At 29.3% G+C, this 532,939-nt stretch overlaps 8 protein-coding genes and 3 long non-coding RNA genes across 21 annotated transcripts; 5 read left to right on the top strand and 6 right to left on the bottom strand.

Annotated features, from left to right (window-relative positions):
* Nucleotides 1-15,249: 15,249 nt before the first annotated feature.
* Nucleotides 15,250-20,380, top strand: LOC107454594 (uncharacterized). The gene is made up of 2 exons (XM_021148717.4): nt 15,250-15,423; nt 18,758-20,380. The coding sequence occupies exons 1-2, from the start codon at nt 15,367-15,369 to the stop codon at nt 20,036-20,038; spliced, it is 1,338 nt and encodes a 445-aa protein (XP_021004376.3). The 5' UTR covers nt 15,250-15,366; the 3' UTR covers nt 20,039-20,380.
* A 3,789-nt stretch (nt 20,381-24,169) lies between these two features.
* LOC107448426 (uncharacterized) lies at nt 24,170-38,397 on the top strand. 3 transcript variants are annotated; one of them, XM_016063607.5, is made up of 4 exons: nt 24,170-24,441; nt 33,674-33,857; nt 35,623-35,729; nt 37,052-38,397. In XM_016063607.5, exons 1-4 carry the CDS (start codon nt 24,439-24,441, stop codon nt 37,685-37,687), a joined length of 930 nt encoding a protein of 309 aa, XP_015919093.3. In that variant the 5' UTR covers nt 24,170-24,438; the 3' UTR covers nt 37,688-38,397. The 3 variants fall into 3 exon arrangements, with proteins under 3 accessions (XP_015919093.3, XP_042898199.2, XP_087023913.1); XM_043042265.3 differs by having other exon boundaries at nt 24,171-24,441; nt 35,623-35,709; XM_087167787.1 differs by having other exon boundaries at nt 24,300-24,441; nt 33,680-33,857.
* Nucleotides 38,398-45,862: 7,465 nt separating this feature from the next.
* LOC107454593 (uncharacterized) lies at nt 45,863-55,111 on the top strand. Of its 4 annotated transcripts, none has more exons than XM_016071837.4 (4): nt 45,863-46,012; nt 46,443-46,620; nt 51,538-51,644; nt 54,430-55,111. In XM_016071837.4, exons 2-4 carry the CDS (start codon nt 46,491-46,493, stop codon nt 55,063-55,065), a joined length of 873 nt encoding a protein of 290 aa, XP_015927323.1. In that variant the 5' UTR covers nt 45,863-46,012; nt 46,443-46,490; the 3' UTR covers nt 55,066-55,111. The 4 variants fall into 4 exon arrangements, with proteins under 4 accessions (XP_015927323.1, XP_071039605.1, XP_042898200.1 ...); XM_071183504.2 differs by lacking the exon at nt 45,863-46,012 and adding an exon at nt 50,060-50,129 and having other exon boundaries at nt 46,059-46,620; XM_043042266.3 differs by lacking the exon at nt 45,863-46,012 and adding an exon at nt 46,065-46,254.
* Nucleotides 55,112-66,661: 11,550 nt separating this feature from the next.
* Nucleotides 66,662-94,134, bottom strand: LOC107454601 (sodium/hydrogen exchanger 9B2). The gene is made up of 11 exons (XM_016071843.5): nt 93,622-94,134; nt 89,765-90,054; nt 86,927-87,014; nt 84,602-84,784; nt 81,753-81,928; nt 79,596-79,702; nt 76,739-76,903; nt 74,618-74,726; nt 71,973-72,109; nt 69,300-69,377; nt 66,662-67,250 (listed from the first exon to the last, which is right to left on the bottom strand). Exons 2-11 carry the CDS (start codon nt 90,027-90,029, stop codon nt 67,017-67,019), a joined length of 1,542 nt encoding a protein of 513 aa, XP_015927329.2. The 5' UTR covers nt 90,030-90,054; nt 93,622-94,134; the 3' UTR covers nt 66,662-67,016.
* A 4,951-nt stretch (nt 94,135-99,085) lies between these two features.
* On the bottom strand, nt 99,086-113,597 carry LOC107454592 (ubiquitin-conjugating enzyme E2 J1-like). Of its 3 annotated transcripts, none has more exons than XM_087167786.1 (7): nt 113,458-113,597; nt 111,864-111,937; nt 110,991-111,122; nt 109,139-109,223; nt 104,672-104,777; nt 100,652-100,766; nt 99,086-99,510 (listed from the first exon to the last, which is right to left on the bottom strand). In XM_087167786.1, exons 2-7 carry the CDS (start codon nt 111,921-111,923, stop codon nt 99,151-99,153), a joined length of 858 nt encoding a protein of 285 aa, XP_087023912.1. In that variant the 5' UTR covers nt 111,924-111,937; nt 113,458-113,597; the 3' UTR covers nt 99,086-99,150. The 3 variants fall into 3 exon arrangements, with proteins under 3 accessions (XP_087023912.1, XP_087023911.1, XP_071039607.2); XM_087167785.1 differs by lacking the exon at nt 113,458-113,597 and adding an exon at nt 113,121-113,404; XM_071183506.2 differs by lacking the exon at nt 113,458-113,597 and adding an exon at nt 112,643-112,667.
* Nucleotides 113,598-113,883: 286 nt separating this feature from the next.
* LOC147807115 (uncharacterized) lies at nt 113,884-117,010 on the top strand. Its single transcript, XR_015435500.1, has 3 exons — nt 113,884-114,011; nt 115,593-115,636; nt 116,354-117,010. It is a non-coding gene; the product is annotated as an uncharacterized LOC147807115 (long non-coding RNA).
* Nucleotides 117,011-128,856: 11,846 nt separating this feature from the next.
* Nucleotides 128,857-146,307, top strand: LOC107454591 (poly(A) RNA polymerase, mitochondrial). 2 transcript variants are annotated; one of them, XM_087167783.1, is made up of 8 exons: nt 128,857-129,206; nt 130,944-131,146; nt 132,099-132,299; nt 134,892-135,098; nt 136,904-137,118; nt 139,726-139,952; nt 143,289-143,378; nt 145,897-146,307. In XM_087167783.1, exons 1-8 carry the CDS (start codon nt 129,026-129,028, stop codon nt 146,277-146,279), a joined length of 1,707 nt encoding a protein of 568 aa, XP_087023909.1. In that variant the 5' UTR covers nt 128,857-129,025; the 3' UTR covers nt 146,280-146,307. The 2 variants fall into 2 exon arrangements, with proteins under 2 accessions (XP_087023909.1, XP_087023910.1); XM_087167784.1 differs by lacking the exon at nt 134,892-135,098 and having other exon boundaries at nt 128,935-129,206.
* Nucleotides 146,308-147,210: 903 nt separating this feature from the next.
* On the bottom strand, nt 147,211-200,628 carry LOC107454590 (atrial natriuretic peptide receptor 1). Its single transcript, XM_087167782.1, has 21 exons — nt 200,439-200,628; nt 197,243-197,377; nt 194,460-194,610; nt 189,840-189,931; nt 187,329-187,470; nt 186,408-186,492; nt 184,381-184,519; nt 183,140-183,208; nt 181,541-181,618; nt 178,232-178,336; nt 176,066-176,137; nt 171,874-172,027; nt 169,623-169,799; nt 168,548-168,716; nt 164,298-164,447; nt 161,137-161,260; nt 160,990-161,058; nt 156,149-156,323; nt 155,058-155,156; nt 149,221-149,312; nt 147,211-147,590 (listed from the first exon to the last, which is right to left on the bottom strand). The coding sequence occupies exons 1-21, from the start codon at nt 200,535-200,537 to the stop codon at nt 147,531-147,533; spliced, it is 2,436 nt and encodes an 811-aa protein (XP_087023908.1). The 5' UTR covers nt 200,538-200,628; the 3' UTR covers nt 147,211-147,530.
* A 15,259-nt stretch (nt 200,629-215,887) lies between these two features.
* Nucleotides 215,888-225,702, bottom strand: LOC147807114 (uncharacterized). The gene is made up of 6 exons (XR_015435499.1): nt 224,170-225,702; nt 223,561-223,593; nt 222,168-222,191; nt 221,238-221,273; nt 219,841-219,961; nt 215,888-215,986 (listed from the first exon to the last, which is right to left on the bottom strand). It is a non-coding gene; the product is annotated as an uncharacterized LOC147807114 (long non-coding RNA).
* Nucleotides 225,703-229,548: 3,846 nt separating this feature from the next.
* Nucleotides 229,549-276,635, bottom strand: LOC147807113 (uncharacterized). Of its 3 annotated transcripts, none has more exons than XR_015435496.1 (6): nt 276,421-276,600; nt 272,255-272,287; nt 235,292-235,315; nt 234,369-234,404; nt 232,950-233,070; nt 229,549-229,648 (listed from the first exon to the last, which is right to left on the bottom strand). It is a non-coding gene; the product is annotated as an uncharacterized LOC147807113 (long non-coding RNA). The 3 variants fall into 3 exon arrangements; XR_015435497.1 differs by lacking the exons at nt 272,255-272,287; nt 276,421-276,600 and adding exons at nt 236,686-236,718; nt 238,655-238,751; XR_015435498.1 differs by lacking the exons at nt 229,549-229,648; nt 232,950-233,070; nt 234,369-234,404; nt 235,292-235,315 and adding exons at nt 251,993-252,081; nt 253,271-253,380; nt 268,102-268,137; nt 270,114-270,137 and having other exon boundaries at nt 276,421-276,635.
* An 8,402-nt stretch (nt 276,636-285,037) lies between these two features.
* On the bottom strand, nt 285,038-532,122 carry LOC122270830 (uncharacterized). The gene is made up of 18 exons (XM_087167781.1): nt 530,689-532,122; nt 400,168-400,311; nt 394,185-394,414; nt 375,940-376,197; nt 341,608-341,685; nt 339,067-339,282; nt 328,060-328,669; nt 324,737-324,964; nt 323,243-323,353; nt 320,839-320,940; nt 317,615-317,707; nt 313,225-313,320; nt 308,068-308,163; nt 307,507-307,602; nt 296,899-296,994; nt 293,343-293,439; nt 289,868-289,987; nt 285,038-285,233 (listed from the first exon to the last, which is right to left on the bottom strand). The coding sequence occupies exons 1-18, from the start codon at nt 531,146-531,148 to the stop codon at nt 285,137-285,139; spliced, it is 3,228 nt and encodes a 1,075-aa protein (XP_087023907.1). The 5' UTR covers nt 531,149-532,122; the 3' UTR covers nt 285,038-285,136.
* Nucleotides 532,123-532,939: the final 817 nt, after the last annotated feature.

The following is a 532,939-nucleotide window of genomic DNA, read 5'->3' as shown; positions in this document are numbered from 1 at the left end:
TTCTTCCAGCAATTTTTGTTAATTTGTTTTTCAGCTTTTTTTCGGCCCTCACTCTGTCAGAAATTCTGGATCAAAAAGTTAAAAGTACCCTGAGTGCAGTACTTTTTACCGTAACTTGATTCGGAATTTTTTTACAGAGTGGAAAGAAAGATGATACTCGAAAAGGCGCATACACTCAACAATTTTCTTGTACTACAAAGGTTATGCACCCTCAATGCCAGCAACAGTGCAGTTGAATTTGAATGAATCATTTAGTCTAATCTTATATAAATATACTAACAGAGAAAAAACAAATTTCGAAAGAAATGTAAATATTACGCAATCATCATACATAGAAAATAGACATCCTCAAAAGCTTGCTTTCGAAAGAAATATGCGTAAAAAATTACTTAACTTCAACGAATATAGTTAAATAGATAGTTTAAAGTTATTCAGGATGAAGTTCTCTAGTTCCTTCATTGTTGCAATAGTTTTTCTTATTTCTTTTGGGAATAAAGTGAGTATAATATATCAATTTATCTTCAAAAACGGTCTTCTCATTTAAAAAATGATACTTAATGCTTTTTATTTGACTAACTAAACAAAAGATGAGATAAAATAGCTTAAAACCTTTTGAATAATATTAGAAAACAATTTTAAATTATTTAACATCTTAAAATACTACACTACAATAAATTTTATAATTTTTAAGGAAAGTTATTTTTCTTTCACGCTTTTAAAAAAAGAAAAGTGATCCAAAAATAATTCACATAGATGTTTTCAGTTTCTGAGATTTTTGAAAACTATTTTGTTTTCGTCTTATTAAAACATTTAAATTAATAAAATTATTTTAACGATAAGAATTAAAGTCTTATTTCAGCAGCTTTAACAGAAATAAAAGTAATGTACCTAAACCTGAGATGATTCTCATACATATGAAAATGGTGAGTGTTTTTGGAGGGTCATTTAATACCGTTTAAACATAGCGTAATTTATTTTAATGATCATTTAACAACGAACCAAATATACATTTTCAGTGTATACATAGGAGTCGTATTAAGAATTATTATTTAAGTTTTTGATATTTTGAATGGTCAATAAACCGTAAATGTATTATTTTAACTGTTTATACATAGGCATTTAATTACATCTACTTTTTCTTTTGTGCTTACTCAATTTTTTTTGTCTATCCTTCATGATATATGAAATTTTTTATAACTCTCGAAAGTCAGAGTGTCTTGAAATGTCGGCATCGACTATAAGGTGCAATTTCAGCCCCTGACCCCAAAACCATTTAAGAATTCTAATTAGTCCATTCTGGAGAGATATTTGAAAAATGTTTTTTTTTTGCATTAGTTTTGCATTAGCCATTGTTATAAATGAAATTGTAAATGATTCCGTTTGATAAATGATACAAACTTTTCTGGTGCTGTCATATGAATGTGAAATTTTTAAGATTATTTTCCCTTTCTTTAGTTCTAGGAGTAAGTTTAATATTTTAAAACTTATTTAATACTTAACGTACTCAATTATTTCACGAGGTATTCATTTTAAACTTACTAGGTACTTTTAAGTGATAAGCTCAAAATATCAGATACATTTATGCAATACGAAACCATTTCTCTTGGGGACCATATTTCTCTGATTGCGACTTACCCCTACATTTTGAGGAATCAAAATCGGTAAAGAAGAAGGTATTTTCACTCAAAGAGAGCACGCTTTTGTGTCTGATTTCGTAACTTTATATATTGTCTGCACTTATTAATTAGCGTATTTAAGGTCATCCTCGTAAACCATTAACCCTTTCGCGCCGACTGTCACAAATACGTGGCAGCATAAAATCGTATCAATCAGGGTAAAAAGATAAAACTGGTAATCCAAGTACTTCTTTAGCAGTTTATTTGTGCGAGGAGTTATAATTGTTTCATTTATTTAATTCACCATTACTTTGTTCAAAATAAGACTATTCAGTTATACTTTGAATTAACATTGATTATATATATGATTAAACTAACAATAATTAAAGTAAAAGCAAAGTAAGTCTGTCAAATTAGAAACGACTACATTTAAGTTACCGTTTTTTATTTAATTAAAACTTGATTCTGATTTCGTACGAATGCTTTTCTGAATCACCCGTCCCCAAGGGGTTAAGATTGAGTTACTGAAAATTCGGTCATTAGATCAAAAATGATTCAGGGTGTTTCGTTATTTTTTTTCTTTAAATAATTTGTTTATACTTTGCGCACTGTACATTTCTCTTGTTCACTTTCGATTCTTGACGAGAAAGATAAAAAAAATAGGCAAAATATAACTTGCAACAAATTAAATTGAACCAGAAATTCCTGTAAATATTTGGAAACTTCATAAAAAGAATTGCCTAAAGACCATTTTTTTTAAAAAAATTAAGACGACTTGGCAATTTTCAAATAATGTTTTAAGATTGCAATCCCACCCACTGAAAATAATGTTAAATAAAAGAGATAAAGCTTAGCCATGGGCCATAAAGCTAACAAAATAGGTGGGCATCACTTCTACTGTTTAAATATTGTATCAGCAATCCAATGTCGTAAAGAGATGAGTGGTTTGGAATTATCAAAAATAAATACATAGTTCAAGGAAAATTTTGATACGTTAAAAACATTGTATGGGCAATCCATTTGGCGCACACCTTTAGCCCTCAAAACTGCTAGCACCCGCCGTGGCATTGATTCCACAAGGTGCTGATAGGTAGTCTGAGGTATCTGGTACCAAGCGCTCACCAACTGGTCCTGCAATTCCCTCACATTGCGAGGGGGTAGCGTGGCAACACAAATTTGGTTTTCCAAGTAGGACCACAAATACTCTATTGGATTAAGGTCAGGTGAATTTGGGGGCCAAGGAATGACTTGAAAGTCACTGGAATGTTCCTCGAACCAATCCATTACGATTCGACCCATATGACATGGTGCATTATCCTGTTGGTAAACACCATCCCCCACAGGAGAAACTGTTGCCATGAATGGGTGAACTTGGTCTGCAACTATGTTCAAGTAGCTTACAGACGTCAGGGATTGTTCTATGAGGATTATGGGTCCTAATGCGTCCCATGAAAACATTGTTCCTGGGCGAGAAACCATGAAATCCTGGGTGAGCCCATTGCTATAGATGGAGGGTGGTCATAATGTAATGGCTCTTCGGTGTATATATATATATATATATATATATATATATATATATATATATATATATATATATATATATATATATATATATATATATATATATATATATATATATATATATATATATATATATATATATATATATATATATAGTTGAGTCAGTTCTTTATGGACTCTTAAGCCATCCGACCGTGGATGATGAAATTGGCAAACTAATAATTCGAAGCACGGGGTAGAACATTTTACTAGGAACCGTTCGAATAGGATAACAGAAAAACGAATTATTTGATAGGAAGAACATTACGCATTTTTGCAATTTATCTTACAGGCGATTCTTATTCTAGCCTATTAACAAAAACTAAGTTTTACCGGGAGTGTGTATCATGTTTTTAATAATTATTATCTCTGTTTTTAGTGTCAGGTGAGCACAAGTATGCAAAGCAAAGTGACAACGTGAACAGTTTTTGTGATTAATAGTGATGTTTCCAAATTAGTATTCGCGATCGCAACGAACTATAGGGGGCGTTGTTGTATGAGACGCTTACCTGCGATTTCTATATGAACCGTCATTCACTTACTCTGGAGACGTCGTTAATGTAGCGTGTAGCATTGCAACGTTCCTTCTTTAATGTGGCTTATTAAATTTAAAAAAGAAAAATGCTTGATATTCTTTCTTGTACGACCGAAAACAAAATGGTATCTCTTTTCATTAGAGAAGGAATATCCAAAACACATCGGAAAAATATTTGTACATTAACAGAAAAAAATATGTATATTCTTATAAGAGTTGAAACCTAATGCCCGAGAAATAGTATTATTAAATTTAACGATATAACATGAAAGGCCCATTTAAACTTTACATTCTATAGTTTCAAGAATCATATTAGTTCAAAAATTAAAATGAACAAAAAGTATACATAAGCCTCATAATTTTATGAAATTTAATTTTGCAAACAAAGTTTTTCGACAATAATTTTTATCTAAAAATTTCAAGTTTCAATAAAAATCATTATTTAGAAACTAAGAAACGTAAAATAAAGAATGCTCACGAAACAAAAACAAAAAAACAATTCTTTTTTGTCGCCATTTTAAGTGCTACGAAAATTCGTCTTTGGGATTTGCCAAAAACAAAACAAGATGCAATTTTATTTTTTCAGGAGGGAAATATTTTACCGAAAAAACGAAAATGTACCAATTCCCACAACATGAAACTTTATCTTGGTAAACGTACGTTTCGGAAATGTTATTTCATTTGGAATCTTATTTATCAGAGTTCATATGGCGATATGATTGTTTTGAGTCTATGCTAAACTCTATATCGGCTCATTTTCCACCGAAATCCGATTGACTATTTTGATTTTAAATAAAGTGTTTTATTTTATGAATTGTTCCAAAAATTTTAAGTGTAGATTGGCGGCACTTAAAAACCGCCAAATCTGTAGCGGCGGTGGCGTTAATACGTTTTATTCCATACTTTTCTGAATCATATTACTTCAAACATTGGAATATACAAGAAGGTATACATAAACACATAATGTTATACCATTTAATTTTTAAAAAAAAGTATTTTGAGAACAATTTTTATCAAAAAATTATAAACTAAAAAACGGAAAATAAAGAATTCTTAGGATTAAAAAACGATTTTAAGAATTCTTTACATAGAAATAAAAACTTTCATATTGTTTCTTTTTTATTATTCTTATAGTTCTTAATCAGACGTAAAAAACCATTCTGTAGAGAACCATCATCAAATGAAAAAATATATTTACAAGCAAATTTTTTATTGTAAAAATCATTGCACTTACCTGATTTATAATTCCCGGAGAATTCCAAAATGATAAGTTCCTTGTTTGAAAACTTTATTCTCAAATAATAGATACATAGTTTATCCCTTCATTACTTTTAGATAACATACTACACAGCAAAATTTTATAATTTATATGAATTTGAATATGTAGCTAAAAACAGAATAGCTGAATTCTAGTTGAACTTATTCTTTCAAAACTAAAAAAAAACTTACCAAGAAAACGATTACAATTAATTAAGAATCAGCACAAATGGCACTATTTCAAGTAACTTGGATAATTTTTTATTGTTGTTTTCCGAATTATATGGATACAGAAATATATACTATTCTATAACGAAGAAGAATATGCTATAAGTATTACAATTCTGTATGTTCTGAATTCATATTTATTCACTGGAATGACGAAAGCAATGTTGACTTCACTTTAATTCGTAATGAATTGAAGACAGAAGAAATGCATTTTACCTTAATACACACATCTGTAACAGTATCCGAAATCGGAAGTCATCAGTTGCAAGTATGTTGATAATAGAAATTAAAAATTATTGAGGAATTTTTCTTCAAATGTTTGGCGTGTTCTGTTCCTGAAAGATTTACTAATATTCTGGAGATTTTTTTCAAGTTCTTCGGCCTTTTCCTAAGGGAAATTTTGTTTCTTATTCGCTGCTAAAAAATGGCGTCTGATTCGGTCAATGACTTTGATGGAACTAAATGAAAACGTGATAAATTAATGTCTGATATTTACAGGCTCCCGCTAGACGGCGTACTCGAGCGTTGCGATCGCGAATTGTGAAGTTGATTAGTATTAATTATATAATTCATCAACATACAACTATATATTATTTTAATTTTTATATTACTAGATTATTTAATATTTAGAATAAATATGGGAATTTATGGTTTAGGAAGTCTGTTACCATCATCGACATTGACATTTCTTTCTTTTTCTCTTCTTTTTTTTTGCGAGGATAAGTATTTGCGAAGCTATGCACCCAAAATGAAGTACTATATAGAAGAGCTATTAATAGATCGACACCTCAACTGCGCAAAAAAGATCTGCTCGTGCTTTAGAAGCATCCGAGCTACTGTGAGCATGACAGGTAACCGATCGAGTACAAATTGCTCAATCCCGTTTGTCTGAAATTATCTGAACAACAAGAAGCAAAACTGGTAACCGATCAAGTACAAACTGTTAGCACCCATTTGTCTGAAACATCTGAGCAACGTGAAGCAATCCTTGCTTCACGTTGCTCAACCGACACGTTGGCAACCGACTGACGTCTGAAACGTCCAAACAACGAGAAGCGAGAATGGAAGCCGATGAGGACGTAGCAACGCACGTAGGTTACAACTAGTTATAAATATTTTGTCTTATTTCCCAACGGTAACATATAAGTGATTATAAAAGAAAATAATTCGAGATTTTGCATTGTTAAACACATACATTAGTAGACATGAAATTCATATTAGTTATCAAAATAGCGCAGAGAGAGAAATTAATGCTTAAAAAAACAAATAACAAACTTTATATTCTTTCATAACAGCAAATTATAAATACTTATGTAATAGTCATTTGTATTTGAAACTTAATATAGTGTTTTCCTTTCTTTGTTTTTTACATTAATGTAATTCTCATTTATTTTATCAACAGCTTCATTTGTCTTCAAATTCATCACACTTTGTGGCAGGAGAGGAGCAGAATCCAGATTCTATCTCAGTGACTTGTCAAATTTGCAAAGTGATTACGAGAGTTTTTATTAAGAAAGCCAACAATAAAACAAATGTGAAAGAGAAAAGACATGTATATTGGCAAAATCTAGTGTAGATGATCAAGAGCGCAGGTGTTGATGATTAAGAATCTGGTGCAGATGCTTAAGATCCATTAAGAGCAAAAATATTACAATTTTGTGCATCGCGATGTATTATTTCTGGAAAAAAATAAATAAAATTAGTTAACATGATTTTTTCAGTGTGATACTTAATGTTATACTGCAAACAGCCTAATTATCAAGATTTTAAAATTCGTGCCACATCTGAATTGAAATTGGTAAATAAATAATTGTTGTTCTGTGTCCGGAAAAACGATATAAAAATATGACAAAAAAATTATTAATGTAACAGGAGAGGAATGCGGAAATCTAAGGTAAATGACGCTTTTTTCACCAAAATTCGCTAAGTGCTACTTTAAAAACTTGAGATATTTGAAGGAAAAAATACTCAGCATTGGTTTATTCTTCTCAATTGAGATGCATGAAGTAAAATTATTTGAATGAAAATAAAACAGTTCTTTGGAAGAGATAATTTGACAATTTTTGAAGATAAACCATACAATGCTTATTTAATAAAGAATTCAAAAATCAGTAAAACGTTGCGGAGACAAATGCAGAAAATGATGAAAAGTATTTTGATGCAAAAATTTTTCTCCTTCTTCGGGCATTAATTGTAGTTATTATGAGAAATTAAAACAATTCAAAAAGTATTTAACTAATAACAAAATGGCATTGTTTGGAGAAAAAGGTTTGCCAGAAAGCTTGTTTAATGTTTCAAAAATTGAATTTTATCACGCCTTATCATGCTTTATAAAAAAATAAAATATATAATGACAACTACACACGAAAGAATTCTGGCAAAATTATCGTACTTACTACATTTCTGGTGAAAAAAAAAATAATAAATGAAATAATAAATAATAAATGAAATAATAAATAATAAATGAAATAATAAATAATAAATGAAATAATAAATAATAATAAATAAATAAATAAATAATAAATAAATTAAAAATAATAAGTAAATAAATAAATAATAAGTAAATAAATAAATAATAAATAAATAAAACTTAATTCTGGTAATAAAAACAATATACTGTATTTAAAACATTCGTTTGGTAATTTTCTGTTCGTTACGATAACGGTTTGCAGTGAATTCTGGGTTTCAAAATTATAGTTCTTATTACCTCATGTTTAGCAAAAATTCAAAGCTGAAAAGTAAATTTGAACGGTTAAATGATTTTTATGCTATTTTTCAAGTATCATGATAAAATAACCGAAATGTTCTTCAGAATTATCTCTAACTTTACCATTTATTTTGGAATTTTAATCTTTTAATGCTTATATTCTTTTACAAAATAGCAGGTGATGTATCTCTAATTATTTAAGAATTTTACATACTGCAAGATTTTATGTACTATAAATTTTAATATTTTCTAAAAATACACCGTTTCGAAACACATCAATTTTGAAATTGTTGATTTCTTTGATGTGCTACACTAAAATGATGGTTAATGAGTAACGCCATAAAGATATAAATATATGATTATTCAACTTTTTAACATTTTCCCAAAATATAAATTCAGGCGATTAGCAAAATATCATAAAAACCAGAATTAACTTTAAATTTCTAATTTTATCAAATTTTTGATTGTTATATAAAAACTTAATTTATTAGTAAAAAAATTTAACATTGTAATTATATTATAACATTTCATAAAATGTTTTAATGACCATTTTATACGACTTTTTTTTATCACAAAAGGTAACTTATTTCACACTTTACAGATTGTAAGAGGTTACATTCAATCATCAACGTTATTTCAACTTTAATTTTACTAAAGAAAATGGATGCATAAAAGGAGGTTCTAAATTAACAATTTTACGCATTGAAAATATTTAATACAACTTGTTATTTGAGAATAATAGTTTCCTCTAATAAATCAATAAATAAAAAATAAAATTGACCAAGATATATAAGCAAGCTAATCTTTTTTACAGGCATTAAATAACAGTTTTAAATTGCTTTTTGAATACATATTTAAATAAAAAATCAATATTAAGGGTAATTCTGGTAATGTATCCGCTTCATTATAAAATAATATTAAATTAGCTAGTTAGTTTTTAACGAATATGCATTGTGATAACTATATTCAAATAATTAAAGAACATTTGTATGTGTTTAACCTAGTATGCATTTACGACATTATTTTGAAATTGTTATAAAATATAAATGACATTATACGCAGGTTAGCTATACCTCTTTAATTATGCAGACAAATTTTAGGCTACTTTTCCTTACAATTTAAAATACTCGTTTACTCAATGCCAATTTAAAAAAAATTTCTAACTATTTACTGCCTATAGTTTAATTTTATGATGAACAAAATGCTTTAATCATAAGGTAGAAAATGTTTTAATCATAAAGTGGAAAATGTTTTAATCATAAAGTGGAAAAAGTTTTACATTATTTCCATTTTTTTTAATGATGATGTTCAAATTTTTAACAAAATCAGTTCTTGATAAACAAAATTTTCAAAGCACGTTTTTTTTCTTCAAATTTTAATGTTCCAAAACTATTTGTCTGATTTTATTTTAATTTTTTGTTTTTCTTCAGTTTTTAGATTTTCAACTTTTAGATTTTTTGATTGAAATTTATTTACATATTTGTCTAAATGGTTGAAAAATAGCATATCATGCAATCTAAATTTTTTCCATTACTAAAAATCAATAAAAAATATTAAGTAACAAGAGGAAATGACTTTTTGCATATAAGTCTTTGGATAAACAAGTTTAATATGAATTTTCAAAAAGTATATCCTCTTTGAAAGCAAACAATAAATAAAAAACTAATCTAAGTAATCCGGTATAAAATTAAGTAAGCAAAACATTAAAGTTAACATAAAAGCCTCTAACGGCTGACCACTGTCCTGACCATTATTTTCTATTATTATAAGGTTTAATTTATTTTTATAGCAGCTATGTCCATTTTCGAGAATCGAAAATTCAAATATGTCTTAAAAAAGATGTGTTTATTCAGAGAAAGTACGTTTTGTCTCTATCATGTAAAAAGGCAAAATTGATGTTTTGTATAGTTTAATAATTGTATTTATATTTCATCCACTCTCCTTCTCTATAAATATATTTTTTACAGTAGTCAAATTTGATCCAAAGTCAATTTCTATTAATACATAGTTTTTTTTGTTTAAAAATTTTAATGGAATTTGTTTGGTTTTAATGAATAATATATATTAGTCTCTAACCATAAAAAAATTTAAGTTTGCAAAGCTTATATTAAAAAAAAATTATATTCTAGTTAAGCCTGAGAGCTATCAGGCAAAACCATTGATTCCTTACTGACAAAAATTCCTTATGTCCCATTCCCATTGATTCCCATACATACAAATCCGATTTATTCCTTCAATGACGAAATCTTTCATAGTTTGTAACTATTAAAACCGTTTTTGATTACATACCATTCGAGGTGCTTTGTTCTTGATAATGCCCTGTAACTTGGCCTTTTCCGAAATGCACTGGTGGACAAAATTAAGAGATGGAAGACATTTTCCCAAATATCTCAAAAAATACTGAATATAAATAAATGAAATTTGGTATGGATATAGCTTATTCCATGATAATAAAGTATGCAAAACAAAAATAAAAGCGCCATTCACTGGCAAGACCTATTGCCAATAAATCCAATGTAGTAAGTGTAAAAGATGACAATGAAATTGAGGCTTGTACAATGTGTGTTGCCTCTAGTATGTTGTATGGTAACCTTCAACAGACAGCATGCACAACGAGTATGCACGCTGTTAATAAGGGAGTTAAGGAGGACTTGTGGTAGACCCTCCCATTCTTCCTCCAGAGCAATTTTTAACTCCAGAATGGTTCTGGGGGGAGGTTGGCGCATCGCAATAACTCTCCCAAGAGCATCCCAAGCATGTTCAATAAGATTCAGGTCAGGGGATTTGGTTGGCCAATCCATTCGTTGAATACCCTCGCTTTCCAGATACTCATCAGCCATGAGAGCCCTATGTGGTCGCGCATTGTCGTCCATAAAAATTAACTCAGGGCCAACAGCGCCCTTGAAAAGACGAAAAATAGGGCTCTAGGACCTCCTGCCTGTACCTCTGGGCATTCACAGAACCATTGTCAAACACATGGAACGGTGTGCGGGTATCTTGCATGTGCGAATGAATGTGCGAAAATGCTTTCCATCTCTTAATTTTGTCCACCAGTGTATGTTAAAAATTTTTAATCGATAAATTTTTCTCTTTATTCAAAAGATTCGTTTTATTAAAATGCAATGATGAAAAGAAATTGCTGATTTGACATTCGGGAGAGGTTTAATATTCAAGAAATATAAGTTAATATCAGCAAAAGATGATTTCAATTCTGTTTTCTATACTTACACAGTTTTCGTCAGTAAGAAGAAAGTTATTTGCCGTACTGCTATGTGCACTAGAGTAGAATGTACTTTAGTGTTATCTTTTCTTATTTTATTAATTTTTTTCTCATTTTTAAAATTGAAAATAGTTTGACCTACCATTTGGGGGTCTAAAATGAACAAAAATACTTTTAATAGAATTTTCCTTAAACCAGCATATTTGTCTTGAAAATTTGCATTTTTGCTGCACTATAGACAAAACTTAAGCAAATATATTTTTTGTAAATTCCAAGTAAAAAGAAATTATTTTTCAAGAAATATCACAACACGATACCGTTCTTCTTAAGGGGTAACAAAAGACCATGATAAATTTTTTTTATTACACTGAGCAGCCAGGTACAAAACTGTGAGTCCTAAGGCAAAACAATTTAAAAATTAAAATCATTTAAAGTTGTAATTTGTGTAGCCCTTCCCGGTGGCTTTAAATTATATGATTTTCAGCTGTGCAGAAAAAGGGTATAAGTTTCATAGAAAATATAGATTTTTCCAATTATAGGATTATTAAGAAAATTAAATTCCTGAAAAGTGGTAACATTATGATAAAAATTACGCTTTCGATAGCGGTGAATATATGATAATCACGCGTGACCACAATAAAGCAGTTTTACCGCTGGATTAGCACCTAAGTCCACAACTTATATATATTTTTTTATTTGTGTAACCATTTATATTACGTTAATTATATTTATAGAAATACGTTTAAAAAGAGTAACAATGAACACGTGGTTTCAGAAAATTTTTAAATTTCTAATTCGGCAGCATCACCCCACATTAGTTTGTTTGTGCTTACTTAACATAATAGAAGAAATATGAAAATGCTTAAAGAGCGTATAATGATTGAATAGAGATTGATCTTTGATTTAGTAGAGCAGTAAGTAGCACAAATTACCGATTTTATCTCTTAATTAACTGAAAAAATAGTCATTTAATGATACATGAAGTTAAACCTACGAGAAAATTTCGTTTTCGCAGCTTCCGTACCTGTAGGATTTATTGAAAGTTTTGAACGATTTTAAGCATTGTTGTTCAAAATTGCAATTTTGCACCTGCTGTCTCAATTTCAAGGCCCTATCACAAACATGATTAAAGAGTTTTGTGTGTGTGCCTTTCTGAGTGAGTTATAAAAGAGATGTAATTCACTCAGAAAGGCACACACACCTAACTCTTTAATCATGAAAAAAAGGGGAAATGAAATCGAAATAAATTAAACAATTGAAACTCAAAACATAACAAAAAAACTTATTGGAGAAAATTTTAAAATGTCGCTTGGCTTTCTATTGACATTTTATAGCATGCTTTTATACTGTATTCTTTTACTTTATGTGTTCTGTACGTCTACTGCCTGTGTGCGGCGTTCAACTGCTTGTCTTGGAAAGGGTATTTCTTTAGTTCCTTTTAACCTCCCCTATCTAAATTTATAATAACTTAATTTATAATAACTTAATTTATAATATCTCTAAGGTTTTGAGATTTAGTTTCGCTGCTATCAAATTTGAATTGACGTTTTCTTCTCGCTTTAGTGGTTTTAAATAGAAATTAGAAAAAACATATCACTATAAAGCATATACTTTCAACTCAAGAAGAAGCGAAGAAAAGAATGCCTAACCATATGATTTAAATCAGATTTAATTTGATACCTGTAAGTGACGTCACGCGTGAATGTCAAACCTGATTGACTTCACGCGTCTTGACTTTTAGACAGATGCACTCATATAGTAGTTGATTCAACAACATCATATCTCAAATCGAAATCATGTGCGATGAGACAGAAAAAACCATAGAATGTGACAAAAGAAACGTAAGCTACGCGGAATGCATTAAGACGAGGCGGGAGCAACACTTTATGGTCAATTTACTTTCACCCAATTCACCCAATGAGTAATTTAAAATTTAAAGTGTCGAAAAAGTGAGTTCAAGTGCACTTTTTACTGTAACCCAATTCACCCAATGAGTAATTTAAAATTTAAAGTGCAGAAAAAGTGAGTTCAAGTGCATATTTTGCTTTCACCCAATTCACCCAATGAGTAATTTAAAATTTAAAGTGTAGGAAAAGTGAGTTCAAGTGAACCTAAACCTTAAAGTTTCAATTGCTAAAAATTGTTTTCTTACAATCAAACTTCATAAAAATTATGGCAGGATTAGGCATTAGGGGAGCAATCATGCCATAATTTGTTTGCACACTTTGACATTTTGAAAACAATTTTCAGTATTGGAAACTTCAGGGTTTATTCTAAGTTTACCATAACTCACTTTAATATTAATTTTTAATTTCAAAATATCAATAGAGATGAAGTAGAATTTGTCATGAAATGCTTCCTTCAAGGTATAATTCCCTTTTAACACTGTTTGTCAAAACATTTATGGTCAAACTAAATATAACTTATTAAATAGTAAAGATAGCTTATTTATGGTTTAATTGTGATGAGCTAACTATCCTTATCGTAAAATGCTGAAAGATAAGGTCGTATACAATAGTTTTAAAATAAAATTAAAAAACAAACTTCCCGGTATTGCATCCTTTTAATGGGGAGAGCTACAGTTAAATTGCAGGAAACAACGCTCATCCTAATCCTAATGGTCATTATATGAGCCTGGGTAAAAATGGAATGTGACTATCATGGTCTGCGTTGGACAGTGTGACTTTTACTGAAGGAAGGCATACAGAGTAGTGAAGTCCTGTAGAACATGGCGGAATGAAACGCCTCAAGGCACTTCGTCTACCGCTGGTCAGCCAAGTTCCTCATTGTCATGTCTTTTATGGAATCGATTGCACGGCCAAAGGAATCAGCGTGGAATGGAGAGAAGAAACGGAGTTCCTAAGCAACAAGGTTTGCATCTGCCGAATATAAAAATTTAGAGAATGACAAATAGCTGGATATGTTGATTTAATTGATGAAAGAAATGGTGATCTATGAAATATTTTATTTTGGTTGATCTAGTATTTCGATTCCATTCAGCAGCAAATGCGGCAGCCATATTGGATCTGATCATGGCGAACATGGTTATAGGATCAAGCTTTGTTTGACAAGATAATAAGGGATCCAGTCAGGAGCAAACATTCAATCTTCTATGGAATTGCTTGAAATTGCGTCTTGCGGATGCACAAATATCCCCACACAATGGTTTACCGAAGCACGAGGCAAACGACAAAAAAGCATAGTCGTGTGCAGGAATTATATCTAACTGATGTGCCTATTATCCGATTTTTTTTCTGATTTTTCTTTTTTTTTTTTTGTTAATGAATTGCATTCCACTTTGTTGTAGTATTTCTTAGACGTAAATATTTTTGTTTTAAAACATATTAGAAAAGAGCACCAACTAATATTTGGTTGATGCAGATAAAAAATTCCTTTAACCTAATTCGAAGTTTTATTTTAAAAAAGGAATCCTCGCCTTTGCGGAACCATTATTAACGTCGTTGCGAAACACGCAGCTACATTTTAAAAGATTAAACTTCTAATTTATAAATTATTTATCTATCTCAGGAAAATTCAAAGTTTTTCACGGAAAGTTGCAATTTAATAATTTATGAAATCAAATTTTAAAGCTAACCTTAACCCTAACTAGCATTTCAGCGCTTGAAAATTAAGAAAAATTTAATTGCTCTTTCACAATAAATTATTTTAATTCAGGAAATATTATCTAAGTAATTTTTTTAAAAAAATTATAATTAAATTATTTTTTTATCTTTATTAAAAAAACGAATTAATAAAATTGAATCAATCAATTATGATAATTTTATGCTTTATTACATTATTATAAATTGTAAAAATAAATAATTTATGCGTCACAATTTCGTGATCAAATAAAAGTTTAATATAGCTTAGTAAATAAACAACAAATATTGTCTCTCAAAGTATATTTAAAACAAAACTGAATCAGTTTATAAAAAAAAAAGATGCATAAGCATATCCTTGTTGGTTACCGATGACTAAATCAAAATATTTGTAATACTTTTAAATATTTCTATCTGTTGTTACAAAAACATAAAAAAATTTGTCATTAATCCTTATCGTTACGTCATCAATAATTTTTTTTTCAAGATACTTTTAAATATGCAAAACGAACATCCGTATAAGATATTCTATAAGATTTATTGTTTTAAACTTCTTTGTAACTAACCACATAGAGTAAGACGGTGTCTTAGGCGTTAATTTCGAATTTAAGATTTAACTTTTTTAAAAGTAATTCTTAATTAAGATGAAAAGTAGCCTTTTTAAGCTTTCTTTGATTTATTTTGCAATTATACATGGCGAAGTAAGTATTAATTAATTATTTAACATGCTAACTTAGATCGGAAACATGTTTTTTCCAGATTTTTCTTGTCCAGACAGAAAAAGCAGAAATTTGTTTTCTAATCAGGTATCTCCTTAAATTTATTTTATCTTGTTTTATAGCTTTATTTTTCGAAAAATAGTTAGCAAGAATGAAGCTCTTTCTGCATACAGTGATTTATTTATAATGTATTTATGTTTCTCCATTTTTCATTTGATGTAAAGGGTCAGGAACTAAGTTTCATCAAAGTAATCAAATGTTATTTGCTTTATGACACAGAATTACGCAAGAGTTATTCAACTCAATTTTCACTACTGAAAGATGCATAAAAACGCAATTAAAAAAGGCTAAAATAATTTAGCATGTTATTTCCTGTTACAGCCTTTCGGTTTTTCTGTTGTGGTAATTCTTTCAATTCCATGTGAGGTAATGACTTATTTTGTTTTATTTCATCTTCAAAATTTGTCTTCAAATACTCTTCCAGCTGTGATATTAGCATCTTGGCGCTATTGTAACTTGGAATTATGTATTTTATACTTTTCTCTGCAATTTTCATTATTATTGTATTTGTATCTTTAAACCCTAAATCTCCAATCCGAGGGTAAATCTGTGTTCTTTTCACATGTCCGAGGCCACTTCGGTGTTCTGGGTAATGAAAGAGCTGACTTTCAGGCGAAACAAGCGACTTATCTTGATTCCATTTGTGATATAAGTTCACCAAAATCTTTCTTTAGACTTTCAGCCAGGCGTAAAGTTTAAACTGTGTGGAACGAACAATATCGAGCTTTTACAAATGCTTCACTGACTAAACTCTTCTTTCCATCTGTTAATCAAAGACTTAAAAACCAGCAGTTTTTCTGCAACTTTCATGTGACACAATTTCTCACTGGACATGGCAACTTCAAGGCATATTTGAAAAGATTTGGCTTAAGTTTCAGTGATCTATGTGATTGTAATATTGGAGGAACGCAAGATGTTGAGCACTTTCTTGTGTAATGCTCACATTTTAAGAAAAATAGAAAAAACTTAATAATTGCTTTAAATTCGCTCAATATTAACTTTCCTCCCCCTCTTCGCACTTTTGTGGGAAACAAAACCATCTTCAAACTTTTCTGGAAATTCATTGATTCAGTTTTTAATGCAAATTTATAAATCACTTTGTTTTGTACTCTATTTTAATTTTTCTTTTTTTCTCATCCTTTTTGTTAATGTTTTTTATTTTTTATTATTTTTTCTATTATTATTACTTTTCTTTTCTAAATTTTACTTGCCCTTTTTGTATGTATTTCTGTTTAAATATCCTACATTGTTTGCTACCATACTTACGTATGTATTTACTTTTTGAGTGGTGCACGAGGAATCATTTTGTTCTTGAATTGAAAACAAAAAAAAACTTTGAACCTCACTGGCACATAGCAGGTAGCCTAACAATTACGCCACGAACACAGAATCTGGGAAAACTTTTTGCTGGTTTATAAGTAGATGAACTGAAACTTCAGAGGGACAAATTTTTCCCCAGAGGCAGAACTGGAGGCTAATTTGTACCCCATTGAAGGATAACAACCATGCTTTTTAATCTAAGCTTAACATAGTTTTAATATGAATTTTCGAGATGCATACTTCCTTTATAAGCTAAAATGATTCCTAGAATGTACGATAATTATTCCTTTTTTTTTACATAAATTATGATAAATTCATTCAATTTTTTATGCCATTAATTTAGGCTGTTAAATTTAGTATTTGAGGGAGTCTCATCTGAGACTTTGAGAAATGGGGATGCTAAAAGCTCAGATAGTTACCATGGAGCTCTGAAAGATGTTAAAGGATTTTATTTTATAACCGTCGTTGAGCAACCGACTACTGGGTTTACTAATATTCAGTTACGTAGCCCTGCAACTTTGAACCCAATCCAGAAGACATGGGAACTCCTGGATCAATAAGTATTGGGAGAAATTTGTCTTCGTGGAGGACTTTTTGATGGAGTGGCATTTGCGTTACAGACATGGTGGCTCAGGAGCACTCGCCTCCCGATGAGGCGTCCCGGGTACGGTGATCGCTAGTCGATACTCGATTGCGAATTACGCACTTCGCTTGCACTGAAAACAGTGCTGAAGTAAGATGCATCGGTGTTCTCAGTGGTAGAAGCATCATGGGTCCCCTTACAGTCCGGCGAACGGGTGCGTGTTCGTGGTTTTTCTCTCCATGTCACTCAAATGCGGTTAGTTCCATAAAAAAAATCCTCCGCGAAAGCAAAATTCCCCCAATACTTGATCCAAGAGTTATCTTGTCTTCTGTATTGGGTTCAAAAATTGCAATGCTGCGGAATTAAACATTGATAGTCATAAATTCAAAATTGTATCTTCTGCTTTACGACAATTATTAAATAATGTTAAATATAAAATCTGCAATAGGAAAACATAGTGCAAATAGTGAGAAAGCAAAAATCGATCCTATATTAAAATGTTACTCACTGCTAAACATATATATGACAAAATAGTTTTCATATAAAAAATATGGCAATAGAAATTTTAAATTAGTAATGGGGGAGGATTTATTTTTCTTTCTTAGACCCTTTATTTTCAAGTTTTTAGGATAAATTTAATTATATTAATGTGATGGAATCTTATTCGATGCATTTTCTATAAACGTTAGTTTTGCTTAAGACGGAAAAAAAAACTATCTAAAGTGGAATTTTCGCTTGCTAACGATCAATTTCACTTTAACAGTACTTTAGTTGCTTATTCTAATTTTTGTGACTGCTGATTTTGAGTTTTCGAAAATAAATGGTTCTAAATAAATTTTTAGCTGTGTACATGACTTTTTATAAATGCATTAACTTACTAACCGATGTTTCTATTTTCGCTTGTAAATTTTAAATTCCTATTTTCAATGGAATATTTTGAAGTGAATACATTTAATTTTTAGAATTTTATCTTGCTTCAAGCAATAGAATCTTTAAAAATGATCAACCCCAAATATCTGCAAATTGTGTAAGCAAGTTGCAACTAGATATTCTCAAACATGTGACTCTTAATTTTAATTTTTGAATAAATATATGGAATAATTTTGAATAAATATTCATTTATATTACGACTTTTCACAGCTAAAAATTTATTATTACATATTACTCACTTATTTTATTTATTATTATTATTTTTAGTTTAGTTGTTACATTTAAGCTTTTATTTGAAAATGGTGAGCTCTAATCTGCAATTAAATTGAAGATATCTGTGTATAATCATGTTCGCAAATTTATTGACATTAATGTCAAGTTTTTTTTTAAAAAACTGTTTCTGAAACATATTTTACTTTCCAGGTGTCTGATTCAAAAAGAGCGAAAGCAATTGCAGGTGAATTATGTGATAAGGAAAAACCTGATAGAATATTATGCCGTATTGCAAGATTTGGAGGTGAATCTATTCCAAAAGAATTAAAAGCAAAACAATCGGGAGACGATAAAGATGTTGAATCAAATACACCATATGTTGATAAAGGTGTTGAATCAAATACATCATATGTTGATAAAGGTGTTGAATCAAATACATCATATGTTGATAAAGGTGCTGAATTAAATTCATCTGGAATTAAAAAACAGGATGCAGTTAGCCATATTGATGGTATAGGCTTAAATACGGGAAAAAAGTCGCACCTAAGACTACGTTACCATCGCCGCCAAATACCAAGTCCCCATCCAGGCCCAAGACCATGGCCCCATCCACAACGAAGACCACGTCTCGATTCATATGTCCACGTCACAAGTCCACATCCTCTTCCAAGCAAAACGCCACCCTCACCGAATCTCCTTCTACGTCATCGCCCAAGACCTCTAGAATCAGAGGAATCAGATGAATCGGATGAAGATGAGCCCAGTGAATTCAACGGCGATGATGATTACGATACGCATTCGGATACTTTCGATGAATATGAACCTAATGAACTCATTAGCGATGATGATTACAATACGCATTCGGATTCATTCGAGGATGAGGAAGATAATAAATATGATGATGATGAAGATGATGAAGAAGAAGGTGATGATGAAGACGAAGATGATGAAGAAGAGGATGCTGATTCTATTTCCGGGAATAACCACCGTTCACACCCACAAGCAAAGGCAGATTTAAGATCAGGGTCAAGTTCGGATCAAAGTGAAGTAGATGGGGATAATTCAAAGATTAATAATAATAAAAAATATAGATCTACAAAGTTTGGCCAGTATTTTGTTTACGTTAATTGCAACAGCTGCAAAGTGCTTAGCAGATTAATAGTTGGAAAAAAGGAGGCAAATATACCAAAAATACATAATAATAATGATGAAAAACTTTTACAACCATCTCAGGAGGACAGCCAAGATCGTGACGATTATTCATATCAAGATTATATGCTTGACAGTGATTATGATAGAAGAGTGAAGAAAAATCTGGATCGAAAACTTTTCAACAAGCCTGTTGTTGAAAACAAAGTTACGGATGCATTTAAAGTTTTGAATGCAACGGTTAAAACAAATGATAATGAAACCGAATCCTATAATAATGCCTCATACAGCAATATTACTGAAAGTGGAATTTTTAAACATATCCTACATAATAAAGATTAGGATGATTTTGATTATACCTTCATAATTTATGCATGTACAATAATGAAATTTGGTAATTTAATGAAATGAAATTGGAAAATAAAATTAGTACATCTTATGACTCACAATATTTTGAGTACCTTATATTGAGATCATTACTATATTTCTTATCGAAATAAAGTAAGCCAAATGAAAGTTACAATTTGAAATTTCTATAAATAAAAATTTATAGAAAATTGCTTTTAAGTATACTTTAAAATTAAAAAAAAAATTTTTTTTTGAAATTGAAAAACTATTTACATTTCTAACTTAGCGTCCAATGTTTGTTATTAAAGCTGTTGCGTTATTAAAAATTTTCGTCTCAAAAAGAACCATTTTTTTAATGATGACATTTAAATAGTACAGTAATAACCATCTTGTGACTTTAACGTTGTACGGCTCTAGGATTTTCGTACAAATCTGAAATTTCATGTCCTTGAAATTTCTCTCTTTTTCCGCAAAAAAAACTGATATATTCTTTAATTGAACTATACATAAATTTTTTTTAATATCAGAAAGTTCTTATTCGAGAACTTTATAAAGCATATTTATATCATTATTCAGTTTTCTCTCATTTTTAACATGTTTTATAAAGAAGTTTTGAATATATTTAAAGTTTATTTTTTTTATATAATTTATGCGTTTTCTCCTTTGTTGTACAATTTACGGGAATTGAACATAAATAAAATTATTTTCTGATTTCTTATTAACTTATAAAATATAACTCTCTGATTTTATGCATTTCATTCAGAATTACAAATTGATATATTGAATCCTTTTTTATGCAAATAATTAAAATTTCTTCAAGAGTTATATTTAGATCAAAATTATAATAAGAAGCATTACCAATGAATATGATTCAATCATTAAGCAAATTTTCAATTGTTCAAAGGCATTATTATAGAAATGTATCGTGACAAAAACATTGAAAGACTTTAATTGGGTCAAAAATTTATTATTTATTTACTATTATATTTTGTTGGGGGCGCTAAAAATGCTTTGAGTTTCAAAGTGGGTTGTGATTTGCAAAAGGTTGGGAACCTATGCTATAACTAAAACATAATGTTTAGTATTTAACAAATAAGTCAAATCAAATTCAATGAGATACCAAATAGAGAAAACGGTGCACTATGTTTAGAATTAAGAGTATAATCATAAGTCGTATAATGAATAATTTGTTCCTACAAACGGTAAATCTGATCATTAAAGGAGTCTTCAATAAATTGACCATTGATTGTTCGGAAATTAATCTCACTGGTCAACTATCATGTTCTCTTTTGCCAGATATACTTTAAATTTTTTTCTAGAAAAAACTTTCATTATAATATTCAAAATATTACTTTCATTATGATATTCAAAAGTTTGATGATTTTCGGCATATTATTTTATGATTATCTAAAGCTATAACTGTAATCATGATAATCCTATATAAGACCATCACACTATGTAAGAGTCCTTCTTATATTCTCAGTGTACATAATGCTATTGTTTATGATTTATGCGTATTGGGGAGGGGGGTAGAAAGTTTCTCCTAAAATGTATTTTAACAAAATAATAAAAGCTAGTTGTAACAATGTGTAATTTCCTCCCTTGTCTCCATTAAATTAAGAAGAAATTTGTTTCGCAGAAATCGGAACAATAATTTTAAAGATTTGAATTCTGCATTTTCAAATTTTGAAACATAGATTTCATAAAATCAATTTTAAATTCAATTACTTTCAAAAAGCTTTGTCGCAGTATTATTTGTAAGTTTGTGCCTAGTATATTTAATCACCTCCTTACAAATAATTTATTATTTCCTAACCCTCAAAAGCTCCAAATCGGTCCCTCGAGTCTAAAAGGGTCCTCTCGAAATTTGAACCCAGATTACGTGTGCTGAAAAAAATAACATCCTTACTAATTTTAATTTTACAGGCTTTATAAAAACGCTATGACAGTAATGAAATTTAAATAATAATAAAAAATTACTGGCAGTATCTGGTTTACAGGTATATCCTGTAACACAGTTACATTGAAAAAGTCATAACACAGTTTATTCATTATAGTAATCTGTTTTTGGGTGCTTCTTGCTCATGCCATACACAATTTTTTTTTTTGTGTTTTCAGACAGAAAGCATATTACTCCCTCTTTTGCAAATAAAAAAGTCATGTATAGTTCTAGCCATTCTCTTGCATGTTTGTTTTGCATTTTGATTTACTTGTTTTGTGACTTCTTTCCTTTGTAAAAGTTTCCTTGTCTCCCCTTCCATTTGTCTTCTTCCCATTAGTTAAAAGTTTTTTCACTGATAAAGTTAGCATTGTTTACATAATTTGATTACTTTGTAATAAGATAAACAAATCGTAGTCTGATACCAACAATTTAGATAAAATAGATCATGATGTTTACGTAAAGAATTTATGTAATGATGTTTACATAAAGAAAAAAAAAGGAGCTTCTATTTTTTTGGGTCTTATATTAAATTTTAAAGAAGCTACAAATTGTCAAGTGGCTATTTGGTGCAGTGCTTCAAGCACTGAGATTTCTAGGTGAAAAATCAGGGTTACATCCCTTGGTCGATACTAGGTTATATCTCTAATATCCAGCTTCAGATCGATGGGGAATACTTTGAAGGGTAGGGGAGAGTGGGATCAATTGTAACATTTTTTACTTAACTATTTTTAACTAACAAAAAATCCAATATATTATTAGTATTAATTGACAGACGAATAAAGTAGACTATCCTCTACTAGAAAATAAATATATACCTTATTTTAAATGTTATTATATTAGTTATTAACAATTTTTGACAGTCGTGCAGTTGTTACAATTGTCCCCACTTACGGGGTCAATTGTAACAGTTCATAAATTCAACTAAAACATAGTCAATTATACATATTATCATAGTTGTGATATATTTTTTTATTGATCAAAATAGTAGTAATATTTTAGGAGGAAAAATAGTAAAAATAATTATAAGCAGAGACCTAAAGGGTTAAACTTTTAACTTTAAGGGGTTAAAAATTTTAATTTATGCTGTGAAAGGGAACAAATAAAATAATGCACATGCAACATAATATGAATGATATAGGAAACTATTGGTGGTTCTTAAAGAGTTAAGTAATGGTTTGTAAACAGAAGATTATTTATTTTCAGCTGTTACAATCGCCCCTTTACTTATTGTTACAAACGTCCCCATGACGCCATTTCAGCTTCATTTGTTAAAAACAATGCTAGTTAATTAACAAAACTAATTGTTTTTTATTGAAATGTTAATTAAGGTGTTCACTTACATATTCGGTTAATAATTTTTATTTGTTTAAATAAAATTACTTTGTTACAATATAATATTCTAATACCAAAAAAGTACTTACGTAGCGTGAAAATATCTTTTGTGATGTAACTCTTTCAAAAGTACATAAAAATGGTTGCCAGCAGGTGTGTACATGTAGATTTATTAAATACACCTTGTGCGCCACCTAGGAATCAAATCTAGATCCCGACACTCGAAATTTTTGCTCTGTTACAATCGTACCCTGTTACAATTGACCCCACTCTCCCCTATACTTTGTGGGAAATGTTGACAAATTGACACAATAATTTCATTGGACATGAAATTGTAATACCTAGTATATGTAAACTCAGAGTTGGATTGGCTACTCAACACCAGTTATAAAATAAAATATAATTACCATACGGTTAAAATAAGTTCAAAACATTCTGAGAATTCCGTTTAGTTAAAAAGTAATCGCGAAAAGTTTTTATTTACTTTTTTATTTTAAATGACGCTATGTTAGGATATTTTTGTTAATCAGTTATCTATACTCTATCATTTATCTATTATTTAAGCTCTAGAACATTCAATAGTTAGCTGGATGTTTCTTGAATTGCTATATTTTAGAACTACTATACGGTTAAAATAAGTTCAAAACATTCTGAGAATTCCGTTTAGTTAAAAAGTAATCGAGGAAAGTTTTTATCTACTTTTTTATTTTAAATGACGCTATGTTCGGATATTTTTGTTAATCAGTTATCTATACTCTATCATTTATCTATTATTTAAGTTCTAGAACATTCAGTAGTTAGCTGGATGTTTCTAAAATTGCTATATTTCAGATTCCTAACGAAATAGTTTTCCTTTTATTCAACTGAAAATAGCTTAACACCTAATCATTTTCAAACAAGAACATTTTGTATCAATCCTTCATGATTAAATATTGTTGTCACGATAATGGTTGAGAGAAATGTTTATTTTGGCAGAACAAGTCATGTTTTGTAGCACGAAGAATTTCAACACACTTACTTATTTCACGAAGATTAGACAGTTTTGAGCTTACGTCTTCCCGCTTTCTACATTATTAGTTAGAAAACGTTTATTTTAATTTAGAATTAAGACTAAAGTACCATGGTAAGTTGAAACTGAAATTTATTTGTATAACAATTATTTATATGTTTTCTATCATACAATACTCTTATGTCCTAACGATTGAAAATACCTTTTGATTCTATATTAAATTTGATAAAGTTTTTGCTTCATTAAATGTATGTTACATTATTAATAATAATTTTGATACTTAATTTAACATTATTCTTAACGTTAAACGTCATTAGATAGCTTTGAAACAAAAAATTCAATTTTCGATTAATTTATGTCACCAAAATAACAGGTTCCAAACGTTTGTTTTTCTTGGCATATATATTGATCACCTAAAAAATAGGAAGATTTTTTTCTTTACCTTTACTTTCTTGTTTGGAATTATATTTTTTAAAGTAGTCGACTTCATTTTTGGAGATATATGCAAGTGGATAGCTTAGTAAATTTTAAAATTTTTATCTAATTTACTTGAAAGTTTAGCAGCATGTATCAGATTATTGCAAAAGTTCAGACCTAATTTTAATTGCAACCTATCTTCATACGTTCAAAGGTGCCTTATAAATATATTCCTATTTTCAATCATTTTCTACTGAATCTTATATTTCTATTATTTATTATTCCTTATTCTTTGTAAACTGTGGAGTTTTTGTTCTGAAGAAGATTCATTTCTACCCAGAATAAGTTTTTTTTATCAAAATATTTTCGTGACTTTTGAGTTAAATGAGTTATATGTGGTGTCATTTTTAATTTTTTAAATGGCAATGCTTTGCCTTGCATTTCAAACATCAAGTTAAGTGAGCTACTTGCAGTACTTTTCCACCACAGTTTGTTGGCCACATTCTTTTACAGTCTCACCAGACAAATTGCAACACTAATTTACATAATTCAGATCCAGGAAGGTTTAAAGAACTTGATCCATTTTTTTATGTAGTAATTTGTTTCACGAATTTATGTAAGCACTTGATTTATTTTGTGATACGACAGCCCAAATTGTAATTTATTTTTGGTAATATCTTTTTAAGACACGACTTTGCAGGCACTTGATTTACTTTTGATTAAATATTATTTTTCATGTGTACAAATTTTTTAACAAGGTATTTCCTAAAACTATTAGCTATATAAATTAAAACCTAATTGTTCCCTATATTACCATCATAATTTAATTCCCAAACATGTGTATTAAAATCTTATTTAATATTTTTTAATTATATTTAAACCTTGCGTGATTCTTTATTTTAAAGACAACATATATAACAATAGTCCAAAAAGTCAATCCGTAACATTGCTTTAGAATTTTAAATAATTCTCTTGCATTCAATATTTTAATTGTATTTGTAGGTTGAACATATTTTTACCTTAAATGTAAGGGAGAGTGGGGTCAATTGTAACAGGGTACGATTGTAACAGAGCAAAAATTTCGAGTGTCGGGTTCTAGATTTGGTTCCTAGGTGGCGCACAAGGTGTATTTAATAAATCTACATGTACACCCCTGATGGTAATCATTTTTATGTACTCTTGAAAGAGTTAGATCACAAAAGATATTTTCACGCCACGCAAGTACTTTTTCTGATATTAGAATATTATATTGTAACAAAGTAATTTTGTTTAAACAAATAAAAATTAGTAACCGAATATGTAAGTGGACACCTTAATTAACATTTCAATAAAAAAAAGATTAGTTTTGCTAATTAACTAGCATTGTTTTTAACAAATGAAGCTGAAGTGGCGTCTTGGGGACAATTGTAACAATAAGTAAAGGGACGATTGTAACAGCTGAAAATAAATAATCTTATGTTTACAAACCATTACTTAAGTCTTTAAGAACCACCAATAGTTTCCTATATCATTTATATTATGTTGCATATGTATTATTTTATTTGTCACCTTTCACAGCATAAATTAAAATTTTTAACCCCTTAAAGTTAAAAGCTTAACCCTTTAGGTCTCTGCTCATTATTATTTTTACTCCTAAAATATCACTACTATTTTGATCGATAAAGAAATATATCACAACTATGATACTATGTATAATTAACTATGTTTTAGTTGAATTTATGAACTGTTACAATTGACCCCGTAAGTGGGGACAATTGTAACAAGTGCTCGACTATCAAAAATTGTCAATAACTAATATAATAACATTTAAAATTAGGTATTTATTTTTTTTTCTAGTAGAGGATAGTCTACTTTACTCGTCTGTCAATTAATACTAATAATATATTGGATTTTTTGTTAGTTAAAAATAGTTAAGTAAAAAATGTTACAATTGACCCCACTCTCCCCTACTGTAAATTAAATATAACTTATTAAAAATAAATTAAGTTTGCATGCTATTTAATTGTAATGCCGAAACTAAATATTTTTATCGTGAAAATGTCGAATAACAAGGTAATATCACGCACTTACTTTATTGCATAGAAAAGAAGACTCAATATTATTTTAAACATTTAATAATAAAAATCAAAAATTTTATAATATTTAACTAAGTGGTAGCACTTCGCACTCTCATGCCACAGGTCTTGGGTTCGATCCTCTTTCCGGATAAGGTTGAGTCATAATTTCATCTCTTCAGTGGGTCGATAAAAAGAGTACCAATCGTGCCTGGAGACTAAATACTGGGGGTTCCACGTTCAACTGACCCCAACCGGCATATCTGCTCCTGCACCCCTGAACCCAAGTTCAATAAAGCTGAGACAGACACAGTAGGCCTTGGCCCTCTTTGGGTTGTCATGCCACTTAGTTTAGTTTAACTGAAAAATAATATTTAGAAGGGATGATCCATAAATATCATTGGTAATATCTGTTTAATAAGGGATAAGTGAATAATGAACTGACAAATACCGTTATTATTGCACAAATTAAGCTAATGACAACTGCGAATATCTTGATCAGCCAATCAGAGTTTTCTGAGTGCACAATTTTAATGAGAATGTATAGAACGGTAAACGACTATCATCTTTTTTTATACCACATGAAGAAATAATTAAATTTTAAAAAATAATAAAATAAAAAGAATATTATTTCTTTTCTCTTTTAAGTCTATTTATTGAATGGGTCATGAAATGGCATTTGGTGAATCAATTACAAATTTCAATAAAACGTAAACTATGCTTTTTGACTTTCAAAATTTTAATAAAGATTTAATAAAAAATTATTTTTAAACTGTAACTTTTTCTGAGTATTTAAGAAGACACAGAACGTTAGAAAAAAAAAGTGAAATTTTTATTCTATCATTTTCAAATTTTAACAGAATATTGGTAGTATTATTAGAAATCTGTGTACGAAGTTTTAGATAACAATATTAATTATTTTTAAATTTATTGCTAAAAGTATCGATTTTAATTTTTGGTAATTAAAAAGTTCCTTGTGAACTAATTTAAATTTTTTGAGTTACATTTTTACCAAAATATGTTGTTCATAGACATTTAAATAAATTTAAAAGGGTATGGTAATCGTTTAAAAATATAACATAAATAGGCATTAAAATTTTTGTCATTAAAAATGTCTTCAAAAACACGCTTCAACTACGTTTGTTCAATTATTAGAAAATTGAATTAATATATTAAAATAGTCAAATGCATTTAGAATGGAAGAAACACATCGAAGAATATCTGAAAATTGTTATTAAAAAAAACTGGTACGCAAAGGAACGTTTTGAAGTAGTGAGAACATTGAAAAACTCCATTGCGCGAAAAAGCAACTTTGTCAACGAAAACTACTTATTGATGTATGAACTTTTACAAATTTAAATCTTATAAGAAATTTAAATCGGTCAGAAAAATTTTGATTTAAACATGGTTTGTTACTTATTACTTTGTAAAGGGAATTTTTTTTTAACATCTCAAAAACCAAATAATGGATTTTTGAAGGATTTTTCGAATTTTGAACAGCAAGCATCGCCTTAAACTTTTCAACTTTGGCAAAAGTTTTTGTAGTTACAAATAAACCTATAAAAGTAATTTTTATTCATTTTTTGTTGTTGTTATTAAATTTTCAAACTGATCAAATAAATATGTGTTTCTTTGTGGTTTAAAAATATATTTGAAATTAAAAATTTTCAGAAAATCAATATTGCTTTGAATAACTGTGAAATATTGAATATTAACTAATCATTGAATTCCTTGTGGCTTTAAAAGACATTAAAATAATAAAAATCTATTATTTTGTTGCTGTTATTACATTTAAGGATACTTGTTTTATCAGCTGTTAGAAAATCAATAATCATTTATAAATACTGATTTTTTTTCGTTGCACGTGTGTAAATATTACGAAACATTATTTTAAAGACAGCTGCTGAATATGAAATATTTTGATCACAAATAAAAACAACGTTTTTTGTCATTCTGTTCATCGACTTTCTTCAAATTATTAAGAAAAATATTTTTAGTTTTATATTTTTAAACTTTATCCATCTCTTAAAATGAAGTGAAAAAATCTCTGATTTGTTTTATAAAATAGTGGATATCCAGCATGGACACTGAATTTTTACTTCTAGGTTTTCTAATATACTTTCAATTCCTTAGGGTTTTACTGAGTTTATACATTGTTTCTGTACTGATTTTAATTCATATTTGTTGGAAGAGCATGTAACTTAGTAAAAAAAATATTTTTCAGAAGGACAAACACTACCACACCTTAAATACAATTTGTACGATATTACTTTGAATTACACGTATTTTAATTACAAGTAACTTTATTTATGCCTTCATTGCTGTTAAATGAACAGTATTATTTAATCAGGATTATTCCTTGTTGTAATTGCTGAGACTAGACACTTGATTGGAACGACATATGATTTGAGTAAGCATATAATGGAAAAAAAGATTTATTGGCAGAGAGTAGGTACTGCAAAAACTGAAAACCTTCATTGTCTTGAACTCAAATTATATAAAAATACGTAAAATATTTTAAAATTTATCTGAATTTAGCAAAACAAGTTTCTAATTGATTATGTTCGATTTTTAGATCACAAAAAAGACTATGAGAAATGAGAGATAAAAAATTTAAAAACAAATTTTTCGTCGTTAAACAGATGACCCAATTTTTTGAGTTAACGACTACTAATGTTAAACTCCGTGCCTTGCAATTTTTAACCCAATCTAGAAGATAAGGAAATTCCTGGATTAAGTATTGGGAGAAAGTAGCCCTCGTGGAGGATTTTCGAACTAATCCTCATTTGCGTTACATGGAGAGGAAAACTACAAAAATCTCCCATGGTTAACCTGACGGCAAAGGATTAAAATGAATTGTTAAAAAATAATTATTAATGTGGTTCCTTTTAAAGATAGGAAGTATTAAAAATACCATATTATCTAACAAAAATGTGATTCATGCCCTAGTTTTCCAATAGCTGAATTTGATTTGCAGAGAAGGAAAAATATTCAGTTTTTAGTACTTTTTTTTATCAAAATTCGTTTTGATAAATAGCACTATTTTGAGAATAAGACTATCTAAGACAGTTTTTTTTAAATGCGATTCATTTTAGAGAGTAAAAATCCAGCCTTTAACCGAATACCAACCGCTAATTTAGTCTTCCTGGTTTTGATTTCAAAATAAATTTAAGCAATTGGAGGATCCTACAAACATAGATAACTTTAATAAAAGTTTATCGCATATGAATAAAGAAGTTATAGCTACACGTTTTTTCACTTAGCCAATTACAAATTTAAAAAGAGATGAAATGACAAAATATGAGATCTTCTACATGATGAACTCTTATTTTTCGAATCATGTATAAACTGCATAATGCAAAAGTTTACTAGGTCCAGTATGTGTAATAGTTATAGCATATTCTTCTTCGTTATAGAATAGTATATATTTCTGTATCCATATAATTCGGAAAACAACAATAAAAAATTATCCAAGTTACTTGAAATAGTGCCATTTGTGCTGATTCTTAATTAATTTGTATCGTTTTCTTGGTAAGTATTTTTTAGTTTTGATAGAATAAGTTCAACTAGAATTCAGCTATTCTGTTTTTAGCTACATATTCAAATTCATATCAATTATAAAATATTGCTGTGTAGTATGTTATCTAAAAGTAATGAAGGGATAAACTATGTATCTATTATTTGAGAATAAAGTTTTCAAACAAGGAACTTATCATTTTGGTATTCTCCGGGAATTTTAAATCAGGTAAGTGCAATGATTTTTACAATAAAAAATTTGCTTGTAAATATTTTTTTTTTCATTTGATGATTTTTCTCTACAGAATGGTTTTTTACGTCTGATTAAGAACTTTAAGAATAATAAAAAAAGAAACAATATAAAAGTTTTTATTTCAATGTAAAGAATTCTTAAAATCATTTTTTTATCCTAGGAATTCTTTATTTTCCGTTTTTTAGTTTATAATTTTTTGATAAAAATTGTTCTCAAAATACTTTTTTTGAAAAATTAAATGGTATAACATTATGTGTTTATGTATACTTCTTGCATATCTCAATGTTTGAAGTAATATGATTCAGAAAAGTATGGAATAAAAATTCGGTACTTACGTATTAACGCCACCGCCGCTACAGATTTGGCGGTTTTTAAGTGCCGCCAATCTACACTTAAAATTTTTGCGACAATTCCTTAAAATAAAACACTTTATTTAAAATCAAAATAGTCAATCGGATTTCGGTGGAAAATGAGCCGATATAGAGTTTAGCATAGATTCAAAACAATCATATCGCCATATGAACTCTGATAAATAAGATTCCAAATGAAATAACATTTCCAAAACGTACGTTTACCAAGATAAAGTTTCATGTTGTGGGAATTGGTACATTTTCGTTTTTTCGGTAAAATATTTCCCTCCTGAAAAAATAAAATTTCATCTTGCTTTGTTTTTGGCAAATCCCAAAGACGAATTTTCGTAGCACTAAAAATGGCGACAAAAAAGAATTGATTTTTTGTTTTTGTTTCGTCAGCATTCTTTATTTTAAGTTTCTTAGTTTCTAAATAATGATTTTTATTGAAACTTGAAATTTTTTGATAAAAATTGTTGTCAAAAAACTTTGTTTACGAAATTAAATTTCATAAAATTATGAGGCTTATGTATACTTTTTGTTCATTTTAATTTTTGAAGTAATATGATTCTTAAAACTATAGAATGTAAAGTTTAAATGGGCCTTCATGTTATATCATTAAATTTAGTAGTACTATTTCTCGGGCATTAGGTTTTAACTCTTATAAGAATATACATATTTTTTTCTGTTAATGTACAAATATTTTTCCGATGTGTTTTGGATATTCCTTTGCTAATAAAAAGAGATTCCATTTTGTTTTCGTTTGCATAAGAAAGAATATCAAGCATTTTTCTTTTTTAAATTTAATTAGCCACAATAACGAAGGAACGTTGCAATGCTACGTGATACATTAACGACGTCTCTAGAGTAACTGAATGACTGTTCATATAGAATTCGCAGGTATTAGTCTCATACAACAACGCCCCCTATAGTTCGTTGCGATCGCGAATAGTAATAGATATTAATATTTGGAAGTGGGAAGTAGAGGCACAAGAGCGTAAGCAAACAGAATTCCTTTTAGTACATAGATGTTACGTGAATATTTTTAACATTCGTAGAAAAACTGTTTTCTGTTTGAGCGGTAGTGAACAGTGGGCTTTGCCCCCTAGTATAATATATAACTTTGCAAGCCCGATTGAAAATTTTAAAAAGCACCATTTAAAACTGTTTTATATCTAATTAAGTTTAATTTTATTGTTAAGGTTCTTAGGGAGATAAAATCATTATTTGCTTCTGATAATGATCTACGTTATCAAAAACATAGATAAATATAAAAAATATATTTCTAAGTTATAAAAACAATTAATTTTCAGATGTCTTATAAACTCCATTCAGACAAACGGACATTTTACAGTTTTAGTTGCATTTTGATCAATCTAAAAGATTTTGCTGAATTTTTTTTAATATCTTTTTCGGTTTTTGTTTTTATTATTTTTTACTCAATCTAATATATAAGCCAAGTTAAATATTTAACACATTTTTTAATTTGTTTTAATATATTTGCCAATAAAATACAAAATGAAATATGTCATTAATCATTCCAGAGTCTGAAATCTTATTTTATACGCTGTTAGAAATTTCATTCTAAAAATACGGTAAAATAACCAACAGCAGTTTATCCATCCGATTAAGTTTACGGGAAAGACCATTTTTACCTTGATGGTTTTGTAATTGCTTTAAACTAGTATGGTTAGAAAAACATAAATACAAAACTACACGGTTTCTTCACCATTTACAACTAGTATGGTTTTAAAATCGTAAAAATTATTTTTTTGACGGATTGGAGGGAAGCATTTCGTTAGGTAACGTGCATTGGATTTAGGTTGTGGTTGAGTTATGTTTTATCAAATGAACAGTGGAATGTGATTTAATTAGTGGTTTCACTTATCGTACGAGAAGGGAAATATTAGACTTTTTGTGTTAAGCAGCTTTACGGTGCTGCCATCTATGCGTGAATGAGAGTATCGTATTTTAATTGTCTAGGATTGCAAATTAGGGAGTGATAGGAGACTTGAAACTATTCATGCGTTGGAGATAATGGAGGAAATATTGTGGTGTCAACGCTAGGACTCGTACCCCCGTTCTGTTGGTCATGAGATTGACAGATCAGCCTTCTCGGCTATTATATGTACCCAGCTTCAAAGAACTAAGTGGCTTCATTAGTTGGGTCTACTTAGTACGATAAAATTCTGGTTGTTTAACCGTATTATAATAAAATAGTTAATAAATTTAATATATGGTTTTTCACACCGTTAACAATCTGCATAATATTTTATTTACGGTTGTTAGACTGTTTTGCTTGAATACGGTAAAATAACAATTAAATAAATTGTTACTTAATTTTTCTCTGAGAAATTTTGAACAGTGTACTGAAATAATGTTTAAATAACAATGTATAAAGTATCGATTTGGAAACTTCCATTTTTTATTTTCGTAGAATTCATTGCAAAACTCAGCTAGAAGTATAAAAATTGAAATATATTAGAGGAACAACCATAAATAATGAGTAGGCATGGTTTGATTTGCTCTGAAATAGTAATAAAAATTTTATTACATCAATCTTAGTGAGTTATAAATAATGCTATTCTTTCAGCGAAGTCGAAATTGTAAAAACATTTTTTGTTCAAGAATTTTCGTCAGTTTTATAACGTATAATTTCATAACATTTTCTGAAACGGCAAAAATTTATTCTGAACATATTTAACTCTGTTTAAAAATTATTCATATTTATTTAAATAATGAGTTTACATTTGAAGTTACAGAACGGAGGAAAAACTTACAATGAACAGATTGAGTTTAATGTAAGAAATATGAGGACTGAAGAAATACCTCAAGTTATGGATATTTATAAAGAAACTGAGTGGCACACTGGGCATGATGGTATCAAAAAATGGCATAAACTGGACCCGAATGCATTTAAAGTAGCCGTAACAGATGATGGTAGGCACTGAATTTACTGTTTATTTTTTTTAACAATGTATTGCTCCGTTTGCTTTTAAATGTAAGTAATATATTTTTTTATATTTTCTCCTTAAATAACATATTAAAAACTTAGTTTATTCCGGAGATTTATTAGATCTATGCATATCTTGTCTCATGTTTTGTCAAATAAAACATTTCGAAGGTCTATTTTGATTTATTACTGATTCAATTTAGTTAACATTAGATTTTTTACTTGTTTTGAATTCACAGACTTGCTTCAAAACAATTTAGTAAAAGTTATTTACATTAAAGGTTATATATAATTCATTCAGAATTATTATGATTGCTTTAGTTACGGTAGTACTTAATTTGTTTTAATGACACTATTATTGCTTTAGTCAAATATGATAAATATTCATTCATTATTATATGATATTTAAACAACAAATTATTCCGTCATTCGTCCAATAATTTACACATTTATTTAAGCATATATTCTTGCACTTATGTTTTCATTCCTCTATTTAATAATTTGCTCACTAGCTTTGCTTGCTAATTTTAATTTTTAAATAATCATACCACCTATTTATTATATTCATTAGCTTATTTATTAATCCAAATATTTTATTATTTCATTAATATTTAATATTGCCTCCATTTACTTTTTAAATCTTTAAATTTTCTAATTATTTCAATACTCCAGTATTATTTGTTCGATAAGTATTATTTAATCAGAATTTGTTCATTCATCTCTATTTATTTATTTCATAATTCTTTATCGATTCGCTCCTTTAATTATTATTTTGCTTGACTGTTTATGTATTAATTCAATTCTTTTTTCATCAATTTAATTATTTTTTTAAATTTCATTATTATTCACATTTTTTTAAATTTAAATTATTCATTGTACAATTCATTTCTTATTCATTCTCTGGTTAATGATTCTTACTGAAAACAACATCAATGAATTTTTTTTTACGCGGAGCTGTCACAAATGAAGTAGTAACTCAGAAATTAATAATTTCCAGCCTTCCATTAATTTGTTCTCGTAAAAATTTTATTTTCCATTACTTATCAATTCTTCCCGTAGGGGAATTTTTACAGATAAAGAAATATTACTTGTCATTATTTTGATCGTATACAGTAAAAAAGAAATTCTCGGTGTGAGGTTACTATTCAGTGCACTTTCATACACACTGTTAAAAGTTTCGGATCAAATTACGGTATAAATTACCGGCAATTTGGATGCATCATCTGTAAAATCCAGTTTTAGCGTAAAATCCAGTTTTATCTAAACCATTTTTACTGTGAAATATTGTACCATAATTTTTACAGTAATATTTATCTAATCAGAGTGATTCAGTGATTTATTACTGTAAAAATTACTTATTACTGCAAAAATTAAGCTATTTCAGATTTCTAGTTTCGTAACATCGTAACATATTCCGGTAAAAAATGAATGATATGATAAAAAGTACCGGCACCCTGAGTGCAAGAATCTGATCTGAAATTTTTAACAGTATAGCAGTCTCAGTCTTGTTGATTTATTACGTTTTACCGATAAAATATGTAAATAAATCAATTTAAAACCTTAAAAGTTATATTAATTTTAAATCTATCACTTCAAAAATAACTGCACTCTTCCCATTTTTTATTTTATTTTTTAAATAAATTCATCGTATTTTTTCGTACATTTGTCGTCTCAAGTAGCAAAATGTTTCGTTCTACTTTATTTTGTTTTATTCTACGTTTGTCGTAACAAAAATGTTTTATTCTACTTTAGGACAAGTTCTTGGTGTTTGCTGTACTGTACGGCTTTATGAAGATCTGCATTATTTTGGATTTTACGTCGTCAGGAAAAAATTTAGAGGTAAAGGCATCGGGACAAAAGTAAGAAATCACTAATTTTTAACATTACATTTACTTAAAATAAAATGGTTGTGTTATTTAAGATTGTGTGATGTAGCTAAATTAAAATATAATATTTAAATTTCATAAGCATTAAACTTTTTCTTACTATGCAAAATATATGTAAATCAAAGGGTTTACTTTATAATTCTGGGCCACAGATGGCGCCACTGGAAAACAAGGACAATCGCACCCCTCAGCCTTAACAGGCATACGAAAACAACAACAACTTACTTTATAAACAATATCTCAACAGGTTATAAGAATACGTATAATTCTTCAAAGTATTTAACCATTATGCATCAAAGCATAAAGGTTGTTTAGGATAAAAACATCCAATTAGTTATTTTTATTTAAAATGCTGAAATTTCCTGAATCAAAACAATCACATTAAAATAAAATACCAATATTGTAGGTAAATTTCTAGGTAAAATTAAATAACATCTAATAATATCCCGTTTTATTAATAGTTAATTTCAGTACGGCGGTAAAATAAGGAGATCAAATGTTCACAAATTTAACCGAGTTTAAGTGGTTACGTGGCTCAACTCTTTTTTTAAACTAGTACGCAGATAATAAGTTTACAAATATCCTAGTTTTATGATATATGTACCATTGAATGTGGTACATGTGTAAATAATTCTGCTAATTACTTACAAACTGAGAAAAGGAACTGTTCAAAATCAGTCAAACAGTTCTTGAGATTCTTGAAAAAATTTAAAATATGAATATTTTTTAAATTTTTTTTTAAATATTATTTTTCATTGATATCATATAAATTTTATTCAACAGCTCAAGCTGATCTTTTGATTGAAATATTAGCAGGAACCAAATTGTCAAGTTTGCAAACTGGACATGTTTGTCTAATAGAGCATTTATGTCCCATCCATCCTTGAAGTACATTGTAAAAAATTTTGGATCAAATTATGTTAGAAAGTACCGGCCGTAAAATGCATTTTTACCAAAACATGTTACGGAACAAAAAATCTGATGTACCATAATTTTTTAATAATTACAGTAAAATCAGTGAATCACTTTAATTAAATAAAGATTACTGTGAAAATAACGGTATAATATTTTACAGTAAAAATGAATTTTCCGTATGATGCACCTTAAGTCCCGTTACTTTATACTGTAACTCGATCCGAAATTTTTTACAGTGTGAGGAATATAATTGATTCCTTTCTCTATTAAAAACAACTGAATGTTTTTAGATAACTATATTTCGTCAGATAACTAAGTTAGCGGTTAGTTTGACAAACTATTCATTCCTTTTCTTGATTTTTCATTTATTGTTCTTTTAGGTTTGGAATGCATGCAAAGAACACATTGGAAATAGAAATGTTGGCACGAATTCCGTACCTGAAAAAATAGGTATATACCAAACAAGAGAACAATTTGTGGTTCATGAAGAAGAACTTCTTATTCAAGAAAACGATACCTTGGATGATATAATCAGTCCTGATAAATTGATTGATTCAGTTCCTGAAGATGTCATACTTGAAACATACCAAGAAGCTCATCTACCCTCTATGCATCAATACGACTTTAAAGTATGTGGTTTTAATCGAGAGTTGCTTTTGAAACTAAACTGCGAAGAGATAGAAACCAAAACTATTGTGTCATTTAAAAATGAAGAATGTGTTGGTTTTGGTACAATAAAACGAAGTTGTCAGGACATTCCATTAGTTAGTCCATTATATGCTGATGACCCAAATGTTGCTGAGGCAATGTTAAAACAGTTAATGTTGTCCTATCCCCTGAAGAAAGGATTTTATATGGCTACGCTGTTTCACAACAAGGAGGCCAACGACATGATAAAAAAGATTGGTTGCCCACCAACTTACAAACTGGCTCGCCTCTACAGAAGAAAAGTACCCGTTATATTTTCTCCGGAAAAAGTGTATGGAGTATTTGATGTCAACTTATCTCCTTTGTAATCTTATCGGTCAAAAAGATGTATAGATGATGAAAATATATTTTTATGTTCTGATTCTGGAAATAATTTTAATGATATGACTATCTACTGGAGATGCATAAATTAGAAAACAAAGTAATCAACCATTCTGATCAGAAGCACCGATTATAAAATGAGATTACAGAACATATGAGCTCATTCTTACATTATAATTTTAATTATTAACTTAATAACCCAAATCTAATTCTGAATGCAATTTTAAAGGCAATTTCAGAAAAAAGATGCTGTTGTTATTTCAGGTTAATGCCTCAGTTTTAATATGTTTCAACTTATTTTTGTTTAATGATTTTACTTGCAATAAATCAAAAGGGCCTTTTCCGCCAAGTGGCATCGTTTTTCACAAACCACTCAGAAGCATGAATGTAGTTGAATCGAATCCCACTATAACTCTGGATGCATATTTAAGCGGTTTTCCTTAAGAGTTTGCTGCCTACTTTTGAAATTGAATTGGTTTTCAAACCATTCCTTGTATATACAAAGAAACTTACATTGGTATGTGAATAAATAAATAAATCCCACTATCCCATAAAATATATATAAAACAGATGTCGTAAAACTTATTCTATATGAGTTAATATGTCTGTAATATACATTTGAAAGCATCCATCAAACTCATTTTTCGTATGTTACGATTTATAAATCTATAATAATAAAATTACAAGTTTGTCTGTAGGTATGTTTGCTTGTCTCTCATACGACCTAATGAACATCTGCCCTATAGTCCAAATGTATAATTTCAGCTCCTAATCCTAAAAAATTGCTTAAAAGTTTAATTTATATCCTTCAGAAGAGGCGCTTGAAAAAGGGAATTTTCTCAATTGATTTTTCATTGAACTAGCTATTGAAATAAATAAAACTACAATGATTCTGGCATTCTATAGAAGTTAGAAATTAGTTTAGTTGTATATATATATATATATATATATATATATATATATCCCAAACCCTGATTAGGTAAGATCAAGTATTTGTAGTATTGAAAGAAAATTCTATCCCCGTGTAATAAATAAACATAAAAATAATCGTTATTACTTTTAACAATTTTATGTCAATGCCAGCCAAAGATAACTTGACATTCTTACTTTTATTAATGACGTAACATATCATGTGACTGCTCTGTCCGATGAGAATGCATAGAAGGGTAAAATTATTATCAATTTTATAACATAGTAATTGTTATTTATATTGAAAATTATATAAAAATATATATATAACGAAATAAGTATATAAAGAAATAATTATAAAAATATAATAATCATATAAAGAGATAGTTATATGAAAAAATGTATACAAATAAAATGAATGTCCGTCCGTTTGTCGTTTAGAGACTTCTAAACCATCCGAGTGATAGTTCGAAACACGAAGGTCGCTGCTGACATGAGAATATTCTACTGCGCACCGTTCGAGCGAGACAAGTGAAAAACGAAACCGAATTTTCTGATTGGTTAAGGGTTAGTTATTGTTTAATATTTAACTATAGACAATTTTATTTTTGCAAATATTTCAAAAATAACATCAGTTGCTAGCTTATTTGCTATTTGATTAAAAAAGACTTCATTGCACACATTTAAATAATAAGTTACTTCTTATTCGTTAAACCAGATAAGTTCGATAAACAACGTTAACGTGGTAGCATGAAATGATTATGTCACCAAATTAGTATTCCAAAAGTAATCTGAAATCATGTGTTTATTTTGTTTAAAGTAATTCTTTTGAAACTTCTTTCTCTAACAGTGAATAATTTCAAATCTTAGGTAACTATAATGAAAAAAAAAATATTGTTATAAATTGAAAATCAAAATTGATGAGAAAGTGGTACGCATTCGTTAACGAGAAGCGTAAAAAATCACAGTACTATTATTGATGCTTAAATAATTTAGGTAATAGATGAGTATTGAAATAAAGAAATAAGCTATGTACCGAAAAGCAAAATTAGTCAAGAAAATTTACTTCTTTTTGGGGGGGAACTGTAGAAAACCGCTATAAGCATACGACGCTAAATTAATTTTGGTAATATGCAAATACTGGTGTTATGGTAATTGGTGTAGTTTTAATGAGAATTCCATAAAAGATTTCTGTAATTTTAGAACATTTTTTACCAGTGGTAGTAAAGATGGTGCTCTAATATAATGAAATAGTATTACAAAGTCTTTTTGCCACCACTACTTATAAATATTTTAGGCAGTATTTTAAAAGTTAGATAGAGGAATAGTCATACTCCAAATTCCTTATCATCTTATAAGAATTCTATTTGATTTGAAAATTTTGGCCTTATTTTTCTACTTCTGATTTGCTATTGTATTTCATTTAAAATTTAAGCATTAAAAGGTTATGTAATAGGTACCAAATATGCTAATATAGACACAAAGTATTATCTTGATTTATTTGTTAATTATGAAAACTGCACCATTGCTGAGAAGTTTTAATACTGATACTGAGAAAATTAGTGTCTTGCGGACCCATGAAAGTATGTATCAGAGAAATTAACTACAATATAAATAGTGGTAAATTTCAACTAGCATGAGCTGACCGCGAACAGTTGCATGATGCCAAGTGATACTGACTAAAATTAATCTTTATTCTGATAGGATGAACTGAAAAGGCGTGTTTTGCTTAATTTAATAACATAAAGCCACCGGGAAGGGCAACGAATAATGCAAATTAAAAAAAAAGCCACTAGAATTATTTTAGCTTTATTAATTGTGTTGATATGCCTTTCAGTTTTGCGAATGATTTCGTAATGTAATTATTTTTTTTATTTTTTATTCGACGATGATTTTCGTACGACGAGCTGGTATTAAGCTAATAGTTACATAAAGAAATAATTAAATAAGGAAATAATTAAGCTAACAAGAATAATATTTTCCTTTTTCTATTAACTATTCTAGTGAAGGAGTAATAAATAGCTTAAAAAAATAATGACAACGGATTACCTGCATGTGACGTCAGGTGTGGGTAATTGAGTGATTTTGTTTACGTCACGATTCAGCAGTCAATCAGGTTCGACAACCCAACTTCTCTAATTTCCAATCTTCTTCGATAATTGATTCAGTGTGATAATAAACCTAGCCTAATAGCTGTAATGTTAACACGCCATGCACAATGACGTGATTGTGTTCAAACTATGGATTTCAACGTTATTCTTCTTCTCGATTTGCCAGCACAGTCTTTCAAAACTTTTAGTAAAATATTATATTTTTAAATATTTGTAAAGAAAAGTACAACTGAATTTTGATGATTTGATAAAACGTTGTTTTTTTAACTTAATCACATATTAATGTTTATATTTTACATTTTTTGAACAATGTTTTGATAGTTAAAAATAAACCATCAGCAGAAATACTACGTTTTGTCCCCGTTACTATTAAAATTTCCAAACTGGCCAGAAGAATATTTGTTCAAATAAAGGCTTTCCAGTAATTAATTACCAGTATTTAGTATTTAAGTTTTTCCGTAGAGCAACATTTCTTGGACTAACTGTCGAATATGCTAATTTATAAATCTACTGTTTACTTTACTCTGTAGTATTTGAAAGACATTAAAGTAACACATTTTTATCGTTTTGTTATTGTTATTAATTTTAAAGAAATAGGTTGCTTCAGCTTTTAGAAAATCAACAATCATTTATAAATATTACTTTACTTTTATTACCCATGTCTGGTTAACACTAGTCGATATTTTAGGATCTGCTACAGAATTGAAAATATTTCGATTACGATTTTAAACAACATTTTAAAGTGTATTAATCTATTTTCCTATGAATAATAAATATTTTTTTCAATTTACACTTTTAAACTTTACCTATGACATCTTGAAACAGTGGCTATCTTGTATTTCAATATTTTAACTGTTTGATTTTTAATTTCGGTTGGCGTAGGTTTGCTAGTTCTCATACTTTTCGGAATTTATTTTTTGGACGAATGCAGGATAATGACTGAAAATAATGATTATTTTTTCAGAAAGAAGAACAATACTACACTTAAAAAATTATTTGTAAAATATCATTTTGAATTATGCGCATTTTAAAAGTTTTTCAATACTATAAAAATCAGTAAAAAATGCTTTGATGGCTGAGAACAGACATACGATTAATAAGGTAAAAAAAATGTTTAATGGCTGAGAATAGACATACGATTAGAACTGTAAAAGACTTTGAGGGGTGAGAACAGACATACGTTTGAAATGGTAAAAAAAATTTCGAACGGTAAAAGAATAGATACCATAGAAATTGCAAAAAAATTCGGTGTCCTGTGGAAGTCGTACAATTGAAACGAAAAGAAAGGTTCTTGTTTGAGAGAAGATAAACGACCACATAGTTAGAATTACTATTGTTTAAAAAAAAACTGTATTGTTTAATATAATCAATAATTCCAATCATATCAGGTTTTTTTTAAATTTTATTTGCAAGTTGAACATAAATATTCAAATTACTATTTGGTCATGTTCCATAAACACAAAATAGTGATCAAGAAAAGAAAAAACTCAAATTTAAATATTAATTGTTATTAAGAAATTTTTATTGGTATGATTACCAGACACTATCTAGTAGTGAAATGGAATCTTTCCGAACAAAATTTATTCCAATCCCTATTTTTTCAAAACAAAATTTTTTTTGTTTGTAAATGAGATAATATTTTATTTTTTATTTTTATAACCGTCGATGAACAGCCGACCTAATTTTATGGGTTTACGACTACTAATGTTCAACTCTGTAGCTTTGAACCCAATCCAGAAGACAAGGGAACTCCTGGATCAAGTATTGGGAGAAATTTGCCTTCATGGAGGACTTTTGATGCAGCTAACCCCCATTTGCATTCTCACGGTAACCCGCTTTCTCACGGTTAGCCTGACTTCAATGGGATTCTAACCCATGATCCGTCTACCACTGAGGATATTTCACGTCAGCTCTGTGGTCGGTGCAATCCGGATGCGGAATTCGTATTGACTAGGAGTCGAACCCGGTTCGCCTCATTGGAAGGCGAACACACTATCTCCTGAGCCATCGCGGCTCGACATAATATTGTAATTTTGACAGTGTAACAGTGCTTGTAGCATTTGAAGTAGCGCAAAATTGTTCAGCTTATGTGCCCTATTATATTTAGTAAGCACTTTGTTTAAGAATGATTAGATGTTTTTATTTCTGTATAAACTGTAAGTTAACTTTTATCAATGTTTGCAACAATTAAAAATACATATTTTTATGTATGCAAATATCTGTACAAGACAGAATTAAATCAGCAACTTAAATGTCACGTATCAGACTCTCCCAACATTCTAAAATGGAAGTATTGAATCTTATCGAATCTTATCGCAACACAGTATACATCTAATTATTTATTTGTTTATTGTTACACATAATTATGCAGGCTTGTGTGCTCCTGCACAGTTCAGCTTATAAGTTCTTTCAGAGACTCTTGTCTGCTTCGTATTGAAAAATAAATAGCACAAGATGAAGAATGACATCTGCACAGTTCAGCTTATAAGTTCTTTCAAAGACTCTTGTCTGCTTCGTATTGAAAAATAAATAGCACAAGATGAAGAATGACATCTGCACAGTTCAGCTTATAAGTTCTTTCAAAGACTCTTGTCTGCTTCGTATTGAAAAATAAATAGCACAAGATGAAGAATGACATCTGCACAGTTCAGCTTATAAGTTCTTTCAAAGACTCTTGTCTGCTTCGTATTGAAAAATAAATAGCACAAGATGAAGAATGACATCTGCACAGTTCAGCTTAGAAGTTCTTTTAAAGACTCTTGTCTGCTTCGTATTGAAAAATAAATAGCACAAGATGAAGAATGACATCTGCACAGTTCAGCTTATAAGTTCTTTCAAAGACTCTTGTCTGCTTCGTATTGAAGAACAAATAGCACAAGATGAAGAATGACATCACAGGGATATATATATATAGAACCTACTACCTTCATGCTACAATACATGCATCTTTGTAATGTCCTTCTCGTACTTGTGCTATCTGTTATTTAACATGACAAGTATTTATAATTAATTTTACTTTGTTTAATGAGCATACAAACCTGCATATTCATGAGTCACAATAAATAAATATTTGGAATCGAAAATTTTTTAATATTTTGTTTTAAAAGGGGCACTCTGCCCGAAAAGTCTCGCCTTTCCACCAAATGCTATTTAAAATGTAGGTTTAAAATAAATAGAGGTTTAGTAAATGGTTTTTGCAAAGAAATGTACTTATTTTCGTAAATAAATAAATTAATGCACTACCCTCTTGAAAAATGAATAAAACAAACACCATAGTTTGATATATCCCCCGCCATTTTAAGTAAACAATAGAAGTGTAAACAGGTTATTATTATTGTATAGGGTGTTTATAAAGTCCCGGACCCATTTTGATGTCATACCTGCCGCTACCTGGCGTGATGACTATTGACTTGATATTCTCCGAAGGGGGCACACGAGGAAGTTCAATGACAAGGGTCATGAAACTTTTTGAGTCTATCTAACCATTTATGTTATTAATTTTAATCTATCTTTATTATTTTATGAATTATTAAACATCAAAATGGGTCCGGGACTTTATAAACACCCTGTATTTTGATAAAATGCATAGACTCTAAAAGGTTAAAATTGCTAAATAAATGGTTAAAGGAATGATAGTTCGGAAGAACAATTTGGTAATTTTATCATGATACTTTAGAGCATGGTAAAAAAATCCTTTATTCAGTAAAATTTACTTTCAGTTTTGTGTTTTTGTTAAATGTGATTTAATAAGAACTATAAATTTGAAAATCAAAATTTTCGTTAAATCAATACATTAACGAAAGAAAAAAGTTCCTAAAATAATGGTTTAAATACCGTATGTTTTAGTTTAATTACCAGAATTATAATTCCTTTACCAGAAATGTCGTTACTATACGGTAATTTTGCCAGATTTTTTTCTCCGTGTAGGAATATGCCATTATTTCAAACGACTGTTAACATCTTACGTTCTCGTTATTTAAATGTTTCATAAACAATTATGAGAATATTTTTGATGATTTCGAAGTGATAAATAAAAGAATAGTAATGTAACAAGAAAACATTTACCAATATGATAGAAAAAAACCACGGTAGATTCTTTTTTAATTCGCCTGACAAAAGCTCATGATTTTATAATTAACGCTTTGTCCTACAATCTGAACATTAGGAACAATTACGCCTTTTTTTTCATTTTTACGAACAAAATTCGAATCCTGGTATTTAGAACTCGGTGACGTTGCAGTTGTCCTTGTCTTTAAAATACTTCTTAAAAATGCATCTTTGCATGTCAGAGTTCGAATAATTTAAAAAACACCATCCAAAAATTTTTCAGATCTTATTAAAATTTTATGTCTAAAAAATTTCGAGGAAGATATAAAACTTTTGGTAATGATCATAAGCAATATAAGTCATAAAATTGAATGTTTTGTACAGTATAAGTATAATGTTTATATATTGTTAATACCAAAAACTCTAAGCATAAACATTTATTATTCGACATTATAAAAATTGTTGACTAGAAAATACCTTACTCAATTTTCCGATGTGGATTAATGCTAAAACCAATGATTTGATCAACAACAAAAAAATTCTATATTGTAAAGTTTATTGTAAAGGTTGTATATCCCGTTCTTTGTATTTTTTCCTTCTATCTTTTATAGAAACGAAAACTACTAAATATGAAATATTTTCTTATTTTTCCCACCGTAAATATGAGAAAAAAAATATTTTTAATTTGGTATATCTTTCCCATTAATCAATTAAATACATTCTTTCCCTAGTTAAAATCCTACAATATTGTAACAATGTTTTCTAATTACTTTTAAAATATAACTCCTCGATTAGAGAACCTTTTTTTTAGTTTCACAGAATGCAGACGGAAAAAAAAATTCTGGTAAAATTTCCATATCTGCGTGATAATGACACTCTTAGTAAAAATGAAAAAACATAATTCTGGTAATAAAATGAAAATATACGATATTTAAACAATACATTTAACAATTTTTTATTTGTAAGGTAACGGTTTCCGAAAATTCTGGCTTTCAAAATTACAGTTCATGTCAGCACATATTTAGTAAAAATACAAAGCTGAAAAAATAAACTTAAACAAATAAATAGTTTTATGATATGCTTTAAGGTATCATAATAAAATTCCCAAATTTTACCACATTTACTATCACACAATACAGTAATAAAAGCATACTTTATTATTAATTTTACCATAAGTCATTGCCAAACGTTTTGATGAAAATACCAAACCGTGTATTTTGATGTTCTCTTAAAGTCAGAAACAGGGTAAATTTTACCATATTCTGGTAGTTCTTGCCATATTTTTTTCAGTGCATTGTGACATTTTTCTAAACGTATAATAATTGAAGTGTGTTAGAAGAAAAACAGTAAATAAGGAAAGGACATGGTTTGATTTGTCTTAAAATGGTCATAAATATGTTTTGACAACAATCCTATTAAACTATAAACCACTAACTTCTTTCTACTAACTTGGAGAAATTATCTGGCGTTCAAGCGTTTGCGTAAAGGTTATATAGCGTTACTTTTCAAAAATAACACAGAGTCCTTATGAACTTACTTAATGCTTCTTACAGATCAATATTTCATATTAATTTTTCTGAAACGTGAATTTGCAGAATTTGTTTCCTGAAACTTCTTTCACACTGTGCAAAAATTGATCAAATTCATTTAAATAATGAATTATTTAAAATTTCAGAACGAGGAAAAAGCTGACAACGGGCCGATTAAATGTAATATAAGAAATATGAAAGAAGAAGAGATACCTCAAGTTATGGATATTTATAAAGAAGCTGGGTGGCATACAGGACATGATAGCGTCAAAAAATGGTGTAAACTAGACTCAAATGGATTTAAAGTAGCAGTAACAGATGATGGTAAGCATAGATTTTTCTTATTTTAAGAATAATGTTAACCTCAATCTGCATTCCAATGTAAATAATGTATACTCAATTTTAGAATGATTGCAAAATTAAATTAATAATTCAGATTAAAAAAAAAATAGGACGTAATGATGAATGTACGCATAACATTTTCTCTAGTTTTATCGATTTAGATATTTCAATGATTTTATTTTGACTTATAACTGATTTAATGCATCAAAAAATGGTGCAAACTAGACTCAAAAGGATTTAAAGTAGCAGTAACAGATGATGGTAAGCATAGATTTTACTTATTTTAAGAATGTTATCCTCAGTCTGCATTCCAATGTATACTCAATTTTAAAATGTTTGCAAAATTAAATAAATAACTCAGATTAAAAAAAAAATAGGACGTAATGATGAATGATAATATTTTCTCCAGTTTAATCGATTTAAATATTTCAATGATTTTGTTTTGACTTATAACTGATTTAATGTGTCAAAAAATGGTGCAAACTAGACTCAAATGAATTTAAAGTAGCAGTAACAGATGATGGTAAGCATAGATTTTACTTATTTTAAGAATAATGTTATCCTCAGTCTGTATTCCAATGTGAATAACGTATACTTAATTTTAAAATGTTTGCAAAATTAAATAAATAATTCAGGTTTTAACAAAATAGGACGCAATGATTAATGTACGCATAATCTTTTCTCTAGTTTTATCGATTTAAATACTTCAATGATTTTATTTTGACTTATAACTGATTTAATGCGTCAAAAAATGGCGTAAACTAGACTCAAATGGATTTAAAGTAACAGTAACAGAGGATGGATTTTACTTATTTTAAGAATAATGTTATCCTCAGTCTGCATCTCAATGTAAATAATGTATACTCAATTTTAAAATGTTTGCAAAATTAAATAAATAATTCAGATTAAAAAAAATAGGACGTAATGATTAATGTACGCATAATCTTTTCTCTATTTTTATCGATTTAAATACTTCAATGATTTTATTTTGACTTATAACTGATTTAATGCGTCAAAAAATGGTGTAAACTGGACTCAAATGGATTTAAAGTAGCAGTAACAGATGATGGCAAAAGCATAGATTTTACTTATTTTAAGAATAATGTTATCCTCTGTCTGCATTCCAATGTATTCGCGATCGCAACGAACTATAGGGGGCGTTGTTGTATGAGACGCATACCTGCGATTTCTATATGAACCGTCATTCAGTTACTCTGGAGACGTCTTTAATGTAGCGTGTAGCATTGCAACGTTCCTTCTTTAATGTGGCTTATTAAATTTAAAAAAGAAAAATGTTTGATATCCTTTCTTATACAACCGAAAACAAGATAGTATCTCTTTTTTTTTTAAAGAAGGAACATCCAAAACACATCTGAAAAATATTTGTAAATAAACAGAAAAAAATATGTATCTTCTTATTAGAGTTAAAACCTAATGCCTGAGAAATAGTTTTACTAAATTTAATGTTATAACCTGAAAGGTCCATTTAAACTTTACATTCCATAGTTTTAAGAATCATATTACTTCAAACATTAAAATAAGCAAAAAATATACATAAGCTTCATAATTTTATGTAATTTAATTTTGTAAATAAAGCTTTTTGACAAGTAATTTTATCAAAAAATTTTAAGTTTTAATAAAAATCATTATTCAGAAACTGAAAAACGTAAAGTAAAGAATGCTTACGATACAAAACAAAAAAAAAGAATTCTAAAAGTTCCTTATATTAAAACTAACAACTTTCATGTTTTTTCTTTTTTGATTCATAATCGGACATAGAAAACCATTCTATAGAAAACTATCATCAAGAAAAAAACTACTTAAAAGAAAAATTTTTTATTTTATAAAAATTAACACTTACCTGCTTTATAAATCAGAAGAATTCCAAAATGATTTGTTCTTCGATTTTTGTTACCATTTTTTAGTGCTACGAAAATGCGTCTTTGGGATTTGCCAAAAATAGAACAAGATGCAATTTTATTTTTTCTGGAGCGAAATATTTTGCCCATTGTCCACCGAAATCCGATAAACTACTTTGATTTTAAATAAAGTGTTTCGTTTTATGATTTGTCAAAAAAATTTTAGGTGTAGATTGGCGGCACTTAAAAACAGCCAAATCTGTAGCTGCTGTGGCGTTAATACATAAGTACCGAATATTTATTCATACTTTTCTGAATCATATTACTTGAAACATTAGAATATGCAAGAAGTATACATAAACACGTAATGTTATACCATTTATGTTTTCAAAAAAAGTATTTTGACAACAATTTTTATCAAAAAACTATAAACTATAAAACGGAAAATAAAGAATTCTTAGGATAAAAAACGATTTCAAGAATTCTTTACATTGAAATAAAATCTTTCATATAGTTTCTTTTCTTATTATTCTATTATTATATATATTAGTTCTTAATCAGACGTAAGAAGCCATTCTGTAGAGAACTATCATCAAATAAGAAAAAAAAAGTTTTTCAAGCTAATTTTTTATTATAAAAATCATAACACTTACCTTCTTTATAAATCCGTAGAGTTCCAAATGAAATGTTCTTCGTTTGAAAGTTTTATTTTCAAATAATATGTGCATAGATTATCCCTTTATTACTTTTAGATAACATACCACACATCAAAATTTTGTAATTGTAAGATCTCGATATGCATTTGAATATGTAGCTTAAAAACAGAACAGCTGAATTCTAGTTGAAATTATCTATTCTTTCAAAACTAAGAAATACTTACCAAGAAAACGATAAAAAAATTTATTAATCATCAGTCCAAATGACACTATTTCAAGCAATTTGGTTGATTCTTTATTGTTGTTTTCCGAATTATATAGATACAGAAATATATACTGTTCTATAACAAAGAAGAATTCTATAACTATTGGAGTTCTTGACGTTCTGAATTCACATTTCTTTATTGGAATGACGAAAGCAATGTTGACTTCATTTTAATTTGTAATGAATTGAAGACAGAAAAACTTATTTTACCGTAATATACACATCTGTAACAGCAAGTGATCATGAAATTGTAAGTTATGTTGTTGGTAATAGAAAGGATTATTGAGAAATTGTTCTTCAAATGCTTGGCGTGTTCTGCTTCAATGTTTGGCATGTTCTGGTTAGTTTTTTCAAGTTCTTCAGCTGTTCCTTAGGGAAATTTTTATTTTTTGCTGCTAAGAAAATGGCGTCCGTCATGGCCGATGATTTTGATGGAACTAAATGAAAACGTGATAAATTAGTGTCTGATATTTACAGGCTCCCGATGGAGGGCGTACTCGAGCGTTGCGATCACGAATACTCAATTTCAAAATGTTTAAAATATTAAATAAATAATTCAGATTAAAAAAAAGGATGTAATGATTAATGTACGCATAATCATTTCTCTATTTTTATCGATTTAAATACTTCAATGATTTTAGTTTGACTTATGCCTCAAAAAATGGCGTAAACTAGACTCAAATGGATTCAAAGTAGCAGTAACAGATGATGGTAAGCATAGATTTTACTTATTTTAAGCATAATGTTATCCTCAGTCTGTATTCCAATGTAAATAAAGTATAATCAATTTTAAAATGCTTGCAAAATTAAATAAATAATTCAGATTTAAGAAAAATAGGGCGTAATGATGAATGTACGCATAATATTTTCTCTAGTCTTACAGATTTAAATATTTCAATGATTTTATTTTGACTTATAACTGATTCAATGAGCTTAACATTAAATTATTGTTGCGATGAGAGCTCTGTTTCTTCTTAGTTTGTTCTAAAAAAATTTATGAAAAGAAATATACAGTTAAAGTAATACATAATTTATTCATAATAATTGCCTTAGTTACGATAATGTACAGTCTATTCAACATAATTATTAAAACATTAGTAAATGGGTTGTATATTGCTCAGAAAGAACATTGATCTTTATTAAAACAAATGAATAATTCGTCACTCGTTTAATCATGAGTTCTTTTTTTTATTTACATATATCGGCCTTTGTTTTGTTTTTCATTATTTCACTAATGTAATCATTCATTATTATGCTCAATAATTTGTTAGTTTCTTTTAAATTTTAAATAATCACATTTTCGCTTATTTGTTTAATTTATCATTCATCATTAATTAGTTGTTTCTTTACTTAATTAATGCTTCGTTTCCTATATATTTCCTTTAATTATTGATTTTCATTGATTATTTCAGTAATACTTGCTTATCGACTATTACTTACTTCTTATAACAAACAACATTTTATTAAAAAAAAAATGTTAATTAAAAAACCGGAAAAAAAGCCGGAAAAAAGAGATATAATCTTTTCTTCAGCCCACACGAATATATCCGCAAATCAGAGTGCTTTCTGATATTGTATCAATAAAGCCAAAGCAAAATATATTAATATACAATAGTGTGAGGAGCACTCAAAAAATTTTTTTATAAAATAACTACAAATAAAATAGATCATAAAAAGAAAAAATAACATGTAAAAACAGATAATTAAATAAAATAAAAAGAAAAAACATTAAAAAGGGGGGACTATAAAGCGAGTAGCCAAATCATAACAACTTACATGGACGGATATTTTTCAAGAATGATTTAAAAATGTTTTCGCAGAAAGATTGCCAGATTACAAAATATGAAATAATTTTTCCTTGTTTTATTCTTCATTTTGAACTTATCTAATGAGTGCTGTTCACTTGCAGCTTAAGCGCAATATATGAAACTTATTGTTTTTCTTTATCAACACTGATTATAGTCATGATGAGTTTAGCGAAACTTTACAGTTTGTCAACTAATTACTGATATTTCCCTATCAAAACTACTCTAATTACTTCTAAGATAATAAGTGAAGAAGAAATATGATTATAATTTAAGGAACATTATAACAAAATGGCATTATTATTGTATTTCAGGAGAAGTGATAGGCGTTTGTGGTGCTGTACGACTTTATGACGATCTACATTATTTTGGATTTTACGTTGTCAGGAAAATTTACAGAGGCAAAGACATCGGATTGAAAGTAAGAAATAGCCGCGTTATAACCTTACAATTAGTAAAAACAGCAGTGCTTTTGTTCTTTTTTTTTTGAGTAAGCAAACCTTTTAGTTAAAATAAAATGTATTTAAATTTCATAAGTATGAAGCTTTTTTGATAAGGCAAAATTTATGTAGGGCAAGTGGTTTAAATTTTTTCTTATTACAATTCAACTCTTAATAAGGTTTGAAAAAGCGCATTTCCAATAAGCATAAATGCATCTATCTTAAATGTTGTTTAGAACTGGAGAATAAATTGTTTTAAATATTTTAAATGCTCATATGTATTCGTGAACAAAACCTTCACATTAAAATAAAATTCAAATATTGAATTTAATTCTAAATATATAAGAGCAAATAATGGATGTTTACTATTTATTAGGATGAGTTTTTTTAAAATTTCAGTATGTTCAATAAAGGAGTATAAGTAGTCACCAATGACTTATTAATTCTTGACAATTTAACTTAAATCAAGTTTAAGTAGTGAATGAGTTATATCTTTATTTTTTTCTATTTGAACAGCTTAATAGTTTACAAATATTCAACTGCACCACTTAATGAGATGTTTATGTTGAAAATACTGCACTGAAGAAGGTAAAAATTTTGAACTAAAACAGTCAAACAATTCTTCAGAAAAGAAAACTTTAAATATATGTCAGTCAGACATATCTGGATTTTATTATTCGACTGGGTAGATAAAATCAGCCATGAGTGTACTTCAATAAAAATAAATTTACCTTCCAAAATGTGCCTTTCTTTATTTTAAATAATTATTATTTTTTGACTAAAAGGCTGATTTATAATTCAATAAAACATTTAAGCAATTTTATTCACTGAGGGAAAAAAGACTAAAAAATTAATTTTACTCAACTTTCTCCTGTTCCAAAGCAAACATTTTTCTCATAACTAGTAATGTTTACGAAATAATAAGAGCACTAACTTGATGATTTTCGGCTCTGACAATTTTATCAATTTGCTGATAGTGGTTATCAACTATTGATTAGGTGATGGTGATTATCAGCAGAAGTTAATCATGAAGATAATCATTCAGCTGAAGATCAATTCATACTAAAAGAAGTGGTAACACTTAAAGAAGATGATTCTTGGAATACATTTAGGCACTTTAATGCCTAAATTGTTTTTAAAACTTACTTTAGCGTATCCAGACCTTGCTTTTTAACTTTAATAGCTAATTTTTTTTAAATAAATATTGTTGATATTTACTAAATTACAGCTTAGAAATGCTGAAGGAGTTTTCATGTAAAAGTTCAATAAAAGATGCTAACTTTAAAACGAGATCAATTATTCGAAATTAAAAAGATTATGCAGGATGCTTTACAAAGAGCATCCTTATGTGCAAGTTTACTTATAAAAATAAAAACAAAAAACACATATTGGGAATAGCAAATTAACATTTAAGCGTTGGAAAAACAAAAATGTTGTCTAAAACTGACGAATTATTGTAAAGAAAGACGCATGCAATAACCCATTCAAACAAATTAAATTGGAGATTTAATCTTGAAGATGATTCTAGTAATCGTTTTTCAACTCTTTGTTTCCTTCCGCAGTCAAACCTGACTTGTTGTTTATTCCAATCGCTTCCTGTACTGTGATTTATCAGTTTTCTTTGCTTAAATATTAATTGATGACGTATAATATGTATACTTTTTTGACAGGGATTTTAATAATACAGGGACTGTCTTCACGGAATTTAGATCTCTATGGTGAAGATTATAGTTGCTCGTAATGCTGAATGAAAAGAGTTTATTTGTTTTTTAAGCATAACTTGTAATTGTCTTTCTATTTTAATTTGATAACGACTTCATCTTTATTTTCAAGATGCTCAAAAATAAATTTTTTGTTCAATTCCTTAATTCTGCTTCAGTGGATGGCATCATTTTTTTCACGTTTCCTTTTTACGACATTATTTACTTAACCAGTTTCATTAAAATGAGCTAAAAGTTTATGACTTTTATTCAGTTGAAAGTGACCTTAGAAAAAGTGTTTTATTTGAAAGTGTCATTTGAAAAATTCAACCAGAAACTTCAGTGTATTTTTATCATTAATTAACTAAAGTTGCAGCTGTGGTCATGCAGTAGCCTGTTTTTATTTCAATTATTCTGTTTAAAAAAAAGTATTTTAACTATGTATAGAAATAAAAGTTACTACGTTGTTCGAAAAATAATACTATTTTATTCAATTGTATTATAATATTTTCTTTTATTCTTATTAAATAATACAACTATTGAAAGTATGCATGTAGTGAATTGACTAACACTCGTAAGCAAACATTTAGCTTTTTTAATAAATATTGTGATATGGTTGACTAACGTATGTTCACCATAGCAATTACTTTGCCATGCCTAGAAACTTCTATGCTTATTTTATGTTTTGTTTTACGTAATTTTTTATTTATATTTCTCTAGCCATTTTTTTCATTATTTGTTGTGAATTGACTGACACGTGCGAGTTCGCTAAAGCAATTTACTTGTTTAAAAATCCGTTTCTGAGCAACCTATTTCTAGGTGACTTACTTTCATTTATTTATTTTTTGTTTACTTTATTTTTTTACTTAATTTTTAACTAACTTTTGGAAGAAAAAAAACCTAGTTAATAGAAAACTTTTGTCCTATTTTTGCCCCCCAAAAAGGAAAGGAAATTAATTCCTTCACCTGGTAAAAATAGCAGAATATTTTATAAATACATTTCTACAGATTGTTAAGTAAATTATTGTTTCGTTATAGATTTTCATTATTCTTCACTTTTTTGTAGATCTGGAATGCATGCAAAGAGCACATTGGAAACAGAAATGTTGGTGCGAATTCCGTTAAGGAGAAAATAAGTTTATATCAGACAAAAGAAAAATTTTTGGTCCAAGAAGAAAAACTTCTTATTCAGGAGAACGATACTCTGGAAGACATAATCACCCCTGATAAATTAATTGATGCAGTTCCTGAAGATATCATACTTGAAACTTACAAAGAAGCTCATCTACCCTCTATGTATCAATACGACTTTAAAGTATGTGGTTTTAATCGAGAGTTGCTATTGAAACTAAACTGCGAAGAGAAAGAAACCAAGACTATTGTGGCACTTAAAAATGAAGAATGTGTTGGGTTTGGTACAATAAAACGAGGTTGTCAGGGCATTCCATTAGTTAGTCCATTATATGCTGATGACCCAAATGTTGCTGAGGCAATGTTAAAACAGTTAATGTTGTCCTATCCCATGAAGAAAGGATTTTATATGGCAACTTTGTTTCACAACAAGGAGGCCAACGACATGATTAAAAAGATAGGTTGCCCAGCAACTAATAAACTGACAAGCCTCTACAAAAGAAAAGTATCCGTTACTTTTTCACCACAAAAAGTATATGGAGTATTTGATATCGATTTATCTCCTTTGTAACCTTTATCAAAGTGACATAAATAATAAAGATCTTTCTAGATTCTGACTCCAGATTCTTTTTTTATTGATATGATTGTTTATACATGAGAGTACTACGACGTAAAGAATTTAAAATAGATCAGCACTTCTAATCATAAACATTGATTATAACATAAGATCGTTCATCTTCTTTTTATTTAGGTAAAAAATGAGTGCTTGTCTGTCTACCTGTCCTTTATACATTCTTAAACTATCCGACAAAGAGATATAACATTTGGCATACTGATAGTTTGGCATGGTGTAATTAGGGTATTTATCCGTTTGGGAGATCGGTAAAACACCTATTAGGCACCTACACCGAAGAGCCATTACATTATGACCACCCTGCTAATAACATGTAGGACCACCTTTAGCCCTCAAAACTGCTAGCACCCGCCGTGGCATTGATTCCACAAGCTGCTGATAGGTAGTCTGAAGTATCTGGTGCCAAGCGCTCACCAACTGGTCCTGCAATTCCCTTGCATTGCGAGGGGGTAGCGTATTAGCACGAATTATGGTTTTACAAGTAGGACCACAAATGCTCTATTGGATTAAGCTCAGGTGAATTTGGGGCCCAAGACATGACTTGAAAGTCACTGAAATGTTCCTCGATGATTCGACCCTTATGACATGGTGCATTATCCTGTTGGTAAACACCATCCCCCGCAGGAAAAATTGTTGCCATGAATGGGTGAACCTGGTCTGCAACTATATTCAAGTAGCTTCCAGACGCCAGGGATTGTTCTATGAGGATTATGGGTCCTAATGTGCCCGATGAAAACATTGTTCCTGGGCGAGAAACCATGAAAACCTGGGCGAGCCCATTGTTATAGATGGAGGGTGGTCATAATGTAGTTACTCTTCGGTGTATATTGGTATAATAGGTTTTCATTTGCACAGTGCTAGGTAAAACCAGTAGTATTTAAATTTAATACCACAGTTGATTCAACACTGGTGTCAGTAGTAGCTTGATGATTTTTTTAAGGTTTTCGAAATCACTACCGATATCAGTTAGTTTACCATAAATGATCATAAAATATTAGTTACTTATTAATTATTTTCAAGAATTACAGTAAATTAATTTAGGCAATAGGTATAAAGGGAAATAAAAAAATAAGTTTTGTTCTGAAAAGCTAAATTGATGGAGAAAAGGTACTTATTCATCTCGGAAAACCATGGAAAATCGCCTTTTTATTATTCACACCAAATATTTTAATTAATTTCAGTAGTTAAGCATAATGATATCAACAATAATGATTCAGTAATATCCCCAATGGTGGCTTAAAGCGCCCACCCCCCTAGTTCAGATCGAGAGGTACCAGCTTGTCTGGGAAGTAAAGGCAGACATTACACAGTACTCTTTACATTCCCACAATCATGTCGTTGCTCACGAAATTGTGGAGCATTACCCTCCCTGATCCCCCCGTCACACAACGGGCTGTTAGGGGAAAGCTTACTTAATTTTATTGATAGGTGTTTGTTTTATTTTATAACCGTCGTTGAACAGCTGACCGTATTTTGAGTTTACCACTACCAATGTTCAATTCCGTAGCCTAGTAATTTTGAACCTAATCCAGAAGACAATGGAACTCCAGGATCAAGTATTTGGAAAAATTTTACCTACGTGGAGGACTTTTTGATGGAGCTAACCCACATTTGTGTTACATGGTGGGGAAAACCATGAAAACCTCCCACGGTTAGTCTGATAGCAAGATGATTCTAACACATCATGCGTTTACCACTGAGGATATTTTACGTCAGCTCTGTGGTCGGTGCGAGCTAGATGCAGAATTCGTATCGACCAGTCATGACTGGGACTCATTTATAACTTTGAATGACTCTTACATAAAATAAGTAGTCCCACACTCCAGAGATCCAAAGTTCCATGCCCATCCATCGGATCGGGCAGGGAAACCCCCTGCTGTCACCACTGGCGTAGGAACCATAGGGGTCCGAGGGTCCGGACCCACCCAATAATTGGGAAGCCAGGGTCCATTATTTTGAGAAAATATTTCTGTTTTGTTTCCATAACTTTTAATTTCTCCTTTCTTCTATCCCTCTTATTTTTATATAGTGCAGCAACTTATACAATTAAAAGAAAATTAGTAAAAAATAAAATACATACAGAAAAATGCACTGTCTAAAAAAATAAAACAGATGCTTAGAGAACTACAAGAAATGTCATTTTCAATAAGCAATAAAACACTCTTCCCACCATTCCTTTTCTTCTCACTGTTAACTGATAAAGATGATTCTCTCTTAGCATCACACACGTAGTCATTTGATACCCCAAAAATAGCCCTCTTAGTTCAGCATATGGGAAAATGGGCTCAGCATTTTAAAATTATCTTTATCGTATTTATGGCCCTGGGCCCTTTTGTCCTGTTTTTTAAAATGTCAAATATCAACAAACCCAAACGTCTCAAATATCAACGTCTCAAACAGGCAATTATCTAGAATTTCTAGGGGGGATTTCTTTCAGGGATTTCAGTAGAGGAAGATTCTTGTAGACATTTTCTATTTTATTTATTTATTTATTTTTTTTGTGTGGTTTTGTCAAGAAAATTTCTCTGACATAGAATCATTCTAAATCTTCTCTTACATATAAGCGCTCACAGTGTTATTCCATCCTTATTTAAACAAGAAGTCATTAAATAAATTCTGGGGAGGTAAGCAAATGTTTGTATTAAATCACTTAATACATTTATGATTGTATGTTTATATACTGCAAGAATTGTTATATAGTTTGTATATTAAACGAATTTATTTTGAACGCACGGAGTTACTTCGTATTTATATTAATAAAATCAATGTAACTTTTTAATTTTTTAAATTATAAATCAAATGACTTTTCTATAACTTTTAATGACTTTTCTATAACTTTGTTTTCATTCAGAAATTTAATGTCACGTTTCTGTTTATAAAGAAATTTACTTATAATTAATTTTAAAAAAATTATATGAACATTGATTATTTATGTTCAAATATAAATAATTAACACTAACTTGTATTTTAATTAATTAAAACAATGAAGAATGACTTTAAATGCGAAAGTTTCATAAAAAAATTCATATAATTTTACAGTCCGTTACAAAAACTAATAAAAATATTTTTTTTTAAAAATGGGATAATTTGTTAAATTTAATTTATTGTATGAATGTTTTAATGCTTACTTGATGTAATTTTATTTATTTTGTTTTTATCAAAATAATACGGGATTTTTAAAGTAATTATTTTGTGCTAATTAACATTATCATAATTTGGTATTTTCGACAAATATTTTTTCTGAGTTAAAAGTATTAATTTTTAAAATTTTAATCCTGAAACTATAAATACTGTCGATAGAGGAAGGAAAATAAGAGTTCTATGTGTTGTCTCCCTATTTTTTTCATGTACATTTGTATAAAGTTTTTATGGTTATCAAAATGGATCATGCGATCCAAGAAAATCGAAATATCTCATCTTGTCTGCTTCTTTGCTTGAAAATAATAAAATGATAAATACATTAAATAAAATTCGCATAAAAATTATTCCCATCACAATTATTATAATTTATAATTTCTTCAAAATGTGAGTACTATAGTTCTGTGAATCAACTGAATAAAATTTCCTTTTTAGAGACAACAATTTCGATTTTTAAAACTATGTAAATTGAACCGGAACAAGATGAGAAAATAGCTAAACTTAAACTGCTTTAATATTCTTGAGTTTCTCACTTTTTTTCTTCTTTTTTGCAATTTAGAGTTTTATAAATATATTTATTTTAATCATTATAATCTCTACCGAAACCAATATTAGAGATAGTTTCTCTAGTATTATTATTAATGTTGTATCTTTCATCTCAGAAATTCAGATCAATTCAAATTCATAGTAAAAAAAATTTTTTTTTGTTTAGCAAAACGTTTTATGACCTTTTTCTTATATTTTTTTTAAAAAATTCGACTACAATTTAAAAAGTCAGAATATGTCCCAAAAATTTTATCTCATTCGTGATTGTTTTATCACGTAGGATTACATGACATAATATTATGCATTTATAAATTTCATGTCATTCTCATCATAAACTTTAGCAGACAAAATGTTCTTTTCAAAATAAAACTGTATTTTTAAGACACTGTACATATTGGATTTAAGTAACTTTACTTTTACCTCAATGTATTATTTAAAGAAATTATTCTTATTTTTCAATTGAGACTTTTGAAAAAGGGAAAATACGTGATTCATAAAAGTGATATTTTGATACATGATTACTTCATATATTTTTAATACTTTATGTGTTTTAATTTTTACATATTTTTAATATACATTTTAATATATAGTATTGTAATAAATAATGTGTCAATCAACTGTCTCTCAGGGGTTAAATCATTTAATTAGTTAAAAATATCAGAAAAATTTCAAAGTATTTTAATTCAACAGAATTTTTAAAACAATACTAAGTCGAAAAAGCATTGTTTGATATTTTTGCATCGACATACTATAAGTGTGTTTTAGAGAACTTAAGAACAATTTTAAAACTATTTAATCTTTTACTGCACATTTTCTATGTTTACAAACCTGCAATTTGAATTGGATTTTTTCATAAAATATGTATATATATATATATATATATATATATATATATATATATATATATATATATATATATATATATATATATATATATATATATATATATATATATATATATATATATATATATATACCTCCATTCATCCTTCATAAACTTGAACATCCCGACAAAAAAGAATTAAAATAAACAAATGAATAAACTATTCGCGATCGCAACGAACTATAGGGGGCAATGTTGTATGAGACGGATACCTGCGATTTCCATATGAACAGTGATTCAGTTACTTTAGAGAGGTCTTTAATGTAGCACGTAGCATTGCAACGTTTCTTCTTTATTGTGGCTAATTAGATTTAAAAACGAAAAATATTTGGTATTCTTTCTTATGCAAACGAAAACAAAATGGTATCTCTTTTTATTAGAGAAGGAATATCCAAAACACATCGGAAAAATATTTGTACATTAACAGAAAAAAAAAATATGTATATTCTTATAAGAGTTAAAACCTAATGCTCGAGAAATAGTTTCACTAAATTTAATGATATAACATGAAAGGCCCATTTAAACTTTACATTCTATAGTTTCAAGAATCATATTACTTCAAAAATTAAAATGAACAAAAAGTATACATAAACCTTATAATTTTATGAAATTTAATTTTGTAAAAAAAGTTTTTTGACAACAATTTTTATCAAAAAATTTCAAGTTTCAATAAAAAGCATTATTTAGAAACTAAGAAACGTAAAATAAAGAATGCTGACGAAACAAAAACAAAAAAAAAACAATTCTTTTTTGTCGCCATTTTTAGTGCTACGAAAATTCGTCTTTGGGATTTGCCAAAAGCAAAACAAGATGCAATTTTATTTTTTCAGGAGGGAAATATTTTACCGAAAAAACGAAAATGTACCAATTCCCACAACATAAAACTTTTTCTTTGTAAACGTACGTTTTGGAAATGTTATTGCATTTGGAATCTTATTTATCAGAGTTCATATGGCGATATGATTGTTTTGAATCTATGCTAAACTCTATATCGGCTCATTTTCCACCGAAATCCGACTGACTACTTTGATTTTAAATAAAGTGTTTCATTGTATGATTTGTCGCAAAAATTTTGGTGTAGATTGGTGGCACTTAAAAACCGCCAAATCTGTAGTTGCGGTGGCGTTATTACGTAAGTACCGAATTTTTGTTGCATACTTTTTTGAATCATATTACTTCAAACATTAGAATATGCAAGAAGTATACATTAACACATAATGTTATACCATTTAATTTTTCAAAGCGATTATTTTAAAAATTTTTATCAAAAAATTATAAACTAAAAAACGTAAAATAAAGAATTCTTAGGATAAAAAAACGATTTTAAAAATTCCTCATATTGAAATAAAAAAACTTCCATATTGTTTCTCTTTTTATTCTTATAGTTCTTAATCAGACGTAAAAAAGCATTCTGTTGAGAACTATCATCAAATGAAAAAAAAATATTTACAAGAAAATTTTTTATTGTAAAAATCATTGCACTTACCTGATTTATAATTCCCGGAGAATTCCAAAATGATATGTTCCTTGTTTGAAAACTTTATTCTCAAATAATCGATACATAGTTTGTCCCTTCATTACTTTTAGATAACATACTACACAGCAAAAGTTTTTAATTTTATAATTGATATGAATTTGAATATGTAGCTAAAAACAGAATAGCTGAATTCTAGTTGAACTTATTCTTTCAAAACTAAAAAAATACTTACCAAGAAAACGATTAAAATTAATTAAGAATCAGCACAAATGGCACTATTTCAAGTAACTTGGATAATTTTTTATTGTTGTTTTCCGAATTATATGGATACAGAAATATATACTATTGTATAACAAAGAGGAATATGCTATAACTATTACAATTCTGTATGTTCTGAATTCATATTTATTCACTGGAATGACGAAAGCAATGTTGACTTCACTTTAATTCGTAATGAATTGAAGACAGAAGAAATGCATTTTACCTTAATACACACATCTGTAACAGTATCCGAAATCGGAAGTCATCAGTTGCAAGTTTGTTGATAATAGAAATTAAAAATTATTGAGGAATTTTTCTTCAAATGTTTGGCGTGTTCTGTTCCTGAAAGATTTACTAATATTCTGGAGATTTTTTTCAAGTTCTTCGGCCTTTTCCTTAGGGAAATTTTGTTTCTTATTTGCTGCTAAAAAATGGCGTCTGATTCTGTCAATGAATTTGATGGAAATGAAAACGTGATAAATTAATGTCTGATATTTACAGGCTCCCGCTAGACGGCGTACTCGAGCGTTGCGATCGCGAATACCAAAAATACCGGTTTGGGAAAAAAAATCTGTAACTTTTCTAACATTACTAATCTCAGATTTAAAATCCACTTTTCTGAATTCGGTGAGATCAAGCACTCGTATAAATGCAGCAAGAAATTTGGTCCCCTGTGTTATTCTCCTATTTGAAGAAAAAAAATGCGTAGTGGAGGTGTTAAGAACCGTATTCATTTTCCTGAATAGTATGAAGTGTTTAAATTAATCCTTATGTATTAAAATTTTTTAAAAACTATTTATAATTTCATTTGAATAAATACTTTATTACTTTAAATTGTGGTTTAATGGGCCCATTGAGTTGGTTGTTAAATTCGTATAGTTACTTATGAGATGTTTTTTTCGGTACCTTTTCTTCAAGTGTTTATTTTTCATCCACCGTCAAAACAACGGGGAGGGCATACCTAATTATTAATTAATATCAATTTGCAAAGTTTTTGTCGTTTCTATGATACAATTCATTTTTTAATCATAGAATAAATTTGCAGTATTTCATACATTATATGGTAATCAAACATAGAATGCAAAAATATGAAAGGTTCAAAATCTAAAAAATAAAATTGTTGAAATTTTGTTTATAAATAACGCTATTTAAAGAAAAATGTATTAGAAAAAGAAGAAATAATTATTTAATCAAAACATGGAAAGTAAAAATAGAAATTATCAATAAATAAAATATTTATTTGTCAAAATGTACACTATTCTACGGTTTCTGCCAATATAGCCAAAATTTGACTAACTGAACTCTGCTCTTTTTTTAATTTTTAGTATGCTACTATAATTGAAATAAATAGTATTTTTATTTAAAAAATATTTAGCTATTTTAGACTAACAAGCCTAGCTCTCAAGGCAGTTTTTAGGAACAAATATATTTCTTCACCTGAAGTAAATTACAAACTTACGACTCACCACAACTCAATTTTTATTGATATTAATGTAATAATTGTATTTACTGCTTATTCTATTGATTCCCATTTTGAATCACACCTTCACATTGCACATTTACATCTGTATCATCCGGAAAAACACTCCAGTTTAAATTTTCTATTTATATACTAGCTGAATACCAGTTCAGCGCACGGGGTAGAAAATAGAAAAGTAAATAAACAATAAATCGATGTTTATCAGCATGCACAAGCATGTACCAAAGCAATTAATAAAGTTGAAATAATTTTAAAAAAATATTTATTATTATTTGGTGCTCTTTCCAAGAACTTTCCGTTAGTTTAATGTGCTAGCGTAATGTTTAAACAAAATTCAATTTTTGTAAAATTTTAATTTTTGAATAGTTATAATTTGAATAAAAACTAAAAGGACAGTGAAAAAAAATTGAAAAATAAAAATAAAAGGGATTTAAATATTATTTTATAATTAATTTTGAAATTGTTATGAGGTAACGCAACAAATTTTTTTATAATTATCTGAAAAAAGTGGCACGGCACAAAATTAGGGTTTCAATTGAAGTCAACATAAAAAAAATAATATTAAAAAAATATAAAAAATTGATATTTATTATGTATGTTATTACGAATATTTATTGAAGAAAAAGCTTCTATCGGTTCTTTTTCATGATCTAATCTTTTTACCTTTGGCACCAAAACCCAATAAAAAATGCGAAAAAATACATAGCAAGAATGCATGGCAAATTTGCAAATAGAAGTGTTTTTTTGCAAATTTTTAAAAATTACTGGCAGCCTTTGAGTTTTTACTCAGGTTAAAACACTAGTTTTGATCTTAACAATTTCTTCTACATAATTTTACATAATTGCAATCCTCATTTGTAGCGTTATTTCTTAATAACATACTTTAAGAATTAAATAAAAGGAATTTAAATTGTACTTTTCGATTTTCTTAAATGTTTTCACTAGTCTGAAAGTTTTTTACTCAGACGGTACTTTATGTTGTATTTCAATAAAGATTGTTTGATTTGTAATTTTCTGCTCACTTAAAAGTATTTTTTCACAGAATTGTATACATGATGCTCCATAAAGACAACTTCTTCGATAAATTTCTGGAATTTTTGTCACAAATGAAGTTAAAAGAAGGATCACAATTTAATATTTTAGGGGAGAATAAGAAAATCAAAACATGACCAAAAATGTATGTTTAGTTGCCGAAAAAAAAAGAGGAATTGAAAGACACTATTCAAACTTAATTCGGCAATCAAACTGGTTTTAAAGTTTTAATTCCGCTTATCTTAATAGTGATTCCTATTCCTATATATATATATATATATATATATATATATATATATATATATATATATATATATATATATATATATATATATATATATATATATATATATATATATATATATATATATATATATAATAAGGGCGATATTTTTCTTTTTTTCTCAAGAAAATTGAAAATGACAGTTTTAAGTATGGTCCCCCCCAATAAATTTTATCTGACGACGCCAATGGCTGTCACCCAGAAGCAATGCGTATGGTCATGGTGGTGTTTAGCATGCGTGTGGAATTGGTGGTATTTAGCATTGGTGCTATTTAGCTGTATATTTATACTGCTATTGGTGCCAAGATACCAACTACAGGTTCTGGGAAAATAAGTTTTACCGCCTACCGAAAAAAATATCTAACGGAGAAAATTGCTGATTATGGTAATTTTGCACCATCTGGAGTTGAATTCGAGCAATTATTTCACGCCAAATGATACTGAATACATTGAATCTTAATTTTTATGGGATGGACTTCTAAAAACATGTTTTAATGCATGATAACATGCTTAACATAATAACATAAAGCCGCTGGGAGTTTAACTTATAATACAAAATTAATAACAAATGGAGACTCAATTGTATTGTTGTGTCTTTCAGTATTGTGCATAATTTCGTAGTACATAAGATTTTGTGCGTGAAGTTGAAGAACGTGTTTTAAACATTTTGATACAGTACTTTACAACAAAATATTTGTAACTCATTAACCCTAATTTTGTTTAAAGATTCTGGAAAACAGTACTTGGGGTGATTCTAGTTACTCCTTAAACTTTAAATGTTGTAAAAAAATGTTTTATTTAAGAGTGAATCTATGATTTTTAAAATGTAGAAAAAAACGAAATCTTCTTTTAGTATAAATAAATTTGAACCAAAACTATGACACTTTTCGATTCAGTACGGTACTTTTATTTAGGTCACCCTAGAGCTGCACAATGGGCTATTGGCGACGGTCTGAAAAACAGACCTACGAATGATCCGGAGACAATATACATGCGTCAGATCACGTTTTACAGGGAGGACTCATTTACACACAATCCATCCATCCGTAAATCATAATTGTGACATATCGTGTTATGTCTCATAATATAGGATGGCAGTGGTGGTTGTTATTTCTTTCAAAATAAGTTGCTAATCAAATAATATAAAGAAGATATAGTAATGCCTCGAGCCAAGAACATTGTAGATACAAATATTTAGCAAGTCATGAAACAACAACAAAGAGCTCTAAATACTGAGATAAAGAATTAGCTTATTTATATTAAACTTCAATGTATAAATTTTTAATGATTAAAAAGAGTTGTGCAACTGAGTGGCAAGGGACTCCCAATAGCCCACAACCTTTTGCTATTGTGACAAGTTTAGAATCTATCAAATTCCTCAAGAAAAATAAATAATCTCTACTTAGCTAGGAATAGCTATAAATATTGCCAACATCTTCATTTTAAACCTTATTCATTCAAAATATGCTGGTAAAGGGAATGAAAATTGGTATTTTTATAAAATCTAAACTTTGCAACAACCATGCAATGGGTACACGAATTTAATGTAAATGCATCAGACAGCAGTAGGAGCAATGGCTAAAAATAGAACTGATTTTCTTTTGACTGACAAAGTTAACTGCAAAGAGATGTATGCAATTACATTTATTGCGAAGAGAATTAATTTAAGAAATCAATTTTCTTACTATGTAAAAAAAAATCGTAACGGCTGCCGTTGCTACTGCTTTGATTGTACGTTTACATTTTGTTTTGCTGTGTAAAAACTATGTGACTTAAAAACTTAAAACTTCGAAAATGTATAGAAAAATTTGCAGGAAGTACAATGAAATAAAAGAAATATTATCGTTCGATAATTGTTCAATAATAATTAACTGTTGAACTTGTAGGTAAAAAACACTATACAGACCGCTCTATAGTTCATAGGAATCCAACTTCATGGTTGAAATTTGTTGTGTCGGAAGGGTCATATTTATTTACGAATGCAACACATTTTTTTTCCTTCAAAATTCCAATTTATTTTAAAGTTATTGCAATTTTTAGTGTTAATATTTCATCACTTTTTGTTTTCTTTAGGTTAAATTTTACTTCTCTGTAGAAAATCTATACGATTTAGAAACTTGAAATTACGGAGGTATATAGAAAAAAGTATAGGAAGTACATCGGAATAAAAAAAAATATAGAAAATACGCCAATAAGTTCGAGAATTATTAATAATTAAACTTGTTGGAAAAGAACTGCCTTGCTTGGTGATCTGCCTCCCGTTGAAAAGGAATTACGTAATTAAAATTTTACGCGCTAAAAGAAATTGTTTTATTTGTGAATAGAATGGTTTATTAACAAATAGAATATTCATATGTCAATCAGAAATAGAAAAAAAAATCGTGTGTCGTTTCGTATCACGTCTCTTGAAAGAAACATTTAAAACCAACGATATTACATATGAAGTTATTATTACATGTATATACAATAGTTATACGTAAAACATTACAAAATGGTAAATTTATTTAAAAAATTTCAAACAAACAATAAACATTTATAAAAACTAAAAGAAAAAGAAAAAATTATCTAAGACACGTTACTTAGTTCTTGATCCTCAATGAGTCATCCATATTTATCACTGAAATTTTCAATTCATTCAACTTAAGCTTAAGATTGAGCTTATCCATCAAAGGAAAATTGCACTCTTATAGACTAAGAAGACCAAGAGATTAGTCTTCTTATTGGAGGTTTCAGTTTCATTATGTAGAATAACAACAAAAACTCACTCATATTTGCCATTTAAGAAATGTTATAAATGAGCTTCATTGCATAATTCTCCGTTATTGATAGAAAGCTTATCATTTTCGGAAATATTTGCTGACTGGACGGCTCCGTACCTCGTATTGCTTGTGCTCTCTTGGTTTATTTTCTCGTTCAGTTTGTTGGATGAATCTACTTTTAATAAACTCGGAGCTAAAAAAGATATGACTATAGCTCCAATGGGTGCAGTGATGAGAATTGCAAGAACTGCAATCGTTAGTATCTAGAAAGAAAAACATTCATTAACATGTTGTCAATTTTAATTAGGCTAACACAGTGGTCGGCAAACTTATTAGCCAAAGAGCCAAATATGAACATTACAACAATTTTAAAGAAAAATTGGGAGCCAAATCTGCTTGTTCAGTAAACTTTTATTACACTAAATAAGTAGTTCACTAATTAAACTAAATTTCATACTTAATAAAATAAATATTTATTACTGCGAACAATGTGCTTGCATCTCCTTGGAAAGTTTGAGTAAGTCAGGTTTGTATGTTGTTGTTTTTAATTTTAGGCATGATTCCAAGTTTTCATCAATAAGACGACTTCTCAGTTTACTCTTCACACTGATAATGTTCATACTTGAAAAAGATTGTTCGCATATATATGTATGTAGAACCGAAAAGGGAAAGAACAGCAAACGCGAACTTTTTCAGCTGATCGTAAGAGTCAGGAATACTATTCCAAGCGTTGAAAATGATCGTGTCTTCCTTCTCCAGGTCATTCAAAGCAGACCACTTGTGTTGTGAACTAAGATGAAATTTTTTCTTCTCCAATATTTCCAATTCAACACAAAGACGTTCGAATTTAGAGCGCCATATCTCCTTGTTTTTTAAATCCAGCAATTGTATTTCAAAGCTACCAATGTCAATTTCAAAAGGAGAAAATTTCAACTCGGTTATCGTAGCATTGAGAGGATTTTTGACAAATGCTACAGTTGCTCTACTGTTTTTAAATTCCTGAAACCTACTGAGAAATGCTTCCCTCATATTTAAAATTATTGTTTTAAAATGGTGTTTATCAATAGAGGGATTATTTTCTTGGAGATGCTTCAGCAGGTTCGAAGGCTTACCAAGTTTTTTTTTTAAATGAAAATATTATTGCGCCTTCCGTGGATATTTGTGCCAGAGCCACACTTAAGGATGGCTCCTTAAGTGTGGCTCTGGCACAAATATCCTGATGCGATAATATCCAGAGCCGACCACTGGGCTAACATAAAGAGCCAATTGCCAAAAATGATTATTGTTAAATAGTTTAAAAAAGCATTTATATTCCAATTTCTAAATACTTGAATGTGAAAATAAAACGGGAAGGATGGAAATTGTTTTGAAAGTTGTGATTTGGGTCTTATAAAGGGAACTGAAGTTCAATGTAAGTTACAACTGAAGTTTACTCCCTCCCTTGACTAATTTTAATAAGAATAATAACTTTAGATGTCTTCTACCTTCTGTAGTTGATTACTGAGAGAGGGAAGTAATAATGAGAAGAAAAACGTAAATATTAATATCTTGATAAGTAAAGTACTGAAAGCCAAAAGGCTTGGGTTAGAATGGCTCAAATGTTGTCACAGGCCGGAATACAATTTACTAACAACCAATAAATTATAGTATTATTTTCTACTCATTAATCATAAAAAATAACTTGCTGTTATATTAGTTAAAATAATTAAAGGCAAAGTTATCGATTAAGTGATGTGCTGGAATATTATGTAATTTTTGATAATAAGTTCTAGTGCTATTACTATTTTATAATCATTTTTGACAAATAAAGCTATACCGTATAGATAATACTTATTTTTCGCCCTTCTATAAATTTCTCTACTTAATTTTCCAATACAATATTAATTGTAATAATGAGATATTTTATTCTTAGTCCCGTGACAAACTTTTACGTTTACCTGGCATTTGAATATCTTCTTCGTTTCTTTCACATAATTAAGTTTATAAAAACACGAGAAAAGAGCAATTATCTCAATTTTTCTTTTTTAATTGTCTTTGCCCCACTGTAAATTATTCCGATGAATTTGAACTTAGTAATAGATAAATACCACTTTCATTTTTTTTTAAATTTCCCGGTGACTTTACATTCTTAGATTTTTCTAAATACATATCAGAAAGGCAATTATGCCCATGTGTGGCCTATAACTGTGCTTGGTTTTTCACCTTATCCCCACCATAAATCTATAAATTTTTTATGTAAAGACAGAAACTCCTGAAGTTACTTAAAAATTCCAAAATACGCATAAAAATTTTATAAATAAGTTGAAAGTTACCTCAATTCCATACTGTTCTATATCAGTACCCAAATGATATTTTTTAGTCATTGCCAAAGGAGTTGGTCCAATAGCAGCCTTTAAAGTAAAAAAGTAACAACGCATTAGAAACATTGACATTAAGTGTTGGAAAGCATAAAAAAATGCCTATTATTATTTCTTTCGTTATTTTCTCAATTAGTACGTCAGGAAGAAAAATAAGACCAATCTTAATTGCACTTAACAACCCTTATTAATCTAATTATGATTCTTACTTTTTAAAAAATATGATCTAATTTTCGAGGAAATATGTATACAATGAAGCAGATCAGTTCAAAAAATCAATATGTTAATTAATAACTTTTTAAACAGATGATGGCAATTAATTCTAGTCACAAAAGATAAAAAGCTATTCTACTCAATGTCAATCCAAATGTTTCATTATCCTCTAACTTATATTTTTTTCTAAAACTTTATATCTTTAGTCAGACGTATGTACAATGCAAAATTTAAAAAAAAGAAGAAAAAAAAGATTATTTAGAATAATTTTTGAACTAATGATATGATCTTCACGCCCCAGGACTCAATGTGTCACGGGCGTGACCTCCAATATGTTAACTAATTAGTGCTGATGATATTTTGAGTTACGAAATCAGATATAAAAACACACTTTCTCTGAAAAAACATACCTTTTATACGATGGTTTCAGATTTTCGACCCTCAAAATATAGGGGGTACTGGCAATCTAGTAAATATGGTTCAATAGTTTGGTCAGGAGAATGGTTCAGAGTTCGGACAGTTTGATAATAATTTTACTTTTTGTGTATTTCGCCATATTTTGAGAACGTTTCCCATGAATCGGAAAATTTTTGCACAAAATTATAAAATTCGTTCATCCAAATAAAATGTCAAGCAAGAAATAACTCTTACTAAATATTTATTATTTTTTAATTTTTTATAAAAAAAGTTAAAAAATAGGAATTATGAAATTTCTTATATAGCTGTAAAGAACGGAATTTTACACTGCAAAATACAAAATTTCAGTGACATCGGTTGAATAGTTCCAGAGCAATCTAATTTTTAGTGGTGCAACTTTTTTTTAAATTCGATAATTCGATTTCTCATGAACTATTCGACCGAATTTCATCAATGTTTATACATTACAAATTACATTCTTTAAAATATTGTACACATTACGATTCAAATTCTTTTAAAATGCTATTTAATAAAATAATAAATATTTAAGAAGGTAATTTTTCGCAAGGAATTTTTTTTGGACAAATGAATTTTATAATTGTAAGCAAAAACTTTTCAATTCGCTTAAAGAGGTTTTGAGAGATAGCAAAATACGCAAAAAGTGAAATCAACATTAAGGGGTCAAAACTCCTGACCAAACTATTGGAAACATATTTCGCAGATTGCGGCTATCCTCTACATTTACGGGTTCAGAAATCCAAATCCGTCAACAATAAAAAAAAGAAGAAAGAAACGATATTTTTATTCAGAGAAAGTACGTTTTTGTGCCTGATTTCGTAACTTAATACGTCTTTTGTAATTACTAATTAGATATTTAAAGTCACTCCTCGAGCATTTAAGATTGAGTCTCAGAACGTGAATATCCGATCATTAGATTAAAAGTTATTCAGGGTGGTTAATTTATTTTGTGCATTGTTCATACGGAAATTATTTTTGGCAACATGAAAATCCTAGTGTTTTTCAGCAAACACAAATTTAAAAAATTTTAAAATGTTGCTTATCATTATGCCACAGTTCTTTCAAAGAAAATGAGGCATATTTGAAAAAAGAGTAAACGTTGTGTAGAATGCATTGATTTAAAAAGTAAGATAAATGGAAAGAGAAGAGTTTTTTTTTCTTGAGTAACATCACAAATATTTCTGAAGCATGAATGAGGCATTTTATGACCTCATTTTATTACCTATACTGTAGCTCATGGAATTACAGCTGCTAGAAGAAAGATTTGTTCTTATTGCAATAGCTGGTAATTACACTACTCACTTCTTAATACAGTATTTATTAAAGTGGCTTGATAAAATCATATTTCTGTGATGAAAATTAGATATAACTTTTAAAAACATGCAAAGGAAAGTATTTTTGGAGAAGATCAAAAATATTTCTAAAACATGAATGAGGTATTTTATGACCGGGGTGTGCATAAATTGCGTTCATTACCTGTACTGTAGCTTATAGAATAACAGCTTCTGGAAGAAAGATTTGTTCTTTTAGCAACAGCTATTATACTATTCGCTTCTTAATACATTAGCTATTGAAATAGCTTAATAAAGTCATATTTCTAAGATGAAGATCAGGTAAAGTTTCTGCAAACATACAAATAAAAGTATTTTTCGAGAGATCAAAAATATTTCTGAAACAGGAATGAGACACTTTGCAATCTGGGTGCTCAGTAAAAAAAACTTAAGTTTTTTTATTAACTGAACTGTAGTTTTTGAGATATCAGCTACTATAATAAAGATTTAATCTAATTACAGTAGCAGTCTATTACACTATTCACTTCTTATTTCAGTAACTATTACTGTAGGTCGACTAAATCATATTTCTTAGATTTATATTACAGGAATTTTTTTTAAAAGTACATGAATAAAAATATTTTTGAAAATGAATTAAACATTTTGTGATCTAAGGTATGCAATAAAAAAACTAAATTCGGTTTATTACCTGAACTGTAGCTTTTGGGATACCAGCTACTGTAATAAAGATTTGTTCTTTAAAAGAAAGACCAGCATTGTAAGCAGCAATCATGGAGCCGATCATTCTAGATCCCAATCCGGCAAACAATATTGCTAAAGCACGGCCTTAAAATGCAGTAAAATAAAATGTTATATAAATAAAATAATAAAAGAGCAAAAAAAATGATTCTGCTTTAGAATTCAAGAAGTCTAAATTATTAATATCGCGTCAAATCACTTAGGGACTTTAATGATGTTTGTTTTAGTTGAAAAAGCAGAGGTGTATTAAAAACATATAGCCCTACCACATTAAAAATATATAGCCCTACCTAAAGAGGCTGAAACAATGCTTAATTTAGACTTGAAATTGTTAATCTTGTAAAATTGTATGATGAAGAAAAAGTAAAGTTAGAAATATCACACGATATGAGAACGTGAAGTATCAGTGAACGTATATATACATCATTCACTTAACCGGTTAAGGTAAAAATACATTTTTCATATTAAGGAAATTTATATTTTTGTCCTATAAAAGAGGCTACTTTTAATGGGCTTTCATTGGTTTTTTTTGCTCTTCGGAGATGCGAAAACGTGGTGTAGTAAATATTAAAACATATTTTATAAATGAATAACAGCTAGACGTAACTTTAATGTTGAGTATAAAAAAATAGAGTTATAAACATTTAAATAAATAATTACCATAACAATCAATCTTAATTCTATTGTAACAATAGAAGTAACAATTTCATGCCATAATAAGGGAATAAGTTTTTACTATTGCGCGTAACAAAATATTTGTTAAGTTCATTTAACATTATAAGATAATTGAAATACATTCGAAACTTGAGCCAGAATTTTGCACTTGCTCAAATTTGTTTTAGAATCTAGGTTCAAAGTTGCCCGCAATATCTTAAAAAGATTCTGTTCATATTCTGTCGTATTACTGGAAATAAAGAGTCACTAGGAGGCTCCGCCCCCTGTTAGCTAACGCTCGCCAACCCCCGAGAATTGCTACGCAATCCTATGTGGTTCACGCCGTGAACCATGGCTCGCTGCGCTCGCTCGCCAATGAACACAATGTTCTAGCACAAAGACATAATACATTATCATCAAAGACATAGTATTTTATCATCAAAGACATAGTATTGTACTTATGTAGAAGAATTCTACCAATGTTCTTATTGGCTTTTAAAAAAGCATATTAGCTATTTAGATTGTACATGGTGAAAAAATCAAAACATTAGCTAAATAAGAAACATTTTAGCAAAGTAAATTATCAAATATTGCTTCACTAATATTCTGCATTTTAAAGCGTGAAAATTCAATGCATAAATAAACGCGAAATATAAAAAAATTCAATACAAACACTTAAACGTTTTTTAGACGTTTAGGTAGCTCCCAGTAGAAAAATATCAATTCAACAGTGGCCTTTTAAAGCATTCTCACTTCAATTAATTAATTAATTCCTAATTGGGTATACTATAGCCTACGTCACATGTTGTGCTATTCCTACTAAATTTAACCCATGAACGGCATTTTCTGCGAGCCTAACTTCAAGCCACAAATAAACAAACGAAGTGTTTGATCGTTTAAATAGCTGCTCGCCAGATTTTATTGCATTATAAAGAAAAGTAATTGATATTCGATTTTTGATTAATAATTGATTTATGTGGATAGTGGCATAGAATTTAGCATTGCGTCATGGTAAATGTTATTCCTACTAAGTGGAAGTAGTTGTGTTTTTTTATATTATACCCAATTGAGTTTAAATTAAATATTGTCATGTTTTTAGTGCATGAATCTGAATTGAACAACCTGATAATGCTCACTCTGGTTATTGTTATCTGGTTGCTCACTACGTGCTCTTGCGTGCCGAATCCAATCAATTAAAAATGAAAACTGTTGCCAGCGCGAGAAAAGAAATATCATCGGTTTTATTGAAACATACATACATACGTACGTATTAGCGTTTTATATAATATAGATAGATTAGCTTTCTCACTTTAATCAAAGTTAGCATGATACCATGGCTCAACGCTAATTTTTACTCCAAGCTTTTTTAATAATGAAGAGTTAACATAGAAAACGAATGCAAAATGAACAACATACATTTCACTGTAACCCTTCTTCCTTATTATTACGAAATTGATTAGATTGTCAAGAGAGAAGTTTCAGTTTCTTAAAAGTGAAATAAAACTCGCTTTATCTCTGCAAAAAATGAGCTTTAGCGTTTTTATATATTTTTCATTCTTTTCAATGACTATTCGCAATCTTTCTGTTAACTTCATGATACCTCACTCATAAAACTTCTGGTCCTTATCAGCAAAAAACTCGACCAAGTGTAAATAGCCCGCCATATATTTTTTATTCTTTTCGATGACTATTCGTAATCTTTCTATTAACTTCATGATACCGCAACTTCTGGTCCTTATCAGCAAAAAACTCAACCAAGTGCAAATTGAAATAATCGTTATTGCTGAATTTTTTACTATTTAAATTTTTTTATAAACTTCGAAATAAGTGATAATTCAATTGTGCAAGGTAGGAGCTACATGGGAGTTGCAGCACGATCAATGCGAGATCTTACACATCTTTGGCTACCCGTACGAAATTACTAAATGTTTAAAATCTTACCAACAGTTTGTGCTTCCAAGTAATCAATTCTTATTTCAGATCCAATTAAACCAAAAAGCAAAGGCTCGATAATTCTCCAAATAAATGTTAAAGCTCGTCCAACTGGATTCTAGTGAAGAAATAATTAGAGAAATTAAAACTTAAAATAATATTTTAGAAAATCACATTTAAGATTGAGGCACGCAAGTTCAAAAAATGGATGAATAAGATAGTGGTAATCTTGTACTATGTCAACAAAACAAGATAATTGGGTATAATATAGCCTACGTCACAGGTTGTGTTGTTCCTACTAAATTTAACCCATGAACGGCATTTTCTGCGAGCCTAACTTCAAGCCACAAATAAACAAAAGAAGTGTTCGATCGTTTAAATAGCTGCTTGCCAGATTTTATTGCATTATAAAGAAAAGTTATTGAAACTAAATACAACTAAATAAACAACAACAACTAAAACAAATAGCAACAACTACTAATAACAATAACTAAATAAACAACAACTAAATTCCATTCGTTTAGCATAGCGTCATATGTTGTTCCTACTAAATCGAAGTAGTTGTGTTTTTTTCATATTATACCCAATTAATCCAAAACAAAAGAAAATATTTTCAAATTCAGGACACAGCGTAATTTTATCGTTTGGTTAATGACTATAAACATTTTGATAAATAAAATAAACATTTTGATAAATAAAATGATAAATGATAAATAAAACTTTTGTTAACAAAAAGCCTGCTTGTTTTTTGACCTAATTTAAATACATTTTTTGGGTGTAGATAAAAGATTAAAAAATGAAGAAAAATTAATTGGTAAGTCATGGATACTTACAATAATCGCCGATTTAAAAACTGTGTGGCGAGAGAATCAATAATCAAGATGTCTATATATTATTATTATTTTTTTGAACGTATGCACATTTTATATACTAACGATTCGAAACAAGTTACGTATACTATGAGCAAATAAATGGGCTAATTAATTTGTGTAGGCGATATTTTAAGTTACGAAATCAGACACGAAAACGCACACTCTCTGAATAAATCTTTGAGGCAAAATTCTTCAGCCATATTTTTCATAACTTTTTCATCATTTTATATTAAACAATATTAATTTAAGTGAAAAATATTATATTAAGTATTTTAATAATTTATGGTTTTGAAATACAGCTCTAAAGGTAAATTCTTCCCAACTCGACTCGTTTCCCAAACAATAATTTTTCACATTTGTACCTTTTTGCAATTATTTAAATCTAAGAGAAATAGTTATTCTCCACTGAAATTTCTTTAATATAAAAAATCAATTATTGATAAATTTTTTAACGTAAATGAAAGAGAAAGAATGTTTTTTCTTTTTTTTGGGGGGGGGATTTCATATTTTAGCATAAATATAATTCGGATAATCTAACAGTTTATTTTAGTAACTATTATACTGTTTTTATAATTAAAAAATGCCAAAATATATTTTTGTTTCGAATTAAAGTGTCTGAAAAATATATAAAAAAGACACAGGTGACCCATCGGCATCAAAGTGAGAAGATTCTTGATCCCCAAAATATAAGACATAATTTTTATAAGAATAAGTAAATATTCATAAGTTAACTGCAAAATATTTTTTTAGTAGACAACAACAAAAATAATTTTGATCAATATAATAACTTAAGCGTAATTAGGTATTAGCGCATTTTGAAATTCATCATTTTTTGTTTAAGAGAAAGCTAGACACTAGATTGAACTTATTAGAAAGACTAAAATCTTTTACTTAGTATCCTGCATGTACTGCTCTGCGCTGTTACTAACAAATCTTGGCTCTCAACAGAGCTTGAGCAGAACATGAACGTGTTGGATTCTACGTGAAAATGCCAAATCTCTCAATTATTCAAACAGCTCCCCGTGTAGTAAATGGTGACTGATGCACGTTAAATCTGTCGAGTCTCAAAGTCCTCCATGTTCCCACAACAAATCAATACCTCTGGGGGTACTGATCCAGGAGTTTCCTTGTCTTCTGGATTGGTTCAAAATTACAAGGCCACGGAGTTGAACGTAAGTAGTCGTAAACCCATGAAATTGGGTCGGCTGTTCAACGACGGTTATAAAATAAAATATAAAATTATTCAAACAGAACTTACATCATGATCATCCCAGTCTTTACGTTTCCAATATATGGCGGCTGTAAATGGCAAGCAAATACATCCTAAGGCACCAGCAGCTCCAGCTTTCAGTTTTTGACTTCCGAAGAAAATGCATGTTGATGCTAGGGTAAGTAGCAAGAAGCGGAAAATTGATTTGCTGTTCTAAAAAAATAAAAAAGTACAGAAATTGAATGCTTTAAGAACAAGTTTTAACCTATTTTCGGATTACGCCAAGTTGTTTCGGGATCACATATTAATTAATATCCCTAGAAAACTCAAGTTAGGCAGTAATTGTCATTATTATACGTTTTATGTCGCATTTACTTGGTGAAAGAGAATATTGTGCTTTATGTGGTAATTTTGTTTGTGTGCTTTTGCGTTTACCTGTGAAAAATCAAACATTCAACTTGACTTTTTATGACTCAGGAAATTTTTGATTCAAACATCACCTAAGCAACTGTTATTATAAAATTCTAAACAAAGAAATAAACCTTTACTCCGTGTTAGTGGATGATAAATAAAGATGGGAAGTTTAGAAGCGGATCCGTGAATATTTCGTTTGAGTTCGTAATATTTTTTAAATGACTATGGCAGTGAACAGAGTTAAAACCTACGTATTATATTTTTCTACTCCTTATACTTAAAAATGGAATAAAATATGTAATAATACTTCCGAATTTCTTTTTTTCAATTGGTAAAAGAAGTAGTTATGGATTACGTAGTGGTAGTTAACGCTCTGACGCCCGGTGGCTGAGTGGTAGCGCTTTGCGCTGCCGTGCCATTGGTTCTGGGTTCGTTCCTCGGGCCGGGTAAGGTTGAGTCAGCCTTTCATCCCTTCAGTGGGTCGATAAATGAGTACCAAGCATGCTTGGGAACTAAACACTGGAGGTTTCGCTTTCAGCTGACCACCTGACCGGAATATCTGCCCCTGCACCCCAGAGCCCAAGGTCAAGAAATCTGAGATGGCCTTGGCCCTCTATGGGCTGTCGCGCCACTGAGTTTAGTATAGTTAACGTTCTATCGATTCTTTCAATGCATTCATTTTATAAAACATGAAGTAATTGATAGCAAATTTGCAAAATTTCTTTAGAATAAATTCTCAAAACAAAAATATTTTCTTAATTTCATTACTAAATCGTAACAGTTTTGTTTTCGCTTTCTTAAAGATTTTCTATTGAAACATCGCTTTCAACTATCATTCTGCAGTTAAAAGGTGTGTCCAATTTATATCGCAAATTAATTAACTATAATAAAGAGTCTAGAGAATTTCATACGGTAAGACAGCCTGCATATTTTAAAAAGAAGTGTGGAAGCTTAAAGATATTACGTGCAAATTTTTAAAAAAAGGCGAATTTTTTTAAAGGCAAACTCTGCTGTACCGTTTCTTAGTGAACTGGAAGATTTTAAAATTTGAAGAGTGTAGAATTTAAAGTTAAGTACAGAATTTCTAAAATAATAAATAATTTACTTCAAAATAGTAATAATAATATTTATTAATAAAAAATACAAGTTAAAAGCTGGAAATAAAAAAAAACTTGTAAGGAATTCATTTATTTAAATGAAAGTAAAAGATAATCTTACTTAATCTATTTTGTGTAAATATACTCAAGATTGAGTAAGATAAGGTAATTATGTTGGTAACTTTATCACAGTTTACATAAAATTAAAATAAAAGAAATGATTAAAGTCGTTTAATTTAAATAAATATCTAGCAAACAAAGAACTCTTAGATGTATTGAGTATAATAAAAGAATACAACGAAACAAAATAAAAAGAGAATTTGTTGTCCCAGATGTACAAAGGGTATAAAGCAGTAAACAAACCAGCCTGAATAACTTTTGATCTTCACATTCTAGGACTCAATCTTTATGGTTCAAGAGGATGATCTCAAATGTGCTATTATGCTAATTAATGAGTGCAGACTATAATTTAAGTAAGTTAATAAGATATAGAACTTGCTTTCTCTGGATAATCGTACTTTTTTTTTTTGGCGGATTCAAATTTCGCACTCCCAAAATATAGGGGTAGCCGTAATCTGGGAAATATGGCTCAAATAGTTTGGTCAGGAGAGCTGTCCAAAGTTTGAACCCCTAAAGGTTAATTTCACTTTTAATATTTTTTTAATAACTTTTTAAGCGAATTGACAATTTTTTGCTCACAAATATAAAATTCGTTTATCCAAAGATAATTTTATGCAAAAATAGCTTCTAGTAAATACTTATTATATTTTATTATTTCATTTAATACTAGTTGGAAAAACTTTGAATTGTAAGGTTTAAATTTTTTATACCATTTCAAAGAAAGTAATTTTATATGACAAAATACAAAATTTGATTGAAATCTGTCTAATTTGTTCCTGAGAAATCGAATATTTAGCATACTACCTTTTTTAATACGATCAGTAGATCAAAAGTTATTTTGGGTGGTCCATATTTTTTCTGCACACTGTACATCTTTAGTATTATCAATAATATTCAAAGAAAATGAGTTTTCAAATTCCTTCAAGCGTCTTAGTTCATATAACATTTACACATTCAATGATCATATTATTGCTTTATTTTAGATCATTAACGTAATTAAAATTAATGCTTCATAATTAAATCAATAATTAAAGCAAATAAAGTTAATAATTGAAGCAAAAACAGTAATAATGTTTACTTAAAAAAATTAGTTTCATATGAAAAAAAAATGGCTAATGCCTTCTCAAACACCCTTTTAAATCAAACAACTATCAAATCAAAACTATAAATCCTGCTTTTGAGAACTTTTAACTATTAAGTTATTAAAAACATATATTTACATACTTCAAATAAATTATAGTGAGTTAAGAAAAGGACGTTTCAAAAATACTAGCCTCTTCTGAATTCGGAATAATCCACAGTATCATTCCCACAATTATGCCGTAAGCAATGCCAATTAACATTTCGACTGGACCTTGAGCCACTGTCCATACTAAAGCTCCTGTAAACGGAATACTAATTATTCTAACCAAGAATATTTGTAACATATAATTGCATATAATATTAATTTAGCAAAAAAATGTTTCTGTTATATAACAGTTTTGACAATACGAGTATTAAACCACCATTATCTGTTAGAAATAAATAAGCAATGTTTACATTGGTCGTCTGGTTACGACGGCTACTTTATTATAAATTATCTCTTAACACACTTACTATAATAACAAACTGACTAATAATCTAGGGCGTTTGTGCTTACAACTACTTCTTAACAACACCAAAAAATGTACGTATTATTTTTATATTGATTAGAGAATTCGTGTATAGGCATAATGACAACTGGTTGGATCCTAACCTGCGACAACGATGATTTCTCACGTGCTCGTCTAAAAAGGTGTCGGGGCTTGAATGCCGACAATGTCAGCCTTCATCTATCAAAAATAAATCGAATTAACATATATACTTGTGAATCGGCATTTAATATTTTTAGTAGTTACACCACAATACTCCCCCACCAGAATTTTATCAGGGATAGAATTGAATGAACGGTTGATTCATTTCCGTTTTTGGCGAAAGACCAGAAGAGCTGCATTAAGTTCATCAGATTTTGAATGTTGGTGGTGAGAGCCACCAACACTCATTATTAAATTCACTAAAAGTTATCACTATTAAATTCACTGGGTTTTGAACGATAACCATGAGAGCTGTGTTGTGACATCAATGGACAGTTAGTTTAAATAACTGTTTACGTTTTCGCTTCTATAGCGCCATTTTATCCCAACAGATAGAAAACATTTGTGAGTAACAGTGTAACAGAAATCATTTCATACACTGACCCTTCACAGTGGCTACATTGCCAGGGACAAGACAATCTAGCGGACAAACTGACTGTCCATTGATGTCGCAACAAGCTGTATTAAGTTCACGGTTGAGTGCCAGATGGCTCCCGTGTTGTTATTAGCAGTCGAGTGTGTGCAGGATCCTATTGTGTGTAATTGAGACTGAGAAGCAACAGCGTGAGGAGGACAATGGTGTAGTCACAAATAGCAAGTCAACTGTTCAAAACGAACCATCCATCGAAGTAGGTGAGATCATATCACGGCCGAAGGTCACCAAAGTAGGGAAATGGATTTGACCATGTCAACCTTTATCTATCAAAAGGTACAGCTAGACAGAATCGAGTAAGCATGTCTTATATATTAATGAATCGGTATTTAATAACTGTAGTGGTAGTTACGCCACAAAGATAAAACTACAAAAATGTCTTCCAAGTGGTAGCGGTTTGGTCTAAAATTATGAATTGAGAGTTCAGATATATGCAACACAAAAGCAACAAGAGGTTCTGTCATTTTTAAATTTTTTTCTGTATATACGTAAGCCTTATTTCCGCTAAAAATACGGAGTATTTATGATTAAGAGAATAAGTAAACTATGTGTGAAGCAAAACAACTGTTTAATAGCATAACAAGGAAAATGACATTAAATTTTTGAATTGTTACAAGTATAGTAACAGTTTAAATCAAAAAGCAATGTTACTAAAAGCAATTACTACAAAAAAAGGTTTTGGTGATTAGACACTGGAACCGAATATATAATGTGTCCATTTCTGTACTTTATTTATGCTATATCCACGTTGTTTTTTGCTTTAGTCTACGTAACACAAAATATACCCTATACTCCTTTCGAATATAGTATCTGTTTCTTAACAGCCCAAAGAACTCACTCTCTGTCATTATAAATTATAGATCAATTTGTTACCTTCATGTCACAGAATTTATTCAGATAAATTGTCACCATTAGATAATAAGTACGGAGCGGCGTTCGTGTTGTTACATGAATAAGATTGTAAAATTTTCTTTGGTCAACTAATTTAGATTAAGCTGTGCAAAATATGATATAAAATTTATCATTGATGAGAACAGTATATTATCACACAAAAGAAATCTTTACTAGAGTAAAGTATTTCTTTTATGCTACTGTTGTTTAAACTGTAAGTGGGGATTTATGAATATTTCCATCACAACATGTTATTTCCCTCATTTCGTCATTACCTGTAGCAAATGTTACTCCTAATAATACTTCAAAAGCTGTGAGTGCCAAGACATCATCAATGCCAGCTACGGCAATGACCATAGTTGGAATACCAGTTGCCATACCATATCCTTTTCTCATCATTTTGAGCATAACTGGCAAAACAACAGCCGGAGATACAGCAGACAGCATCGACCTTAACAGAAATACATTCAAACAGTAAAAATGATATGATAACATAACATGACATACATGTAAGAATGATATGATAACAGTAAGAATGAATGAATGATGTAAGAATGAGTGAGTTTCAGATTTGCCTTATTTGAATAAAAGTTTTGAAATACACTACTGTGTTATTTCATGGCGCCATTAGTTTAATCATTAATAAAAATCTTTTAATAATGTCGCAGCAACCACTCAAAATCCTTGAAACGTTAAGAGAGGCTCGATGGCTCAGGGAATGGAGCGTTCGCCTTCCAATGCGGCGAACCGGATTCGAATCCCAGTCGATACGAATTCCGCATCCGGCTTTCACCGACCACTGTGCTGACGTGAAATATCCTCAGTGGCAGACAGATCATGGGTTAGAATCCCCTTGCCGTTAGGCTAACCGTGGGAGGTTCGCGTGGTCTTCCTCTCAATGTAACGCAAATGCTGGTTAGCTCCATCAAAAAGTCCTCCACGAAGGCAAATTTATCCCAATACTCGATCCAGGAATTCCCTTGACTTCTGGATTGGGTTCAAAATTACAAGGCTACGGAGTTGAACATTAGTAGTCGTAAACCCATAAAATTGGGTAGGCTGCTCAACGATGGTTATATAAAACGTTATGACCTATGAGAAGTGCAAAAAAGATCCAAAACTCTTTGGGTGTCATCAGGTTAAAATTAATGAAAGTTATGATTAAATTTACTAGTAAACTACTATTTGTTTACCTTTTATTTAAGAGTATTTAGCTGAAATATTTATATATCATAATTTTATAATATTATTCTCCTTTATTTTAAAGTAATTTATTTTGATTTATATTCAAAATTAAAGTTTGAAAACTAAGAGTGGTATTTGGGTGGATCCTAAAATAGTATATATTTATATACTGGTTGGTATCGTGGTATTTTTATAATATTTTATACTGGTTGTATATAACTTTATTATTCAACATTTTATGATTAGGATACTTGGTTAATACTAAAACTGACGGTTGAATAAGTTATATTTGCTTTTTTAAAAAAATAGTTTGACAATATTTTCTTTCATAAACTGTGTTAATTCAGCATATGTGTTAAGTTAAAATATTGGAAATAAAATAAATATAAAGCAATGTTAACAACCGTCTTTCCACAATATTGTTAAGTAATCTCTTTCCTGTAAAGCATTTAACAAATTTTTATAGTAACAAAAAATTAAATAAGAATTTGAAGGAAAAAAGCAAAAACAATTCTGTGTATAAAGTTTCTATGATAATAGAACAAAATGATGAGGTTTAAGTTTTACATCAATCGAACCTGATATCGTGTAACCAAATTTAGGTTTATGAAATAAAAATGTTTGATTTTGTCGTGTAGATTTTATATTTGATAATTGTAAAGAATCTGTAGAAGTTGGCGATGGAAATGAGCAGTTGGGAGCACCTCCTCGTTCATGAAAAAAAAAAAGCCAAAACTGTGCACATTTGTTTCTCAAATAACTATTTAACCGAAAAAGTATGAACATATACCCTTAATAATGTTCAATTATTAATGAGGTCGCAATAGAGCAAAGCTGGGATTAAAATCATCAAAAATAATTTTATTACTTTGATGGGACATACATGTGTGTGTGTGTGTGTGTGTGTGTGTGTGTGTGTGTGCGTGCGTGCGTGCGTGCGTGTGTGTGGTGCCAGTTCCTGTCCTGTAGACAAAGCTGTAAGCTGGAAGCTGATCCGTAAGCTAGAAGTCCCGCCAGTCAATGTAAGCCATAAGCTGATCCCTGTGCACGACAAGGAAGCAATAGGGATTTCTCGGAGAGAGAGAGCGGTTGACAACGAACCGAAAAAGACGTATGGACTTCAAAGAGGAGTTATGATTATACAAAACTTTTAAAGACGTTCCTTACTTATTATTATTTTTGTTATTCGTGTGATTGTTAATCGTCCGTGTTTATGTAAATTTAAGTCTTCAATATATATTTTTTTGTTTTAAAAACAGTGCCTATTTATTTAAGACGACCACTCATGCCGCCCCCCCCCCACACACATATATATATATATAAAAGTTCAAAATGAAGATAAAACAAAGGAAAATTACAGACATATGAAAAAGAGGAGGGAAGAAAAATAATTAAAAAAAATAATAATAGCAAACAACTGAAAAAAAAGGATAAAATTTTCTTTTAAAAATACGGAAAATATATATATATTGGGCAAAATAACCCTCACCAATAAACTTTGTCCACTAAATTTGCCCTCGAAAAATAAGGCCTTTTTCCTTTCTCTTTCTCCAGTTTTTATCATCAAATGAGTTTGTTTCTGTTTATTTTCTCTTTAGCCTTACCTTTTCTACCGCAATAGTAATTGGTCAGAGTTTGAAAACAATTTCGTTCTTACGCACTCGCTAATTACTTTATTTTTACTTCTTTTTTTGAAATCATTCAAAAAATATAAATTTGGGTAATCATCAAGTCTAAAGTTTTAAGAATGATTTTTAATTTTTTGCATGTTCAGGATTCAAACTATCGGTTATAACACTGAAATGTAAAATCTTCAGAGATTTTAAATTAACTTAGCTTTGTTTATAAGAACAAAAATTAAATAAATAAATAATGAAAAAAAACTAACTTAAATGTGGGAATTTATAAGCAGTATAAAAACAGTAACCAGTTTTCTTACCCCAAAAGGAAACTCCAAAGCCAGGGCATATTGAATAAATAGTGACCTGCAACAGATGCCATGACGAATTCAAAGACGAATGGAATGAAAATGATTTTGAAACATGTGCTTTTGTTATTCTTTATAATATTCGAGTCAACTTCCAGACCAGCTCGCAAGAGAATGAAGATGAGAGCAATATTTCTGAAATTATGAAGAAAATAATGGGCGTGTATTTACTGTATAGACGTTAATGCTAATATAAACTAGGAAATCACTATTTGGTTATCGCGAGAACTCCTCCAAACACCAGTCTCGCGCTGTGGCGATAACTGTGGTTGCGAAGAAAAGTAATTTCGAAAAGGGCTGTGATTTTCGTTTCTCTTGTAGATTTAATCTGAGAGAGTTACGTCCTTCATTTAATTCTCACCCATTAGAAATTGTTTTAGTCAAGCTTCCATAGCAGGGCTGGGATAGCCTGGTTGGTAGGGCACTGGGTCCATGTCTAAGAGGTCGTGGGTTCGATCTGGGCCGGACGAAGATTCCCCGTGTAGTAAATGGTGACTGACTCACGTTAAATCTGTCGTGTCACAAAAAACTCTATGTTACTATAACAAACCATGCCTTTGGGGGTACTAATCCAGGAGTTTCCTTGTCTTCTGGAATGGTTCAAAGCTACAAGGCTACGGAGTTGAACATTTGTAGTCGTAAACCAAAAAAAAAAACTGGATCGGCAGTTCAACGACGGTTATAAAATTATAAAAAAGCTTCCGTAGCATTCTTTCTGTCACGAGGAGTTTTTGTGATAGTTAGAAAGTACAGACTGTTATTTAAAAAATTTTTACAAATATATAAACGATACACAAAATATTATTTGCCCATGTTAATTTTAAATCCTTTTTGGATTCCAGGTAAAAAATGCTGAAGTAAATATAATGCTAAATTAGCTCAGTTACATTGCGAGTTTAAGTTTGACTCGGAAAAGTAAGAAACTAACGAGTCAATATTAACCCTTTTCGCTCGTATTTTATTTATACTAAAACAAAGTGGGTGGCTGAGAGTCATAAAACGAAGACAAAGAGGTAAAAATAACTAAAACCCTCTTGTAACTTTCTTAAATCCAGGTTTGAACTATGATGTTCGAAGTGTCAGATGCAATGCTAAATGCTCATTGGTCAGCTTATTCTGACATAATTCTTCAAAAATGCTATAGTCAAATGAATCGAAAACGTAAAATAAAGTAGTCATGACTGTAAGATAGCAGTTGTCTCAAAAATGACTGACAATATGAAAAATCGCTTAAAGATAAACAGGGACCAGAGTACTCTGACAAAGTTTCAAAATTGCTTACAAATCCTATCAATAGATGGCTCTGCTACTGACTGGATAAAAATTATGAAACTGTATAACTAGATCAAACTATTTTCCCATGCATGTAAGACCATTCAAACTAAAATATTTACACGACCATCTGTTAATTTTGCCCATCAAGACGTTGTTGCTGCAAATAGTAGTTATTTTAAAAATACATTTTTATAGTTTATCACGATAAGCAGCGCCATCTTCTGACGAAATTTATAACTAATTTTAAAACCTGAAAAATAAATTCCCAGTTCCTTAAGCAAAACGTTGCGAGACATACCGCTGCATCAACTTTCGTTTTACCTTAATTGATTTTTTATTCAAGTCATCGGCCACTTTTGGCACTATTAATTAAATTTGAGAAACTTGTTTCAGAATACAGTTTGAAAATTCCATTCTTGAATTATTGTAAAACAAATGGTAGATATTCCCTATATTCTATTATAATATAATGAAATCGAACCTCAAACTGGCTTTATTGTTTTTTATTTTAGGTTAAACGAACCGATAGAAATATTCAATTTTATTTGAGTAATATTTAAATATTGAAATCTTTCTATCCCTTCCTTTGTTTGATAATCGTGATTAAGCGTGTTTCCTATCCCCTGTTGGTTAGATCACTTTTTTTCTCTTGTTGCAACTTGTTTGTAATTTTTCTTTAGCATTTCTCAGTTTCTTTCTCCCTTTATGTGATCCGACATAAAGGAGTGTTCCCCATAAAAGGATAGAAACTACAGTTTGTCTATTGTGGCATTATTAATGCTTAACTCATGCCATTTAGCTTTATTCGTATTCTGACATTTTGATGGCTCGAAGGCATAAGAAATCTGTAATGTTGTTCAACAGATGTTCATGCAGTTCAAGACAATTCGATAAGTAGGTAAGTTGAAAATTAATTTACGACATAACCGAGTTTTTGAAATTATAATATGTCAAAAGATAAATTTTGTGTTTTTAAACTTTTTACGAACTCGTGTTTCTCACCTTATATTTGCTGCCCATGATTCAGGTATGTCTTCTGCAACGTTTATGTGTGGAACATTGCGTAAAATAAATCCCAAAACCATCATGCCTTGAAGAAATAATAATTATTTAAAAAAATGCATAGATATTCCTGATGGATACAGAAAGTTGAAAACGAAAATTTATTATTATTTTTAAATACATTATTATTATTATTTATATTGGGCTCTTACTTATTATAAATTTACTCATTAGGTGCATTACATTGGAACATAAGTTGTTTTATTAAAAATATTTTCTAGTAATTTAACAAAAATAAATTGTATCAAAATCGTAAAATAATAAATAAAACCAAACTGCTCAATGAAATCATATCTCTTTTGTTTGAAAAATGCTTTTTAACGAAATGCTGCGATCTTTATGATGGGGTATATACACCGAAGAGCCATTATTATATGACCACCCTCCATCTATAACAATGGACTCGCCCAGGAACAATGTTTTCATGGGGCACATTAGGACCCATAATCCTCATAAAACAACCTCTGACGTCTGTAAGCTAATTGAACATAGTTGCAGAACAGGTTCACCGATTCATGGCAACAGTTTTTCGTGCGGGGGTTGGTGTTTACCAACAGGGTAATGCACCACGTCATAAGGGTCGAATCGTCATAGATTGGTTCGAGGAACATTCCAGTGACTTTCAAGTCATGTCTTGGCCCCCAAATTCACCTGATCTTAATCCAATAGAGCATTTGTGGTCCTACTTGGAAAAATTAATTCGTGCTGCCACGCTACCCCCTCGCAATGTGAGGGAATTGCAGGTCCAGTTGGTGAGCGCTTGGTACCAGATACCTCGAACTACCTATCAGCACCTTGTGGAATCAATGCCACGGCGGTTGCTAGCAGTTTTGAGGGTTAAAGGTGGTCCTACATGTTATTAGCAGGGTGGTCGTAATGTAATGACTCTTCAGTATAAATTCTGACTTACTCGATTGCCTCTAACAACGATGGCCAAAAGTTGAAACCCCTTGAATAAATCCACTTAATAAAAGAACTGTGTAGATAAAGGTTCTAAGAGATATTTTAATGACGGAATTTATGGTGACAAAGTAAACTAGTTTTAAAATTTCTACATTGACAATATGAAATAAAAACTATGCGTTGCCTTTATAGCTTATCCGCGTGCTTCCAAGTGGGGAAATCTATAAACTACTCAAATACTCATGTTTGTCATAGCACTTTTAAGTCGGTCAGTATTTGCGGTCAAGAGAGAGAGAAATTCGAAGGGTATTCATTGATTGCAGAAAGTGCAATGCTACCCTGGAGGTGTTATGCCCATTTCTATGGAACCGGTCGCAAGAACTGCGGGATAGAAAAAAAAGAAACTAGGTTTCGTTTTTTCCGGCTTCCACGTTTCTTAGATGTGATTTTTTTTATGTGATTGATGGACCCGGAAGGCATCCCACTTTAATAACTAACTCAATCGCTTTAACTTCCTCCTTACACAACCTACTTTTAATTAAAATTCAACGCATAGCCATAGTTCATATCATTATAATTGTTATCCATTTCAGTAATCTATTATTTAATTTATGTAATTGACGTAATTTTTTATTAAACATAGCTGTAATTAATGTTAGAAAATTTAGCTGTATTTGTAATACAGTTCTTATTTCAAAGCTATAAGGATACTCTCTTATTTTACTTAAAAAGCCGGTTTCATTAATTATTTTATTAATTATGTCATTAACCCATTTCCTTACAGCAAGTCCAGACCGATGGGCTTCAGTGGTCCGTAGGGTATCAATAGATGCAATACTGCAATGAGACAGCACGCACGGCACCTGGGTGGCGGCTGGTGGTTCCCTTGTCTGATGGGCCCCGGTCCTTCGAACCTCTGGTATCTGAGGATAGTTTTATTATTTAGGGGCTATCTCAAAAGTCGTAAATCTGCTTCGCTGTTTGGCTTGCCACCTAAGGTAACCGAATTCCTCAGACTCATTTTTTTCATAGTACTTTTAATTTGCGGTCAAAAGAGAGAGTTTCGAAGGGTACTCGCTGATACTCTTTGATACTAAAGTTACTTAGTTTATTCTTTCACCCGGAACACAATCTAAATTTCACAGTTAGCTACTGTATTTACGTCAATCTGTGAAATACAAAGATTTGGCGAATTAAACCTCGTGCTACGTCATGCATAGTGGAAAAAGCTTAACTACTTCCCTACTTCTTTTTTGAGATTGTTTATAAATCAAAATTTGTTGACTGCGTCCTAGAAAAGTCCTAGTAGAGAAGGTAAAGATGGTGCATATATTTAATCAGTTGAGAACATTTTGACTGAATTTGAATTTCTTTCGAAGATGTTGAAAGCAGTATAGTCTTCAGTAATTAAGTATTTTTAGAGCAGAATTTAAGCATGCGAACATTACTCGTCAAATGGGGGCTGTTGCTAGAGAACACTGTCTTGGCTGAACATCTGTAAACGAATGGTGTAAAAGCTTTTAAGAAGGATGAACTTAAATATCAGATCTGCCAATATCTATTTAAAGCAAATACCATGACCTCCATAGCAGCTGCTGCTGAAATAATTAGTAATAATTTTTCTACTAGAGACAACTATGCAGCATCTTAGTAAAACAGCGGCGCAATCATACTGCATAGTATTCTGTTTCAGAGGCCACAGCTTTCCATTTACTTTAAATGTTTTCACGTGATTAATTACATGTAATGAATGGATACACTTACCGTTCCTTTATCGTCTTGAATAGTAGCACTGTTTTATTTTAATGCTATCACTAGGGCAATGTTAATAATAAAGCTTCTTTTTATCTGAGATAAATAATTAAAAACACTCACCAACAAGTGTTGGAATTTTCAAAAGCCTCACCAACTGGCCTCCGAGGTAACAGATGATTAGTAGAATATAAAGTCCAAAAACAGGTCCTCCTATTAGTGCATCCTTTCCCACAAGGCCAACTAGAGTGCCATATATGAATCCAGCTAGAAGAAGCAAGGCAAATGCCGTGGACAGAGGTGGAATGGGTGGACATGTTGTAAGAGTTAACAGCAAGTTCTTCAATTTACCTGGCTCTTCTGATTCATTGCTGCGTTCGCTGCACATAATGAGGCTTTATTCTTTTGAAAACCTAATGAAATAAGTTCTTTAGTTTCTTAATCAGAGATCATGTGCATTCATTTTATTTAGAAAAGTGTCTTATAATAATTTTTAATATCTGAGACATGCAAAAAAACAGTAGCTATTTTTCCAATTTTATTCAAATGTTCATGTTTAAATTTATGACACATACGTAAAATTTTTAGAAGTGCTTGCAGGGTAAAAGTTAGCATTTCTGAACGTGCCCGTTTCAGAGATTAATTTTTCAGGGCGAAGAAATTAAAACACATGGTCACAATATTTAATTAAATTTTACATATAAGAAAAAAAATGTCGTATACCTGTCCAATAACTACGAAAAAGATTAATGAGCGGCGATGGCTCAGGGGATAGAGCGTTCGTCTTCCAATGAGGCGAACCGGGTTCGAATCCCAGTCAATACGAATTCCGCATCCAGCTTGCACCGACCTCAGTGCTGACATAAAATATCCTCAGTGGTAGACGGATCATGGATTAGAGTCCCCTTGCCGTCAGGTTAACCGTGGTGGGTTCTCATGATCTTCCTCTCCATATAACGCAAATGCGGGTTAGCTCCATCAAAAAAGTCCTCCACGAAGGCAAATTTCTCCCAATGCTCGATCCAGGAGTTCAGTTGTTTTCTGGATTGGGTTCAAAATTACAAGGCTACGGAGTTTAGCATTAGTAGTCGTAAACCCATAAAAAAATTGGGTCTGCATGCTGTTCAACGACGGTTATAAAATAAAATAAAAAAAGATTAATTGGTGGCTCAGTGGATAGAGAGCTCGCTTTCCAATGAAGTGAACCGGGTTCGAATCCCAGTGATGGCTTATTACTACGAATTCCACACCCGGCTCTCCCCGGCCACAGTGCTGACATAAAATATCCTCAGTGGTAGACTGATCATGGGGTAGAGTCAACTTGCCGTTAGGCTAACCATGAGAGGCTTTCGTGGTTTTCCTCTCCATGTAACACAAGTGAGGGTTAGTTCCATCAAAAAATTCTCCATGAAGGCAAATTTTTCCCAATACTTGATCCATTAGTTCCCCTGTCCTCTGGATTGGGTTCAAAATGACAAGGCTACGGAGTTGAACATTGGTAGTCGTAAACTCAAAAATTGAGTCTGCTGTTCAACGACGGTTATAAAATAAAATTTGAAAAAAGATTAATTAAGTCGTGGTGGCTCTGAAGATAGAGCATTCGCCTTCTAATGAGGTGAACCGGGTTCGAATCCCAGTGATGGCTTATTACTACGAATTCCACACCCGACTCTCCCCGGCCACAGTGCTGACATAAAATATCCTCAGTGGTAGACTGATCATGGGGTAGAGTCAACTTGCCGTTAGGCTAACCATGAGAGGCTTTCGTGGTTTTCCTCTCCATGTAACACAAGTGAGGGTTAGTTCCATCAAAAAATTCTCCATGAAGGCAAATTTTTCCCAATACTTGATCCATTAGTTCCCCTGTCCTCTGGATTGGGTTCAAAATGACAAGGCTACGGAGTTGAACATTGGTAGTCGTAAACTCAAAAATTGAGTCTGCTGTTCAACGACGGTTATAAAATAAAATTTGAAAAAAGATTAATTAAGTCGTGGTGGCTCTGAAGATAGAGCATTCGCCTTCTAATGAGGTGAACCGGGTTCGAATTCCAGCTATGGCTGGTTGATACGCACCAGGCTCCCCACCAAGCACAGTGCTGACGAAAAATATCCTTAGTGATACATGGATCATGGGTCCCCTTGCCGTCAAGCTTAGGATGTTTTCATGGTTTTTCTTTCCGTGAAACGCAAATGCGGGTTAGTTTAAAAAGTCCTCTACGAAGGAAAATTTCTCGCTATACTTGATCCAGATAAAAAGATTAATTATTTCTATCTCTTTTCTTCTTGTTTATAACTTTGAATAATTTATATCGATGACGATTCATGAAAATTTTATTTACTTGACCGAAATATTTTAGGGGGAATTTTAGAGATTTCTAATTATTGATTGAGACATATGCCCACTGTCCCCTCACCAACAACACCCATGATTTTGACACTGACTATAAAAATTGTTTGGCTTGGTTAAGTGATTTAGAAATATTTCTATTTATTAATTATATTCTAAATTAAATACGATCTTTTTATAATTTTAACAATTGCTGAAGCAATGTTTAACAAATACAGTAATATTTCAAATAGGCGAAAATGTTAAACATTATTCACATCCAAACATTAACATATATATTTTCAATGTAATTTTTCTCACCCGCAATATTCTTTTTCATTTCGTATATAATTTTTGACCAATTGAATGAACAACTTAAAAGTTATCTATATAAAAGTAGTTGTTAAGTTGTTTACAGCATCATGTAACATTTGTCTTCGTTTCGTAAAAAGTTAAAATATTTGTTACATCATAATTTATTCATGAAAATTTTATTTATTTATTAACTTACTTTTTGATTTTCTTTCTTTCGTTTTTCGAACACAACGATTTCGTATAGGTAACAACATTAATAGATTTCTCAGAATACAATTTTCATAAGATCCGCTCCTACCCGAATTAAGCATGATCTAGTAGCGGCAAAATAAATGCGACAAAAAATTTGTTCCCATGTGTAATTTTAAACCATGATTATACAGGTAAAAACCTTTTTACCTGTATAGTCATGTATACTTTAAAATAATAAAAAATAACAAATAATTTTTAAAGATTATTTTTTGCATGGAATTATCTTTGGATAAATTTATATTTGTTGTGCAAAAGTTTTTTCAATTCGCTTAAAAAGTTTTCGAAGTATAGCAAAATATGCCAAAAGTATACATAACATCAAGGGGTCCAAATTTAGGACCATTCTCTTGATCAAAAAATTAGGACCATATTTCCCAGATTGCGACAGTCCCCTATTTTTGAGGATCAGAAATCCAAATCTTTAAAAAAGAAAATAAAAAAAAAAACTATTATTCAGATTAACTGCGATTTTGTGTTTGATTTCGAAACTCAAAGTATCGTCTACCTCAAATTAGTTAGCATATTTGAGGTCACCCCCGTGAAACATTATGTTTGAGTGCTAGTAAGTTAAAACCCGAGTTATTAGATCAAAAGTTTCCCAGGCTGGTTAAATTTTTTTTTCTTTTTGCATTGCCATAAAATGCGGGCGCTTTGAAACCAATTAAATTTATTTATTAGTAAAAGTCTACTCTTATTATTTGCTATAATTTGCTACTTTATTTATTTTCAATAAAGTTACACTAAAAATTGTTTGTCTGTTTTTTTTTGCTCTCTCTCGTACATACAATTTATCGATTTGCATAAATGTATAAAAATATATATTTCATTTAGTAAGAGTTATTTATTGCCGTATAAGTCGTAATCAATTATAATTTATTAAATACAAATATTTATAACACAAAATATTTTCATTTATATTTTCTTAAAAAAGGTAAAATTAAACATTCATTTTATTTTATAAAATTTAAAAAAAAAAAATCTAAACTAAAAGAAATCTCTCTCATTACACTGTTTTCAGAGCATTGCACTCTGAATCATCTAAATTGAGAATGAATACATAAAGTTACAGACATTCCAACTAACTTACCAATACTTCTTCAGCTGTTATTTAATTTTAAAATAGGTGTGTTTGGAACAAACAAACATGAAGAATTTTAAGCACATGAAAGGTTGGATTTTTCACAAAGGTTTCTTAAACATCCAAAGATGTACTTAAAGAAAATAATAGCAAGCAACATAAAGCAGCGGTATATGTGTGGGGAAAAAAATTTCTCGAACAAAAACGGTATAGTCCGTACCTTACAAAAGACATAAACGAAAGAAAATAGAACAGCTGCAGTCACTTTACACATTGCGATTATTACGTCTGCTGGTTTATTATTATTTTAGTGCACGTTTTGGATAGAAATGTCCACGAGAAGTATATTTAAGCGAAATCAAATAACTACAAATAAAAAAAAGGGAGAAAAAGGTATTAAGGGATTAAAAGGGGTGCGTAATAGTTTTTTAAAAATATTGATTCTTTTAAAAAATTCTGTAAGATCACAATCGAGGCCATTTTTGTAAAAGTTACAACGCAACGCGATGCAACTTTTCTAACGTTGTTGTAACGTTTCTAACGCAATGCGTTGTAACTTTTACTACGCAACGCGTTACAACGCATTTTGTAAAGACACAACGCATTGCACACAAATTCACACCCATCTTTCTCTAATATCTCTATATTAACATTTTAATGTACTACACTAATATTAACAGGAATTTCGAGCACGTTTATTGATTTGCTTGTTATCATTAGTCTGAGCGGTATACCGGTTTAGCTCACTTACAGATACAATACTTTAATTATTTTTAAATGCATATACATGAAATAAAACAACAAAAATTTTTTCCAAAAACGCGTGTCATGAAATTTCCAAAAACGCGTGTTGTAACAGGTGGGCTGAAAAGTTCGTAGGCTAACGTAGAAAAAAAATTTTTTTTTTTGATAAAATTTCATTTTATTATTCAATATAGTTTCCTTCAAGGGAAATACAACGATTAATCGATTTAAAATCGTGCATTAAAAAATGAAGAAAGTAAGTAAATATAATAAATTCATATTGTTCAAAGTTCAAATAAGAGAGGATTTAATTTTTGTAAACATGATTATAAGGTATCGAGGTGAATTCATTATTAAAATGTTTAATACAGCATATGCTTATATTAAGGAAATACAAATATGGTAATTTTTGTAATCGCTCCTTTGATGGATAATAAATCAAATTAGTAAATTTTGTCGAAATCAAACTGAGCACTTATTTGCTATCATTAATTATACGAGACAATGAATTTGATTTGTTAAGGGTTTTTCGCTAAAACGAAACAAATATTAACTGTTATAAATGTCATTTAGTTGAAATAATACACTGATCTTAAACAGTAAACAATACATTTTGAAGTCAAAAACAAATTTTATAAAAACATTTGCTCTGTTCAAAAACTAAAATACGAGGGCTGCTATTTATATTTCTGGCCTAATAATGAAAAAACAAGCATGTAGGATCGAAATTGGTTTTATTGTTTTTCAAAATATTCTCCATGATGATCAATACACTTTTGCATGCGTTTGAACCAATTTTCAAAGCACTTTTTCCAGTCCGATTGAGGTAACTCCAAAACATGCGTTTTGAATGCATCAACCGCTTCTTCGGGGGTCGAAAATCGTTGTCCACGTAGTTTATTTTTGATGTGTGGGAATAAGAAGAAGTCATTGGGTGCCAAATCAGGGCTGTATGGCGGATGACCCATCAGTTCGATCTTTCGCTCCGTCAGAAATGCCTTTGTTTGAGTCGATGTGTGAGAGCTCGCATTGTCATGATGAAGAATGATTCGCCTGTTCTTCTGCTTTTTTCGAATTTCTCCGATGACTTCTGGCAAACAAATGGTCGTGTACCATTCAGAATTGACCGTCCTGCGTTGCTCTAACGCCACATGATCGCTAATGCCGAAGAAACAGGCAATCATTTGTTTCGATGTGCCTCTTCCTCGAACAACTTTTGTTGGTTTTGCCTCGTCTTGGAAGACCCATACAGTTGATTGCTGTTTTGTTTCCGGCTCATATGCATAGATCCATGATTCGTCACCTGTGTAGATTTTCTACACAGCCTTTGATGTACCTTGAACGTATTTTTCCAACATTTCCTTGCACCAATCGACACGAGCCTTTTTTTTTGAGCGATTTTCAGATTATGCGGGATCCAACGCGAACAAATTTTTTTTACGCTCAAATGTTCATGCAATATTTTATTGATGCTAGTCATACTAATGTCCAAAGACGCCTCTGTCTCACGGTATGTCACATGACGATCTTGCTTTATCAGTTCACGCACAGCATCGATATTTTCTGGCACAACAATGGATTTTGGACGACCTGCACGGGATTCATCCTGGATCGAACATCGACCACGATTAAATTCGTTAAACCAATTTCTTACAGTGCTGTAGGATGGCGCTTTATCGCTGACTAAAGAATTAAGTTCATCGAAGCACTCTTGTCTTGGCAATCCACGTCGAAAGTTATGAAAAATAATGGCACGAAAATGTTCACGATTCAATTCTATTTTTTGAAAGAGAACTTTTCAATTTACTGTCAACAACACAAATGAAGCTATAATGGCGTCTGCTGAATTTATGCTTAAAAATATTGTGACTTGTGACCTATGACGTCAGTGCCAGCTGATGGTTTAGAAGCAAAATGGCATGGCGTCGTGCCTGTCTAGCTGCTAAGTAAAAAATATATAGTGAAAGAATTGAAATCTTTGTGAAAGAATATAAAATGTGTCACGTAAGAGGACTGATAGCTGTAGGGCTTGACTTACTCGAAACAGAATGGAAAGAACAGTTGCTATTGTAAACAAAAGCCAGATCCAACAACCAATCAGGAGCGAGATACCCACACTACGTCACTTGCAGGTATCCCATTAAAACGAATTTTCGCTGGCCAACCAGTTTTAAGCCTAAACGAATGATTTTTGCCATTAAAATTTTTTTCCCCATGAGGTTAACAACTTAACTGATCCAAGTCTTAAATATGTGTACTCAAATATATAATTTAGGTACATTTGGGATAAAATTCAATTAAAATTTATTTCTAGGAAAACTTCACGCTTCTAAATAAAAGACAAACCTATTCTAATACCACTGGATAAATAGAGTTTTTGGTGTTTTTATCTTCCATTTGTTATTATCTTAGCAATGATTAAACAGTTTGAAATAGCTTTAGTTTTTATTGTGTAAATATTATTTGATAAACACAAATATGCATATTTCTTATCTTCATTTTTTATAAGTAGCTTAAAAACATGTCATAAGAGAGCCTAATTATTATTGAAAATCCTGTATTTCCCATAAAATCAGCTGAAAATGAGCAAGACACTAGAACTTTTCCAGCTGCTCAAATGTTCATTCCACACTTTGATCGCAAGCGGCGAATAGTATAGAAGCTTTTAATAGAATTGATGTCAGATTCGAAGACAAATTTAAATAAATTAATTCTTTCAAATTATTTTCATTAATAACTTTTGGAATGAAACATTAAAATTATCTTTTTTAGTAAGAAATGTCAATTTCAATATCTTCATTGTAAGATACATAAATTTTATGATTACAAGGAATTAAAAATTACTAGAATTAAAAATTGCGATTTTTAAATGATCAATATTATATGATTAAGGTTTAAACGGAAGACATTTTAAATTATTTTTGGTATCAATACAGAGAAATATATATATATATTTTTTTACAATTTTAATCCCTGTTTTATAAAGCTATATGTGGGCGACTACCAGTCCTGGTAGCAGGAATCTTCCAGAAGAGCAGTGAGCACTACAGGTTATTAGAGCAAATGCAGATTACTTTTCATTTAGGCCGGGATAGCTTGATCGGTAGGGCGCTGAGCCCATGTCCTAGAGTTCGTGGGTTCGAACCCCGAAGACTCCCCGTGTAGTTGGTGACTGATGCCCGTTAAATTCTGTCGAGCCACAAAGTCCTCCGTGTTCCCAAAACAAATCCAAACCTCTGGGGGTACTGGAATGGAGATTGATCGTTCTCCGATTCAGGTCAAAATTACGATCTGTGGATGAATGAATGGGTCCGCCTTATAAACAGGTGTGAGGTATGATGTGGCAAAAGTCGAATTCTTGGCCATGGATGGCGCCACTGAAAAACAGAAATCACACACTCTGCCTTAAATTTGCCAAGAAGGCTTGCCCGTGTGGCATTAGAACCAACCACTTTTCATTTAAGTAACTGTTTTATTTTTAAAACGTAAAGAAACAAATGGAGGAGGGGGGAATTACTGAAACTTCTTTTTAAAACATCTCTATAAAATAAAAATAAAAGAGTTGAATTGAAAGAACATGGCAACGAACTAAGAGTAAAGAATTTTTGCATATTTTTTTTTTTGTATCAATGTATAAAATTCAATTTAAACAACATAAGGTTATGTATAACTTTTAAGGATATATTAGCAAATTTTGCTACAAGTATGATAGATTAAGCTAAATTTTTACAATATTAATTTCTACTTGACGGCCTTGAGGTTGCAGACTAATTTGGATGTAAGAAGATAATCCTGTATCTGAGCTATTAGCTAAGCTATCTTCCATCTAACAAAAAATAAGTCGTTATTTTTTAGAAATCATGGCACACACTTCAAACACAAAAAGCTCCTTTTATTGATCACACATCTCAGTGATTTTTGATTTTTCTTCTTGATAGCCTACTAGTATTAAAATAATCATACTGTTATCTATGACGTCAAAAGATATTGCAGTTCATTCCATTTTTTCTTGCATCTTGCAAAAACTTGTTCAAACATTCTTGTGGTATGCAACAATGTACAGAGTTACATAAATCATCCTACAATCTGCAGGAAATCTAAGATAATCTAAGATTGATAGATATTTTTAATCAAAATAGTTGCTCAAAATAAAAGAAACAGAGGTTAATGTCTATTTTGTGTGTTTTTGTAAATATTTTTATATGCTTATTGCTATTTTAAAAATGAAAATGTATATTCTCTCATTACAAAAAGCTAGCTATAACGAAGATTTTATTTGCTAGTATGAATTAATAATAGACTTTTACCTTATTAGCAAATACCTTTAAAAAAAATATTACAAGTTACAGTTCAAGAATTGTTGTAGTCACTATTCTCTGTAGATATGTCTTACACTAAAACAATTGTCAACCTCTGTTAACATCAACATTTGTACTCTAATATAGTGCTTTCTTTTTAACTTAAAGTGATAGTTATTATAATTGATTCAAGTTCTGATACATTTTTCGATGCCTTAAAATATTTTCTGTATGGACGGAATCAGAGAAGTAGTAGTAATTTTTAATATGTAATGTACTAATTTTACATAAGTATCTAGTCATTATTTGATATTTCGAGCTTGCCCGCATTTGTTTTTTTCCCGTATTTATTATTTATAATGAATGGCCTATTGAGAAAGATCAATAGAGGTTCTACTGTAGGGCTAAAATATACGGATCAATTTTCAACAGTGTTTTAAAATAAATGATTTATTAAGCAGATATAGATTGAATAAACATGTTTAAAAATATCTAACTATTGACATATAATACGTCTTAAAATTAAAATTCCTAACAAGATAACAATAACCCACATAAGCGTGGAAGACCAATTGTTAGACATAGGCCTTGTTACATTTGTCTGAACAGTTACTGCACTGTTTTCAAGTTCTGATACATTTTGTCTATGCCTTAAAATATTTTCTGCTGGTAAACTAATGGACGGAACAGCAGAAGTAGTAGCAACATCGACAGAAACATTGTTATTTTCAGTTGGATCAGGATTTTTGGTTGACAGAGCTGGTTTGGTAAATAATTCATTCACAGATTCATTTGAAGGCAAGGTTTCAAACTTTGCTGAGTTAGAACATTCTTTTGTAAGAGGCGATTTTTCATCCTAAAATCAAATCATTTCAATTAGTTTCATGACAACTTTGCTCTTTAACTTTAGATAAATAATTGCAAAAACAGTTTCAAATTTAAAAGGAAAAAGAAACATACTATTAAAAATGAGTTTTATTCCCTAAATATTAAGTATTTGTTTAAAAACAATTCCATGGAAATCCTTTTCCTTCCCTTTTAGCAAGAAAAATATTTCCAAATAAAAGTAATTTTTAGTTTTAAATGTCTGCATAGTTTGAAATAAATAGGAAATAACAAATTCTTAAGAAATAACAAATTATAGAATCACACTAGTAGTAATCAACCAATCTGCACCAAGTAAAAAAAAGGAAAGTTCAGAAAAGTTAAATACATACAAATTATAAAATATCCTTTAACAACATTGATTATAAATTGCAGACTGAGCTAATTAGAAAAAAAGAGGATAATTGTAGAATAATTATGGGACAGACTCCAATACCAGACATTACAGATAGCTAGTGTTCACCTAGCGGTTTGATTTTAAGGATTATAAATTTTTCTGCTCTTTTATTGCATTTTTAATAAAAAATAATAAATTTGGCATGGAATATATCTTACACACATTAAGATTTAGGAGAAGACAGCTACAAAACACTTCTTTCCAATTAATGCTAAAAAATTGACAAGAAATGTAAAAAATTGCACAAAATTCAGATTATATTTTTCTTGTGTTTTAAATATGAAATTATTTGAATTTTGAAACATATCAACTAATTGTTCATAACAGTTTTGCGTATTTAAATTACTATTTTAATCTTAATATCCATTTATTTTAACATATAATACTTATCCACATTATTCCAAACATATAATACTCAACATAGCATTTAATTGATATATGAAGGTTATTATTTTTATTCTATATAATAATAAAATAAGGAAAAAAAAGCATTTTTTTAAAAAAATAAATTAAAACTAAAAATAGTAATTACCCTTTTAATTACAGTCTTTGTGCTTAAAAAACCGTACTTTCAGACATTAGAAAATGTATAAAAATAATCAGCTTTTAACTGTGTAGTAAAACAATTTTTCAACACAGATTTAAGCAAAATTAGATAAATAATATGACAGTAATTTTAAATTAACTTTACATGTATAATTTCTATTATATTTACTTTTACTGTAGGTTCTTCATTTTCTAGCAATTTATGATTTTCTGTTGTATCACAACTTTTCTCTGCTAAATGCTTCTTAATGCTACCACACTGAGGACATTTCCAATTCTGTGATCTGAAAAGTTAGAACCTTTATAAGTTTAAGACATTATAAATAAATTTTAATTGACATGCTCAAAGAAATTTTCACAAGCATGCTGTAATAGTAATAAAAGCTTACGTTTAAGAAAAATAAGTAGATTCAAGATGTACCTAGATGTATGATTTGGAATTGTAGAACCCTCCTTGATCAAAGGAATAGAGCTCTATATAGTGTAAGCAGTTTATAACCAAAATAAAGGGATCAAGATAATTCACTCATTAAATCAGAGTACTCACTACACCAGGTTCAGTCAAAATTAACAAAAATAAAAAAATCATAATGTACAAAAAATGCTTAAAAATGACTATTTTCTTCACAAATTTTTAGGTACACGATTATGGCGAACATCTGATAATTTGTTTTCTTTCTTTTGTGTGTGTGATCGAATCTTGATGATTTTCCAATGTAAAATACATATTTTACAAAATACATTATTTTGAAGAACAATTGATTCTAGAAAAGTCAGGAAACAAGTTTTTAGCAACTTCATGTTGGATGTGAATGGTGGAGGTTTAATTGTTTCTTCCCCATCACTGCCTGCATTTACAAACATTAAGACAATTTCTGTATTTTGCAAACATATCGTCAGTGACATATGTACACAACATACATATGAATAACAGTAGGCATGAAATCTATTCAGTGGTTTGCATAGCAATATTTAATGTTCGTTAATGCAATTGATTTATATGATTCAGAGCAAGATAAATGAGGCTCCCTTTCTTGATAATATACATACAATTTCTGTTCAAATTGAACTAGAGGAGTGGTTTTTAACACAAAGAAAAGTTGCAAAAAATTATTCTTTCAAGCAGTTTAAGGAAATGTTTTAATAGGCTCCAAATGACTGGGTTTAATAGAAATTTATTTAATATTAAATCAACCAATTATTCGAAATTTCCTCATTAAATCTAGAGCCTCGTTAATTATTCAAGGTTCGCAAGTTTAACTGAATTAATTTAACGTAAGTTTTTTTTTATATTCCTTCAGTAGTTTTTCATTCGTTTGAATGAGAAGTTCATTTGTTTGAATGAGAATAAAAAGACATTTAATGATTATATAGAAAATTGCATACATTAGAATATATAGAAGATGAGTATATAATGAACATCTATGAATATTTACAATAAAAGAAATATTTTATAAAAAACAGCAAATAGATAAAGGAGAAATTATGAGAAATAGAAAAACTAAAAGAATACTGTCTATTTAAAGATAGTATTCAATTAAGTGAATGATTCTGTAAAAAAAGATAAATGATTATTTTTAATGTGATACTATGGTTTTTTTAAGGTGATGATATGAATAGCTAAAAAAGGTATATTAATGGAATACCTTAAAATGGTGGTGTACCTTAAAATTTTTAGAAGGAAATAAAAAAAAACTTAAAATACAGATTGGAAGAAGGTTAAAACACAGTAGAAGTGGATTATAATCATACTTTACCACATGCATAAAAAAATCATAAAATACGTAGAAACTACTAAGGGAGCTTGCAATGGTTCACAGAACTATTTACAAAATTGTCCTCATGGTGCCAATTTTTAAAAAGTCAGATAGAATCACAAAATATGGCTTGATATTTTTTCAAAAATATAAAGGCATATATTTGGTAAAGTATACATATCCCAAATAACATTTTAAAATGAAAATGATAAACTAACAAAAGAACAATTTGCTCTATTTAAGTACAAAAGTAACTTACCAAACTTTATCAAGTATTTAAAAATACAAGTATTTAATTTTTTAGTATTCAAGAGTAGTAAAATATATTAATTTTAATTTCAAAATAGTTTGAGATAATAATAAAACAGCAGCATTTAAAGTCATCATAACCAGCATCATTTTTTAATATTCCACCAAATGGATATTTAATTAAAATTTGGAATTAAGTTCAATACTTTTAATAAAATAATTTACAAGTAGGATATCAATAATTTAGGAACAAAAATGAGGTTAATATGCTACTTTGCATTTTTGTAAAAAAAAGTAATTTAGTGGGTGATCTCTTAATTTTCTAATTAAAAATTCATAATTACAGCATAGTTGATTGGGATCAATAATTTATATTCCCTGAATTTACCACCATAAAAACTAGATAGTGTATAATTATTAATTGAGTCTCTTATTCATAAAAATTTAAACAATGATTCCCATGGAAAAGGCTAGATGCCTGAACTATATATATAATTAGTCGACAGTCCTTGAGTTTAAACTATCAATTTTTTACTATTAATTGAAATTTAAAAAAAAAATGGATCAAGAATAAAAATTTCCAATTCCTCAAATAAATTATTTTAAAATCTACAACTATGGGTAGGAAGCGGAACATTCTGAACTCACACAAAAATCAGGTTTATCGGTTCAAAAAGGTAAAAATCGCGACAAATAAGAACAAAATATTTTTATCATAAAAATCAGGTCAACTACACTACTACTACTAATGTAGGCTAATGTCAGTAAAATTCATTTCTAGACTTTAAACATGCTCTTGGTACCTAAATAAAACAAAACAACTAAGATATATTTTATTAGGTAGCAATGGTATGGTGGTATTGTTTTGATAAAGGAATGAACTTAGAATTAGATCCATAAAAGTGCAGGTAATCAAAAAGTTGCAACAACTACTATGGGGATAAAAAAAAAAGAAACTTATAGAATGGTTTTCATGCACCAGAGAAGTTTAAATCACAAAAAATTTGTTTTGGCTTTATATAAGATATATAAATCAGATGTTGGAGCCAGAGAAACAATTTAAAAAAACTAACAGAGAATCTGTATCGGTTGGTTTATGATATTCCAACCAAACAAGGTGGAAACACATTTAATTATTTTTAAAAAATTTCACTTACTTTTTTCAAAAATATTTCATTTGAAACAAATAAAACTATAATAAAATAAACCAACCAATTTCAAGCCTCTATGTCCTTGTCAGAGATAACATAACTAAATACATATTTTTTAAAAAAATGAAATAACTAAAAAGAAAAAAATGCACAAATGATAAAAAAAGTATAATATTTAAAGATAGAAAACAGTTGTGTACAGGATAAAATTTTCTGTCTATAAGGTTAAATATAATATCTCGGAATATATACATGAACATAAGGTTGTGCCATATGTTTAAAGGAAAGGAACTTAAGAGAAAATGTTTTTAATTAATTATTCTGACAGCTTTGGAAAATAATGATTAGTTATGCTCCAAATATTTTACATAAATTAATAGATTCCTCCTCAATTTTCAGTACAGTACAGAACCCGTTATCCGGAAATCAGAAAACCGGAAAACCAAAAAACCGGAACGAAATTCGATAAATTTTCCCCCCATTAAAAAAGTTTTTTTTTTTCCTCATATGATTTTAGGATTTCTCTTTCTTTTTTGAAAGATGTTTACCTTACCATCATTTTGGAAATAATCATTAGTGTATTACTTCATTTTTTCTTCTTTTTAAGATTATTTCCAAATATATATATATATTTTTAGTTGGGTTTAACAATAAAAAAACGGCTTTTTGTAGCGATTCAGAAAACCGGAAAAATCAGTTATCCGGAATAGCAATGGTCCCGATCATTCCGGTTAATCGGTTCCCTACTGTACTTTTTCAAAAAATAAATATATAAAAAAATAACCAAACATTTTATTTTAATTTACTACACATTATTTTTCCTTAAACAATGACATTTTTTTAATGATATTTGATCCTAGTACTCCCTGAGACACAAATAAAAGAAATCAATTAAAAATAAAAATAGATACATTTAAAATCTCAATTAATGTAAAAACAATACCAATTTCACAAGCAACTCATTTATCATAAAAATCATTTTGGACTACCATATATTTAAATGCAATATAGTATAAGATTTTAAAAGCATACTTCAGGGCTAATTCTTTTCTTTCTTCTGGAGTATAATCAAGAGAGCCAATAGCACCATTCCCGTGAGTAGGTAGAAAGCCAATAATAGCCAACAATGCAGTCCTTACTGAAATTGAAAGTGAAAAAGCATTATACTAGAAAATTTTAAAAAAGAAATATACATACTCAAGATTTAAAACAATAATTCATAGGTGAAATTCAAAATGGTTTGAAAGTATTTACCTAGTGATTAACTTTATGGTAATAAAAAATAATTCTGCATTACTAACAATTATTTCAAAAAAAAAAGAGACCAATGTGTCTCGTGACCAACAGCAGAATTGTAGTACTGTTGTCAGAATTGCATACACGTAACTGCTACTTCTGAAGCACACTGGTACACATTGGTCTGAAGCTGGGTGGATTTTAAGTTGCCACAGGGGATCAAACCACAGTACTTCGCAATGACAGTTTAGTGTCTTAACAGTATGCTAGTATGGTGCCAACCACATAAATATTCTGAATTTGATTATGACAGCATATTCTAAAGAAATAAAAATTGCAAATAAATGAACTTTTCAAAAGTTTAAAATGGATTTTAAAAAATTTCAAAATCCTAAATCATTAAAATAATCAAGCACAGCCTGACCTACAATTGAAAACATCATTTCTATCTACAAAATATTTTTTCTTCCAATTATAACATAAAATTTGTTGATACCAAGTACAATAGTTATACTTTTAGATTTATTTATAAACTAAAATATAGTGGTAATATGGCAACTAATGCAGTTTACTAAAATATTAATCTAAATGAGTAATCCAATTGGAAAACTTCACAAGTGCCTTTATTTTGCAGACAAGTTAGTACTTATTGATCTAAAACTTGGCAGATAAACTGCCCATTGAGGATAGAACCTCAATCCTACACATTGACAGTTCAATGTCATTAACCACTGATCCATCGTGACTAGTCAATTTCATGAAAAGCATCCACGAAGACTATTTTTTAAATTTTAGCACAATAAAATTATTTTTGGTCTTAAGTTGAAGATAGAAGTTGGGATTTCATAAAAATAATAAGAAAAAAAATTATATCGACGTAATTATATCTTTACATTTAATTATGACACTTTTTTTGGTAACCTTAGATAGTAAATAATAAATTTGGGTCATGTCTGTCACAAAAATCTTGAACTTCTTTCATTTTAGCAAAATTAATTTACGTTAAATAATTTTAAGATATATTTCTTTTTCTGGAATAAAAAAAGAATTATTATAAAAAGTGAAAAACAAATTTTGAAATTGACTGAAAAAATAAGGTTTAAAATTTGTCATGTCTGACCCATGGGGATCTAAAGTGTTGTCTAATATATATATATATATATTTTTGCTATTTATAACAAGAAATCTTACTGCATATAGTTAACTACTTAATTTAAGCATTGAACCCTGTTTCATGATCCAAGCAAATTTTTCAAGTCGAGCAGAGTATTAACAAAAGTGAAGAACAAACAAGTGGATATTTCAAGATTATAAGAGGTGCATATTAAAATTTTGAAAACATTAATAATGTAAAGAATTTTATCTGAAGAAAATCATTGAAAACATAATTCTGAATGTTATTCAGAACATATAACAAAAGAAAGAAAACATTTAAAAAAGTAATACTACAACACTGAAAGTGCCAGAACCCAATTTAGTACTAAGAGTTTGTTTACTTTTAATTATCAATGGCTAAAATAGTAGTTGAAAGGCAAGAAAAGAGAAGCAGTGGGTTAGAGGAAAGTGGTTAGAATAAAAAGTACAAAGAAAAAGATTAAATGAAGGAAACCTTAATGCACGAAAAATTTGATTACATAAAATACAAAACAGAAAAGTGTTTGTTTAGTGAAAGACAAAACAAATCATGAAAAATACCCTCTAAACCAATAAGAGCAAAAATAGTACAACATGCACCCAAATTAGTTCTAGCTTCTAACAAAAGAATCTTTTGCAATTGCATTCATGAAATGACAAAGAAAGCAAATAAGCAGGAAGTTTTTTACAAATGATTGTATAACAAGTCAGTCTCCAAGTTCTAATTGTAAGATATTAAATTTTTTTATTATATAAAGCTGGAAAAACAAAGATACAAAATAAAGACATCTCCTTTGTATCTAAAAAGTATTTAAGATATGTCCTGGGATCAATATATTATTTGAGTCTAAGGAAAAAACCCAGAATGATCAAATTTAGGTCAGGATAATACAAAATAATGAGATAAATATAGAGAATAGGTTATTCAATTCCAAGAAGGAGATAGTTCAATGCTGATACTTACTAAAATAAAGCATTTCATGGACAGATAACTAAAACAGAAAATGAACAATCAATTCTTCAGTGTCAATTGACATAAAAGAAGCTTCCAGATTTAAAAACTCATAGCCAGATAATCAGTACGAAATGTGTAGAGCCTTAATGTTAATAAATTTCTGAGAACATTGAAAACTTTAACTACTCCTTTTATAATTCGTTTATAAAATATACTGTTTGCAATTTTTTTCGACTTAATAAAAATTAAATATTTTCATTTACAGTAAAATAATAGCTAAATACAGTACAAAACTATACATGTCTCATGTCTGTTACAATTCCTTGTCTTTCATGCAGGAAATTTTTCTTTGGAAAAGCTATTTTTTAAAATTTTTTTTTTATTATATGTCTTAAAATTTAGTCTTTTTTTTAACTAAAATTTCTGACTCATAATTCAACTAAATTAAAAATATAACTGAAATTTTTGACTCGATTGGTCGTATTGCTCAGTCACTCTAAATCTATGTCCATTTTTGTCATTCACAGGATATTTTTATTTTATTAATTAAAACTCTTTATGCCTAAAGTAAATATTTTGCAAAATTTTTAATTGAAAAGTGTATAAGTTTTTCCAAAGTAAAATTGGAGAAGATATCTTTGTAATCAGTAAATAAAATTAGATAAAAAAGTAGTCCGATGTCACATCAGTCACTCGTGCAATAGACCGGCTCTAGTTCTTGTAGTAAGAAAAGAAAAGAAAATGAATGGATAAGAAATAAAATTTTGGTTTGTATAAAGGAAAATTTTAAGTCACAGTTAGTTTAAGATATAGAAGTAATGTTAAGCACTAACTTAAGATGAATGCTGACTTATTAAACTAATTTATAAAAAAAACTTAAAAGAACCTACTTTTAAGACTAATTAATTAATAACTATAAATAGAATCTTACCTTTCAAATACAAATTAATATTGATAACTTCAAAAAGTCAAATATTAGTCATTAAAAAAATTTAATTTGAATCAGCAATTACAATTTAAAAATCAATGTTTTTCTTTTCAACTGAAAGTATATAGAGTTGGAAAGATAAATTTTATAGTTAAAATTTATATAATTTATTTCATCTTAGAAAATTAAAATAAAATAGATTGCAATTGAAAGATATTAGTTATTTTTCATATTAGTTTATAAAATTCTATATTGCCAAAAAACATTCATGAATTAAATGTCATTAAAATAGTAATAAAAAATCAGTGGTAAAGAAAATAACTATACCTAAAATTTTTAAACAATGAGACAGATCTTTAGACATTTAATTAATGCATACAAATCTAAATAGATAAAATTGAATTAATGTTGCTATTATAATACCAGACACACAATTATTTAAAAATATAAGATACTGAGTCTCAGAAAATTTAGAAATTTTAACATGCCTAATAAAAAATTGTTTTAGAAACATAAAGGTGTATCGATTATCAAAAAAATTACAACATTATTTTTATATAAATACTGTTAAATTAAGTATGTTATAATCTGTATTAAGTATTATTAACAAAAAATATAAAGTGTGAATAAGTATTAATGGAATAAATGCAGAGCATTATTATTAACAATGTAATAATTTGCCCCCTTCCTTTTAGCTAAAAAAAAATACAAATATTAAGTTCAAGAGAATTTTAAACAAACTTTATATAAAAAAATTGTGCTTTAATAACCTGAAATTTCATTAAATATTTGAAACAGGTGTTAAGCAAGAAATCTAAAAATAATGTCAATTTTTGGTTCTTTTAGCTTTCACTTTATAGTTTCAACTTTTATATTTAATTAACTACAGCTATAAATGACAAATTTATATTCCAAATGTTTTTTTTTTAAAAATAAAAATATATATGACTAGAGAAATGCAAATAAAACTAGCTTTGCTTTATTATTTCTTATTTATAAAATTAAATTTAGTAACATTCATAACAAATGTTTTCAACTATCCAATATCTTGATGATTTTGATCAAAATTTGAGAATGCCCTAAGGTACCTCACGGTATTTCTTAAAAAAATATTTACATGCCTGGTCTGAAACAAGGGTCACAAAATTTTTTTTTATATACCCTGGGTAAACAATGTAATTTTTGAGTCATAATTGCACATTATTTTTAACCCCTGTTTTTTTGAAAATAATTAAAATAAACTCACTTGACCATGATGGCTGCCATGACTCAGGATGATAACCAGAGATACTGAGACAAATTTTTTTGTTAGTTTCAAACCGCCCATTAGGCTAGGAATGAAAAAAAAAATAATAATTAAGCAAACATTTCATAGAACTTGTGTGCAAAATATATATATATATATATAATTACATATATATAAATAAATACACACATAAATAAATTAATAATCATTTTACTCTAAATGATTTTTGTCCCAATAATAACTTGTGATAAACTGAAATACAATCTTAATGCTTTGAGACATGTATTTAAGTAAAAGTTAATTAGTGCAGCTAATTAAGTTATTATATTAGTTATGAAATGAAACTTGCTTTAAATACTCAAATCTTTTTCTCATGTATTTAGATTGTTCATTATTTAGTATTGGTCGGGATGTACAATTTAGAAAAGCTCAGGATTAACTGATAAGTATATTTTACAAAGGCTCTCAAAACATGTAACAATCTAATCATAAGGTGAAAAGTCATTAAAAGTGTGTAATTTTCTTAATTAATCCATACGTCAAATATTATCTTGACCATGTCTAGAATGAAAGATTTTTTGTTATGTGTCAAGTTAAACTCTGTGGATAAATATCATTGGTAAAGAGAACCTATTCTTTCACAGTCATAATATGTAAATAATATATTTGATCAGCTGAAATATTCTTTACGCTCCCAAAACTTATTTAAAAATACACAGATATGACACACTTCAAAAATAATAAGTTAATGTTTACACTTAATATTGTTAAGATAATCAGGAGTTGAAGGTATCTGCATTGTATCAAATCAAATCAAAATTCTTTTTTGTTTTATAATAATAATAAAAAGTTCTATTCAGCACACTGAAATAATAATTAGAGGTTATCGGGCAAACAGGGTATCTGTTACATATTAGATTTTCCAACACATGACTTTCCATGACTAATTCCATGAATTTTTCATGATTTAACAAAGTTTATGTTTTCTCCAACAAAAGTACAACAATAAATTTAAAATAGCATTATAAAAACATTAATTGAAATGATAGGTATAACCAAAACTGTTATACTCTGCATCTTCATATTTATAGATTTTATATTTAAAAAACAGAGTAATGAAAGAGTTGAAGCAATAAAATAGCTAAAAAAAATACAAAAGTAAATAATTTCTTTTTCTTTTTTTCAGCGGAATTATATTCTAAAGATACTTTACTTATTCATCAGAAAGAAAAGAAATACTCCAGATTTTTCTGTTATCATTTCCGAATGAAATTTTTTTTTTGCCTGTGACTGGCTTGCTTCAGCTAGAATTTTAAATTGATAAAATAGAAAAAAATAACAATAAAAATTCTGAAGCCACAGAAGTTTATAAGATAATTGATAGAAATGATGTTTTTTCTTTCATGTTTGAAAGAACATCATAATTTGTAAAGAGCAGGATAAAAACATTTTATATTTAAATAAAATATGACAGAGTGGGGATTTTGTTACAAATTCAGATATTCAGAACATCATGAAAATTGGGGGAGGGGGTAAATTCCATTTTAGAAATTAGAATTTTCGGCAACCTAAATCCATGACTTTCCATGATTTTTTAAAAAAAAATTGTTAAAATCATGACATTTCATGACAAATTTTTTTCAATACCGAAATTCTTGACTTTCCAGGTGCGCGGATACCCTCGATATAACAAGATATATCAGGAGGAAAAATAATTTAGTCATGGTTTTATATACACATATATTTGCAGAAAAAAAAATATTCATGTAACATATTGAGTTCTAGGATAGATATTATTGATTAATAAAAAACTCATTCAAAAGGATAAGAAAAATAAAAAGACAATACTTACAGTTAACAATATTATACTAGGAGGTTTCATGGGATAATCAGGAGGTAAGGTAATACGGCCATGATATATTCCTCCTTCAAATTCTGTATTTGGTGGACCACTGAGAGTGAAATGCCATTCAAAAAGATTATCCTGAAAAGAAAAAAAACAACATAGTTTAAAAAGTGAAACAAACACTTTACTGAACCTTAGAAAACTAATAAAATTTGTTTTTAAAAAATCACATTAAACTTCATTTTAACTTCAATATTGAATAAAACACTTAAATATTTTTTTTTTTATATATATATATACATTCAGGTCATAGATTAAAATTTTTCTGAATGTTTTAATCATTTAACTTAGTTTTTTTAATCATTTAATTTAGTTATAATAAATGAATTTTTGTGACTAGTTGCATCTAAATAATATTACATAAATTCTAAAAAAAAAAAAAAAAAAAAAAAAATTAATACAAAACTTTAATGTAACATATGATTGAAGAGTATTTTAGTGTTTTCAGAAAATGGCATTAATTACCCTTAGAATGATTGACCCTTTTTTAAATTTTTTTTTTTTAAAAGGAACATAAAAGACATTTTAATAAAATTTATGTTAATCATATTAATTCATACACATTTAAAAAAGTTATCAGAAATAAGATTGACTTTTGATAACAGAAAATATACACAAATCCCTAATGAATTAAAGAAAAAAAATTTTTAATATATGAAATTGAAAGCTTAAAACAAAACAGAATATATTAAAGTAGCAAAGAAAATTTACTTGGTCCATGTTACATTTTTATGAAAGCTTAAAATTGAGCTCAGAATCATTTATAACCATCAAATGTACAAAAATTACCTCAAAATTACCAAATTGTACAAAAATTACCTCAAGTGGTTGTGCGTGATATTCAGAGGTTGGATACCTGAGTTCCTCAGCTTCTCGCATTAACCTTTTAACAGCTGCAAAGAATGAAAATTTTCAGAAAATCATTTTTAACAAGAGCATTCCTTGAGATAAAAAATTATCATAGATCATAAAATTATAGATTTCCATAGACATAAGGATTAATTATTCTAAAAGTACAACAAACATATAACAAAACATTTAAACAATAAATGAATGAAACTAGATGACAACCTATGTTGTTGTTTTTGTATTTAATTTTTACAGCAAGTCAAAATGATACTGTGGATAGCTATATCACTGAACTTTAGAGTGTTGGCGGATGTTGATAATTACATATGAGATAGAAATAACATTGTGAGTAACCTTAGAGCTTACCCTTATATCTGAATTTCAATAACCAGTATAATGGAAGTTTCCTTTGTCAAGTTTTAAACCACAGATGGTGAAACTTGATAATTGACAACTGCATAATGGACAGAAATAGTATTTTGAGTAGTCATAATAACACACATGCTTGAACCCCCAGGACAAGGCAAAATAAGAGTTGTATTTATTATATTTTAAACAACATTGAACTGTAGACCATTGATGGATTTTGACAACTATGTCATAAACAAAAACTACATTATGAATAATATTTGTACCACCAATGTTTATATTTCCAGGACAAGGCATAATATGAGTTATTTTTATTAAGTTGGAATTGAATATTTACTAATTTAGATAATCAATACTTTATTAAGACCATATATACCTACATTTTTAGTTTTTTTACCAGCAAAAACCATCTTTGAAAAGCAATAACAAATAATTATCAAAAATTCCTTTATTGCTCTTAATTGGTATAGATGTGATACAAGTCGGAAATAAATAATAGAAAAAAAACCCAACAAAACTGTTTGACAAAGAGGCACACTGTTAGTTGTAGTCAAATACAAGTATTACTAATTTTCAAAGAAAGTCTTTTAGTGAAATAATCTATTAGTGAAAATGAGCATGTCTCCAGAACAATTCTTTGATGCAGCACCTATCTTAAAAAATAAAATTAGAAAGTAATACGTAAAGATAAAATAGGTTAAGTACGTTTTTCTTCTAAATTTTTTTTTTAAGTTAATGTAAAGAAAGCTTAAATACTTTATTTATGCTTAAATATCTTAATAGATAGTTAGAAGTGCGAAAAATTAATCAGTAAATAAATTGAATGCTTTTCATTTTACAGGGAAACCTTTTACTCACCAGGATTTCTTAAATTATATTGACTCATCTTAGAAAGATTTAATCGGAAGTTACAAAAAGATCACTAATTGGCATGAGTAAAACTGAAGGGAACAATGGACTCAATTGAATAAAAAAATAACAAAGTTATATATCTTGTATAATAATTTAGAAACAGAAAAAAACTAATAAAATAGGTTGTAACAGGTGGATTTTGAAAGTAAAAAATTTTTGAATTAATTTTCGAACTGGTCTGCTTTGTTTTTGTTTCTATATAAATTTGCTTTCAAGCCTTAATATTGCCAACACCATAATTTATATATTTTTAAACATAATTTATAAAATTTTTAATATTTACTCGCATAAATGAAATAATCAACTAGAATGTAAAGTCGATTGTTGATATGATTTTAGCTATTGATTTATTTATATCATTACGAAAAATAAAATTTCCCTAATCGCACTGTCTTGGCTGACCGCCCTCTTATAACCCTAAACTTTGGCGATCAGCTGAAATGGGTGATTGCCAAACGAAATCTATCGCCAACTGCTTGGATGCCCGCTTTTTGAACGTGATTGAAAATGGCGAAAATGTTTGAGCTGGACGTACTCGGAATGATTAAGCAATGAAACGAATTCGCTAGGTAAGTCATATTTTTAATTGTAAATTTACTATATTATCTCCAATGTTCTTTCGAATGCTAAGAGCTGCACCATTTGCTCAATTAATTCAAAATGCCTTGGATATTTTTACTTGCTACCCATATATTCCAACTACCTCACTACTGAAATCAGTTATTTTGCATCTATAGTTTCCTGTCATATCATAAACAAAATTATTTTTCAAAGCCATTTTCTAGATTTGATTGAGCTGGATTTTATATTTTGTCATCATGAAAATTTTATTTACAGGTAATTCTTATTAATTAAAGATTTATAATATAAGTGTATGTTTTAAAAGCATTATATTTTAAAAAATCATGAGATTTTGTTAATATTAAGAGATCATACTAAATTTCCTGAAAATGCAAAGATTTAGAATTTAAATTACATAGTTTGTTTTCCTTTATGTGTTAAATTTATGTATTTTTGAAAATCATAAACCAAAAGAAAAAAATTTCATTTATCAAAGTTTTTCCATGTTTCCAGAAATCTTTAGTTAGATTGTCTAAAATTAGCAACGCAGTTTAGTAATGAAGTTTTTTAAATTTAAATGATGAGTTGATTTACGTTTATTTCAGAGACATAATACAAAGAGATTTTTTTTCCAGAAAATATATTAATTAAATTTTATTTTGATAGGAAGCTTTTGTATTGAATTTTCTTCATAACAGGGGAGAGTTCTTAAATCATATTCAAAATAGTTTTGTTTCAATTTTATTATAAACTTATGTTAAAAAGAAATTCTAAATATGAATCTGTAAAGAAACAGAAAAATTCTTATTTTGAATGTTAGATAATATTTATCATTTTCGTTCACAATTACTGCTCTTATTATTCTTTTAGATTGTCTAAACTATTACATAAATTATGAGCATGCATACTATAATCAAGAAATTTTATTCTATATGTATCACATTTATGTGTATCGCATATAAAATTATTATATTTCTTTAGAATATAACTCATATTAACAAATTAATAACAATTTAAATTAACTTATTTAGATTTTAATTTGAAATTAAATTTTTCATTTACTACAAACTATTTATATTTTTTTCTATCTATAATTTTTATTTTCTCAAAATTCCAAGATTTTTTACAGTTAATGTTTAAGTCAAAAACTACTATGTAAATCAAACCTTGCTTATTTCTTCTGTACTTCTGTCCCCTTTACTCTTTTTACTAAGGGATTCCATGGTGACATATTTAACTGTTTTCTTAAATGTTTAACCTTATTGAGATATTGATGTTGTCGCAGATGAATGTATTAGCAAAGATGGCATTCATTAAAACTGACAGGGCAATATTCAGTCTGTGAAGAATGCATGACTAAGTTGCTAAAAAGAAAGTGTATGTATACACGACTTTATGTTTACTTATATATATGTTAACTAGATTCATGAAAACATTGTACTCTTGTCTTGACATTTAAGCCTGATCACCACAACTCAGCCCATTCAAACAAGAGAGAGTAGTCAAAGAACTGCATCAGACTTAGCACTTTGATGCTGTAAGGAAAAATATTCAGTAGAAAGTGTTTTTTTCCCTGATATTCTTCTTTGTACTACTTTACACAATGGAGAAAAATGTTTAGAGGCAATAGAATGTTATGAGTTAATTTAAGTACTAATTCTCACAACGGTTGTGGTTCTGCCCCTGAGGGACAGAGGGAAGATCGCTAAGAACATTGCCCCTGAATTATAAATACTCTTTCACTTTAAATATATTTGGTATATACAAAGTAACATTATACAAAACTAAGTTGAGAGATTACTGTAATAAAAATTTGTCTATTGCACAGAGATTCATCTAATTTTATTCTTTTTTTAGCTTAAATGACAGACAGATTAAGAGGAGCCAATACGAGTATTTCAGTTAGTATCAGTAGTTAGTACTATTGCTACCAGTATAATGTTTTTTATTTTGATTATTCAACTAATTGTATATTAACTGTGGCATTTTAAGTGTTTTAGTTTTTTTTCTTCAACTATATTGTTGTAGTATTCTGTTTGCAAATTAAAATTTTAATAAAATAATAAAAGTCAAAATAAATATCTTTTAATGTTTATCAGTATTTGTCTTTAATCAAATGTAGGTTAAGAAAAAGTCAATGTTTTGCTGGTTATTATCTTCCTCTATTATTATTAAACAATAAATTTATTAATATATTTTTTATATTAATTATTTTAAAAATTATTTATTCTATTTGCTTTATCAATTTTAGAAATTTATTATTTTAGCATTCAATCTCTAAAAATGGTGAAAGATTTTAAAAGTATTTAAATCTTACCTCTTAATAAATGAATTATCATGCATAAGTATTCAACATGGTTGATTTTTACTTATAAAACTTTCAAAGTAATGTAAGGTCTCTTTTTTCTCCCTAAATGACATATGGGCTAAAGAAGAAAACAGAAAAAAAATCAATGAAAAGTTTATAAACTTTTATTATTAAACCATATTTTTGTTAATATTGGTTTGATGCTGTGGTTATTTTTTAAAGATTTGTATTTTCCCCTTTAAGGTTAACATAGTTCTTGTATCAGAAAGTTAGTTGTTTATGTTATTTTTTAAAAAATTTCTTATTTCAGCCATCAGTCTGTTACTGTCTGATCGGAAAAACCAGAATTAAGTTTGCAAGTTGTGTGGTATAAGAGGCAGTCTAAAAGAAATATGAGGTTTGTTTTTTAATATTTGATTCTATTTAAATTTTACTTGCTGATTTAGTAGTATTAGCATAATTCATAACACAAATATTTATCATGTTTTCAAATAAACTACAGTTACATAGTTTGGGCATAGTTATCCAGTAGCACAGTTTATTACTAGCAGTTTAGATGTAGAAACCATTATTTATTTCTCTTGAAACCATTATTTATTTATTTCTTAAGTTATACTTTAACAATACAAAGTTGAAAAGAAGCCCCTTTTTTTCTCTTTTGAATAAAAGGTTAAATTAATAGTATGTTACACCCTAAACTTAAAGTTACCAATAAGAAGTTATCAACTTTCCTTGATTTAGCAAGTTGAAGCAAGCCAGTCATTGGCAATTTTTTTATTTTTTTTATTCTAAAATTAGAACTGAAAAATCAAGTATTTCTTTCCTTATCAATGAGCAAGAAAAGTATTTTTAGAATATAATTTTGCAAAAAAGAAATTAATTGCTTTTGTATTTTTCAGCTATTTTATTGCTTCAACTCTTTATTTATTCTGTTTTTTAAATTAAAAATCAACTGAGGATGCAGATTACAACAGTTTTGGCTATACCAATCATTTCAATTAATGTTATTATAATGCTTTTTTAAATTTGCTGTTGTGTTTTTGTCAGAGTGTTGTGTTTTGTAAAGTTTTGAAAAATTCTTGGAATTAATCATGGACTTGGTAATTTAAAATGTAGATTTTATTATATTGCTAGTTTTTGAAATTTGGATTACATGTGCTAAAGTTTTTATGCTTACATACTTCATTATTTGTTTGATGATGCAAGAATAACATTACTACTATAAATGATATTTTTAAATTAATATTAAAATTTTGAATAATATTAAGGGTTCATGAATCAATAATCGAAAAGAACAAGTTCTGTTGTATCACAATTTGTGCTTCATGTTTTGTTTATCCAGTTGCAATGCTTTTAGTTTTCTTCCAGGTTGTTATGATCATCAGTTATTGTGATGCATCCTTAAATGTAGAGAGAAGGCTCCTTCATCGACTGAATTTTCAACCATGCTGGCCTGAGAATTATTACGATTTCCAGGTCAGTGCTTGTTGAAATTCCAGTTTTGATCCGTCGTGTCCAGTTTTCTGTCAAATCAACATTAAGAAGGAAGTTATGATATTGAATAAGTATAAATTTTAATTTGTTTTAAAGATATATTTAATCTTGGTTTGTTTACGGAGTTAATATATTACGTTGTACTATATTTTATATTAACCTTATCTATTATTAATATTTATAGTTTTATATAAAGAAAATTCTATTAAAAATATATGTATATATAATTTATATGTATTTTAATATCTTACATAATTATTAATATGGTATCTCATCAAATTTTGTTTCATTATTGTCGCATCATTATTTTTTACACATTTTTTGTGGTTAAAAGTCCAAATTATTTTTTGTTGTAGTGAGTAAAACAATTAATTGCAAGAAATATGAAGAATTTCAATGTACTTTTACTATGTCTTATTGCCTTTATTAAATTTTACATACATTAAAGTTTTAGATTTTGTGTTTACGTTTTTTATTATTTGTAAGATTCTACTTATTAAACATTTCTGTAAATGACATTTTTAAATCTAATATTATAGTTCAGAATAATATGGAGAGACTAGTATAGAATTTGAATAGTTGAGAAGAAGCACAAGTAAGTAGCAATTGTATCACAAATTGTAATTTGTGCGTCTTCGTGTTTTGCATATCTAGATTTGTTGCAAGTTGAGACTTTCTTTTCATCAACTAATCAGGTGTATCCTTTAAAAGCTCCTTCAGCATGTCTTTGTCTTAAATGGGAGTGATGAAATTGCTTGTTATGACCATAATTTGTCGGAATAGAAATACCTACTGGAATACATGCTGTCAAAGACTTGTGTTGATGCTGAGTAAGTATAAGTGTCACATTTCTTGCCTAAATAATTGTTAGTGTGACAATTTCACTTGCTAGTCATTTATTGTTGCTGCCTCTCTGCATAAATCTAAAATTGGTATGCACCTCCGACATATTTTATATTTGTAGATATTTTAATCTTTTACATTATAATTAATTAGGTATCTTTTTCATTGCATTATATCTATGTGGGGTAAAGCAATTTTTTGTGCTTCTAATTATTATATTGGATATAGTTACTTATAATAGTATGAAAATATGCATATTTGAATTAGTTACTTGTGTATATTGAATATTATTTGAAAGGAAATATGAATGACTAATAAGTTATACTTTAATAATACACGGTTGGGAAGAAATCAGTTTTTTTTTTCCTCTTTTGAAGGTTAAATTAGTATATTACACCCTAAATTTAAAGTTACCATTAATAAGTTACCAATTTTCTTTGTATAAATATCTTCAAATGGTATAAAAAATTGTTTTACATTTTATTATATTGCTACTTTTTAAAATTTAGATTACATGTGTTAAAGTTTTCTGTTTACATACTTCATTACTTGTTTAATGATGCTATGATTACATTACTACTATAAATAATACTTTTAAATTAATATTAAGAGCTCATTAATTTTAATAATTGAAAAAGCACAAGTTGTGTTTCATGTTTTGTATATGCAGTTGCAATGCTAATAGTTTTGTTCCAGGTTGTTATGATCATCAGTTAATGTGATGCATCCTTAAATGTAGAAAAAAAGGCTCTTTCATCCACTGAATTTTTAACTACTCTGACCTGAGAATTATCAGAATTGCCAGGTCAGTGCTTGTTGAAATTCCAGTTTTGATTCTTCAAAAATTCTGGGTACTCCAAATCAACATTATGAAGGAAGTGGAAATATTGATTTAGTATACATTTAAATTAGTTTTAAAGATATATTTAATAATGCATGGGTTATTAACAGAATTTATATATTATATAGTAGTATATTTTATATTGACTCTATATTAATTTGATTGAGTTAAGAAAATTGATTCAGGGTTATCTTTATAAATATAATGCTTTTAATTTTTTTTTTTTTTACAGATTATTACAATTTTCAGGAATCTTTTCATGAGTGGAATTTTAGAACTTAAGTGACTTTTTTGTAAGCTGTACTATGATCGTTTTCTTCTAATTAGAAGAATCTGTTTGCTTCACTATTTATAAAAATTTATGCTAGGCTGTAATTAAAGTGTAGAAAATTTAACAATTACTATGATTTTTCATGAACATTATCAATTAGCTCAATATCAATATTATCAGTATCAATATTTTAATATGAAATGCAAATGCATACTAACAATGTACCACAAATTATTTTATAAATAATATATATGTGTGTGTGTGTGTATCTCTTTCCATAATGATTGAACGAAAGTTCTAAAATATTTATTAAAAAAATTTATCAGGGCCATGAAATTCAGCTAATTATGGAGCAAAAAACCAGGGTTGGGAATTTTTAACTTAATTTTTTCAGTGGTAAAATATTTTAGGCAATTAATTAAAGTTGTTTTATTAGACTATTTAAAAAGTATTTCATAAAAACGTTTTCTACCATTAATATTTTAATAAAAAGTAAGAAATTTCCCTTTTTCCTATACATTATGTTAACAAGTCTACTTACAAATATAAATGTATTGGAAGCATATGTATAGGAGTGAGTTATGCTGGCTCTTTGCTCCTCAGTTCTATACATAAAAATGCTGTTCTTCAGAATTATATAATGTCCTTTTTCCAGGGTAGGTATATAGTTCAATTACTTATAAATTAAAGATATCTTGTTTTATTTTTCTCTTGACATAATGAAAGTTTTAATATTAAAGAACATGGAAATTCTTATGAAACTTTTAGGCATAACACAATATACTTATAAATAATGCAGTATTGGATAAATGCATTTATTACTTTAAAAAACTTTAAAAAAAAATTAAAAAAATATCGAATCCCTGAAAGAACCGATTCAGGTTTTTTCAAGGAATGGGTTTTTCCAATTTCGTCTGATTTTGTCTTCATTTCTTTAAATTTTTGTAGTTTAGTCTTGCTGCATAAATAAATACCATAAATTTTATTCCTAACCAAGCCATTAATAATAATTATTTAAACATTTCATTATCTATGTCATTAGTCACAAGTAACAATACTATTTTAAATGAGAGTAAAAAAGTCCAATTACCTTTGTAGGATTTACCTATTCTGTTTTAAAATAGAATTATAAAAAAAAACTGCTAAATGTTTTAACAAAGAATTAAATTATTTATTTTAATTCAAATAAAGTTTTTTACTTGGTTGTTGTTAATTTACGTCGCACTAGAGCTGCACAATGGGCTATTGGCGACGGTCGGGAAACATCCCGGAGGATGATCCGAAGACATGCCATCACAATTTTGATCCTCTGCGGAAGGGATGGCACCCCGCTTCGGTAGCCCGACGACCTGCGCGCGAAGTCGAGCACTTTACGGTAGCACAGTTTAGCGAGGACCAATACCGCACACCCTCGGTCCCTACGCAGACTGATCCAAGTGGTCACCCACCCGCACACTGACCGTAGCCAGTGATGCTTGACTTCGGTGATCTGCTGGGAACCGTGTCTTAACGTCCACTGCGGGACGGTAAAAATTTTAATAATATTACAAAATAGCATACAATGCCTTTTATGTAGAGTTTCATTAGAATGAATTTATTTGTAAATATTAGACTTAGAATATTTTCACATCCTACGAAAAATATAAATATTAAGGAATAAAAGTTCAAATTATATTATCAATGTTTGAATTTCCTTATGGGTGTAATATTCTAATTTAAAAAAAATTGTTCATTTAAAATTAAATTTTACATTACAACCGAAATTTATTGTAACAAAAAGTTTAGGACCAGATATCAAATTCGTAGAAGTATGCTCCGAAATGCTATTGAAATATGGGAAATGTTGCAACAAGTTTTTACGGATTCGTTATCGAACTAATGAATGAACAACCGGTATAATAATTAACGTTGTAATGATACACTCAAGAGCCAAAACATTATGACCACCTCTTAATAACGAGTTGGCTCACCTTTAGCCCGTAACACAGTTGCAACCCGCCTTGGCAAGGATGCCACAAGTCCTTGGTAGATGGCCGGAGACAGATTGTACCAGATGTTTAAGCAACGGTCACACAAATCCGAGATATTGCGACTCAGTGGTCTTTGAACTCTGAGCTGCCGTTTCATGACATCCCAAATGTGTTCTATCGGATTGAGATCCGGTGAGATAAGTGGCCAGGACATTAACTGGAATTCAGCGTCATGTTCCTGGAACCAGTCCAACACAATTTGAGCCTTGTGACACGGAGCGTTGACCTGTAGGAAAATTCCATTTCTAGCTGGAAAAACAGAGGCCATGTAAGGGTGCAACTGGTCCGCAATGATGTTCAGATACCCTGTAGCATTCATGGTCTGCTCTGCCACAACCACGGGCCCCAGTGACGCCCAAGAGAACGTCCCCCAAAGCATGATACCGTCACCACTGCCTGTGTATGACCTACAGTACATTGAGGGAGCAACTGTTCGCCTGGAAGACAGCGTATCCTGACACTGCCACGGTGGGATGAATGATAAACCGTGATTCATCTGACCAGGCAACTCTCTGCCACTGATTCATGGACCAGTCGCGATGTTCCCGGGCCCAGCGCAGGCGTAGTTGGCGATGACGCTTGGTTAGCAAAGGCACACGAGTGGGACGTTTGCTGCGTAGCCCCATATCCAACAGTGCCCGCTGAACAGTGTGCTCTGATACTACTCTACTTGACCCTGCATTGTATTGGGCTGTCAGCTGAGCCACTGTCTGGCTCCGGTTTTGCTTCACCAAGCGAAACAATCCCCGACGACCTCTTTCTTTGATAGCGTGTGAAAGTCCAACACCATGTCGTCTACTGCTGGCTTCACCGTCATTCATCCACTTTGCATAAGCACTAACAACTGTAGATCGCGAACAACCCACGAGTCATGCAGTTTCGGAAATACTTGTTCCGAGCCTTCGAGCCCTTACAATCTGCTCTCTATCAAAGTCGCTTAGATCCGCAGCCTTTCCTATCACACACAGAAGTAAGTGAAAGAATGATTCTTCAAACTCTCCAGCAACAGTTAATACCACTTCCACCTGATCACGTACCTTCCACGTCATCCAGGAGAGTTCGTTGCAAAATGTAGGGGTGGTCATAATGTTTTGGCTCTTGAGTGTATAAAAAATAAACTTCTCCAGAAATCTTGATAATTTTAAATAATTTTTTTATTATTTTATGTATTTCTTTAATAAATTATATATTAATGTCTTGTCTACAACCAATCATTTCTTGTTTACATAGCCTCTAAGATGATTTAAGGAGAAATTTAAGACAAAACAATAATAAAAGGATGGATACGAACAAAATTGATAAATTGGTTGCATATAAAACTATCCTCATTTGTCCTGATATTTAGTTTTCAGTCATCTCTTCAGAAGATCTTTGTTGATAGAAAATATCAATTCAAAGATTTTGTAAAAATCGATTTGAAGAATCAAAAGATTTAGAATTTTGATCTAACATCTTTTTATTCGCATAATAGTGCTAGTAAAAATAGCAAAATCTAATAAATCAAACTTGAGGACCGCACGCTGTGTATATACAAAGTTAATTTAAGCTCTGTGATTTTAACCAGTTTATAACATCTCAAATTTACAATCCGCTATTAATATTTAATAGGATAAATGTATCCTAAATTTAAACATTATACTATAACTTAATAGTAAAGTAGAAAATTTCTTAATTAAAAATTTTTTTTCTTTCTCCCTTTAAGTAGCACTAAAACTTAATTAACTTTATTTCAGATTCATTGCGCATAAAAAAGTAATATTCATGCCGTGTAAAATGCATATACAAATCTTACTTAACACTAGATTGCCTAAGGAAGTCATTTTGACCGCTTTTTCATTTTCAAAAATTGTACGAATAATAATGCATAAATTTTTTTCCCAAGTGAAGTAATTTTTATTCCCTTAATATTTATTATTAGCTTGTTATATAACTGTAGATAATATAAAAAATTATAAAAATTACATAAATTAATTTTTTTACACATTAGCCATTCTTTCAGAATGCAATCATTTTGACTGCTTTTGGGCAATATAGGTATATAGGTAAAAATAATGTAGGTAAAAGGGCAGTATGGGTGAAAATTACATAAATTAATTTTTTTACGCATTAGTTACTCCTTCAGAATGCATAGTAATACTTTTTCAGAGTGCAATATAGGTAATACTAAGTTTCAGTCTTTCTAGTATTAATTAAAAATGTAGTAAAATTTTTGTGATATAACTTTACAAAAAGGTTTTCATGTCTCCTTTTCAGCCGTGTTACTGAAGACCGTAAACTCTTAAATTACCGGTAGAGGAATATTTAGAGTATGTATTTTTTATTGTTCTTTGTACTGCGCTGAAAATTTAAGGAGTTACTCGTTTTTTTTTTTTTTTTTTTTTTTTTTAAATCCTGAAATGTGCCTCAAGAACGATTGCAAAATTCACTTTTTATTTATAGCATGTGAGCAGAATACTTTTTCTTCGTATGGACTGAAAAAAGCAAACAATGAATTAATCAGTGCTTAACCACATTGTGGAATATGCACAAGACAGAAATACATAACAATTAAAAAAAAAGCGAAAATTTTTTAAATATTTTTATATAGTATTTAATTTAGCCTTAACGCTTGACTTTACATAATTATAATGAGCGAAACACATTTTCAGTTGTTCGTTATGATTAAACAGGGTCATGTTATGCACGAAAAAGATTTGCTAGATTTTTAAGAAACATATTATTTTACATAAAATGGTTTGATTAAAAAATATAACTAAATGTATTAATTTATATCAATTTATTTTAGAAGTTAAAACCCAATTTTTAAGCTGAAATAGTTTATCTACGCAAATATCTAATTTCAGAAAGAAATTTTCCATCCTTATAAGTTTTTTTTTTTAATATCTAAATTTAATTTGTTAAAATCAATTATATATTGTTTATCTAATCTCTTCTGCCTTGATCTTATTTTCTTAAAAAAAATAGTTTTATTTTTAAAATTCAGTGATTTTTTTACGGAAAAAAAAAGGCAGTTATTGTTTAGAGAATATAACTATGATGAAGTTAAATTTATTCCTGTTCTGTTTTCTGCTCTAAATGAACTCTTAATTATCAAATCGTATACTGTTTATTAACTTTACTAAATGAATATAACAACAGTTATTAATTAGTTATATGTAGAAAAAAATTATAACGAAATCATGTAAATATTAAAGAAGTTATCAAATACCTGAGTAAAATTTATATAAAATTTTTAAAAGCTTGTTTTATACATCTGAGAATGCATCCAAAGATTTTTTTATCGCTAAATAGTGTCAATTTGAATAAAAAAAATTTCAAAATTTCAGGAAATTGACTTGCATAACGAATAAAAGAAATTGAATAAATTTGCAATATATCGTAGTAAACTTGACATTTAGTGATAATCGATATACTTATATTTATTTCATTTAATGCCCAGACCAATCATATAAAAAATCATTATTATTGATAAAGGTTCAATTCTAAAAAAAGGACACATAAGTCATCTCTGCTAGAGTTAGCTAACTAGAAAAAAAATTCAAGTAAAGAAGAGTTAATCACTATATAGAATATATCATACAGTTATATTCAATATGAGTTTTACAATATTTCATTCATGTCAACAGGGTGCTCTACAAATGGGGATCTGAAATTTGCAAGTAAAACAAACACCATATTCTTAGAAGAATAAATAACTGGTGTTCATTTAGCATATGATACGAACATGCATGAGTAGTGCCTCTTAATGTAGTTTCTAGAGAGTTACGGGTGCGTGTGGACAATTGAATAAAATGCTAGTTATTGAATTAACTGCTAAACGTCAGTCCTGAGATACAGTTGCAGATACATAAATTATAGTTTTGAAACAAATATTTATCACTCTAAACACAAACCAGCAGGAAAACTTCATGAAAAAAAACATTCTCACGTGCTTATGTAAAAACTGAGATATGCTTTTATCCTGACATTATATGTAATTAAATTAAATAAGTGGCAATGAATGATTTAAAAAAACAAACGTAACACATTATTAAAAAAAGAAGGAAAAAAAACCAAAGCATTTACGCATGATATTGATTACTTTTTTTTTCAAACCTCTTCTTAACGTACTTTATGAATATTCAACTAATCATCTAAATAATAATTTTCTAAGAAAAATTACGATCGCAACAGAATTACATAATTGGGTATAAAATATTATACAGCTAAATTTCCGAAAGCAAATATAGAAGGAAAAAAAAATCTATACACAGAAATCAATACAAGTATATGTACCTTTGTACTATGTTAGCACTTTGTTGTAAAATACCTTGATAAGTATGAATACTATTTAATTCGTTAGAATCCGGAAGAAAGAAAAAGAGAGTACATATAGTATATTTATTTGATTTGAATTAACTCGCATGAGTCTGGAAAAAAAAATACGCTTGCAAAACTTTCTTGCAACGATTTTTAAAAATAATTATTAGACGATTTCACCACTAATTTAAAAAACATATCATCAAAGAAAGCTCTTATTTTATTAAGCATTCAGTTAATTCCTTCTCCTCAGTTAAGTTCATTGACAGTTAGATTTTTATTGGATGTCATTGATACGTGACACCGATATGGTTGACACTGAGATATGATCACACACAAAAGTATCAAATTTAAATTAAATAACTGCCATTTTTGAAGAAGATAATTCAGTTGTTCTCTGATCCGGGCAGTTAATATATATTTTACGAATCCTTATAAGTAATGGAATAAAAAACGTGTGTAGGGATCAAATTAATATTTAGGAGAGAAAGAACGCACACGCTGCTGAACTTTGATCAAAAGCATGATATAACGAGGTTAATAAGAGATGAAGGATTAAAATCATCTGAAATTATTTTTATCGAGAACAAATTTTTTAGGCGTTTGTGATAGAAAGCATATTTCAAAAAAATCAACAGGTATTTTTTGTCTCTTCCTGACTCAAAGAACATTTGGTTAGAAATTTTTTTTTCTCCAGATATATCAGATATTTCAATATACATATATCAGATATTTCAAAATACATATATCAGATATTTCAATATAACATATATCAGATATTTCAATATGACATACTAGAATAAGTTATTAGTAAAATAATAAAATCATAGGAACCCGAGTACTTAAGTTTTTTAATTTTAACACTGTAAAAAAAGTTCATGTTTATTTTATCATTTGGATATTTTCGCCATTACAAATATAATACTATTTGCTCGAATTTTATTCAGATGTTGACAAAGGACAACCTGATGAACCGTCAAATTTTCTAACAGTAATGTAGAAGAATCATTTTTCACTTAAAAAAAAATAATAATAATGGTAAGAAGAGAAGCAGAAAATAAATCAGTTTATTGAATCAAATTATACAGGCAAGTTCATCATAATTCCAAATTCTGGACGTATCAGTTTTATAATAAAGCATTTACTCTGGTTTTTGGAGTGGTTAATAATGGTATAAATATTTTTCTTCCTTGCTTGAATAAAAATTTGAGAAAACAATCATATTTTGCATTATACGTGAAGGGAAACCACGAAAATATCTTTCAGATGGCTTGATTCCATTTAGAAGTTCAGTAATCGCAATGAATTTTTTTTTATAATGAATCATTTTTCAGCATCTTTGAGAGACTTCTTTGTGACTATAACGAGATGTTATTCAAATTTTTGTAGTTTTTAACCGAAAATCAAAGTAACTCGCTATTTTAGTATCGGAATAAAACCATATTTACGTTATAAAAATAATTATGTTTATAAAAATAATTAAGTTATAAATAAATTAAAGTTAAGTTAAAATAATTAAGTTAATTAATTATTTTAATTAATTAATTATAAATTAAGTTAAAATAATTAAGTTAATAAATAATTAAGTTGTAAAAATAATTAATTATAATCAAGATTAAATTGAAATTAAAATTATCAAATTTCGAGTTACACGCTATGAAAAACAGACAAAAATGTTTTTCAGATCGCTGTTATTGGTATATAAAATAAAATAATTTGCAATTTAAGTATCGGAGAAAAAATTATAGATAAACATTTTTTCATTGTTATTATCCTTAATAGATAGGGTACCATCTTTCTGAACAGAACGAAAAGCTCTTCTTATTAACTCAACCCAGAAATCAAAGTGTGAGCTTTTTTATTTTGTGAATGTAATGAAACACCCTTATTATGCTTAATTCAATTCAGAGATCAAAGTAATTAACAATTTAAGTATCAGAATACAATCATATTCATGAAAGTTATAAGAATAATTTATTTTAATGAAGATTAAATTAAAGTAATCAAATTTGTGTTACATGCGAAGGAAAACCACGAAAAAGTCTTTTAAATTGCTTAATAGTAATAGGTTTCCAGCTTAATGTTGATTATCGCAATAAAATTATTTTTTAATAATCAATAATTTTTTTTTAATCATCTTTGATAAATAGTAAATGCTGTGAAATGCTCTAAATTTTTTTTGTACTTTTTTGAATTTTTGTCGGCCACCCAGATATCAAAGTTACTTGTAATTTAAATACAGGAATGAAATTATATTTTGAAAGACTTCTTGAATGAAAATAATTAGAATTTAGATTACGCACAAATGAAAACCATGAAAAAGTTTTAATAACTAACTAACTGAACGCTAACAGGCAATTATGAGACTCTATCTCAGCAATTATTAACATTTTCCAATTTATTGTTCTTCATGAAATTAAATGCTTTGGGCAGCTTAGATTGCTTATAAAACTGTTCTATTTCATTTTAATTATTTTATTTATTTTTTAGTTACTTTTATATTTTTTATATATTTTTAATAAGCACTTAAATTGTTTTTTTAATATTTATTTCAAGTATTTGAATTTCAGAACAATATAAAAATCAATTTTTTAAAATACATTAATTTTTTCATTTAAAATTTACAAATTATAAATCTTTAAAAAAAATTTGTTCAGATTTTTCTGGCACAGAGACAGAATGTTATTATTTATCATAACAATTTATGAAAATCAAATAAAAAAAATAGAGACCGGTGATGTGTCCAATGTTTCGTTCACCCTGACATCTGTTTGGTACAGTGATTGATCTTTCCATCTTTATGTCTTTGTTTGAGTATACGCAAGCAAAGGAGAGGATACAAGCATCTATATTCATTGTCTACGAAGTACTTCGATTGGTTTAAATAAATTATCAAACTGAGCATGCGCGTTATTAAAATTCTGCCAAGCAAAAATGCTAAAAGCGCCATTCTAGTAAACCTGACAAAACGATTAAGCGATAACGATGAAAACGATGATGTAATCGACCAATCAAATGCCTCTATTTATTAAAAAAGCGGTCAGCCAAGCAACAGCCTTCACTAATTTAAAATATGACCTATTCAATGTTTGCTTATACTAACTATAACTGTGATCAATCTTAAATGTTTACATCTGAAGCAAACCGCTTTATTTATTTATATCTTGGAATTAATAATTCTCTTATGTGTTATAAATAAGTAATATGTTCCTCTCACGACTTTTTCCAAAAATTTTATCGTGTAGTACGAATACTAATCTCCTTCGAAACGGACGTTCATTGACTGTATATTTTAAAAAATTACAATACAAATCTTACTGGTCTGTAAATTTATATGATAGAAAGAAAAATGAACTTTACATGATAAATAACAGTTGTACTAAAGGTAAAATATGTTAAAAATGGTTAATTGATTATTTTTTAATTGCATATTTTTATTTTTGTTAATATTACTTTTATATAATGAAACAACATAAAATATAATGAATCAACATAAAAATAAGTTCATTTGATTTGAAGGGGATATAATACAATATTACAGAGAATATAATACAATGTTACAGAGAATATAATACAATAGAGCAAGAACACAATAGAAAGGTTTATTATACTATCATCCATTACAGAGTCACGATGGCTGAGGAGATAGTGCGTTCGTCTTCTAATGAGGTGAACCGGGTTCGAATTCCAGTCGATACGAATTCTGCATCCGACTTGCACTGACCACAGTGCTGACGTGAAACATCCCCAGTGCCAGACGGATCATGGGTTAGAGTCCCCTTGCCGGCAGGCTGACCGAGGATGGTTCTTCTGGACTTCTTGATCCAGGAGTTCCCTTGTCTTCTGGATTGGGTTCAAAATTACAAGGATACGAAGTTGAACATTAGTAGTTGTAAACTCTAAAATTGGGTCGACTGTACAACTGAGGTTATATATCATCCATTTCAAACGATAGTTATGCTAAAATGACTAATGTGGCTCAACCAAAAATATCTAATAATGACTAAAAAATGTACGAAAAGTATTAGAAAATAATGGAACTAAAAACTACTAACTAAAAAATAATTTTAACTAAAATAATTTAGCGCACAGTGCAGAAATGTAATTACTAAGCAAAAGGAGAAAGAATAAGCACTTATATTTATTTAAAATATATTTCGAAATTTTGGTTTGTACACCACTTTTGCTTCTAAATGCTAATTATATATATTTTAGACATTTATAACAGATTGCTGTTTATTTTCTGTAAGTCTACAGTCTACGTGAATACAAGGAGTTCCTTTGGCTTTGGAGTATTCTGCAAATGTCAGTTTATTCAGTATTACTTTGCACTTCTTCAATTTCTTGAAACAACAATAGCACAAGTTTCAACATATTCATCAATTGATGTCTGTAGCATTTCCCCCAAACTGCGACCATTTTCTTCTTCTTTAGCATCAGGTGTTACTGCTTTCCTTTTCAAAATGAAACAACATCAATATCTTTTATTTTTAACAAAATGTTGCTAGAATTTCTGAATGATAGATGCTGGAATGACCTTGTTTCAAAAAGATCTTGTCAGGTATTACTAACATTATAAGAATATCATTTGTGACGACATATGGCAATTGGAGTCTTCGTGGAACGGTTTTGATAACTTAATATATTTTTTTTCATGATTCATATGATATATTTTTTAGTTTTATCAGGGATTGCTTTTATCTAAATTAACCAATGCAGGGGCTCAGGGGATAGAACGTTCTCTTCCCAATGGGATGACCCTGGTTTGAATTCCAGCAGTGGCTGTTTGATACGAGTTCTGACCCTGGCCCGCACCGACCACAGTAAAAGTGGTGAAAGGATCATGAGTTAGAATTCCCTTACTGTTGTGCTAACCATGGGATGTTTTCATTGTTTTCCTCTTTCGTGTAACGTAATTGTGTGTTAGTTATATCGAAAGAGCGTGATTTAAAACCCTTCTACGGTGGGTTTAAAATTACTAAGTTGTAGATTTGAACATGAAATGTGTTGACTGTTCAACGCCGGTTGTAAAATAAAATAAAATGCATAATCAGGAATGTATTATATATGAATAAGTTTATTTTTGAAAAAAAAAAAAAAAAACTATGAATTTCTCTTTCAGAGATTAAAAGAAACATTTCCACCTCTATATCTGAGAGCGATTCTTCAAGTTTCCAGCATATGTTGAACGTACGAAAAAAGCAGGCACAGTGCTCTCTACTTCTTGAACTTAATAAGAAAGATGATGTTCCTTATGCACTCAACTTATGTGAAAAATTTGGTGTCATCAAGAATGCTTATTCATTTTCTGGTGTATCAGATAATGTAAGCCTTGGAATTTAATTTGTTTGAAATTTTAAGTGACTGAAAAGTATTCTTTATGAAATTAATGACTTCATAGTTTTATTTTGTATAGTTGTTAACAGATTTATTCTATGCTGTTTCAGTTTTTATTATTTCTTAAGAATAGATATTTTTTGTTTGATTCATTGTTAGTTTTTTAAATTTTGTATTTTGAGTTATAATGTAAAATTTACGTTGAATCAAAAGTTTAATTGACATATAAGTATGTGTATTATTTTCTTACCTAATTGGCTAGTTTTTTAAAATAAATTTTAAGTGACTAAAAAGTATTCTTTATGAAATAAATGACTTCATAGTTTTATTTTGTATAGTTGTTAACAGATTTATTCTATGCTGTTTCAGTTTTTATTATTTCTTAAGAATAGATATTTTTTGTTTGATTCATAGTTAGTTTTTTAAATTTTGTATTTTGAGTTATAATGTAAAATTTATGTTGAATCAAAAGTTTAATTGACATATAAGTATGTGTATTATTTTCTTACCTAATTGGCTAGTTTTTTAAAACCACAATCATTAGTCTAAATGATTACAGTATTAAATTGATTAATCTATGTGTCTTGCTGCTCAGTATTTGATGTTTAACTATCATGAGCCTGTGAGCTATATTTCATTTCTAATTGCTTCATTTGCTTTAAGTATTTCTAAGAGCTTTAGAGTACAAGAAAATTTCTTATCTATACCATTATAAAACATAATTTTGTTCTATAAAATTGTGATTAGTGTGTTAACTTTATATTAAAGTGCTTTGTTGAATCTGTGATAATTTTGAAATTGAATTTATACCTTTCAAATTGGCTACAGTCATGCATATCACCCTTTTTGCTAGTTTTAGTTATAAAAATGTTTGAAACTATATAAAGAAATTATTTTTACCTATACAAGCATCCTATTAACACTTTTATTGTATTTTTAGGTTTATGTTTTGCTTGAGTTTGAACAGGAAGGATGTGTCAAGAAATTGCTTCTTGAGTCTCATTTTAAAAATATTCTCGATGCTTTCCCTGTTTTATCACGCATTATTGGCTATACCAGAAAATATGACCAAGACGAGCCAAAAGTGTCAATCAAAGTTATTGAAAATAACCTAAATACAATTCCAATAAAAGAAGGAACTGTAAGAAAATGATATTACTTGCTTTGCTTTTTAAATTATTTATGTGTTATTTGTTTTTTTACAAATGTAAAGTTTATGTTTGTACTCTATACAGTTAAACCTTCTTCCTATACAATAAATATTAAGATATGTTATAATAAAACTTCATTCCTAAACTTTTTTCTGGAAGATGAATAATAATCTAATTGTGATTTTTTTTTCTATTACATAAATAGAAAACCATGAATATTTTTAATGTTTCTTTTTTTTTAATATTTTCAAAAATTCCTGTGGAACCTTATGTATTATGTCTAACTTTCATTTATTACTCAAAAATTAAAAGCAGGAGTTTTCAAACTATGGAGCATATTGAATGTGGCCCATTGGATGATTACAAGTGGTGCTTCAATCACTGGGGCTTCAATCACAGTGACCACTTCAGTGGTGCCACTGAAGATATTTAATGTTAGCCCCTGCGGTTGGAGGGTGGGTGCATAATTGACCAGTCATATCTGAGATTTGAACCTGGGTTACATACATAAAGTACTCGGTCAATTATATTATTCTATAATATATGGTGCTTTTGAACTGGTGTGTCAAATCATTGGAACATGACACGCATATGGTTGAACTCCTCTTATTTTTTAATGTCTAATTCCATTTAGTATAGAGGATTTTAAGTTTTAGCTATTGACAAGATTGATATAAAATTTAAAGGTTTTATTTCTACCCTAGTTTGATTTTATTACCATTTCTATAAAATATGTAAATGTCTAATTTATAGATTATATATTAAGCTCTTGCAATATTTGAATTTCAAAATTATTAAAATACATATATGTGTCAAAATATATTCATAATGGGTGAAGGAATTTTTGATTCATATTAATAAACATAGGTTATTGAATTAAAAAATATTTAAATTAATATTAAAATGTTAAATATTAAAATATTAATGCAATAATATTAATCACTTTTATTAATCACATTTCATATTAAGTCAAATAAGGATTAAATATTGGTGCAAAATCAGCATTTAAGTTTAAAATATATTTTGTTTTCAGTATTTGTCTATTTTTTTAAAAAATATTCTATGTGTTTCGCAAATTTCAGCTGAATCGTTTCTATAAGCATTTACTTCCACAAACTTTAGTGAATTTTGTAAAACCCCAATAATTTTGTTCTAAAATTCATTACTTTAGTCAAAAAGTATTTGTTTTAAGAAAAAAGTTTAAAATTATGAAGGTACTGAAAAATTTTGTTTGCAGCTAAATTCATGAACAAATTAAAAAAAATTTAGCAACTAAGCTTTTGAAACCATTTCATTTATCAATAAACAATTTAAACAATTTAAATCATCAACAATGAAACTCATAGGTGAAAATAATGAAAACGCTGTAACGATCTGAATCTTCATTAAAAGCTGAAATTTCGAAGCTAAACCAGTGATACACGTAAAATATAAGCTTCAGGTATCTTAAGTAAGTACAGGTATCTTAAATAAAGGTAACTATATGTTTATAAGTTACAATTATTATGTATTCCCTGGAACCAGCAATTCTTCAACACCGAAAAAATAATAATAATAGCGCGTAGGCAAAATTATAACCAAATTTTGTGATATATATAAATTTCTTTACCTTCTTTGTAAGTAGCTAAGCGAAAAATTAGACTCATTCTGAGTATCACATTCAATCATTGTTTTCTCTTGATGCAGGTGTTTGATCAGTCATAATTAAAATCCTAAATGTTAAAAAATAAATCTTTTCTTGTATTGGTATTCTTTGTTTTGTCTATCAATGGGGAGTAGAGATCATCAGTGGAGAATTCATATTTTAAATAATAATAAATTTTTTCTTAAAAGGAACCCAGGATTTCTGAAGTCCTGGCTCCTAAAGGCATGCATTTCCCAAGTCGAGCGAAATCTCTTCTAAACTTAGTGTTGAAATAGAAAACCTTGAAAACCCTAACAACTGGGTTGATGAAATTCTTTCTTTATTTATTATGAATCCGCAAAACAGAGTCTAAAAATAGAAACAACATCTATTCATATGCCAAGGTTACTATGAAAAAGATATTAATGACTGTATTTATTAATGATACAGTAGGGAACCGATTATCCGGAACGATCGGGACCATCCCTATTCCGGATAACTGATTTTTCCGGTTTTCTGAATCGCTACAAAAAGCCGTTTTTTTATTGTTAAACCCAACTAAAAAAAATTTTTTGGGGGGAAATAATCTTAAAAAGAAGAAAAAACGATGAAGTAATACACTAATGATTATTTCCAAAATGATGGTAAGGTGAACATCTTTCAAAAAAGAAAGAAAAATCCTAAAATCTTATAAGGAAAAAAAAATTTTGTTTAAAAAATGGCGGGAAAATGTATCGAATTTCGTTCCGGTTTTTTGGTTTTCCAGTTTTCTGATTTCCGGATAACGGGTTCTGTACTGTATATTTATTGAGAAAAAGACTAAATAATATATCAATTTAATTTTTCATTTATGGGAAATATGCTATGCTCACTTTGCCATGACATCCAGGTTACAAGTTAGTTGATAAATTATTTAGAAAATTACAATGCCATGCTCATAATATTTCTTTTATTGTAGGTTTCTGACTTAATTGAACATATTTATAATGAAGAAAAGTTAACAGAGCTTAATGTCAGGCTAAGATTTTTCTTTTGCTGTATTTTGAAAGAATTTCTATCAGGTCCTTTTCCTTACTGTGATGTTATTCCCTTTGGTTCTTCAGTAAATGGAATTGGAAGGCATGGTTGTGATTTAGATTTAATGATACGTCTCTATCCTGAAAAAGTAAATATTTTATTGAATTCATAACTTATTATTTTTTGTAACTTTATCATGAAAGTACGTAATTATGTGTACGTTCGCAAGTACATTCCCATATACTCTGATTGTAATTTTAGTGCCATATAATAGGACAAATTTTCAAATTGTTCTGAAAAGCATTGTTTGATAGTATTTGTGGATAAAACTTATTTAGGCAATAAAGTTTTGTGAATTATGCTGTTAACTTACAGAAATTTAATAAACTTTTAAAAATTTTCTATTGAATAACAATGCTAAATAATAGTTTGATTTAAAAATGTAGCCTTTAGAAAAAGTTTACTCATTGTATTGCTGCAAGTCTTTAATTACCTTTCTCTTTGGGTAAGTTTATAAAACTTTTTTGAAAAAAACAAGGCTGGAATGCTTGCTGAATTCATTCGTAGATCCAATGATTCAATTTAATTGCTGAAAAATAAATATATTAATAAAACTTTGTATTCTTCTTTGTTTCTTATTACAAAACTGAAATATTGTTAAAAAAATTATTTCATTACCGGTTCTGAACATATATGCTTTTCCCATCTTACTCCTTTGCTTTTTTACTTCAAATTACAATATTAAAAATTTAATCATAGCTAATAACCAATTTTTTTTATAGTTATTTAGCTCTTAGACATAGAACTAAAGACAAAATGGATGGAATGGTTTACTGTTTTCTTACCAATAATTTTTTTGCTAATTAGACGTCTATAAAAAAATTTATCAAGAAAGATAGTGAATTTATATTTGAGAATGTTAAATAAAGTTATTTAATATCTTCTATTTATCTTCCATTTTGCTGTTTCAATGCTGTAAATTTGCTTAAAATGTGAACTTTTTCATTGGTTAATAATAAAATTAAAATCATACGTATATTTTTAAAAAATTAAATTTTTTTGTTTCTTTCTTTTTGTCAGCTTAAAAATGCCAACAAAATTTGTTTGATGTTTGTGTGTAGCTTTTTTAAAAAGTGCTTAAAGGTGTTTTTTTTAATAAGGGTTTTTTAAAAAGTGCTTAATGTTCCCTCTTTGAAAAAAATTTTCCCTTACCGTGGCGATTTCCGCCACTTATTATACAAACACATTGCTCTTTTTAATATTTTCACAATTCATATAACCACAATCTATTTCGGCGTACCGTAGGTCTGTAGTGTATGAAGTCGCCAATCATTTTACTTGTTGGATGAAATATTTGCGAGTCTGCATGTATATCTACTGAGCTGGGTTAGCTGAGATTCTAGCACTCTTGTGTACAACTCTGCTGTATTTTGCAAGATATTCTCAATTTCAGGCTTCATTTTCTAAACTTTGAAATTGAACCGAAAAATCTTTCAATCTTTTTATGGTGGCTAATATAATCAAGAAAAAAGTTCTTTGTCAGAAACTAGACATTTTATCAAGATCATGTAGTCTTTGAAAATTTTTTGCATTTTGTTAATGTATTTAGTGCTTAAAAATATTTTTTGAGTGCTTAAAATGTACTTAAGAGGTGCTTTTTTTGTTGAAATATTTGGCTGTGCACCCTTTGCATTTTTCAAATGAAAGTAGAAGAATATGAACTGACTTTGAAGATTAATATAAACTGGCTTTGCAAAATTTGGAGTATTTAAAATATTTTGAGAATTTTTAAAAACTCTATTATTAAAAATTATTATTAAAAAAACTTCTATAACATATAAAAAATTGCATTTTAATTATGTTATAATATTATGAATTATTTTAATGTCATTCAGTATCTTTATTTGAAATAGTAAATAAGAGTTTTTAATCTTTAAAAAAAATTTTTTTTAGATAGATACAAGCTCAGAATTGTATTTTGTCAACAAGACCTGTGTAGGAGACATTAAAAATTTACAGAGAAGAGTAGTGCACTGTATAGGTGATTTGTTACGAACTTTTTTACCTGGTATTACTTCTGTGAATAAGATTTTACATGCCAGAGTTCCTATTGTCAAACTCGACCACAAGATTTTAGGCATGGAGGTTGATATTTCTGTAAATAACTTGTAAGTTTATAAATTTTTTAATGCATTTTATGTATCATAGTAAATTTAGATTTTTATGTCAAATTATGTTGTAAAGTCAACATATTTCAAGCTCTTTAAAAACAGTAATTTCATTTCAAGACCTGCCACAGAACAGAAACAAAAGTAATTTGAAATATAAATCGCAAAGTTGCTAACAGAAAAGGAAAAAAAAAAGGAGAAACAAAGCAAGAAAAACTGTAGCTGAGAGAGAAAAGAATACAGTGGCAAGTCAGGTTAAAATGTATTTTCCACTTGCTATGGAGAGGTAGGGAGGAACTTATATCGTTATCACCCTTCATGTCAATAAAACAAGATTCCAGGGCATCAAGATGAGCTAATGTGATGGGTGGAAATAATTTTGGCATTGTTGAAATTAAATTTATGCCCAAGATGCCCCAATAATGTGTAGCAGTTGATGATTTCTCGTGTTCCTTAAGTCTAAATTTTAAAGTGTGTCTAGTTTGATGAAACTAGGGACGCACGGACAAGGAATGTGGTAAATGCTCCAGTGATTATAAATGCTAATAAGATCTTTAAGAGACTCAAATTTAATTTTGTTTAACTGGCCTGAAAATGAATTTAAAACAAAAACGAGAGAGGATATATTCGAAATTTAATAACAAATGGAACAAAGCAATGGCAAAGTAATAAAATTGCTGTAAGGATTAGAAGAAAAGGGACGTTTGGGTTTATTGAGTTTAGCTAGAGCTGAATCAACTATAATTTTGTTAAATCCACAATTAGCAGCAAGTGAGCTGAGGAAGTTAAGTTCAAAGAAGAGTTAAGGTTAAGTTTTGCGGTATATCTTTTGTTAAGAATACGAGAATCTTTCAATTGCTCCACATTGTTGAAATCTTAGGCATAAATTCAATTTCAACAGTGCCAAAATTATTTTCACCCCAGTCACATCAGCTCATCTTGATGCCCTGGAATCTTGTTTTATCTTGTTATGAATGCTGATTCCCTTGTTTTGACATTCGTTTTCGCCGCCTATTCTTAGTGTGTAGGAATGCATTTTACCTTATTTGTCACTCTCGACCACAGTGACTTGTTTTGTTTTATTTCTCCTATTTTTTTTTCCTTTTTCCATTGGCAACATTACATTTTATAACTTCAAATCACTTTTGTTTCCTCTCATTCACGTCTGGCAAGTCGAAAATGAACGCCTAAATTTCGATACTACAGTGGAGTGCAAAATACAGAAAATTAGGGCACATTTTTTAGTTTGAAATCTGAGTAAATTTTAATGAAAAACATTGGAAAAATAAAATACAAAACTAATAAATATGAAACTGATAATAATTCATTCGAAAAACATAAAGCTGAACTTTGTTATGAAAGTTAGAGTCAAGAGATATAAAACACATTAGTAGTTTATCTTTCAAATGAAACTAAAGGCGAAAAATATGGTAGGTGAATAAGCAAAAATTAAAAATGTAATTTCAAGATGGTGTCTACATCTGGTGTTAAATCAAGAAAGGTTTCCATATACTTTATATATAGTTTCACGGACTAGTCATTTACTTAGGGTGTATTATTTTTTTAATAAAAAACTTCTTTTTCAAAGATTAAGTCTGGCAAAATAATTTTTGAATCACAGTAATCAAACTAAATGAATATATAATTTATTCCAATAAATTATTATTTATTTTTAATATTTATTAATATTTACTTGCTATAATTTGATTTGGCTATTATTATTAAAAAGTGCTTCTTTTAGACAGATTTAGATGTTTGGAAAAAAAATATTTTTTATTAAAAAGCAGTACATTTTTGGTAAAAGACCCTTCTGTGAAATTATTTTTTTCTCAAGGATATGGAAACCTTTCTTGTTTAACATTAGTTGTAGACATTACTGCTTGCTTTTAAAGTTTAGATTTTTTTTTGGTTAGATTGGTTTTTAAGTTTAGATAATGTTTAGATTACTGCTTGCTTTTAAAGTTTATATTAGATAAGTTAGATCATTGGAACTACCAATGTATTTTATGTCTTTTGAATCTAACTTTCTTATTGACAGATTTAGTTTTAGGTCTTGTGTGCTTTACACATCTTCTTTGTAATGTTCCTCGTTACTAGATTTCATTTTGTACTGTAGATGATGCTTCAATGTAGCATTGAAACTTTATGCAATTTTAACCCATTCAGAATTGTAAACGCTTTAAGAAAATCAACTTTCTTTCAAAAGAGAAACTAACCATTTTGAGCACCACCTATTCTTCTAGACCAAATCCATTAATAATTCTTGAGATCTGGTTAATTTATGGGTAGTGAAATACCTGGTCATGGCGTTTTGCTCTACCATGTGACCAGACCAGGTCTATTCACAATGCTTTTATTATTTAACTTCTGAAGTATAGGATTTCAGAATTTTTATGCTAGTTTTTATCTCTTATTATTATCTATACAAAGTTTATTTCTTCAAATATTAGTTAAACTAATAGAATAATTTTTTATTTTTATAGTACAGAGAATGATTTTTTAACTCTTTATTTATATATGGTTTTAAATCTTTCTCCTTTTATTTTCTTTGCTGTTAACAAATTTGTTCTGAAAAAGTGTTTAATTTTATTTTGTCTAATCTTTCAGGGCACCGATCCTCATGTCTGAGCTACTATATTTCTGTGGGGAGGTAGATTCACGAATTAGACCTTTAATATACGCTGTAAAGAAATGGGCACGAGAAACAGATATTACTAAGAGCTCACCTGGCTCATGGTTTACTAATTTCTCACTCACATTATTAGTAGTTTACTTTCTACAGAATAGGCCTACACCTGTATTGCCTCCTCTAAAAGAAATTATAAATATCATAGGTAAGAAATTATAAATATCATTTTTTTTAAATATTGTATCTACTTGAACTTTATGTTTGATGTATATTTACGTTAGTTTTGTGTGAATATGGATGTATTTATTAAGAAACTTGAGTCAGTATTTGTTTTCCATTGTATGTGAAATGGATGGTTATAATTAATTTTATACATTGAATATTGTTTTTCACTATAAATTTATTTATAACAACTGTATTTTAAGATGCTGAATTTAAATCTTAGCTCCTGTTATGTAATAATGAATTTCGTTTTTAATACAAAGTGTACATACATAGTTAAAAGAGCTCATATTCAAAAAGAGCTCAAATTGCAAAAAGAGAAAGAAAAAGTTACAATTATCAAAATTTCAAGTTAAGTTAAATTCCTATATTACATTTAGTACTGTGAAATATAGGAAAGGTATTTTCAATTATTTTTTTCTTATTATTTTGTCTTTATTATTTAAATTTATTACTGTCCAGTGTTCACATATTTTGCTGAAAAGGGGTACTGCATTGTCCTTAGTTTATTTAAAAAGCAATGAATGATCATAACCAGTGGAACATGTTGCTTTAAGTTGATAAAACTTGTGCTAAACGTTGGAGGGTTAATTGCCTCAATCCTAATTATTAACCTAAGCAGTGTTAGAAACACTGTAAATATGATCACATAATTTGATGTAAAAGTATTGCAAACAAAGACCTTTTTACCCTGCCCAGTAACAGTTTGGAAAGAAAAGTAGCTAGTGCTTAAAAAGGTTAGTTTCTTCTTTGGAAGGAGGAACACTTTTAGTTTCATTTCCCAAAAGAGGAAGCATTGCTGAATTAGTTAAGCTCAGTTTTCCTTTCTTTCATTATTTGGATTTGTTATAATAACATATGTATACAATTTAAATAGCATTATTAGCAAAATTTCAATATTTTTATCATCGCCATGAAAATATAGTTCTTCTATAGCTTTAGATTTTCTTTTAAATAATTAAACTGAAAAATCACACATGAATGCATAACTTTTGCTACCATACTTAGGGCAACCACACGGTCCTTTTTTTCCCTCCAATGTCTTCTTTTGAAGATTTGAAAGTCTGTTTAAAGTGTTTCAATTACGCTAAAATTGCTATGATCGTTCACATCATTTGAAAGCCAGCAATATTGACGTTAAGAAACTGTCATATATATCAGTACCCCAATCCATGACCCTGGACTCATTTACTGATTTTATTTTATTTTTATTTATAACCGTCGTTGAACAGCAGACCCAATGTTTTTGGTTTACAACTACTAATGTCCAACTCCGTAACCTTGAAATTTTGAACCCAATCCAGAAAACAATGGAACTCCTGTATCAAGTATAGGGATAAATTTGCCTTCGGTGAGGACTTTTTGATGGAACTAACCCGCATTTGCGTTACATGGAGAGGAAGACCACGAGAACCACCCACGGTTAGCCTGATGGCAAGGGGACTCTTACCCATAATCCGTCTACCACTGAGGATATACATCATCGCTGTGGTCGGTGCAAGCCGGATCGTATCAACCAGCCATGGCTGATATTGAGGATATTTATATGTAAATAAAACTTCCTGCTATGAAATTTTATAATGGCAATTTAAGGATCATTTGCTTTACTGTTTTTCAAAAATGAAAACAAATCTTGTCTGATTAAGATTAGTTGTTTCAAAAATTTGAATTGAAATTGTTTCAAAAATCTGAATTGAATTTTCAAAGCCGTTGTGGTATATCTAGAAGATGAATTTGTAGTTCTAAAATCAATAAATTTCTTTTTAGTTGTGGCATATTTATTTTTTGTTCTAATTTCTAAGGAAGTTTACACCCAAAGTACTTAACCAAGTATTAAGGCTTTTTATTTATCTTTGTGGATTTATGGTTTTAATGATTTTTAGTATTCTTGAATTATTTATGAGAAAAAGCATTATATTTTTTAAATTGTGAAATTTATAAAAAGTATGAATTGCAGGTCCCTCCACTTATCTAATACTTATTTTCAACAAATGCAGTACACAATCCTTAAAATTATTAAAAAAAGGTATTAACCAATGTCCTAGATTAATAAAGTGTGTATCCCATTTTATTAGAAGCCACATAGGTTACTCATTTTTCTTTTGCCAGATGTTAATTATCACTTTTCTTGACAGAGTTTTGAATGTTTTTAAAAAATGAATCTGTTTTACTCTATGCAAAAACAAGCTATCAAACTTTTGATTCACCTTGCAACTTAATGTAAATGCAAGATCTCCCTCATTTATTGTTTAGAATCTGTTGTAAATTTATGTAAATTGTGCCTTAATTCTACTTTTACCTTCCAATGTTTTCATATTTTTACTTGCATTGAAAGTGTTTACCTATATTTTATGTAGAAATTATATTAATTGTTTTTAATTAGTTCTACTTTCATTCATTGATTTTTTTCTTCATAGTCATCCTAGAAAAATTAAAAATATTTACATTTTATGTGATAATATCTTATTAACAGAAAACATGTGACAAAAGTAGCATGAAAAATTTCAATTCTGCTGAGATCACAAGATAAATAAGCTTGGGAATCCTACCTTAGAGTGCTTACTATTGTGCTGAGCTATCAACTTTTCATACTCTTTATTCTAGAATTTTTTAATCTTAATATTCTATAAAGATTGACTGTGACAGCTCAATTGTAAAGAATTGAGGTTTTATCCTAGTGACAACTTGAAGCCTACCCAGTTTCAGATCACTGGGTACTAGCTTTTCTGGGAGGTAAAGGCATTCAGTGCACACTGCTGGCCACATTGCCACCATCATGCCATTAGTCAAGAAATCGGGGAGCCGTAACTTTCATGATCCCCCTGGTCCCCAATGGACTGTTGTGAGAATAATTATCTACTCTAAAAGATTGATAAATCATATTTGGTTTAAAAAATTGTCGTTAGTTATTATTTCAATTAAATTTAACTTTTTACGTTTATTTTTTATCAACATTAATCTTATTAGAAAAATTATGTTCCTGTTAAGTCTATAAATTAGTCTGAAAAAATTTTGATATGATATTAAACGTGATCACAATATATTTTCCTTTATTGCTATGTATTTACCTTATTAAATTAAACTTTTAAATTTATCTTCATTTTGTTTGTAATAATCACATTTGCATTATTTTATTTTGTTTAATGTTTTACTTTATTTTAGCTTTTTGTTTCTCCAGATTTCATAATAGTAGAAGTACATTTTTGTGGTACACATTTTTTCCAAAGTTTTAATTCAAGTTCATTTAGATTTTTTTAGAACAGTAAAATTAACAGCGTTATTTTTTAAATTTGTAATCGATAATTTTTTTTAAATGCAGGAGCTGAATTTACTGATGAATACAGATTTGAATATTTAATGACTCTTCCAGAATTGCAAGCTAAAGCCTCTCTAAACAAAGAATCTATAGGTATTTTATTTTGTTACAAAGTGTAAAACAGTAGTTTTATTTTCTTTTTACTGAAAAATGTTTAAATATAGAAGTTCAGAATATATTGAATTAAACAATTACGAAAATAGTGAATGAAAAATAACTAACATAATTCTTATATTTGAGCACAACTCATAAATGTAAAGTTGCAGTTAATTATCAAATTGGTTGAAGCATAATTTGACTGCATTTATCAAAATAGAAATAAAATAAAAAAAAAGAAATTATGTGGAATATTAAGTCTAAAGGTGAGGAAAAATTATTACAAGACAGAACCACATGTAGGTTCTGTCTTGTATAAATACAAATCTACGTACAAATTAATCTTAATAATAGTATTTCATCTATGCAAGATTTTTTTTTAATTGGGATCACAAATTAACTTCAAAGCAACTTATTTTCTCTTATTAGAATGTACTGTATATGGAATTCTTTGGTTAAATATGTGTCTCATAAGCACAAGGCCTCATGCTGATTATTTTTCCATATCATACAACTCCATTTGTTTTCATTAACTTAAGTATGGTTTAAGGGTATAGAAAACATAACAAAAGTCTTCTTTGTTTTCTCCACAGTTTAAAATAGCTATACACAATTGGGTTGTAACAATGATTGCATTATTTTAGTGTAGGAATGTGTGTAATTAGAGACATTTTTAAATGCATTAATTCATTACAGTTAAAATATCAGATGTAATTTTTATAATACAAATTTTTAAAATTGAAATATATGCTACATATGAGTGTAAAGAAAGAAGAGTGATATTGTGTGTAGTTAAAGCTAGTGTAGCTAAAATGATAACATTTATTAAAAAAAAATAAAGGAAACTGTGTTCTTTTATATTCCTCTTACAATTTTTTCCGACCTGCATTTTATGTAAATACTTTAGTTTTATGTATTCCATCTTTATATATTTATGTCATGATTTGCTGTTTTAAATCAATCGCTAAGCATACACTAAAATTATTATTATTTTGTTTTAGATATTACTGTTAACTAAAAGAAAAAAAAAACAATTTATTTATATTTTTAATTCATGTCAGCTATAATAACTATTTTAAGCTCTCTTTTTTATGTATTTCATGCATTTTCTTGTTGACTACACATAATTAAAAAATTTGTTTTTTGTAGATTTTTAAATTAATTATTCTTTTCTTAATTGAAATCTATAAATATTTAGCTTTGGCTTCCTTTATGCTGTTATAAACAATACAATCATAACTTTCTAATAAATTATTTACACCTATAAAGTATGATTATTGTAAGCAATATGACTTGACACATGCTGAGATAATCATTGATAATAGTTGTTGAAGAGAAGAAACATTATATTTTGCATTAGCTGTATGTTAGATAGACGACTAGAAGCAGAAATGTGACTAATTTTAAAATTATATCAATAACTTTTAAATCTAGTATTTATAGTTTTTTTCCCCAGAATACTGAAGAAAAAATTTTTTTAATAATGTTGGCCTTAGTTATTAGTAAATTTTCAGTGCAAAACTACTCCTAAAAAGTTTTAACCGCAAAAAAGTTAATGAAATTGTGATATAATTTGATTGTAAATATTGCTTGAAAAAAAAAGCAATAGCTCGGATGTATGCATACTTATTTCTATACTTTATGAAAGGCTATTTTTTATACCTTCTTTATGAAGGCTATTTTCTATACCACAAGAAGTGCTGTTTCAGTATCAAGATACAGAATAAATTTAAGAGACCAAAGGGCAGTGCTATAGAATTCAATTGAATTTGAAAGTACTGCAGATGACAGTTTGAATATTTTCCCTTGCATTTCTTATGCCACTACAATAGTAACTCTTCTAAATTTTAATGCAATTTTAACTCACATCAAGCATTTTTTCTTTTTAAATTTTGTTGATTTATTTCATTTTAATGACATTGTTTATAATAATTATCTAAATTAATAATTTTTTTTATTCCAATTACCATGCCATATTTTATCAGTGTCCTAAAAATGAGCTGCATCTGAAAAACTGATTAAAGAAAAGTTAACAGAAGGAGACATATGCAGTTTATTATGTGCTCTGTATGCAATTGTCATATTTATTATCACTAAGTTTTAAATTAGTTATAAAATTAATCAATGAAGTATGTTTCAATTGAGTACTATCTGCTATAAAAAAAGTTTTTTGAAATATTTACCATATTCTGAAACTACAGGGTTTACTCTGAAGATAAAATTAACTGAGACTTTTAAAAACATTTAAAAGATTTGATATGCAGTGGAAAACATTTGTTTTTTTTAGTTTCTAAGCTAGTAACACCATCTGTTGACAAACTTTGTGACTAATTTTGAAACTTGGTTAGAACAAATGTTGTGGTTTGCTTCGCAAAACATACATATCTGTATCCTTACATTTTTTAATTGATTTTTTAAATCATTATTCATTTTTAAAACATTAATTATATGGAAGAAATTGCTTTTTCTAAATTTTTTGTAATATTATTAAAAGTTTTTTTCTTTCTTTGTATAGCTGTTCTCTTACAGGAGTTTTTATTATATCTGGGATCCCATCCATTTGAGGACAGATGTATATCATTAATGACTGGTTCTGCCATAGAAAGATCATCAGAATTTCCAGTGTGGATTCAGTACCCACTTGAGGAGGATTTAAATGTTTCAAAAAATGTTTCACAATATGAACTATGGAACACATGCAGGAAAGCTCGTGCTTCAGCTAAGTTCCTTACTACTAATCTTAATGCTAAAAGTCTCCACTTAAAGGACTTATCTATATTGCTTGGAATTGCCGAGGTGTTGAAACTTGATGAGAATAAGTCAAAGCGGGTGGATGTGAAAACTATCATGGGTAGAGATGACCGAAATGTAAGAAAACCATTAAGGAGAATAAGTTGATAATTGTAAATAAATTAGTTTTTAAAAACTTGCTTTTTTTTACTTTCATTGTTATTTTAAATCAATAATTCTCATTGATTTCAAATGAGTGTGGTTTGTTGAAAACTGTTTTGCATAAAATTTAAAGTAATTTTTGAAATCGAATTAAGTTTTATTTTTAGTTTCAGTAAAATTTATTATTAGTTATAAGTTTTATTATTAGTTTCAGTTCAGTTTATTGATTGCATGAATTCCTGCTCTATTATTATTATTATTTTACCATTTTCATCTATTGTTTTTGTGTGGATTATTAGTTTTTATAATTTGTACAATTTATTATTTTTGTAGAACAGAATTTCCTACTGGTGTTCCTTAAAGTGTGCAATATTTTTGATTATCTTAATGAAAAAAGATTCCTGGATTTTATCAGGGATGCGTGTTAATATATTTGATCATTTCTTAACGAATAGCATCTCTCACCTATGCCCTATGCTTTATTATTTAATGATGCTAATTGTCAGTTGATGTTATCATTACGGTTTGTGCAGAAACATAACATCGTTTAACATTTTTTGATTTTTAACAAATTTTCAAGAAACACAAAATTAGTACTTTTGTTTGAAAACAGTTCAGTTATTCTAATTATTTATTTATTTATTTATTTTTTTGAAAACAGGATTTGTTTTCCTTTTTTCATTATGATCTTTAAAGCAGTCAGTTTTATAAGTTGTGTAAGAAACCATAACTGTTTAATCACATATTACCAAAAAGTAGCATGAAACTGTTTTATTTTAATGAACAACAAAATTTTAAAATTGAAAATTAGTCCACTGTTTTTAAAACTGCCTTTTACTAAATTGTTTTCTGAGAAATTCAATTATTTTCTTATTCTTAATTGAAAATATAAAGTTATACACATGAATTCCAACATAGTAAAGTTCAAGCATAATACTTTCTTTTAGTATTTAATTGTTTATTTTTGACTGAAATTTTAATTTTGACTATGTTTACAAGAAGTGAACAATTATCTGTTTATGTTGCAAGACTATGTGATGGATATTAAGATTTTCGTTGACAAAATATTGTGTTTTCCTTGGTACACTAAATACTTTGACACTTTGCTATGTGCCTATACATCAGACTTTCTTGCAGATTTCTATTCATGTTCTATTTTTATCAGATATGTGCTCTTCAGGAACTACTAAAGTATAGGTTTCATTATAGATTGCATTATAGATTGCTACCATATTGCAATTATTTTACTGGTGATCCCTAAAAATGCGTTGTTTCCACTTCGTTATGAAGCCAATAAGTCTTCATCATTCCTTTTCCCTGAAAAAAGTATTAAGCTATAATCTTTTTTAAATTTTAGTTGCATAGTCATGAAAATAAAGTGAATATTAATTCATAAAGTCTGCTAAAAACTAAGATACATAAGAAATGGCATGTATGTTATTACATCAGGAAGTAAAAAATTTAAAATGCCAAGTAAAATTTGTAACACCGAGGTAAGAACAGGGTAACTTGAAAATTTTGAGAGAAAATGCTAATTTTTAATAAAAATTTTTTCTCTTTTAATTTCATAAATTATGCATACAAGTGTAGGGTTAATTACTGCATTGGGTAATGACTGCATGCAAAAATTTTTATTTAAATTTTTAATTATTTTTGCATAAATGTTGTTAAATTTTCTTAATATAGTGCTCAATTTTTTTCTCCTTCAAGGCATGGATGGTTATAGCCTTGTTTGGTTGAAGCTTACTTTAAACTCTTATATGGCAAATCTATTGACAATCTCATTATTATTTCTGGATGCAATCATCCTAAAAACAATGTATGTCAAAATTTCATAACACTGGGAGACAAGTTTTTTGTTGCATCTATGCAAATACTCGAAATTCAGAGGAACTATTGAGCTGACAGCTACAATCAGGACTATTGAGCTGACAGCTACAATCAGGACTCGAAAAACTCAGAAATTTTACCCGTCCCCGAGGACGGCTTGTCCAACAATGTACCTGTCCTTCTTTGAAAGTAACTCGTAGCTTCTAAATAAATAAAAATATAATTTTCTCTTATTTATTACAAACATTTATATAAATTGCACAATGAATTAGTAGTTACTAGGATTACAAATACTAGGATTGCATTATACAGTAATGAAAGAAATACTAGGTTACTAATAGTAACCTAGTATTAGAGAGTCATTTTAGAAGTGAGGAGCTAGACTCTTGTAAGATAACAAAAATTGAAAATGTATCACAAACATCAATGGGAAAATAGTCGTCCGAAAGAGCTCGGACGTCGGATTCGAGAAATTCATTGTCTGTGGGGAATTTTTTACCACTAAGGACGTGCTTTTTTTCAAGTCCTGGCTACAACCATTGTTTTTATAGAGAAGGTATAGCTTTTTCCAGAAGCAACATTGCATTTGTTGCTGTCCATTTGAGTATAATAAGACAGCCTGATACAAAGCAGTTTAGCTTCTAATCTAGTTTAGTTATGACCTGGCATACTGAATTAAAAATAATTAAATATTAAAGAACATTCAAAAATGCCTTTTTTAATTAAATAAAGCTGTAAACTAGCATGCATAATTGGAATTTTCTTAAATATTTGAAGGAAAAAATCCTCTGCAATTTAATTTATAACAATGGTATATGCCCTACCAGGGAGAAAAATTTATTTCTTTAATGTCTCTCCCAAATGAACAAATTGAAATTTTTGAATGGTTTTTAGGATCGGGGACTAAAATGTCCCCTTTTACTTTTCCTAATTCCAGGAACCGAGCAGAAACATAAATGTTTAATTCATAGTGAACAGGCAAAAATACTGAATCAGCATAAAAGAAATTGAAACAAGAATTTAACAAACATTTAAGCGAGAACAGTTTTAATTTTATAAAAATAATTAGCAGTCAGTGTTATTCAACTTCTTTAATTTATATCTATAAAAATCTTACTTTCACTTCAGTTTCTCCTCTATAAATAATGTTGAAAGTTTTGAACTCGTCTAAAAGTCGTTTCGTCTCATGACTGACGTGAATTTTCAAAGCTATAAAAATAAAGTTATATAAAATTGTGACAATTTCACTAAAAATATTATTATATCACTGATATTAAATTTAACTAGAGTGCTTATTTAAAATATTAAAATAGTTAAAAAGTTTGACAATGTAAAAATTCTCACATTATTTTTTTTATAGTCAAAAGTGTTTCTATAGTTATTATTTCTATTTGTGTTACATATATAATTATATAATAACCATTGGAGGGAAACGATTGTGAAAATTATATAATTTAATTGTCATGAAATTTTTGTGTCGCTTTTACAGTTTAGTAAATACAAGGGGGATTCCGTTATTTTAAGAAAAATATGGATTAATTATAATAGGATGATGATCTGACCTCTTATTAACGAGATCTGCTCGAAAGGAAAGTTAATGCAATACAAACTTTGTGGAACAGAATATGTGGACGTTTTAACTTGTGCCTAAACCAGTTGCACAGAATAACTATGAAAATGGAGAGGAAAAAAAACACGAAACGTATTAAAAGATCCTTGAACTTGCAAACGACGTTGTGTTCGTAAAATTTCTTTCAAAAAATAAACTTTAAAGTCTTTTCTAGCTAAAATTTGAAACATTTATTTCAACGATTGTTTTGAACTTTTCTCTCTGATAACCAAAGACTAAATGAATATGTAAGGTATTCACTTTTCATAGAAAAGGGGAATAAATGTAGAATTTTTTGGAACCACTCTGTTTTAAAAACTTCACCTCTAAGGAAATAATATCGCTGAAATAAGTTCCCGGTGAAGGATTGATAAGATTTTTTAGAACTGTGTAATCATATTACGTACCTATAATATGTGGTTTCATTATTTTTGCTGATAACTATTGACAAAAATTTTAAAAAGAGAGTCTTGCAATTTAATGAGTGCAAGCTATTTTTATAACTGTTGTAAATTTTTGAATGTCGACAAATGTACCACAAAAATTATGGGTTCAAGAAAAAAAAATTTAAAGTGAAAAATTAGCTATACATAAAATTTCCCATTAAATACGATTTAGACAATTTTCTGTGGAACCAATAGATGAGTTGTAAAGAGTTAAAAATGTGTCTTTTATAGTTCTCCTTAGGGCTCTTTTTCGAAGACAATGTCATCATATGAAATAACTTTAGACACTTAAAAAGCCATGTTCTTTTTTTATTTACTTTCTTTAAACCTTGAGGGTATTTTTAGAAGTTCTTTCGATATGGGGAAGAAAGCTGCAGTTTGATTGTTATGAACTTGAACAAAGAAAACTGAAATGTTTATATATATATAATATACCTTGGCGAACAAGCACTACAATAATGAAAGAGACAGCTTTCATCTTCTAACATTTTTTTAAATTTCTAAAAAAATAAAGAGTATTATTACGTTCTATAAATAAGTTTAAAATTGTTACGTTCCTGCCTAATGGTTTCTAAGTTTTCTAAATCGCATGAACTGAACACCTCTAAAGTTACAAAATAATCCTTTTAGTATTTCTTCAGAAATTTCAAAAATTGAAAGTGTTTCTTCCATTATTGTTGGGTAGTGTGTATCTAAATACAGGGTGAATAGAAGTTTGGATATAATCAAATAGTTTAAGAATTTTACATCGAAATGAAAAGTGAAACTAGACACATTCAATATTTTTTAAAAGCCTTACAATGATACCAAACTCAATCTTTCATCAATCTCGTGGTGGGCAATTTTGAAATCTTGAATATATACCAGTTTTTTTTATTGCAGATTCGGATTCTCCAGATAAAATTAATCCTATTTGAGCTGTAGGTTTATGCATTTTGTCTTAGATGGCCAAATCGCGAGAGATTTGTAAGTTTGAGATAGATGTGTAAATAAATAAAATATTCTTTTATATTTCAGCTGTTATATCTTATTTTTTTGTCACAGTGCTACCTTCTGACAAAATTTTGAACTATTTTTTTTTCGACGGAAACCCGGATCGCATGATCTGCATAACATGTATTTGCAGATTCATCTGAATCCGTTCAGTAGAACCGGACCTACGGACCTTTGAATTCTGTCACTTTAATTTTAACTGTATATATATATATATATATATATATATATATATATATATATATATATATATATATATATATATATATATATATATATATATATATATATATATATATATATATATATATATATATATATGCGTAAGTTTCGTAGATAAAAATTTTTAAAATCAATGAATAACTCCTAATTTTTTAATTTTTAAGAGTCCAAACAACGTAGCTTTAAAGTAACTTTTTAAGTATTGAAAAATTAAATCACAGGTTTTTTTTAATTTCACAAAAATCTGGATTTTTTACAATTCTTGATCTAAACATCTAGATTTTACCCTTATACCACCTCAGGTCTCCATAATAAAATGTGAAGAATTTAATTAAACAATCTAATATCGTAGGAATTTGATTAGTAAGACTTATGGCGGAAAAAGGGTTTTACTTTTAGCTTTGGTTTTTCGCTTGTACCTATGGGTAGAACAAATAAAATTTTTAAAATTAAGTATTTTTTGAAAGAAAAAAATGTAATGCTTATATATATTTTTATTTAGTGTCATTTTCGGATCACCTGCAATTAGAAAATGAGCGTAACGTATTTTTCATCAAAAGCGGAAAAAATTGCTCGTTTTTGACTACAGAATCTGACCAAATCGATTGATTAAATTTAATATTTAAATATACTATTTGATGTGGAATATACTGTTCTTTAATTGTGGTGCATATCTAATTTTGTGTACGACGCATCGTTCAGATGTTATAAGGCAAAAACTGAAAAAATACTTAAAATTTCGCATTTTTTTGGCTTTTAAAAATTCAGTCCACCTCAGAAACTGTCGCCAACTATGTTCTTCACTTCACATTAATCTTATTTAAGATGCTTTAAGTGGAATAAAATCATTTCCAGCTTTCTGGGAACTAATTCTAGGCTCAACATTTTTTTCGGTCTAATTTTACTGAACTATAGTTTTGATAATATAGAAATAAAATAAAATAAAGTGATAAATAATTTAAGTCTACGGAAGGGATGTAAATTAAATTAGTGGGATTTCGAAATTTGACTGATGCGAATAAGGAGACGATGGTAGTTTCTTGAAGGAATTAATTTTCTGTAACATTTAAGAAAATATTATTCCTTAGGAATTTTGGCATAGGGTGGAAAAGCAACGAAAAATAAGTAGAGGAATGTGAACATGTCACCCCCGCTAAACATTTGAAACTTTTTATGCTCTAGTTTTCTACAAAAGTTATTTATAACTCTATATATCTCTATTTAATATTTTCTGTATGATTATTAATTCGGTTAATCTTCGTATAAAATCATAATTATTAGGGCTTGATAAGACTTAAAAAAAAAAAAAATTCGTACTATTTCCTGATATTACACAATATGCCCCACTTGTAAGAAATGCTTAGATACAAAATAAAATAAATTTTATTTCTTATAAAAGCAAATGAACTAATTTTTTTAGTGTGGTTTTGGAAATGCAGCGTTTTGGGAAAATTGTGTTATCTTTTTAAAGGTTTTTCTGACTACCGTGAATTATAGTGAAGAATTTCAAACGTATTAATTAAATTCAATACAATTTTCTCTAAGAATAATGTGTAATTTTTAATTTTTATTCTTTTTTTTTGCTAAATTACTTTGCGGGATTAATAATTAAGGAGATAAAGGAGTTAAAATTCTTGTTATCATAGAAATGATAGTTTTGAAACTTTGTTCTATGGGGAGGCTTCACTGTTATTTGGAAGGCATGCCTATTTTCTGTCTTTTTACACCAAATAAAGTAAGATACATGGGGATCTATTAAGGCTGGTCTTAATGTATACTTGTAAAATTCTCGCAAAAAGAGGGATACACATAATAGGTAGAAAAAAATGAGTGAAAAGCTCGATCGAAATATTTTCAAATCAAGAAAGTTGTGACGAAAATTGTCAAAACCAGTTTGCTTGCCTGTTGAGATTTGGAGGTGTGGAGAGATTTCCAATAATTGCCTTTTGTTACTTGTCTATTTTCTATAGCAATCAAACTGGTTTTGATTACGGTCTTTTTCAGCAATAACAAGTTATGATAGATTTCCTTTTCTTACTGCTTACGGGGCAACTCTTCATGCTAATGATTCCAATGTTAATAATGCAGTCTCTTTTTTTTTAACCGATACATGGCTATGATTAGAGTCTTCACACAATCTTGTGCAGAAGTACCAAACACCGGTGACTTATCTATCCGTAAATTAGACCAAAGACGCTACGCACAGACTACATCCGGTCGCAGACTATAAAAAATAATAGAAGGCGAACATTCACGGCTGTGCTTCAGTCGGAAAGTCGTCAAAACTCATACTTCGCTTATTTTCAAAACTTTATCCATATATGGGTTTAACAAGGTCACTGACAAAGACTAAATTTAGAATTTTAAGATTCAAAATGGCGGTTTTTAAGTGAAAATTTTTTTTGAAATTTAAATTTGTGCCTACTACCAAAATTAATTAAACATCATTTTCGTCAATACTATTATGGCAAATAATACTGTTCTCATACAAGAATAAATATATTTTCTCCTTTAATTTTGCTTTTAAATAAATAAAAAAAATTTTTTTACTTTAATTTCTACCTTTAACTAAAATTATTAAATTGTAATTTTCGAAACATAGTTAGTACCGGCAGTGGGGTTTATTATAATTTTTTGCGAACTGATATCGGTGCTTATTTCGAAGGCCATAAAAATTGCCAAACTGTCATTTACGCCAATAATTTTCATTTAAATGTGGTATGAAATGCTATTGGTTATATAAATGCTAATGTTTCAGGCTACTGCTATAAGTTATGCGAACCTATTATACCATTATAGGGGCCTTATGTATAAGTACTGTAGTAATAGGTTATTTACCCCCTCTTAAACGGTTAAGTACTCTGATCACCATACTAAACATTCATGGCACTTAATACACAACCTTTATTGTTTTTCTTACTTGTTGTATATACCGGTGCAGCTCCAAACTATTAGATTTGCCATAATATGATAAGTTCAACTGACCAAAAGAAAGGTTAACTATCCATATAGTGCCATTTAAGATGTGATATTCAGAATTAACGATAATTTTCCCATATCTTCAATTTTATTTTATTAGTTCTTGTTGTTTATTTAATTATTATTATGTTGTTTATTTAATTATTGTTTATTTTATTATTTTATGTTGTTTATTTTGTTTGTTTGTTCCATTATTTAAGTTTACAGGGACACGCTTTAAAAGTGTAACTATCAGTAGAGAAACACGTGGTCCCATACTTTTTAAAATACGAATTTGATGACGTCATTGCCATACGTCGTGAAAATTTGCGTGTAGATTACTTCTGATAAACTAACAAAGGAAACAAAATATAAATAATTTATAGAATCTTGTGATAAAACTACTTTTTGATTTGCTGGAACAGCGAGCTAACAAATCACTGATATTATAAAATATTTATCAAATCTCTTGGAAGTCTCAAATCTGAAAGAAGAGCGCACGAGTCTCCCATCTTATTTACTTTTAACTAGTAGCTGCGTATCGGTTCAAAATTGCTGATTTGTGCAGTATACATACATACACATGCATTCAAACTTTCTGCTTTATTGATATAAATTCAATTATTTTTTGACATAGTTCTAAATCGCTAGTCATTTTTAGGACTCCAGTCTTCTCTACGAAGTACCGGATATTCAAATTTACTTTAACAGTAAAAGTACATTTACCTTCACCTGTTGATTCCATTCTCGAAGCTGTATTTACTGTATCTCCAAATAAACAGTATCGAGGCATTTTCATGCCGACTACACCAGCAACACAAGTACCTGTAACAGAAAGAATTGGTTGTGAAAATTAGGATTTTATATTTAAAAACTCTTTTAGTTTCATTGAAATCAAACCACAGGTGAGAAAATTAATATTTCATTTTTAATTTTATTTCTTCTATTCTTCCATAACTTATTAATTTCTTTACAATTATGAAATTCATTAAGAATGTTGTACTATACCAATTCACTCCAAATGCTTATTGCCAAAGAGAACAAAAAATTGCACAACTTTTTAATTTGTTTCCGGTTTTGAAATTTTTTTTAAAAAACAACTTATTTGTAATACTTTTTCTGCTTAATAATATATTTTTTGTTGTTTTCTTTCTTGTCTCTTTATTGTGTTGCTAATCACATTATATATATATATATATATATATATATATATATATATATATATATATATATATATATATATATATATATATATATATATATATATATATATATATATATATATATATATATATATATATATATATATATATATATATATATATATATATATATATATAAAATTTATTTTAATGAAGCTGTTAGAAAAAAAATTATCGATTTTCAATGCAAGAAATTTAAACGCTTTCGAAGGACTTAAAAGCAGACATTTGGTTCTATTTGTTCAATGATAAACAATTTTATACAATAATAAAATAACAATTACGAAAATAAACAGTAAAATGAAGAATGTTAAGTTTTTCATTAGTCTTGTCATGAATCACACAGCTGCAATAAATTGCAGAATTGAATAAATTCAAACCATTGCATAAATTCTAGCTGTTGCTCAAGTGCTACGTGTATGTTCATGCATTTCATATCCATTGCCTTTTTGTAAGATATGGGTTTCATTGTATGCTGTAAGTCCTCAAATACGTTTGAGTGTCAAATTTCTCAATGATTGTTCTAATTCTTACAGTTGAATTGAAGTATTGGGTGCAAAAGCTGATTTTAGCTACACCACATCGTTATGATGGTTAACAATATTATAAACCTACCAGAATGTATTCCTATCCGCAGTTTAAGCTTAGTATTTGGCTTGTGGCGAATTTTGAAATTTTCTAAGGACCGCAGCAATTGCAAGGCTAATCTAGCTATTTCTCTGGCATGTTCGATTCCATTTCTTTCAGGAAGACCGGAGGCTACCATGTAAGCGTCTCCAATGGTTTCAACCTGAAAAACAATTTTATTTTAACCGAAATTAATTTGAATATTATTAATACAGTCAAACCCCGCTATAGTGAACTCCCGGATATAGTGAACGAAATGTTTGGTCCCGTGCCTTTCTATACACGTATAAAGTAATTTTTTGTGGATATAGTGAACTAAAAAAGTGAGGAAGTTGAATATTATGAACTTTTTTCTGTCTTCGACTGATTTTTTTAAAAATAATTTTGAAATGTCTACTTCAAAATAAATACTTATACAAAATAAATACTTATTTCAAAATAAATACTTTTTTAAAACCATCTATAGAGTGGAAAGTAGCGATAAGCATTTTTTCTTGTTTGCTTCTATTATCACACTTTTCCATCCATAAACAAAGGCCCACCAAGGCAGATGTATGGACAAATTTTTCTTTGCATCGGCTAAAGATTACTAATTTTTTTTTGTTCACAAGACGAAGAGTAATGAAAAATAAAAGCAAGTTAACACATTTTTTGTTACTACGTATTATTTTTCAGTCATTTTTATATTTCTTTTTATAGGTCATTTATTTAAATAATGTATAATCAAAAGAAGGAGTTCGGAGCCATTAGTTAAAATAGTTTGCGGAACGGATATAGTGAACTCTCGGTTATAGTGAACAGAAATTTCGGTCCCTTGAAGGTTCACAATAGCGGGGTTTGACTGTATAATCAATTATTATGTTGTTTTAGTAACATTTTAGTAGTCTTATTAGTAGAACTTATTATGTTATGCGTATATGGAGAAATGAGATGTAACAAATCGTTTCCGGCAGTTCATATCAATATTATTAAAATAAAACACGTTAATCAATAAAAAGTAAGAATTTTTTAGTTATTTTTTAGAACATTTCTTAAAAGTTCTCTTTAATTCTAGCATTGTTATATTTTGTATGTTTTTAAATCTTACTCATTGTTTACATGAATATGATTATTGCATAATTTTTCTTTACAATTGAATTTTGGCTAATGTGAAAGATACTAAACTAAATTCACCTTCTTTAGAAGGAATTTTATGCTATTAGTCTGAATTTATACTTTTACACTAGACAAAGTTACTTAGGCATATAATTTCTGAAACTCTAAATAATTAAATTTTCGTCTTTAAAAATAGAAAATCCCAAACATAAATGATTTTATTTCTCGTCTCATTGAATCATTTTTTTATCATTCTCACGTAGACCCATTGGCCTCAGAAATGCCAGAACTGCTACTCTCTTCTCGTTACCCATTGGGCACCTTTGGCGAAGCCCCGACTGAGGAGCAGTATCGCCACGTCACACAACCACAAATCCGTTTATAGGGCGGGTCACATTCACACAATCACACACAAAGGAGAAAGAACATCGAACGCAGAGAGAGAGAGAGAGAGAGAGAGAAACATCCATGCCCTGAGCAGTATTCGAACCCGCGACCATCGGCTCCGCAGTCAGACACGCTAACCATTCGGCCACCTGGTCGGCGGATTTGAATCATTAAATTAAATGTTTTAAAGTCCCGCAGTGGACTGATCGTTAAGACACGGTTCCTAGCAGATCGCTGAATTCAAGCATCACTGGCTACGGTCAGTGTGCGGGTGGGTGACCCACTTGGATCAGTCTGCGTAGGGACCGAGGGTGTGCTGTATTGGTCCTCGTTAAACTGTTCTACCGTAAAGTGCTCGACTTCGCGTGCAGGTCGTTGGGCTACCGAAGCGGGGTGCCATCCCCTCTGCAGAGGATCAAAATTGTGATGGCATCTCTTCGGATCATCCTGAGGGATGCTTCCCAGACCGTCGCCAATAGCCCATTGTGCAGCTCTAGGGCGACGTAAATGAACTACAACAACAACAATTGTTTTAAAAGCCACTTTGTCTTTAATTTTCTGGAGAAAAATACGTTATGAAAGCATAGCAAATAAAAAATGAGAAACGTTTTATTTTAGTTTGACTTTTTACACATACATTAACCATTTCTCATGCTTATATTTTAATAAAAACATTTCTGAAATAATTTTATATTTGTTTGAAAAGATATTCTGTAGAAGTTTGTAAGCTGTAAAATTTTTGAAATAGTATTAGCAACTAGCTAAGTCGTACATAACTACAGCAACTAAGCAACCTAAGCATTCTTGCCGCCTCGCAGCTCCTCAGATGTAACATTGGTTTCTTTTAATATTAACTAATTAAGTAATTCTAGCTTCTCAAATTTAAAATCGTAGTAGTGTTGTTAATGTTTCTGAAATAAATATTGCGCTAAATTTCTTTATCCTGCCTGATTGACTTTAAAAAAATACCTTATGACAATACAAGTTTACAATACCTAAATGTATTTTCCGGGCTTATTGTTTAAAAATGTAAAACTCATTTTCTAATTATAAATCAATTTTTTCCCCTTTTAGTATTTGGTGTATTTACACGATTTTAAAAGGCAACAATAATAGATTAGGTGCATTTACGTACGGATCGAAAGTTGCCAATTTAGTGGAAGGAATATCCATAATTTTGAAGTCACGTATGACAAAAAAATATATCTATAGTTTACCAATAAAAATACTATATTTAGAATAAAAATATTTACTGTATACGTTTGTGAAGACGAGGAGTAATCAATGTTTGATATTAATATCTGACCTTATTTGTAGTTCTATAGAATATTTTTCGAACAATATAGTTTAATATCTTTCTTTTGAATTTTCCAAAATTAATATTTAGATATATGATTTCCTAAAATATCTTTCGATTGAAGAAATCGACGAAGGAAAGTTGAGTGAAATTTTGAAAATAATTAGTATTGGTATTAACTAGAGTCCCTGTATCTAAAGTAGTTAAAAAAGATACGATATACGGTTTATAGTCTGTGATTGGCTGCGAGTCAAAATTTGCTGAAAGGAAACGAAACAAAAATTTCTTATATCGACTTTAAAATTATGGGCATGCTGTTTTTTTTTTTAGAAGTTAATCTTAATCAAATTTTCTATTACATATTAAAATATTGTAAGAAAATTATATATTTTGCGAAATAGTTAGCTTTTAGGAACTATGATTGTGATAGCTAAACTCGGCGCTTTTATCAAATTTCACTGAAAATGTTTTTTTGCTTTCTGTTGTATTAGATTTTTTTTAACAGACCTTAGATACTTCTGCATCCCTGATATCAAATCCGCCGTTGATTTCTCTCTCAAAACTAAAATTTTTTAAGTAGACATTTTTAGTAAATTTTTTTTCGAACTGTACAAGTTAAAAAAAGTTATATGTAAAAAAGAGGTCCCATAAATGTTGCGACAAATTTCTAGAGGAGTTAAATCACATCATCAGAATTAAAACTGCTTAGGAACTCATGTCCGAAAGTCCCGTTATACACCTTTGGGGGTGCTTCCCTAATATGAACTGATTCTTCGTGTACTTCTGAACAGGTCATAACAGGGAAGCACCCCTAGCTGCTTACGATATGAGTTTTTATGTTACTTACTATGTGCCCTAACTAACCTAGACTCTCCTTTGTCGCAATATTTACACGACCCCCTTTATATACACCGAGGAGCCATTACATTATGACCACCCTGCAAATAACATGTAGGACCACCTTTGGTCCTGCAATTCCCTCACATTGCGAGGGGGTAGTTAGGCAGCACGAATTTGGTTTTCCAAGTAGGACCACAAATGCTCTATTGGATTAAGGTCAGGTGAATTTGGGGGAAAAGACATGACTTGAAAGTCATTGGAATGTTCCTCGAACCAATCCATAACGATTAGACTCTTATGAGATGGTGCATTATCCTGTTGGTAAACACCATCCCCCGCAGGAAAAACTGTTGCCATGAATGGTTGAACCTGGTCTGCAACTATGTTCAAGTAGCTTACAGACGTCAGGGATTGTTTTATGAGGATTATGGGTCCTAATGTGCAGCATGAAAACATTGTTCCTGTGCGAGAAACCATGAAAACCTGGGCGAGCCCATCGTTATAGATGGAGGGTGGTCATAATGGTGTATAACGGTGTATAACGGCTCTTCGGTGTATAACGTTTTTAAGCTTGTACATTTCGAAAAGAAATGGACTAAAAATTTATTTAAAAAAATCTGTAGTTTAGGGAACAAAACTAATTTAAACTATAACCCCACACACAAATTAGGCAAAATCAAGTATTTGTGTAAATGCAAAAAAAAATTTATTCCCCAGTATTATTTATGCTATTATATGACAAAAAGATAAAAAAATGCTTAATTATCTGAGAAAGTATTAGTTTTCTTGCTTAGAAGTTTTTTCTAGTTAACTTTTTTTTTAAAATAGACTGAAAAGGGAGTATTATTTTTATATTTTGAACGCTAAATCGAAATTTTGGTATAGCTTTGGTGTGACTTATGGCTGATAAAGCTGTTTTGCGTAATTATCTAACTGCGTTTGGTGCAGAGATTCTGTTATGGTCGACTACGGTCTGATATGAGAACATTCCTTACTTCATTAGCTATATTAAATTTTTTCTGCTAATTCTAAAAAGTTATTTACCTAAAAGTTATTTATATAATCTATAAAGTACAGCTGACAGATATTTTTTTCTCTCCCTTTTTGCTATTACACGTTCTAAAACTAAGCTTCACATATACATTAAAATGAAACTTAAATTAATCTTTCATTCAATTCATTAATGGTTTGTTTATAAAAATAAAATTACCTTATACACATCAAAGTGCTCGATGATTGAATCAAAACAAGAATAAAGATCATTCAGAAAGTCAACAACCTGCAAAAAACGCACATTTGTTTTATAAACTTGCATTGGAATTCATAAATTTTGTGAAATTAGAAAACAAAGAGTTACCTGCATAGGTGAGCTTTCAGCAGACAGCTGAGTGAAACCTACGATATCACTAAAGAAAATGGTGACAGAATCAAAGAACTCCGGTTTTACATGACATCCCTTCTTTAATTCTTCAGCGACATATCTTTAGAAGAAGAAAAAAAAACTTACTTTTTTTTAACCAAATATTACAAATGAATTAATATTAAATAAATTATTCCAAGAAACTGTTTCGGCAAGATATTACTTTATTAAAAAACTTCATTGGATTTGTGGATTGGAAGTAGACATGTTTCAAGCTCTCAAAAAGTGGCATCCATTCTTAAAACTTTCCAGACGTGAAAGAGAAGAAACAAAAGTGATTTGAAATGTAAAACGTATAATCACTACGAAAAGTGGAAAATAAAAGTGAGAAAAACCGATAAAGATGAAAAAACTGAACAAGAAAATGTATTTCCAAGTGCTATGTAGAGTTGGTGAGGAATTAATGTTGTTCCAGGGAAATCGACATTCATATGAATGAAACAAGATTCAAGGACGCCAAGATGAGCTGATGTGGTTGGGATGGAAATAATTTTGACATTGTCGAAATTGAATTTATCCCCAAGGTTCCAATAATGTGCAGCAGTTGATGGTTTATTGTATTCTTGATAACGGACATATCTATCGTGTTCTACAATTCAAAAAATGCCTGGTTTGTCCCATGTAACTAAGGTCACACTGGCAAAAGTATGTGGTCCCCTATAAAATCTATGCTCCGTCTTGGTGTGTTCTTCTTTTCACTAATATCTCCATTTCTTGTGGTATTGATTGCTTAAAACTATGATTGCAAGAATTTAACCTTTTTTTTATTGTTGAAAATTAAGATACCTCTTTGTCAATTTCCATGTTCAACAAACTACTTATCAATTTGATGGTAATTTCCATAACTAAATTGAGGGTTTCGCCGGGGACAACCCTATTTCTCCTATTCTTTGTGACATATATGCATTATTTCAAAGCAAGTTTTTTCATAAATTCTCATGGTGAAAAAGATATGTTTATGATACATTTGTCTTAATGGACAGTGATACAGATTTTCAGGAGTTACTTTCTGTTGATCCCAACATTAAATTTACTTTGGACACCAAAATTAATTTCACTTTATCTTTTTTAGATGTTGTTGTTCTTGTAATTAAACACCTTAATCATTTCCCACCTCAATTGATCGTAAGCATTTTGCGATCTCTTTGCTTCCTCGTGTTAATTCTAATCACTCTAAGTGTCAGAAAATTTCTGCATTTCATACTTTCGTTTTCCGTGCACTAAACCCTTTAACTTTTTTTAAAACTCCGAACTTAAATTCCTCCACTGGCTTGTTGCTAGCCGTGGTTTTAACACGTCTACAGTTGATTCAGCTTTTGATAAACATACTAAACGCAAAACCTCTTTTTCTAATCCGTATAGTGAATTTGTAACTTTATCGTTCCACCCTGCTTTTGTTGTAAAAATGCTAATATCCTCACCCGTTTTGGTTTTAAAGTCATTTTTAGGTCTGTTAAAAAATTGCATTTAAGTCTATTAAAGATTCGATCAGTTTTGAAAATTGTTTGGGCATTTTCCACTTACCTTGTCAGTTTGACTTTGGCCACATCGGATAAAACAGATGAGCTTTAAAATTCAGGTTTAAGGGGAACGATGTATTGCACATCGTTGAAATCTTAGGCATGAATTCAATTTTGACAATATCAAAATTATTTCCATCCCTGTCACACGAGCTCATCTTGATGCCCTGGAATCTTGTTTCAATCATATAAATGCTGATTTTCCTGGAACGACATTAGTTTTTTACCAACTCTCCACAGGGCGTGGGAATGCATTTTACCCTGATTTGTCCCTCTCAGCGACGTATTCTGTTTTTTAATCTTTAATTTTTTTTCCCCTTCGGCTACTGCGGTTTTTCTAGTTATATATCTCACCTTTATTTTCCTTTTTCCGTTGGTTACTTTGCATTTTATATTTCAAATTACTTTTCTTTCCTTTCATTCGCGTCAGAGAAGTCTTGAAAATGAGAGCTTAATTTTAAGCTCTTGACACATGTCGACTCTTACTTCCATCTGAATATTTTCTAAGCCAATGAAGTCTTTTGTTCAAGAAATAAATTAATTCTTGAATTAATTTATTCGAGAATTAATTTATATAATTAATTTATGTAAATTAATTCGTTAATTAATATTTAGAATCCTGCTTTTATTTACTATCGAGGGGATAATACAATTGTCACTTTCGTAATAAAAATATGAATAAGTATTTAACGTATGCTTAATTAAATATTTGAGCTTTAAATAAATGCTGCACAGTATTGCTTTACATAAATATATTATTCTGCTAATTACATTTATTGTAGTGACAAGAAAGACTTTAATTTATAATACCAGGTTAAATGATATTTGAAATTCTATAGAAATGACAGTAAATTAAGCACCTAGGGACTTGAATAGTTTAAATGTTTTAATTATTTATTATGAAACAATTTATTTAAGGAAAAAATAGTTCTCATTCTAATATTTTAGACTTTTTTTTCTCGTTTTCTTAGAAAAAAACTAATTTTTCACTTTGCTATCACATCGTCAATGAAAAGTCTTCGACTCAAGTGAAGTAAAATGTTAATGTTTTTTACTTTTAAAGAGGACGATAATTAAAAAAATAAATAAATAAATTTAAAAAAAAAAATAATTGAACCTATTTGAGCCGGAGAAAGGAAAAAGTTAAAATAGTTGAACCTATTTGAGCCGGAGAAAGGAGAAAGTTAAAATAGTTGAACCTATTTGAGCTGGAGAAAGGAAAAAGTTTAGTTGAACCTATTTGAGCCTGCGAAAGGAAAAAGTTGAAAAAAATATTTTGGATGTGCAGAATTTAAAGGTATTGATTTTTTTTTACTTCTTTTCTGTTTTAGATAATGTACATAAAGGAAAAATTATGTTTAATAAACATTCAAAAAGAAGTTTAAGAAAAAAGGTAAAGGATGATTTATTATCAATTAGAATAATATACAGATACAGAAATTGGAATATTTAACAGAGTTAGTTTCAAATACTGCGAATTTTGATGATCGAAAAAAAAAATCCTCATTGTTCCTTCAATATTTAAACATATTCAATATTAAGTTTCAAATGTATCATCCTCATTATAAAATGGCTTACTTAGGAATCATTTGATAAAGCAATTCATCTGTTTTTCGTTTCTCGTCGTGAAGTGATTGAGTTTTTTCATCTACTAAACTTTCCAAATCATTCGCATATTGCTCCATCCTGGTCAATAAATTATCCAGGAAGTTTTTGCTTGACATTCCTCTGTTTAAAAAAAATATATAATCATTAAACCAGAAAAAGAAAATGTAATCATTGTTTTTAATAAACAATACAAAAATCAAAAATTTCTTGTCATAGTTGTTTTGCAATATTTAAAAAATAAAAAAAATTGCAGAATAAATTTATATAACTTGTAGTTGGGCAATTCCACGAAATTGTCAACTTTTAAGTGAAATTTTTTTTTTATGAATTGCATATTTTAATTTTAAAAATATGTTCAAAAATAGTTAAAGTCTACATATTACTGTTAAATTTTTGATAATTTTAAGTTTTTTGAATCTGGCAGTATTCTAAAGTAATCACATGGCTGACAAGTGAATTCTTCACATTTGTGCTCAAATTGTTTTCTTGAAAAATACTTATAAAATAAAAGAAATGTATCTTTCTTTTGCAATATTTTGATAAAAATATGCATATAGTACAAAATTTAAACATTTAAGACATAGCCTTTAAGTCATTTTAAGTTTAATATATTAAATAAAAGTAACTTTTTTTGTGTCATTCCGTCACATGTTTTAGTATATTTTTTTAAATAGCAACTGCGTTTTTGAATGAAAATGTGTATATTTTGGAATATAAAGCTGATGTGGCATAAGAATCAATGAGAAATTGTAAAATTCTATGCATTTGATTATTAACTTCCAATAATTAGCGTGACGGAATGACACATCTTCGGCGATGGAACGACAAAACGAGTCCTTGAGAAGCTTAGTCAAAAACTAGGGAATTATTTTTTTTTTCAATTAACCTAATGGCTAAAACAGCTGTTGAAAGACAGATAAAATGTTGAAAAAGACCAAGATCCCCATGATATGATGAAGAAAAAAAACAGAGAAAGAAAGTCAGAGAAGAAAGCTTCCGCGACAAAAGTTGGACTTAAAAAACTCAGAAGTGCAAACGCTGTTGTGCAGAGATTGTGTAAACAAAGAAAAAATCAAATTCTACCAATCTCTTCACAAACAAATAATTTAAATTCCCTATACAAATTCATGCAGAGTCTTGGTAAAGCCAATAAAAAAAATTGTACACTCACCATAAAAAAAATTGTACACTCACTTCCAAAATCACCAATAGAGGTAAAAAAATTAATTCAGTCTTTATTTGAGAAGTATTTAACATCGAACTCAAAAGAAACTAAGTGAGAAAAGTAATGTTGATGAGCTGTTTAATTTGGTTAAAAAATTTTACTGTCAAGATGATGTTAGTTACAAGCCCCCAAGTATGAAGGATTCAGTCATAATACAAACTCTGACAGAGTAACGAAGAGTGCAGACGCAATATATATACTTATGGCCTTAAAAGAGGCTTTTCATAAAGAAGCATATATGGATGTAAAGTGTGTCTTATCTCATTTTTGTTCTTATTCTTATTTTTGTTAAGTGTATTTCATTAATACCTCACAGCACATGCACCTATAAATACCATGTAATTGTGATGTTGTTCTAAAAGGCCAAACAAGATGTTGGCTGCTCTAAAACGGCACATAATATGTAAAAGAATTTTATGATTTCATAAAGTCGAAGCAACAAATCGTTGAAGTTTTGTTTTTGTCCAGCTATTCTGTTTAAGAGAGGGCAAAAGACACTTGCTACATTAGCATTGCCAGGAACAAGAGACCTGCACTAGATGCTCATGTAGTTGAGAAGCGAATCATCAAAATTAGAATGCTTTCTAATTTTAACCAAAACCAAGTGTATGATTTGAAAAGCCACTGTTTTGAAGAGGAAATGGAAAATATGATTGAGGAGTATGCGGTCGGCTCTTTAATCATTGTCCCATACTGCGAAAAAAAAGAAGGCACATTTATATGCAGTGTAAATTACTTTGATAAACAAAGACGATTTAGATGTTAAAGTATTTAAAGAACATGGGACAAAAATTGATTTATGCATAAATTTCCTGAGAACGAAGATAAGATGTGACATTGGCAAGTTAGATATAAAACCTCTTCTGAGACAGCCTAATTTTCAAATTGTTGAAATTTTAACTGATTCTTACGTAAATATTAATTCTGTTTATCTGTTACATTCTGTTTATCATTTACATATTAATAAAACATTTTTTAAATGAAGACTTTCTTCCACTAAACTTTTTGTCATTCCGTCACGGTCATTCCGTCACAGCAAATAGATGTTAATAACTGCTAACCAACCTGAGGTTAATTTTCCAAATTCACAATTTACATTGCTTACACATTATACTAAAAGTAAAAAATAGTTCAGGAAAATAATAGTTGCAAAATTCACAGAAACTACCAGCTCTAAGCGGCATGCCGAAAGCTTGGTTGCCAAAATGTCATTCCGTCACACAAGTAAAAAGTTCATAAAATTAAAAATAAAAAAAATACAAAATTCTTTTTTTTTAGTTTATGAATCACATTATACCAATAATAATGATATGCATGAGAAAAAATCATGTTTATTTTAAATTAGATGCATAGAAACTTCAATTAATTGTCATCATGCAAGTCAAAATGTCATTCCGTCACATATGGAATTGCCCAGTTGTATAATTATTAACATTGCAATTTCGTCATTTGGAAAATTAATCTTTTAAAATAGATTTTGTTAATCTATTGTGAGTATTGTTGTAAGAAAGATCAAATTAACAAAAAGAAGACAAAATTTATCATCATGCACTGTAATTTATTATTCTGTAAAAGTTTTTTCCCCTTTATTGGGCTATTCATGCTATATCAAATATTAATAAAGTGTTTTTTTTGGGGGGGGGGAGGGGGAATAGTGCTTGTTGCTTTGAATTTACTCTCATAACTATCACAATAATAAAATTTTTTAAAATTTTACGTTCAATATGTGTCCTAATCAAACTAACCCGTCCTAATTTTTCATAATTTTTGGAAGATAGAATAGTGTTTAATGTATATATTTGAAAAATGGATTTTTTATTTCTATTTTTTAGATTTATATGTTAAACTATCCTTTGATAATAAGCATTATTACAAGTTTAAAACAAATAAAGACGCTAAATCAGTAATAAATAACATCACAGGGGATCAATTTCTTTCTCATCTCTTTTTTTTCTCTTCTTTTTTTCTGTTGCATGAGGTTTTTTTTAAATGGATCTTGGATATTTTCATGTCGCTGATTTCAAATCTGCAATCAGTTTCTCCTTACAAACAGCGGATATTTTTACTGTTTTTTTTGTCAGATTTAAAAACGTTAGATATACGTAACAGGATTGCGTAAGTGACAAACGTATCAGGAAGTTAAGATACATCATCTAGATTAAAATTGCATAGGAATCCCTGCCTGTAAATGTCATCATGCGCCTCTAGGTGTTATTCTCTATTATCAACTGCATCTTCGTGTGCTTCTGAACAGGTCAAAATACAGCCACGTGCGAAACATTTCCGGGCATGGGTTTCTATTCAATTTTAAGCCTGATGATATGCCTTAAGTCCCTTAGAAGCGTGTCGTAACATTTTCGCAATCCCTTGCTCACATGACGTTTTTATATTTGTAAATTGCAACAAAAAAATAGACTAAAAATTCCATTTTTAAATTTAAAAAAAATCTTAAGATTTAGGAGCAAGTTAAATTTTAGATTTGAAATCCCCACATCCGAAATAGGCAAGGTCAAGAATTTGTATAAATGCACCAAAAATTTGTTCCCCAGTTCAATTTATACATTGTATCAATTGAATATACATACGGAATTATTTATTCTATATAAAGATGATAAAAGTTGAATTCAAACTAAATATCTTTTCAAAGTTGAAAAAAAAAGAATAATATTTTACATTTTGAAATTAGAAGTTGTTAAAGATTATCTTACGGTTATTTTCAATTTGTGCTTAATTTGTTTAAGCTTCATCTTAGGTCGGTATTTTTCTCTTTGTACTATGTACGGAACAGACATACCTAGATGTTCGTCTTCAACGATACTCTGAAAGAAGAGTAATTTTACGTTTTTCTTCAGTATAATATTTCTTACTCTGAAAGGAGAGCTTGTAAGGTTGTTCTGTATAATACAGTACCATTAGGATCTATACAATGATGTTTTTACTCATTAATTCGGAGACAAACTCTTACGCTGAATTTCGAATTAGTTTAATAAATTACCTAGTGATTCTTTTTAATCTGTGCTTGACTTCTGAAAAACTTGGTCGCAGATCAGGACTTTCTTCCCAGCATTGCGTAATGAGTTGAAGCATGTCTGCCGGGCATTCGTCTTGAGCAATTTCTGGTCTGAAAGGAGGACTTGTACCCATTCGAAGACGGTCTACGATGTCTGAAAGACATAAAATAAGTTGCTCCAATGAATGAAAACTTTCAGTTTCTCAGATGTTTTATTAACAATATTTGTAATACGCTTGTGTGCATGTAATTTACACACACAAATATTTGAATATCACTAACATTCAGAAAATTTTTAAGTACATCTTAACAGCATTATAGCATTATTATGTTATCATTTCTTTTCCTTCACAATGAAGAATGCAATGCTGCTGCACTGCAAATTACACGAAGTGTGATGCATGCATTGAACAAGGTAATGTTATCGATATGTTTCTTGAACAATGAGATCGATATGTTTCTTGAATGTAATATTCTGATTGTGTTTATTAACGTCGAGAAAAGAAAAAGAAAATATGTATAAAAATCTCGAAGAATGTTTCATTGTTTAATGAATGTTCTATTTTCCTTCAGTATTTTGTTCATTAATGTATCAAAGAAGAAAAGAAAAGAAATTTAAAACTTTTTTCGGGTTGCAATAACAGCTAACAGTATATGTTGCTATATAAATTTTCAGACAGATTCTATACCTATTTTTGCTTCTGATGTCCTCGTAACTGTTTGTGACTAAATGTTCGTAAAATGTAGAGTAATGAGAAAGTCATAAATAAACCACTCGCCACTATCACATTCGAATATATTGTATTAAATTCGAATACATTGTATTAAATATTTTCTTGTTCACTTTTGTAAATTGAAATTTTGATTTTGGATTTAATAAGCATTCTAATTTAGCGAGTGAATAGTCACGGTCTCTGCGTCCTCATTGTAAACAAGTTCAACGGTTTCTCTTTAAAAATTTATATACAAAAATTATTTCTGTAACAATATGATAAATTTTTAGAACAGTCCCTAAAGAAATTCATTTACGTCAATAGGTGTGTTAAAACTATTAAAATACCCTCAGGACTCAGAAATTGTGATATTCTGCCGCTCCTTTCTTTTGCATAGAAGGGTTCTTTCCGAGTCATTACTTCCTGAAGAACTATGGCGAATGAATACACATCTCCTTTTTTCGATCCTGATAGTCGTGGGTATTTTTGACGAAGATGCTCTGGTGCTGTCCACAATAAGGAGGCTATATTAAAAACAAGAAGATAAATATTATTACTGAGATTTCCCTCATCACTTGAGCTGTAAATTCTTCAAACGTGCAACATTACATACAGGTTGGTTGGTTGGTTCTAATGCCACTTGCCACATAGGCAAGCCTGCTTGGTGAAACCAAGCACATTTAAGGCAGAGTGTGCGATTCTTGTTTTTCAGTGACGCCATCTATGGACAAAAATTTGACTTCTGCCACATCCTACGTCACACCTGTTTATAAGGCGGACCCATTCATACATCCATTCATTCATCCACAGATCGTAATTTTGACCTGAATCAGAGAGCGATCGATCTTCAATCCAGTCCCTCCAGAGGTATTGATTTATTATGGGAACATGGAGGACTTTGCGACTAGGCAGAATTTTAACGTGCATCAGTCACCAACTACACAGGGAGTCTTCGGCCGGCGGGGCTCCAACCCACGAACTCTCGGACATGAGCCCAGCGCCCTACCGACCAGGCTATCCCGGCCACATTACATGCAGAAATACCGTTAGTTCCTAAAATATAATATTTTGTTCGGAAGGTAATTTTAGTTCTTTCTCAACAGAGGACTTAACTATATTTTTTTCACAGTGAACTTCACGCTTAAGCTGCATAATCATAACATATTTTGACATCTGATATAGTAAGACTTGCTTGTGAAAAGGTTCGATTGGTTATACGCAGTAATGTTTGATGTGATGCCTTTTCAAATATGGAAAGTGAAAAAACAGAATTTTTGGCATATTTTATTTTTCAACAATCGAAAAGGTAAAATAGCTATTTCATCAACAACAAAAAAATAAATTAATATGAAATTGTGTTGGCAGTGGGCTAGTACCAAAACTGGTTTGCAAAACTTCAATGAGGCTAAATTTCAATTACGAAGCATGAAGATGCATCCATCTCAATTTAAACTGATGAAGACTCAATAAAGACATTAATAAAAGCAAACCGGCGAGCAACAATTTGCGAGATCACTGAGTAATTAAATTTTTTGAATTTAACAGTTAATGATCGTTTGAAAAGACTCAGGTATATTTTCAAAGTTCGACATGTGGACTCCTTACGTCCTGACGGAAAAAACTTCGAATGCCTTTTTGCCTTTTGACTTATGCCTTTTTGAAGAGCATCATCACTGGAGACGAGAAATGAGTTGTTAACAAGAATTTTCCGGTCTCTACAAAATGTTTTAGATGATAAAACTTCTACTTCAAGTAAGGAGTAGAAAATCACCTGGATCATTTTTTTGCCAATAAAGAACAAAAAATTTTTGCCCGTGGATGCTTATGCCAGTAAGGTGGCAAAAAGGTATTGTACCAAAATAGACAATATATGATTAAATTAAACAGTTATTCATTGGAGAAAATCGTCTTTCATTTTGATTAAAAAAAGGAAATTACTTTTCAAGCAACCGAGTACAACATACTGATTCGTTAAAAACAACTATGTGGTTAACTTTCACAAACAACACTTTCAGTTCTTTTGATAGAATACTAATTTGAGCTAACTGCATTATTTTTCTAAAATGCTAACTTTATTTTAATGGAATACTCAGTCATAAAAGTTAGTTCAAGGTTTAACCGTATTGTTTCGATTGTGTACCGATTGTGCAAGTTTGTCATCATAAGACTCACCATTTTTCCAATCAAATCCAATGCTCTTGCAATGTCTTATGGTTGTTTCTTTTTCAAGAACGAATGTTCTCATTATTTATAGAAATATATCTCCAAGTATAGGATTTTACTAAGGCTACGAAACAATAAATTGTTTTTTAATAATAATATGTTATACATCAAAAGAGGTAGGACGAATTAAATTTCTGTCTGACGCGTTTATCTTTCAAAAGCTTCTATATAGTTTTGAAAGCATATTTGCATAACTTGGTAATGAAATAAAATGGAACTATATGCAGCCGCGGGAAGATTACTTAAATCCTATACCGCAATGTTATTTTCTTAACTTGCAACGGAGTATCAGATATATTGATCCAATAAATTATCCTTGGTGATAAGTCATGGATTTTAGGACAAATACATGTAATAGAAGTAATTTTTACTTACGGGCATCTTCTTCTTGTGGCTGAAACTCTTGCTTTATAAGATCTTTAAGACCGTAATTACTTAGCTTCACCACGAAACGGCCATCAATTAAACAGTTTTCAGATTTTAAACGTCCATGGTATTTCATTTCACTTGAATGAATAAAATACATTCCCTATAAAAAATAACATTACAAATTTTAAAATGTATACAATCGACGAAGTAAAAAAAAACATACTTTAATAACATCCGATCTGAGTAAATACAACATTTTTACAAGTTAAGCCTATCAATTTGTAAGTTATTTCACATCTCAAAGAGCTTCGCACACTTTATGAGATCATTAATCAGATGTCAATAGTTAGTTACTTAGATATTAATTAAATTGCGGAATCTGATTAAAAAATTATCTTGAATCAGACGATAACTGCACATCGTGAAAAAAATTCTGGTTATTTGCGCAGGCTCTTATATGCTTTCGTTAACACTTTCAAAGTGGCCTGATCCTTAAGTTTTCTACCCAAACAAAATGTTTCGCTTGAGAGCTTGGACAGAGTTAGAAAGAAAGAATAGCAAAAACAAAGTTTACGGTAAAAACTAAAAAATGGGATTTTTAGTAAAGATTAATTCTTCAGACTTTAGGGAAGCAAGCTTAGCAAACTAATATTTCTACTAAGTTAAAAAGATGGATAAATTTATCAACCTTTCTATGCGAACCAAATGAAAATGAAAATACAACGATTGTCGTAAGTTTTCTTGCCAACCGTGTATTAAACTAAGAAGCTAAAAGACAAAGTTACGCTAAAAAAAAATGTTTCTGAATTTACGGGCAGCTACGATGCATGGAGTTCTCAATAACGTTTATGAATATTTCGGAAAACTCCTTATGCAATATTCAGAAACAGTTTGCTTTTTGAACCATTCTGACTTTTTTTCGGAATTTTTTCTTTTGATAATTTGAAGCCTGTCCTATAACCATTTTGAACCATTCTGACTTTTTTTTCGGAATTTTTTCTTTTGATACTTAGAAGCCTGTTCTATAACCATTTTGAACCATTCTGACGTTTTTTCGGAATTTTTACTTTTGATACTTTGAAGACTGTTCTATAACCATTTTGAACCATTCTGACTTTTTTTCGGAATTTTTTCTCTTGACACTTTGAAGCCTGTTCTGTAACCATTTTGAACCATTTTGACTTTTTTTCGGAATTTTTTCTTTTGATACTTTGAAGCCTGTTCTGTAACCATTTTGAACCATTCTGACTTTTTTTTTCGGAATTTTTTCTTTTGATTCTTTGAAGACTGTTCTATAAGCGTTTCTTAATATTACGTAAACCTCTTGTAGGGCTAGGTTCCTAACAATTCCTACTGTCATAGATGAAAAGATACTTCAAGATAGAATCGAGTTATCATGTGTCACACACTAGTGAATTGGAATTTAATAATGACAGTGGTAGCTACGCTACACTCTGAAACTGTATCGGCATCAATGTGATTCAGTTTCCTACTTTTGAAAATAAATGTTTCTCAATTGACCGGAAATATGATATTTAATGAAGTTCTCTGAGATTATAGAAGACATTTTCGTCGAGGAAACGTCAGTTCCTGAAATCTTTTACAGTGTACATTTTAAACGGAATAGGATGAAAATGCTTATAAAATTTAATTTATGTTTCCGCAAAAGAGAAATTTAATTTAAGTTTCTTGAGTACTAGCTGATGAATTTTAAGCTATAACCATTTTTCAAAGTCTTTGATTTTGAAACAAAACTGAAATGTAGAAAAAAATAAAATAATTTTTTTTTCAAACTGCGCTTTTTAAGTGCCTAAAAATAGAAAATAGTTCAATTTTCATAAATCATAATTCAAAAAAAAAAAGGGTCGATCACTTTTGAAATTAAATTTCAGCACCTAAATGTCTCCCGCTTTTTTTTTTTAAATATATGATTTAAAAGGGGAATGAAAAAAAAAGATTATTTTTTACATTTTTATTTCACTTGAAAAGCATTGTTTTTAAAAACTTTTCATTTTCATGAAATATTCTGATCACTATAGAGACGACAGAAAATTATAAAGCGTTTCAGAAGGAAGAGCAACATTGATGATACTGAGCAAAAATATGTATAAAGAGAGTTTACATTGTAAAAAACTCAGGATAAAATTACGGTATAAAGTTCTAAAACTTTGGGTGCATCAACTGTTAAATCCATTTTTACTGTAAAATATTATACCGCAATTTTTACTGTAATATTTTATTTAATTGGACTAATTCAGTGATTTTACGGGAATAATTACTATGAAAATTGCGATACATCAGATATTTTTTGTTTTGTAACACGTTCCGGTAAAAATGTACCTTATCCTACGTACTTTTTACCATAATTTGATCGGGTACATTTTACTGCGCATCAAAAAGTCTGCTGCGGTTTTTTAAATTTTTTGAAAGTGGAATTTAAAAAATAGAATTATTTTCTCATTTTTAATTCATTTGAAAAATGGTGATCTTGAAATTTTTTTATTTTTATGAAATACCGTTCTAATTATTATAGAGACAGCAGAAAATTGAAAAGCGTATCGGAGTCAAAAGCAATGATACAGAGCAACATCATGCATTAAGTCTATACGAACGAATGATGTATCAAGGAATAAAGGGCATTTGATCAATTGCTGCAATATGGAAATTTCAGATTTAAAGTTTCGATTCATGATTTTCTTTTAATTGTTCACAAATAAATAAGAATATTTCAATAATTTTTGACATAATGATCGGAATTTTACAAACTAAGGCGGAATCTTAATAGTTCGAAAGGCTAATCTTAAATATTCTAACAAATTAGTGCAAACTATAGATTTTAAGCAACGAAATAATCAATGAAAGCACCTTTTCTCTGAATTAACATACTTTTTTTCGTCGAATTCAGATTTTAATCAGGAAATAAAATCCAAATAATTAAGACAAATGATCATTCGACGTCTTTTTATGATAGTTTTATTTTTTGCTTAGTTCATCAAATTCTTAAAACCATTTAAGCGAAAGTAAAGTTAATTATTAAACTAGTTTAGGCAAAAATATTTTTCAGTAGAATAAAATTTCATGACATTTTAATACTTTTAAAGAATTTATTTTAATATTGATTAAAAGCTAATTGTAAGGTATATAAATTGCTATTTAACTTTATAGTATGTATCTTTAAAGGGCAAAATCAAAATGTTGTGTGGAATCAATTAAATAATTTTTGAGAAAAATGAATAAAATTATGACTTTTTCGAAGATTTATTGATCAGAAATTATGCGACCAAATTCATTGAAGCTTTGGAATTAATCATAAAGAAGTACACATTTAAAATAATTTAAAGCTTGTACATCTTAGAGTTCAAAACTAACATTTCAGTCATTATTAGAATAAGAAAATAATAAGAAACGCAAAAGTTAATTTGGTTGTTGTTGTTGTTGTAGTTCATTTACGTCGCACTAGAGCTGCACAATGGGCCATTGGACACGGTCTGTGAAACATCCCTGAAGATGATCCGAAGACATGCCATCACAATTTCGATCCTCTGCAGAAGGGATGGCACCCCCGCTTCGGTAGCCCAACGACCTGCACGCGAAGTCGAGCACTTCATGATAGAACAGTTTAACGAGGACCAATACAGTACATCCGTGGTCCTTACTCAGACTAATCCAAGGGGTCACCCACCGGCACACTGACCACAGCCAGTGATGCTTGACTTCGGTGATCTGATGGGAAACGTGTCTTAACAATCAGTCCACTGCGGGACAAATTAATTTGGATAAAGTAGTTTCATAATATCCAAAGCTGTTGAAAAAAAAATATAACATGTAAATTCAAGGAAATTACAATTTTGTGTTTTATTTCGTGATTTAAAATATCCTTGGCAAATATTAAGTATAATAGTGCATTAAAAAGTAGCCATCAAATTATTAATATTGCATCTTAGCATATAAAATCTGATCTTTAGATACATTGAGATGTTCTGATATCATTGTGCATCAAATATATTTTTATGAGCAGTAAAATAAATGATTCGCTTAATAACTTTTGTATCTAACCCTGTATGGGAACATTAGAAGCATTAAAAAAATCTAGAGTATAAGTTGTTTTATGAAGTATCAATTATACAATAAAAATTACTAATAATTAAATAAACAGTTATTTATTAAATAGCTTACTTTTGACGCTATTGAAACTTACTTCTGCTATATCCGTTATAATAGAGCAGCTGAATAGCCAATCAATATTAACCGATCGGTTAGACAACATGTTCTGTAAATAAATATTTTTTACTCTTCAAATGAACAAAATATGACAAACTGATAATTAACACATTCAATAACAATTTGTTTTAATGTGTTTAATGACAACTATAATAAGAACTAATTAAATTATGAGTAAATTCAGGGTATTGGAAAGGGAAAGTATGGTAATTATGTTATATTTTTGCCACATATATTATGAAAAAAGTTTCTAATCCTTGCTTTCATTTCAAAACTTTTAAAACAACAATAAAGTATGGTGTTATTAATAACGACTCTTAAAATTAATTTTTAAGAATGTTATTCCTTAGGAAAATATTTTAAGGAAAAAAAAACCCTGATCAATTACTACCAGTTTGAAATTTAAACAATCAAAGCAATTTTTTTTAATTTTATGTAATAAAAAAATATATTAGTTTCTAATATTCTAAGAAAAGTAGATTAAGACAATAATAATGTTTTACCAATTCAAAGTTTCAAGATTAGATTGTAATTAGATTCCATCTCTTCTGGATTTAAAAATTTTGTATAATTATTTGATTTAATTCTATTTCCTCTATTAAATATTTGTTTACAAAATACTTTATGAGTGGTTATTAGTTATTTTATGGAAGGATTCTAAAGTAAAATGGCAATGGCTGCATTTAGTTAACACCAAGCATTAACATTTTTGATATCATCAATATACTGCCATACAATTGAAAATTCAATGTAAGAGAAAAAATATTAAAATTGAAATATATATATATATATATATATATATATATATATATATATATATATATATATATATATATATATATATATATATATATATATATATATATATATATATATATATATATATATATATATATATATATATATATATATATATATATATATATATATATATATATATATATATATATATATATATATATATATATATATATATATGTAATACAAAAGTTATAAAAATGCTTTTGTATTAATAAAAGCATTAAAACTTTTCGTGTTCATAAAATGCAGATATTCTAAAAATTTTGTATATTTTTGTATTACATATATATATATATATAAAATTTATGAAATTACAGAAAAAAGGGAAATGAAAAAAGGGAAAAAATAATAATAATAAAAATCCGAAAAATGAAAGATATAATATTATCTTTTTCGGATTTTTATTATTATTATTTTTCTTTTTTTCATTGTTCGGTAATTTTTTCCATGTTTTCGCTACATTTTGAACTTATTTTATGAGTTCTATTTACTTGCAGCTAATGCGCAGTAAATAAAACTTATTGTTTTTTGTTAATTCTCTTCGTTTTTTTTCTTTTTGTCCTTTTAGTAGTTAGAATAATTTCAAGTATAATATCAGATTAGAATAGTAACAAGAATAATTTGAACAGGGCAAAAAAAGAGATATTTACAGCTTTAAAACTGTGAAGTAAAGCTTATGCATAGCCTGTTTCTAATTTTTAATGTTCATGGAAGACAAGCTCAATTTTAGAAACTTATTCTGATAATGATATTTTTGAAATATAATTTTCGAATTCCACCGTTGATAATTTTTAATCCTGTTTCACTACTTCCGAGTTAACTGTGGAAATACACAGAGGAAATACCCAATTCTCTTTGAAGGGCTTTAAAATTTTGGAATCTGCTTTTCGATGAGAGAAGAATGTTTTTTTTTTAATATTTAAAAATTAATCGTTATCAAATCAGGCTATTTTTGTTTTGCCTTCTTTTTCGTAAATTTATTTTATTATTTTTCTTTTATTAATTGCAAACTCTTGTTTTTTTCTTTCCATCAATACTCTGAATATGTGGGCAGAGAATTAAAAGAAAAAAGAAGAGAAATTAAGTAAAACAGAAGGTGGTGTTTCATGGGCGTGGGCGAACTGCTTATAACAAGCTGCCAGTGGGAAATAAATTTGTTGGGAAACTTAAGTTGATAAGCAAATGACGTGAAAAAAGTCATTCAGAGAGCTGAAGAACTTGCTTAATATGATTTGTTTGAAAATCCCTTTATTATTTATGCAGAAAATAATGAAAATAATGCTTAGTGTTCTTAGGATAATAGCAATCAAATTAATTAAAAAACAAATAAATTTCAACATACCGTCAAAGTTCCTCTTGTAGCAAAATCTGTAACGATTGCAAAGTTTGGGGCAGTCACACTGAGGCCAACAAATCGTAAAAGGTTGTCATGCGTCATATCCCTAATCTGAAATTTAGCAAAGTAAGGAAAATAATAAATTATATGGATTTTTGGGTTCTGTTGAAAGTTGTTTCAAAATTAAATAAATTACTGCAATTGGCTTTCAAATCATTTTTCTTTCCATATTTTATTTTATTTTATAACCGTCGTTATAACTACCGTCATTCGGGGCTACTTTGTGCAGGATTTCGCAGTTTTTGAACTTTGACATGTAAAAAAACTATGTTAATTCAAACTTTAGTAAAATTTATCGATATTATATTCATAACTGAACTCAGACGAGTGAATTTGATAAATATTGGCATTATTTGTATGTAATATTTACGAGTAATAAGTCAAAACATACCTTGCACAAAGTAGCCTCCAAATGGGGCTACTTTGTGCAGCGATAGGAATTCAGTTTAATAATCATGTTTTTAGTAAAATATTGATATAAAATTGTTAAAAAAGTTAATTGTTGACATTTTTAAAAACAAAAACCTCAAGATATGTAAAGATATTAGTTTGAAAATAATTTTCAGCGTTAAAAAAACCATTTTTTGAAGAATTTTTTTCTTAAAAAGAATGTTTATTTTAAAACATTTGAGTTTAAACAAAAGAAAACTATATACATTTTTAAACATTGAAATGGATGAAATTTTAAAAATAATAATTATTACATATTCATTAACATTTATAATATTGTTAAATTTGAACATAACATCCTTGAATGAACATGACAGAACTTGCTCTTCAGTTTCTGTCAAAATTACCCGATGTCCTATAAAATATATTTTTATGTGTTAAATCGTTTGATTAAGTCATTAGAAAAATCTTTGTAGAAGAAAAATAATAGTTTACCAGGAAGTTTCACGTGTTTCTTGTGAATTTTATTAGAGATAGTATTTCTGTGGATTTTGTACTTCCGAGAAGCTTCTGCAATCGACATACCAACAACACCTGCTTGCAAACATTGTTGCAGCTTTTCTAAAGTGTAATCATGGTAGTTTCTCGTTCCAGGTATTTTTTTATAACGTCTGACCATTTTTCTGTCGAAAAAAAAACGAATGAAACTTTGCACAAAGTAGCCCCAAAATGCATTTTTTTTCATTTTCCATTTATTTGTTATTAATTTTCAATTTTTTTTAACGCTAACATGATATAATTGTTTATTAATATATAAATAAAAAATTTTGCACTTGCGACAATTTTTTTATCAACGTCTTTGCATTTCACAGCTAAAGTTTCCACGCACACTTTTCGACATCCGACGTCCTCGGAAAGTTGTTGACATGGATGAACGAAACACACTCTGAGATTGTTTTAAAATTCGAAAAATTTTTTGTAGTAATAGAAGAGACTTCTATCTTCAAATTCCACACATTTTTAACGTGAAATAAACATAATACTGAATAGTAGCACTTGCAAAATGCCAAATTCGAATTTGCACAAAGTAGCCCCCGCTGCACAAAGTAGCCCCGAATGACGGTACTACAAATGTTCAGCTCCGTAGTCTTGTAATTTTGAACTCCAATCTAGGGGACAAGGCAACTCCTTGATCAAGTATTGGGTAAAATTTGTTTCTGTGGAGGACTTTTTGATAGAACTAACACGCATTTGTGTTACATGGAGAGGAAAAATACGAGAACCTCCCATGGTTAGTCTGACGACAACGGAACTCTAACTCATGATCCGTCTATTACTGAGGATAGTTACGTCAGCAGAGTGGTCGATGCAAACCGGGTGCGAAATTGGTAGCGATCAGCCATCTCTAGGGTTAGAGTCGTGGGCACCTCATTGGAAGGTGAGAGCTCGAGCCCTTCAGCCATGACGACTCCTTTCCATATTTTGTAATATTTCTTTATTTTATTCCGCAAGTATATATTTGCTGTTAAATTTTTATATCAATCGTAGGGCTCTTGAAGAAATCTCTCAGCACACTGATTGTAGATGTCTCAAACGGATTTATGGAGCATACAATTTACGCTTCATTAAATTTCTTTTATCAGTTTCATTCTTATTTTCCAAATTTATTCAGAGACTTTTTTTTACTTGCTACCACAAACTGTTAAATAAAATAAAGTGCAAAACTCGCATTCTTTTTCTAAGAGACTTTTTCTAAGATACAAAAGACAAACCTAATTGTTTCTCTCAACAAAAACCATTCAACACTCATTCCATATAAGGTTTACACGAAGGTTAACTAATAAATCTGGGTGTGATCTAGTTGAGAAAATCTAAGATATCACTTACATTTAAAATAACACAATTGATTCGAAAAACTGAATTAGCAAACAAAACAAGATGGATCTATAAAACGTTAAAAAACAAGACAGGACCTTCTCAATACTCTGCTGAACTATTTAATACTGGAGAGAGTTTAACTATACTAAATCAAGTTTGATGTAACTTTATTATGGTTTATAACTATTTTATTAAGGACTAAGTTATTACTAGGTTAACCAATTTTGGTACTAATTTAAACTATTTTACCGTACTGCCTAAACTTGATTACGTGATACTATGGTACAATTCGAACAGATATATAATTTAGTTTTTTTTCTTTATTAAGGTAGCGGCAAATGTCCACTGGAGAAAACTGGACATTTGCGGTGATCGGTATTATGGTTTGACGTAGAACCAATTTTTTTAAGTGTACTTAAATGAAACTTAAACAAATCCTTTTAAATTAAGGTTATAAAAATAATTGGTTAAGGCAAAAACCTTTTGAAATTAAGACTATATAAATGTTTCTATTCATTTTTTAATACTATTAGGTTCTTTTCTTGTAAAATTGAGGTCTATAAGTAATGATATGTGTAATTGATAATACTATATGGAGAGTAAATAACAGCATATTAATTAAAATATTTGTCTACAAGCATTATTTATTGTTCTTCTAAATTTTAATAATTTTTTTTTTCTTATTTGAGAGTTGAATTAATATGTAAATGATGGAATAGTTTTAGAAAATAGTGCTTAAAAGATTATGGACAATTTATATTGTTATAAGACAGAAAGCTAATGATATCTATTTCATTAAATATTTTGAAGCATTAACGAAAGTAATTATGAGTGAATTCTGAAATAAATTCATCAGTAAAAATGAATGCTACAATAAAAGTAAATACACTAGTAAAATATATGAATGTGTACAAAAACCGTAAATACATATGTAATTCATTTAATGAAATTGATAAAATGAAAATTTAAGATAAAAAATGCACTTACCAATTTGATTTCAACTAACATGGCTCTCGATAATCGGAAATTTTCCATATTTAAATTTTTCACAGCCACTTTTTGACCCTAAATAATACATTGATTATAAATACAGAAATACTTGTTTGTAATTTTCATAAAGTAAGCATAGTCGTTGTTGTTGTTTCTAATACCACTTGCCACACTATCAAGCTTGCTTGGTGAAACCGAGCAAATTTAAGGCAAAGGGTGCGTTTCTTGTTTTTCAGTGGGGCCATCTATGGTCGAGAATTCGTATTCAGCCACACACACGTCACACCCGTTTATAGAGCGGACCCATTTATACATCCATTCATTCATCCAAAGATCGTAATTTTTGACAGAGAACGATCGATCTCTAATCCAGTACCCCCAGAGGTATTGATTTGTTATGGGAACATGGAGGACTTTGCGACTCGACAGATTTAACGTGCACCAGTCACCATTTTACTACACAGGGAGTCTTCGACCTGCGAGGTTCGAACCCACGAACTCTGGGACATGGGGCCAGCACCCTACCGACCAGACTATCCCAGCTCTAGCAGAGTAGTAGTAGAATTATACGGAGAGTATTATAACTTATTTTATTAAGTAGGATTATACGCAGATTTTCTAAAGTTAGTTTTGCATTTCTTTGGCTTCCGAATGGAAATAGCGTCAAGAGGAGCATAGTTATCATGTCAGTATTTATGCAACTAAGTTTTTCTTATGTATATAAATAGATAGATATAGATAGCAGTATAGTCATTAAAACATTACGAAATTAACGACAGCTGTTTAGACAAAATTATGGATGATAATTATGGCCCTTAATTTTTAGATTTTGAAAATTCATATCAAAATTCAAATTAAAAAACTTGCACTTTAAGGGTATCATCGTATTTGGTGTTCAAAACGTTATAAGTAATTATTTTACAGACATTTAATAGGATAAATTTAAATTATGTAATAAAATAAAATAGTTTTTTAAAACCACTTTTTTCAAGCTGTGCAAAAATTAAAATAATTTTGTTTTTGTTTCACATTAAATAAAAATTATTCAACTCATAATTTTTGAGGTAGTGATGGAAATTTGTTGCAAAAGTGTTGCGCCTCCCGTTTCTAATTTCAGTGTGATAAAAGAAATTATTTTCTTCTTTCAAGTTCCATTGAAAATTGCTGTTTTTTTTTATAATTTCTTCATTATTATTTTTTTTATTTTAATTTTATGCTTGTACGGTTTTTTATGTCTTGGTTACAATAAAGCAAATTAGACCCATAATGATGATGTGAACCATGTGTTGAGCACATGATATAAAACTGTTGATTAAAGAATGATTTTGAAAGATCGCTTATTGACTGAATCTGATACCTTCGCGTAAATGGCGCGAGTAAAGGAAATAACATCTTAATGCTGAGAATATAGAGCAGAAGTTTAAGATATTTATGTTTCTTGAATTACTTCGAATTTCATAATGCATCGTTTGCTTTTTTAAACAAATGCGCAAGTACTTTTAAATTATTGTAATTTTATTATTAATTTTTTGTATTTTAATTTACAAACTAAAAAATCTCATTAAAAAAATCATAAAGGTTAAAAATTTTTTTTACCTTATATAATGCAATACGAACACCTGGTGCAAGTTGTAATGTTGCCCCTGCGCTTGAAATTGAGGCTTTCTGGAAGTTAAAATTAATTTTAATTAAATTTTAATTTAATTAAATTTTAATTTAATTAAATTTTAATTTAATTAAATTTTAATTTAATTAAATCTTAATTTAATTAAATTTCAATTATATTGAAGTTGTAATAAATACAGATCATTGGAATTGTGACACACTCCTTTTGATACAGTTTATAATTAGTCAACATTTAAAGTTTTCAAATCCCTGTATTTTTAAAATTTTAAATTTTTCATAAATACGTCAAAAATTTTTACTTTACCAAACGATTGATATAATATCAACTTAGTATTAGGCATGAAAGTCTATTGCATGATTGGAATGTTTTTAAAAATTAATTTTAACATCTAGGTGATTGAAGTTTTCATTTTTATAAGAGAAATTAAGTAATTCTCCCGGTGGCTTACGTAATTTTCCCAAATCTATATTTTAGGTAGTTCTTGGAAAACAGCGATATATGTTTAGTTTAAATAATGCATGGAAAATAGGCCTTGAATGTATTTTAGTTATATAGTTTTCCAAAATGAAATACCGTGTCTATATCACAGAGAAATGATTTTCTGTATTATACTGTAGTGATTATCAATATGCTAATTATTATTTTTTGAAGGCCTTCGTACCAATTCCAGATAATCCAAATTTAGCAAAATATTTTTTTAATGCATTTTTGATTGGGGACAATATAGCAGCTTGAACTAGTGCAAGGATCACGAACAAGAAAAACATTATTTTATTTTTATGGAATGTGTCTATTTAGAGTTCCAAAATTCATTTATTTTTAATGATTGTAGATTTCATTGTTGCATTTTGATGTGTCTTGGCAAATAATAGTGTTGGAAACTTCTCCCAGATTGATTAATGTCGAATTGATTAGTGCAAGAACTATAAACAAATTAGACTGTAATTTTAAAATTGGAATATGTCCATTTATAGCTTAAAATTTATTTAATGAATTTATTTTTTACGATTTTAATTTTTATTGTTACATTTTGATGTTGCATCAAATAATCGAGTTAAAAACATCACCGAAATTGATTGACATGCAAGATTGATTAACATGCAAGATTGATTAACATGCGAGATTGATTGACATGCAAGATTGATTACCATGCAAGATTTATTAACGTACAATTGATTAGTGCAAGAAGATTAGAATGTACTTATGTTACCGTTGTAGGAGTTGATTTACTTCGATGACTTCTCGAGAAACTTAGAGATGAACCGATTTGACTTGTTTCTATAAACTTAAGTTCTGACCACTCTATCTTCCACCACATATCGTTGAGCTTAGTCTCAAGAAGGATTTTTCTAAAAATAAATAAATATTTAAACAAAAAATATTTGTTATTTTTGGAAAATAAGCAAAAAATAATCATGGCAATTTATTTATTAAAAAGCGAAATTTTTTATGCCTAAACTATATGCCTTTCAGTTTTTTAATATCTTGTGATTTTATAAAAAAATATTAAATTAATAAGTTTATTTTTATTCTATTTATCCCTACCATTTTGAAATTGTTCCGAAATTACCATTTATATATTTTTTGTAAATCTAAATTAATATAATAATATTGCTATGATGCTTTTTTAGTTTATTAGTCAACATCTAAAAGCTAGTTTCTTATAAATAAAGTATTTCTACTCGATGATTTGTTATTGTCAAAATTCCGTTATGAAATTCTTTATATAAAAGGAAAGTCCTTTATAAAATTCTTTCGATACAGACGCTAAGTTATTTTAAATAAATAAAGCTGTTATAGCAATTTTTGTCTAATAATTGCTTATTTATTAAAATGATAAATCGTGTGTGCAAAACTTTTATAGACTACGCAACTCTTCGATCATTCTACACACTATTAGAAATTTCTAGGCAGAAACGGTTAAGTAACTATTTATTTAACTGTTATTGTACCATATTCCACCTAAACGTTCAAATAAACATAAGAAAGATAATATTCAAACTGTTAATTGGGAAAATAGAGTTTATCGACTGTTTTACCCTAATACGGTTAAACAACAAGAATTCTATCCGTGTTAACTACGCCTACTTTATAAAGCCTTTTCGTTTCGGGAAGCATGGTACATACTGTAGCTGAGAGGGCTAATCGGCCAATGATCACAACCCCGCTGAATAGAGATTCGAATCTCAGCATTGATACTACAATATTTCTTTCATTCCTTCAATGCACGAAGAATTTACAGTGTCTTGCACTTTTCAATCGGTGACCACGAAGCCTAAGAATACGAAACTATCATTCACGCATAAATGACGCAGCACCCACATAGCTCCCATGTCCGTTTAAGTTTTATCTTTATGGTTTAGAAGCTATTCTATTCGTAAATGGTTTCAAAACCGTATAGTTTTTGCAATAACGGTTTTTTAACCGTAAAAGTTATAAGCGGTTTCAAAATCGCAAAGACAAAAAAATGTTCCGAACCATAAAGTTTATGTTTATTCGGATAGACAGACTGCTGTCAGCTATTTTTCCGCAATTTCAGAATGAAAATTTTAACAGTTCAGATTCAGGATCTTTTGCTTATGGTTATTGACTTTGATTCTTTCATACACTTAATTTAAAAGAAAAAACAATAGAAATTGTAATGAAAGAAGAAAAACACTAATTATTCTAACAAAATTGTTTATAAACAATTTTAAAATTGTGACATTTTTGTGTATTTCAATTGCTTGTTCCTTCCCGTTTTGTGTATTAATAATGATAATTTTATAGGATATGTTTTTATTTTATTTATTACCCTGATAACGGAATTTTCTTAGCCAATCTGCAGAACTATCTTTATAAATCAAAATTTACCTGCAGTCCGAACGCAATTAAGTGGGACTAATGTTGTAAAATGTCAGATGAAACTGTATCAGAGACCATAATAAATTTTTTTTATGCAAACTTAAGTATCTGCTTCTTTAAAGCACTACACTCATGAATTGTTTTGGTTGAAGATTTCAAAAGAGGGAAAAGATGATGCCTTATCATTCCTTAATGAGAATTTAAAAAAATCTTCCCCTTTTACTTTTTTGTCTGTTTTTCTTCCTAATATTATTGATAAAGTTTGAGATTAAAAATAATCTGCAGAGCTCACTGCCCTTCTGGAGGGTTTCTGCTACTAGGTTTATTACTATTTTTATTTTTTATATTACTATTAAATACTGATATTTTTGCATAAAATTTCGAATAACTTACTTATAAGAAAAAACTCCAGCCAAGGAACCTACAATTGCAACGAAACATATGATCGGAAATATCACTCCAAGTATTGGAAAGGGTTCTGTTAAAAAAAAAGAAATTCTGTATAATTATAAACATTCAATACAAGAAAACAAACTATCTATTTCGCTTAAAATATTCTAATGGGTGCATTGTTGTATTAAAACTTAGTAACAAAAAGTTTATGAATATTATATAATTACTTAAAATGTATATTGTAAAAGGTAACTTAAAGGATATATTGCAGTATTAAAACTCAATATATTAGCGGAAAATTCACTTTAAAAATTAGATGAAACTGTTTTTCTTTTATTGCTCCCGTTTTGGAAATTTTTTTTAACTAATTATATTTTATCAAGTCAATTACTTCGATAAGAAATATACATAAAGAACTTAGGATATTTCAAAAATTATAAATATTTCAGAAAACTCAACGAAATATTTGCCAATTAAAACATTTTTTTAGAATGAATTAGAAATAATTACAACTTTTAAAATTTTTAAGTTAAGAAAATGAAACCTTTAAAGATTTTAGATTTTCTCAACATGACAAATTGGCAAAACTTTCGCCAAATATCAGTGCCATATAGTATAGAATGCTGGATGATACGTAAACATCGACTTAATACATATCTTATAATTTTTGTTATAAAAGTGGACACAAAAAAACTTCATATTAGGACGAAAGATAAGCATTTAGGTGAAGATAAAAAAAATGGAAGACGTCAGAAACCAAGATAGGGATTTTCAAAATCTTAAAATAATTTTTTTTTATAAACTTTTGGTACTCCCAAAGGGTACATTCAAGGTACATTTTACCGCATTCGGGTAGCTCAAGGCATACTATTTTTCTCTGTGTAGTTTCAAATTTTTTGCATAAATATGTCCTTTTCTTACCTGGTGGAAGGCATTCCTGTGCATTTCCTGTAAATCCACACAAGGGTATATCATAAGGAGCTCCTTTGTTATGAGGCCAATTAATTTCATATCCATCTAGCTTTTCAAACAATTGTTTTCCTCCAAAGTATGTTGCGATTGGCTAATAAATAAAAATACTCTGCCAACGTTAAACAATTTTTTTCAATATAATATTTGTAAGTTCTTCTTTATTTTTATTTTTTTAATTATTTCTTATTTGTTAAACTTTGATGTTTTTAGCAACCATAAATATTGTCAAAGATTTGTATTTTTTCTAATATTTTTATATTTTGCAATATTGTTAGGTGTAGTTTGAATTTTAGATTCAGCAGTAAAACAAGACACAAAAAGGGAAAAATGATTCTTTAAAATTTATTTTAACTAAAAAATGACAAGTGTTTTTAACATAAATAAAATCAAGTCCGTAACGGTACCATTATATTTTTGCCCCTCTCAAGTCCTGTTGGCTACCTCATCGTGGCGAGGGGGTGACCCTGAGTGGAACGGGCGATGTACGTCTGGAGTTTTACTTCTGGAAGGGTCACCCATGGCGATAGGGCTGTTCCATAACACTCAGCAAAAGTCAACAGGCGAAGGAGCCAAGTCAGACTTCTGCCAGCATGGTGCTCCAGTCATAGGACTTCAGAAGCTGCATTATTACCCTAACCATGAAATTCATGTCTTGTTCCAACTCTCATACTGCCTCGATCGTCGAGCAGGATAAAAAGGATCGCGTTTGTGGCTTTGGAAGCGGACCACGCTGGAAAAATTTACTACCTTACTCAAGTACTTCCAATGGAACTCTGACTTCTCCCCAACATATCCTGGACTGTCTTGGACTGGACAAAAGGGACATTCTAAATAACCTATTTTTGGTTGCCGACTTCCTCCGGGTCATGAATTTCATGGGCATTGTTTAGCCCTGCTGATTTTGGGGATAAGGAAGAAAGAAGAAGACATTTTTGCAGCATTTGCGTGATCTGATACATATGGTCTTATTTCATTCTATAATTCCATTTTATTAATGATCCAATAACCCCATATCAATCTATGAAATATTTTTAATAATCTATGCCACTGATTGTTCCTCACTAACCGTTTTCTAAGGTATTATGTAGTCTCTTTTACTTCTTGCTCAAAAGCATTAACATGACTTTTAAAGATATGAGAAGTTATTTAAAGAGCAAATAGATTCTCTCTCTTTTTAATCTAGAGCAAATAGTTTCTTTTCAATAGCATACATACATAAGCACATACTCGAGGGACAGATCTTCATCTTGTAGGTCGAAAAAAGAAACAAGTATTCAAATTTTGGAATGCTTAAATACGGAAAAATTGCTAACTTTAAGAATAAGAAAGGCGTAAAAATTATATTGGTTAATGACTTCCATTCGAACATCCTACTAAAATGAATGCAAAAACCTTTTTTAAAGTATTTTTGAGCTGCTAAAACTCTCAAACAAGCACGCTTTTATTTTCGTTCTTAATATTTAATACAGAACAGTGGTAAGAAGGTGGGACAAAATCTTCCTTAAGTGACTTCAAAAGGTGGCAAATATTTGTTGGCCAAGTCGTCATGTTATTTATAAGAAGAATATCACTCGATAGGGTTGGGAAGTTTTGTAATATTAGCCATACTCTCTGGACGTAACCCTTGTTTGATTCCTAAAATAAAGAAATCTCTTTGTGGCATTAGTTTACGAACTATTAAAAATATTCTTCCGGCTGTATACCTCTTCATTCGAACTATTAATAGAACAGGTATCTTACGTCATCCACATTGCCGGGAAACGTATTGCACACATTGAAAAACGAGAAAACTTCTCAATTTGTACATGTTTTGTATCAGTTGTGAATAGATAGTTGCTACAATAAAAGTTCAAATCATCGAATTATGAATATAAATGGGTTAGATTAGGGGGATACCGGATATAGTTAATTTCAAAATTCAAACAAATAAAACTATCATTTTGTACGGAGGAAACGATTTTAAGGTAAAATTAACGTACTGTATGGTAATGCTATTCCTAGTAGAAAAACCATAATTTAAGTTTTTAAAATCAAACTATACAAAAAATTATTTCAAAATTATGAATTTTATTACTACACATTCAGTAAAAAATATAAAACTGAGAATTAAATTTCTACGAATAAATGGTTTTTATGCCATACTCTAAGGTATCATGAAAAAATTACCGAATTTTGCAAAACATGTAAAATTTTATCACATATTATAAAATCATATTTTATTGCTTACTTAACTAAAATTATTATCAAAGCACTACGTTAAAAATTATTGAGCTTGCTTCTGTTCCTAAACAAGGTAAATTTTATCATATTCTGGTGGTTTTAACTATATACTTTTTCCCAGCGTGGTTTGGTCATAATAAATTATAATTGTTTAAATCAAGATCTATTTATTGTATTGTGTGTAGATTATGAAACATAACCATATCTTGGCATTTTAACAAGTATAATATTCGTACTTACCGTCATGAGTCCAGTAAATGGATCCATGTCATTTAGAGTATAATCAGCTTCCCGATCTCCGTTTTCATTAATAATTATATTTCCTGTAAGAGCTGTTTTAGTACCAACTTATCAGTTTCATTTGTAAGATAATGCGACCTCGTAAAATTCAAACGTCAATACCAATGCATCATTCAGATGAAGAAAAATAAATAATAATCAAATTATTTTCCTCATTATTTATGGCTGTACAATTGTATTAAATATACAGTTTACATATGTATGAATGAATAAGCTAAATTACATTTCTGTATTACATAAAACCGTTGTTTAATGCTTAATTTTGGTTATAAAATCTGTGGCAATGGTTATTTGATGTATTAATAAGTATAAAATTTAATAAGTTTTATACTACCGCTTAAGAAAAGTCGTAGGTAAGTTTAGTAAATATTAAAGGGTAGAATCAATTTTACTGCTTTTGTTGAGTTAACCATGCAAAAAATCTTGGGATTCTGTTTCAAACTTTTTTCTAAAATTTTTTAGTTTGTTTGTTTGTGGTTGTTATGGTATCTCAACAATTTTCAATAAACTTAAAACGTTAGGAGAAGAGAATATAATTTTCCTGAATTTTATTCCTTTCTGCTGCAGGAATTTCGTCTGGTTCAGAAAACATTTTTCTTCTTTTTTCAAGGCTACTTCGAAATTTATTAAATCGAATTAAATTTTTTTTTCTTAAAGAGCGGAAAAAAATAATTCATCCTTTTTCTGCGTTCGTCTCCGACATTAAGTTCGCATGTAACACCAGCTGTCAATCATAACTTTGTATAGTTTGTTGTCAACTAGACAATTAAAAAATTGTAGAGTTTTAATTTCGAAGTTAAATTTTTTCCTTTAAATAATTGCTTATCAAATGTTGCCTATCAAAACTTAGATTTCCTTCTGATTATCCACTTCCTTCCTTATCATTTTGAGCATTTTCTTATGAAATAGCGTAAATATATAATTTCTAAGAAATTCTTAGGACCTTTTCCACTAGCTGAAAGCTTCTAAATATTTGTTATCCAGCATGTAAGGGAATATATTTCGAATCTGTATGTTTTTTTGTTCTTCCTATTGAAAATTCATTTTTTGAAATTTTATTTATGAAAATCTTTTAGTTGTATTTTCATATTCATTCCATCATTTTCGTAATCATCTAATTTAATTGAAAAATGGATAGGTTTTTTAGAATTTTAAATTTACAGGCGGCTCTTACCCTTCCATGCTTTCCGGTTAAGGTATTCACATGGTAAAGTACAAAATTTGAGCGAAATTGGTCAAATAGTTCCTGATAAATCGAATATTTGATTCTGATTTTGCAACTTAAAATATCGTCAGTACTAATTAATAAGTATATTTGAGATCACCCTCTCAAACGATTAAGATTGAATCTAGAACGTGAAAATCCAATCATTGGATCAAAAGTTATTCATGGTGGTCAGTTTTTCTTTTTAACACTAAACACCAAATTTGCTGATTTGTATAGGGTACATACATACACACATACATAAAAACATTCTGCATTATTTATGTAGATAATTCTACATAAATAATGCATAATATGCTACATAAATATGCTACATAAATACGTAGATAATTCTGCATTAATTACTATAGACTCATAAACTTATTATTTTTTAAACCAATGAGACCATTTTTCCAAATAACATCAATAAAAATTATAATAATAACAAAAAATCGTCTTTGAATTTCTAATTTTATTAAACTAAATGTTTAAATTAGTTGGATATCTCGAATGATTTTTCTTCCGCTGAATAATGCATGCATGTAGACGAAAGCTTTTACACTTAATTTAATGTTATACACTGATTTTGAAATAAAAAATTTATTGGTTTCTAAGGAAAAATTTTTTATTCTTCATTATTCCATATTTAAAAACTCAAGTGCAAATACAATGAAATTAGTAGTTGAATTATAAGTTTATTTTGCTTCCTAGAGCGAATGGAATAGTTAATTTTCAAAACAATAATTTTGATTTATTGAATTAAAAACAATAAATTAGTCACAAAAATGTGATGTTTTTCTGACTTATTTCAAAATGTTTAATTGCCTATAAATTGCTAGATAAAATATTTAGCTGAATATGTAGCTGAAGTATAGAGACAGATGCGTTTTTTTTTTCAAAAATAATATTTTTTTCAAAAACAAATTACGTAGATAAAACATTAATTTTTTAACTATCACAAAAAAGATAAATGAAATGCGAGCAGCGTATTTACAAATAAAATGTTAACCTAAATTAATAAAAAAATAAGTGATTAAAAATCAAGCAACAAACGATAAAAGCAAATTAGAATAAAATGTAACTTTCCTAAAGTAAAATACTCTTTCTGTAGTCAAAATTCATTTTGATAAGTTTTAAGCAAGTGTTAAAACTGCTTATTCAAATTTCACCAGTTTTTTGAGTTTTTGACACTAAATTTTAGAAAAATTAACGATAAAATGCATTGTTTTTTAACTGATTACTTATTCAAAGTTTTTATAATTCCTTATAGGATAATACCAACAAATGAAATCTTTTTTAAATCTATCTGATTTAAATCTGGTCAAAATGAAGGTAGCAACCAGAATAAAATTTAAATAAAATAGATTCTGGCAAAGTTTTTATTGAAGATCTATGTGATAACGTACCATCTGATGAATGTTAGCCTATTGAAGAAAAAAATTAAAATAATTCTCGAATAATGATGACGTCTAAGAAATACGATCTTGGTTATGTTAAGTTTTTAATAGAAATGTGCAAGTGTTTATTGAGTTGTCATGAATTTAAAGCCATAGGTTTGAAATGTGTGTATTATATACAAAACCGAGGTGTAAATTCCATAAAAAATAATATAAATACGAAACAATATTATATAAAAGTGTCATTAAGTTATTATCAGCGATTTCATTTAATTAAATTATAAGAGTAATACGAACGAAATAAATGATACCAAAGTGAAGGTAAGAGGAAAAAATTATATGAATAAGTAAGCGTTAAAAATTGCTTTCATATCAGAACATTTAATGAATTATTGAATATTTTCTTTAAAATACTTTTCTGAACAATCATTATCGATCTTGAAAATATTAAAAGTGCATACTTTAAAAACTTAATGACACCAGGTCCTATAAAAAATTTTTGAAATTTATTTTATCTGTCAGGAAAAGAAATTCAGCATATTTTCTGTTTAAGGCTTTTTTTTGTGCGTCTTAATGATAAAGTATAGGCAAATGATTTATGAAGAAATATGCTTGTCAGCTTCTAAATTTTAAAGGGCATGCAAGCGCTTTCTGTTATTTTAGTTTAAAATGAATTTTGTTTTGATTTACAATATTTTAGCTGCAAACAAAACGCAGATCACATAATTGTTTGATTTAATATTTTGCAAACTATAGGTCTGTTCCTTGACATGGAGTTTTTGGAGCCCGCTCCAAACTGTTATGAGGATGGCGTTCGAAAACAGACTAAAATTTTTTTCGGTTTTCTTCTTAAGAGAGGAAGGGGAAATATTCCTCCCTTTTTTGTTTATAATAAATAAATGCTTTACTTCCTGAATTTAAATGTTTTGAAAACAAGCTTTTCATTTTAATACAAAATCTTTTACAACGTTGAATTTCTAATACTTTTTTGTCACTTTTTCATCAAAATAGGAATTGTATAAAATATGCATTTAGAAATTGATAATTTGATTTGTGCATTTTAAGAAGAGCGATAAAATCACCATTCAGTTGGAATGCTTAATGAGTTTGTAAAAATCATGCATTGTTTTGTATTATTCTTTAAGATTTCACATCTTGTGTTTATTTAAGTTAACTTTTCTGATAGAAAATTTTAAAATATTTACGGAATAAATATTATTAAACAAAGAATAATGATGTCTTAATCATTAGGAGATTAACAACCATTAACTGTTAAATGATAAACTTCTCAAAAGTTGAAGAAATTTGGAGCTGGCACCAAAAACTTCTAATCGCAGAACCGATAATATATTTTAATTTTAAATTCTTATTTCTAAATCATATTTCCTATTTCTTTTTTATTTTTAAATTCCCATTTAAAATAACTCTAGGATTTGTATTTGTATTTAATATTTGATACATCAAATTTTAATCACAAGCAAAAGATGCAATCCGTAAAATGTTTTATTCAAAGAGAATAATTTATAACATTCATTTTTATTTTAAAATAAGATATACCGATACCTTCTTTCAATTTTAAGATTTATTATTATACCTATTTTACAGACAAAATGTAGTTTAGAAATTGTTTTTGTAAGTCTTAGACATATTTGGGACATGAAATTCTAATAAAGAGCAAACTATGTTCTAAAACTAATTCTATGTTCGAATTCTATATTCAAATTATTGTTCGCTCAAAAAATTGCTTTCATTTTCTCACGTTTAAGTTTTATATTAAGTAAAATAAGACAAACTGATACCCTATTACGTGAAAGTGATAATATTTATCATAATGCAATTTGCGAATTGCAAAGCTAATTTTGCACACGTCTTAGATAAAAATGATATTGTAAGGCGTGCCTGTTCTTTAACATTAGGACTAAAGCGTTTATAGGCAATTAAGAAAAAGAAGTCCTTTACTTAAGGAATTACCCCCGCGGAACGTTGAGTTCCAAATTTGCCTTGATATCAGCGTTCCATTGTAGGGATCTGCATTTTCGAATAAAGTCTTGTTGAGAGAGTATCCATACAGCAAGACGCAGTCGTAAAAAGAGCCAATCATGGGGTTGATCTGAAATGTATATAGATAAAAATAAGTTTGATTGATTAATTCCACACTTATTTATGTAGTTCAGAGCTTCCGGTTTTCAAGAATGATGTGACATTTATTCTATAAGCATGTTTATCCTATACAGAAATTATGACATTGTTCATAGAATATGGTTCTGATTCATAATGGCGTCAAGCCATCCTAATACTTTTCAAACTCATATCTCTTTCTCTCTCTGTATATCTATATCGATATCTATCTATCTATCTATCTATCTATCTATCTATCTATCTATCTATCTATCTATCTATCTATCTATCTATCTATCTATCTATCTATCTATCTATCTATCTATCTATCTATCTATCTATCTATCTATCTATATGGGTAGACTATATTTGAGGGTGCCCCTTAATTCTCGCCAAGTTGTGTTCGTAGTAGATCGCCAATCTGGGTGATGTAGAAACCCAATCGTGATTCTGATTGGTTTAAATTTTAGCGTTATTTTTAAATGTTCAACTGTATATGTAATTTCAGAGGTCAGTTAGTTCTACGTTGGATTTCGGCTGGTAAGGTTAATTTTGCTTCTGGTCCTGAAAATGACTTCGGTAAGTAAGATAAATCTTAAGTTTCTGTATGATTTGAATAACAATGGGAAAAAAAGCAGTGATTGACTGGTGTATGAATGAAAGTTTAATTAGTAATCGGTATAAATGTCATGTTTGTGCGAAAGATATGTTCGCCAGTCCGGCACCACAGATTCTAGTCATGATAAATTTAAACAAAACTGCTATTAGAGAATTCTGTGTATCTAAAAGTGAGGAAATTATAGCTAAATAAAGTGAGTCGATTATTTTCTGTACTTATTCCATTAATTTTTGTTTTAATTCAAAATGCATTTTATTGGGTTTATTAATTTTGCTTATATTATGCTCATTGCAATTTTATTAAGTTTGGGTCGATGTTTTGTTGAAATTTTCCGATGTTCTATTGAAATATCACTATGTTTTGGCCTCCATTACTGTTACCGCGGTGTTCCGCGCAAACAGGAATAGCGCCAAACATAAGTCGCCAATTTTGCCAAGGGGCACCCTCATGAATATTTTTCCCTTATCTTATTGTATATCTATATCGATATCTATCTATCTATCTATTTATCTATCTATCTATCTATATATATATATATATATATATATATATATATATATATATATATATATATATATATATATATATATATATATATATATATATATATATATATATATATATATATATATATATATGTATATATATATATATATATATATATATGTATATATATATATATATATATATATATATACACATATATGTGTGTGTCCTGATATTTTAAATTTTTATAATTTTTGTTTTCAGCTGGAATTGTTTTTCTGACTTTATAAATTAAGGATACTAAGTTAATTTTTAAAGTATTTCCTTCAATTGTAAAATCATTTATTATATCGCTTCCATTACAAGGAATCCTAACCAGAAAGAGCAGAAAATGGCAGCTATGTTTAGTAAATATATAACATAATAAATTTAATAAATTTAATTGGGGAGCAAATTTTTTCTTGCTTTCATACAAACACTTAATATTGCTTTATTCGGAAGTAGGAAATTCAAATCTGAAACTAGTTTTGTTCCGAAAGCTGCAGATTTTTCCTTTGGCATTTTCAGTATATTTTTTGTTGAAATGTTCAAGTTTAAATAGGTTATCTGTGGCGGGGGGTCGCGTAAATGCTGAGACAAGTTTCTAGCTGAGTTAGGGCACATCATCAGAATTAAAATGGCATAAGAACCCATGCCCAGAAATGTCATCGTACGTGGCTAGGGGAGCTTTTTTATCATGAACAAGTTCATAAGCAGTTCATAATAGCGGGGCAGTTCTTGCGTTGTATGGCGATATTTCCGGGCATTGGTTCCTATTCAAATCGATACTAAAGATGTTCTCTAACCTCTCTAGAATTTTGTCGCAACATTTATGCGGCCCACTGTTGCATATAACGTTTTTAAACTTGTACAATTCCACGAAAAATAGACTAAAAATGTAATTGAGAGAGAAACCGATAGCAGATTTGAAATCAGCGACACGAAAGTATTTAAAACCCTTTTAAAATCGCATGCAACAGAGAAAAAAAATTATTCCATTGTGATATTATTATTATTTATCGACTATTTTTATTTTACTTTATGGAAAAATACCATATATTAAAGGAACCTATTCATTATTATGATTCTTTATTATTCATATACCGTAGTTCAATTTGGATATCTTGATATCTACTTAAGTTAACTGCTACTTCCTATTTTATGTTACAATGTTCAAATTCGAAAAACAAATAATGCATAGTTCAAAAATTACTTTATCTGTTTTAAATAATCTCTTTATTTAGTGTTATAGAGTGCTCATTGTTAAGGTTTTCAAAAATTACTTTATCTGTTTTAAATAATCTCTTTATTTAGTGTTATAGAGTGCTCATTGTTAAGGTTTTTATTTTTCTTTATGGAATTTTTAAAATCAGACATTTTTAGAGATTTATATTTATTTCTTTTTATCAAAAATTTTCTGTATTTTAAAAAGCAATGGAATTGAAAATATTTCAGTTGAATATTTTTAACAAATACGTACCGCATCTTTGGCAAGAATCGTGGAAAATTCTTTTTCTGCTGTTTCCTGAATATTTCGCACAAAATTATCGTAATCTTCTGAAACTGGAACTCTCACTGAAACTAACATCAGCGATTCAAACATTTTTCGCGCCTCCTGTTACAAAACATGATTTTTCTTTCTTTAGTACAATCAGCATAAATTTATTATAAAAATTCATAAAAATTAGTCTTTTTAAATTTGTTTTCTTCTATAGATATAGTACTGTGATATTGTTATTCTTAAGAAACTCATTTATGATAAACTCTCCTTTTTTGTTAATGAGTAGTTATTGCTTTAATGAACTTGGTAACATTCTGGTGGATCCTAGAATAGCCCACCTCGTGGCGATTTTTTAAAATCTTGCCAAGGAAGTTTTTGAAAATCTCTCCAAACTAGGACATATTTTGGGGAGATTATTTTAAACGTCCGATCACACCATGATCAAGACTCTTAAACCTGATTGGTTATTTGATATGTATACCTACGCGAAAGTTGGATTTCGTTAGAAAAGAGGTAAAAGGGCTTATTTTTTCGCCATTTGTGCTCTTGTTGTTAAAATCATCGTTGTTATTTCATTTTTTAACCGTTATTTCATTTGTTAACGTTATTATTTCATTTTTTAATTTTTTTTGTGCGGTACCGGTTAAAAATGGCGAAGGAATGCGCGAGTAAATTTTTAGTATAGCCATCACAGTAAAGGTAAGTTATTTTTTATTCTATTAAAAATATTTTAAAAAATTAATAATAATTTAAATTATTTTTTTTTAATAATCAAACAGCTACGTTAATCCTAGTAATAATCACCAACTTGGCGAGATTTCAAAATGTTCTAAGAGGAGAGCTATTCTAGGATTTTACTCATTATTCTTATGTCATTCCGCAAAAAATAGGCTAAAAATGTAATTAAAAAAGCCGCATCCTGGAGAGAGAAACCGATATCAGATATGTGCTTTATAGTCTCACTAATTTAGAAATAAGTCTGCGCTAAAAATTTTTTTTGCATAGTGTGTAGTTAATTTTTTGCTTTATTATTTCCTTTTTTAAGTTTATAGCCCTCTGCTCAATGTACTATAACAGCTATGTATTTTTAGACAAAATGAAGTGAAATAGATATGCGTAGAAAAAACTTTGGTAAAATTATTATACTGCATGATAATGGAATTTCTGAAGAAAAAAAATGATATTCTGGTTAATAATACCAAAATATACGGTATTTAAACCATTAATTTGGTAATTTATCATAAAACGTTCGTATGGTAACGGTTTTCCAGAAATTTTGGTTTTTAAAATTGTAGTTCTTGTTACCACACATTTAGTAAAAATTACAAAACTAAAAAGTAAATTTAATCAAATAAATGGTTTTTATGCCATACGTTTGACCATCTTAACACCAATAATTTATAAAGCTTTCACCAATCCGCAGCTCGTTAATTTTTATAGATTTAGCAAATTATTAGTGTATATTTAATAACTATTTAATTCTTGGGAGAAATAATATTAGAGAATCAAATATATATAATTCTCTTACGTGGCTCCCAAATTTTGGCTGTATTTCTTTTCCGCCGGTGGCAACGTTTGCTTTGTTTTGTTTACGTTACTATTTCTCTTACACGGCGAATCGACCAATGATTGCCGCTAAAAATGTCGCATGCCAAATCTAGCTGTGGTGGCTCAACATATAGCGCTTTTAAAAACAGAGACTGAAATAACCAGAGGGCTTCAGCTGCGACAATCTCATACTATTAAGCTAGGCAGAAGTGAGTAGTTTTATCGATCGATCTCTATTTTAGTATTTTGTCGAAAGCGCTTTTTTTCACGAATTTATGTAATACGAATTTATTTGACGATTTTTGATTTATATCGCGAATATTTATCCATTACCTACATAGCCTACATCCATTACCTACATAGTTTCTTTTTTCGATCCGTACGATGAAGTTCTGTCCCTCGAGCATGTGCTCATGTATGTGTGTAATTGAAGAAGAAACTATTTGCTCTAGGTTAAAAGGAGAGAGAGTCTATTTGCTCTTTAAATAACTTCTCATATCTTGAAAAGTCATGTTAATACTTTCGAGCAAGAAGTAAAAGCACATTTTTAATAGGTTTAACGAATTACACGTCATTTGTTTGAATTCAAATTTATTTTAATGACTTAGTATTTACTAAAAAGATGTAATTTTTTAAAAAAAGTTTTTATATGGATTTGAATGATTGTTTTGAATTCTTAGAATTTTGTGCATTTGCAATGTACCTAAGTTAGTAGCGAGCGAAACGAGCTTGGTTTGCGAAGCAAACCATATAAGATTGCGTAACAATTTTCGGGGTTGGCGAGCGTTAGCGAGCAGGGGGCGCAGCCCACTAGTGTATAAAAATACTTTTGTAACATCATTAGAAGTTGAAAAGCGAATAATTGGGACAATATAGTGGCCACGATGGAAGTTAATATAAATGAAGTGTAGATGTGAAAAAGGAGTTCTTCTTGTCGGATTTGATTAACAAATTGGTTACACCTTATCTAATATCAAGTAGGTTTCAATCCTCTTTAATGATTCATATAAAACAATAACTGTGGTCAATTATTTGCCAGGTAATATCAATTTTCTTACCGAAGTGATTTGTCAAACTACTCATTTTAATTGTTATAAAATGAATGTATGATTTTAGTTGTATAGTAATGATATTTAAGTTCTCATGAGATTTACATAATTTAATCTATTGTATAAAATTATTTTATAGCATTAAAATTCTATTTATATTATTTCTTTTGATTTATATTAATATTCTGCCTGTGATTTGTGTATAATTGAACAAACTAATTTTTTTAGCAAATATTGTATATATGCATCTTAAATTTATGATTCATGTTTTAGAATGCATCGTAAAATTAAATTCACTGATTCTCATATGCACCATATCTTACAGTAATTATAAATTTTAGTGTTACTAGAAAACAAACATAATGGCAGTTACTTTACACTAAGTCGAGTAAAAGAACATTCTAGGTGTTTTACTAAACCGATCCTTGGTTTTGTTGTTGAGAAACACTTAGTAAAACCTCACTTTGGTGTGAAATAGTTCCACAATTTTCGTGTTAAAGTACACGAAAAAGTTTTGCAATGTATATAGTATAAATATAGATAGCATTTAAAACAATTAAAAGTTAAAGAAAACTTACTTTATTTCTAGTATCGTTTTCTTTGTACCAAGAAAACCTGTTGCCGTTATCTGTTTTCAAAAGTTCTACAGCTAGAAAAGCAAATTCACCGTTGTCCATGCCTAAGTCGTACGCAGCGAGGAGAATTTCGCGTATTACGCTGCCGCACGATAACAGCAAAAACACTAAAAAACAAATTTTTCCTTTATGATTTATCTAGTTAAAAATACTTGTCTGCTATCTATTCCAGTCTCTATCTGCAGTACTCTATCTGCTATCTATTCCAGTCATAAAAATTTTTCAACAAATACAAAAGGTTTTAAGGAGACATATCGCCTTTTTCCCGTATATAAATAATTTTACTATCAAATTTGCAAAAAAATAAATAAATTAATGAATAAATATAAATAAGCAAATAAATAGATTAATAAATAGATAAATAAATAAAGAAATAATTAAATAAAATTAAGTTAAAAGTAGCATTTAAAAATAATACCTGTATTTCAATTTTGTTATTTTGCTATTTATTTTCCAATGCTTTTATGTTTATCAATTTCTTTTATACATTTCAAATATTACTTTGATTACTAATGATTTATATTATAAGGAATTAGAAATAAGCATTATTAAGAATATTAGTAGTATAATATAAGAATATCAGTATAATAAATATAAATAACAAAAATGTTTTTTGTAAGGATTTGAGAAAATACCAAAAAGAGCTTCTCTATTTATAATTTATATAGAATAAGAGAATTTGAGGTTTCAGAAAAATTAGCTTAAAACTATCCTTCACTCTCAAGTAATAATATCAAAGGCAATGCAACTTATGAAATAGAGTTTTAAAGTTATGCATAAATACAAATTAAAATATGTATGAAAAATAATGTTTGGTATTTTTTGATCAATTTCCAACCATTTAACTATCCATGTCTTTCCTCTTTATGTTTAATATTATAATTTTATTATTTGACATTATAATTGGAATGAAAATAAAACAAAAATTGATTTCATAAAGTAGAGCGCATAAAATAGCAAAGATATAAAAAAGAAACACACATTTTAATGACATTGTTAAGCAAATTGAAACATTTATTGTAACTCAAAGTTATAAGAGAAATAGAGATGTCGTTAGAAATACAGTAGCGATAGCAGTCTAACTGTTTAAGATTAAAAAAAAGAAGATAGTAAGATATCTGAAAGATTACTTATAACTAATTGACCATTTTGCGTGAGAGCATTTGAAATGCATGTAAAGTCAGGCAAAAAATGAATGCATTGAAGAACAAAAAGAACATACGTTTGTACGGCTTTTAGTGGCGGGTTCTGATTAAAACCAAGGCACATAATTCTTATTAAACATATATTTCATTATTTTGGATTAATTTAATTCAAATTAAGCGAAAAATATTTTATTATGCATTTTAATGATTTATGGTTATGAAATAAAGCATGAAACATTGGTTTCTTTTTTTTGCATCTTAATTTTTATTTAAATTTGCACTTATTTTCAGATATTCAGATCTAAGAGAAACATTTATTCATCATTGAAGCTTCTTTAAATTAATTGTTAATAAACTTTTGAATACGAATAAAAAAAAATTTTTTTTTAACGAACTACTTTATTTAAAAATTTTATATTTTAGACTGGATCTCATACTTTATGCTGCTTTTATATTTTTTCTGGATGCATCCAGAGCAAAAACAGCATGCGAAAAATAACTGTTTATTGCACAATACCTCAAAATTTCTTACTTCTATGTTTATTTGTTTTTAATTAGAGACTGGCCGTACTTTAATTCATGGAATTCATTCCTTCATTAAAAATAACTAAAAAAAATACGGTTTGATATTATACAAATTACCTCTCGCTCCGTTTGAAGCATCTCGTAACATGGATTTGTAGTTAGGTTCTAAAGGTGAGTAAAATTCCTTGTAGATTGGGAAAATTTCATAATCAGTATCACGAATTACAGTTGATAAACTTCGGCGAAGAATGGTTTCGGATGACTGTGAATCGTCCACAAGAATAGCCATGTGCCTCCATTGAAATTGCTTCAAAATCTAGATTCAAATTATTATAGATCTTGAAATAAGTTATATTTATAAGAAGATAAAAAAAAATTTTCTTCAGTTTTTAAAATGCATACCTGAAAACTTGTATGGTAACCGCAGTAAAGTTTTCTTAGTCGCAACTACATTTATCTTTTAAAACTTAATCTTTGTCTTTAAGGTTAAAGTGAAAAAATTGTTTTATTCACTAGAACAAATCGGTAATTTAAACACATACATAAAGTAATGAGTATTTAGACAGTTATGCTTAGTGTTGGCGTAGCAGTTTTATTTTTGAATTTTTTTTCTACTTCATTAGTTATTTCGTTACCACTTTGTAAAATCTTTTCTGACGGCCGTACAAGTTAACAGCAATGAAAATGTGAGAATAGTGCAAAAATTATTTTCAAAAAATGATACATCTCAGCCTTGTTATTGTCCCAAAAAATCAGATTAATATTTATAATAAACGGCTATTATTAATGATGATCACCTAACTGATTGTCCACATTTCATGTATTGATGTTTTTCTCCCTAAATATATCTTTAATTTATTGTAAGAAAAGTAACAAATTAATAAAATTTATTCTAATTACTAAGAAAATGAAAGAATATTTCTATACAAAATATTATGCTGTATTAAATTTGGCAAACAATTTATGTTTTGAAGACAAGCTCGTTTACATCACCAAATATGATATCACCGCCTCAAGCAGAAATGCTAATTAAATCTTTTTCTCCACAGAATAATTTTTTAAATAAATTTTTGTTTATCACTGTAAATTAGTTTTAGATTTATCTGTATGTTTTTATAAGAATTTTTTCTAAAATTCTTAAACATTTTTAAATTTATGCATTTTTTTAACGTTTTAAAATATATAAATATATAAATTTAAAAAACGTTTATAAATTTGTATATATTTAAATTTAAATATATTTAAATTTACATAGTTACATATTTTTTATCATATGCATATTATTTATTATATACATATTTTTCCTTGCACAGATTGTATTTTTTTCTATTCTTTTTTTTAAAAACAGCAAATATTTTTATTAATGGCAAGGAAAAGTATTTATGACATACTTTTGGAAATAAGCACATTTATTAAATTCTTTGCTAAGACATTTGCAACAATTACTAATTTGAAACAACTATAAAATTTTGGACAGTATTTTGAAAACTGCCAAGATGATTCCTTTAATGCTTCATTTTCTTAAAGACATATTTCGTCATGTATCTGATCATCTTTTTTTTTATTTGCTGACGATTGAAAGACCTTTTGATTCCTTCATTGTCCAATTTATTATTAATTTTAATTTGAATTGAATTAATTTTCGAAATGAAGTTATCGTATTAGGCTTGTAGTTCCAACTGGCATCATCTATATTTTCAATTTCATACTGTAAATAACACCCCCCCAAAAAATCTTATTAATTACACATCTTTACTACGCATTTCCAAATCACCCAATTATCAATAATCTATACATAAATTTCTCTTATGTGGCACCATAAGCTTGCGTATTTCTCTATCTATTGACAACAGTATAGTTATTATTCATTTTGTTAGGTTGTCTTAAATAACCATTTAAGTAGTATTAAAAAATAAATAAATCTCGAAGCATTTATTTAGGTTCATTTTGTTAGAATGTCTTAATTATTAATTTAAGTAGAGTTAAAAAAATAAGTAATACGTGAAGTATTTATTTAAATTCACCTATTTAGGTTCATTTTGTTAGGTTATCTTAAGTAACAATTAAAGTAGTGTTGAATAGTTAGTTGTATGTTAAGTATTTATTTAGAATAATTTTGTATTTTGAAGTAGTACAGAACGTAATGGAGCATTGGATGAATTTCCTATCTTATGTCATGACAGTGATGAAAAAAATTTTAATATTTCTGGTGCCATATTGAAATGGCTCAAACGCATTCTTACCGTGGTTTGTTTGATTTAATGGCTACCGGACAGATTTTAAATTATTTCTAAAATTTTTAATAGAAAAATAATATATAAAATTGAATAAAATTACGATTACATATAATTTACATACACAAGGAAATTTAACAATATCACAGACATCTCTTTAAAATTATTACAAAGTCTCGGGTAATAGCTAGATAGGGAAAAATTTGGTTAAGATATTTTTAAAATTAATTAAGGTGTTAGGATTAGAAGAAGGGTTTAGGAATATTATTAAATAAAGTTGCTGTGCTTCGATTCGATTTTGTTACCATAAAAGTTTATGTGTTGTATTAGATATTTTTGTAAGGCGACTTGTTATAAAAATAAACTCACACAACTTTAACAAAAAGAAATGAATATAAAATTTCAGTCCTGTATCCTAGCACAGTTACATGTGCTAGGATACAAGAATTGTCTTATAGCATCACTGAAGCACAACAACTGCTGCAATCTTTCTTTCTTTAATGCAACACAAAATTTAAAATGCATTTTTGGGTTTCTCTTGTGAACCATAAATGAAGTAGGTCAAAGCAAATAATATAATCGAATTCATCACCTACTAATCTATGAAACTTAATTCGTTATTTAAATTTTATGCTACACCTGGTACCATTTATTTAATAGTTGGTTAAGATACACAAACAAGAGCTTTTTTGTTTAAACATGCCATAATTTTATTTGTGAATTCGAATTTTTTTTTTTACTTCACCTTAGTTTTATCCAACAACTGATATCTCTCTAACAGAGCCAATTTTTCAGTATTACCAAAGGATTTGTTGTTGCCGTCTTTAACGGTAGATATTTACGTAGGATTTGCCTAGTTATTTGCAATCGTAGTCATAATACTTACTGTTATAAATTAAAGAAAACGTAATTGCTTAAATATTTACTCTGTGATTATGCTTTCTACAAGAGCAGGCAATTTTGAGAATTATTTTGATAAGCCTAGGACATTATTATGAGGATTATTTTGATAAACCTAGCATATAGTTATGAGGATTATTTTGATAAACTTATTTTTATTTTGATAAATCTGCAATTTCACACCAAACAATAACAAATTTAGTATTACTTGGCTTAGAATCTAAGACGGATAGTAAATTCTAGGATTGAAATTGATCCTATACTACATCGAAGGTACATTTTAAAAGAGCTAATTTTATGACTTTTTACTTACTTGAAGTAGAAATTTGCTAACTTGTTCCGATGAAAATGATAATCTAGTCAAAGTAGTGCAGATATTTTTCATTGCGAATTGAACATCAATTCCACCAGCAGTATAAATCGGAACATTCGAAGGTACATTTTTAAAACATTTTAACATCAGAACATCGAAGGTACATTTTAAAAGAGCTAATTTTATGACTTTTTACTTACTTGAAGTAGAAATTTGCTAACTTGTTCCGATGAAAATGATAATCTAGTCAAAGTAGTGTAGATATTTTTCATTGCGAATTGAGCATCAATTCCACCAGCAGTATAAATCGGAACATTCCAGTACGAAGACATTCGGCTCACCGATTCCAGGGCTTTGCTACAGGCCGGCCCGATAAAAGCCGTTACATCATTATTGTAGAATTCTTCAGCCGCAAAAGCACCAGCATGGTTAGTAAAACAAGTCTGAGAGTCATTTTTGAGTTTTAAACTGAAATTAATATTTGGATACAATCGATTGACCTCTTTTACGCCAAGAAAGACAGCTGCTTGCATTGCTTGAATTTTCAATGGTAGTTCAGATTTCGATACAAAAATTGCGACGATGTTGGCATTGAAAGTAGGTAATGGATAAATGATTGTTTGCGATTCGCCGTAAGGCAGGGCTTGAATGACGATATATAATAAAATAAAGATCATTTTAAAATTTAAAAAAAAAAGCTTCAATTGTAAATTGATCGCCAAATTGAGGTGTGCTTTAAGTATTGTTCTTATAGTATCTTAGACGCAGTGAAGTTCATTGTAAAGAACAAATATAATTTTTATTTATTAAAAAATATTTAATATTTTGAAAAACCAGTTTGCGAACTGAGTTTAAATTAAATGTAAATCTTTATGGTATGGAACGATGTATGGGAAATTTGCTAATTAGAAATATAAACTTCCTCAAATATCGCAAATTTATATTTTACAACACTGGACAAAAATTTGGAAAGTTAGAAAATTTCGAAATGGTTACTTTTGTCTTTCATATGAAGATGGCCTAATTCGATGTAAGAAAAAAAGCATCACCGAATATCATCTTCGAACTTTCTTGAAACAATTCTTTTTATAAAACTGATATTTTCTTAACTTCGCTTTAGCGTGAGAGTTATAGCGTGAAGAAAATGATACTTAAAACTATTATCGTATGTCTAATGGGAAATTGACATGAATGTTTACATTTCACCTATTTAATGTGATATATGATTGTAGTTATGTTCTATAGAACTTTGATTCAGAAGCGAGTTAGGGCTTTAAAAATCCTTTATATATGTGTGCTTTGAATTATTAATAACCATTTTCCATGAAAAACTGGCATTAGAAAAGTAAAACAATAAAGTAATTGTGGTTTTAATGAAGAAGTTGGGCTAATCTTAGTAATTATTAATAAATATATTTTTTTAATTAAAAAGTTCTTCAGCATTTTAATAATTTATAATTTATAATAGTTAAACCAATATGTCTTTTCAAAATAATGTTTCATTATATGAAAATTTTGATTTGTGTTTTTCTGAGATTTCTGTTGTTTTTAACATCAATAGCAAAATAAAATTATTTTTAACATTTAAAACATTGCATATTATAAAAAGTTTTAAAACATAAATGTTTTGTTAAATTTTGATCATGGTGAAAAGTTGAAAAAATAAAAATTAAGACTCTTTTCTTTACAATGAACTTTAAATCAGTTTCAAATGCTGATAATCAGTAAAGTATTTCTAATTATAGACGAATCTCTATTTAACGAAGTCGCTAAATCCCGATAATAAGTTCGTTATATGGAAAATTCGTTGAACAGAAAATTACATTTTTAAATACTTAAACAACGCAAAACAGGTTTTAAATTCATAATCACTGGACGTAATTGAAATAGCAATTGATACACCTTTAATATGGAAACTAGTATCTACTATTTATTTTATAAATTTTAACTATAGTGCGGCTTTGAGGAGAACTCCTCCAGACTGAAAGTCTGGGGCTGTCTGCTGCTATGGTAACAAGCGAGAGCACATCTCTAATAGGGGTGCAATGGAGGAATAAAGGTGTCGATTCGTTTACTCACGACGACCTACGCTAAGATGGAGACACTAAGATTAAGATTGAGAAAACTATTCCCCGCACACACCTATTCGAAGAGACCATCCCTCGTAACCATAGTACCCGCCACGACGCGAGACGGGTGTCTGGAGGAGTTCTCCTGAAAGCCGCACTATATGTAAGAAATCTGCATGGAAAGCAAGAATAGAGCAAAACATTATCCAGTATTACAGTATCATGCCACATACATTTTCAACTAAAAAAAGCTAAATTTACGTAACAAATTATAGCTGCATTTATTACAAAAGTAATTTTAAACATACATTACCACGTGCATTGTTAAATTTAATTGCTACTGATAAAATCCGTTAATTTTGTCTGAGTTTTTCACTTGAAATGCAAACAAAAAAGGAAAGGGATTTAACTGCTTTCTCTAAAAGTTAAGTGGCTACGAAAAACAATTCAATATCATTCCCCCCATACAATGCGTTAACAAGTTTGAAATGTTCTGATATATTTTGGGAAATAGGGAAAGTGTATCTCAAAGAAAAGTTCATTAAATCGAAAATTCACTTCGCTATTTGGAAGTCCAGCTGGACTGAAATATTGATAAAACTTTTCATTGTACTATAAGAAAAAAATTTTCAAATCTCATGAAACTTTCATCGTTTTTGACGAAACCATTTCTTGGTACATGCTTCGAGCGACCAGTTTGTGAAAATGACGAAATAACTGTCTTTACTACTGTGAAGAAATGAACTTCGTCAAAAGTGAAGAAATGTTCTGTCTTTCTAATTTATTTTTAAAAACAAAAAGTACTTGCTTCATCGTTGATGACTTTTTCATGGGTACCACATAGATGATTCAACGTCACTCCAACAACAAGAGAACAGGCGGAGTGGAGAGAGAAATTACACCCACGTACAAAGAGGGATTCGAACCCGTGATATTCCAGTTATGAGGCTAACTCCTTTTCGACCATATGGCTCTGTGGACCAACTCTATGCTGTGGACCAGGGATATCATTCCTTTGACCGTCTAGTTTTCATTCCAGTTTTGTTATACTGATTAACAGTCTCCCTCATTACACTTCGATGAAGAAGGATTTAAGGAAAGATTGAGGAAGGATTTTGGAAACATTTTCGTTATATATTTAGTTGATGGCATAGATTCGCTTTCAATAATAATTTGAAAGTTTTAACGATTCTTTAAAAATATTTATTATTACCTTATAAATCATTAACATATATTTCTTTAATCATTAAACGAAAATGTTATTGCAAAACAAAAAAATGATCTAGAATTGATAATGAAATATGAAAGGAAATACATATGTTTTAAAATTTTTAATTTGAATTATTTTATTTAATGTCTTTTTCAAGCTAAAACAATTCATTACTTCATTATTTCATCTTTCTAAATAAACACATTTAAACGAAACCTACACTATAAAAAAATTCCATATAGACTGAGGGTGCCATCACTTTTTAGCGTAAAATCCATTTCTACCGTAATATGTTGACCGTGATAGCTGTTGTGTAACACTCTTAATTTAAATAAAACTAGTTTCACGTTTTCGCTTAACACTAGCGAAGTTTCACGTTTTCGCTTAACACTAAGATTAATGCCTAAGATTAAGATTAATAGGAAAGTCATGACTTGTTTTTAACGCTTTTTATCAGTCTTATTTGAGATTCTGATCAATGCTGTTTGCTTCTAAGTCGTATATAATACAAGTACTATATAATACTTGTACTATTATATGCACTGATAAAAACAGCGCAATTACAGCTGACATATAAATTTGTCAGCTGTGCAATATATATATATATATATATATATATATATATATATATATATATATATATATATATATATATATATATATATATGTAATATATGTAATATATATATATATATATATATATATATATATATATATATATATATATATATATATATATATATATATATATATATATATATAATAAATAGATACAAGAAAACACAAAGAAAGTTAAGAAAAACAATAAGTTTCCTTTATTGCGCTTAAGCTGCAAGTAAGCAGAACTCATTAGATAAGTTCAAAATGAAGAAGAAAACAAAGAAAAATAATAGACAAATGGAAAAAAAAGGGGGGGGGGGAATAATAAGTAAAATAATAACAAACAACAGTTTAAAAAAAAAAGGATGAATTTTTATTTAAGAGACTATTATTTTTCCTTGTTTTATTCTTCATTTTGAACTTATATATATATATATATATATATATATATATATATATATATATATATATATATATATATATATATATATATATATATATATATATATATATATATATATATATATATATATATATATATATATATATATATATATATATATATATATATATATATATAGGTAAAACTTTTATTTAGAAGAAAAATATTAATTCACGTTTAGTCTTAAAACTTAAAACTAATTTAAAATCTGTGTGAATGAGCTTCTAAAATTATCTCACACTTAAACATTTTGCACATTATAGATCATCACATTTTCGGCAACCTTGGAATATTTTACGTTAGGTTAACATTACATTTTTTTCTAGTGCAGAAGAAAGAAATGAATGATTGTCAGCCATCATTACTTTTTAGAGGACCTGCCTATCTTCGTGAATTGTGACACAAACAAGAGTATCTTCTCGATTCTTTCCAAGTAAACTTAGGAAAAACTTTTTTGGCGAAAAAATATTATCAGTCTTATAATTGATCGAAGTATCATCTGTTTTTTATCAAACATTTTTTTTCTTTATACGAAACTTTCCCTTTGAGTTAGCTTTTTGCTTCTCTGTTAATGGAACACATTAATTTTGAAAATATAAGCAAGAGTTAATATTAAACTTGTAGGCATTGCAGTCAAACTACTTTTTGATATTTTAGTATTCAAATAGGTGAGGAATAGGTGAGGAATAGCAATTATTTTTATTAAAAAGCTGTTTTTCTCTTTTGATAAATCTATATTAATTTCTCCTTTTATAATAAGTAAAAAACAAAAAAAGCAAAAATATATCAAAAATTCCCGGTAGTGGATTCTTTGTACACTGATAGAATTTTCATTTTAAAATTATGGTAAAATTTCAAAAAAGTCGTGTTCTGAAAATTCGATTTCTCTGGAATTATTCCACCAATTTCACTCAAGTTTTGTGTTAAATTATGTTCTTTAAATTGATATAGAAAATTGTATGCCTTGTAATTTTTTTCGACTAATATTTAAATAAAATAATAAAAAATGTTAAAATTTAAAATGTTAAAATTTTTTGCTTAGAATTAATTGCCTTTGGCTACATGAATATTATAATTGTATGCAAAATTTTTCAATTCTATTTAAAATTTCTCGAGATATGGTGAAATACGCAAAAAGTAAAATTTACATTAAGGGGTCCAAACTTTGAATCGCAATTTGACCAAACTATGGAGACCATATTTCCCAGATTGCTGCTATCCACTCCATTATGTTTTGGGGGTCAGAAATACGAATCCATCAAAAATAGGTATGTTTATTCAGAGAAAAAAAGTTTTTGTGTCCCTTTTCGTTGTTTAAAATGTCTTCACCAATTAAATAGCATATTTGAGGTCACCCTCTCGAAGCATTGAGAATGAGTTCTGGAACGTAAGGATTTTTTCAATAGATAAAAAATTTCTGAGGGTGGTCCATTATCTATTTTGTGGACTGTACTACTTTTCTTATAAATCATATTTTCTAGAAAAAAAGTTAAATATCTCAGTCCTATCCCACTAGTAGAGTAATACCTGGTACCATTTTAACTCTAAGGAAATTTAGAACTTCAGTAAAAAAGGAGTTGACATTTCTATTTCATTTGACAATTGAAGAAATTATACATGTCATTTAAATTTGATGTAGTCAAAGGGGAGGAGAGAAAAGAGATTAATAATTGTCCCTGCGACAGGGAGGGCTGAAGTTCTCTACAAAAACTTTTTCAATGCTTTTACAAAAGGAAATGGCAGGTTTCTTCATATCTATATAAAAACTACAATTTTGCATAAATAGTCTTTAAAAAATTTTAAAATACGGAAATTAAATACTTTTTGTACTTTGAAAAAGAGACTCACAATAAAGTTTGATCTGGGGCCGTAATACATCTTTTCACCCTTGAATTAAGTTTCCTTTTTCCACTGCACAGCAGCTTTCGTGAGCCCAGCATAGACGCATATCAATGCTGGACGGGTGGGGGAGTACAAAAAACACAACTGAATGAGTCACTTGAAATCTGAAGAAATAGAACCCTTGAAATACTAATGTTCCGAAAATGGAACAAGTGAATTTAAACTAATATTTTGATTTCAAAAGTTTGAAATAAAATTTTGAAATTCATGTCTAAAAGAGCCATTATATTAACCTTAAAAAATCTTTTAAGAATTGCTAATTGTATTAAAAAAGTTGGAATTTTAAAAAAATTATATTACAGACAGGATATAAATAACAAAATTATGTAAAATTTCAAAAATAAGGTAATAAGGTCCTAAAAATAAGGTAATAATGGTAACAGAACAAAGATAGATGCAAAGAAAGTAACTTCAAAATTTAAATTTTATATGTATGATATGATGCGCTTGAAAGTTTGGGTTTCTTAATGTTATTTTCCCTTTTTGTCCATTTTTCCATATCTCGGGAAATTTTCAAGCAGCAATAAAAATTTTGGCCAAATTTCTTCTGCTGTTTCTCAAAGACTTTTCTGTCTGCTTCGTGAACCATTTAAAATAATATTTTAATTATTATTTTACTATGCATTATTTGTTTTATTATTTTACAATTTAAAGGGCAAAAAATGTTTGAAACGCATGATATGCAATTTTATAAATGCTAAAATTCAATATTTTAAAGTATTAGACTTTATGCATAGGTGTACTTTTCAAATATATTTCTCGTGTTTTCTACAGTTTATACAGTTGTACAGTTTATACAGTTTATATATATATATATATATATATATATATATATATATATATATATATATATATATATATATATATGTAATTATACAGTCGTGGCCAAAAGTGTAAACATTTTTTCAAAGTTTCATGTTTTTTAACTTTGTATGCTTGTAGAATATATTAATTTTCACTTAAATACAAGCGTTTACATATCAATTTGAAGGTAATTTAAAGTAAAATTTAATAACAAAAACAGAATTAAAATATCTGTATTACAAAAAAAGTTATGCTCATTTTAGAAGAACAAACAAACACAAATCGTTTTGAATAAGGACGCGTTTTGTAATAAAAGCGTACTAGCCATTCACAAACACTGTTCTTATGACCAATCAAATGTCTGTAACTATAGTTTAGGTTATTTGGATCTTTCTAGCATTATATAAAGCCTTAGTGCCTTTATTTTTTACAAAACCAAGTAAGAATAAGGTAGACGCGAAGTTTTTTTTTCGCTTGCCAAAATTCATACCCAAGACAAAATTTTCTGTGAGGGACATAAACAAGATGGTTACCACCATAAAAATCCACCTAATACCATATTACTTCTTAATGGTTGTATCAAGACAAACAATCACGTCATGTCAGGAGTTGAAGCAGTATCATTTTGGACTAATATGAGAAAAACAAACATGGTTTAATGGTCTAATACATAATGAATATTTTATTGGCTTCCAACTTAACCAAAAACCAGCTTATTTTTCGATTTTGCCACCAAGGCTAATCATCATCTTATAATAGGAACATGGTTTGGTGTTTTATTTTTGTTTTGTTGATAGTAAAACAGATACAATCCATCATTAACCAATATATTTTATTGGCTTCTTCTTAATTTTATTGGTTTTTATTGGTTCATTTTATGTCATCAACTGAAAAAAAAACTATTTCATTTCTCAAATAAAGAGAAGGATTTCAAAAAATAATTTAATACTTTATGAAATAAAAATAGGCTAAAATTTGATAAGTATAATGATATAAATTCGATGAAATAATTTAACGCTGTTATGCACGTGAGCCTTACATAAACACACATGAATTTTTGTTCCATAAAGCTATACAGATTCACATTTGTGCTGTAATCTGCACGTAATCATTTGAAGACTTCAAACATTTCTTGGAAATCACACCAGGGGAAAGACTATTCAGGATAATTAAAAGAATATAATGCTTTTGGAAGTCGGTTCAAGAAAGAAGCGAAAATCTGCTATTTTATTTATTTATTTGGGAGAGCATATTATATTACTGTAAAGGTTGGTATTATTTTATATCTTCTTATACCTTATAAATGAGGATCACGAATATTCAATTTTACCATGATTAAAGTCATACTGACAAAATGTATTACAAAAGTATATGTCCTCACTTGGACACGAGTGCTCTAGTTTTTGATTACTAAGACAAAAACTAAAATAAATTATTTCACCCCAATCCTGAGAAACTATACGGGATTATTACAATATATATATTTTTATATCTGAATTAAAAAATTCAAAAACGGTTAAATTGCCAATTATTTTAAAACATTATTTCATCCCTCTAAAAACATTTTTCATTGTTATTTTATCGACAATACAATAGTAGTAGGAAATATAATATCGTACCGATTTCCGTTAGAAGTTTCAAAAACTTATTGTTTTCCGTGACAATCAACGATTTAATGTTCCTATTTGTTTCTTGTCATAATACATTTCTATGCTCAAAATACTCAGCAAGAAATAGCGCAAATTAAATACTATGCTTTGCCAGAAACATTAAAGTATCATGTTATAAGAAAATTTATCAGCATGTTTAGTTAAATACCTTTATAACCTCCTAATATCTTAATATACCTAATATCTTTCTAATACAATTAACATTATTTGATACCTCTTAATTAATTAACATGCTCTAAATATTTTATAGTTAGCATAAGGATAACACTCCTGCAGCCATAACATTTAATATATGCTTTTTCTATCTTAATCAAAAATAAATTTAGTGGACAAAAAATAATATTTAAATAAGATAAATATTTTAAAAAAAACTATTAAAATGAGAAAAGTTTCTACTGAATAAAGTGGACAAATAAAGCATTGAAAGCAGCATGATTTTCAATTGAAACATGAATTTGTTTTAATAATCAATAGAGATTTTGGTTTGTTTAAAGGATTTTTTTTCTTTTTTGCAATCCACAATGTGTGATTTTGTTTACTTTAATTTTGAAAAGAAATCTATAGAATGCTTTTAGAGCACGTATTATGGAACATCCTAGATCTATGTTTATTAAAAAATAGAATTAAGTGCACAAAAAATAAGATCTCAAAGCACAGAAGAAATCAGCTATAAATATTCATATTTTTTCGCCTCGCCATGTATGCATTTTCTGACAATCAATCAACTGATTATAGCATTATACTACAGTCTTTTTATTCATATTTATATTGAATGCGTTTCTTTTTCCTAAATATATTTGAACCCAAATTAAATTCAGAAACGAAATAAGGCCAGAAATACCGAGAAAGAATAAAAATTTAAAGCAAGCAATAGGATTATCGTAAATAGATTACATCGTTCCAACAATTAATCTCCATATACCATACATTTCTGTTGCCTACTTCGTTCCATGCAGCTGGGTACATATTATACCCGAGAGGGCTAATCTGTCAGTCTCACGACCGACAGAACAGGGGTTCCAGTCCAAGTATTGGCACTGCAATATTTTTTCTATTCACTTTAACGCAAGAAGAGTTTCCAGTGTCCCGCACTCTGCAATGCCCATTACATAACAAAAAGTCTAACTTCAACGTCCCGTTTTCGCGGTTTTGAAACCATTCTAGCTGTAAATGGTTAAAGAACTGTATAGCTTCGTATTCATGGTTTTAAAACCATACTAGTTATAAATGGTCTCTAAACCGCAAATTTAAAAATTATTCTTTACAGTAAACTTTAGTGTTAATTATATAGACAGACTGTGCGGTTATTTTACCGTAAATTTAGAATGAAAATTGTAACAGTGTACATATTTGTTACTTTACCTTCAAATTTATGTATTTGTTTATGGTGACATAGTTCATCTGCCATTGAATTATTGTTATAACATGCTATTATTGTATATTTAACTCACTAAATAATCAATAAAACTTACTTACCGTTTATAATTGTAAACGATAATTAAATATTATATTTATAATAAACGACGATGATTATTTTTGTAATAGATATACAAATAAAGCAGAGAGTAGAACAACAAATAGTTTCAAAAATTATTTAATTTCGATAAAAATTTACACTTGGATTTGAGAATTGTTTCATAAGCTTCAAAATTTTTCATGGTTAAGGAACCCTTCACCCTAAAATAGATAGACAAAATATCATTAGAGTAATTTGTATTTCTATCACATTTTTTGCATTTTATTGAGCAGTTATTAAATTATTCAAAATTGGTATTTATGCAGTACTTATAAAATCCATTTCGATTGCTAATTAGCGTTTAAGTATTTTTAACGTCTTTATGCTTCATATAAATTGGTGTTATTTTCGAAATTTAAAAACAAAAACAAAATTTTGAATAAGTTTCGAAAAATATTTCATATATAGTTTAAATATTGTAACAATGACGGAAATGTGCAATTTTTATACAAAATTTTAATCAAGCAAATAATATACAATTTGAAAAAGTCGCTAGAAAATTAAAAACATTCAGAATCTCAGCTTATTATAAGTTGTATCTAAAAAAACAGATCAATAAGTTTAAGATTTTAAAAGCTAAAATGTATCAAAATAAGCTATGTAGCAAAAGAAAGAAATATTGTACATAAAATTAGTTTCTATTTAAAGGCATATATTTTTATTCTTTATTAATATTTGGCTTATTTGGACATTGTTGTTAAGTCAAATAATAAGTCATTTATTTGAATTGAATTTTAAACAAAGAAACTTTCTAGTTTTTTTTTTATACACACACATGCACGCATTTATTACAATATAGGAACTATTTGACTAACCATTTCAGCTACCAGCTGGTCTACATTTTTTAAATTAGTAGAAATTCATTCATTTCGAGATGTATAATCATACAGTCAGGAATTTAGACGATATGTAGGTATAAATACATATTGTTAAAATGAGACTGGATTTAATTTTTATCTCTTACATGTCTGCACTTTGAGATCCAGGTATTTCGAGGAATTTTTTTGATTAGAAGAAAAAAATATATAATAGAAATTTGGATAAAAAAAAATTCAGAACAACATATGTTAATATTAAAAAAAATATACTAATCAGCCCATAGGCGCTTTTAAAGGACAGTAAAGCAAATTAATATTCACCATAGTTACTATTTTTTTATGTGAATTGAAAAATTTTTGCACACAGTTATAAAATGCGTTTGCTCAAGGAAAATTTCATGCAAAAAATATTATTTAAAAATTCTTTATTATTTTTTAGTATTTTATTTAATAACTGTCGAAAAAAAACTGAATTACAAGATATGAAATTTTTGCCACATTTCAAAAATTGTAATTTTATCTGGCAGAATGCAAAATTTGAGTAAAATTGGTCAAATAGTTCCCGAGATATCGAAATTTCAATAAAAAGTCAAAATATCGAAATTTCAAAAAAAGTCAGATGTTTAAATTTCAATTTTTCAGAAGCTATTTTACCGATTTCCCTCTTACTTTGCATTTTGTCATGTAAAATTACATTCTTTAAAATAATGTAAAATTTTCATAACTTAGATTTAAAATTTTTTGACCGTTATTGAATGAAAGATTAAAAAATAATAAATAATTATTAAAATCATTTTTTTGCGTGGAATTATCTTCACATAAACAAATTCAATAATTGTATGCAAAAGTTTTCAATTCGCTTAAATAGTTCATGCGATATGCTGAAATACACAAAGAGTAAAATTAACATAAAATTCTCCAAATTTTGTACCGAAGTATTGGGACCATATTTTCCTGTTTGAGGCTATTGATTTTTACTTTTACTTTTGATCAAAAAGCAAAATTAATTTAATTGAGTAATAGTTAATATAACTTAGTAAAAGAAAATTCATTGAGTAAAAGTAAAATTAAGCAAAAAGTGCAAAATTAATATTAAAGTGTCTGAACTTCCGACTGCTTTCCAGGTACAACTATTTAAACCATATTTTACAGATTGCGATTATATTTTGAGGATCAAGGAACCGAATCCGTCGATAAAAAGGTATGCTTATAAAGAGAAAATACGTGTTTTCGTCTGACTTCGCAAATTAGTATACCATTTGCAGTAATTAATTAGCATATTTGAGGTCATGCCCTCCAACAATCAAGATTATGTCCTGGGTGTTTCGCTTTATATTGTACGCAAACGTGTTTAATGCATCTAGCAATCGCTATTGTCCAACCTCTCACCAATAAAAATATGGAAAATTTTATTATTTTTACTATATTTTCATTTGAAGCATAATGATATACAGTTAGAGAATTAAAATATTGAGTTTAAAATAGATGTCAAAAAATAATTATTATTACTAATATTTGGTAAGAAAAAACATTTAATATATTAAAGCATTTTGAAATTGAAATGAGAGTTCCACGAATAAGAATAACCATATCATCCTATGTTTAAATGTATCTGTGACGATTAAATGTAATATTTCTTTAATTTTTGATAACTTCTGCCATTTTACATATTTGCTTCTAGCAAGTATTTTTAATTCTTTTAAACTATGAGTTTAGCGAGTTTTATTTAGATATTTTATTTCTCTCAAAATATTACGGGCTTTTATTTTTTTAAACACTTTGTAATGAAACATAAAATAATTTTTTTCCATGCAATGTTGAAGCAATGAAAATTCATCTTTCATATTATTTTATGCGAGCAACTTAACATAGAGAGAAGAAAAATATCGCAAAATGATAAAAAAATTATGTTTGCAATCTGTAAGAAAAAACGCCGAAACGCCATGCCAATCGATGAGGCAGTTCAGAAGATACTAAGTAAAGCTTAATCTGTAACTGGGTTTCAACAATGAAATTTCGTATTGTTGATATTGCTTTTAAACTACACGAAGTCGAAGAGGGTTGACTAATTACAAACAAACCCAGGAAAATTTGCAAACTGCAGAAAGAAAAAAAAACAAGATGCAACAATGTTCTCCCGTTCTCGAGTTATTAGCGAACATGCATACAGAGAGGCATATAGAGAGAGATGAGCTCAAATATTGTTTATAACTTATTTTTACTATCCATGTGTCCATAACCTACTTATTAAAATGTACCGACGCCCATCATTGGCAGAACCTCCATTAACAACGCGTTTATATTTAAAAAGATTCACTGCATAACATTTAAGGGATAATAAATTGAAATTTACAAAAATGGATACAAATACAACTTAAACCTAATTTATGCAAACTGTATCAGTCAAACAGCAATTTATCGAACAGTATAACAGTAGAATGATAAAACTTTAGGAAAAGGGTAAACTATGGATAATTAAAATATTATCCCTATAAGAATGGCTCTCAAAGTTTTAAATTTTTTTTTTCTAATGGCAAGTGATGAGCATATTGCTATTTCATAAACGACGCAATCTTCCAAGAAAACTAGTCTTTATTATTTTAATTTCCATGCACACCGTCACTAAGACGTTTTGATCATCTGGTTCTTCTCTAGGGTTAAATAAGTTTTTAGCCACCGTTGCGATAATTTCATTCATCCAAAGCAATATTGATGATGGACTAAATATGGCGTTGCCTTTTCATATTCATTCTTCGATCATCTCCAAACTTGCTAATATCTTCTCAAGTGCAAGCAATAATGCAGCGTAACTTGTTTTTAGGTAAGCTATGGCATATATTAGTAAAAGCATATGACATGCATAGCTATTACATAGCTATTTTTCCCTACTCAATACAAAAAAGGAAAAAAAAACTAATTTTGTGCAAGGCATAAACAACATCGCCTATGTGCTGATTGACATTCCTCATTTTCCCTAGAGAAATGCTTATTTTTTATGAAAAAAAAGTGTGATGCAAATCAGAGTGTTGAACATTATTTTTTTTTCTGTCGTGTCAATGGCATAGCCGAATTAAATGTTTCCAACATTACAGTGTTGGAAACATTTAATGTAAGATTGAAATGCTACAACATTATTATATGGCGAATTAAAAGTGTTTCTAAAATTTTCCTATAGTATAAAAATACTTTTTTTTTACCTTAAAAATTGTTGAACACTTGTTGTTACTAATCATCCACTTTCATTTCCGTTTCAGAGAGTTTTCATAACTTCTTTAGCCATTCGCCTTTCCTCTATGGCCATTAGCCGAAGATGCTCAACTATAATAAACCATAATATGCATAATTAATTTTGATACATATATATACATATATATATGCTAGGGGGTTAAGCCCCCTGTGCGCTACCGCTCACCAAACCCGATGACTGCTTCGCAAGAATTGTTTTATCTTGGCAAAAAACAGTTTTTCTACTAAAGTTAAAATTATTCACTTATCTTATATGTACTAAAAGGAATTCTGTTTACTTCCGCTTGTACCTCTACTTCCCTCGTCCAAATATTACCGTATAAAATATTAATGGAATTCTTTCATGAGGTCAAAGCACTCATCAATTCTATTCCTTCAGATGATATGTTTTATTACAACTTCAATACTTCAACTTTATAATTCTCGAAATAACATTCGAATAATATTCTTTTTCATGTTATTGTAATCCCTGTATAGTTTTCTAAACTTTTTTTGTAATTTAAAGGTTATAAACATAATAGATTTTGGACAACAAAACAAAATGTAAGACCTTAATTGCGTAAATAAATTAAGCAACAGTGAAGGCGTCGCTTATGTTTTTTGAATATGGAAAGGAAATTATTTTTACCACCATCATCAATTGTTGTCGAACTCGTTCCGTAAAAATTTGAATACTTACTCTTACAAAATATCTTTAACATGGTTTTTCGAAACTCTTTCGCCAAGGAGAATGAAAAAGAGCCACAGTTTAAATGCCTTACATTTGAAATAAAGCTATAATTTAGAACTATTTTTATATACCTATTCTACATATACTATATATATCTTGTCATGAAGAATTGTCTACATTTTAGAGCGAACAAATAACTTAAATATTTTAAAAGTTATTAAACTTTGAAGAAAAGAAATGCTTTTAGGCGACATCTTTCCATCTGAGAGACAGTTATCAATATTATTGACATATTCTCCTTTTTTTGTAATTGCGTATGATTCAAGATTATATAGCATTATAAGATTTAAAATATTCAAAAATTGGACCACAAACGCTTTCCATTTCACAATAGATTTCTCCATGTATACGTTTTGCGTCATTTTCAGAATAAGCTTAAAAAGAGCTGGATGTAAGTAGGCCTAACAGTCAATTTATTGAAAACACACAGCAGTTGTGAAAATAGGTTATTATTCATAAAAAATTCTTGTTTAATATGACCAGCCTTCGAAAAGCAACCTTAAATATTTTATTTATAAACATCATTTTGTAAGAAGTACGAAGGTAATTAATATTTGTAAATTTTTTTACGCATTTAAAAAACTAACAATATTTGCAAAAAACAATAAATACACTTACAAATTTGATCTAATGCCATAGCGGTTTGTCTTAACGCTAAAATCAAAAAAGATAATGAATTACGAAAAATTTCTTATAAAACATGACAAATTCCGTGTTATATGAAATTGATAGGAATAATAAAGCTTATTTTAAAAATCTAGGTTTTTATATCTTTTCTAATTATCAAATTATAATTTTAACCATTTAATTTAAATGTTAGCCGACTGGTTGTTGGAGGAAGCGGTCAAGCAGTTGGCGTCCAACCAGGAAGATCCCGGGTTCGAATCGATCTTAAGACATGGGTTTAACTTGTCTTTCTGTTCTGCCTTTCTTTTGTTAAGGTGACATTGATCCAGCTCTACGGCACTCACGATAAAATGGTTAACATTTGATTTTTTTTGTATTAAAGTAAAATAACGAAGTGATATTTATGTGCAGTAAACTTTCTAATATTATATTTTTGCTTTATGCTGACCTGGTGGCCGAGTGGCTAGCGTGCCTGACTGCGGAGCCGCTGGTCGCGGGTTCGAATCCTGCTCAGGGCATGGATGTTTCTCTCTCTCAGTGTTCTATGTCATCTCTCCTTTGTGTGTGATTGTGCGAATGTGACCCACTCTATAAACAGGTTTGTGGTTGTGTGACGTCGGCGACGCTGCTCCATCGCCGTGGCTTCGTCACAGGTGCCCACTTTGTAACGAGAAGAGAGTAGCAGTTCCTGCATTTCTGTGGACAAGGGGACAATCCTCAAGTGACCGCCATTAAGAAAAGAAAATTACTTTCAATTTATTTCATATATTGCCTTAAGTTAAGTTTTAGACCCATGGTATGTGTTTCGTTTATGACTTATAAGTACAATTTTGTAAGAAATACAAAGTTTGTTAATTTTATATACAAATTTTAACCCCTTTAAAATATTAAATACTTGTAGATATCGATAAATATACTTACGTTGTGCTTGTCTTACCGATCTGGCTAAAATCGCAAAAAAAAGAAAGAATAATATTAAAAAACAATTTATTATTAGACACGGCATATTCTGCACAATTTGTACTTGATTGGAATAATAAAACTCGTTTAAGAATTAATATCTCTTGAAATAACCAAGAACTTATTTAAAATATTTTATTCAAATTAAAAACTAAAGTTATCTAACTTTAATAACGTTGATTACTGTTAATGCGTGAAACATTAAAAATAAAAATTTTTCTTTGACCAAAAATTAGAAACTGATATGAAGCTTAAACTTATAACTTGAAAATATAGCTTTTTCTTTCAGTTGATGATTTACAAGAAAGCTATACAAATTTAGAACAAAATTATTTTTCTCTTATCCATTGATCAGTGTTGAGCTTTTAAATTTTTTTATGTATGATGAAACGTTTCAGCAAAATGTCTTTTGTTCCAAAAAGAAATAGAATAAAAGAATAATTTTATTACATTTATGTAGACTGCAGCGTTCTAATTTTAACCTGAACTGTACACAACAAAATATACGGGGAAAAATCATAAAATTGACTGGAAATATGCTTATTATACATTAAATTATTTTTAACCGAGTTATCTATTTGGAAGTAATGGAATAAATATGTCAACGCAAAACATCTTGATACTGAAGGAAATTTTGTTCCATTAGTTAATTTTATATTAATTGCACTGGACTTTAAATTAATAATTATGTTTTATATATAAGGTAAACAGAAGTATTAATATTATGAATAAATTTAGCGACGCATTATGTGGTGCCACCAAATTAACGAAAAATGATTCTTCGAGTTTCTTTGATTGATATTTATTCTAATGAAACGTGTTTCTACATGCCTAATAATTAAAAGTCAATGAGTGTCAATATAATGAAATTGAAATTATGTAAAATGGGTCAATTTCTTGTAAAAATTGTGATCATGGTGAAGTTTGTCTGTCATGATGATATAAAGCTTCACTTACTTCAAATATAAAGATAGTAATAGAAGCCGATATGTTCCAATGGATATGCACTCTTTTTAAAGTCTCGCCAACGTGAATATTTTTTGAAGCAAATGAAGTTTTATGTTACCATATTTTTTACTCTTCAGTTTTAAGGGATTGTCCATTTAATCGACTATCATAGTTGGAAAAGCACTATTGCGTTTGTGTTTTTGTGTCGGTTATGGTTTGACGTCTCTGTCTAGAATCTCGCAATGCTTGGAATTGGCATAACACTCTGATTACTTTATCTGCGCTTTTTTTAAATGCATGAAATAAGATATCACTGACGAACATTTTACTTAATATCGCGTTTCCTTTACGCAAAAATTAAAATATAGATTACTCCTAATACGTTAAATTATTCATTACTACTTACATAAAATCTCCTCTTTAGCATCTCCATGAGTGACTGAAAAATAAATCTTTTCATAACAAAAAACCCTTAAACTTTATTCTATTCAAAAACATTAAAATTTAAAAAATATATTAAAACATAAATTTCTGCTTTTCTTTGTAAAATATATTTTATATGGATGTATGAAATAAAATGAGGTGTTAAGTTTTTGCTATTTTTCAATTCTTAAATTATTTTATTTACAATTTTAAACATAATTGCTTAAACACGTAGAAAAAATCATTATTATAAGATTCATGCATTTACTTAATGAATAATCTTAATCTTAATCAATTTTACTTAATTCATGCAAAGCTTAATCAATAATAAATTAACAAGTAATACGGATTAATAAAAATCATATCTAAAATCTAACAAATATACGCCTTATATACGGCGTAACAAATATATGCCTTTCTATTGGCATTTAAACAAAAAAAAACTAATGAAAGAATAATAGTGCTTCTTGCAAATGAATTTGATTTTAAGTAATTGATTTTAAGTAATCCTATACCGCAAAGGTCTTTTTTTCAAGAAAGTACCTAAAATTTTAGATTTCGTGCAAGAAAAAGTGACAATTATTATTCTTACATATTCTGCTAATTATAAGAAGTCCATTCATTTGGCCGGATATGGTAGAAATAGTGTAGAGTGTTTAATCAATACAAGAAAGGAATACAAGAAAGGAGTTATCAGATATTGATTGTGTGATCAGGAGAGGAACTGATTCTTATATCAGATTTAAATTTTTTTAGCTGTGCTAAGATCACGATCTTACATTGCCAAAGAGATTGTTTTCAGCTGCAAAAATAAGGTTTTTATATGAAATAGATATCACGATTGGATGAAAAAAATAATTAACATTCAATTCTAAAATGGAATTTTTAACGATAAACTGAGAAGAAATGTATGATAAAAACTATGAGAATACGAGAAATTTTTCATGCTTTCTGACTCTATAATAATATTAAAAAAAGCAATAATTTTCAACTTCGCGTGTTGATGATTATTATTATGCTATTTGGTAGAAAATGTGGGAAAATTCGGATATTTTACTAAAGTATTTGGTATTTTCAACAATACAAAATGTATAGTTAATAGTTGATAACCTTTCTTTTAAGTTGGGCAGTGGTAGCTAACTGATGGTTTCCCTGTGGTTAGAGAATCGAGCTGAGAATTTCGATCCTCGACTCTGTTAAGTATATTTTTATATTTTATTACCATCGTTGAACAGCCGATCCAGTTTTATGGGTTTAAGATTGCTAATGTTCAACTCCGTAGCCTTCTAATTTTGAACCCAATCCAGAAGACAAGGGAACTCCTGGATCGAGTATTGGGAGAAATTTGCCTTCGCGGAGAACTTTTTGATGGAACTAACTCCACATTTGCGTTACGTGGAGAGGAAGATCACGAGAACCTACCATGGTTAGCCTGACGGCAAGGGGACTCTAACCCATGATCCGTCTACCACTGAAAATATTTCACGTCAGCACTGTGGTCGGTGCGAGCCTTACGCGGAATTCATATTGACTGGGACTCGAACCCGGTTCGCCTTGAACCCGGTTACTCTGATCTTTCACGGCTCTTCCGTTAAGTATATTTTATTTTATAACCGTCGTTGAACAGCCGACCCAATTTCATGGGTTTACGACTACTTACGTTCAACTCCATAGCCTTGTAATTTTGAACCAATCCAGAAGACAAGGAAACTCCTGGATCAGTACCCCCAGAAGTATTAATTTGTTGTGGGAACATGGAGGACTTTGAGACTCGACAGATTTAACGCGCCTCAGTCACCATTTACTACACGGGGAGTCTTCGGCCGGCGAGGATCGAACCCACGACATCTTGGATATGGGCCCGTTAAGTATATGTAATAGTCGGGTACATAGGTATATCGAGTACATGCAATATACGTGCTCGTAAAATCTGTGGAATTGAAATTCTTGTTCTCAGTCGCTGAACATACCATGGGTACAAGGATCTGGAGAAAATTTCCATCCAAGGAAGTGATCTCACAAATCGTGCCGTTAATAATAACGACTGGTGTTCGTAAGGGATGTTTCTCAGACCATCGCCAATAGCCCAGTGTGCAGCTCAAATGCAACGTAAATGAAATACTTACCAACCAACCTTATTTACTAAACGCTTGTTAACGATATTTTTGATCTGCTAGTTATATTCATTTGAACGTAAGATATAAATTAACTTGGACTAACAGTCAGCTTGGCTAGAGTTTACAAGTCATACTACGTAATGAGCACGCAATCTTGCATATGTATGTATAATAATAAATAATTTTTCGGAAGAGAAATGTTTATTTATTTATTACTAGCCGCCATAGGCGGCCAGCTGTCCGCCACGCTAAAGGTAATAACACAAATAAAGTTTTTTAAAACATAGCAGGAAATCTGAAGATTAGTGGACAATTAAAGTGTTCCTGTCCTGCAATTTTGTCTTCATATCCAGTTCTGCTGCAGATGTGTTATAGCTCTTGAGGATGTTTGAAGATGTAACTTTGCTATGGTAACCTAAGGCGTATGGTAACCTAACCTATAATATAACTATCAGGTGGAGACTTGTATTTTTTCTTTTTTTTAAAAAAGGCCTCAGAAATTGTAAAAACATACAAAAGTTGCTTTCGAAATCATCATTGGCCAATAGCTGTAAACCTCTTCTAATCTTCTTTGACGTTTCTCTGATACTTCTTGGGCTCTAGAATTGCTTGTCGAAATTCGGTCACGTTCCATCTTTTTTTGACGTTCCACAGACGTTTCTTGGGCCCTTCTTCTTCTATGAGAACCTCTTAATATCTTTTTCATCTTAAATTTATGAAAACATTCTCAAAAAAGGAACCAAATGTAGAATAAAAAGTTTATGTGAGGTAAATTATTCATCTGCAGTAAATATGTTTCAAAAGAAGTGCATTTCATTGATTGTTGTGAAAACTGTAAAAAAAATAGAAAACAAATTGAGTTAGGGATATATATATTCAGCTTCATTAAGTGAATATGAGACTTTTAGAGTGTTATTTTTATTATCTACAATCTTATAAAATTTGAATCTGTACAGCGAAAACATAATTATAGTAAAAAAAATTATTTTGTTTCGTTTAATCAAATATTTTTGTTATCTAAATAAAACATATTATAATATCGTGGAATTTATTATGGTTTTTCTGTGAGGGACATAAGCAAGATGATTACCTTCATAAAAAAATCCATATAATACCATATTACTTCTTAATGGTTGCATCAAGATAAACAATCACGCCATGTTAGGAATTGAAACAACATGATGTTGGACCAATATGAGCAAAACCAACTTGGTTTGATGGTCCAATCCATGATGAATATCTTATTGGTTTCCAACTTAACCAAAACCCATCATACCACCAAAATCAGATTATACCACAAAGACTAATCATCTTCCTATATTAGGCACATGGTTTGGAGTTTTATTTTTGTTTTGTTGATCGTCCAACAGAAACAATGCATCATTACCCATATATATTTTATTGGTTTCTTCTTAGTTTTATAGGTTTTTATTGGTTAATTTTATGCCATCAGCTGAGAAAAAAACTATTTCGTTTCTCAAATAAAAAGAAAGATTTTGAAAATAATTTAATACTTTATAAAATAAAAATAGACTAAAGTTTGTATGATAATATATTTTGTAATAAAATTTATATGATAAATAATACAATTTGCATGGTAAGTATTATGATAAAAATTCGATGAAATAGTTTAACACTGTTAAGTATATGTACCTTATATGAACACACACAAATTTTTGTTCCATAATGGTAAACAGATTCACATTTGTGTTGTAATTTGCACGTAATCATTTGAAGACTTTAAACATTTCTTGGAAACCACACCAGGGGGATGACTATTCAAGGTAGTTAAAAGAATACAATGTCTTTGGAAATTGATTCAAGAAAGAAGCGAAAATCTGTTATTTTATTTATTTATTTTGGAGGGCGTATTATATTACTGTAAAGGTTGGTATTATTTTATATCATCTTATACCTTATAAATGAGGTTCGCGAATATTCAATTTTACCATGATTAAAGTCATATTGACAAAATGAACTTCAAAAGCATATGTCATCACTTGGACACGAGTGCTCTAGTTTTTGATTACTAGGACAAAAACTAAAATAAATTATTTCACCACAATCCTGAGAAACTATATGGTATTATTACAATATATATATTTTTATATTTGAATTAAAAAATTCAAAAACGGTTAAGTTGCCAATTATTTTAAAACATTATTTCATCCCTCTAAAAATTTTTTTCATTGTTATTTTATCGACAATACAATAGTAGTAGAAAAGATAATATCGTGCCGATCTCCGTTAGAAGTTTCAAAAACTTATTGTTTTCCGTGACAATCAACGATTTAATGTTCCTATTTGTTTCTTGTCATAATACATTTCTATGTTCAAAATACTCAGCAAGAAATAGCGCAAATTAAATACTATGCTTTGCCAGAAACATTAAAGTATCATGTTATAAGAAAATTTATCAACATGTTGTGTTAAATACCTTTATAACCTCCTAATATCTTAATATACCTAATATCTTTCTAATACAATTAGCATTACTTGATACCTCTTAATTAATTAACATGCTCTAAATATTTTATAGTTAGCATAAGGATAACACTCCTGCAACCATAACATTTAATATATGCTTTTTCTATCTTAATCAAAAATAAATTTAGTGGACAAAAAATAGTATTTAAATATGATAAATATTAAAAAAAGCTATTAAAATGAGAAAATATTTCTACAAAATAAAGTGGAAAAATAAAGCATTGAAAGCAGCATGATTTTCAATTGAAACATAAATTTGTTTTAATAATCAATTGAAATTTTGGTTGGTTCAAATGATTTTTTTTTCTTTTTTGCAATCCACAATGTGTGATTTTGTGTACTTTAATTTTGAAAAGAAATGTGTGATTTTGTGTACTTTAATTTGAACGTATTATGGAACATCCTAGATCTATGTTTATTAAAAAATTGAATTTAATGCACAAAAAAAAAGATCTCAAAGCACCGAAGAAATCAGCTATAAGTATTCATATTTTTTCGCCTCACCATTTTCTAACAATCAATCAACTGATTATAGCACTATACTACAGTCTTTTTCTTCATATTTATATTGAACGCGTTTCTTTTTCCTAAATATATTTCAACCCAAATTAAATTCAGAAACGTATTAAAGCAGAAAATACCGAGAAAGAATAAAAATTTAAAGCAAGCAATAGGATTATTGTGAATAGATTATATCGTTCCAACTATTAATCTCCATATATCATACATATCTGTTGTCCACTTCGTTCCATGCAGCTGGGTACATATTATACCCTAGAGGTCTAATCTGTTAGTCTCACGACCGACAGAACAGGGGTTCGTATCCAAACATTGACACTGCAATATTTTTTCTATTCACTTCAGCCCATGAAAAGTTTCCAGTGTCCTGCACTCTGCAAGGCCCATTACATAACGAAAAGTCTAACTCCAATGTCCCGTTGAAGTATTCTAGTTGTAAATGGTCAAAGAACTGTTTAGTTTCGTATTCATGGTTTTAAAACCATACTAGTTATAAATGGTCTCAAAACCGCAAAGGTAAAAATTATTAATTTCTGTAAACTTTAGTGTTAATTATATGGACAGACTGTGCCGGTTATTTTACCATATATTTAGAATGAAAATTATAACAGTGTACATATTTGTTATTTTACCTTTAAATTTATGTATTTGCTTATGGTGACAAAATTCATCTGCCACTGAATTATTGTTATAACCTGCTTTTATTGTATATTTAACTTACTAAATAATCAATAAAACTTACTTACCGTACATAATCGTAAACGATAATTAATTATTATATTTATAATAAACGACGATAGTAATTTTTATAATAAATATAAAAATAACGCAGAGAGTGGAACAACAGATATTTTTGAAAATTATTTAATTTCCATAAAACTTTACATTTGGATTTGAAAATTGTTTCATAAGCTTCAAACTTTTTTCATAGTCATGGAACCCTTCACCCTAAAATAGATGAAAAAAATATATCATTAGAGTAATTTATATTTCTATCACAATTTTCGCATTTTAATGAACAAAATAGTATTCTACATTATTATTGTAGTTAATTAAAATATTCAAAATTGGAATTTATGCAGTACTTATGAAATCCCATTCGATTACTAAATAACGTTTAAGTATTTTTAACGTCTGTATGCTTCATATAAGTTGGTGTTATGCTCAAAATCACACACATGGTTCACATTTTTAGATTAGTAGAAATTCATTCAATTCAGTAGAAATTCATTCATTGTTCACAATTGCACATTGTTCAAGTGAGACTGGATTTAATTTTTACTTCTTACATGTTCGCACTTTGAGATCCAGGCATTTCGAGGTATTTTTCAGATTGGAAAGAAATATATAATACTAATTTGGATAAAAAAAAGTTTCGAACAACATATGTTAATATTAAAAAAAATATACTAATCAGCCCATAGGCGCTTTTAGTGGACAGTAAAGCAAATTAATATTCACCATAGTTAAATTTTTTTTTATGTGAATTAAAAAATTTTTGCACACAGTTATAAAATACGTTTGCTCAAAGAAAATTCCATGCAAAATATATTATTTAAGAACTCTTTATTATTTTTTAGTATTTTATTTAATAACTGTCGAAGAAAAAACTGAATTACAAGATATAAAATTTTTGCCACATTTCAAAAATTGTAATTTTATATGGCAGAATGTAAAATTTGAGTAAAATTGGTCAAATAGTTCCCGAGATATCGAAGTTTCAAAAAAAGTCAAAATATCGAAATTTCAATAAAAGTCAGATGTTTAAATTTCAATTTCTCAGGAGCTATTTTACCGATTTCCCTCATACTTTGCATTTTGCCATGTAAAATTACATTTTTTTAAATAATGTAAAATTTTCATAACTTAGAATTAAAATTTTTTGACCGTTACTGAATGAAAGATTGAAAAATAATAAATAATTATTAAAATCATTTTTTGCGTGGAATTATCTTCACATAAACAAATTCAATAACTGTATGCAAAAGTTTTCAATTCGCTTAAAAAGTTCAAAAATACACAAAGAGTAAAATTAACATAAAATTATCCAAATTTTGTACCGAAGTATTGGGACCATATTTTCCTGTTTGAGGCTATTGATTTTTACTTTTGATCAAAAAGTAAAATTAATTTAATTGAGTAGTAAATATAACTTAGTAAAAGAAAATTCATTGAGTAAAAGTAAAATTAAGCAAAAAGTGCAAAACTAATATTAAAGTGTCTGAACTTCCGACTGCTTTCCTAGTACAACTATTTAAACCATATTTTACAGATTGCGATTATATTTTGAGGATCAAGGAACAGAATCCGTCGATAAAAAGGTATGCTTATAAAGAGAAAAAACGTGTTTTCGTCTGACTTCGCAAATTAGTTTATCATCTGCAGTAATTAATTAGCATATTTGAGGTTTATATTGTACGCACAACGTGTTCAGTGCATCTAGCATTCGCTATTGTCCAACCTCTCACCAATAAAAATTTGGAGCATTTTATTATTTTTACTATATTTTCATTTGAAGCATAATGATATACAGTTAGAGAATTATAATTTTAAGTTTAAAATAGATGTCAAAAAATAATTATTATTACTAATATTTGGTAAGAAAAAACATTTAATATATTAAAGAGTTTGGAAATTGAAATGAGAGTTCCACGAGTAAGAATAACCATATTATCCTATGTTTAAATGTATCTGTGACGATTAAATGTAATATTTCTTTAATTTTTGATAACTTCTGCCATTTTACATATTTGCTTCTAGCAAGTATTTTTAATTCTTTTAAACTATGAGTTTAGCGAGTTTTACTTAGATATTTTATTTCTTTCAAAATATTACGTGCTTTTATTCTTTTAAACACTTTGTAATGAAACATAAACTAATTTTTTTCCATGCAATGTTGAAGCAATGAAAATTCATCTTTCTTATTATTTTATGTAGACTCAACGTAGAGAGAAGAAAAATATCTCAAAATGATTAAAAAAATATATATTAGCAATCCGTAAGAAAAAAAGCCAAAACGCCATGCCAATCGGTGAGTCTGTTCAGAAGATATTAAGTGAAGCTTAATCTGCAACTATGGGTTTCAACAATGAAATTTCGTATTGTTGATATTGCTTTTAAGCTACACGAAGTCGAAGAGGGTTGACCCAGGAAAATTTGCAAACTGCAGAAAGAAAAACAAAAACAAGATGCAACAATGCTCTCCCGTTCTCGAGTTATTAGCGAACATGCAAACATAGAGGCATATAGAGAGAGATGAGCTCAAATACTGTTTATAACTTATTTTTACAATCCATGTGTCCATAACCTACTTATTAAAATGTACCGACGCCCATCATTGACAGAACCTCCAGTAACAACGCGTTTATATTTAAAAAGATTCCCTACCTAACATTTAAGGGATAATAAATTGAAATTTACAACAATGGATACAAATACAACTTAAATCTAATTTATGCAAACTGTATCAGTCAAACTGCAATTTATCAAACAGTATAACAGTAGAATGATAAAACTTTATAAAAAGAGTAAACTACGGATAGTTAAAACATTATCCCTCTAAGAATGGCTCTAAAAGTTTTAAATAAGTGTTGAGCATACTGCTATTTCATGAACGACGCAATCTTCCAAGAAAACTAGTCTTTATTATTTTAATTCCCATGCACACCGCCACTAAGACGTTTTGATCATCTGGTTCTTCTCTAGGGTTAAATAAGTTTTTAAGCCACCGTGGTGATAATTTCATTCATCCAAAACGACATTGATGATTGACTAAATATGGCGTTGCCTTTTCATATTCATTCTTCGATCATTTCCAAACTTGCTAATATCTTCTCAAGTACAAGCAATAATGCAGCGTAACTTGTTTTTAGGTAAGCTATGGCATATATTCCTAAAAGCATATGACATGCATAGCTATTACATAGCTATTTTTCCCTACTCAATACAAAAAAGGAAAAAAAAGCTAATTTTGTGCAAGGCATAAACAACACCGCCTATGTGCTGATTTACATTCCTCATTTTCCATAGAGAAATGCTTATTTTTTATGAAAAAAAAAAGTGGGATGCAAATCAGAGTCTTCAACATTATTTTTTTTTCTGTCGCGTCTATGACATAGCCGAATCAAATGTTTCCAACATTACAGTGTTGGAAACATTTAATGCAACATTAAAATGTTACAACATTATTAAATGGCGAATAAAAAGTGTTTTTGAAATTTTCCTATAGTATAAAAATGCTTTTTTTTACCTTAATAGTTGTTGAACACTTGTTGTTACTGATCATCCACTTTCAGTCCCGTTTCTGAGAGCTTTCAAAGCTTCTTCAGCCATTCGCCTTTCCTCTATGGCCATTAGCCGAAGATACTCAACTATAATAAACCATAATTTGCATAATTATTTTTGATACATATATATATATATATATATATATATATATATATATATATATATGCTAGGGGGTTAAGCCCCCTGTTCGCTACCCCTCACCAAACCCGATGACTGCTTCGCAATAATTGCTTTATCTTGGCAGAAAACAGTTTTCTACTAAAGTTAAAATTATTCACTTAACATATATGTACTAAAAAGAATTCTGTTTCCTTACGCTTGTGCCTCTACTTCCCTCGTCCAAATATTACCGTATAAAATATTAATGGAATTCTTTCATGAGGTCAAAGCTCTCACCAATTCTATTCCTTCAGATGATATGTTTTATTACAACTTCAATACTTCAACTTTATAATTCTCGAAATAACATTCGAATAATATTCTTTTTCATTTTATTGTAATCCCTGTATAGTTTTCTAAACTCTTTTGTAATTTAAAGGTTATAAGCAAAATAGATTTTGGGCAACAAAACAAAATGCAAGACCTTAATTGTGTAAATAAATTAAATAACAGTGAAGGCGTCGCTTATGTTTTTTTAATATGGAAAGGAAATTACTTTTATCACCATCATCAATTGTTGTCGAACTCGTGCCGTAAAAATTTGAATACTATACTCGTTTACAGAATATCTTTAACATGGTTTTTCGAAACTCTTTCGCCAAGGAGAATGAAAAAAAGCCACAGTTTAAATGCCTTACATTTGAAACAAAGCTATAATTTAGAACTATTTTTATAAACCTATTCTACATATACTATATATATCTTGTCATGAAGAATTGTCTACATTTTAGAGCGAACAAATAACTTAAATATTTTAAAAGTTATTAAACTTCCAAAAAAAATGCTTTTAGGCGACATCCTTCCATCTGAGTGACAGTTATCAATATTATTGACATATTCTCCTTTTATTGTAATTTAGTATGAGTCAAGATTATATAGTATTATAAGATTTAAAACATTTAAAAATTGGACCACAAACGCTTTCCATTTCACAATAGATTTCTCCATGTATACGTTTTGCGTCATTTTCAGAATAAGCTTAAAAAGTGCTGGATGTAAGTAGGCCTAATAGTCGATTTATTGAAAACACACAGCAGTTGTGAAAATAGGTTATTATTCATAAAAAATTCTCGTTTAATATGACCAGCCTTCGAAAAGCAACCTTAAATATTTTGCTTATAAACATCATTTTGTAAGAAGTACGAAGGTAATTAACATTCGTAAGTTTTTTTACGCATTTAAAAAACTAACAATATTTGCAAAAAACAATAAATACACTTACAAATTTGATCTAATGCCATAGCGGTTTGTCTTAACGCTAAAATCAAAAAAGATAATGAATTAAGAAAAATTTCTTATAAAACATGACAAATTCCGTGTTATATGAAATTGATAGGAATAATAAAGCTCATTTTAAAAATCTAGGTTTTTATATCTTTTCTAATTAGCAAATTATAATTTTAACCATTTAATTTAAATGTTAGCCGACTGGTTGTTGGAGGAAGCGGTCAAGCAGTTGGCGTCCAACCAGGAAGATCCCGGGTTCGAATCGATCTTAAGACATGGGTTTAACTTGTCTTTCTGTTCTGCCTTTCTTTTGTTAAGGTGACATTGATCCAGCTCTACGGCACTCACGATAAAATGGTTAACATTTGATTTTTTTTGTATTAAAATAAAATAACGAAGTGATATTTATGTGCAGTAAACTTTCTAATATTATATTTTTACTTTATGCTGACCTGGTGGCCGAGTGGCTAGCGTGCCTGACTGCGGAGCCGCTGGTCGCGGGTTCGAATCCTGCTCAGGGCATGGATGTTTCTTTCTCTCACTGTTCTATGTCATCTCTCCTTTGTGTGTGATTGTGCGAATGTGACCCGCTCTATAAATAGGTTTGTGGTTGTGTGACGTCGGCGACGCTGCTCCATCGCCGTGGCTTCGTCACGGGTGCCCACTTTGTAACGAGAAGCAGTTCCTGCATTTCTGTGGACAAGGGGACAATCCTCAAGTAACCGCCATTAAGAAAAGAAAATTACTTTCAATTTATTTCATATATTGCCTTAAGTTAAGTTTTAGACCCATGGTATGTGTTTCGTTTATGACTTATAACTACAATTTTGTAAGAAATACAAAGTTTGTTAATTCTATATACAAATTTTAACCCTTTTAAAACATTAAATACTTGTAGATATCGATAAATATACTTACGTTGTGCTTGTCTTACCGATCTGGCTAAAATCGCATAAAAAAGAAAGAATAATATTAAAAAACAATTTATTATTAGACACGGCATATTCTGCACAATTTGTACTTGATTGGAATAATAAAACTCGTTTAAGAATTAATATCTCTTGAAATAACCAAGAACTTATTTAAAATATTTTATTCAAATTAAAAACTAAAGTTATCTAACTTTAATAACGTTGATTACTGTTAATGCGTGAAACATTACAAATAAAAAAATTTCTTTGACCAAAAATTAGAAACTGATATGAAGCTTAAACTTATAACTTGAAAATATAGCTTTTTCTTTCAGTTGATGATTTACAAGAAAGTTATACAAATTTAGAACAAAATTATTTTTCTCTTATCCATTGATCAGTGTTGAGCTTTTAAATTTTTTTATGTATGATGAAACGTTTCAGCAAAATGTCTTTTGTTCCAAAAAGAAATAGAATAAAAGAATAATTTTATTACATTTATGTAGACTGCAGCGTTCTAGTTTTAACCTGAACTGTACACAACAAAATATACGGGGAAAAAATCATAAAATTGACTGGAAATATGCTTATTATACATTAAATTATTTTTAACCGAGTTATCTATTTGGAAGTAATGGAATAAATATGTCAACGCAAAACATCTTGATACTGAAGGAAATTTTGTTCCATTAGTTAATTTTATATTAATTGCACTGGACTTTAAATTAATAATTATGTTTTATATATAAGGTAAACAGAAGTATTAATATTATGAATAAATTTAGCGACGCATTATGTGGTGCCACCAAATTAACGAAAAATGATTCTTCGAGTTTCTTTGATTGATATTTATTCTAATGAAACGTGTTTCTACATGCCTAATAATTAAAAGTCAATGAGTGTCAATATAATGAAATTGAAATTATGTAAAATGGGTCAATTTCTTGTAAAAATTGTGATCATGGTGAAGTTTGTCTGTCATGATGATATAAAGCTTCACTTACTTCAAATATAAAGATAGTAATAGAAGCCGATATGTTCCAATGGATATGCACTCTTTTTAAAGTCACGCCAACGTGAATATTTTTTGAAGCAAATGAAGTTTTATGTTACCATATTTTTTACTCTTCAGTTTTAAGGGATTGTCCATTTAATCGACTATCATAGTTGGAAAAGCACTATTGCGTTTGTGTTTTTGTGTCGGTTATGGTTTGACGTCTCTGTCTAGAATCTCGCAATGCTTGGAATTGGCATAACACTCTGATTACTTTATCTGCGCTTTTTTTAAATGCATGAAATAAGATATCACTGACGAACATTTTACTTAATATCGCGTTTCCTTTACGCAAAAATTAAAATATAGATTACTCTTAATACGTTAAATTATTCATTTCTACTTACATAAAATCTCCTCTTTAGCATCTCCATGAGTGACTGAAAAATAAATCTTTTCATAACAAAAAACCCTTAAACTTTATTCTATTCAAAAACATTAAAATTTAAAAAATATATTAAAACATAAATTTCTGCTTTTCTTTGTAAAATATTTTTTATATGGATGTATGAAATAAAATGAGGTGTTAAGTTTTAGCTATTTTTCAATTCTTAAATTATTTTATTTACAATTTTAAGCATAATTTTTTAAACACGTAGAAAAAATCATTATTATAAGATTCATGCATTTACTTAAAGAATTAGAATTTTTTTTTGTATGTATCGCGGTAATATAATTCAATTGGATCAGTGGTCTCAGTGGTTCTTGATTGGATCAATTGTCTCAGTGGTTCTTGGTTGGATCTGTGGTTTTTGAAAACAAATTATTTTCAGTTTAGTTTAAAACATGCATAACAAAATAAAAATGAATGTATTTCTATTTACTAATCACAATATCGATTAACTCACTAAGTAAAACAGGTTTCTCATGTTCCTCTTTAATTGGATCCGTGGTTTCAAAATGTGCATTCTTAATTATTGAATATTTTATTTTGGTTTAGTTTAATAGTTTAATTTATATGTATTATACTCTGTTGCAAGCTAAGAAAAATCCATTATCCCCATAGGGAGAGCTGTTTGCTTTTGCACCCCGAATAGATGGTAAGTAATCGGCCCGAACATCGCTCCAATATTGCTAACACTTGAAACATAATTGTACAGAATATTTCTTACTTGCTTTCGTAAATCGTGTGAATTGAGAAAAACAAAACTTAATCTATAATAAATTAACAAGTAATACGGATTAATGAAAATCATATCTAAAATCTAACAAATATACGCCTTATATACGGCGTAACAAATATATGCCTTTCTATTGGCATTTAAACAAAAAAAACTAATGAAAGAATAATAGTGCTTCTTGCAAATGAATTTGATTTTAAGTGATTGATTTTAAGTAATCCTATACCGCAAAGGTCTTTTTTTCAAGAAAGTACCTAAAATTTTAGATTTCGTGCAAGAAAAAGTGACAATTATAAGTCTTACATATTCCGTTAATTATAAGAAGTCCATTCATTTGACCGGATATGGTAGAAATAGTGTGGAGCGTTTTAATCAATATGTTTAGTGTTAAACAGACGTGTCTGAAAAGAAAAATCACGATGGTCATCGAGTAGGTCAGTGATAAGTTCTTCACCAGTGTGGTGGTCAGTGATCAAATTTCAATAAAAAACATACATGGCCGGTTTCGCAAAACAAGCCTTGAGAAGTATCTCATAATGACTTAAGTTTGCAAATTGGCCTAATTCAAAAACTAAAGATTTAAGCGGACTTAACATGCTTACATATACTACACAGATTTGCATACTTTTTAACTTAACATACCTTTCAAACTGCAATAATATTATGTGCCTGAAAAATTGTGACTGCAACTTTTATTAACAAAAGCATCAATAGTTGTATAATTGATGAATTTGCCCTCGTGAATGGCTTAACTGCAGCGAGAAATCTAGTTGAGCTCAATTTCTCTCATAATTACTTAAAGGAATTTAAAGACATACATAACTCAGTTGTCTTCATTTTATTATTATCAGAATCTCAGAAATAATTTATAGAAAACTAGCTTCTCAGGAAGATGTTTTAGATTTTTTTCTGATGCACTGTTTTATGTAAAAAATATTTCTTAATCTTAGCGAAAAAAGAAAGAAACGCTTACCAAAAAACAGTAATTTGTTAAGACGAACATTTATTCATTTTATCATGAATGATAAATATTAAAACTAAGAATATTTTCAATATAATTTTTAATTTAAGTTGCAATAACTTAATTAGAATTTGTTAATTTTAAAAATACTAGACCATTTAAAATCATATTATATTTATTACATATAAATAACAATATAATATCGACGCAGTGATATACAGATTATTGTCATACCTGTCTGGAGAAAGAAAAAAGCAAAAATCAAAGCTACAACCTGTGGTGCTTTCATACTGAAGTTTTAAATTTTATCTTAATTAAATCGATGAGAAAAATCGAGTTTTTATAACAGATCAGCTTTATTCATCCATATTTACCTTTATATTTAAGAAATGCAAGCGAGGGGTTATCAGATATTGATTGTGTGATCAGGAGAGGAACTAATTCTTATATCCGATTTAAATTTTTTTAGCTGTGCTAAGATCACGATCTTACATTGCCAAAGAGATTGTTTTCAGCTGCAAAAATAAGGTTTTTATATGAAATAGATATCACGATTGGATGAAAAATAATATTAACATTCAATTCTAAAATAGAATTTTTAACTATAAACTGAGAAGAAATGTATGATAAAAACTATGAGAATACGAGAAAATTTTTCATGTTTTCTGACTCTATAATAATATTAAAAAAAGCAATAATTTTCAACTTCGCGTGTTGATGATTATTATTATGCTATTTGGTAGAAAATGTGGGAAAATTCGGATATTTTACTAAAGTATTTGGTATTTTCAAGAGTACAAAATGTATAGTTAATAGTTGATAACCTTTCTTTTAAGTTGGGCAGTGGTAGCAAACTGGTATCCCTGTGGTTAGAGAATCGAACTGAGAATTTCGATCCTCGACTCTGTTAAATATATTTTTATATTTTATTACCATCGTTGAACAGCCGATCCAATTTTATGGGTTTACGACTACTAATGTTCATTTCCGTAGCCTTCTAATTTTGAACCCAATCAAAGGAACTCCTGGATCGAGTATTGGGAGAAATTTGCCTTCGTGGAGAACTTTTTGATGGAACTAACTCCACATTTGCGTTACATGGAGAGGAAGATCACGAGAACCTACCATGGTTAGCCTGACGGCAAGAGGACTCTAACCCATGATTCGTCTACCACTGAAAATATTTCACGTTAGCACTGTGGTCGGTGCGAGCCTTACGCGGAATTCATATTGACTGGGACTCGATCCCGGTTCGCCACGAACCCGGTTACTCTGAGCCATCGCAGCTCTTCTGTTAAGTATATGCAATAGTCGGGTACACAGGTATACCGAGTACATGCAATATACGTGCTCGTAAAATCTGTGGAATTGAAATTCTTGTTCTCAGTCGCTGAGCAATACCATGGGTACAAGGATCTGGAGAAAATTTCCATCCAAGGAAGTGATCTCACAAATCGTGCCGTTAATAATAACGGCTGGTGTTCGTAAGGGATGTTTCTCAGACCGTCGCCAATAGCCCAGTGTGCAGCTCAAATGCAACGTAAATAAAATACTTACCAACCAACCTTATTTACGAAACGCTTGTTAACGTTATTTTTGATCTGCTAGTTATATTCATTTGAACGTAAGATATAAATTAACTTGGACTAACAGTCAGCTTGGTAAGAGTTTAAAAGTCATACTACGTAATGAGCACGCAATCTTGCATATGTATGTATAATAATAAATAATTTTATTGAAAGAGAATTGTTTATGTTTTTATTATTTTCGTTTCGTTTTACAGGAGCTTTCCTGTCTTGCCATCCTACCAAGTACTTTATGGAGTGGAGGGTGGAATCGAATCCCCCAGTAACTTGGGTATGTGATACTAAAATAAATTTGTTTTGGACGCGTATACTAGTTAGCGTGCTTATTACAAAAAATTGCTTACGGGGCCGGGATAGCTTGGTTGGCAAGGCACTGGTCACATATGCAAGAGGTTGTGGATTCGATTCCCGAAAAGCCTAAGACTCACCGTGTAGTAATTGGTGATTAATGCAAGTTAAATCTATCGAGTCGCGAAGTCCTCCATGTTCCCATAACAAATTAGTATCTCTGGGGGTACTGATTCAGGAGTTTCCTTGTCTTCTGGATTAGTTCAAAGTTATAAGGCGACGGAGTTGAACATTAGTAGTCGTAAACCTAAAATTGGATCTGCTGTTCAACGACGGATGTAAACAAAAATAATTGCTTGTGAGTCGTGGTGGCTCAGGGGATAGAGCATTCGCCTTCCAATGAGGTGAAATAGCGTCGAATCCCGACAATGGCTGGTTGATTCGAGTTCGGCAAACGGCTCGCACCGACCTTAATGCTGTCGTAAAATATCTTAAGTGGTAGACAAATGATGGGATAGAGTCCACTTGTCGTCAGGCTAGCTGTGGGAGGTTCTCGTGATTTTCCTCTCTATGTAAAGCAATTGCAGGTTAGTTCCATCATAAAGTTCTTCACGGAGGCAAATTTCTCCTAATATTTGATCCTTGTCTTCCGGATTGAGTTCAATATTACGAGGCTACAGAGTTGAACAATGGGGCAGTAAACTCAAAATTACTAAGATACGGAGTTGAACATCGGTAGCCGTAAACTCAAAATTGGATTGGCTATTCAACGACGGTTATAAATTAAAATAATTGCTTGCCACTTGTCACAGAATTTTCATCTCAAATTTATGAAAACATTCTCAAAAAAGGAACCAATTGTAGGTTAGAAAGCTTATGTTAGGTAAATTATGCATCTGCAGTAAATATGTTTCAAAAGAAGAGCGTTCCATTGATTGTTGTGAAAAATGCATAAAATAGAAAACAAATTTATTAAGGGGCATATATATTCAGCTTCATTAAGTGAATATGAGTCTTTTAGCGTGTTATTCTTATTATCTACACTCTTATAAAATTTGAAAATTGAATAATCTGTACAGCGAAAACATAATTATAGTTAAAAAAGTCATTTTGTTTTGTTTAATCAAATATTTTTATTATCTAAATAAAACGTATTATAATATCGTAGAATTTATTATGGTTTTTCTGTGAGGGACATAAGCAAGATGATTGCCTTAATAAAAAAATCCATATAATACCATATTACTTCTTAATGGCAGCATCAAGATAAACTATCACGCCATGTTAGAAATTGAAACAATATCATGTTGGACCAATATGCGCAAAACCAACATGGTTTGATGGTCTAATCCATGATGAATATCTTATTGTCTTCCAACTTAACCAAAAATCAGCTTATTTTTTCGATTATACCTCCAAGGCTTATTATCCCCCTATATTAGGAACATGGTTTGGTGTTTTAGTTTTGTTTTGTTGATCATCGAACAAAAATATTCCAATATATTTTATTGGTTTCCTCCTGGTTTTGTTGGTTTTATTGGTTGATTTTATGTCATCAGTGTGAGGAGAAACTATTTCTTTACTCAAATAAAAAGAAAGATTTTGAAATTAATTTAATACTTTATAAAATAAAAATAGACTAAAATTTGATAAGTATTATGATAAAAATTCGATGAAATAATTTAACACAGTTATGCATATGAACCTTATATGGACACACAAAAATTTTTGTTCCATAATGGTATACAGATTCACATTTGTGCTCTAAATTGCTTGCAATCACTTGAAGGCTTCAAACATTTCTTGGAAATCACATCAAGTTAAAATCTATAATTTCATTTAATTATTATGGAGGGCAAATTATAATACTGCAAAGGTTGATATTATTTAATATCTTCTTATACCTTATAAATGAGGTTCGGAGAACATTCAATTTTACCATGATTAAAGTCATATTGACAAAATGTACTAAAAAAGCATATGTCCTCACTTGGACACGAGTGCTCTAATTTTTGATTACTAGGACAAAAACTAAAATACATTATTTCACCACAATCCTGAGAAACTATATGGGATTATTACATTATATATATTTTTATAACTGAATTAAAAAATTCGAAGACGGTAAAGTCGCCAATTATTATAAAACATTATTTCTTCTTCTAAAAATTTATTTTCATTCTTATTTTACCGACAATACAATAGTAGTGGAGAAGGTAATATCGTGCCGATTTCCGTTAGAAGTTTCAAAAACTTATTGTTTTCCGTGACAATCAACAATTTTATGTTCCTACTTATTTCTTGTCATAATACATTTCTATTTTAAAAATACTCAGCAAGAAATAGCGCAAATTAAATACTATGCTTTGGCAGAAACATTAAAGTGTCATGGTATAAGAAAATTTATCAGCATGTTGTTAAATACCTTTATAATCTCCTAATATCTTAATATACCTAATATCTTTCTAATACAATTAACATTTCTTTATACCTTTTAAGTAATTAACATGTTCTAAATACTCTATAGTAAGCATAAGGATAACACTCCTGTAACCATGACATTTAATATAAGCTTTTTGTATCCTAATCAAAAATAAATTTAGTGCACAAAAAATATTTAAATAAGATAAATTTTAAGGAAAAATTTTCTTCGAAATAAAGTGGAAAAATGAAGCATTGAAAACAGCACGATTTTCAATTGAAACATAAATTTGTTTTAATAATCAATTGAAATTTTGGTTGGTTTTAATGATTTTTTTTTCTTTTTTGCAATTCACAATGTGTGATTTTGTTTACTTTAATTTTGAAAAGAAATCTATAGAATACATTTAGAGAACGTATTATGGAACATCCTAGATCTATGTTTATTAAAAAATTGAATTTAATGCACAAAAAATAAGATCTCAAAGAACAGAAGAAATCAGCTATAAGTATTCATATTTTTTCGCCTCACCATATATGCATTTTCTGACACAGGGGCATACGCAAGGGGGGGGGGGGTTAGGGGTTTAACCCCCCTTGCCTTTTTTACTTTTTTTAAGACTATATATTTTTATTTGCCTTATGCCTACTTTTTTTTTCTCACGGTATTTCTCAGAATACTGATAAAACATTTACAATAATAGGGTTGTATTTTTGAAACCAAATTCACGTGATACTGTTACGGGCGAGCCCCGATCACTGGTTCCTTTCTGCCCTGCCAGTCGCAATAGTTTTCGAGACTGGCTGGCATTCGTGAGGTCTGGAATCCTAGACGTTCTGTCGTCTTTGAGACAATTCGAGAATTTTGTAGATGCGGTTAAAAAAAATTATATGAAAGGGGGATACATTTATTTTCGATTTTAGTCAGACTAAGAGTTATCTCTGCCGCTTGACCTTCGGAGCTTGTTTCTAAATCTGTTTTGTTTTGGAGACTCTGTGCTCGTTGAAGTTATTCATTCCAGCTCGAAACTTTGAGATCGTAGCTTAGTGGATATTTCTGTGCCAATATATATATATATATATATTTTTGCTGTTCTTCGATCTTTAGGATGTCTAAACGCAAGAATTTAACAATTTTTAATTACTTTGAGAAAAAATCACGACCTGAAATTAGTGAGGTGACAGCATCTAGTACCAATGTAAGTTTTTCTGTTGAACAGAAATGTGATACTTCCGTTGAAGAAAACGTTTCTAGCGTAACGGAATCTGATGAATGTGAAAGCGGCCCTCAAAGTGTTACTTCCCACCCATATGACATTGGACTTTTTTCAGAAGATAATACATGCGAGGATAAAAAAACTGGATATACTTAAAAATGTTTGGGAACCCAATCCAGCATTTGTTTTTCCTGAAAAAGGAAAATTGAAATTTCAGTACAAATGGCTTTATCGCTGGAAATGGCTTGCATATTCAGAGGTTAAGGGTGGTGCTTTTTGCAAATTTTGTGTACTTTTTGCCCCAAGTGTTGCCGGTTCTGGAAATCAACCTTTAGGCCAACTGTGCAATGTAAAATTTGACAACTGGAAAAATGCTGTAGAGCGATTTTCTGAACACGAGGAATGTCTTTATCACAAAAAATCGATCGAAACTGCTGGGACATTAAACGATATTTTATTTGGAAAGATGAAACCTGTGGATGAACAAGTTGACAGTGCAGCAAGCAGAAGAAAATTAGAAAATAGAAAAAACATTACTCCAATCATTGAAACCATCCTATTTTGTGGAAATCAAGGTCTCGCTCTAAGAGGACATAAGGATTCGGGAATAATTGCTGAACAACCAGGTGAAGAGAACGACGGAAATTTTCGGGCATTGCTTCGTTTCCGGAGTAAGAACGATTCGACTCTTAAGAACATTTTAGAGTCAAGCAGAAAAAATGCTCAGTATACTAGCCCTTGATTTCAGAACGAAGTTATTGAGGTTTGCAATATTTTAATCCTGCAAAAACTAGTCAGCAAGATTAATTATGCAACTTGCTTTTCCATTCTTGCAGATGAAACAACTGATATTGCAGGTGTAGAGCAATTATCGTTATGCGTTCGATATGTCGATAAAGAAAATTTTAACATCACCGAACAGTTTTTGCTATTCATTCCGGTGCATGACTTAACCGGAAAAGCAATAGCAACAACAATATTAGACCAATTACAGTCTATGAAAGTTGATATAAAAAAGTTACGTGGACAGGGGTACGATGGTGCTGCATCAATGAGTGGAAAAATTAATGGTGTACAAGCCCACGTAAGAAGTATTGTCCCATCAGCACTCTATGTACATTGCTCTGCTCATAGCCTCAATTTGGCTGTATCAAATGCATGCGAAATAACTGGCATTAGAAATTGCTTAGGGACAATTAAAACATTATACGACTTTTTACATACGCCAAAAAGACAGTATGTCCTATCTTCAGCAATAGAGGAGATGGAAACCAGCACTAAGAGGAAGAAAATTAAACAGCTATGTGCAACCCGTTGGATGGAAAGATACGACTCAGTAACCGCTGTGGTGGAACTTTTCGAGCCTATCGCCGAAACACTACAAAAAATATCAGAATGGAAGGATAAGGAATCAGCTACCCAGGCTAATTCTTTACTGTGCACAGTATCTAATTGCCAGTTCGTAATATCTCTTTTGTGCATTTACAAAGTTTTCACCATAACAATCCATCTCTGAAGATACCTACAAAAAACAAGCATAGATTTGATAGAGGCAGTGAGTCTTGCAGAAGATGTCATTAAAGATCTAAAATTAATGCGTGAAAATGCCACTGAAACATTCTCTGAAATATTCAGCTCTTCTTCTCTTATGCTAACAAGCATTGGATCTTCCACTTCCATGCAAATCCCAAGAACAGTGATTCTCAACCTTTTTTTCGTTGCTGCACACTTTTAACGATTTCGAAATTTGACGGCACATAATGAAAAAAATTAGATTAAAAGTTGTTTAATTACCCATCTTACACTGTATTACATAGTTTGTGATATTAGTTTTAAATGTAAAATAAAATAATATGTACTACAAAAGCACATTTATTAAGGGATTAATTATTTCTTTCGACCAATTTTTTACTAGTTAGCGACAGTTATTTGTTTTTTTGCTAGTTATTAATTGTTAGCTTGTTTTCTATAATTATTAACTGTTATTTTTTTGTGATTTCTTATTAACTGGTTTCTTTGCTAATTATTAATTGTTGGCTAAATTTTTGTTAGTTATCCTTTGTTAATTTGTTTTTTATATACAGTAAAACCTCGTTAAGTCGTCACTCAAGGGACCGAACATTTTCGACGACTTAAGCGGAGTGACGACTTAAGTGGAGTTAGAAATTTCTTTAAAAAAACTAAAATAACATTGAAATTTTTTAATGGACTGCAATAGGATTCGTTGAGAAAAATTAGATTTTTAGAATGTAATGCACATGCAAATAAATGTGTAGAAAAGGAATACAAATACTTTTGTATAGTTACCACTTTTTATTTTTATTTCTGAGCATTAAAATAGCTTAACATAGTGGATTGATGCAGGAATTGTTGATTGCTGTTAACCTTCCTTTCCAATATCATCAGCGCCTTGAATTCTTCCTCTGTTGTGCTTTCAATTGATGTTAAATATCGTCTAACTTTCTCTAAGGCTTCTAATGTTTCAGTCTTGCTGGGCGGAATTCCACACGAATTCTCATCATCACTATCCTCGCTGGAACTGTGTTGTTTTTCATCTAAAAATTCTGAAGTTAAATCTTTTACAGTCGCTTGTGAACAAATAGCGATGTCATTGTCAATATCGACAAATGCATTTACGTCATTGACACTGCAACCTTTTTCATTAACAACTTGCAGCAAATTTTCTAAGGGCTCGGGGTCGACTTCTTCACAGAGGATATCTTCGGATTCTGCATTGGCTACAAATCCCGCGTGTCTGAAGCAATTAAAAACAGTTTGCGTAGAAACTGAGCTCCAACTTCTATGCACATAATTGATCGCGTCTAAAACGGAAACTTCAAACTTTTCATTTTTATCCAATGCTTTTATCAGGTCTTTTACTAGCATTTTTTTGTACTTTCTTTTGAAGTCCCGAATTATCCCTTGATCTAATGGCTGAAGAATCGCAGTAACATTTGGAGGAAGGAAAACGATTTCAATAGCTTTTAAGCTTTCGGGTTGACTATGGGCTGTGCAATTATCGACAATAAGGGCAACTTTTCTCTTTTGGCGCGAAAACTGGGAATCCAATTTACGGATATGCCGTTCCCAAATCATTGTAGTCATCCATGCATTTGAATTTGCTTCATATTCAACTGGCAGAGATTTAACGTTTTTGAAACAACGTGGCCTTTTGCTCTTGCCTATCACTAGTGGTTTAAGCTTTTCATTTCCATTAATATTCGCTCCCAGCAAAAGTGTTAGACGTTGCTTGCTGGCTTTTCCAGTGGTGCATTTTTCGCCCTTAAACGATAGAGTTTTATCAGGCAAAAGACGATAAAATAAGCCCGTTTCATCTAGATTAAAAACATTCGAGGCATCAAACCTGGATAAAATGTCCTTGAGAACACTGTTCCTCCAATTTTCTATAGCATCACCATCAACAGCTGCGGCTTCCCCACAAATCGTTTTAAAAGAAAGACTATTTCTGTCCTTGAAACGCCCCAGCCAACCATTGCTGCAATGGAAATCTTCTATGTTCAACTCCTTAGCAATTTCCATCGCTTTTTCTTTAAGAATGACGGAAGAAATAGGCACATTTTGCGATCTCTCATGCTTTAACCATCGAACTAAAATCTCCTCGATCTCGTCAAACTTTGATTTCCTCATTCTCTTTCTATTGTCTTTGCAGTCTGCTTCTTCAATGGTTTGCTTTGATGATAGAATATCACTTAAAGTAGTTCTCGGAATATTGTGTTCTTTGGCAAAAGCTGTTTTCGAAACATTTGACTTTTCAAAAAGTGCAATTAAGTCCTTTTTTTCTTTAAGAGATAACGAGGTAAGTTTTCGTTTTCCCGGCATTTTGAAACGTATTCAAATCACAATTTTGTAAGAAAATAAAATGGCCCTTATAGCGGGGCTTACTCGCTATGAAATGAAGTCCCACTGAAGTACGTACAATAAAGAAAAACGTCTACACTCGACTGAGTCGGAGCAAGAAGTGAGAACTTTGAACGATTGGCATGCAAAATTCCAAGAATCCAAATCCCCTAAAAGGAAAGGAATGCTCACAGCTGTAGAGCGAACTTCGTGGGTGGTCCGAAATTCCCGGAGATACTTAAAGTGAAAGGGGCGGGTCTGAAAAGATAACAGATAGGTTTGCCATTAAAAAAGATAGGTTTGCCATTTTTTTGGGGTGACGAATTATCCGGAGTAGAGTTAAATTCGATGACGGGTAAAAGAGGGTTATTTTACATTATTGTCTATGAGGCTTAGTCGGGACCACAGGAAAACGACGACTTAAGCGGAGTGACGACTTATTAGGGTGACGACTTAATGAGGTTTTACTGTATTTGTCTTTTTAGTTATGCTTTGTTAATTGCATAGCTTGCTTTAATGATTAGCTCTTACAACATTTTTTAAAATTGTGTGTCATATGCAATTTAAACACTTCCATCTTATTTTAAGATTGTCAGAGACAAGACAATCACCGACAAAGATGTTCACGCGGTTAAAGCGTGAAAAAAAATGTAGAACATATATATATATATATATATATATATATATACAGGGTGGTCCCGAATTCATGGTACAAACTTTAATGGTAGGTACAGGACATTGTAACAATGATTTATTGCATAGGAATGTATTGTCGCAAGTGACGCGGTGAGGCGTAAACAGGGGAAATAAAAGGAAAGAGAAATGGAGTGATCGGTTGGTATCATTGCCGGTAGAGGGCAGTAGATGTCTAGCCGCCGTTGAAAATGATGCATCGCAATAGGGAAAAGCGCCATTCACAATTGTGCTGCCGTAGACGATGGGTGACTTTACGTATGCAGAAAAAGCAGACATGCATTACATGTACGGCCGTGCAAATGGTAACGGCAGAGCTGCGTTACGAATGTATCGCGCGGAGTATCCTGATCGACGAATGCCGGATCATAGAATTTTTCAGCTGTTACATCGTCAACTTTGTGAAACAGGTGCGTTCGACGTCAACAGACATGACGCTGGTCGATTAAGAGCTGTACGCACTCCAAGGCTGGAAGAAAGCATCTTGAACATTGTGGCTGATAGACCCGAGTCAAGCACAAGAACTGTTGCGCGTGACGTAGGTGTGAGTCATCAGACTGTATGCAGAGTGTTAAACGAAAATCGCTTACACCCCTTCCATTTTCAGAAAGTACAAGCATTGAATCCGGCAGATTATCCTCTCCTCGTGAACTTCTGCCTGTGGGTGATGCAGCGATGTGCGTTGCAGCCGGATTTCGTAGGTGATGTGCTATTTACAGATGAAGCGACATTTTCACACGAGGGTGTCTTTAATGCGCACAATTCCCATGTGTGGGCAACCGATAATCCACATGCGTTTCAACAACGTTTCTGTATTAATGTGTGGGCTGGTATTGTGAACGACCTTTTGATTGGCCCATACTTACTACCCACGCGACTCAGTGGCGGAAGCTATCTTATTTTTCTGAAAGAAGTGTTACCACAAATGCTGCATGATGTTCCGATCGCCATTCGTAACCGCATGTGGTTTCAGCACGATGGGGCGCCAGCACACTTCAGCATTGATGTACGGAATTACCTGAATGCCACGTTTGGTGCTCGATGGATTGGGCGTGGTGGACCAATCCTTTGGCCACCCCGATCTCCCGATTTATCGAGCCTCGATTACTTTAATGGGGACATCTAAAGCATCTAGTTTATGAGACTCCAGTTGACTCAGATGAGGATCTCGGCGCTCGCATATCTGTAGCTGCTGCAGGTATGCGTGAAATACCAGACATCTTTGAACGTGTACGCCAATCGCTCCACCGACGCTGTCAATCATGTATCGCTTCTGGTGGACGCAATTTTGAACACTTACTGTAAACATGACACTTGTCAACAACGCTTTCAATAAAATTTTTGTTTTCCCTTTCGGCCGTTATTTCTCCTGTTTACGCCTCACCGTGTCACTTGCGACTATACATTCCTATACAATAAATCATTGTTACAATGTCCTGTACCTACCATTAAAGTTTGTACCATGAATTCGGGACCACCCTGTATGTATATATATATATATATATATATATATATATATATATATATATATATATATATATATATATATATATATATATATATATATATATATATAATAAAAAAAAGCATTATAATTTTTATTGTATCATTTCTAATATTTGGCGGTACATTTTAACAATTTGGCGGCACACAAAAGTGCCACGGCACAGTGGTTGAGAATCACTGCCCTAGAATAACAGGAAGACAGAAAAATCGCGATAATTTTCCCTCATCGACACCGGAAACATATTTCAGAGTTAGTGTTTTTATTCCATTTATAGAAAATTTTATAACACAATTAAACTTAAGATTTGTATCGCATCGTGATATTTTGAAAGGATTTCAGTGTCTTCTACCTGCCGATCCTTTCATTTGCCAACCTTCAAACATAAAGGCTTTTGAAGCATTAGTGGAATTTTACGCTGCAGATTTGGATACCTGTAAAGAAAGCCTTAAGTCTGAACTAAAACTCTGGTATAAAAGATTAAAAAGGATTAGTGAAGACGGAGGTAGTGTTCCAAAAACTGCGGCGGATGCTCTTGGAATGTGCAATAAAGATATAACACCAAACATTTTCAAACTCCTAGAAATATTGGTCGTTCTACCTGACTTATTTACGCAACTCAACGGGAAATAATAAAATGAATGGATTGGCGCTCTTAAGCATTCATAGAAAATTTACCCCAGCTGTCGAAGACATTTTAAACGAACTTGCAAAAAAACCCCGTCGTTTGTATATTACAGTATAAATCAATAAATTTTTAGCGTGTTTGTATACTGGTTTAATTCCCTATTTGTTGGTAAGTCGTTTTTTAGTTAAATTCATTGGTCTTCTATGGAATATTCACATTTATTTGGTTATTATTTAGGTAGCTGTTACAGTATGAGTAGTTTTTTCTGGCTTGATTTATTCCTACTTTTTAATAAAAATAAAATATTTTACCTCTTATTATAAAAAAAATTATATTCTTAAACTTAAAAAATAAAAACAAAATTTAACTAAACAATGTTGTCGAAATAAAAAGTCAAAATTGTCTAGCCGTCTAAATTAGGGAAGTAATAGTGCTTTATTACATACTCGAATTTCTTTTAGTAATTTCTGAAAATTATGACCCCACCCCCCCCCCCCCTTGAAAAAATTCTGCGTACGCCACTGTTCTGACAATCAATCAACTGATTATAGCACTATACTGCAGTCTTTTTCTTCATATTTATATTGAACGCGTTTCTTTTTCCTAAATATATTTCAACCCAAATTAAATTCAGAAACGTATTAAAGCAGAAAATACCGAGAAAGAATAAAAATTTAAAGCAAGCAATAGGATTATTGTGAATAGATTATATCGTTCCAACTATTAATCGCCATATATCATACATATCTGTTGTCCACTTCGTTCCATGCAGCTGGGTACATATTATACCCGAGAGTTCTAATCTGTTAGTCTCACGACCGACAGAACAGGGGTTCGTATCCAAACATTGACACAGCAATATTTTTTCTATTCACTTCAGCCCATGAAAAGTTTCCAGTGTCCTGCACTCTGCAATGCCCATTACATAACGAAAAGTATTCTAGTTGAAAGTATTCTAGTTGTAAATGGTCAAAGAAGTTTCGTATTCATGGTTTTAAAACCATACTAGTTATAAATGGCCTCAAAACCGCAAAGGTAAAAATTATTCTTTTCAGTAAACTTTAGTGTTCATTATATGGACAGACTGTGCCGGTTATTTTACCATATATTTAGAATGAAAATTATAACAGTGTACATATTTGTTATTTTACCTTTAAATTTATGTATTTGCTTATGGTGACAAAATTCATCTGCCACTGAATTATTGTTATAACCTGCTTTTATTGTATATTTAACTTACTAAATAATCAACAAAACTTACTTACCGTACATAATCGTAAACGATAATTAATTATTATATTTATAATAAACGACGATAGTAATTTTTATAATAAATATACAAATAACGCAGAGAGTGAAACAACAGATATTTTTAAAAATTATTTAATTTCCATAAAACTTTACATTTGGATTTGAAAATTGTTTCATAAGCATCAAAATTTTTCATAGTCACAGAACCCTTCACTCTAAAATAGATGAAAAAAAATATCATTAGAGTAATTTATATTTCTATCACAATTTTTTGCATTTACTGAACAAAATAGTATTATACATTAAAATTGTAGTTAATTAAATTATTCAAAATTTGAATTTATGCAGTACTTATAAAATCCCATTCGATTACTAATTAACGTTTAAGTATTTTTAACGTCTTCATGCTTCATATAAATTGGTGTTATGTTCAAAATTTAAAAAAAAAAAAAATATTGAAATAAGTTTCGAAAAATATTTTACATATAGTTTAAATATTCTAACAATAGCGGAAAAAAATGTGTAATTTTTATACAAAATTTTAAATAAGCAAATAATATTCAATTTGAAAAAGTCGCTAAAATTTTTAAAAAAATTCAGAATTTCAGCTTATTATAAGTTGTATCCAAAAAAACAGATCAATAAGTTTAAGATTTCAACAGCTAAAATGTATCAAAATAGGCTATATCGTAAAAAAAAAAAGAATTATTGTACATAAAATTAGTTTCTATTTAACGGAAGGTGTTTTCAGAGCAGTTGCAGAATGATAAAATTATCTGCAACGAGTAAACTATGGATAATTAAATCATTATCCCTATAAGAATGGCTTTCAAAGATTTAAATAAGCGCCGAGCATATTGCTATTTCTTAAACGACACAATCTTCCAAGAAAACTAATCTTTATTATTTTCATTTCCATGCACACAGCGACACAAAGCCGTTTTGATCATCTGGTTCTTCTCTAGGGTTAAATAAGTTTTTAAGTCACATTGGTGATAATTTCATTCGCCCAAAACAACATTGATGATTGACTAAATATGGCGTTGTCTTTTAATATTCATTCTTCAATCATCATCTCCAAACTTCCTAATATCTTCGCAAGTGCAAGCAATAATGCAGCGTAATCTATTTTTAGGTAAGCTATAGCATACATTCCGAAAAACATATGACATACGTAGCTATTACATAGTTATTTTCCTTACTTAATACGAAAAAAAAACTAATTTTGTGCGAAGCATAAACAACACTGCCTATGTGCTGATTGACTTTACGCATCTTCCTAGAGAAATGCTTCTTTTTTGTGAAAAAAAGTGGGAAGCAAATCAGAGTGCACAACATTATTAAGTGGCGAATTAAAAGTGTTTCTGAAATTTTTCCTATAGTGAAAAAATACTTTTTTTTTACTTTAATTGTTGTTGTTACTGATCATCCACTTCCCATTCTCTCTTGGAGAGCTTTCAAAGCATCTTCGAGCATTCTCCTTTCCCCTTAGGCCTTTTTCCGAAGAAACTCAACTATAATAAACCAAAATTTGCATAATCAATTTTGATTATTCAGTCTCATCCCAGTGACTAAGTACTTCTTACACCAGCAAAATTTCTTGTCATGTAAATGGATCATGTTTATGTATCATGTATCAAGTTTTCCATTGCGATGCAGTGCCCTTGTAAACACATAAGCACCCTCATTTTATGCCCCTTTTTGACACTGATAGATAATTTAATAAATACAACCTTTCAGTTTTGAAAGCAAAATTTGAGAATGCGAAATTTGAGAAAGCACAGTTTGTTTCAGTTTACTATTCGGACAATTTTCTTAGCATACATGTTACCTTAAATTACCACATCATGAGAACTGAAAATTGCATAGTAACCCATAATTGGATTACCAGTACTAGTAACCAGTACTACGGAATTAGTATTTTTATTTATTTGAAATAACACTATATTGTGTTTTTTCCCCATGATTATTTCCGAAAATAGCATGCAATATTCCCAGGATTAGCCGTTGTATCTTAATTTAATGATTTGGCGACAAACTTTCTAAGGAAGATTAGTTGGATGTTAAATTGATAAATTACAATCAAGTATCTACTGGGTTCGTTTAATGCAGTTTTAGACAGCTATTATTACGAAGTGAAACTTTAAGGTAATTTAGTTGAAGTGAAGTACCAATTCAAAGGTACGTGATCAGTCATTCCAAAAAGTATGCATGATGATCTTAAGTTTCTTTAAACTTGTTTCTTGTCATTAAATTGTTTTTGAATTTTCTACTTCACTTGCAACTGGTAGACTTTTACTTCATTGTGGAGGCTCCTCACAGTGGTCTGTATCAAAAAAAGCTGGTCAAAATTACAAAAATAAAACTATCAAAAACTTTTTTCTGGGTCTGAACTACTTTTAGATGTCCATAAGACAATGTAATCCTGCGGAAAAAATCTTGTCTGATTTTTTTCTACTTAAATAATCGGATGAACGTACACTTTTTTGCAACCTCAAACTAAAGAGAGAAATAAACATTGACATTTACGGAAATTTTAACAATAAAATTAAGTTTGACAACCAAAAAAATTGTCATGTTAGATATTGTGTTTAACAAATAAAAATGTGTTTGCAAAACAAGTAAAAATTGCTTTTCATTTGCTCACATAAACTTTTTAAAATCATGTAATTCAATCTCTAATTTTTTAGAAACTATGTTGGAATAAAAAATGTTAGGTACGTAATGTTAGCTTTAAAAATTTTAGTTTTTCTAGCAGAGAAATGTTTAGACAATTTAAAAGAAACTAACTGCTTATATTTGCTCCCAAAAAGTTAAAAATCAAAACGCAAAATCATTCTGCTTTTGTTTGACTTGAATATTTCATTTGTGTTGGTAATCATTGTTAAAATTTTTTACTGTAGTGGGTACAGAGTGAACTGATATGACACGAAAATTGCATTTGTGTTGGTAAACGTTGTTGGGTCATTCTCACGAAAACTGTCATTTTTCAGTTCATAAAATCCCAAAAAAGTAAAGTGAATAAAAAGCTCTGAAACTTTTTAAATTAATAGAAATATGTAATGGCATTATAAAGAAAGTATATATCCTAAAAATTATACTTAATATTTAAATTAATTAATTTATAATAATTAATTAATTAATTTATTAAATAAATTAATTAATTTATTTTTCAAATTAATTAATTATTTTCACTATTTAAAAAGTGAGGGAATGACACTAATAGTGAGGGAATTATATTTTATTTTAATACATGTTTTTATCTAAGTTACATCTACCTAAAGTTTGAAAATGATAACATACTAAGTATATCTAATATTTATTATAATTTTGTCTTATATATTTAATAGTTTTTGCAGGTTTGAGAAATAAAATTGGCTAGCACGATTGAACAAAAAAAAAATTTAATAATATACTCATCTTGAATCATTCCCTCACTTCAGCGTCACTCCCTTACTTTATACACTAGTGAGGGAATGACGAATTCAATAAAATTTAAAAATAACAGTTAGGTCTAATTAATTTCTGAAGACAATCACATACTATTATATTCATACAAGAAAGTAACATATAATTTTTATAAAAATATTTTTATTCTAAGAAGATTGCAGGTGATAAGAACATTGTTGTGAGGGAATGACGCGAAACACTGGGGACAAAGTTTAAAATAGTGCTGTGTTAATATTTTTGTACAAGTTTCGGTGATGGGAGTGTAAGACTTTCAAATGAAACAATATAGCAATGAAACATCCTCTTTAATAGTAAAAGATAACAAACCATCTACGAAACTTCACAAACTCCAATTAACAAGTTATTCTTTAAAAACATTAAAAGTGGTTATTAAAAAGAACAATTAAAACTTTTGATTTTAAATATCTCCTACTGCAGGTGGGCGTCACCGGGTAGAAACGGGATATCGGGACGAAGTCTCGGACGCTGCACAACAACCCTTTTCGAAGGCAAGATGCAAGAAATAGGTGGTAGCTTAGCGTATTGGCGCGAAGCGCCATTAACTGATTCATCTATACTGGCTTAGTCATATGTTGTGAAGTCATATGTACCTAAACAGAAGTAAAATAAAAAAGTGATTCACAGCGGTGAATTGTGATTAACAGGACAGGAAATATCCTGAATGAAAGTGAGTCCAAGATCATTTCTGTGACTCGGGAAGCAGGGAACGAAGGAGCTTAACAAGCTCTTTGTCCTGGAGGAGTTCTTTCATCTCTCTGATGAGGTTCAGGAATCTGCTGGCACTATCTGTGGCTTTTACTGGGCGTGGTCTTCTGTTTTTCGACACCTTCCTGGGTCTTGCACCGCAGCCCGAAAAACAGGCTGGGTGCTCACCATTATAGTTGACGCAGGTGGCTGGAGTTGTTCTGGGCTTCGTACACTGGTACGTGAAATGTGTTCCGGCGCATTTCATGCAGGCAGGGTTGGGAGAAGTGCAACTTCGTTGCGTATGTCCGTACTGTTGACACCGGTAACACTGTATCTGGAATCTTCCTCCACGAAAGAGTTCTATTCTCACACTCTTTTCTAGTACTGAGCTGATGTTGAAGATTTTTCTGGATTCACTGTTGTCTGATTGGATAACCAGAAAAAGTGGGAGGGGCCTAAGCTCCTGACCACTCCTTCTTTTGAGTTGAATTATTTTCTCTGGTAGAAGTCCAAAGTTTTTCAGGTGTTTTTCCAATTCTTGTAAATCGGAGTCTATATTCAATCCTCTAATCAGGGTCTTTAGCTTTCTACCCATAGAATTGTTATCCGATTAATTTGGAGTGGGAGGGTCTACCGTCGCCGGGGCTTCGGTTTCTTCCTTGGTCTCCGCCGGTACTGGTACCGCAAGGGTTGCGGGAGCTTCAGCTGGGTCGCGGTGGTTTCTTTCCCCGTCGGAATCTAAGTCGATTTGCATCGCCGTGTTGACGCAAGTCTTAAGCTTCTTTTTCTTTCGTTTTTTCTTCTTTTCGGGGCATCCCGGAGTTTCTGTTGTTTCCGCAGAAGGATTCTGTAGAATTTCTGTGGGCTCTACGCTGGGTGTGCAGTCTATGTTTTCAGTCTCTGGAATATCCATCTTTTCTACCGGAGTCAGAGTAGGCTCAGTCTGCGCTGGAGTTTCGGTCTCGGTGATTGTAGTTTCCATCTTTTCAGCTTCCTCATTCTTGGTTGGCTCCTTTGCAGTACAATCCTCTTTGATCATCAGGTAGCGTTCGAGTTGATATTCCATTCTGAACTTGTTCTCATACGCATTATCGTTGTTGCCGCGTTTACAATATCCATCATACTCCCCTATGGCTTTTCTGCAGCGGTCGATCATATTTTCAATATTGTCTGGGGTAACCTTTTTATCAGCATATCCATAACACTGTTTTCTGATCTCATCATGGTCTAAGGTGGGTGGAGGCTTTGAGTTAAACATTCGTTTGCCACCTCGTCCAAATCTGTTATAGGAAGACATTTCAGCACTGGAGCTCAGTCATAAAACAACCTCACTCCTCGACGTCTCAAGAGAGAATCCGGTCTGGTCCCTTTTCGAAGGCCTATGCCTATGCCTATGTGAGGTGGGTATCTAGGTATCGGCCCCGAAGTAGCCCTAACTCATTCATCTCAATGGGAAAGTTCTTAAAATACTGCCTAAGCAGATCTGAGGTAGATGTTGTTAAACAGGTGGGCATGAGATCATCCGTGGTTGCGGTGGGCTTGAGGGTGATATTCCGTTGGCTAGGTCTTGAGTGTTGGAATGAGAGAAGTAAGCAGCTGGATTACTGCTTCATCTTTGAGTAACTCCTGAAGTTCTTTGAAGACCTTCAGGAACCTAGTGGCGTTCAATAGGGAGTCTTTTGGTCTGTTCTGTGAAGCTCGATGATTTCTCTTAGGCCGGGTACTACATCCTGTAAAACAGGCTGGGTGGGCGTCTTTACAGTTGGCACACGTCGCTGGGAGGGAGAGAGGCTTCGTGCAGAGATAAGTGAAGTGGGCTCCGGCACACTTCATGCAGGTAGGTTCGTTGGGGCAGGATTTCTGCGTATGCTCAAACTTCTGGCACTTATAGCATTGGATAGCTAAGCGCCCTCCATGAAATTTCTCAATCTTTACTGGAACAGTAAGGAGAGTCTTCACGTCGATGAATTCCTGATGTTCAGGGGAATCTGGGAGTATCACTAGAAACAGGGGGAGGAGCTTGTAGCCGTCGCCACGCCTCTTTCTGAGTTGCTCGATTTTGATTGGGCGAAGTCCATTCGCCTCGATATCGCTCCGGAGACTGTCCGTCGGGTGGTCTACGGTGAGTCCTCGCACGAGAAATCTGAGTTTTCTCGGCGGAATTGAAGGAGTTTTCGGTGGAGAAGGCTCCATCGGAACTGGTACTGCAAGGGTGGTCGCTGATGGGGTTTCTGGGTTAGCAGGAGAAGGCACCTTTGAAACGCTGGCTTTATGGGTCTCTTTCTTCCTCTTCCTTGGCCTTTTTGCAGGGGAAGTCATTGAATCAGGCTCCTTTTCTTTGCTAGTCTCAGGTGTCTCGGTGGTGGGAACTAATTCAACCTCAGGTGATTTTGGAGTTTCAGCACAAGTAGACTCAGGCACGATCTCGATTTCGACTTCCGGGGGTAATACCTCTTCCATCGGTTCGGGCTTTGCTGGATGATCGGCACTTGGTGTCTCAGTAGATCTGTCGCTATCCTTGGGAGGGATTCCTAGGCTCGGCTTTTCTTTGGAATCCTGTTGTCGGGTGTAGTACAGGTTCCTGGCATGCTGGGTAGCGTTAGCAATATCCATGAAGTGCTTGTAGTAGGGTCCATGTCCTAGGGTGTTGAGGAACTTGCTCATCAGGATAGAGTTCGCTTCATTCAGTTCTTCAATGGAAAAATGCATGAAGAATTCAGAGAGATTTCCCTTATCCACTCGTTCTTTCGGTGGAAGATACTTCGCGGGAATTCCGCAGGTCTCAATGATTTGCTCAAGGGAGATGGTCGCATCGTGTCCGCGAACGGTAGGTAAAACCTTGCCGCCGCGTCCTTTCCGGTGATATGGCATGTTCGCACAGAGCTAGACTTAATACGTCCGCACTCTGTAAAGGCAGTAGCTAAGGCAAACTGTCATCTGCTTAAATACTGGACATCAGCCTTTTCACTCCCTGCCTTGACCGTCGGTTGATGCTCCTCCGCCGGTATTCATCCGCGCAGGAACTATATCGGTTCGTCCTCCTACTTTCGGTCTTCGATCCAATCCTCGATCCTTCTACCTCGGCTTTTCATGCCATCTGAGCTGGCGCAACCAACAGCCTCTTCAATTTTTATCAGAAATTAAATTTAAAATTGATTTTCTAAATTCTATATTTCAGTATTCTGAAATAAAAAGCACGAATATGTAAAAAAAAAATTTTATTTCAGAAACAAATCAGCAGTGGGGACAAGTGAAGGAATGACATATTGGTATATTTCAATTACATAAAATAAATAAAAAATAAAAATTCACTTTCCCTGAATTTTTTTTTGTAAGCTGTAAAACAAACATAAAATATACTGGGGACATGAAAATTACTGTTTTTGTGAGAATGACGCTGTTAAAACCTTTTTACTGCAGTGGGCACACAGTGAACTGATATGACTCGAAAATTGCATTTGTGTTGGTAAACGTTGTTAAAACTTTTTTACTGCAGTGGGCACACAGTGAACTGATATGACTCGAAAATTGCATTTGTGTTGGTAAACGTTGTTAAAACTTTTTTACTGCAGTGGGCACACAGTGAACTGATATGACTCGAAAATTTCATTTGTGATGATAAACGTCGTTGCAATTTCTTACTACAGGGCACGCAGAGTGAACTGATATGATTTGAAAATTGCATTTGTGTTGATAAACGTCGTTACTTTTTTGTTACGAAAGTCGGCAAACAAGGAACTGATAGGAAAAAGGCTTTTTAAGAAAATAATATAATCCCAAAGGCAGCATTTTTGTTCGCTTTCTATCATATGAAAATTTGACTTGAAATTATTTTTTCTTGTTCAACTATGATGTTTAAAGAGTGTAAATACATAAATTCATTTCCCTTACATCATCAGATTTTTAAAAACAAGTATTTTATTTTCTGATTCCTTAGAAAATTGACGGAATTTGGAATGCTCTTTGTTTAGTAGTAATGCATTATTGCAACGCCCTTTTGAAGAAACATTCACATAATTAAAAAAAAAAAATCTGTGGATATCTATATTAAAAATTATTTGTCCAACTCGAGCATTTTAATTGTACATGTAAGGCCTGTAGCAATCTAAGAACAGAGGGGTTGAAGGCTAATATGATTAATCTTGAAGTTATTAGAAAACAATAGTTTAGTTAATTAGTCTTGGAAAGAAAAAAACGTATTTAATTCAAAAAAGCAAGTTTTTTCTACAAAACATGAAGAAGTTTGAAATAGTTCTGTAAGCGAACTGTGTACCTCTTATACTGATTAACTAATTTAATTCATAACTTATATAAAAGATAAATTCCAGACAGAAAAACTTGAAGGTTTAGAATTTGCAATTGGAATCTTTATAAATAATAAATTTCTTGTCTTCTTCAAAAATATATGGCAGAAAGTTTGTTGTAATAAAAATCGGTTATCGTAAAACCCTTTTAGTTGACTGGTTATAGAAATTGTATCAAATTCAAAATTATTAATTCTATTTTTTAAAAAAAAATATAAAAGTAAAAATAATTTTTAAAAAACATTTCCCTCATCTGAATTTTAATTTTTATAAATAGACATTTTATTACCAATCAGGGATCCTTCAAACAAATTGACATTTGCTATTGCTGCGCTGCGATGATAGATTGTAAGATATCGGAAACTTAATCCTTTTCTCCTTTCCGTTTTCTCGAACTTAAATTATTTTCATTGAAATTTAAAAATATTTACGGGGTGAGTGTGAATAAACAGTATAACTTAACTGAGAACTTAACAAACAACATTTACAGGAGAAATATTCGTCCTAAGAACACAAGTAATGAGAAGTTAAAAGGTATTTTTTCACTGTCACATTTAAACATATATATATATATATATATATATATATATATATATATATATATATATATATATATATATATATATATATATATATATATATATATATATATATATATATATATATATATATATATATATATATATATATATATATATATATATATATACTTATGCAGCAGCTGCAATGCAGGCTTAACATCTACAGCATATGGAGTGACGTGCAGTACGTAAAGAAATCAACAGACCACCTTAAATAACTTTCTATCTAATGATCAGATCTTTACATTCTTGGACTCAATCTTAATGGTTCAAGCGGGTGACCTCAACTATGCTCAATAATTAGAGCAGACAATAATTTAAATTACGCAAACAGATACGAAAACGTACTTACATTGAATAAAAATATTTTATTAGATATTTTATTAAATAATTTATTAGATATAAAATATTTTATTTCTCACCCCGAACCATAACTTAATATGTTCGCTAATAATAGCAGTACTGGAAAATAACTTTAAATAAGGGATACAAAAATATTTAAAGGAAAACAATTTGTGATATCGCAACGAACTATAGGGGGCGTTGTTGTATGAGACGAATACCTGCGATTTCTATATCAACAGTCATTCAGTTACTCTAGAGACGTCTTTAATGTAGCATGTAGCATTGCAACGTTCCTTCTCGATTGCGGCTAATTAAATTTAAAAACGAAAAATATTTGATATTCTTTCTTATGCAAACAAAAACAAAATGAAATCTCTTTTTATTAGAGAAGGAGTATCCATAACACATCGGAAAAATATTTGTACATAAACAGAAAAAAATATGTATATTCATATAAAAGTTAAAACCTAATGCCCGAGAAATAGTTTTACTAAATTTAATGATGTAACATGAAAGGCCCATTTAAACTTTACATTCCATAGTTTTGAGAATCATATTACTGCCAAAATTAAAATGAAAAAAAAGTATACATGAGCCTCATAATTTTATGAAATTTAATTTTGTAAAAAAAGTTTTTTGACAACAATTTTTATCAAAAAATTTCAAGTTTCAATAAAAATCATTATTTAGAAACCAAAAAACGTAAAATAAGGAATGCTGACGAAACAAAAACAAAAAAACAATTCTTTTTTGTCGCCATTTTTTAGTGCTACGAAAATTCGTCTTTGGGATTTGCCAAAAACAAAACAAGATGCAATTTTTTTTTTCAGGAGCGAAATATTTTACTGAAAAAACGAAAATGTACTAATTCCCACGACATGAAACTTTATCTTGGTAAACGTACGTTTTGGAATTGTTATTTCATTTGGAATCTTATTTATCAGAGTTCATATGGAGATATGATTGTTTTGAATCTATGCTAAACTCTATATCGGCCCATTTTCCACCTAAATCCGATTGACTACTTTGATTTTAAATAAAGTGCTTTATTTTATGATTTGTCGCAAAAATTTTAAGTATAGATTGGTGGCACTTAAAAACCGCCAAATCTGTAGCGGCGGTGGCGTTAATATGTAAGTACCCAATTTTTGTTCCATACTTTTCTGAATCATATTACTTCAAACATTGGAATATACAAGAAGTATACATAAACACATAATATTATACCATTTAATTTTTCAAAAAAAGTATTTTGAGAAAAATTTTTATCAAAAAATTATAAACTAAAAAACGGAAAATAAAAGAATTCTTAGGATAAAAAACGATTTTAAGAATTCTTCACATTAAAATAAGAACTTTCATATTGTTTCTTTTTTTTTATTATTCTAAAAGTTCTTAATCAGACGTAAAAAACCATTCTGAAGAGAACTATCATGTAATAAGTAGAAAGAAAAAAAATATTTACAAGCAAATTTTTTATTATAAAAATCATAACACTCACCTGTTTTATAAATCCGCAGAATTCCGAATGAAATGTTCTTCGTATGAAAATTTTATTTTCAAATAGTATATGCATAGATTATCCTTTCATTACTTTTGGACAACATACCACACATCAAAATTTTATAATTGTAAGATCTCGATATGCATTTGAATATGTAGCTTAAAAACAGCTGAATTCTAGTTGGAATTATTCTTTCAATTCGCGATCGCAATGAACTATAGGGGGCGTTGTTGTATGAGACTAATACCTGCGATTTCTATATGAACAGTCATTCAGTTACTCTAGAGACGTCGTTAATGTAGCACGTAGCATTGCAACGTTCCTTCTTTATTGTGGCTAATTAAATTTAAAAAAGAAAAATGCTTGATATTCTTTCTTATGCAAACGAAAACAAAATGGTATCTCTTTTTATTAGAGAAGGAATATCCAAAACACATCGGAAAAATATTTGTACATTAACAGAAAAAATATGCATATTCTTATAAGAGTTAAAACCTAATGCCCGAGAAATAGTTTTACTAAATTTAATGATATAACATGAAAGGCCCATTTAAACTTTACATTCTATAGTTTTAAGAATCATATTACTTCAAAAATTAAAATGAACAAAAAGTATACATAAGCCTCATAATTTTATGAAATTTAATTTTGTAAACAAAGTTTTTTGATAACAATGTTTATCAAAAAATTTCAAGTTTCAATAAAAATCATTATTTCGAAACTAAGAAACGTAAAATAAAGAATGTTGACGAAACAAAAACAAAAAAACAATTCTTTTTTGTCGCCATTTTTAGTGCTACAAAAATTCGTCTTTGGGATTTGCCAAAAACAAAACAAGATGCAATTGTATTTTTTTAGGAGGGAAATATTTTACCGAAAAAACGAAAATGTACCAATTCCCACAACATAAAACTTTATCTTGGTAAACGTACGTTTTGGAAATGTTATTTCATTTGGAATCTTATTTATCAGAGTTCATATGGCGATATGATTGGTTTGAATCTATGCTAAACTCTATATCGGCTCATTTTCCACCGAAATCCGATTGACTATTTTGATTTTAAATAAAGTGTTTTATTTTATGAATTGTCGCAAAAACTTTAAGTGTAGATTAGCGGCACTTAAAAACCGCCAAATCTGTAGCGGCGTTGGCGTTAATACGTAAGCACCCAATTTTAATTCCATACTTTTCTGAAACATATTACTTCAGACATTGGAATATACAAGAAGTATACATAAACACATAATATTATACCATTTAATTTTTCAAAAAAAGTATTTTGAGAAAAATTTTTATCAAAAAATTATAAACTAAAAAACGGAAAATAAAAGAATTCTTAGGATAAAAAACGATTTTAAGAATTCTTCACATTAAAATAAGAACTTTCATATTGTTTCTTTTTTTTTATTATTCTAAAAGTTCTTAATCAGACGTAAAAAACCATTCTGAAGAGAACTATCATGTAATAAGTAGAAAGAAAAAAAATATTTACAAGCAAATTTTTTATTATAAAAATCATAACACTCACCTGTTTTATAAATCCGCAGAATTCCGAATGAAATGTTCTTCGTATGAAAATTTTATTTTCAAATAGTATATGCATAGATTATCCTTTCATTACTTTTGGACAACATACCACACATCAAAATTTTATAATTGTAAGATCTCGATATGCATTTGAATATGTAGCTTAAAAACAGCTGAATTCTAGTTGGAATTATTCTTTCAATTCGCGATCGCAATGAACTATAGGGGGCGTTGTTGTATGAGACTAATACCTGCGATTTCTATATGAACAGTCATTCAGTTACTCTAGAGACGTCGTTAATGTAGCACGTAGCATTGCAACGTTCCTTCTTTATTGTGGCTAATTAAATTTAAAAAAGAAAAATGCTTGATATTCTTTCTTATGCAAACGAAAACAAAATGGTATCTCTTTTTATTAGAGAAGGAATATCCAAAACACATCGGAAAAATATTTGTACATTAACAGAAAAAATATGCATATTCTTATAAGAGTTAAAACCTAATGCCCGAGAAATAGTTTTACTAAATTTAATGATATAACATGAAAGGCCCATTTAAACTTTACATTCTATAGTTTTAAGAATCATATTACTTCAAAAATTAAAATGAACAAAAAGTATACATAAGCCTCATAATTTTATGAAATTTAATTTTGTAAACAAAGTTTTTTGATAACAATGTTTATCAAAAAATTTCAAGTTTCAATAAAAATCATTATTTCGAAACTAAGAAACGTAAAATAAAGAATGTTGACGAAACAAAAACAAAAAAACAATTCTTTTTTGTCGCCATTTTTAGTGCTACAAAAATTCGTCTTTGGGATTTGCCAAAAACAAAACAAGATGCAATTGTATTTTTTTAGGAGGGAAATATTTTACCGAAAAAACGAAAATGTACCAATTCCCACAACATAAAACTTTATCTTGGTAAACGTACGTTTTGGAAATGTTATTTCATTTGGAATCTTATTTATCAGAGTTCATATGGCGATATGATTGGTTTGAATCTATGCTAAACTCTATATCGGCTCATTTTCCACCGAAATCCGATTGACTATTTTGATTTTAAATAAAGTGTTTTATTTTATGAATTGTCGCAAAAACTTTAAGTGTAGATTAGCGGCACTTAAAAACCGCCAAATCTGTAGCGGCGTTGGCGTTAATACGTAAGCACCCAATTTTAATTCCATACTTTTCTGAAACATATTACTTCAGACATTGGAATATACAAGAAGTATACATAAACACATAATGTTATACCATTTAATTTTTCAAAAAAAGTATTTTGAGAAAAATTTTTATCAAAAATTGCAAACTAAAAAACGGAAAATAAAGAATTCTTAGGATAAAAAAACGATTTTAAGAATTCTTTACATTACATTCTCTTAAAATCATTTTTTTATCCTAAGAATTCTTTACATTGAAATAAAAACTTTCATATTGTTTCTTTTTTTATTGTTCTTATAGTTCTTAATCAAACGTAAAAAACCATTCTGTAGAGAACCATCATCAAAAGAAAAAAAAATATTTACAGGCAAATTTTTTTATTGTAAAAATCAGTGCACTTACCTGATTTATAATTCCCGGAGAATTCCAAAATGATAAGTTCCTTGTTTGAAAACTTTATTCTCAAATAATAGATACATAGTTTATCCCTTCATTACTTTTAGATAACATACTACACAGCAAAATTTTATAATTGATATGAATTTGAATATGTAGCTGAAAGCAGAATAGCTGAATTCTAGTTGAACTTATTCTTTCAAAACTAAAAAATACTTACCAAGAAAACGATTAAAATTGATTAAGAATCAGCACAAATGGCACTATTTCAAGTAACTTGGATAATTTTTTATTGTTGTTTTCCGAATTATATGGATACAGAAATATATACTATTCTATAATGAAGAAGAATATGTTATAACTATTACAATTCTGTATGTTCTGAATTCATATTTATTCACTGGAATGACGAAAGCAATGTTGACTTCACCTTAATTCGTAATGAATTGAAGACAGAAGAAATGTATTTTACCTTAATACACCCATGTGTAACAGTATCCGAAATCGGAAGTCATCAGTTGCAAGTTTGTTGATAATAGAAATGAAAAATTATTGAGGAATTTTTCTTCAAATGTTTGGCGTGTTCTGTTCCTGAAAGATTTACTAATATTCTGGAGATTTTTTTCAAGTTCTTCGGCCTTTTCCTTAGGGAAATTTTGTTTCTTATTTGCTGCTAAAAATGGCGTCTGATTCTGTCAATGATTTCGATGGAACTAAATGAAAACGTGATAAATTAATGTCTGATATTTACAGGCTCCCGCTAGACGGCGTACTCGAGCGTTGCGATAGCGAATATTGAATTGAATGAGGAAAAACTGGATGCTCTCAGCTTTCGATGGTAAGTTTAGTTGTAACATTTTAGAAAGCAACATTTTAAAAATATATTACCTTTTCACACACATGCGTTCTAAATTTTAATTGGCTGTTTTGTGCGTTACTTACAGCGAGTGTTCTGTGATTGGCTGTGTGTTATCATTCCACTCTCTTCTTATATGGAAAGATATATATGGAGGTGGCAAACTCCATCAATAGTCTGTGTACAGCCATTTTAGGACCAATAATATACAAACCTAAGTAATTATTTCATAACGTGAGTGGCAATGTAATCCTAATGTAATAAATGAGTTCGCAATGTAACGTAAACTGTTTTAAACATATACCTAGCTGTTCAACTCTACTTAAATTATTACTTAAGAACACTTAACAAAATTAATGATGACTATTGTATTGCCAATAGATAAATACTGGATTAAATGTTGCCAATGTATAATTTTTATGTTAATTGTAATGGAATAAAGGATTATCTAGAATAAAAAAATGATCAACTGGCACTTAAAAATATAGTGTAACTTCGAATGACAATATATGATACCATAAGAAGAAATAAATAAAAAATATTTAGCAAACTAATAGATTTTGGGCAGCAAAACAAAATATAACCTAAAGATTAATATTTAAAACAGGGCGGTGTCGCTTATGTTTTTTTAATATAGAAAGGAAATTATTCTTACCACCATAATCAATTGTTGTCGAACTCTTTTCGTAAAGATTTGAATGTGTTAACCTACTCGTTTACAAAATATCTTTAACGTAGTTTTTTGAAACTCTATCACCAAGGAAAATGAAAAGGAGCGACAGCTTAAATGCCTTACATTTGAAACAAAGCTACAATTTAGAACCATTTTTATATACCTATTCTACTTATACTATATACATCTTGTCATGAAGAATTCTCTGCATTACCGAGTGAACAAATAACTTAAATATTTTAAAAGTTATTAAACTTTTCTTTAAAAAAATGCTTTTTGGCGACTTCTTTCCATCTCAATGACAGTTATCAATATCAGTGACGTATTCTCATTTTTTTTTGTAATTTTGTATGAGCCCATATTATATAATATTAAAGTTTTAAAATATTTAAAAAATGCACCACTAACGCTTTCCATTTCACAAAACTGTGGCTTTTCTCTATGTCGACGTTTTGCGTCACTTTCAGAAAGTATAAAAAGCGCTGGGTTAAGGTAGGCCTAACAGTCAAGATTAGTTGTTGAAAACACACAGCAGTTATGAAAATAGCTTATTATTCACAAACAATCCTTATTCAGTATAACCACGAAACCTTCGAAAAACAAACTTAAATATTTTGCTTATAAACATCATTTTGCAAGAAGTACGAAGGTAATTAGTATTCGTAAATTTTTTTACGCATTTAAAAAACTTACAATAATTGCAAATAACAATAAATACACTTACGAATTCGATCTAATGCCATTCTGGCTTGTCTTATCTCTAAAATCAAAAAAGATAATGAAATAAGAAAAATTTCTTATAAAACATGACAAATTCCGTGTTATATGAAATTGATAGGAATAATAAAGCTCATTCTAAAAATCTAGGTTTTTATGTGTTTTCAAATTAGCAAATAATAATTTTAAGCATTTAATTTAAACTAGGAGGCTTCACCCCCTGCTCGCTGGCGCTCACCAACCCCCGGAACTGCTTTCGCAGTTCATTTCGGATGCTCGCTTTGCTCGCTCATTGGATACTTTCTTAACATCTAACCTTTGTATACTTTTTTGAACACTGAAGTTCCGAAAACTTTTCATTGTAGAAAATTCTAAGCCTGTGCATTTCAATATTAATTTGAAATTGCAAACAGTTCACATATTTTTCTTAATCACACTATTCTAAATTTCAGTTGTTGACAAAAGTAACTGTTGTAAGTTTTATTTTAAAGTCTTTCCCACCAGAGGGCTAAAACCATGTGTTGTAAAACAACATGAAATAGTACTGAAAGCCGAATGTAAAGCATCGTCTTCGATGAAGATAATTTTGTAAGAATTGGTTTGATAATTCGGTGAGAATTCACCTGATTAGACATACGATGCACACTACGTGCTCTTGCGCGCCGAAGCCTATCAATTAAAACGTATTAGCGTTTTATATAATATAGATTAGCCATATGATGCTCACTACGTGCTCTTGCGCGCCGAAGCCTATCAATTAAAAATGAAAACTGTTGCCACAGCGAGAAAAGAAATATCATCGATTTTATTGATACATACGTACGTATTAGCGTTTTATATAATACTAGGAGGCTCCACCCCCTGCTCGCTAACGCTCACCAACCCCCAAGAATTGCTACGCAATCCTATGTGGTTCACGCCATGAACCATGGCTCGCTGCGCTCGCTCGCCAATGAACACAAAGACATAATATAATTCTAGCACAAAGACATAATATATTATCATCAAAGACGTAGTATTTTATCATCAAAGACATAGTATTGTACTTATGTAGATGAATTCTAACAATGTTCTTATTGGCTTTTAAAAAAGTATATTAGCTATTTAGATTGTACATGGTGAAAAAATCAAAACATTAGCTAAATAAGAAACATATTAGCAAAATAAATTATCAAATATTGCTTCACTAATATTCTGCATTTTAAAGCGTGAAAATTCAATGCATAAATAAATGCGAAATATAAAAAAATTCAATGCATTCAATACAAACACTTAAACGTTTTTTAGACGTTTAGGTAGCTCCCAGTAGAAAAATATCAGCCTTCTAAAGCATTCTCACTTCAATTAATTAATTCCTAATTGAGTTTAAATTAAATATTGTCATGTTTTTAGTGCATGAATCTGAATTGAACAACCTGATAATGCTCACTATGGTTATTGTTATCTGGTTGCTCACTACGTGCTCTTGCGCGCCGAATCCAATCAATTAAAAATGAAAACTGTTGCCAGCGCGAGAAAAGAAATATCATCGGTTTTATTGATACATACACACGTACGTATTAGCGTTTTATATAATAAGATAGATGTTAGCCGACTGGTTGTAGGAGGAGGCGGTCAAGGAGTTGGTGTCCAACCAGGAAGATCTCGGGTTCGAATCCCTCTTGAGGCATGGGTTTAATCTGTTCTGGCTTTCTTGTGTTAAGTGACATTGATCCAGCATTACGGCACTCACGATAAAATGGTTAACATTAGACACTACGATTTTCGATTTTTTTTTTTTGGTATTAAAATAAAAAAGCGAAATAATATTTATGTGCAGTAAACTTTCTACTATTATATTTTTACTTTCAATTTTTTTTATTTACTGCCTTGAGTTAAGTTTTAGACCAACGGTATGTGTTTCGCTTATGACTTATAAGTATCATTTTGTAATAAATACAAAAACTGCTCATATTTTAATGAAATTTTTACACTCTTTTAAAACATTAAATACTTATAGATATTGATAAATATAGTTACCTTGTGCTTGTCTTACCGATCTGGCTATAATCGCAATAAATAAATAAATAAATATATCAGAAAACATTTTATTTTAAGACACGCATATTCTGCCCAATTTGAACTTGATTGGAATAATGAAACTCGTTACGGAATTAATATCTCTTTAAAAAACCAAAAGCTAATTTAAAACATTTTATTCAAATTAAAAAGTTTACTTCTGAAATTATTCAACTATAATAACGTTGATTACTGTTAATGAATAAATAAATTTCCTTGACTAAAAATGAGAAGCTGATATGAAGCTTAAACTTATAACTTGAAAATATAGATTTTTGTTTCCGTTGATGATTTACGAGAAAGCTATGCAAATTTAAAACAAAACTATTTTTCTTCTATCATTGATTAATGATGAGTTTTTCAATTTTTTGAAATTTTCATATTCATTATGAAAGGCTTTAGCAAAATGTCTTTTATTCCAAAAATAAATAAAATAAAATAATAATTTTATTACATTTACGTAGACTGTAGCGTTGTAGTTTTAACCTGAACTGTACACAACAAAATATGCGGGAAAAAATCATAAAATTGACTGGAAATATGCCTATTATACATTAAATTATTTTTCACCAAGTTATCTATTTAGAAGTAATGGAATATATATGTCACCGCAATGAAATCATAAAATTGAATGGAATCCTAAAAAATCATAAAATTGACTGGAAATATGCCTATTATACATTAAATTATTTTTCACCAAGTTATCTATTTAGAAGTAATGGAATATATATGTCACCGCAATGAAATCATAAAATTGAATGGAATCCTAAAAAATCATAAAATTGACTGGAAATATGCCTATTATACATTAAATTATTTTTCACCAAGTTATCTATTTAGAAGTAATGGAATATATATGTCACCGCAATGAAATCATAAAATTGAATGGAATCCTAAAAAATCATAAAATTGACTGGAAATATGCCTATTATACATTAAATTATTTTTCACCAAGTTATCTATTTAGAAGTAATGGAATATATATGTCACCGCAATGAAATCATAAAATTGAATGGAATCCTAAAAAATCATAAAATTGACTGGAAATATGCCTATTATACATTAAATTATTTTTCACCAAGTTATCTATTTAGAAGTAATGGAATATATATGTCACCGCAATGAAATCATAAAATTGAATGGAATCCTAAAAAATCATAAAATTGACTGGAAATATGCCTATTATACATTAAATTATTTTTCACCGAGTTATCTACTTGGAAGTAATGGAATAAATATGTCAGCGCAAAAAAACTTGATGCTGAAGGAATTTTTTTCCATTAGTTAATTTTATATTAATTGCACTGGACGTTTAATTAATAATTAAGTTTCATATATTAGGTAAACAGAAGTATTAATATTATGAATAAATCGTATAAATTTATTCTATTTTATATTAATTGCACTGGACTTTCAATTAATAATTAAGTTCCATGTATTAGGTAAACAGAAGTATTAATATGATGAATAAATGTTGTGACGCGTTATGCGGCGTCACCAAATTAACGAGAAATTATTCTTCGAGTTTCTTCGATTGATATTCATTCTAATGAAACGTGCTTCTGTAAGCCTAATAATTAAAAGTCAATGAGTGTCAATAAAATGAAATTATGCAAAATGTGCCAATTTCATGAAAAAATTGTGATTATGGTGAAGTTTGTCTGTCATGATGATATAAAGCTTCACTTCCTTCAAATATAAATATATTAATAGAAGTTGATATGTTCCAATAGATATGCACACTTTTTAAAGTCTCGCCAAATGTAAATATTTCTTGAAGCAAATGAAATTTTATATTAGCATATTTTTTACTCCTCAGTTTTAAGGGATAGTCCATTTAATCGACTATCATAGTTAGAAAAGCACTATTGCATTTGTGTTTTTGCGTCGGTTGTAGTTTGACGTCTCTGTCTAGAATCTCGAGCGAATGATTGAAATTAGCATAACACTCTGATTGCTTTATCTACGTTTTTTTTAAATGCGTGAAATATGATATCACTAACGAACATTTTACTTAATATCAATACAGAATCACGTTTCCTTTACGCAAAAATTAATATATAGATTACTCTTAATACGTTAAATTATTCATTTCTACTTACATAAAATCTCCTCTTTAGCATCTCCATGAGTGACTGAAAAATAAAACTTTTCATAGTAAAAACCCTTTAAACTTTATTCTATTTAAAAATATTAAAACCAAAAAAATATATTAAAACATAAATTTCTGCCTTTTTTTTTGCAAAATATTTTTTTACGCATGGATTTAAAAAATAAAATGCGGTGTTAAGTTTTTGCTATTTTTTCAGTCTTAAATTATTTTATTTACTATTTTAAACATATTTGTATAAAAACGTAGAAAAAATCATTATTATAAGATTAATTTTTTTATTTACAGAATTAGAATTTTTTTGGTGTGCATCGTGGTAATATAATTCAATTGGATCTGAGTGGTCCCTATCTCAATTTTTTTTTAAATAAATTATTTTCAGTTTAGTTCAAAACATGCATAACAAAGTAAAAATAAATGTATATCCATTTTCTTATCATAATATCGATTAACTCATTAAGTAAAACAGGCTTGTTTAAAAAGAAATCTCGCTCATGCTCCTCTTTAATTGGATCCGTGGTTTCAAAATGTCCATTCTTAATTATTGATTATTTTATTTTGGTTTAGTTTAATAGTTTAATTTATATGTATTATACTCTGTTGCAAGTTAAGAAAAATCCATTATCGCTATAGGGAGAGCTGTTTGCTTATAAGTGCAAGTAATCGGCCCGAGAATCGCTAACTCTTGAAACATTGTTGCATAGAAACATTTTTTACTTGCTCTCTTAAATCATATGAATGGAGAAACACAAAACTTAATCATAAATTAACAAGTAATACGAATTAATGAAAATCATATCTAAAATCTAACAAATATACTCCTCATATACGGCTTTACAAATACATGCCTTTCTGTTGGCATTTAAAAAAAACTGATGAAAGAGTAATAGTGTTTCCTGCAAATGAATTTTTTTTACAGCTAAACGAAAGTAAAGATTCCTTATCTTGCATTTGGTTTGTTAAGAACCTGTCAGCATAAAACGCTCCAATTTTAGTGGTCCCATCAAATTCTCTTGCAACGTCATATAGTTGGTTCTTTTTCAAGAATGAATGCTCTTCTCTTCCTCGAAATATGTCGCCAAGTCTGAGATTTCCGCATAATTAAGAAACTAAAGCCTTTTTAAAAAATTTCCATGATTGGTAAAACTTGTAAAAAATATCACGAATTAATTAATTACGCATTAAATTTCTGTCTGACGTGTTTAACTTTTAAAAGCTTTTATATTGTTTTGAAAACATATTTGTTTAGTTTGATAATGAAATAGAATGGAGTCGTGGATGAATACTTCAATCCTATACCGCAATGGTCTTCTCTTAACTTACAACTGAGTATAGGGGTTTACGCTTAGCAATCCAAGTGTATAAATCTTGTTCATCGTTATTTTTTTTTTTAAGTAAAAGTCGATGAAACAACTCTGGTCTTGGAAACATATAATTATTATAAATTTATGAAAGCAAAATTCGCTAATATACTGTTCGCAACGACATGAAAGCATATTACTGAATTGAAAAACTTCAGGGGCTTCAAAAATATGCAGATGGAAATAAGAGTCAAATTGTTTTCAAGCTCTCAAAAATAAGCACCCGTTCTCACGACCAGTCAGACGTAGATGAGAAGGATGAGATTTATAATTGATATGAAAGTGTACCTGAATTTGAAAACTCGTAAACTGTACTTAAAAAAAATTATTTGAACTTAAGAATACAGAATATGCAACACAATAAGAATATTTCAATGAGAAGTCATATTACTTATTAACAACATATAACAATAGCCTTATATCATATAGCAGTTCAAATTAGAAATAGTTTTCATCTCTCTCGGACTTTTTATATTACTAAAAATCTCGATAGAAATGTTAAAATTTATAACTAGTAAAGTATTTTCTTTAACTCTCTGATTTTTATTATATTAATTCATTTTTTGTTACTTTTGCGATCAAGTCAAACAAAGTTAGCCCATAATGAAGGTCTCCAGAGAGTTAAATTTTTCTTCAACAATGAATAAAAAGTTATCAATTAAAGAAAAATGGGGAAAACTTCGAGAAAAGCTTTGAAATAACTTTTAAGCAGTTTGGAACTTAAAAAAAAAAGCAAACCTAAATTAAGTTTATAAATTAAAAGGTTAATTTGAAATTGTATATCTGAGGATTTGAAATCGTACTTCTGAAGTTAAAAAAATAATGATGTTTTTTTTTTTAATTAAAAGTTTTTTTCTTGTATAATTTACAAACACCTTCGTAATTTCAAGTTTCTAATTTATATTGTTTTTACTTCACGAAACAAAGTTAACATGAAGCAAAAGAACAATTGTGAAGAAAATTAACAATAAAAATCCATTTGAAATTGCAACGATTCTTTTATTGATGGCAACAATTATTGTTTTGTATTGAAATCGCACTTCTGAATTAAAAAAAATTATCGATGTTTATCTTTTTTATTAAAACGTTTTTTTTTGTATATTTTACAAACACCTTCATAATTTCAAGTTTCTAATTTATATCGTTTTTACGTCATGAAATAAAGTGTAACATGAAGCAAAACAACAATTATGAAGAAAATTAACAATAAAAATCCATTTAAAATTGCAACAATTATCAACCATATTAGAATCATATGGCTCCAATCATATTGCATCGTGTTGACTTTATCATGGCTTCTTTAGCATGCAAGTTCATGCATTTTTTATGCAAGTTCTCCGCCTATATGGTGCTTTTTGCAACAAGTTAAGAAGGAAATATGTTTCAAATTAACTATCGACTGTTATTTTTTTAAATTCCATCTTGATTCCTCTACATTTTTTAATTATCATCAAAAATTTATTAAGACTTATAAAAATTATTAAGACTTATACGTTTCGTGTAGCAAAACAGAACGTAATCGTAATTTCATCACCCAAAACAACGGCGACGGCCTTTGTGATTTTTTGATGTGGACAGTGGCTGGGTGGCGCAGTTGGTTTGTCGTCGGCCTTCTGAGCCCAAGTCTGCGGGTTCGATCCCCAGCCCAGACTCCGGATTTCTGGGATGCAGAAAATCGTCAGCGGCCATGTCGTATGATTATGCGGCATGTAAAAGATCCCTGGAGCACCTTATTGGCCCTTGGCATTTCCGGCAAAATTAAATTCCTAGTGCACTTTAGCATCCAAATAGAGTCTCGGTGCTGCCATCTAGTGTGGTAGAAACTAGACGTCCAAATCAACACGGCCAACGGTACCAGACCCATTGTGGTGGTCCTGAAAGAGAGGATACCACTTCTGGAGAACGCACTAGGTCTGCTCATCGGGAAGACTGATTGTGCAGCTCATAGGAAATAAAAATAAAAAAAAGATCACATGCCTTTGTGTATCTTAAGATCCATAAACACTTTCTTAAACAGACTTGTCTGAAAAAAAAATCCCGATGGTCATCAAGTGGGTTAGTGATAAGTTCTTCACCAGTATTGTGGTCAGTGATCTAATTTCAGTACAAAACATGCATGCCAGGCTATGAAAACAAACCTTGAGAAGTATTTCATGGTGGTTTTCAAGTGGAGTAAATTGAAAAACTAAAGATTTAAGTGAACTTAACATGATTACATGTACTACGCAGATTTACATGCTTTTTAATTTAACATACTCGTCGAACTGCAATAACATTATGTACCTGAAAACCTATGACTGCAATTTTTACTAGCAAAAGTATTATCAGTTGCATGATTGATGAATTTGCAATAATTGCCCACGTAAATGCTTAAAATGTCATGGAAAATCTAGTAGAGCTCAATTTCACATATAATGAATTCAAAGGCTCGCATAACTCAGTTGTCTTTATTTTCTTATTATTAAGTATATTCTCAGAAATAATTTATCGAAAAGAAGTTTTTCAGAAAGATGTTTTAGAATTTGTTCTGATAAATTTTTTTATGTGAAAAATTCTTATTAAGCTTAGTGAAAAAAAAAAGGAAAGAAATGTTTACTGAAAAACAGTTATTTATTTTGATAAAAGGAGCATGTATTCATTCTATCATGAATTATGAATATAAAAACTAAAATTATTTTCGACAGGTTTTTTTATTTAAGAATTTTTTTAACTTAGTTATAAATTATAAATTTTAACAATGCTAGAGCATTTAAAATCATTATATATCGAAATCGTAAAATACAGAATAATGTCATACCATCTGCCTGAATTAAGAAGAAGGCAAAAATCATAGCTGCTACCTGTGGAACTTTCATACTGAAGTTCTAAATTTTATTTGACTTAAATTTACTAGCAAAAGTCGAGTTTTATAACAGATCAAATTTATTCAACCACATTTACCTTTATCTTTAAGAAATATAAGCTAGGAGTTTTCAGATATTGATTGTGTGATCAGGAGAGGAACTGATTCTTATATCAGATTTATATTTTCTTATCTGTGCTAAGATAAGACAGGAATACGAGAAATTTATTAGAAATTTAATGTTTTCTGGCTCTATAAGAATACCAAACAGTGCGATAATTTTTAACGTCGCTAGTTGGCGATCATTATCATGCTGTTTGGCAGAAAATGTGGGAAAATTTGGTCGTTTTGCAAAAGTATTTGGTATTTTTAACAGTACTAGTACAAGTAGATTCAAAACGTATAGTTGATAACCTTTCTTTTTAGTTGGACCGTGGCAGCTGGCTGATAGCCCAGTGGTTGGAGAATTGGACTGTGCTCCGGAGGGTCCGGGGTTCGATCCTCGAATGCGCTAAGACTCACCGAGTGCATGCAGTACACGTGCTCATAAAAATCCATGGAATCGAAAGTCCTGTGGTCCGTCGCTGAGCAATACCATGGGTGCAGGGATCTGGAGAAAATTTACTTCCTTTTAGGTTTATGTCAAAATTGCAGAAGCGAACTCACAAATTGTGACGTCAAGTCTTCGTAGCATCCTCAGGGGTTTTTCTCAGATCGTCGCCAATATTCCATTGTGCAGCTCTAAAGTGACGTAAATAAAATACCTACCTACCTTATTTACTAAACGCTTGTCAACGGTAGTTTTGGTCTGTTAGCTATTTTTATTTGTATGTAAGCTATAATCTAACATGTCATACTATGTACTTATTTTTTAAACTACGCAAAATTCGTATTTGGAAGTAATTTAAATGTTATGCGTCGAACTGCCTCTGCATCCTAAAATATAAGTGTGGTGGTAGCAGGTTCGAATCCCATATCAAAACTGGTGTATATATTTATTTAGGTTTATTGTTACACATACATATGCAGACTTGTATGATAGAGAAAAAATAGAGAAAGGACATTACAAAGATACAAACAGAGATTAGAACCAACTATCTCCACTCTACAAGAAATTCATCTTTGCAATGTGATTCTGAAACTTGAGCATCCCGCGGTAACCTTGAATCCGCAGTAACCTGGGGTGTGTGATATTCAAATAAATTTGCTTTGGACTTATACAAGTTCGCGTGCTTAATACCAATAATTGCTTGAGAGCCGTTGTAGCTCACGGGATAGAGCTTTCCAATGAGGTGAACCGGGTTCGAAACCTTAAAGATGGCTGATCGGTTCGAAGTCCGATCCCGGCTCGCACCCACCTTACTGCTGACGTAAACTATCCTCAGCGGTAGACGGATCATGGGATAGACTCCCCTTGCAGTCAGGCTAACCGAAGGAGACTTCCTTGGTTTTCCTCTCTATGTAAAGCAAATGCTGGTTAGTTCCCTCAAAAAGTTCTCCACGAAAGCAAATTTCTCCCTATACTTGATCCAAAAATTCCCTTGTCTTCTTGATTGGGTTCAAAATTACGAGGCTACTAAGTTGAAGATAGGTAGCCGTAAACTCAAAATTGGATTGGCTATTCAACGACTGTTATAAATTAAAATAATTGTTTGCTTCTTGTCACAGAATTTATGAAAACATTCTCAGAAAAGGAACTAATAGTAGAATAGAAAGTTTATGTATATGCATCTGCAGAAAATATGTTTCAGAAGAGGAGCGTTTTACTGATTGCTGTGAATACTATAAAAAATGGAAAACAAATCAAGTTAGGGACATATATATTCAACTTGAAGCGAATATAAGGAGTTATTAAGTGAATATAAGAATTTTAGTTTGCTATTTTTATTATCTACAATCTTTTTTTATGAATGGAGAAAATTCAATAATCTGAACAAGTATAATTAAAAAAGTCATTTTGTTTGGTTTGATAAAACATTTTTCTTATCTAAATAAAATATACCAGTTGGCTGAGCCCCCTGCTCGCTAACGCTCGCCAACCCCCGAAAATTGCTACGCAATGTTGTCTGGATTGCTTCGCAAACCAAGCTCGCTTTGCTCGCTACTAACTTAGGTACATTGCAAATGCCCAAAATTCTAAGAATTCAAAACAATCATTCAAATCCATATAAAAACTTTTTTTTTAAAAAAAAATTATATCTTTTTAGTAAATACTAAGTCATTAAAATAAATTTGAATTCAAATAAATACTCATTGACTGAGACTTATTTTTCAATGAATAACTAATAACAATAATAAAACAAATAAATTCGTGATATAAATCAAAAATCGTCAAATAAATTCGTAAAATATAAATTCGTGAAAAAAAGCGCCTTCGACCAAATACTAAAATAGAGATCTATCGACAAAGACTACTCACTTCTGCCTAGCTTATGCTCTCTCTGGTTATTTCAGTTTCCGTTTATAAAAGCGCTATGTGTTGAGCCATCTCAGCTAGATTTGGCATGTGACATTTTTAGCGGCAATCATCGGTCGATTTTCTAGCGTTGCCTTTCGAGGAGTTGTAATGAGGCTTTTTTTGTCGCCGTGTAAGAGAAATATATATATAGATTATAATTTCGTGGAATTCTTATGATAGAGTTACTATTACACTTTTATTAGATTAATTTTATCATATTTTTCGACTCTTGGTATATAATTCCTCTTAAAAAACTCTAGAAAAGGTCATTCTGATATAGATAAAAGGACATTTTCCGTCTTTCTAGTATTAGTATGTTGCCAATTTGTGCTGTATTATCCTGCAAATTAAGCGCAATAATTTAAAAGTAAACGGATAAATGATACTACTTAATTCCTTGAGGTTGTACCAAATTATATCTTATTTTTAGATTCTAGATATATGATTCTATCATCTTAATTCAAAAACTGTTGAAAGGGCCACTCATTTCAAGGTATAAAGCCATTTTCCACCTTTCCAGTCTTAGTTGCCATTTTGAACAATATCCCTCGTAAATTATGCGAAATACTTTTAGTTTTATTTATTCACATCTCAGACTAGTTTTAATTCCTCACGTTTTATCTAGTAACGATGACTTCCGGCTTTAAATATTTAATCTTTTCTCTTTAAGATAACAAGGAATGACGAAATTCAAAATTCTCAGTGAGAAAAAATGTTTCGTTATAGAATATTTTTAAAACTCTTTTCTCACTATATTAACAATTCGTCGTCGCTGCTGCTTTGAGTGCCCAACTTATGATGAATTTTCTTTAACTGCGTAAAAACTATAAAACTTAAAAGCTTGAAATAACGCAAAAATAAATATCGAAGAAACACAGAAAAATGTATAAGAATTAGGATGGAAATTTCTCCATACATAAGTTAGTTTTTTTCTCATTCCTATTTATAAACATAAATTCCAGAGGCACGTTAGTTAGGATTTGCATGTCAAATAAGTTGCGAAACGCATTATGAAATAAATATTTTGGTTTTTTTTCTGCAGTAAATGGTACAGTTAGCTTTATTTCCGTTGTACGACACGAAGAATACATATAATTACAGGTTAAGGCATTATATTTCTCCAAACATTCAAACCTTTAACTAAGCATTTCAAAGTTAGGGCGCTTTTTCATTACACGACACGATACCGACAAAATCGGACGGCAAATGTGTGAACGACAATGTCGTTGCCGGATCGTTCAAGCAATTGTTTTTTCACTTGTCCGATATCGTTCGTCCGAGAAGTTGAAATTCTTGTTCATTCAATGTTTTGAGCTTGAATGAGCAGTTTCTTGTGTTCTCTTGTGATTTTTTTCTGCAAACTTTAAATATGCCGGATGATAATCGTCGTCTCAAACTTCTTACTTTATTTTAGAAGAAACAAGCTAGCAGAGCAGAAACGTTTTTGGGTTCACGAAATGGTACTTACGTATTAACGCCTCCGCAGCTACAGATTTGGCGGTTTTTGAGTGCCGCTAATCTACACCTAAAATTTTTTCTACAAATCATGAAATGGAACACTCTATTTAAAATCTAAAAATTCAAAACACTTTATTTGAAATCAAAGTAGTCAATTGGATTTCGGTGGAAAATGCGCCGATATAGAGTTTTTCATATATTCAAAACAGTCTCTCTTCTTTCACCAGATGTTGTCGCCATATGAACTCTGATAAATAAGATTCTAAATGATGTCTTGCTGTCCCCCTATGTCTTTTGTTCCTCCATTTATCACTGCCCCTTATTCTCTCAACTGTTTGTGTATTATGAACTCCTGTATCAGGATTAATAAAATGTATAAAATACCTACTTGCTAAGGTATTTGTATTTATGATAAACCTTAGCAAGTAGGAATCCTTCTATTGTCTCTGTTTGATAACCTTTCCATGTGTCCGAATAAATTGTGCTACCATCTAAGTCCCACTTGCTGATCACACTGTCTTAAATTACATTTCCAAAACGTACGTTTCTCAAAATAAAGCTTCATGTCATGGGAATTGATACATTTTTGTTTTCCTTTTGGGGGTAAAATATTTCGCTACTGAAGGAACAAAATTGCATCTTGTTCTGTTTTTGGCAAATCCCAATGATGCATTTTCGTAGCACTAAAAATGGCGTCAGAAATCGGCAAACAAGGCAACAAGGAATCCAAAAGATAACTGCATGCGAAAACGCTGTGTGCAAACAACAGGATTGCTCTTTATTGGCGCATTAGCACAACTTCTGCAACAACGTAAGTACCCACGAAATAAATGAGGCAAGATATGCTGAAGAAAATTTTTTTGTGCTTTTTCATAAGCTTCAAAAAGTTCCAAATAAATTTTTTAATTACGCCTGAATGAGAGGAACCAAGAACAAGAGTGATGTTAATGAGGAATAATTTTTATATGGCTTTTGAGCTGGCGTCTGCTCGCTAATTTATGTCTGTAATCACTTAACATTACTTAAATTCTTTATATGTTTTAAAGTATTAACGTTTTTAAATCGAATTAAAATATTAGTTTCATTTAGAGTAATCTTTTTAGATGATTTTTTAAATGAGTTTTACCAAATTTATCTTATGAAGCCGCTCTTTCATGTTTTAAAAAAATGTTTTAGTTGAATCAGGGAACAGATTTTATATTATTTAATCAAGCGGAAATCAGTAGTTAGATCTCGAGTTCTGTTTGAAATACATAAAGGTCTTTATTTGCCTTCTTATCAAACCATTACTATTATAAAAAATATTATCTCTTCATTAAAGCATATAATGAATTTATAAAAAATTTCAATTAAACTTTTATGATTGTTTAAGTCTTTCAACCTCATTATAATGTAAAAAATGCTGCATCATAAAATTAAAAATTTATAACCAGACATGAGAATACATTATATAAAACTTTTATTTTTAAATTTTTCATTTGACATGATCAAATAAACGATTAAAATTGATTAAAAGAATAAAATAATGATATCAAAAGAGGAGATAAAACAGAAAGGATACACAATAACAAATAAAATCGCCATGATTTGAGGAGAAACTTGCTTGCCTAAAACCAACTTTGATTCCGACAAGCGATATCGCCTTGTCGGATACGACATAATCGTTATCGTATCGGTGAGTGAAAAAGCACTCCGTTGCTGACCATGTATTTTACTTGACTCTATGTCGTTCGCCGACAATCGGATCCGTTTTGTCGTCATCGTGTCGTGTAATGAAAAAGCGCCCTTACTTTGCGCCATTCTGCGCTTCAAGAGATTCATTCAGGTAAATCATATGAAGAGACTTGTTTTGAATAAATTGAGAATTTGAAAAGTGGCTTTGGTACGAGGGATAGGGGAAAAAGAAAAGCAAGAAAAATAAATACAGATGTAAGGTGATAAATGTAAAGAGCTAATAAATTTTTTTTTAAGAGTTCATTGTTTCAAGACAAAGACATCTAGCCTTTTTGACTGTATTTGTCGCAAGCTAATTGGAAATCTCGGTGCAAGTCATCTGCGTTAGTTCGCAATGGACCAGGCAGATTGAAAAAGTTCTGAAGCATAAAGTTAACCATCATGGCTAACCATGGGATGTTTTCTTCGTTTCTCTCTCCTGTAATACAAGTGCGGGTTAGTTTGATCGAGAAGTCTTCCCTAAGGCAAATTTCTCCTAATACTTTATCCTGGAATTCCCTTGTGTTTTGGATAGGGTTCAAATTTACTATGCTACGGAGTAGAACATTGGTGGTGGTAAACTCAAAATTGTGCCTGCTGTTCAATAATGGCTACAAAATTATAAAATATAAAATTAGTTTTCGAGATCCTCTGTGGTTTAGAGGATAGAGCGTTCGATTCCCAATGAGGTAACCCAGATTCGAATCCCACCAGTGACCGGTCGATTCGAATTCTGTTCCCGGTTCGCACCGACCACCGTGCTGACGTAAAATATTATTAGTGGTAGACGGTTCATGGGAGAGAATCCCCTCCCTAACCATGGGAGATTTTCGTGGTTCTCTCTTCCACGTAACGTAAATACGGGTAACTTCTTTTTAAAAGTCCTCCACGAAGGCTAGTTTGCCAAAATGCTTGTTCCCGGAATTCCTTTGTCCTCCGGCTTAGGTTGAAAATTTCAAGGCTACGACTTGAACATTGCTAGTCGTAAACTAAGTGGATAGTCGTAAAAATGTCGGCTGCTCAACGTCGATTATTGAAAAGAATAAAATAAGCCTTCGACCTCAATTTTGCTTATATACAGGTGCATATTTATTAAGAATAAATTATTTCTTGCACCCAACTGAGCGGAAAAATGGCACACAAAAATAAAGCCACTTTTGTTAATGGCCAATATGTACGCCAACTTTATTATAATACTTTAAATACACGTTGTTGCATACCAATTATTAATCTTCAAGGAACAATCACCTCAATACTGATCCTGGTTTTAGTGATATATAACAGACGTTAATTCTTTCTTAAACTGAAACTGCTTGTTTTTGATGTATGAGTCCTGCTGAGGACGCTCTCATATTAATCTTGGAATCATTGGAAAGGAAAGGTAGTAACTTAAAATTTAACATTTTTTGGTAATTACTAAACTTATTCATACAGTCACCTTGTGCTACTAGCATTTTTTTTCTTTAAATGTTTAATTTTTTCTAAAAATCATACAAGCAATATGCAGTTTAAAAAAATGGAACAATAGTCCATGTTGAAAAGTTTTCACAAGCAAAGGAAAATAGAAAAAGAAACCTTAATGGCCCAGATGAATTTGTACTTAATTTGTATGGTATGGGAAAAGGTCGTTTACTTTCTTTTTATTTTAGATATCAGATTGCATTTTACCTATAACGTTTAGAGTTGTTTGAAAATAATAGCACGGATACAAACTTTGTCAAAATGATAAATCTTTACACCTCAAAACATTATTTTCAAAAAACCTGATTAATTTATTTTAAAAACAAAAATAATTGCACATGAATTTTTAAGAAGAGTGTAAAACAGATAAAGGCATAAAACATATCATGAAATTTTAAGAATGCACTAGAACAGGAAGTGTATTTTTATTTTCTTATGCGCCGAGCTTCAAACACATTTTCATTAAAAAATAACAACTGCAAAATACGATATTTGTTTAAATTAGAATTAGATGAACTAAATTAGATGTGAAGCTTAAGCGTGCTGAACAATTATATCAGAAAGTTGAGGAATTGAAGGATCAATATTATGGTATCAAAGATATAAGTGACACGAAGATAACTGAAACAGAAAGTGAGATTCTGAAGGGAAAGTAGACAGAGTAGAAGCTTTGGAGATAAGAATTAAAAATATTCTGAACTCTTCGATAATTAAACCTTCGAAAAGTTCAATAAGTAATTGTGAAAATGAAATATCTCAGGCTGATTCGAAAAGAAAACTTGAAATTAAACTACCTGAGATACCATGACCGGTATTTTACGGTAAATATGATGAGTGGCCTAATTTTAAATCGCAATTTGATAACATTGTAACTAAAAACAATGATTTAAACTATTCACAAAAAACTGCATTATTTGAAAGTGTCATTGCTAAGTGACGCTTCTGAGTTCAGCACTCCCCTTTTTCTGATCCTAGACTATTGGAATACGTCACTCTCATTCATTCATAGATGGCAGCACCCTAAAGCTTTTTAACGTTAAAAGGTCTAGTATTTCCCACCTCTTACAACAGGTTAACTTGTTAACTAATTAAGACACTTTTCCGGTTTGATACCATGCTAGTTGTAAATGGTTAAGAAACCATATAGTTTTGTATTCAATGTTTTTTAACCATACTAGTTGGAAACCGTTTTAAAACTGTAAATGTAGAATCAGTTCTTTACCGTAAACTCTACGGTTAATTGGATGGACAGACTACTACCGGTTATTTTACCTTAATTTTAGAATGAAAATTCTAACAATGCTGAAACACTGATTTGTGTGAATTAAAATTGAAATTGTAAGTATAATTTTGCATCAAAATCAGCTGATTTTATACTGAGTTTCAGTATTTACTTAGCAGAGTGTTTCATGTTACTGAGTTTAATAGAGTGCTACTTAGTAATTTGCAGTGAATGGATGGGGTGATTGGAACAAAGAGAAAGACACAGAAAAACAGATATTTATTGAATTGGGAAGAGACAGTGTGCGATGAACAGCTAAGTCAGATACTGTGAAATGTTTTTTTTTTACATAATGAGAATCACTCTTTCTTGTATTCCGAATACTTGCTCTTCTGGAATCCCTCGCACTCGTAGGATGTCCTATAAAATGTCTTATAAACCATCTCGTAATGAACTCTAAAATAAATTATAATTATAATAATTAATAATTTTCATAACAACATCATTCATATTCATAAATAGTAACAAAAATGTTATTTCGAATTGTTGATATTTTGCACGAAGCGTCAGTTATGAATGGTATAAAATTTGAGTAAAGATTCGATGAAATGGCACTTAATATATATGCTTGTTTAACCCTTTCCCACTCGCTCCCGTCAAAATCACGGGGTTTGTTTTGTCTCCTATTTCTCATACCCGTGATATTTCCGGGATAGAGCTTTCAATAATAATGCACCAAAATGTTTAAATACCCGGAATTTTTTTATTTATTTTCCTCACTAGATGGCTGCACCAGACTATTTTTAATGCAACTGGAGATAGTTCAGTTCATTCTAAACTATATGTAAGCGCTTTCTAAATGTATATATTTTTAATGTATTTTATACTCTAAGCTCAGCTACTTATGCTCTTTGTAGTGTTTTGTGTTCTGCGATAAAATATTTTTTTAATGTAGTGTACAATATGGGAGTCAGAGTTACATGGACATATGGAGTACGCATTGAGTTTTAAATTTCAAGCTAAAAAAATTCCAATACCCAAAAATGAATACATATATTGCACGTACGCCTTTTTTCAATATACTTTTCTCACATAAAAAATAGTCACTCTTATAATTGTTTTCTTGAAAATAATAAGATCGTGAAGGGTTAACCCCTTAGCGATCTTATATGTTCACCAGGTTGGAATTGTATTAGTCTAGTTCTTTCTGAAATAACAGATTTTGTTGCTTTATCTAAGCTTGTGTATATATAGTAAACATTTAAAATTCAGTTAATAACTAAATTAAAAGGTAAATGTTATTCCTAGTAAAATTTTCGAAGTGTGAGTAGTGATTTTTTCATATTAACTATATCACTAACTATCATCGATTCCATATTCGTGCGTTAGTGGCCGGCTTCAATTCTTACCAGAACTTTGATCAAATTTTCTTCTTCCAAATATGATTCTTCTTCTTCAGGAGCGCAACAGCCCTTTGCAGGCCTTGGCTGCCTCAACAGCACGCCTTCTCCAGCTCCCTCTGTCCATGGCAACTCCCCTCCAGTTCTTAAGTTTCAGGACTTTGAGGACCAAATATGATTGTCCAGCTCAAAGTTCTTTTACCAGTTTCAACCATTCTCTCTCATCAGCTTCCCCCCCCCCCAGGCTGCTTGAGGTGCTATAAACTTCCAATTTATACGATTGTCTGCATCGAAACGTTGGACTTCTGCTACGGTTAGAACATTCCTAAGTTCTTTTCTTTTCTGCCATCTTTATTTTTTATTAAATACTAGCGTTCCGTCTTCGTATCTACCGCCTTTTTTCAGTTTCTATATTTCAGTCTAACAACAGAGTTCAATCTTAAACTGTTTCTACTTCATAAATGTATATGAAAAATTTTTTTCTCATTAATAACGATTAGATGTTATAGAAAATTTTCTATGCATGTAATATTTTGAAAACACAGTCTATCGTTAGTAATTTAACTTTACAATTTTACAATCATATTTTCCCCATTACAGTTTTGTAAAATTTATCTACAATAAGTGATCTTCATATAAATGTTCAAAAGTGATACTGAGTATTATAATAGAGAATGGTTCATTGTTTCTGTTAGTAAATTGATTACTTAGTAGAGAACAAAATATTTAAACGCGTGGTTATATGATGCATTAATGTTATTGGAAATTCATAACAGCCCGAGATTCATTTAATGAAAAATCTAATTATTTATGTAGTAATAGAAGTTCAAATAAATTGTATAAGAATGTATGCTAAGGAAAAACAAATGTTGTTCGTCTCTTTGTCTGACCGCAGTGCGTTGAGGGTTAAAATTATTACAATAGGCAGCAGTCCAAGTACAAGTGATTGGAAATAAATAATAATCCGTTAAAAGATTATCTGTTCTCATTCTGTTATTGTATTTCAGATAATTTATTTTGATGCTGAAAGTGAGAATCCAGTTAAAAATAGATCCTTTTAAAATATGATGAGTTATAGCGTTGTTTCAAAGCAATCACATTCTAATTGAACTGTTATGGACCAATTACATACCAATTGCGTTGTTACAGAACATTTTTAGCTAATTAATAGTTATAATTAATTTCCTTCCGTTAACACTTTATCTGGCACATCTTTAGAAGATTAAAAAAAATTTTATGTATTAAACTTCATCGCAACGCCGTCAGATCGGCTGAATAACAAATGACAAGCTTCAGCTTAAAGATTAATAAAATCATCAACATTTAGTAGCTACGTTTCTCAAAACATATCTAACTGTTTTTTTATTGTCTTGAGGATTTTAGATATTTCATTCATGCAAATAATTTCATGCAGTCCTGTTTTGAAAATTTTTAATGTTTACCAATTTGAATTGCAAAGAAAGATTAAGACATTTAGCAGATGTATAAACTACATGTGATATGGTTTTTAAGAGAAAAATGTATTTTTTGTGTGACCATTAAATATACACTATCATATCATAAAATTCTCTTAGAGGGAAAAAAATGTCATATTTGTTAACATATAACAATTGTAATAATAAAAGAATAAAAATAATAAAAAATATGAAAATAATAAAATAATTACGTTTCATTCTTAACCTTGGAAATAATAAAGTTTTTTTTTTAATTTAGAAAGTACTTAATATTTTAGAAACAGTTGTGATCGTTTAAAATAAATTCGACTCATACATACATTAAGGAAATACTTTAGTCTATCCAAGTCCTATTTTAAGTGCCTTGAGACTACCTGGTACAGTATTAGGTACTTGAAGAAGGTTCTGAAGCTTCGCATCATCATTTTTACATTTAAAATATCTTTTTATTTCAAATTAGTAAAATAAAATTAAAAGTTAAAAAGTATTAAAAATTAAATTAATTCCGAAAATAACATAAAAAACACTTGTTTTAATTCATGATAAAAAGTATAAAGAACATTGCCAACGTTACTAAAAATTACTATCTTTTAATTAAATGTCATCGAATTGAAAGATAATATATACAGAAATCGTAATTCTGTAAAAATTCTAAACAATCTTTCAAAAACTAAAACTACAATTCTTCATTTTCCCCCCTTCAATTTAGCTGTCTTAAAACTAAAAATCAATGATGCTATCGCCTCAAATCGGATATTTTCTATCCAAACCAGCTACTTAATATAGTTGAATGAACTATTCAGTAATAAAATTCAGTAACATATTACTTTACGTTTTATAGGAGACGTCATGTTAAGGATTGTGTTCAAGTTTGAAACACTGAGAAGGAGGGGATTACTGACGTCATGATCTGCGTCATCACTAAGCCTGTCTATTAATCGCAGGGGTGGGGCGATGTATATATAAGAATAATATATACAGGAAGGTATTAGTAGTGTTACCATGTTGTTGCTCTTTGAATAAATAAAACTAAAAAGGAAGTCATTTTTAAAATGTTCTAGCATTAACTCTTAGAAAACCTTTTTACAATGTTGCTCTTTTTATTTATATAAATAGCTTAAGAAAAATAAATTTATTTGAAGTTCTAAATTGCTTTAGCTCATTTCATAACCGAAGTATTCCGTTACAGATATAAATAACTCTACTAAGACCTTTATTTTGCCATAGAAACTAATTCATCATATATAATGCATTTTATTATGATTAAATTACAGCTATGAGGAATTCAGAGTATGTATGAAATTCTTATAAGATAGAGTATTTTAAACAAAACACCTAAATATTAAAGAATATCCTTAATACGTGACTAATGAATGAAAACTTCAATCAATATCGTAAAATTTCTCTGAACTCCAGCTCCTCTTTCATCAATTTCTGAGAAAAGGGAGAATAACATAAATGAATTACGACAGAGACGATGAAACTTCGGTGGTTCATAATTTTATTTTATTTTACTAGCAAATAAATCGGCCGCCTTTAACGTAAAGAAAATAATTTTGTTAGCATTATAAATTCTTCTGCTACATTTTTCGTTGATCAAAGCCAGAAATTTCGGGAAATATTTGAATAACCAGATTATATATCCCACAACCACTCTAGTCATGTTTGAGGATTTACAATTATGTGTACGAGTGTAGGGTTTGCCTTGTGAAATAAATTAAACATCTGAGGAATATCATCGTTAAATCAAATTATTCTTCAGTAAACAAATTTTTATTTTTATTTGGATTGACAGTTTTTGAAGATTATGGTAGTTCTCTTTAAATTGCTATTTCGTTTTAGTTTTTTGTGCTACGACGTTTGGTTGATGATATGAACATGCTCAATTTTTAAAAATTTAAGGATAAAAATGGTATGCTACATTTTCAATTTAAGTATAATAAATGTGTAAAAATGGCAATGAGTGCTCTGTATTTTATTATTCTACTTTGCCCCATTTGCTAAACTCTAAAAACACGTTGCGACTTCACGCTGTGAGTGTGTGTGTGTGATTTTTCTGTCTCTTCTCTACCGCATATGCCAAAAAATACTTGGTAAATTGCATTTGAGTCAGTTGTTAAATTAAATCTGAAGCAAAAAATAATGAAATTTTTATATTTACCGATTTTTATATTAAAAAAATCAGCTAAAAACTTAGGACTAGATTATTGAATAACTACTTCGCAATTTTACTCACTTTGTTTTGGTGCACAGTTTCCATCCCCAAGCTCCACAAGGAACCTTAACTTGTGTGGTCACTTTTTGTTTGTATCCTCTTTTGAAGGGCTCCTTTATTTCAACAAACTTACAAGGTTTTCTGCAACCACAAATACAATGGAATGAATTTTCATCAAATGATAGTGATAGGATAACCACAATCACAGTTCATAATCTGAACTCGTCTGCACTTCACCCAAGATAACAAATTGTTCATGTCAAGTTTTAGGTTAGATGTTTGCGAGACGAACCTCAGAGAGTCATTTTTTCCTATCTCTGAGATCCATCTCAGTAGCCTAGCTCTCTTCATGAAAGTTACAACTTGTTAATGTGGACTGAGATCATTTTATCCGAGCAATTTAAACATTTAAATTTAAAGAAAAAAAGCATTTGTATTTCATTTATATTTTGAATGATTAAAAAGTTCAGTTTCTTATGAGCGTTTTGGTTATGAAAATTTTAATGGAAAAAGTAATCAAATACTAAATAATATACATTTTTAGCTTTCGCTAACTATCCCCATATGAATAATTGAATTTTATGTTATTAAGAGAAGTAATCCAGTTTTTTTCTTCTATAAAAATATTTCCTGAAAAAAGAGCTGTTCATTATGGTCAGAGATAATTTTAGGAAAAATTAAACAGTGCAACAAATAAGATAATTAGGTTAATGGATTCGTGCAATTTCATTTCGTGAATCGTTAAAAACTTTTATATTTATCAGAACGTTTCTGGAAACATGAAAATGAGATTTTAGCTGATGTTTGAGTGAATTATTTATTATTATTCATTGAAGTAAGCGCAATTATTAGCATTATTTATAAATATTCAAAACAGTAAATAATGCATGTCTTTGTGTTACTGCTTGTTAAAATTGGAATGATAAGTTTGGTCCATTATGCATTTTAAAACAAATTTCCTAAACTGCTCAGTTAAATTTTTTTTCATTTTGCCACGAGAAAAACAATGACATTTCACAAGAATATTATAAAAGTGATAAAAATCAAAGTCATTATACAATAATATACAAGGTGACAGGAAATAAGTTGGATAAAGTATAAAACTAAATTTATTGCTCCATGTTAAAAAATTTTGCGCTTTCTTAGCAACAAAAGTTCGTTAGGAATCAAAAATGGACCTTACAACAGACGTTCTGCTCTAAGACATTGAGCAAATGAAATTTACGATGATTAAGTAAATAACTTACTGCACAAGAATGGCCATCTCATTCACCAGACTTGAATACAATGAATGTTTACGTTAAACCCTTCTATGAGACAGGAGCAAAATCTCATAAGAATGTATATAATTGAAAATTTGACCTTGGATTAAGGTCAAATGTAATGAATTTGATAATTTGTAAACATGTTACAAGTGGCTATGTTTTCATGTTTATTTGAACGTTTATGTCTCTACAGGCATATAAAATTTTTATTCTATTGTTCTTTAGGCTATTATTTTCTATTATTCAGACTATTAATTTTTTATTCTATTGTTCTTTAGGCTATTATTTTCTATTATTCAGACTATTAATTTTTTATTCTATTGTTCTTTAGGCTATTATTTTCTATTATTCAGACTATTAATTTTTTATTCTATTGTTCTTTAGGCTATTATTTTCTATTATTCAGACTATTAATTTTTTATTCTATTGTTCTTTAGGCTATTATTTTCTATTAATCAGACTATTAATTTTTTATTCTATTGTTCTTTAGGCTATTATTTTCTATTAATCAGACTATTAATTTTTTATTCTATTCTTCTTTAGGCTATTATTTTCTATTATTCAGACTATTAATTTTTTATTCTATTGTTCTTTAGGCTATTATTTTCTATTATTCAGACTATTAATTTTTTATTCTATTGTTCTTTAGGCTATTATTTTCTATTATTCAGACTATTAATTTTTTATTCTATTGTTCTTTAGGCTATTATTTTCTATTATTCAGACTATTAATTTTTTATTCTATTGTTCTTTAGGCTATTATTTTCTATTATTCAGACTATTAATTTTTTATTCTATTGTTCTTTAGGCTATTATTTTCTATTAATCAGACTATTAATTTTTTATTCTATTGTTCTTTAGGCTATTATTTTCTATTAATCAGACTATTAATTTTTTATTCTATTCTTCTTTAGGCTATTATTTTCTATTATTCAGACTATTAATTTTTTATTCTATTCTTCTTTAGGCTATTATTTTCTATTATTCAGACTATTAATTTTTTATTCTATTGTTCTTTAGGCTATTATTTTCTAGTAATCAGACTATTAATTTTTTATTCTATTGTTCTTTAGGCTATTATTTTCTATTATTCAGACTATTAATTTTTTATTCTATTGTTCTTTTAAGCTATTTCGTGTCACCTTGTAGAAACCACAAACTTAGATTTTAAAAGTTCAACAATAACAAAATGTGAATTCTAAATCAAATGCATTAACTTAACAGTATAAGATTCTCTATTTTTTTTCTCTGATAAGGAGGACGCCATATTGCAGGAGAAAATTTTCATCGCAAATTCTCTGTCATCTCCATTACTAATTTAAAATTTAAAGTATAGAAAAAGTGAGTTCTGAGAAACCTAGAATAGGCCATGAATTTTCAATTGTTGAAAAAAAAACGAGAAAATATCAAAATGGAAACAAATTATTTGAAGAGAACTTCCTGATATCGTAATCCTAAGTAATCTTTTCATATTTTCTTTTTCTCTTGATATTTTCATAATTTATTTTCAGCATTCGAAACTTCATGGCTTACTTTAAGTTTGTTTGAAATTACTTTTTCTACACTGTAAATTTTAAATTAGTTATGAAAGTGAAAGAGAATTCGCAATGACAACTTTTCCCCGTGGTATAGCGTCCTTTTTAGGGTCCCTTTTCATGCAGAAAAAAATTCCTTCATCTGACTTCTGAAGAATTATATGTTGCAATTTCTTATTTATTTAGTAGCTAATTAATATTTTTATGCATTTTTGTTTAAATTTATTAATCATTGAAAAGTATTCTATCAAACTTATTTACCGAACTTTCAATTTCAAGGTCATAAATGCTTTTAAAACTTAAATTTTAAAAAACTCTAAATATTAAAAATTGTTTTACAAATACCTGCATTTTTGAAATTTAAAATTGAGTAGTTAAGTTCGATAGAATATATTTTCAATGAGAAAAAGTAAACAAAAATGATTCAAAAATGTTAATTGGTAACTGAATAAATAAATAATGAAAATCTGGGCATATAATTTTCCGTAGTTTCACGTGGGAGAAGTAAAATCGTTTTTTTTTTCAGAAGGAGACCCATAAAATATTTACATTTGCAAAGGATTTAAAGACATTAAAGAAAAAATATCTTAACTTCTTGTACATTTATCAATTATACGTTATAATGTTGAGTTAATTTTTGGCATTCCTGAATACTCTAAAACACAATTTTTTAATAAAAAATTAATTAAAGCTAACTTTTTTTCACATCTTGTTCCAATGTATCCAAGAGAGCAAATACACTTCCCAGATTTATTGCATTTGCCTCCGTTAAAGCATCCACCAGCACAATAGGCTATAAAGAAATTTCAATGGAAAAAAATTAGATATTTACTTTAATTAAAGATAGCATGTCATATAAAGATTTCAACGTTTCATTACGAGTACGACATCATAGCCAAAATATTATTTTTTTGGAAAGCAAAGTATAAACATATTAACTTACACATATATTTAAAAAAAAACATAGATTGATTAAATAATAGAAGTTTTAGCTGTTGACGAGTACTCAAATATTGCTATTTTGATATCAGAAAAGAATTAACAAAAAAAAATTTAAAAAAGAAACAACGAATAGATAAAATTGTATCATTCTTTATCATTATAAAATAATAGCTTTAAATTATTTAATAAATACTGCAATATTATATATATTTATTATGAGAACGTCAGTAAATAAACATTCTCTATAGTACCGATTCCACAGATACGTAAGAGTTCCTATTACCATATTTAATAAATCTTTGAATTTAAACGTAATTTAAATCACTATAACTCTATTTTTAAAAATTGTAGACTATTATGTAGATGTGATTAATTAAACTTTTATAACAGTTGAAAAGTTATTTTTAATGCTATTCCTTGTGTAGATGGTACAAATATTATCCAAAACAATTTTATTTGTTGTTTGCAAGTGCAAGACTGTTTCATTCATTTTCTTTCGTTAGAATTAAACCCTAAGAACATTCATCTTCAAATTTGAATTGCTAAGATGTCATGTTTACACTTAAAGAATACAGTGCACTCCCGATTATCCGGGTTAATCACTGGGACAGGTCGCACGGACAATCGAAAAACACGGATAATCCGAAAACTCCTTTTATTAAAGAAAAATTCAATATCTGTACAAAAAATATAAAAATTGCTGATATTTGCATGCATAGCATCAAACTAGGAATTTTCCTTATTAAAAAATATGTAATGCGTCTTCGCCATATATCGATACACATATTTTACGAAGCGCAGTAATGTCACCGTAATCAAATCCTCCCACATAATCTAATAAAGTTTCCACAGAGCAGCAGAATGAGAAATTGTATTTCATTCATTTACTACATCTTCGGCATCAGTTACTATCATCACTATTTGATTTAACAACATAACGATGTCTTCATCAGTCAAATACTGGAAGCCAGGCTCACATGCATCACTTTGAAACCAATCTTCTAAATTTTCTTCATAAAGAATTTCGAAACCTTAGATTTCTTTTGCTTGTTCGAGAATATTGTTATCATATTTTTCTTGAACATCTGAAGAGGATTGTTCATCAAGCGGTATCATCTTTCTCCACGATTGTGATAACGTAGACGATTTGTTCCATATACTGCAATCCAATAACGAATATTGCTTTCCTAAAATTTGGTAGTGTTATAACTTCATGAATCAAATTTTTTTAATCTTGAAAATGTTTCTCTTTATATTTTTTGTGTGACTCCGGAATGAGCACGGATAATCCGCAAACCGGATAATCCGCGCACGGATAATCGAGAGTGTACTGTAGTAATTATCTTAATTTGTTTTATATACTAGCCTCACTCCCTACTTTGTGTCTCAGAATAAACTTTGTTAAATATTACGTAAATTGAAACACAAATTTAGGTCATGAAAAGTTCAAAATTTAGTCACTAAAGATATTTTTAAAAATAAAATTTAAAATTTTATTATTTTTTAAGTTGAAAAATTAAATACTGTTGTGAAAATTAACTATACGATTCAAAGATAAAAGGGAAAAGTTAGACTTAATTTATCAAGCCTAATAGCATAAATGACATATTTTAGAAAATATATATATACTAGGAGGCTTCGCCCCCTGTTCGCTGGCGCTTACCAACCCCTGGAACTGCTTTCGCAGTTCATTTCGGATTGCTTAGCAATCCGGTGCTCGCTTTGCTCGCTCATTGGATACGTTCTTAACGTCTAGCTTTTGTATACTTTTTTGAACGCTGAAGTTCCGAAAACTTTTCACTGTAGAAAATTCTAAACCTGTGCATTTCAATATTAATTTGAAATTGCAAACAGTTCACATATTTTTCTTAATCACACTATTCTAAACTTCAGTTGTTGAGAAAAGTAACTGTTTTAAGTTTTGTTTTAAAGTCTTTCCCTCCAGAGGGCTAAGACCATGTGTTGTAAAACAATATGAAATAGTACTGAACGCCGGATGTAAAGCATCGGCTTCGATGAAGATAAATTTGTGAGAATTTTTTTGATAATTCGGTGAGAATTCACCCAACTAACCATATGATGCTCACTACGTGCTCTTGCCCGCCGAAGCCTATCAATTAAAACGTATTAGCGTTTTATATAATATAGATTAGCCATATAATGCTCACTACGTGCTCTTGCGCGCCGAAGCCTATCAATTAAAAATAAAAACTGTTGCCTACGCGAGAAAAGAAATATCATCGGTTTTATTGATACATACGTACGTATTAGCGTTTTATATAATATACTAGGAGGCTCCGCCCCCTGCTCACTAACGCTCGCCATCCCCCGAGAATTGCTACGCAATCCTATGTGGTTCACGCCGTGAACCATGGCTCGCTGCGCTCGCTCGCCAATGAACACAATGTTCTAGCACAAAGACATAATATATTATCATCAAAGACATAGTATTTTATCATCAAAGACATAGTATTGTACTTATGTAGAAGAATTCTACCAATGTTCTTATTGGCTTTTAAAAAAGTATATTAGCTATTTAGATTGTACATGGTGAAAAAATCAAAACATTAGCTAAATAAGAAACATATTAGCAAAATAAATTATCAAATATTGCTTCACCAATATTCTGCATTTTAAAGCGTGAAAATTCAATGCATAAATAAACGCGAAATATAAAAAAATTCAATGCATTCAATACAAACACTCAAACGTTTTTTAGACGTTTAGGTAGCTCCCAGTAGAAAAATATCAATTCAACAGCGGCCTTTTAAAGCATTCTCGCTTCAATTAATTAATTTATTCCTAATTGAGTTTAAATTAAATATTGTCATGTTTTTAGTGCATGAATCTGAATTGAACAACCTGATAATGCTCACTCTGGTTATTGTTATCTGGTTGCTTACTACGTGCTCTTGCGCGCCGAATGCAATCAATTAAAAATGAAAACTGTTGCCAGCGCGAGAAAAGAAATATCATCGGTTTTATTGATACATACATACGTACGTATTAGCGTTTTATATAATATAGATAGATTTATTTATTTTCATATTAAGATTTTTTTAAACATCTCACACAAAAAATTAAATTTTTAATGTTCATTGCAAAAAAACTCTTATAGTTGCAAAATTGGTCAAGCTGTTGATTTTGGAAAATATAGCTGAAAAGGTTTGAAATTTGTTTGTGCATGCGATTAGTTACTGTTCGAAAAGTGAGATTTAAAAAACATTCTGTGCTTAAATTAATTTTAATTGATTTGGAAAAAAGCCGATATTCTACTTTTAAAAACCACCCTGCTGTATTATATAGTTACCTTGTTCGCAGGAAAGACCAGAATATCCTCGTAGGCATGCACATTTTCCTGGGCCGACGCAGATTCCGCCATTTTGACAATCAGGTTTACACATCACTACGTTTAAAGAAATAAACAGTCTTATTAATGTAGTGAAAAGCAATTTCAAAACACATTTTAATAATTGAACCTGATATAATTTTCTTGACATTTTTTACTTGTTTAAATTCTGTTATTGAGAGTAATAATGAATAGTGAATGACAGATGCAATAATGGCAGAGAAATAATGAGTAATGAATGACAGAAATAATGAATTTAGAAGAGTTAAAATAACTGAATGAATTTAGAAGAAATTTAAGCAGAACTGCCATTTCAGAAAGCATTTCATAAAAGCCTCAAATTTATGACCAATTCTTTGGGTAACTAACTAACATTCACGAAACAAAATAATAAGTATTTTGTAGCATATTACACAAAAATATACGCCTTAAAAAGATTTTTACTCATTTTGTTGTTGCTGCATATTTTAACTGAATCCAATGGTAATTTTTTTTACATTACCTTTTTAATGCAACGAAGTAGCTTCTCTATTAGGTATTTATAGTTTTTTGAAATACTTTTTCTAAGTTTAAAGTTAATTTTTGAAAACTGAAGATATTGTTCTCAGAACTATGAGCAAGACAAATCGTGTTTATAAGCTTTAAAAAGACCGTAAAAATATAAAAGTCCGGCAAGGGGGGGCTGAGGTAAATACTTGATTAAATATCCATTTATAAATACTCTACCTACTAGATATTTACCCGATCCACATCTATAGTTGCAAAGATTATATTTAAAAGAATAATGAAATTGACCCTTTCAGTCATAATAGTACACATTTTTTTTAATATTAACAGACAAAAAAGATAATTAGTAATATTATGAAAAATAATACTCTAACAAACAGACAAAATTACTATATAAATTGGTATTTACCATATAAAAAGTGTTATTTTCTAGACCATTAACGAAAAAAAGAAAATAATTACAGAGACGTATGAAAGATATTTAACTAAAAATACTTTTTAGTTTATTTACATAAAAAATAGCTAAAAACTTTGATTAATGCAATCCATCTATATGAATGATTAAAATGCTTCAATATGAGATTATTCTGAAATTAAAATTATGTTTAAGCAAAGTAACAATAAATCTCGTAGAAAAACTAAGAAACTGTCAGCGTATGTTATTTGAGTTCCGAAGTTAAACTAGAATAAAAAAAATGACAGTAATTACTACAAATTGGTAACTGACTGACAACCCAATAACTCAATGACGCTTCCTTAATTGTATTAATTTCCTCATGTAAAAAAAAAAAAAATTGCATATGATTTAGCAAAATGTAATAAATAAAATTGATTTGTCATTAGCTATCTTTTAAAAATAAAATGAATAAAACTAAGTTAATTAAAAACAGAAATATTTGAGATGTAGAATCAAGCACATTCAGGTGTTTGATTATGTGCATTTTATTTTATAACAGTCGTTGAGCAGTCGACCCAATTTTATGGGTTTACGACTACTAACGTCCAACTCCGTAGCCTTGTAATTTTGAAATCAATCCAGAAGACAAGGGAACTCTTGGATCGAGTATATGGAGGAATTTGCCTTCGTGGAGGACTTCTTGATGGAGTTAACCCGAATTTGCGTTTCATAGAGGGGAAGACAACGAAAATCTCCCACGGTTAGCCTGATGGCAAGGGGATTCTCTAACCCAGGGATGGGGAAACTACGGCCCGCGGGCCAACTGTGGCCCGCCGGAGGATTTTATCCGGCCCGCGGATAGAATTTTTATTTGCCGATCAGCGGCAAATATAAACAATATACATCCATTTTATTGTCGACTATGTTTAAAATTATTTCTGTTTTTCATTTTTTAACAAAGTACTGATGACATTTTTACTTTCTCTATTTTTGTTCTACAAAACATAAATTGATGGAAATAGTTAGCACAGACAGCTTCTATTGGTAAAATGTTGAAAGCAGAAGTTCTTTATAGAATAGCCGTAGATTGGCTCCAACTAGCGTTTGTCTTTCTCGAGGAGCTGACTTATGGAATCTAATATAGGTAAATTGTACTTCACATTTGGCAGACTGCGCATTTTACGCTCCAAAGAGCGGACAATCTAACAATCATCTGAAGCAGTTGTTTCTAATTATGCCTAAGTTTGACAAATCATTACCAAAAGCTAGTTTCCAAAATTTTAAATTTCACGCCCAGAAAATCAGTGCTATGTTAGCTTAATCTTATATACGTGAACAAGACTTTTCAATTATGAACCTTAGAAAAAATTATTTCAGAAGTAGACTAACAGAAAAGGATTTAGCATTGTTCCTTAAAATAAGCACATCTCACTTCGAACCTTAATATAAGAAACTTTTAGAAATGAAATCGCAATTTCCTTCATCCCACTAAATATTTAAATTAAAACTTGTATATTGTTTTTTTTCTTTCTTAAATTTTGAAGATCTTACTTGGCCCACCAAACATTTTTTTTCTTGATTTTTGGCCCTCGACCAAAAAAGTTTGCATCATGGATAGCCCGAAAATGGCAGTTGATTTTCCAATATAAAGCTTATTTTTGTTGTTAGGCTCTCATAACTCTACAGAATCTGATTAAAATACCCGTCTGCTTCGGCTACAGATTTATAGTTCAGCTACCTTTTTCAGTTGCTGATTCTAAATCCCAATTTTTGTAGTTTTATTGACAATATTGTAGTTCGTTTCCTAAAACGGTTGATTCACAAAATTTTTTTTTTACACTCGTAAGCCCCCCTAATTATTGAGGAAAAAGAATACATATTTTTGATAATCATTAATTTATTATCATTTTTTAATTTTATTAATATAAAAAATTAACTACTATTATCAGTAGATGATTTAAAAGCAATTTCCTTTGCTGTTTTGCCTATTGCTTTAAACTTTCATGTAATGTTTAGGGGAAAAAAATGTTACTGCTTCTATCTGTCAATTTCTAGTAATAATAATAATAATAATAAATAAATAAACTAAAATAAAAATGTAAAATTTTTTTTCCGTTGCGGAAAATCGATATTTAAATTATAGATACTATAACTTCCTTTTGTGTAGGTAAAATTCCAAATACTATAAAAATCATTGCGATTCTTGTGATTAATAATGAGTTATTTTGTTGATCGATTATAAACTTATGTTGCAAAATAATATTTTTTTCCTATTTTGCATATTGAATTGCACAACTTTAAATAAGTTTTATTTTTACTTCATTTAAATGCGGAACTATATAATAAAAATCATACCGAATTTCAGTATCTGATTACATTCTTTTTCCTCTTTTTGTAAAATTGATGCGTGTAATTGGAGTTTAAAAATAAATAAATGAATGAATTAAAAAGAAGTTATAAAATTTTATTATTGACATTTCTATAGTATCTATTATATAATTTGTTAAATACTAAAATAGCAATAATATTTTTGCTGTAGTGACTTCTTGCTGTAGTAACTAGATGTAAAAATTATTATACTTGTATTGTAGTACCATCTTAAGAGTTACATAAGATTCTAATGAAAGTGAAAATAATGATAATTATTTTTGTGCATTCACATTTAGCGTTTATGGAGATATTTAAGTTATAGACTAGATTTTAGAAAACGTTTGTTTGACAGAGATATTTATCAGCCACGCAGAGGGCAATTTCATGGAATCACTTTAAATAAATTCACCGAAGAGATTTTGCAATTAGTTAAATCTGTGACATAAAGATGGCAGCACTACATGCAGAGAGGATGAATGGCAGAAAACTCTTTTATTAATTAAATTTTTTCAAAATATTTAGCGTACTGTGGGTGAAAAAAAAACGTATGTTTGTTTTAAAATGATTGCCGATAGACAATTATTCGAAAATTCAACTGCTACAATATAATCATTTTTACCTGAAGATAAACAAGGAATAAAAATATAAAAGTCAATTTATATTCAAAAATATAGGGATAAAAAATATTTATATTTATTGAATTTTTAAATTCAACTCTATTCATAATTTTTTAATAATGGATTTTGTTGTATAAACTGAAAAATTAAATTTGACATTTATGTATTTTTTTTATTTAAAAACCTAAGTATTGTTCTATATAGTTGTGAAAATAATGATTTAATTTAAACAAATATCAAAATTATATTATTCAAAATGTTTTATTAGTAATAAATCATCTATACGTATAATTTATTCTATAGAAGTTAAAATTATATAATTTATGAACGTTACCATCTTTAAATTTGCACCAGAAAATAAATTATGAAAACTCAACCTTTAAGTAAAATCAAGTTTACTAATTTGTACTACAGCAATCACCTTATCTAATGTTACATTTGAAAAACAAAGATTCTCTGCTGAGATTCTATAAAATTTTTTAAACTTAATTTATTACTTTTTAAAAATAAAGGAAAAAAGAAAAATAACTTATTTCTTATTTATTATCAATTATTAACAATTATAAATACAGAACAAGTACAATTTACTCTAAAAATAACCATATCTTTCTCTTCTTTAATCTGTCTGCCAATAATATTAAAGCAAAAGAAAAAAAAAAGTTACAATTATATAACATTATTTATAACATATCCCTGGTAGCAAAAGGATATTATCTAACATTAGAAAGATGCAATATAATACTGCCGTGTTAGAAAACGCTAGACTACTGAATCCTATCTTATTATATTAGAGCTAAAATTACATAAGATTGAATAGTATTCAATCTAATATTCGAACCTTTCAAATTATCATCTATTTAATTACTTTTGGTCCAGCGCCTCTTTTTTGTGAAAAGGCATTTCATATTATTAATAAATAAACATTTATTAATGAAAGAAAACAATGAATTAAATATTACTTAAAACATAATTTTATGCCAGAAAACGCAAGAAAATATTAGTGGAAGGAAATTCTGTTCGCGAACGATATAAAACTGGAAAAACTTTTTGAACTATTGAGTTGTAACTTCCTCACCATTGTTTACATCGTCATATTGTTCGTGGACGGCAGTTACAATGAATCGCTTCAACTTCAAAGGTATTTGTAATTTAGTAAATTTTTGGTAAACATTATAAATTTTAATGATAGTTACATAAAACATTATAATAGCATCGTAGGTAGTGTTTTTCCTTTAGTTAAAAATTAGCTAGAAAAGAATAGCTAGAATATAAAGCACTTTAATGTATGATGTTTTAGAGACGATAGCGTTGTAGAAACGCTCATTATGCTAATAATCTTGACCACTTAATCAAAAAATTTAAGAATTAATTTAATGATCTTGAATCTAATAAAATCAGTAAATATTATGATTGTGTTCATCATTATTGAAAATTAGTAGTTCACGCGTAGTAGTTGACTTATCCGTTAAAACGTATTGTTAAACTATTCATAATTAATAATGTAGTTAGTTCAGAATATTCTCATAGCAACTTGGTCATTGGCATCTAACAGAATTTCTCTGCAACAATGATAAAGGTAAAAAAAAAAAATTCGTAAACAAGTTTGCCATGTTAAAATAATTATTAATTATTCGGCTACTTTTCAGTTAAAACCATTAAATTTTAAAATGTTTGGAATTTTATTCATAAGACGAACACTATTGTTACTTTAATAAAATTTCCTGTTCAAAATACTGTAAAATAATGAGTTATTTTACATAATTTATTATTTATATTGATTTGTAAATGATTGCAAATGATTAAAAAATAAACAACAATATGGTCTATTCAAAGTGTATTTGCGTTGAATGAAAACAGTGCTGAAACGGAGGAGTAAAGTTTTATTCAGGAAGCTTGACAAAAAATGTGAATATGTCCTTTTGGCTCTATGAGCTTATGCAGTGAACAGAAATATTTTGATAGTTGAGTGTCATGGTACTTTATTTTTTTTTTAAAAAAATAAAAAGTTTTGAATTTGCGATATTTTTGCGTCAGTACATACTCGAATGTTCACTTCAAATTAAAAGGGCTTAAGGGTTTTGTACTAAAAATTTTTTTCAAAAAATTAAAGATTAAAATTTTTACCTGATAATTGCTATAAATTAAACTCTTTTAGCTAGTCTCCTTCCCTCTGTCACGTTTTTCAATTCGTGAGTGGTGATACCGAGATTTTTTGGCGCAGGTATTGATACGAAAATCCACCCATTAAATTTTATTATAAGGGATATTACAATTTCTTAAAGACATTTTCAAATTAAATATTTAAAATTTAAAAATTAATATTCAATGCCTAAAAGTTTAAATTTAGTCTTTTCAATGTAGATTGTTACTTTATTTCTCTTATAATTTCAGCTCCGTCTGCTGGCTTAACAAGCTAATCTACAAGGAAGGAACATTTCAATTTCAAAATGGACTGTGGAACACTGCAAATGGAAAATGACACACTCTGGTAGAAAACTGGGGGTCGTAAGTTCGATTCTGCCAGAAAAACAAAGCAACTGGTGTGTATATATGCAGTAAGGTGCACTTTAAACTTATCGGAGCTGAAAGTCCTCTCATTGGTTATTTTGTAAAAGTATGATGAAAGGCTCAAACCCGTGTGATTCAACCTTACTGAGTGTGTTTGTGTAATATAAACATTATTAACTGTTGCTGATCATTTTATAAAATCTTTAAAAAAAAATTCCCGGGTTACGGCTCGGAAATATGGTTGCAAGTAAACAATAACTTGTAATTGAAGGAATAAAACTGCATGAAATGGTTGAAAGGTCTCGGAATTTTTTTTACCAAACATAATAATATAATAAAATCACATATTCGAACTGTTGCAATTTCTAATAAAAAATAAAAATTATTTCATAACAAATATGTGTTTTCATCTTGTATTTTACTAAAAGATATTTTTTTGTTTTTGCTTGTATTAGACAATGACGGTAAGCATATACTGCTTTTATAACTGAATGAATCTTATTTTCATATTGTATTTTGTTTTAAAATAAAATAATTATGCTGCGAAATAATGTTTGTCATGATTTTTTTGCTATTCTTAACTACTACAGTGAGTAATTTATTCTGCAACTTCGTAATAAATCTTCAGAATTTTAGAAAAAGGGGGCTGGCAGATATGATATGTTCATTAATAAAACTTAAAAAGACATAATGTTTGAAAATCTTTTTATAATAATGCTTAAGTATTGTGAAAACAGTTACATAATTTTAAAGTTTGGCTACTTTTAAATTTTCAAGATTTTTTATTTTAACATTGTCGATAAACATTAAGTTTAGCTTGTGATACTAGCATTGTAATGATTACTTTAAATATATACTAAATATTACTTTAAATATGTGAATTCGGTAATAAACTTTTATTTAGTATGTTTGTATTGCTAAGTAAATAATGCATAAATTATGGATTTTCATCATGATACAAATGTTCCATGTTTTACTGCTTCACAACAATACAAGAAATAAAGTAAAATTATGTTGCCGAACTATTCTACTACCATCTAAATCTTCCCTTTGCTTACTCCAAAAATAACAACGCAAGATGATATCAGAACAAAATCTAATATTATATAGCTTCAAAATCAATGCAAAATAATGTAACCAATGACGAACGACCTTCTTTATCTTTCTAATATTAGAAAGTTGTGCAAGATAACGTTAGATTTTATTGGTATAACAATGCGTTTTCAGAATTGTTTTCTAAATTTTCGTTTTTTTAATTTTGTTTTTAATGAAATTAAAATTAGACATAACAAGCCATTCCTCCAACACAACTTTTTTTTTGCTTAAAATTCAAATTTCCTGCAATAAATATGAAATAATGAATTCTTAAATTCCATACAATGAGATATTCTCAATTTCAGAAGAAGAAGACTGCTGACACACACAACTACTAGACCTTAACTTTAACTCCAACTAGTTGCTTATAAACAACATGGCGTGCTAACGTTACAGCTGTTAGGCTTATTTTATTGTCTGTTTCTTTTCGTTACTAAAGGAAAATTAATAGCTCATTTTTTTAGATTTGCTAAGTATTAATTATATATTTAGTATTAATTATATACTTTATTAATTTGCAAGAATTCATTAGTTACGGGATTATCTCATGATACGATAATTGATAACGAGATCACATATCAAGTTCATATTTGTCAGGCTAGGCTTATTCAAAATGGTGGAAAGAACAGTTGCTACATAAATAAATTCCCTGTTTCAACAGTCAATCATACTCGATACTCCCAATAATGTCACTTGGAGGTATCCAGTTGTAAAATAAATTTAATTCAAAGGAACTTTAATGTCTGTTTTCATCAACAAAAGAATAAAATTGAAAATTTGAAAACTATCACGAAAATTTGTCTTTTATAGAATCGCTTTCAAAAATAGTTTTTTCTTAGAAAAACGCACTCATTTTTTTAAGCCTATTATGATATTTATTTATATTTTTGATCCAGCCGTAATTTTAAAACTAGTCTTAGCATACACAACAGAAAATATAATTAAACTAAACATTATTTATTTTCATAGGAAAAGCAAAAAACTATATATGTAACAATAGATTAAAAATAAATATCGTTTTTGGTATAAATATGAATTATTAAGCTCTATCGCTCAGTAGAAGCTATTACTGAAATTTTTGCTAAAAGAATACTTAATGGTTAAACAAACAATAAAAAAATTCTGTGATGCAGCCAATAGCAGCTTTGATGATGCAGTGTTTGTGAGAAAAATGATGGATGATGACAACAATGAATACAAGAAAGATGCCCTGGTATTTTAGATCTTCGTAAATACCAAAAATCTGTAAATTTTTGTATGTTCGGAATTATAAATGATTCTGGCCTAGGAACAAGAACTAAAAAATCTATGGAATAACAAAATAAATTGTTTAACGGTATATATGTGTGAAATTATGCATGTTTTTTTTCAAAGGTGATAAATTGGAATAGTCTTAGAGAATAAAATTGCTCATTCTCCCATCAGATTTGAATTTCTGATGCATTTATGCATAGTGGCACCTTTTATTACTTGACGTATCGACTAAGAATAAAGAGGGTCATTAGAAATAAGAAAAATATATATTTTGGGGCTCTCCAAAAGACTTGAATAATTTTGTGTTTCATATTTTTTGACCAAACAGACAATTTTGTGGATATGAGTTTAACTTGTATTTTCAAAACTTTTGTTTCTGATTAAATCGATACGCATTTATACCTTAACAAAGAGAATGTCTTGTCTGACATTTGGCATTAATAAGATAAAAAGAAAACGAGTTAAAGGATCATCAATTAAAACTTCTGCGTTTGGAAACCTTATTTATTTTAATATTAGACTTGATAAAATCGATAAAAAAGATTGAAAAAAAGTTATGGGGGTAATAATTTTATAATTTTGGGTTCAACTCAGTAGCCATGTAGTTTTAAACCCGATCCAGAAGACAAGGGAACTCCTGGATCAAGTATTGGAATAAATTTGCCATCGTGGAGGATTTCTTGATGGAACTAACTCGTATTTGCTTTACATGGAGAGGAAAACCATGAAAACATCTCTCGGTGATCTTGACGGCAAGGGACTCTAACAAAAGATCCATGACCCGTCTAGCATTGAGAATATTTTACGACAGCATTGTAGTCGGTGTGAGAAGGGTGCGGAATACGTATCGACTAGCCATCGTTGGGTTTCGAACCAGGTTCATCCCATTAGAAGGTGAACCCTCTATTTCTTGTCTCGGAGGCAATGATTTGAGCCACCATGGCTTGGAGGCAATGATTTGATAAAATTCACTAACATCACTAATTTAATTAAATTTGCTAACTTCTCACTGAAGCAATAGTTTTAGATTAACTAAAAGGCTGAAATTTTATGTTAACTGTTATTTTAAGAAAGCACTCAAACTTGGAGTTTGAAGATAATGTCCCAGCCTGAAATACAACTAAATATTTCGGCAAAATAATTGAAAGCATGATAAAAGAATGCGTTAATTAATATATTCGAATTACTCAAACTAAGAGATATATGAACATGTTATAATCGGAGCTAATTGCTGCGTTTTTATTTATTTGTTTTCGTGTTGGTAACAATGAAATTTTGTTATCAGATTTTGGACAACTTGCCGAATATTTAAATTACCTACATATCTTAAAGTTCTCTGTGCTTGATGACAATACAAAGTTTCAATAATTTTCAGAACGCCACGAGGCAACATTGTCGTGATATTATCATCAAAATAAATTTATCATTCGTTGAAATTTGATCAAATTGAAACTAAAAAGAACACTGAAATTTAAACTGAAGCTTTGTGCTGGATGACGTCACAAGTTTCAATCAGAATCTGATTGCTACAAGCACAATTTGTTGTCAGTTTATAGCTATTTAAAAATTCTCGTTAATAAAAATTTCAACCACAACTTGGGCTCCAAAAGCTTTTTGACCATTACAAACAGAGTTTAGAATATTAATTTATATAAGTCAAAACTAAGCCTTTTTTCAGCGGAAAAAAAGTATTGTATACAACCTTTTGGAGTTTTTCTACAACCTAAAGCTAATGTTTTTAAATGAAAAAAATTTAATTTAACACTATCTTCCGCTTTGTGTATCAGATATTAATGTTTGTTTAAAAATGTCAATACTCACGTTTTTCGCAGAAAGCTCCTTTCGTCCCAGATGGGCAATGACAAAAATAAGGCTTTACACATTCGCCCCCATTTTCACAAGCAGGTTCACAGTATGCTGCAACCCCAGAGGAAAAAAAATGTACATATTACATATTCTTTTGAGACACCATGCAAACAGATGACAAGTAAAGAGTAAAAGTACATGGATATTAGTCGCTTAGAATGGTTAAATAAATGAAGAATCGTTAAATAATTCTTCCAAACAATAATTTTTAATGTGTGTCTTAATATTTGATAAAAAACATTTAAATAAATAAATTTCAGAAATAATAAGATATAAATAATTTTACAGTTATAATAAATATTTGAATTACCGTAATTGAAATAAGCCTTGAAAAATTTGAATTTTTTGAAAAACAATGAAACACATGCTTATGTAAAACAAATTTTAAAAATGTTATTTTCTCCATGAAAGATATTCGAAAAAAAAAATGTCACGACTATTATTAAATAAATGATGATAAGGAACAAAGAACATTCTTAAGCATATTAATTATAAACTAAGGTAAAGAAAACTCACGTTTACTACAGTCTTTTCCAGTAAATCCAGATCTGCAAGCACACTTGTTCGGGGCAACACATTCTCCACCATTCTTGCATCCTTGTTGGCAGATAGCTATAAAGCATTATGACTGTTAACTTTATCAGAAGTGTTGGCAGTATATTACCATAAGTTCTTTATCACTTATTACAGTACACTCTGTCTTAAGCAATTTTATTTGATAACCATTGTTGAACAAACGACACAATTTCGGGTTTACGTCTACTGACGTTCAATTTCCTAGCCTTGTAATTTTGAACCCAATCCAAAAGACATGCAAAAACCTGGATCAAGTATTGGAAGAAATTTGCCTTCATGAAGAATTTCTTGATGGAACTAACTAGCATTTGTGTTACATGGAGAGGAAAACCAAGAAAACCTTCCACGGTTAATCTAACGGCAAGGGGATTCTAACCCATGATCCTACTACTACTGAGGATATTTTACATCAGAAATGTGGTCGGAGCCAGCCGGATGCGGTATTCGTATCGACCACCCCTCACTGGAGTTCTAACCTAGGTTTAAGATCTAACCATTGGGATCTAACCTAGATCTAACCATTGGGAGGCGAGTGGTCTATCTTTTGAGTCACACGGCTCTAAATACTAATGGTTTCATTTTATTTTATTACTGTCGTTGAACAGCTGACCCAGTCTTTTAGGTTTACTACTAGAAATTGGGTTAGCTGTTCATAGACTGTTATAAAATAAAGCTGGTAGTATTTAGAGCCACTCAATAGCTCCCAGGCACAAATTCCGAACCTGATTCGCTCCAACCACAGTGCTGACGTAAAATAATGGTAGGTGCTACACGAATCAAGGCTTAGAATCTCCTTGCAGTCGGTCTTGCCATGGGAGTGTTTCGTGGTTTTCTTCTCCATGTAACTCAAATGCGTGCGCGATAGGGTCCATCAAAAAGTGCTCCACGAAAGCAAATTTCTTCCAATACTTGAGCCAGGAGTTCCTTCGTTTTCTGGATTGGATTCACAATTACCAGGCTACGAAGTTGAAAATTAGTTATCGTAAACTCAAAATTGGGTCAGCTGCTAAACGGAGATTATAAAATAAAATAAAATAAATTTGCAGGTTTTTGATGCAATATTTTAACCTTAAGCATCACTGATGTCAATAATAGTTTGGCGATTTCATTCCGCTTTCGAAATAAGTACCGATATGAGTTCGCAAAAAAATATTGTTTTCATTGTTTATTATAGTTTCGAGAATTACAATGAATTACTTTTAGTAATAAGTACTTATAGAAATAAATAAAAAATAAATTTTGTGCTAAAAAGCTAACGGAGAAAAGGTACTTATTAAGATAACCGTAAAAAATTGGTCTATTGTTATTGACGCTAATGATGCTTAGTTAATTTTGATAATAGTTACTACTATTTTTTAACTCATGCTTTTGAAATAACTAAAAATAATATTATTGGAACCAAGATGCCTACTATAGGTACTGCCGAAATATGTATGAAAAAGGAGAAGTAACGGAAAAGAATTATTGATTATGGCAATTTTATAGACTATCGATTATGGTAGACCTCGAATAATAGCAATATGTTAAATGAAACTGAATTTCTTTTGATAGGATGAACCTCGAAAAACTTGTTTTGCTTAACTGTAATTTTCTGTAAGTAACTGTAAATTTTCTTATAGCTAAAATCAGTAATTAGTTACAATTTTCTCAATGTGAAGGACATTTTCTTTTTGCGTGATGCATTAAATTGCAGTGAATAATGTTCTAGTTAAGGAGCAAAACCCTTAATCGGTATTTGCTTTTGCATTCTATTTGCAAAATAATTCTTCGTACAGCTAGAAAAAATACACATTATACATTCCCTTTTCAGACAAGAAAAAAAAATTCAAGCTTTTGAAACACCTCAGTAACTTTTTCATGTCGTCAGTGCACTAATTTTTTCCTAAAACTAAAATAGGTAAAATTGTTACAATGACATTACATTAATAATGCTGAATAACCCGAGGCAAATATTCAGTTGTATAGCACAAATTGCACCATTAATCTTCCAAATAAATAAATAAGCATCCATGAAAAAAAAGTAATTGCGCAAATCAGGGAAATGTTTCCTCCTAAGGCATATATTTGTTTTTCTTTTGAAATCTTTTTCAACTTCCCGATTACTGCGTTATTATAGCAAATCCCAGCTTATGCAAACTAATGTTATTTACCATAAAGCTTACTGAGTCTTATAAAATGTTTCTCATCTTAAAATGAATTTCACTTTTTACAATATGTCTTTGGCACAGTTTACTATTAAGTTTTGGGAACAATATTACTTCATAATTAGGCTGTGGTTTTCAATCAAAAGTATATAAGGTACAAAAACTTTTATAGAAAAAAAATAAATGTATGAAATACATTCTTTTAGTTTGTCTCATGTTTTGTTCTTGCCAGAAACATGCCACCAAGATCAAAAAAGTTAAATAAGAACATATGAAAAAGAGTAAAGTAGCACGAGAATGTCAAGGTAATTATTATCCTTTTTTTATGTCAAAGTAACCATTAATTAATAAAACAGATATAAATTTTATGAATATTGCATTCCCTGAAATTATTTTTTTCTTCGTTTTGCCAGTTTAGAGATATCGGATTTATATTTCGTTATTTTCAAATGTGATTCTTTACTAAGTGCAAACTCTGACATATTTGGCAAAACTACTTTTCATATATCATCCACCCGCATTTTGAATACGATTTTTAAACATTATAAACAGGGATGGGACAGTGATTAGTGCACTCTATGGGAAGCAGCTTGAAGTATAAGCTCATTTACTTTTACACCAATATGTTATATTTTTTAATTACATGTCCTGGCGGTTATGATTAATTCGCTTCACAAAATTCGCATCTTTGAGTAAATGAAAATGAAATGAACGAGCGAAACACTTTCCAGGAAAAAGCTTTGTCAAACACGAAGAAAATTTCGTGACCTTTGAGCATCCGTTTCTTTCACTGTGACAGTTTTCAACACTTTTTTTCTTGCTTATTCTTTTCTGCCTAATAGATTAATCTATATTTCAATATGATGTCTTTACAATAGCTAATCCACAATAGTATAGTTGCTGTTGAAGTATGCCTGTTTCGCGATTGTTCTTGTTTTCCAGTGGAGCCATCTATGGCCAAGAATTCGACTTCTGCCACACTATACGTCACACCCGTTTATAGGGCGGACACATTCATACATCCATTCATTCATCCACTTTGACTTGAATTAGAGAACGATCGATCTCCAATCCAGTACCCCCAGAGGTTTTGATTTGTTATGGGAACATGGAGGACTTTTGCGACTCGACAGATTTAACATGCATCAGTCACTTTACTACACGGGGATCAGCGAACTATCATAAAAAAAAGTTTTGATAGTTTTTTTCCACTTAAAGTTTGATAGTTTTAAGCAAATGATTCCGGAATTTATTTAAACAAAGAACCTCCTATCCCTGCTTGATCAGTTCGCCAACCCTCGTAATTTCTTTTGATTCGTCATTGTTTTTTCTTCTCCTGAAGGTTAATATTTTTTACAAAAGAACACTTTGCTTTCAAAATAAGCAATTCTTACGGAAAAATATTGCTGCTTTACATAGGAAATTTCTTTATATTTTAATCTTAATGAAATCGGCAAATCGACGATTACCTAGATTTGAAAAATAATAATCTGTACTTGGAAAAAAATTTAACCTAAGGAATGCTAATATTGTTACTCAAAAAGAAGAAATAAGCAAGAAGTAATTTCCCTCATTGGTATGACTTCTAACAATTCAATTCGAGAACAGCTTCCTTTATTGAATTTTTTATTTTTAAAAATATCACTACCAATTTTAAGATTGCTATCTGAAAACATGTTACCTCTCTCACATTTTTTTAAGCTGATTGACATCTACTCGCGCGAGCTTATAAAGTGGAAAAATATATATATATATAAGGATCTTGTGGAGGGAAAATCAATTTCTTACAGCAGTGGTAAATAGTCAATATTTAAGACTAGAAAGATTGTGGGACTCAAAATGAATGTATAAATGAGAAGGAATTTTACTTCTACTATTTTACTTAAAGACAACTTAAAGAAAGAACTGTTTCATGGCTTTTTATTAAGTTTTTATTTTTTATTTTTAAAAAATTTCAATTTAAAGTTTGAGATGTCTGGCAATATGCAATCTCTTTTTCTCTCTTCTGCTGTTTTTGATTGACAGCTTGTTGAGCGTGAACTTGTGGGGGGAAATAAATTTTCGCCAACAATGGATAAATAATCAATATTTAAAGCAGAAAAATAACTTTATAAAAATTACAAAAATGCACATAAAATTGCAATAAATTTGGAACGAATTTAAATTTCGAAATAAAGTTCGTGTTGAATTTACAAATGAAAATGGTTCTTTCTACGGGTCAAATTTTACCTCCGTAGTTGTATATTATTGGGCTATAAATCGACTTAACATTATATTTTTTCCCTACAAATTAAACAGTTAAAAATTGGTGAACAAATAGTCGATTTTTATTTATTTTTATTTGCCTTCGTGGAGGACTTTTTGGTAGAATTAACACGTATTTGCGCTACAAGGAGAGGAAAATCACGAAGTCTTCCCATGGCTAATCTGACGTCAAGGAGACTCTAACCCATGATCCGTCTACCACTGAGGATATTTTAAGTCAGCCCGGTGGTCGGTGCGAGTCAGCCGCGGAATTCGTTTGGACCAACCATCGCTGGCATTCGAACCCGGTTCACCTCATAGGGAGGCGAATGTGATATCCCCTGAGTCAGCACGGCTTACCTTCATAATTTCGAACTTCTAAGTATGGCAGCATTTGGGCAGCAAAACAAAATATAATATTAATTTGAAAACCTACAACAGGAGAGTTTTTTTAATAAAGTGAAATAGTTCACATCATTTGGATTGGGTCTGCGGTAATATGAACATACTTATATGCACATTTATGCGATAATTTATATTAGTGTGGAAAAATACAACTTTAAAAATTATGTACTAAGTTAACAAATGTAGCGTGTTTTTAGTCTTGTTATGATATTAAAAAAATAGTTTTAATGAAAAATAAAAAAATATAAATATTTTTCATATTTTCTTCATATTAATTATAGTTAAAATCCTTTGACCAAATTACCCTTATGGCAAGATTTTCCAACATAACCAGATTTGCAGCTGCAAGTATTGGGAGCAACACAGACGCCTCCATTCATGCACTGTGGCTTACACAAAGCTAAAATGCAATATTAAAAAATATTAAAAAATAAAGTAAATACATAGCAATTCAGATATGTCTGTGCATGTTAAAATAATGATTTTGTTATTGTTATTACAGTAAGTCTATGAACCAAAATAGTTTTTTTTTAAATAGTTATTTAAGTTACCATTTAACATCTTATCTGATATTTGATCTTATCTATTATAAGGTATCTAAATAAATTGAGATAGTCGTTAAAAACTAACGTTCCACGCTTAAGCCTCGAAAAGTAATTTGTATTACAATAATTCCTCGCTTCACCTCGATACTTCTAGCTTGTTTTTTTTTTCAAAAAAAAAAGATACACACGTTCATATGTTAGAAAAAAGATACACATGTCTAAATATGAACACGTACACATGTTCATATTCAGACTAAAGTTTATGGAGATTTAGCTTAAAAAAGTTGCGGCAGTAAAAATGTAAATATACCAAACATGATATATTTTTTATCTTTTATGTCTTGATTACAGATTATATAACACTATATAAATATTATAATATATTTAGAAATTTTGATCTGTTTTGAATGGTAACTTTGTCTGACTTTGATGCGATATTGATATGGTGCACAATTGAACCATATTATCTTCACTGAAAGTGGTATTTACTTCAGGAAGGCGAGCTAATAACAAGTTCGGATAGACCCTTTACTTAGCGACTGACTCTGCTGCTGATATGTTGGTAATAATTTGGGCTGGTGATAAGTTGGGTAATAATTTGGGCTAATGTTTAGCTTCATTGGCTACGTACAAATTGGCTTTCTACGTATACTCACAATGGCTTGCTACGCTACGCTCGTTCCTTGTCTGTTGAAATTAGTCTAATCGCTAGTCTCCCATATTTATGAATCATATGTAAACTCCAGACTCTGAAAAGTCATGGTTTTATTTATTTTCGTAATTAATGGATCCAAGTGTCGAACAAGATAATGCTCGGCAAAATATATTGGGAAGCGTGTTATATAACTAGTGCCGCTGCAGTAACTGCATGTATTGCAAATGCTCCTGTTATTAAATAGTTTGAATTGCCAGCATAAAACCTTTGAAAAAGACACCTTTTATTGATGACAAACGTTAAACAAAGCTTTCATTTATTTTATTTATTAACCGTCGTTGTACAGCCGACCCAATTTTTGAGATTACGATTTCTAGTGTTCAACTCCGTAGACTTGTAATTTTGATCCCAGTCCAGAAGACAGGGAAACTCCCGGCTAAGTATTGGGAGAAATTTACCTTTGTGCTGGACTTTTTGATCCAACTAAGCCGTATTTACGTTACATGAAAAGGAAGACCACGAGAAGTTCCCACGGTGAGGCTGAAGTCAAATTGACTCTAACCAATGATCCGTTTGCCACTGAGGATATTTCACGTCAGCACTGTGATCGGTGCAATCGATGCGCATTCGTATCGACCAGTCATCGCCGGGATTTGAACTCGGTTCACATCATTGGAAATAGTAGGTGATGCCATACAATTACAAAAATCGTCAGAGAGTACTAAGATATTTCGTGGCTCAGGGGATAGAACACTCGCCCGATAAGGAGACCCGGAATAAGGTATTCAGAATTCGTATCGATCTGCCATTGCTGGGATTCGAATAAGGTGACCAGCATTCGAATCCAAGCAATGACTGGTCAATACGAATTCCACATCCTGCTCACATTGCTGATGTAAAATATCTCCAGTGGTAGAAGGGTCATGGGTTAGAATCCCTTTGCCATCAGGTTAACAGCGGGATGTTTTCGCGGGTATCCTCTCCATACAACGCAAATACGGGTTAGTCCCATAAAAAATCTTCTGCGAAGGCAATTTTCTCCCAATACTTGATCCAGGAGTTCCCTTGTCAAAATTATAAGGCTGCTTGGATTGGGTTTAAAATTACAAGGCTACGGAGTTGAACATTGGTTGACTTAAACGTAAATTTGGATCGGCTGTTCAACGACAGTTATAGAATAAGAGGAAATAACTCTTGCATTGATATGTTGCAAAGAGCAAATAAACAAAAGCGAACTTGGTGAGCATAATGAACCTACATACATTTGTACGTATGGAACCATATTGTACATAGCCATTAAGTCTAATAAATACTAATGTCAGTCGTAATAGTGCCAGTTGCAGAGTCAGGACCGACCGTGATATTCAAAATATAGGGCTATATTATAAATTGAAAAGCAAGAAAAAGTTTTCAAGTATACTGAAGTAAATGTTTATTGTATTAAATGCACTATACGAATATGTTATTATAGACAGCGATGGAATAAAGAAAACTCTTCATGTATCAGATTTTTTCTTCTTCTCTAGAGTTGTGCTTCCTATTGTTAGAATTTTCATTCTAAAACTATGGTAAAATAACCGGCAAGAGTCTCCCATCTAATAAACCGTAAAGTTTAAAGTAAAGAACATTTGTTTTTACATTTTTGGTTTAGAAACTGTTTACAACCCAGTATGGCTAAAAAGACCTGAATACAAAACTAGATTGTTTTTTAACCATTTACAACCAGAATTTTTTCAAAACCGTTAAATTCACCAGGACATTGGAGTTTGACTTTTTGTTAGAACGAGCTTTGTTTGATGAGCTTTGGAGAGCGCAGGAAACGGGAAACTCTTCATGTGTTGAAGGGAATTGAAGAACTATTGTGGTGTCAACGTTGGGGCTCGAACCCCAATCTGTCGTTTATGAGATTAGCATTTAGCACTATCAGCTTCATTATATACCCAGTTGCAAGGAACTAAGTGGCTTTATTAGGTGGGCCTGGTGGGTGCGATGAAATTCTAGTTTTTTAACCGTATTAGATAAAAGCAGTTAATAAATAGGTTTTCTCACTGTTAACAGTTTGAATCCCATCTTATGCACGGTTATTTGACTGTTTTGTTAAAATATAATAAAATAACAATTAAATAAAGTATTATTGAACCATTTTTTCTGAGAAATTTCTAACAATGCAGATAGGGGACATGACACATTTGAGGCAGATGAAATTATGTTTAATAGCGTTTAGTTATAATTTCCAATCTACTGATATTGTTATCGTCGTAGACTGCGCAAATTTAAAATTGTCGTTTTAAATATGACTGTTTTTCCACACATCTTCTAGGGCAGGGATGGCGAACCAATGGCACACGACACAATATTTAGGGCACTCCACCGATCACAATTGTTGTTACACTATGAATTGTTATTACGCAAATGTTATTACGCTATGAAGCATATGTAACAATTAAATTAAAATTCACAAGAAACAAGAAAAATAATAAACAATTATTAATAAAAAAATTAAAAATTAATGCTAAAAAACAATTATTAACAGTAAAAAACAAGCTAACAATAAATAACTAGCAAAAAAAATCAACAGTCCTGCTTAAACTAACATTTTACAACCTAATATAAGTTATTGGTCATCTCATCTGCAACAACAGAAGTCACACTGATGTTACTTTAAGTTGAATTACTTGTATAACTGAGACATTGCAAAATGTATTTTTTTTCAATGTAAATAAAGAGTTTTGAGTTGATAGTATTTAGTATTATTCTTTTCCCAATAATCACGAAGTCAAAATTATTTGACGGCGCGTCTATGACCTCATTAAGCAATTTTTTAGAGAAAATGGCACGTTGGTGCATAAAGGTTCGCCAGCCCTGTTCTAGGGTATAAAATATTATTATTATTATTATTTTTTAATTTTTCAAACATTAAGTAAACTTAGCTTCAGCTAAGAAATAATATATTTAAAGCTCAAAAACATTTAAATTCGTTTTTTCTCCTTAATTTTTTTCTGTTCTTCTCAAAACAGTTATGTTTTATGCTATTCTATGAAAATTAAACTACTGCAAAGAATTGAAAAAAAATAGTTTTCATAATAATAATGTTTTGCTCTATACTAAAATTTTTTTATTTTATACTGAATTTAATGGTATATTTTTATTGAAAAATGTGCATTTAATCTTAACATAGTGATGAAAATATATATATATATATTCATAACTTCTGCTGTTATTCTGTGTACTAAGTATATTAGCTCCGCATAATTTGCTGAAAATTAAATTTTAATTTTCGAATAAATCTAGCAACATATTTTAAACTTAAAAATGTTTCTTTTCGATTTCAAACAGTGCTTACTTAAATATTTGATGTACTATCTGTATCATAAAACAATTGTATTCCATTTTTTATATGAAACTACAATTTTTTTTCTATTCAGAAGCTTTTCCAGGACTTTTCGATAATACAATATCTATCTATATCTATCTATATCGATTTAGAATAATACCTGTGCACGTTGGAGGAATGTAACCAGGAGAGCATTTACATTCATTTGTTTTAGCATGACATACTTTTCCCGGAGGGCAACCTTTTCCACAACCTGTTTTCAAAAACAGAAAAATAAATACAATAAATAAATAAATAAAATAGAAGCGTGCATTTGTATTTAAATATTTTTTTCATTGATATAGAAATAATGTATTTTTTCCGTATTTTATTTTTTAAAACAAATTCTCCTCTTTATAGAAAATAAAAAAAAAACGTTCTGAATTTACATTGTGATAGTGTGAAAGAGATTAATATAATTTAAATTGAAATTAATTCAAAGGCTGATATGTTTTTCTCTCATAAAAATTATCTCAGAATTATCATATATATATATATATATATATATATATATATATATATATATATATATATATATATATATATATATATATATATATATATATATATATATATATATATATATATATATATATATATATATATATATATATATATATATATATATATATATATATATATATATATATATATATATATATATATATATATATATATATATATATATATATATATATATATATATATATATATATATATATATATATATATATATATATATTTATATATATAAATAAATAGAGAAAACACGAAGAAAGTTAAGTAACACAATAAGTTTCATTTATTGCGCTTAAGCTGCAAGTAAACAGAACTCATTAGATAAGTTCAAAAATGAATAAAACAACGAAAAATTATAGACATATGAAAAAAAGGGGGGGGGGGAATAATAAGTAAAAAATAACAAACAACAGTTTATATATATATAAAAAAAAATAAAAAATAAATGAAATTTCATTTAAAAAACCGGAAAAAAAGATATAATCTTTTCTTCAGCCCACACGATTATATCCGCAAAACAGAGTGCTTTCTGATATTGTATCAATAAAGCCAAAGCAAAATATATTAATACAATAGTGTGAGGAGCAGTCAAAAATTTTTTAATAAAAATAACAATAAATAAAATAGATCACAAAAAGTAAAAATAAGTAAAAATAACATGTTTCAATTCAAACAGTTCAATGTCAACAAATTAATTTTATTTTCGGTTTTTACATGTTATTTTTACTTATTTTTACTTTTTGTGATCTATTTTATTTATTGTTATTTTTATTAAAAAAATTTTTGAGTGCTCCTCACACTATTGTATTAATATATTTTGCTTTGGCTTTATTGATACAATATCAGAAAGCACTCTGTTTTGCGGATATAATCGTGTGGGCTGAAGAAAAGATTATATATTTTTTTCCGGCTTTTTTTTCCGGTTTTTTAAATAAAATTTCATTTATTTATTTATTTTTTTTATATATATATAAACTGTTGTTTGTTATTTTTTACTTATTATTCCCCCACCCCTTTTTTTCATATGTCTGTAATTTTTCTTTGTTTTATTCTTCATTTTAAACTTATATATATATATATATATATATATATATATATATATATATATATATATATATATATATATATATATATATATATATATATATATATATATATATATATATATATATATATAATCCCACAATTGTCAAAAATTATGCAAAAAAATGTGATGGTTGAAGTCATGGTAAAATCCGAATAAACCGTTAATTGTCAAAAACTTACCTACCCTGGCTTCAAGCCACCGTCGTGTATTGAACCCCAGGTATTCAGAAAGACAGCTCAGTTGATGAGTTTGAAACATCTTGACTGTCATTTTATTTTTTGTATATTTTCGAATCGCATGAAGTTTTCAAACAGTTAATACCAGTACGATTTCAGTTTCTTGGGATTATTTATTTTATTTAATTGATAGGTGAATTTAAACTATGGTATTAACCTAGCTGTATTTAAAAAAGCATGTAAAAATAAATGAAATTTAATTTCAATACAAACCTCTATTGTTTAATTAATGTAAATTTTGTATATCTATATCCAGTTATTAGTAATACTTCGATGTTTAATTACATGGCATTCAGACATGAAAAGTTTAATCATGCAAAAAAATAGTATTACGTAAATTATAAACACTGCAGTTAGTATTGTATATAAAAAAAAATTATTTCAAGCAAACAGAAAAAAATGTTAAATGTATTACATAACAATTAATGAAGATAAAATATTGTTGCCTAAAATATGAATCATGTATATAAGAATAGAACAGAAATTACAAAGAGCACACGTGGAATTTAAAAAATTATAACCGGCACAAAAGTAAAATAAAATTACATCTGGTATAAAAAAAAGTTCAAATTGATATACTTTATTTATAATAATGAATAGAGTGGTATTTAAAATGACATTTTTGAAAATAAATCTATTTCAAACTATTGTGCTTGATTTATAATAAGGAATACTAGATTCACATTCAAAATGAAGTTCTATGATACTAGAGTGAAATACAGAATGTTTATAATAAGTAATTTATTTGAAATCGGTATGTTTCATTTACATGATAATTGATAGATTCATGAATACTATATTCTTATTTGAAATAAAGGTTTTAATAATATAACTTTTAGAAACTGGTATATTTGATTAACAAAATAATTGATAATTTTATATCCGAAATAAAGTTATTTATAATACAACTTCTTGAAATTACTGTTTTTGATTCATGCAATGAATACTAAATTCTTATCTGAAATAAAGTACTTTATAATGTAACGTCTTGAAACTACTGTATTCGATTCATGCAATGAATACTATATTCATATCTGAAATAAAGTACTTTATAATGTAACTTCTTGAAACTACTGTACTCGATTCATGCAATGAATACTATATTCATATCTGAAATAAAGTTCTTGATAATACAACTTTTAGAAACTGGTATATTTGATTAACAAAAAATTGATAAATTTATATCCGAAATAAAGTTATTTATAATATAACTTCTTGAAATTACTGTTTTTGATTCATGCAATATGAATGCCAAATTCTTATCCAAAATAAAGTTCTTTATAATATAACTTCTTGAAATTACTGTTTTTGATTCATTCAATGAATACTAAATTCTTATCCGAAATACATTTCTTTGCTGTATAGCTCCTTGAAACTACAGTTTTTCATTCATGCAGTGAATACTATATTCATAAAGGAAGTAAAGTTCATTATAATAAAACTATTATAATAAAACTAATACGGTTGACTATTACTTTGAATTACTATGAATGTATTACCTACCAAACTCGCATTCTCGTCCATAGAATCCTTGTAGACAAATACATGTTGAAGGAGGTAGGCAAGAGCCACCATTGCGGCAATTAACTCGACAAGATTGCTTCTCTGAAATAGAGAATATGGCTCTTATATTGCATCATAAATGACATGATCTTATTAACATTATAAGAAAAAAAACTTTCAATAGTAAAATATGAAAATTTTGTTTTTAATGCTAAATAAGGTAGAGAAATATTTTGGTGAATATTAAAAAAATAATTCAACCAATAAAAATATTTTATAATATTTTCTCGAAGTTTAACAAAATAACAATACAGTATAAATATGCAGTTCTAAAATTTTCACAAAAATCTTACTCTGTATATCAACCATAATGTATTAAGGAAATGCAAAATAACTACTCATAGAATAATTATATATGTTTTCATGAAAATAAACCAAGTGAAAGAAACTAAATATGCAGTTCGATGGTAAATATGCATTAACTGATGCAAATATTCCTTCTATTTAAAAAAAAGCGTTTTTTATATGACAGTTTTTACTTTAAAGAATTTTCCAATTTTTTTTAATTTTCATTTTCTACGAAAAATTATGTTTATAGCCCGATGCATTTAATATTATTCTTTTAATTTATTAAGTTTTTAGATTATAAACCATTTAAATAACTAAGAAAAATATTACTTTATCTTAATCATATCCTTATGTAAACAAGAATCATAATTAGTGGTGAAAAAACTTACTTGAATACAATATAAAAATAAAAAAATTTATTAAGGCATAAAATACGTTGGAAATTAAAACTGCGCAGTTTATACATATGTAATTTAAAAGGCTCGTATTTATTGTGAAAGAATTGTATTTAAAGTCAGAGCTTAGTTGGAAAAGTAAATGATTTTAAAATTTAACTAATCGCTTCTGTTGGAGTAAGTTTTATTTTTAGAGCTGCACACGTATCCAGCACCATAAATTGTTTTTAAAAAACTGGAATGTTAGTTATTTTAAACGTTATAACGTGAATGGAAAGTTTATTTTTTTATGGACTAATAAAAGTAAGAACAGCTGACAATTCTTAATAAAATAGAAACGAATTATGCAAACTGATGACAATATTTAGAAAGATTTATTTATTATCACTTCATGTTAATAAACATTCAAATAATTTATTTTTATTTTGAGTCTAATCATCCAATCATAATCAAATGCTGTTACATCGAAAGTTAATTAGTTATAAATTATCAAAAACTTTGAGAACATCGAGCGAAACCTAAATATATCTAAGCTTTTATTTCACATAGACTTAAAGAGACATGTAAAAGGAAAGAATATATTAATGGCAAACTTTTATGCAAAAGAAAATATAGTGTCGTATAAGGGTAATTAAAAAATGACTCTTAAATATTATTTAAAAATAATTATACTGAAAGTGAAATTAAATAATTTATTGTACAAAGTCTTAGAAGGGCTCATATTTAGATAGGAAGGGGAGAAAAATATTAAAATATTATTAATAGCGCGTAATTATCAAATCATATAATGATGCAAAATAATATTTAGAAAAAGCTTGAAGCAAAATGGGTAAACTTGCAAATCAAATACATATATTTATACAAATAAAAGCTGGTTGCATATTTGCTTAAGAAACTAATTCTTAAATGAAGAACAAAGGGGGAAAATGGTTCGTGTTCATTTTTCTCAAAAAGGGCGATTGGTTCACTATCTGTTGAATTTTGAGGATAATTAAGTTCTAACGAATCAACAACTTGGAAAATAAGTTCTCCCCGAGAGTTATCTCACTTTGAAGATTGGTCATGCTAGAGGAAAACAATTACTGTCCACGCGTAGATAAAGCGAAAATAGAAAAGTATAGAGAAAAGTACAGAGATACATACGGGAATTCCACAGTGGAAATATTATGATTGGGGAGGAATTTCGTGGGAAAAAAATGGTTTTTATCCAACATAATTTCCGAATTTTACTTTTTATTTTTAAAGTTTTTGAGGGATGTAAATAAATGCTTGTATTGCATGCATATTTTTATGATTTCGATCGTATGTAACCTTCTGAACAATTCCAAACCTTTAAATTTTATTTTTCTCAGAATTAGCTTTTTTACACATAAACTATCTCTCCCTCATGGTTCTTAACACGTGTTTTTATTTCTTAAAACTATTTTTATTGTATTAAATGTTTGTGCGGTATTTAAAAAATTTATTTGATTGTTGTAATTTATACATTATCTGACGAAAATTAAAGTAATTTGCATTGTTTTTTTCCCTAAATATTAAAATTGAAATGTGTTTTGTTTATGTAATGATTATATTTTGTTGACGAGACTTATTTACATTCAGAAATATTCTTAAATACGACTCAAAAAGAAATAAAACAAAGAGTAACACATACCACTTACCGTACTGGCACAAGCTTCCATAGAAACCTGGAGGGCACAGGCACTTGTAAGGCGGTTGGCACGTACCCCCATTTTTACAGTACACTTTACACTTCAGCTTCATTCTGACTCCTGGGAAAGTAGACAAGTGGATGTAAAAGTACATTAAAAAGATCTTGAATTCTAAACAAACTATATTTGTGTTGTTCAGTGGCAAAACCAGTCATCTCCCAAACATAAGACTTTCAAAAAAAGCTAATTTTCGGCTACATTCAGCCTCAGATAGGGGCAGAAACTTTTTGGTTGAAGAGGCATTATGACAACGTGTTTTAAAACTCAATATAAGGACGCAGGTGCACGTGAAGCTACGGGGTTTTAAATTTTATTTTACATTTGACAAGTTTCGCAACAATCTGTTAAATTTAATGCAAATACTATATTTTTAAAATTGCAATTGTAGAAAATATTTTGTTCTATTAAATTGCTTTCAATCGTAGTGAGAATATCTCTAATGCCTTATTTCCTGCTCAAATTCACAGGGTGCGGTCTGTGTACCTTTGAAAATTTACAAGGAGGTGGTGACCAAATCCTATATTATACTATTTTATTCTTTTATTCTGTAATTCCTAGTTCATAAGAATGTCGACTCCAATGAATGCTACTCACGAGTATGTGAGTGTATTCATGGTTATTTCGTATGTAAATATGATTATGATGAGTACATGATTTTATATACATGTATGATAATTTTGTTTGTTATATATCAAACTATATTCCTGCCAAATTTTATTTTAATCGGCTAACTAGTTTTGGTGTTATTCGCAAAATATTGAATATTTTCCAAAATATGAAAATTCCCTGAACTTTGAACAACATTACAGATATACACCGAAGAGTCATTACATTATGACCACCCTCCATCTATAACAATGGGCTCGCCCAGGTTTTTATGGTTTCTCGCCCAGGAACAATGTTTTCATGGGGCACATTAGGACCTATAATCCTCATAAAATAATCCCTGACGTCTGCAAGCTACTTGAACATAGTTGCAGACCAGGTTCATCCAGTCCAGTGACTTTCAAGTCATGTCTTGGCCCCCGAATTCACCTGACCTTAATCCAATAAAGCATTTTTGGTCCTACTTGGAAAACCAAATTCGTGCTGCCCCGCTACCCCCTCGCAATGTGAGGGAATTGCAGGACCAGTTGGTGAGCGCTTGGTACCAGATACCTCAGACTACCTATCAGCACCTTGTGGAATCTATACCACGGAGGGTGCTGGCTGTTTTGAGGGCTAAAGGTGGTCCTACATGTTATTAGCAGGGTGGTCATAATGTAATGGCTCTTCGGTGTATATGTTCTTTGCTGTGTATTCTGTGATGCATGAAACTGTCAAAATAACTACTGTTATACATTAATATCAGTAATCAGAGTTAAATAATATTGATTAAAATTTTTATGAAAGGTATTCTTGAAAGAATAATAAAGATTTCAATGATATTCATAATTAACTCACCTGTAATATTGTAAAGAATCGGTGGAGGACTGAGTGATATGAAAGAAGTCGGCGTTGTTGTAAGTGGTGGACAGAGTCTTAAAAAACAAGCTTCAGTTTCCGTCCGTTTTGAGCTGATAGAACTGCATTTTTCCAAGTCAACACCGTTGTCCAGACAATAAGAGGTCCTTGTACGCCTACCCCAGTTACAAGTGCTGCTGCATGGGGACCACTCTGACCATGCAAGTTCTGAAATGATAATTTAGACTAAGAAACGCATTTTAAGATAGGGGATGTTATGGGATATGAGAACTATAATATAGATATTAAAACAGACAAACAAGAATGGGGAGCATTTCTTTTACTGAGTATATTTCAGCTTCGTGTTATTCATAATTTGCAGTGCATATTTGAAGTTTTTTTACACGAAGGTTTAATCTACTCTTTTTTTTGTTAGTAAGCCCAATCCCTGTAATACTTAACTTGAGAATCGGTTATTAAAATATCCGCTGTGAAAAAAGTTGAGTAGTGTATAGCAATATGCAATACGAATTCCTAATTATTTTGAATTTAATCTATTCCTATAGGAATATTTCTTGTTTTGCTTATATATTACGTAAATAAACCTTATATATGATTTCATTATTCATTTGCTAACATAAAAAAACGAAATTTAGAAATACTAATAATTCTTAATCTATAATTTATTTTCATGTCTTTTCATGTCAAAGAATTAACACGGTGTATAGTAAATGTTAAATAATCAAAACATCATTTTCAGAAAAAAATACTTGAATTTATAAATTTACATTTACAATTAATTGTAAATCTCAATTTTAATTAGATAGCATTTTAGAAATTGTAGACAGTAGATTCATGAGAAAAAATAACGTACTTGTAGGGCAAATGTACAAGAACCGTATTTGCATGGCAATCGCATTTCTTGCAAAAACCATAAATTCTGGTAATATGACAAATGTATACGGTATTTAAATCATTCATTTGGTGATTTTTCCGTTTGTAGGCAACGATTTACCGGAGATTACGGCTCTCAAAATTATAGTTCATATTATCACTTATTTAACAAAAATACGTAATACATTTAACAGAAATAAAATTTTACCTAATGAATGCTTTTACCCCATGTTCTTAGGTATCATGGGTATATTTTCTACCGAACAGTTTGGTAATATGACCATATTTTATAATTCTGTGGATGAAATTACAGAGCTTTTTGGTGTTCATATACAGCCAGATCACGTTAAACTTTACCATATTCTGGTAATTTTTACCATTATTTTTATTCTTAGTGTAGAATCTATGCTATTAATTTCATGAATATGAAAACTACACATAGGTTATTTAAAAGTTATCTTATTGTTGAAAATTTTTAGAGAGATTCTTTCATTTTGTGATAGATTATACCATACTGGTTTAATTAAGTAGAAATTAGGACATTTTCATAAGATTTGTTTTACAAACTCCGCAACTTTAACCGTCGCCCTAATGTTGATTCGATTGGATTAAATTAATATTAGAGTGATTCAATTATTCAAGCTTTATGAATAGACTTATTATAATGATCATTGTGTTCTAATCTAAATCAAATAATTAAGAATTACCAAATAAAGTGTCCTCTAATGTATCATACGTGCTCATATGGGTAAATTAAATTCTATATTTATATTATAAAGTTTTAACACATTATGTTTCTTAAACCAGAAAATTGACACATGTAATTAAGATTATTATGCGCTAAGCTTCAGTGCAAGTTGGACTAGCAATTTTGTTTAATGCCATGAAGCGTAGTGTGGAATAATTACCTCAATCTTTGCAGATATTTTTAGCCATTTATCAGTTTGTTTGAGAACTTAATTTTGCTTTAAAATGTTTGCGCAATCATGACGTCACTTTATCCGTCTTGCATAAGTCTCTATAACTGGCAGGATTTTGTGAAGTAATTAATTTTTTTTAAAATTTTTAATCGTAAATAAATAATTTCTAAAAACAATCTGTATGTGTTTAGAGCTTACATCTTAGGCCTATGTTATTTTTTAAAAAATTAAACGTTCATTGTAAAGTTTTTTTTTCTCGACAAACTAAAATCCGCAGCCAATTTCAGTTGTTTAGATAGTTAAATGTTTGAAAAAAAGAGAGAAAAAGCCCTCATGTTTTCTACAGAATATATTTTTTAAAAAGTAAATTTAATAATATAATCTTGAATAGTATAATATTTAAGGCATGTTGTGTTAAAAGACTGTACACTTATGCAACAAATGTAAAAATTGAATTTTTTTCTTTAATATATTATTTAAAAATTTAAAATTAAAAATAACTTGAACATATTCTTGTCCATTAACTAATAACATATTCACCACAATCAGATAAAAACAAATATTTTCCAAATTTCTTTCCCTTAAAATTTCTCAATTATAAATAGAACATGTACAGTGCGAAAAAAAAACGAACCATCTTGAATAATTTTGACCCAGTGATCATACCTTCACGTTCTAGGACTCAATCTTAATGCTTCGAGGGAATAACTTCAAAGACGCTAATTCTTAAGAGCAGATGATATTTTAATTGATAAAATTAGACACAAAACGCACTTTCTCTGAATAAACATAGCTTTTTACGACGGATTTGAATTTCTGTCCCCCAAAATATAGAGAGTAGCTGCAATCTAGGAAATATGATCAAGAGGGTTTTATCAGGAGTGTGGTCCAAGTTACTTTTTGCGTATTTCGCCATAGAAAAAGTCGTATTTTAAAAATTCAACTTTCAGGAATTATTTGGCCAATTTGGGTCAAGTTTTGTATTGTGTCATGTAAAATTGCATTTTTTATAATAATGTAAAAAATATTATGTCATACGATTAAAAATAAAATTAATATATGAAATAATAGAATTAATAAATATTCATTTAAAAAATAATTGTTGCATGGAATAATCTTTGGATAAATGAACTTAATAATTTCCTGTAAAACATTTTTCAATCCTCTTAAAAAAATTCACCTTATAGTACGCAAAAGTGAAATTAGCATTACTGTTTCCAAGCTTTGGACCACTCTAGTGACCAAACTATCGAGACTAAATTTCTTAGATTAAAGTTATCCCCTATATTTTAGGAATCGGAAATTCAAATTTGTTTAAAATTATTGTTATCGCCTAAATTTATTAATAGGCATATTTAAAGCCAACCCTTCGAACCTATAAGCCCTAGAACGTAAACACCCGATCATTAGATCAAAATTTATTCAGGGTTATCCATTTTTTAACACTGTGCAATTACTTTTCGTGGTTTAAATTTATAAATATTTAAAAATAATTCAGCAGTGACTAACCAACTTTTAATTGGAATCCAGAACCTTCGAGATTATCATCCTCATTGTCGTCTTCTTCATCCGAATGACTAAAGTCATATGGAATTTCAGATTTATGCTCCAGGCTTTTATCGTCAGCAGAAATATTTCGAATACTTTTATCATTATTTTTCATATCAAAATTCCATTTCTCATCGTAATCGTAAATATCTTCTTTACGTACAGAACTTGAATCAACTTTATCATTTTCAATTGTATCATTAGCTTTCCGAAACTCGTGAAATATCTTTTCATTTTCACTTATAACATTTTCTACGATTTTATTTTTGCTGCTGAATTTTTCATCGTCATCGTTTGCATTATCTTTTTGTTCTTTACCATATTTGTTACTGAATTTATCATCATTATCACCATCTTTTTTGCTTTTGTTATCTATGAAATTATCATCTTTTACTTTAACGTCATCTTTTTCATCATCGGGTTCCATTTTTTCGTCATTGTAATCATCCTCGTCGTTTTTATCGTCTTTGTTTTCATCGTCGTCCTTGTTTTCATCGTCTTCGTAGTCTTTATCATCATCATCATCATCACTTTCATTTTCTGTATCATCGTTCTCTGCTTTTAGCGGTATCTAAAAAGTATAATACACATTATATAGTTGAAGTATTAAAAATATAAAACTCAGAAATTTTATTAAAGAAACAAACATGCTAGGAATTGTAAAGCTTAAAACATTAGGAAGGAAGGTCTTTTTTTTTTTTTTTAAATAATAACATGAATTGTAATGCGTACACCAATCACAAAAATAAAATCTAGCAAAATTACCAGCAATGAGCAATAATTTATTGAAGTAAATATTTCTGTGTTTGATCGATCTGCTTTAAATAATTTGATAAATCAATTAGAAAATTTTATATTTCATGCATTGAAAGATACAAATTAATTTAAATTCATTATAAAACAAAACAAAACCGGACACAAACAAAAAACAACAAAAAAATCTAAACCGGAGTGTCTTTTTTACTATATTTTTATTTCAGTGTATTTTCACTTGAGTGCAAATTTCAATCGTTTTCATACCGCTATCAGCAGAATTTTGGTTATTTTCATAAATTTTCTATCGAATTTTTTAAAAAAGTATTTTAAATTGTATTTAGCTTCAAACAAACAGGAAGAAAAGATATGCTCGTATGAAGAAACCAGCACAACTAATTTTTTTATAGCTTTAAGTTTTCTCCTATTTACAAATATTTTATACGTAAATACTTTTGCAACATATGCCTATTTCAGTAGTAGGTATAGAAAATTATTGAAAAGCTGTAATTTAGTGACATTATAAGAAACAAGAGGCTTATTCATTGAATGAGGAGAAGAAAGCAAATTAAATTCATTTATTGAAGTACTGAATATAACTTTTTGTGCTACCAAGATTATCTCTTGGATTTTGGAGGTAAAATTTATAATTTTATTGGAAAATAATTGTATTTTTTCCGATCTAAAACGTCAAATGCATCCCTTTCATATTAAACTTCCATCACCACAAACACTTCACATTTCTTTTAAAAGTAATGGAACAGGTGTTAGGACTTTTAAGAATAAAATCTAGCAAGGCTGGCAAAAGCAAGAAAAATAATTAAATAATGCAACGCAATACCAAAGACGTCGAGTGTAATTTTTTTAATATTAAAACTTTTTAAAACAGAACGGGGCTGGCTTTAGTTTTGGAAATAATGTAAGTTGTTTTTGGATGTATTTAGTGCGGTTTGTTAAATGAATATATTTTTTTAATTGTCTCTATTTCCAATTACACCAAATCAAATTTTTAATTAAAAAAAAATAGTGCATGGAGTCCCTCCGCGCGGAAGAAGTTAAACTTCGCAACCTGCGACGTTAATTGTAGAAGAATCAGCAGTCGTAGAAGAATTCCTAGTTCTATTAAACGACTCTTTTTCCTGCTCCGCTCGTTTCCGTGCTCTGTAATCACGGTAATATTGTGCATTTTCCCCTCGTGGACCTCTTGAACCAGTGGGAGTGCTTGTGGTTGCCTCATCGTCTCGCCCTGGAAAATGTATTTGTATTAATAGCGTATGTGAATGCGTCATAATGTAATTTCAGAAGAGAAAACCTAACAATCAATTGATATTCACAAGAGACGTACCTTGACATAACCTTAAATCCGTCACATTGTTCGTGGGATTGTTTTCACTCATTTTTTACAATTGTTATCCACTAAGTTTGAAAATAAAAGATACTCCCCTATTAAATTGTATGTGTATCAAAACAAACTAAAAAAATATTTATAGAAAAACAATACTTTTATTATTTTTATGTTGGTGAGAACCAAAACAATATGGAAATGAATGAGGGAAAACTGGATCCTACCACGTGATTTCCCGGCCAATAAAAATGTATCGTTAAACGTTTAACGCAACCTTGTTGGAAGTCGCATAAAGGCTTGGTTTCTTAGGACAGGACGCCGTCAGCTGGAAATCAGCGTTAACCTCTGATTGGTCCATTTGTGAGTTTGATAGTATACGTCATCGAACGCTCATCTTGAACTACAATTGCCGTCCAACTCAACTGCAGTTGGATTACAGCGTGACGTTAACCACAGAAGCAATGGCGGACAACATCCAACAGAACATTGAAATCAGCCAAGATTTTGATTTTGACATTAAACATAGCTTCTTCATTAAACATAGCAGTCTTCATTTAGCTCAGCTATAATGTGTTTTTTCTTGGACAAAGTCATTATTTGCTCTCTAAAACACTGGTCGACAATAACAAAATCAATGCAAATTCAAAATAAATATTTGTTTACGTTATTAACGCATGCGCAATGAGAGATAATGTCTGCGTTAGACCGACTGCTCACGCTGAGCTAACAAAAAAGTATTTTTTTGGCGTCAGATCTACGTCAACTTTCCGCTGACGCCCAGATAAGGCGCTAGTTCTAAGAAACCAGGTCTTGAGCTAACAAACCAGTATTTTGTTGGCGTCAGCGTGACGTTGACGTTACGCCGACGCCCAGATAAGGCGCTTGTCCTAAGAAACCAGACCTTAAGAAGTATAACTTCAAAAAATATTTATAGAAAAACAATACTTTTATTATTTTTATGCTAGTGAGAACCAAAACAATATGGAAATGAATGAGGGAAAACTGGATCCTACCACGTGATTTCCCGGCCAATAAAAATGTAGCGTTAAACGTTTAACGCAGCCTCGTTGGAAGTCGCATAAGAAGTATAACTTCAATTATTGGGTATTCTGCTAGTCTAGATGCAGACTTAAGGCTCCTCCCAGACCAATCGGCAATTTCCTGACCCCAGATGTTTTAGGTTTTAGGTCTGGACAAGTTAAAATTCTTTTTGAAGTTATACTTCTTATGCGACTTCCAACAAGGTTGCGTTAAACGTTTAACGCTAAATTTTTATTGGCGGGGAAATCACGTGGAAGGATTCAGTTTTCCCTCATTCATTTCCATATTGTTTTGGTTCTCACTAGCATAAAAATAATAAAAATCATAAAAATATTGTTTTTCTATAAATATTTTTTTAGTTGGTTTTGATACATTTATAATTTAATAGGGTAGTATTTTTTATTTTCAAATTTAGTGGATAACAATTGTAAAAAATGAGTGAAAACAATCCCACCGGCAATGCGACGGATTTAAGGTTATGTCAAGATACGTCTCTTGTGAATATCACTTGATTGTTTCTCTTCTGAAATTACATTATGACGCATTCACATACATTATTAATACAAATACATTTTCCCGGGCGTGACGATGAGGCAACCACAAGCACTTCAACTGGTTCAAGAGGGAAAAATGCACAATATTACCTTGATTACAGAGCACGGAAGCGAGCGGAGCAGGAAAAAGAGTCGTTGAATCCTTCTACGACTGTTGATTCTTCTACAATTAACGTCGTAGGTTGCGAAGTTTAACTTCTTCCGCGCGGAGGGACTCCACGCACTATTATTTTTTCTGTTTGGTAAACCTAAAAAATGTAGATTTTAAATTTTTTTAATTGTTTTTCTATTTTATAGCTTTTCTTCATTGTTAGAAAAAAACATGATTACAAATATTCCAGATTTTTAAGGCGATGCAAAATTGAACCAATTTTTGCAGTAAAATATTTGTATTTACGTCGTAAGTACAAACATTTAATCAATTAATTGTCACAATTTTCTATTAAAGTTGTTTGATATTCTCTGCACCTCTTTTCTTACAGAACATATTATCCCCGATGTAATAAAGACTTCAAACATCAGACTAGTAATGGAAAAGGAATCTGAGAGGGGAAATAGTTTTACATAAAAATAATTAAGTAGTTTAAAAACGTGTTAACTTCGCAACTCTGACCAGTTTTTTTTTTAATTTAAAAAAGATGGATTGATGTAAAATGTTGATTAAACTTTTTTAATATCTGCATGTAAATTGATAAATTGACATATGAAGAAAAATATTGTTGGCAACATAAGCACTTTTTCTGAAGAAACAATATTCCATAAGGAGTGATTGAAAATGAGAAAATAATTTAAATAGTTTTGCAATTTCATATCAAAGAGCGAGAGTAGAATGTTTTCAATTACAATGGTTTTTAAATAACATGAATTATCAATAAAGTCATGTTCATAGTTTTGAACTATTCTCAGTTACAGCTAAAGAGCATGAATTTATCTTTTATTTAATTTTGCAATGTCTGAGGCGCAACTCATCATCTTCAACTTTAACTTGAATTTTATTCAATAGATCTCATGTTCATATAGGCATGGAGATTGGCTTTAAACCGTCGTTTTTTACTTTACTGTTGCAAGTTCAAAGTTTAATTTTACTCATTTTTAGAACAAAACAACGATAATATATAAATTATCATCTTGTCAGCTAACACGATTATATCAGCAAAATAGTGCTCTCTAGCATTATGAAGGAAATATGTAATGAAGGAAAATTCTAAAAGCTATACATTCCACTTCTGATGGACAAAAAAAAAAGAAGAAAAAAGAGCATTCCTAATCGAGTTAAGAGTTGCTTTTGCACCTAAAATTAAATTAACTTTCAATGCTATTAAATAAACTGAAATAGTTTTCTGAACTAATTTCTTTGCCACTGAAAATGTACGAGATCGATTTGATATACACAACGCACACTTAAAATTTTTTGACATTAGCCTCATTGGCCATAGGTGACAGCAAAAGTTTCCCAAACTACGTGAAATTTGTCAAACTGCAAATGGCGGCCCCAACCATGAAAAAACTATTGGTTTATACACGGCTAGTTTCTGCTGGAATGGAAATTTGCCTTTATCATGATTGCTCGAATCTCTAGGAATTATAATGTACAATATATAATTGAACTACTCTGCAAATAGATTGTAAGAATAAATGCTTTGCACAAAAATTCTTTTATTTTTTCCACCTAACGTGTTTTTTAGAAAAATTTTGCACGCTTGTTATTTGTTTAAACAGACGACTTAAATATTTTTTGGAAACCGAATTTGCTGAAAGCATTTGTGTTTTGGTTGTTCTGAAAAAAATCTCTCAGGACACTATTGTGGGACATTTCAATGTCGATCTAATAAATATATTCTTTGAAGCATTCTATTGAATTTACATGCACAAATGGTAAGAAACTTGAGGTAAAATTTGCTGGAATCTTACCATTTGAAACTTATTCAAATTGCAAGGAAATCGGGATAATTCGAGTTTTTCAAACTTATTATGTGACCAGTGTTCATTGAAATAATAGTAATATTATAACATATTTAAATTTCTTAAACTATAAAATAATCATATGAAGCAATAGCTTGTTGGTTGTGCAATTTTATGTGATGCAAAAAAATTTTAAAAAAATTTACATTTTATGAGTTTTTTAAATTTTGATATCAATGCGCGACCAGGAGATATCAAAGAATTTTAAAAATTTCTGTGATAATTTTCTTCTTTTTAAATAAGGCATATTAAAGCGCTGGGAAATAAAGTTTGGGAATTTAATTTTGGATTGTAATTCTTTTCAAACCTTTTTAATTAATTATCATCTTGTCTTAATGGCACTATTTCGCTTAGTTTTAGTGAGTTGATGCTATATAAGGAAACTTAGAACGAAACGCATTTTAAAGTGAGCAATGGCTAAATCATAAAATAATTATATTTGGAAATAAATAACAGGATAATAAATACAATATTTTTTTTTTGGTTAATGGCCGGCACTTGGGTCTGTTTTCCATTGACCTCAGAAATGCCTGAACTGCTACTTTCTTCTCGTTACCCAGTGAGCACCTATGGGTGGCCACGGCGGTGGAGCAGTGTCACCCATGTCACACAACCACAAACCCGTTTATAGGGCGGGTCACATTCACACAAGCACACAGGAGAAAGGACATAGAACAGAGAGAGAGAGAGAGAGAGAAACATCCATGCCCAGAGCGGGATTCGAACCTGCAACCATCGACTCCGCAGTCAGGCACGCTAACCACCTGGTCGGCATAAATACAATATAATATATGGAAGTTTTCAGGGGAAATATACGTAATAAGTGTGTTCAAATACCAACGGAAAGCTTCAAATGATGTATTATTGGATTTTTAATTAAAATAATTAAAATAAAGTTGAAATATTTTAGACAAAAATGTAATCAGAAATTCAGTATGTATAACGTGATTATTTCGGGTTATTCATCTATTAGCTCAATATTAATGTTTATGTTTACATGGAATGAAAATTATTTCGTGATTAGATAATGATAAGGGTTTCAAATATTTGTTTATATAAACACGGATTTTTATAAAAGCAAACACATTTTCGATAAGTATTCTTTCCTGACACGTTCAAAAATTCGGATTGTTTATTGATAGTAACACTACAAAAAAAAGAAAGCTCTGTTCTGACGATAAATTGTTCGTAACAGTGTTTATGATTTCATAACATATATATTTATATTATAAGATACAGTGATGAAATTGCCTTTTTGTTTTAACTGTATTAGAAGAGTAACGTTGCTGTTTATTTACAGTGTTTTAGTTGCTTTTTTTAATAATTTATTATTGCGGGTTGAAAATATTTTTTCAGTTGTTTAAATATCAAATGAGATATTTTGAAAGGATTTTAAAATATTCGGATAGTGAATAAACTTTTTCATAAATATGATGCAAAAAAATGCATTACAATTCGATATTGTTATTTTTATGTACGAAATAAGTAAAATATGCAAGTAAAATTAAAAAAAAAACATTACGTTACGAAATTGATTAATACAGTTTTACATTTAAGTAACTATTTTGCCCTTTTATATACCACACTGTTACGCATTTCACACACTGAGAAAACTAGAATAATCGAAACTATCAGAAAAAGGTCAAATTTACCGTTTTTATGACTCTATGGAAACACCCAAAAGCTCAATAATTTCGACATTTTCGTAAATTTAACAATAAATGTGGTTTCATAATATAATATAAAAAATTAGAAAATTTGGTAAACATGGTGAAATTCGTTAATTTTATCATGTTTAGAGCATGGCATAAAAACAATTTATTCGGTAAAATTCGATCGAGATAGCCCAGTTGGTAGAGGGTTGGACCTATGTCTAAGAGGTCGTGAGTTCGATTCCCGTAAGACTCTCCGTGTACAAAATGTTGAGTGGTACACGCTAAATCTGTCAGGGTCACAAAGTCCTTCAAATTCCTCTAACTAATCAATATCTCTGGGGGTACTGTATCCGAGTTTGATCGTGCCCTGGTTCAGGTCAAAACCACGATGTGCGGATGGATGTGTGAATATGTCCTTCCTGTAAAACGGGTTGTCACGCATGTATGTTGCAGAAATAGAATTCTTAGCCATCGATGAAGTCACTGGAAAACAAGAAAAAGTGCACCCCTCTGCCTTAAAATAGTCTTGTCAGTATTAACAAATGGCAAAAGACAACGGCAACATTCAGTAAAATTTACTTCCCAGTTTTGTATTTTTTTTCAAAATGCTCGTTAATAAGAATCATAATGTTCAAAACCAGAATTTCCGGTATACTCTTACCATATGAAAAGAAAAATTACCAAATGAATGATTCAAATACCGTATATGTTAGTTTTATTTATCAGAGTTAAAATCTTTATTTATTTTTTTACCATAAGTGTCATTTCCCTATAGTACGGTAATTTTACCAGATATTTTTTTCTCTGTGTACAAAAAAGTTCTTCCTGTGATTCATTTTCTTTTACTCAAAACTCACTTAAGTCATTTTTGCCAATTACCATGAATTAAAATGGAAAGAAAAACTACAAAATTATATACGGTGCATTGGCGGGATGTTGTTTTGAATTTTATTCTTCAGGTTATACCGTTCTGTGATTCTTGAGCATTAATGCCCGATTCTTGTAATTTTTGTAATTGTAAAAAAATTGTTCTCACCTTATCTAATTTACGAAATTTATTGGAATTACCATTAATGATCAAATATGCAAAGTAGACGGGAGTAATTTTAAATCACACATATTTTTCGGTGTTGAATGGCATCTAGATAACGATAGATGGCATTTAGAAAACGATAGAACAATGAGAACAATGATGATGACAAACCTTTCCTTTATTACTTTAGCTCTCAATTGCTTAGAAAAATATAGGAAGGAATTTTTATTTTATAATCCATTTACTAATAATCTAATTTTTTCTGCCCAGTGACTCTATTATAGTTTGATAATACAAATCCATTATTTTAAGATAAAAATTCCAAACCATCAAAGGGTCAAGAAAACAAATGTTTTCAGATCAATACTTTAGAAAAGTTTAATTATCGGAATTGCTATTTATCTGATATTTTTAACTGAAGAAGTCTCTAAAAAATAAATCAGGTATGACATTGGTAATTTTTCTAACTATATTTGATAAAAGAGAGAATTTTCCAGTTTAGTTAATTTGGTTTACTTTTTCTTCATTTTTGTAGAACTCAGATTTTTAAACTAAAAAAATTGTTCTTGAGTTCTTAGGTTTTTATTCATTGCTGTTGAAAAATCAATATATGTGATATCGTTAAGCTTGTGATTAATAGGTAGCGTTTGAAAACTTATTTTAACTATAAAGGCAAGCTTACTGCATGTTTTAAAATATATATTTTCTAATATAATTTTATTTTACTGAAAGGAAAAAGGCTAGAAAATAGAATTAAAGAGAAAGGATGGTGGGTGAAATGACTCATATTACTAAAAGTATTCCAAGAATATTATTTTTTGTGTTCTATTATTTTCTTTCCTTAAAATATCGATTTTAACATTATTAAAGACACATTTAAAAAACAAAAAAAAACTTTTCAAATATTAGACATATTTGAATGCATATTGCTTGAAAATTATATTACATTTAATAACTTCTTTTATTTACTATTTTAGAATAGCTTAAAATTTTAGAAATGTTTTTCTACTTTAGGTATTTTCTTTGTGATACAACGTAGAATTATATACATCGGTTGATGTGTTATATATTGCTTATATTATTTATATAAAACGGAATCAAGATATAAATGAATAATTATTGACAATTATATAGCTATTCGAATTTTTTTTTCCAAATCCCGCTTGGAGAATGACCTTCTTTATACAGGCATCCGAGGGGCAGTTTTGTTGGCCACTTTTCCAGGGGCACCATATTGGGTGGGCCAATGCTCCCTCAGTATGAACAAATACTACAGTGAATGAAAAAACATACATGCATTGCCCGGGTTCGAACCCAGAACCTTTCTGATACAATGCAAGTTCCCTGACCCCTACACAAGCCGGTCGGCTAGTTATTAAAAGTTCTAATTAAGAAAAGTTTTACGGTTTTGTAAATTATGTAAAAATTATTATATGATATATATATATATATTCTGAGTAATTTAAACTTCAAGTGAACTCAATAGTTTTAAGTTAGATTCATTCACAATAATATTTTGACAAGATACGATAAAAATTAAGAGAATTAGGTTTCACGCACTTGAAAATATCATGCACTGCATTCTGTAAATCATATTGAATTGTATGACTGTCTTCATGTAAAATACGTTTTGCTGCACTTAAAGACAGCTAAAAGTTATATAATGCTGGTTTTTAAAACGTAAAAGGAAGAAAAAAAGGCATATGTAAGACTTATGGAAAGGACATAAAAGTTTTTACATTAAAGCTTTTTAACTTATAATGTCATAAAAAAGATCTATTTTAAATGTTTAAAAAACTAAAGTAGATAATACAACTAATTTCTGCCTTTACTACAACTATTTATGACCTATTGCTCTTATTATGGTAAAAAAAAAGTTACTCAAATTCTGGTCACCAGAACATTTCACTGTAAAACTTTGCTAAACAAGGAATTTGATATATCATAATTTTTACAGTGATATTTATCTTATGGTAAAATCTTACACTTAATTAAATCTTATGGTAAAATCTTAATTTTACAGTAAAATCTAAAACATCATAATTAGTGCAGTAATATTTTCTCTAAAATCCCTAAACCATTGATATTAAATGAATATTACTGTAAAAAGTACACTGTGAAATTTTATGGTAAAACTGCATTTTACAGTAAAATGAACTTTACGGATGCTGCAGTCAGGGTGCCGGTAGTTTTACGGTTGTTTTATCTGGATTTTTTTGCAAAGTAGCCTTTCATTATTTCTGATGAAATGGATGGCATGTAACAGGCCATAGTTCCTTGAAAGAAGAAGAAGCCTCTCATAATCATAGGAAGTTGATATTAATTGATTGAAATAAAACTTCATCTTCCGATTATGATTCAATACATAAAGCAAAAGCAAAAAGGAACGCGTTCAGAAAATGTGGCTGTTCAAGAGAAATGGAGGGTTAAATTTAGATTTTTGAGATCGTTTTACATAAGAATCAACAGGAATGGTGGGTTTACTCTTCCCCTGCAGCATGACTTGAAAAGAGCATGAGCGATGATAAAATTTATAAAATTGAATGGATTTCTCCCACTGAGTAAAATATACTATAATATTTGTATGGCGTAAATATTTTAAAAATAAGTATATAATGGCAATACCTTGTCTTTAATGGTTGTTTCCTTGTCTTCATAATCGTCATAATCATCATCAGTTTTCGGACTCCCTTGCCCTGATCCAGGGTCTTCAAAACTAAAATCTTCATCGTCAATGATGATGTCACCCCTTAAAGGAAGTTGGTCATTTTGTGGTTTGGAAGACACGGTGGGTTTCACCCTAATTTCCTGCCGCAAAGCATATGTTCCGGATCTCGAATACTAAAATAGATAAGAATATTTTTTTAAATAATTAGTACAAACTTGATATTACACTGCAAGAAATTTCTCGGAAATTTTTTTAAATGACATTATATTCAAACACAACAGCCAGATAATCATAAATAAGATTGCAACCAAGCTGTAAACTGTGAGAAAAATCGTTTATTAACTGCTTTCACTTAATACGGTTAAACAATCAGAATTTTATTGCACCCACTAAGCCCACCTAAGGAAGCCACTTAATTCCTTGTGCATATTATATTATATTTCTTGTGCACTGTGTGCATATTATAGCCGAGAGGACTAATATGACAGGAAAATTCGAATTACTCATCTCTAAAATACTTGAACATCTCGAAGGATAATTCGAAGATATGCTACCAAAATTTTGACCCTCTGCAAAGGCAATGGCTCCCCCGATTTGATAGACCGCCGACTTGCGTGCGAAGAGAACACTTTAAGATAGAATTGTTTAATGTGCCCCGATACCACACGCCCTCGGTCTCTTCGCAGATTGATCAAAGTGGTCACCCACCCCCGCATTGACCGCTGCGAGTGATTGTTACTTTGGTCATCTACCGGGAATTGCGTCTTACGATTAGTCCACTGTTGGAGGCTAACATGAAAGAAACACGCTTCCTAGTAAAACTTTAGTTAAAAATTACCGATAGTCGCTCCTTAACATAAGGGTGAATTATCTTATACTGAAAACGTAATGAAATGAGTTTAAGGACTTTTTTGATGAGTTCCATAAAAATGAAAAGCTTTTTTTTTAAATAAAAATTATCTTCAAATTTTTTTTTATCAACATTTGTTAAAATATGTTCTAATTCGATATTGCTGTCAGTTAAGTTAATTGTCCAGATAATTGCTAATATCGAAGTGAAACTTGTCTCGTTTTGCTTCCTATCTGATTAGAAACATATGGTTCAAAATTTAGTGTTCTGTCATGTTAGGAACATGATATTTAGCATTACTGTTAGTTGGGTGAATCATCTCAATAATTACAAAAATTCTGAATGAGCCTTTTTTAATTTTCGTATTTATCTCCTGAAGAGCCCACTGTCTAAGATCTAACTTTCTAACCTTAAGGTATGTGGGAGAATTAGAGATGAGTCAATGAAAGACGGCTTTGCTTTTTTGCTTTTTCTATAATCGATATAATTTGAAGCATATTCGGATAAGTACAATTTACTCATTAAAAAAGGTAATTACCCATAAACTACTTGTAAATCCCATTCTGTAAACATGTTTTGAATGTATTTAAATTTATATATATATATATATATATATATATATATATATATATATATATATATATATATATATATATATATATATATATATATATATATATATATATATATATATATATATATATATATATATATATATATATATATATATATATATATATATATATTTCGTATATATATAAGCGTAAAAATCCATATCCATCCAAATGTCCATATATATATAAGCGTAAAAATTTCGTTGTGTACCTGTACTTTTCCGATGTCTTAATTGTTGTATAAAAACATATTTAACTAACCTTGAAATAATTTTCTACTAGCTCATTAATTATTGATTGTCTTTTACACAATGCTCATATTTTTTCATGGAAAAAAAAGCTTCTTTAAACTTTTGGTTGTTCAAAAACGGGTAAATCTGAGAAAATGTTTCACACATATACACAGTTTCATTATAGAATGAAATGGAAAAGTTGGTATTACTAAGAGAAGAAGAATGTAACACGAAATATAAGATTTTTTGCAGGATATTCCAAAATCCTACGTATAAAATTTAAATGGAGAAGGATTGAAACTAAACAGAGAACATCGGATTGAAAACCACGAAGAGTGCGTAAAAATCTCAAAAAACACGTACTGGTTCTGAATTTTGAATCTAGTGCAGATATACGTCGTTTCAGGAGTCACCACATAAAAACACACCTGGCATCTTTAAACACGTCCGGGAATCGTTTATTCGTACTTGTAAGCTGTGTAATGACTTCAACGGGTTACTTCAAACAAATCTTGAAATAATTAGTTAAATAAATATTTCTTCAGTCAGTAAATTTGAAGTATCTTTCGTTTTTATTTTCCATCGTGACGTCATAATTCCTGCATGGGATTTGCGTGATTTTTTCTCATCTCGACGTGGTTTGCGACCCCATGATTGATAGTAAGTTTGATGCCTTTTATCACCGCTCAAAGTTTGGAGATCAAATTTTTGGAACACTTTATATATGAGCTGCAGTCAGATAGTTAAAAAAAGGTGTATAGTGAAATATTGAAAGTTCAGAAGAAAAAAAAGAGTTCTTACAAAAGGCTGCGTGGTGGAGTTACATTGTTTTTCAGCTGCATCAGGACTTCCAGTAACTGTTATCTGCTCAACATCTCCCTAAAAATACATAAAAGTTATACAAAGTTGTTTGAATACGAAACATATTTGAGCTATTTTAATGATAACAATAACATTTTCATTTTTAGTGATGTAAAATATTAAAAGTTTGAAGTCTGTTTCATTGTACTATAGAAACCTACATTAATACAAATACATATATTGTACTTGATAGCTTTTTTAGTTATGCATAATAACTGGATGATAATTAAATTAAAAGAGTATCTTACCTTATTTCAAAATTATGAATTTAAACCGTGCAATTATCTTTGGGGCATATATTCATTCTAATGTACTTATTAAGTATGTACAGATTTTAGACTCTTTAAAAAAAGTGGTGATTAAAATTTGATTTTTCAAATTATCAGATAACTTAAAAAATATCTAAGTAAAAAAAATTGCAGGGCTTGGCGGAATAGGAAATTTTTAATGGAATATTTTGCTTCGAACTTGTAAGCATCATTAGTCGGTATTTATTTTTTAAATAAATATGAGATGGTTATCAAACCAGAACATATATTTTAATGAATTTAAGTAATATGGCAAATTGTGCAACATAAATATTAGTTATATACTGGTTTAGATATCACGTCATTCAATGCCAGCAATGCATAGAATAATCTGCATTGAATATCAGTATTGTCAATAGTATATTTAACATTATTAACGTTATTTTACAATGTTAAAAAGCAACTTGAATAACATAAACAATATTTCAAATACAAATAATACCCCATTTGAAAGATCCAATTTACTAAACACTAACAATTCATAGAATACTATAAATCTACATTGGATAACAGAATCACCAACGATACGTTCAATATTATAAATATTATCTTGAATATTAAAAAGATCTTGAATAACATAAACAACATTTTAAATATTGCAAATAATGTCTAATTTAAAAGAATTATTTTACTGAACGCCAACAATGCATCAAATACCATAATCTACATTAGATATCAGAATTGCCAATAATATCCATATTCATTATTAAAAACTTTATCTTGAATGTTAAAAAGATCTTGATTAACATAAACAATATTTTAAATATTGAGAACAGTATCTTAGATATCATATGCAATGTCTTAGGTAGTAAGTAGCATTACCTTGTTACCTATAATCTATATGCTATGGTAATTTTTTAATGAGAAGTATTTTCGACTTTCAAATATGAATCTAAGTTCTATCCTCTAAATAGTAGTTACGTGACTTTTCAATAAAAATAACTTACTGAATTTCAAGAATTCCATTCCGACATTTACCTCGCTTTAACAATAACCTGAGATACAGTAATCTCTTTAACATGGAGAGTAAATGCATAACAGGACATAACATTTTCAATTTCACTGAAATTATCACCGAAATGTAATTTCCAACCCACACATCCAATCATTCATCGAAATCGGAATTCCGGCAAATGCCCAGACAATATATACTTCACCTCAATACTTCACTCCTTGGAATGTGGGATTGCAATTAGCATACGTTGGCGACTTCCAGTGATTGAGCATGTTAATGACATTACTGATTACGAAGCAGTTTAACAAACGTCGCCGGCCAGTAGACGTTAGCAAGAGTTGCTGATGGATGGTTAAACAAATACCGCCAAGGCCTGTGACGGTTAATGCACAAAATTTCAAACAAAGTAGATTATTACTAATCAGGAAAGGGTGTGAGAGATATTAATATTTGTAACGAATGGCAAATGGAGATGAGCTTGAATAATGAACTGATTTTGTAAGTGTCTATAGCTGGGAACTAAGCTATTTTTACAGATTCTGCTGCTTGCAGAGTTGGTCAGTAAAGTATAGTGTTGTAGACATTTAATAGTAACTAACTCGTTACATTATAGTATTTGATTTTGTTGGAAATTTTGTTCTGAGATTTCTCTTAATTAAACCAGAGGATAGTTTGGTATTTAATTTTTTTTTCATTTGTTTTTATGTTATGTTTCAAACGTTTTGGTTTCGATGATTTGGTATTGAATATTTTTTCATTTGTTTTTATGCTGTGTTTCATACATTTTGGTTTCAATGATTTAGTATTGAATATTTTTTCTTCTTTTATGTTATGTTTCTAACGTTTTGGTTTCGATGATTTGTTATAGAATATTTATTCATTTGTTTTTATGTTATGTTTCAAACGTTTTGGTTTCCATGATTTGGTATTGAATATTTCTACATTTGCTTTTATGTTATGTTTCAAACGTTTTGGTTTCAATGATTTAGCATTGAATATTTTTTCTTTTGATTTTACGTTATGTTTGGAACTTATTTTAACGAATATATAATTTTTTTTATCTTTGAATAACATTAACTGGTTGAAAGCCTAAACGTAGTAGTTGAATTTTGAAATATTTTATTCAATTTTAAAGATGTCTTACCTTTAAAATGCATAAATTCGTTATTCAGCCTACAAGAAATGCGCAGATTATCTAGGGTGATCTATTAAACTGCTAAAAATTGTTTCTCAAATTATGAAAATTATTCAAAGACTACCAAGATTATCCGCATACATTAAGCACTCATTTAAATGAAAATAAAATCTTTGATGGAACAGCACGTATCTACATTTAAATGAACAAATGTTAATCATTTTTTCGATTGCTGAAAAATTAAGTTTATTCAAAAAGAAAAAAATAATAATAATCCCAAGGAACTCAAACGGTAAGATATTATTTTATTAAAAATTTCATTCGCTTCAAAAATTCAAAAATTAGAAATAACAGTCGACATTCTTCAAGTGCTCAAAAATATGTCCACATTTTCAAATCTTGCCGGGCGTATTATACACGCTCAATCAAATTAGATCAAATAATAATATAGAATTATCAAATAATAATATAGAATTATCGTATAGTTATAAGATTTAAAGCAAAAGCCGTAAACACTTGAAACCAAACTAAGAGCGAAGGAGTGTGCTTTAAAGAGATATGAGCAGCTATTTTGTGAAAATTTATAAAATATCAAATACTAACTTCTATTCCTATTGCTTGCGGCAGTTTACTTACACTTTAATGTAAAAAAGTTTATTTTGGGTAAATAACATCAAAATTCATTCCACTTGAAAATTTAAGATAGTTTAAAGATTATTAAGATTTTTTTAGGATGAATTGAAATTCTAAGAGTGGCTAAAAATTACTGTATAACTTCTCAAATAGTCTTTTAAGAAATATTTACATCTACGTTTGAAAATATTAAAACAGAGTAATGCAGTTTAAAAGAAACTACAACTAAAAACAGATTTAAATTTTAGTTTCAACTCGCGATATATTTCAGCATTATAATATCGTTATAAAAAGTGTTTCAAAACTTATGTAAAAATTTTTTTGTGTATGGTATGAATAATAAAATGAATCTGGAACAATATTTTTAACATATAACATATTAAAATATTATTCTGGTATGGCTTGAATAGTCAAAAGTTTTAGAGTGGCATGATCTATACATACATAATGTCTTTCTCCAAAAGCTAGTATATACTCTCCGGAAGTAGTATTCAATGCCTTTTCAGTTTATTATTCGTCTAGACTGAAGTTAATAAATTTCTATGTTATGTCTGATTTTCAAATTATGATAAATCGATTTTAAAAAAACATAAATTTTTATAATCTGCACAGGAATTCAATTCTATATAATAATTCAACATTGCTAAACATAAACACGTAATTCCTACATTTATATAAGATTTGTTAAAGTATAAAAAAACTTAGTTTGTAAAAGTTTGAGCTAAATAAGAAAAAGTTTAAGACAGTCTTACAGTTGTACATATTGTTAAATTTACGACTTGTAAGGTTGTTCAATAACATAACTGTTTATGCTCTATTTAAAACTGTGCCTTTAGTTGGTTAAAATTGCTTGTAGTCAATAACTACTATTAAATATATGTAGGTCTAGAAGATATATTACAAATATGAGCCACACTTTCAAACTCATCAAAATAGCGGTTTTTAAACGTCTTTGATGAAAATACTACAACGATTTCAGCGTAGGTAATAATAGTTTTCTAGTCAATGCTTATCATTAATTAGAAATTCCGGAAATGCGTGAAGTATTAATCTAAAAACAATACTAAGGTTTAGTTTGACGTAAAATTGCCATTTTCGGAGAGAGAGCAGTTAATCATTTAATAACCACATGCTCTTCATATCTATTAAGTTTAAATTAATAATAATAACCTCAGGCAGTCAATGTTATATCAATCGCAAATGACAATTACTGACAGCCCGCAGCTGTAAAGATTCCTAGCACCACAATAAGCGCGTGACTGAATATTGCGGCCCTTCCTAAATAATGGTATTCCACTAGAATTTTATATTCGTGGTGCTGTTTGAAAGATTATTTCACAATTATATACATCCTTTTATTATTTCCTAAACTTAACTATACTATTATTTTATTTTCGATTGTATTGTAAGTATTCATAACTTTATTGTTGTTCAAAAATAAGGACTAGAATGAATGTTTTTTTTTATGCATGAACTCGGTACATAATAATAAAGATATTTGTAATTTGTTATACTTACTTGTAAATAGCGAAACTAGCATGTTCGTTAAGTATTGCAGATTAATAATTAGCTTTTAATAAGTTGTAAGTAAAACTTGTTAAAAGCAAACGTTTCAGTACTATTAAAATTCATTAAAAGTTACTATTAGCATTATCTTTAATAATATTTGTAAGCAACTGTTAGGCTCTTCTTAATATGGTACCGTTGTATCGGAACAATATATTTTGCAATTCATAGCTATGATAAATGAAACTTGAGTCTTGAACATAGATATAAAAATCATTTAAAGCACCTTATCAGCTAAAAAAACTGATTCTAAATATAAAAAAACAAATTAAATGAAAGAAAAACAATATCGGAAGAAATCTTTAAAAAACGGTTGAAAGATTTCCGATTTAAACTATTTTTCAAAACGAAGCTTCTTAAATTGAAATTCTGTTTGCTCTAGCTTACCTGTTTCTTTGTAAATTTTTGACACGAAACATAATTTTTATAAGGATTCCTTTTCAAAATGCAATACAGTGTACCGAAGGAATTCTATTTTCCACGATTTCACGTGCCGGTGACCAAAAATGGTTTTTGTCCGTGCACTCTACTTACGCCCACAGATGGAAAAAGAATTCCATTTACCAAAACCATGAAATAGAATGAAGGATGAATTCTTCTTTTCTCTTTTCCTTTAAAAAAAACCTCCCCATACCATCACATACCTTCACATTACAGCTATCAAAATGACAGATTGGCCACAAAACTTTTTCTGGAAAACTTCCACTTAAGTGACGTTTGGCTGCCGATTCTCCTGTTTTTCTTTCCTGATTTAGAGCGGCAGGGTGAAAAAGAAAACATGAAGTGGATTATTGTTTTTCACTTTTTTTTCTTCAATGTTTCTTCAAACTTCATTTTTCACGGTCTTCTATCTGAAACAAGTAGTGTAGCGTATAACGCTTTCAAGTGTCTTGGAAATGTAACAAAAATGCAACTCAGAAACGCAACTTTGCGAGTAATGAAATTCCACAGGAAAAGTTTCGGATGTGAGAAAATCTAAAATGACCAGCTAAAACGTTTCGTGTTTTATTTCTTTTCCTCGGAAGTCAAGAAAGGCAGGAAAAGTCTATAATGGCAACAAAATTTGCCATTTTCTTTTGTAGCTGCTGTGGAATTCGCCACAATTTATCAATACAAGACCGCATTTCTACGAAATTCTTGAAATGTCTTATTAATCAATGTTTCAAGGTCGTAATTTTTTTCCCTTCTGATTGATGTTGAATTATTTACTTTTTATGCTAACGTAACTGATTAATTTTGTGACTGTTTTATTTTAAATAAATATTATATAATAGATGTTATGTTTGCTGTAAATTTGGAGAACATAAAATTTGTTGCTGATTTGTTGTCTTATCAATTTCCTGTTGAAGCAATAAATTTCTTTTTTTCAGACTTGAATTCCCGAATAAGATTCCTATCAAATATAATACGACCCAAAATTTAGGAAATTTAATTCATACCAACTCATTCCAGTAAGAAAAAAAATCTTAAATAACTGTTTAGATCTAACAAATTTAAATCAATAAGTATGACATACCTATCAAAACCCAGTGATTCCAGTGAACTCACTTCTTTTAATTACACTGTAAAAAATTATGAAAGATTATGATAGGCCTAACAAAAGACCTATCATAATATAACTCCAATGTCCAATTGTATGCTGTTTTTACTGGTTTGAAGCCACACTTGTTGTAAATGGTTAAAGAACGGTGTTTTTAACCATTGTATAACCATTAATATGTGTATCCACAATACAGTGTCCGCAAAACTTTTCTATAGGTAAAGAATTGCTTATAATTTTACATTTTACGGTTGATTATGAACAAATTGCTACCGATTTTTTTCCGCAATTTTAGAATGAAATTTCTAAAAATGAGCTGTAAAACTACCACGTAACAGAACAAAGTTTTTATTTATTTATTTTTTTTCTAAATTAATGCTTCTTTTTAAATTTTTAAATTTTTTTTGAATTTAGGCTACAAATGCTTCAACAATTTTTTTTACTTTCAGTCTTTTCAATTTGATTAAGAAGCAAATATTATAAGCTAATCAAACGACAATAATAATTTTATACTCTGTTCACGCTATTCAATGCTCTGAAATTAATTGGATGCTTAATATAATAAAAATAGTCTACGAAAAATACTCTCTTGAAAGATCTCGTTGAGGAAGGCTAATTAATTTTAATAATATTTTCCAAACATTTCTGAAAGGCACTTTTAAAAAAAGATCACAGAAAAGAGTAAAAGAAAAAAGTAATGATTTATATAATTTTTAAGTAGTTGAATGCCAATTTAACGAAGTTATATGTCATATACTTCAGTATTAATAAAAAAACGCGAGCTTTTGAGATCAAGATACGGGAAAAGAATAATTTTATGCTTAAGTTTGCTTAATTAGATTAATTTGGTACTTTAGGGTATCTATTTTAAAGCGAAGATAGGTTGACCTAATTGAAGTTAAAATGTTACCAGTGGTATAATTATGGATTTTTGTAATATATTTTATACACATAAGAAAACAACAATAATTGAGGAATGAAGAGAATAAAAACATAAAAATTAAATTATTTCCACATGAATCTTTTTTAAAATGGTTTACACGAAATTCTAACTAGGAAATGGTAGAATAAGTATTCTAGTTAGTCGGTCAGAAATCAACAATTTGAATGATGATAAATTGTTTCAGGTCAAGCCTGTAATTTGAAAAATTATTCTTGTTGCTGTCAGAAAACGATTAAAAGATTCGCATTGTTATCAGACATGGAGCTGTAGAAGAGGTTTGAGTACTATAGCTAGTAGGGTAGTTGTCGAAGTTTTACATTTAAGATTAAAACCCAATTAATAAAGACGTAGTAAAAACCCTTTAAAAACGTAGTAAAAACACTTTAAGTAGCTAGTTCGAATCCTATCACGTGTCAGACTGCATGTGTGTGCTGTTTTAATCTTGTGATATTTGTATATCAACTTGGCAAGGCCACATTACCTGAACTTGGTAATGAGCACACACAGCACTGTGTATGTGTGCGTAACAATAAATAAAAATAAATAAAAAACTGGATGCATCCAAGATTAAGATAGGATTTGAACCCGCTACCTCTACGCTTCCATTTTAGGATGTTAAGACAGCCCTGAAGTAGTAATTTTATTTACCCTAATGTTCTATTTAGTAACAGTTAAGCAATTAATTTAGTTTAGTCTTGTTCAGGCATTTGTACATTTGCAATGTTAGTCGATCTTAACTTACAGCTCACATAGGAAAAATTATTTACATTGTTTTTCATTACGACGAAAAATAGAGCTAACAAGTGTTTGCTGAACTGTTAAAATTACCGACTTTCGTCTAGAATTACTTACTTTTATTACAAAACAGCATGGTAATAAAAATCATATTTTATTGTTAATGTTACCAAAAAGTTATTATCAAAGCGTTTTGAAATAAATTATCTGTGTTTTCGGTGTTCTTAAAGAGTCAGCAACACGGTAAATTTGACCATATTCTGGTTGTTTTGACCATACGTTTTTTTTTCTCTGTGAAGTAATATTTATTTAGTTAGAGTGATTCAGTGATTATAAGTAATTGTTGTTAAAATTACGTATATCAGGTTTGTTGTTCTGTAACATGATCCAGTAAACATGGATTTACCGTACGAAAACCGTATTGCTTTCTATCCCAATTCGATCCGGTTTTCTCAAAAAGTATAATTTTTGAAAAGCAGAACTGAAGCTTTTTCTGCATGCAGCGATTCAATCAAATCTAAATTTATGAAACGTAAATTTATTCCAAACACTACATTCAGATGCAATAATTCGGCGGTCCTAGTGAAAAATGACATGCTTTGCAATTTATGAGGTTAACAGATAGTTGGTGAACACTTATTTTAACAATTAGCAACAGTGCAACATAACTTATTGTGTTCATTTAAGAATTCATCGGATTGTTTTCTCGAATTTAGAAGTTCTATGACCAACCAGAAATTCTGATAAATAAACAAATAAACCATCCCTTGAGCCTTTTAATTTTCCAAGAAGAAAAGGCTAAATTGATCATTCAGTTTCATTTTCAAATCTTCATTCCCAGAAATATTAACGCTATACAAATATCGTCCTGAATATAATAATTTATATCTATTTGACTTAGGACTAAGTCAGTTCACCTGTAATAATGAATCCAAGAGTTGGGTCCTTTAAATCCTATCCCACAAAGTCAACAAAGACAAATTAATTTATCTTGACTTATTGCATTCTTCTGTAGTTTCAGCCTGTGCTTCCGTTTTAGAAATCTTCCTCACCAAAATAAACTGACAGTTAAGATATCACTGGGCGGGAAAAGTTGGAATGAGATTACGAACGTAGGGAAAGATTTAACGATAAGGTAAAATAGATTTTAGGAACGAAAAGAATAAGATTTGACGTAAAGATGACAATTAGGGAGGACTAAGGTAAGAAAGGATGGCTAAAGGTAGTATTTTCCAGCTAAAACAAATGGGTCGTAAGAGAGGCGTATCCTTTTTCGAAAAAAATAAGGTAAAAGGGCAAAATCCATGAAATAAATGATTAAATTAATGTACTGAAATGAACTGACTTAGAATTTATTTCCATCTGATGGATTGCTAAAGGAGAATGGTTATAATCTTTATGGAATAAAATTTAAGGAAATAGTTTGGACCAAAGAATTAGTTTCTCTACTTGAGAGTAACATGAATACAGAAACATGAGTACATTATGTAGTCATAGAGAAATACGATAACAGCTTTTTTTTAAAAAACTTTATTGAAGATTCAGAAGGAGTTTTGTGACAATGATCTTTTGATTAGTCACGATTTTTTATGTTTTCAAAATATTAATATGAGTTTAGCTGCTGTAAAATTACATTATGTGATGAATATATGAATTTCCCAGATTATTATTTTGTTTCAATTTTAATTTATGACCTAATAAGATGCATAGTGGGTTTCATGAGTTGTACGAAGCTCTGATGTATTTATTATTTTATAATTTATTTTAATTTTTAACTAATCTCATTTTATTATTAATAATTTTTATTCCTGTTATAAAACTTTTTAGTTTTAACTTATTTTATAAATAATTAATTCAAAAGAATACATTTATTAATCTCGTATGCAGGGTGTTCTAAAGTATACTGATGGTTTTCAAAAATTTAAAACAGGAAAGAAGATTTTAAAAAAAAATATTACATCAAATTTATGCTGTTGTTGTTGACGACGTATGCCTGTTAAGGCAGAAGGGTGTGATTGTTCTTGTTTTTCAGGGGGGGGGTCATCTATGGCCGAATTCGACTTCTGCCACACCCATACGTCACACCCGTTTATAGAGCGGACCCATTCATGCATTCATTCATTTATCAACAGATCGTAATTTTGACCTGAATCAGAGAACGATTAATCTCCAATTCAGCACACCCAGAGGTACTGATTTTTTATGGGAGCATGGAGGACTTTGTGACTCAACAAATTTAACGTGCATCTGTCACCATTTACTGCACGGGCCGACAGGGTTCGAACCCATGAACTCTTGGACATGGACCCAGCGCCCTACCGACCAGGCTATCCCGGCCAGTTTTATGTTAAAAGCAAATAACGTTTCCTCCCAGAATTCCTGTTTTAAGCTCAAAATGTTTTCAAGACTTATCGCTCCCGATACTGAACTTTTGAATTAAAGATAGATAAGTTCTTGAAACCAAATTTGAATTTTAAATAATCAATGAAAATCAATGAAATAATCAATGAAATTACACAGTAAAATTTTCGAAGTCTATCATCAGCTATAAACGAAAAACATTCCATAAACCAAACAACTTACGACACGGGCGGAGAAAGGTAGACAAAAATGATTTTTAATTCAATTATTATTTGAGGTCCTTTGTTAACCTACATTTAAATAAGTAAAACAAAAGTTTTGAAAGTTTCAAAAATTCTAAATAATGTTCGTTAATTTACTGGAATATCGGAAAATAAAGAATTGAAAAGGCCAACTGGACTCTGCAGTGATCAGGGAGCTTACCTCCCTACTGAAAGGTCCTGGGTTTGCATCCAAGACAAGGCACGGATGTATTTTCATTCCTTGTACTATCTGTCCTTACTGTGAAAGAAATGCTGGTCCATCTAATATGATGCCCCTGAAAGTTTGACAACAAATCTGCCTTACTAGTACCTGAGTGACGTGTGTCAATTGGGTGGGCATAGAAAAAAAAGAAAGTATGGCAATAAAAATTTAAAAAACGAATTCTTATTTTGGGAAAATTTCAATTACTTGTTTATGGTCACTTAGTAACTTATTACATAAAAAAATCAGTTATACCATTATTCCATTCACTTAAAGTTCATAAAAAATTACTGATTTAGTAACCAATTTGTAACAATTTTACAATTTTTTTCTACTCTTTATATGTTCTAATTTTGTTGTACACATGTTACAGTAAGAGAAATAAAAAATTTTTTCAATAATAATCTAATAATCTCTATCTATATATATATATATATATATATATATATATATATATATATATATTCAATAAATGTAATGTTTATGCCATGCCTTCCAGAATCAACTTGTAAACCTTAGTCTAAAGCAAAGTCTTTTTAATGACCTTATCTAATTAACAAATTAAAAATTAGAAATCTGCATTTTTTTTAAGGAATATTAAAGATTTTATGCATATTTCCGGAGACCTAAATGTTTCATTGCATAGATATATCATATTTTCAAACATTCAAATCAATATATTTCATTTATAAAACTTAAAATAAAAATTAATAATAATTTTATGTCATTAAGAATAATATTAGTATAATTTTAAATATTTACATGAAGATTAATATTACATGAAAATTAAATATTACATACTTTAAGAAATTTAAAATTCTGTTTCAACGCATAAAATAACAGAAAATAAACAAGAAATTTTAAGCCTATTGTTATCCGAAATATCTTTTGATGTGAGAAACAATAATTTTGTTTAATAAACCTGCGACTTGAAATCTATAATCTTTTCATCTCTTGCAACTGTTCGTCGACTTGAAATTTCGAATTTCTTACAAAAGTACCTAAGCATGATTGGACGTGTTAATAGCTTGCAAAGTTTATATAAATATATTTCTTCCAAAATTAAAAATAATGCATAATTTTAAAATAGCAAAATCTTAATACTGAAATTGAATTAGTGAAAGCAAATGTATTGATCTCTTTCACTTTTCTTGACATCATTGAAAGAAAAGAATAAATTCAAATGCATCCACGTTTTTCCTTTCACGACCAATCACATATCGGATGAGATTCCCGCAATTCCTGACAGAAATATACTTTATTTGAGATGTATGCTCGGCATCTGTGGAGGAGAAGGTTGATATTTTGAAATAGAAAAGGATGAATCGCAACAGGAAGAGAAAAGATTCCATTTCTAAATTTAATAAATTCAGGAAGCCTCTGACGTTCATAAAAAGACTTCGTTTATAAAAGCAAATTTTTTTTCTTTTTGAAATCTTACAGCAGGTGTGCCACGACATTTGTCTCAAGGCAGAATGAATTTATATTTTGCCTTTTATTTCATCTCAGTTCTTTTTTGGCATCGCTTGTGGTGAGACTATTGAAAAAAAAATCGTTTGAATAAAATTTCTGACGCAAGCGATAAAATTTTCACTGGTTTATATTAGAAGCTAATTTGCAAAGTTTTGTTCATTAATAATATATTTTTTTTATAATTTAGAATGTTAAAAAGCTCTATTTTAAATATTTAGAGCTACTAAATATTTTTTTAGGAGAAATAAATTGAATAAAATAGTTAATAATAGTTTTTTTAACTCACAATAACCTGTTTTTTCAGTTTCTCATCTGATGTTAATAATAAATTGTTTAACTGGATTTGCTTTCAAAGCATTTTCATTAAACTGATTGTTCAAACAGATTACACTGCTTTTTTTTTAACTTTCAGAAGATTTAAATAAATATATTTAATATATTTCATTTGAGAAACTTTCAAAAGCTTAAAGAAACTATTCAAGGGTGTTAAAGTTGAATTTATTATGTATATCACTTTAAGTGATAAAAATTTTTGTTAACTATTTAAAACAAAAATTTACATTACATAAATTTTAATGTAATCAGCTCCTTCTAAGAATCTTTCGCAAAAACAAACCAATGAAACGTAGTTTAAAATTTCATTACTTAAAAAGGATTGAATAAAACTTTTCTGATCAAGTTTATTATAGCAAAATAAAATATCGAAAATAAGCGCAATTATTAAAAGAGTTTATTAAAATATTATATAATCTCGACATTGTATCAAACAATAGACTTTATTTTAATTAAATGAAGTTGCGTCAGCAATATTGTATTATTACCAGAATGATGAAATTTCAAAAATACGTTATATTGTTTTTATTTATATATTCCTATATATTAGTTTTTAAAGCCTTGCTATTTTCCATATAAAAAACACAGTTTCTTAGAAACGGTTCAGTTAAGTTGGACTGAAAAAAAAGCTTTCATCTGTAGCATTTTCTGCTGCGTGAGAAATTGTTAACAACGTAAGTTGCCTTTAATTGCAGTTAATGAGGACTTTTTTGATTATTTGCAACAGCAAAATTCATGTGCTAACATAAAACATGTCATTTGAGTAACAACAAGTGATCTCAAACATCAAGAATATCTAAAGAAGCATATTTTAGTAATAGGAAACAGTTAATAGATTTTTGCAAGTCACGTGAAACTGTTCTTATCTCAGTATTTCATCTTAAGAGAATAATGAATTGTTCAACTGGTTGACATGGTTAACATAAAACCTGCCACAGTTTATAAGGGTAATCGGTTAAACGTTGAATCATAATGTTACTTTGAATTAATATACCATACAAATTAGTCAAAACCGTACTCAAGTTAGCAATGTGTTTTATATTATCAAGCACAATTTAGCAATGTGTTTTATATTATCAAGTACACTGGTTATCATAAATTTTAAAAAAATCACTCTTAGTTAAGCATGGAATTCAATGAAATACTTTATAGTGCACACAATAATGTATAAAATGACATAAAAAGTATTAACCATACATTTATGGTGCTGGAAAAATTGACATTGTATGAAATGAATAAATCAAATGAACCAGTTTAGAATGGAAAAAGAACCTTAATTGCATTGTTCTTGCAAAGCAGTTGCAAGCATAGCACGAGTCTGAGGAGAAGGAGTGAGAGTAACTACACGTCTTCCTAAAGCATCCCATAGATGCTCAAAAGGATTCAAGTCCGGGGATAAAGCTGGATCAGCTCCAAGAGCTGTATTGTTGGTTGCTGAAGATAATCATCTACGATGCGAGCTCTGTGTGGCGTTGCGTTATATTAATACAGCACGAAATCATTACCCATTGCACCAGCATAAGAGAGGGCATAAACAAGAAGGATCATCTCTATACCCGTTACCATTCACGGTTCCATGTAGGAAGACTTGTAGGTCTGAGATTTGCTTTCGAGATTGCACAGAGATTTGCTTTCTTGATATGCATCTCTTTCACTGATGATATCGGGTGCAGATTCTATCCAAATCAAATAACTCTGACTATCACTTAGAAGGCTCATCTGTGAGGAGAACAGCCTTCCACTGGTCAGCAATCCAATTGACATGTTGAGTGTAAACTTCAACTGTTCCCTTCTATAAGGTGACGAGAGTGGCATGCAAATGATTGGTCACACAACGAACAAGCCACTTTCGTGAAGCTTTCTACGCACAGTAGACGTTGACACCAATCTGCATTAATAAAGGATCTGAGTTGACTCGGAGTTACGTTCTATTCCTTCTCGCACATGATGATAAATATTGGTCACCGACGCTCGTCGTGGTTTGAAATTGTTGCCAAAATCTATGAACTACAGAAGACCATTCATATTTAGCCATCCAGCCTTTTTCTATATGACTTCGTCCTGTCGTTAGTCTTCTAATAAATCCTTATCTCAGTTCTTTGGACAAATGATGCCTATAAGTCACTGTTACAAATTTGCTATCTCAATTTTCTGACTTTAGAAACACAGCAAAATTCGCAAGCTTGCGATCAAACATACCAATTTATGCTCATAGGGGATGACGTAATGGCGTTGCAGTTACATAAATCAGTTTGACTTAGCGACTCTTCTTTGACAACATATTCAAATTTCATTGGAATTGGCTTATTTTTTGGAAAGCTATTTTTGTTATTTTTCCTTAGTTTATGATAACCAGAGTACAAGAAAGATCAAATTGTGCGATAATATTTTTAATCCATACACATTATAGTTCCGGCAGATTATCCATTAATTTTAAATTTATAGTGATTCCACACGGTTAAAAATTTCAAAAATATAAAATCCAAAATTTAAGGAAAAATTAAGACTTTAAATAAAAATGTATGAGTTTTTATTTTGACATTGTATTTATCATAAAACCTGAAGTGTTTAAATGAATTTTTGGAATTATTTTTTTACCATGCCAATGCTATATTTGCTGTTTTAGCTGCTTTTATGTTCAGCTGCGTCACCAAAGAATAGTCATTAAATTTTCTAATAATAATAGGGAACTAATAATTGTAGTGAAATACCACAAAAATTCATATGCTACATAATTACAAAATACAAAAGAAATTCGCTATTGATTCATAGTACAAAGATCCATTTTTTAAAGAATATTCAAGAAGGAATAGTAATGTTTCAAGTTATTAGAATAATGTTTCAATTTTTATCAACATTTTCCCCCCTGAATTACGCAACTTTTAAAGGGTTTTAAATTTAAACATCATGCTGAACAAATTAAATTAAACATTCCTTTTTTAAAAGAAAAAGATACACACAATTGAAAGACGTAATCAAAAATACATTATATTTTAATCTGTTTTTACCAAGAATAATAAAAAAAAAGCGAGTTCAATCTACCACTAATAAAAAGCTCGCCGCAATTTTTCTTTTTTACTTTTTTATAGCTCATTAGTGCGTTGTTTAACGTTTAAAAAATGTTCTTGAACGAAAAAAAAAATAATTGGTGTTATTTCTGTTTTTAATCAATAATGTGTAAGGAAATGTTTATTGTATAGAGAATATTTTAATAGCTTAGTAAAACCTTTTTCTTTTTATTCATTTTTTAAACAAAATAGCTCTAAAATAAACCTAATTTAATAAACAAAGCCTTTTTTCTAAACTCTCTCTGAACTGAGAGAGAATGAGTTTGAATTTTCTCGAAAAAATGTCAGCTTTAAGCAGCGATGTAAGCCAAATGTAACCAAAATCAAAACATTCTATTCATTAAATGCCAAACACTTGCAAATTAATTTCGGAAGTAAACACAGCGCAGGAAACGAAAGCGTAAAATCAATACCTAAATAGCTTCCAAAACTAAAAGTAAACACAGTTAAGTCAATCCAAATTCATCGAAACCGTCAGGAGCTTTCACCACAAAGTCCCATGATAGGCCCTCCCTCTCCTTCTCCACACCACATCATTTCTTCGGAAGTTATTCGATGTTTTCCTGAACAGATCTAGGCTCTCATCACATCGTTATTGGATGTTTCTTCCACCTCTACCTTCCCGGCATTCCCTCGACCAAAGTAAATAAACTATTAGGATATCGGGAGAAATTCTACAGCGAATCAGCCACATCGTCAGGAAACTTCCGTTTATCGTTTGTTACTATGTTCCAATGATAAGAAGGGACGAGACACTGATTGAAGATAGTTTCTTCCCTGGTATCTAGTTTTAAATAGTTCTGGCTTATTACCTGTCTTTGAAAAGAATTTCGGTGGCTTTTGAAAGAGATATTTTTATAAGGAAATATCCATTGCAACTTTAACGTTTTACAGATAATACTTACAAAAATAGAGTCATCGTTCCAAAGGCGGTAATTAACTAAACGAGAAAAATATCACATTCTTGCTTTAAACTAACCATGCTATAATTTAAGCAAACATAATTTCACTCTCCACTATTTGTTAGTAGGATATCTGGAAAGTTTCTTCCGTGAATCAGCCACTTTATCAGGATACTTCCGTTTATCATTTGTTACCATGTTCCAATTATAAAAAGGGACGATATTCTGATTGAAGAAAGTTTCGGCCCAGGTATCCAGCTTTAAACAGCTCTAGCTAATTACCTGTCTCTTAAATGAATTTAGGGGTCTTTGAAATAGGCATTTTTTATCCATCGAAATATCAATTGAAACTTTAACATTTAGCAAATAATATTTTCAAAACAAATCGAGGTACTTAACTAAACGAGAAAAAAATCGCATTTTTGCTTTAAACTGACCTTGCCGTATTTCTAACAAGCATAAAAATTTAGAAGTTCATACATTGTAGAATATTATTGGCAGTAATAAAAGTATAAAAATAGTCTAGTAAATGTTAAGCAGTTGCTTGAAGAAATAATCAATAGAAATATAATTCTCTTTTAATCCAATGATTAGAAGAGACATTGATTGAAAATAGCTTTGACTCAGATATTTGCATTGTAGAAAATTCCAGATAAAATTACGGAAAGAAGTACTAGCATTGAGGGCGTAGGTACTTTTATCGTAAAATCCATTTTCGCTGCAAAACTTTATGGAATGAAAAATCTGATATACCTTAATTTTTACTGTAAAATCATTAATTAAATAAATATTACTGAAAAAATTACGGTATAAAGTTTTACAGTAAATATAGATTTTATGGTAAATTTTATTTTATTGATACTGCACTCAGAATACCAATAGTTTTTAGCATAATTTGATCTGGAATGCTTTTACAATATTGCTTTAAATTATTCTATAAGGCGCTGAAAAGAAATTCAGTTCCTCAAAATGAACATTTAAAAAAATGTACTCATTCCAACTTAAATATTTTACTACTACTACTTACAGATGCAAGAAAGTCTACTCTAGAAGTTTCAAATTGAATCAGGGTATACCTCAAGAGTCAGTCTTGAATCCATCCTTACTCTCAATGTAATAGACTGGTGTAGAGAGGGTGGTGTATGCGAATTTCGAAACTGGACTATTTGCTGATGTTATTATCCTTTGGAGCTTTGGCTCAGATACTAAGATATTAAAGAGTAAATTTGATTTCGTCCTCTCAAACGTGTGGAATTTTGCTGAAATTCACAAATTAGATTTTAATCCCATGAAATCAGCGGCTAGTTTTTCCCCACTAACAAGAAACTCTATCACTACAACTCACAAATTAAATTTGATGGACAACTTCCCTTGTAGGAAAAGCATTCCAAGTATATTGGTACTAAGTACATACATAGTTCTAGACTCCGTTCTAGAACTATGTACTAACTCCGTCTAGACTTTGTTCTAGACCCAATGTAACTGGGGTGCCAGAGCCGACAAACTTCGAACAACCTACATTTCACTTGTAATACAGATTAGCAGTAAGATTTTCTTTATAAATTCGAGTGCCTCAAATCCTAATTTACAAAATTACAAAGGGTATAATAGGGTGCTGCTCGCATTATAGCTGGCTTGAGAAGCAATTGTCCGTGCGATAAAGTACGAGGTAGATCAACCTCTAAGCAGGAGAAGTGACACTTGTCTAGTAAAATACCATAATAAACTTTTTTTGGAGAAACTAAAATCATACGGCGGTGTTAATTCAGAAATGTCAAAATAACCGAAGGTGAAAAAAAGCCCTTTCAGATTAGTTGCCTCAATGGATATAATTTATATACACTTGAATGGCCATTTTACTTAAGATCCGAGTTGACCTCTGTTGGCTTGACTCTCTTTTGGTATGGTACTGCTTTCACCAAGTCCAAGAATTCAAGTATCCCTGTGCACTAGAGGTCATAGATAGCATATACGGAGATGAAAGTAAAGGCGAAAATGACCACCCAGAGAGTGCCATCTATATCGAGACACCATGTGGAAAACAATAGTAGAAATCCAGATCTTTGTACTTTACTCAGAAAAGAACTGTTAGTCATTAAAATGGAGTTAAGGGCTATACTGGCGGAAAAGTGCTTTGGAGAGGTCAAGATAATATCGGATCACAATATCACAATCCGACATCTTAAAGACTGGAGTAACGTGGGGGGGGGATGTCCATGCTGGATAAGTTTAATCATATTTCCTTATTTCGAACAATACAACTGCAGTGAATACCTTCACACGTAGATATTCAGAAAAGTGAGGGAGAAGATGAACTGGCTGTGAAGGTTCAGAGATTCCGACCTCCTCCCTATTCAGAGAAATTCAAAGAAAACTGCACATTCAAAGAAACCTTTGTAATCAGGAAAAAAATGAACAAGGCTTTTAACAGAACCCTTTAGCATGACAAAAGCTGTAGATTATTACTTTTTTCTCAGATTTGAAAAAAATAAATAAGTAGCATAAAAAATAATAATAATGAACTGTCAGTAAGATGTCAATTTTTCTTCTTTTTTCAATTAAATAAAATTGCTAAATAAAGTAGAGATTAACTGAAAAAGTAAAAGGATTGCTCTTTCTTTTATTTTAACCTCATTAATGAACGATAGGGAATCAACTCTTCTCCTTTTGAGATTTGATTCCTAAAACTATTCATAAGAACAGTGTTTTGATAACGCAGCTGCAGAAATTTAAGGTTTTGGAAAAGGTTTTAGCAATGGACTCTGGTACAATGTTATTAATTAAAAAAATATTAAGGGGTGAAAATTAAAAAAAGGAAGAAAAATATGCTTAATTTTTTTAAAGTGACAATTTTCAGCTACATTTTAAAATGCTACTCTTCTTCCAGTTTTGAATCTGAGATTCTGGAATCTGAGTTCAAAACGAATGAAAAAAAAACTCATTTTTCATACGGCTCTATAATTGATCTCACACTAATTTAATTAAAAATGTCGAACCAATTTCGGTCGCATTCCAAATCTTAGAATAATGGAACAAATAAGTCTTGTTTATAAGAGAAACGCAAAACAGACAGACAAACTCTTTATTTCATTATTAATAGATAATCTGATTCGATATTTAGAAGCTATAATTAGGGAATTATTTAGGGTTTAAAGGGATTTTAATTATGGATACATGGATTATTAATGATGGACTGCTTGAAAATCACCCTCGATGAATTGAATAGTGATCCTTGAATAATTTTGGAAATTTTACAGATATATAATCTTATGAAACTAGTCTAGCTGTCCCTAGATATAGAGGGTATGAAGCAAAAACATCAATAAATACTTTAGACGTGACGCTCTTAAGTTTCATATTGATCTATTTTATGCGGGTTAAATATTTTAAACATTTTTTTAGCATTTTCTATTAGTTTTACACATTGTTGTGTTATTATATTTATTTCTCTCACGTTACTTATAATATTTATTACAATTAAATTTCAAAAGATAATTTTTCAACTTTTCTTCTTCATATTTTTTTAAGAATGTACTTATGTTGTTGACGTATGCCATTAAGGCAGAAGGGGTAAGATTGTTCTTGTTTTCCAGTGGCGCCATCTATGGTCATTTATGGCCAATATACTTATAATTTGATTTTATACTTTTCTGCGAGTGTTTGCTTTCAATAATGTTATTTTAAGAGTTGTAGTGTGACGAAAACTCTTGATTTTTAATTTTAAAAGTGTGGTTAAAAAATTATACAAATATTTCAAACTGAATTACTTATGTTATATCGATTTTAAATTAATTCTACAAGACTTGTATCATTTATAATTTTAGAATCAAGTTAACGATGAAGCAAAATGAGTTAGCGAACAAATGGATTGTGGAATGAAAAGTTGTTAACGTTGAAGTTGTTTTTTACGTTGCATCAGAGCTAAATAAAGGGCTATTGGAGACGTTCTGGGAAACATCTTTGAGGATGATCCGAAGACATGCTATCACAATTTTGATCCTCAGTGAATGCGATGGCATCCCCGCTGGGAACTGTGTATTATGATCAGTCCACTATGGGACTAGAACGAAAATAAAATTATAGTAGTTGATATGTGTGGAAAAAGAATCGGTGGAAAAAGGAAATCAATTTATTGACAAATCAGTGAACGGGCAGTTTGGTGACTCAGTGTATCGGTGTATTAGTTAATGAGAAAATCAGCGATAAGGAAAATAAAAAAATGGACAAATCAACAATTGAGAAATATTTTCTTTGTGTTAGTAACACTCACATTTTAAAGTTTAAGTCTTAATTTCAACAATTTTGTCTCAAATTATTTTACCTCCTTGACAAATAAATATTCATAAACTTGCGTAAAAGATATATTAATTAGTCAATTATGATTTTAAGTATTAGCAAATTTGCTTTGAAAACTTTTAATACTTTAAATAGTATCACAACCACTTTGGGAATTCTTTCTTAATGCTTCAATAAGTTAGCAGCTTTTAGTTTAAAAATTAAAAATGTTTACTTGAAGACTATTAGTTTGAGGAATATTATTGCTATTTAGATCCGAAAATATTAAATGAGTCAAGTTTTGCACTATATAAAAAAATAAATACGAAACTGCTATTTTCACAAAAGTGAGATAAAGAATTATTTTAAAGAACAAAATTAGTTGACATATGTTATTTTAAAAATAGTATTTATCCGCCATTTAAAAAACGAACATATACTTTCAGTTATTTATGTTACATTTTTGAATTCAGACAAGGGTGACTATTTATTATCGGTCAGTACATTATTTATAAAACAAATCGGAAGATAAACTATTACTGCATTGCATGCGAGTTTTGCTTGATGAAGTAACAAAATGAAACACCTTAAGCATTTTACAGAAATTAAATTCCTTCTTTCAGTGCCAGAGGAGTTAAACAGAAGCACCTTTATTCAAAGTTGACATATTCCGCATCAAATTTAATCTGCCTTTCTGCCAAGACAGTAAGCGTAATTTCCACGATATAAACCATCACATATGTCATCTAAATATAATCTTTTTCGAGAATGAAAAAAAATCCTCATTAAAAAAAAGAAATCCCACTGCCTCATGATGAATCGAGCCTAATTTCGGGACGATCCTTTGCCAGGGCGGCAAGCTGTCTCTCGCAGACGATTTCGAACTTTTATGATCAACACAGCTGTAATAGTTGATAAGATATCTAATTCCTCTCCGTCTTTCCCCCCTTCGCTTTAGAGAGAGGCCTCAGAGGACTTTGAGAATCTAATTGCTGTCACAGCGGCCTCTCACCCTAAAGGAGGTTTCTTTTCTGAGCCCGGATCGGTAGCACTGCATTCTAAAAGTGATATTCCATAAGGAAGCAGACGATAAAAAAATATGGATTCATTTAGCGGTAAATGACGTTTTGATGGCTGGAAATGGGTTAATTAACGCGCTTATAGAAAGCCGTGCGCATTGAAACACGTGCGTCGTAGCACATATGATGTGCGAATTTTTTAAATGGGATGATCGTGTTTTGCCTTCCAACGATGCTATACTGAGCTGAAAATGAAGGCAGAAGTTACAGCCGTTTTTCTTATGACACCAATTAAGGCGAACAAGGGAGTAATTATTTCGGTGAAACAAAAAACATACGATGATGACATAAGATTTATTGTTTGCTATAAATTATGAAGTGAAGAAAAAAAAGTAGGTTATGTCATACTTATACAGATTAACAGCAAAAATAAGAAGAAAAAGAAAGACTTGTAAAAGATTTGTGACCTTAATGTAAAAAATATGCTTTATTAAATTCCATCAATATAATGCTAGGTAATAATTTTGTCAAAACTAATTTTATAAATGAATCGAAACATAAAAAAAATATTTTTGTTGCTTTTATGATTTTAAAATAATTAATACTTGAGTAAAGAAAACATTTCATGATTTTTTTTACTGAGAGTTGCTTTAAATTACATTGCTTTACGAATTTATTCAAACATACCTTCATAAATAAATGCACACACTTAAATTTGTAACGCTTTTTTAACGTGAATAAATCTGTCATAATTTAAATAAACTTTTTAAAAGGAAAAAATACGAATTTCGAAGCAAATTCTTATTTTTCAATAACAAGAAAATAAGAAAAGTGATAAATAAAAAAAAAATCTGTATTTTAAAAATGGGATTGGAAGCTAAATTAAAAGAAAAATTTGTAACAAGAGAAATGTGTGTAATTTATGTTTTACGATTAAAATGATTTTTCAATTTAATAGCATGCAAAATATAAAAATGCTTAATTTTAATTAAATCTTATTTCTTTCCTCCATTTGACTTAATCAATTTAGCTTAGTCGTGCATTAAGTATAAATTTCGTTTTTTCCATTAGAAAAATAATAATAAATTCCATCTTTTTTTCTTAATTTTTTAAAGAAAAAATATCGGATTAAACTTTATAAAGCTAAAATAAAATGTTTTACTGTTTTTAAAAAATATTGCTAAAATGTTTGTTATAAAAATGAAGGAAATTTAACCATTAAATAACAGTGTAACGAGAACAAAATAAGTTATATAAACATGGCAAATGAATAAAGACAGCGCGTCCAAACATTTCTAAATGACGTTTATGTAAACATGAAATTTTTGTATTTAGTTGCATCAATTAAGATAAACAAAACGAAAACAATTACTAAATATACAGTGTTCTCAACAGTTTTAGAATAATTACATTAGTGATACTATTAATAAACTATAAAAAATGCAGAAGAATGCAATCAATCTAAAAAGAACTTTTTACGCGGAAACTAATGCAGGAGGAGAACATTGATACATTTTGAATCCTGCTCAACAGTACAGGGTTATTTATAATTCCCTCCGGGGTTTCGAAGCGTTATACATAGTAAAAAAACGAAGACGAACATGGCAAAAAAGAACATATGAAATTATTCCGAAAGTATTCAAGTTTTAATTTAAGCAGCTGCCGGTAGATGGCAGTAACATGTATCACTGAAGCCAGTTGTAGTAAAGAAAAATGGCGTTTACAGGCGGAGGGAATCATGAATAACCCTGTACATGGATTTATATCCAGTTACCGTCAATAATATTCAGATAACTGTTTATAATGAATTTTTTCGTACAACCATCTACAGATTCTTTGAACCAGGAACTAACTAATCAAATAACTGCACAGCGTAGTGCAAAACATCTATCTAATTTTCAATTTAGTACTTCGCTTTTCATAGTTTTTCTTATTTAGTTTTAATTGTTTCGTTGGTAACAATTTGAATTCAGAGAAGGATTTTATTCCATAACCCTCTTTGACAAGGCGACCCAATTTTGAGTTAACGTCTAACAATGTTCAGCTCCAAAGACTCGTAATTTTGAACCCAATCCTGAGGACAAGAAAACATCTGGTTCAAGTATCTAAGGATTAATTATTGAATTATTATAAGATTAATTATTATTCTAAAGATTAATTATTGTTTAAAGAAAAATAAAATTTCAGTAGTTCTTATAATTATTGAATTATTATTGATGACTAAATTGCTCAGACGTTTACATAGAAATAATTAAGAAATGATATGAAACCTCATTACAGATATATTGCTTTTATGTTCTCCGTAATCATGGCAAAGAATAAACTCATCTAGTTGAGAACTTAATATGAACTTCGCAAATTCAAACAAAAATAACAAAGATGCTATAAAAATAATTATTTTTAAACAGTAGAAATCAATGAAGATTTAATAGTATACATATTAATCAACAAAAATATATTTTCATAATTGCAAATTTATAAAAACTATTAAAAAAATTCATTGAAATAACTTTCATGATAAATTGAAATAAATATATAACTTTTCAGTTTTGAATTTTTCAAAAGAATCCATCGACGATAAAGAAAGATATTACTTATATATCTTTTCTTTTTCACTCCTTCAGTGCCACAAGCGGATTGAAAATTCGATACAATTTTATTTTAGGTAAAAAATATCAAATGCTTTCGAATAGATGTAAGTGCAATACCTGGTATAAAGATGGGCAATAGAATGCAAGAAATGTTGAAAAATAGTATTCGCTTTCCACACATTATGCCTGTTACGATAAGAAATTCTGAACTGAATAAGTGATCGAATATTCTGCGAAGGGTGAAGTTTATTTTGATACTTTATGTAACTTTTTCTAAGGTTTCAAATATTTGATTTTCTTTCGAAGATAACCTAATTCATATCATCATCTTTTTGAACTCTCTCTTTAATCTTATTTCAAAGTATTTCTTGTTCATTTTGAGCAGTTTTAGATTTACTCAATTTAGATACTTGCGAAAAAATGTTCTCAATTTATTTTTTTCTAAATAATTTTATTAAAGAATAATAGTTTTATAATAAAATTTAGGAAACATATGTAGTAAATATAAATGGTTAAATACTGATTAAAAGAGCATAAGTGTTTGAATTTTTATTCTCATTTAACTATTTAAGAAAATATAAATACTGTTGAACCACAAATTTTAGATTAGAATTCTAAATATTTAGTTCTTTTCTATATAATAAATAATAGTACACATTCTAAACATTTTGGATTTATTTATATATATATATATATATATATATATATATATATATATATATATAAATATATATATATATATATATATATATATATATATATATATATATATATATATATATATATATATATATATATAAATATATATATATATATATATATATATATATATATATATATATATATATATATATATATATATATATATATATATATATATATATATATATATATATATATATATATATATATATATATATATATATATATATATATATATATATATATATATATATATATATATATATATATATATGAACTATTACAAAGTTTTGACACAAATCAATAACGTCAAAGATCGGATCTGTCCGAGAATAATTACACAGTGAAGATAAGTCATGCTGGGGTGAAAGGATCATTTTCGCATTGGATCATTTTCATATTTTTTCTCAAAATAAGCTTTAATGTTCATAAATCTTTCTTCCCCCTTTGTTTTTATGAAGTATTAAGCTTTTTCTTACGTGTTTTTCAAAATATTTATGTCTATTGTTTAATTTTATAGGGTTTTATTTACTGTTGGTTCCATTTTTGTACATCTTGGTTTTATTTTTGTACGCAACGAGCTATGTTATACATATCCAGTAAAGTGAAACATTAGCTCAAATTAGCATCTAGGAGAATCAGGGCTCCATCCGTAGAGTCAGTAAATGGTCCTTGTAACGCTCAATTTACCGTAATGGCTTCAAGAGGCATAAACAAAAATCATTAATAATTTGATATTCTTATTTCAATAGCATATAGTTTCACAGTATATAGTATAGTATAGTTTCAAATAATATAGTATAGTATAGTTTCAAATATTATAGTATAGTATAGTTTCAAATAATATAGTATAGTATAGTTTCAAATAATATAGTATAGTATAGCTTCAAATTGAAAGTAAACAAACTTAGAAATTACTGCATGCGCAAATTTTAAACTGACTGAAAAAAATTGTGTTAAAAAAATTTGAAACAATGCCATCGTCGAACCTCTTTGGAACGGGTCATGCATGCGAACAGAATCTTTTTATGAATCGCTCGTTCCGAAAATAATAAATCATGTTAATAAAATACGAAAGATCATGGCCAAAAATTAAGAAAGATTAAATAATTTTGATTGTTAAATAAAGTTTGTAATTAAGTGATTAAGAAAAAATGCAATGTTTTCTTCTCAATGCTATATGGTTCAATAAACCTTTCAAAAAGTTCATGTAATCAAAAATCATCAAATGATTCATAATATTTGAAACAAAATCCAAAGGAAAACTAGTTGATTGTGAATCTTATTATAAATATAATTCATAGGTAGAACATGGATTGAAAAAATTAAATAATCTAACAAATTGCACTTCTAGCGGTGGGATAATACAATATCCTTGACGATGCTTACGCTTACTTTTAACTTGTAGTTTTTTTAAATATCAATTAACACAAGATCAACTTATTATCGTTATAAATCATGTTTATCTGCATAAAAAGCAAAAGTGAATATCGAATATTTTGTTTTAATTAAAATTAAAGCTGTCTTGACGCGTGTTATATTTGCAGCGAAGCTCAAAATAAATAAAATCGGTGTTCAAATTTTGACAACTTAATCGAAGTAATAAAAGATTTGCATTTCCTGTCAACAGAACATTTGGCAATTAATTAATATAAGTCAGAACAAGCTATGGATATACTTCGTAACTCGTTTTTTTTCTCGTTAAATTGTCTGTAATGGAAAGAACATGTCCTTTATTGCTAAAAATATTGACAATTCATGACTTTAGAACTAATTCTACAGTTACACTTTAAAAAAATTAAATTTATGAAATTCAGATGCGGTAACTAGAAAAATGATTTCTAAAAATTGATCTCGTTTAAAATTTTTTAATCGCTATTTTAAATAAAACATAACATAAAATGAAATTTTTTTAAATTTACAGCAGTATATTTTTCAGAAATGGTATATAACTTTATTGAGAAATGATGTGAATTATTTATGCGAATCAGAGAATTATTTTTTGAGCGTAGTAATCGCCGATATCTCACAATGCAATATTTTTACACTTGACTATGAGCAATCACATCATTACGTATGTACTATTCGCAGACTTTATCTACAAGTGATGATGAAAAAATTCATTTTAACACTGTAAAAAAGGTTAAGTTGCTTACGAACAATGTTAAAATAAATTTTGGTGTCATTAATACTAATTCCAATACTTAATAAATTTCATAAATCTAATTTTAAAAGAAAATTAAAACTAGTAGTTACAGTAAGGTTTCAAATCTAAAGTTAGATGCATGTAAAGTCTGCATTATTCAAGACTGCAAGTATTCATGTCCGAAATGATAAATTTATTCTTATGATAAGATGAATAAATAAATAAATGAATAAATAAAATAAAAAATTATAATATTTTTTAGCGAATAATAAGTTTGTAACCATAATTTATAACATTTCTTTTGGTCTGCGCCTTTTGCAATCATTATCCAAATATTATCCTTTATCCATTAGAATTTACCAAAATATGAATATAACTAACTAAAAGCTCTAATTTTATAAGAATAAAAAGCTTTTGGGAACTAATTTTTTTGTTATTCGAAAAGTTACTCAACAATTCGTTATTTGTTATAATGTTATTCATCATAAGAAATAATAAGTTTCTAATTAATAAGTTATATATATATATATATATATATATATATATATATATATATATATATATATATATATATATATATATATATATATATATATAACTTATTAATTAGAAACTTATTATTTCTTATGATGAATATTATATATATATATATATATATATATATATATATATATATATATATAACTTATTAATTAGAAACTTATTATTTCTTATGATGAATATTATATATATATATATATATATATATATATATATATATATATATATATATATATATATATATATATATATATATATATACACCGAAGAGCCATTACATTATGACCACTCTGCTAATAACATGTAGGACCACCTTTAGCCCTCAAAACTGCTAGTACACGCCATGGCATTGATTCCACAAGGTGCTGATAGGTAGTCTGAGGTATCTGGTACAAAGCGCTCACCAACTGGTTCTGCAATTCCCTCACATTGCGAGGGGGGAGCGTGGCAACACGAAATTGGTTTTCCAAGTAGGACCACAAATGCTCTTTTAGATTAAGGTCAGGTGAATTTGGGGGCCAAGACATGACTTGAAAGTAACTGGAATGTTCCTCGAACCAATCGATGACGATTCGACCGTTATGACATGGAGCATTATCCTGTTGGTAAGCAGAAAATACTGTTGCCATGAATGGGTGAACCTGGTCTGCAACTATGTTCAAGTAGCTTACAGACGTCAGGGATTGTTCTATGAGGATTATGGGTCCTAATGTGCCCCATGAAAACATTGTTCCTGGGCGAGAAACCATGAAAACCTGGGTGAGCCCATTGTTATAGATGGAGGGTGGTCATAATGTAATGGCTCTTCGGTATATATATATATATATATATGTATTGCTCTTATTATATATACAATATAATAAGAGCAATTAAATTAAATTATTTTATCTCTTTTGATTATTTGTGATTATTTCTGAAAATGAAATATAAAAAAAGTGGATAGATGTAAATTTATAATAGAGATAATGCATAGTAAATTTAAGGAAGCAAATAAAAAATCTTATGGATAATAAACTAAGAACAATATCCTTTTCCTTTGCAATTGTTAATAAAATACATAATACAATAAATTAAGGTAAGTAATAAGCACCCATATAATTATATTTCATTTACTAATTCGTTATTTTCAAGAAAGTAACAATAGAAAATGTATAGCATATATGATTGATTCCAAAAGTAGAGAAATAGAATATTTGATTGATTCTAAACTCAGTATTGCAAACTCTGCTTCGTTGAAATTCCGTTTCTAGTCATAAAGTATCATTTATTATTTAAAATCGTGTGAAAAGATTAATATGTCTGCTGTAATAAATAAGTTATTAAAACTCTGAAATAAGCTTCATAGGTCTTGAGTATGTTGGCGACTAATGAGGCGCATTCCATGTCACTTTATACATATTTTATGCTTTTCTGAATGCATTAAAAGCTGTCTAATCTGTACATGAATCATTAGGTTGAGGATCTTACTAGGAATGAGACATTCTGTTTTCAGTTGAAAACAGAATTGCATTTTATTATTGATTTTAGATTTTTTTTTAATAAACTAGAACTAACTGGTACAAGTTAGTAGCGATAGCACTAGAAAAAAATTTTTTTTTATTGTTTTCTGTTGCATAAGATTTTATACACTGTTAAAACTTTCATTCTAAGATTATATTCCATTCTATAACTGGCAGCTCTCTGTCCATCTGGTTAACCGTAAAGTTTACGGCAAAGAACATTTTTTTCCTTTATGGTTTTGAAACCATTTACCAAAAGTATGGTTATAAAACCATGAATACAAAACTATACGATTTTTTAGCCATTTACAATTAGCATTTTTCAAAAACGGAAAAAAAAATATAATTATTTAACTAGACATACTAGTCCGGCTTTTTGCAAAGCAATGGGCATTGGAGAGTGCCGGACACTATAAGTTCTTCACGTTTTAAAGGGAACGGAGGAAACATTGTGGTGTCAACACTAGGGCTCGAACTCCAGTTCCGTCGGTCATGAGATTGACAGATAAGCCCGCTCGGCTATGATGTGTACACAGTAGCTTCATTAGGTGGTTCTAGTTGGTGCGATAAAATTCTGGTTGTTTAACTGTGTTAGGTGAAAGCAGTTAATAAACAGTTTTTCTCAAACTCAACAGTTTACTAACTATTTTATCTATGGTTATTTGACTGTTTTGATTAAATATGGTAAAATAACCATTCAATAAATTATTATTTAACTATTGTTTCCGAGAAATTTCTAACAGTGTAACAGATATTAGATATATTCACGTTGCTGATTTCAAATCTGCAATTAGTTTCTCTCTCTAAGTTAAAGTTTTTTTTTTCTACTTTTTATGACATTTTTAGTCTATTCTTTACGAAATGTATAAGTTTAAAAGCGTTTTATAAAATAAAGGGATGCGTAAATGTTGGTAAAAAACATCTATGGGTGTTATAACTAAAATTGCTTATTCACCCATGCCCAAGAATGTCATCATACACCGCTAGAGATGCTTTCTTGTTATGAATTCTTTATTCGTGAACTTTTGAACAGGTTAATAGGGGAGAGCATCTAACAGCGTGCGCCGGTAATTCCGAGAATGGGTCCTTATTCAATTTTAATCCTGATAAGGTACCATAATTTCCTCAGAAATTTATAGAAACATTTACTCAACCTTCTATTAAATATAACTTTTTTTAAACTTATATATTTAAACCCCCTATCCGAATTAGGCAAGATCAAGTATATATTTAAATAGAACAAAAAATGTGTCCCCCAGTGAAATCAATAACAATTTATCATAAAATTATCATTAAAGCTGAAAGTTATTCACCTAAAACCTTGGTATGTTTCGCTTAAAATATTCTCTTGAAACAATACAACTTTTATTGAGATAAATGAAACATTCCCGAAAAAACCTCTTATGGCTCAGGGTTTTTTTTTTGAAATGTAGGTTCCAAACGTCCACATTTAAGGCATGATGATTACAGCGGGCAAGTATTGCGCACCTACCGCCTTTGCATCCTAAACACGATAGTGCCGTAGTATAGGTAGTATCGTGCAGAAGCTGGGAGGGCTTCAAGTCTCCACCGGGAATCGAAACTCAATGCTTTAAAGAGCAGTTCATTGCTTTCACTGAGATACTTTAAGTAATTATATCTCAGATCTACGCTGGCACAATGGCTAAGCTATTTCTGTTCAGGACTGTGGTTCAATGCCCGATGGTGGCTTGAAACCTATTCAGCTTCAAATAAAAGTTTACGAAGAAATAAAGGCGGCTGTATCTCAAAGCTGAATACATTGCTTAAATCTGTCCCAAAATTAGGCAGTCATAACCTTCATGAGCACCTTATCCTCCGGTTGCCGGATATTATTATTTTCACAAATAAGGGTTCTTGAATATTGATATATATATATATATATATATATATATATATATATATATATATAAGTTCATAACGAAGAATAAAACAAAGAGAAATAATAGACATACGAAAAAGGGGGGGGAAATAATAAGTAAAAAATAACAATCAACAGTTTATTAAAAATAATAATAAAAAATAATAATAAAAAAAATCATGAAATGTTAATTAAAAAACAGGAAAAAAAACCGGAAAAAAAAGGATATAATCTTTTCTTCAGCCCACACGATTATATCCGCAAAACAGAGTGCTTTCTGATATTGTATCAATAAAGCCAAAGCTAAATAAATTAATACAATAGTGTGAGGAGCACTCAAAAAATTTTTTTAAAAAAAACAACAAATGAAAAAGATCACAAAAAGTACAAATAAATAAAAATAACATGTAAAAACAGATAATAAAATGAAATAAAAATAAAAAACATTAAAAAGGAGGGACTATAAAGCGAGCAGCAAAATCAGTTCAACTTACATGGACGGATATTTTTCAAGAATGATTTAAAAATGTTTTCGAAGAAAGATTGCCAGATTACAAAATATGAAAACAAAAGATGAAAACAAAAGCGCAAATTGAGTGTATCAAGAGGGTTTTAAAGTGTCGTTCTTACTGCACTGTTGAAGTGATTTGTTATTCTGAGTTTTGATTTGTTAGTTACCAAGGATGAGCCCGAAATGGATGTGCGCAAGGTAATATTATACTGGATAATTTTAAAAATTGATCATAAATAGTTTTAGAAGATAGATGTTTATTTAAGAAAAAGTATAAAATAGAAAAGAGAAACATAAATTGCCTGTTTTGCAGATAATTTTAGCCGCGGATTTGCACGATATGGATTAGCACATAGAAAAATTATTTAAATTGTCAAAGAAAAAATTCTTTCAATAGATAATTTTGACACGGATTTGCCCGAAATGGATTTGCACATGGAAAAATTAACAAAGAAAAAACCTTAGTAGATAATTTTAGCCACGGATTTGCCCGAAATGGATTTGCACATGGAAAATTGTATAAATTAATAAAGAAATTTTTAGCAAACAATTTTATCCACGGATTTGCCCGAAATGGATTTGCACATGGAAAAATTGTATAGATTAACAAAGAAATAATTTTGGCAACGGATTTACCTGAAATGGATTTGCACATGGGAAAATCATAAAAATTAACAAAAAAATGTTTAATAAATATATCCACCAAAATATACGATTAATTCAATGATTTTATATAAAATTTTATTACATTAGTTGGGTATCCATTGTTTTTTTATCAGATTTTGAAAGAGTTTATCGATTTGTTTTTTGGATAAATAAATATTACTACTATATATATATATATATATATATTACTATTATATATATATATATATATATATATATATATATATATATATATATATATATATATATATATATATATATATATATATATATATATATATCAACAAGTGATTGAATTAACTGCAATTGTCTTATCGTAACATTGTTTGCCCTTATTCAACTTATTTTCACGATATTTTTAGTAAAAAATAAGACATTACAGTGCATTAATGTTTTTATTTAGTTGTTATTACTATTTGAATATGCTAATATTTTGGAACTAATTAACTTTCGTAAAAAATTGTAAAATTCAAAGCCAATTCTTCTAACGAATTGGCTTTATTTACTGAAAAAAATAAGCCATATTTTTTTTGTTCTTTTCTTTTTTTCTGAAAACTATTCACTGAAAAAAATAGTTTTGTGTAAAAAATATTCGTTTTTTCATAAGTTGTAACTAAACGCTTATAATTCTTAAAATATTCGCAGCAGTGCACATATTTTATTATTTTCAAATGCAAATATTTTGCAAGCATTATTTATTTTCGAATAACATTGACGCTAATACACATTTTCCGCACTACGTAATATATATTATTAAGCTTAGTGATAAAATATCTTTTATAATCTGTGACAGTTGGATTCCTAAACTAAGATTATCCTTCAATACCGACAATCATTTAAATATATAAACTTTTGAAAAGTTAGTGACGTAAAGCATATGAGATAACTAGATTTCGAGTAAAGGAATCAGACTATGATTAGAAATGAGTTATTTTAGGACATAGGAATGGAATTCCTTCGCTCTCTTAGTAATTACGAATATATCGGTAGACTTTGATAACTCTTCCAGTCATTAATCGGAAACTGCTATTAAATTCCTTCTAGCTCAAAGCGGCAACGATAAATTCAACCTATTAAAATATATTGGTGACGTTGGGATGTTACCGAGAGTACTTAAATAGGTGATCTAATGAGAGTCTGCGATAAAGCAGAATAGTTTGGGCATACTCTTGATCACGCCTGGAACCCAAATACTTTCAGAATACTTTAACTGCTGTACGTCATCTGTTGAAAATGAATGCGAAAAGTAGAAAATCCTTGAAAATTATTTAAAATTAGGCATATTAAATAAGTTACTGAATGAATTAAAATGAAAGAAGCCTCTTAATTACAACTATAATGAAGAGAATTCGAATTTTATACATATGCTAATTTTGCAATTTACCTTTTAACACGGTATAAAAATTATTTTACGCGCAATTTAGATTGTAGACAGTTAAAACTTTATTGTGCAACGAATAATATTGATACAATTGAGACTATTTCACATATCCCAAAATTTTACAATGAATTCAATAAAATAATTATTTAATTTAAAGTAAGAGGAATTTAACATGAATATCATATGTGTAAATATATATATATATATATATATATATATATATATATATATATATATATATATATATATATATATCATCAGTAATTATTTTAGAGACTTGAATGCTAGAACACTTACGGAAAAATCAGTTCACTTTTAAAACATTATACGGTGTAAAAGTTTTGCAGTTTTAATGTGATGCTAAAATCTGCACCATACTATATATAGTACAAGAAAGATTAATTAGAAGAATAACATAGTTTAGCATCACACCGATTTCATCAATCTTGAATGTTCGCTCGATATATTCTGACAGTCTAGCAGATTTTATTCTGCTTATTAGTTGTATTTTACAAAACTTCATTAATATACTATGCGCTGCTAAACATTTAATATATTATGTTAATGATTTTTAAAAATTAATTATTTCAAAATTAATTATTCTTAATGCGTTAATTTCAATGCTGTTAAAGATATTTAATCTTACCTGAAAAGCATCCAGCTCATGTTCACCAGTGCTTCCAACTATTATAGTAGCCGATTGCATTCCAAAAGGCCGGATTTTGCCAGGTAAAGGCAACTTAGCACTATGTTCACAATCTAAGTAGAAGGAAACAGTGTTTCTTCGCACACTGAAGGCTATTTGATGCCAGTGATCATCGAACAATGACTTCACGAAGCTCACTCGAATGTTATCTTTGTCAGATAAAACAAGGGTTAGCTTATCACTCATATACAATCCAACCTGCATAGGAAAAAGAATCATTTTTAGAAATATATTTAATTATTGAATTGTGAAATAAATTTCAAAAAATGCGCCGCAAGTTACCGCAAAGAATTGTCGAATGCGACTTCTTAGTTTTATAAAACTACAAACATGCATACAGATACATAATCGCAGATTAAATATAAATGATTTATTTAGTTTCTAAAGGCTGTTTGTTACAAGCATAAGACGAGCAAAGATGGATGACATACATCTGGTACTCTTAAGTGTTTAATGTGTGCATCTTTGTTCAACTGGCACACATCCACATGGTAAACTAGTTCCCTCATACGTTCAATAGTATATTTCTATCAATATCCATCACACCAGCAATGTTGGTATTGGTGATACACAAACTTTGTCTTTCACAAGTTCATACGATCCTTAATCTTCCCAATTTTATGTGCTATCAACACAGCAGGAATGTACCACTGCTGCTATGCTAGACGTTGATAAAAGCAAAAACATTCTATTGTACTTTTAGGAAAAAATTCTATTGTACTTGTTTAAAAAAAAACATTCTATAGTAAATGCGTGTGCACCCGTTGAAGAGTGATAGAAAATTTCAAATATGCACCAGAAATTCATTGAGTGCATGTATCCCTCACTCGTGTATCATTCATCTTTGTTTTTCGTATGCTTGAAACTAATAAACAGTCCTTTAACGCTAGAAGAATTATTTAGACTGAACCAAGATTACAAGATTTTTCTTTATCATCACTGCCTTGTCATATATTAGATGAAGGAATTTGGAAGATAGGCAAAAAATGTGAGCCTGAAAATACTTTCCTCTTCCAAGCATCAACTTCTAACCTTCTTACTATCAACCACTTCTAATCTATCTATTATACATAATTCTCTTACGTGGCTCCCAAATTTTGGCTGTATTTCTTTTCCGCCGGTGGCAACGTTTGCCTTGTTTTGAAAACACCAAAGCATTCTGCCTTTTAATGTTGTATTTCTGATCTAATATCTATTATACATAATTCTTTTACGTGGCTCCCAAATTTTGGCTGTATTTCTTTTCCGCCGGTGGCAACGTTTGCCTTGTTTTGAAAACACCAAAGCATTCTGCCTTTTAATGTTGTATTTCTGATCTAATATCTATTATACATAATTCTCTTACGTGGCTCCCAAATTTTGACTGAAGTACTTTGTACAACTAAGTAAGATTATTTTCACAACAGTTAAATATTTACTTTATTTTCTTCATTCATAGAGAAAACAGTCGGCAAAGAATTCTGTTAGGTTAAAAAATATTTCGCTAAAAAAAATAACGAATTCTAAAAGAAATAAAAATAATATGCTGTTGCCAGCCATAGAATTTTTTGAAAGTTAACTTAGCAACATAAATCAAAATGACTTAGAAGCGCAACTAGATCAAAATTATGATACCTGAGCGCTTGACGTAACAAATCCTTCAATTTTAAAAGTGTTGTATCGCCAAATGCCCAAATTAACAATTGTGTTCTTCAAGAAATTCTATAAAAAGTTTTAAATAAACAACCTACTTCTACAACTGCTTCTTAAAGAACTTGGCTCATTGATTAAAAATATTGTTTTAATTTTAACTTTACTTCTACTTTCATTATAGCTATGACCCTCTTTCATTACATTTTACAACTTCATGCTAAATTTGAGGACTTTAAGTTAGTATCAGAATATTAGAAGTGGTTGATACATTACAGCAAGCACTCTTCCTCACATTTAAGCATAAGTTTTAAAAGCTATTAAAAAACGCCAATTTCTGTACAACCTAATTACTTGAGGTGTGCAAAGTGTAATAATAATATCTGATCGCGTTGTCCATTTATTGTCCATTAAATAAACTTTATTTATACATTTAGGGTTCCACTCAAAGAAAATTGATTACTTAAGGTTTCGCTTCCGAAAAAATTGGTAACCGCTGGAATAGATTATGTTCTGAATCAAACACATAGATGTTCTTTAAATAAATATTGTAGAAGATAAAATTCCGTATCTATCGTTTACGATATCAAATCACATTCATTTAAATAATGAAGTTACCAAAACTAACTAATACATAAAACAAAATTTTATACGAAACACTAAGCATACGCATACGCATGACGAAGTTAATTAAATTAACAGAAGAAATATGAATTATTCACTAAGAAAAGCAGAGTTTCTTAACCAAATAGCGAACGTAGTCTGAAACTAAACATTAGATAAAATAATGTGTTCATTGTTCTGTTAAAACAAGAAATATAAATTTGTCTTAATGTCTTAAAAGTCTATTTATCCATGTTTACGGAACTAAAATTAAGCGAAATGCAAGATATATACCAATTAAGAAATTTATTTGTAAATTAATATATTTTTCCTTTTTCATTATATGCGTATTACAAAGAATTGTCTTGGGATCTTACTGAGAGAAAGTTTGAATAGTCCTTATTAGCATTTGTAACACAATTCTTTTAAGAATTTTATTAACTCGTACTTTTTGCTAAAATTTTTTGATGCAGGTGCTGTTAATTTATAAATTAAAACACTTACAAATATCTAGGTAAATATAAAATGTTCCAAAAGTGTTTTTATCTTTAAAAATAAATTTTTTCTACTCAATATTAAAAATTGCTTTTATTAAAATACATAATTTCTATAACATGAACTTCTGAATAAAAATGTTGATGCTGCTACTGTTAGTTTAATCGTTGCATGATTGCACATAATTTAAATCTCTTTCAAATATAATATATTTTGTAAATGTTTGTGATTTTATTATGAGCAAAATATAATTATATAAATATTTTATACGAATAAAACTAAATACAATACTTACCGGAAATACGATCCTGTGATACAATAAAATATAAAATACATTAAATCATGCCAAGTTGACATTAAACACACTATTCACTTGAAATAATATTGTTCACGATTAATACCAATTCTTTAAAAAATCAATTTCTTTTGAAAGAAGCCTCGTGTTACCTTCTAAAGAATTTATTCGATTCCGAAACAGTGTAAAATAATTCCACTCTCCAAAAAAAAAAAAAAAAAAAAAAAAAAAAAAAAAATACATCGGAGAAAAGAAAATAAATAAATGAATAGGGATTTTCGATGCAAAATCCTGGTTACAAATCATGATGATCAGACAAATCTTTCCAGCATAAGAAGCAAACAAAATTTATATATATAATGCAGGCAAAGTTTTTATTTATTTTTCGCTGCTGAGTTATTGAAACTAGATATCACGTTAACATTCCATCTGTTATTGCATTATTTTGATTTCAGTGTTGCTATGTATAAAATATATTTTTTTCCGACAGAATATTTATCAATATGAAAACTGTAAGAAAATTTTAAAACTGTAAAAAATGAGGAAAGAATTTGATATGATGCTGGGAATATCAATTTAACGTTATATTCCGTAACCAATCAAAAAAACTTTACACCCTGCTTGCTTCGCCCCATCCCTAACCTTACGATCAAAAGAACTATTGTATAAGCACTATTCTCGATTCTAGCTATTCTTGATTCTTTTGGAATTAAAGATTAAGCCAACCATCATTGCCACTTCACCCAGAATAATTTTTAAATTTGTATTTAATTTTTTGATGCTCTTAAAAATCTTTCAATTTTTGCCTAATAAATTTTTAAACAAACTAGTAAAAAGTTGATTCCAACACTGAGAAAAAAAGCATGGTCTAACTAAACCATCAAAATATTATAAAATTTACTTTATGTGCTCAAGAAAAGACGGTAATTTCTAACGAAGAGCTTTGGTAACGACTTTTTGGTAAAATTAACAGCAAAATATGGTTTTTATTACCATCCTGTTTGATAGTAAATGTAGTTAAATCTGGTAATTTTATCTGGCATTTTTCACAGTGCTAGTTCAGTTTGAGAAGAAGCAAATATGAGCAGTTTGATAACTTTTCTTCTGTTTAGCAAACTCTTCTTAACTTTGTATCGCGTAAGTTATTTGTTTGCTTTTTCTCTATGCAAGCTATAAGTTAACATCTACCAACCTTAAAAACTATGAAATTTATTTTTTTGCAAATTTACAAGTGCCCGATCAATTGTTAGCTAAATAAGTAGCTTAACTGTTACGCACCAGGGCTGTCCCAACGTCCTTAAATGAGGACGTAGAGGTAGCGAGTTTGAATCCAACAGTAACTCTAAATGCATCGATTTATTTATACTTTTTATTTAATAATACGCACACATACGCTGGCTTGCGGGCTCAATACAAAGCATGGCTTGCATGCCTTTGTGAAGTCGAAATACAGATAACATAAGGTAGAAAGACAGTACAAACAAGCATCCTGAGTCACAGTGGGATTCGAACCTGCTATCTCCACATCACAATAGATGTTTTTTGTGATATTTTCTCTCATTTTAAAAATCTCTTCTTCAATTTTACAAGGACACATAACCATGCTTTGTTGTTGTAGTTAATTTATGTCGCACTAGAACTGCACGATGGACTATTGGCGACTGTCTGGGAAGCACCCCTGAGGATGATGATACGACATGGCATCACAATTTTGATCCTCTGCAGAGGTGATGGCACCCCCGCTTCGGTAGACCGATGACCTGCACGCGAAGTCAAGCACTGCACGGTAGAACAGTTTAACGAGGACCAAAACCGCACATCCTCGGTCCCTACGCAGACTGATGCAAGTGGTCACCCACCCTTTCACTGACCGTAGCCAGTGATGCTTGACTTCGGTGATCTGCTGGGAACCGTGTCTTAACGATCAGTCCACTGCGGGACAACCATGCCTTGCAATGCACACAAGACTGCAAATATATGTGTAACAATAAATAAATAAATGCATTCATGGAACAGTAAGGTTTTTTAATTATTATTACAGCAGTCTCGTCTTTCAGTCAAATGCTATTTACAATGAATGTAGCGGTTTCAAATCAAAGCGTTACCATGAATGTGCAATAGTGAATAACTTGGTGTAGACACATTGCAAAAAATGTCTCTTGTCAAATTACAGAACAGATAGCACAAAAATGAGAAATGCAGCACTAAGATTCTTAACCCGCTATCTCTACGTTCCAGAGCTTTTGGGAGAAGAGGAACAATGGATGCCTCAATAATATATAGTTGTTTTATTTGCCCCATGCCGGACAGTATGTTGTTCCACTAAGCGTTCTGAAGATGAAATGTAGTGAGTTCGAATACCGCTAAAAAACGGAATGCATATTTCTGCTGTCTTTCGTAAAATTGTGCTATTTGGCTTTAGAAACTGAAAAGAGTTTTTATGCCTTTCTTTGTTTTTGCAAGCAAACTAACTTATATATAAAAATAAATACATAAATCCCACTACACCCATTAAATATGGATAAAACAATCGCCATAGTTTGATATAACTGAGTTTCGTATCTTTAAAACACTTTAATGGCACATTTAAAGTTATCCATGTACCTTTTTACATCTTGTTAAAATTGAGAATTATCTTCAAGAAATAATTAACAGTTCTCTAACTACTATCATCCATTCAAATAACTGTTATAATAAAGTGACAGTTCTGAAGAACATTTTGGTAATTTTATCGTGAGTTTAGAATACGGTATATTTATTTGGTTAAATTTAGTTTTCAGTTTTGTATTTATTACTAAATATATGGAAATAAGAACTGTGATTTTGTAAACCAGAACGCACGAGAAACTCCAACCATAACGAAAGGAGTAATTAAGGGTTTAAATACTGTATATTTTGGTTCAATTACTAGAATTATGGTTTCCCTTAAAAGAAATATCTTAATCTAACATTTGTAACGGCAGAATTTTTTCTTCTTTGTGCGATATAATGGATTTTACGGTTCCTACACTCAGGTTGTCAATACCTTTTACCGTAATTTCGTCTACATTTTTTTTATTGTGTAGAAATAATATTAAAAAGGATTATACATAAAATATGCCGATAAAACAGTCCCCCATAGTCATTGTCCTTTCAACTTTGAATTATTTTTATACCGATAACAGTTGAAAATATCTTTATATTCTTCGCCTATTAATATTACATTATGTGATTTGTTTCTCCCAATGATAATGCAAGAAATGTAAATACAACAACTTTATTTAATAAAATATTGTTATTTCTCAGCATATTCTTTATTGCAAATCTATGTTTCAATCTAAAAACGATCCAACTGTACCTTTTATTATTACTAGATAAAGTGCTTTAAATTTTCATAAATGTATGTTATTTTTACTGCCTCATTTAATTTATGATACACTATGATTGGCAATAGAAATAAGCATGGGATATACTACCTTACAAATTAAATAAAAAGTAACGAATAAATTTAAATTGAACTTACTTTTTTAAATAAGAGGAACTACACTTCCATTAAAATAAGGTCTTTAATTTAGCAGTAAAGTATTAAAATAAACTATATAATAATTTATTAGGAAGCTGTATAAATTATTAACTATTTTTCTGAAAAAGTATTATGTGTTGTAATTTATTGTACTAAGAAAACATTAGTTATTAACAGTTAACTAAAGAATAATCTTACAATGATCTATATCCACTTAATATGCACAGTTTATAAAAATGTAACATTTTTACAGCATCTTCATAATTTTCAGAGCATGTAGAAATTGTGAAAGGAATCACAAGTTGAACTATTGGTTTTTAAATGATATTACGCAAATTAATTCAATACATGAACACATATCTTTTGTTTTGAAAACTCAACATACATTAGCTCATATTTCTAATAAGTTGAAACAGTATTTCCCTCATTGCTGACTGTCAGATCGGATTACTTGAATCTATACTCATTTACAAGGAACATTTCAAATGTATATAATGGAATGCTTTGTCTCATAGATACAGTACCTGGTACCAATTTACTGTATCAATATATCAAATTCTATCTATGGAATATTAAACTTGATGCAAACAAGCTTCGGATTTAAGACCATTCGTGGATGGTCTGGAATAATATTTCTACTCTCAATTGCAGAAATGCATAGCTTACTTGCAGTATCTAGGAGACATAAATTATGATTAATACCTAATGACAAAATATTTCTTCGTTATTGCTATATTTTTTAAATATTATAGTCATTTACCTAAATCTAATTTGGCTTTGATCCATCAATTCATAAGATTCTAGTTAATAAGGATTAGGGTAAACTAACAAGTGAAGGAACACTTAAGCTTAGCTTGCCTTTAAAAAACTCATAAAATTTCAAAATTTGTGACTTTACCTAAATGACGGTGTCCACATATTCGTTATTAAATGCAAATTATGTAAATTTTTTTAGATGACTTACATAATATTGTTTCAAGCTTTTGGTGGTTCAAATAATAAGTACTAAGATAACCAAGTGAAGGAACAGTTCTTACCAGTGAATAAACACTAAATTTTCCAGTGAATGAACACTTAATTTTGGTTTGATGCTCATTAGGAATCCGTAGGCCACACAAATGTCTAAAAACAAAATTTTTCTTGGAATTACCACGTATAACCACAGTTAACGTGGAAAATTTTACTCTTTTTTTCACTCATGGAATGTAAAAGTAAAATATGGTTGAATACAGAATTAAAAAAAAATTGATTTTCATTTTTTTCCTCACAGTTTAATAGTCCGTTCTAAATCAGGAATGTTTAGCATTGTGTAATCCGATGATGTTTTTATTATTATTATTATTATTATTTTATCACTTTTTTGTATACTCTTTTCCCCCATATTTTTTGAAGCTTTTTCTTAAATCCTTTTAAGTATTTTTCTTCTCTTCGTCATACTTTCTGCTTTAACTTTTTTTCAGCTCTTTCAGTCTTATTACATTTTCGTTCTTGTTCTGAAGTTAATGTAAAAAGTAATTTATTTCTTTTTCTTTTGATTTGACCTTCCTCTTCTTTCCAAATTTTTGGCCAATGTAAATGTATCTTCAAAATTTCTTTGATTTTCCAGTTCCATTTCTGGAATTCCTCATTGGATAATAAATGAGAAAAAGGATTTTCGAAGTTTGAGAAAAATTCAGCTCTCATTGACTTATATCTAGTGGGTCTTCAGAAGTTCTTACAATTCACTTATGGAACCAATTGTTTTTGCAACTAACAGTGTCTCAAGAGGACTTATCTCAAAATCAGTTTTCAAGATACTTTCGCTACCAATGTTAGTTGTGCCAGCTTCAGTGCCAAAATTTGACTTAACCAAATGTTCTTTTTGCAGTAAATTCTTCAATATTCAGAAAAGCACAGGCTATTGGATATTTGAGAGAATAAACTCTTCTTTCAATGTTCTTTAAAAAATTTGCAACAAAACTTGTGAGATCTCTTTCTCAAGCTTCTGAAGAAATAGTGCATCGTTACTCTCGAAGAATAATAGCTCTGTAACAAGAACGCTAAATAATAGCTCTGTAACAAGCACGCTAAATAATAGCTCTGTAACAAGCACAAGGATGAAATTGCAATGCGAAATTTAAAGTGATGAAGGATTTACTGAAAACTACCCAAGCATTGAAAACAGCAACATACATTGTAAAATACACTACTGGCCATTAAAATTGCTACACCAGGAAGGAATGCAAATAACGAATTATATTTATTGGACGCATACATTATATTTGGAGGAACAAGTGATTAAATTTTCAGCATATTTGGATGTATAGATCCTGAGGAAGCAATAGTCAGAGCAGCCTCCCCTGGCAGCAATAATAGCAGTTATTCTCCTGGGCATCGAGTCGAACAGAGATTGGATATCATGGACGGGTACTGCATTCCATGCAGCTTCAACATTATCGCTCAATTCCTCGACCGTAGTGACTGACGAGTGGTGGCGTGCCAGTCGTTTGGCAACCATTGGTTAGACGCTTTCAATGGGTGAGAGATCAGGAGAACGTGTTGGCCAGGCTAACAGACGAACATGCTCTGTGTAAAAAGAAGGTCTGGACAGTGCGGGCAACATGCAGTAATGCATTGTCCTGCTGAAACGTAGCGTTATGGTGGCCTAGAAGATAAGGTAGAGCAACTGGCCCTAACACATCAGAAATGTAACGGCTTCTGTTCAAAGTGCCGGCAATGCGAACAAGAGCTGATCGAGACGTGTATCCAATGGCACCCCATACCATTACTACAGGTGATGGGCCAGTATGACGATTTCGAATGCAAGCTGCCAATGGGCGTTCTCGTTGATCACACCATTGGAGGCGCTCCTGCCTGTGATGCAGCGTCAAGAATAGCTGAAGCCATGGTCACCGTGCTGACAGTCCATGCTGCTGCAAACGTTGTCGAACTGCTCGTGCAGACACTTGCTATCTTGCAATTGACCCCATTTGTTGACTCAGGGTTCGTGACGTAGCTTTTCGATCCCTTAGGGCCACGTGGATAACATGTCTGTCTTCTCAGCGGTTAGTCATGGGGGGGGCGCTGTGATCCTGCACGACGTTCCATATGAACGTTATGAACCCATCGATTCCGTATTCTGCAAACAGTCATGGGATCTCGACCAACGCGAGCAGCAATACTTCGGTATGATAAACCACAATTCCGGTAGGCCACAATTCGATCTCGATCAAGCTCAGAAACGTGTTGGCAGGCATTTCTCCTTCTTACACGAGACATAACAAAAACTGTTTTACCCAAGAACAAAGCTCAAATTCAATTTCTGTATGAGAAACTGTCAAATCTCTTCTTTTATACACATTGAAGGAGTCGCTACCACCGCCTGCTTTGCAAGAATGCGCTGATAAGCATGTTTTGGCATTTGCATGGCAAAACATGCTTTATCCGTTCTGTGAATTTCACGTTCGTGGTGTTCTAGTGTAGCTATTTTAATGGCAAGTAGTGTAGTTGGTTATGGACCGCAGTTTAATTGTTACAGTCTACTTATTTACTTAATCATTAAAAAATATCATTTTTGAGGTTAGCTGGTTCGATAAGGAAAAGGTAGCATGAATATGCCAACCGGCTTCCTACTGATACTGATATAGTACTGATTGCGGACGTTGGAAAAGCAATTAATTTTCAGTACTTTTTGCACAAATATTATTACCAAAAAATAATATATGTAACCAAATAACTGTGTTTCATTATAAAAATATTTCATCTGTAATTGTCAATGACTTATGCCAGATGAAAATTTAATTGTAAAAGTGATACGATTTAAGCAACCATCCATTATATTTTTTCTATTCCGATTTTTATTTTACTTTATTATCTCTGATTTTATCCAAATTTTTCATTGATGCTTATAGCTTTTAGATTTTAAGTGCATTTAGAATGATAAATTTAACATAATCAGGAGCTTATGTAGGAATTATTAAACTTACATAATGATGCTATTTTATCACCTTCTAATTATTTACTAGGAAAAATATTGAAATTGAAAATTTTGACTGAGTTCCAGCTGCCTATAAATGACATAACACTTGTAAAAGTCTTTTCAACAAATCGTTTGATCCAATTATTTAAACTCATTCCTTTAGAATTGATTTACCATGGTGTTAACCATTATATATTATTCCAATTTCAATATTTTCTATATTTTCAATGTATCTATTGTTCCAAACTTGGTACGAAACTTTTTAACGAATTGCAACTCATTGGATAACGTTTATTTGATAAATTTAATATATAACCTTTTTAACATTGCATAAAGCTACTACTCTGCTCTCATAAAAACAGAAATCATGGAAATTATGTAGGAAAATTGTCATTTTTGGAAATTCCAGCAAATTCCATTCTGTGAAAAATTATAGAGTATAGTTGCCAACATTCTTAGTGTTGAAGTAAACTGAAATTTAATACAGTGCATATAATAATATTTCAATTTACATTTTCAGTGTTATAGTTTTATTTATTTATTCATAATTTTGCTTCCTTGTTTAATAACTTTACATATCTTAAGGTACATAAGAATCAATTTAAAGCTTCATTGCAGAGACATTTCTTATAAAAAAAATGAGTTTTATCTTTGCACAAATTCTGTCAATTTTATGTATTTTTTGCTCAATAACTTAATTTCTCACTTAAAGATGTATTTACTTTACTTCAACACTAAGAATGGGAACAACTATATGCCAAAACTTTTTTCTGTAAGCAAATAATCTCAAATTTTCTCTTATGATAAATTTGCATTATAATCTGTATTACTTGTTGTTGGTTTTTTCTTTACATGTGTGATAAAAATGATAAAAAGTCATTGTAATTAGCAACAAAAGGAACAAATTAGTACCCTTCTGTCCCTTCTTAAGTGAAAAAAAATAAAACTCGTTACGGTGAAAGTTTTAAAATTTTTTTAACGATAAAGTTGATGGTAAATAATTGTTTGGCTTAGTTGATATATTATGGATACTTTTGTCATCAATTCTGAAACAGATATTGCAAAATATAGTTCATTACTTTTAAAAGAGAAGTAAATTATTTTTAACGTTTGAAAATTTTTTTAATTTTGATGATTGAAAAATAATTAATTTTTTTATGATTAAAAATCAAAATAATTTTACTTTTAAAAATTAAAATAATTTTATATTCAATAATTAAAAATCTTTCAGTATAGATAAAAATAGTAAAGAATTATTTTTGCCTCTCACTGGTTTAAAAGAATTAAGCGATTAAATTCTGCCTCCAAGCAAATATTTAACAGAATAAACACTAATCTTTAAGATACATTTAAAGATACATTTTCACTTCCGTGTTTTAGAGAACTGAAAGAAAAGAAAGCTATACTAGAAAGAGATTTCGTTTTTATTTATCTTATTATTTTAAAGGAATTACAACGCATTGAAAATTCTCTAAAATGCGTAAGGTAAAAAGATTAACTTTTGGAAAAAAAGCGATTGTTGAATTTCACTTCTATTTGTTTTGTGAATCCTCTTATGAGAATTACAAAATGTGTATTTTCAAATAAATTCAAGTATTTATTTCAAATCTTTTGTTTATTCTTACTTAATAAACTCAAAGAGAATACAAATTACTGTTTTTCGTATTTCTTAAGTGAAACCGCTTCTAAAACCTTTTGCATTGAGAATTGGACAGGTTTAATGGTAAATACTTCCAAAACATATATAATAAGTAAATAACAAGTAATTGTTTAAAAATACATGAGGAAATAAAACTTATACAAGGAAACACATTTTGAGCACAAACATAACAATTTCTTTTCACTGCATTTAGAAAAAATACAAGCTTTGCTGCAAAGACTTAAAAAATTCATTTTTGATAAGTAAAAGCTAGATAAACTTATATTTATAGGCAATTACAATTTAATTGAAATCTTTAATTTATAACTGACCAAAAAAAATCCTTCAAATCAAAACAATCTTCACAACAGAAAGTGTTGAAATCATTTTGGAAGTATTATTCAAGTGTATGTATTTAATCTACATGGTAACATTACAAAAAAATATTTTTTATTTTAACAATAATTAGGTTAAAATGAAATTATATAGCATCGAAAAATTCGATGGATCTAAATGGAACATTTACTACCGGTTAATTCATAAACTAACACTGTTAGAAATTTCTCTGAAAAAAAAAACGCTTAAATAGCAATTTATTTCATTCTTATTTTACCATTTTAAACCAAAACAGTCAACTAATCATAAAAAAGAAGATATTCAAATTTTTAACTGCGAGAAAAATTGTATATGAACTGCTTTTATCTAATAAAGTTAAACAATCAGAGTTTAATCTATTACAACTTGGTCCACTTAATGAAGTCACTGAGTTTCATTCAGATGGGTACATACTATAGCAAATTTTTATAAATTTTTTTAATATCTTCAGAAAATTTTTCTTTTATATTCAAATCTTATCAAGTTATCTATTTTTTTTATTGCAAAACTTAGACGATGTAGAGTAAACTATGAAAAGGTAATAAAATTAAACAATTTAAAATAATTATTATAAATATCTATTTTAACGAATTTAATGCAGTTTAATTTGAATGAAATAATGTGTATTTATAGGAAAATTGAAATATTTATTTAAAACGAAAAATAATGTTTATCAGATACAAAAATTACTAAATTAAACATTTTAAATCAAAATTTATTATTGTCCGATAATTATTTACGAAAATTAAAAGGATACAAAGAGATACAAATGTTTACAATTCCATCGCATGGTATTTAGGCATAGAAAATAGAAAATATTAAAAAAGGAATTATAACTTGTAATATATATATATATATATATATATATATATATATATATATATATATATATATATATATATATATATATATATATATATATATATATATAAATTATCTACTAAACGGTTTTTCTTTGTTAATTTTTCCATGTGCAAATCCATTTCGGGCATATCCGTGTTAAAATTATCAATTAAAAATTTTTTTCTTTGATAATTTTAATAATTTTTCTATGTGCTAATCCATATTGTGCAAATCCGCGACTAAAATTATTTGCAAAACAGGAAATTTATGTTTTTCTTTTTTATATTTTTTCTTAAATAAACATCTATCTTTTAAAACTATTTATGATCAATTTTTAAAATTATCCAGTATAATATTACCTTGCGCACATCCATTTCGGGCCCATCCTTGGTAACTAACAAATCAAAGCTCAGAATAACAAATCACTTCAGCAGTGCAGTAAGAACGACACTTTAAAACCCTCTTGTTACACTCAATTTGCGCTTTTGTTTTCATCTTTTGTTTTCATATTTTGTAATCTGGCAATCTTTCTGCGAAAACATTTTTAAATCATTCTTGAAATATTTTCTGTCCTTGTAAGTTGATCTGATTTTGCTACTCGCTTTATAGTCCCTTTTAAATGTTTTTTTTATTTTATTTTCTGTTTTTACATGCTATTTTTACTTTTTGTGATCTTTTTTATTTGCTGTTATTTTTATAAAAAAATTTTTTGAGTGCTCCTCACACTATTAATAATAAGTTTTATTTACTGCTCATTAGCAGCAAGTATATAGAACTCATAAAATAAGTTAAAAATATAGAGAAAACATGGAAAATAATATAATAAAGATTGATGAAAAAATAAGAAGAAAAATTATTGAGATGAAGATTATATATAATACAAATATAGATAATACAATCTTTAAAATAATATAACCTTATATTTAACTTAAGTATATGTTACTGTGAATGACCGAAATCGGTGGTTGTTAACTTTCTTTGGTGAATGTTGACAATTACATAGTCGCTTTGGTAAATATCCGAAATCTATACTAGGTCTCTGCTTGGTATACATTTGCCCGGTATGCCTTACATCAATGTTTTATTAAGATCCAGTGCCACTGCCCTGTGTACCCTACATTGAAGTTTTTTTTAAAAGTTAAGTGCCATTGCCCGTTAAACATTTAGCCAGTACTCCGAACACTAGGGTTTCGCTTAATTTCTAATTCACCAATTGGCCTCAACAGATATTAAAATATCGAATAAATATAATAATATCAACGAATAAATTAATATAAAATCGGATATAACAAATATTTCAGACATTCACCAAAGTGACTATATGATTGTTGACATTCATCGGAGAAAGTCGACATTCTCTTAATTTCGACCATTCACGGTATCACATTATTGTAATGATTTATTTTGCTTCGGCTTAAAAGCAAAGTTAGAAAAAATTTGTAAAGCCATGACACTAAAAAACATAACATATAACAATTTAAATATGCTCTAAATAATAACAATTTAAGGAGAATTTATGATAGTTACTTAATACTAATAATGGTTTATCAATCTATTAAAAAATGTGTGATATTGAATAATGCTCTAAAAAGTATTCCTTCCAACAGCCAAAAAATTTAAATTACATAAAAACGTATGTGCTCGTATTAACTGCAACAATTTTTCAAACTGAATTTAAAACTAACCACCAACATGTTAAAACTCGTGTTCATTTCAAATCATATTTCACACTTAAAGGTGAAACTTTCGAAGTTTTGAATTTATTTTAAACGTCGCATGAAGGTATTAGGCTCACATATTAATGTTTAATTCATGAGTAATTGGATTTAAAAGGTATATAACGCACATTCATTTCATGCTCAACTAAATCACCAACAGAATTAACATTTAAAGAAGTTGAAAAGAATTTTATTTTAATCTTGAATATCGCAAAAAAATGTTCGAAATAAACTGTAATTTCTTATCTCAGATAAATTGTATACAATTCCAATGAAATAAAAATATACTTATTATCAATAAAAAATTTTAAAATTCTGAACTTTTTTTGAAAAACTGTATACGTTATTGACAGTAAAAATAACTGATGAAAAAAGAAACTGAATTTTAAAACATTAATTTATAGATAAATCCTTTTTTTTCTTGCCTTTTTTTAAGTTGTTCATTAAAAATATAAAGTTATTTTGAGATTAAAGTTGATTAGAATTTAATATTATATATGCATTTTATTTTTATTAAGCGAAGGAGTAGTTTAAAAAGATTTTAAAGTTTCTGAATTTATGACTGTTTTTTTTTTAAAAAATATTAATGATATTTTTCACGTCCATTTTCTAAATTTCATTTACTTTTTTTCAAGAATTTAAGAGTGCAATATTTTAAATGTATTTTTCAGAAAATAAAGAAAAATTAAGTTCAAACCAAAAAATGTGTAAAAGAAGCTTATTTTTTATGGGTAAAAAATGTATTTAAATCATTATCTTTAGATTGATTATTCGATGCCTGTGTAATGATACCTCTTGTATTAAAAGTGAAAAATGAAACTTAGCATTCTTTTGACACTTTTTTGCTACAATAAAAACCTAAAAAATTTATCATTTAACGAAATTGTTTTTCATGGATTTATTCTGTAAAAAGAATGATTCATTATTTTTATGATTTCCAAATATTTTGAAAAAAAATTATCTTTAAATATTAATTGAATGTTTAAATTGAAATATTTTTCTGTGCTTTTAATTGCTTTAATTTCGCCAGTAATTAATTTTTTGCAGGTTTGATTTTTTTAGTATAAGTAATACAGAAAGCTTAAAAATTCATACACATTAACGAAATTAATTTTGATTAATCCGATATACTTTTACTTAGCAGTGTCTAGTAAGCAGTGTCTTTTACTTAGCAGTGTCTTTTACTTAGCAGTGTCTTAGAGGAAATACTGTGGTGTCAACACTAGGACTCTAACCCCAATTCATATGTCCGAGAATCTATGTGGGACTCTAACCCCCATTCATATGTCCGAGACTCTATGTGGGACTCTAAACCCCATTCATACATCCGAGTCTCTATATGGAACTCTAACCCCCATTCATATGTCCGAGACTCTGTGTGGGACTCTAAACCCCATTCATGCATCCGAGTCTCTATACTCTAACCCCCATTCATATGTCCGAGACTCTATGTGGGACTCTAAACCCCATTCATACATCCGAGTCTCTATATGGAACTCTAACCCCCATTCATATGTCCGAGACTCTGTGTGGGACTCTAACCCCCATTCATGCATCCGAGTCTCTATACTCTAACCCCCATTCATATGTCTGAGACTCTATGTGGGACTCTAAACCCCATTCATACATCCGAGTCTCTATATGGAACTCTAACCCCCATTCATATGTCCGAGACTCTGTGTGGGACTCTAACCCCCATTCATGCATCCGAGTCTCTATACTCTAACCCCCATTCATATGTCTGAGACTCTATGTGGGACTCTAAACCCCATTCATACATCCGAGTCTCTATATGGAACTCTAACCCCCATTCATATGTCCGAGACTCTGTGTGGGACTCTAACCCCCATTCATGCATCCGAGTCTCTATACTCTAACCCCCATTCATATGTCTGAGACTCTATGTGGGACTCTAAACCCCATTCATACATCCGAGTCTCTATATGGAACTCTAACCCCCATTCATATGTCCGAGACTCTGTGTGGGACTCTAACCCCCATTCATGCATCCGAGTCTCTATACTCTAACCCCCATTCATATGTCTGAGACTCTATGTGGGACTCTAAACCCCATTCATACATCCGAGTCTCTATATGGAACTCTAACCCCCATTCATATGTCCGAGACTCTGTGTGGGACTCTAACCCCCATTCATGCATCCGAGTCTCTATACTCTAACCCCCATTCATATGTCTGAGACTCTATGTGGGACTCTAAACCCCATTCATACATCCGAGTCTCTATATGGAACTCTAACCCCCATTCATATGTCCGAGACTCTGTGTGGGACTCTAACCCCCATTCATATGTCAGTCATTAGGTCCAGAATTACCTCATAACTGACATGACACCACATGTCAGTCATGACTCCCCCCGACTATAAAACATGCGTAGTTGCAGGGATCTAAGTGGCTTCATCAGGTGAGCTTAGTTGGTGAGTTAAAATTCTGTCTGTTTAACCGTATTAGGTGAAAGCAGTTAATAAACGGTTTTTCTCACAGTTAACAGTTTGCTTACCGTATTATTCATGGTTATTTGAGCGTTTTGTTTGAATATTGAAGAGTAACAATTAAAAAAAATTGTTATTTAACTATTTCTTACGAGAAATTTCTAATAGTGTATACCAGTGTTCCCAAACCTCCGGTCCGTGGATCGAATGGTACCGGGCCGCCCATTTCATTGAAAATGAATTTAAATTCCTAAGTTTATACCCCAAATAAAAATATCTGTGTTCCATTAAAATTTTATTTATTTAAAAAAAGGGGCTCCCCATAGGTAGTGACATAAATTTTTTAATGTTTGTAATGTATCATTGTCTCCGATTACCCACAGATGGAACACTATCAAAGAAACAAGCTCAGGGTTGTCATTGATTTAACGTTCTAGTAAAAGTTAAAATGTTAAATCACTTTATATTTATTTTTTGGTGTAACTGTATTTTATTTTGAAGATATGTTTAAATACATTTAACCGCCCTTCCCCCAGCGGGCCGCGGTAAATTATCAAACGTTGACAGGTCCGTGGTGATAGAAAGGTTGGGGAACACTGAAGTATACCATTAAGTGCGAGTCTCTTTAACAGAAAATTAACTCGAAGCTAACACCATTATATAATTTAATATGGGTACCTGAAGTGAACCCGAATGTAGAACTCGCAGGAGAAATCCACCACTGGACGAAGATTTCACTCTGACTGTGAGAAGAAGAGAGAACTCCCATGGAAATGTTCTTGGAAAAGTAATTTCTTCTTCCAGAGATCTCCAGGAACCAGTTGGCAGGAGTTTATAAGCAGCTGGACGTCCGGTAGGATGAAGACTGGATCTATGGACACCGGCAGCTTCTAAGACGTTTAAAATGCCTGCAAAGTAATTGGGTATTATCATTTTGCAGTGCAATTATTGCCTACTTAAAATTGTTATTTAAGTTTAAATTTCTTTTTTTTTTCGTAGGTGCATAAAAGTACCATTTCTTTCCAATATGCATGGGGGAGGATAAATATATATTTTCAACTCTAACGCATAATAACACTTAACGTTAATAGGATAGTTAAATAAGTTATTTTTCACGCATGTTATATTTTAATTAAAACAATTGAATAAATATACCGAAGAGCCATTACATTATGACCACCCTCCATCTATAACAATGGGCTCGCCCAGATTTTTATGGTTTCTCGCCCAGGAACAATGTTTTCATGGGGCACATTAGGACCCATAATCCTCATAGAACAATCCCTGACGTCTGTAAGCTACTTGAACATAGTTGCAGACCAGGTTTACCCATTCATGGCAACAGTTTTTCCTGCGGGGGATGGTGTTTACCAACAGGATAATGCACCATGTCATAAGGGTTGAATCGTCATGGATTGGTTCGAGGAACGTTCCAGTGACTTTCAAGTCATACCTTGGCCCTCAAATTCACCTGACCTTAATCCAATAGAGCATTTGTAGTCCTACTTGGAAAACCAAATTCGTGCTGCCACGCTACCTCCACGCAATGTGAGGGAATTGCAGGACCAGTTGGTGAGCGCTTGGTACCAGATACCTTCGACTACCTATCAGCACCTTGTGGAATCAATGCCACTGCGGGTGCTAGCAGTTTTGAGGGCTAAAGGTGGTCCTACATATTATTAACAGGATGGTCATAATGTAATGGCTCTTTGGTGTATGCATGTTCAATACAATTTCTTTAAAAATAATTAAATGATATCCATTTTTAAATACTGCACTTTTACAACAGCTGCGGTTTTATTTCGTCAAGCTTCTGAGAATGCAAAACTTAAAGCTGAATTTTCAGTTCCTTTTTTTTTCTATAGACAGAATTTTTTTATCAAGAAATGTTCACTTTCTATACAGAATTTTACGTAAAGACAGCTCATAATTAAGTATTTTTAGAATTCTTCTCGAAAATGAATTGAACATTTGGGGTAAAAAATTAACATTTAAACAATAAAGGAACACAAGCACTTTTGCAATCTAACAAATCACTGTACAGAAAGGCTAGAGTTAAATGCAAAATAGCAGGATTATTTGCAGTAAGAAGAGATGAAAGACAATTATTAGAAACGCCTCTAAGTATCAACCTCCAATTAAACCTGATTTGGTGTTCTTTACAACCGTACTCTCAACTATAATTCGACAGATTTTGATAAAATTTTTCATGATTTTTCGGTTAAATAATAATTTCCGATCCCAATGCAGGAATTTTTTGTTTTAATTTTTGATAAGGAATGTAGAAATACTTATTAAGGGCCGTCTTTACAGAGTATAATGCCTATTTAAAACTTTGCACGAAATCACAAAGTCGATTTCAAATTCTAACCTCAACTTTTAAATTAATTCTTACAAACACGGTCAAAAAAGAAATTTTTCATCATTATTTCTTTTTGTTAATTCAAAGGTTCGGTTTCAATAGAGGTAAATTTAATCAGGCATGGATGAATTAATATATTCCAATTTAGCTAGGGTGTTAATTGGTACATAACTAAAATCCATTAAGGGGAAAACAATTTCAAAACTTTGGTGAAAAAATAATCTTTATTAAAAGTGATAAATAACTTTTATCTTCCTTTCTTCCATTAAAAAGAATGCAGAGAGCAGCCAAAAATAGTAGTTATCAAAATTTTTTTATCTTGGCAAACAGGTAAACTTCGTAAGTTATTTACTTAAATACGAAGCTTTATTTATTTATTGTTTTTTATGTATTAAACTTTCGTTTAAGACTTTTTCAGCAATGTGAATCTGGATCAAGAATTTTAATTAAAATGTGATAGGGAAAAGAATTTTATTACTTTTTTGCTGGAGAGCTAAAAGTGGTGCATTGATCATTAATTTAAATTGCTACGAAAGCAAAATTAAGAGCAAGTAAAGCAATATTGTTGGAAATAAATAATTAGAAAGAAATAATTAAAAATTTATTTTTTTCGCTTTATTGAAACCTAAACCATCATCATATCAGCCAATAATTATTGCTTGCTATAGATTAATAAAAGTTTAAATTAAAATATTTTAGGAACTGATTAAAACACATTCGAATTGACTGTTTCCGAAAGATTACTTACCTTCAGATCTTTTTCAGGAAAGTTCTTATGTATATGGTTTTAATTACAATAACATAAATAAAACGTAGAATTATTTTCATTTCCATAGATATTTCCAAGGGAGTAATTTCCATTTTTTTTTTCGTTTTTTTTTGCAGAATTATGATTTTGTGTAATTTATAATTTGAACAACAAATTGAACATTACTATATTTCTTTCTTTATGTTTATCTTCATGTTATCTTTATAAAATAAAACGAATGATCTTTGTGCAATGGTAATTTTTGTTTCTAATATTTGTTGTAATCACTTATCTGTTTAAATTATAAGATAAAATGAGCCAATGTATGCAGTTATTAAAAATTCACTATAGTAAATTGAAACTATTATTACTAGGTGTTTCAGTTTTTTTATGTTTGACAAAGCTCGGATATTTAGTGTTAGACAAACGTTTCAAATATTTCAGCATAATTGTGCTCGTTAAACAATTTTGTATTCAAAGAGACTGCACTTTAAAAGTATTTCCATATATTAAAAGGAAACGTAACTTCCTTAAATAATGGCTAACTCTTCACTTTTCAATTTAATTAAAAAAATTATTTTGAATGCCGGGAGTAAAAAATTATTTTCCTTTAATTAGGTAGTTATTTAAAGTGCTTTAAGTGTATAATTAAAAGTTTCGGATGCTTAGAACGACAAAGTACACAAATGCTTCAAACTGCCTCCAGAGTTTTAATTATACGACAAAAGATTTTCAATTTTGAGAATATAATTACAAAATAAAAAAGATATGCATAAAATTTAAAAAGCTTAGTCAAAACCATATGTCTAATATATCAGCTATGTATATTAAAGTGATATTGATAAAAGTTTTACGAACGAAAATCATTAAGGAAAATAAAATAAAACTCCTAATTTTCTCAACTGGACATTTTGGAATATATGGTATATGAAAAATACCTTTTAAAAAATAATTTCAATCTTCTTACAAAACTGATTAATATTTTTACCTCAATTATGAGAAAGTGTATTCTTTCTGTTTTATGTTACTATATTACACGAGTTTAAATTATATGCATAAAAAATATTAAAATTAGTGCAGTATAAATATTATAAATCCGTCAGTTTACGGACAATTTTTAAAATTAAATCTCTATTTCATAATTTATTTTTCGGCTGCATAAAAGCATTACCGCAACAACCCGTTGTGGTACAGAGGTTCATAGCGGTTAAGGATCCACAATTCCGAGACCATAATGGTAGCAATGTGGTCAGTAATGGGTGGATTGGATCACAGTTCTTCCAAATGACAATTCAGTCCCTAAATGACAATTCAGTCCCTAAATGACAATTCAGTCCCTAAATGACAATTCAGTCCCTTAACCACAATTCAGTCCCTAAATGACAATTCAGTCCCTAAATGACAATTCAGTCCCTTAACCACAATTCAGTCCCTAAATGACAATTCAGTCCCTAAATGACAATTCAGTCCCTTAACCACAATTCAGTCCCTAAATGACAATTCAGTCCTTAAGCCATTGAGGCTCTTTTTGCTTGTATGTTCAAAAATACTTGTAATAACTAAAACTTTATATTCTAACAGTTGTAAATAAATTTTTAGCCGAATTATAAAGCATAGTAACAGTGTTACAGCAGATGATCAATTATATTTAGAATTCAAATAAAAAAATTCATTATATATGAATTAATATATGAATTCAAATAAAAAATTATTTAAATCAATTTATATTTTATTCGAATAATTTGCCCCAATCTCTGAGGCCTTCAGCAATTCTCATATGAAAATTTTTTTTTAATTTTTTCTTTTTTAAATTTTTTTTCAGTGAGAGAGAACATTTCAATTCCTATGCCGATATGGAAGGTGGCTTCTTAAGCTTCTGAAGAAAAACGGGACAAAACTTTACGTTTCGACTTTAAGGTTAGTTAGCAATTAACGAAACTACCTCGCAAAATTAAGGAGAAAAAAGACACGTATTTTCTACCATAGGGACCGTTTTTGAAACCTTTTTTTTTCTTCAGAAATTTAGAAATCATTTTATACATTTATCCTTGATTATATAGGAAAGATGATAGGTTTCCTTAATAAGCAAATCATTTCTCAAAAACATTAATAGAGCAACCATTACTTCCGTATTTATTGAACTGTTTTTCCGTTGATGTCCGTAATAACGAAGTATATAAAAATACGAAATAAAACACTTAAATGGCATTTCAATGACTACTTTTTTTTCGTTTTAAAAGACGACCTTTATTCGTAATAAAAAGAAGACGTCTAGAGATGTTGAATAATAAAATTTATGATAATTATGATGCTAAACTCGATGATATTTTTTGCTTCAAATATAACGAAGATAATAATAAAAGACGGAATTTTTCACGCGCTCAAAAATTGGTGCTCAGCTTCCCGACTCGCTAGACAGGAATAAGGTAAACCAAAAGTGGTTTGTAAGATAAACTGTTAAATTACCAACGAAAAATGAAAATTGAAGGCAAAAAATACGGTTGCCAAGCTTGAAGAAGAAAAAAACAAATCGGAAAATCGCAGTGGGTGACAGAGGCAAATCAGGGCAAAAACATTTTACGAGTAAAATACATTTATTCGTGCCACGGAGAGGTTGTGAAAAAAAACATGTCGTTAACTAAAAAAACGGCATTTATATGGATGAAACAAGATTTCATGGCATTAAGATGAGTTAATATGACAGAAGTCGGAAGAATTTTGGCAATATCAAGATTGTATTATACCCAAAATTCCAATAATGTCTCGTAGTAGATTTATCTCATTCTTGATAAAAGTCATATATATCGTATTCCTGTAATCTAAAGTTCGTCTAAAATCACCTCTATGCTGTTCTCAGAAGCCAAAGTCGTCCTGGTAAATTTTTGGTACTATCAAAATTGTATTTATACCCAAGATTCCAATAATGTTTGGTAGTAGATTTATCTCATTCTTGATAACAGTCATACATATCGTATTCTTTTAGTCTAAAGTTCGTCTAAAATCACATCTCTGCTGTTCTATGAAGTCAAAGTCGTCCAGGTAAAATATGTGATAAATTCTCCAGTGATTTCTAATACGGATAGGGTCTTTAAATGACTTAAATTTAGTTTAGTTCACAGACCTAAAAATGACTTTAAAGCCAAAACTGGATAGGATATTAGCAATTTATTTGCAAACGGCGGAGAAAAATGGAATAGTAACAAGTATACCTTAACCCCTTAACAATCGGTTATTTTTCAAGAAAACAGTCATAAAAGTGCCTGTTTTACCAAATACACGTACTTAATTAGTGCTGACATCTAGTTTATAATAAACTAACTATCTACAATTACCTTAAAAATATCCTGGTACTGCCATCTGGTGAGGAAAATGAGAAATGAAATGTTTTCCAGGCAAAAGAAATGAATTAGTTTTATTATTATTGGTGCGTTACTACTGAACATTCCAGCCCGGAAATTTCATGGAAGCGAGAAATAGAGGGCGAAATCTCTCCCCGTCATTTTCACGGGAGCGAGAAGGAAGGGGTTAAGGAGGCGAAATCTTATTCTTACCTTGACAGGGAAACATATTGCATGTTCGTTGTTGTCCTTCTTCATTCGAACATTTAATGCTTTCTTCACATTGCCGTCTTCTCTGTTGGATTCCTCCTCCACAAGATCCACTGCATGGACTCCAATCTGTCCAAGGGCTCAAACCTACAAAAGAAAAATGTAAAAATTTTAAAAATTTGCGCGAGGAATAAAATGGGGCAAAATTATCGTACTGCATAGTATTGAAAAGAAATAAATAGAAAATTAGCTTATAAAACAAAATATACGGTATTTAAACCATTCATTTATTAAATTTTCCTTTCATATGGAAACGGTTTTCCCGAAATTCTGGTTTTCAAAATTTTAATGCTTATTAACACACATTCAGTTGGACATTCAGTTCAGTTTTTAATGCCATGCTTTAAGGTATCATGATAAAATTACCAAATTTTAATACGTTTACAAAATTTTATCACGCATTATAAAACCATATTTTAGTGTTAAATTTTCAAAATCTTTACCAAAGAGCTTTGTAACTCGAAACTCCTGAACTTAATTACTTTAATAAATGCATAGTTCCGGAATAAAATAAGTAAAATTTGCTTCTAAATTTTTGTAATTTAAAAACTATCGCTACAAATCAGTTTTGCTTAAGAAAAAGCTTATTTTTTAAATATGATTTATTTTAAAAAAACATTACTTAAGACTTAAAATAAAAAAAGCTCTAAGGAATTATGTTTGCATTACTTAACAAGGTAAAAACGCATTGAAAGTATAGCTTAATCTGAACAAACAACATCCTTACAGTGTGTAAACTTCGCAAACACAATAAGCAATGGCTTACATTTAAACTCATTTATTTAAATTGCATTAGGTATACAAATGGTATCATTCAGTTCCTCAGACAACCATTCATATGTTTAGTATCTGGAAAATGTTTGCTGTGAGTACAAAACACGTCTCTAGTGTAATGTGTTAATTATATTCAGTTTGAGTCTTAATTATAAGAGGGTTGCAAATATATGTCTAAAATAAATTTAGTTAAAATTTTCTCTTTAGTTTGAAATAATTCAGCATCAAATAGATATAAATGTTGACTCCAAAATAATTATAGTTTATTTAACTAATATTGAAAAGTGAAAACAATAAACAAATTTTCATTAAAAGTACTCATATTTAATTGTTTTTAGGCAACAAAATGGTAAACAAAAAATTGCAAATATATTAATCTAGAGCAATTATTTACGTAAGTACTGTGTGAAAAAATTATAATTTAACTTTGAGTAAAAGCAAATTTAATTTTCTTTTATTTGTTTACTAGACCATACAGTATAATTTTAAATTCATTATGCATATTTCATTTAGCGCTAAAGCTGCACTCAGACATACTTATACTTACATCATAATAAAAAAAAATTAATTTCGATGTTGTTGAATATTTTTGAAAAGTAAACTAAGCTAAGCTAAGCTTTGCTAAGAAATGCCTTACGGTAATTTCTCATAAAATAAATGTTTATATTCGATGATTGAAAAACTTTTGTTAAGTTAACAAAAAAGGAAAGAGACTTTTGAAAATTTTCCGGGAAAAAAGATATTTGGAAAGTCTATATTGCATTTCTTAGTTACAAAAAAAAAAGGACAAAAGATATATAGACGGAAATATGAATTATGGTGATTTTGATATTGCTATAAAGAAAATAGACTGAGAATGTAAAATTATTCAATATTAATAATTTTGATATTCTTTGTGATTGGACTGTTCTTAGTATAAATTAATCAAAAATTTTTGAAGAATATACGTTCAAGCCAATTTATAATTATTCAATTCAATAGTATATTTTTGATTTTAACATAAGTCGAAACTGTTGATTAATCTTCATACAGAGAGAAAAAAAGTATAGTATATGGTAAACTATACTAACACATATAGTGTTCTCGGCTGTATAAGAACATTTAAGAAAATCGGTAATTTTTACCGAAACGCTTTGGTAATGATTTTGGCAAAACTAACAATAAATGCTGTTTTATAATATATGTTAAAGGTTGGTAATTTTATCATGATACCATAGCGCATAGCATAAAAACCATACAATTGGTAAAATTTACTTTTCAGCGTTGCATTTTTCACTAAATGTGAGATAATAAGAAATATAATTTTGAAAAATTAGAATTTCGGGTGAACCGTTACCTTATGAATAGAAAAATTATTAAATGAGTAGTATAAATATGGTATAATTTGGTTTTATTAAACATAATTATTTTTTATTACCATGCAGTATGGGAATTTTATTAGAACTGTGTTGAACCTGTACTGAAAACAGAAAATAAGTTGTTGTCTATAGTTGTATCAGTTTTTTTAATTCTATATTTACATATTTAATACAAATGATAGTGAATGATCAGTAGAAATTCATGCATTAACATAAATTTTAATATCTGAGAAGCTTATAATTTGTACAAATATAAATAATGCCTTGTATATTATCAGACCTAAACAAGCACATAATTGTTTCAAAATATAATTGATCATTCATGTCAGGAAATAAAAGCGTAGAGCATTTTTTAGAACAGTTATAGAAACAAATACAACATTTTTTTCCCTTTTATTTTAAACGTATTTCGAGAAAATAAAACGGTGGTTGGTTGGAAAAACCAAGTTCTTTCTTTCTATTTCGTGAAAAGAAAGTATAAACAATATTAATGATCATGGTATTTTATACATAAAAATCTTGATCACAAAATGTAGCGAAAGAAAGAATATTTAGCTAGAGCATAAAAGAATAACAAATAAACATATCTTTGGCGTAAAAAGGCTCTTTAAAAAAATGCGAGCATAAAGTTTAATTTAATGAGGGGGAACAAAATCAGAAAAAAAGCTTGTAAATTTATCAAAAATATCAGCATAAACATCTCAACGCTTTTGTAATAACAAAGCTGTTAGTTTTAAATGCGATGAAATGAACTTTAGATTTTTTTGTTTAAAGTGTTACTTTTTAAAATAATCCAAAAATATAAATTAAAAGGAAGAAAAAATATTTTTAACAAAACATTTTTCATTAGAAAAATACACAAGGAGTGTTTTTTAACTAAAAGTTTTAACTAAATGAAAAAATACATTGTTTTGGTTTAGCAATAGGAATGCAAGATTTAAAAATATGCTTTAAAATAAAAGTTATTAATTAAAACATGGTATGTTTAAATAGGAAATTTTATTGTTTAGTTTCCGTATGTTATTGTAATAGATATTTTTCAGTTAGTAATAGTTATTTATTTAGATAGAAATACTGTAACAATTTTTATATATTTATAGCATACTATTACCGGATTAAAAACTTCGCCTCAAAAATACACAAATTGGAAACACGTAAGTCGAAATGTTTGAAGCGCTCAAAAATATGCGCCCATTCTCAAGACTTGCCAGACGTGATTGAGAAGAGACAAAAGACATTTGAAATATAAAACGCAAAATTGCAACAACAAAAAAAGTGGGGAAAAAGCAGAGAAAAAAAATAGAGAAATCACAGTGGCCGAGAAAGAAAAAGGATGAATGCTAATTCCCTTTTTCTGTTCTGCTTCTTGCTATGTTTTTAATATTTTTCCTCCCAACGCCACTGTGATTTTTCTGGTTTTGTTTCTAATTTTTTTAAAAAATTTTCTGTCGGCAACTTTATGTCTTATATTTAAAATCACCTTTGTTTCTTCATTCACGTCTGGATAGATGGGCGCCAGTTTTTAAGCACTTGAAACAAATGGACTGTTTTTGCCAATTTGTATATTTTTAAATTTTTGAATGAAATTTTTAGTCAAGTAATACCTTACCATTTCAGTTTCTTGGTATTGTTTATTTAACTATAACATACTACTTTTATATTTATCAATTTGTTGAGCAATTTTTAAGCAGATGTGAATTATGCTGTTAGCTTAATCAAATTGTGAAATAATTCAATACTCTATCAACAACTAAATCATAAAAAAAATTAAAATATTAATCGATTAAACCACACAATCGAGATATTAAATATTTTCGTGTAATGGATTATTAACTGAATATATATATATATATATATATATATATATATATATATATATATATATATATATATATATATATATATATATATATATATATATATATATATATATATATATATATATATATAAATATATCTTGATTAAAAAACTCATAACTCCCGGAATCTCTGTGTGGAATCTAAGAGTTCTATGTTACATTTATTGGGAATCACTGTAATAAAGGAATTTAGAGTTATCAATAAGAAAAGTATATGTTAAAATGTATTTTTATTCAAAATAATATTAAAAATAACATTTTATAACAGTATATTTTTTTATTTTTTTAATTATTTGTTAAGTATTTAATTTTTTAAAAATCATTTTGTACGTCCTGACATCAGAAAATCCAATAATTCACGTTTCATGAAAAAATTTATGCCTCTTTTACTATCTATTGCAAATATAAAATACTTTTGTAGATAAAGTAAAGAAAAAATGCATTCTTTATGGTATTTATTGAAAAGGAGCAAAAATAAAGCTCTTTTTCTCTTAGTTGATGGTACTTTGTGGACAAAGTGAAATACGGTTATCCATGTTGTGTGTGCAATCACATCTTTTCAAAAGGTGGTCGATAATGGGTCCGCATTACTGAAAAGGGCTGTGGACAATGGCCCAAACATTTTCTCTTTTATTCCAGTCACAAAGCGTCCATTTTTCAATATATTTCGAGAATGCGAGTTACAACTATTTTCACTATTATCAGCACAAAATGCGAACGCTTATTTGAAAGAACGGGAACTGAAAATGCTTTGTATAAAATTTCAATTTCACATTGAGGGAATACTAAGCTGTTTGTGATACACTATGATAAGACATTTCTTTATGGAAAAAATATTAATCATAATAATTTGAGGAAGGAAAAGAAAAATATATATAATAGATTACAAATGATACAATTTAAATATTTATTTAGTATCATTTTTATTTCAAATAAGATTATTCTCATATGATAACATGCAAAGTTATATCTAAGAAAAGTTGCAAAAAACGCTTTATATATATATATATATATATATATATATATATATATATATATATATATATATATATATATATATATATATATATATATATATATATATATATATATATATATATTTGCACTTTCGCTTTCTTGTATCATATTTCGTATGGTTATATTGAATTAAAGCACCTATTTTCCCTTTCTAATAACAAAACTTTAAGTGTAATATTAATTGTAAAAAATATTTCATGTTTTAGTGCAACACATTTTGATTAATTTTAGTATATTTCAACGCAAATGTTGCAGTATTAAAATTATGGATTATGAAAAAAAAATTTTTTTTGATAATTAGATATTTTCAGTCATTTCTGCATTGTGCAATATAGATTATGGAAAGATAGGTTATGGAGACCTTTTATTATTAATCTAATCAGACTCTTCATTAATTTAGTTCTAGTTGAATACTTAAGTTTCTTTTCATCACTCTAGAATAGAAAATATGAACAATTCAGTAATAATCATAGTCTCCAACAAAATTCCGTTATAATTATCATGCCTTATATATCGAAATAATTTAGCTATGTTTTAATTTAGATGTAAAAAATGATAAATAATAGCTAAAATAATAATTTAAGTAGGAATATCTTTGAGTAACTAAGTCTTATATTTTTGGCGTAAGAAGTTTTTAGTTCACGCAATGGGTTTCAAAGAATTAAAAAAACTTGCTGAACAATTAAAAGTATAGCTTTCAGGTTTCAGCCACTTTTGAAGGTAAAAAATCCAAATACGTCTAAAAAGTATAACTGTTCAAAGTGTTATATGTACCGTTTCATATTTTAAATAACCGTATTCAAAAATTAATTAGCATGTTTTGATAAAGTATTTTTTCATTTGGAATTCTGATGTCTGCTATTCTTCTTTATTAACTGTACATTTACTTTTCTTCAGTTGCAGAAATTTTGATTTTTCAATTATTTTACTTGTTTTTTTTTATTAACGTAACATAAAATAAAAAGTTCTTAAACTGCGTTTTTCAGAAAAACTAAGAAAGAGAAAAAAAATCTATTTTTGTTTGACTAAAAACAAAAAATGTAAGTCGCATCAATTTCGAATGACGCGACGGTTGAAAATTATTATGTAAGACATGTCTCTTGCAGGTGCCATTTCGTTCTGTAAAAACAGAACACTTTACTCCTTTAGTTCACTTGAAAATTGTATCTTTTAAAGCTTTTATTTCCTTTTATTTTTCCCTTCTTTTAAGGTAACTATCTGATAGTATAAAGTTATCATCAATTTAAGGGAAAGTCAGAAATTTTTATTGTTTGGTGATTCAATGACGAAAACTTATGCTTCTGTCATTTAGGAAACAATTTTAATCTTGCATTTGTATCAGACACAAAGTTTATGTTCAAATTTGGGTAATCTAGATCGTCAAAGAGTAATCTATAATTAGACAATATCTTTAAATTATAAATTATCTTTGGCAATAAAATGACAACAAGCTTTCTCTTGCACCAGTCAGGAAGCAATTGTAATTTGAATTGTTATTTAGGCACAGAGCACCAGTTGAAAATAAAACACTTATTATCGAAAGGCTCTTGGATAAATTCAGTTTGACAAATATATTGTGATATATTCATACTGTAGTGTCTAGTAACCATTTACCCCTTAAGTCTTCAGAGTCAGGCACGCTGATCGCTCGGCCACCTGCCCGGTAAATGTTTTGAACTTGTAATATGGAACAAAAAGCAGTTGTTTAAGTTTGAGTACTCATAAAGCTAATATTAAAATGGTTAGAAATTTATTGTCTGACAATGAATTGTGTCTTGCTTTGTTGTTGTTGACGTATGCCTGTTTAGGCAGAAGGAGTGCGATTGTCCTTGTTTATCAATGGCGCCATCTATGGCCAAGAATTCGACTGCTGCCGCACTATACGTCACACCCGTTTATAGGACGGACCTATTCATACATCCATTCATTCATCCACAGATCGTAATTTTGACCTGAATCAGAGAACGATCGATCTCCAATCCTGTACCCCCAGAGGTATTGATTTGTTATGGGAACATGGAGGACTTTCGCGACAAGACAGATTAGACACTTTACTACACAGGGAGTCTTCGGCCGGCGGGGTTTGAACCCACGAACTCTCGGACATGGGTCCAGCACCCTACCGACCAGGCGTGTTTTGCTTTAATATCTGAATGATATCTGGTTCTTCCGGCCAGATAACGATAGTGAGCACTGAGCTCCAATCAAACTTTGCAAGCTTTGTTTAGTCTTAATGTAGTGGGAGTTCTATTCTTGACAAATTTGGTTTCGTAATATGTAATGCCTGCTTTTAATGGGAAAGAAAATCTTACAATGTCACTAAATACAAACCTTCAGTTAAAATTTAAGCATTTTGGCTACACTGAGCAGCAGTGGCTCAGAGAATTTAGTGTTCGGCTTCCAATAAGGTGCAGATGACCCAGGTTTGAATCTAAGCGACGACTGGTTGATACGAATTAAGGAATTCTGCTCCTGGCTCGCACCGACTACAGTGCTGACGTAAAACATCTCGTGTTAGACGGATTATGAGTTAGAATCCCCTAGTCACCAGGTCAAAGGTGGCTGGTTTTCGTGTTGATCCTTTCCATGTAACGCAAATGCGGGTTAATTCCATCAAAAAGTCAACTATGGATGCTAGTTTGTCCCAATGTTCGATTCGAGTAATCTCTTTTCCTCTGGGTTGGGTTCAAAATATTTCAAGGCAATGGAGGTGAGCATTGATAATCATAAACTCAGAATTGGGTCAGCTGTTCAACGCCCGTTATAAAATATAGAAGAAAAATTAGCTACACTGTAAAACATTCCGTATCAAATTACGGTAAGAAGAACCGGCACTCTGGTTACCGGTACTTCTTTTACAGCAAAATCATTTATAAAATTGTAATAACCGGAACAACAAAAATCTGATATACCGCAATTTTTACAGTAACAATTACCGTAAAATCAGTGAATCACTCTAGGTAATATTACTGTAAAAATTATGGTTTAATATTTTACAGTAAAAATGGATTTTATGGATGATATACTGACACTTTATACTGTAATTATTTGATCCCAAATTTTTCACACTGTATATGGAAAAGTACTAAAATTTTGAGTGCAAGATGTAATCGTTACAGATGCGAAAGAAAATTAATAAAATTGTAATAAAAATTTTAGAGACACTAGGATTCTTTGGATTATTTTTGTGTAATCATGAAATTTTGATTTTATGCAATTTTAGTTTAATCCAAGCTACGTTAAAGGAATAAGACTAATGTGTTTTGTACAGCATAGCTAATGCTCATTAAAAAAATTATTTAAAAAAAATTAAACAGACTATCCAAAAGAATTAAAAACTAAACTCAGTGGCGCGACAGCCCATAGAGGGCCAAGGCCTACTGTGCCCATCTCAGTTTTCTTGACCTTGGGCTCTGGGGTGCAGGAGCAGATGTTCCGGTCAGGTGGTCAGCCGAACGCGGAACCCCCAGTGTTTAGTTCCCAAGCATGCTTGGTACTCATTTATCGACCCACTGAAGGGATGAAAGGCTGAGTCAACCTTGCCCGTCCCGAGGATCGAACCAGGGACCTGTGGCACGACAGCGCGAAGCGCTACCGCTCAGCCACCGGGCGTCATCCAAAAGAATTGCTTATAAGATATTTATTTTATAAGACATAATATTAATTCTATAAATGTTTTTTGAGGTTCATTTGACCAATGATTTTTAATTTAAATAATCCATAATGTCTTCGGTCAATATTTGTCATATCTTTATTAGAATTAAAGTAAGAACTTTTTTTCAAATAATTTCTCAGTTGATCAAACAATATTTGCAAGATACAAGCCGACTAATAAAAAAACTATGTTTGCTTTGAAGAGGAATATTTTTTGGATAAAAAAAATATTTACTTATACAAATACTGTTGGATTTTTTCCAGATACCAAAAGTTTTGGGGAAAATGAGTAACAACAAAAAAAGCATATAAATTATATAACATGAAGATAAATTAATAAAATGTTTAACTGCCGTATTCAAATCAGCAATAATTATTTTGTTTTGTGAATGTTTTATTTAAAAACAGCATTAATTATATATCTATCTGTCAATCTACCTCTCTCTCTCTCTGTATATATTTTGTATAATATATATATATATATATATATATATATATATATATTATACAAAAAAAAAGATTGTGATTAAGTATTGTTATTCTAGTGATAAAATATTAAATTAGGCATAATCTTAATATTTAGATATTTCACAACAAATATAAACAGTTATTTGGCAAAAAAAAATTGTGATTAAGTATTGTTATTTTAGCGATAAAATATTAAATTAGGCATAATCTTAATATTTAGATATTTCACAACAAATATAAACAGTTATTTAGCGAAAAAAGAGATTGTGATTAAGTATTGTTATTTTAGCGATAAAATATTAAATTAGGCATAATCTTAATATTTAGATATTTCACAACAAATATAAACAGTTATTTAGCGAAAAAAGAGATTGTGATTAAGTATTGTTATTTTAGCGATAAAATATTAAATTAGGCAAAATCTTAATATTTAGGCATTTCACAACAAATATAAACAGTTATTTGGCAAAAAAAAAGATTATGATTAAGTATTTTTATTTTAGCTGTTAAATATAAAATAATAGTTTAATCCTCTAGTCCGTAGTCTATTCTTTAGATTTATGTATATGAAAGACTCATGTAAAATTTCAAGCAAACAAAATTCAATTCGAACAAAATTATTGTAAAATATTGCATTGAGAATGAATTGAAATAGTCGAAAAATTAGTTTTGAGAAAAATGTCAAACGAGACACAGTAATTAATTTAATAGCTATCATAGAAGTGTTTTTTTTTTTAAATATCATTCTGTTCTTTTCGAGGTAGAAGCAAACTCAACCGACTTTTGAAAAAACAAGGCCCATATTTTGATTTTACTTCGAAAACAAAATTAGAAAAATTATATTTTTGTTAAAATCGGCTTAAAAAGGTAGTCGGGTACCTTAATTTAATAGAATATGTCAAATGAGTTACGTATGTGATGGAATTAGGGTAAAAAGACTTAGGATATTTTAAAAAAAAGCTGTTGAAAGTTATTTAAAGATGCCAAAGGAACATATTAAATAGTTAATTTAAATTCAACATTAAATGATATTAAAAAATATTTCATAATGTCATCACGCAGTGTCAGTTAGGACATTTTTATATATATAGCAAAATAATCATTGAAAAAATCACTGTTACAAATGGTATAAAATAAAAATTAGTCACTACAATTTTCAGTTGCAACTTGTAATTCTTACCTGCATTAACCGAAATAATTAATGATGAATACTTTTTTTTTTATCAGAGTTGATTTATTTTCAATTAAGACTCAATTTAACTCTAAGTAAAGCTTGTTTGAAAAGCAAGAAAAAAAAATTTATTTCCCTGTTTGCGCTAAAGAGTTCAACGCAAATTAAATCCTTCATAATAGATTCTACCGAAAAACTTTTTGTTTCCAATAAAGACAAATACCAGAGTATGTCTATATATTGTTTTACTGTTTCAAAGGAACTATTGATAATTTTTCGTTAAAAGAAATAAATTTTTCATGCAACAGAAAGAAATCTCAAAGAGTAATTATAGGATACAGTTTAATGAGTTTTTCTTCTTTTTGCGCTTCAAAAGACAGTTCAATATTGGTTCGTAATTGAAACAACGAAGGGATTTTTAAATAAACTTTTTAGAAAAAAGTTGAAGAATCGTCATTATAAGAAGAAAAGACAGTGTCTCAAATATGAATTCATTTTCAAAAGCTTTTTGAAACTTTATACAGATAAAAGTTTTATAATTACTATCATTAATCTAAAAGTTTTTAAGTTATTTTTTTTTTTTCGTTTTATTTTTTTAAATTGTTGTTCCTTGAATTTTAAGAGTATGAAGAATACGATGATATGCTTTGTAATAAAGGAGAATATTTAAAAAGGAATTACTTAATAGAGTATTATACAGATTGAACCAAATTTTTTTGCATGATATTTTTGAAGATTACTTACATATTCACTTCTAGTGTAATAGGAGGCGAAAAACATGGCTAGAAAATATACATTAATGTAAGTGAATATACCACTTAAATAAACATACATATGTACAAATTTGTTACTTAGCATGATTATTTATTCTAATAAAAATATTACGTAAAAAATTGTTCTTCAAAAATATTTGTAGCAGAAAGCAAAGCACTGGATCATATTCCTCTAGTTGCAAGCTATATTAATCCAGGCTTCCAAAACCTACAGAGCGGAGGGAGTAAATTATTATTCTCATCATCACCATCATCAAAATTTTTCTTGGAGTCTGAGTCCGCTTACGGTCTTTTTCCCGTCCATCATGAAATTTTAACTTTAAGGTGACACTTTCAGGCAACTGGAATTCAATTCGGAATGCATCGCCCATTCTGTTCACATGTGATGTTCTGAGTTAAACCAAAGCAATAAATCCAGTTTAACATAAAAGCTGGCCGGGATAGCCTGGTCGGTAGGGCGCTGGGCCCATGACCGAGAGTTCCCGGGTTCGAACCCCGCCGGCCGAAGACTACCCGTGTAGTAAAGTGACTGATGCACGTTAAATCTGTCTAGTCTCAAAAGTCTTTCATGTTCCTATAACAAATCAATACCTCTGGGGATCGATCGTTCTCTGATTCAGGTCAAAATTACGATCTATGGAAGAATTAATGGATGTATGAATGAGTCCGTCCTATAAACGGGTGCGACGCATGTTGTGGCAGATGTCGAATTCTCGGCCATAGATGGCGCCACTGAAAAACAAGAACAATTGCACCCCTTCTGCTAAAACAGGCATACGTCAACAAAAACAAAGCAAAACACAATTCATTGTCAGGCAATACATTTCTAACCATTTTAATATTAGCTTTATGAGTACTCCAACTTAAACAACTGCTTTTTGTACGTTTAAGACGTTCGCCAGGCAGATGGCCGAGCTGCCTACGTGCCTGACTGTGAAGACAATGGTTGAGGGTTCGAATCCCGCTTAGCGCATGGATATTTCACTCTGTGTGTTGTTCTCTGTTGTGTGTTGTGTAAATGTGGCCCACCATATAAACGGGTATCTGTGGCAGTATGATGTTTGAAATGTTGCATGCCTCCGTGACTTAGGTTCAGAGGTGCCAACTGGGCAACGTTAAATGAGAAACACTTCTGGCATCTTCCGAGGTGAAAAATGAAAGTTTTTTGCCTGCCGTAGAAAATTTACTTTTCTGATCGTTAGAAACAGACTTAATCATGATTCATATGGTTTTCTGTCCATTTTCTTACTAACTATAAACAGGTGAGACGTATGGAGTGTCAGAAGTCGAATTTGGCCATAGATGGCACCACTGTAGAACAAGAACAATCGCACCTCCTCTGCCTAAACGGGTTTACGTCAACAACAACATAGCTTGTACTACAGTTTCTGCTTTGTCATCTGATAAACATACTTCTGGCCACCGTGTAAAATGGTCAACTATAATTTTTAAAAAAATAAGCTCCTAAGAAATTGAAGGACCTACTAAATCTACATAAACTTGTGCAAATGTACAATTTGATGGCAAAAACTCGCTAGCCGATATTTTTGTATATTTATGTCTCTTACTTTTTGACAAGAAATACATGATCTACACCAATTTACACTATCTATATTTTGATGCGGCCAAAAAATTTTTATTAGCATTTCAATATTCAGTATCTCTTATTCCTCGATAAGATATATTATGCAAATTATCAAATACTATTTTTCTATGGACATTAGGTACATAGAACTTAGGCCCTTTCCTTGCGTAACAATATAAAGATACATTAGAATCAGGAATTTCTACTTCAGCTGAAATTCCGGAAAACTTAGATCTTTCAAAATATCCTTTTATTCAGGATCAGAATTTTGACTACTTTCCCATACCTTTAAATCAGCCAGTGACGAAAAATCGATATTACAATTCCCATATAAACTATCGGACTTCCAACGTGTGATGAAAAAATTGTACAGCTGAATATGCCCCAAAATCTTACGATCAAAAAGCTGAAGGTGTTAGTTTCTTCAAAAAACAACCTAAATGTTTTGATCTACCAGGAGTTACTTAATTTAAGACTCCAAAATAGCAAAGCCACTAGGATCCGTAATTAAAATTAATTTCGCTTCATCTGATGGATGGCACAATGAAGTTGCCTTCTTGACTTTATCAAAACTAGAGTTAGACTCAATATTCCACTTAATTCTAGTATTTATCTTTCCCCATAATTCCTACAAAATATTTGTTTTTCTACGAAACATATATTACAGGAGTTCAGGAATAGATCTGTGGTAGAATTTACTATTCTTAAAAATCTCCTGAATTGATTTATTGTTGCAAGTTCTGGAAATTCTAGATTTATTCTAATTAGTTTTCATCCGTCTAATACCCTATTTGTTGATAACACTACTAAGAAAATTAATTTTTGTTTTTCCGAAATCCCTCTAAACTTCATTAATAGCAATTCCGTATTCCAAAAATGTTTGAGTATTTGCTCTAAGGGTTGCATGTATTCTTTTCTAATTTTGCTAAACACTGAAATATCATCTGTGAACGCAAAACAAAAATCTACTATTTGTAAAGGCTTTACTGCTAACAGAAATCGTACTGAATGATTGGAAAATAAGAATCCTCTGAGAAATTTACTGACTACATAACATTGTCGAGGTATTCAAACGAATCTATGACTATGGAAATGACAAGGTACAAAAAAATAATGTGGAAAATAGTTACGAGCAAAAGACAGAAAAGTTGAAGGAGATACTTAAAATCTAAAAACATTCCTTTGTCTGAATGTATTTTGTTCAATGTGTCCATAGATACCAAATTGTGCTGCATTAAAACTTAGTGGTAGGATTATTTTCTGAATGTTTTCGCTAATTCCAATCTTTAATGTACTTATTTTTGAATTGATTTCTCTTACGATGAGTTTTATATTCTCTTCTTATAAACGTAAAACAGCTTAACCAAAAGCCAATAGTAACATATTTTTAATATTAGTGTATAAGATAACGCAGGACCTGCCTCTATGCTGTTTAATGTTTTCGATATATTCAGATGAGCTTCTCCCCCACATCGCATGAGTGAAATTCAGAACACACTCTTTTTAATGGAACGAAAGGGACTTGCATGAGCATCACATGACACGGAGTCGCGGATATAAAAAATAAATTTAAAAAAACGTGAAACTCTTACGTGGTCATACCGAGGAGAATGGGTTTCCAATTAGCAATATAGTAGTTGAATCAGCATATCAGGGAAATTGGAAAGAAATAAAGAAGAAACCGTGGATAGCAAAATATCTCAGAATGAACAGAACAGAGTGATACAGTTGTATAAGTAAGTATATGATCTAACCGTTCATGAACAAAATGCCCTTTCATCCAACCGACAGCACTAGGAATCTTCTGAATCAAGCATCGAAACTAACACAAGAGAGCAAGCATTCACCGTTCATGAAGAAAACGTCCTTTCGCCCAACAAACCAAAAGACAAGGAGACTTGCGTCAAGCATCGAAACTAAGACACGTCTAACGAGTATTCAATATTTTCCTTTTGATAAATGGACTACACATTGGATTGTATCTCTTACAATTTGCATTGCGCAGATAGATCATATACAAAACGACGGACTCTAACCCATGATTCGTCTATCATTTAAATAGCAACAAAATTGTACTCAAGTGTAAGCTGGGTGCAGTATATCAGCTAACAAAGGATTCGAACGTCTGTACCACAAATCGTTCTTTACAAAAATTCATGCAAGCTCGTTTACCCACTAGGACTGGAATCGATCTGCCTATCGCAGATTATTGTTTTTTTTTAATCATTACAAAAGCATTTTAAAGCAATAAGCGATGTGGAACAAAATCAAAAAATTTTATGATTATTTCGTCGCATAAAAGTTATATATCCTGAGTTAAACTCCAAAACATTTATTTGAAAGAAATTCTTATATTTTCGAAAGGAACAAAAGAGGACAAAAAGAGTAAAAAAGAAATCAGACTAAGTGGTCCACTTAATGTGCACTTTCTCTCGCCGTTTAACTGTTTTAGGGAGAAGAAATAATTTAGAAATGGATTTTCTGTGAAAGGGAAGATAAGAAAACATTTTCCCTTTGAGAGGGATAAAATCTTATCTCTTGATCCCTAGAAAGGTTATGTTTCCCAACTGATTAACATTGGTTGGTGACTACCGTAAAATAGCTTGATGGGAATTCTACGGCTTCTGAAAATATTTTATGGAATTTTTTTATTTTTATTTTTTTTAACTTTGAAATATCCAAACTTAAGAGGCAACAATCAAAAGATGTTCAACTATACATAGCGACTTTTGATAACGATGAAAAAACCCGCTTCAATACCTTTTATAGATGATTGCCTTTTTTAGTTTTTGTATTTAGAATGAATCTTTTTTTTTATCATTACCTCCTATGCTTGGATTTATTTTATCTTACCAACCGCAACGATTTTTAAGTTTTTCTTTTTTCATTTTCCGCTTTAAATGAAATGTTTCCTTCAAATAGACTTTTACCGGTTTTGATAAAGCATAAACTGCCTGATTTTATTACTTGATATTGTTCTGAAATAAAGTGTTTTTTAAGCACATGCTTCTTTTCCTATTTTAAAAAATTCGTAAAGGTTTTCCAGTGTCATAAAAATGTACAAAAGTGGTCAAATCGTAATAAAAAATGAATTACAATAAACTACTTCTTAATTAGATTTTTTTATCTTTATTTAAGTTTTCATTTCTAAAAAAGTCTCTAAACTTTATCTCTACTTAAAAATAGAAGAAAAGAACCCGAAATCTAAGCTATTTTTTAAACTCTGAATCTTTTACTACTTTTCGTAACTCCGTCTAATTATAAAGTGAGCAAAGTATTATGCAAAAAGTTATTACCATCGGGGTAAAATTTTGAAACAAAATCAAAAGCACATAAGAAAATAATTCTAATCAGAAATAAACAAATAAAAAAAGTTGGTAGTATCAGTTTAGCATTTTATTACGTAGCTAATTTAGCTAAGCTAAAAAAAACATAGCCATTGCTGTAAGAAACACACACGGACTTTCAAAATCAAATTTACTAATGAGATTAATTAAATGACTTCCAATCAATCCCCTTAAAATTACGAAAACAACAAATTAATAAATAAAAAAAATAAGATAGAGATCCCGAGGTTCAAAAATAAAATATTTATCCTAAAATCATGAAAAGGAGAACTAATAAGTAATGGTAAATAAAAATGGTGAGCAGTAATATTAAACCTACACTGTATAAAAAAAAATCCCGGAATATTTGCATGTAGTTGTCAAAAACGCTTCTTAAAATATCGGAAACCTCTTCTGAGGATAGGCAACCGGCAATGTTAATCTATCAAAATGTATCCCCAGATAGAATCTAGTTAACATGTCTTATATGCTAGTTAATTGTAATTTAAAAGTTGTAGTGGTAGCAGTTCTACATTATTCCCCCCACCATAATTCCATCTGTAATAGAATTTGATGAATGGACACCACTAGTCGATTAATTGCTGTTTTGTGAGACTCGGGGAAAGCTGTATTAAGATCTCCGGGCTTTGAGTGCAGGTCGTGAGAGTATTGGGATCACAGTTGCAGGCGTGGTTGCTGCTGTGTGGCAATTAGAAATAGAATGGGCCCCCGTTATGTGTGATCGAGACTGAGTAGCAATAGCGTAAGAATGGCTGTGATGGCTCAGGAGATAGAGCATTCTTCTTCCAATGAGGCAAACCGGGTTCGAATCCCTGTCAATACGAATTCTGCCTCCGGCTTGCACCGACCACAGTGCTGACATGAAATATCCTCAGTGGTAGATGGATCATAGGTTACAGTCCCCTTCCTGCAAATTTCTCCCAATATTCGATCCAGGAGTTCCCTTGTGTTCTGAGTTAAAATTACAAGGCTACAGAGTTGAACATTAGTAGTCGTAAACCCATAAAAATTGGGTCGTATGTTCAACGACTGTTATAAAACATAAAAAATAGAATAAAATGTCGCAGTCACGAGCCGTGATGGCTCAGAAGATGTTACGCCTTCCAATGAGGTGAACCGAATTCGTATCCCAGCAATGGCTGGTCGATAGTAATTTCGCATTCGGCTTGCTTCGACCACAGTGCTGACGTAAACTATCCTCAGTGGTAGACGGATCATGGGTTAGAGTCCCCGATATTGTCAGGCGAACCATGGGAGGCTTTCGCGGTTTTCCTCTCCACGTAATGCAAATGCGAGATAGTTCCATCAAAAAGTCCTCCACTAAAGCAAATCTTTCCAAATACTTGATCGTGGAGTTCCCTTATCTTCTGGATTGGGTTCAAAATTACAAGGTTACGGAGTTGAACATTCGTAGTCGTAGACCCGAAAAATTGGGTCGGCTGTTCAACGACGGTTATAAAATAAAATATAATAAAATAAAATGTCGCAGTTACAAATATCAAGTCAACTGTTCACTGTGAATCATACATCCAACTAGGAGTGTTTAAAACGAAGTGGGTGTTTCTGTCGAGAAGGACATGTTAAGATCACGTCAAGCTAGACGCCGGCTTGGGGCTAGGCTACCGACAATGTCAACCGTAATCTACTAAAAGATACCTGATGGAATCGAGTTAACATGTGTTATATACTAGTGAATAGGAATTGAAGAAATGTAGTGGTAATAGCGCTGCATAACTCCACCCCAATAGAAGTGAGTTAACATGTCTTATATATTATAGTGAATTGGAATTTAATAGTTGTAGTGGTAGCAATGCTACACTCTCAAACTGAATCGGTGACAATGGGAATCAGTTTCCAACTTAAGAAAATAAAAGAAATGTTTCTCAATTTATCGGAAGCATGATATTAAATGAAGTTCTCTGAGATTTTCGGAAACATTTTTGTCGAACTAAAATTAGCTTGTGGGATTTTTTAGTGTGTAAATACACGATAGCGAATAGAACAACAAACTTTTGTATGTTTGTATTTATACGAAATTACGAGCTCAGAAAAACGAGCGAAGATATGTATAAAAAAGTTTAGTCTATATGCCATAGAATACTTTATATTTTGCATTAATACAGACAATATAATATCCTTTAGTCATTACCATTCTGTATTTTAATATATGCCATGAATTCAGCAAAATAATTACAAAAATAGTGCTACTAGAAAAAAAAGTGTCTTGTTTAAAATGAAAATATTATTTATCTGGTATCTGAAATAATTATTAATATCTGAAATATTTGAAAAAAATTGAATTGTAATGTGGAATAGCAAAAAATTGTAAGTAAGATTAAAAATAAGAATCCTTCATAAATATACTAAATTTTTACGGAATGTAAAATAATTAATTAAAAATTAAACAATCTGAACAACTTTATTCGGGATATTAAGAAAATTTATTTAATTAATAAGAAAATTAATAAGAAAATTTATTTAATTAATAAGAAAATTAATAAGAAAATTTATTTAATTAATAAGAAAATTAATAAGAAAATTTTTTTAATTAATAAGAAAATTAATAAGAAAATTTATTTAATTAATAAGAAAATAATTAAGAAAATTTATTAAATTATGGTTTAAAAAAAAGAAGATTCATAATAAACTAACCGCCTGATGATCATCTGTCATTGATAAAATCTAAATAAATTGAAATTATAATATTTCCTATAAAATTTGTTTCGAAAAATTGTTTTTGTTTATGCATTGTGATATTTATGCCGACCATGAGATCATTCACAATAATAGGTAAAGTGAAAGTCTTCAACAAGCTGTTAGATAAATTTGTTTTGTTAATTATCAGTTTAAAAAAAAACTTGTTTCTGAAAAATCAATATTCGGATTGGATAAAATTTGAATGACGGGAAATACTGGATTATAAACAAAAAGAGAAAAAAAATTCAAAGGAAGGACACAAATCTTTTTTTTGAAAAACTTTAATCTGTTTAACTCAAAAAAAGTTTTTCAACAGAACTTCCAGAAATTCTCTTTATTTATAGTTTATTACTTATATTTTAATGAGCTATGCTGTCTAAAGTTATGCCAGCAGTTTTGACGCTTTCAGGAAATAAGGTGTAGTGATTATAATTTTTTGTAAAGCAAGCTGATATATATTTTTCAAGAAAAGAAAATCTACGTTAGAATTTATTAATGGCTCCAATTTGATGATGATTTTGTTGAATTTGAAAAAAAATGAGGTTATCATGAATGTGAAATCAAAAAATAATCAAAAACAATGAAATTTTAAAAAAAAACAATGAAAAATGAGTACACGTAAAATTACATAATTACATAAGTAAAACTGCATAACATATGTTTCTGAAAAAACATTTTTGCTATCTTAGGATTTATTGCGTCGCTGTAATCTTTTAGGATTGTTAAAGCGGGTCAGATAATATTTCACTTTGTACAAAGAGGTCATAATTAAAACAGATGTGGTTGAATTTAAATAACGAGAAATGCCTAACCAGTGATTGTTGATTTAATTTGCTGCAAAAGTATAATTAAAAGTATAATTTAATAAAAAGTATATAAAAGTATAAGACTGCAAAAGTATAATTTTCCAAATGTATAAAGTTTTCTTTATAGTTTTCTCCAAATAAATATATTTACGAGATCTTTGGGTTCGTTAAGGGTTTTCGTTTAGTTTTGTTTTATAACTTTAAGATGAAAGTTAATAAAAGAAAATCCTCACTTTTTTTATTACAATATTGATACCACTTTTTTTAAATTTTTGATGACTGTACCCTGCATATTATATACTGATTCAACAGATTTAACACTCTATCCGATAGAACCCTATTATCTTCACGATAGAACCCTAGATACTATCCAATTTTACAGACTCAGAATTTGATGAGTATCAGTGCGTTAGCTGTAGATAATAATACAATACTACTACTAAAAAATAACTATATGAGATGTGAAAGGTGTATGTAATGGCTCCATAAAACATGAACAAACTTTGAAAACATTTGCCAAGAATGCAGTTAATTTTTTTTTTCGAAAGTGATTGATAAAATCTGTATATAGGATTTTATTTGATTATTTTTACTTATTTTCCAAAATAAAATTCATTTCTTACAGCCTATTGTATGTTTTTCATGTTTAACTGCAAGAAATGTGTATTTTTCCATATTTTAACTTCACTTTTCTTTTTTGTATTAGATAGCTATCTCACCTCAACATTTATACGAGATTATCACTCTTAGTTCAATTTCAAACATTTATTTCTCATATTTTGATTTCTATATTCCATTAGTTTTTGTTGAAAGTATGTTGAGCAAATGTATGAGAATTCGCAATATGCATAAACATTTCTTGTATTTGTACTCTTAGTACTTTTATTTTGATTTGAAATACTATGGCCATCCATCCTAGACTTTTTTTTTCAATGAGCTGCACAATCAGTCTTCCCGATGAGAAGACCTAGTGCGTTCTCCAGAATTGGTATCCACTCTCTCAGGACCACCACAATGGGTGCGATACCATTGGCCATGTTAAATTGGACGTCTAGTTTCTGCCACACTAGATGGCAGCACCGAGGCTCTAATTAAATGCTAAAGTGCACTAGGAATTTTAATTTTGCCGGAAATGCCAAGAGCCAAAAAGGCACTCCAGGGATCTTTTACATGCCGCATAATCATACGACATGGCATCTGAGGATTTTCTGCATCCCGAAAATCCTCAGCTGCCATTATTGAGCCTGCATAACTTCGCTCAGAAACATAATGTATAATGGAACATAAAATATATTGCTCAGAAACAATATATTTTCTGCATCCCGAAAATCCGGTGCCTGGGGCGGGGATCGAACCCGCAGACGTGGGCTCAGAAGGCCGATGACAAACCAACTGCTCCACCCAGCCACATCTATCCTAGACTTACCATATTTATTTTAATCAATGTTTCTATATTTCTGCATTATAAAGGTCAAAATGTGAAGTAATGGACTCTGAAAATACCCACATTATTTGTAAAATGTATTAAAATTAATAATTTCTATGAAATAATTAGAAATACTTTAAAAACCGTTAACTGTATTTAATTAATAGAAAGAAATAACCTTTTTTAATCACATTTATTAGTCAACTTTTTTTTAAGCTACATGTTTCTAAGCAGTTTCTTACATTATTAAAATCGCGTGGATCAGGAAAGGATATGTGAAGTTATGTGAAAATATGTGAAATTAATTATTTTAAATGTAACATAGTTGCTGACACTTCATAGAATGACTTAACTTATAGAAATACTTCATAATTTTATAAATAATAGGTTTGTGTAGGTTTATTTTCATACAATGATATCTAACATATTTCTAAAATAATAGTGTCTATTTATTTTCTAGCGTGATTCAATACTTTCTTAAAATAAATTCCTCGAAGATACAAAGTCTACTTTCTCCAAATAAAGTGGAGCGCTTTTCCTTAACTATTCTGCAAACACCTTATAATGTAAAGGAAGGCATTTTGTAAATCTATTTACACACCCAAAATGTTCTCCAAACATAAATCATCTTGTTTGGAGAGAGTTTTTGGGTGGCTTACGTAGCAACTCGATTGATAAAATAGTCAAACAAATGTATATTTAACGCACTTAAGTTTCCATAAATATTTAAATATTACTTTAAAATTCCCTGCTATTGTTACACATCTCATCAAATTTGCAACATATCACAAAGTGCATCGAAAGTGATGTGAAAGTGAAAAGAAGCTGAAGTAAAATTTACAAGTTGTATATTTATTTCCCCGCTTTTCTAGTAAAAGCATGAACTAATGTCGTAAGTTAAATATGCCTTTAAAAATTCATGCAAAGGTGAAGAATAAAAATTTAGAATTTATATTGAGATGTGGCACACTTATTCGCATATCAGGTCTGACCATAATTAACATGAAAAATTAAGGATTTTTGTCAACAATTAAGTAAAAAAATACACATTGAAAGATGTAAATTAATATGGAGAGAAAAAATCGTTATCAAAATTGTTGCAATTAGAAGTGAAGAAGGTTCAATAAAAAAAATACACATTGAAAGATGTAAATTAATATGGAAAGAAAAAATCGCTATCAAAATTGTTGCAATCGGAAGTGAAGACGGTTAAATTAAAAAATGCACATTGAGAGATGTAAATTAGTATGGAAAGAAAAAATCGCTAACAAAATTGTTGCAATCGGAAGTGAAAAAGGTTAAATTAAAAAATACACATTGAGAGATGTAAATTAGTTTGGAAAGAAAAATTCGCTATCAAAATTGTTGCAATCGGAAGTGAAGAAGTTTGGAATAGAACACAACAAAATCAGTTCGAATGACTAATGAAGCTTAGAAGATGTTTCTAATAATAGTATTTCTTCTTTTAATTTCTGCTAGTAGTCAGCCAGCCTTGTTGTATTCAGTCTACCCTTGGCAGTAACTCGTCAGAATTCGATAGTATTTGCAATAATAATTATTTGCGCTTCCTAATGTGTGTAATTTTATGACTTGATATTTAGGGAAGTAAAAATATATGTTGTTAGTTAAGAATATTTTGAATCAATAATATTTCTATGATAAAATAAGATACATTAAGCCATATGTATGCGTAAAATATATGGAATTTTATAAAAATACTATTTTACCGTGATATTTAATAAAACTGTGAAAATAAAACAAATTGAAGTTGTTCTGTTATTGGTTATGTTTTGAAGCTCTCGAATGTATTTGTGGGAATTTTTGTTATTTGACGGATTCCATTAGGATGACTTATGTCCTTTCGTTAATATGTGCCGCATATTTTCTATGTCTTAGCTATTTCATTTATAATTAATTTTTAATATGTTTATTAAAAACTTTTCCTCGAGGAACATTTGTAAGGCAGTTAATATTCTTCAATATTTCTTAAAACTGACCCAAAACCACTTATCTAGATTAACTAATTAGACATTAGTTTTAGTGGTGGTTAAGGTTCACAATAATAAGTAACGGACTTTAATTCTAATTTTCTCCAAATTAAGTTAAATTCAGCAATTCCTTTTCACACTGATTGGTTTTATTTTTAATAATTCGCCAAACAATGAGTATGTCACTGCGACGAGTAACGACCATTAATCCTAAAAGCTTCGAAGTAGATGCGCTCTTTTTATATTTTCACTTCTAAATTAAATTCTGAAAGATGTAGACATATTTTAAATTCCAACTTCGTCTCATGATTAAGTGAGCATTTTTACCATTCTTATAAAACTATAAAGCAAGTCTTTGAGCAATACATTTTTCGAACTTAAATGCCGTGCATGTTAGCTACTAACCCTTTAGAAGCATTTTTCTAGTTCACCCACCAAACTTTTAATTTTCGGAATTAATTTATTTATAAACGTGCTTCAAAATATAAAGGTGCTCTATGCATTTTCCAAAATAAAGGATTATTATTTTTTACATCAATGTCTTCCTCAATATTTAATTTTATAATATGATGAACTTAATATAATTAGAAACTGTCATCAATATGAATTTAAAACATTTAACAACTGTCATCAATATGAATTTAATATATTTAGCAACTGTCATCAATATGAATTTATTACATTTAGCAACTTTTATCAATATGAACATATTATATTTGGCAGCTCTCAAATCTGAATTCACAATTGATTCGCAAAATTGTTTCATCATTTAATTTAACAGTTTACATGTCTGTAAATATAAATAAATAATCGTAATTCTTTATGAAGGAAACATTTGCTTGAATTCTATTCTCAAAAATTATAGTCTTCACAAGATTGAAATTATTTTTTATACATACAATATATCATCATAATAACTGTCGCACATTAGTAAAAAATATTGAGTGGTTGGCATAAGACAGTTTAAAGTTTAGTAAATAGGCAAGTATTTCAACAAGTATTGAAACCGAAGTAGGCAAGTATTTGAAGCCGAAACAAATTATAGTAAAATAACTTCTTCCTCATTGCAAAGATTTCTAGACCATCATATAGATAATGATTATTAACACTTGATTAAACAATTAAAATTATTCTTCTCAAAATGATGAAAAAACTAAAGTAAACACGAAAAAAATAAAGTTGGTAAAATTACCGTACTGCATGGTATTGATATTTTTGGTAAAAAGAAAACATAATTCTGGTTTTTAAACCATTACCATTTTTACGGTATTTAAACCATTCATTGGGTATTTTTTTGTTCAAATAGTAACGGCTTACCGGAAATTATAGTTTTCAAAATTATAGTTCTAATTATCACGCATTAAATAAGAAATCTACAGTTGAAAGGTAAATTTAACGAAATGTTCCCTAATTGTCCGTTTTTATGCCCTTCTTTAAGGTATCATAATCGAATTATTAATTTTACCTAATTTTATCACACATTTTAAAACCATATTTTATAGTTAATTTTACCAAAATCATCGCAAAAGTGCCTCGGTAAAATTAACAAGCTTTTTGGTATTTCCTTAGAACCAGAAACATAGCAAATTTTTTCATTATCTGGTAGATTTGACCATACTTTTTTTTCAGTGAAACAAAATCCAAATTTTGTCCCTTTTCATGCATGTTTTTAAATTGAGTTTATTGATTTATTGTTGTAAAAAAACGTCTTGCTCTAAATGGTCTTTAAAATATCACATACGAAAAAAAATGTATATTGAAACGTAAAAAAATGATTTAAATATTTAAAATATCATATGGTAAAATTATTATATTTTCATATATTACAGATTATACTGCCATGCATTATTGAGGGAAAACGTAATATTTTGGGGAACTCTTTAGCCTTTTGGAGACGGCCTGATATAACAGCTGTACTTTAAAACTCTTTTTGTTATAAAAGTATTAAATATATAAGAGACATGTTATAATATGATGAGAGCCATATTATATTGAGAACAAAACAGAAATGGTAACACAAAAATATAATTTTTTTCTCTCACATAAAAAATACTTTTCAAACAAAAAAGAAACAACTAAATATAGACTGCATATTTTGCTTCAAAATTTAGAAACGGAAGTTATTTAAAAAATTGCATTTAAAAAAAACGTTAACAGGATGTATCTTATGGGATTCATTTCTTAACATGTGTTTTTTATTTGAATATAACTCACGTACACTGTTAGAAACTTCTTTGAAAAAAATTATTAAATAACATCTTATTTAATTGTTATTTTACCATTTTCAAAAAAAACAATCAAACAACCATAAATAAGATAGTAATCAGACTGTTAACTGTGAGAAAAATCGTTTATTAACTTCCATCCCCTAATGCGGTTTTAAAAAAAAGAATTTTATCGCACCAACTAAGTCCACCCAATGAAGCCACTCAATTACTTTCATTTGTGCACATATTATAGCTGAGAGGCCGAATCTGTCAATCTCACGACTGATAGAACTGGGGTTCGAGCTCTTGACACCACAATCTTTTGCCCCTTCCGTTCATTACATAAGAAGTTTCCATTGTCATGCGCTCCTCAATTTATGTCCTGCAGTCTCCAATGCCCATCATCTAAGGAAAAGCTTAGCTCCTATGTACAGTTAAGTTTCTTTTTTACGGCTTTGAAACCATGTTAATTGTAAATAGTTAAAAAAAAGCGTATAATTTTGTATTCATGGTTTTATAACCAAACTAACTGTAAACGGTTTCAAAACCGTAAAGGGAAAATAATATTTTTTACCTAAGACTTTACGGTTAATTGGATGAACAGATTGTTGCCTGTTAATTTACCATAGTTTCATAATGAAAATTCTAACAGTGTTTTGACAAAAATAATAAAAGAGTAAAGGGCTTAAATTAATTAAATTAATTAAATTAATTAAATTAATTAAATTAATTAAATTAATTAAATTAATTAAATTAATTAAATTAATTAAATTAATTAAATTAATTAAATTAATTAAATTAATTTATTAGTTAACAATTTATTTCTAATTTTTATAATATTTCTGAAACAAGGAAATATGTTTATCTTGAAGATATTTTATTTTCAAAAAATCATACTAATGTCTTTACTATGACCTAGTGAGGCAATTCTTGACATTTCTATGAACAAGCTATGTTAATAAAAGAGTATTTTTCATTGTTATTTTAAATCGTTTTTGAAGTGGGCGTCGAAGAATATAAAAATCTCTCTTCCATTATGCATTTTTAAAAATAAGATGACATTTAATGAACAAAAAAGTCATTCTTAAGGTCGGTGTCGTAATTGAAAAGAATTATTTTAAATTAAACCAGACGCATGGACTCCTACGCTTTACGATCTTAAGAATGTTATTCTTCAAATTCCAACAGTTGTCGTTCTTTCAATTCGAGCGCAGGTCCGGATTTGGAACTGGAGTTTTATAAATATAACTTCATCGTGACATCTGGACAAGTGAGTACGTTCTGAAAATAAATAATCTACATCACCAGAGTGTTTTGACGTCGACAAGTGGGAGGATTTTTTTTTTTTCACTTTAAAAATTCCTGAGTAGATTTCTATCGAAGTTCGAAGAATCGACTACTTATGTAAACAAACAAAGAGCCTTTCCGTTGACCCGCTTCTTTTTTATTAAATTGGTTAGAATTTCACGTTCATTAACTAATATTTTGGTCACTGTGGCGTAATCTTAAATAATTTTCGTCGAGGTTATATTATAAAAAACGTAGTTTCACTTATTATATGAATGTGGGGATATTGGGGAAGGGGTATGTAATCGGGACATAGAGATATATTTCGGACAGTTGATTTAATCTTAATTTATAAATGTTGCAAAAATATTTAATATTTATGAGTTTTGCAAAAAAAGATCTAACATTATTCAGAATTCATATACAAAATAACAGAAATAATGTGTAATGTTTCAAACCCAATTTATTTCAATAAACAAATCAGTATAGATTTATATGTAGAACAAAAAATGCAAATCATTTTAATGAAGAATTTAAAATAAAAAGTTTTCTATTGCGTGAGATAAATTCTTGTGAAAATATACATCTAATATACAGCTAGCTATAAAGCATAATTTTTTTCAAAAACGTTAAGAAAAGTTAATTTTTCATATTTAAGATTAATAACCCGGAAGCATATATAGAATTGGCGATTTAGATTGCTTTACTATAGATCTTTTAGAATTACGTCATATAATTGAAAAAACAGTTGATTTATGCAAATTATTCGGTTCTTTTATAATTTTTTACATTGTATTGCCTCTAATATTTTAAATATAAGAATTATGAACTTATTATTCATTCAGATTACAACTAAAAAAATTAATTAATTTCTAGTTTTTTTTGTTTCATAATAATTACAAATTTATAAATCTAAATATGATATATAATATGTCTTATCATATAAAATATATAATACATGAAATATCTAATAATATATCTTTATACTGCGGTACTAACTTTAAAAAACAAACTAATATAATTTTTTTTAAAAATAACCTCATTGTTCAAATTCTTATATGAAATATTTCATTTCCATTAACAAAAAAATAAACATTCTTCAATAAATGAAATGATCAAAATCAGCACATTTTTTTCATCATTCTTCAAGCAATTTTGTCTCAATTGTAATATTATGAAACTTATTAAGCAAAATATGACATAGTTTTAAAATGAGATATTTTCGATCCTGAAAATGGGTATTTCCATTTTCATGTAATTCATTTCCAACATGTTAATGTCCTTTTATAAAAAAGAGAGTATTTCTTTTTCTCGTGCGTAGTAAGAAAAACTTATCAAATTTCTATTAATATTTTTTAATAAAAAAAATTCAGACAAAATTGGTTCTTTGAAAACAGATAAAAGTAATCGTTATCATGTAAATAAACACAATATATTTTAGTTCTGGGCTAACTTTTTCTTATGTTAACAATGAAGGTTTAAAACATTTTATAAATGAATAAATAGACTGGAGTTAGAAAAAAACTATAAAGAAAAAAAATTAAAACTTATCATCAAAGATTTAAAAAAAAAATGAGTGGAAGAAAATATTCCAAAAATAATCAAGTGTGGTAGATTTAATATTCCAAGTAGCTTAAATTTTTCTTTCTTTAAAGCCTTCATTTTTTATTCTTTTATTTAGTTATTTATTTTTTATTTCCATCATGTTAATGCCTGAGGAGAACTATTTGAAGGAAATCGATAAAGATGTTAAGAAGCTTTTAAAATTCAATGGAAGTCTGGTGGGTAAAATAAAAGGGGAAAAAACCAATATTTTCTCAAAATTGAAGTATTACTTGAGTTGATGAAAAGGCCAGATTTAAATTGTTCTACTATTATATTCCGCATCTGCTTTTTTGATTTGAAGTGTCAAAAAATATTATTTTTATTTCTGCAAAGAAAACCAAAATCAACTCAATATACTTTTAAGACTTGTTCAGAGCAAAAATAGGAAATACTCTTAAAGTATATATCTAAAGTTATAATTTAATCTGTAAAAATACAATATCATTCTTAATGTTACAGTATAATAAAACCGAATAATAAAGGTAAATAAATATAGTTTAATAAAGCCGAAACATTATGAACCGAATCTGTCGAATGTCGTGGTAGGCAAGTGATTAAGTTGGAATGGAACTGCTGCTGGAGAAGTGATTCATTCTTACATTTACTTTTGCTAGTTATGGAAAAAACGACTGATTTACGTGAATATGATAGAAGGCAAATCATAATAGGCCCGACGACTTGGAATGAGTATCTCCGAAATTGTATGACTGGTAGGCTGTAAAGATGAGTTTGAGCTCACATTTGGAGACTCGAGCCCATATCACCCCGAGATTCATAGGATTACTGAGATCCCGAATCCGCCCGATCCCAAGATATACTTCTGATAGCTACTTTTGTCCTTAATATGAGGATGACTAATCTTTAAATGCATACATTAATAAATGAAAATTATATAACCATAAGTTAATATGTGAAATGCATTTTATATTAAATAAAAAAGAGAAAGAAATGTTCTACGTTTTTGTTTATCGTTTTCTTTGAACGCACTTTTATAGACAAAAACTGTTACATACGTGAGGCTCCGCCTCTTCTCGCCAACCCTCACCGAACATAAAAAGGGTGCTTGCATTACATCATTCACGATTCATTGAATGTTACCTTTTACAACCAGACTAAATGTAGTATGTTCTGACAGAAACTCTAAAAAACTAAAACAAGAATTTAAAAAAATAATCAAAATCTTATTCATAAACCTCACAAAACAAAAGCGCCGAACAGAAGTAACAGATCTCTAATTTTTTATACCTTACAAATTTTCAATATCTGAATAATACGTCAACTCCGCCTACTGTGGTCTGAAAATACCGATACTGGACCATTGGTAAGTTGAAGATAGCTGTGAAATGAAGCAGAATTTCTCATTCATCACGTCGATGGTCGTGTCAGGAGACGCCGTCTTCGAGGTAAGTGGTCGCCCCTACATGTGCATCTGCCCATACGCAGGTTGGTGATGGTCGTATTATGCATTGCGAGTCGTCCTCATAGGTGAGTCTGGGCCACAGTTGCGGTAGAACCGACCATGATCTACAGACTATCTTATCGTAATTGCGAATTAGCTTTACCCATACACGGCCTGTTTCTCCAGGTAAGTGCTTGTTCCTACATGTACATCTGCCAATACACAGGCTGGTGATGGAGATATTGGGCATTGCGAGTCGTCCTCATAGGTGAGTCTGGGCTCACAGTTGTGGTAGAACCGACTATGGCCTACAGACTATCTGAACGTATTTGCAGATTAGCTTTACCCATACATGGCGTCTGTTTCTCTAGCTGGATTAAAATATTTTTTAATTTACTCGCATTAATTTAAAAAGCTAGGAAAATAAATAGCTGACTAAATTTTAAGTGCTCAACATTTTGACTGCTTATTTTGTACAGCATTGAGTCTAGATAATATATATACTAGTATTCATTGTATTTTAGTGCATAAAATTTGATCAAACCTAATTTTTTTCTTGAGTCTGTTTGTTCAAGAATTATAAAATACATTAATCTGTTTTTCATTCTTAAACTATTATTAGAAAAAGGAAAATAATAACTTTCAAATATAGACAGTTCTGCCAGTATGCATCTAATTATGATCTCTGCAGCATAGGATATGTGCAGCTAATATATATATATATATATATATATATATATATATATATATATATATATATATATATATATATATATATATATATATATATATATATATATATATATATATATATATATACAGGGTGTCTCAGTTAAGCGTTTCAGAACTTCCAAGAGGGGTAGGGCCATCCTGACGACTCAAAATCATATAGCAATGTGGGGTCGGAAATGCTTTCCTGATGCGGTGACGTACACAGAAGCACCATAAAGAAAAGAGACCGTAAGTGAAAAATCGCTATAATAATACATTGAAAAAATTATATGATTCATGGGCCAAAGTAAGTGTTCGAAGTTTCTGCCACCGGCTACAATGTACACCTCACATGTCCGGCATATGGACATTCGAACATTCTGCAATACTCCAGGCATATCTCGCAGGCAGCTACTGCGATTCTTGCAACCAGCATTATTAACAGGGGTGTCATAAACCAGTGTTCTCATATGACTCCAGAAATCAAGACTTGATAGGTCGGGTGACCGAGGAGGCCATATAATTTTTTCAATGTATTATTATAGCGATTTTTCACTTACGGTCTCTTTTCTTTATGGTGCTTCTGTGTACGTCACCACTTCAGGAAAGCATTTCCGACCCCACAGTGCTATATGATTTCAAGTCGTCAGGATGCCCCCTACCACTCTTGCTACACACACACACACACACATATATATATATAGTATATATATATATATATATATATATATATATATATATATATATATATATATATATATATATATATATATATATATATATATATATATATATATATATATATATATATATATATATATATATATATATATATATATATATATATATATATAGATATATATATATATATATATATATATATAATCTAAGTTTTTATCAAAGCAGATTGTTCATTTAAATCTTATCTAATTTATCAATGCTGATTAACTAGTTTTTAAGGAACTTTCAAATGCTATGTAATAACTATGAACAGTTATTATGGATGCAGAAAATGTTAAACTGTAATAATTATCGGAAGAAATATTTTCTTTTAAGTAAACATCTGCACTAATTTAACATAACGTGTAATACAGGTTGAGTTTCAAAATTTAAACTACCTTAGATGGTTCAATCATTAAAGAAGAAAGTTACTAGAAAACTTATAGACGATGATTCAAAGTTGTCTTTTTTATAATTTTTTAAATGCTTTTAACTTAAAATAAATAAATTGTGCTGCACCTAATCTTTTTATTTAACAAATAAATTAAAGAACCTCATGTTACATAGATATAAGGCATTCTAATCAAATTATTTGAGTTTTTATAATTATATCAATCATGAATTATTTTAATTGAATAATGATTGCATTTAGGCCATTAATGTTGATTAAAATCCGAGCATTCATGTTAGCAAATTCAATTTCATTTATTTTCTAATTATTTTAGTTGAGAAAAAAAACTAATTAGAAAACTTATTCTGACAAATGAACTTAGCACTTTGTTGTTTTCGAGAATAATGATTTTCCTGTACAAAATAAAGAAAAAAATATATGACGCAAAAAATCACCTTCTTTTCCCCCCAGATAATGGAACCAAAAAAAAAAGAAGAAGAAGGCACAATTTTTGAAAGGTGGATAAAATAATATTATGAACTTGCAAATAAAAAACTTAATTAGTAAGTCGAAAATTTCATTTCAAAACCTTTTTGCTTAAAGCACCTTTTTCGACGCAAAGTTTTCAGGAAGTTCTTAAGATAGAACTTTCTTTTTAATTTACTAAGAAAGCTAAGAATTAATTTTTTTCTATTTTCAAACCGTTTCCTTAATAATATCATTTATTTTTTTTATTAAGATTTTTAAAAAAAGGAAAATAAATTGTTTTTGGATGAAAATTTAAAAACAAAAGTGATTAATCTTGTTTTCACTAAATGTTATAAAATATTTTAGCAGTTTCTGACAAGAAAAAAACCATATGAGCCAAAATTAAGAATAAAAGTATGTCTGAACTTTAAGAAATGTCCGAATATTTACGGAGAGAAACTAATTTGTCGTGTTATTTTTAACATAACTAGTTTAATCACTGTATCAATAAAATTAATTTGCAAGTTTTAATACTTTTTATTCATTTTATTAACCCCTATACGTTGAATGTAATAATTGTTAATAAGTACATACTTTCATTTTAACATAATCGCCAATAGTTTTCGTATAATCCAAAAGCTCCAATAGGTATATTAACATATTTTTAAACTGTATGAATATGTACACTGTAAAAAATTTTGGCGTATAGCTGTTACCATTTTTCATGTTGAGAAAAACTAATTTTTTACAGCACGTGTAATCCCATTTTTTTAAATTATTTTTCACGGTTTTAAATTTATTTATGTATTCATTCATTTTTTTGTTTGTTTACTGACAACAAATATTTTCATGTACATCAGAATAAACTTAATTTATTTATTGCAAAAACCTTTCGTTTAAAAATCAAGCACATTTTTAATTATACATTCGAACTTAATTTTACTGCAAAAAATATTATATTTTATTTTTATAAAATCTTTTGCACGATAACTACAGTTTTGTACTTAAAAATCTAATAAGTTTACCTCAATACCAAAAATAGAGTAAACTATACACAAAATTTTTTTAAGACAAATTTTTTCCAGCAATGAATGACAAAACCTTTTTCTAGTGGCTAGTTTATAAAAGTATCAATTTTTGACAATATATATATATATATATATATATATATATATATATATATATATATATATATATATATATATATATATATATATATATATATATATATATATATATATATATATATATATATATATATATATATATATATATATATATATATATATATATATATATATATATGTATGTATGTATATTTGTATAGTGAATAAATAATTGAGTGTAATTTTTGCACTATTCTTTAAAATGTAAAAAAAAAAGTTTATAGTCCAAGTTACTGGCACTTGAGTGCCATTTTTTCCTTACTATAACTTTCATATCTATTTTAAAGTCATTGTAGTAAAAAAATATGTGAATAAAACGTTCTTGATACACGAAGAGAAAAAATCTGGTAAAGTTGTCTTACTCTGTAGTAATGACATTTCTAGTTAAAAAAAAATATATACGATATTTAAACATTATTATCAGTTGGCAATTTTTCTTTTCATATGGGAAAGTTTTTATCGACAAATCTGGTATCAAAATTACAGTTACAGTTGAATTATGGTTGTATTACCATATATTTAGTAAATATTACAAGACTAAAAATTTAATTTAACCGAATAAATGTTTTTTTTCATGCCATTCTCTGAAGTAACAAGATAAAATTACCAAATCTTTCCGCATTTACCAAATTTTATCACATATTATATTGCTTTATTTTATTGTTAATTTTAGAAAAATCTACTAATCTAGTTACTAAAGGCCGACCGGCTTGTGTTGGGGCTAGGGAACTGTCCTTGCATCAGAAAGGTTCTGGGTTCGAATACCGGGGAAGGCATGGATATTCTTTCCTTCTCTGCACTATCTGTCCTCACTGTGAGAGCGACGCGGGCCCACCTAATATGGTGCCCCTGAAAGAGAGGCCAACAAAATCGCCCTGTAAATGCCTGAATTGACGGATGTTAACACAGGTGGGCATTGGAAAAAAGAAGTAACTAAAGGACTGTGGTAAAAATTACCTAGAGTTTTGGTGTACCCATAGAGTAAGAAACATGGTAAATTTAATTAATATTTCAGAGGTTTTGATCGTACCTTTTAACTCAATGTTCCATTGACTTTGATCAATACCACTTTCACCGTATAATCTACTGTAGAAATTAAATGGTACGGTAGAAGCAACATTTTAAAGCAATATTTACCAAATTTTAGTTGGTAATACTCATATTGTAGTTCGATACTAATTATGTTATTGACAACTGCACAATTGAATATGATTCCTAAAAATGAAGTACATTTTTAAAGTTTCATTTTTATATAAATAAAAAACTCAAAATAAGATAACTATTCATTAATAAAATGGACTTATTGAACAAATGTTTCATTGCAGACAGCTTTTATAGTTAAGCTTCCAGTTTTTCTAGTTTTCGCAGTTTGCAAGTTAATTTCTTTGATTGGAAAATTCCTTAATGCAAAACAAAAGAATTATGAGGTTTATAAATTCAGTAGAATATTTTAAAGGAAAGGAGTTTTATAAATAAATCGAATAATTAAAAATATATGATATGAACACATTTAAATTTCATTCATTGCTTTGAAATATTAATACAAGAATAGTATATCTTTTATTCTTTAGTTTAGTTGTTAAATATGTCATGGACTAAAAACATACTGCTGCTTTCTACAATTCTTGCACGTACAATAAATTATTCGATTTCAATATCTTTACTACTTGCTGTTTACGAAAGACAGTGAATCTTATTATTTTAAATAATGGCAAACAGGAAATAAACATTTCGAATTACAACAGAATGAAACGACAATGTATGAAACTAAAGCACTTGTTTCATTTCAATATACAGAAGTCAACAATATTAACATGATTAAATGACAAAACATAATTATAATCCACTAAATATAAAAGATTCCTTTATTATCCATTATACCTTTGTTTTCTACAGCCCTTTCTTCATCTTTGTATTGATTTAGATGTTCCATTGAAATTAAAATTACTAATTAACTTACCTAAGTCGAATACTCTGTTTAATCTGTGTTGGGTTTCTAAATCTGTTTAATTATTCGCATGGGTGAAGTATAACACCAGTCTATATAACATTATGCATAACTATTTAGTTTTGCATGAGATCGTTTTTTTTTGTGGATACACTGTTTGAAAGTTTGCATGATAAATCGTATTATAGTTTAAAGTTGCTGCATTCTAAATATGGTGCAAAATTGAATGATATTATTGTACTTCGTAAGCATATTTACCCGACAATTTGGTTCAATTTGAATGGAAATAAATATTGTTAATAAATTTTAATTAAAACAATTATTGAATAAATCATTGGGTATGAAATAGTAAACAGAATACAGACAGGTGCATTGCTTATTTATAAGAATGTATACCAAAGAAGAAAGTAGAACATTAATCGAGAAATAAATACTCTACTTATTTTCGTTTTTAATTTTTTGGTATACCTGTTCAACATTTTTTTTCTTCATCTATTTACATTTTGATGAAATGAAATTCAACCATTAAGCAGCAATTTAATAAAATGGAAATTACTACTTATCGTGACAACTCAGTGTTTTTTTAATGTTTCAATATGTATAAAATTTAGCTCAAAGCAAATGGAAGTTTTGAAGTATATAAAGGCAAGCACACTTAGTAATTGAATTAGTGTCAAAACAAATTCTTTTTAATTAAGTTACTTTTAGGAAGAAGAGAGAAAAAATATGCATACATATTTACACTGAGGAGACAAAAGTCATGAGATACCTCTTAATATCGTACCGGACCTCCTCCAATTCTATGAAGTGCAGCGACTTGACCCGGCATTAACTTAATAAGTAGTTCGAAGACTCCTAAAGAAATATTCAGCCATGTAGCCTCAATAAATGTCCATAATCGATACATGTTATGGGTTCCATCCATGTTATGGGTTCAGGATTTTGTTCATGAGCTGATCTCTCGATTGTGTTCCATAAATATTCGATGGGATTCATGTCGAGTGATCTAGATGGCAAAATCATTCGATGGAATTGTTCAGAATGTTCTTCAAGCACAGTTGAGAATGATAAAGGCTTGGTGATATGACTCATTGTCATCTAAAAAAATTCTATTGTTGTTTAAGTACAGAAAGTTCATGAATGACTGCAAGTGGTCTCCAAGTAGCTCAACATGTCCAGTCAATGATTTGAGCAGTGGAACCAAAGAACCCGTGAAAAACAGCCGTGTCAGGAACTAGTCCATGACATGAAACACAATCCATGCCATAAAAAAACAGCCCTCTCCATTATAGAGCCTGTGATGCCATAGGCATTACATATTTTTTAGCTTTTAAATTGCTTTTATTTCGTAAATTTAATCATTCCTGATCCCTCTTGAAATCAGTTAGTTTAAATTCAGTTATACAATGAGAGAATACAAATATGTTAAATCTCATTGAATGTAATAATTAACTTTTATTTCAATGCAAGCGTAGAAATTTTATTCAATGTCACGGCAACTGAGCATCAGATTCTGTTTCTAATCTTTTTTTTCCTACCACCTTAAACATAAGCCTGCATGTTTTTAGGTTTAATTTGATTTCCAACGACTTTTTGACATTAAATCTTAAGTCAAATTATTCAAATATTAGCATAAGATATCGTGAAGTTGGTTGAGTTGGCTTTACTCTTGGCAGTGTCTTTTTTAGATAACGCGCCTATAATCGATCTCTCCTGTATTCCAAAAACGTTCTTCGTGTGCAGGTCGTCGGGCTACCGAAGCGGGGGTGCCACCCCCTCTGCAGAGGATCAAAATTGTGATGGCGTGTCTTCGGATCATCCTCCAGGGATGTTTCCCAGACCGTCGCAATAGCCCATTGTGCAGCTCTAGTGCGACGTAAATTAACAACAACAACCAAAAACGTTGATTAAATACCATTTTTGATTTGGTTGTTGATTAGGCAGGTTGTGAGGCATTTATCTCCCATGGCCTGTCCTTTTTCATAATATGCATAAATGCAAATTTATGTCACTTGGATCACAATTTTATTTTTATTTTGCACCTTGAGGTCGGCAACAAAATAAACTTTTTGTTTCGTTTATGATCCTGTTGTCATCTACTTCAATCAGACACCATCTATTTTTCGTTTCAAAACAAAAATCTTTTTGTTGCAGACCTCAAAGTGATGGGAGATATATACCCACGACCTGCCTCATCAAAATCCAAAACGAAAGTGGTATTTAATCAATGCTTTTAAAGCATAGGAGAGATCCATTATAGGCGTGTAATCGAAAATGACGCTGGCAAGAACCAATTCAGCTAACCTCACGATATCTCATGTTAATATTTTAATAATCTGGCTGAAGTTCATTAGAAATTAAAGTAAACCTAATAACGTATATAATAATGTTCGATGTGTTCGAAGAAAGAGAAGTTTAAAATGAATTTCGATGCTCATTGGCCATGATATTAAATAATAATTAGTCAAACACTTACATTAAAATAAAAAGTTACCGTTTGAAAAAGTTTGAAGAAAGAGAGGTTTAAAACAGATTTTGATGCCCATTTGCCATGATATTAAATAATAGTTAGTTATAAACTTACATTGAAATAGAAAGTTAACCGTAACCCTTATTGACTGATATTGATTTAACTCTCCCATCAGATCAGACCAGCTGAAATTGCGCCTCATCTGACCAAGCTACAGTTTTTCAGTCGTGTAGGGTCCAGTCAATATAGTCACGAGCGCAAGAGATTAATGTAGTGCTGTTAGTAAAAGCACTCGAGTCGGTCTTCTGCTGTCACATTTCACCACACTGTCTTAAAGATTACGTCCATTTCAAGTCCCTTGTTGATGCTTATGGTCATTTTACGCTATGTTGCTTGTCTGTTAACGCAGACGACTGTGCGAAGAACACATCGGTGGTATCAGTCATAAAGTGCAGCAGTTGGTCACTACACTATCCATGGTAGGTGGTTGTGCCAGTAATTAGGTATCCTTGGCACACTATTGACACAGTAGATCTGGGAATGTTGAATGCCCTCACAATATCCGAAATGGAATGTTCCGTACGCTTAGCTCCAACTTCCATTCTGCGTTTAAAGTTTGTTAATTTTCGTCTTGTGGTCATAATTACATTAGAAACATTATCAGGGGGACAACTTGAACACAAATAAAAGTCCTGCTAGTGTATTAATAAAACCCATGTATAAGTTTTGCACGCGCTACTACTGTCATCTACATGTTTGCACATTATCATCCTATGAATTTAGTCACCACAGTGTAAACAGTACTTATTTGATTTAGCTTTAACTTTTCAAATAAAACTTTAAAAATGAATTTTGAAAGTTATTCACTCTTCTGTAAGGAACACTAAACAAAGGACGCAATGCTTATTTTTTTATCTTATTAACTGAGCTTCAATCAGTCAACAGAAGCTCTTAAACTTTTTAGGGAAATTATAGCAATAGAAACACTAAAATGCGAAATAAATTTATTTTAACCTCATTAATAAATGGTTTTATCAGTATATGGAGCACATTTATTGTCTTTCATTACTTTCAATAAAAATAACTGTTACCAATTAATATTACCAACTAACACAGACTAAATGTTTATATCTGGCTTCAATAGCCACTTTATCATAAACAATCATGTTTTTGTCTTTAATTCCATGTTTTAGAACACATTCTAGCAGGTAAACACAGAGTATGACTGTAGTTAAACCAATCCTAATTGACGGTATTTTTTGTTACAATTTCCATAGCAACTTTTGTATACATTCTATTTCAATATATTTTTTTAAAGAAAACGCTATAGAAATTTTCCAAGAATTCTAATATTTTTTACATTAATATTTAGTATTGCATTTCACATTTCTGAAATCGAAACTAATGCGTTAAGAATTTTAGATTTCGGTAATTAAGAGGTCATTAACCCCATATTCATCGCACCCATCATTACTGTGAAATTAACAAAACGCCAACATCTCGAGTAATGAATCTTATAAAGTAATTACCTTAGAAATAAACTATTTTTTTTCCCTTCATTTCTCCAAATAAAGCTCACAAAAATGCAAATGAAACATAGCACGCGTTCCTTTTCTTCCACTTAAGACGCGGGTTTAGATTTACATAATGAGATTTTCAAGAGCAAATTTATGCTATGGAACTCATTTTCAGACGTATGCAGACTAGTACGACCCAAGTTTCGATAAAATTTAACGACCCTAGTCCTTTTGATTTGTGACCTTTACATGTTAATGACGGGTGTTCTATAGTAAGTGTCCGTTCGGGTAGAATTTTGGCTGTGAAATTTATACATGGAGAATTTCAAGAGTAAGAACGAATAAAATATTTGTAAGAAAGTGCATAATTAAAAAAAATTAAATAATAAATGTACTAAAAATATATGTGTTCACTAAAAATCGTTTTTACATTTGAAACCTGTAAAATTCATGTAAGTTTTAAACTTAATTTAAATCGAGACTTCAACTTTAATGAAAATAAATAAAAATTGGGTACATTTCAATATTATTTCGAAACTGGTTAATTTAACTTTTTTTTTGGTTTGAAACAGTTAGAAACTACAGTTTTGTATACATATATATATATATATATATATATATATATATATATATATATTCAAAATGAAGATAAAACAAAGGAAAATTACAGGCAAATGAAAAAAGGGGGAAAAAGAAAATTTATAATAAAATAAAAATAACAAAAACTGAAAAAAAAATTTAAAAAAGTAATAAAAAAATCCGAAAAAAGGAGGATAGAACTCTTTTAAAAAATCCGGAAAGTAAAAGATATAATCTTTTCATCAGCCCACACGATTACATCCGCGAAAAAAGAGTGCTTTCTAATTTTGTATCAATATAGCCAAAGCAAAATATATCTATACAATAGTGTGAGGAGCACTCAAATATTTTTTACAAAAATTACAACAAATAAAAAATGGCATGTAAAAACAGAAAATAATATACTAAGAAAAAACAGAACAAAACATAATCTATAAATCTGTAATTTTCCTCTGTTTCATCTTCATTTTGAACTTATTTTGTGAGTTCTATTTACTTGCAGCTTATGCGCAATAAATGAAACTTATTGTTTTTCTTAATTTTCTTCGTGTTTATATATATATATATATATATATATATATATATATATATATATATATATATATATATATATATATATATATATATATATATATATATATATATATATATATATATATATATATCGCCTTTTTGACCATGTTTCAATTAACGTTCAAATGATTTACCAGGAATTGATTACCTTTCAGATGAGTAAAAAAATGGAAATTTTTCCAGTGTAAACAAATTATCGACATCAAGGAGGCATTAGTAGAACTTTCATTGCTTCGAATAATATTTAAAAATGCTTTTAATTATCGTTATTTAACCGTAAATTTACTGGTAATTTTGTTATACGAATTAACGATTGTTGTTGTTGTTAATTTACGTCGCACTTGAGCTGCACAATGGGCTATTTGCGATGGTCTGGGAAACATCCCGGAGGATGATCTGAAAACATGCCATCACAATTCTGATCCTCTGCGGAGTGGATGGCACCCCCGCTTCGGTAGCCCAACGACCTGCGCGCGAAGTCGAGCACTTTACGGTAGCACAGTTTAACGAGAAGCAATACCGCACACCCTCAGTCCCTACGCAGACTGATCCAAGTGGTCACCCACCCGCACACTGACCGTAGCCAGTGATGCTTGACTTCGGTGATCTGCTGGGAACCGTGTCTTAACGATCAGTCCACTGCGGGACACGAATTAACGATCGTATTACATACCATATGCTAAATTTTCTAACCCACTATTTGCTATTTGTTTTCAATGAGCCATCCTCTGTTGCTATGAGTGAGTTGGTTACGCAACAACAAAAAATGTTTTCCAAATAACATTTTGCGAGTTGAACAAATATTGCCAATAACTAAGTCGTAAGCCGCAAAGTCTCAAGAGATGGACTGTTCGCCTTCCAATGAGTTGAGCCGGGTGATACGAATTTCGCACCGACCACAGTGCTGATGTAAAATATCCTCAGTGGTAGACGGTTCATGAATAAGAATCCTCTTGCTGTCAGGCTTACCGTGGGAGGTTTTCGTAGTTTTCCTCAGCATGTAATACAAATACGGGTTAATTCCATCAAAACATGAAGCAAAATTTATCGCGAAACTTGATCCAGCAGCAGCCTAGTCATCTGGATTGTTCTCACAATTTCAAGATGAAAGAGTTGAACATTGGTTGTCCAAAACTCAAAAATTGGGCTGACTGTTCAACTATGGTGATAAAATACACGTTATGCTATGAGCCGTGGTGGCTTAGGTGATAGAGCGTGCCCCTCCCCATGAGGTGACCAGGTTCGAACCCCAGAGATGGCTGATCGATACACTGAGAACTCTGAACTCACACTGACCACAGAATGGATATAAAATATCCTCAGTGGTAGACGGATCATGAATTAGAGTACCCCTGCCGTCATGCTAACAGTGGGAAGTTTTTGTGGTATTCCTTTCCGTGCGACCTAAATGTGGGCTGATTCTATCAAAAAATCCTCCACGAAGACAAATTTCTCCCAAATACTTGATTCGGGAGTCACCTTGTCTTCTGAATTGAGTTCAAAATTACAAGGCTACGGATCATTGAATGTCGTTAACTCAAAATTTTGACGGTTGTTCAACGACGGTTATAAAATAAGATATAAAATGTATCTGATATAAGCCGCCGTGGCTCAGAACATAGAGCGTTCGCCTTTCAATGAGGGAACTCAGGTTCTCTTTCAATGCTAACAAGTCCCTATTTACTTACAAGTTAAGTAATAAATGATATTAAACAATTTTTAGTTCTCTCATACTGCTTACAAATCATTTCTTTCCATAAATTTATGTAACGCTAAATTAATATAATTAAAATTTCCTTCCAAATTATAATTTTCTTTGATTCAATAGCAATTAATAACTTTCTGTTCTAGTTAGCAAAAATGTTACAAACTATCATTTGCAAATATTTAAGTTACAAATAAATGTAGGAGAGTGTTTCCTTTGTCAGTAAATTATTTAATTTCATGTTCTTTTATAGTTAAAATAATTACTATTGTTGTTGTATTTTAATTAAGTCCTTCAATGCTAAGGATTTTTAATAAAAAAGATCATCCTAACTCATTTTGAAATTTATTCGCTTCAAATAATTCCCTGTTTATTTACTGTTTCCGTTGAAATAAATAATTGATTGTTAGTGTAAAAGAATTCTATAATTCCTAAATATTTTTTCCCCTAACATCTTAAGCATAGGAGGAAGTTGAACATAAACTACGAATTAATTGTGGTTTATGCGTAATTAGTCTACATTATAATGGAACTAATGAGGTAAAAATAATAAATTAGCCCAAAAATAAACATTATGATAGTATTATGAATATTTAAGAGGATAAAATATCAGATTTTAGTTACTTAATTAAATCAAGCTGAGGCCAATATAAAAAAATAACTCTGTCATTTTACTGCTAATGATTTTAATGTTAATGAAAAACTAATCTAATTACATTGCAAAAGTATCTTAATAAACTTTTAATTTCGCATGGATAATTATTTGGAATTGTATGTATTTTCTTCTTATTTTTTAACTGACATTAACTTTAATAAATTTAATCAGTGAAGCGACAAGGGTGGCTACTAAGCAAAAGGAGAAAATCAATCGCATGTGGACATACGGCTTATCATTGCAATATTTCTAAGAAAGGATATCCTTTTCATACAAATATATATATATATATATATATATATATATATATATATATATATATATATATATATATATATATATATATATTTGCTTTTTATTAAGTGCTATCAAGTCTTTAATAGTAAATGCAGTTTATAAATAGATTTCTACATGCTGATTATAAATCTAAAGTGTGCTTATAAACTTTCTATAATTTTCTAAATCAAAATCGCATAACCATTATAAATTGAAATGGCGACCTGTCAGCATTTCAAAAGAAACACTTGCGAATGATATTAGGGTATAGTTTTTAGAAATAAATGAAAAGAAATAAATTTTGTAAACTTTACGTAGAAAATAATATTACTTTAGATATGTCCACCATTGCATCATTCCTTAGAGAAACACTTTTAGATAAATAAATATTTCGAAAAAAAACCACGTACCCCAGTGATATTCCTCCTTATTTTAGATTTGTTTTATCACTCTTTCTTTTTGTTTAAATTTATATAGTTTTCTTAAAAATGGTTAAAGTTTAATTGAAATTACTTTTCGGTAGTACAGAATAAGCTCATGACTCAATGCAAGCAGAATTCTAGTTCACTACACTATAAAGCAATTCAATTTCTGTTTTTTGCGATATAAAAATTTTAAATATTTTCGATATTTTTAAATTTAATTACACTAAGTATTAAATCAAAACAGCTTAGGCTGTCATTTCAGGCACAAATTTACTGAATTGGACAGGTTGACATTTCAGATTATTTTTTTAGGTTCAAATTGAATGTGTATAATTATTTATCGTCATCTTTATTGCTACGTATACCTAAAATGTGCAAAGTCACAAAAATATCAAGTTCTTGAGACAAAAATTATGCTACATCCATAAACTATATATTCTCGAAAAATATTATCTAGCATGAACATTTTAACTAACTATTTATTTTCGCTTTCTGCTGCTTTTAAATCGTTTGTTTGACAGGTCACAGAAATTCCAAACGTAATTTTCTAGTAAGTGTCAAAAACTTAGTATTTCTGAATATATTATAACAACACTTTGGAACAATATAAGAAAAAAAATTCAAATGAATGGCGGTATAAATTGCTATTATTTATATACGCACTCGCGTGCACTGATGGTAAAATGAAAAGAAATATTCCATTTGCAATACGTGTCCATTTATAATGCGAACTCTTTAGATGCAAAAATAGCTGGAGTTCTAAACGTTCATATTTCACGACGTTTTGGAACGATTCTGCTCTTTCAAACGAATTACATAAATTGTCTGAAGAGCAAGCTACAAAACAAGCCCCAAAAATGATCGTCTGCAGATAACGCGCGACGCACAGGTCAGAGTATTACATTCCGAAGTTAATGGTTTTTATCACGCCAAGGGACGGGTGTCTTTAAAAAAGGAACATTAAACTTTATTGGTTCTAATATAACGTGATAAAAAGTCGTTTAGTATATAAAATTGGAGCGCTATTCTCTGAAATAGAATTAAGCAAACGTGGGGGCAAATTACTGACGGAAACACCAGCAATCATAAGGACGTATTCGTGCAAATCCAAGTACATAGTGGTTAGTTAATTAACAATGAAAATCATAAATTTGAGTTAATACTATACAATGAATATGAATATAATTTCCGACGGTCATTTAATATTACCACAGCCTTTCTAGTGCGTTTTTAATTAATGTTTCATGTGGAAAGTGAAACAAAAATATTAGAAATAATAGGCGTCGTGTTTATGAGAATAAATTAATAAGTTTAAAGCACATTCTTCTACAACTTGCATTATGTTTTTTTTTTATAGTTTTTAAAATATGAAAAATATGAGATAGAAAAAAAGTCTTTAAAGTTTTAAGGCATGGATCTTGTATGGCTTAATAATATAGCAATTTTAGAATGCTTTCGCTCTCTTTGTAAATTGTCAAAGTAAAGCTAGACAAAATAAAATGTGTAATCAATACTTTTGATTAGCTCTACATATTGCATTTATCACTTTTTCACTTATTCACTTTTGCATTTTAAAAAAGCAAATATTATTGTTTTTTTTAAAGCGGAAAAATTATTTTTTATATACCGTGGTTTTTATATACCGTTTTTTTATTAATTTTATTTATGATTTACTTTAATTCATACAAAAACATCGTAATTTTGACATTGCTAAAACATTGAGGATATAAAGTTTAATTTAGTCGAATCAGTTTGATTTGTGTTTCTCCTTCGTGTAAGTTATGTAATTTTTTGAAATCCTTGTAACATATATTTTAACATTATTAACATATATTACATTAAAAATATATAAGATAATCATTGGATAAAAATATTTCGAAAGTACGTAAATTTTGTCAATGTCTTAAAAAAAATTCAGAAGCGCAAAAAATGAAAGTAATATGAAGACCCAACTTTTGACTTCTGTAATGACCAAACAATTCACCGACATATTTTCCGAGTATTTCCCATATTTTAAGAGGCTCTCGCCATCTTGGATACTAGGTTATATTTTTAATTTGTGTTTTTTCGATACATATATTTTTTTTGTATTTAACAAACTTTTGATAATATAGCATTATTAAGCAGCACAATACTTTTAAGAAAAAAGTGAAGAATAGAGGGATAGGAGTAGGAGATATAGCACAAGATAAATTTTCGAACTTTTATGAAATTTCTCTCAAAACTTTTAAGCAATGAAAAAAACGAGATTTGTGGTTTTGAGTAAGTCATTTAAAATAACACTTTCCTCTGTTTTTACATTATTTAAAATCTAATCTTTTTGCAGTTTAAACTGATGAAAAGTGATTTGAATGACGCTAAAGATTTCCTTTAGCGTTAATTCCATGAAAACAAAGATACCTATCAAAACTATAATTATAAACAACTGTTTACTATTTAAATATCCCTCAAAAATTGTTGATTGGTACATTGTATTAACGTAATTTTGTGTGAAAAAATATATAGATATTCTAAAATACCACACGCGTTATATCTCAAATTCTATTTCGGTGATGAACTTGTATTTTACATGCATTGAAGGATATTGGTAATTGAACCCATCATCAGTTTATTTGGGAAAATTTAATGAAAAGGAATAAAAGCATATTTAAAATTTTCCATTTTCATCTCCACCAGGCAGTTGAATTCAGCGGGGAAAGAAAGGGCCTTTCATGAGCAAAATTCCACAGTTACCGAAAAAATAATAGAGGGACCGGAAAGTAATGTCGTTTCGTCGAATTAAATATTCGTTAGCGTTAAAAACAAATTAATTTTTTCCCATTTCGATTCATATTCGATCCGGCATTGAAACGTTATTGCTAACGAGGGTGAATGCATTTTGATTTTAAAAAAATCTTGATAACGAATGTCAAGTGCACCGAAACGACATTACTTTCCAGTCTCCCCAATATAAATATTTTTTTTAATGTTTATTCAGATGTCTTAAAGTATTGACTCCGAGAACGTATCGTGCATGTAGGTTAATTCCGAAAAAGTCTGTTTTTCGGTGTCCTGAGACTTTGTATTACAGTCGAACTCGTTTATAACGAGCTCGGATTTAACGAGAACTCGGATTTACCGAGGGAAACGAGAATATTTGGTTGGATCAATGTTAAGTCTATGGAACAGAAGTCGCTTTTAACGAGCAAGACCCTGTTTTAGCGAGTAATATTTTTCTGTCTGAAAATCTTTTTTCTCATCTTTCTAGCCTTTCTGGCTTATCTTTTTTTCAAAATGATAAATGCGTGAAATCAAAAAAAAAAAAAAAAAAAAAAAAAAACCGCGAACTGAAATTTAATTGCCCTTATCGCTTTAATCTTTAACTGGTTGGGGAGGTTAGTTGTCATTAAATTCAGAAAAGTATTTAATTGGGTATAATATAAAAAAAACACAACTACTTCCACTTAGTAGGAATAACATTTACCATGACGCAATGCTAAATTCTATGCCACTATACACATAAATGCCACTATACACATAAATCAATTATTAATCAAAAATCGAATATCAATTACTTTTCTTTATAATGCAATAAAATCTGGCGAGCAGCTATTTAAACGATCAAACACTTCGTTTGTTTATTTGTGGCTTGAAGTTAGGCTCGCAGAAAATGCCGTTCATGGGTTAAATTTAGTAGGAATAACACAACCTGTGACGTAGGCTATAGTATACCCAATTAAATTAATTAATGTAATTAAAGTAAGTAAATATCAATTAAATTTTAAGTAAACTCAATCATTTGACCTCCCAAGCCCCCCTCCCTCTTCTGGTTGCACGCCTGCCTAAAGGATCCGTTTATTACGAGCACTCGGATTTAACGAGTACAATGTTACGGTCCCTTTGTGCTCGTTATAAACGAGTTCGACTGTATGAGTTTATTTGTATCTCGACCCTCCCTATTTAAGGGCATACGAGAGTAGATACATACACTAAACATACATTAAAAATACGTAAATCTCTAAAAGTTACATCAACAGCGAGTATAAAAATCAGAATGTCTAAAATAATGATCAATACAATTCTATTAAACAAGTGTAAACCAATTGAAATAGTAAAGTTGAAAAAGGGTTAAAAAACAAAATCACCCAAAAACCAATAAATGTTAAAACTTTACAGAAGCACGTAAAACAGTAATAAACTATTAGAAGTTAAAATTCGGTATAAAAGTTAAAAAGCATAACAAATTAAGAATCAAAACAATCAGTTAAAAATTGATAAAAACTATACAAGTTAAATCCTAGAGAAGTTTAAAATGATGGTAGATAAAAACACAAATCACCAGCAATAGTGTTTGCAGGCTCCGAGCAGAGTTAATTGTGGTTCAAAGCATTGATGCAAATTTTGTCCTGCAAGATGGTTTCCACGGAGAGTCTGGAAGTGTGGACAGTGATCAAGTGTTCGATTGTTTGATTGTCTCCACGACTTTGTATTATAGGTAGTGTAAAAAAATCATGCACATATTAAGATTTCATCATAGGACTTGATAATCTGATCATCAAAACAAAATTTGAACTGGGTAAAACATTTTGTGGCTTATTGTACAACATAGTTTGCATTCAACAAGACTTTTGCTGATAAAAATGTGATTAAATAGAACTTTATTTATTATACCGGAAAATATTTCCTGAAACATTTATTTCTTTTTAAATTGTAATTTAATAATTCAAAATTGAAGAATAACTTAAATCTTGTATTTTCTTTGACTGCATTTATTGTAACAATTTGTTTTAATTATTAAATTCTATTTTTTTCTTTAAAAACTTGTTTTATTTAATTTAAAACTATTATATTAACTTGGTGTCAATTTGAATTTATACTCTGAATATTTGCACTTTCTTTCACATTTTTTTTCAAATTATTTAAGGACAATAGCTTTCATCCAAAAACAATTCTATTTAATTCTCTTAGAGCGTAAAACTAGAATAGTTTTGTAATACAATTTAAATACTTCGAACAAGCGCTGTCAAGTTTAAAATATTTACCGCACACTTTTAAATTTCATATTTTACTTATTTTTCCCAACTTTGTTGCGCGTCTTTTAAATACCTTTTATTAAATTTTCTTTTTTCTTTAAGGAAATTATTGAAGCATATTAAAACTTAGAAACTTGAAATAGTGTTCGGGAAATAACCAAAAGAAATTGATGGATAGTTCTGGATGAAGAATAAAAAAATATTTTTCATGCATACGTAGATTATTCAGATATTCTTCAAAGGTTTTCTAATAAATATTTCAATAAATATTGATTATATTAAATTTTTTTTCTTCTTGAATTTAAGGTTTATGTAAGTTACATTTAAGGAGGCCATAGAAATTAGCCTTTCATTAAACATTTATTATTAAAATTGCATGATGTACAAGTTCATTTTCATAATTAATCAGCTAAACATTATTGAAATTATATACTTAACATAATAATTACTTAAACTTAATTTATAAAAACAAAACGTTTAGAGGTTTAGGGAAACAAAATAAAACATTCAGAATAAAATATCAAGTGAAAAAAGTTGATTAACCAGTTATTAATGCATTTTTCGTCAGGTCTTCTCTATTTCACTTAAATAGAGTAATAGTACAATATATATATATATATATATATATGTAACATAAAAAGCTTCAATTAATCTTTTTATGTTAGTTTCTTTGCTATAAAACAACTCCTACTTTATTCCTAATTAATTATTCTATTTGAAATACTTTCTCACACTTTTAAAAGCCACATCCTGTTCTTAAATCTATTTTCGGCTCAACTATGCATTTAATTAAGAGCAGGACATTTTTCCCTTTGCTCTTGTGTGGGAAACGTTCGATCTATCTCATAAACCAATAGCAACTACTAAGATTTCCCTCTTTCCCTAAATTAAGACATTTTACGGATTTTACTTTGCAAGATTTTCCCTAACATATAACCAAGGAGCGCAACTTTTCGTGTGCACTTTTACTCATTCTCATGACTGCTCTTGTCTAATAATTAATAAATAAATTTTGTACCCTCCTTCCCGACCTATGACCTGTTTTAATCCTTCCACTCGGCAACGACGTTATAAGTCGCCAGGATTGAACGGTCGGGAAGGGGTACAGTTCGTACGGTACATTAAAGATATTTAATATCTCATTTAAAAATAAATAAATTTTGTACCCTCCTTCCCGACCTATGACCTGTTTTAATCCTTCCACTCGGCAACGACGTTATATATATATATATATATATATATATATATATATATATATATATATATATATATATATATATATATATATGTATATATATATATATATATGTATATATATATATATATATATATATATATATATATATATATATATATATATATATATATATATATATATATATATATATATATATATATATATATATATATGGAAATACTAACATAATTTAATGTCTAGAGACTTCTACTAATGAATGTCAAAAATTATTTAACTAAAATATTCAAAAATGTAAATCTTTTAACATGTTTGTTTCGACATTTAAGTGGGTGCGCTTTTTGCAGGTAGATGAATAAGTTTATTAAATTAAGTTTCTGTACTGAATTGTTGAGTCATTGCAATAATTTAACTAATTTAAAGGAGAAGTTGGCATATTTTAAACTAATGTTACTTTTTCACAGTTAAGACGTTAAAGGATTATTTAATTTCTGTAGCTATAAATGTAACAATTATATATTTTTATACTTTGATTAGTTTTCACTTCAAAATAGTCACATTTTTATCTATTTATGAATCGGAATTGTAATTTTCTAAGTATTATTTGAAATAATTTTCTGAAATCATGATTAAATTGGATCTTAGTTAGTTTCATCTAGAAATACTAGTGTAAGTTAACATCTAAAAACTGCTACTTATTGATGTTTAAAGTGATTCAACTTAAGTATTCAAACAAAAGAATATTTGGACGTAATTGTTCTAAAATTTTATCTCGGATTCTTTTTGCTTGTAGATAATTAAGTTTAGTAAATAAAGTTTACTTTTTAATTTTTGGGGTCATTGCAATAAATTTTCTCAAACTTGATTTGCAGGAAATATTTAAGGTATTCATTCGGATGGTATTTACTCTTTTAAGTGTAGCATCGTTTTCTTTATTGTAAAATATTTAGTTCAAATTTTAAGTAATTAGCCAATCATTATTTTGAGTGTAACTTGTAAAGTTTTTGAGGAATATGATTTGGATGTGATTTAATAATTATAACTTTAATAACTACGATTTTCTTACTTACATATTCATCGCACTTATACAAACACATGTTATCATATTATATTGATATTCAAGTTATAAAAAGTGGCGGGTATCTTGGTAGCCAGCGCATTTTTCAGACAGTTGTAGCATGCTGATTTTAAATACGCAAACCATTTGTCTCTATCTGCCATAGTTTCTTAGTTATTATTTCTTTTAACCATTAATATTTTACTAAAAAAATTTATTGTTACCTGGATGAACATGGCTGTTAGAAAATAGTGAGATCATGACACATGACATATACACTAGTTCAAATTATAATTCATACATAAAATACTTCATTTATCTTAGGTGTCTTTGGTATGAATACGTTTGGTTTAAGATTTGCCATTGTACTGCGCGCCCATATGGTGTATTACGCTGGCATGTTAAGCAGTAATCAGCCAACACTATTGCACTCCATCGATCTGATACAGAGACTGCAATATCGAGATTTTCTGTAAAAAAAACTTTCAATAGGTTTGGCACTAGTTCTATATCTAGGTTTTCGGGGAAGAAGTCAAGATGCGAGTCAAGAAGATGGAGTTTAAGAGACATGTTGACATCTAGCTGTCTGTAGGCAATGTTGTTGTTCTTCACAACATTTACATAGTCATCAGATTTACAATTTCCGAATAAATTGGCTTCAACTTCTTTGAAATATTCTCATGCATCTCTTTCAGTATTGTTTAATAAGTCTTGAAAAAGGGTTCCTTACTTGTTGACCACGGCTCTATTATGAGGATATTAATTTAAACAGTCAAATAATTGACTTCTGTCATACATTAATTTAGTAAAGTTTCGAAAAGTTTAGAAAAGATATTTTGAGGTTTAAAAGTGGTTTTCTTGAACTTTTAACAGCTATTAATTATTCATTATTATAGGAGCAACACTTGTACAAAGGAAATAGAATCAAAGGCAACTATTTTTAAAATGTTTCAAAAAAGTTAAATTTCTTCTTAGTTTGTTCAAATTATCTTTATTTTTCTTGAAACAAAATCTACTAAAACTAAATTCAGTGCGCGAAAGCCCGGGCCAAGGCCTACTGTGCTTATCTCAGTTTTCTTGACCTTTGGGCTCTGGGATGCAAGAGCAGATGTTCCCGCTGGGGGGTCAGCCCAGCGCGGAACCCCCAGTGTTTAGTTATCAAGAGTGCTTGGTACCATTATTTTCATATATATGAGATATATATGGGATTAATGGTTACGAATTCTGGAATGTTTAAAAGGATGTCCTTTAGTACGCATATTTTTTTAATGAAATCATTGTAAATAAATAATAAATTTTCGAAATTTAGAAATTTTCATTTAATTTTCCATAAATGGATAAAAATAAATATTACATTTCATTTTTATTTTGTATTCCTTACATTTTGTTTCAGGTAAAATAAAGGTAATTTGAGCAAACTAAGAAAAAATTTAATAATTTAAAAATATTTTGAAAACCGTTGCCTTTGATTTAATTTTCTATGTACAAGTGTTGCTTCTATAATAATGAATGATTAATAGCTGCTAAAAGTTAAAGAAAACCACTTTTAAACCTCAAAATATCACGGTTATAAATCCGTAACGACACCAATAAGCTCACTTAAATGATGATGCCGGTGTTTGAGAAAAGAATTTTCGCACTTATTTTTGGAAAAATGGTCCAATTTATAAATATGAGACTTAAAACTAATCACTAAGGTCGGAGGCAAAGCGATTAAAAATGGGCGGGAGTTAAAATAGCTTCCGAGAACTTTCAAACCCACTTAATGAGGTATGGGTTCAACGCAAGGGGATAGATCATTAAACAAGCTTAAGCGGAGATCGATTTCAGGCACCAGTAGTGGCCACCAAAATTAATGACGAATTAAAGCCAACGATCGGCCATTCTTAGTTCACTTTCTGGTGGTGAGTGAGGTCTATCCGTTGCTCGTGTCATTAACTCACGAAAAGGTTTCCGTTATTAATGATAAGAGAATTGGCATCGGGTGAAACTTTTCGTCTTTTGGGGAAACACGTTTCGATTCTCTGCTGTTATGAAGTGAACTTATGAATTTAGAATTGTATGAAATTAGTGAACACAAAATATATACGGCGAGAAAAGTTTTTAGCGTCCTTACTTTATGTTCACAATATTTTTTCGCAAATATTTTTATAAAATATAACAATATATTCACGAATATACAATTCACAAATAACAAATATATTCACAAATATTTTATAATAACAAACATTTTGATATTCTATAATAAATTCACCATATTTTACTACAATAATCCCATAAATTAAATAACATAATATAATAACTGAGGACCATGTGGTTTAACCGCAGAAATAGTTTTATAGTGTTTTTCGAAAAAAATGAAGCTATTCAACTAAAAGTGACCAAGAGATATGGGATTTCAAATGAAATGATGAGTAATCGAAAAAAGTAGATTAAAAAATTGACACAAATCACACAATAAGCTTTTGTTTAGTTTCTATTTAAATTCATACTCACTTGATTTAAAAAAATGGATGACGCAAATGAATAATAGTATTTTAAAAAGCTTATAAGAACGCAAATCGGATGCAAGCTTAAAAAGTCATGCTAATTTTAAATGCTTTGGTCTTAAGTCCAGCATGATATCTATGTGTTTTATCTTTACCCAAACCAAACAAGTTTAGCTTTTCAGAATTCCATTTGTTTAAAACAAATATTGAAATCCTTTAGTTTAAATAAACGAACGTAATGTTTTTAAAAGGAAATTTCTGTAGCATTAAAAGCCCTTAAAAATTACACTGTAAAATGTTTTGTAACTCTGGTTCGAAAGAGAACAAAGTTTTAACGGTCAAAAATGTTTAAAAAAATCTCTATAAAAATTCATAACTATTTATTATTAACACTATTTATTATTTTTTAATATAATTTAGCAATTGTATGAATATTATTCCGTCATTATGTTCATGGGAGTTTTTAAATCGAGTAAACGAAATATAAGAACTTTTTTCTTATTGTGTATGAAGATTTATAATTAAACAATAATGGATTATTGTTAAATAAGAAGAAAGAATTAAGAATAAATAAATTTGTGAAAAAAACTAACCAATAGAAATTATTTTGTTAATATTATTTTGTTAAAGATTCATATAGAAATCTTTAACAAAAATAATATTAATAATTATGTTTAACCTCAACAATGACTATTAAAACTTTAAAAATTTACGTTACATATTTGGAAAAATAATAAATTACAGATTTCACAAAGTTACTTTACAAACTTTTCTAAGTCACAATGATTTGATAACATAGCCGCTTCTTAAATGGCAATGTCATCAAATCAATCTTCAATTCTGCATGCTTTCGGAATGTTTGAGTTAGCAAGCAAAACTTACTCCATCCATACACAGTTCAGAGAGGTAGACGAAAAGGAAAAGGTATTGAAATAAAACAAAATTATGGGGTTGGAATGAAAAAATTAAAATTTTATTCAATAAAACATTTGACAACATAGTAGCTCTGAAAAATTTATTATGAGAAAAAAAATCTGGAAATGAAATAAAATTGATATTATGTTTAATATTAACTAAACGACGAGGTTACGTAGAAGAATTTTTTTCTTTCCATCGATGCAACCAAAAAGTTTGATAAAGTCCTCTTGAGAGAAGGTCATATCACGGAAAAAACTCTTCATTGCAAAATCTATTTCATCTCCTTAAATAATATCAAATACAGAAAAAGTAAGTTCAGAAAAATCTATGAGGCCATGAAGTCTCAAATGCCGAAAAGAAAGATCAAAATGCAAAGAAATTATTTATCAAAAACAGAAAAAGTGAGTTCAGACAAATCCATGAAGCCATGAAGTTTCAAATGCCGAAAAGAAATATCAAACTGCAAAGAAATTATTTATCAAATACAGAAAAAGTGAGTTTAGACAAATCTACAGTAAGCCACGAAGTTTCAAATGCTGAAAAGAAATATCAAAGTGCAAACAAATTATTTATCAAAAACAGAAAAAATGAGTTCAGACAAATCCATGAAGCCATGAAGTTTAAAATGCCGAAAAGAAATATCAAAATGCAAAGAAATTATTTATCAAATACAGAAAAAGTGAGTTTAGGCAAATCTACAGTAAGCCGCGAAGTTTCAAATGCTGAAAAGAAATATCAAAGTGCAAACAAATTATTTATCAAATACAGAAAAAGTGAGTTCAGACAAATCCATGAAGCCATGAAGTTTCAAATGCCGTAAAGAAATATCAAAGTGCAAACAAATTATTTATCAAATACAGAAAAAGTGAGTTCAAACAAATTCATGAAGCCATGAAGTTTCAAATGCCGTAAAGAAATATCAAAGTGCAAACAAATTATTTATTAAATACAGAAAAAGTGAGTTCAGACAAATCTACAGTAAGTCATGAAGTTTCAAGTGCTGAAAAGAAATAGCAAAATGCAAACAAATTATTGGTAGAGATTTTCCCCATTGCTTAATCCTATGTTACATTCTCTTAATATATTTTCATTTTGAAGTTTTGAAAATTTCTTTTTGGAATTTGAAATTTCATGGCTTACTCCAGACTTTTCTGAACTCATTTTTTCTATACTTTAAACTTTAAATTACTTTTGGAGTTGAAAGATAATATACGATGTTAAGTTTTTTCCATAGTATTCTCTAAACGTATTTACTTTTAATGTCATGAAATAAGTAAAATTTAATTGGTTGAAAATAAAAGTTCGCAAACTAAGTCTTAAAGAAATTTATGCAATTACTTTTTTAAAAAATTTCATTAAAAATATTTTAAGGAATTAGTTTACCCGTTAGAAAAAATTCTTTTAATGTGCTTTTTTATTTAAGCAACACATTTATCAATGGATTCAAGTTATTTAAACTTATAATATTAAAGTTTATAATATTAAAGTTATATTTTATGAATGATAAATTTTTTTTATTTCATAAGACAATGTTTTACCAAATTACATAATTAATATAATTTTGCAGCGATTGGAGAAATTTTTCTGATTTAGATTCAGTTTAAAGTCAACTTAAACTATATTTTTAGTCAGAAATAAACATTTATTTTCTCCTGCTTCGGAGAGATATTTCATATAAAGTGTCTTGCCTGTAGAGAAACTTTAGACATTTTTGTAAAAACTGCTGAAATATTATGATAAAATTTATGTATTCAAAATATGTTTCATATTTTCTCAAAAATATGAATACAGCTTTTGAAAAAGTGTAGTGTGCTTTGTTTTCTCAAAATATGCAACAAAGAATATATTATGTAACTTTAGGATTTGAAATAAAAATTTCCCTGTACCTAACTGTGAGACAAGTGAGGAAAGAAAAATTGTTATTTAGTATGATTGTGCTATTTTTTTTCTTCTTTTTATTGCTAAAATAAATATTTAGTTAGCAATATGATTGTACTACGATTGGGATGGTTTTATTGTAATTCATAACATATTAATTTCATTTTGATTCAGAATCTAAGCGTAATATTAAAATTTTGATAGCCTTTTGAATAACATCAGCAACAAATCTTAAATCTTTTATTTTGTATTCCAATTTTTTTTTAAAGTGGAAAACATATTAAAAATACCTGAAACTAGAATTCTTTATTTTAATTTCCTTCATAAAAATAAAGAAACTTAAAAGTTAATGAGAACTTTGCATTTATCGAGATTTTTTTCAAAAATTATATTAAATTTGTATTTTTATTTTATTTGTTTCAGCATTTAAAAATAAAAATTTCACTAGAACGTTTCAAATATTTAAAATATTTAATTGGTTTAAATAGAGGATAACTCATAGAAATGCATAAGTGAAAAATTATTTAAATAAAAATAACTCTAGAAATTAAAAAAAAAATCCACGTTCATCTTATTTAATTTTCAGTGAACTTTTTCCAACATTTCTGGGAGTAACATGTAATGAAACATTTTTAATTTACTATTTCTTTTAAGGCAAAGATAAAAATTTACCAAAAATAGCGTTTGTTATTCAAAATAGTTCCTTTTTACTTTAATAGAGAATGATACAAAAATTCTTAATGGAATATAATTTATTTTCTTCAGATTTCTAAGATCGAAATAAATCTTTATTAAATATATTTATTACAATGAAGGTTTATTCACATTTCTTACTGTATCTGATACTTATGTTTTTTCTTCACCATGTTTATCAAAGAGAGAAAAGTCCAGATGAAAAAATCGAAAGAAAAATTCTCTGCTGAAATCGCTTTCTCCTGATTTTTCGATTTAGGCGACGATACCTGGTTGCAGAACCATCATTAACTCTGCCCTCAAATGGCCTTTCCTCCAAGCCCACTCACACGTTTGCAGATTCTAAAATGACTTCTATGAAGAAGATTTTCAAGATTTATATTTCTACGAAGATTTTCGTTCGTCTTTTTTTTTCCACCTTCGATTCGTTACCCGTTGTCGAAGTGCTTTATTTGATCACGTATCTAACCGTTAAAGAAATTTATCGGTTAGATTACTGTTTGCATTGCGAATAGAAGTGAGAAAGGAAGAATTTGAGAAATTGGATTGTATTTTATCATAGAATTTGAATATTTAATGTTAACGCGCGGAAATGTAAAGCTTTTCCATCTTCAGTTGGTCTATTCTTCTTAAAAGGACATAAAAATTGAAATTCACTATCTTTTTATTCAGTTCATTTATTTTTTTCCCTATTCTACCTTATATTTATATTTTCAGCTCATTTTCTAAATGTATTATTTTATAATATTATAATACACTAAGTTCCTAACATAATCGTACCCATATTGTTCACGCAATTTCAGTGATATTTAGCAAATAACTAATTCAAATCATACGAAACATACATCAAAATTATACAAAACATAACGTATTGAATAATTATACGCATTATTTGAATTGAAAAAAATAAAATGCAATGTGCTAGTTCAAAAATGTTGTTTCAGTCATTTAGTGAGCAATATCATTTAGTGAGTTTTTGTATCAGTTTCGAGACCTATAGATTATTACGACTTCCTTTTGTAACTTATTCTTTAGCAAATTAAAAACTTGATAGATTTACTAACTATACCATGCAATATAGAAAAATAATGCAACATGAAAAACATAACATGTCGTATTCAATCATTTACATTAAATAACATCCGCCATAAATAACGCTTAACTCTTATTTTGGTCCCGCAGTGGACTGATCATTAAGACACAGCTCCCAGCAGATCACCGAAGTCAAGCATCACTGGCTACGGTCAGTGCGCGGGTGGGTGACCCACTTGGATCAGTCTGCGTAGGGACCGAGGGTGTGCGGTATTGGTCCTCGTTAAACTGTGCTACCGTAAAGTGCTCGACTTCGCGCGCAGGTAATTGGGCTTCCGAAGCGGGGGTGCCATCCCCACTGCAGAGGATCAAAATTGTGATGGCATGTCTTCGGATCATCCTCAGGGATGTTTCCCAGACCGTCGCCAATAGCCCATTGTGCAGCTCTAGTGCGACGTAAATGAACTACAGCAACTGCAACAACAACTCTTATTTTGAGCTGATATTTCATTTTAATTTTACCACCATCATTGAACAGCCGACCCAATTTTATGGGTTTACGACTACTAATGTTTAACTCCGTTGCCTTGTAATTTTGAGCCCAATCCAGAAGACAAGGGAACTCTTGGATCGAGTATTGGGAGAAATTTTGCCTTCGTGGACGACTTTTTGATGGCTCTAACACACATTTGCGTTACATGGAGAGGAAGAGCACGAGGACCTCCCACGAGTAGCCTAACGGCAAGGGGACACTGACCCATGATCCGTCTACCACTGAGGATATTTCTCGTCAGCACTGTGGTCGGTTCAAGCCGGATGAGGAATTCGTATCGATAGGGATTCGAACCCGGATAGCCTAATTGAAAAACCAACGCTCTATCCCCTGAGCCATCGCGGCTTTTTGAGCTGATATTATCGAATGGGAAAATATCGATATCTTGGAAGAAACAACTTATTTTGGTAGTTCTGATGGGCCTTAAAATAACTCTGCGTCTATGGCATAGCAAACCATACGTTATATGTCGATCGTTATAACAGAAAGATCTGAGTAGTGGGGGTCGGTAATAGTTAACAATCGGTGGCCCGTCTTATATTTGGAGATTTGAAAATAAACCCATAGTAAAAGCAAGAAAGAATATCATGGTAACTAAAAACAGGGTTTTGGTAAAACTAAACGAAAATTATCGCCAAACCAAGAGGTCGCAGATTCTATACCTTTACTTTGGGAGATCATACTTAAAGAAGAAGACTGTTCATTTTATGAATTTTGAATAAAATGAGAGTTTAATCAATATTTATTTGTTTTTGATATCCTATTTTGTTAAAAACTCAATTTTTATTTCAAATAATTAATGTTTATAAAATGAAGTGAAGTGATAATTAAGGTTTGGTTTGTCAAATACTTTGCTCTGTAAGTCAATTTTCGAAGAAAACAAACTTTTTGGTCTCAAAAACACATAGGTTTTTATTTCTCCGTCAGAATATGCTTCTTCAATTAAGTTTTAAACTTAATCACCTGTCTAGAAGCAATCGTTTAATCAATTTACCCTGTCAGCAAGGGATGGCTTTATTCCGTCGTAAAAATGCGACAAAGTTAAAATTCCACTGTAATCAAATGCAAATGGCAACCACGCCCTGCTGAGGAACACCCCCTTCAGTGTACATGATGAATACGAGACATATTGCATTCCACACCCTGTCAAGACATTCCTTTCTACCTGTCAGTTCTGAGCATTCCTACAGCATCTATGATGCTTATTATGAAAGGCTATCATTAAAATTTACTTCACTTATTAAATCTAAATTGTTTCGAGTCATTGAATATGTTGAGAATGGTGCGCTTTCTCTTTTCAGCAGAAATCGACCACCTCAAGCAAGATACATTTGCATTCGTTATAAAATCATGTGGTGAAAATCTGAATAAGAATCTAGGAATAATTCTAGTTAAAGTATGTTTTAAATTCAGAACTACCTTAATATTTCCCGAATAATTTCCTAAGAATTATATGTAAACAAAAAAACTGGCTTGAGTAGGGGGCAGGGAACTGTCCTTGCATCAGAAAGGTCCTGGGTTCGAATCCCGGGCAAGGCATGGATGTTTCTTCTCTCTCTGTGTGTTCTATGTCCTTTCTCCTTTGTGAGTGAATGCGCCCCACCCTATAAGCTGGTTGTGTAAATGGCGTGGCAGAAGTCGAATTCCTGGCCATAGATGGCGCCACTGAAAAACAGGAACAATCACACCCCCAGTGCCTAAACAGGCATACGACAAAAAAAAATGCTTAACGTAATATCTTTATTTCAAGCCTCATTCTAACGAGAGAGAAAATTGCTGTTTTTGTTTATCAGTGAGAACATTTAGAAGAAAATTCTATTTTTAGCCTGAGCCACAACATAATTCACCATAACATAATTTCTTTATTCATCTCCATGCACGCTCCGAAGACAATACTGGGGCAGAATATCTCCAGTGATAAGCAGGTTTACCTCTATGCCAAGACGGGCTTTATGGTTTGCTCCTCTACGTATTGCAAATGAGGATTAGTTTTATCAAAAAACCAAATTTTTTTCAATGCTTGACTCCAGAGTTCCCTTATCTCTGAAATAGGTTCAAAATTAGGAGGATACACAATTGAACAATGGTAGCTGAAAATTCAATATAGTTGTTGTTGTTGTTACTTACTCCATTTGGCCCAGAACAAGGCTAGACCAAGTCCAAAAGACCGTTCACAGACGGAAAATAATATACCATCATAGTTCCAATATAGTTCAGCAGTTCAATGAAAATAACAAAACAAAAAAACAGTTTGGATAAGATTCTCTAACCATGATAGTTGCATTTCAGTACATTGAAACTCAGATCATCGATTCAAACAAATTAAGTTTTGTTTAATATTCAATTGTGAACATTCGTTAACATTGTTCACGATTCAGAATTATCTAAGACAACTATGAATTATCTAATATGAAATTATCTAAGATGACAACAAATTATATAAAGTTAATTTATAACTTTTAGTTTCTTAGAGGCTCTATCACAATATAAAATACTAATGGAGCATTAAAAAAGTTTCTCGTATATGCTTAAAATCCCGTGATAAATACTTTATAGCTTATAATTGAAACATGAATGAATAAGTTTCTATAGAAAACGATTCTTCATTGTAAGTTATTCAGAATTCTATTTCATCCCTCCTTAAGAAAGCTCTCAAACTTGAATCTTGTTTACAGGTAAATCGGCTAAATAATTGTATTCTTAACGCTTGACATAAGCTATTTCGAAAGTCATTTCCCCTTTAAACGTGGTGCTTACAGACTAGTTACTTACAGCAGTTGAGCTTGAGCAATATCTTAAACATGTATTTCAAAATATTCCACTTTAAAAAGATTTTCGAAAGAATAAAACTGTATTTGAGGCAAGGTTCTTTGAGAAAATATTGAGTTTCTAAAAAAATGTGTTTACTTTTTTTTCTTTTCTAAAATGAAGATATGCTTTTTTCACTTTTTGAAAATTCCTCCTTCTTTTGCTTACTTTCTGATAAAGTATACAAAACGCAACGAAGCAAAACAAAATATTCCGAACTTTTTTCGAGTCATGTGCTTACTTTTAGAAATTTTTCGAGTGAAGTTTTTAAGTATTTATTTGAATTTCATAGGGAAAAGAAATGTATTTTATAGCGTCAATGCTGCAGTTAAAATAGTGAGCCAGTCAATTATATTCTATGTTATATCGAAAATTTTATTCCATTTCATCGTTTTTTTACGGATTATAAAGTAAACAATTTTTACTGAAAATTTCAATTAAAAATGTTTTTGAATAAAAAAATAAACTACTGAATTAAAATAAATGGCTGGATAAAAATGAGAGCATAATAAATAATTAGAATAAGCTTCGAAAATTTATACTTAACCACAGAAAAGTCTTTATGCCATAAATGTTAAAAATAAATACCCTTTTTAAGTCATACTGAATTGAAACTTAATAAGAATTGATTAGAATAAGAAATTTATTAGAATGTTTAAAAAGCAATATTTATGTCCTATTTTCATTTTATTTCCTAATACAATTTTTTAAAAAAAGTAATGAAAACTAGGTAATAGTACACAAATAATAATAAAATCTCTAAACGATTACCATATTTTAAAATTCAACATTTTATTACTCAATTAGTTCTAAGGAAAAATTTTCACTGTTGTTTAGAGGCAAAATTTACTTAAGTTAAAATTGTAAGTTATCACTTACAAAATAAAGAATTGGGCTGTTTAGCCTGAAAATAAAATAAAAATGTTTTCTGATTTAAAACTGGAACTAAATCCAATTTCTCTTGCTAATGTTGAGACACAATCTGTGATGGTAAACAAGTTTTTCAATTTAGATGTTCTATTTATCCAGTGATAATAATAGGAAAAATAAAAACAGAGTTTATTATGAAGAAAAAAAATTGGTCTGGTCAAAGAAAGTTCACCACATTTCCTATCAATTAATAATTAAATTCCTATTTCATCTTATCATTTTCACAATAAATATAATCATTTATAATTTCATTTTTAACAGTTAATATATATTTACATACATATTCTATACCTTTGGGGATATACAGTAATGTTTCAAGTTAATTATAAATTCGTTAATAATTTCCCACTGCCGAATAATTTCAAAATTCAAAACTTACATTAAAAGAGAATAATAAGCTTCTAAATATTAAATAGCCAAGTGGGAAAATCATGCAATCTTCACTAAATGTTTAAGCGCTGTTTAGTCAAATCATGCTATCTCTAAATATTTAATCCATTCAGACAAATCATGCAATCTTTACTAAATATTTAATAGCCATTCAGACAAATCACGCAATCTTTACTAAATAAATAATAGCCATTTAGACAGATCATGCAATCTTTACAATTTCCAACGACTCATTTTGATTTGGGTTTAGAAAGAGGGTCTGTGTTAGGGATCTCGTAATTTAAAAATGTATTTGAAAAGGAAATTTTTCTTTCATTATTGAAAACATTTTTTAATACTCAAAAAATAATAAATGAATTCTAAACATTACCTGCCACCTCATTTATCTTTAATAACCACTAAATCTGTATTCTACAAACATCTTTTTTCTTCTGGAGTTTGAAAACTATTCAACGTACAGATCACCTTTTAGAGTTGATGAAAAGTATTATTCTTATAGAATTACAATTCCATTTACACATAGATTTTCATCTTTATCAATAAAAGTTAGCTACCTAAACCTCAGTGCCACGACAGCCCATCGAGGGCAAGGCCTGCTGCACCCTTATCAGTTTCCTTGACCTTGGGCACTGGGGTGAAAGAGCAGAGTTCCATGTAGGTTGACAGAAACCCCAGTGTTTAGTCCCCAGGCATGCTTAGTACTAACTTTAAGGACCCACTGAAGAGATGAAAGGCTAAGTCAACCGTGTCTGACCTGAGGATCGAACCAAGGACCTATGTCACGAGAGACCGAAGTGTTACCACTCAGTCAGGGGGCATCAATAAAAGTTATACCCTTCAATTATAGTCGACAGCTTTTTAACCAACTTCAATTATCATTTTAATATAGTTTTAAGGAATTAAACCAATTACGAGAATTCCATAAGACTTAAAGTTACTTTTAAAGAATTCAGAAAACGTTTGAAGACTTGAAGAATTTTTATATGAATTCTTCAAAATTTTCTAAAAAAAAAAGATCATAATATTTACTTGCTTACTTTAATTTTTACACATATTATTATAGTTATAAATATATTTTATCACATTATCTAAAAAATAAATTAGTTTCTATTAGAATTAAATTAATATTTAAACTTGAATTCTTATGACTTGAATTTATAAATTTTTTTACTTAATTACTTCAAATCCCTTTTAAAGAATTAGAATGTAATATTTACGAATTTAAGCTGATTTTCTTAATAGCTATAAACATATTTCATCAAACAGCTTAAACAATAATAACTCCGATTGAAATTAAATTTCAATTTAAACCTGAATTCTTATCTACTTCTATTAAAGTTAAAAAAATTTTAACCGTGATAATCATTACAATGTTATTGAAAAATTCCAACCGAATGTTTTATCTACGTTATTCAAAAATTTGTAGAAAAAATTAGTATATAACACTAAATTAAGTTTTTTTTTTTCGCTATTGCATGAAACATGTATGAAGCATGTGACATATTGTATGAAACATGTTCGTAACATGTTTCATACAATTATAAAAAAGAAATTCTGTAGAAAGTAAAATTAAAGAATCATTTAGATTGGCTTAATTACATTATTCGTGCATAAAAATGAAATTTCGATTTTTCTTCACATTAAAATTAGACATTTTTTTTAATAATATTTAGTTTCATACATTAGATTACACATATAAGTTGATATTAGATGTCTAAACTTATACGGTATTGTATTTTTGCGAATTAAATCCTAAATACTATGAAGTTCAAGCTGTATAAGAAAAGTTCAATTTAATTTTAACTATTTCGTGTTAATGTTCATTTAGCTCACTTAATTAAGTTTGAAGTTAATTAAAAAGGTTACCTGAAAGTGCTCAGAAAAATGCACGCATACATATTATTCAAATACTTACTACTTGCAAAAAGAATAATCACAATTTTCCATCATCGCGATATAATTAGTTTTCCTTTAATTAAAATGATAAATGGAGAAATGACTCGCTACGATAAAAGAAATGCAATTTACTGTTAATGCATTATATTAAAACATAAGCAAATTTATATAATTATATTATTGATAAGATGTTTGAATAAGTATTAATTATTGAGCTAAGTATGTTTGAGAAAATTTTGTATATTTCTTTTTTTTTTACTTATTTTATAAATATATGATACAGGAAACTAATATTTCACAAATAAAGAAGAGATAATTAATTCAACTAATTTCAATTCAGATCGGTCACTCTCTTATTAAACTGAATTTCTAAGCAAACAGTTAATACCGAAAAAATTTAACTAGTTGTGATTTCTAAACTTGTTTTTATAACTTTGTTTAAATCTGTTCAAACAAAAATTGCGGAAATATTAAATAATTATATATTTAGACTTATATTGTTGTTTTTACATTATAGATTATTAGTTGATTTGCTTTTACTTTTAGCATAGTAATTTAATTAGTAATACATAGTTCGGTTTAATTATCAATATAATCACAAAGCGTATGCAGCCTCTAAGTTTTAGATTAATTTTACTTAAATAATAAAAGTATCAAAGGTATGGTAATACTTCAAATAAGTTACATTATGCTATTATTTTAGTACTCTTGATCTTTTTCTTTATTATTTTTGGTTTACTGTTATTATAATTTTATTTCTGAAGTATGCGTGTGTAGACGATTTTAAGATAAGACATGAATATAAAGTACTATTTTGCAGGAGCAAATCTGTTGTTTACAAAATATCGTAATCGTCAACAATCGACGTAACTTTGCAAGTGCATAAATTCAAACCTATGAATTACTAACATAAATATGTAATTGTGATCAATATCCCACTTCAGGAAGTCTATGATTTACTTCGCTCAAGTGAATTTGCGTCTACGATTGAGTTAATGAGAATTTCGTTCCTTTTGAGGTTATGTTCATGTGAGGTTTTGTATCTGAGAGATTATGTCCATGAACTAGCCAACTTGTTCACGGCAACAGAGTATAGCTTATCTTATTTATAAAATTAGTTTTAGAAAGAAAACAAATAAAGCATATAAAAGACTATGCCCATGAAAGATTTTGAGTGAATTATAATATATTTCCGAATGATTTTATCCTAGTGAGATAAAGGTTATTGGTAATTTTGTCCTGATATGATTAGGTTTAAAGAATTTACCTGAAATAAATAAAATATTTGATAAATTATGGAATATACTAGCATGAAAGATAAAAGCAACAAGGATAAAATAGCTATAAAAACGTAAATTTTAAATCATGCTAATGTGTTAGTCAAGCAATAAGTTTTTAAGAGCTACCTTTAATTTATTTTTTGAAGAAATTACTTGATAATATTTATGCGAGAGATGTTTATTAAAATCATGTTTTCACTTTATTGTATAATTACATATTTATTTTCACGGAAAAGAAGTATAAATAAAACAAAAATCAATATTTTGTTTTATTCGTGATCTGTTCCGATTTAATTCCTTTTTATAATACAGCATGCCAGGCCAAACATTGTACACTGCAAAAATTTCTGGATCAAATTACATAAAACTAATTATACCATAAAGTTTCCCAGCGTAATTTTTACTGTAATATTTATGTTATTGCAGTCATCACTGATTCTTCAGAAAATATTAGTATATAGATCAAAATTGCGATATATCATTTTTTTGGCCCCGTACAACATCCAGATTGCAGGTACATTTTACAAAGATCAATTTTATTTCTTTTCGTCATCTGTTCAAGTTTAATTCCTTTTTATAATACAGCATGTCGGGCAAAACATTGTACACTGCAAAAATTTCTGGATCAAATTACATAAAACTAATTATACCATAAAGTTTCCCAGCGTAATTTTTACTGTAATATTTATGTTATTGCATTCATCACTGATTCTTCAGAAAATACTAGTGTATAGATTAAAATTGCGATATATCACTTTTTTGGCCCCGTACAACATCCAGATTGCAGGTACTTTTTACAAAGATCAATTTTATTTCTTTTTGTCATCTGTTCAAGTTTAATTCTTTTTTAAAATACAGCATGTCGGGCAAAACATTGTACTCTGTAAAAAAATTCAGGATAAACGAGTGCCGGTATATTTTATTCTAATTTAATTGGAAATTCTTTGCAGTGTATGGGAGTATGGAAATACAGGATCAATTTAATACGAAACTTTACTGAATGTACTCTGATACAGGCTAATTAAGTATTAAAAGACAATTTTAGTAAGCAAAGCATGACAAACAGTACAAACTATAGTTAAATCATAATATATAAATACCTTGAAATAATAATACCATATATAAATACTTCGAAACATGATACTGTACAACTTTTCTGCAACTCTAATGTGATTTAATAAAAGTATGTCTTCACTCAATTTGAACCGTAATGTCATGAAATCCAATTTAAGAAATAAAACTACGTGTTTCAACTTTGTACCATATTATGTTTGAATCAAATTTGAACGATTAAAACGATAAAAACTCCTAAAATTTTAAACAGTGTATACATGTAATATTAATGAATAAAATATTTTAAAAAAATATTCTAATTATGACTTAGTTCTAACTACATGAAGAAAAAAGTATGATCAAAACAACTAGATCAAACAATCAAAACTACCAGAATGAGGTAAAATGTACCGTGTTTCTGGCATTATGGGGACACCAAAATATCGGCAATCTTTACTGTAGCTCTTAAATAATGATTTGGGAAAAATTAACAATAAAATAGTGTCTTATAATAATTGATAAATTGTGGTAGATGTGGTTAAGTTTAATAATTTTAGCATGATACTATAAAACGTTGCATAAGAAAACGTTACACCATAAACGGTGCTAAACCATTATTCGGTATAATTTACTTTTCAGTTTATTTATTTATTTTGCTTTACTAAATGCGTGGCAATAAGAACTAAAACCGTTTGCCCTTGCAAAATAAAAAACCGTTGCGAATAAACCGTAACCATATGTACTTGCTCAATTTTTAAATTACAAATGATTTATTTAGCGTATAATATGTTTTTTTTAAACATGAATTAGGTGTTTTTTTATTAGAAATACCATACAGTTAGATACGGTAATACAGTGCGTTAATTTGACCATAATTTTTTCTCTGTGAATAACTTAGCTGAAAACAATTTCCCATCAAACATTTCTCTCCTGAAGGCATAAAACTGAAATAAAGAAATGGAAGGCATTTTTTAAGTATTTTTTTCCAACTCAAACTAATAGACTGTAAATTATTAACTAAATCTTATGACTTTGCTTTTCTTATCCAAGTTGTAATAGATTTTACATGGGTTTCGATTTACCGATTTATCCATGCAAAGTTTTAAAAAGGACGAGAAGTGAGAACTGTTGTTACAACCCATTGCAGTTTCTACCTTTATAATTATAGTTTAAGAAATGGTAATAAATTGTAATGTAGTATAGAAACAGTTATAAAAACCCAAAAATCGCAACAGTGATGAGAAAAGGGTTAAAGAGAATAGAAAGACTGTAACCATAATCAAAATTAAATACATTCTTGCAAAATTAAACTACCAGCAAATGAATAAGTAAAAAGAAAACATGTGATATATCAGAAAAAATTTTGCAACAGCAAGTTAAGAAAGCTCTTCCTGGCAAAGAAGAGGAGCAAGAAAGTTAAAATGTGCACTGCGGTTGCTACCCAGACGTTATAAGTAATTCCGAAATCTCGAATGAAGAGAACTGCATTTGTCTTGTGTTCTGCGTTAATTAAAGGAATTGCAAACTTTAGGAAAAGTGGTTGTAGTACAGTACATTGCAAAAGCATGTTTGGAACATGCAGCATAACAGAGAAAGTGAAGTTAATTACTGGTACTTATTTTTATCTACACCGAAGAGCCATTATATTATGACCACCCTGCTAATAACATGTAGGACCACTTTTAGCCCTCAAAACTGCTAGCACCAGCCGTGGTATTGATTCCGCAAGGTGCTGATAGGTAGTCTGAGGTATCTGGTACCAAACTCTCACCAACTGGTCCTGCAATTCTCTCAAATTGCGAGGGGGTAGCGTGGCAGCACGAGTAAGGTTTTCCAAGTTGAACCACAAATGCTCTATTGGATTAAGGTCAGGTGAGATTGGGGGCCAAGACATGACTTGAAAGTCACTGGAATGTTCCTCGAACCAATTTATGACGATTCGACCCTTACGACATGGTGCATTATCCTGTTGGTAAACACCATTCCCCGCAGGAAAAACTGCTGCCATGAATGAGTGAACCTGGTCTGCAACTATGTTCAAGTAGCTTTCAGACGTCAGGGATTGTTCTATGAGGATTATGGGTCCTAATGTGCCCCATGAAAACATTGTTCCTGTGCGAAAAACCATGAAAACCTGGGCGAGCCCATTGTTATAGATGGAGGGTGGTCATAATGTAATGACTCTTCGGTGTGCATTCAATAACATTAAATTTAATTTTTCACTTATATTCTAAAACAAAATGTTTTATTCCCGTGCTACACATCATCTCTTTTATTTCAATTGTGTCGCATGTACGCGCACTATGCTACAATTATGTTACGTTACTTTTAGAATTACAATCTAGGAACAGTAACAGTATTATGTATAATACAATTCTCTCCACCCTCCCTTACACAAGAAAATATTATGCTTTGCGATACTAGTATTTAACGAAAATGGAACCACGTGTGTAGAAAGAATGCTCATGGCACAGTTGTAAATGTATAAAATCCTTATTATTACCTGAAATGCGAGAATTAAGAAATGTAAATATTTCGTTTTCATTAAATAGGAATAAATATCATATACAGAATTGCATTGTAAACATAAAAATAGTCTTTCACAGTTATTATAAACAATACAATTTTAAATCTGAACTTAAATTTTTAAATTCTGGAATAGTTACGTACAAAATTAACTTTTATTTATTTATTTGGAGTATTATTGCTTATACCCACATTTATTTAAATTTCTTAAAATATGAATATTTCAATTTCATGAGAGATTACCTAAAAGAATTCACTGACAAGTTTAATTTTTCAAAAAGTCTAAAATACTTTTCTGAAACTAGAAAATGTTTCTTTCAATTAAATACATGTTAGAAAAATAATGAATAAACAAATTAAATACGACACTAAGCAAGGAAATAATTTAGCTACAGTTTAGTTCATTTAAATATTTCTTCTGTTTTAAGGAAATTTATGTTAAAAAGTATAATAATTTAAAGATTTGCATTCACTTGTGAAAACATTAATTTAATTTTAATTTTAGTCCAATATTCTTAAAAATACGGAATAATTCGCGGAATTCATATGCAGATTATCACACGAAAATTAATTAAAGAAGGGATCCATGTGCGCCAATTTACACTATTTTGGGATTCTGAAAAGTTAAAAAGTCATATTTGCTAATATAACCCTGCTTATTATGCAATTGCAATTTTAAAAAACACATCTTTCAATTAAGGGAGGGAAAATTCGTGTAAATTTCGAATATTTAAGAAAGGAGAACCTCGAATTCCGGAGAATTTTAATGCGTAAATAATAATAAGAATAACTTCAAATAAGTATAAAATTAACAAAACTTTTGTGTGAATATTTTGATAAGTAAATGCATGAATGAACTTTAATTTTCCGGGCGTCATTAAAAAATATTGATTATAACTTAAATATAACCTGTTGACTAAAAATGTAAGCAATATTTTATAAACAAAGGAAATTGATTAGCATTAAAAAAGGAAGTTGAAAGCAAAAATAATGGTTTCTGTTAATTTAGATTTCTGTTGGTAAGTACGGTTCTTTTCGTTTTTTAATACGATAGTTTAATTGCCTAGTTATAGTTATAGTTCATTATGCGAACTCTGTTAGAAATTTCTCGGAAAAAATGGTTAAATAACAATTTAGTGAATGGTTATTTTACCATATTTAATCAAAAGCTGTCAAATAACCATAAATAAAATGTAATCAAACTGTTAAGTTTGAGAAAAACTGTTTATTAACTGCTTTCACCCGATTCGGTTAAGCAACCAGAATCTTATCTCACCAACTAGAACTTCCTAATGAAGCTACTTAGCTTTTTGCAACTGAGTACATATCATAGCCGAGTGGGCTTATATGTCAATCTCATGAGCGGCAGAACAGGAGTTCGAGTCCTAGTGTTGACACCACAATATTTCCTCCATTCCCTTCAACACCTGAAGAATTTCTAGTGCCCAGCACTCTCCAATGCCTATTACCTTACCTTACGGAATGCCGAGCTCCTATGTCTAGTTAAATAATTAATTTTCTTTTTACGTTTTTGAAAAATGCTAATTGTAAATGGTTAAAAAACCATAAATGGAAAAAATGTTCTTTACCGTAAAATTTACGGTTAATCAGAAGGACAGACAGCTGCCAGTAATTTTACCATAATTTTAGAATAAAAATTTTAACAGTGAATGGTAACAGGTTAAAAAACAAATATTTTGATAATATGGTTTGCCTATTGCATTTATTTACAAATTAAACAGATAATGATTTTCAGAAGGGTTGAATACGTCTAATCTATTTTTAAATGTCTTTTGAACATGTTTTAAAAATACTTTTCAGCTATATTTAATTGGTTTTATTCAGCTATATTTAATTATAAATTAAACCATGACAACGATTCTACGACTATTGATAATTGATTGAACAATAATATAACTTAAATTTCCAGTATGTGATACTAAAATGTACATTTTATATATTTTTATTATTCAGTTAAAAAAATTCATAAAAGGAAATGAATTTTTAATTGCTATTTTTATAAAAAACGATTACAATTTTAAAATATGGCATTCCAAAAAGGTTCATAATACTTAGTAAAATATTTTAAATATATCTATTTCATAATTAAAACAGAATAATATGTAATTATGAAAATAATACTTAAAAGTAAATTATATCAAAGGCTTACTTTTATTTACAAGTGAAGCTTTTTTTAGATACACAACAAAATATATCATTTATGCGTATAGATTAAATTTCTCAATTACTCATTAGAAAGGTGTCAACTTTGTTTTTATCTTTGTGATGATGAGTCAGCCTTCTTCTTTAGTTGTTAAGACACTTCCTTATTGTAAGAAAAAAGCTGTAAATTTTACTCTGAACAATATTAATTCTGTAACCTTGCCTGTGGCAAGGCGAAGGGTAAAATATCATTACTCATCTCCAAATCCTAAATAAATTTTATACCTAAGCAAGGCAGTAATTACAAAAAAAAAATTGTTCAAAAATTGCACGTACTGTTCCAGCAAGATCTGGTTTAAAAAGCTACTCGCCCAGAATTAAGAAGAACGGCTTGACAACTCAGAAAAAATTGCTTGTTCTTTTCTTTTTATTTTTCTTCCTTATTTTAGTTTTAAAAGTTGAAAACTTTCATCTGGGAAAACATATTCATGAGCTCTAAAAAGAAAATTAAGAGTGAAAGAGATTAACTTTTTTTTAAATGTCCAACAGGCAGATGAAGAAGGATGAAGCATTTTGGTTCAGTTTTAGAAAATGAATTTTAGAAATTTGTGCATGAATTCGATTTTAGTCAAAACAATGTGGCGTGCAATTTGAATAACATTGCATTGATATAATTTTAATATAATTATTTATCCTACTTATTTAAATTTCTTAAGAAGTATAAACCTTATCATTAATAATAATAAATTTTAAATGTCCTTCATAAATAAATAATAAGAAAAGCCACAAAATTTAAAACAGCCTAAAAATAAAAACAAAATTTTAAGGCCAATTTATATACTTATAAACTTTTTTATATCTTTTACAGATAAATTAGGCGGTATTTGCATTTAAATCGTGATGATGTACTTCAAGATTTGTCTGACTGCACCCCTTTGGCGTGTTTCCCAGCATTTACTCTTTTTGCCGTTATTACTTAATACTTATATAATTTATTTCACATTCAGAGTATCATATACTCAATCACATACTCGAAAGTAAAAATTTATTATAATAAAATAAGTAAAGAAAAATGAAATCAAAATTGAGATCATATTAATTAAGTCAGAAATCTAATAAGTGCATTAAAGAATGGTTGTTTTTATGAAAAATTGCAATTTTATTCAGAAGTACTTTAACAATATCGTTCGATAATGTTTATTTTGAAAATAAATATTTTTTGAAGCTTTTAAAACTGTATATTTGACGCTTGTGTAAATCTCTAGCTAGAGAAAAAGGACCAGAAACAAAAAGCACTAAGGATTTCACTCGTCGCAGAGAAGGTATGAAATTGCACATTACGCATACCTTAAGAAATTTGTCTACTCTATAAATCTGAAGAACTGTACTAAGTGGACTAAAATGAAGAATAATGTGTCAGACTCTGAAAATGACAAGAAATTGCATGCTACAAAAAAAAAGAAATATTTTTCAAAATTGTAGGAAAATAAGAAAATACTCTGCGCATGCTGAAGAAATAAAACAATTTAAAAAGTTAATGAACTTGCTCGTTGCCACAACCTAAAGAATTTACATGCTGTGGAGATTTTAAGAAACTACAGATTAAGGAAGCTGAATAGTTGTGAGTTGGAAAAAAAATACACATTTTCTTAAATTTTTATGCATGCGACATATTTTTATGAATAAAATAAAAAAATCATTAAAATTGATATTTGACCATCTCTTTTTAAATATTGTTATTATATTTTCAAAGACATTTAAAATTAGTTTCAAAATCACACTTTTTCTTTTTTCTTTAGCCAGTATTTTTTACAGCATAAACTAGAAAAAAATAAATAATAACTACATTGCCTTTTTCACTGAATATTACCACCAGAATTTAAATATGCTGTTAAATAAATATGTAATCAAAAATCATTCTTACATGTACTTATTCGTTTGGATTTAAAATGTTCAAAAAACAGTACTTTTTTAAACATTTAATTCAAAGCTTAGGCTTAGAATTTATTTACTTTGCGTTGAATTTAAATCATTTGTTACGAAAGTAAACAAAACCTTGTTTAAGATTGGATACAAACCAAAATTCTTTTGTTTTGTTTTTAGTTGAATTCCAGGCAAACCATTTGTTCTCTCCTTTCTATTGATCTAACTCATTCTCACACCTGCAAGTGCAAAGAAATTTTCACCTGGAAATCGTGAGGGTCTGATGTTGCTAAGTGGAAAGTAGAGTTTAAATTCTTCTCCTTAGAAAGACTAGAAATATAAAAAGTTTTTTTTTTCTTGTAAAAAGAATCAGAATGTCTAGAAATTCTCGGAATCGTTCTTTAAAGAAACTTAATTAAGCGAAGTTTCAAAGAAAAGATTTTACTAATTAAGAAATGCATAATTTCTTTTAAAATAAATATATTTTAAAATAAATAACTAAGTATTATATTTTCTAACGAAATGCAATATTTTTTTTTCCAATTTGAGATATTAAATCAATTTAATGTGTAGGCTTAAAGTATTAGAGCATAATCTTTCGAAGACAGAATCATTTGCAGTCAATTCCGTTATAGATTGTTTTCTGTCTTACCGAAAAGTACTTTCTTCTCAAAACAAAATTTGAAACATTGAATAAGAATTTCAATAGTGCTTTACTTGGATCGTCCACCGAAAGGACCTTTATAAGAAAACTTTGCGAAAACATATTTGACTAATTCAGTCATGCATACTTTCTTCTTTATAATAAATAACGCAACATTAAATTACATTAAATCTCATTTAAAATATATATATATATATATATATATATATATATATATATATATATATATATATATATATATATATATATATATATATATATATATATATATATATATATATATATATATATATATATATATATATATATATATATATATATATATATATATATATATATATATATATATATATATATATTTTAAATGAGATTTAATGTACAACCGTAATAGATTATAGTATAAATGTTTGTAAGACGGAATCGATTGGCGCCAAATTACAATATTTCCGTCTCACGCAATCTCACATTCTTCTTAGAAGGGAGTCAAATATTGAAATGGTTTATATTAAAGGAATTCAAAAAGTATAGTTAAAAGTATTCTAAAGTATAAGAATTCAAAAGGGAAGGAACCTTTTAAAGCAAACTTTGCAGAAACACGTGTCATTAATTAAAACATGCATAGTTAATTTTATAAGAGATAACACAACATCTATTTCTAACAGAATATTTTAATATACTTCTTGTTTTGTGGTATAAAATGAAATTTAATATGTTCACCTAATGAATTACAGTAAAACCTTTTGGTATAGAAACACAATTCTGTATTAGACAGTTCTTTCTGAAAGCACATTCTTCTCAAAAGGAAGTGAAAACAAATAACGTTTTATTATGAAGGAATCATGTAGTCTAGAAACTCTTCAGATTGCTCCCTGAAGGAAGCTTTTTAAGCGAAATTTTCAAGAAGACATTTCACTACTTAAAGGATGCATAGTTCCTTTTATTATAAATATTTCAAGATTACTTCCCAACAAAATATAAAAATATTTCTTCCAATTTGCGATACTAAATGAGATATAATGTGTAGGCGCATTAGATAATAGAAATGGTTTGTTAATCAAAGTCGATTGCCGCCAAATTACCATTTTTCCATGGTACCCAATTGTACATTCTTCTCATAAAGAAGCCAAAAACTTAAATGTTTAATTGGGAAACAATTCAGATAGTGTTATAATTTTTGGGATAATTCTTTCCCCGAAGGAATCTTTTCAAGAACATTTTACAGAAGCACGTTTCCTTGATTAAAGCTTGCATAGTTTATAAGAAATAACAGAGCATTTATTTCTAACAGAATATTGGAATATAATTTTTATTTTGTGGTATTGAATGAAATTTAATGCGTTTTTATTTAATAGATTACAGAGAAATCTCTTTATGACAGAATCTATTGGGTCCAAAAATAATCTTCTGTTTTAACAGATCACATATTCTCCTTACAAGGAAGCCTGATAAAGGAAGGTTTTATTGGGAAAGAAACCAGATAGTCTAGGAATTCTTGGTATCGCTCCCTGAAGAAATATTTTTAAGCGAACTATGTAAGAAGACATTTCACTAATAAAAGATGCATATTTTCTTTTATAATAAATAACTCATTAATCATTTATAAACCATTTTTGATGAATGAGTATATGAGTAAACATACTCATGTAATGAGTAAACGTACACATTTATATTACAACAAAATATAGTTAACCGTACTAATCAAAATATAGTTAACAAAATATAGTAAAATATCCTTTATTTCGTGGTATTTAGTAAATTTTATGTGTAGGCATGTTTGATTGCAAGAAAATTTCTTTAAGAAGGACAAAATTGAAGAGATATAAAAATTGCATTTTATACAGTTACTTTTTACACAGATTTTTTCAAATGAAGAGAACTGTAGAAATGACAATTATAAATTCTCTTCTTTTTTAATTTAGTGTTTAATTACAATTCATATTGTGTGAAAGCTATTCAAATAGCTATGCAACATTAAAAAATTATCGTGGAAGCTAGATCAAGGAAATTTAAAATATTTTATCTGAAATTTCATAATGTAGTTTTTAAACCATTTTTATATTATTTTCATTTATATACACCGTTTTTCATAAAAAGCCAATTTCTTTCAAATTAGTTGAAATTCATTGTAACAACAATGGGATCACTTAAAGTTCCATATGGCACATAAAAGAAGCCTACAAATGGAATGCATACAATCATTGAAAAATAAAGACAAGGACAATACATTAAAGTAATGTTGCAGTTATTATTGACTTCACAATGTACATTATATCCATACAAATTTTCGCAATGTTTTTCTGTAGCTTAAACTTCTAACATTATTATAGCTGCTGCAACTTTAAACTAAGGCAACCTTTTCCATTTTTAATTATGTATGATATTAGATAGATATTGTTACATTTCCTGTTTATCAGTTTTGTCGATATTAATTGCTTATCAGATTATTAGAGGAGACAATTATGAGCAAGTAGAGAAATCATTTGTATCATTCATAGTTACACTTATGAATTTATTACGATGACAATGCATATATTTTCAAAACCAGAAAAATCTAGTAAATTTACCCGGGCAGTCAACGTAGTCCTTAATTAAGATACATATATTATGAAAGCAAAAAAATTGTGAGTGTTAAAAATTAATAAAACGTTTACAAGCATAAATTCACGCTCTTTGTAGTGTTGTTGCCTCCTGATGCCCCCACGAATTTCTCCAATCACCAATATTTCAAATCAAAATCATATTTATATTCCAATACCTAAAGCCCTAAGCAAAATCATATTTACATTACAATTTTTTCGTCCAATTAAAAGTAACATTGACATTGGTCACCCATTCACCAAATGATTTCTTTTCTGGAAATTTAACGCAAATGCCACAACATTGTTAGCAGATACTGCATTAATTGACGTTTATTATCTTGTCTTTGAATTGGTTGTATTTTTCAATTCCAGCCAAAATGCTGTTTTTAAGACGTCATAAAATTCTTTTCCTTCTTCTGTATCTTTATTTATATTGAAATCGTTACCAAGACAATATATGAATTTCAGACAATCAAAATCCAAGACAGTATTTATATTTAAATCACCCAATTATGAAGTTAATCATAAAATGAACAAAAAAATGCTTTAATTTAATAGTAAGCACACACGCTAAAATGCCTACGAGTAAAAAGAAAAAGAACTCAATCTGGAAAGGAAGTTCCAAAATTATCGTCTACTTTTTCTTGCATTTAATTTTGTTGCGTTGCTTCTTTTATGCATGATTATGTTAGTTAGATTTTTATTACCCTTATAACTCTTTATATGTGATTTTAGTTTAAAAGTTGATCAAGTCGATGAAGTTAATTTTGTTGAAAATCGTACGGATATGATAAAACCTATATAAACACATATTTTCCTAATGGGCAAAAACGTTATGAAAGTAAACTATATTAAAATATTAATTTCATTAAAAACAAATGTTTTAGGTTGAAAAACGCAAAAAATAAACTAAAAAAATCATCTGGTTAAAAAAGAAACATACACATATTTATTATTAGTTTTCATCAAGCTCCGTAAGATTTAAAATCTTATTTTAAAATATTTCTTGACGAAAATGTGATTTTAGAGTCATACATGCTTTAAAATTTAATAGACATACTCATTAAATAACTTTTATGCTTTGTAAAATATTGTCTGATTGCATATTTACATAAAACCTTTACGTTAACAGTATTACAATAATTGTTCGAAAATCAAACATGAGATATCCGGTTCTCTAATTTAAATATTATTTTTATAATGGCAATCTCATGCATCAAAATCCAATTTAAATACTAGTTTAAGATGCATTTCCAACCTTATTCAAACGTGTAAATGAGCGTTGAAATCTCCACTCCCTCAATTCAGACTAACAACCATTTGAATATGTCATTACGACAGTGTTCAGAATTTAGGCTTTGATAAATAGATTTCGCCAAGATAAATGCGCGCAGAAACTAACTTGAGGTGAAAGTCAGTTGCGGAAACGAGTTTCTCTAGTTTATTATGCCTTAACAAACCAAGAAAAAAAAAAACAAAGTAACGCAGATTATTAATGGTTATTGCAATGATTATTGTAGCTCTAAGACAAATGGTGAAAATTTTTCAGCCAAAAGAAAATAACACCCTTTAATGGGATTGCCAACGTCACGTAATAGAAAGTCACTTTTTGTATTTAGTAAATAATTTAGAAATTCAAAGGAAATAACGAAGTTAACGTTGTTGCCAACTTTAATAAGACAAATAGAGGATAAATTCTCAGACATTTTTCTCTAGATGTAAACATATTTTTCCATTGTTTGGGCAATGATGACTTGATAATTAGATTTCAGTTTTTCCTAAACTTACTGAAATAGTTTATATTTATATTAAATTTAGCAAGTAAAATATCTACATTCAGTAAACGTGAATGTTAAATGTAAACAATATGATATTGCATAATGGAATAATAATGATTTGGAACAATGCTATTTCATATAATTTTGGCGAAGAATTCTAAAATTATCCATTTAATGAATATGGCAATCTTTATATGATGAAAATTATGATTGAATGAAACTATGTATTTTTAAAAACCTTTGCAATTAATATATATAAAATTACTACGAAACAGAATACTGTTGTGAATGTTTTATGTATAGATTATGTCAGAACGATCATTTTTAAGCAATTTTATACAGCTCTGCGTCGAAATTATAATTGCTTATTTATTTTTAATTCATTAAAAACAAAATAATGATAAAAGTCTACAATTTTTTGGTTTTATTACAATAAGGTACAAAAGGTATGGAAATGGTTAAAGCTTTTGAGATAAACAATGGCCATTGTCTCAAAAATGTTAAAATATGAGGGTAAAATATTTTTAAAATGCTCAGAAATGCCAAATGCGATCCACCCCTGTTCCCATCCCATGATGCAATGGAGGCGGCAACTTTAAAAATCTAAATGGTAACCCCATTTTTTCCCCGAAAGTTTGGATAGCTTGGAAAAAAAAGAAAACCATCTCAAATTATTGTTTCTGGCGTTTTTGCTCACAGATGGCGCTGCATTTGAAAATGAAAATGAGGTACAATTTGTTAGAAATGGTGATAATTTGAGAAATGTACATCAAATAAAAAATAAAAAAACGTAATTCGTTTTTTTGAAAATTTCCATCGAATGACACCCAACTAGATACCCACTAATATATTTGGCTACATCAATATTTTTAGGACACCCTGTATAGGTAAAGTTAAGTTATGTAAAGCATAGATATTTAAAATTTCATTTCACATCTCTTTTTTATCAAGTGTTATTATGTACCATTTATTCAGACAAATGGAAATTTAATGTAAATAAAATATATTTTATTTAGGTCATTAGACATTTTGAACAGACTCATAAAAATTATAACTTTTTCTTTAATTTTTAAGTAACAAGGAAAATCGTTGAAAACGATCATGGGGAAAATGAAGTAAATCTAGTTTTGTTTTATGTTTAAACCACTTCATTTTCCAGAACGTGCTTTTGAAGCATAATTACTAAATTAAGTTGGAAGACAGCATACATAAGTTGACGCACAAATCTCAGTTTAACTTAGGTACTAAAATTAGGCTTAAATAAGATTAGACATCAGAGAAATATTTTACTTTTTCTCATAACTACTGAAAAACAGTATACACGGTAAAAAAGTAAATAATGAAAATGCATAACAAAAATTTGAAAGATAAGGAAACTTCAGTGTTCAGAATAATAATTCATGTTAACGAGTTACAATTTGAAACTTTTCAAAAAATTTTATTTCATTTTAATTTTAGGGAAATCTATTTTATTTGCAAAGCAACTATGATGAAATGTAACATAAATCAACTTTAAATTAATACGTTATAAACTTTGAGTGGTGTGATATGAATTTGTGTTTCTTAAACATGTTTGTTAATAATACAATAGCATTTTTTGATCAAAAATTTCACGATTTTTTTTTATCAACATTAGAAAGTTTTAGAAAGGCAAAGACAAATTTTAAAATATATAGCATAAAAAATATTCAGGATGAAGTAATTGAAAAAAGTGCCGGCTCTCGAGGTTCCAGTACTGTGTAGCACATATTTTTACCGGATGTAAAGAAAAAAAAATCCGATATACCGTAATTTTTACAGAAATAGTTAATGTGAAATCACTGAATCACTCTATATAAACAAATATTTTCTGTAAAAATTACGGAATGATATTTTATGGTAAGAATGTATTTTAGAGTAAGGTGGACACGGCTGATGCTTCCAAAGTGTACCGTACAATACCGTACTTATCAAAATTATTTACAGCTTAGTAATTGATCATAAATCAAAAATTAATCTACTCTTTAAAAAAGTTTTAAGGTAAAATAAAAATTAGTTTTTGTTTAATGAACTGTAATTCTTCAATTTTGATAAGAAGCTTTCTTGGAAATAAATACCTCGGTAACATTATGTACTACAACTGAGAATTGCATTATTATGCATCATGAATTAAAAGTTAAGGAATTTGATAAATCATTTTATAATTAATTTAAATGACTTTAATTTGTAAGATGTTTACAATTAAACAGCACAAAATTTACAGCTATCAATGTTCAACTCCAAAGCCTTGTAAATTTGAACGGCAAGGGAATATTAGAATTAAACCTTGGGCCAAACAAGCCCTCAGGTAGGACTTTTTGATGGAACTAGCTCGCATTTGCGTTACATAGAAAGTAAACAACCGTTAACCTTACGGCAAGGGGATTGTAAGTCGTGATCCGTCTACCGCTATAGATATTTTATGTCAGCAATGTAGTCGATGCGAGCTGAAAGCAGAATTCCTATCAACCAGCCAACACAGGGATTCCTTATGGACTTGAGTTTAATGGTTGTCAATTTAAAATTCAAAATGGCTGCCAAAACAGAACTGTATGACACATCCATCCAAATATATCTCAATTTCATGAATTGATTAATTATTTTTCGCTTAATTAAAGGGTTATTCACTATAGTTTATATTTTTCCAAGTTAAATTTTCTATTTGAATAAATCCAAACAAATTTTTTTTCCTTGATATATTTATTAATTATTTTCATAGTCCCGGTTTAACTACTGACAGTTACAATAGGTCAAATAACTGTTTTTATATACTTTTAATTTAATTCCTTTGGTAATGGGGGCTTGTGCTTGAATGAGTATCGTCATAATTGATACTTTTTGTTTCTTTTCTGAATTCTCAAATTAATTTCTTTGGAAATATCACTAGAACACTAAAATCTCTAGTGAAGCGCAGAATTAGATGATAATATAAAACTTAATCGTTCCGTGGCAAACACAATTTATCTTCATTTTATTAACAAAGATAATTTTCTTCTCCATTTCTTGACAAAATCAGAGTGTTGAAATATATTCCAGAACTCTGATTTTGGTGACACTACAAGTTTCAATTACTTTTTTCATCATTATAAACCGAATTTTTTACCTTACTATAGTCAAAAGCATGGGTGAAAGCCCTTATATAGCAAGACGGAAAAGAGAAAAACCTGGTACGTAAAACATTTCATTCCAGCATTTTTTTTGAAAAAAATGAAATATCTGTAACTATCAAGATTTCCTTTATAATTCTGGCATATATATAAAACTGCTTCTTTTCCAAGATAAAGTAGATATTGTTGAAAAATTTAAAAAAGGAATAAGTAAACTCCTCCCCAAAACTAGCTATAACTGAAATGGTTTTACTACCAGCCTTTCCTCTTTTCCGTCTCGCTTTCACCCCTGGTCAAAAGGCATTTTCCATCAAACGAAATTCTAACCGTTTTTCGACTAAATCGAGTTATTAAATTTTCCACTCTACAATATAAGTTTCAATCATTAACTACCCACTAGAAACAAAATCAACTATATTTTTAGACTAAATAAAATTTATCTTATTATTATTAACTAGAGTGTTCAATTTTTAGCTGAATCTCCGTGTTCCCGCAGAAACAAGTTACAGATTTTAAAACAATTCAAGATTTAGCAATTAAATTTCATCACCAATCACATTTCCAGCTATTTTCTGATACAATCAAACGATACAATTGAAACTTATTAAATTGAAAAAGAAAAGTAATAATAAAATAAAGAACAAATTTTAAGTAATTTATTAAATACATCAGTATAGAGTAGAGCAAAATCAAATTGGAGAAATAAAGAACTTAAACAAAAAAATAATATTTAATTCAAAACCTCTTCGTTTAAACTTTTCTCTTAAGTTCATTCTAAAAGTAGTTTAGAAAATAAATGCTTTGAAAACGGAAAAAAATACATATAATTTTCTATAAAAAAATCGTGGTTTCAAATATACTAATCACATTTATATAATTAAGTATATTGTTCGGTCTTCTCGAATTCTTAATAAAAATCAATATATTCCACAAGAGAAATTTTGCATCGACATACCAATAATTTCATTTAAGAACCTGAGTTAATTACGCTTTATTGGATATATGAATTTTAAGTGCCTTTCGGTAAAGTAAATAACTCGATAATTCCCTATATTTTCATTAGGTTGACAATAGTTTCCGCTAGATGGTAAATATTTAACTATAAAATGTATCGCAAGCATTATTATTAAAGAAGCAGTTTCCATCGTTATAACTCGTTTCGGTTATACTTTCTTAGAAGTATAGTTCTTTATTAAATTTTAAATTTGTATTTTTATGGAAATTGGCACATAGATGAATTGTATTTCGAACTTAGTTTCAAAGAAAATAATAATAGCAATTCTTTGCAGCAGTGTTTAGTTTAAGAACGGAAGTTTTAATGAACATAAAAATACGAAGCGTGTAAAGATTGGATCTGCAGTGGCTGTAATTGCCAGTATATTGTAAATATGTTTGTTAGTATAAGTGAGAAGAAATTCATAAACAAACCAATAATGCTTACATATGCGTTGATTGTAGCGCGATTAATTTCACTAAAATAGCAAAAGTAAACAACTGTTTCTAATATTTCGTACATTTATTAACATTGTTATAAGCTTCTTTTAATATTAAAAAATTGTAAAAGCTGCCTCTGAATCTTCTGTTTTGAGTGTTCTACTTTATTTTGCATTTTGTTTAACTTCATAGGGGCTTATAACATTAAGAACCGTGAAATGTTTAAGACGTAAATAATTTCCTTGGAGTATGGTGGAATAAAACATTTTAGCAGCCAATTATTCGTTCGCAAACCCCTAACTGAAAAACTTATAATATAAAATACCATGTGAATGGCTCTACAGTTAGAAGTGCTAAAACTTGAGGTGATGAAAGAAGTTTTTCGTTAGTTAATTTCGGAATTCCAGTTTGCTTGAAAGTTATAGCAATTTGTATTACTTTTTTCATGAATTTTTCTCAATGATAACTTTAAACAATGATTCAACGTTCTTCCTTGCAACTGTACTAGAAAAAAAATGCGTATTTCTTCATTTCTTTTTATCAGCTCGTTTTCCTATGTTGAAGTTGAAAGTAGAAAAAAGAGAAGGAGCACCACCATGTTTACAACATTTAACAATTCTTTCAATTCTTACTTGTCTTCTTGGAGTAGAAAGAGAGACGAATTTATTTAGCGAAAATAATTGAGATGTTTGTTTTCAAATTAAAGGTATGAACAGTTTAAGAAAGGATAGAATATTTAAAAAAAAAACTAAAAATACTTCATTTTTAGCAAGAAGTGAATAATTTTTTAAAATAAAATTTATGTTTTTGCATGTTTCGTAGTAAACTTGGAAAGTTATAGTTTTCCATTCCTGGTAATGAAGATTCGTTTTGATTTCTCTTAATTTGTCCCAAGTCTCTGCAGACGAGTTTACTTTAAAACTATTTGAGTCGGCATTCAAATTACAGGCCTAGTTTTTTTTTTTTACTGTTAGTAATTGTTTATGAATTTAATTCAAAATTACAAACAAAGAAAGGTGATGAACGTTAATACGCAATAAGTAACAGGCGAATAATGCCAAATGAACAAATTTTGTTTATAAATACAAAAATTATTTCCCAACAAGAAACAAAGATAATTCAGAAGTAATTATAAGGTTTGGGGAGTGAAACAAGCAAGATGTGGAGAGATGTGACAAGTAAAAAACAATACAATATTTTTCTAAGCAATTATTTATTATTTTTTCATTTTATTTTCACCATTTTATTATGAATTTAGTTATATTAATTCCTTAGTAAAACTATTTACAGCAAAGGCTAACGTTAACATTGATGCCAATTTATCACTTAGTAACTAAATTGTATAGCTGCTCTTAAATTGAGTGTGTTCTTGTTACCGAAATTAAGTGTAGAAAGGGTGAAGACAAAAGTGAAAGATTATAATATGCTTTTAAGCATCATTTAACTTTCACCAGTAAGCTGATGTTGATTATTTACTCAACCCAACAGTATTTGATCAATTATATCAATAGATATATTGGTCAAAAAACAAGGTAATCCTTATAAGCAGAGAATCACTGAAATTTAGGAAAGTATTTTAAAGCTACCTGAGTAGAAAGTTTACACTCCTAGAATACTCCCAGATGTATTGAAAAATAGACGATATTAAAATTTAATTATCTGTTTGCAATAAAATGGATTTTCCGCTTTCAAAATATATTTTTAAGTTTTAATATGAATAATTTTCTTACGTTTTCCATAATTATTATAGACTATAATACCTATCTTGAAAAGGATAAAATTAAAAGCGATTCATTGAAAATTTCGTTCTACGCTTCCGGAAAAGTATTGGAAAAATATTTTAATCATCTCCGCGAAACTAGCATTTCATGATACTTATGCTTTTCTTGGGTCTTTTATACTTTTAAAAATTGAGAAATAAATGACAGGATTGATATCTGGCAACCTACAATATCTGACTTTTTTTGCTGTTATATTTATTTTCTGTTATAATTATTCATACAATAACTTTTCTTATTTGTTTACTTTTTGTCTCTCCTCTGGACTCCAGAACCTTTGAAACTAGGGTTCTGAAATTTGGTTTACTAATTCGTCTCTCCTCTTGACTCCAGAACCTTTGACTCTAGGGTTCTGAAATTTGGGTTACTATTTTGTCTCTCTTCTTGACCCCAGAACCTCTGACACTAAGGTTCTGAAATTTGTACTATGAGGAGCAATTTTAAAGCACGACACAAAAAATCATTTTAAATTCTTAATTATTCTGCTCTGGAGAATATTCGAATTTTTTTTTCGTGTCAGTTTAACATTAGCTATTGTTATAAATAATAATGTAAATAATAAAGTTTTAAATAATGAAGCTTTAAAAAATAATGTATAGTGCTTTATAGCAAGTTCGTTAATGTTTAATTATTTCCTATAAGTTTCATCTTCAACGAGAATGGCTTGTGGATCGATGCTGCGTCAACGAATTAGAATTTTTTAAGTAGTCTGAAACTACGTGTTTTTTTCTTCTTCTTTGTTTAAGGTTGAGTGTTTCTGGGGAAAAAAGTTAAAATTTTTTTTCTAAGACTCAATGAATCCTGCGACAATAAACCATAAAAATATTTTTGAAAAACAACTTTTTTATGGCTCTGCATTAAAAATTAAAAAGTAAAACGTTGAGCGTAACTTTTAAAAATCGAGTTTATATAGTCTTAGCAAATTTTCTCGGTATCATGTTAATTTTACATAAAGTTTCTTAAAATGCGTTGCATGAATATCTTATAATTTTTTTAGAAAAAAGCAGAAGGAAAATCAGTGGTTTATTCGTATTTATTATTTTGTTATTCAGAAACCTCTGACTTTTTATCTACTTTTTTAAAAGAATTTGTAAGAAATTCTTTAGACGCAATTTAATGTTGACTTTATTTAAAATTAACTCAATAGCTGGAAAATTAGCCGAAGCTACTTAAACTCGAATTTTTATAAGCTACATACAATGTTATATTTATTAATTTTTCCGAAAAAAAATTTTTTTAGTATATTTAACCCTTTTTAAATTATTTTATTTATTTTATACAAAAACATCAGATTTATTTTTCAATCAAAATAGTTTCATTTCCTAATCTATACATACACTTTAAAAATTTGCATGGTGTTAATAATAATATGTTTTTATTAGAATAAAATATACTCGCAAATTATTACCAACGTCGCTCCCATAGTAAGGACAGATACTACAGAGAAGGAAAGAACATCCATGCCCTGCCCGAGATTCGAACATCAGTACCTTTCTGATGCAACAAGGACAGTTCCCTGCCCTTGCATCATATATATATATATATATATATATATATATGTATATATATATATATATATATATATATATATATATATATATATATATATATATATACTTCATCAACTTCAAAATATATAAATTCTATCATCAATTAACTACAATAGGTACATAACTTTCAATTTCAATGAACAAATAATGTATTTTGATTGTATGCATTTTAAGTGTTTTTTTCATTTATGCATAATATACGTTTTTGAAATAGCACAGCATTATCTTTATTTAATAAAACATTTTTCGTTAAAAGCTTTTGTTCGGATGGAAAGGGAACAAGAAATTAGAGAAAGGAAGAGAAATAATTTGATGTAAGTCGAATTTAAAATAACTGAAGAAAAGAACAACTACTTTTTGTTTGATTTCTAAAGCAGCTGCAGGAAAGTTTGAATAATGGATTATATTAATGTCGAATAATTCAAATCTTATTTAAATTCGACTCGAGAAATTTCTAAGAATAACACGAGAGTCAATGAAATTGAATAATGGTTATTCAAATTTCGAATTATTTATGTCGGAAAATAAGGTAGTTGCTTTATAAGGAATAAATTAATTAGTCTTCTACATTTTGTTCGAATTATTGTCTTCTGTTAAAGTACAGAGTTAATAAACAAGAAATTCTTAAATTTTAAGTTATCCAGAATTAGAATTGAGTTCAATATAGTATACAATTTTAGGCTAATTACAACTTAATTTGATAATATTCTTGATAAATTATCTATATATAGATTCAGTTTGATTCGGTTACGTCAATATCATACAAATACTGCACTAATGGGCTTTCTGAATAGTTAACACAAGTATTCACTATTCAGAAAAATCATGGATTCATAATTAGTGATTGGTGATTAACAAGTATGCTGGCGCATGCACTATTGGAAATCTCTTGAAGAAAAACGGTTAAATAACAATATATTTAGTTGTTATTTTACCATATTCGGACAAAGCAGTCAAATAACTGTATTTAAGATGGTATTTAAACTGTTAACTATCAGAAAAACCGTTTGTTAACTGCTTTCACTTAATGCGGTTAAACAACCAAAATTTTATAGCATCAACTAGGTTCACCAAGTAAGGCCATTTAGTTCCTTGCAGATGGGTACATATTATAATCAACAGTGCTAACCTGTCAATCTCTTGACCAGCAGATCGGGGGTTCGTGTCCCAGCTCTTCAACACATGAACGGATTTCAGTGTCCTGCACTCCCTAACTTGTGACCCTGAACTATTAGAAAGCGTTTCTTTCATTTGTGCATAGATGCAAAGCTGCAAACTAAGTCCAATGTCCAGTTAAATTTCTTTTTCATGGTTTTGAATCCATACTGGATGCAAATGGTTAAAACCGTATAGTTTGTATTCATGGTGTTTTAACCATATTAGTTGTAAACGATTTCGAAATCATGAAGGAAAAGTATGTTCTTTACCGTAAACTTTAAGTTTAATTGGATGGACAAACAGCTGCAGGTTATTTTACCATAAATTTAGAGTGAAAATGCAAACAGTGTGTACACACTTCACTAATACTATTTATATGAGAGTTTAGATGATGATAGTAACCATCTGTCCTCCTCACCACGCTTCCAACCACCAATCTGTGCATAGACTTTCCGAATCTGAAGCCACTAGAAACACTACTTTAGAACGAATTCCGAACACTAAGAAACTTAAGAAAAAGTCTTCCGATTCTTCTGCACCAAGAATTTAATTCTGGTTTAAGTCATACCAGGTGAAATGTATTAACCTCAAAGACTGAACATCACATTTATTTCGCAGAAATAATTAAAAACATCTGCATTGAATAGCCAGACCTGGTACTTTTTGCATGCTTATAAAGTCTGGAGTCTATAAAGCAATCAAGTTTTTATTGAATGCCAGTGACTTTATCATAGAAGTCCAATAGATCTTATGATTAAAATATACAGGGGGTCTAATAAGCGATAACTCCGTTGGATCTCTTAATGGGGTAAAGTTTTTCTTGAGTCAACTTGTTTTTCAATAGCCCCTCAACCGTCAAGAGAATGAAATACGAATAAATACAGCTACTTGATACAAACAGATTATTGTTTATTATTCCTTAACGTTTTCAACAGCATTGCTTCTCGTTATGTGTTGTCCCTTTTCTACTAATATTTTGTCCTATTCTTAGCACATTGCACAGAAAAAAATTGACGTACCTCCCTAAATAACTTTCGATCTAACAATCGCATCTTCATGTTCTAGGGCATTTTTATGGTTCGATGGGGGATCCTTAAATATGCTAATTAATTAATGCAGATGATAATTTGAGTTGCAAACTCAGAATAGTTTGCAATTCGATTTAAAAGTTATGGCGAAATAACCAAAATTTAACATCAAAAGGTCTGAACTTCGGACCGCTCTCCTAACGAAACTATTGAAACCGTATTTCCCAAATTACGGCTTTTCTCTATATTTGGGGGGTATGTAATCGGAATCATTCGAAACAAAGGTTTTTTTTTCAGAAAAAGTGCATTTTAGTGTCTGAATTCGTAACTTAAAATATCGTCTGCACTTATTAATTAACATCCTTTCGTTGAAACTAAGATTGAGTCCCAGAACGTGAAAATCTTATCATTGGATCAAAAGTTATTAAGCGTGGTTCGTTTTTCATTTTGCACACTGTACAACGATTTTTTAAGCATTTTATTAATTATTTCTAGCCATCCAATAATCATAATGAAAAAATATTTGATTAATAGATGAACATGCCGTACCGTATATATTTTTAGACAAAATATATTAACCGAAACACATCGAAATATGTATTTAAAAATTTTTCTTCACTTTCATTTTAAAACTATTTAAAACTATTTTAAGAATTATTTAAGATTTTGTGTCATTTAAGTTTTGAAAAAAAAATTCTTTTAAACCGATATCAAGAAAAATTTGTTTAAAGTAAAATTTGAAGCTCCTAAATTATTTCTAATCATTTAATCATATTTTATTCAAATAAAAACGAAAAAATACGAGGAAATATACGATCTGAAATTATATATTTAATGATATTTTAACTTCCTTAAAAATAAAATAAGAATAACAACTTTTCGACTGTCTTAGTATGTCATACTCTAACCAAAATACTATATTCCTGAAATTTAAAATTCGCCAATTTACGTGATGCGTAAAGCAAGCTTTATTTTTTTAAATTTATTCTACTTTATTTTCTCGGTGTTTTATTTGAATGTAGTTTAGAATAGCTTTTTGAGGGAAAAAAACAAGAAGTTGCCGTGCTATGAATAATGTAACAGATGAAATGACAAACATTCCATCTCAAGAAAAATCATTTGAAACTATGAGGTGTTTATTTTAACACATTTGTATTGCTCTAAACTACTATATTTTTATACAATACTATATACCACAATATTTTATATTAAATATAAACTACTATTAATAATAAAATTTAATATTACAATCTTTGTGCTTAATAACATTTTTTTATGTTTTCAATGTAGAATTTTTTTTAAATAATGAATTTTAAGCAATGAACAGCGTATTTTTTTCCTAAAAGTACAGAAAGACAACAAGAAGCTCAGTTAAATTATATAATTTCTATCTCAAACGCTTATAAACAAGTTTCTTGTTAACAGAGTACAGGAAAAAACCAGTTTTCCTCTGTACCAGCATTTTTTAAAAGGGATTTTCAGTGTGCTCAAATCCTGTTTTTAATTAAGTAGGTAGACGTTCTGTGTGGTAGGTAAAGTTTTGTCTGCTCCTTGTCAGTCAGGGGTTCAATTCCCTGCGCCAAATAGTAGGCCATAGATTGATTTGAACGTTCTTAATTTTCTCGTACAGTTTTGTGGTTTCCGTCTCAGTTTCTAAACAGGGAAATTGTTGGCAGAGTTTTACTTTCTTTATTTCTGCGAAATTACTGAATTTTTTGCACATATTTTCTTTTTATATTTTACAGAAACTCAGAGTTCCTTATTCTCTGTAATTTTACATGGCACTCCTGATAAATAACTTATAGTAGATTCTAAGATAAAATGTGCTTTCAGTGCAGAATTCCTTTTTTCTCTTCCAAAATTTAATTTTTTTTCTTCCAGAACATAGGTAATCGGTCAATTTTTAGTTTCAATTAGCTACATTAAACGCTGTTAACAAGTTGTACTTGCTTTTAATGCTTCATTTTCTATCCGAAATTCTGGTTCACTAGAATTTAAAAGACAAAAAGTTTGATTCCGACAAGAAAAAAAAAACTTTTTGAAGGAAATACATTTCTGTTACCGAAAGTTTAGCTTAAAATATTGTTTCCATGCACTGATTAGCTTAAATATCAGGAAGCATAAAGATTATGAATGAAACTCTGATAAATAGATCAAAAGTTATTCATAGTTTTTTTTTTTTTTTTGTCTCAGTGAACAAACAAAAAGAGTTTAAGAATTTTATTGACATGTCTGCTTGTATTTTAGCCCAAAATGATATTCTATTTGAATAAATAACATAATGATACCTAAAAAACATAATAAATGCCTAATAAAGATAATGATACCTAATAAATAATATATTGTACTAGTAGATAATGATAATAATGTACTAGTACATATTTTTTACAATTTAAGCGAGTTACAAGAATGTTGCTCACACTCACCAAAATTTAAAAGTAAATTTCAATGCAGCAAGAATAATTTATTTCTTGTAGCCGACCAGGTGGCCGAGTGGTTAGCGTGCCAGACTGCGGAGTAGATGGTTGCGGGTTCGAATCCTGCTCTCGTCATGGGTGTAACTTTCTCCTTCTCTCTCTCTGTGTTCTATGTCCTTTCTTCTGTGCGATTGTGAGTGCTCACTGGGTTACGATAAGAGAGCAGCGATTCTGGCATTTCCGAGGCCAATGGGAAATAGACCCAAGAGCCCGCCATTAACCAAAAAAATATATTTCTTGTATAAATTTAAAATCCCATCATTCCTTCACATCACCACTGTAGCGTATTAAGCTATAGTAAAGAACTGTTCAGTTTTTTTATAAAAACTTTTATTTACAAATAACACAAACAGTAACAATTATGAATTACCCGTAACGGGATATTGAAAAGATCATAAAACAGCAAGAAAAACCCGTAACGGGATATAAGGAAACTCACCCGTAGCGGGATAGATAAAATATTATAAAACAACTAGATAAAGTGCCCGTAACGGGATATATGAAAACTCAAATTCCACACAAAACTAATTCTAAAAAATCAACAACTTTCTGGTGTTCTAATTTTATCGTCTGCTTTTATTATTTAAATTTATCTTTTTATGTGTTTATTTTATTTATGCTTTTGCCAGTCCGTTAGTTTTTATTATTTTTACTTTTATTCATGCTTTTGCAAACCAATTATCTTTCTTATATTTTTAGACTTTATACCACCCATAACAACTATCACAAACGAGACACAAATTATTCGATATTAATAAAGCTGTAAAATCTAAAATGTCTGTCATGACGTCATTTTCAGGAAGTTGCGTAGGCTGCTTTAATCTGCAACACAATCACATCACGTGTATAAACAAGAAATCCAACTTCAACAAGGAAATAAAAATAATACAAATTCCAATTCTCATTTTTTCCCAAAGTAATATTCAAATACGTCTAATGAAACGAAATAACAAAGACCCGAGTAAAAGCTTCCAATTATGTATCACGCAGAAATCGTTATGAAATCACATTTAATAAGCTAAAGTAATAACACTTAATGATTTTTTAATCACACGTTTGTGGCAATCCTTCCGTTCATTTTCTCACTCTGTAATCACAACCGTGTTTCGTATGGTAGTGAATGCAAATCGTATTATAGCTAAAGAAAAGAATCTTTTCAAATAAGGTAGGTGGACTCTGTTAGGAGTTAGAATTCATAATGAGTTGAGAGAACTTTCAAATGACTTTCACTGTGAAGAAAGTCTTTGATTAAGGACCACACAGAAAGATTCTTCAAATAATTGTTCTTCAAGAAAAGGAAAAGGGGTTTAAATTAATCTTAGAGAGTCGTTAAAGTTCTGTCTAAATTATATTTAGAATTCTTAACATGTTGTTACTAAATTTAACTCTTTCATTTTTCTTTTAAAAAATATGCATTTTTTTTCCTAAAACCACGGTAAAAAAAGTTCCTGAAAATTTATAGTAAAAGTTTCAGCACTCAAGGGGTTATTAAATTTTTGCAGTAACTTCCATTAAAATGTATGGAAGAAAAAACAAACAAAAAAAGTCTAAGTGAAAATTCAAAGTCAGCTTCATGATTTGAATGAAAGAAACTTGTTAAAAAAGCTAAATTACGGTGTGAGAACAGGTCGTGACGTCATAGTGGATGAGAAGAAAGCTACCATAGCTTTCTATTGACTAATGTAGAAAATACAATCCTCGTATAATTTTCTGCAAAACTGAGCAGAAATATTGAAACTGCATTTTATAGTCGTATTTATCTCAAAAGTTTCCTAAATATTTAACCGAGTAGAAATCCTTGCTATCTATACACAGTAAATATATAAAAAATCCTCTCATTGGTAATTTAATTAAGGAACATGAAAAACTGTAAATGCAACGATTAAATGCTGCTTACGAGGTTTTCTGTATTGTAAATTAAAAAATTTTACAAATACTAATTTTTGGAAAAAGTTCCATAATTCATTTTAATTAAATTTTATGAAATAAATGCATTTACATGGTTTTGTTATTTTTAACTGTAACAGAGTAATTAAAAAGTTTCCTTTGAGAACTAGAAATATTGTATTACTTAATCCTAAAAAACTAATCCCATACAACATATATATTTATTTATTTTTTCAAATTAAAATTTAGTTTTTTGAAAATTATATATAATAACTTATAAAATTCGTGAGGCACGTAAATCTTGAATTTATATTTAGCATATATTATTTATATTCTTATAAACTTATATGTAGCAATTTAGTGAATTAACTTAAAAGCAGCGAATAGAAATAACCACAATTAAAATCAAATCGCTATATATTGTAATTATATTAAAAATGAATCTAAATCGATGTAGATCGGATGAAATCATAATTTTCCTGTATTAATAAGCTTATTATAAGGACGAAAGAATATGAAGAAAAGATAGATAATAATTTCTAAAAAATTACATCTGTACACAAAATAACACAAAACATATAAAATGAACAGGGTTGATTTTTTACATTATTTTTCTGTTTTATCATTTTTAAGATTCAGTGCAACATAAAACTATTCAATGCCTCAAAGAAAAATCATTTTTAAATCAATTTAAACTTTAAACTACGTTTAATAATACTCCAAATTATTAAACCTGAATAGAATGCTTACGTTTTTTTTCACAAATGTAGGATTTACATTTCATTATTATCAATTTTTCATTCTGATTAACCTATTAAGTATATGAATAAAAAATTCAGTTTAAATTATCGTAAGTGTGTGGTATTAGCATTTCAGGAAGAAAAAAAATTATATAATGGTGGTAAAAAATTTAAATAAACTGTATTTAAAGCATTTATTTAGTAAAGTTTCCGTTTATATCGTAACTAAATACGACCATATTTTAATGCTAATTATGCTAATAAGAAGATCATATTTTATTACTAATTATGCTAGAAATCTTTATCAAAGCCCTTTTGTTCTGTGTGTTCCCGGGTTGCAAAAAACACATCGAAATTTACCATATGCTGGAAGTTTTGACCATACTTTTTTTCTAAGTAGAAAATTTATAACATTGTTTTTTTCTTTTCAATGTCATTTTGTTGAAAATAATTAAATGCAGGTGAATTGTCTCAAAGTATAGGAAATATAGAACAAGTTTAACTTTAGTTTAAACATATATTTGGATCTATTTCTGTGAACATAAATTAGAAGCAGAAAAAAGGCAAATACACTACGAAAAAAAAGCATGGTGGAAACTACCAGAATATGGTAAAATTTAGACTGTTTCGTTAGACTGTTTCGTTAGCTATAGAAACAGCAAAAAGCTGGATATTTATTTCTGAAGCGCTTTGCTAAAGATTTTGGTAAAAATAACAATAACATACGGTTTTATGTTACGTAATAAAATTTGCTGAATGTAGTAAAATATGTTATTTTCATAATGATACCATAGAGCATCTCATTGAACAATTTGTTCGGTTGAATATATTATCAGTTTTTTATTCTTAATATGTCTCTAAATATGTGATTATAAGAACTATAATTTTGAAAACTGGAATTTCCGGTAAACCGTAACCATATGAATAGAAAAATTACCAAATGAATGGTTTAAATACCATATAGTTTAGTTTTTATTTTAAAAACTAATTTTTTACTAGAAATATCCTAATAGTACAGGACAGTATTTTTACAAAAAAAAATTTTTTTTCTTAGTATATAGTGTCTAATTTTAATTGCGAGCCAACCAAGTAAAAAGAAATATTAATTGCGCACAAGACACTTTTATCATTCAGTTAATAATGTTCAAATTAAAACTAAACCAAGAAATAACACTAACGCGATAAGGATAATGAAAATAATTTCAACATTTATTGTTCATGGCAGCTTAAATATCTACTTTTACTAAACTTTTATCTCATTATTGCTAGAAGTGTAGCGCAATCATTGAAAGCCAAATTCAGAGATATTTCTCCCGTTAAGAGAAACATTTAAATTTGGCAACATATTCTTCTCCTTGCCAAATTCATTTCTGTCTTCCTGTGACTCATGCGCTTTGTTCTTTTACAGGACTGCGGATTATGTATGAAGATATTGCTTCAAGAAGTTATTGTTTCACAACTTGTTTTTCAGTGTTTAAGAAACTCATATAAATTGAAGAGAACTTTGAGTTAGTGTTTAAGGCAGAGAAGAAAGGGAATCTTTCATTTTTATCATTCTGTATTTATTCAGAGCAATCAAGAATTACTATTTTTATATAAAACATTATTTAGACCCAGTGGCTCAGAAACCTAGAATTTGACCAAAACTGAAAAAATTAAAATAGCCATTTTTGAGAAAATAGTTTTGCAAGCCATTCTTGGAGGGATAGAAATCAACAATGCTTGGAGAAGAACTTGGGGCTATATAAAATCTATAGAGAGTTATATATTGCAAAGTTCATAAAAATAAACCGGAAGAACAGGGATGCTCATTGACCACCTCCCAAAAGTAGTATATGGATTAGTATGTCAGTCGTAAAATTTTTCAGAAATTTTGGCACCATCTTCATTTCCCGCAAAGCAAAAAAGCACATTTTAGCAAATTTTGTAAATTTTCAAAAATTATCGTATAAAAAACAGACTACCACTCAAACGTTGTGTAGTAAATTAAGGTGCATTTTTTCAATATTTTTCAGCAATTTTTTCACTCTTTACAACAGTTGCAAAAATTATAAAATTTTACAAAGAGTGCAAAATTTTACAAAAATCACGGAAAACATCTTGCAAACGTTGAATATTTGCTAATACATTACTCATGAATTGTTTAGATATTTTAGATATTAGATTTTAGATATTTTTCTGGTACATTTTCCTCTTTACTCAGTAACACTGAATGGCTTTTTTAGTTTTTTTTCTCATATTAATATTACTAATGTAAAGTTTAAAAAAAAGTAAACAAGAGAGAGAAAACTAAAGAGTACACCGTAGCTTCTCAAAAGTAGCAATGATGGCTGATTTACATTTGATACAAGTTTACAGGAACTTTGACCTAAAGCGCGAGGTTTTTTGTTGAAAAGCAAACTGTAATATGATTGGATATAAGTTCTATTAATTTGCATCCTTATGAGCAGTTACTTAAAGCGATGGATGGATAAAAAAACGAATCTAGCTTCAGGTGAAGCACAAGTTTCCAAATTTCAAGAAAGCAAGCTAAATCAAAGCATTTTAGTTACAAAAGAAGACAAAGAAGTGCATTCTAAAAACTTTGAATTCGATGTCGAAGAAGTACGTGAAGTCTCAGGCTTTCCACCGCCTTCAACCTCAGTCCCAACCAGAATTAAACTTGCAACTCAAACCGGAATTAAATTTGGGACTTTTGCTAAAAGTGCCAGATATAGAATGCCGGATAGACTTGGTCCTGTTTTCGTGGTAGCATTACCATTATATTTACAGAGAGTAAAAACGAAGAACAAAATGCAAAGTGAAAAATAAAAGATAATGCTGCGAAATACAAAGGTTCTTCGATCATTGCAGACAGATGTAAAGTACCCAAAGAAAGTAACAAAAACTGAAATTAAATCTGTAGACTTAAGTAGTAGAATAGGAAATTGTGATGCCAGAATTGGCATACACATATTTATTTTCTATCTTTTAAAATATCCTTCATTACTTAAGCTTATTTTTATTAATAGAATTACTTTTAAAATAAATCAAAAACTTAATCTTTTTAAACGAACATAAAATATTTATTTCTTCTCTTCCAGATCAATGTAACGGATACTTTCTTTTTATTTCATTATTATGCAGACATATAAATTCACTGTCGCCTCTAATCGAAAACAAAAATCTATTTATAACTTTTTATTCTACTTTTTCAAAGGCTAAATGTTTCGGTTGCATGGTTATAATAATTCACATAAATTTGTTGGCGACTTGTGATCGCCAAGGTGTTCTTTTTAACCCATGTGGATATGCTAGTTGGCTTTGTTTTTGGCTATGATATATTATGATAAATCGCCAAATTTTGGATCTCCTACCCATACTCTTTCTCTGTCCGTTGAGAATAAATATATTTACTTTGAATTTCTAAAATTGGTGAGACTGGGACCCCTTCTGGGGGTCCTCCCCAGTCTTTATTTTATAACCGTCAGAAATGTTGTTCTGCCTTTATGATCTCTCAATAGAGAGTATTATTAATTTCATCCCTTTAAGGGATTTCTTATTTTATTGATGAAGTGGCCACTATCGAAATCTTAAGTTATGATTAATAAAACCTAAATTTACATTCAACGATTTGTACATTATTTCCTGGAAACTCAACTGTTATTGTTTTATTCATTCAATATTGGCCTAAATGAACATTCATACATTCCACTATACATCGTTACGGCTAATGATGGGGAAGCAATGATTTCCCTCATCATAGAAATCAAAGTCAAAAATATTTACTTTGGTGGTGGAAAGAACAAATCGTTTTCATGAAGGAAGCAAAAGATGGATCGTTGCCACCGCAGATAAAATATATAAAACAATATATATATATCGATTATTCAAGAACTATATAACTTCGACACAGCTTTCCGTAAACTTCTTCAGTGTCGGATATAAAGGAATCTATTTTGAATTAGTGAAACAAATGATGTTTCTCAACTTATTGTAGTTGGTTGCGAAGGAACTATGATAAATGTATGGAATTAGGCGTTATTTGTCTGCTTAAAAGGAATTCGAAAAAGATCTGCAGTAGTTTATTGGCGAGTTTCACTCAAATGTGCTAAGGAATTATGAATTACCTGGTCAGTCAAAGAGTGAATCCTTAATGATTTTTCTGAACAAAGGGCAAGATTTTGTTCAATTGCGCACACCTTTCACCAATAAGTTTCAACGAATTGAAAAAGATTCGTCAGAAATGAGAGAATATAATATTTCTGATCTCAATACAGATTAAAAATATTTAATGATATAAGATAATCAGTTTCTTTTGGCAAATGTCCACCACATTTTGTATCATTAATCTCTGGGAAACTTTCGAATGCAAGATAGCTCACTACGCTAAACAAAGTCCTCTGAGTTTACATAAGAAACTTGGATCCATTTGAGCAACTTAAAGGAACTAGCTTCCTTTATTATGTAAAGATATGCTGTAATGTGATTTTATATCAAATGTAAATCAATGCTACTTTTGTGAAACTATGGTGTACTCTTTAGCTTTGTCTGTCTTGTTTACTTTCGGTTGCAATTTAATAAGCCTCCCAGTAGTAGTAATGTGAAAAAATCTTAAAAAAACCTTCAGGGTTCGTAATTGAGAAACTACGAGAATGAAACCGAAAAATTTAAAAGCAATTTATCAGTAATAATACACAGTGCTTGCAAGGTTTTTTTTCCTTCTGATCATTCTTAAGCCATAAATCAAAATTCTGAATGCAGAATAAGGATGTAAAATCTTTCTCCAAATGGCATTCAAATCTTTAATATCTTTTTAAACAAGCAAATAATTTATCAACTATCTAGTTTTTTCAATATTACTCTTATGAGCACGGTGAAACTTCAAACTGACCCTTCATTTCTAATAAAAGAATCTGAGATAGAAAATGTATCTGGTAACAAATTTTGTTAGATTTTATTTCTTCTTAAGCGTTGAATAGACTGGAGAAAAAAACCTGGAAAATGTCATCTGTCTTAATAATAATAAGTAAGATTTATCGAAATGAAAAGTTACTATTTTTATTTTGTCTTGAATCTTTTTAAACAAAATACAAAAGTAGTAATAGAAAGGAAAATGTTAATAATTCTGTCAATTATAACTTGTAGTAGCTTAAATTGCAAGAAAATTTTCAATGCGTTTAAAACCAATATTTCGTTTAACTGAGATTAATGGTTCGGTATTCTTCTAGAACTCGACGAAAATTTTGCTTCTCTTTCTATTATGGGCTAAATATTTTCAAAATATCAGAAAAAAGTCTCAGATACTTCTTGGAAATCTTACGCAAAAGCTTATTTATATTATGAATGGGAATGCAAAAATAACCGTAATTTTCAGCTCCAAAAAATAGTTATATTTTGGTTGATGATAATTTGACTCCGTGCCTTAATCTATAAATAAATAAAAGTTTACATTAACGTAAACTTCAAATAAATGCTTTAGACATCTAAAATCGTCTAGTTTCTTTGAAAAATCCTTACTCCAAATCTATTCAAGAATTTTGAGAATGATTATTAAAAAATATTAAATCAATTGAGTTACTTGTACACCAAATTGTAGTTTCCGATTTAATTTCAGCCAGGATACGCTGAGTCGTAATTTAATTTTTTTTTTTACCATTTTTGAAATTATGGAGAATAAAATTATCTTCCTGGTTATAAGGTCGTAACCGATATTTTTGACACTTTTATTATTTATATAATGCAATTTACTTAATTGATGAAGAAATATTATTAAATCTAGTGCAGAACAATATCACGAAGTTATTCATGTTTTATAAAGACGAAAATGTCAAAAAGAGCATTTGTATATGTTAAATTAAAGATAATTTAAATGAGGCTATAATTTCGCGGAGCATTCTATATTCTAAGAATAAAAATAATGTAAACTACATATTTCTAAGTCATGAACACCATGATGATCCTTAACAGTATAATTTCAATTTAGATAAATACGTTGTTTCAACTTTCAGAGTAATGTAAACTATGTAATATTTCATTTATAGTTTCTTTTCAATACCATAAATAAAAATCTATTTCGAAAATTTCACAGCTAATATTATTTTGAAATGTTTCATTGGAACTTCGCATTGAGTTTGTACAATAATTAAAGAAAAAAAAATTATTGCGTGCAAAATTTGTTTAAAGTCTTACTTTAAAAGGCTTTGCTAGATTATTCTCCTTTTTATAATCAATTAAATATTTAATTTGATGTAGCTTTTAATTTGTATTTGTATATGCTATACACATTTAAGTTTTCTTTCATTTATAATTCAATTATTCACAAAAATATATAGTTTTTTTAATAAAGTCATTAGTTTGATTCTCTAATTTTTTTGCTTTATGTCATAATTTAAAGCAACAGATCGGATCAGTCTAGATTTCAACCCATTGGAAAGTCTTTCTCCAGATTGGTTTATGGTGTAATCAACATACTGGGTTCAAATACCAATGTTACACGAACCTGTAAACTTCTATGTATATCGAGTTGCTAGGCCTAAAGTGTAACGAACTGAACTGAAATCAATTCGAAGAAAACTATATATGCCATTGCAAAAGTTTGTTCTTTATCTTTCGCACTTTGCTTTGCCCTTTCACTTATGCTCGACGTCTCTGATTATATTCCTGTATGCTAGTGATTTTGTTGTTAAAATTTTATTAAAGTTAAGTTCAAATTCGACACTTCTTCTTTTTTATCCTTGACGATTGATCTATTTAAAATACTGGATCAAATACATGCAACCTCTCTCTCCAAAACTTCAATTCCATTTCAGAGTTGATAATTTTCAATGTTCCATTTCATAATAATGCTAATGCTATTTATGAATATATTTTAAAAAGGGGATTACATTTTACGTAATTCGTATTCTGGTTTCAAAATTTCTTTTATCGGATATGAAAAATTCTGCCTACAAGTTAAAATAAATAAAACATTTTAAAAATGTAAAAAATAAATAAAAAATAATTTTACAGTAATTAATTTTTCAGTAGACTTTTACAACTTAAACTTTAGTATAATCACAAATATTTACGAAAATCATTCATAAAGAATTTAATAAAATATCTTACTGATTTATTTTAGGCATTTTAAAAATTTCGTCCTTATTTTTGAATATTTTTACGCTATTTTATTATTTTCATACGAATATAATAAGCAAGCAAAGAAAACAAACATAACAATTTCTTCATAAAGAAAATATGCAAAATTGTGAAATATTTTATACTGTGTCAAAAATATGTCAAGACCATAAAAACTGCTCATTGATGAAAATGAACTAGTTTGCTTTTTTATTGCAGAAATATTTAAAGCACATCAATCTTTTTTGCTAACTTCCATTTTCCATCAAAAATAATTTTTTAAAAAAAAAAAGAAAAAAAAATTGGAACTCCAAAAATGGTTTTATCGAAAATGGTTATTAAAAAGTACTTAAAATATAATTATATATTTATTTTTTTTAATTTAATTTTTGAAAAAACCATTAAAATAGTAATCTTCGTCATTAAGTATACTTTACATATCTTTAACTTTAAAAAGAGAAAGAAACCTTTTAAAATCCATCCATAAAAGTACATTTATATCAGCGTCTATTTACATCAAAAGCAATATTAATAGTTTTTAAAATATCGTTTTTTATCAGCATAAAAAGATGACAAAAAAAGATCATCTTGACGGGCATAAAAAAATAAAATAAATTTTTTTTTCGTAAATCAGTAAGGATTATATTAAATAATCATTATAGAAGGAATCGATACTCCTTCCATCTCCGCAACAAATTGAAATTCTCGTTCATTATTAACGCAAAGCTTTCTCTCAGAGGAAGCAAAATTAATGAAAACTGGAAGTAAGAAATAAAAATGAATTAATCAAACGGCAAATGATTTCTCTTTAAATATTTGTAGTATAAAAATCAAGGAATCTTCGCATCTTTTTCTTTATGAAAGTGATAAAAACATTTAAAACAGTATTATTTGAAGGGTTTACGTTAATTTAAGATAAAGGAATTTGGAATTTTCGTAATTACAAGTCATTGATATGAAAACAAAATATAAGTGAAGTGTACAAATTTAGTTTATGCCTCGGTAGACATTGAAAAATCGGTTAATTTAATAATTTTCCGTATTTGTTTATCGGTAGAGCCATCTGTAGTCTAGAAAAAAATTATCACACAAAATGAACTAATTAAAACACAACAGACTTCATAAATTTTTACTAAATAAAGAGAGTATTTTCAAACTTGGTTTCTTGAAACACAAATATATAAGAGACGGCTACTCTGCTACAGTTTATTGCCATTATTTTTCTTTTCAAAAACATATTGGAACAAGCCATTGGCTGTTGTAATAAACACAAGGAGAAAAAACTATATTTAAAATTACCAGAATATAATGACATTTTCTGTGTTTCCGGCTCCTTGGGAACAACAAAAAGTTCGGTAATTTTTACCGAAGATTAATAATGATTATGATAAAATTAAAAATAAAATTAAAAATAAAATATGATTTATAATGTATGATAAATTTTGCTAATCTAGTTTTATAATGTGAGATAAGATTTGGTTAATCTAGTTTTATAATATGTGATAAAATTTGGTTAATGTGGTAAAATTTTATCATCATACCTTAGAGCACGGCAAAATAACTATTTATTCGATTAAATGTACTTTTCAGTTTTCTATCTTTTAATAAATATATTTAGTAAGAACTATAATTTTGAAAAGCAGAATTTCCTGTAAACCGTTACCATATTAGCGAAAAAATTACTAAATGAATGGTTTAAATGCCGCATATTTCGGTTTTATTATCCAGAATAATAGTTCTGTTTCCAAAAATATCAGTACTTTACAGTACGGTATTTTTACCAGGATTTTCTTCACAGTGCAAGTGCCATGGTTATCAAGCATTGTCTCTACAGTAGCAAATTCGACAACAACAATTTTCAATATTAGCAAAGATTAATTCAGTGAAGCACAATATTTTATTGTAAAAATATTACCGACCTTGCTTTTTTTCAAAAAAATATTAATATTATTTTTTTCTATTATAAAACTAGAATTTTCTGTTGTGTTCTTTTTATCTATTAAAAGCATAAAATTTTTGGTTACATTTTATTTTTTAACACAATAATAGATTTTATTACATTGCACATTTTCATCTCTCTATTCTAAAAAAAAGTTTTTGCAGTTAATTTTGTCCCCTGAAAAACTTTTTAACTACGTGATGAAAATCTAAGATTAAGGAATCAATTCATTCAGAATCTTTCAGGGAAGACATTTAGGGCATTCAAATCTTTTACATAATTTTAAATTTTTATTTATTTTAGTTTTAAAGCACGATTTTGCAGTTAATAATGAAGAATAACCGCCGTTCACAACAGCCAATCACATGTCTGAAAACGGCAAGCTTAAAAAAGCGATTTACAAGTCTGAATTTTCTTTTCAAGAGATGCAACCAATCACAAAATAGTTAGAATTTCATTCTTCAGTTTTACAACATCTCAACTTATTTCGTATTGATATATTGATTAATCTGATTATTTGTTTTCTAAAACGTTAATTCGTAAGTTTAATCTGGTTTTAAATCTTAATTCGATTTGTTTATTTACAAGTAATGCCTAAAAAGAAAAGACCTAACATTACTAAAAAGTCGCAACTCAATGCGAAAGCTAATCGAAAGCGGGAAAAACGTAAACTTCATAGTATAGAAGAAAATAATGCTCTTTTGCTTATACAACCTAATGATGATTCAACTAACAAAAAAAAATTTAAACTAACAAAGGTTGAGCTAAAAGAGAATGTGTGTAATTGCTACACAGTCGCAACAACATCGACTTTCATTTGCCCACATCAAACCAGACCTGTAAATACAGAAAATGTGGTTGGAATGCACACTGTACCAATTCGCTTTCGCAATGTTGACAATGATATGGACCAAAATCCTAATCCACCTATTTTAAAATCAAAACAACATGAGTTTGCTGGTGATTTATCGAAATTGTTACCTATCAAAGTGGCAAAACATAGTCTTGGCAAAATGTTTTCAAAATGCAGTTATTGAGGAGCTTTGAGATTTGCTTCTGCAAAAGGGCGCTTTGTTAATTCTTGCTGCCATAATGATAACATACATATACCTCCGCTGCATGAATATCCTTTATTTTTGAAAAACTTACTTCTTTCTGATGAGCAAGAAGCAAAATTATTTAGGCAAAATATCCGTGTATACAATTCATCATTTGCGTTTGCCACTTTTAGTGCATATTAAGATTATATCTGCACATTGATGTTAATTTCTGACAATTTTGGCTCATTTAGAGAACAAATAGGACATAGAAGGAACTGTAGTCAACGAAAAAAAGTGACATTGATATTGACACACTGCTTATTCTGCATTTAAGAAAATTAATTCTTTTCGATGATAACAGTTAATATTCAGTTTAATATTGAAATATATGAAATCAAAGCATTCTTGGTTTTGCGAAGCAAACCAAGCAAGAATTGCGAAGCGATTCTCCGGGGGTTGGCGAGCGTTAGCGAGCAGGGGGCGGAGCCCTCTAGTTTTAAAAAAAGAACCTTACATTATATTCTCTTTCCTCAGAATAAAAATAGAATTTTAAATTATATTCTATTTTTCAATTACAAAAAGAAAATTTCGTGTTATATTCCATTTTTATAAACTCGTGTGATATTCTAGTTTTATGAACATGAAATGTTTTAATAAATTGTATTTTTCTACAAAAAATTCGATGCATTAAATTTTTAATTGTTCTCCTTTGAAAAAAACAGACTATTCTATTTTATCCAATTTTTCTACTATAAAAATTTAGTTTTCTGTTACATCATATATTTTAATATAATAATCAATTTTTTTGCAATCAAAAGTATATTACAAACATTTATTGTCTTATTTTCCTTAGCATTTAAATTTCTCGAAAGGAACATTCGAAATTTTACTTCAACACTATACCCCAAACTTTCTTTAAATGAAAGAAAAATAAGGAGCTGGTTTTGTGTTAAGAAGAAGAAGAAAAAAAATTACTCATTCTTAAGCAGGATAAGAAAGAATCATCCTTTATTTCTTCTGCCTTGAAGTGTTTTAGATAAACATCTCTTGACTTCTGTTCTAAAGATGTTTTCACGAAGGTCTTGTGCTCTCGTGTTTTCTTTTTACCCCTCAAAACAAATCGCATACGAATTTATTCTTTTGTTTGTAAGTATTTACTTCCTAAACATATGCTCCATTTAAAAATTTCTATACTTGGTTTCATTATAATGTATTACAAAGTGTTTTGTAAAATTGTAATAAAAATTTAAAATTAATTTCTCATTTTTAATATTCTTAAAAACGAAAAACTTTTAAAAACATTACCATTATTACTTTATTTTTTTGCGTCTAAATTAATATAAATTAATACCATATTCATCAAGATATTGAATATTCTATACAGCCTAAATATTTATTTACTGTCAGTTAATATACATTAACGTTGCTTTAAGACAATAAAATCCTCCTCCTAAGCTTTTAACCTTCAGAAGAAAGGTAATGGAGAGGTATCTAAAGATCTTCGTCTGTGCAAAGGATTTAATGAATAAAGCTAATTCACGTTGATGACAATTTTTAAAGAAATCTCAGGAGAATGTACGTTTACGCTTTCACGCTTATGACAGCTCACACACTTGATATTTTAATTCTTTGCTGAAATATTAGCACTCTGAGTGCTGGGGCTTTTTACCTCATTTTTTTAGAAACTTTAGAAGCGTATACGGATGACAAATCAAACAATGATCATAGGAATTCCGACCTTAATACCTTTGTAACAAAAGCAAATATTCTATCCTTTTAAATCATACCGACTCTGACAATTATGCTTTTAACTACGACACATATAAATTTTTTGAGACATATGTAAAGTTTTATGTGCTTAAGCAAGGCTAAGGCTGCAATCATAAGCCACGCTTTTTAAATTGTTCATGAGAGTTCATAGTGAAATACATCATCATTTACATGTGGGGTATAAGATGTTCCTACGCATTGTGGTGTTATCTAGTGATAAATTCTTGAAACTGTTAATATATCTGTTTGAAAGCAATACTAAGGTACGATTTGATGTAAGATTGTCTTCAATGGGCAAAATGTAACTTAATACGATAATGCCCTAAACCCTTCACCTACATATCTCGTAATCTAGATGCTATGAAACAATACATTATGAATAACATTTCATGTAAACTCATCCTTAGTAAGATGTTAAGCACAGTTATATATCGTATACAGATAAAACTTTTTTTTAACTTTTTTACACCGCATTACCTAACTCTATGATTCAAATTGAATAAAAAAGTATTTCAATTTAACAAATTATTAAATATGCGGCATGTTTGTCTAACATTTCAGTTAAAGTTACTGAGAATATGGTTGCAGTTGAAGAGATTTCTCACAGAATGTTCTTACCAAAGTAGCTCTTACTAAAATTCTTTAATTTGAAATCCTTTCTTTATGTTTTAAAAATAATTTTCAGTTGCTATATTGCAATTCTTTTGGAATGTCATTAAAGTTTAAATTATTTCCTTCATTACTGAGAAAGCTAGAAATTCAGGAGAACCAAGACACAAAAATCATAAAAAATATTATTTTTTTACTATTATTTGTCTCTATATCATGTGTTAAAAAGTGAAAAATTATGTTTTTGTTTTTCAAAGAGCGCACTCTAATATATTTTACAAAGCACTAGTACCTTTTTCTTTAAATTGATCTTAGATTGATGGAAAATTATGACAGACTTTCTCTGCAATGATATTTCTTAAACATTAAGATGCTATTTATGCCAGAAAGCTCATAAAATAATTACAAAAAAACTTGTAAGATCTATGTAAGGGTTGAGCAAATTAAAAGTGCATACAGTTGAAACAGTCAGGAATATAGTAGTTATCTTCCAGGTAGATAGAATACATTGAAATTATTCAAAATACATTTAAAGTGAATGCAAATTCGTGACTCGGGATGCTCCCAGAAATGCACAAATCGTGTTAGTGTGAATTTTTAAAGCCAGAAGTTGAGCTTAATGCGAATATTTATTATTCAAATTGACTATTTATTTATAACACTGTCTACTCGAGTACTCACTGTCTACAATTCTCGCAAAAGTATGAAAATATTTTAAAATCTACCAGTAATTAAGGACAAATATGAATTCATTATTACTATAGATGCAATTAATAGTGGTAATAGATAAGTTACAATTCATCACATCTGTATAGCATTACGCTTGAGTCTCCGTAAAGAACATTGCATTCACTTTCTTCTATTAAAATATGTACCCATGCACGTTTTTAGACTCATCTTAAATTATCGCTCAATTTTAATCAGCTTTTGCAATATTTAATCATAATTATATCTACGAAAATATCTTTACTGAATTTTTTATATCAGAAATTAAATTTTTCAAAAAACAGAAAGTTTTATTTTTCAACATTGAAAAAATTAATTTTAAATAAAAGGAACAAAAACATCTGATAAAGACTTGCCGAAATGCAGCGAGCTATATAAAAGTATGACGTGTTTGTTGTTGTGTCTGACATTATTTTCGGTAAATATGTTATTTTTATAAAGCACAAAGCGAATAGACAAAGTGAAAAGCAAACAAATCATACAATTCCCAGCTTATAGAAATGCCGGGATTACGCCGAAGATATACGGTTTAAGCAAACCATTATTTTCTTCGACAAAACAAATCCTTCTTGTCACATCCATGAGAATTCGTTTTTGTCGCATTTAGTGCCTCTTTAAGATGGTTACGATTTATCTTTTATCTAGTGAAAGAATCTCCTATCCCTTGAGACAAAAATGCCAAAACACATTCGATATGGTTGACATTCGCCAAAAATGAAAGACATCACCAAAACAGCAGCCAACCGTCTGGATTGGCAAAGAAAGAACCACGACCATCATTCAACGGAATAAAACAAAACCTTTTTTTCTCTTTGACCCCGATGATGAAGATGCTTTGGAACTTTTCCAGTAAGTTTGTTTGGTTTCTTTTATTTCTTTTTTTTCCCTCGATTTGCGTAGTCGATGGGACGTCCTAGTAGACGGCGTGGTTCTCTAGACACCAGAAAACATTCTTTTTTTTCCTTCTATTATTCCATTCGCCATTTTCTATGATTGCACAAGGAAATAACATTGAGATTGGATTTAGTTATTTCCTTTTTTCTCATTGATTGAGCCACACGGAAGATATAAGGGGATACTTGACATAGAAATGCCCTTTATTTTTTTGGAAATACCCGATTCCTTCTTTTAGGTCGGAGTAAGAATCACGTGCAAGCACTCAAGTGTAAGATGTTTTGAGTAACTCAGCAAGAGTAAAATGATTGGAACAATTACCGAGAAGTATTTTTAATACTCACCATGATGTAGTAGTGAGATTTTAAAATAAGTATATTAAAACTTCAATACTGCTAGCAATTGGATCTTAAAGAAATGTATCGTAAATTATGAGTAAAAGATTTTAAAAAAATTATTAATTGAATGAAAAATTAATTAATAAATGAACATTCATATGATGATAGTTTAAAAAATCTAGATGCATTAAGAAAGGTTGCCATAGTTCTTTAGAATTGTATAATAATGCTGAAGTTTCGAAAATACCTCACGGAAAAGTTTTCAATTTAAGTAATTTTACTTACTATGAACAACAATGTCCCCAGTCTAGTTTTTCAGAATCAACAAATGGGGTAGTCACCACTAAAAGTTATTTAAAAATACTTTAACATATTAGTTAATAGATTATAGATTAGATAAATTACGCCAAATTAAGAGAGCAACACCAATATTTGATTACACACATTAAATTACACAATAAGTAATATTTTAAAATAGAAAAATATCTACCGGTGAGGACGATGTATTTCATTTTAAAAATATTGATGACAAGAATTATTTCTCTAAATTTTTATACAATATTGCTGTATTAGATGAAGCTAAAACAAAAATACATAGCATTAAAAAGCTAGAATAATAATTTAAAACATTTTTGCTCAATATTTACCAGGATCTGACATCTGGCGATGATTTGAATAATCAGTTGTAAAAAAAAATTTTAGAAATGTTGAGTTGATACGTTCTGCTAAGGAATCTCTACAAATATTTAAAACTTAATCGATTAGTTTAGTAGTGGATGATGCTGCTAACTAAGAAAACTATCGAGCAATGCTTTCAAAATAATCACCAGGCAACAACACCGGAGCGTAGATTTAGGATAAAATTAAATGACAGCCCGTCAAAAAATTTCTGTTGGAACAGTTTGACTTACAGTAAAGAAAATATAATTTTTCCTTTCTGCATTACCATCTGTTGACAAGACTTGATACCAGTTTTAAAATTTTTGCAAGTAAAAAATTTTCTCGTTTTGCGCAGGGAATAGGCGGCAAAACATATCCAATGTGTTTTTTTTTTAAATTACTTTTTTAAACCATTTTCCATTTGAATTTTAATATGAGTAACTCTTTGTTAAGTATCCAGAAATATTAAACTAAGTGTTACATGTTATGTGCAAAGAAACACACATTCCTAAAAACGAATATAAATCTAACCAAATTTTTAAATATAATGAAACCTCCCTGAAAAACCAATTCTACGTAGCGACATCTTGCATTTACGACCACTTTTGGGAGACAAGAAATTTTTTCGATGGACTTAGTATTGAAGAAAACCTTTAAGAAAGACTATCAAAACCTCTCCTTGTAACCGGGCAATCGCAACAGTTTCGGAAAATTGTTTAATTAAGGAAACACGAAAAAATATCAAACAAAAAATATTAACTAAACAAAAAGGTAAATTAAAATGCGTTCAAAATATTTGATTTTATTTGGAGCTTTTTTTTGACACACTCTGGAAGAGATCTACAACCTCCTATGGCAGTCAAAGAGCATTAAAGACTATTTATCAACGATCTATTTTTAGAGTTAAAAGTTAAACTAGAAAAAAAAATTCTTTTAGAAAAAAAATCTAAACATTTCAAAAAACAAACCTCTTCTCATCTCTTAATGCTAGGTAATTTTTATAATATAAAGTTAAATGTAAATTTAAACAATTAAAATTTAATAGTCTAGTTATATAAAATGGTTCTATTTTTCATAATTGGTAAATTTGTTTTTACACATAATTATATCAGTAGGGATCATTTTCGCAGCAAGAAAAGGATACTGACTAAAATTAAAATAGTTTGTGAAAAATTGTGTACCTTCAATAACATTTCAAAGTCAATGGAGATAACCTCTGAGAATGGCCAACCTCAATTAGCGACCATTTTACTGTGGAACTGAGAGTGGTCGCTCCAGAGAGGTTTTACTGTATAAACCTCTAAAGATTATCATTTCTATATAAAAATTGCTTCCCGATAGTAAATATTTTTTTCTATACTGATATATTGAGTCATAGCTTATATTTTTCCAACTAAACGAATTCTGAATTTTGACGTTGAAATTTATACTGACTAAAATTAAAATCGTGTGCGAAAAATCGTGTACCTTCAATAACATTTTGAAGTCAATGGAGGTAACCTCTAGGAACGACCAACCTCAATTAATAACCATTTTACTATGGAACTGAGAGTGGTCGCTCCGGAGAGGTTTCACTGTATAAACCTCTAAAGATTATCATTTCTACATAAAAATTGTTTCCCGATAGTGAATATTTTTTCTGGACTGATATATTGAGTCATAGTTTATATTTTTCCAACTAAACGAATTCTGAATTTTGACGTTGAAATTTATACTGACTAAAATTAAAATCGCGTGCGAAAAATCGTGTACCTTCAATAATATTTTGAAGTCAATGGAGGTAACCTCTAGGAACGACCAACCTCAATTAATAACCATTTTACTATGGAACTGAGAGTGGTCGCTCCGGAGAGGTTTCACTGTATAAACCTCTAAAGATTATCATTTCTACATAAAAATTGTTTCCCGATAGTGAATATTTTTTCTGGACTGACATATTGAGTCATAGTTTATATTTTTCCAACTAAACGAATTCTGAATTTTGACGTTGAAATTTATACTGACTAAAATTAAAATCGTGTCCGAAAAATCGTGTACCTTCAATAACATTTTGAAGTCAATGGAGGTAACCTCTAGGAACGACCAACCTCAATTAATAACCATTTTACTATGGAACTGAGAGTGGTCGCTCCGGAGAGGTTTCACTGTATAAACCTCTAAAGATTATCATTTCTACATAAAAATTGTTTCCCGATAGTGAATATTTTTTCTGGACTGACATATTGAGTCATAGTTTATATTTTTCCAACTAAACGAATTCTGAATTTTGACGTTGAAATTTATACTGACTAAAATTAAAATCGTGTACCTTCAATAACATTTTGAAGTCAATGGAGGTAACCTCTAGGAACGACCAACCTCAATTAATAACCATTTTACTATGGAACTGAGAGTGGTCGCTCCGGAGAGGTTTCACTGTATAAACCTCTAAAGATTATCATTTCTACATAAAAATTGTTTCCCGATAGTGAATATTTTTTCTGGACTGACATATTGAGTCATAGTTTATATTTTTCCAACTAAACGAATTCTGAATTTTGACGTTGAAATTTATACTGACTAAAATTAAAATCGTGTCCGAAAAATCGTGTACCTTCAATAACATTTTGAAGTCAATGGAGGTAACCTCTAGGAACGACCAACCTCAATTAATAACCATTTTACTATGGAACTGAGAGTGGTCGCTCCGGAGAGGTTTCACTGTATAAAACTCTAAAGATTATCATTTCTACATAAAAATTGTTTCCCGATAATGAATATTTTTTCTGGACTGATATATTGAGTCATAGTTTACATTTTTACACCTAAATAAATTCGGAATTTTGACGTTGAAATTTATTCGTAAGCTGGGTCAGTTTGTGTAAAGTTCGAAATTTAATATGATTGAATATGATTTAAATATGATTGAAAATAGTTAAAGAACAAATAAATACTCTTAAAAATTAATGTGCGCTAGATACGTTGAAAAAATAATCATGATCCATATCATGACTGATCAAATCACCAAAAAATTTTTTAAATAAATAAACAAACAAAATGAGCTCTAAACTAATGAAAATAATTTGTTTCAATTTCGAATTATGTATAGAAGTCGTTTTTTTTCTTCATATATTTTTACACGACGTGATATATTGAGTTTTTAGATATTTAATTGAACTGAGAAAGAATCTCGTGGTATATGCTGAGATCAATTATTGCGTGAGCAAGGATTGCGGAAAAAGTATATGCTGTGGCAATATGTATAAAGACAAAAGTTGCATTCTTTCCTTGAAAGTGAAGTAAAAAATTGATCTTATGCTAGAAAACACATCACGTTTGTCTGAATATAACAGAAATCCAAAATATTTCCAGCACATTACAGATATTTAGATAATATCTATTTGGGACACGTACGTTAACATAACATCAGTTTGATCCAAACTTTTGGCGTGGTGAGACGCATATTAAATAAGATATTTCATCCCGAAAACGAAATCATTATGATAAACAAAATTCTTCCCCTATGTGTCTGTTAAGTATACATATTTCTGTTTCCTTTTTTTAAAACTTAGAAGCAGCACTATTTATTTTGAAGCTTAAGATATTCTGTTAAAGATAGTAAAAGTTGGAATTTAAATAAAAAAATATATAATGACAAGATGAATACTGTCATTTTTTATGTCGGCCAATTCATATATCCAACGAAAGTTTTAAAATGTAAATCCAAAACAAGGTTTTATATATGTGATAACTCAAAATATATTGGACGATGTTTTTCTTTTTTTTTTCTTTTTCTTTTTCTTTCCAATGCCCACCTGGATAATGACCTAGGTCATACAGGCACCTGAAGGGCAAATTTGTTGGCCACTCTTTCAGGGGCACCATATTAGGTGGACCAACGTGTGCTCCCGTAGTAAAGACAGATAGAACGAGTGTCATATAATATGCTAGGCTAAAGCATAATAATACTTTACAAATGCAGAAAAATATTAGAGCAACTCCTACATCATTGAAAACAGCAGCTCTAGAAAAAATATACTGAATTAGTATTGTTTCAAATATTTAAGACAGTCCCAGAGATTTTATGTGTTTTTTTTACCTCAATTTCATTTAATACACTGTTAGAATTTTCATTCTAAAATTATGGTAAAATAACCGACTGCAGACTATCAATTCAACTAGCCGTAAGGTTAACGGTAAGGTTAACATTTTATAACTTGACGGTTTTAAAACAGTTTACAAATAATATGATTATAAAATCATGAATACAAAACTATGCGATTTTTTAACCATTTACAACTACCCTGGTTTCAAAACCGTAAAAAAGAAATTTAACTGAAGATAGCAACTAGGCCTTCCGATAGGTAATGGGCATTGGAAAGTGCAAGAGACTGGAAACTCTTCATGCGTTATAGGTAATTTAAGAAATATTCTGGTGTCAACACTGAAACTCGAACCCCAGCTCTGTTGGTCATGAGACTTACAAATTTGTCTTTTCGGCTGCAATATGTACAAAGTTGCAAGGAACCAAATGGGGACATTAGGTGGGTCTAGTTGGTGCGATAAAATTCTGATTGCTTTACCCTATTAGATGAAAGCAAACGTTTTTTTTTTTCAGTTAGCAGTTTTATTATACTATCTAATTTATGATTAATTGACTGTTTTATTTGAATATGGTAAAATAACTACCAAATAAATAGTCGTTTAACCTTTTAAACCTAAATAAATAGTCGTTAACCTAAATAAATAGTCGTTTAACCTTTTAAATTCTGATTGCTTTACCCTATTAGATGAAAGCAAACGGTTTTTTTTTTTCAGTTAACAGTTCCATTAAAATATCTTATTTATGGTTAATTTACTGTTTTATTTGAATATGGTAAAATAACTACTAAATAAATAGTCGTTTAACCTTTTTTTTCTGAAAAATTTCGAACAGTGTAATATGCTTATTTTTTGTAAAGCAATCAAACCATTTGGGTTAAGTTAATTTCCTGGTAAAGTTTTAAATAAATTAACCAAGTACTACAACACTAAGAGAAAAATTGAGATGAGAGACAGAGGAATAGGATCTTGTTTAAAAACACTTCAATACAGCTAAAATGAAAAATTCGATAATTATAAATTTAAGTTGACGTTAGATACATTTTTTTTGACGGAGAACAAGGGCTTTATGTAGGCGTTCATAATTATTTTTTGTGTAAACTCAAGACTAGGTTTAAAAAAGGTAAAAAAACTGAAGTGAACTAAAGATAGAAGAAAAAAAATTGTTCCTTCTTTTTTTTATTTGTTTTATTTATTTTGTGCAAAACCTGTATTGCAATATTTTGAATTATAAGTATTCATAAAAAAATTTTTTAAGGTAAATGTACTACATTCAAAGTCTTAGATATTAATATTTAGTTTTTATGTACATTTGAAAGAAAATTATGAGTTTAATCCATTATTTTATCAAAAAAAAAGAAGTTTCATTTTCTTCCTTTGTGACAAGGGAATAAAATTTATTAAACGAAAAATAACAAAAAAGAGAGAAAAAAGAGAAAAGTAAAGAAAACAAGTCTCTCTCCAGAACATAAAGTCAGTTTCTTTTGTTAGTAAGCTTGTTTTCAACAAGAATATTTTTTTTTGGAAAAAAAATCGAAATATATCTCTAAGTAAGGACATCTGCATTGCAAAACCCAATTTTTTTCCAAACAAAAAATCCACGTTACCCTGTTTACATATCTTGTGAATAATTTGTTATTAAAATACAATAGCCCTCTTGAAGCTGTGACTTAGGATTGAAGAATAAGAACTTAAAAGAAAATGATAGGATAAAAAGGAAGAAAAGAGAAGCATTTTCGTTCTTCCTGTAATAAAGAAAAGAAATAAAAAGAAGAGAAATTAAAAGACATGTTCTTTTTGGGGGAGCCGTTTCCCTCTTTTTTTTATTTAATACATTCAAATGGAGTTGATATTTTAAGAAACCAGTTTTTAAAAAGTTCCAAGTATACAATGAGTAGTAACGAAGCGAAAAACTCTTTGGAAGTTATAAGAATGTTTTTATTTACTTATTTTTAAATTTTATGATAAAAAAGATGAAAAGGAAAATAACCTTTTAAGAGATACCACTGCACTAAGAAATTTATGGATCCGAAACTAAAGAAAAATAAATAAATAAGAAAATATAAAAACTTTCACAAAACACTTTCGCAGCATCAATGACTTATTTTTTATCTTAATTAAACATTTACAAGAGTTCTCATAGATTTTACAGCTTTTTTTTCCAAAGAAATATTTTCAACATAAATTTAGTATAGTTCAAACTTTTATAACTATTTCACACAAAATTTTTTTCATCATAAAAAACAAAAGAGATCCAGTCAGTTTCATTAAATATTATTTCAACTATTATTTAGTGATGTTAGTTAAGTGAAAAAAAAGTCAAAACGGAAAATCAAAATTCATGATTTTTCCTCGTTTTTGACGAACCGTTTCCAGGGAAGCGCTCTGAGTGAACTTTCGTCAAATTAAGGAAATAACAATCTTGTTTGCGTTAGACTTAATGCAAATATTGATTAAAACCATCTATTAATAAATTAAACTTAAAATAAATGAAGTATGAGAGAAAAAGAATTCAATCATAACTTAAAATCGAATCCGTGACACCCCTGTTACCATATAAGTACTTGAAGCCCCGAATCAGGGCTCATAAATTATATTGCCCAACTTGTCTCAATTTTGGACTAAAATTCTCCACATGCCTTATAAAGCAACAAAGAAAGAGGAAAACTAAGAAAATTGCCTTGCATCATACACTGAATTCAGTCTTACATTTTTCATAATTCCACAATGTTATTGAATTAATTCAAAAATAGTAATTCATGATTAATAATACTTTAGTAATAATACTTAATATTTCTGATTTACACTTAAAGTAAGTGTTGAAGCACAATGATAATGCAATTTCATTTCGGCAGATTAATACTAGGTGCATGCATTCATATACTTTCATTTACACCGAAGAGCCATTACTTTATGACCACCCTCCATCTATAACAATGGGCTCGCCCAGGTTTTCATGATTTCTCGCCCAGGAACAATGTTTTCAAGGGGCACATTAGGACCCATAATCCTCACAGAACAATCCCTGACGTCTGTAAGCTTCTTGAACATAGTTGCAGACCAGGTTCACCCATTCATGGCAACAGTTGTTCCTGCGGGGGATGGTGTTTACCAACAGGATAATGCACCATGTCATAAGGGTCGAATTGTCGAGGAATATTCCAATGACTTTCACGTCATGTCTTGGCCCCCAAATTCACCTGACCTTAATCCAATAGAGCATTTGTGGTCCTACTTGGAAAACCAAATTCATGCTGCCACGCTACCCCTTCGCAATGTGTGGGAATTACAGGACCAGTTGGTGAGTGCTTGGTACCAGATACCTCAGACTACCTATCAGCACCTTATGGAATCAATGCCACGGCGGATGCTAGCAGTTTTGAGGGCTAAAGGTGGTCCTACATGTTATTAGCAGGGTGGTCATAATGTAATGGCTCTTCGGTGTATATGCGTTCGAAAAAGATATTTGTGCAAGTAAAGCAGCTTTTACTAGAACTAAAATATACTTTATTTAGGCTATGAGTTAAATTTATTTAATTCATGACCTAAAATGAAATAGCCATTAAACGAAATATCAAATTACAGTGGTGTATAATAATAATAATAATCTGTTAAGCTTTAAAAGTTTCTCTGAAAACTGGCATCAAGCTACAAAGTAAAGAAATTTTTTTCATCAACCTACCAATTGCAAAATTAAAAAATATAAAAGTTTTTCTATTACGAAAATATTATTTTCTAATTGATGAAATGTTACACGCTTTAATGATCTTTAATGAAAGAGTTTTAAAGAAAATATAAGTCTGACAAAATAACGTCACCAATTTTATTAACTTCCGAGTATTTGAGAAGCCCATAAATTGATAAAATTAGAAACTATCGAAATATAGAGCATTTTCAAATATAAAAGAAACATCCGGGAAAGACTTTTACAGCATTCAAAATAAGCAAATCTATTCTAAATTTTATCGGAGATATTCCTTTTGTCTTCTTATTGAGTGTTCATTTACACTTATACTCTGGTAAAATTTATTTCATCCAACATATTTCTCAGAATTTTTTGCTTTATCCTTCTGTGCTTAAATAGTCATAAGATTATTGTATTTTAAATCAACTGCACTTTTAAAATATTGGTTCATTTGGAAACATATTGTCTCACAAATCAACCTTAGTGATAAGTTGCACCATCTAGTTGTGGAAGTTAAAACATTTTACGCCTAGCTCTGAGGGAATATAGACTGTAAGAAATTACGGATCAAATTACTGTATAAAGTATGGTATACTTTAGGTGTATAATCAGTAAGATCCAGTTCGCTGTAAAATACATTCTTACGGTAAAATATTATGTCATCAGTTTTACAGTAATATTTATTTAATTAGAGTGATTCAGTGTTTTTCCGATAATTATTACGGTAAAAATTTCAATATACCAGATTTTTTGTTTTGTAACATGTTCCGGGAAAAATGGATTTTGCGGTAAAAAGTACCGATACCCTAAATGCCAGTAGTTTTTACCGTTTGTATCAACATTAATTATCAAATCAAATTTTCGGATACTTCGAAATATCACATTTTCTAATCAAAGTACCGGTACTTTTTACAGTAATTTGATCGGAAATTTTTTGCAGACTAGTCCAATTTAACCTGAGACATGGTGCAACTTAAGGTATTCGCAGAAAGTATGAACGATAATACGCTTCAAAGAATTGATATTATGGTACAAATATACAATATTTTAAATATAAGTCTTTTTTTCAGAATTTGTTTAAAAAACGTATTGTAATTAATTTTTGGGAGAAAAAATTTGATCAAGATAAGAATATTTCAATTGTACTTTATGCTTTTAAATTTTAATTAAAACTAAAGTATGCGAAAGTTTTCTATTAAAAATTTTGTTTTTTAGCCTTTATAATTCGAATCGCCATCCAACGAAAAGTATTTTCCTATACTTATATTGATTGGCGAATTTCATATATTTCATTTAGTGATTATATATTTTTAACATTTTTTTCTTTGTATTTCATAATTTCGCAAAACAGAAAAAAAAACTTTTCCCTTAAAAATTACCTAAGATAATTTTTTATTTCAAAAAATGAAAGCCATTATAATCGAAACGTAGTTTTTAAAATATAAAAATTACGAAAATATATATTTGAACGAAGAAAGCTGAAACTGGTGAAATTTAATTTAAATGAGTTTTGTATTTATTATCTTAAGCTTCCTTTTGATAAAAATGTTTCCCTCGCTATCAAAAATTTATCGTTATTTTTTATTTTAAGTGTTTTTAACGTTGTTTTATTTAATGTATTATTGTCAAAATGCTTTTTTTTTTTGAAAAAAAAAGTAAGTATACCGTAAACCGGGGCGAGTCTACCCATTTTAGTTTTATTTAATTTTCACTATTTTAAATTGCAAATAAAAAAAATTTTACCGACGGAGGACTTAGTTCAGACTCTAAGGAAGATGGCGCTGTAGTAGTTTGATCCGTTTTTATTTATTTGGTGTCTTTTTAACCGACCTGTTCAAACGTCTTTTGAGAGATTTGTATTGAAAATCAGCAAGTTTTTAAGTCAAGTTCTTTTAGTTGGTGCTCCGTAAGTATATTATTATTATTACTATTTTCACTTTAGTTAAGTGATAAACTTATCTAAGACTAAGATTACATTAATTTTATATGGAAAAAAACAAAAAGAATGTAAGTTTTGCTGTTGTAAACAAAAAGCCAGAATTTGCGGGGCGAGTCTACCCATTCGTATTTAGTTTTAATAAAGCATAATAATATAATTTAGAACTTTGTTTATATTAAAATTAAGTCATTTTAAATGAATTTGAGTATATTATTTTAATTCTGCATTGATAAATTTATCATTAATAAGAAAATTGATAGGTTAAATATAAATGTAAATATAAAATATGTTTATTTTACCTATTTTTTCAATTTTTATATTACAAAATTAACTTTTTTTATTTAATGCAAGTTAAATAAATTATTATTTATTATTACAGATGGTTCGAAATTATATTCGCAAAACAAATGGATTTAAATGTTACAAAAAATGCCATGATTTTGTTAATAATCTTTAATTGTTATTATTTATTAATTATTTAATTGTAAATTTATATTAATTTTAATTTATTTTTATCAACAGTAATCAGAAAAAAATGTTATTTTATAATGTAAATGATTATAAAAACAAAACTGTGATCAAAATGTGATAATCGATCAAATACTCAATTTGTGTTATTCTATGAATAAAAAAATGGAATATATAATAAAGTTATGAATTTTACTTCATAAATATCCTATATAGTAACTAAAATAACAATTTAATAGTAAAATTTGATTATTTACAATGTTAACATTCATTTTAGTAGAATGGGTAGACTCGCCCCATACGGGAGATTTGTCAGCAGTTCTATAAAAATATACAGTAACAGCGTAACTGTTAATATTTTCTGAAATCGATTTCACAGCTTTAAAGAGGGATAAATAGCGATTCCGAAACACCAATTAAAAGCCTTTTTACTTTAATATTTACATAAGTTTGACCACTTGAAAGTTGAAAAACTGAAAAAATGGGTAGACTCGCCCCGGTTTACGGTACTCACTTTTTAGTCTTCTGTAAAACAAATTCATTTGCTTAAATTTTTACTTCAAATATATTATATTCATTTAGATCTTGATAAATATAATCTTGAAAAACAATTTCCCCCCGTATTTTTTCTTGACCATCGTTTTTATTAAGATAGACTCTAAATTTGAGTTACATTGATTTTTTTATTGTTAAATAAGTAATTGCTATAAACAAATGCATTTTAAATTTGTTTTAAAAGTGTTTGTAATTGTGGTTATTTAAATATCTATTAGTTATGGCAAATTGTTTCTATATTAACAGTAAAAAATGTAAAATAAGTCGTTTAACTGCTATAATTGCTTTTAAAAATTAGAAATATAACTTTATCGTACTAACTACTTGAACTTTAAAACGAAATGTCCATCTTTTGATTCAGCTAGGATTTGATGAACGAGATGTTAATAAGATGTATATTGCACAAAATGAAAAAAAAAGAAAAACTGCGAGATAAATTTCGATTTGACGATCGAATTTTTGTGTGATTTTGCGATTCGATCTTAATAGTTTTCTCCGAATTAATATAATCTTTTTCAATTAATTCCGATTCTTTACCCTCAATGTCTACTTTTGATACATTATAAGAAATAAGATTCCAATATAGTTAAAAGAGAGGTTAAATATTTGAGTACCCTAAATGTTAGCTTTATATTTTTCGTATTTAGTTAAATTACTAGAGATATTCAAGTGAATTAAGAAAAAAATTGCATACAATTTAAAATACACAGTTATTCAGAGAAAACTTAGCGAAACATTTTTAGAATAATTATGATTTTTAAATATTTATTTTAATAATGATCGATGTGTTTTCTTAACTATAAGGATTATCAATTTTCACATCACTCGAATGATTAAGTGCAAAATTTGAGCTGAATAGATAGAATAGTTTTCTACAAATAAAAATTTTTAAATGTGATTTTTTAAAGTTTTCTAGCACGAAAAGTACTTGACAGACTTTTAGTGCTATACAAATGAAATATGTTACAAGCATTTATAATTTTTAAAAAAGAGACCTCAGTAAAAAGGTTAAGATTTTTTCATGGAATTATCTTTGAAAAAATTAGTCTTAGATTGAGTGTTTTTATTTGATTAGTTTAGTGTAAATAAATGTGTACTGCTTTATGCATTGTAGTGCAATATTTCTTGCAATAAAGTGGAATTCACAAAAACTAAATATTAAAGAAATCAAATTATCCGGCACAATTTTGACTATATTGCAAACACTTTTTTTCTTGATAATGGATTCTTAGATAAATAAATCACCTTCACTAATTAATTATAACAACTGAATATTAGTTTATGAAAATTAGATGGTTAAATCAAAAGCATTTGAGAGTGTTTTTTCATGTTGTAGTTAAGATCTCTTTCTTTCTTACGAAAAGAACTCCGCATATTTTTGAACATAGATGCCGAGTAATGAAGTTAATTTCTTTCAAAATGCTCGTTAAAATAAGCGAAATTGAAGAGGAATGGCAACAAAAAGGCATTTACTTTTAAAATTAAAATAACTATTTTCCTTGTATTTTAATTTTAAATACTTATATACCGATAAATTTAAACTCGATTTTTATATCTTTGAAATCTTTAAAAAGCATACATATTTATTTAATGTCTAACCTTGTTTACCTCAAATTTTTCCTTTGCAACATTTTGTTTACCTATTTCAAAACACCATTAAAATAAGTTTAAATTACCAGAAAATACAATTTGGAATTCTAAGAAAAAAATTTATTCGACAAACAAGAAAATAATTCCGCGAAATCTCACAATAAAATTCCTGTTTATCAAAAAAACTGCTTCCTTCCTGTTTAATAATAAATTAAATATATATAAAACTAATCCTTTTATAAAAACACAAAATGTCAGGATAAAAAAAAAATCCAATATAAAACTCATTGTCCTTTTAATGTAAGTGACTGCCACAACAACTGCATATTTCTTAATTTTCTCTCATTTAAGCAAGAATTTGTTATTGTAAAAATTTATGTGAGGATAAAAATATAAATATGAAGCCGAAGCGCAAACTAAGTATTTCCTCTCCAGAAAATAGATAAATTAATTAGGAGAAGAATTTATTTTTGTGCATTCTGTTTAACTGAGATTAATGCACACTTGAGGTATTTTCATTTTATCTTGATATAGTTTTGTTCTGGTTCAAGTCTTTCAAGGAAAGTAATTTAATTCCTTTTTTTTCAGGGTAAATGTGTTGATGTTGAAGTATTAACGAGTAAACTAATAAAGAATTCCATTCCCTTTTTTGCAAAAAAAGAGTGTTTGCATAAATAGAAATATTTCTTGAAATATATTTTATGATTCAACTATCTTTCCTTCATTGCTTGTAAAAGTTCAAATTCTTTTGCATATAGCATTTAATAGCTAAATAAAAGTGGAAGAACAAATTTCAAAAAAAAAAATGAAAATACTAAAGAAAGAGCAACGAATAATAGAAAAAACGAAAACATTACAATAAAGTAATAAAGGAAATAATGTCAAAAACAAATTATCAAAAGATAATGAAAATATAAATGAGTGCAATAAAGAATAAGAATGAAAATAGTGAAAAATAAGCAATTACACTTTTTCAATAAGAAAACGATTGGAAAGTTGGAATACTATGGAAATATTAACTACGAAGGAAAATAACGAAGAGAAAGGTAAGCTGAAAAACAGAACAATTAAAGAGACAATAAATGAAAACGAATCCAAATAAAAAAAAATAGAACTGAGATTATTAAATCATATTTTATAAATTTTGTTGTTTTTAATATATATTATTCTATAGATATAAAAGTGTGAGTCAAGGATCAGAGAGTTTAACATCACACAATTTCACTTAGTGTCATGTGATCGGCATTATGCACGCACTGGCCGCCATTACTTTCCTGACAAACTAGTTCCAATTGATCTGAAGCTGGATAGACTTCAAGTAGATAGAATTTATAGTTTCGAAGTTATAAGGGTTTTGTGTGTAAATAGCTATAAGTAGTAACTATAAGTATAAATTACTTGTCCTACTGACTAGACTTCCTATTGTCTTGACTGATTCAGCGTATAATATATAATAATCAAGACCCCCTCAAGCAAAGCAGAGTTTGGTAATGCAAAGTAAGCAAAGTTTTGTGTTAAAATCTAATCTGGTGAAAGGGGTAGTATAATGTATTAAACACTGACCAAAAAAATCTGAACATCAAGTAAGAGTTGCTCTAAATAAACTAAATTAGGTAGACTTATGATTGTCCATTCAAATTTTGTGCTTGGCACATAAGTTTGGCGCTAGTAGCGTCACTGTAAACATGCAAATCAGGTTTGCTTTAAATGCATGAACTACAGTTCACGAGCGTTTTCTTTACTTAAATTTTGACATAGTGAATTGTTGTTAGTCAAGAATGTCTTTCAAAAAACGAAGAAGCCATCGTCAACCTGGTTATTCAACTTATTTCGTTGTCATTAATGAGCAGTATTCAAGGGTTTATTTTCCAACAGGATAACACTCGCTCTCATACTGCAGTCTAACTCAACATGATCTACAGAATGTTGATTTGTTTCTATGGCCTGCTAGAGCACCAGATCTTTCACCAATCTAGCACGTATGGGGCATCATTGGACGACAATTTCAGCGTCATCCGCAACCAGCATTAACAATCACCGTATTGACTAGCCAAGTGAAAGAGGCATGGAACTCCATCCTACAAAATGACATACAGCTTTTATATGACACAATGCATGTCCTTTTGAAATATTGCATTCAAAATTCTGGTGGTTACACCAGTCATTATTGTACCAGTATTTCATATTTTAAATGGTTTAATTGCACTAACCTGTGATCTTGAAACGTAAAATAATTAAATATGTTATCCAGATAAACACATTACCAAAATTTCATTGCTCTGCAATAATTTTTCTTGGTGTTAGGATTATTTTCCATCAGTGTATATGGGTCTTAAACTGCAATTTTTAAAATAATTTTCATTTTTCTCTTAACTATTTCCATTTAGAAACTGGCCAATGAGAGATAAATCTTACTATATATAAAATTCTAATGATGGTGTCGCAGTTTTCCATTGTTGTCGGTGCATTTTTATTGGCTGGAAAATCACGTGGTAGGATCCAGTTTTCCCTCATTCATTTCCATATTGCTTAGGTTGTCATCAGCATAAAATTAACAATAGTCGTAAAGGTATTGTTTTCGTTTGAATATTTTTGTATTCCTAATTTAAACTTATTTTCCAGTACTGCTACTCTTAGCGAGAGTATTAAATTATGGTTGTGAACTCATCAAATTTGTTTGAACAATATAATGTTATGAGAAAATAAATCTTATTTTAAAAAATGATTACTTCAAAAAATCACTTCCGTTCGCCAAGAGATCTAATATTTGGGTAAAGTGATATTTGAGAGTAATATTTAGACGTGGGAAGTAGAGGCACAAGAGTAAGTAAACAGAATTTTTTTTAGTACATAAATGTTAAGTGAATAATTTTAACTTTAATAGAAAAATTGTTTTCTGCCAACGAAAGACAATTATTGCGAAGCAATATTGCAAAGCAATAATCGGGGTTGGTGAGCGGCAGCGAACAGGGGGCTTAGTCCCCTAGTATTTAATACATTTCTTAGAATTCAAATTAGTGTTTTCTGTTTTAAGAAGAAAAAAAATAATCGATTCCTCTTAAACAGTTTGCTTTTGTCAACCAGTAACCAAATGCAAAATTTTAAGTGCAGTCGGTTAAGTTGAGTGCACTTAATATATATTATCATTTTGACGGATTCTCAAAAGATAAAACAGCCTGCTCTAACAATTTCGGATCTAAATAAAAACATAACAAAAAGCTATTTGTTCAGCCAGTATGAAAGATTAAACAATACTTTGTATCAAAATGTCCAAGACTGATACATCCAAAGTTTTTTTTTACTTCTCAGATGAACATTAAAGGCTACGTAGTTCCAGTTCTTCTCAAAGAATAAAAAAAGAGTTATAGCTTAAGGTTGGCAACGATAACCCAGATCCTTTGCCATATTCTTTAGTCTCCCACTTTATCAGATAAATGAAGCACATTTATTTCGGAGAGAAAATGTTTGTATTGTGGTGGTTCTGAATTTTGCGCTAAAAGTTTTCTTTTCGTTCAATATATGGAACAATTTTTTTTTTGGCAGTCCATACAATGTATATGGAAATTTTGTGCAATTAATTTATAGGCGCATTGTCATCAAAGCAACTATAAAAGAAATGAAAAAGGAGCAGATAAATATACTTATTGCAAATTTGTATTTTCAAAATTCGTGTAAAATAAAAGATACTAATAAGAAAACGGTATAATTTTGAAACAGTGCCAGCAGTTTAAAACCTGTGTCTGTTTTCATCATTCAATTTATTCTCGCGTTGACAAAGAGAAGTGGGCCTGAGCACTTGAAACATGTTGTCATTTTTTTTTCATTATAATCATAGAGCAGATTAAGTTTTTGTTTTCACATATTCATAATGTAACAATAAAGCTAAAAACAAAACTTTTGCTGTAATACTTTTAACAACATTTTCATCACTATGAATATTTCTACTATTTTCAATAGGTATTAACTTTACACTTTTAACAACTTACAAACCTAATTAACAGAAGTTTTTATAAGTCTGTTGTAAAAAATAAATTAAACACTTATAATTTTTACAAGAAGCAAATTTAAATCAGATGTCCCTTCATTCTCTATGACTCCATTTAATCACCGTTGAGGTCCCTTCTCCATTACCATTATAAGTAGACAATGCAAGTAGTACAATCGGAATTAGTTACTATATTTTAATTTAGAAAATATTGTTGTTAGAATATATGAAATCAAAAAATTAAATTTGCATTTAACCAATTGCATTATTACTAATTACATTTTTAAAAAATCTAAGGTCTGGTATTGAATACCAGTCAATTTCAGCTGAGCGACCAGCCGTTCTCACCCACTTGCAGTGTTGCCAGACGTACAGAGAAAGAATTAAAAACTATATTACAATAAAAAACTTTGTTGAAATGATCACAATATTTTTGATATTACCGATTTTTTTTTATATTATCGTTTGAGACGTGGACGCTCAGGGGACAGAGCGTTCGCCTCCCAATGAGGTGAACCGGGTCCGAATCCCAGAGATGGCTGGTCGATACGAATTCCGCACTGTTAATCCACTCGCAGCGACCATAACGCTGACGTAAAATATCCTCAGTGGTAGACGGAACATGGATTAGAGTACCCTTGCCGTCACACTAACCATGGGAGGTTTTTGTGGTTTTCCTCTTCATGTAGCACAAATATGAGTTAATTCCATCAAAAAGTCCACCACTAAGTCTACTTTTTATCCCAATGCTTGATATAGGCATTCCCTTGTCTTCTGGGATGATTTCAAAATTTCAATGCTACGGAGTAGAACATTGGTAGTCTTCAACTGAGAGTTGGGTCAGCTGTTCATCGCTGGTATAAAATAAATAAAATAAAATGATAAGTTTTCACCCGCTGTGACTCTGGAGATAGAGAATTCGCTTTGCAATCTGGTGTCCCAGGTTCGAATCCCACCTGCAGCTGGTTGATGCAAATTCTGCTCCCAATCATCACAGACCACAGCGCTGACGTAAAGTATTCTCAAGGGTAGACGGAACATGGGTTAGAACCTTTGCCGTCTGTCAAATCATGGGAGGTTTTGCGGTTTTCCACTCCATGTAATGCAAATGCGAGTTAGTTCAATTAAAATTCTTCCACGAAGGCTGGTTAGTTCAAATGTCTGACTAGAAGACAAGGGAAATCTTAACCCTTGTCTTCTGGTTTGGATTCAAGAGTACAGGGCTACGAAGTTCCTTGGTAGTCGTATACTCGAAATTGTGTCAGCTCTTCAAGGTCAGTTATAAAATAAAATGAATTGATCAGATTTTCACCAACTAAGTGTCTATGTTAATAGGGCAAATCTCAAATATTATAACCTCAAATTATGCTAATTAATTAGTGCTAATTATTATGATGGAAGAAATTTAAGTCAACCAACCACCGCTGGTACACCTTATTGGTGCACCTCAACCTGGTACACCTCATCGGTAGATGAACACTCTATCCCCTAAGACACCACGAACTCAAACGATACTATGAAAAAATCGATAATAACAAAAATGTTGACACGTTACCACAAAATTGAGTTGTTAATTTTATATTTTATTATCCTTCTACGTCCTCCAGGAAATAACGCCCACCAGTTAAAAACCGCTGAATTAAATCAATCTATGAGATGGAAAGTATATGTTACAGTATGTTTTTATATTTAAATATAAACCAATTCACTACTAAGCAAGGTTCGTTTTCCTTTTCTTTATTTAAATTATGTTTTTAACTCGCATGATTCTGAAATATTTTCATATAATACTTCAGATACTTCCCTCTTTAAACTAATCTTCAAGGAAAATATTTCGAGCGTTAAAGCAAAATTGTTCTAATTTATATTTCGAAATAAATATTCTTTTATAATGAAATAGCAACATTTTCTAGTAATGCTTGTTAATCTTATAACCACAGTCTTTAAAAATAAGCTATGTCTCTCAAGAGATTTCACTACAAGAATCTCTAAGAGCATTAAGAAATAAAGCAGGATTCAAAAAGTAACAATGAGGCATAAAAAAAAGTAATAGAAAGTCTTCCACTCCACTTTTTCCTGCTGTTTTAATTAATGATCTAATTTGTTTTACAAGAGAAACTGATTTAGTTTTAGAAAACTGCTGAATTGTTTTACATTAAAATTAATTTTTAAAATAAAAAAATATAAATTAGGTGAGAATAAAGTTTGTGAAATGAATTAATTTTTTCCTGCAAGTTTCATGTTAAGATTTTTTTTTAACTTCAGTTATAATTGATTTTAATTTCGTTTAAGTTTCTCTCAGAAACATTGCTGTAACTTTTTTAAATAAATTATTTTTATTAATTTTCGTTAAAAATATTTGAAATAATAGAGCTTAAAGAATATACGAAAAATTAGTGTAATTAATATTCATATATTATAATACAATGATAATTATTGTAATAATTAACATATTATATATTATTTTCAATGGATAAAATTTAAATAATTTTCGTCAGTTGATGTTGATATATATATATATATATATATATATATATATATATATATATATATATATATATATATATATATATATATATATATATATATATATATATATATATATATATATATATATATATATATATATATATATATATATATATATATATATATATATAAATATTATGCGATCAGCATTATTTTATTTATGAATTTTTATTGTCCATTCTTTATTACGAAATCAGAAATGTTTGCTATTGTGATGTTCAAAATAAATTTTAAAAATTTCTTGCCTAAAACATTTTTTTTTACTTTTTATTAATTAAAAAAATATAGGAAGAACAATAATAAAAGCTTCACAAAATTTTTAATAAGAAATGAAATAAAATTACTAATTTATATCAATTTTTGAAATGATATATTTGAAATAAACATGATTATTAAAAGAGGAGCAAAAAATATGAAAAAAGTTTCAACATCATGAGGGAAAACAACGATCTCTAAATCTAAAAAAGTCAAATAATATTTCTTACCATTTCATTAATTATTTTCAGCAACCATAAAAAACGCGAATGATTTTCGCTCTTGGTATGAAACCATTTTAATTCATTTTCATAGCACAATTATTGTTTCTTTGTTTAATAATTTAAATGTTGCTTGTTGAATAGCTTTGTTTGTTAAATAATTGTTAACTTGTTGTTAATTATGATTGTAATGGTTGGTGAATTGTTTATTGAATATTTCTTAACTTTGCTAACTTCGTTTGTTAAATAATTTAAATTTGGTATGGAACACATTTCATGTACATCTGTAGTTTTTTAGCGAAGGTACCTTCCTGCAGTAATTAATCATATCTAAAAAATTCGCCAAAAAATTATCTTTTTGACTAATATTAAAATTGTACGTAAAAAAGGCAAAATAACTAATATTTGTAAATTGTGCGTAAAAGAATTAACTAATCTTAGCAAAATAATAATTCAATGAAGACATTCATAGAATCAAAAATCAAGCTTCTGTTATTAAAAAACAAACATTCAGAAAAGAAACGTTTTCATCCATTGAAAAGGAAATAAGTTACTTAAAATAACTTTTTGAGGGATTAAAAACCATATAAAAAAATTTTTTTACTCTGGTTACGCGTTAAAATTTTTCCAAAAAAAAATTATAATTGATCTCCAACAATTTTACGCTTTACAAGCGAAAAACGAATTGAGTAAAATTATTCCGGTTAAAAAGCACTAAAACAATTTTTTTAATATAAAGAAAGCAAAAAATTATATTCGCTTTAAAGTACTTTTTGTTGTGCACCACGTACAAAATATATGTATTTTCAGAAATATTCTCTATTCTAGATAACAAAATAACGAAATTTTCTTACAAAAAAAAGAGAATTATATCTCATTTTACAGAAAAAAGAAAAATGAAAAATCCTCATGAGCTTTCCAGAAATTCTTTCTGTGTCCTAAAAAATTGTTATCACATATAAATAGAAAATACTAAAACTACTGTATTCAAAGGTTATATTAGAATTACGATCAAATAAGTTTTAAATCAAGCAAAATTCACAAACCGTAATACAATATGTAACAAAAAATATTTTTATGTCTTATGCTATGTATAAAATATTAAGGGACAAAAAGAACAATGTTTCCTTGTAAAAAATGTTTCTTTACCATGAGATTTAATATTTAGCATTTTTTAGTTTTACAATAAAATAAGGGACACAAAATTACTTTTTAGAATTGCTGAAGTTGGATTTATACACTATCGTAAGTCCTTAAATTTTGAAACCTAACTATAATTAACTAAAAAGAATGATTCAGGTTTTTTATAGTTGGACATAGTTTAAAATTTGTATTTTTATTTTACATTAATTACATATGTTATATAGGGCAAAAATAACAATTGCCAATGACCACAAAACAACTAAGTATAATAGCTGATGATTCATCAATTTTCTGCGACCCAATTGCTATTTCAATTATCATCTTCCCATTTGCATTATATTAATATTTTTTAATACGAATGGAATTCTTGTGAATTTTACCCTGGTATCTTAAAACGTTTTTTTGTTTTGTTTTAGAAATAAACCTTGTAGAGTTTACCACTTTATGAAAATCCTTCAAAAGAAAATTAACAATCATTTTAATCGCTTAATTTAATTTTCATTTTTTTTAAAAACTGGCCTTTCCTAATTTTATCCTTATGTCATAACGTATTTTGGGAATAGGCCATACTTTCAAACCAATCAATTTTAACTGAGAATATAGATTTCAGCTGTGAAAAATTTTTAGTGTAAAAATCTAGTTCATGTGAGAAAAACTATGTGATTTTTTATTGTTATTTTAGAAAAACTACCAGACTGTTATCATTTGCATAATTTTAAATACACTGTAAAATAATTTGGTGCATAGTTGCCACCATTTTTAAAGATGAGGTAAACTAAAAATTTTCACAGTGCATGCAGTCACATTTTTTACTGCTTTGTTTATTTATTTATTTTATGCTTGTTTACTGACAACACATATTTTCCTCCGCATCAGATTAAATTTAATGGCTTTACATTTCACATAAAAAATAAGCAAATGTTTAGTAATATATTCGCACAAACTCCTCACACTGATTGTTATTTTGTTAATTTCATGCAAACATTTTGCACGACAACTGCAGTTCTCTACTGAAAAATCTATTTAGAAGCATCAAAAATGGGGCACAAATTATAGGTAAATATTTTTTTAAAGTGTAAATGCAATGCAATAAATCATTTATCTTTAATCACATATTTGTGCTTATTTTAAAAATAAAAAAAAACTCGTTAAGATAATAAAATATTACATAATAAGTTTCAGGATAAACATAATACATAAGAAATACTTTAGCTAGAGTTCAACCTTGCAGAAAATACTATTTATCGAGGACTTAAAGATAAATAAAAAAAATGTATTTACATACAAAATAATTTTTAATGTAATTCATGGCCACCAATGTCAAATTTATAAAATAGCTACATATAAAACATGCTATTTACAAAAAAATATCATAATTTAAAATTTTTCTTAAAGAAAATTCGTATTTTAGAGATTGTCCTTTTCTTGAAAAAGAATATTCTTAAAAAAATATTTCTGTAATGATTCTTTGAGAAATACCAATTTAAAATTTATTAAAAGACTTGTTTTAATATTTTTATATAAAGGATAAGCTATTAAAATATGCTATATGACCAATATTAAATTCGGTTGTTATTTTAATGATGATTTTGAACCCACCTTTAAGTGTTTCGAAGAAATATTTTTTTTAAATAATTTATAAAAAAAAACATTTGACTTTTATCATTATTTTGTAAAAGAATTTTTTCATAAATTTATTAAAATCCATATTATTGATGTGTGGGCAATAATTAATTGAGCGATTAGTATTTTGTTAAAAACTTGTTTCTTAATTTCACCAAATCTAATCCATTTAATAAATGCATCTTAGTAATGTAAAATCAAAAATAAATCTCACACACGGTAAGAGTTACATAATTTTGCGAACTTAGTTACATTAAAAATAATAAATCTGCAGATTTAGTCAAAAATACGAAATACTTACCGATTGCTTCTAAAGCCATCTCCTTATCTCTGCTGTACAGAACAGCTGGACCGTAAGCCCCGTCATATCTGGCTGTGAGTTCACCATTTACAAGTACATCCAGAAACAGAATGTAAGTTTCATTGGGATTGACATCGGAGTCACATTTACCGGGATCTCCGAAATTGGACACATTCACTAATCTTCTGTTAAGCACAGTCTCCAATTCAGATGGTTTTCGCTTCTGGTACAATTCCACAACATGCTCTTCTCCTTTAATGATGTTGAACACCAAAAACTCTGCACTGTAACTAGTAGTATTGTTTCTAGTTCTGTACACAGCTCTTGTATAAGCTGCAATAACGATTTCTGAATCCAAAGATCGTTCTTCAAGACCTTTTGGTTTGGCGTCGTCTGGCAGAAGCGCGCAAGCTTTGCAAACCACTGGAAGCAGCAAAAACGGTAAAAACAGGTAAAGCATGGTTCTATTTTGTGTTCATTCACAATAAATGCTAGTATGGCACAGGTATATTATTACTATACAGTAATTTTAATTGAGATGAATAATAAGATTGATTTGGAGACTAGGCGTTTATGAAAATCCCATAGGAACAAATATGTAAAAAGAATAAATCATTTTAAGTACAATTGACTAGAAATGCCTCTTTAACAGAAAACGCACCTAACAACAATAAATATGTCTCAGGATTAACTAAAATAGCTAGCTGACTAGAGATAACTAAATGGAGTACTAAAATACTTAAAATATTGAGCTTTAACTATTCAATTATTTTTCTGGTTTTTGAAAACCACTCCAAGTTTTGGCAAGTTTTAAAACACTATATTGTGCAAAAACTTCGAGTCAATAATTTACTGTTGACGAAATGTTTCCAGGATTGAAACACTGTAACATGCTAATGAAATACCACACAGCGCTATAGAATTGGAAGTAGTTTCACCATAAGTAATATATAGGGTTGGTTGTTAGACAACTTTAAGCAAATCGCTATATATTTGGGAAGCCGAAACATTTCTTCTAGAAATATTCGGAAATTCTTTTCTTGAAATTCCATCCAGCGTTAAAATTTCACTTTGAAAGCATATTTTTCAATCAAACATATGCTTTTTGTTTACTAAGAACACATTTGATTACTTTGATTACTACTTTTGATTACTAAGAACACATCTACTTAGCATACTCCTGAAATTACAACTTTCGAGCCCTAGCTATGAACATGAAGATCTCTGAAAATGAATCGATTCTCTCTTTAAAACGTGGAGCTGCCTAGAATCAAACAGAAGTTTGAGAATTCAAAACACATGGTCGATGCCGAGAAAGGTATTTAACGGCGGAACAACGGCAGAAACCTTTCGGTGTTCGCTCTTCTGCCGAATGTCAGTTCTATTCACATGGTTGCTTCGCACAAGTTCTGCGAGAATGCATGGCGCCAAAATGGAAGAGGGATTTCGCCAACGTTGCCTGTGAGAAATTAAAACAATTCTTAAGGATGGGGAAAATTTCTTATTTCAATAATGAAGAAGATAAAAATATCTTTATTGCATCGTATGTATATTCAATGCAGTTTAGACGTGGTTTAAAGTTTTGTCATCATTTTGAATTTTTTTTATTATTTGTTTATTTATTGTTTCAATTAACTTTTAATAAATTTTGTAGATGAACTTTAGAGAACACCGTTTTTTAAAAGTTTGGAAGTATTATAATAGTTGATAAAAAATAACGCAAAAATATCTTAATTACTTTTTGTGGTTCTCATAATAAAAGCGCTAAAACAAAATACAGAAAAATGAAATAGGCATAAAAATACCGTATTTATTTTTAAAAGTTAAAATGACAGAGAAAAATTAATTCAACAAAAGTGAAGACAGTCTAACAATATTAATTTATATTTCTATGCTTTATATCAAAATAATAATAATTAAATCAACAATGCTAAGTTATTTGCTTCTTAATAAAACATTGTACTTAGTAATTAGGTTTTTATCTTAAAAATGTTATGCAATAAAATGAATTTTCAAACCTAGAAAATAGTTCTGTTTACTAAAAAATTACTTTTATAATGTTTTTTTTTTAAATTTAATATTAAAAAGAATCAAAAATAAGTTTAGATTCTATTGATTTAATGAAACTTCAAATAAAGTAATGAAAATGTAAATATGCATAAACACAATCCTCAGTTTCCCCCAAAATTTAGGGAATCTTAAAAGTTGATTTTTAATACATGTCACCTTACTTTTCTTTTCCACTGCTGAA

The sequence above is a fragment of the Parasteatoda tepidariorum genome, chromosome 7, assembly GCF_982258835.1.
Source record: "Parasteatoda tepidariorum strain Cologne lab strain chromosome 7, Ptep-v5.0, whole genome shotgun sequence".
NCBI classification, from domain to species: Eukaryota; Metazoa; Arthropoda; class Arachnida; order Araneae; family Theridiidae; genus Parasteatoda; species Parasteatoda tepidariorum.
This window is presented reverse-complemented; position numbering and strand designations above follow the sequence as displayed.

Excerpts from the sequence above, each read along its gene's own strand:
- LOC107454601 (XM_016071843.5), bottom strand. The coding sequence starts at position 90,029 with ATGTGCAGCGAACGCAGCAATGAATCAGAAGAGCCAGGTAAATTGAAG. Across the intron at positions 87,015-89,764 it reads GAAAATTCCAACACTTGTTG|GCATGATGGTTTTGGGATTT; the intron begins GTGAGTGTTTTT and ends TATTTCTTCAAG. Across the intron at positions 67,251-69,299 it reads TAGAACAGTATGGAATTGAG|ATACTAACGATTGCAGTTCT; the intron begins GTAACTTTCAAC and ends TTTTCTTTCTAG.
- LOC107454590 (XM_087167782.1), bottom strand. The coding sequence starts at position 200,537 with ATGGACAACGGTGAATTTGCTTTTCTAGCTGTAGAACTTTTGAAAACA. Across the intron at positions 194,611-197,242 it reads CGATTCTTGCCAAAGATGCG|ATCAACCCCATGATTGGCTC; the intron begins GTACGTATTTGT and ends TATACATTTCAG. Across the intron at positions 176,138-178,231 it reads CTACAAGAGGAACTTTGACG|AACATGTTGTCTAACCGATC; the intron begins GTATGTTGAAAT and ends ATTTATTTACAG.
- LOC107454593 (XM_016071836.4), top strand. The coding sequence starts at position 46,422 with ATGAATTATTTAAAATTTCAGAACGAGGAAAAAGCTGACAACGGGCCG. Across the intron at positions 46,621-51,537 it reads AGTAGCAGTAACAGATGATG|GAGAAGTGATAGGCGTTTGT; the intron begins GTAAGCATAGAT and ends ATTGTATTTCAG. Across the intron at positions 51,645-54,429 it reads GCAAAGACATCGGATTGAAA|ATCTGGAATGCATGCAAAGA; the intron begins GTAAGAAATAGC and ends ACTTTTTTGTAG.
- LOC107454591 (XM_087167783.1), top strand. The coding sequence starts at position 129,026 with ATGTTCCTCTCACGACTTTTTCCAAAAATTTTATCGTGTAGTACGAAT. Across the intron at positions 132,300-134,891 it reads TTCCAATAAAAGAAGGAACT|GTTTCTGACTTAATTGAACA; the intron begins GTAAGAAAATGA and ends CTTTTATTGTAG. Across the intron at positions 135,099-136,903 it reads TACGTCTCTATCCTGAAAAA|ATAGATACAAGCTCAGAATT; the intron begins GTAAATATTTTA and ends AATTTTTTTTAG.
- LOC107448426 (XM_016063607.5), top strand. Across the intron at positions 33,858-35,622 it reads AGTAGCCGTAACAGATGATG|GACAAGTTCTTGGTGTTTGC; the intron begins GTAGGCACTGAA and ends ATTCTACTTTAG. Across the intron at positions 35,730-37,051 it reads GTAAAGGCATCGGGACAAAA|GTTTGGAATGCATGCAAAGA; the intron begins GTAAGAAATCAC and ends TTGTTCTTTTAG.
- LOC107454592 (XM_087167785.1), bottom strand. The coding sequence starts at position 113,148 with ATGAGTCAATATAATTTAAGAAATCCTG. Across the intron at positions 109,224-110,990 it reads CTAGTATAATATTGTTAACT|CCTAATGGGCGGTTTGAAAC; the intron begins GTAAGTATTGTC and ends TTTCATTCCTAG. Across the intron at positions 104,778-109,138 it reads ATGGCAGCCATCATGGTCAA|TAAGGACTGCATTGTTGGCT; the intron begins GTGAGTTTATTT and ends TTTCAATTTCAG.
- LOC122270830 (XM_087167781.1), bottom strand. The coding sequence starts at position 531,148 with ATGCTTTACCTGTTTTTACCGTTTTTGCTGCTTCCAGTGGTTTGCAAA. Across the intron at positions 313,321-317,614 it reads CATTCCTCCAACGTGCACAG|CTTTGTGTAAGCCACAGTGC; the intron begins GTATTATTCTAA and ends ATTGCATTTTAG. Across the intron at positions 308,164-313,224 it reads TGGAAAATCTTGCCATAAGG|CTATCTGCCAACAAGGATGC; the intron begins GTAATTTGGTCA and ends AATGCTTTATAG.
- LOC107454594 (XM_021148717.4), top strand. The coding sequence starts at position 15,367 with ATGAAAAGTAGCCTTTTTAAGCTTTCTTTGATTTATTTTGCAATTATA. Across the intron at positions 15,424-18,757 it reads TTGCAATTATACATGGCGAA|GTGTCTGATTCAAAAAGAGC; the intron begins GTAAGTATTAAT and ends TTTACTTTCCAG.